General features: G+C 38.1%; 4 protein-coding genes across 14 annotated transcripts; 3 read left to right on the forward strand and 1 right to left on the reverse strand.

Annotated features, from left to right (window-relative positions):
* Positions 1-11,555: 11,555 nt before the first annotated feature.
* PPM1B (protein phosphatase, Mg2+/Mn2+ dependent 1B) lies at positions 11,556-75,210 on the forward strand. 4 transcript variants are annotated; one of them, XM_007424641.4, is made up of 7 exons: positions 11,556-11,872; positions 37,787-37,927; positions 39,912-40,779; positions 43,800-43,917; positions 60,238-60,349; positions 63,567-63,624; positions 68,946-70,576. In XM_007424641.4, exons 3-7 carry the CDS (start codon positions 39,934-39,936, stop codon positions 69,243-69,245), a joined length of 1,434 nt encoding a protein of 477 aa, XP_007424703.1. In that variant the 5' UTR covers positions 11,556-11,872; positions 37,787-37,927; positions 39,912-39,933; the 3' UTR covers positions 69,246-70,576. The 4 variants fall into 4 exon arrangements, with proteins under 4 accessions (XP_007424703.1, XP_088003768.1, XP_007424705.1 ...); XM_088147642.1 differs by having other exon boundaries at positions 11,556-11,847; XM_007424643.3 differs by lacking the exon at positions 68,946-70,576 and adding an exon at positions 70,589-75,210 and having other exon boundaries at positions 11,561-11,872.
* A 9,067-nt stretch (positions 75,211-84,277) lies between these two features.
* Positions 84,278-110,358, forward strand: SLC3A1 (solute carrier family 3 member 1). 2 transcript variants are annotated; one of them, XM_007424646.4, is made up of 10 exons: positions 84,282-84,899; positions 90,623-90,802; positions 91,919-92,073; positions 95,568-95,693; positions 98,649-98,768; positions 100,924-101,048; positions 104,274-104,469; positions 106,355-106,501; positions 108,564-108,680; positions 109,530-110,358. In XM_007424646.4, exons 1-10 carry the CDS (start codon positions 84,485-84,487, stop codon positions 109,968-109,970), a joined length of 2,022 nt encoding a protein of 673 aa, XP_007424708.1. In that variant the 5' UTR covers positions 84,282-84,484; the 3' UTR covers positions 109,971-110,358. The 2 variants fall into 2 exon arrangements, with proteins under 2 accessions (XP_025020160.1, XP_007424708.1); XM_025164392.2 differs by lacking the exon at positions 98,649-98,768 and having other exon boundaries at positions 84,278-84,899.
* A 510-nt stretch (positions 110,359-110,868) lies between these two features.
* On the reverse strand, positions 110,869-143,852 carry PREPL (prolyl endopeptidase like). Of its 4 annotated transcripts, XM_025164386.2 has the most exons (16): positions 143,378-143,852; positions 140,797-141,038; positions 139,739-140,090; positions 138,251-138,379; positions 135,894-135,963; positions 131,891-132,094; positions 129,797-129,917; positions 128,004-128,220; positions 125,143-125,328; positions 122,398-122,601; positions 121,501-121,676; positions 118,146-118,362; positions 115,967-116,116; positions 114,617-114,749; positions 112,611-112,693; positions 110,869-111,152 (listed from the first exon to the last, which is right to left on the reverse strand). In XM_025164386.2, the coding sequence occupies exons 3-16, from the start codon at positions 139,946-139,948 to the stop codon at positions 111,096-111,098; spliced, it is 2,157 nt and encodes a 718-aa protein (XP_025020154.1). In that variant the 5' UTR covers positions 139,949-140,090; positions 140,797-141,038; positions 143,378-143,852; the 3' UTR covers positions 110,869-111,095. The 4 variants fall into 4 exon arrangements, 3 of the variants coding, with proteins under 3 accessions (XP_025020154.1, XP_025020156.1, XP_088003792.1); XM_025164388.2 differs by lacking the exon at positions 140,797-141,038 and having other exon boundaries at positions 143,430-143,852; XM_088147666.1 differs by lacking the exon at positions 140,797-141,038.
* Positions 143,853-143,955: 103 nt separating this feature from the next.
* CAMKMT (calmodulin-lysine N-methyltransferase) lies at positions 143,956-475,263 on the forward strand. Of its 4 annotated transcripts, none has more exons than XM_088147696.1 (12): positions 143,956-144,283; positions 152,302-152,474; positions 185,571-185,635; positions 409,038-409,098; positions 422,643-422,697; positions 423,786-423,849; positions 431,224-431,290; positions 445,105-445,179; positions 451,962-452,025; positions 456,678-456,809; positions 461,255-461,374; positions 473,119-475,262. In XM_088147696.1, the coding sequence occupies exons 1-11, from the start codon at positions 144,152-144,154 to the stop codon at positions 461,354-461,356; spliced, it is 990 nt and encodes a 329-aa protein (XP_088003822.1). In that variant the 5' UTR covers positions 143,956-144,151; the 3' UTR covers positions 461,357-461,374; positions 473,119-475,262. The 4 variants fall into 4 exon arrangements, 3 of the variants coding, with proteins under 3 accessions (XP_088003822.1, XP_088003844.1, XP_088003830.1); XR_015797399.1 differs by lacking the exon at positions 461,255-461,374 and adding an exon at positions 472,176-472,283 and having other exon boundaries at positions 143,960-144,283; positions 473,119-475,263; XM_088147704.1 differs by lacking the exon at positions 461,255-461,374 and having other exon boundaries at positions 143,966-144,283; positions 473,119-475,258.
* Positions 475,264-576,716: the final 101,453 nt, after the last annotated feature.

Consider the following 576,716-nt stretch of genomic DNA (forward strand, 5'->3'; position numbering starts at 1 on the left):
TGATAAGGGAATATTATCAGAGGCATTTAATCAGGCTTATATTGCAATTATATCAAAATCAGGTAAAGATCATACCCAATGTGCTAATTATCATCCAGTCTCAAAGATTAGCGTTGATACAAAGATCTTAACAGCAGTGCTAGCAAATAATTTACAGCAAGTAATACCATTCATTATTAAGAATGATCAAACAGGGTTTATAAAAACTCGGTAAGCAGCACACAACATTAGGTTAGTTGTAGATTTAATAGACTTGAAAAAAAATAAAGACCAATTTTTTACTTAGAGGCTGAAGAAGCTTTAGACAAAATACATAGACAGTATAAGTTTGCTGTACTAAATAGGTTTGGATTTCCTTTGAAATTTATAGAATGGATCAAGAAATTATATGAGTCACCCATATCTAAAGTAAAGGTTAATGGTATGCTTTCTGCTATTTTTCCACTATTTAGAGGAACTAGACAAGGATGTCCACTTTCACCCTTGCATTCTGATATTTGTGTGGAACCCTTGCCTTGTGCTGTTAGACAACATAGGGAGATTTACAGAGCAGTACATAATTCAGTTGAACATAAACTGGTTTTATTTGGAGATGATATTCTTTTGTTTATTTCTAAACCGCACACTACTATTCTAGTGTGGATGCAAATGATAGATGCCTTTAGTAAAATAGCAGGATATTCTGTTAATTGGTCCAAATCGGAGTTGATGCCAATAGGTGAAAATTTGGCTACCCATCTATTTAAGGAATATGGATTCCATATTTGTACCAAATCCATTAAATATTTAGGTATGTGCATACCCAAAGACATAACTCAGTTACATGTAATATAAATAGAACATATAAAGAGGTTTCTTCAGATATGGATAGATGGGAGTCATTAAACCTTACCCTTTGGGGAAAGGTGAATGCTCTCAAAATGAATATTATTCCCAGATTAATTTATATTCTGAGAGGAATTCCTATTCAAATATCTGGAAAATATTTTCAGAAAATAAATTCTTTGTTTAGAAAATTTTTATGGGGTTCTTCGATTTCGAGAATATCTTTACAGAACATGCAATTACCAATTAATGGATTCGATTTTCTGAATCTGGAGTTATATCATCAAGCTTACCTACTGTCAAGTATTAAATATGGAAGCCCACAACTGATGTTAATTTTCCAATTTGGGCAACTTTGGAATATACATATATAGCACCTTTGGTTGGATGGGCAATATTAGGATCTAAATACAATAGAACTCTAGTATCTCTGGAAACAATTATGTCGGTTAGAAAGCTATAGAATGTAATGTCTAATAAAAAAAGATTTGATCCTTTTTTCCATGCTAAAATGACATTATAGGGCAACCCAACATTAAAGATTGGGGAAAAGATGGTGATATGGAAAAATTGGATGGAACTGGGGATGTTGACTTTGGACCAATTGATACATGATGAAGATGAATTTTTAACATATCCTGTGTTAAGAGATAAATATCATCTATTGGATGTAACCCAATGGCAACATTTACAGCTACAACATTTATTAATATTGTTTGGACCAGCAGCATTTTCAGCTCTGAGACACCTGAGATATTAGAACGATTTGTTAAATATTTTAAAACTAAAAAACCTACTATTACTTTTTATAGATATTTGCTATCAATAAATCAATTTAATATGCAGATGCTAACAGATGAGTGGAATAAAGAATTAGAGATTCCTATATTGCCTAGACAATGGGAGAGTGTCTTAACTTCTATAGCAAAAGCTTCAGTGGACCTTAAACTATGACTTATACAACAAAAATAATATTTAGAATTTATTAAACTCCATTATATTTGTATAGAAAAAGTTGTCTAAGACAGCATCTGGTTGGAGATGTAATAAGGACAATGCTTCTTTAAAACACATGTTTTTACAATGTCCTACACTTACTAAGTTTTGGGAGAAAGTAATGGACCATATAAATGTGGCTGCGTGACAAAAATAAAATTCTCAGAGGATAATATTCTTTTGAATTACTTAGTACATGGAATTTGACACCTAGATAACGTAAATCGATTCTCTGTGCCCTTACTATGGCTAAAAGATTGATATTGTGGATTAGAAAGATAAATGTATGGCCCCATTTACTCAATGGATTGAAGTCCTGATCACATTTGCCACTTATGAACAGATTGCCTATAGACGTAGACTTTGAATGGACACATATAATGAAATATGGGACTCATTTATGCAAAATCAGGAGGTTAAAAAAAAATGATAGTTATATAAATGTATTAGAAAATATATATACCTGCATAATGTTTGTATTAGAAAATTATACATAGAATTGTAACTGTTTATTGTTGTAACAACATATATTTTATAATTTTTTTCTGTTGTATTCTTTTCACTTATTTCTTTTTTAAGTACTTATGCATTTTTTATTTAACAATGCGTGTATTTTTGTATTTTGTTCCTTTTTTTCTTTTTCTATTATTTTAAAAACAATAAATATAAATATAAAAAAAGTAGGTGTTATAGTTACTAATCACATTTGTAAACTTTTGCTTTCATTTTTAATGAATCTCTTCCTGGTGGCCATGCCAAAGGAAAGGGAGTGCCACAGCTTATTTATATACAGTAATATTAATTCAGTGCTATGTTGAAATTATACCAGCTGGGAGTAAGTCTTACTGAACTGAAAGGAACTTCATTTAGAATCCAGTCTATAGGTCTGTGATGCAAATTTCCATTACTTTGAGAAAATTCACAAGGACATTATGGAGGAACGATATATAATAAAGATACTGTCTTTATATTCAGAAATGTAGAAATAAAAGCATGAAACTGATTGCAGAGGAACCACAAAAAGTGTTTTCATGTGACAATATGTACCTGAAAGATTTTTCTTTCTTTTTGATTCACTACTCAGTGTATTTCTACAGTCTGCCCACTGTACCTCAAAAAGTAATTTGAATTATGACTTCCTGTTGGACCCAAAATAGATTGGACCACCACAGGGAGGTGTTATGAAATGACATTTAGTAAAAGCTATTCTCTGTTCCATTGCACAGAACCCTGCGGTGTCCTTCATGCTAGTTATTGATTAACTTCATTCAATGCAAAAAGCTTCTTTTTGAGCTTGGGTTTGAGATGTCATAATCAAAGAAGGTAATTGATTAGTGAGACAAATGACACAAAACTTCTTCAGTTGTATCTTGAGTTTCATGGTAGTGGCATAAAAAATGGAAGGTAAATTAAAGATGTGGGCAGAATCACACATACAACTTCAATATTTTGTACAGTTACAGGGCTCAGTAAAATAACGATAAGATGTGCTGAACTCAGGAAGATACTTTAAGACAAGAGTTGCTGGATGAAATGGCAAATATATATTTTGCTATATTTCAAGTAGTAGGAACAACAACGACAACAAAACTAGTGAGACCATAGCAGGAAAGGCAGAATATAAATCGATATTCAACAAATTTAATATATTAGCAAATACAATAAAATTATCCCTCTGGTAATGGCTAACCAAATATTTCTGGAGGTTATAAAAAAAAAAAAGGTCATGAAAGTAGGGAAGTTAGTGCACTCTCATGTACTCCGTTGCTACAATTACCAGAACTGTTCAGAACCAGATATATAACAAACAGCCCATGTTGGTCATTTTGATCCTGAAAAAGGTGCAATTAAAAAGATAAACCAATGAATTCCAGTTTGTTGACATTTAGTTTAATAGAAAGTTAATTTTCAGTCTTGGATATTTTTCATTTGGCAGCTTTCTTTTTCCTTTTCTGTCAATAACGAAAGAATAGATGCTATTTCCAAGTGGCTTACATTGAGATTTGGCATCAAACTGCAAACTCCACCAACAGTCAATAATAATCCCTCAGTGTTTTGCTCTAAAAGATATAATAAACCTTGATCCTCACGTTTGTTTATTTACTTAGCACAATTTGTATGTTGCCTATGCATTAGATTCTGGGTACTTACAAATATTTAACATTAAAACAACATCCAGCATAATTTCAAAATTAAAATTCATATCCAGGGCACTGCAGGTGTTTGCCTTAAATGAGATCACATCCTTCCCTAGAGTAAGGCACTAGGGCAGTGTTTTTCAAACTTGGCAACTTTAAGATGTGTGGATTTCAACTCCCAGAATTCCCCAGCCAGCAAGGGTTGCCAAGTTTGAAAACATCGCACTAGGGTAACAGAGCGTGATAGCTCTGAACAGCCATAGGAGCTATAGTAGCTATTTGCTTGCAGTGTCAAAAATACTACGTACTTACAGATGAGTAGTAAGCTAATGAAATGGTTACTGAGGGAAACAGGCTAAGGGTCCATAGAGCAGCTGCTGGATGGCGCATTCAGATACACTTGGGACTCATCCCCACCCTTTTCTGTCTTGAGAAAGCAATGGAAGGAAGGAATTGGAAAAGATGGCAGCCCACCCACACATGGATGGGGGAACACAGTCTATTTCTCCTTCCAATCCATCATTTGCCTTATAGAAAGGCTGGCTAGCACATCAGAACACAGAGATCATTATAAAGATCAATAAAATCAAACAGTTGCCAAGAGCAGTGAACTCCGGGGCCAGGCAGAAAATAATGGGTATACCAGGGAAATCTATTAAGAAGCACAAGTTTGCAAAAATTGGATATTGTTTCCAGAAATGAGTAGTCCCATTCAGAGAGATTTATATTGGAAGATATACTGTAGTTACTCCGCCTTATCTAGTTGCTGTTCATAAAATCTGACCTGATTACAAAGCCATCCAAGTGTATTAAACTATTTTGGGATTTATTTCTTTCAAAAATGATTTCCCTGTCACTGAGTACACAGATATCACAGGGTTCCTATCTGTCATGTGATATTCAACTGCAGTGCTCCTGTTCTTATGGGCTGGGTGGCTTTATTAATCAGATTGATCGAAGTCCTGTGCAGAAAATCTTCTCTTCAATCGGCTGAACATTTTGGTTCACTATGGCCGCTATGATCCTATGGCACCTAGAAGGATGGAAAAATTCAGAATAAAGGGCAACTCTTGGTTGCAAATATGTTGCCTCTAAAAATTAATAATTTCATATGGTTATTAACAGGCAACCATAGCTGACTGAGACTGAATTGTTTAACTCTAAATAACAGAAAAACAAAGGATTTGAAAAGGAAGTGGTTCTGTCTGTAGTCAAAAGATCTTCTCCTGGTACACGGACCTACGTACAATTAATACACTTTCTAAATTTAGAACAACATAAACTCAAAATTCTAGTTATTATCCAAACAGAGTATCTTTAAAAAGAATTAGAGTCAATGACTGATTTATAAATATTTGTTATTTTCTAGCAGATTTTATATCTAGATCTTTTTTGTTGTTTCTTGGTAATATGCTCTTACTGTGAAAAAATGTTTGTCTTTATAGAGCTAATGCCGATCTCTTTATAGACTATGTCCACTTTATGCTCTTGTCAGTGATCTGTGAAATATGTCTTGACAAAATAACATCAATAACTGCAGGAAGATATTGAAACTGACCAAACTTTCACATTATTATCCAACCTTATACTTTTGTATTTTGAACTCTCAAATATTCATCTGAAGCACACGTGTACAGGTATCTGCAGGATATGATGAAAAAGTAATCACAGCCACCATCTTGACTTTTTTGAGTATACCCTGAAGATACCCCTGCACATGTGTCTATATTGCATGTGTCAAGTGGAACGCATACTACTTGAGCCATTAAAAGAAGCAGTAGGAACTGTAGTTTTTACAGTGCACTGTTCCAGTTGGTTGCTTTTTGTTCAGACAGCAGCAACTTTCATGGAGGGTTTTTGTTCAGAAAAGTTGCACCTACGTTTACCCCAATGTATTCATCACTACTTCAGTATCGTTTATAAAGGAGTGACAAAACTCCAGCATTTGCAAAGTTGTCACCTTACTTTTTTGAAAATACTAGCCTCCAAACACACACTTACACACCTATATTTCAAAGGTTCTACTCCCTCCTTTGTCAGTTGTTTTACTTAGATCCATTTGAAAACATCTCCCTTTAGTAAGAAGTCTGAGGCAAAGTAGAAGCTTTGCCCCCTTCCCACCACCTGTTATTATCTTACCATCCTCTCCTAGCATGGGCCCACCCCTTCTTTTTCCTACTGACATAGTTACATAGTCCTTTTTGTTGGTTTCAGCTTCCCTTGCAAGCATACTTTCCTTTTGTGCTTTAACTTTTCAAACTTACTTTCTGGGGATATTAGCTACTTGGTGGCACCTCTCCTTCATAACTGACCCCACCTTCCGTTTCTTATAGATGTCCCTTTTAACACTTATCCCAGTCAAAAGCTGCCTCTGCAAGCCCCCTCTCCCCATTTTTGTTCTAACTGGAGTGGTGTGTGATTGTACTTGTAATATCTTCTTTTTGAAATGTTCCCAATTCTCCTACACTCCCTTTGATCAAAGGATTTCTGACCTGAGGATCCCACCTAGTACTTCTTTAAGTATGTTCAGATTGGCTCCTGAAATCTAATGTACTTATACAACCAAGCTGCAATTTCTCTTGAGCTCCAAGGGAACATGGAGTGGCTGATTTATGGATGTGAGTCTTATTGGGGCCTCAGTGTTATCTTTCTTGCTTTCTTGATAACTGTATCATATTTTTATTCTTATTCACTGCCCAGAGTTCCTTTTGGTAGATGGGTGGTCAAATAAAAATCATGTTCATTTTCTCCCAAAATTCACGCTAGTTTTACCTATTCAACAAGCTCTTCTCTGTTGGTTAGGATAAGATCTAAGATAGTTGATCCCCCTGGCTGTTCTTCCACCTTCTGGAAAATGAAACAAGTCAGCAAGACTATTCAGGAATTTTGGGGACCTTGCAGCCTTGGCTGAATTGGTTTTCCAACAGATGTCTGAGTAGTTAAAATCTCCAATTACTAAGTTTCTTCTCCCAGAAAGTTTTGTAACCTGGTCCAGAAGGGCATTATTGAGATTTTCTGCCCATCTTGGTAGTCTGTAGCCCATTCAATAATATATTTCCTGTTTCTTGAAGTGTTACCTAAATGCTCTTGACTGACTCTCATGATAAAACTTTCAATGCATCTGTGCCCTTCTTTATATATGATATAAATTCCTCCTCTCTTTTTGTCTGGCCTATGTTCTTTTGAATAAGCAGTATCCTTTAGTTCTTGCATTCCAATAAAAAATGTTATCCCATGAAACTTCAGTAATGCCTATTAAATCTTCTACTTTTCAAGGTACTCTATGGTGCCAGTTTTAAAAGCATTGATCTGGCTTTTTGGGTCAGTTCAAAGTGTTTGTTTCACTTTCTAAAGTCCTGCCAATTGAGTATCAGGATGCTTCAATTTGTTTACTATCAGATTATTATTGTTGTTGGTATATGCTTCAATCTTCCCTAATGATTCTTTTGTAAACCCCCCATCAGTTGGTGCTGAACAAAATACAACTTGCGGTGTTCAGAATTTGTAATTCCCTTACCAAGGAAGCTGAAGTAATGCCTATTCTGTTATAAAATAAGATGAAATTCCTTTATATCTATTTAGATTTCTAAAGATGTAGATATTTAGAATGCTAACTTTAAACAAATGTGATCCTGGTTTTTAACACTGGGATTCTTGTTATCCCATTGCATATTTTCAGCATATTAGTGATTTTGGTTTTACTTGTTAATTTTTCACTGCTTTGGGACTTTTGGGATTGGGGAGCAGGAAATAGTAAACAAAGTAAACTCTTTGTTCACTTTGGCTGTAAAAACCATGAGTCTTAATATTTTTTTCCAGCAATCAGTGCGTTGAACTGTTTTTATCTTAAGTCTGTAAAACTGGGGAGACACTAGGATAGTGAGGAAAGGCAGACATAATTGTCAACCTGGTCCTATACCATGATCAAGCCATTTGTTCATTGGCTCTGCATCTTTACTTCAGAATGACCACCCTACCCAGATAGAAATGTCCTTCTCCCTTGTTCTGAATTTAAGCAGGAAGGGAAAGCTGTGTATTACTGTTTAACATAGTTTATGCTTTATTGAAGTTTCAAACAAGAAACACACCATTTTATCAGTATATGTTATAAAGCAAATTATCCTAGCTAACTGTCTCCTCTTCTTCCAGCTGGAGCATAAAGCCCAGGCTTGTCCAAAACAATAGGGAGCAGGGGAAGCTCATGAAGCGCATTAAGAAATGTAAGAAGCTGCTTTATATTCAGTCACAGCATTCATCCATGTAGCTAAGTACAGATGGCCCTGACTGGCAGTAGCTTTACAAATGATCAAGCAGGACTTTTCTCTGCCATACCCAGAGATGCCAAAGCTTGAACCCGGGATCTCTGCATGCAAAGCAGGTGCACTGCAATGGAGCTTTGACCATTATTCAGTGGTGCTTATTACCAAGTAACTATGCAATTCAATCTTCCCCATGTTTAGCCAGGAGATAAGCTCTAGTAGCATTACAGTCATATATTAGCATTAGAGTTATAAATGCCTCACTCTGCATCTCATTCTGACCAATGAGATTTACATCCAGCTTCGTGTGCAGAGGTTTGCAGCCGTGGAACCAATGCTAATTTGCCATCTTCACAGATACAGAAATGTGCAAAAGGTATCTGGAGTTTAGACTATTTGAACAGAATAGGAGGCAACTGGAAGAAAGAGAATGAGCTACTTTCTCTTCCTGGAAAATGGGAAAAACAGCATCTTTAACTTTTCCTCACTTTGTAATAGACAAGGTTGGATCACAGCTGGCTTCACCTTTTACAGACACAGCCAAAAGTATTGGTACCCCCCACTTTTTCCAAAAGAATCCCAATTTGCCATGAAATAAGTTGAAACTGACACAACTAAATGGTACCCACCATTCTTTATTCCATAGTTCATATATCAGACACGTTGCTTTTGATGTATGACTTAACAGCTTCAACTTATTTCACAGCAAATTGGGATTCTTTGGAAAAAAGGTGGAGGGGTACCAATACTTTTGTTCACATCTGTACAAGGCTTTTCGTTCATGTTGCACTAGGTGCCCTCTTACAGTACGTCAGGGAAATTCTCCTGTGTAATTAGCATTACACCAACAAGAAGAAGAGTCCAGCCCCATTGGGATTGTCTTGCTCAGGGCAAGAGCACTTCTCACATACTCCAGCACAAGCACAAGGTACCCATCATTAGTGGAGAGCAGGAATGCATGATGCTACTCTCCACCCACCCCCAATCAGAAGCTAATGCAACCTCTGTTCATGCTTTCTGGCTCTGCCTAGAAGTAGTTGTATCTGTCCTGCTGCCCAGTTCATGTAATTCTTTCTACACTATAACTCCACTTCAGTTGGTTGCTGTGGCCTGCAAATGGAATACCTCCTTCCCTTCCATCGCTGATTCATGTGTACTGCATGATTACTGTGCCCTAGGATACAGGGCTGCACAGTTCTGTCCTGGTGCTCCATCTGTTTCTTTCTTTTACATTTTTGAACCCCCTCTAAAAAAACATGGAATGTCTAAACAATGACATAATGAACTGAGCTTCTTCCTTTTAATGAGTCTATCAGTTGATTCTTGAGAAGATGCAGTCTTCTTTTTAGCTCCAAAGTAACTTGTACTCTGGAAGGGGTCTTTTTAGGGAATGCATGAAGAGTTTTCTGTCATGAGACCACTTTTCTGTCTTGCTCAAAAACAGCAATCAGCTTTGATGAGCATTTCAATGAATCACCATTGCCCCATGATAATTAGTCCACTTATTCCTTTATGTTCTATAATGCTACCTTGCAATCCTGCAGTTTACAGTACTAATTCCATTTCTTCAGTTAGTATAATTAAGCTTTACTACTACTACTTACTCAACATTAACCAGAGAATGCAGGACTTTGGAGATGGGGCACTGTTTGCTTGGAATAACAAAACTCTGTAGAAACTTCCACTGAAAGCACTTGAGGAGAAGGAATTGTGGGCTTTAGGCATGAACGTCCATCCATAGGCAGTGTAAACTGGGGATGATGCAGGGATAGGAGGGGCAGCAGCAGGGGAACTGTCCAGTGAGGGCTCATAGCAGCCCACAGTCCAGATTAAACACCTTGCCAGCCCTGCTGCTCGAGTGTCACAATCTAGATGGAATTTGCAGGCCAGAAGCAGCTTGAGGCTGTGATGCAGAATTGCCATCAAGGTGTTAATGGAAACAGCGCTCCAGCAAAGAATCAGACAACTAATGCTGGAAAAGCCATCCTTGAGATTGCCCACGTTGCCAGGTCTCGGTAGCTGTCTAATGACGTAAAACTTGGGAAGAGTGCAGGAAACAGGAGCTGCTGAGGAAGGATTTGTACTGAAGATGCCTAAATCGGTAGGAAAATAGTACCTTCTCTAGCCCTCGGATTGCTCTTTTGGGGCCTTTTGAATTCAGTGTAACTTTTTTTCAAGGAAACTTGAAGAGTTTTGAGCAAGTACCAAAAGCTTTGCAAATCTTTCACAGTGGAGCTGTTTAGTTTCATTCTTTCCCTCCACTTTTTATCTCACCCCCCCCACCTCTCCTCATTCCCCGCCACAGAGCTAGACAGATTTTGCATGTGTATCTGCCAACTGAAGCTAAAATTTCATGGATCTGGAAAGCGGCCTAGTTCAATCCACAGATGCTCATTATATGCTAAGGCTCCTAGCCACACTTCCTGGAGCCTACTTCGCATTTGATTCAACGGGGCTTGCCTCTTGTTGATTAAGACATTTCCACTAAAAAGCCCCGACATAAACCTCCAACACCGTCGGACCGTTTTGTCATCTAAAGGTAAACGGAGACCTTCAGCGTTTTCCTATTGGTTGACGATGATGTAATGCAGCAGAACATACGGGTATCTCTCCCTCTCCCTTTTCTCTTTTCCTGGTAAGTACTGTACTTGAGAGAAGGCCGCTCCAGTGTTTAGCCAATCAAAGACAAGAGTCCATTATTGCCTTGGGGAGTGGAGTAGGGAGGGCGACTTGCTCGATTGCTATTCAAATACCGCCTCGTTCTCATCCCCCTCTGCCCCGCCCCGTTTGCAGCCCTTCCCAATCAGGGTGCAACATTGACGCTCGCCTCTTCTGCTGCTTGAGGAGCTCTTATAAAGGACGCGGAAGCTAGCTAAGATGGGCTCCTTTCTCAGCCAATGGTATGACGATAAAAAAAAATAAAGGCGGGCTAGGGGGAAGTCAGTTTATGTTTTGTAAGAGAAAGAAGTAGTAGGGAATGGGGCGGGGTGAAGAAGTCAATTGGCACTTGTGTGGCACCAATGAAGCTTCATACTACATAACCATGTAGTTTTCTAGAAGCACATAGATGAGGGCGGGAACCTGAGCTGTCGACCAATTGATGAGAAGCTGAGAAAGAGACTCGTACCCAACGGGCGTTGGGGAAACTGAGATTTTTATAAATGGCAAATAAGTTAACCAATCGATATTTAGAATTTGAGGTCTGACAGGTAGAAGATCCAATGGAAATGTGGGTGGTGACCAGAGAGTTTGAATGACCGTCATTGCGACCAGTAGAGGCAAGTCTTTTTTTTTTTTTTTAAAATACCGGCTCGACTCTCCTCCGAGGTTCTGGTAAGGGAGGGGGCTCTTGTCCCCTCCTCCCACCCGGTGCATTCTGACGTTGCGCGGCAGGGAAGGAGGGAGGGCCTAGTAGCGGCCGCTGGGATACAGGCTTCCAACATGTCTGCGCTGCTGGCTGCGCTCGGGTTGCGAGGGCAGAGGCCGATGAAAGGAGAGGCCGCTGCGTGAGGAGGAGAAAGAAGAAGAAGGAGGAGGCGGAGGCGGCCGCTCGAACTGTAGCCTGACCCGACTCGACGCCTCAGTTGGGCGACGGAGGCTCCTTGCGCGGGCGGGCGCGGAGTTTCTAGGCAAGCTAAGAGGCTGCGGCGCCAGGTACAGGCCCGGGCCGGCTCTTTCGGAGGAAGGATCGTGGGGCGGGGAGTGGGCGAAGGTTGACGGGGAGGATGAGGCCTTGTCAGGCGGGAGACGTCGAGCGCAGCAAAGAACGACGCGGAGTGGAGGGAAGAGGACGGCCTGGGCCTCCGCTGGCGTTGCGGGCGGCAGCAGCCGTGGGGGCTTCTATTTAGCGCGGAGAAAGCGGAATGGCTGAATTTGTATCTACGCTGTAAGGCCGGTGGGGGGGGGGGATTGAGGCGGTTTGGTGGTCTTCGGTCGGAACAGCGGGATGGAAACGGGCGGGCCGTCTGGGGGTTCTGATCATAGGCCCTTCGTGGCTGATTGCGGCTGCTCTGCGGTGGCCTCCGTGTGGAAGGCGCAGTTTGGGACTGGAGGGAGCTTCTCATGGGGTACAGGCTGAGATGTGGGCTTGGTGAGCGAGATCTCGCCGTTCCCTGGCTTGGATGGGAGGGAGCGGCCTGGGCGGACGGAGGCCCTTCTTCCCAAATATATATTAGGGCTCCGTTATTTGGATCTCGACCACAGGGTGAAATTTTATAGTTCCACTTTAAAAAAAAAATAACGACGCTCACTAATCTGGCCTCCCCGCCTTGCTGATTTTGATAGGATATGCGAACATCTGAAATATTTAGATTCTCTGCAGGGGCGGTGCTGGGATTAATGCAGATCGGGACTAATCTTGCCAAAGGGGACTACTCTTTTCGTGCTAGCCCTGAAGGACATAACCCCACGTTGCTTGTAGTTTTGATGATTTGCTTAGTTGTGAAATCTATACCTTTTGGTGGTTGACTGGAATTCAGTTCTGAGGGCCGCCTATGAACTTGCTGACTAATTTACTTTCATTTATATGCATTACAAAGTGATTTTTAACTTTAGCTCAGTGGAAAGAATGTATAATGTAAATTAAGTTTTAATTTATTTAAATATCTCTATTCAACTCAGTGATTCTCTGTAATTGTGTATTACTTTCTATTCCCTCGTTTGAAGATAGTACAAATGGAAGACAAATTCCTAATTTTACATAAGGATTGAAAAACTAAGATGGTGACTAGAAAGTTGGAGGATAGGTTTAAATTAATTTGCAGTTGCTTTGGAAAAAAACTTGATATTTCATGGGAGTACTAATATAATAATGATGGAGTTGTAAATTTGAACATATTTGGACCCTGTGTTTGATTGCTCAGTGGATATGTAATTATATTTAGCCAAAGAAGTTAATATTGTTAAAGGGAGATGCTGTTTGCATGCTGAAATATTAGATCAGTTAATCTGAGAATTTTTATTCATGTCATATATGGAATAATTAAATTTGTGAGGTATGATTTTTAGCAGAATAAGACAGTAATATATTTAAAAATTCAGTATTTGTAAAGACTAATATCTTACACAGCCTTCTGCCACATATCTGTATGGATAACAGCATCTGTACTAAACTAGTGAGGTTAATCTGAGTACAGAATAGCCTGTTAATGTGAATTTGACACAAGACTGATCTAGGTGTGTGTAACTTGTGAAAAAAATGGGGGATTAAGACTGTTATTTAAGAGTTTATAGAAATGGATCGTCCTTGAAACTTGATATTCTGTTAGTTTCCTACAGCAGGTAATTCAATTGTATACAAAGAGCATCCCCACTATAGTGGAAACCAACCCTCTCCCATACCATTTATGCAGAACTTGCTTTGTGTACAGTGGTAGTGTTCCTTGCTGATTTTTGCTGAAGATCTGACTTGAACATAGTAATAGGATGGCTTCTTTTCCCTAGTATAATTACTTGAAGCTTAAGTCCTTAAAAGTTAAGGTTAGAATCTCTTGCCATCCCTAATATAAACACCATTGTGATTTATCCCAGCTGATTAGACTGGTGTTTTCCCTGCCCCCAGTAGACATTTTCTATTCTGTCACATTATGTTCTTTCTGCAGCTCCTAAGACCATGTCTTCTACTGGTTAGGGTTGTGAAAACTGTGCACAGGTCTCATTTTAATAGAGTGGGGGGAATAGAAACATTGCCTGGGGGAAATGGTTACATGCCACAACTCATCAGCCAAATGTTTAAAGTGTTATAGAATCCTTTCTGCAATACTGCTTTGTAGTGTCATCTGCCTATCATGGCAATATAAAGCCTGTCTTAAATTGGGAATATTGCCCCAACAATAGCTGCATAGTGCTATAAACTGCTAGTGTGGAAATTCTGATGCCTTAAGTCAATATTCAAATCTACATACAGAGATATTGGAATAGGGAAGGAGGGTTGTTTGTTGTCCTGTACTGCAAGAATGCTTGGAGAGGTTGAATACAAGGTAGATTGATTATGCATATGCTAAAATAACTTTGTCTTAATGTTTTCACAAGCTTAGATGATACCACAGACAATATGTACAGTACTTAGAGTTAATATGGCCTTTCAATTAGAGCGTTAAACCTATAGAATCATTCTGAAATCTCTCCTCTCTAATGGCTTAATGCAAACATGGTACATTTTTAAGATCAATATAATGGATAGCAATATTGCATCCTCTTATATATTTAATTGTGGTTGTGGACTGCAGGAAGCAGGTTTGGGATGTATCTGCTTATAATTCCAGTTGTAATTTTCTAATAACTAAAATTGAATAAGGGGAATGGTAACTCACTAAGCTTAGTTAACCCTTGCTGCCAGCTGTCTTAGTTGCCCATCAGTACTACAGATTTCTACCTTTAAAAGGATAGAAAAGACAATATTGATAGGATACAAAAGTGTAGAAATATTCTAATCTTTAATGAGTTGTAGAGCACTGCTGAGTTGGTCAGGTAGCCAAAAAGCTACTTACTGTGTATGTTTAGACATAAGCCATCTTATTTTTTTGTCACATGAGTGTCTATATTGTCTAAAATCTTCAGTGTAAAATCACGAGAGCATTTTACTTCTTAGTTGAGGACTTCTGGCTATTTTAAACTGGACAATAGTACTGCTAGAATTTATTAACAAAATAACATTTGGGATGTGTAAAGTGATCCTGTAACTTCTTTGAGGCTTTAGAAAAGAAGGATTGCAATTCATGACTGAAAGAGCTGGTTCTTACTGTGAAATCCTGAATGCCTTAGGTCTTACCCTAAAGATACTGTACTTAACCAAATAAAGCATGCATATTGTACAAATTCACAAGAATGCTAAAAGCATGTAAGAGGCATGTTTTTCAGTGGCTGTTTTACAACAGTAGAGCTTCATTTCTCTGGAGTTCTGCCAAAAGCCAAATAGTAGCTTGACCATTTAAAGCGTATGAATTGTTTATGTTTAGAGGGAACTGAAATAGCCAAGAAGCCTGGTGTCTTGGCACCCATTGAATTCTTCCTTAATATTCTCCTATTCCTCAGCTGCGGACCCTAGTATACAGTCTCTTTCCCCCTCCCCCTCTTTTTTTTTTTTGTGTCCAGTGTTAAAGGTGAAGCTATTTTTAGTTCTTTTTCTAATAAATGCTTTGCTTTATCTGAATATCTGAAAAAGGGTACTGCAAATTTTCCAGAGCTTAAAGGACACAGAAAACTTTTACTTTAGTTTGTCTTAATCATTGAAACTTAGTGAAAGCAGTGACTCCATTGCATTCATGCCTTGTTCCTTTGACTTGCCACATTTTTTTTGAATTAGAAATGAGAGTGCAAATGCCTTGGTGTATAAATATATGTCTTGTTTTATTAATCTGAAAAAGTACAATGCAAGGGTTTGATAAGGAGGTTCAGAATCTGAATCTCTAAGGAAAAGTTGTTACATAATGAGCATCAGGTTGGTTATGAGCAATATACCTTTCACTATTAGTTTTACTAGCTTTCAGTAGTTAAGACAGACTAATGTCTGCAATTACATGAGAACTTTTCAGATACTGAAATAAATGTATTTGTGGTCTCCTTATCTCATGTTCCAATTTTTAAATTCTCCCTTTCTTCTTGAGAAGCTGTACAAAGCCAGTTTTTCATGGAGTTGAAGATTATGATTCTATAACAAGTTTTATAATGAGCTGTTGTAGAATAAATCAGTAGCAAGACCACTGTTAATATAGTGTATGACAAGTGGTGGACAAGGTGAAAGATGTTGGTTAGAAATATTTATATAGTTAGTTTGGAAGAGTAAAATGGGAATATGTCTGCTTTGCTCTCATTCAGGAAGAATTAGGCTACATACCAGGAAATTTTTTTCAAATCATAAATATTTAGATAGTAGAAAATATTTAGATAGCAGAAATGAATAGCTTTTACTAGATGTTTCATTTGCTGCTCAGTTGAGGTTACCAAATCATTCAATAATGGATGCTGTTTTAAAGATTCTTGTTAACTCCAAATACAGATGTTATTGGCACATAATAGAGAGCTGCAGTATACTTGCAAATATATGGAAGCATGACTCTGTAGGAATAACTAAATCTTTTTAAGTTGCTTTCAAAGTACATGGATAATATGCAAACATCTGACAGTTCAGAAAAGAAAAGCATTAAAACAAATTGCAGAGAATTTCTAATTTTTGAGCCCAGCTCAATCATACAATAGGATGGAAACCTCAGTATACAAATCTGCAGAAATTAAAATTTCATTCTGTTCTTTACAAGAGTAGTCACTTTCCTTGAATATTGGGCCCTCTTGAACTTGGGAATTGTAAGAACTGTATTTCTTACAGGAGCTGTCAGTTCAACCTTCCATTTGAATAACACTTTCTGCATAGTTAAGTTATTAACTAGATTGTGTTATTAGTTTTGATGTATAATGGATATTCCTTTAGCAACTAGTTTTATTGTGTGATTTCCTGAACCTCACAGCATATATTATACCACGTATTGTTACATATAGTAGCCCAATAACATAGACATTTTGGATTTTTTTTCAGCATACTTATCATTTTTTTTCCTGCCTTATAACCCATCAACCTCATCATGCAAAAAAGTTCATGTTTTCATTTTTTTAAAAAATGAGTCTTATACACACACACAAACACACAAACACACACACACACACCCCCACCCATATAATGAATTTAAATATCAGAACCTAAGTTGATGGTTTTCTATCCAGTAGCAAACACTTTACATTTAAATATTTATATTTAATAAGCTAGGATTTTAACCTGTATCGCTAAGTACTTTTCAGAGTTGATCCCAGTGAATTGGATTTGAGGCCACTTTGTATAACTTTGACCTTGAGATATAAAACCAACATAAGTCCTGAGTTCATAGAATTCTTGCATTTGTTATGTCTGCCCATTAGAAAAAAGAGCATGAGTGGCTCAGTTCATGCAGCATACTAAGCTATATTTTACTGGATTGTACAGTAAAGCCATTCAATTGTGATTCATTCAGTACCTATGACTTAGTGCATTGTGTCAGTCCCTATGATATGCAAAATACAAAGTTGACCTATTTCATCAGAATGGGAAATATTCTGACAGATTAAAAATAAAAACGTGAGGAAATTGATCTGTATACAATTTAAACATATTTCATTATAGAACAGAAATGGGAATATCTATAGAAAAAGATGTGTGCACAAATGGGGAGGGATTTTCAGGAATGGAGAGAGGTATACACTGGGAAAGATAGGGATGCAGTGCACAAAGAGGAAATATGAACCCAGGAGAGGCACAGAAAAACGCAGAGGGAGAGGCAGTAACAGAGTTCTGAAACAGAAACTTATATTTGCTGTTATTTGAAAAATCTAACTTAAGAAATTTTGAAACTGTGTGGAAACAATGTGTATTTTTTGTGTATAAATTCTATGTATTAATAGCAATCTCATTGACTTGGATCTTTGTATACAAAAGTGTGTGTTTCCATATTCTGGAGGAAAATATTAGAACACTAGAAGAATCAGGGATTAGGAGGAAAAAAACTTAGTATGGAAGGGAGACTCATCAGAGGAAAAGGACCAGCAAGCTTCAGTGTGCTTAGTGATCATGGAATGCTTGGGATGGGCAGAAGTGGAATATTCTACAAGAAGGGATTGTCAATTTCTTAGACCCTAAACAGTCTGTAGGCATTCTCTTTAGAGACATTTTTATTACAGGTTCATTTGTGTATTATATTTAAATTTATTGTATTTAAAAAATAGATAGTGATAGAACATGTGTTTCCATAGCCACCTGTGTGTAAATTTTCAGATATATTCAAGTTCCAAGTTGCTAAACCTGAGTAACTTACTGTATTTACCTGTAAATAAGAAGGCATAAGACACTATCCTCTTCACTGAAGAGAATACTCTTGTAATTGTTTGACATGTTTACATTTCATGTTTTAATTATCTAAGTAGTTTTGTGAGGGCTGCGCATTACAAGGTGATGTAAAAATGCTTGGTTAAATAAAATGATAACATTGACATGGTTATTGTTTTTACCTCAGAAGAAAAAGAAATCTTCCCCCACCCAGCAAAGAAAAGTAAATAGAAAATGATTAGAAACACAAACAAAATCATGTGCACTGCTAAAGTTAAACTCAGAATTGCCAACTTCAGCTGAAACCAGTCCTGGAGATGCCCTACAAATCTGTGCACTTTACACACTTAATTATATGTATACATAATGAGTGCAAACATGCACATGCAACAAATGTGAATTAGATTTTTATACCTCTGCAGTCATATGACTTTTGGCAGTATACAAAACTGTTAAACATCCATCTTATAGTTCAGTAGTAATACAAATAGTTAAAACCAGCAGTCATAGTTAACTTAAATTGGAGCAATATATAAAACTCCTTTGATGGTATCCTAACTAGTTAGAAAAACCTTACAGGAGAGCTCTGTCTTAACCTGCCTCAGGAAAGGCAACTGTGTCATGATAGTGAGGAATTACATGCATTTTTTTTCCTGGGATGTTTGTATCAGATGAGTCTGTTTGAGTTGAAAGAGGCAGTGATACTTAGGCACTAAGATGTATAGGGCTTTAAAGATTAAAACTATCACTTTAAACTGTACTTGGAAACTTAGTAGTGACCAGCACAAGACCTGCATCACAAATGTAATGTGCTTGTGACATCTAATGTCAGTTAACACACACAGTTTGCAGCAAAAACAGCAAGAAACAGAAAACATGGGGAGAAAGAAGTACACTGAGGAAAAAAAGGAAAATGGGGAATAAAAGTGGATGGAGATGATGGGAAAAAGTTAAATGAATGGGGAGGAAAGAAAGAGAGAAACCTTGTTTAAATATTACAAAGGTCTAAAGTCATTAGGCAGGCAAAGCCTCTCAAGCAACTATACATTTTCAAAGACAGATCTGAAAGCAGGGAGAGTTGCAGTCTTTATTAGCATCTTATTTTCAGCAAATGTTCCCCCTCCCCACACACACACCCAATATTTGCTTAGGGGGAAATTGTCTTTTTATTGGTTAAATTAGGATACACATAGTCCCCCCAAACCAGAAAGTTTTAATTGGAGTATTCTTATTTTTGATGTCTGTAACACTTTCTTCCTCATTAAATTTTTATTTTACCCTGAATCCTTATATCTCTTGATAAGCAAGCTTTAATTATATTTTGTAAAATCATTATTTTAAGTCCTTACATTTTAAGAGTCAATTTCAGTGATACTCCTCACTTCTTAAAATTCCACTATAAAGAATGTGCTGCCTTAATTAAAAATTCCTGATTGTTTATCTTGGCATTTTAGTGTCACATGAGTATCTGTTAGTGACATTAGCAGATTTTTAAAATGTGAGCTTCCTCAGACCTGATGCTCCCTTCGTGTCCCACCAGTATAACTATTTGGAAGTATCGAGAGCTGGATTCTATATAATTCTGCTGTTAGTGGCTTTAACATATGGTGTTAAGTGCAAATGGAATTTCTTCTGTGTTATATTCTGACTTTTGCCTAGTGTTAATCAGTGAATATGATGTGAGTACGGTATGACAAGACTGAGAAACAAGGTGTGGTGGCTTATGATAGAGGTCAGTGATTCTGGGTATAGAGAAAAACTAATTTTAGTGATTTGTAAATGCAAGATCAGTAATAAGGAACTTTTAAAAATTATTTATATTCTTCCTCTGAGGAATTCAGGACATATGATATTCTCTTGGTATTTCTTGATTGAGCTTCATCCAGATTTGATTTTCCTGGAAATTAGAAGCTGTTTCTCAGGGTGAAGTTGGCTAAAAGATAGTTATTATTGGTGTTAAAGCAGTATGTTCAACCAATTACAATACAGATAGTCCTTGAGTTACGATGGCGATTGGGACCAGAATTTCCATTCCCAAGCAATGCGGTCGTAAAGCACAATGTCATGTGACCACATGGCTTAGTGGCAGCAATTCCAGCACTTCCCATTGCCATCGTTAAGGGAATCCCACCAGTCATTAGCCATGAACCCACCCTGATCCAAGCTATTCCTGGCTTGGTCCCTCCTAGCCCCAAGCCTTGGTTCTTCCAAGGTAAGGGACTGCCTCCCCTTCAACTCCCCCTAACTGCCTATTCCCCCCCATCTCTGCCCTTTTGATCACCCTGCACCCTGCCTTATGGAGCAGCAAGCAGCTATGGCTCAGGGGCTTCTTGGCATGCTATGGCTTGGGCTTCTTGCCACACTGCAGTTATGGGGCTTCAAGAAGCCCCTGAGCCACAGTGCAAAGCTGCAGCTGCCCCAGCCTAACAGTGCAGTACAAAGCTGCAGCTGCCCCAGTGCAGCAGCGTGAAGCTGCAGCCGCCCCAAGAATCTACAGTTGCCCCACCCAGCCCAGCAGCACACCATGAAACTGCAGCCACCCTAGGCAGCCATCCCAGCCACGGTGCAAAGGTGCAGCCATCCCAGCCGCAGTGCAAAGGTGCAGCTGCCTCAGCCCAGCTGCATGGCACAAAGGCACAGCTGCCCCAACCCAGCAGTGCAAAATCCAGCTGCCCTCACCACCCTGTACTCCAAGGCCCTGCCCCTTTGTGCTCTGTCACTCCATCTGACCTTCACTGTCTTCTTGCTCCCACTGCTGATGAGGCTTCACAAGGCTGCTGGCTATGTGAGGCCTTCTTCCCGAGATCTCATGAGGAAACCTCCACATGTGACCTCAGGAAGAAATCCTCATGCAGCCAGCAGCTGCCTTGTGAAGGGCTAGGCCAGGCATGCTTGGTCAGCAGTGGGAGCAAAAAGATGGTGAAGGTCAGCTGGGGCAGTGGAATGCAGGGCAGCAGGGGCCACAGAGTACTGGGGACCAAAAGGGCAGAGATGGGGGGGAGAGAGGAGGATGGGGGGAGATGAAGCGCCTCTGTGGTCATAATTGTAGTCAGGCTGCCAAGCACCCAAATTTTGATCACATTACCATGGGAGAGCTGCAGTGGCCGTAACTTTGGGGACTGGGCGTAAGTACCATTCTTTCAGTGTCACTGTAACTTCAAATAGTCATTGAACAAATGGTCATAGCTCAAGGACTACCTGTATTCTTAAGAGTCAATCTTATCAAGACCAAGAGGCCAGACTCAGAGATTAATTCAGTTTTGGATCTTCTCATAATTGGGATGTGGTTTACTTCTGTGGGAATTTGATCTTCAATGTGGGGAAAAAAGGCTGCCCATTCCTAACCTGCTCATGATGATCTAGAACATCACCAAATATATATTTGTAGAAAGGAAAGGTCTTTGCCTCTTCTAGTTGAAACCATATTAATCATTACCTAGTTTTAAAGTCTTTGTTCATTTGAGCTTGGTTGATCACATAAGTTAGTATTGCTGAATGGTTAGTAAGATCCAAGGAGGAATTTAGTGGATTAAGCCTTTCTCCATGTGTGCCATTAATTTTTTTAATCTAGTAAACAGCAGGTATCCTGGTGAAATAAAGTACAGAATTGTTTATAAGTTTGTTTGGTTCAGTTTGCAAACTTTTCATAGTCTTTTCCAATTATAACACCAGCCTTTTATCCATTGTTTGTGGTTTTGTACAATGACAGGATATCTCTGATTGGTAAACAGTTGGATAAATTACACCAAAAATAAAATAAGCACATTTTATTTTATTCAATATAGATACCACCTGCCTAAACATAGAGAACAGCATACTTGGTAAGATAAAAACCAGGAGCAGCAATAATAATAGTGATAAATATAGCAGTTGCAAAATGATGTTGTTTTACAAATGGTTTTTTAAAAATGCCTAGGAGAATAAAAAGGGCTTCACCTGGCACCAAAATTACCATGATCTGGATGTCAGGCAAGCCTTTCTTGAAAGGGCATTTTCACATATGTGTGACACCATTGAAAAGACCTTTTATCTTGTAGTCAACCCTTTTACCTCAGTGGGCAGGAGTATCTGGAGAAGGGCTTCAGTTGAGATCAATGTGTCATATAAGTATTTAAACAAAATAACAGGAAAAGGAATATTATAGCTGCACAAATGATAACATGAAGCAGAAAACTTCTTTTAAATTAAATTTAGCAAAAGTGTGAGAAAAGGGAAACAGACTTGTCAAGAATACAGCTATCTTAAAGCAAACAAAAATGGCTAATTTTCTGGAACTGACTTTGATGAAATAGGCTGTGATTACTGTGAAGTGAGAAAGGACTACTATTTGGATAAATCATGTCCTTAAGTAAAAGGTAAAAATCCTCTCAAGGTAGAAACTAAATATTTACCTATAAGGTTTTTAGTAGTTTTCTTCTTTTTCCTCCCTTTTGGTAGGTGATTTATCTTTAGATAATAAAATTGTGGAGATACTGGCATTTAGCTCAGAGATTTAAAAAAAAATCTTTAAAATCCTTCTTGTTTTTGTTAAAAATAGAGTATTCTGTTTTTTATGTTCAATTCTTCAATGATAGATCAAGCACTAATTGTATAACTTTTGCAACTTCTCTGTCTACTGATATTATATCTTTGCATTAATTCCTTTTTTCTTTTCTTTTTTTCTCTCTTTTTAAAAAAAATTTCCTCAGGCTAAGCTCACATCTTGGTGATGTTGTAGATATGACTATATCATTTTCTTTACATCAGTATGGAAGTGAGTTACCAGTTTCTTCAGATATTTGTTTTGATTTATCAGTCTTAACCTGTGGAACTTTCCTGGCTTTGCTGAGAGCAAAGGTACAATTGTTTGTTTGGTTATTTATTTATTAAATTTGTCCCCCGCTCATTTCCCCCCAATGGGGGACTCTGGGCAGCTCACAACACGTTAAAACAATAAATAAATATACAATTAAAACCTATAACAATTCACATGTTAAATATGATAAATGAATAAATGGTCTCTCATGCAAGTATTAATGAGGTTCTACCTTCCTTTTTGAGATTACCAAGGTTGGTTAGATGCATCTGTTGAAATAGTTATACAGTATTTTATAAACACCACCATGGAAAAAATTCTGAGAATTATAGCAATAATACTGTCATATGTAATGTTTCTGTTTTGAATTGGAAGTAGATGATTGACATATTGGTTGAGGTGTGCAAAAAAAGCATGGATAGCTTTAATTTAAGTTATTGAAATTGTTCTCCAGCTGTTCAGAGTTAAAACATTTGCTAATAGTTTTTACTCCCATGATTTTTAGAATATTGTTTTCAGAGGAATGAGCTAAAACATCTAAAGTAAGTATTAATACTATCAAAACTAGTATGTTTATATTGAACCTCTTGTCCTACTCTCGTGACAATGTCTAATCTGACCCCCATTTAAGTGGAGGATTTTCTGGATATCTCTTCCGTGCAGGGTACTCTTGGATCTTTTTGGATCAGGGTTGCACTCAAACTGGACTAAGTGCCAAAGGACTTTAGGATTTAAATGACTATGAAATGAATGGTAACATCCATTAACATTAATAGAACAATCAGTGCTAGGCATGGGAGGGCAAATTAAAAGGGCTGGAATGACACATGCAAAATAACACAAGGGTTTTGGGGCAGAGTGCCTCTGTTGACATTGTTCTTAAAATGTAACCCTTGGATCTCAGCCAAGTAAGCAGATTCATAGATTTTAAGATTACCTTCTTAGAGGTAACCTTCTTTTAATTATACTAGAAATCTAAGTTATATCTCTGTGTATGTGTGTACCCAACAAATTATTGACTCATGAATTAGTAACATGAAAAACTGTTGATCCAAATACACATGCAGATGAGCTTTGCCCATATGCAAATGGACAGTTTTTATTCAGAAATCAGAAAAAAATGGGGGGGGGGTTGGCAATCGTTTTATATTGCAAGAGTTCTATATCAGAATATTACATTGGCTCAACATTTGATAAAGTAGAAATGTCAGCGTCACTAGATACTTTACTTTTCAGAATTCAGCTCAGCCTAGAAGCATTTATTTATTTAACACATTGAAATAGTGGAGTCTTTGGTGCTCTCTGAGCTTGGTTGTTTGCTTCTAGATGTTTCATTACCCAACTAGATAACATCATTATTCTTTTCTATTGGGACATTGAAGTACAGTGGTACCTCTAGTTACGAACTTAATCCATTCCGTGACCCTGGTTGCAACTTGAGTTGATCTCAAGTCGAGGTAAATTTTCCCATAAGGTTCAATGTAAATACGGTTAATCCATTCCGTCCTCCGAATTTGGTCGCACCACGAGGCAAATTTCCCCATAAGGTTCAATGTAAATACGGCTAAACAGTTCTGAAACATATGCATTTTATTTTTAAACCTCAAAAACCTTCCAAACGCCACAAAAACCTTCCAAACACCACAAAACACACCACAAGCCGCACCGAACATCTCCTTGCCGCGATCTTGCCCACAGAAAGCCGCGACCGCATGGCAGCAGGGAAAATGGCCGCGGATCTGGTTCATAAGTAGAGGCAAGTTCGCAAGTAGAGGTAAAATTTTGGGGCTGGAGCTGGTCGTATCTTGAAAATTTCGTAAGTAGGGGTGTTCGTAAGTAGAGGTACCACTGTAGTTCCCCATCTACTCAAAGAACTTTACCATTAAACAGCAGCCACTTGTATCTCTGGGAAGTCCTGCATAACAGCATCCTGTTAATCCTAAATCCTTTTTCAGTATATTTCATTAGAGAGTTGTGACACAAATGTCTAATACTAGGACTAACTGTATTTTCACTTTCCTTTTGTAGTTTAAATAGATATAAGGGTTCAGAATTCTGGCATAATTTACTGAACTATCTTTCCATTTTTAAAATGGAATGAAAATAAATTTGATGATGACTTAAACCTCTTTTAACCTACTGATTTTCTAACTAGTGAGTGTCATATGATTGACAATGATTTCAGTAACCATAGATATTGCCAGTTAAAAAGCTTTAAACAGAGAAAATATATTTCTAAATGTAACAGAAGAGAGTTTCCTATTTGGAATTTAGGTTGGAATTAGAAACAGGTTCACAGTTGGAAAACTAAATGTTACTGCTCTAGTCAATTCTGCGGGCATTGGTATTTAGCATTTTTTAAATTTAGGAGCTGATGAACACGTTTGATATTTATGATCATAATAACTGCATTGAATTGTAAAGGATTTCATGTGAGTTCTTCTCTCCTTCCCTGACTTCCAGTTTGTGAGATGGATGTGGCCCTTAAAACTTTTTTTTTTTTTTTTTTGCTTCCACCAGTTACTAAATGAAATCAGTTTCCAGCTGATACAGGATGATTCAGAGCATTTTTAACATTCTGATTTAAATGCACATAGCAATTGGAAACAATATTAAAAACCAATCATATTTCTTACAGCTATATCAGGCAGACCTCAGGTACTAGCAAGCAAAATATGATGTAATACCACACTGAACTTGTGAAGTAGTGCTTTCAAAAGGCTAAACAGGCCTTTTGAGTTCAAAATTGCCCAAGTCAAAGAGGGAAGGCAGTGACCAAAGATAGAAGCTCAAGAACTTTTCTGTTAAAATTACACAACTTATATCCAGTATATTTTTGTTTCAGATCTGTAGAATGTTCTTTGAGAATTATAATGTCCCTTATGATAGCTTGGAAATCCAAGAGCAGGTATGCAAGGAGTAATTTTAATGGTCAGCATCCTCTACTAATATTTTAATGACAGCATTAGTACCATTAGGGTAGTAGCATTAAATCTTAATGTGAAAGACATGGATTTAGGTTCTGTCTTCTCTTTGCAGATTCTGAAGAAGCTGGTTCATTGAGGCAGGAATAAATGTTTGAAATAAAACTGCTTTATGCAACGTGTATTTAGTATTGAATGTATACTTTCTATTTCAGTTTGTATAAACAATTAAGGGAGATTATAATTTTAAAAGATACAAAATATAACACCCTGCCCCACCCATTCTAAGGAAGGTCATCCAGCCAAGGTAACCAAAGCAATTTCAGTACTATATCCTGGACAAAATTCCAGTTGAAATGAGTCCAGATAATCAGTTTCATCCAGATGCATCTGGAATTGTGGGACCACCATTTTTTGAGACTGACTTATAATTAGAGGTCTTCCAAGGGGAAGGGTTTTTTTAGGAGAGGTCTCATACCTGATTCCTTTAAGCAGAGAGGAACATATCTTATATTCACAGAAGCATTGATTGCTTCCCTTAACCATGGGGTCTGTCATTTGTTTAATCAGCCACCAGGGGCAAGAATCAAGCAAGGGAATCATGGCCATCTCTTCACATCTTTACATCCTTGAGATCTCTGAAATGGGGGCGGGGGCAGGGGGAAACAACCTATGAATATAACAACCAGCTGCCAAGGATAATAGTTGCTCAATTTTATATCTCAGGTTTGGCTAGGATTAGCTGGGTGTTGTCAAAATGCTTCAAGTATATTGCAAATTTTTATAACCATATATTGCCATCAGGATGCTGATATTGGTGATTGAGTAAGTGGCTTGCTCAAAGGCATGTAGAGAGTTCATTAAATTGATGGCACTTAATCAGAGTTCTCATAGTATGATCTGAATTAGGCAGCTTTTCTGCTTATAATAATGAGTATTTAAATTGTGGAATAAATGGTACTTTGCAAATACCAAATATCAGTATATGAGACAACATTTATACGTAGGGAATAGTGGGTCCTTGTTTGGGACATTGGTCTGAATTTCAGAATTAAAAGTAGTCCTTGCTTAACAACGGTAACTGGGGCCAGCAACTCTGTTGCTAAGCGACACAGTTGTAAAGTGCAACATCAGGTGACTGTGCTGACCTGCAAGGGCAGTTGCGGCAGTTCCGCTTGCTGTTGTTAGGTGAATCCCATGTAGTTGCAGCATCACACAATTTGCGGCCTCCTGCTGAGTTCCCCATTGACTTTGCTTGTGGGAAGCCAGCAGTGAAGGTTGCAAATGGTGATCACGTGACCACGGGATGCTGCAACCATCATAATTGCAAACCAGTTGCCAAGCGCCCAAATTGTAATCATGTGACCATGTGAGTGATCGTTCAACGAGGACTACCTGTATGTTAAAAAGTGTGTTTCTTCTGAAGCACCTCTGAAACTCCGTGTTTATAGTGGGATGAGTCCTTACCTCCTTTTTGAGCTGGGCTCGCAAATTCAATTTGATTAGCACGTTTTTGTGTTCACTTTTGAGTCACAATTGGAAAGTCCAGTCCAGTATCTTTTACAGCTCTTTCAGTGATGAAAAATTTCATTTTGGATAGCAGCCCAAGATGGTATAAATATAGAAACATGCATATTATTGAGGGAGAGATGAAAATTTATAGCTGTATTCATCCATGACAGAGAAAAGCCTAGCATATGTTGTAGAGAAACAGCTTCATTAAGAATACAGATAGTCCCCAGTTTAAGAATGGGTTCTGTTCCCAAGGTCTGTCCTTAAGTCAAATTTATATGTAAGCTGGAACAGTATTATTGTATAATATTATATTAAAGTAGTATTGTGTAATGATCTTGAACCATTGTGTATTTAACTTGAATCACTGTGTATTTAACTCAAATTTTGCTACAGTAGGCTCCATTCTTAACTATGGGTCATCCTTAATCTGGGGGTTCTTAACCTGGGGACTACCTGTAACCAAAATGGCCTCAAAGAATGTGCAAGTTTCTGAGCTTTCTAGAACTTTTAGCATGCAAGATGTTGCAAAATGTGGAACTGGGAGGAAGCAAATCCCCAGAATTAAGCTAGGTGTTTTACCATAAACAATTTGCAGTTTGCAATCTGTCTCAAAAATGACTTTGTAGATAATACATTGGACAGTGGTACATAATGTCATGGACAGTGGTACATAACAGTTTTGAAAACAGAAAAGTCTCCACGTGGATGTACTGCCCCCTGGTAAGGACAATGTCATTTTCATACATCCGAGGGAGAGAAAGGCACGTAAGTCCCTACAAGATATCTGTTAATGCTTCAGTTTGTACACATTGAGGAACCTTTTCATTCACAGTGGGATGGAGTGGGTAGATATGTATATGTACTCATTCTCATACTTTCTCATAAGTATGCATATTCTTTACACTTTTATCCCTCAGTAATGTACTTGTCAGTCATTTTAAGCATAGTTACTAGTAGGGAACTAATAAGTCTCTAGGTGATCCATGAAACATTTGCTGGAATATATGTAACTGGATCCTTCATGGACTGTACCCTGATCAGCAGGCTTCCAGAGTGGAAAAGAGTATAAGGTTCATGGCGAATGCCTTTAAGAGGGCAACAGATTGTCTGCCTTTGTTGCACACGATCACTATAAGGACCCTTGGAAAATAAATCTGTGAATCAACATATATTTCAAGTATCACAAAAGAAGTTAGGAAAGTTGGGAAGTTGGTAAAGAGATCTATCTTGAAAAAATTCCAGCCATGCTTTGAGGCTCCACAGGAGATAATCAGAATCAGACGTTCCAGTTTACATTTCTAAAGCTTGTACCTTTCTTCCATGCTGCAAGTGAGGTGGCATGACCAAATTAGTGAAGGCATATGCCCAGGAATATAGTAAACAAAGTTGACCTGCTATGGGTTGGAGCCTAGCAGGGATCAGCAGATGGGTGTGCTATTGTAGCTGGATCCTTAAGTAAGTTTCCTACTCTAAATGTTTGATTCCTATTTTATTTTGATAGTAGTAAAAACCTAGCTTCATGGTCTAGCTGTTGATTCAAATAAAACCATTCTATTATAGATACTTCAACAAGCTGACTAAAGGATGCCTGATCCAAGAAACAAAGTGTTTGTCTATAGGTGCTTAGATTTTTTTTTTACGTAAATACAATCCCATAAATTATATCTTACTATGCTAAATATTATGTCTGTATCTGTTATTTAATTTACCATTTAAATGTATTGTTTCATTTTTATCATATTGGTTCAGTTAAAATCATCTACAGATGTGCTGGTCTTTTAAGGTTCAGTGCATTTAGCATTTTCAGTTTTAGCATTTGAGGCATGCCTTTTCTAGGTAGGCATTAGAATGTCACTATTATCTTTTTGGTTTGAGGCAAAACTTTCCTATTCTCCCCATTCTAGGCTTATAAAAGTCATTTTAGTTTCCTTTTAAAATCACTTTTAATGTTTCACCATACCTTATTAAAGGCATTTTTTAAAAGAAACCTCCTCAAAGGGTTGAGCTAGTCATATATGCAGCCACTTCATTTTCCTGCAGTTCCAACAGAAAGGTTGTTTGTGTGTTCATGTACATGTGGGAAAACCTTTGAAATAGCAGCGATTCTGAACTTTCTGGGAAATGAAACTGCCTCAAAGCTTTGCAAAGTGTCTTTTGAATGCTTTTGCACTGTTGTTTTTGTGTTGTATTTTGGGGAGAGAGATATATGTGTGTATGTGTATATATATATTAACAAAGTCAGAAATGAAGGCATCTCATCATGAGGCCTTTAATACTTAGTATCACACAGACCAGTGCAGAGCATTTCTCTCATTTACTTATTTGTACTGATAGGCAACTCCAGTCATCATTGAAAAAAGCACACTGAAGTAGAATTAGAAAGAGAGAAATAGAGGAGTTTACCAGGAAACATGTCTGCTCTCTTCTGTTCTTTTAGTCTCAACCACTTTTGCAACTCAGAGTCCAGAATAAAAGCTTGAGGGAGAAGGAGTTACCTATTTTACTGCACATTTAAGTTGGCCAGTGGCTTAAGATGTTATGCTGGCTGGCTTCTGTTACCAGGGTTACCTAGGATGTAGATTCTAGTAGCTCTTGGAAAGTATAAAAAGAGTTGTTTTGAAGCATCACTTGCAGAGAGCCTAGGAAAAACTTGAGCTTTTCTGATGAGTGAATTGAAGAGCAGAATACCAATTCTTAGTTTACTCTTCTCTTCCTAAAGAGGAGAATGGATTGAGATCTCTTTTCATTCAGGCATCTTAAACAGTGAATAAATTAGAAGGTTGATATGATAGGGTAGAAAGATTATCATCATCCAGATTTCAATACTGGGGTAGAAAATGACACAGTTTTCTATTTAGATCATTGTGTGTCTTTGCACATTTCCATAAATTACAGTTTTATTGTGTAATGTGTAATAGTTCATTTCCTGCTCAAATTGTAACAAGCCAAAGCCAAACATTAGAATGGCTGACTTCATCTTATCATTACTATGCAACTGTATTGGTACAGCGCTATAGTTGAGAATCTGTAGTACTGTGTAGCAATTGTATTCATGGAACCTCTGATCTTTAATTCTTTTAATCTAGAATGAAATAGAATTCTATCCACATATTGTTACATGCTTTCCCTCTAAGATTTAGTATTTGCTTTGCCTCTAAGTTCAAGAAAGGAACAAGAAGGAACAGCAGCTTCTTGATTGTGTCTTAAGAAACAAAAGAGAAAATGAAAGGACAAGAATCTGCAATCATGATCTGCAGTTCTAGTAACATGCTTGTGTTCCTGTCCAAAAGCAACAGATACATATCTGCAGCAAGTGCAAGCTTATAGTGGGTGCTTAAAGGAGAAGTTCTAGATTGAGCAGTGAGTTGACACATTTCAACTTATAAAAAAAATGAAGATTTAAAAAACAAGAGGCATATTATAGCAGGAGCTGACTGAGGAAACAACTCTGTTTAAGAAAGGGAGTCAGTCAAAGTGAGCAAGGCTACTGAACTCTTTGCCAGAAGGAATTATGTGAAAAAACAACTTTCAAATGTTAGTCACTCCAATAAAATTATCCTTTCCTGCTATTCCATATGGGGAAAATAATATTGGGAAAAAAACAGCTACAGTGATGTCACCATGAACTTTGAAGGCCTAGAAAGGAAACTGAAGAACCTGGGGATTAGTTGGTGTCTCATCCATCCTTCCAGTTTATGGATGAAGGCTGTAAAGAGAAAGAAAAAAACTACTGTTGAATGACTGGCTTTGCAAATTTATTAGTAGAATAGATTTGTTTTCTGGGAACATGGCTGAGTTACCTAGAAGTTGGGCTGCTAACACAAGATGGATTGCATCACACAAGAACTGGTAAAGATGTATTTAGCCTAAGCACAGCAAGCTTGATCAGCGGGCTTTAAAATGAATTCTGCTGGTGTTGGAGATGAAAACCCTTTGTGGAAGGATGAACTGCCCTGAAGCAGAAAAATGTAGTGTGTGACTGTTGTGGTTAAAGTTTTTTTCTCTTCAGTGGTCTGACTAGCAGCTGCCCAGCTTAAGCAGTGCAGGCACTTACAGAGAAAGGGAGAAAAAAATTAAATTCCTTAGGATCACCTGCAAGCTGCCACATAGATTTCAAAGGAAAGAACTATAAAAGAAGCCACAGGAGGTAAAGAAAAAGGGAGAGGGGGATGTTTATTTAAGTTTGATAGGAGAAGGTGCTGGAGTGAGAGGCAATTCGACAAGGCATGGAACAGAATTGACAACAGCTGAGAGAGCCAGAAGCCAATCCATGGCCAGGGAGAAGAATCGGGAAGGTGCTGGAGGCAGCAGAAGCAGAAAAGATCCAACACAAAGATGCAACCCCAGTACAAGACAATGGCAAAAAGAGTATTAAAGCTAGAAGCTATTAGCATTCCTAAGCCTGTAGATGAGTAAGCATGGAAGAAGAAACAAGCAGTGAAACATTTGTGTATTACAAGCAAAATAGTAGAAAGTTAAGTCATTTAGGTAAATTCTAAGTATTACGATACTGTAGGTATTAGAATACATATATATGCTTGGCCACTATGGCCATATATTCATACATATGAACACTTATGCACATATGGTCTTATAAATACACTTTTGCACTACATTTGTACGGCAATAACATCACTGTCTTATTAGTTTTGTGTATGGCTTTGTTCCTGTTCATTCCTACCTTCTGATGTTTCTGAAGTAAATCCCTCAAAGGCTTTTGACCTGTAGAAGGAAGTGTACATTTTCTCTTATGGGGCCTACTTAAGCTATTCAATAATGTAGGGAGAACATTGGCTCATAGAGTTCATGGCTTATACACCACTGTTTGGAATACAGCTAATAAACAAGATGATTATTTATTTAGAAATCAAAATGTATAAAGCTGCCCAACATATAATGGTTCTGGGTCACATACAAGTTAAAAACACACCCAGTACAATAAAAGAAGGGGAAAAAGGCAAAAACCCAAGGATCAATATAACCAGTACATTCATACAATTACCTGAAAATACATTCCCCTACTTAATTGCCTGGGGAAAGAGCTGGTTCTTCAGACACCCATTTAAAGGACAGAAGGGTTAGGGCTATTTGAATCTCTGGTGGGATAGTATTCAAGAAAGCAGGCACTGTGATAGAGAAGGCAAGTCTCCTATTTTAAAGATGGGACCTGCAGCTTGCCTATTCTGTCAGATCTTACTAGGTGAGCAAAAATAATGGGAATGTGTTGATCCCTCGCATAGCCAGTCCTTATGCCATGAAGGGCTCTATAGGTCATAACCAGCAGCTTGAACTGTACCTAGAAGCTTATTGGTAACTAGTGCAGCTTGCACAGGCAGAGATGTTATATGAGCATATTGAGGTACACTCAAAACTGAGTCTGCTGACATGTTCTAGACCAGCTGCAGCTTCTGGGTGATTTTCCAGGGCAGCCCCATGTAGGGCACATTACAGTAGTCCACACATGAGGTGACTAAGTTGTGAGTGATAAGTGAGAAGGGACTCCCAGTCCAGGAAATGGTACAGTTGGTATACTAGATAAATCTGGGAAAAGGCCTTCCTGGCTACAGCTGCCACCTGTTCTTTGATCAGGAGCTGTGTCAGGCTCAGCCCAAGAGCAATGGTGAAACAGTCCAGTTGAGTTCAGTTTATTTGCTTACACCATATAGACAGAATCTTGCTAGACTAAATCTATACTACTGCAACTCTTGGATATACCCTGAGAGATTGTAGGGAGTGGCTATCCTGAACCTCTTATGCTTCCCATGCTGTACCTCTGGACTGTGTTGTCTTTTGTCTCCTTTCCCTTCCTGGAATGCACCTCCTCCTTCCTCATAGCCTTGCTCTCTGCTGCAATCCATCACATCACCCTCCCCTTTGTAGATACATTCCATCACATCTGTGAGAACAGGAGGACCCACAAATTGCGCACTAATTCTGTCTGGGGGAGTGCTACTCAATTCAAACCTGAAGATGGAAAATCTGGTCCCAGAAGAACCAGGAATACACAGCTACTCAGACCCATCGGGGTTGACCTTAAACCTGTTCCTCCCTATCCTGACCCCAACAGTCATCAGGTAGCGAGACAAGACTTTGCAGCATCACTTGGTCAGCCCAGAGTTCAGATACATAGCTGAGAATAATCAGTATATTGATGATATACTGATCCCTTATTAATGGAGGACCTTGCTCAGTGGCTTCATGTAGATGTTAAACAGGGACAGCAAAAGTATCAAGCTTTGTGTGTCAGGCCTAGCCCAAGGAAATCCAGGAGACCATACAGAAATTATCCAGCAAGGTTTATTAGCTACAACCCATTTACAAGAATCTTCCCAGACTGGAGGCCAGTTCCCAGGCTCAGTCTGTTCACACCAATGGGATTTCTCAGGGAGGTGCCAGCCTCCTCCGCTTATCTCTTCTTCGCTCCTCTGGAGATGAGAGCACATTCTTTACTCCCCTCCCACCATTCCAGTCCATCACATTGTGGCATCTCATGATCTCTCCCTCTCAACACTGACTGGCAACCAGTGCATAGAAAGGAGGAGAACCATCACAACATCATGCTTTCCTCTCCTAATTCCTACAGCTGGTCCAGAAGGATACCATAATTGATTGTATTGAAGACTGCTGGGAGAATTAGGACAGTTGCACCATCTTCATCCCAGTCCTGCCAGAGGTCATCAACAAGTGCAATGAAAGCTATACTATGACTGTTCTGAAACCAGACTGAAATGGGTCAGATAATCCACTTCTTCCAGGGCCCTATAAAGCTGCAGTCCAACTGCCATATCAAAACCTTCTCTAAAGAAGACAAAAATTGTTTGGAAACTTTTTGATCCAGTAATGATTTCTTAAGGAGGAGATGCGTCATTATCTTCTTCAAGTCAGATGGAACCATCACTTTTACTTATGGATGCTTTCATCATTTCATTGATCCAACCACACATTATTCCCAGGAAATTTTAACTAGTCAGAAGGGGCATGAATCTAAAGGTTAGGCTGCTGTGTGAATAGTCTCAAGGATCCTCTTCACTTTCTCAGGAGGTACAGGGTTAAACACCTCCCAGATAGCAGAACAAGATGGTGCCACAGTCAACTCACATGTACATGCCCAGTTAGTGTCTAACTCTGAATGGATTCAAGTGGCTTTATCTGCCAGGATATACGTTAGCATAGTAACTGTACAGTGGTACCTCGGGATGCGAACGCCTCTACTAACGAACTTTTCGGGTTACGACCAGCTCCGGCCGCAAAAATTTACCTCGATGTGCAAACTCTGCCTCGGGGTACGGTCATCTTTCCGCCCTGACACGTGGTCCGCGGCCATTTTTCCACCCCTGACACATGGTCCACGGCCGTTCTCCCGCCGCGCCGCGCCTGGCCGTTCTCCTGCCGCGCCCGGCCGTTCTCCTGCCGCGCCGCGCCCGGCCGTTCTCGTGCCCCTGATGCGTGGTCCGCGGACGCCAGAATGGATTAATGGTAATTACATTGAATCTTATGGGAAAATTTGCTTCGGAGTGCGACCAAATTCGGATTAACTGGATTTACATTGAACCCTATGGGGAAATTTGCGTTGGGTTACGACCAACTCAGGATACGCCCAGAGTCATGGAACGCATTAAGTTCGTATCCCGAGGTACCACTGTATTTAATAGGTATATGAAGATAACTATTCAAGAACTGCCAGAACACTACTGGAATTGCCAGATTGCCATGATCTGGAAGAAAAACAGAACATTCCGGAGTTCCCCAGAATGTTCTCTCTCTGGAGACAAAGAATAGCAGTTCTTACCAGATTAACTCTTCCTCATTTTTGGTCAGCTAACTTCTTGAGTAAATTGGGGAAATGCTGTGCGTGCAGCTTTAAAACATTTTGACAAGTATCCAATGACATTCTGCACTCTAGTTAAGTAATAGGTTGGATGGCAACACAATTAAGTGGGTACATCACTAGCTCATTACTTGGCTTTTTACATTTAATTTTTATTTAAATTAAACTTTAATCTAATTGTTAAATATCGTAGAGATGGAATGCTTATTGAAAAAGTGTACACGTTTGAGCGGGAAATACTTCTAAAGTAATACTTTAAAAGACAAAATTCAAAATGATTTTGACAGATTAAAGGAATTGTTTGAAAATAAAATGGAATAGACAAATGCAGAGTACTCCACTTAAGTAGAAAAGTACAGATAATAGGATAGCTTGGCATCTGTAAAAAAAAGTAATGTGAAGAGAGATTTGAAGAACTTGGAAAAGTTAGGCTTGAGAAGATGATGGAGAATATGATAGCACACTTCAAATAGCTCAAAGGTTGTCACAGAAAAAGTGTCAGGATCTATTTTCTGCTATTCCAAATTGCAGGACATGGAAGAATAGATTTAAGTTACAGAATGGCAGATCCTGATGGAATCTTAGGGAAAAAAGACTTCCTAACTGTGAAAAGGATTTGGCAGTGGACACAATTACCCAGAGAGAAAGTGGACTCCTGTTCGCTAAATGTGTCTGTGCTGAGGCTAGATAGCCATCTACCATGGACGCTTTAATTTGGATTCCTGCAGTCAGTAGGGAGTTGGACTCAATAGCCTAAATGTTCTCTTCCAACACACTGATTTTGAGAATTTTTTTCAGACAAAAATTCCTGTTTCCTTTTATATTGTGTCAAAACTAGGTTTCATGCTATGCTATGTGTGTGTTTGTTATTTTTGTAATTTTAAAATTTATCTTAAGTTTTACAGAAAGAAGTAGGAAAAGAATAGCAAAAAACCGAAAAAGAAATGTGTGCAGTGTGAGGATTCCCCCCCCCCTTTTCTTTGCTCTAAAGCAAGGCATTGTTTTGATATCATATGATACACTTTGCAGAAAACATAGAAATTTACATCGAATGTATATTTGCAGATTATACAATTTATGAAAATATTATGAAACTTTATTTTTAGATTAGAAACCACTGTATTTTTCAGTGTCAAGAGCTGTACTTTGCTTTCAAGTAGTGTCTTGGGGGCCACTATGAAACGTGAGAGGAATTTAAATTAAATCTTTAAAAATTAAATAAATGAAACCAGATTTGAATTAGATTAATCAAATATAGATAACACAGTTAACATATGTAATAATTGATAGTCTTTCCTTGTTGAATACATTAACTTTTATCTTCTGCCACATACAGATTAAAGTGCCTAATCTCTGTTCTCGGTAAAATCCATAGATTTCTTACTTTCTTCCATTTAGCATCAGATACAATTCATTTCTGCCAGCCTGAGAAACCAGAGTTTCTTCAGTGTGCTGATTCATCTATACAGAGGGCAGGAGGTTGGAGTAAGAGGGAAGGATTGTTTATGTGGAAAATGAAGGAACAAGGATATCTTTTTCTTTGTAATAGCAGATTGTTGAGGGGTATCCATGAAGTGTTAGTCATGCCTTCGCAGAAATTAAATGGCAAATTATTAGCATTAAGTCTAGGGTAAGAAGCAGCTGCAGTGGATAGCAGTGGCAGTAAGTAAAAAGGGAGAGACATTTTGTGACCTCAGAAAGCAGCAGCAATAAATGGGGGAGATATTTTTGCACAGCTTGCTGATCTTATTTTCTTATTCCCTGTCACTTTAGTAGCATATCCTCCTATACCCAAATTTATTAGCAGCCTGTAGAGATTAGAGCTACTATATCTGTGTTGCTTAAATCAGAATGACTGCTAGATGGCAGCAAACAAGTATGCAAAACTTTATTTGTCATCTGGATTTTTGCAGCTCAGTACTGTAGCCTAATGGATTATGCACCTCTGTTTTGTTTTACACAGGCTGTATAAATTAACATTTCTGTTATGAAATGCTTTCCCTCATTGGAAAGGAGAGGAAGCAATTCTCCATCTCCTCCAGCCCTTCCTACATCTGCTTTGAAATGTTGGGAGGAGAATGGAGGCACTTTTTTCTCTCAAATATAATATTTATTCTGATTAATTCAGTATCTAGTTATGGAGAAATTTCCCTTTTGAATTTAGTAATGTTGCAATAATGGAGCATCCACCTGGGTTGTTTATTATTTGCAAGTCTTCTAAAACTTAACTGTCCTAAATATTTTAAGAAGTAGCAATGATTAAATATGTTTATTTGTTTTATTATTGAAAAGGAAAAATGATTAAATATGTTTTATGTTAAATTGGTCCTCCAGTTCATGGAATTGAGTTTAAGGGTATTTTAGTCTATCATAGAGCAGAGCTGTACCATGATTTATTTATTTAAAAGCCATTATTAACATGACACCAAACCTTTCAGATAAATTTGAACAGGTAGATATAATTCTACCTGTTCAAATTTATCTGAAAGTTTTGGTGTCATGTTAATAATGACTTTTAAATAAATAAATCTTAATATTATACATGTCTGAAACCTACATATAATTAATAAGGGTAGTAAAATGAAATGTTTAATGCATTGCTAATCTGCAAATTCATTCTGCAATATGATGTACTAATGAATACTGTCTTTTCTTCTAGGAAATTCCAAGTTAAAGCAAATATTGCATTCTGCATGATTTGAAGGCTTTCGAGTTTAATCTGTTCTGTGCCTGTTGGCTGAAGGAATGTAAACCATAAGTTTTTAGACCTGAGCAAAAATTGGCAAAGTACAGTTAACAGGTAAATATTTCTTGATAGTGAATTAGATGTAATGGAATACATAACCGATCTCTATCCAGCTGTTGAGACTTTACGTATTAATAGATTATATTTGGAACAGGCATATGCTAAAGATGTTCTGTTTTCTTAACTATTCTCTACAGTATTTGTGAGTCTTCAGTTTCAGACATCTTTCTCTATAGAAGTCCATTAGCTTCATATTAACAAAAATTTAATAGCACAGTTAGTAACCTATAATTAACTATGTTCCCTTGTGCACCATATACATTAACCATATTTTAGATATTATTTTTGTCAATCAGGAACAACATTATCCATTATGTAACTCAGTATATGTAAGTAACCTGGTACTATAACCTATTTTGTAGAGAATTTATGAGATGAATTGAATATTATAAATGTTGCACATATCAATTCCTGTGCACATAAAGAATAGCAAAAAAATTAGTATAGTAGTATTTTCATTTGGTATATCTAAAACCTATTTCTTCCCACAACAACAACACTGTGACATAGGTTAGGCTGAGAGTGACTGCCCCAAAGTCCAGTGAACTTCCATGACTGAACCTGGGTCTCCCCACTCCTAGTCTAGCATCTTAACCACTGTACCACACTGGTTGTTTGTTACTTTATTTATGGAGCTTATTGCAACATACTATATAAGGCTGAATAGCAATATTCTTATTCCTCGAAATGTTCACAATTAAATCCAGGACTCTAATTCTCTATTTGTGACTTCTGAGAAACTAGAAGGTCATTTGGGACTTTCCTATGATTTCTGAACATCATTGATTCATAGAATATTGTGGATGCCATTTAGTTTATATGTGTTGATCTGAAATAGTTGATGTTCACTATATACTTCTGAGTTGTCTGATCTATAGATACTATTTAAATATGTTGGCTTTTGGGGAAAACATAACATGACTGTTTATAGGAACTGTACAAAGCATTTGAAAGAAGTACTTTGCAAAATGTATTAGTGTAAAAGAAGCAGTTCTCTTCAGAGGATTAGAGCAGCTGCATGCATGCACATACATGCAGAGGCAGTTGGGGTCAGCTTTTGAAGCAGCAGCATGAGGCTTGCAAAAGATGCAGCTGTTTTCATTCTTTGAATATGGGTGCTTTGTGATGCTAACATGATTTCCAAAGCACCTGTTTCAAATGCTTTGAAGAGCCCTATAGTTAAGTTGTTGCAAGATGTTTCTCCCTCCCCCCTCCATTTTAAAAGCTTTACTGTAAATAAGAAATTGTCTTAACTTTATATCTAGATGTTGGGCTAGTAAATACTGTTTTAGATTACCATGAGTACTATTTTAATGTTTCTTCTTCCTACATATGGATTCGCATGCTTGTGTTCTGTTCATAACTCCATTTAATTGAATGCTTTAATGCAGTCTCCCTGTTCAGAAAAATCTGATGGCATAAACTTTGACTATATAACTGTTCCTTATTACAGCTGGGAGATAAGTATGTGTATCTGCTAATCCATATTTAAAATAGGAGAACAAATAAAATAACTCTGCATATGGAAATTACTGTGGCTAAAGATTTACAGGTTGTGCAAATGTAAGATGAGATTTGTGATTCCTGATTTGTACATTGCTTTTTTATTATTTAGCAAGAAAAAGATAAATACTATATATTCCAAGGTTTTTGGCTTGTTTATTTTGTCCATAGGGCACTCTAGTCACTTAACACAAACATTTAACATTCATTTTCAAAAGCTAGAACTTATGCCAACTATGAAAGCCTGGTTGAAAGGCATTTATTTCTTAAAAGTGGAATGGGTAAGGACTGAATACATGTCCTGTTAGAATGCATTCCATAATTTGGTTATATTTCCAAAGCAGACTAAAATAATTCTTTATCGTAATTTGGCTGTTTTGAAGACAGACTTTGCATAGCTGGTCAGGTATCTTTTCATGGTTTTTGTGCTGTATTATGATACTTACTCTATTCAGGATCAAATTTTCTTTTGCAGATACCTTTGTAAATTAGGAAACATGGGTGCATTTTTGGATAAACCAAAAACTGAGAAACATAATGCTCATGGGGCAGGAAATGGCCTGCGTTATGGCCTCAGCAGTATGCAAGGTTGGAGAGTTGAAATGGAAGATGCTCACACAGCTGTTGTAGGAATTCCTCATGGTTTGGAGGACTGGTCTTTCTTTGCTGTTTATGATGGTCACGCAGGATCTCGTGTGGCAAATTACTGCTCAAACCACTTACTAGAACATATCACTAACAATGAAGACTTCAGGGGAACAGAACAGCCCGGCTGTGCTCTTGAACCTTCAGTAGAAAATGTTAAGAGTGGAATCAGAACTGGCTTTTTGAAAATTGATGAATATATGCGCAATTTTTCAGACCTCAGAAATGGCATGGACAGGAGTGGCTCAACAGCAGTGGGAGTTATGATTTCACCTGAGCACATTTATTTTATCAACTGTGGAGACTCACGTGCTGTTCTGTATAGGAATGGACAGGTCTGTTTTTCAACACAGGATCACAAGCCTTGCAATCCAAGGGAGAAGGAGAGAATCCAGAATGCAGGAGGGAGTGTCATGATTCAGCGTGTTAATGGCTCATTAGCAGTGTCTCGTGCTCTGGGGGACTATGACTACAAATGTGTTGATGGCAAAGGTCCTACAGAACAACTTGTTTCTCCAGAACCAGAGGTTTATGAAATTGTAAGAGCTGAAGAGGATGAATTTATTGTCTTGGCTTGTGATGGAATCTGGGATGTAATGAGCAATGAGGAGCTCTGTGAATTTGTTAAATCTAGGCTTGAAGTATCAGATGATCTGGAGAAAGTGTGCAATTGGGTAGTGGATACTTGTTTACACAAGGTATGTAATTTTTTCAAACTTTTCAGACCAAAGGTTACTTTGGATGTTCTTTTTATTGCTAAAACTGAACAAAACTTAATTCTAAAAATAGTGTAGATTTGGTATTAATGAGTCTGCCTTCATGTGACTGCAGTCTTTTTAGGCATTCACCTGCTATTTGTTTGGGCTTGGCACTGTATTTTATACAACCCAAATAGCACTTTTAAATTCTTCACAACTAGTTTCTATTTACTCTTAAAACTTAACATTCATCTTTACTTTGAAGGAGAATATTTAAAACACCCAAAAGCTAGATTTTTTTTTTTTTAAATGAAGGAAAGGGAGTATTCTTCCAGAAAAAAATGCTTAGAAATTGTTTGTGGTTTGCCTTTCAGTGTTTAAGCTCTTCCCCTCCCCCATCCAAACCAGTATTTATTACCATTGATTTTTCCACAGTTTTCATTTGATAAGAATGACATGTCACATTACTATTTAAAGCACATGTATAGCCTTTGGGGTAAAGTTTAAAATTTCCACAATTAAGGATACAGAAATTCATACAAGTATATGTTCAAACTGTTTATTATTTGCAAACAAATAATATCCAATCTTCAATTTTGTAAAACTTAAATTGAATAGAATGTAGTGCATATGTTTTACTTTTTTTTTTTTTAAAGCAGAATCTGATTTCCAAAATGTTAATAACTCAGAAATATTCAAGTATCTAAAATTGTTTAAAAGAATTTCAGTCTTTTATATATTATGGAATTTAGACTAACTGATACATAAAATGTATAAGGGCTCCTATAAATCAATCTAATCTATCCCCCTGCTAGTGAGAAAATCCACTAAATCACCCCAATAAGTGGCTATTCAGCTTCCAGTGAGGGGAAGTTTATCACTATTGAGGTCACACTGTTAACAATTCTTATCTCCAGGAAAGGCTTATATTCAGCCAGAATCCTTTCTTAATTTCAACTTATTTATCCTTGTTAAGGATGTGCAAAACTCACTGATTCTGGAGGAATCTGGTACATTCCAGTTTGCCTTCAGACATATGAAACTTCCTCTCAGACCAAGCTGTTCTAGGGGTGAATGTTCTGTTCCTAAATTGGTGAGTTTTGCATATCCCTAGTCCTTGCCCCAGTCAAGGTATCAACAAGAATAGGTCTCCTCCCTCTTGCATGTGACAGCCTTTTAAATATCTGTAGACTACTACGATGTCTTCCCTCTGTTTTTCCTTTTGCAGGCTAAACCTGCCCAGTTTTCTCAATAATTCTTTGTAAGGCTTGGTTTCCAGACCCCTTATCCTAGTATCCTCTGAACCCGCTCCAGCTTCTCCATGTCCCTTTTAAAGTGTATTACCCCTTCTCTTTTACCATACCTATTCTTTGGGACAACATTCACCCCCAAATTCCATATGGTCTTGACCCTGTTCTTCCCAAGGATTGAGCTAGGATAATGTATGTACCTGCTATTTATGATGTAATTTAGTAATTGAGAATGTATCTACCACCCCAGTGTAGTCCCCGGGTTAAGAACACCCGGTTTAAGGATGAACAGGTTAAAACAGGTTAAAAACAGAGCCTATTGTAGCAAAATTTGAGTTAAATATACAATGATTCGGGTTAAATACACAATGGTTCAAGTTAATTACACAATACTACTTATACAGTATGATACGATACTACTGTTCCAGCTTACATAGAAATTCGTCTTAAGGACAGACCTTGGGAATGGAACTCATTCTTAAACTGTATTGTTGTTATTAACTGCTCTTAAACCACTATATGCTGCTCAGAATCACTGATGAGAGTATGGCCTTAGAAATTGAAATTATAAATAAATATAAATTAACAAACTGGACACAGTATTCCCAACTGTAATCAAACCAGTGCAGAGGAGAGGGAAACTCTTTTAGCACCTGACATCTATACACAGTACTTTTGTTAATGCAGTCCTAGACTATACCAGCCTTTTTACCTGTTGCATCTTACTGCTTGCTGATATTCAGCTGGTGGTTGGCTAGTTCTCCAAGATCCTTTCCATATGCACTGCTACCAGGTCAGATCTCTGCAGTCCTGTATCTTTGTATCTGCTACTTCCTACCCAGGTGTAGACCCTTCCAGTTCTCACTGCTGAACTTTATTCAATCTTGCTAAGTATTTACTGAATTATGATTTTATCTTCTGAAGTATTAGCCAGTCCCCTTACTTTGAATCATCTGCAAATTTGTTAAGCATTCCTTTCATTCCCTCCTCTAGATCATTTATAAAGAATAACACTGGGCTGAGGATGGTGCCCTGTGCGACCCCTACTTGAACTTCCCTTAAGGATCAAGTAGAACCATTTATGAGCATTCATTGGATATGGTTGTGCAATCAGTTGTATATCCATGAGACTACAGTATCCTCTAGCTCATATGTATCCATCTTGTCCACAGTTGATAAGAATAATATTTTGTTTAATTATAGTTACATAAATTAAAAAAGGAAATCAAGGAGGAAGAGGTGCAGCTGTTCAGTGGAAAGTGGAAATGGTCCTTCATGTGCATGCAAACATGCCCACATCCCTACTGATGCAATACTTTGGATCTGAATAGTTGAACATTGCTGCAAAATGATACATTGTATGAGACGTTTTGAATTCATGTATGTCATGTGGGATAAGCCACCTAAGCGCTACTTTATTTAAGGGAAAATTCAAAGTTGGGTGAGCAGGGCCACTTAGTCAGTTGGACTTTTATTCAGCCCTGCAGGCCCAACTCCCTAAAGTCCCCTGTACTCCAGAGAAGATTTTGAAGGCATGCAGAGAGGAAATGGAAATAGTTCATCTTTGTTTTTCTGTTAGAAACTGCTTAGACAATAGAACAATTTAACGGGATTTCACCTAAATAATTAAATTTGGAAATAAAAAATGTATCTGACAAACAATTGCACATAGTTTTAAAATATTTTAATTGAATAAGTATGTGATCTAAAATTGTGAAAAGGACAAGCATTCATCTCAAATATGTAATATTTTTTCCTCCCCAAATATAGGGAAGTCGTGATAATATGAGTATTGTTCTAGTTTGCTTTTCAAATGCTCCCAAGGTCTCAGATGAGGCAATGAAAAGAGATGCAGATTTGGATAAGCACTTGGAATCACGGGTGGAAGGTAAGAAATTAACTTATGTATTAGTTTTTTTTTCCTCCTAGAAATAATTGGGGCAACTTGAAATACAGGTGGACTAGAGCACAGCTTTTGTACGAGAAACAGAATGCCATGGATGTGCACCTGGACCACATGAGTCAGAGCAATCTAGAGTAGATGCTGATGCAGCTGTTTGTCTTAGAGCCTGCAGATTGTTCAGCAGAACAAAGTTTCTTATCTTGCAAAATTTGTAAATGTATATTTAAGTTAGGCTTGTTAGTTCATTGCTGATGGGAATAGTTTCTTATATAATAGCAGACCTTTCTGAAGAACAGGTAATGTGAATAGCTAGCTGACAGATTTAAGAAAATTTTGTTAAAACCTAATAACAAACCTATAATGTGAAGTTGTATTCAGTTGCAGAATGTGTTAAATTGTAGAAATACTGTGTATATACTAAACCTGAAGTCAAAATTGGAAATGTCAGTTGTTTTGGGGGGATTTTGGGGGTTAATAAAAATGCTTGTTAATCCTAGTAACTGCCTGGACACAACTTTGCAGTTTTCTTCACAACAGTCAGAAGCGGTTGGCCTTTTGGTTCTGGAATTTTTCATGCCCACCTCCCACTGCAGGGAGGTAGAGCCTATTTAGTCAGTCCATCCCAGGCAACTGATGGACTTTTTGAGTTCCAAAAGGAGCTTGGGGTTTTTCCAGAAGCTCTGGAGCACAGTTTGGTCAACTGTGGTCCAAGCCTGGAATGAGCATATGACGAGGGCCTTGGATTGGATTGCCCCTTGTGGACTGTGCTTGTGGATCCTGGAGAGCTCCTTGACTTACCAAAGAGTTGTGGGAGATGAAACAACACAAGAGGCACCTAGAGCATTGCTGGCAAAAGATGAAGAGCAAGGCCAACTAAACACAGGTGAGAGCCTTTATTGGAACTTACCTTGTGGCAATAAGAGCAGCAAAGGGAGTTTACTTCTCTGCTTTTATTGTGAATGCAGATAACTGACTGGTGACCCTGTTTAGGGTGACCAGATCCCTTCTGGGTAAGGAGGGACTGGGGGAGTCCTTGTTTGGCTGCTGTGAAGAATATTCTTGGCATCTGTCAGATAAAGTTGCTCAACTTCTCTTGGAGTTGGGAACTGGCTGGGAGGGCCTATGGAAGTGACTCTGGCATGTCTGAGCTCCACTATCTAGGAAGAGTTTGATCTGGTTACTACTGAGGAAGTGGATAGGGTCCTCAAGGCTGTGAGTTCTGCTACCTGTGTGCTGGACCCATGCCCCTCCTGGTTGGTTAAGTCCTCCTGAGAGATGGCATGCAGTTGGGTTCATGTGGTGATGAATGCCTCATAGTGAGAAGGGGTGGTGCCATCTTCCTTGAAGGAGGCAGTTATACCCTTACTTAAGAGGTCTTCCTTGGACCCAACTGTGTTAGACAACTTTCACCCAATTTCCAACCTCCCCTTTTAGGGAAGGTTGTTGAGAGAGTAGTGGGTGCTCAGCTTCAGAGGGCCCTGGATGAAGTAGATTATCTGAACACTTTTCAGTCAGGGTTCAGGCCACATTACAGCATTGAGACAGCATTGGTCATACTTGTGGGTGACCTCTGGAGGGCTTGAGATGGTGGTGGTGCATCCATCCTGGCCCTCCTGGATCTCTCAGCAGCATTCAATACCACTGACCTTGGTATCTTTCTGGACCAGCTCTGGGGGTTGACCGGGGAGCTGTTTTGCAGTGATTCTCCTTCCTCTGTGGCAAGTTCAACTCAGTGTTGGGGGGGAGAGAGGTCAAGCACTAGGCCCATGTTGGGGGGTGCTTTGTCCCCCCCCTTCAACATCTGCATGATGCTGCTGGGAGATGTTATCCAACATCATGGGGTGTGGTATCATCAGTATGCTGCTGATACCAAGTTATACCTCCTACTACCCCTGGCCAGCCAAGCAGCATTGTCCCAGAGTTGGCCCAGTGCCTGGAGGCTGTAAGGGTTTGGTTGCGGAGGAACTGGCTTCAACTAGCATGACAGAATGGCTATGGATTTTTGGTTCCTCATATATGCTGAGGAATCATCGTTGACTCTTGCCAGGGTTGCACTCCCATGGACAGAACTGGTGCACAGTTTGGGGATGCTCCTGAACTTGTGGCTCCTGGTTGAGGAGCAAGTGGCAGCCGTGTTCATTTTCTCAGTTTCATCTTGCAGGCCAATTGCTCTGTTCCTGAACTGGGAGGTCTTGCTCATAGTCACTCACACCCTAGTCACTTCTGGTTAGATTACTGCAATGCACTCCACATGGGGTTGCCCTTGAAGACACTTCAGAAATTACAACTGGTTCAGAATGCAGCGGTGCATGCAGTTCTGGGTGCCCTGTGGTTTGCCCATGTTACACTGCTGCTCCCTGAGCTGCACTGGCTTTCAGTTCTATTCAGGGTGCTGATTATCATCTTTAAAGCCCTGAATGACATGGGACCAAGTTATTGGCAGGGCTGCCTTTCCCTGAGGGTAACTGCCTGCTCTATCAGGTCCAACAGGGTGGCTGCGCGCCAGGTCCTTAAATGTTGCCATCTAGCAGGACCTAGAGAGTATGCCTTCTCAGTAGCAGGCCTGCCCTTGGAAACCCTTTCCCCTGAGATCAAGCAAGGCCCAACCCTCCCAGCCTTCTAAAAAGACCTAAAGACCTGGCTTTTCCACAAGTGTTGGGGGAGTGTGTCGCTGGAGCCCAAGGAAAGTTGTTTGTGAGTGGTGTGTTGTTTTGGTGGGGTACTAGGTGTGTTTTATATTAGTATTATGCTTTTTATTTTTATTATTGTTTATAAGCCGCTCAGGATTATGATGCATAAGATAGGTAGCTATTATAAATCTAGTAAATAAATAGTTGCCTTCTGGAATATTTCTGACTTCTCAGTCTAGCTTGCAGCCTTGGTATTTCCTATTGGTCTCCTAGAACCAACTAACAGACCTGACACTGCTTAGCTTCCATTCCCAGACAAAGTTGGTCAGGGGCTACAGCCTGCTGAGACTTTTTCATATTAATTCTAACTCAGTGCTGTTTATTTTTCATATAAAGACCAGCCATTTTTTCTCAGCATCCTGGGAATGCATACTTTTTTTACTGTTGCTGAATTACAGTTCCCATCCACTGATGAGGGAAGTTGGGATTTCTAGTTTACCAACTAGATAGAACCCAAGCTGCTCATTCCTTCCTGCTTAAAAAATTCTGTGATAATAGGAATATCCTTAGATTTTTCTCTCTTCTCTTCTCTTCTCTTCTCTTCTCTTCTCTTCTCTTCTCTTCTCTTCTCTTCTCTTCTCTTCTCTTCTCTTCTCTCTTTATGGTGTACAGTGAGTGGCCCAAAGTGGCCCAGCCAGTTTCTGTGCCTAAGGGAGAACTAGAACGTATGGTGTTCTGGTTCCTAATTCAGCATTTAGTGAGTATTACAAAGTTGGCTCTTAGTCATAATGTAATAGGATGAACTCAGGGCCTAGTATAAATACTAAGATGATAGTTGGCACTCATCTCTAAAAATCCATTTCTAAAAATGTCTGTGTCTCTTCCTACCCTATGTTTCAGCACAGGTAAGAATAATATTACCAGTAAGCTGGCTAAAATGTTTTTGATGGCATATATAGTTGAACCTCTTAAAGCTTGAGCTGGATAATATAATACTAGCAGTGACGTGACTGAAAAAAACAAAAGTAATTCTGAATATTTGACATACAACAGAATGAATTAACATTTGAATTAACAGAATGTACATAGAAACTTGGAGCAATCAGTCATTCCTGGTCCAATTGTTCACTTCTGAAACTTAATTGTTTAAGAAAAACTTAATGTGCTTTAGATTTTGTTTATAATGTTGCCCTGTAACTATTGTGACAGTAGGATGTATCCATAAAGGTTTGCCCAAGGTGAACCTCTGAACAGACTTTGCAAAAGGGATTTTACCTAGGAGTCTCATAATCCTATCCAGTGCCAAATTCTGCTCTATAGTATCAGCAGTCATGCTCTTTGCATGCTGTATTTTGAAATGTTATAGGCTGTCCTCTAAAAAACAATGGCTAATATATGTGCTGGTGGCAGGTAGAATGGTAAGTTGATGTGCTGGCAGTGTATTATCTTCAACTGATATGCGCCTGCTGATATGAGCCTTTTAGTTCAGGTAGACCTTTGCAATTTGTTCAGAATGAAAATGAAACTATATTAAAATAACATTAAAGTAACAAACTACTGATAGAATAGCAATTGCTTAGAATATAAACAGAAGAATACAAAGAGTAAAAAGAACAGTTGTAATCTTAAAAGTAACCCATTTTTGTTGTTTTCACACACACACACACACAATACTGCTGAAATGTATAAGATGATTGGGATAACCTAATAAGGATGCCCATTATTGAAAACATCTGCCATATTCTCCATCTCCTGTATTTGTTGTCTAGGTAGGGAATATCAAATGAGATTTTCAAATACCAAGCTAATTATTACATACTGGCTGGTGAACTGTTTGGTGTGTCATTATTATGTAGGTTTTGATTTAGAGAAGATGAAAAGTATTAATGACTGAATGTTTTAGTTATAGTCTGGTTTATAAGGCATATTTTAATGCTGCACTTTTCAGAGCTGATAGTAGGGTGATTCTTAATCACATCGTTCCCATATCATCAAGTAACAATCCTTTTTTTATACTCTAAGGCAAGTGCTGAAAGAATAGAACATGTTTAAGGAGTCAAACTGTGTTTTTGTTCTGTTCAACCAGTTATTAAATTGTATTTAAAAAAATAAGTTTGAAGATTTGGTCTACTATTTAAGTGGTTTCTTTAAATCTTCTAATGCTTCAGTGTTCCCTTTGCACTGTCCTTGGCACTGTCTGAGTTAATGGTCTGTTGTAAACTCTGTTTTATTAGCTTGTGAAGCTTATTTCCCAAATTCTCATTGAGAAGAAAATAACACATGTTATTTTCATGTATTATTTTCAGTAGTATGGCACAAAGCTTTTCTTTCTTATGAGAAGAGCAGAATGAATAATGTTACGGAGTTATGAAAAACTCTTCATGATATTATTTGCTTAATAATTAAGCAAATTATTGCTGAATAATTAAGCAAATAACATGATATTCAGTTAACTGGAAGATACTAGTATATAGACAACTTAAACTAAGGAATATGTGTTATTTGCTGTTACATTTGTCTCTGAAACATGTTCTTGAAGAAAATGTTGAAGGCAAAAATATTAATAAATCAGACTAATAATAGAACTACAGTTTCATGTTTATATATATAGTGAGAGGCTGGAATTGGAAACCAGTAGATTGTCCAAACAATATTGGACAATTGCTCAACCTTTTTTTGGTACATATTCACCTATTAAAATATATATTTTGTGTCATTTTCTAATTTCTACAGACATTCTTGATTAAATTAGCAGTACAAATGCAGTGAAAAAAATAATTTAACTAGAAACCTTGCATCATATGGAAGCTCAATATAAAATTCAGTTGTACTTTCTCAGAGCATATATATTTTTAGCTCATGGTCTCAAGGTTCCTTTCTGCCAATATATCAAAGCTTCTCTTGTTCAAATATTCTTTATGAGACTTCTTCCCAAAGCAGCCATTTCTTTAGTTAAATCATTGCTTCAGACATGAGCAAATGCATCTCTCAAGATGTGCATGTAGGAAGCTATTCTCCACCAAGTTAGAAATTTATTTATTTATTTATGCACTCATTCTCATATGACAAATATCCCATTTTGCTAAATTACTTATTAAATGTTCTATGTATTCAGCCACTTTATCTATAGACATAATTTTTTGGCAGAAGTTAACCCAGGTGTCACTTCACTCATAATAATGTGATTGGCTTATTTTTCAACCTTATTATAAGACTTAATTATAAATTGACAAAAGCAAGGGGTGCTTGGAACATAGTGCATTGCTAAACTGTGGATTAAAGCATTAGCTAGCCATCCCAGCCAGAGTAGTCAGAAGTATAATTCAGCAGTATCCAAGATGTTTCTCGCCCAATGGCTGAAAGTGACCATTGTGCCTTAAAACTACAAATATACATATCCATCTGTAGTCCTTAGCATATTGTCTAGAACATAAGATTACAGGTATAGCAGTTGAGATTTTTTAAATTTGTAATACAAATTTTTTGGTGGTACAAAAGTAAAGCTAGTACAGTGGTACCTTGGTTCACAAACTTAATTCATTCCACGACTCTGGTCGCGACCTGAATTGGTCGCGACCCAAATCAAATTTTCCCATAAGGTTCAATGTAAATACAGTTAATCCATTCTGACCCCTCCAAATTTGGTTGCGACCCGATTTTGGTCGCGTCCCGAATCAAATTTTCCCATAAGGTTCAGTGTAATTATGGTTAATCCGTTCTGAACCATATGTATTTTTTTTTTAAACCGCAAAAATATGAAACAAAATACAGTACGAAGAGAGAGAACGCTAACCTTCCTCGACGTGACTTCTGGCGTGGAGGACAGGAAGGTGGGTGGGGAGGCGGTTATTGCTTGGAGGGAGAGTCCCCCTCCCTACAGGAAGCCACGGCCATGTGTCACGGGAGGGAAAATGGCCGCAGATCCTGTTCATCACCCGCTCCAGCGTTCGCGAACGGAAGCAAAATTTTGCGAACAGAGCTGTTCGTGACCCAAATTGGTCGTGAACAGAAGCGTTCGTGACCCGAGGTACCACTGTACTATGCTTCCAAATCGGGAAGCATTCTCAGAAAGAAAGTTGTAGAAATGTGAAATTCCAACTTTGCATGTTTCAGCTTCAAAATTGTATCACACTGAAGCTGCACTCACTCCATCTTTATTTTCTCTACAACATTGTCAGTTTCCATAGCAAATGATGTAGAAAAAAATTGAAATTGAGATTCAGGGGCTTTAAAATCATCATACCATATATGAAATTGTTTCTATAAATTAGAAATGATATTTGTAAACTGTTCCATAGATTTGGGTTCATCTTTATTTCAGAAATTCACAGTTGGGAAATGAAGCAAATTGCCAGCACTCAGCATTCACTGAATGATTTAACACTGTCATATATCTTGTTGTGGCTTTTTTTTTTTTTTACTCTGAAGTTTTAAGTTCATTGCATCAGGTGATCAGTTATATCTGTTAGAAAAGCAACATTGAAAAAAACATTGAAAATAAAATACAAAATTAGCAAGTTGAAGACCCTGCTTGTTTCTTATCATGAAGTAATCAGTCTCCTCTCTTAGGGCAAATGAGGTTCAGTATATTTTGCAAACTTATCCATTAAACTTGAGAAGTTCACCATACTTGCTCTACTTATTAGAAGGGAGGTGAACTGGTCTGTGATTCAGTCCTTGTACATCAGTAAAATCAACAGTTGGCATATCTAAGATGCAAAAAAGAATGGATGGAATTTCAGACAGTGGCTAGAAGAGATCCTATGAGTACTGTCCTATGCCTGATTTCTCCCTGCTCCCCTTTCATGTGCTTTCTGGACACCAGGAGGTTGGCTTGGCAGTGGCACATAGTAGTGTGGCTTTTGGAGTGAAGGAAGAACAGTGAATGCAGGAAGGAAGGAGAGCAGAATTTTTGGTCCAGGCTGCAAGGTTATTCCAGGCTGCCTAGCCTTCTGCTTGTGTCTCCATGATGAGAAAGGAAGCAAGAGCCATCCCTCAAACACAAATGCTTATTTTATGTTTTTAATAATTGTATATAGCCTCCCATCTCATATGTTTGACTTTGGGCAGCTAACAGTTAAAACAAAATAAAAACAGTAAAAAACAAGTTTAAAAACAACAAAAACAATATAATTGAGTTTTTTGGTTCCTATGTTACTTTAACACAGCCAAGACCAAGAAACAGGCTCACACATACTGTCAGGGCCCTAGGCTTGATGGCAAAGCCAAGTTTTCAGTGCCTTGTGAAAAGTGAGCAAGGTCGGGGCAAGTCTAGTCTCTGGGGAATGATGTTCCAGGGGGCAGACACCATGGGAGAAAATGCTCTCTTTTTGGGTCTTACCAGATGGCACTGTCTTGTGACAGGACCTGGAGCATGCCTCTCCTGCCAGATCTCACAGGACAGTCCCATAGATAGCCTGGCCCCAAGCCATGAAAGGCTTTAAAGGTAACCACCAGTATTTTGAATTACACCTGGAAGCATACCAGTAGCCAATGCAGCTCACAGAGCAGAGATATCATATGTTCCAAGTGTCTGGCACCCATAACTGCCCGTGCTGCTTTATTTTGCACCAGCTGAAGCTTTTGAATACTCTTCAAGGGTAGCCCCACGTAGAGCGCATTGTGATAATCCAAGCAGGAGGTGAGTAAGGCATGAGTGACCATGAGCAAGACCCCTGGTCCAAGATTGGACAAAACTGATGCACAGCATGAAAAACTGCAAAGGCCCCCCTGGCCAAGGCTGCCACCTGCTCAAAGACCCCCAAATTACACAGAGGATCTGTCTGGTGTAGTGAAACTCCATCCAGAACAAGATATGAAGCATCCCCAGAATTAGAGAGTCCTAAAACCCAAAGTCAATCGGTCTTAACTAGGGTTGTGCCAAAACCTGTTGTTCCCTATCCAGACACCCACAGCCTCCAGACTCCAAGACAGGACCTCCATGGCAACACTCAGACAGCCTCGGGTGGAGCTATATATCTGATAATATATATTATCAGCATACTAATGTTAATTCACCCTAAGCTGATGGATGACTTCATCCAGTGGCTGCATGTAGATTTTAAACAGGAGAGGAGAGACCACTGAACCCTGAAGCACCCCACATAACAGGCTGTGGGCTGGACCTCTCCCTTCCTACCAACACTGACTGGAACCAGACTTGGAGGAGGGAGGAGAACCAGTACAACACTGTGCCACCCACCCCTAACCCCAAAGCCGGTCCAGAAGGATACCATGATCAATGGTATTGAAAGCTGCTTGAGAGGTCAAGAAGGGCAAGGACTGACGCACAATCCTCATCCTGCTCTTGCCAGACATCATCCAGTAGTGCAATCAATGCTGTCTCAGTCCCATACCAGGCCTAAATCCTGACTGAAAAGGGTCCAGGTAATCCTGGACTTATGCTTAAGGTGTCTTGCAGCTGTGTTTCACCAGGGGTTACTTTCCTTGCCAACTTGAGATAATACTCTAGTCTGAGGACATATTCCCTCACTGTTGCTGGTTACAGCCACATATACCCCAACCATTTCTACCAATAACCCACTGCTGCTTCCCCTACATAATTGCAGTGGCATAAATCTTCTGAGGTATCCCACAGTTCATGCAATAGTTTAAGGGTTCTGATGAGGATGGGGAGAATATTAGCACAAGAATGGAGGTGGCATGCAGAATAGGCCTCTATGAGCCCCACCCTTGGGAAAGTTCAGGCTTATTTGGAGGGCTGCATGTGGTTCTTTGACAACAAGTTTGATAAACTTAAGATAGAGGAAGGCAGGAGTTTTTGGATCATAGCTTCTTCTGAACGGATCCTTGTATTCAGTGTATAAATGTCAGGGATGGGAACAGAAACATAGTCTGTTACACTTATAGAAACTTCTTTGTACTATTGGTGTAAGAACATAGCAAAAAAATTGTTATAACAAAGTGGTCATACCCAGCAGAGATTGGTACAAGAGAGGGCAGATTCCTGTAGAACTCAATCACAATTTTGTGTTTGATTTATTTTATGGCATTTCTAGGCTGCCTCTCTCAATAGACTCTGGTGTTATTTTTCAGCTCTTTGTTTTTATTCCATACTGTATTTCACTTGCTATATTTCATGCCCATTGCAAAGCTTTTCTTAGGCGTAACCTATTCCCTCCTGTTTCTCTGTCTTATGCTATCTCATTTATTTTTGTGTAAGTGGATCCTTGTTACCTTCTCAGTTCTGCCTTTTTTGTGTACCTTCATCTCACTTGGCTCTAACTCCCAATGTAATATCTCTTCCTACATGGGCAAGTAGACTAATGGCTAAAAAGCTCTCTCTTTGGTCCTCTACCTATAGTATGGGTATTTGAGTCTTAAATTAGTGTCCTGTAGGAGTGTTGGACTACAGCCATCTACCACTGGCCATACCAGTTACAGATGGTGAGTGTTATATCCCAATTGTGGTCATTAAGTGGGGACTACTACCTGTACTTTATCATACTATTTATTATATATATATTATACCCTGCCTTTCTGCAGTAGGATACTGAAGGTACACTTTACCACTTTCCAGCATCTTCTCTCCCCCCCCCCCATGTCTGAATTGTAGTTTGAGTATGGTATATTGGTCTGGTGGGACCAAGTCTACCATAATATGCTGTATGCAATCTTGGTTTTGGTGAATTAAAGACATAGTAAATAGAGTAAATCCCATCTGTTGGACTAAATTCCTGATTGTTTAAAATTGTTCATCAAATCAATTCAGGTTTCATTAAACCAGGCTTAGACAGATAAGCACGTTTCTGTGACATTCTTCTGCAAATTCTGCTCCTACATTGGCTTTGGATGGGGTCACACTTCCACCTAATGAGCAGGTTAGCACTTGGAGGTCCTCCAACTTATGCTTGATCAGCAGATGGGAGCTATTACCCACCTTCAGCTACTGCATCATGATGACCCTTTTTGAAGGCGGAAGTGATGGTGACTCATTCTCTCAGTTCCTTTAGGATAGACTCTGCTCTCAGTTTGCATCTGCTTTTGAAAACTTCTTGGGAACTACCATTGGTACAGAATACAACTGCCTATTTGTGAGTAGGTGAGAGTTATTACAGCAGAATAACTACAGTCTTATAGGCATTTCATTGGCTGCCAGCAGGTTTCTATGTCCAGTAGTGCTTACCTGTAAAGCCCTCCAAGTAGAACCAACACATTTCTGTTCGATCTACTAGAAAGAGGTTACTTTAAATTCCCACTCCAATTGAAGTTAAGAGGGTAGGAGCCCAGAGGCAACCTTTATCTGTTGTGGTGCCTTTGCTATGAAACATTTTGCCCCCAAATCAGATTGGCCCCTTGCCTGCTGAGTGCTGGGTTTTAGAGGGAACTTGGGGTAGTTTCTGAGGCTCTGGTGCATGGTTTGATTGAGGCCTTAGTGACCTGGTCTCTCCTGGCTAGGGTGGGATTGGAGGAACATCTGCAGGGTCACTATGTCCTCTGAGTTGAATCTCGTTGTGCAGATTCTTTGAAGATGACTGATAATGTGGTCTGGCATAGTTATCTAGGAAGAGCTTGAGCATGTTGGTTCTGAAGAAATGGACAGGATTCTTGGGATTATCAGTATAGCTACCTCTGTGTAGATCCTTGTTCCTCCTGGTTGTCCAAGGCCCTCCCAGGGGTGACATATGGTTGGATCCTGGCAGTGTGAATGCATGCTTCAGGGAAGGGGTGGCTCCTTGACAGTATGGGCATGCTCCATGTCCCTTATATAAAGCAGTGCCATCTGATGGGACCCAGGAGGCAAATCTCTTTTGCAGTGCTGCCCTGTGGAACAACCCCCCCCCCCCCCAGATTTGGATGGCCCTGATCCAGCTGGTCTTCCATAAGGCATTGAAAACTTGGATCTTCCCTCAGGCACTGAGTTATGGCTTTAGATGAGCCAGTTCAGTAAGGGTTAACAGAGTTATTATGGTTGGCCATTGATGTATTTTTCTTTTTTCTTTTGTTAACATTTATAGTATTTATTTGTTTTTAATCCAGTGTTAGCCATTCAGAGTTGTGACTGCAAGTTGAGTGGCCATACACATTAATTAAATAAGAGAAATATAAATAAATAAAATTCATTTGCTGAAATGGTTTCTTTATTCATGTACACTTTTCCATCTCTGCCAGGTTGGTCACTTTCTGTAATATTACTTGCATATAGAGCATCTAAATAAATTATCTGTTGTTAAGATCAGTTTTTGCATTGGAAAACTATTTACATAGAAAATACATTTATTTTACTATGGCTGTAGATTTCCATACAAAACCTATGTGTTTTCAGGTGTTCTTAACTTTGGAAAGAATGAAGGAGACTCCGCAGTAACCTGCCTAATACATGCCACATACATCAGCTGTCTGTTTTCACTATAAATTCTTTACTTAGCAGGTATACTGAAGTCACTGTTATTATGACATAACTGTAAATTTGATTTATGTGACACGGTAGATTAAGTAGTTAAATGTGACAGCAGACCTGGTTTTGCTACCCAGCTTAGGCATCAGGTTTGTTCATAAGCTTAGTTAAAAAGAAGATAAACAGAACTGAATGAGAGTTCACTTTCTGTAGTCATTCATTTTCTGTATCTTGCGTACAGTACTAAGAACTTGAAGCCTTAGTAACATGCACAAGATTATTGGCATGAAAGCCGTATGCATTAAATTCTTTATAATAAGTATACATTTGAAAGCTGTTTTTTTTTTTTAAGCTTGGTGACAGTGGGGAACTATTGTGTCTGATATTAATTATTTAATAAAAGCTTATATTGTAAGACCAGGATTTATCATTTGAAGGATATTGCCAAGGTTAAACTCTTGTTCTTCTGTTCTGCTATTGGCACCTGGGATTTTTGTAGCCTGTAGTTTTTTAAAATCCATGCAAAAGGCCATACTGTAGAGCATAGCTCACAAGTACACTCTCCTGAGTATTAAGTAACTGAACTTAATTTTGGAGTTCATTAGCCAGGCATATGCCTAATGTTCGCTTTCTCCAGAATAGGCAGGTTTGGAGCAATAGGAATGTTACTAGTGAACTTGTTACAAAGGTCATTTTACAGAATGCTTTGTGTGCTACATCAGAGATGCATGATCGTCTGTTCAAGTGCCAGATGGTCTTTGAGTGACATATCAAAGATTGCTCTCCAAAATGGGGTTATGGCCATGATGGTAGCTAAATTTAATTTAAATTTTATTAACTTCAGTTAATAAGATTATTGCTGATGTATTTAATAAATACCTTTCTGTCACATTAAACATTCCAGTTTGGCAACAACTTTAGAGGAATTCTGGGGACTCTTAGGGATTTGGGTAGCTATAAGCAGTGCATTTCTGTACTATACCAGTGAACTTTCCTGGAAAAACCACCTTCGTGACCCCTCAGTGCCAGTTTGGACGGATCTATTCCGCTCATGCTCAGAGCAATAAACTTTTTAAAGATTTCACATTGTTCCACTGCTGTTAGAATCAGAAGTTCTTATCTCAGGAACTTAAAACAGGGCCTGCAATGTTAATTTGAAAAGACTGTTTAAATGTTTCAATAATTATCATTTTAGCCTTTGAAATTTTTTTTACCTTGGAATGAACCCTAGCAGTTTTAAGAGATAGGGTGTTTGAAATATACACAGAATCATATACAGTAATTAATGAGGGGCCAAATTTGTATTATCTTATGCAATGTCATGAATAAAGTTAAACCAAGGTATTCAACAAAATAAGTTACCCATCTTTTTTCGAAACTATGTGTGCTGCTTTTGATTTTTTTCCCCACAGGAATTGCCCAAGTCATTCAATGTCCTGTACGTTGGATGAACTGTAACAACTTTAAGTGACTTATACTTGACAAGAAATGAGAGTTAGAATGTTGAAGGAATTTTATTTCAAGAATAGAAGAATATAAAGAAAACTGAAGAGAATACAGAAGAACACAAGTCGTATTTTCCCTTTCTCTTTTCTTTCATTTCCACATTTCTCCTGATTCTAATAAATATCCAAACTCTGCCCTTTGACAAAGTCTGTGGTTTCCTTAATTATGCAGCTTGAAATTTGATAAAATAAAATAGCACCTTGCCATTTTATATCAGTTGGGAAGCATTAGAAACAAAATAATTGTGGAGTAGTTACCTAAACGTTTTTTGTGGAGCAAAATAATGTATTAGAAAATGTATTTCTATTAGTAAGTTTGCAAAGTCAACTTCTGAACATCAGAACATATTTAATCAGTTTTTGTGCAATTAGATAATCACTTAACCAGATGAAAGAACAAAGAAAAGATCCCTTTATTTTACACTGAAGCTAAACACTTTTTTTCAAGAACAAGCAAAAATATTGAATAAATTTCTCATCGTTGTGGAAGTTTCTCTGTCTGATCCACTTTAATTTAAATTTTATATATTCTTTTCATGCTATAAAGCAGTGTTCTTTGTTTACCTGATTTTTAAATTGGAGGATGAGCCCAAGAGAATGACAGGATGAGAGGAACAAGTAATATGAACTTTTGCCTTAAAAGTTACTATTTGATAAAGTAGTTTCTCCTGGACAGTCATCTTTCTTTCCAATGTGAGGCTTTTTAAGGTTCATACAGTTGAGATAGATTGGTGATGGGATGTCATTTTACATTTAGAATAACTGTAGAAGCCTTTTGGTATGACATGCATTGGAAAAGATCTTCAAAGCATATAGACAGGAAAAAAAAAAACACCTGAAAACTTCGAAACCATTTTCTTTTTCCACTGAATATTCTTTCAGCCACTGGCCATCTAACAGTCAAGAATAAGATTAGCTTATATTAGTTTGTGCAAGGCTAATAGTGCTCAATATGGTAGGAAAAAAATTCTCTTTGGGAAGGTAGAAAGGGGTTATGGAGATATAGAGGGGAATTGCGCAAGTATATTTCTGTTAATACAACTTGACTTTGTCCTTGCCCTTCAGTCTATAAACTGTCTTGGAGGAGAGCCCTCCTGAATACATACCCTGAAAATGTGTTCAGGATTGTAGATGGAGAGGGAGATCTGTTGGTCTCATTCTGTCAGTGGAAACTGCTGCCTGATTCCACTCCTTAATGGCAGAGCTGGGTCACATAAAACTAAATGCAAAAAGAACGAAAAAAGAATCAGTGAGTTGTATAGGAAATGAATAAGAAATGCTGAAGAATGTTTGAAGGGGAAAGGGAGAAGAAAGTAAAATCCATTGTCGAAAGCAATGTTTCTCAACCTTAGCAACTTTAAGATACGTGGACTTCAACTCCCAGAATCCCCAGCAGCTAGGGAATTCTGGGAGTTGAAGTCCACGTATCTTAAAGTTGCTACGGTTGAGAAACACTGATCTAAAGGATTGTAAATTGTGGGGCAGCATTTTTGTGTAAGCTGCACTTCATTCTAGAAAAATGAAATTTGGTAGATCAAAAATCCAGGCATGGTAGCATTTGCAAAAAAATATCTAGCCCTGAAGATTTAGGATAAGGCATCTCTTACAAGCTACCAATAGAAGCAAAAACTGAAACTCAAAAATTTAAAGATTGCATATTTGAAAACTATACTTCCATATAATTTCTATTTGGGATCATAAATTGTTTGGAGCAGTAACTTTAATCCTGAATAGTTGAGAAGAAGTAAACCCTGCTGAACAGTAGGATTTATTCCTGAGTAATTGCGTATGAGTATTCAGTAAGTCCAATAATAGTTTTCTGTTTGGATACTAAATAATACAATTAAGTTAAATCAAAATAATTAAAACTGGTATCTGACTTCTATATTTTTCAAAACGAAAAGCTCCATGGTACACTAAAAACGAAACATTTTTCACTGAGTATATTTTATTGCTTCAGTTGTGGAAGAGATCATGATTCCATTGTAATCAAACACATTTCATTGTAATTTAATGTTGGTGAAGCATAAGATCTGACAAAATCCTGATATTTATTCATTTGAGATACTTCAGATTGTGGAAACAGGCCTTTTTAATTCTTGGAGGATTATGTGGACTTTCATTTTTTTCTCCCTAGTATAAACCATGAAATAGTAATATTTATGTTGAAAGAGGATAGCTGGATTTGTCTATGGTGGCGAAAAACAGTCTGGTAGCAACTTTTCCAACTAACCAGTTTTATTAAAAGGCTTAAACTTTTGTGAGTGGCAGCTCATGAAAGCTTATGTCTTTTAATAAAATTAATTTGTTGGAAAAGGTGCTATCAGACTCCTAATATTTATATTTATCCTTTGTTTCTCCCTGTTTTAATCATAATATCTATGTTTTCTGGGACATAACCCTTCCTTATATTAGCAGAAGTCTTGCAGTCATGTTATTCTTTTTCATTTTGAGTTTTTCTAGGATAAATGCATGACTTGATTAAATGTGCCAGGAGTTGGTGCCTAGAAGTAAAGCAAATACAAATACTGTCTCACTTTAGAGATAATGTATTGTAGTCATAATCTCTATAGTTTGGTCCAAAATCAACATTAACGAGACTGATGCTGACATTTAAAAGCTATCTGTTGTTTTTGCTTTTTTTTTTTTTTTTTAACTAAGACAAATCTATACATATTTTGAAACACTGTAAACGTATACCTTCGATATGTCTGTTCTGAATTGCGTTTATGCAGGATATTTACATTATCAAATGTGGGATTTTCTGGATATGCTTTTAGTTTTAATAATTTAAGAACTCTCTTTTAACTAGAAATTATGGAGAAGTCGGGTGAAGAAGGAATGCCTGACCTTGCTCATGTTATGCGCATTTTGTCTGCAGAGAATATCCCAAACTTGCCACCAGGAGGTGGCCTAGCTGGCAAGTAAGTAAAAATATACATTTTGAACAAATATATCTCAGTTCCTCATTGAAGATTTCTCTGTGTGTGAGTGTGTGTGTGTGTGTATGAAAAATATAATACATTCAAAACTCTGAGTATATAAAACAGAAGTAGATTTGTGTGTTTTGCAGGCACATATACTTATTAAGCATTTTGCAACAAGTTTAAATACGTAATATGATCATATAACTATTGCTGTAGCTTTAAATGTTCTTTTACGCCTCAGTTACTATTTACAATTAACAAATATTTTTCTCTGATCATTTTTCCAAGATCAGCTTAACTTTTTATTAGTTCTGCAACTCAGTGAAATGGTCTGTTAAAAGCTACCCAGAGAGCTTCAGAGTTGATCTGTTCATTCAGCAGAAATAGCTGATATTCTAGGAATTGTGTTTCAGAATGACAGATGAGTAACTACATTTACTGAATGTTCTCCCTGTGTTTTCTGCATATAGCATAATATGTCAGGAACACGATGACAAGAGCTCTTAACTTTACGTGAGGTTTTACTATCTGGGATTGTTCAAACTTACTGATTTTCTCAGTTGCATTCTAAAATGGTTCAGCCTAGGTAATTTGGTGAATTTGCTTTACAGGTAGTCCTCACTTAACAACCATTCATTCAGTGACTGTTCAATGTTGTGGCAGTGCTGAATGAACGGTACTTATGCCCAGTCCCCAAAAGTTATGGCCGTTGCAGTGCCCCTGCAGTCACGTGATCAATATCTGGGCACTTGGCAGCCTGCCCACTCTTATAACCGTAGGGGCACTTCAACTCCCCCCACCTGCCTGTCTGCCCTTTTGCCCACCCTCCACAGCAGCACTCAGTGGCAGTGGCACTGGGGCTGAAGGGGAGGCCTGGGGCCTTCAACAGTCTCAGCCAGCCACCACCGCCCCAGGCCTCTACTTCAGCCCCAGCCCCGCTGCCACGGAGGAATGCCACCTCAAGCCCCGCACTGTGGCCAGCCACCCCAGCACTACAGTGCAAAGCTCCCACCGCCTTGCACTCCACAGGCCTGGTCTGGCCCTATGCAAGGAAGCTGCTGGCTGTGCCAGGCCTTCTTCCCAAGGCTGCTCATGCCATCTCCAAATAGCACATACCATTCTCCAAATAGTGTGTGCTGTTCTCACAATGTTTCAGAAAGCTTCTGAGGCCTTCTGAAACCTCACGAGAAGGCTGTACCCACCGTTCTCCAAATTGTGCACCCCATTCTTGTGATGCTTCGAAAGGTCTGAGAAGCTTTCTGAAGCATTGCAAGAATGGCGCATGCTATTTGGAGCAGCCTTAGGAAGAACACTTGGTGGGGGCAGCAGTTGCCTTGCATAGGGCCAGGCCACGTGTGCCTCGTCAGCAGCGGGAGGAAGATGGTGAAAGTCAGCTGGGCATGACAGGGCCTGCGGGGTGACGGGCAGCTGGTGCTTTGCACCGGGGTGATTGGCTGTGGCGCAGGGCTTGCAGTGGCATTACTTGGTGGTGGTGCCAGCAGCACTGGGGCTAAAGTATAGGCCTGGGGACAGTGGCAGCTGGCTGAAACTGTTGAAGGCCCCGGGCCGTTACTTCAGCCCCAGCACTGCCATCGCCACCAAGAAGTACAGCTGTGGAGGGTGGCCAAAAGGGCAGAATGGGGGGAAAAATAGGCTGGTGGGGAGAGTTGAAGAGGAGGCAGTCCCTGATGTCCGTGCAGCTTGAATTTTTATTCAGTTGGTTTGGTCAGTCCCAACTTCTTGAATGTATTAAAATAAAATCTCAGTTATTTGGACAGCAGAACTTTTTTTCCCATTAATTGTAATTTATATGCAAGTAGATAAAAATCTGTTAGTATTTTTTATGTAATTAATGAATTGCATACACTAATCAAATGATGGCCTGAGTAAATTGCCTTTACTTTGGGTGGAGTTGATGCAGTCCAGGACCACGGACTTCTGCGTAACTGATTTATCTCAATTTTCTAGCAAAATTTTGCTAGGATGCATTTTAGTATGCAAAAGGCTTTGATATAAATGGTCCTTTTCTGACTTAGTACAGAATCTTTGCACAAGAATTGAAATCCAAGGTGTTCTTTCATTTGTCCAAGATGCTTGCCAGAACAAGATACTGCACATTTTTTTCCAATGGTACTTGTAGAGAAATTCAATAAATAATGCTTCTGCCAGAATGTCTTTCATTTGTATTTCTTTAGTTTTCATAAACTATACAAAATAGATAGTGGCTGACTATTTTCAGAATGTTTTTTGCCCTGGCCATATCAGATGTGAAGGCTTACACTAAAATAAGAGTGTATAGAATTGCATCTATCTACTCTATTTAGTATCATAATTATTTAAGCATTAAAATGAGTAAATATGTGCATCTCCAGACTACCATCTAGCATACCATTATGTGTGTCTCTTGTTATGCCTACATAACACCTCTACTCCACAAGCTGCACTGGCTCCCAACAGGCTTCTGGGTGCAGTTCAAGATACTGGTTATCCTCTACAGAGCCCTACATGACACAGGAATGGATTATTTGTAGGACTGCCTGCTCTCAAGGGTATCTGCCCATCCCACACGTTCTAACGGGAGGCACGCTCCAGGTCCCTTCACTGAAACAATGCCATCGTATGGGACCTAGGAGGTGTGCCTTCTCTATGGCAACCTCTACCATTTGGAGTGATCCTCCCCAGGACATATGGTTGCCCCTAACCCTGCAAGCCTCTAGGAAGGTGGGTAAGACCTGGCTGCTCCCCCAGACTTTGGGGTCAGGTAGAACAGAGTCCCAGTGGGTAAGTTGTAGAAGTTTTCAGTCCTGTTTGCCATTTTATTGCTTAGTATGTTTCAGTGATGTTATGTTGTTTTGTATTATACATGGCTTTTTTGTTTATTGTATACTGCCCAGAGTCTCATAGTTTTTCAGCAGCCATATAAATGCATAAGTAAAGTTAAGCAAAATAAAATAAATTACAATACCAGGATCTGTAAAAGAGTATCCTGCTTCCCACTGTGGTAACCAAGATATTTTTGGGAAGCCCACAAGGAGGGGTGTGCATGCGATAACATTCCTGCTGTTGCTGTTCATCATCTGATACCATATGATGTATTTCCTCTGAATTGTGGAGGTTTCATATAGTCATTTAGCTAACCAGGGAGATCATTAAGAAAATATTTGCTTTATACAAACTATTCAAAATGTAACTTTAAAATGTTGTCTTTGTATAGGAGAAATATTATTGAAGCTGTTTATAACAGGCTGAACCCACACAGAGAGAATGATGGGGTAAGTACTTCATCTTTGATTGCTAGCTTTCCCTGATGCACTTAAACTGTAATCTTTCAATATGGGGAAAGCTTTATGTCTGAGTTTGCAAGTACCTTGGTCATTACACTAGTGAAATTCCTTAAACTTAAAAGGTGAATGGTGACCACTAAATGATTTGTTCTAAAGAATATATTTTTAATATAAACAATTGCTGCTTCATTCAGATCACAGGACAGCTATGTAATATTTTTTTAGGACCTTATTTCCTTTTAGTGCTGTATTTAAGTGAGATACAGGAACATATAATATATCCCTAATGTTAGGAGCTACTTTGTCAGATATGTATTTGATCTTCTTCTTTGTCTTTCTGCTAAATGCTGATTAATTTTTTTTTCAGTGCTATTTAGTAGATAGAGGTAACATTTATTAAACAACTGTGTGAAACACTGGTTTCTGTTTGGGAATAGAGCAAAGGGAGGGAATGCAGACAAGACTTGGTACTGTGCTTGATCTGTAAATATTAAATAGGTCATTCAATCTTTGATGATTTTATTATCTTTCAAATCTAACTGGATTTTGTTTCTGATAGCCTAGCCTGAGTAGAACTAATTACATCTGTTATGAATTTAGTTCAAAATAATCATTCTGAATGTTCTGGATAGCATAGCTACAGTTCCATCTTTAGAGAGAGAGAGATTATATATGCTCTGTAGCTTTCCAAAAATTGTCAAATTACCAATTATCTGAAGCACAGGCAGAGGTCTACATTAAAATCTAGCAGAAACCCCCTGGGTTCAGTTGTAGTTTATCGTGCCTTGCAGTATCACATACCCAGACGTTTAGTCTTGAGATACCATATATAATTTGTTCTGAACAGTTGCATTTCTTGCTTCACGCTTGGGCCAAGTCAGTCTCCATTCATAAATCCTTCCAAAGTTCAGCAAGCTCCATATATATTTTTCACTCCTATCTTTGTTTAATGTTTAACATTACCATCTTATATGGAGCTTTGTTTTGAGCCATTTGTTTTTAAAGCTTCAGCAAATAGTCTTAGCCCAAAGTCAACTTGGAGTGCTGTGTGTGTATGTATGATTGTGTGTGCTGTTGTTGACAGCCTTTTCTGTAGATACTGCAGAATGCTGTAGATTTCCAGCATTGAGAACTTTCAGGTGTGTGGACTTCCAGTGACCAGAATTCCCAGCTAGTGCCACCATTATTGAAAATTTGGGAAATTGAAGACCACATACCTAGAAGCTGTCAAAACTGGAGATACTGTTAGATACTTTACTCTGCTAAATCCCTATGTACAGATAAAAATTATATGTAGGTATGAAATCCTTTTATAACAAAAGTAGATTACTGAAGTGGTGAAACTGCACAGTGAAATATATATCTTTTTTAAAGCTATTAGTGTGAACAGCTTAATTAAAATGTGGCATGAGTATAGGAATTTTAGTTGTTGAACTAAGCAAAATTAAGATAAAATGTAAACGTTTCTTACCTTAATATTCAATTAATCATTTGTTATCAATCATGGAACAACCTTCTAAGAGAATGTGCTTAGGATCTCTTTCTTGTAGAAATGGGCAGATACTTTTCTTTCTTCTGTGTAGTGCACCAACAGTGGGTTCACACATCACACTTTGTCATAATATAAGTTGTTTAGGTCCATTTAGTATAACATATGAAACCAACCATAGCATTATATGAGTCCAACCAGTTGTGGCTTGATCAACACACTGTGGTTAAATAAACCAAGTCTAGTATATTGAGTGAATCAAAACAATATGTATTGTTGCATATATCTGATACTTGAAATTGATGCACGTGTGTGTGTGTTTGTTCGTGCGTGCGCATATATGCTTGCATGCATGTATTTTCTGCATCAGGAGTGGAATTCATCAAGAGCCACATATTCTCAGTGCTGTCATAAACATAGAAGTAATGTAGGAGGTACCTTACATTGGTACACCTAGTACAGACATTGTCTGTACTAACTAGCAGTGACTCTCCAAAGTTCTAGATAGACTTTGTCTCTTTGTAGAGATGCTTGAAATTGAACCTGAAACCTGTTTTCCACCTCAGTTTAAAAATCAATAATAGTAATTTCCGCCTTGTAATTTAAGTTCTCATCTATATGAGATATGATATCATTTTGGGCTCATTTGGTAGCTTCTGAATCTGTGTTTGTGTGTTCTCAAACTGTAGTGGTTTGGAGAAATGTTTTTTGGATTTTCCTATGTTCTATTTCCTGTGAATTGTCACAGTTGAAGAAGTAGTGCTGAACCAATGAAAACTGGGAAGGACTGCAGATTTCTCAGTTTAATACAAAGGCTTTAAAATCTAGTTTGCTTTGTGGATTTTAACCCACACATAAATAATATAGTATATTTCTCTTTCTAAAATTGAATTCTTGAGTATTAAAAGTTTTACCTTTGTTAAATTGACCTACAATTTACTTGTCCCATTTATTTTCACAATCTATTGTAGACTGCAAGGTATAATTTTAGTGCAGAATGAAGCTTGGCATCAGTCTATAACATGAAAACATTTTATAGATACTTCTGTATTGTTAAACATTCCCCCATAACAGTTAACATGTTTTCACTAATAATACCAAGTCAGGTTCTCTGATTTCTGTTCGAGTTATTCTAATTGATACAAAAATGGTACTCAAATCTTAGAAATCTTGTTTTTGTAAGCTTGTTTCTATGTATTCCAATTCTTCTTCTAAGTTGCTGTTATATATCAATATTGTACAACTTCTTGAAATTTTGGAATTTATTTCATATTACAGGTGAGTGTTACAAAACTAAACAGTGAGCATATAAGATGTAAAATACAAATTGAAGTATTATTCAGATATTGAAGAACAGCCAGGTTCTTGGTAATTGTGGTTTCAGTGCTGCATGTAAGGTGAAAACACGATAGCTTTAGATAATTTAGTTTTAATGAAAGAAAAGTGGCCTTCTGTTTTTAGTTGTTTTATGGGTTAGGGTTTTTGCAGGTTATTTCATTTTTCCTCTAATATGGAACATAGGATCTACCTTTATACCAAATCAGGTAATTGACTGCATGGCAGCAGTCATTCAGCTTTTGCATAAAAGTGCCTTTCCTAGTGTTACCTGGAGTTTCCAAGAATTGAATCTGGGACCTTATATACGCAGAAGTTTTCCTAATGTTGCTTAGGGTCAGTATCATGTGAACATTTTAAAATAAGTATTAAAAAACATTGGTACAGATATGCATGTATTGTAAAACAATAAACTAGACAGCAGAAAGGAAAATGGTAGAAATAAGATAAATTATACCACTACATGGTGGTATCAGTGCAAGATAAGAGTAAAAGTTCTTGTGAATCAAAAGTTAAAAAATAATAACATACCAGATATGCCTTTCTGGGGAGGACATTCCAGTTGGAAACTACCACTGAGAGAGTTTGTACCCTGTCAGTCATGGTACTTGTGATCTCTCTTGTGGTTTTGGCTATCCTGGGCAAAATTAGCATAAGTCTCATCAAATATGTGCATCAAATGTACCTTCTGCAATTATACATTTAGGGGGCCTAAAATAAACTATCATATATTTTAATGTTCTGTGTTTGCAAATTTACTGGTGATTCAGTACTGGGTGCTTTTTAAGTTTAGTGTTAATGACATTATTTAGAATTAGGATGTAAAATGATGATGGAGAAGGTTGGCTGTTCCAGATAAGAACTGTAAACAAGGATTGTGTAGGTGAGAAGTGCAAACTTTCTTTCTACAGTTTTTCTTCTAAACTTTTTCTAGTCAACACATTTCAGGTATAAATGAATATTTTGTTGAGATTAAGAGAGCTTGGTAGAAACTGTAGGAAGAGGCTGGGTAGCAGAAAGTTCTGTATTCCTTACCAATACTCTCTCCTTTTTTCTTTTTTTCTTTTTTTTTGCTTTTAAAATCAATCCTTGTTCTTACTACATGATTTATGATGCTTCCATGTTTATACAATGAAAACTACTGCTACGAGGTCGTTTGGTTAGCATCTGTGTATAGCTTAAGTAAAGATGACAGGATGAATTTCAAGGGAAAGAAATCATTTATATCACAGTGCCTAAACTGTCACCAGTTCCTCTGAACTGGGCAAATTTGAAGAACATACTTGAAAAAGAGGATTTAGTGATACAGAAACAAAGCTTATTACGACATCCTTCTCACATAACTCACCTGAGATTTCTTCTATTCCTTTAAGGTCTCTTACAAGATAATTTGCTGGTTATCTGCTATATATATTAACACATATTCTTGATAATCTGCAAAAGGACCTTAAATTAGCATAAAAGCCTATCTAGATCAGTATGCTCTTTTGCACAATCAGATATCTTTGGAAAGTTCACAAGTAGGGCATGAAGGCAGCAGTCCTCTCCAGTTATTTTCCCCCAGCATCTGGTATACAAAGACATAATGCTTCTGATCCTTGGAAGTCATGTAGTAATCTTAATAATAAACCATTGGTAGTCTTATTCTGTGTGAATTTGTCTATACTCTTTGAAAAGCTATCTTAGATTATGTTGTAATTACTATACCACGTCAGCATAATTTCATACTTTATGTGTTGTTTCCTCTTTTTGGGTCCTAAATTATCTGTACCTAGTTTTATTGGATGAGGCTGAGGTTTAGCATTGTGAAAGAGAACCCGTACCTTAAAATCATACAGAACCAACCTTGGAACTACATAGGATTTTTCTTTTATGTTTGGCTCTTGAATTTTGAGAGCGTTCTTTGAAGAATATGTAAATAAATAATTATGAATGTTTGGGGATAAGCCCATGTGCTTGGGGTATGAGTTTGCTTAGAAGTTAGAAAGTAGTACATGCTATTCTGTTGAATGAGTATAGTTGGCAGCAAGCTTTCCATTGGCAGTTCCATGTAGATTGGCCAAAAGTTAAATGGTAATTCATTTTACTTAAGCTGTTCACAGATTGTTGAATATACTGGTATGTCTTAAAACATAAGTAATGTATAACTTGATCAATGAAGGTAGAAGTTACACAAAAATGTATGCATTTTGAACGTCTAGATTATAAATTATGTCCAGTCATCTGTAACTTTCAGTTAACAACTTTCGTATCTATCAGTGAACTTAATATGAAAATACCTTTCCATACTTTTATTGCTTCACATTATAATTTTTTAAAAATCCTAGCTCTCAAACAATTTTTTGCCAAGGTGTACTAAGATTGATTGAAAGTTGGCTTACTAGAAGCTAGCACTTCTAACTTTTAATAGTTTGTCAAATGTATTAAAGATTTTAGAAATATCCTAGTTTAACTACTGATTCTGGGGTCTTCAATCTTAAATAAGGACCATGGCAAAGCTGCAGAAGGTGCAACACAGGGAAAATTGGTGGAAGCTCTCAGGCAAGTGAGAATTACTCATAGGGGAAACTACCGCCACCTTCTGGAAGATGTGCTCATTAGTTACAGGCTAGCTAAAATTCAGGGAGAAGAATCCTCTGGTGAATCGGCTACAACCTCAACTTCAGATGGATCAAATAATCAAGAGACAGACTCTAAAGCAGATTGTGAGCACCAGCTTGCTGAAATGCAGAGTCCTAATGAAGATTCAGAAATGAGTGATGAACAGTGTGATGAAAAGATATGATGCTTCATTTTCCTCACGGTTGCTGATTGTTTAGTTATTATAATGCCTTGCTGTCTCCATATTTGTTACATCTTAGAAAGTTAGAATTTTTAAACTTTTGTATGTACTGGCTACATGCATCAAAGGCATTCTGTGTATGTAGGGTATTCTTTCTGGGAACATTAGCTATTACAAGGTGTAGCTTTAATAGCACTGTCACTGCTTGCCCTCTACCTACAGTACATGGAAAAGAGCACAATATCTGTGTTCTTAGATATTGGTTGAGAGGTTTGTGTGAATTTAAATCTCAATGGTATTGGGATAGAGTTTGATATCTAAGAAGAATGTCACCCTGACTATTGTACTAGGGGGAGACCGAACTTAAAATTTTGGAGAAGCCTAAAATGGTCATCTGAATCCATCATTTATAGTTTGTTGATTATAACTCACTTTCCATGACTGACAATGATGTAGATATTGCATGTTTATATTTGACTTGTGAATAATTCATGTCAAAGACACATTTGCCTGTTTAAGCTAAGGCATGTTAATTTAGTCATTTAAGTTATCCTGTGTTATGCTAGACTGTAGTTTGGACATTATAATTGTACCCAATTTTCTAAAATGTATTCAGGATGCACTTACATAGCACTATGTATCTAATGGCTCAAATGTACTGACAATTAGTGTTTAGTTCATGAGTTCTTGTTTACGATCAAATAAAAATATGTGGAATAATCTGAATGCATATTGACTTTCTTTAAGTAATTATGGTACTTTGATAGCCTCTGTTGCTATCCTAGCCTAATATAGTAAATTCTATAAATAGAATGAATGAACAAAACAAACAATTTTTTTCACAAATTTAGTGAATACTTACTGCCGTCATTATTTTTTTTTGTTTTTTTCCCCCTTATATTAACTCAGTCCATTGTATACACACTGAAATATATAGAAGTGATAATAGCTACCAAAATGTGAATTAATATTTTTATTAACTTTATGGATGTAATCATACCATGTCATTTTAAAAATGTTCACTTTGTGGTAAAACAGTTTCACTCACATTCCTTCAGTTTATTTTAACTAGCTAGCTAGCAGAAAGGCAGGCACACTTGCTTGGTCATAGAGATTAGAGTGTTTTGTTTTGTTTTTTTCTTGACAGTATATTCTTTTGATCCTGCCACTAAAATTACAAGGCTGGGAGAGTGGAACAATAATGATTGAGTCTCTGAAGATACAGTCTTGTATGACTTCTTGCTCATCTGTGCATGCTTTCTCTGTGTTGTAACTCAGAACAATATGGATATTAGCTTTTTAAGGTCAAGTATCGCACTAACAATTTTCTTCTTCTTTTCCTGTAGGGTGCTGGCGATCTAGAAGATCCGTGGTAGCCTTACAGATCTACTAAAATGCTTTTGAATCTGAAAAAAAGGGGGAAAAACTTTTAATCAGTTTTCTTCAATACAAGGGAAAAATTCTGGTGGATTTCCAACATTTTGTGAAATGGGCAGAAAGAAATTATTAGGATTTTCCATCATTTGTTCATATTTGTGTTTTCTGATATTGCCACTCTTAGCATTGCCTATACTACAGTATTTTTACCAGCCTTGGGCATATTGGTTACATCAATATGGAGCCAGAGCCCTAAAAACCAAGGAATAATGCTTGGAGCACTTCACTAAATGTACATAAAGTACCATGGGATTGTAGTTGTACCCTGAAGACACTATGGTTTAACAAAACTTACAATACATGCACACCTGAGTGCAAATAATTGTAACAAGACACTTACTTCACCTTACCAAGATGGAAATCTTTTACAGCTCTGGGCTTTGGAAGTCATTCAGTTGGGCAATATGCTATAGGATGTGTATTTTTTTTTTTTAATTTTCCAGTTTTACCTGTATTACCAGACTGTTAGGATTTCCCTACAGTGTCCAAATTGTGATATGTTGCCTATTGCTTGCTTGAGATAAAGTGTATTTGGCAATAATATAAGGAGATTTTAGGCATCTAAACAAATACGAATTTTACGCATGTGTATAACACATCCTTAAACTCTTGCTACAAGAAATCTTTTTAAACCAAACAACTTAATTTATGGTTAGTTGTAATTTGCTTTGACATCTCACTCATTGCTGCGAGTTTTTTTAAATGCTGAATATTTGCCTTTATTATAATGTAAATTGTGATTTTGTTCTAAATGTGGTTTTCTATAGGTTTTTTTTTTCTTTGATTTCTATCAGCTTAAAAGAGAGGTCTTGTGTAATATGGGTATAATTTTTAATTGTTTGCATTATTTACAAAGTTCAAATTATCACTTTGAGATTACTATAAATACAGCTAAAATTATCTATTTTAAATCTAAGAAAATATTAGAGATATTTTCATGGGTTCAGTGACCTTTCATTTTATAAGCAATGGGCATGGTACAGAGTGGCCGTCATGTAAGGTACTTGAAGATTCTTAGTTTAATTCTATTTTTGCAATAACCTTATTTTTTTCTTAATTCTTTTGAGTTGTGCATGTATTGAGTCCAGTTAATGCTAAAAGTGGAGAAGAGTAAAGTATTTATCTAAAAAAAAAATAAAAGCTATTGGGGAGGGGAAATAATGAATGTATCCATCTGTACATGACTTACATGCTGTGGATGCCTTGTAAACATTTTCCTATTTGTTTAAACTGTGTTTCAAACGAGGATGTAATTGCCCTTGTGTGTAGTTTAAGCTAATGACAGTCATCAACTGGTTTTGTGTGAAATAAAATTCATGGTATTTTTCTGTAACCTTCCTCCCCCTCCCCTTACCCACACTTGAGTGTAAAACCTTGTACACTCTTATAACCTGGTGCCTATAGCCAGCTTTCCCAAACATTTGGTTCATTGTGTTTTTTATTTTATTTTATTTTAATTTCTTTGGCAGTGGGGTGGTCTAGAGAGGATTATTGCCACAATATATTTTATTTATTCATTAGATTTTAGCCTTGTAAGTTAAAAAGTGTTTTAAATGATGATGTTAACAGGTATTTGTCCCTACTGTTTTTTGTTTCATTTTCCTTTTGGGGTTGTTAAAAGCTAGGGAACGAAGAATGCAAAATGGTTTATTGTTCAGACTGTCTGCTCTGGTCTAATCCTGTACTGATAGTACCTTCCCAGTATGATATTGTGATGTTTCATACAATACAGTGAACATAACCAACTTGTTATCTTCAATAAAGGATTGCTAAAACAGTGAGAGGCCCTATTTTGTGGGGAAATAGAGAAAAATTATTCAGTTCTGTAATAGGAGATAACATAATGTATGTGTATTGTGATCATGATATATAAGAGGTAATGAACTTGGGCCTTTATTGAATGCTTGGGTTCAAATAGCAATCATATATCAGTAATGTACAGATTGATATAAACAAGATCAGTAATGTGCAAATAGATACAGTCCATAAATTAAGATCTGTAAATTTCATTGGATCAAAGACAGTTCTCAAGAATTGAATACATATAGAACATGCAAAAGATAATAGGGTTTTATAACACACTGATGGAATATAACTCATAAAACTCATACCAATAACAATCCTGCTGAACATTTCTCAAAAATAACATACTCAAATTGTTGAGTTACCATACTATATCATATAATAATTGTGGGACTGAAGAGTCTCTAAAAGAGAGAAAATGAACAGAGAACTAAACACTATTTCTTTCAGCACAATGCCCTTAGAAAAGGTATGGTTGACCAGATACTATTGACTGGGCTAGATCCATTTTCATTAGCATCAAACTGCAGTTTAAGATGTTTTATTAGATGCCAAAACCAGTCTATTACACCTAATGAATATTAGAAACCAGAGTTTACATTAGCGTATCTAAGAATGTAAACTTGTTTCTTTTTCCAATTAAAAATTTCAGATTTATAGAATGGTAACAAGTGCATTGTAGGTATTTATACCTGAATAACTCAAATCTAGATTACTACTCACAGGACTCCCATACTAAAAGAGATACAGTCTATCATTTCTCCCTCTCCTTGTGTCCTCTCCCATTTTGCTTTGTGGGGGTCAGGTAACTCTTCAAAATATAAAGGGAAATAATGCCAAGGGCTATCAGAAGGAGTGGGAAATTGGGAACCTTCCCTCCCTCAGGAATTTTTGCTAGATCTTGGTCATTTCCATGAACGGGAAGAGCCTTTCCATTTGCTGAAGAAATGCTGTAGATCCAAACCAGTAGATATGGAAGGATACCACTACAGTAGAGTTAATCTATTCACTAAGATCTCCTCCTTCAAATAGTCACCCTGTTGTTGCAAGCTTTATTGCCAGAATCCTGTAGATCAAGTCAATGAGGATATGTGTAAGATGAAGTACAACCTAAATTCTTTAGTAAAGCAGGTTTTGTAACAATTTTTGCTGTTTGTAACTTAAAGTAGGAATTAAACCTGTCTTAATACATTTATAATAGATTTGTACTCATTGCCCTGAAACTCCATATGGCAGCACTGTTTAAGTTAAACCCCAGCTATTTTATATAAAGTACTGGCTTACTTCAAATAGGTGCTGCAAAAGGCTTTGAATCAACAATCTTGATGCATTTGAGGTGTAAAGCTGGGCTTTTTTGTTACTGCAATAGTCCCAGCTAATCTTGTTTCTACAGAGCAACATTCTGCCAACCATAGTGTGGATGTGTTCATCTTATTGGTAGCCTGTCAGTTCTACTGAAACATGATCTTAAGCTACACCATGGCTTATTTCCAAATTAAGCCTTTCCACTTAATGCCTGTTACTACCACTGCCAGCTGAATTGATTTTAAGTTACTAGTAAAATGCTGCAAGAAATCAAGCTCTAATGAGTCCCATTAATAGGAATCATTGTAACAAAATAACTTCATTATGTAGACTACTCTTGTGCATGTTTTATTCAGAAGTTACAAAAAAGAAACAACCTTAGTATATTAAATCTGGTTTTCAGGCTAATTAAAGTTGTAACTCTCATGAACTTGCAGCTGTGAAAAGCCACTTAGAGATTCAGTTGATTATCTGTGCAGAACAGGTTGTGTGCAACATCTCATGGCATGACATTGCTGGGTTTCTTCCTCAGATACCAGTGCAAGCCATTCCCTTTTGTTTACACTAGTAAAAACCACAAATATTTGTGTGATAAACTGTTAGCTATTATATAGATTGCCAAATAGAACAATTTTCAGGTGGCTTACATTTCAAATAGCCATTTAGTACTGGATAAAGTGAAGCATTTGCCATTCTGGCTGTTAGGTTCTGGCTTAGCTATGGTGTGATTTGTTTTAGATGGTGGTGGTGATGGAAAAAACAAACCTGATCAGATCAATAAATATTTGGGTGGGTTTTTTAATTTTAAAATTGCTTGTGAGATGGGCAGTGTCTAAATTTGAAATATAAATATAACTTTTATACCAAAGTCTAGTAAGAGAGATCACAAAGCGGGATTGAAGCCAGATCAACTTTACATTTAATCAAGTTTTATTTAATTTCATAAGAAATTTTATGAATTCAAATAGATGAGATGGTGATCTGTAAGTAGCAGATTTATGCAAGATTTTGACTGAATAAGATTCATTTTGTTGTCATAAAGAACTCCTCTGTTATCAACATTCTCTGGCACTATATCTTCCTTGTGTTTTACAGCTACTTTCTTGTGCTCTTCATGGTCTGTAAACACCACTTTAACATCCTAGTTCAGCTTCAACCAACCAACCACCTTTTGGGTGCGTTTAATTACAATTCCTTCCTCCCCCTCAGCCAAAGCAACCATTAGGGTGTTGTGAACTTAGTCCAAAACAGGCAATTCCAACTGGAGAAAACTGATGTTTTAAAGATCCCGTTTACATAGCAAACCATGTAACCTCCATTTGATGAAGCTGTAACAGTCTATGATGCCTAGGGCTTCTGTAAATGTGTGAATCTGGTGCATGTCAATCTGTTCATAAGTATAAACATACTATTTGTATCATAATTGTTTTTGTTTTTTATTTGTGGTTTGATTTTACAGTCTTTGTATTTTAACAAATGAATCCTAAAAACAGAACAGAATACTGAGCCTTTGATTTTGATATTTGAATCCTGCATATGGTATGTATTATTGAAGGAACAGAAGCTCCATCTCTTTTAACATTCTTGTCAGCTTCATAGATGACACTGTATAACAAAGCATGAATCCCAAATGCCTACTAAACTTTTGGCAGGCTAGTGGCTCTGAAAACTAACATGATGTTTAATTTGTTTTTCTGTTCCTTGTATGTAATACAAATGATAATACTTTCATATACTTATTGCTGGAAACTACTATTTCTTCCTTAACCAATTCACAAAGTGTCCATGAAAATGATTACTAAATTGATGAAGTTGGCTTATCAGAGCACAGATAGTTAGGCAGCCGTAGGCAAGATGTTTTAACTAATTCATTCTGAGCAACTGAATTGTCTAGAAACTTTGCAAACACCTAACTAAAAGGATAGCCCATCGGTACCTCATTCCCAGCCATGCAACTACACTCAAATGTTATTTCAAGTACTTAGTTTAATGGTTGGGATTGTAAGTGAGAGTCATTTGCATACATACAAACACAAAAGATGCTTCAAAAGAGAAAAGGGCAAGGTTGTTAGATGTGCAATGGCAAGGGACTTCTTGCCCTGTTTACTTGAAATGTAAGTATATACCTGATTTATGGGGTGTGGCTATCTTGCAGTGTCATGGCTAACAGAGGACTGTATTGTAGAAATCACACTCTGGGTCCTTCCTCTCAAGATGCTGTGGATGTAGAATATCTTTTGAATGGCATGTCAGTAATGGTCTCTGGTCATGTAGCTGGAGGGCTTTGCTTTACATACAAGTGTTTTTCTCATGCTGGGGAGAATGTAAGGCTTCTGAATGGGGTTCAGAAGCCTTGATCTGTGGAGCTTTTTACTTGCTTTTCTTGTTAGGTGTTAATCTGTGCTTTAAAGCTATACCAAAGTGGTAAAAGATTCTCACCCGTAGTATGATGTATCTGTTTCACCTATATAGCTCCACCTGCTCACTTCAAATTTTTCAGCTGCTTTTTCTAAATAAATCAGGATAACCAAACAGTGAAATGCATTGCAAAACAAAAATACAACTTTAACTATGATAATTTCTCTTCTGTCTTGGGGCAGAATATGTGGAGACACCAGGTTGGGGAAAATTGCTCTGCTGGATTTGGTGGGCATCAGGTAGCAGAGCTCTGCAATGAAATGATCAAACCTTTTGGTCTGAGGCCAAATTGGTGGCCAAAGTGGCAAGAAGCTTTACCGAGGGGGCAAAACCTTGAGGCAGCTAAGGTGGCTTCAAGGAAAGTTTTATCAGAAGCAGCTTTAGCAAAGTGGTATGGAAGCTGAATAATCCAGGAAGCCAAAATCAACAGGACTTAAAAGCAGAGGAAATCCATTCTGTAGCTGTTCTAGTTACATGGGGCTTGGCTGGGGTGAAATTTGGAAAAATCTGATTGGGAAGAAGCCATTGACAACTTGTTTGGTAAGAAAACTCTTAATTATTAATAACTCTTAATAAGCAAACCTATGATGTCTAACTACAGTTAAGTTCTTCCAGTTCAGTATTAAAAAGTATTCCCTAAATAGCCACTGGTTCCCTACCATAAATAAAGGTCTCTTTAATGGCAGCCAGAGTTTATTTTGGTGACAATCATTCAAGGATATGGGGGAATTACTAGACTTGTATCCCCCCCTTAACATGGCTTGCTTGCTTATTTATTTATTTGGCTGATATAGCCATCCACCTCTCACAAGAGACTCAGGGTGGCTTACAAAGATTTAAAAAACAGCATAATAACTCCATTCACCAAAAAACAAACACGTCAATAACAGCAGTTATGAAACTGCAGCGGAGGAAGTTCCAGAGAGGAAAGGCCCACATTTAACAAGGTAAAAAAATTGTGCAGCTTCTAGAATTCTTTCCAGTCCCCCCACCAAGGTGGGCTGTGTATGCCCTGCTCTGGGTCACATGATGGGCTTGGAACAGAGCAGTGCCCAGCATTCCAAGCGGCTGCCTGGCTGCCTCTCCTTTGGTGGTATTTTTCTTCACGGTCCCTGGCTCAGCGTGGCCCATGTTCAAACCTATCTTTCTTGAAGCAGCTTCTCTCTCTACTCCAAATTGGCCCCATTCTCTTCAGGTTGTCTAGAACTGGCCTGCTGATATGCAGATGGGCAGAGTCCCAACCCTATTTAGCCAACTTCCAATGTTTTTTAGAGTTAGGAAGAAGAAAAAGGGTTGGTGTTAACAACAGAGTCAATTAACCATACGTTTTATGTTGCTCTGTATTTCTTCTGCCATTCTATAGTTGTGTTTCTGGACACCTTGAAGTAACTTCACCAAGTCTGCTAACTCTCTTTCCATTCTAGCTACAGAATGGTGGGCCTTTCCTTTGCATTTTAAAGTGGAATATAGGAGAAACACTGATTTTATTCCACACAGGTTGGCATCCCAAGTTCTTGTCCTCCTGTTAGTTGTACAGTAACTTTGTGCAGTCAGGTCGGGGTGAGAAGTCATGTTCAGCCCAAAGAATTTCATTGGCAGAATGTGGACTTGCTTCCTAAATGTAGTCCTAGTTGGAAAATAAGCATTCTTGCCCCTTGTCTCACTTTTCTTTGATGGTGTCTCTCTCCTCTTCTGGAACCCTGTGACATGGCTCAGAAAGGCTGCTAAGGAAAAATTCAAGGTCAGGCTGAAAATAGCAGTGAAGACTGATAGCAAACCCTAAAGTTAAAAAGGACTTAAAAGAATCAACTCTGCAGTCCACTCTTCTGCAGGAAATGCAGTGTTCCAGTATAGCATCCCATGTGATTAAGAGACAGCAATGGATTTTCTGCATTAGTGTCAGAGTGGACTTTTAAGCCTTGTAAATAAATAAAACTATAAAGTGCCTTCAGAAAAAGCAGGAATTGACGTACGTATGCCCCAGAATGTAGTAGTAGAACAGAGGTGGGAAATAGCATTTTTGAGCGCTCCTCTTAGCTAAACATCCCTGCAAGTAGAAACTAGTAATTTATTAGGAGAAAGGTCCTAGTTCAGGATGCTGTTTTCTGCTTTCAGGGGGTCAAGAAAGTATTAAAGCCTATGATCCACTACCTGTAGCCTGAGGTGACACAATCCCTTTTGCAATCTCCTCCATTTAATTCTGCTACAACTATAAATCAGGTTTTAGTCCACCCTACAGAAGTGCATAGGACTGCAGCTCTACTTTCCAAATGGGTCACAAATTGAAGTTTTCTTGACAACAAAACGGGAATGGCTTTTTACTGGCATCTCAAATAAACTTTTATGCTACCCATAAAATAATATAATGTATCAGCTAATGTATTCAAGAACATAAGTCATCAGGGCAATGTCATGAGTAGGAAACAATAAAGAACCTTAGAACAGATTGTCATGTCAAGAGTGATGATGATACAGTTCTGAACTCCATGTGCAAACTGCATTCACTTTTTAATATACTCCTCTACATCAGAAGTTCTCTGCATAAAATGTACTAGCATGCAGTGCCCAGTCTAGGTTGCTTCCTGATGTACCAATTTAAGACATTCAGGAATATATTATTTTAACAAAATGACTCCAAGTGAACAGATGTAGCTTCCAGTCAATCCATCCATCAGAGAGACTATTGAACTATAAATGTGATGGAATGGAATTATGAAGGCCAAACCTGGTGTCAGGCCTAGCCCAAGGAACTCCAGGAGACCATGTAGATTCAGTTCAGCAATGTTTATTAGCTACAACCTCTAGCAAGAATCTTCCCAGACTGAAACCTCAGTTCCCAAAGTCAGCCAGTCAAAACAGAGTGAATTCCTCAGGGAGGTGCCAGCCTCATCCTCTTATCTCTTCCTCGCGCCTCAGGAGACGAAAGAGCATGTTTCCCTCCCTGAGTTTGGCCTTCGTAATTCCATTCCATCACAATAAACCAGTCAACCATATTTTAGCTTGTCAACCTGTTTGGTTAGTTTATGGTTCAGGGAGTCAGTGTGATTCTAAGAAACTGGATTAAATAAACCATGGGTAAGTTAGCCATGGGCAAATGTGCAAACATAAACACTGCCTATTTGGCAGCAGCTGTCTGGAATGTCAGGCAAGGCTCTTGTTCAACTCCTACTACTATGATCTTTCCAGCTGTAGATACCAGATAGCTCCTCCTGCATGCAAACAATGTGCTGTAAAACTGAGCTATAATCCTTGCCACAAATGTCCAAACCGGTGGCTCTTGAACCCTGTTTTATGGAAGTCGGGTCAGGTGAAGAATTAATTAATTAATGCATGCCTTTGCTGCATCAGGTCAAAGACCTGCCTAGTCCAGGCTCCTTGAACAGATAAATCCAAGAAAACTATTGGATGTTGAACATGAGAGCCTTTTGTACTGTTGTTCCTGGCACGTAACTTCTAAGGGATGAGGGGAGAATTATGGTGAAGCTGCAAAAAAAAAAAAGAGTGAAATCAAGGGCCTGTTTTTCTTCTTTAACAGTTCTTTTTATATTATGGATATCTTCAAAAATATGGCTATCTTCTGTAAAGTAGGAGATCTTATGGACCAACTGGTTGGAAGCTAAAATCTGTTTCATTTACTCCTCCCAGAAAAGCTATTGACTATTCTTGACTTCTGTGAACTGAAGGGAACTGAAACCAAGAGATACAGTTTTTCCCTTTTGGTCCCAGCTCTGTGGAATGATCTCTACCCAGAAACTGGACCTGCTCCTTCAGTAATGGCGTTCCAGAAAATGTTAGAGATGGACCTTTTCCAAAGTGTATTGAATATATAATTGTCACAGTTGTTTTACTTTGGATTTTTATTTATTGATGTTAATATTCTTGTTTGAATTATGTCGGGGATTGATGGCTGTGTTACAGCTGGATTAGTTTATTTTAAATATCATCTTACTTTTACTGTGGATATTTTAATTTTTTATGTTTGTTCTTATGGATAGTGTTTTTTATTATCATAAATTGCCAGGAGTCCTTAGTTGATTTGACCAGTTATAAATGCGATTAATAAACAAAGAAAGATTCAGAAAATCCTAAACAATGCACGCACACACACACACACACACACACACACTGACCAAAAACAACATAAAATACTGTTGTCTCTATTTGTGATTTTGTAGTAATGTTTCTTGCAAACTTACATCTTGAGAGATAAACTGAGGAGTGAGCCACTCAACCAAATCCAGATCCCAGTATGAACTCCGCATATCAGACTAACGGTTAATGGTGCTAGTGGAAAAGCTCCTGGAAGGAGATATCATTTCATAGAGAGAGACAACTTGAAGGGGAAAAAGATAAAGACAAATCTTGTATATAGTGGATCCATTTTTTGGTGTATATAAAACAAGTAGCCACTATGGAATTAGTTGCTGTTATGTATCCAACACTGTCAGCATAGCAGACATACTGCAGAGTAACCAAAGCAAGTAATATACAAATAAACTCAAATCTCTGGCCCAGATAGAAGAGTTTGTGAGTAAAGCAACAAAAGGTCAATGTGCACCATTACAGTGATATGGTTTATGACTTTATTATGATGGGTGAAGGAAACACAGCCCAGTAGTTATGGCTCATGTCTTGCCTCCTAGACTGGGCTACAAAGATGAAAAGTTTAACGTGTTTTATATATTAACAAGTGGGAGGCCCACATTTGGCCTCTTGGTGGGACACAAGTTGTGCAGGTGTGGGAAAAGAGAATTCTTGGGTAATTTGCAATCCTCGGAAAAGAAATTCAGACCTGTAGCCAGGGCTCAGCTTAGGTTTTAGGGCCTTGTAACTTGTAACAGAGCTCCCTCATATCGTACTTACAGTCTCATAAAAAAGAGGTTTTTGTTTTGATTTTGAATTCACATTTTCTACATTACTGGAAAGTATACATGACTCATGCTAGGGGACTTTTCTACCATGATCCAATCCCCATCATGCCAGAAATGAGCTTCATGAATGACATGTTCTTGCATAATGGGGCCTGATCATTCCCTCTCCATTTTTCAAAAGTAAAAAATGCTCCAAATCTTGCAAAATCATTAAATTTTGAGACTTCCCCATTCTCATACAAGATCTCATGCAAGAAAGTTGCATTCTCATGAGATTTGTCAATTTTGCCAAACTATTAAAAATAGCTTTAAAAACAAATTAATATTAGGTTGCTTGTATGCAAAAGTTTAGGCACCCCTGCTCAAATTGTATGTTTCAATGAATTCCTGAATGAACAAAAGCTGAGACAACCTCTACATAGTACAAAAATTAAGCACATCCTTCTGCAAATTTGAATGCATACTATTTATGTGCAGTTGTTTACAGATTAAAAATAAGAAAACAGTGAATATGGGAGGTGTGAAAGGTTGAAAACCTTTTCAACAATACTTTGCAATACCCCCTTAGGCAGAAATAATAGCTTCCAAATGTTTTCTGTAACCAACTAAGAGTATTTCTATACTTACTTTTCAATTTCCCCCCACTCTTCCTTGAAGAACTCTTGTAGTTCAGAAATATTCTTAGATCTTCTTGCACATGCTACATGTTGGAGAGTTCCACACAGATATTCAATATAGGCAGTCCTTGTTTAACGACTGACCTATTTACTGACCATTCAAAGTAATGACGGTGCTGAAAAAGTAATTTTACAACCAGTCCTCACACTTAAGACCGTTGCAGTGTCCCCACGATCATATGATCGAGATTTGGGCACTTTGCAACTAGCAGTCATTTACGACCGTTGTAGTGTCCCACAGTCACATGATTTCCATTTGCACACTTCACAGCCAGCTTCTGACAAGCAGGGTCAGTTGAGACATTGGCAGTAAAATTCCAAGTTGCGGTCACTTAATGACCGGATTGCTTAGTGACAGAATTGCTGGTCCCAATTGTGGTTGTTAAGCAAGGACTATCTATAATCAAATCTAGTGATTGGGAAAGCCATTTGAAAAGCATTATCTTTTTTCCCTCTTAGTTCACTATTGATTTGGTGGTATACTTTGGGTATTTTTCATGTTTAAATATCCTATCTCTTTTTAGCTTCAGTTTTTTCACTGATTGTGGAACATTCACTTCTGGGATAAGTTCTGTTACTCCCTTTGACCTGCACAATCTTTCCTGCACAACCCCGAAGTATAATAGAGCTACACCGTGCTTAACAGCTGGCAAGGTGTTATTTTCTCAAGTATTTCACCCATTTTTCTAGCAGTATCTTATGTAGTTGTATCCGAAAAATTCAATTTTTATTTCATCTGTCCAAAGATCTAGTCCGTAACAATGACAATCAGATCTGGTTTTTGTTTTGGGACAGTTGCAAAGTGATCTGGTAGTGGAGGACATTATATCAGTCCATTGCCATGGACAGATCATTCTCTGATTGCCTTTCAACTCACTGGTATTACTCTCCCCTGTGGAGTTTTGGCCCGCACAGGCAACTGATTGAACTGGTGGGGTTCCAGAGGGAGCTTGGGGTTTTCCCCAAGGATCTTGTGGGCAGTCCAGCTGAGACCCTAGTAGCTGCCTGGAATGGGCAGGTGGTCAAGACCTTGGATTGCATTGCTCCTATGTGGCCCTCTCCCTGTGCACCTTGGTTTACTGAAGAGCTCCAAGACATGAAGTGCCAAAAGAGACATCTGGAGCACTGTATGAAGAAGACTCAGATGGAGTGTGACTGAACATGGGCAAGAGCTCATATTATGCTGTGGTTGCTGGGGTCTCCTAGATCCAGGGAAGTTCCAACTTTGACCTTGGGTGGGGTTGCACTTCTCCACTCAAGACAGGTGCTCAATTTGGGGGTCTTGGATTTACAGTTCCTGCTCAATGAGTAGGTAGCAACTATGGCCAAGAAGGCTTTTGCACAGTTTCATCTAGTATACCAATCGCTCCCTTTCCTGGATTGGGAGGCCCCTCAAACAGTCACTTATGCCCTAGTCACCTCACAGCTTGACTATTGTAATATGCTGTACATGGGGCTGCCCTTGAACACCACTTGGAGGCTTCAACTGGTCCAGAATGCAGCATGTCGGCAGTTTTGAGTATGCCTTTTCATGTCCTTGTGACACTTCTGCTGCATGAACTGCACTGGTTACCATTACTGGTCTGCTTCCAAATAAGATTCAAGGTGCTGGTTATGACCTATAAAGCCCCACATGGCATAGGGCCAAGTTATTTGAAGGACCATCTCTCTCCCTCGGCATCTGCCTGGTCAATATGAGCTGATAGGGTTGGTACATTTTGGGTCCCTTCAACTGAACAGTGTCATCTTTGGGGACCCAGGAGGTGTGCCTGTCCTCTGGAATGAAGTTCTTTGTGAGATCTGGGTGACTCTTGCCCTGATTCCATTCTCGCAAGCCTTGGGCTAGGGTGGCTGGAGCCCCTTGGTCAGATTTGCCATCTTGTTCTTTATCTGCTTTTACACATTATCTTTCCCTTTGGAAAAAAATCTTGTATAGGCTTGGTGAACATTGAAAGTTTAGTTTTCCCCTTTAAAGATTTATAAAATCAGGTGAACTTGGGATGTAGTTGTAATTACAGATTCTTTGTTCTTTTCTTTGTGTGTTTAATTGTTGTATAATGGGTCTTCCCCCCTTCCCCCCATTTTATGTATATTTGTTTGAAACTGAATTAATAAAAATTATTCATTTTTTAAAATCCTCATTAGCTTCAATGAAGTCAATCAGCTTTGACTTTGTGCCAAACCCTTTCTCTTTCCTTTTAGGCATTTACTCTATTTTTAATGTAAGTAACTACAGTTCCTAAGCTTCTTGTATTCACCACCCAGAGTTGTGAGTAGGGCAGCCTTATAAATTTATCTAGTAGTTAAAAATAAGTTAGCTTTTTAAGTTAAGTTGCAATTTCAATGGATTAGCAGGATGCTACTGCAATGGTCAGAAAGCTTGCCTATGGAACATCTTCCCAACATCAAAGGGTTAAGGGCAAAGTTCCACTGCCTGGAAAACACCACCACCACTTCAGAAGCCCTGCATTTTGTTCTTTCGAAGTCCATTTGGATATTTGTCCTCTTGCAACATTTTACCAGGCTATAAAGAAAATACTTTTGTTCAAAGGAGTTAGAGTACTTGATGCTCTTAATCTTAGTCAGACTTTGGACTGGTTGGTCAGGTTTATTTATAAACCAGGGATGAATGACACCCAGAGAATTTATTTCACTGACTGAAGGTATTCAACCACTTTTTCTCAGCTGCATGAGACTTCTGAGCAGGAAGCGACAGAACTGAACAAAAGGAATGGGTGAAGAAAATACAGTAATCTCCCTTGAGCTGAAGGAGAAAGAAGGCCTGGAGAACAATGGGTTTCTTCAGGGTGAGGAGCTAGATTGCAAGGAAGCAGCTCAGGAAGGGTTACCAAAGGTTGGTGCCCTCACCATGGAAGCAGAAGCATGGGAAGGATTAACTCAGCAGCCTTATGCAGGAATGCCCAAAGAGGTGCTCCTGCAGTTCTCCACCAAGGCACGTTACAGGATTACCAGAGAAATACTCTTTTGGTTGATCATTGTAGCTTCGTTGGCGCTTGTGGCAGCTACGGTGACGATTATTGCCATGTCCCCCAAATGCCTTGGTTGGTGGCAAGCCAACTCCATTTATCAGATCTATCCTCGGTCATTTAAGGACACTGACAAAGATGGGAACGGTGATCTCAAAGGTGGGTGCATCCAACAGTTCATTTACGGTTGAGATTTTGTGGGATGGGAGTCTCGCTATATGGTATGTTTTTAAAAGAAATTGAGTTTTAGAGCTCTTTTGTCTGACTGTCTTATCCAGTTCCCTATTTAGAGGGAGCAAAAGATTCTCCAATAAGAGATTTTGTAGAAAATGATGCCTTTAAAACAAAGGTCCAAACTTTTGCATGCAAAGCCCCCAAAAGGCTTGAGGGTGCTTCCAAGGACTCCTAAGTATTACCAAATTGTAAGTTTTAAGACCAGGAGGGAGAAATTAGTAACACAGGATTGGAGAATAGTCCTTATATTTAGTCCTAATTCAGTATAAATGTAAATGGAATGGAATCAAATTTAACTTTTGTCTGAGCCCTCCTGTTAACTTTGTGAAAAGCAACTTCCAGCAGGCCATCTGAAGGCTGAATATGGATTCCAGCCCAGGAAGGTGGTGCATTCCTGCTTTAAAATTAAGGTTAATTGGAAATACTTTTTAAAAATATTAATCTTAAGATTGGTAACTAAGTATTTTTCATATTCTCAAATGCTGGGTGGAAAACCAGTATAGAAGTCTTACAGGTCATACGTTCACAACGTGGGCCTCTCCAGATGCTGCTGAACTATCTCCCAGCATCCTTCACTATTGGCCAAAGCAGCTGAGGGTACTGGGAGTTGTGGTTCAGCAATATCGTGAGAGTTGCATATTCTGCACCATTGTTATAGGTAGTGGTCCCTTGAGCATTTGGGGCATCCCGCTTCTTGTTTCAGTTCACAACCAGTAAGTAAATGTCAGTTTGTGCTAGATTAACTCAATTATCTTAAAATTAGTCTTACATTTTATGTGAATGCACTGGGGGAAATAACCCCAAAGATGTATATAATAGTTGAGATATGTAGGCAGAGTTTGGGAAGGCTCAAAGAATCTGAAGTAAAATACACAGTATGGTAACTATTTCCACATTTCACTAGATGGAATTGAGAAGTTGTGACATCCTTTAACAGTCTTCTCCAACCTAGTTCTCTTGGCCATGGAAGTTGGGTTACAATAATGTGATTTGCAAGGCTATTTTACTGGAATGCATGTGCATTCTGGCATTCGGGAAGGGAACAGCTACTTGTTCATGTTGATCAGTACCACCACTGTAGAAATTGGCACAGGGAATTTCCTCAGGTTGTTTTAACTTCCCCAACCAGTACTTTTAAGCAGTCTGAATCACTGTTACATCTTCTTTTCCTACAGAAAAATACATATTTCAGTGCCATTATATAGGACTGACACAATCTGACCCATTCTCCTACTTGTAGCTTATTATTTACTTATTTATTTATTTATTTATTTATTTGTATGTCAAATTTATATCACCACCCAACTCCCCCACAAGGAGGGACTCTGGGCGGTTTACAACAAAACAATTTAAAATCAGTAAAAACATAAATAATACAAATATAAAATACAATTATTAAATACAATAAAATCCAAGAGATAGTGATATTATTTCAGCCTGTGACCAGATAATATCGGTCAAAGGTAAGACTAGGGAACCAGCCAACCCCAAAACTGACTATTCCCATCCCCACCCCCTGTGTGATGACAAAACCAGGTCTTCAATTTTTTTCTGAAGTCGAAAAGGGAGGGGGCCAACCTCACTTCTGGGGGAAGAGTGTTCCAAAGGGCAGGGGCTGCTGCAGAGAAGGCTCGCCTCCTGAACCCCGTCAGATGAAATTCTCTTGCAGACGGGGTCCGTAGCATGCCCTCTCTGCATGACCGGGTGGGATGGGTTGATGTAACGGGGATGAGACGGTCCTTCAGGTACCCTGGACCCATGCCATGTAGGGCTTTAAAGGTGATAACCAACACCTTGAATTGGACCCAGAAGCAAACTGGCACCCAATGCAGCTCATGGAGCAAAGGTGTTGCACCTAAAATTGCCCACATGGCTGCATTCTGGACCAGTTGAAGCTTCTGGATACTCTTCAAGGGTAGCCCCATGTAGAGCGCATTACAATAGTCTATATGGGAGATGACCAGGGCATGAGTGACTGTTCAAAGGGCCTCTTGGTCCAGGAAAGGGCATAACTGGTGGACAACACGAAGTTGCGCAAAGGCCCTCCTGGCCATGACTGCCACCTGCTCTTTGAGCAGGAGTCGTGAGTCCAAGAGGACCCCCGAGTTACGCACCGGGTCTGTCTGGGGCAGTGCAACCCCATCCAGAACCAAAGATGGCAAATTCCTAGGGAGCGAGTGGCCATTAACGCACAGCCACTCCATCTTGCCAAGGTTCAGCTGAAGCCTGTTGTTCCCCATCCAGACCCCCACAGCTTCCAGGCACCTGGAAAGGACAGCCACAGCATCACTTACTTCCCCCGGGATGGAGATGTATAACTGAGTATCATTGGCATATTGCTGATACCTCATCCCGTGGAGACGGATGATCTCACCCAGCGGTTTCATGTAGACGTTAAAAAGGAGAGGAGAGAGTACCGAACCCTGCGGCACCCCATAAAGGAGGGGATGCGGGGCCGATCTCTCCTCCCCTATCAACACTGACTGGGATCGGCCCTGGAGGAAGGAGGTGAACCAATGCAAAACTACGCTGCCCACCCCCAACTCCCTGAGTTGGTCCAGAGGGATACCATGGTTGATGGTATCGAAAGCCGCTGAGAGGTCAAGGAGAGCCAGGATGGATGCACCACCTCTATCCCACTCCCGCCAGAGATCATCTGTGTTTCTGTTGCATATCCAAGCAGTAGCGTAACAATTCTCTGTTATTAATTAAAGCAGCCACATCTATTTTCAGGTTTTCATATGTGTCTGAAAAAGGATGCTACTGGTTTAAAGAGTGGATTCTTTAAATAGCTATGTGGGCCTATACTGCGATACCCACATAGCTATTTAAAGATAGTATTTTATACAAATGATTCTTCTTAGATAACTTCCTATGGAGTGCTAAGTATCTAATTGATATCAGCCCATAAAAAGAAGCAGAGTAGCATGTTCATCCAAGGTTTGGTTCAATTTAGTATTTTACCTTCCTAAATACTTTAAGTGCACTGTTAATTTTTCCTGCCTTTATGCTTCCAAATTATTATTATCCTTTTATTCCATTTACATCCCAACTTTCTTTCTAGAACAGCGATTATTTATTTTTTAAATCTCAGGACATACATTCAGTTTAAGATACAGCTAATCTAGGCTAGAAAGTGTCAATTTATTTGATCACCTCTGAGGAATAAAAATCAGGAAACCAGGAATAAAAGTCTTCAGGAAACCAGAAAACAAAATATTTTTTATTTGGAAGAGAGAGATATTTTATTTATGTTAATTTTCTTTCACATTGTCTTTAAAATGCCTCCATGCAAGAAACTGCCTTAATCTGAATCAGACCAAAAAAAAAAAAAAAATAGAAGTGCATAACATTTACCTGAATGGATGCAAAATTTAAAATTATTACTATAGCTGAATAGTAATCAAGTTGGGTGTTAATGTTAGCCCTACAGGTAGGAGAGGGATATATCTCTCTGCTATTCACTAAAGAAACTGTGCCTTTTTCCTGACTTCTGCATGAGCTTGAGTAAAGATGCCACTACTTGAAGAGCTGCTTCAATGAATCCACTCTTTAAACCAGTAGCATCCTTTTTCAGACACACATGAAAACCTGAAAATAGATGTGGCTGCTTTAATTAATAACAGAGAATTGTTACGCTACTGCTTGGATGTGGTCTGAAGCACTTCCTCTGACTTATTTTCAAAATATTTTCAAAAAAATATTCTCTCTATTCTTTAGTCAGAAAATGCTTTAAGCAGAGAAGCTACAGTATATTTCTGGTATGTCAAATGACCTAGAAGCTAGTAATCCAGCGATTCAATCATCAGAGCATACAATCATTTATATCAGTTTCTGGAGAAAGCAGAGCAGTTCTGATTAAAGAAAAGTAAAAGGACAGTTTGGAAACTGGAAGAAAACAAGAGGAAAAAGCAGACATAAACACAAAAGCAATTTATTGAAGGGGGGAAAAGATGAAGTTGACTTTGAAATTATTTTTCCCCTTCTTGCTCCTTAGAAATATCCTTAGCTACTATTCTTTGAAATTAAAAGATTTTTTTAAAAAATTTAAACCCCACTTCCATAACGAGGAAAAAAATTCACAATATCAGGCTTTTTATGAGCAGAGTATCTGTTAATGTTTTTTCCATCAGTTATTTCTGAAAACACAGAGCAACAACTTGTTTTTCTGGAAGATAATTTTGATAACAGGTAAGGACAGATTTCATCAAGTTCCAAAAGACCTCCTGCCAGGTCCTGTAGCCACAGTTGCCGCTCATTCACATGAGGTGGATCACTGTACAGCCCAAGAGCATAACTCAGAGCCCAGTGCTGGCCAGTGGAGAGTGGTCATCGGTCATTCTCTTATCTGCAAACAAATTCAGGACAATATCAATTTCATTTTCTTTCTTTCTTCCTCCCTTCTTTCTGTTTATTACATGGGATCTAGAGAACCACAAACAGAAGTTCATCATAGACTTTTTCATGCCCTCTTGTCCATTGTACTCCAGAAAGGTGGCAATGGAATGAGATGGACTGTGCCTCAGAGGTAGGAATCACTCAAAATCAGACACAGTTACTCTGGAAGAAGAGAGCTCTTTTCCACAAGGATGTTTATCTGATCATTAGTTTCCCCTTCCTCTCACTTGAGGCTGGGTTTGGCAACATTTTGTTACCAGCAATTCACACCTATCTGTTATCTTGGATTCTACTGGAAAACAACTGGCTGGATTTTCTACTTTGTTCTTGTTTGGGGTGTGCGTGCAACTGTGTTAACAGTACTTTACAGTTTATGCTAAATGTTTATGTATTTCTGGTCTCAAAATGAAGGAAACCATATTGCTCATTTTCAGTAACTGCATAATCAATTTCAAGAGTGGAGTTGGAGAGGACTTCAGGAGTAACTTTGGGAGGCAAATTTAGCTACGGGGAGGCTCCACACCCCTTCTGCAAGGTGAAGTAGAAAGGAGGAGGCAAAAAAGTCCTCTCGCACAAGCTTTTTTCTGCAGAAACAAATACCTTTTCACAGTATTTATTATTATACGGCATAATGTATATGAATAGCAAATATAACAAATAACCCCTTTCTTGCTTGTGGATCTTGATATTCATCTAGCCCAAGAATTAAGATCTGCAGGCTTGGAGATTGGCAGAATTTTTTTAAACAGACGTCAGAAGGACACACAAAGCAGGTTTGGGAAATGGGAAGTGCCCATCTGAAAAAGGACACGGCAGGCTAGCTGAAGTCCCAAACAAGAGCATGCTTCAGTAACACTAATAGTATTAATTTGAATATCAGATTGATTTAAATATCAAATCACTTCCTCCTTTGCCTTTATACCAATCCTAAAGTAAGGTGGCAAAAATAAATTGTACTGTTCAATGTTATTATAATTTGATTTTCATAATTGAGTAATAAGAACAATACTGGCTTCATACAACACATTAAGCTGAAATGTGGTTACTTGTTTGTGGTTTGATGTGTGAATGTAACCAACCAATTGTGGTTTATTCAGTGTGAGGTAAGCTATGGCTTAGCATGAACACAATTTGAGTATCAGATTTCCCCAGTCTTCTGCCTACTAATGATGATTCAGTTCTTTAGAAGATTTTTTTGACTTGGGCAGACTGAAATGTTTAGGGTATTGTTCCACTTTTTTTCTGATTAGGTATCCAAGAAAAACTAGATCATATCCAGTATCTAAATGTAAAAACAGTCTGGATCACATCTTTTTATAAATCATCCTTAAAAGACGTTGGATATGGAATAGAGGATTTTCAAGACATAGATCCAATCTTTGGAACAATGAAGGATTTTGAAGATCTGGTTGCGGCAATCCATGATAAAGGTTGGCTTTTTTGTTAAGAAGTTCCATTTTCTATTCTTTTAAGTGTGACTGTATGTAAAGGTGGCTATACTTGATTAACCTTGCCTCATCTCAAAAACACTCAGTTGGGTTGGATCCAATAATACTTGGAAGAAAGACTATCAGGGAATACTAGGAGTGAAGGCTTTACCTCAAAGTAGCAAACCATGTCCATAATGTTATCAAAAAACCTTCATGGATGTGTTCATATAATCACTAGGAGTAGAGTTTGACTCAAAGGAGACTTTATATATATATACATATATACATATATACATATATACATATATATATAGGCAAAGTTCAACTTGAGCAAGTTTTCATGCTGTTTCTCCTAAAAAAACCTAGAAGGTAAAGATTCTCTCACGTCAAGCTCAAATTCTGCTGGCACCTACATAAACAGGTCCATGTAATTTTCTTGGCAAAAATGATTTACTTTTGCCTTCTTCTGATTTCCCAGTTTTAGTCAATATCCAGGGATTTTCTCCCATTTAAATATTAACTAGGTTCAACCCTGCTTAGCTTTTTCAAGATCAGCCAAGATTTGATCAATGCTATAACCTGTGATAGAGGGTTGGATGCAGAAAGCCCATAATGTGAGTGGGAAAGGTTCCTACAGATATAAAGAGTCATTATCTGCAATTTCCACCATTGCTTTTTTTCTTTTTCTTTTAATCTGTAGCCCCCATATTCTGCTATTCTAAAACTCTCTACTAAAAAGACCCGGTTTTTTTTAGCCAGAAGGAAGGAGGAATGGTCTATTGTACTGAAATGTTAAACGACTAGAATTAATGGTAATTACTCCCAGTTCTCTCCAGGACTAGTAACATAACGAGTCTTTTTGAGAGGATGTTTAAAATTCTTACTTGCATCACTTAGCATTTAGTCTTATTTCTAATCTCAAGTAGCTTCAGGTGCTTCACATGGATTAGTTCAGTAATCTCTGCCATACACTTGTATAAGGGGTTTACTGAACTCCATTTGCTATTGTGCTTCTATGTTTTTAAAATTAAAATACTTTAGTTCTTTCTGAAAAGCAAAGCATGTGTATATTGCGTGGCTATTTGAAATACTATTCTTTGCATCTTGAATTGAAAGGTTTAAAAGTGATAATGGACCTAATACCTAATCATACTAGTGACAAGCACAAGTGGTTTCAGCTTAGTCGGAATAGGACTGGAAAATATACAGATTATTACATCTGGCATGATTGTGCTCATGTCAATGGGATCACCACTCCTCCAAATAACTGGGTGAGTACAAAGTTTTGATAGCCTGGCAATCATATACACAGTAATGTTTAGGTGCTGTAACACATCTGGGGTTGGCAATATGTTGGGTTCAAATATTTGCTTCAAATACATGTCTTATGAGCTGGGTATCTTTGCCCTCTGTTTCAGGTTTTTCAAATTCAGTTTGAACCTCTGTTTCTGAGGAAAACCAGGGCGGTATGATTTTAAATGAACAAACATCAGAAGTAGGAGAGCCAGTTTGCTGTACAGTAGTGGTTAAAGGTACCAGGCTAGAAACTGGGAGTCTGTGAGTTCTAGTTCCACCTAGGCACAAAGCCAGCTGGGTGACCTCGGGCTAGTCACTCTCTCTCAGCCCCAGGAAGCAGGCAATGGCAAACCACTTCTGAAAAACCTTGCCAAGAAAACTGCAGGCAAGGCGGTTGCCAGGAGTCAAGTGACCCACACACAAAAGATCACTGGGGATAATGGCCATGATTAAGTTGTTAATAAATAAACTTGACATAATTACGGGAAGGAAGAATTCAGGAAAAATATGCACTACAGCAATAACTTTTATATATTGCTGTAGCTTTGCTAATTCAATCACAGTTGAAGTAAAAACACTTCTACTAATTATCTTTAAAATAGATAAAATGCATAACTGCTTTACTGTATAGCAAATAGAACTAGCCAATGATGAAAGATTAGACAGTTGCATCTTGCTCCAAGAAAATGATTATTTGGAGAAAAAGTCTACAATTTTCAATGGAATGCATTGTCAGTTAGTTGTCCAATCATTAAGGTCAGAAGTAAGTAACTTTAATTCTTCCTGCTAGAGAAGTTCATACACAGTTGTAGGCAAAGAGTGCGCTGCTGTGTAATATAAGTAAGCCAGATGGAATGGCTTTTCAGAAGACACATCTGCAGTGACATTTTAAGTCATTGCAAGCATTGGTGTACAAATTTTCCAAAGAAGAAAAATGCAGAGTTCAGCTTCTTTTGAAGTAATTTACCTTTCAAAAAATGCATACAGTTGCTAAGTGGTTTGCTTAGTGAAGCATTAGTGTTGTTATTTTTCTTACTTTGCTTGCTCTTAATGCTTTCAGTGTGCCCTTCTTGCTTATGTTTCTCCTGTCTCTGTGCAAACCAGTTAGCAGGCGACAACCCATGTCTCATGACTAGTTCTTTGTGCGATGCCCCTTCATCTGTGGATATCCCAGCCTGGGTGCCTTCTCATCACAGCTCTCTCCTCTCCCTGCCAGCCATGACATCAGAAGAAAACAAATCAACCAATTGTTAAATCATCCCTTTTGCTTTCTAGAATGCCAATATGTCAGAAACTGGTTTTACTAGAATGAAAATTCTCTTTTCCATTTTTTCTCTGAGAATGGGAAAGTTAAGGAGTGACAGTTTTGGAAAGCATTGTTCCATTTTGCTATAATATTCTCTTTTATTTGTTTTATGTCAGAGCACACCTTGCAGTTTCGGCCGTTATAAATCTACAACATTTGTTTTTTGTAGAACTGTTTAGACCCATGGATGAATTCATTTCATTTTCCTGATGTTGTTCTGTGGTTTCCATTTTGGCCATTATTTGCTTTTAAAAATTTTCATGATAGTCATTTATCTTGAGCCAGAAAAAGTTACCTGTGCTTAACTCAGTGTGAGCCTCTTCTCCTTCTTCTTAACATTTAAGCACACTTAACCACGTCATTTGTTTCTTTATAGTTATTTATTAATAATTTCTGTAAACATGTATTGTTATAGATTTTAACTGTATATCTATTTATTGTTTTAATATGTTGTGGGCTGCCCAGAGTCCCCATTGGGGGGAGATGGGCAGGGACAAGTTTAATAAATAAATAAATAAATAAATAAATAAATAAATAAATAAATTTATGTATCGCCTTTCCCATTAGTATGACATAATGACCAACATTATAATAAAATTAAAGCAATTATGATGTAAACGAATCAAAGAGGAGGAAAAATGGCAAATCATTAGGAGGCATAGCAGCCCACTTCCTGTAGGTACCTTTGAATTCAGCAAAGCGGTAGGAAGACAATTGAAGTATACACATACGTCAATTAGTGCCTAGACATTGCACTCTGTTAGGTATCTTGCATGTTCTGGATTCTCAGTGAAATAGGGAGTTTATATGTGAATAATTGTACACAGGTATGATTTCTAACAAGATGTTCCTCTATCACGTGAATGTTGGAGGTGGGGTTAGGGTGTGCATAATTCTTACTAAAAAACTTGGAGCAGGAGCAATTCCTCTGTCCACTCATACAAAATACACATGGAAGATAAATACATCATGAGAACATAGTAGATAGATAGAAAAGGAATCACCAGAAATCAAGAGTTGCATTAGTCTGTCTAGTTGTAGATAACAAGGTCCTAAGAGCTAGGAATATGACCATATCCCCAAATGGAGTGAGCCAAACTTTTAAGTCCAGTTTGGGAAGAGGTTATTTCTTTTGAGGAGGCACAAAATGTGTGCTGGGAGTCTTGCAAGAATTGGGTGCTCTTATGTTTATCCTTTAACAAAAAGGAGGAAGACCTTGTGTAACAGGGAGCTGTCCATTTCCCTCATGTATCTTTATGCCTTGAAATCATAAGCTTCATTTTCTTTTGTTAGTCTCCCCATACAAAGCTGATTTTTTAAAAAAACAGAGTCTAATATTTCTGAGAAAGCTTGCCATTCATTGCCAATTCCTTCACTTGCCTTTCAAGTCAAACCAAACATCCTTGAGAAATGGAGGGGTATATGGCAAGTGAAGTTCCTGATATAATTCCCTCCCATGGGACATGGGATCTTGCATTTCCTTTGCCTCTGTGTTAAATCAGGAGGCATGTCCAGGAGCAGGAGGGCAAAGCCAGTCCTAGACTTGAGTTTGAAATATGTCTGACATGGGAAAAATTGCCTGGTGACATGGAATAAGTTTGTTAGAAGTAGATGAGTTTGAAGGGATTATTGGTACTCCTAGGTAAAAAAATAATACAACTTCCAGACTATATCCCCAACTTTCCCAATTCAAAATCCATCACTATTACAAGAAGAAAGATGGCCAATACTCCACATGATGATATTGCTTGTTGTGACTTTTCTTATCCTCACAGTAAAATCAGTAAGGTGTAAGCATAATTAACACATTGAAACATGAATATATATATATATATATATGTATATGTATATGTATATGTATATGTATATGTATATATATTCATCGTAAATGGCTATAATACAAAGGCTGAAAATCAAGTGTCAGTTTTTATAATTTTAACTATGCTTATTCTGTGGTAATCAGTTCTATACACAATAAAAAAGAGATGATGTATTTTTTATGAGCCAACAAACATCAGCTTCTGATGTAGCTCTTTTGATTACTGTATGAAATATGTTTGCTGTAAACATGACTGTTTAAAGAAAAGCAAATCCATTCTTTTTATACTTGGTTATTCAGTGTTTAATGGGAATAAAATTATATTGTATTTCTTATGCAATCAGGTGAGCGTATTGGGATATTCCAGTTGGCAGTATGATATTGCGAGGAACCAATGTTATTTTCATCAGTTTGGAAAAGAACATCCAGATTTAAATTTTCGTAATCCAAATGTTCAGGAAGAAATGCATGTAAGTATCAATAGTATTTCTATTGTTAAGATTTTTAGATGGCTTCCCATGAAACAGTACAATTTGGAAGGGCGGGAAGAAAGGCAGATGAAGACCCTTCTAAAACTCTGATCTTCCCATCCTCAATAGACTCATTACTAGTCACTGCCTAGTAAGTAGGATTCTAGAAATGTTTGTTTTTATTTTTTATAATGCTTGATTTTATTTATTAATCAAATTTATATGACCACCTATTTATCCAATGAACTTCTGGGTGGTGAACAACATAAAAATAAATCCACTCCAGTAATTACATACACACATGCATTAAAGGAATAAAAATGAAAAGTTACAAGATAAGCCAGAAACAGTTCATTTTATGAAGGAGGCACTAAATGACTTCTATAAGCCATAGCTATGGATAAAAATGTTGCAACCTTCTTAGAGGTATCTGGAAATTGGTTGCAAACAAGTGGTCATCTCATGATCACAAGAGCAACTAAGTTTTCTGACAACTGAAAATATGAGATCCATTCGCCATTGAGTGTAGAGTGGGCATTCTAGCAGTACGTGATATACTTTCAACCTCTGTATCAGAGCATACCCAGGTGTGATTTTCATAAGAGAAGCTGGTATATTTGCTTGTTGTCACCTGAATGGGTAGTGCATCACTTTGAGCCAGAGAGAAAAATCTCCTATGTGCAACATGTAAAATGTTAAGTGTGTGTGTGTGTGTGTGTATGGATAATCCAGGAGGAGGGCGAAATTGCACTGTAGCAGAGATGGGAAACACTGGCTCTATCATATTGGATATCTTGGTCCCAAATCCTCTGCTTTAATTTGGCCATGGTTTTATTGAGGCGAAGAATGAATATTGCCAGGACCAAACAGCCACATTATGAGAAATCATAATTTATATTTTTCCTTAGGGGAAAAAAAGAACCTATCTAACCAAGTAAGATGGTTCCAATAGAAGAGAATATCTGTAGCTCAGGGTTGAACTGTGGAGTCCTTGGTGCTCTCTGAGCTAGGTTGTTTGCTTGCAGACATTTCATTACCCAACTAGGTAACATCATTGGTGCAAGTCATCGGGTAATGAAACATCTGCAAGCAAACAACCAAGCTCAGAGAGCACCATGAACTCCACAAGGTAAGATGGATCAAGGAAGTTCTCCAAAGGATCTTCTTTGACCAGAAGCTAAGGTGACAAAGTCTCAAGCAAGACCCAAAGGAGATGCAGCCTAGTTCTAGCCATATGAGAACATTAAGAATTGAATGAGGGACATATCTGATAGTTTTTAGGAATTTTAATTGGGTGTTTTCAAATCCAGAGATTCCTTTGTAGATGCACAAGTAAGCATACCATATAGCATCAAACTCAGAACTTTAGCTTTAAACTATTTAATTGCTGCTAGGACATAGTTGTTGTCATGTTGACTTGTGTATCTGATAATCTCAAGGGACGCTTTTTGAGCTCTTGTGTTAAGATCACTTGCCTAATTAATCCAGTAGTAGAAGATTGAAAATGAACACATAGATGCTTAAAGGCTCAATAATTCTCCCATTAATTGGAGATTTAAAGCACTTTCTTGAGAATACTAAAACCTTATGAGTTACAGATAGAAAGGCTGCATCATCAGCATACACAGAGAATAGAGATGAGGTGATGGGAAAGAAGAGAGAGAGAGAGAGGGGAATGAAATTCTGGCTTAGCAAAAACCTCAGTTATGTCATCAATATATAAATTAAACAATAGTGGGGCAAAAATACAACCTTGTTTAATGCCCTTTTGAGTGGAGATAGGTTCAGTTAAATTGCCACTGAGATTGTCCTTTACTTGAGCAGTGGTGGTGCCATGATGCAGTGCTATTATTAGTTTATGGAGACAATAATCAGTCAATGTGGCAGCTAGTTTCCTCCAGGGTCTGCCATGTGGTATTGAATCAAAGGCTGGCCTAAAATCAATGAAAACAACATAAAGGGCACCTTTTGGTAGACTAGAGTATTTCTCTGCTGGATGTTGATAAATTATAAATTGGCCCATCGTTGAATATACAAGACCTGAATCTGGCCTGCTCAGGGGCCAAGATGTTCTCTGAAGGCATCCAATCCAATAGGATCATGTGCTATTGCATGTGCCTGGAAAAAGAAATGACCACTTTCAGGGTGGGACAGCATGCCTCTAAATACCAGGGTAGAGGGACAGTGATGAGAGACAGGTATGTCTCCATCTCCTGCTTGCAATCAGCCCTGAATAATTTGGTTGGTCACTGTGAGAAACAAAATGCTCGGCTATGATGGGCCTAGGTCTAATCCAGCAGGGGTATTGATTCAAAGACAGGTACTTTCTGTGTGTTCCCACTCATTATAAAGTATCTGTTTTGGTACTAATTTTCAAAAAGTAGAAATCTCTTCCTTGCAACCTAAAGTAGTATATTCCAGAAAAGCTAGTTTCACAAGTACTTTTCTGGTGGAATAGAGTTTAAAATTAGAAGGGAAAAAATCAGTGAAATAAAAGCCATTTTTGCATAGTGCTTAAAGGCAGTTGGGAGACTGTGAGTTCTAGTCCTGCCTTAGGCATGAAGCCAGCTGGGTGACTTTGGGCCAGTCACTCTCTCTAATCCCTAGGAAGAAAGCAATGACAACCCATTTTTGAAAATCTTGTCAAGAAAACTACACGGGCTTCTCCAGGAAGTAGTCAGGAGCCAACACTGACTTGACATGCAGACAAAAAGCCTGTGAAATCGATGTTCATAAGTCTCAGCTCAGCATAGTGGGCATAACAGAATGCTGTACAAAATGTGCCAAGAAGCACTGAGGCTTGTTCCCTGAATTTAAGAAAAGAACAAGAACACAAATGAAAGTTCATAATTGCAACATTGGATCTTTAGAACATAGTGAGAAATGTTCTTGTTGTAAGCATGACAATGTGGAAGTAAGCAAGCCCACCCATTCATTCTTTTGCTTTTTATTTAGGATATTATTCAGTTTTGGCTTGGCAAAGGAATTGATGGATTTAGCATCAGTACTGTTAAATTCCTCTTAGAAGCAACACATCTGAGAGATGAGCCTCAAGTGAATAAAACTCTTCCTCCGGTAACAGTTTTTCAGCTTTGTCTTTCCATAAGGGATAAGTGCTTAGATTTTCTTGCATTTGCTGGGTGCTGTGTAATTTTTTTATCAGTTGTTAGGCTTCTGTCAACATACTGGAGTTACTGGAGTGTTGCAGATGGGAGAAATGTGCAAATCGTAAACTAGAGGCTGGTTAACGTTTTAGAAATGGAAGATTTGTGATGACAGGAACACAGATTACTTGCCTCTGAGTTGGTTTTACCTTCTGTAGGTATTCAGTAAGTTAATTCACATAAACAGTTAGGAAACTATGGTGAGACAGAAACAGTGCAGATCAACAGGAGCTGTGTAATATAGGGTGGGGAGATTTATATGACAAACTCCTACCAAGAAGGAATTCAGACAATGGAAGCGGGAAAAGCTACAGATAGATTTCTTGGCTCCGGTAGATAAATACAGCTTCGATGCATAGAGATTTTATTTTTTATTTGACTTTCATGGCTGCCCAACTCATGATGACTCTGGGCAGAGATATATGTTTTTGAATAGTACTTAGAAGACAAACATCAGGCAATGGGTTGTTTCCAGTTGATAAATAAGATAATGTCTCTGTCAGGCCAAGCTTGACTCCTGGGACTTCATGGACATATATCCATGAAGGTATTTACTTTGTCAGTGCTGGAAACAAATTGCTAAATAAGAATGGGCATTTTGGCCAAGTTCTGGAGGCCTCTTTTTTATTCTTATAATCTCTATTAGTGATTTTGGAGAGCCACAGTAAAAGCATTGTTGTCCTGCAATGGAAGGACCAATGTTGAGGTTCAGCTTCACAGGTTTATAGATTAAAAATTTAAAATTCTAGACAGACTAAGATTAAAGAGTCAGGCCCAAAGCAGAGGATCTGACTGGTAGCCCAAGACTGAAATCTATCTAGAGGGAGAAAGTTTAGAAGCATGACATCCAACCCATATTTCTTGCACAATATAGGAGATATAAATAGGTTTGCTGCAACTCTGGGCATATTATATGCTGCACCCTATAAGACATTTTTTTTTTCTTGTGAGATTTCTTATCAGAATATACTCCTGGAGAATTTCAAACTAAACTTTCATGAGCAGAAGGTAAATTCCTGTTGCAACCAACAGATCAACATTTGACTGATCCGAAAAAGTGGACCCTGCATCTGCGGGAAAAATGCTAGGAAGAAAAAAGAAATCTGATTACCGTATTTTTCCGACTATAAGACGGCCCCATGTACAAGACGCCCCCCACTTTTCCAGCCCAAAATTAAAAAATCAGTATTTTAAAGATAGTGCAGAACACATTTTTATTTAGTAATTAGTTAACATTTACCTGATACACTCGGTGGGAGGAGGTCCAAACCGTCTCTCTGCAGCTCTATTTCCAGGCTCTTTTGCATAACTGATTACATTCAAGCACGAGTGAAACTGCCAATAGCTTGTCTCTGCAAACAGCCTTCCTCCAATTGGTTTGTTCAGCATCAGCTGACATCAGTTACATCAGGCTCGTGATTGGAGGAAGTCTGTTTGGGAGACAAGCTATTTCACTCGTGATTGGAGGCTAGCAATAGGAAGAAGCCTCTCTGCAGAAACAAAGTTTGGCAGTTTTGCAACCGCAATTCTCGGCTGACTTCCTTGAATAAGACGCCCTTCAGTTTTTAGGGTAAGGATTTTAGAAAAAAGTATTGTCTTATAGTCGTAAAAATATGGTAGTATTCCAAAACTAATGTATGGATTGGAACTTAGTTACCACTGGTTTTCATATATGCTCATTCTATCCACATTCTTCTTGAAATTTTTAAGAAGCAAACATGTCTATATGTTATAACACTTTTTTTAAAAATAAATATATTTTAAGCGCCATTGAAATAATTCTTGAAATGCAAATATTGTGTGGATTTTTTTAAAAAGAAGCAGATGAATGAGCAACAGAAAAGGAGCAAATGTATGAGCCTGTAAAAGAGAAGTAGGCCTGATACTGATTTGTCTATTTGTATTTTCAATTTTTAAAACCCTCATAATATAAGGCGCTTTGAACTTTGGGAATTGAAAAAAAAGTATGGGGGGTATGCTAAATCCACCTTGCGAGAACTTTTTTGAGGCTTTGGAAATCCTCATATTATCAGAGGATTCATTATAATATCCCATTGTTTTGCCAGGACAAAATCACATCTTATTCTGAACTATATCATGACTATACCACTACCCAAGTTGGCATGCACGATATAGTCCGCAGTTTTCGGCATACCATGAATAAGTTCAGCAGTGAACCTGGTAGATACAGGTAACAGTACGACGACATTTTTTTCTATTAGCCCGCTTTTATTTATCTTACATTATTCAAAACTGTAACGTTCCCCAGTGTCGAGCTTCTCTGCAGCAAGCTGAACAGGTAAGCAGCCACACAAGGATGCGAGAATTTCTGTTTATTATAGAAAAGCTAAGAAACCATTACGAAAGAATACCAGTGACTGTTGTATATCAAATGTGAGTTCTATTTATACTGCAATCGGTGTTCAAATTCTTCTGCCACTTTCTCCTGCCTGGTTTGTGTTACGGACTAGAAGCATCTCTCTGTCGGGAGGGACAGTTTCCATCTGTTCAGTGTTTTGGCAATGGTCAGACCTGGTGTCAGGCTGTTTGCTTCTGACTGTGGGAAAACTAGCTCTCAGACCCATGAAACAGGCTGATAATGTTAGTAGGCAAGGTGCAGTGCGAGGGGAAACATTATAAGAAAGTCGTCTGGGTTGTTTGATAACCAGAGGTGGGTAACCTTTGGCCTTTCAGGTATTGGACTACATCTCCCATAATCGCTGACCATTACCATGCTCACTGGAGCTAATGGGAACTGGACTCCAAAAATGTCTAGAGTGTCAAAGTGTTAATTTGTGGAAAGCAAATTCTATAGTCACAGCAGTATTTGATACTGTAAACTCCTCTGATTTCAGCAGAGCTGGCATTGTAACCTAAGTGGCAGACTTGCTGCCTACCCAACAAAAAATATAGCAATTATCTCAAATCCCACAATATATACCTGTTATACTTTCTTTGAAAGCAAAACACATTTAGATGAATAAATCTTCAGCCAGCTAGTCATTGTGTGTTGAACTTAGTATCTCATTACTAATTTTTATAATATGTTTTATTACAATTCAAAGTTCTGTTATACCTGATTTTTAATTTTTGCCAGAGCAAAAATTGTTGCTGATATTCACCTTCGTTTCAATTCACAGTCAATAAGAACACATATTTTAGCAAGATAATTGGTTGATGCCATGTTTTTCAGTAAGAACATATTAAAATATTTGATTTTTCCTTCTCTACACGAGGGCTGTATATCTTTAGGGAATTAGCTAGTTGCCAAATCTTTTTTGTATTTGTAGTTAGTTAAGCTAAATTCTTAAGAGGCCTGCTGTGCTTAACCAGGCGCTTAGAACCAAAGGCAATTAAGCTGGTGCTGGCAGCTGCTCTCGGCCGGATGCTGGAGGAAGAGGGCTGGCAGAGACCGGCGTGTGGCTCATCATCTGTGACAGACAACCCAGACATTGGTGATGCGCTTTCTGCCAGGATCTTGACCCAGCATCAGACAGGCTGGCAGCAGCTGCTGCCCTTTCTGCTTCCTCTTGCTGTGGATATGGTGGCTATACCCTGTCCTAAAATTTGGTGCATGATTGACGAATTACAGTTTTTCAATACAGAAAAATCCTGGTTTGGAAAAGCTATTATTTTCTCAGAAGGAGAGAGGGTGTTCGAAGAGTTGCTTCAAAACACAAGGCTTCTCTTCTAGGAGAACAGGAATGGAGCAGTTCTCCCTTATTCCCCCCCACCTCACCCCCCCCCCCAACCAGCAAGCCACTGAAAATCAGCTTCTGAGGATCGGAGGGTCTTCAAACATAGCATTTAGGGCTTTTATCCCTGCATCTTCTCAGCAGGAGGATCCTAAGAAAATGTTCAATGAGAAATTATCCTACCAGCATCCAGGTTATTATCTATATACTACTAAAACTCTCGTGTTTGTAACCTTCAACTGGGTGAAACAGTGCATCATAGGGCAACAATTTTTGAACCAAGGTACCTCAAATGGGATAACTTACAGAATGCACCCAAAATTTGGGACCCATTATTCCCGTGGGATTGAAATTTGGGAAGTTTGTGGCCACTTCAGTACTGCTGTGCTGCTGGACTGCAGTGGTCGGCCCAGGTCATGTGATCACCATGGGTGTATCCCTGACCTCTTTCCTGCCTCTGTCCCCTGCACCCAATTGACTGGTGGCAAGGCCCAAAGGGTGAGTGGTGATTGGCTGCTTTGGAAACAAAGCAGAAATTTGAATTCTCTTAACAGCGGTGGGCACTGAGGGAAGGCTGAGGGAGCAACTTGGATGCCTGCTGGCAAGGTAGGGCTGTCTGGGGGGTGCCAGTGGTCGACAGGTAAGCCCTCTTCCTCCCTTGAGGGAGGGGGCCCTTGGGGACATACCGGAATGGGGAGTGGGGTGCCGTTTTCCTCATGCTCCATGGCTCCCTTTGCTCCACCTCCCCCCAGCAAAGTGGCAGGCAGTTCTGCGGGTCAGTCGAGGAGGAGGTGACTTCACTGGGCTCTGCTGAGAGTGTGAGAGGAGGGCAAATGGCACAATCCTATATTATATGTCGGAAGGAAGGAAGGAAGGAAGGAAGGAAGGAAGGAAGGAAGGAAGGAAGGAAGGAAGGAAGGAAGGAAGGAAGGAAGGAAGGAAGGAAGGAAGGAAGGAAGGATGGATTTCTGATGCTCCCTGCCAACTTCCCACAAAGTCAGTGGGGAAACCAGCAGCAAGTCATAAGTTGCTCCCACTCCCACAGCTTTTTTGCACTTGGTCATTCTGTTTCTCTGTTTAAGTAAGGAAATATCTCTGAAATGATGACCCAACGGGCCACAGGCTGTCTAATTTTATATACGATTTGAAGTCTGTAATGTTTTCTAAATACTGTATAGATATTGAACAGTATGTTGGCATTGTCCATAACTTCATTATCTAATAGATACTATGTACAAAGAAAAATTAACAGGAAAGGAAGAGGAAACTTGTCTTTAATGTAATGTTGCCACAGAATTCTCTTTGTGGAATGCCTTTGCTGGAGTCTCTCAACTAACATTTATGCTGGGCTTTTCTCATGCACTGTATGATGGCCTTTTAATTTTCTCATCTGTTTAAACCATCTTATACCTTTTTATTCTATTTGGTATTATTCTATTGTTGCATTTTATTTTATTTTATTTTGGGGGGCTTTGCATTGCTATTTGTTTGTAGTTTATTTTGTATTTTAAGCTCTATTTTTTGAATCACATACAGAGTTCCAGCTATTTGGTGATATGCAAATATAAACTATAAATAACATTAAAAAATATGACATTGGATAAAGAACCACTGTTCCATTAATGATTCCTAGGGTAGGCTTCCTTTTCCTTTTCTTTTTGCTATATTAAATGAAAAATAATTTCTGTAAACAATTGGAATGATACTCTTCTCCTTTGCAGATTTATGGCTACAGAAGCAATTGAGAGCAACATTGAAGAAACTATGATGTATTATGGGACATCTTTTATTCAAGAAGCTGATTTTCCTGTTAATCTCTATTTCATGAACATGAAATCAATCTCAGGAAATGATATTTCTGAAACTATAGCTTTGTGGATGAAGAATATGCCACAAGGAAAATGGCCAAATTGGATGGTAAGTTTCTGGTTTGAGGATTTTTGAAATTTTTAGTTTGCAGCATAATCTTTTATGTCTTTTTAACCAAGCAACTGCTAGTATTTATTCATACCAGGGATGCACAATCCTTTCTGAAGTGAACACTATGTATATTGGGTATTATACTCCAAAATAAGGGGGATATGGGAAAAAAGTGCCAAAGCAAAACTAAAGTTACTTTAAATCAAAGTAAATATGCCTAAATCATATCATGGGGTGTGCATGTACACACATGTGTATGTGTATATATACCAGATATATTTTCCCATCTATTACATGTTTTAATGCTTCTATCATGTTAAACCTAACAAACCAACAATTCAGCAGGAATTTGGGGGGATGCTGAGAGTTGCATCCAACAATTTTTTGGATAGCATATATCTGGGGCGTATGTTATACCCTTGTTTTACAGAATGCATATCTATGCAGAAGTACAACTAATCAAGTTAAATGGGACTCAGTTCTGTATCTTGATCTGGGATGAAGTCTAAACAAACTCAGTGGAATTTACTTCTGAATAGGCATCACAAGTTTGCACTGTTAACCCATTTGCCTCTGGCTTGATCTTGATAATGACAGTATAGATGCGAGTGATTATTCTTTTACCGTCATAACTATTTTGTCAGCTAGGAAAGACCCTGAAGAATAGAAACGGTATTGTCCTAAAATTACATCTTTGGCTTCATGGCTGGGAGGTGTTCACTGTAACTGCCTGTCTCCTGCAGATGTGGTCCATGAAACCCCCCTGTGCTGCAGAAGCCACGTGGCTTGCTACACAACTAGACATATGTGGAAAGGGGTGTCTGACATTTTGGGTTGGAGAAAACCTTAAAAAACACCACTGGCCTAAGATATAAAAAGCAAAACAAAACAGGCTTCTAATATGGGATTATTAGAATAATGACAGTCTTTTTTTGCTTGTTCTCTATGTTGTGCCTTTGTGTAATGTAACGAGACAGTTTAGTCATAATAATTGGTTGTGTGTAGTTTGTAGCTTCGATCATTCAGTGTCATCTGAGCGCTTCTTTTCTTCTCAATGACTTTGAGACAATTTATCTTGTACCATGCATAGAGCAAAAGCTCTTTCAGTAGAAAGCAATACAAAAATAGGTTATTACAGATACATATTTATTGCCTGTATATTTTTGGTGTTCTATGTGATGAATGAGGGAGAAGAGTCTCCCCTAATTTTATTCCCACAACAGCCCTGTAAAGTAGGGTGATCTGAGAGATAATGACTGGCCCAAACCTCACTCAGTGAGGTCCCATAGCCAAGAGTGTCTCTGGCAGTGCAACACTTTAACCATTATATCACACTGAAAAGCATGTAAGTACTCAATGAAATTTTTCCATAGAGGATATAACTATCCAAGAACTTTACCATGCAGATCATTTTCATAAGAATGCAAACTTCCTTGGAAATCAGACAATTCAAATATTAGCTGCAAACTAATATAACAGAATAAGATATGATCTACCTTGGTTTTATTGAGTTGGTTCCTTCTGGAAATATTTTACATAAATCATGTATTGTTAGGCATTATTGTCTGCTTTCTTAAAAATAAAATTATAAAATCATGCTTGCAACGCTTTTACATGTATGCTTTTGCTATTTTAATTAAAGTAATAATAATAAAACATTTTAAAACAGTTGCATCCAGTGTAGTGGTACAGAAAGAGAAAGGAGGTAACATGGATCTGCTAATGGTTGTATTCATTGTTCAGCATGTCCTAACCAATTTTAGCATATTGAGTGATAATGAATTCTAAACTCGCTGCTTGAATAGTTTGGGTAAGTTGAGTTTCCACAAATAATACAAGCTTTGTGCCCTAGGAATGAAACAATGAATTACTTTAATTTTAGGTTGGAGATTCCAACACTGCTCGAATATCTTCTCGGATTGGAAAGGAATACATAAATGTCATAAATATGCTTCTTTTAACCCTTCCTGGAACACCTGTAAGTTATTATGGTGAAGAAATAGGGATGGAAGATGCTACTTCAGAAACTGTGAGTTAAAATTCTACTTTTCCGTCTCTTAAGAGGCATGTTATAGAGGAGGTAAAACCTACTACTGAAAAGGGCCTCTCCCCCAACCTACTGCTCTTCAGATGTTCAGGACTTCATTTCCCATAATGATCAGCTAACCTGGCTCACTGTTATAGGATTTGAACATGCTATTGGTCTTAAACACCAAGGCTGCTTGCCCCATCTGCCATCATAACTCCCCATGCCTGTCACCACTGCAATGCCCACATTGCCCTCTCCCCCCCATTCAACATCCAATTCCCCTCCCAAAATACCCTCTCACCCCAAGCTGAAGGAACTCATGTAACCCAACACAAACAGGATAAAAAAGCCCCCAACCAGGTTACCAGTGCTTCTGTAAACCATTCAGTACCTAGGCCTGAGCAGTGCCTCCATCCCACATCATCCACACTACCAAGCCCCACTCCACTCTATTCCTAGCCCTCCCAGGCAACCTGCTTTCACCTGGATTGCAAGAGGAGTGTCATATCCAATAGGCCTGGCAGGCAGAACCTTCCCCCATCTCTGTCTCTTACCCAAGGGTAAGGCAAGACTAGCCTCATCCAGTCCACACACTGAACAGTCCAAAAAGACAGTCCTCGCCAATCCAGAACTTTTCACTCTGGCCGCCAGCAACTCCAATGGAATCCACACACATCAGCCCTGAAATCCCAGCCCTGGATCCCAGGGAGTAGAGGAAGGCTGCTAAGATGGCTGCTGCTCCACATGGTTGGTCAGGGGGCACCTGCAGGACGCAGGCCAGTTTTCCTACAAGACTACCACGCTGTTCCTCTCCCACTGCCGCCATTCCCTGGGATTCTGAGTCCTACATTCTACTGAGGACTCTTGCTCGAGCCAGTGTGACTCCAGGAGCTGGCCAGATGCCATTCATTAGCTGAGCCAGAAACAGCTACTCTAGACAATGTCTTTATAGACTAATACCACTCTCAGCCCTGGAATTGGGTTGGTGAAGGACATGAAAGTTATAAGGGCAGATCTTCAAAATGGTAATGTTGCTATTCTTGTCCACCAAATTGTCCATAATACGTTTTATAACTACCAGTACTAAATCATGGATGAGTCCAGTCTTATTACATACTTGACATTTACATCAACAACTGAGGCCAAGGTCATCAATGATTTGGCCAGCATGGCCTGGGGAAATTGGCACAAGTTTCCATTTTTTCTTCCTCTGGAACAGATAACTCTATGTCTGCTGCCATATTTCTCTCAATCTGTCACTAAGAGGATGTTGCTTCCCCCAAATGTGACACATCTCCCTCCCCAAAATGTACCACACCTACAAACTATAACTTGTCATCCCAAGGCCAGCTATATGGATATGCCCCTCAAGCAGGCACTCCCCCTCTTAACACTTCCTCACACCTTCAGCTTCCTAACCACTGTGCTAAAAACTACCAAGGGTCATCCAAACCTTCAGACAGTAGTGCCTCCCTCCCAGGGCATCTCAACCCAAACTGTCCTGGTTGGGACTATCTTCTAACTACCTGCCTCACCCTTAGGAAATCCTCCCAGGCCAACTGCAGTGGCTAGCTGCTCCTTGAGAGGAATACCTCTCCTTGAGACACAGTACAGCTCAATCTCTAGAGCAGTGTTTCTCAACCTTGGCTGGGGAATTCTGGGAGTTGAAAGCCACACATCTTGAAGTTGTCAAGTTTGAGAATCACTGCTCTAGAGGCATGAAGGCCACTACAGGAACCAAGATCAAAACGTGACAGCTGTAGGCTTTCTAACACTGTCCTTTATCACACCAATCTCTAGCACCAGGGAAAGACAATGCGTCCCAGATGACTCAAACAGTATTCCTCTCTGAGCCTTCCCAGTGCGGATGTTGGCAGCCTTCACTGCTGGCCTCTCCCACCCACCCCATTTTATATTGTTTTTATGTATAGTAGTTTATCATTGTATTTTATTTTTATGTAATCTCCCTTGATATGTGACTATGCAAGAAGTAAGGTTTAAATATACTTAATGAATAAATGCACATTCATTTTAGTACTGAATAGTTCCTTCTCTTTTTTAGGCACTTTCTCCAGAAAAATCGCCAATGCAATGGGATGATAGCCTTTATGCTGGCTTTAGTGAGGGCAATTCAACATGGATAGCTGTAAATCCTGACTATCTAAAAGTAAATGTGAAAGTGAGTATGAAATTGGAAACTATCAAACAATCTAAACACCTACACATAGCCATTCCAACATGCCCCAGAAATACAGTTTTGGCTCAGCTATCTCAGAGCACTCCAGATGATACAGCAATGGAATAGTTTGTTAGCAGAACACCTGTCTCTACCACATCCAATAATCTTTCAGTTGCCCTCTGCAAAAAGATTGGATTGATCCCTAAGTGTACAATAGCTGTGTACATTTATACATTAATTTTACTCAAGTCTATCTGTACTATGAACATAGGTAGTTTTACAGACTGCTATATCCCTAGTATAGAATAGACAGATCTCTGTAATAAATAAATAGGAAATCCTAAATAGTATCTATATTGCCTGGTTTTGGTATAGTTAAAGAGTATAAAAAACTTAATAAGCCAAACATTCATTTGTCATTAAAAACTCAAATATCTTCTGTGACGTCTGACATATAATACAGGATAGTTTAAAAAAAAAAAGAGCTTGATACAGGAACTTAAAGTAGGGGAGAATTATTAGGGTAGAAGATAAAGTGGGGAGATTTTTTAAATTAATGCATTATCAAACTATATGATGTCTTACAGTGTTACAAAAATACTGTATGTTCTGAAGTAATTTATATTCTAAAGTAGACAGTGGGAAACAATAGAAGAGAAAGTTCATTAAAATGCATGACAGGAAGGATATAAATAAGTGTCATTGTATGTTTGACTATAGTTTACTATGAAAATTAGATACTAGACCCACAAGACCGTACCAAAAAAGACAGTGAAGATTATGTAATGACAAATGAATATGGTTTCAGCATTTAAGAAATTACTCAGTAATGAATCTCCTCTATCACAGATTCAACAGAATCATCCAAACTCTACACTCAACTTGTATCGAGAACTCAATTCCCTTCGTTCCAATGAGCTTCCCATTCACAGGGGATGGACATGTTACATATGGAATGACACCAATGTCTTTGTTTATGTAAGAGAACTTGATGGGTTGGATCAAGTGTTTATGATGGTTCTGAATTTTGGAGTAGGAACCATAACAGATTTGCAATCTTTGGTTCCCAGCCTTCCTTCAGAAGCTACTATAAAGCTAAGCACTACTTTTAGTAACACTGGGAAAGTTGTAAACATGAAAACAATTGAAACTCAAAAGGGTGAAGGACTTATATTGGAATACAGGACGAGCAAACCACTCCATATGATGGAAATTTTCAAAGAGAAGTGCTTCATTGCAGAAAAGGCATGCTATTCCAGTGTCTTTAATTTACTTTACATGTACTGCTAAGTGTCATTAATTATTTAATGCAAATCCATTAGTTGATGATTACATGTTATTTCTTTACAAAAGATGTGCCAGCTTATTCATAGATTTCTATAGGCTTGATCTAATTCTAATGGTAGAATTAGAATTACCTAAAAAGTGCAAAAGTTAACCCTCTAGCAGTTACAATGTACTGTTTACTGTAGGCTTAGCTTAAACAGTTGCTCTATAGTATTACTTTTCCTATTAACTGTAAGCCCTTTGAGAACCATCCTAGATGGCTTCTACAGTTTCTCCAATTCTCACATTCTATGAAATTATGTGATTCTATCATATACGTAACATACATTTCATTTCCTATCTAATGAGGAAACTTTAAACCTTAGAATAATAAAAATAAATTATTCTCTAATATGCATACTAGACTGGATTCTATAATATGTTCTAGATAAACCTGACCTTCAAGATAGTCTGCAAACTTTGATCTGGTCCAGAGTGCAGTTGCTAGGATTCTGGCAGAATAGAGGATATTGGAACATATCACTTCAATCCTGCAGTTGTCAGTTTCTTTCCAGGTTCATTTCATGGTGTGCACTTTGACCTTTAAAATCAAAGGACAATAAGATCAAGGATAGTTTTTTATTCTTCTCCCTGCAAACCCCATTCTGGTACAGATAGTATTTCCTTGCATTTCACTGCACAGGAGAGAAAGGGCCTTCTTAGTTGTTTGCCTTAGATTTTAGAACAGCTTTCCTAAAAAGAACTTAGCCTTCACTGCCTGCTTTTTGGTAAGTGGTAAAAGTAATTTTATTCCAGCACTGTTTTAATTTGATCAGTTTTAACTATTGATTTTTACTCCCTTATTTTGGTTTGTATTTTCTCATTTTTGATTGTTGCTTATTAGCCACTTTGAATATACTTCAATATAGGAAAGGAGGACAAATTCAAACAAACAATAATTTTATTGAAGTTAAAAAACCCTCTGAATTTGGAAGAGTATCTTGCCTTTTCTTCATGAAAACACAGGATAAATTTACTTTCAAAGTAAATTACAAGTTCTAAAGTAATCACATGGGCAAGTAATTCAGAATATGCAGCCAAATCTATTTCCTCTGCTTTTGCAAAAAGGACAAAAATTCCAGCCTGGCTTCATTCCTGCTTGTCAAGTCCAAGTTCACTGTATAGAAATGCTAGTTGTGTTGCAACCTAAAACAATTAAAAATAGTTAGTAGAGAACAGAGTACTCATAACCTTTTGCACACTTTAGAGATGTATTATCAGCAGCTCTTTCCAACCCAACTGATGGCCTCCTTGCAGTGCTGTTCGTGCTCCTGTAACACTGGGGATAATCATGTGGGTTTGCCTGCAGTCTGAAGAGTAATCAGAGTTCTTCCTGCCGAATTCTCTTTAGAAAATGGCAGCTGCTGTAATGGGCTTTTCACTGAGATCAGGAAAGCTTCCTGTGAATTGAGCATTACTGTCAAGTATAACACAGCTTGTGACCAGAACAACAGCAGCAACACTGAAGCTGGTGCCACAAAATGCTTCCAAAATTGCTTTGCTTCTTTCTATCATAGCCTGTGGTTGAAGTACTTTCACGTGAGCATGTGTGCTTTCTATATTAGGTAAAAAGTTCATATCTACACGTTTAACATATTTAAACACAACTATACAGAAAGAAAGAATGATGCATTATTTTCATATGTTGTACATACTGAAATCTAGAATAGTCTCCAAGCTACAATTTGGGTACAATTTCTCATGTCCTTGAGAATCCCCAATATTATTTCCCTCACTGTTCTAGACATTCCACCAACCACCTGAACAGATTTTTCAAGAAATAAAGAAATCTGTGATGCTGGGCAGAAATCAACAAAGACCACTGCAGCCTCCTTTTCAACAGCATAATTTTTCTCCTGAATATGAAGCTGTTATAGGCAGAAGGACCCTTTCTATCCAAAATGACAGATTTTGGATTTTGCACTATATAATGTGTAAAGTATAGTCCTGATACACATATAGAGAAGCCCATGTAAATAGTTACTAACAGTCAGTTAGTGGGAAGGTCTTTCTTGGTCACTGCAATAGGATCGAAGAGGCTGAATCCCATGCAGAATCTCAGTGAAAATGATTTAACCAATCAACAGTTTGGAGAGAAGGAAGATAAATGAATCTAAACTGTGTATATCTTTCTTCCCCCACTGGCAGCTGCCCACCGCCCTGGTAATTATTAGTGCTACTGATGACAATTTGACATATGCAACACTTGGACTGGGAATAAAATTTTCCAAAATTTTTTATTCCAACGGTATTCATGCATTTCCCTTACTTGGTTGTGGTAAGGTAAATATTTATATTGGTGATACCTAGAATTCTTTCTCCATAACTGGAAGGAGTGCCTGTTTACAAAAAGAGAGTTATACATCCTAAGTGGGAGGGATGCATTATGATTTCGTAGGTGGAAAGGGTTGCATATACAGAAGCGGAAAAAATAAGCTTTTAAAATAGATTACAATATTACTGAGAATCACGAACTCTTCAAGTTTATGTACATGCTATTCCTCTGCCCATGCCTCTCGGTTTTAGTTTAATCTCCCAGAACAATTATCTTCACAGGTTACAATATTAATTTGTGTCTCTATCCATTGTAAAGGATATCTCTACCTGTTTTAAAGAATCCTCACATGTTGGAGAACAATGGCTGCCTCCTGGCTGAACATCTAAGATAATATTAGGTATCTGAGCTCCTGAAATCAAAATATATCAAATGGAATATAAAACGTTACTCGGACAGGAGTGATGCTATTCTAAAACATAAACAACAAGGCACTCTAACGGTGATAACACTGAAAGAAAAGTATTTTGCTATAGCTCTTTAACACTCAGTGACTGGTGGTATGAATGAAACAATTTACTAGTGTCCTGTACCTATTTATTCAAATCCATTTTCACAACAGTAGAATATTTTGGATATTTTTTGAGGCCAAAAAATGTGATTCAGAGGTCAAAGTTTCCCAATAACTATTACAACAAGGACCCTTTCATGTAGTCCATTTTAAGTCACAATACCCTTGCAGGAGGAGCAGTACTGTAACTACTATCATCACTGTTACTACTATTATAATCAGCAAGAGGAGTCCTATGGAGTAGAGTAGAACAGAAAGGAAACATATCTCTAATTCTATGGATGAAGGTTGCTTAATGGAACCTTAATTGGTTCCTTAATGGAACCTTAATTGGGGTCAGAACTAAGCACCAAAATGACCAATAACAATTCCTACACTGATAATAGCCAATAAAATCTATTACACAAAGAATTTATGAAGTAATAACAATGAAACTGAGGAAAAAAAAAGCCAAGGACATTCAAAACCATTGCTGCACCAATAATTTAGGATGCATGGAAAAAACACTTTCTATTTGCACCATTATTGTTATTTTTGTACAACTGAAATTATTGTGCTGTGTATGCTCACCTTGGAAAGAATATGATTGGTGTTTACTTCTGAATAGAAATATGCTCTTGTTATTGTCCATGAGATTCTCTTATATTACTTTTATAATAATTCTCAAACATGCCATTTACAATTGATAATCATGAGCACAGATTGCTTATACTATTCGTTACTATATGCTGGCTGGAAATTCCCCTCTCTATTTTTGAATAGATACACATGCACAGAGAATATTTATAACAACATTCTTGATGAATTTTTTGAAGTCAGATATTAGTTGAAGGATTAATCAAGGAAATCATTATCTATCTATCTATCTATCTATCTATCTATCTATCTATCTATCTATCTATCTATCTATCACCTTTGAGCATAAGGTTTTGATCTAAATATGAGACACTACCTATTGAATACCAGTAGCTGTACATTATTTATCAAAATATTAAAATTGCATGTCAATCAGGGAAAACCAATACAATGCTAAGTATGCTTGCAAACTACATGAAAGATTAAATAGGATCTCTGCTTTAATACTGAAATTCTGCCTAAATGCTAACACTAGTAACTGTAAATGTTAATATATTGCATGTAACTCATGCTATCTTTTTCAATATAATCAATATATGTCAACATATTAGGATATGTATGCATGCATGCCCTGTTCCAAGAGGAAGAAATATGCTGAAAAGTCCAATCCAAAAACAAGAGTCACTTACACAAAACTCTAATTGGTCTAATTCAACATCGTGCTCCTAATTTGATACATCATGTTTCATTGCAGAAAAAACAGCATTAATATATGTAGACCTCCCCTGCTCCTTCCTGTGAAGGCTTTGGTAAAAGTAACCTGGTTTCTTAACTGGGCAAGTGGAATAGGTAAAAAGAACAGTCTCTTAACCTGTTTAAATATTTCCTCCAAATCAGAATATGGAACTACAATCTAACCTGTTCTGAATCAAACGTCTCAATAATCTAATCATCTGCTAGGAGGCTAATGAATTTTTTCTCCCTTTTCTAGTTCTTGAAAGAAGGGAGCAGTGCTGCAGCTTTACAGACACAGCTCTTGCTCCTAGACTGGACTTTTAGTTTGAAGGAAAACACACTTATAGTAACTATTCCCATATGTTTCTTTCTGATGGAATGGGGAAACAGTCAAACTATTGCAATTGTTTTATTACTCAAATCCCAATCTGATTTAGAAATTGCTAATGTTACCCTTATCATCTGAACTGTTGGTTTCCGCATGATCTTGTACAGCTTTTCTAAGTTTATTGATGTATCTTAACAATCCTGCCAGAGGAACTCGTTGATCCTTTTCAGAAACTGTGATAAAAAGAGAAGGATAATTCTAAAAAGAAAAAAAAGAAGATCAGGGAAGGAAATATATGAGTTAGCAGGATGGAATTATTGATACCAATCTGTGCAGGCATTAATTTTTAACTTGGTGGAAGTTGCTTTGCCACGTCAGCAGAAAAGAAGCATTAAACAGAGTTAATTATATGGATGAAAAATCTATCCAGGCTGTAGCCATAGCTGACAATTATGGAAAGATCTTATCTCTGACTTAGTAAACAGTTGCACTTGTCTTCTGTTGAAAATCCTCCATAAACTTTTTCTTTGAGACTAGAAAGAAGTTTAGATAAAACTCTGGCTCTGGCCTTAGAGTTTTGGTGGAGCTGCCCTTTCTTCATCTGGCAATGGATAACCAAGTTACTGAGGATAGAGCCAGACAGCGTTAAGCTTATGGTGCAACCATACCCATCCAATGCAGTCCAGCCCAATTCAGTGATCTGGGAAAGTTACTTGTTTGCTCAGAGTTACACAGTTACTCAGAGGAGACCTTGAAGCACTTTCTATCAGTTTTGCCTGGATTGTCACTGCTATCCCTATTGATTAGACTGTAGTCTGACCACAGCAATGCAGTGATCCAGATAACATTACCAAACCATGTATCTTGTATCTTGTATCCTGTACCTGTACATTTAATTTCATTTCTATGAGTGAAAAACTTTCCACTTTCCTGTGTTAAATTTTATTCTGTCATTTTCTGCATGTCTCTCAATGTCTGTCAAGACCATTTTGAATTTTATTTCTGTTTTCTAGGGTATTAGGTATTCCATCCATTAGCTATTCCATCTAATTCTGTATAATTTGCAAACTTGGCTACTGTTCCTCATACAAATCATTAATTGAAATACCAAACAGTGAAGGACCCATAACTGATCTTTTTATTCAGGTACATTGGCTTCTTCTAGCCTCTATTTTTCCTCCTCACTGAAACTGTTTGTAACTGTGCTTTTAATATCTTCTCCTTTAAAAACTCCCGCCCCTACTGAGTTTCTTTTCCCATTAGTTTCTCCTGCCATGGGATCCTACTTATTATTGCTTAGTGAAATCTACTTTTTAGGAGTCCAAGTTCATTATGCTCAGTTTTAGTTTCTCTTCATTTTGAATAAATCTCATAAATTGTTAAAATTGTTTGAATGGTTAAAACTGCTCTCTAAATTCAACACTGTAGTTATGTAAAATGCAATTATATTTAATCAAGAAAAAATGCAATAGTACCTGTGGTTTAATATTCTGGTATGGACAATAACTTTTAATATATTCCTTGCAGGCCTCATCTACCACTGGATCTCCCCATTCTTCTTGTTCCTCAATAGTTAAAGGGAGATGAGGGTCCAGCATTGTATTTAAAATATCCAGAAAAGGTGCCTATAAAGAAAATAAAGACATTTTTTCTCACACAGATTTAACATGAGTGAAGCAAATACCATATGTAAGCTTGGTATTTCCTAGTATGTTTAACTTGTGAGAAGAAGTTAATAATAGAATTTTGCATTAATTAAGCATTAATGGTTAAAGATACAAAGAAAAAAGGTAACTTCTTTAAACTGTAATCATACATAAAGACTAGAGTAATGTATCATACTAAGCCAAGGTGTTTTTAACCTTGAATAAAACATAATTTTCTGGGTCTGGGTCATAATTTTCTGGGTATGCTAAGCTATGAGCTATAGTTATAGAATATACTGCATACACATTGATAAATGAAAACCAAAGAAACCATATTTGGTTATTGCAGATACACAAATTTACTTTGAGTCCTCACTTATTGTAGTGTTCAATTGTCCTGACCCAAGAACTGATCCAACTACAGATGACTCTGCCAGTCCTATACTAACACCACTTTCCTTCTTGCATCAGCTTGATCTCTTAGTACTGTAATTGCCACTCTATTTCTTTATTTCCTCAAACATGAAGGAGCTATTTTCTCCCTGAAAATCTGGTTAGCTGTGATACTGCCAGTTCTAGATTTTGAGGGCATTTGGACAACTTCCTTCATTGTTTCTGCTAATGATTTGTCTTCCCATTTTTCCAGGCCCAGTTTGCTCCTTGTCACTGTCAAATTGCTCAGAGATTAATAGAAAGAAACAAGAGGAAGAAAACAGCAGGGGCAGATGGGTTAGCAGGCCACCATTTCATAATAGCATGAGTCTCAGCAGGTGGTGGAGAATGTCAACCCTGAAGCTGGTCCTTTTTCTGGATATAACCATGGAAGAAATGGGCAATTGTAATAGATTATATAGAAAATATTAGCTTTAGAAGAAAGCTAATGCAATCCATCTTGCTACCTACTGAGCCAAACATGCATAGGACACTACTGGAAGGCAAAACCTAAACTTTGTTTTGTTTTGCCCTGGGGACAGCAAAAGAGAGAGAGAGAGAGAGAGAGAGAGAGAAGAAAGAGAAGCTCACTCTTGATGTGAGAGCCAGTGATTCTTAGGGTTAGTGAAGCTGCCTAGAGTCACTTATACAGTGAGATGGGCGGTGTATAAATTTGATTAATAGATACATAAATAAATAAATATCAGTTATGTCAACAAGCAACCATTGCTCAGCTTCAAGGCCATGAAGTTCAGAAGGGAAAGCCCACTGAAACATGAGAAAGACAGGAAGAAAAACTAATGGCTTGAAATTACTGTGGGTAGAAGGAACAACTCCACACTGATAGACAGTAATCAACTGTATTATGTTTTGATTCTAGTAAACAATATTTTATCAAGCTGAGCCACATTGTGAATCTGATATACATTAACCAAATTTGAGCACAGCAGCCTAGTTAAGACATATAATGTCACAGTTTGTGACTTAGAACCGAATCCTTAAAAGCAAAGCCTGACACTTGGATACATCATCACCTTAAGTACAATTTGCCTTAGAAAGTGCCCAGAAGCTTTAATAATAATAAAAAATGTGGCAGCTAGGTTGGAAAAGGCTGGACAATTATAGTACTGTGTAATATTTTGACAGAGTATTATGCCTATAATGAAAAATCTGCATAGGTTCCCAATTATTTTTCAGATACAATTCAAGGTATTAGTTTTAATTTTAAACAGCACTGGACCTATGTACCTGAGTCCTCCTCCATCTTGATATGACTTATCTGGCACTTAAGACAGCAGAAGAGACCCTCTTATTCCAAGATATTCCTGATGTCAGAGGTCCATTTCTCAAGCATGCAGAACAGTGAATTCATTTGAGTCACTCATAAACTATAGAACAAATCCCTTTGGGATTTGTCCTTACCCGATCCCACCTCATCTTCCTGTGCTTGCTGCTGTTATAACTATGATTTATACTTTACTGTGGATGGGCAATAGTTTACTTAAAAAAATCTTTGAATATTATTCTGGGGAAAAAAGCACAATAGTGGACTTTAATAGAATACTAGTTATCTCACCTGTAAAACCACAGCTCTGATAAGATGAGGCTCAATATTGCAGAGGGCACCTGCAAGAACTCCTCCAGCACTCATGCTTATTAAGGCTGTCTGGATGGGCTGAGAATATCCCAGTTCATGCAATAACTTGATGCAGGCCTGGAGGTCTTGAATACCATTATGCTTCTTCATCATACAGCCATCTTTATGCCATCTCAGGCCTAATTCTCCTCCACCTCTGACAATTAAAATAAGAGTAATAACAATAAAAAAATTGACACATTTTATTCCCATCCTAATATTTATCCAAGAATATTAAATACATATGTCCTTTGGTTAGAAACACCTGCTTTAAGTATTAATAGGCTTTTTAAAAGCTTAAGCTAAAGAACTGATAATCAGGTTGGCTTGGCACAGGCCACTCTCTGTTTCTGAAATGGAAGACAAGGCAATTGTTATTGATTTTCCTCTTGGATAGGAAATTGTACCACCTGGTATCATTACCAAAAAAGCCATGGATCTTGCAATTCTCAACATGGTGAGAGAGCACACATACTTGTAAACATGCTGATCATGCTACTCCTTTTTGTGATAAACAACATTATGCAAAGGAGTATGAAATAGTAAGCTGAAGAAATAAAATACATGAGAAAGCAAAAAGGAAATATAGCTAAAAATTAATTTACACCATCACAATTTATTATACCTTTCCTACCTCTCCACCTTACAAACTGTCCTTGTTTCTACCATGTCAATATAATATATCATGTTTTGCATCTTTTGTTCTTTAAACTTCTCAATTGTCTCATCAACTCAATCCAACCACAACCTTCTCAGTCTTCTTCCTCTCAATCCACTCAGATTTCCTGACTTTATTTAATTTCCAATTTGATCCTCATTCATTTTCTCTTTCTTTGTTCATAAAGTACCTTTGTTCATAAGTACCTTAGCATATTTTCTTCATCCTGATCACACTTCAAATCCATGTTTATTCATTTTGTTCAACACCTTTCATATGTGATCCTATTTTTTTAACCACACACCTTAAATATACCATTCCCACTGCATTCAACATACTTTTACATTTCTCCTGACACACCTATCTCTCATTTGCATTTTACAAAGTGAGCATAGGCATGCTCTTATAGACTTGTGAGACAGAAATTAATACTATTTATTTTTTAGATTTATTATAGCCACCCCAGTTCAAAAGACTCTGGAAGAATTGTTGTGGCTCACAACATCCAATATACAATTTAAAAAATTTAAAAACATAACCACAAAGCATAATAGCCCAGATAAAAACACCCAACAGTCAAAAACATGACAGGGGCTCCATTAACATATTAGCCCCAGGCCAGGGAACAGAGTCAGGTCTCAAGAGCCTTTCAGAACCCTAAGAGAGTGGCCCCACACATGTATCTGAGGGGATGCTATTCCAGAGGGCAGGGCCGTGACAGAGAGGCATGCTTCCTCGGTCCCATAAGATGACAGTTTAACTGAAGGGACCTGAAGTGCACCCACTCTGCCTGAACGTACCAGGTGGGCAGAAACAATTGAGGACAGGCAGTCCCACAGATAACCATGCTCTATGCCATAAAGGGCTTTATAGATGATAACCAGCACCCTGAATTGCACATGGAAGCCAACTGGTAGTCAATGCAGCTTGCATAGCAGCGCTGACACATGGGTGTAATGAGAAGGCCCATTACTGCTCGCACTGCTGCATTTTGGACCGGCTGTAGCTTCAGGATGGTCTTCAGGGCAGCTCCATATACAGCCTATTGCAATAATCCAGTTATAAAGTGACTGGGGTGTGAGTAATGCCCACATACCATCAGCTGGAGGTATATGCAGCTTACCAGCATTTACATGGGATGCACTTATAATTACACTTAAAAATTACTGTGTTTCTCCTTGGCAATAATGTTTTCAATTATCTTGTGCTTACTTCTATGGGTATACTGTAAACATATTGTAGCCAGAGAATGAGGAATGCAACACAGTTAATCAACTGGTGCTTACATACCTTAGTTCTAGAATTCTATACTTGAATTCTATACTCTTGAGAAATAAGCATTTTTTATGTTGACAGGTCTTAGTACTAAGTATGTGATCCATCTGGATTAAGGGTTTGTCACTTACAGTACAAAGAGGATTCTTATTCCCCGTTTGCTCCTCCCACCCCATGCACAAGCTCAAGAAAGCATGAAAAACATAAACAACTATTAGACATTAAGTAGAATCAGACATGTAAATGTGCCTGTTGGAATCCTATACAGCTTTCCCTCTTTGCTGAGTGCAAATTCTCATGCTTATTCTGTCTTCTATATATAAATTTGTGACTGCAACGTTAACAGATTATATTTTGGGGTTTCTCCAAGCTGGATCCAAAGGTGCTGACATTTATTTTTGGTATATGTGATCTAATTATAAAATACAATATAATTTCTCTTGAAAAGAACATATATATGCAATTGCTCACATTTTAGAAGCTTATACAGTAACCCAGACCACTAGCAATATTTGGATATAAGTGATTAAAGGAGTGAATAAATTCGTGATCTTAAGAGCACATACATAATTTTATGTAAATAAACAGGTTTTATTTCCAAGTATTGTATTTAGGACAGGGCATAGATAATCTTATTTTTAATACATTTAGATTATTAAATTCTAGTATTTCTTTTAAAATGGGTTAAGGATTTGGCTTCCGGAAATATTCTAAGTATGCCAATATGAGAATATTTTGTTAAACATTCTGTAATTTTTAAATTTTTAAATACATGTGGATAACATTTGCTTTGACATTATTTTTCTTTAGTTGATTTATTTAGAATCATTCTAAACAGCTGAAAGCTTACTATACAGTACTAATCACAGGCATGGTATACTTTTTCCAGTAAAAAGTAGAATAGAGCAGGTAAAAAGATAATTTACTTGTTATACTATTGATAGTTTTAAAATATTTTCAGCAAACATATGCTTTACAATTTCTGTTTTTAGGTGAATATAAATTATTGCTATGTGAATGTAACATCAGAATATTTCTTAGAAAATGAAGATTTATGCTAAGAATTGAATGACAGATATCAAAAAGCTTTAAAAATGGTACTAAACCATAGAACTATGTTGTGTTTGATGAAGTTAACTGAATTCATGCAAAAAATGGATACTTAAATACATTATTAGCAAAAAGTACACATGAAATGATCAGCAATAATGTAAATTACAAATAGCTGGAGAAAACAAATTGTGAACGAAATGAAAAATGTTACAACTAAAAGATAAAGATAAAGGTTTAAGCAGTAAGAGTACCAGGTATAGATGCAATAATAACAACAAGCAAAAGAGTTTTATAATATTACAGACTTACCTAACGTGACAAAAAGCTAATATCCACCCATCCTTGATTAACATTAGATTTTCTGCTTTAAATGTCATGTTCAAGTCTATTCCATAAGCTCCATATACATGAACCAGAAGCGGCATCCTGTGCAGCTGTGTAGAATTGCTTTTATAAAAAACTGTAATTGGTACCCAAGTTTCATCCTGCAAATGAGGGAACATTTAACAATAAAGCATATTTAGAAATTTGCAAAGGATACATCAAAACCAAAGCTTTAATTGATATATTTTAAAATGTTTCGCTTATCATAGTAATTCCTTGACACTTTGTACAAAAACTCTCAGGAAATAAAATGAAAGATGGGACTGCTACTGGATTTGTTTACCAACGTGGAGCATAAATCTCATTAAGTGCAACTCATGAGAAGTTTGTAAGACATGAAAGCAGCTCATTCCTCCACCACCCTCTGCACTGTGATCTGAATCGCTTCACACTTTTCACACTGAATGCAGCAGCAAACATAAAAGCTTATGTTTGCTAGGAATTCTCTGCTCTATGACTGAAAAATACAACAGATTGCACCATTATTTTCTTATTTCATGGAAAATTGTGGTTCATGAAGAGATTCAGGGGGAGATTATTATCATTTACATTAATATTTGTATGTTACACATTACCACTTGCTTTGTTTGGGGGGATTTTTCTCCCCACAGCAAGGAAAGCAAGGCCATTTCATCTTGCCTGTTGGGGAAAAAAACAACAACTTTGCCTTCATGTTTCTTAAATGTAGGTCTTACAAAAGAAAGATTTTCTTTCAAACAGCAGAGAAACAGCAATAGATCTACTGATTAGGGCATCTAGTAGGGAATTTTGTATTTTCTTTCCAAGTCCTGTTTACAAGAGGCCAAGAAGAGAAGAGCTTACCTTGCTCTTAGCTTCTAGACGTACAGTTTTACAATTCACTGTAATTGGTACTTCTTGCTCAGTAAATTCAGTAAGGCTCTTTTCCATCAATGAATATGCAAAACGAACTGGAGACTGAAGAGGAGACATGAGCCAAAAATAGCAAGTGTTGGCAGTATACTCAGAATTAGGTTCCAATTCCAGTGAACAGGCCCAGTCAGGTAGCTAGAAAACAACAACAATTATTAATATTTCCCCAGTCTTTTGACTTGTTCTGTTGAACTATATTCTATAGTTTCTACTCTGATAAAAGAATTTGAACTTCTGCTTGCCAAGAGTTGCTTCCCTTGCCCCACTAAAAAAGCTGAGATGGCAGGAACCCACTATAATGAATGCAACAATGCAACTACTTTCCCTAAAAGTTGCTTAATGACATTCAATAAATAATGCAAATGGAAGTAAAAATGTTATGCCATTCTGAAATAATCAGAGGCGGCAAAATATTAGGCAATGTCACTAGAAGTGTTCATTTGGGCACTAAAAATATAATAATTAAAATGCATGCTTTATCTTCTACAAGATCCCACCTGGCAATCTTCTGTATTATTAGAAAGTTTTAACAATCTTTTTTCCTGCCCCTCTGTCTGCTCTCTCACTCTATCCAACTTGAAACCCAGCCAAGTCAGTGTCTGTTATTGCACTGAGGCTTTGCATTGGCTTTGGGGTGCTCAGCCACTTACAATCCTTGCCTCTGACTCTGCTCCCAGCGTTAGCCATTGTGAAGAACAAAATTATTTTTTTGGCACAGCTACATTCAGAAACTCAGGGCTATTATGTTTTAAGACTTAACACTCCTAGAAATGAAAGGAATCAAGATTCATTCTCTGAAAGCAGCAGGGTCTCTTACCCACTGCTTACTTTCTTTTAAGAAGTTCTGGTTACTGGGTTGATAAAGGCTTTTGGAAATTGAGGCAGTCAGAGTCAAAAAGCTTTACACAGAAAAACTGCACTCTGTGTAATTGATTAAAACCTGAAGAGGATCAATCTAAAAAGTCAAAAAAAACCTTATAGAATGGGCACTATATTTAACTTGACTGCTACAATTAGCAAAGTGGAGAGTGTATATGCTTACCATTTTATTGCAATCATGCTAAGTGAAATTTTAAAATATTTTCAAATAACTGAGTATTAAGGCAGGAGTTAACCTGTGTTTTCAAGAAAGCCCTTTGATTTTTAAAGTTATAGAAAATCTGGATAGGTAAAGTGATGTTCTAGTCAATATAATGAATTTTAATTAATCCAGCTATTAACTAAATGCTTTGTTAATTAACATGTTTTTATATATGATTGGTCTAAAATTGTATGCAAAATTTCTACAATTTACTGTGTAAAATTTTAAAAAATCAAAGTCCAACAACAAGGGTTTATCTTATGTTTAATGTATGCATAATACACCATTATTTATTTTAGTTCTGCTATAAAATTTAATAAGTATTGGGTAAGATTAGTTTGCTGAAAATGATAATTGAGAAATAGTTCTGTTAACTAAGATTGTCAGTAGTCAAAAGTTGCAAGTCACAATCAGTTTGCTCTATGGAGGAAAAATACGCTGTGGATTTGAAATCTTATGTGTTGATTTTATTTACACACAAAATATATTCTTAAAGTTACTTTAAAAAAAAGTATGTTTTTAACTACTGATCTGTTTATGTTTTTTATTCCATCACTGCACCAGATTCTAAGGAACCAGGGAATCTGGTGCTATAGTCTTATTATGCTGAGCAGCTATTCTTAGGACTGGTGCTAAGGTAATATAGTTGGATCTCATGCAAGTAGCAGAAAACTCTGCCAAACAGTAAATGCAGAAAACATAGATAATTTAGCCATGCTGATAACCACTCTCAAAGCATCCTTGGAATGTTCATTGCTACTCAATAATCATGATGCTGTGCTCTAACGACAACTGGGTATATGATCCAAGCAGGGGAAAAACATGAAGAAAATAACCATGTGAATGGCATGAATAACCTCAGCCTATTATGTCTACACTCCACCCAATACACCAACAGGTTATTCCCAAAGCCTCCTATGCTGAAGGTCATTATGACAGTTCTAGTTTCAGAAGTTAGATACCTAGTGTTTAGAAATGCAATGTGGGATAACTGCCTTACTCTATCAACCAGCAGCCTGCAATTAGCAGTATTTTATTTATTTTATGTTTCAAATTTGGTCACCACCCATCTCACTAGGAAGTGACTCTGGGCAGTTTACAGTAAAAACAAAAAATAAATATTAATTAAAATACAATAAAAAAAACATATCCATATATAAATATCTTCCAAGGTGCTGCTGGTAGAAAGGATATTAATATACAGGAGCATTTTCAAGGCACTAACCACCCCCAAAGTTGGTTGCCCCTTTTCTAGCCCCATGCAAGTTGGCAGAGCCAGGTCTTAACTGCTTTCCAGAAGGTCAAGAGAGTAGGGGCCTGCCTCACCTCTCTGGGGAGGTATTCCATAGGGCAGGGGCCACAGCAGAGAAGGCTCTCCTTCTGGGCCCTGCCAGTCAACACTGTTTTGTCGACGGGGTCCGCAGTATGTGTAAAACACACAATTAATTTATTTATATTATTTATATGGAAGTTTTTTTTATCTCTGAAAACATTTGGATAAACACAATTTACCTTGTCTTGCAATGAATATATGAATTCACCTTTGAAAATGATTAATATTAAAAAGTAATATTTGTAGTACTTTAAATATTTACCTTAACATTTTCAACTGTATTTGATACAAGAGAAATAATATCCAAATAGAGCTCACCACCAAGTTTCAGAAAGGTAATGCAGTGATCTCTGAACATCTCTAAGTCGATTAATTTGGTGTTTTCTTTTACTATGTAAATGGGTTGCCAATTCTCCAAACCACATGAACCAACTGGAGCTTTCATCAGCTATAAAACAAAGAAGAGCCTGCATACATATATGAAAAAAATAAAATTATCCAATATTTAAGCATTTTCAATCAAATTTCAGTTTTCATGTAAGAAAATGCTTCTACAGGCATTCAGTAACTTGAGTAACTAGCTTAATATTAGCTTGGATAGCTCAAGATACTCTGGAGAGAGAACAGTCTTAGCTCAGATTCATGTCATCTGAAAGTAAAGTAGGATAAATAATTTTTTTCCTTATCTTCAGAGGAAAGTGAACTTATGCTCTCTGTTATACCATCTTCTTAGCAGGTTTATGCCTATGCTTGTTAAATTTTGAGGGATGAAATAACCAACACAGTAACACATATTTTTCAACTTTGGCTCAAGTACCACTCAGAAATCAAGAAAATATCCAGCTGAGCAATGCTGTATTTCTTTTCCACTGCTTTTCAGTATTTTCCAAAGCTTCTACACATCTCAGCAGGAAAGATAATAAAAAGATGAAATGGAGGCCATGAGGATATGAGCATTATGGAGAGAAATGATAGAATTTTATTTTTAGAACAAGCTATACAGTAAAAACAAATGTAATGATTACTCTGATAGATGTATCCTAGCCACATATATCTCAGAGTTTGTGTTTTTGCATGAAGAATTTAAATTGGATGATCTTACAAATGCAATGTGATATTTGGGTGCATTTTAAAAGCATATGTAGGTAAATAAAAAATATTAGCTACAGGCTTTGACCATTAAACCAACTATAGTTTTTTTTTCCTGGAAATTAAAATATGGGAGCCAATGTGATATAGTGATTACAGTGAGGGAAAAAATTATTTGATCCCCTGCTGATTTTGTAAGTTTGCCCACTGACAAAGAAATGATCAGTCTATAATTGTAATGGTAGGTTTATTTTAACAGTGAGAGACAGAATAACAACAAAAAATCCAGAAAAACACATTTCAAAAAAGTTATAAATTGATTTCCAGTTTAATGAGTGAAATAAGTATTTGATCCCCTATCAATCAGCAAGATTTCTGGCTCTCAGGTGTCTTTTATTGTATACAGATAATGAGCTGATTAGGAGCACTCTCTTAAAGGACACCTGCATAAAAGACACCTGTACTCAGAAGCAATCAATCAATCAGATTCCAAACTCTCCACCATGGCCAAGACCAAAGAACTGTCCAAGGATGTCAGGGACAAGATTGTAGACCTACACAAGGCTGGAATGGGCTATAAGACTATCGCCAAGCAGCTTGGTGAGAAGGTGACAACAGTTGGTGCGATTATTCGCAAATGGAAGAAACACAAAATAACTGTCAAACTCCCTTGGTCTGGGGCTCCATGCAAGATCTCACCTCGTGGAGTTTCAATGATCATGAGAACGGTGAGGAATCAGCCCAGAACTACACGGGAGGATCTCGTCAATGATCTCAAGGCAGCTGGGACCAAAGCCACCAAGAAAACAATTGGTAACACACTACGTCGTGAAGGACTGAAATCCTGCAGCACCCGCAAGGTCCCCCTGCTCAAGAAAGCACATGTACAGGCCCGTCTGAAGTTTGCCAATGAACATCTGAATGATTCAGAGGAGAACTGGGTGAAAGTGTTGTGGTCAGATGAGACCAAAATCAAGCTCTTTGGCATCAACTCAACTCGCTGTGTTTGGAGGAGGAATGCTGCCTATGACTCCAAGAACACCATCCCCACCGTCAAACATGGAGGTGGAAACATTATGTTTTGGGGGTGTTTTTCTGCTAAGGGGACAGGACCACTTCACCACATCAAAGGGACGATGGACGGGACCATGTACCATCAAATCTTGGGTGCGACCCTCCTTCCCTCAGCCAGGGCATTGAAAATGGGTTGTGGATGTGTATTCTAGCAGGACAATGACCCAAAACACACGGCCAAGGCAACAAAGGAGTGGCTCAAGAAGAAGCACATTAAGGTCCTGGAGTGGCCTAGCCAGTCTCCAGACCTTAATCCCATAGAAAATCTGTGGAGGGAGCTGAAGGTTCAAGCTGCCAAACGTCAGCCTCCAAACCTTAATGACTTGGAGAGGATCTGCAAAGAGGAGTGGGACAAAATCCCTCCTGAGATGTGTGCAAACCTGGTGGCGAACTACAAGAAACGTCTGACCTCTGGGACTGCCAACAAGGGTTTTGCCACCAAGAACTAAGTCATGTTTTGCGAAGGGGTCACATACTTATTTCACTCATTAAACTGCAAATCAATTTATAACTTTTTTGAAATGCATTTTTCTGGATTTTTTTGTTGTTATTCTGTCTCTCACTGTTAAAATAAACCTACCATTACAATTATAGACTGATCACTTCTTTGTCAGTGGGCAAACGTACAAAATCAGCAGGGGATCAAATTTTTTTCCCCTCACTGTAAGTTGTTGGACTAGGAGTTTGGAGATCCAGATTCTAGTTCTCCCATAGGCATGGAAGCCAGCTGGGTGTTTCTGGACAAGCCACTTTACGTCAGACAGGAAGTTGAAAAACATCTATCTACAAACCTGCCCTAGACCAGCATGGTACACTACAATCCATAGCCTTCAATGAAGAGGCCTTTATTCTGCAGTGAATTGATTTGGGCTGATAATAATAATAATAATAATAATAATAATAATAATAATAATAATAATTGTGGCTAAGTGTCTGAACCAAGCTTTCTAGTTCTCATACCTTGTACCCCACAGGGTTTCCATATGTAGTAAGAATATATAGCTCATTGTTTCTATGCTCAACATGATAAATGACATTTTTCGTTCGTTTTTGCACAAGAACAGGAGATTTAAAAGGGTGATGACAGTCTATCAACCACACTTCAGAGGTGGTCTTACTATTACTGTTTATAGTAATAAAATGTTTATCCTTTGTGCGGTAGAGATCCACAAAGTATCTGCAAACAAACAACACAGTAACAATAAAATAACATGTCATGATGTCATGACTTCATAATTCTTTGGGTAGTTTATTTACTGGGACACAAATCCTCAATTAAAATACAACATAACACCTTCTGTCTTAAGATGACATATGAACTTCAGCCTGTTTTGAGATATTGCTCTTCAACTAAGTCACTTGTTTTGGAGCAGCTCAGGATTTACTAGGAACCATGGCCTGTTTGCAGGTAAGATTTGGCTCCGTGTATGAGGCAGGATGCACACTTGATTAGGTATTCCTCAGCAAGGATGAAAACAAATTGGGGAGAAGGGATGCTTGAAGAATTTGGCTGTGACAGGACACAGCCTAAAAGGATGTAGAACTGCTGGCACTCATAATCTTCCCAGTTCTAGGGGTTGTGCTTAAATGATTCAATCTTGGGGATGACTGGATCCAAAAGAATTCTTGAAATGTTCTATATGCCCTTTTTTCCCTCTAGTTTTGTCTTTATCCTGATAAAAGTAAGTTACAGTTTCCTGTTGTACTTAACAAGGAAAAATGAGGCTTAATATTAATTTATCAACAGAATTAAAAATAGCCTGATTCTGTTTCAAGTCCTGATTAATAAACCAACATTAAAGAAAAACATTCTGCTTTGGAATTATTGCATATGTTCTCACATTGTGTTAAACCATAGTTTGCTTAATTATGATTTGTTCAATAAGACAGTGTTGGCTGGGTTCCTAATCTCAGTAAGCCACAAATAATCAAATCACAGTACTGCATAATGTTGGGAGTGAGGCACCTAAGCTGGCAGAGAAGAATGTTGGCTACTTCCTATACATAAAATGTTCTATCATCAGCTTGAGCAAATTGAGCCCAAGGTTATTGAACTAGAAATGTTTTTGGACTAATCCATCACAGCAGTTTTATTATTTATATGCATGAATATATATGTATACATTATTTATTTATGTATTATTATTTATTTGCATTTATATGTGTATATATTATTTATATACTTGAATGTGCAACATATTCTTACCAGGCTAATCCAACTGTGACACTGACACACCCAACTTTATCTGCATTATTCCACAATGCTTCTTAAATGGAGCATATGGTAGCAACATAAGATAATAGTTTTTCTATTGCATGTATGAACTTGCCACAAAAGGTAGTATGAGCAATAGCTTTGGGGTGAATCTAATAGTTCTCTTCTGCCCTCCTCACTGTTACTTCAAAGCAAAACATGATCATTATCAGTTGGGAAAGACAGATCAAGGATTGCTGACTACCTTAAACATACAAACTAAAGTCTCGGTCACCTATTTTTCATGTTCTTTTTGCAATAACTGTGCAGTTTCACAATTATTCCATATGTGAATAAAGCATTATAAAGGTCTAGGTAAGGGAATCTTCCCTTCAATGAGAAATTTATGCATTTAATGAGTTGTTACATAAAAATCTTTCTGGTCAGTTTTCTTTTGACTATTATAAAAAATTTTTTTTCTTTCTTTCCCCTGTCTATATTTATCAGTTTTAATGCAGAATTAAACATAGAGAAAGCAGTTGAACTATATCTGACTTACCTTGCATCAGTTTCTGTATACACCAGCTCAGAATGCTTTTTATTAAAATCAGACAAATATACATCATGACATTGAAGATTCTTTTGGGTGGTATAGAACAGAATCTCATGTGTAGCCCATTCTAGAGAAAAAGGAAAGCTTAGTTGATGCTAATATGAGATATGATTAAGAACCATAATGAATTGTATTTAATGAATCTAATATAAAAATAGTAAGTTGGAAATGAACATGCAAAAAACAACACACATGCACACTTCTAAAATTAACCATTGATTAAGATTAAATTTAAGATGAAAAGCAGTAAGAGATTAATGCAATTTTTTCAAAATTTCCTTTCCTGCAGATTCAGTGTGCAGTAGGTACTATTGTGTTGGATCTATTTCTTTCTGGATTTCAACTGTCACGCTTTCTATTTCTTCTAGTGTCCAAACAACCACTGTGAATAAAAAAGATGCCAAATATTCACTGCAGCTTTGAGTTATATGAATTCCATTATTATGAAAACCTCTTAATCTCTGTGGCATCTCTAATACCAAGTGTCACAATGCTTTCCCCCACATTTAAGATTTACAGTAATTGTTACTGCTTGTAGTTTTATATATGATTTTCCTTTAAATTCTCCTTCCCAATATGTACAGGTAGTCCCCAGTTTAAGAACAAGTTCCATTCCTAACGTCTGTTCTTAAGCTGAATTTGTATGTAAGCCAGAACAGTATTATTGTATAATACCGTATAGGTAGTATTGTGTAATTAACTCAAACCATTGTGTCTTTAATTGGAATCATTGTGTATTTAATTCAATTTTTGCTACAATAGGCTCTGTTCTTAACTATGGGCTGTCCATAAACTGGGCATCCTTAACTCGGGGACTACCTGTATATACACACTTATCAATTTAGAAGACCATTTCAAATATTTAATGAAGTGGACTGTAATCCAAATGACAACAGCCAGTGTGATACAGTGACTAGCATGTTGGGTGAGGATTGGGAAGATCAAGGTTTAAGCCCTTACTCAGCCATGAAAATTCAGTGGATGACATTAGGCCAGTTACTACATTTCTATCCAGCCCAATTCACAGGGTTGTTATTAATGGTACAGATTTGGAGAGGAGAGTATTATACATACTCCCTTGAATTCAGGAAAGGTAGAATATAATACAAATAAACAAAAAACCAAAGGTCATTTGTGTGAACATTTGTAAAAGGTACATTTTATTATATTTACACCAGGACTTCACTCTGCTTTAACACTCTTATGTGAATACTGATCTTTTGGTATTTCTTATAGGAATATATACCTCCTTAGCAAATAGTAATGCCAACATCCTTTGGAAAATGCCATTTGAAGCAAGTTTAATTTGTTTCCATTGCTTGGAAGAAAGAAGTTTTAACTGCTGTTAATTTCAATACAAAAGCAAAGTGAGGGTTTTATTATATAGAAAGGTTAATTTAAAATGATGAAGTAAGGGGCTACTTGATGTAGGATTTTACATATCTGGATTTAGAGAGGTTTGCATAATCTAACAATTTCATCAGAATAATGAAATGAGCTTTGTCACACAAGTCCCTGCTCTTATGTACTTCAACATCAAGAAACATGCACAAAGAGTGTGGATCTTGTGTTGGGACACTTGTTTTCCCATTTGCCCTACATTATACCCCCCGCCCACCCCAGGACATTCAGCAAATCTAAAAATTATGAAGCCACAGTAAAGTTGATTTAGCATGTTGTAATAGTCTTCTTCAACCTGCTATCTTCTGATCATTCTGCCTGGGAATTATGAAAATTAAAGATCCACACACATGGAAGGAACCAGGTTTAAGAAGGCTGTACCAGTCTACACAAGATATTTATGCTAGGGTTATGCAAATCATTTGGCAAGACTAAAAGAGAAATGCTACTTCAAGAAGAGTTTAGGTAGTAGCTGCCTCTCAAACGTTTGATTCAGCCACTTCAACAGGATTTCTTGGTTACTTGCACATGTGCCTAAGACACTTCCACTACGATTTATAGCCTTGACATTTCAGGAAGTGGTATTTGCTTGGCACTGCCAAATGATTTACACATCCCCTATTTATACTAAATATTTACCAAAGCTAAATGCATGTGGGATAATGCATTCCACTTTTGATAATGGTTGTAGTTTCACAATGATACAAGCACACTCTTCAGAGTTTGCACTTTTAATTCCAGTAGCCATATATCCATGATCTGGGGAAATTCGTATTTGCTGGATAAAAGAATCTTCAAAGGGTAGAGCTTCTGTGCTAAGTAGCGCTTCATAGTTCTGTTCACCTACAATACCAAAAACAGTCATGTTAAAATGGGAGAATTAATTCAAAGAATCATCTATTGCTTTGATATACTGCTGAATGTGTTTATAAATGCATTGTTTTGGAATTAGTCTTATACACATAGACCTTGATTTTGCTAAAGTTACTAAAATTCAATGGTATGAATTTGTGACAAATTTAATTGCCACTGCTTTAATGGAACTGGATTGATTGATTGATTGATTGACTGCCAAGCTGGTGTTGACTCCTACCAACTGCATTTTTGTTGCTGTTGTTGTTGTTCAGTCGTTAAGTCGTGTCCGACTCTTTGTGACCCCATGAAACATATCGCGCCAGACCTTCCTGTCCTTCACTGCCTCCCGGAGTTTGCTCAGTTTCATGTCCATTGCTTCAGTGATGCTATCTAACCATCTCATCCTCTGCCGCCGTCTTCTCCTTTTGCTTTCAATCTTTCCCAGCATCAGGATCTTTTCCAAGGAGTCCTCTCTTCGCATTAGATGGCCAAAGTATCTGAGCTTGAGCTTCAGTATCAATCCTTCCAATGAGCAGTCAGAGTTGATTTCCTTTAGGACTGACTGGTTTGACCTTGTGGCAGTCCAAGGGACTTCCAAGAGTCTTCTCCAGCACCACAATTCAAAGGCATCAATTTTTTGGGGCTCAGGCTTCCTTATGGTCCAGCTCTCACAGCCATACATTACTATTGGAAAAACCATAGCTTTGATTATGCGGATCTTTGTCGGCAAGGTGATGTCTTTGCTTTTTAATATGCTGTCTAGGTTTGCCATAGCTTTCCTCTCAAGGAGCAAGCGTCTTTTAATTTCATGGCTGCAGTCTCCGTCTGCGGTGATTTTGGAGCCCAAATAAATGAAGTCTGTTACTGCTTCCATTTCTACCCCTTCTGTTTGCCAGGAATTGATGGGTCCAGATGCCATGATCTTAGTTTTTTTAATGTTGAGTTTCAAGCCAGCTTTTGCACTCTCCTCTTTCACCCTCATCAAGAGGCTCTTTAGTTCTTCTTCACTTTCTGCCATTAGGGTGGTATCGTCTGCATATCTGAGGTTGATGTTATTTCTCCCTGCAATCTTAATTCTGGCTTGTGATTCTTCCAGCCTGGCATTTCTCATGACATACTCTGCATATAAGTTAAATAAGCAGGGTGACAGTATACAGCCTTGCTGTACTCCTTTCCCTATTTTGAACCAATCGGTTGTTCCATGACCGGTTCTAACTGTTGCTTCTTGGCCTGCATACAGATTTCTCAGGAGATAGGTAAGGTGGTCTGGTACCCCCATCTCTTTAAGAATTTGCCACAGTTTGTTGTGATCCACACAATCGAAGGCTTTTGCATAGTCAATGAAGCAGAAGTAGATGTTTTTCTGGAACTCTCGTGCTTTCTCCATGATCCAGCGAATGTTGGCAATTTGATCTCTAGTTCCTCTGCCTCTTCAAAACCCAGCCTGTACATCCAGTAGTTCTCGGTCCATGTACTGCTGAAGACTAGCTTGTAGGATTTTGAGCATAACCTTGCTAGCATGTGAAATGAGCGCAATTGTGCGGTAGTGTGAGCATTCTTTGGCATTGCCTTCCTTTGGAATTGGAACGTAAACTGACCTTTTCCAATCCCATGACCATTGTTGAGTTTTCCATACTTGTTGGCACTTTAACAGCACCATCTTTTAGTATTTTAAATAGCTCAGCTGGAATACTGTCATCTTTGCTAGCTCTGTTGTTAGTAATGCTTCCTAAGGCCCACTTGACTTTGCTCTCTAGGATGTCTGCTCAAGGTTGGTGACCACAGCAATGTGGACATCAGGGACATTAAGATCTTTCTTGTATAGTTCTTCTGTGTATTCTTGCCACCTCTTCTTGATCTTTTCTGCTTCTGTTAGGTCCCTGCCTTTTTTGTCCTTTATCATGCCCATCTTTGCACGTTCCCTTGATATCTCCAATTTTCTTGAAGAGATCTCAAGTCTTCCCCTTTCTATTGTTTTCCTTTATTTCTTTGCATTGTTCATTTAAGAAGGCCTTCTTATCTCTCCTTGCTATTCTCTGGAAATCTGCGTTCAGTTGTTTATATCTTTCCCTTTCACCCTTGCTTTTTGCATTCCTTCTTTCCACAGCTGTTTGTAAAACCTCATCAGACAGCCATTTTGCTTTCTTGCATTTCTTTTTCTTTGGGATGGCTTTATTTGCTTCCTCCCGTACAATGTTACGAACCTCCATCCATAGTTCTTCAGGCACTCTGTCTACCAAATCTAATCCCCTAAATCTATTCATCACCTTCACTGTGTACTCACAAGGAATACGATTTAAGTCATACCTGAGTGGTCTAGTGGTTTTCCCTATGTTCTTCAATTTAAGCGTAAATTTTGCAATAAGAAACTCATGATCTGAGCTACAGTCAGCTCTTGGTCTTGTTTTTGCTATCTGTATAGAGCTTCTCCATCTTTGGCTGCAAAGTATATAATCAATCTGGTTTCAGTATTGACCATCTGGTGATGTCCATGTGTAGAGTCGTCTCTTGCGTTGTTGGAAAAGAGTGTTTGCTATGAGTAGCTTGTTCTCTTGACAAGCAATTACATAGATTTTCTCAATTAATTAATTAATTGATGAATGGATGGATAGATGAAACCTAATCACAACGAAACGGGTAAGACTGTGGTCATATCCTCTTTATTTCAAAATTTTACCTTAAATTTTGTGCAAAAAAAAAAAATCAAAACAAAGAAACTGAATTTGAATGTATTTTACTCCCCAATCCACATCCAAATATATTAGCAAAGTCACAGAAGAGAATGCGATATAACACCTGTGCTTAAAACTCAAAATTAATAGGTTGTTTTAAGTATATTTTGTCTCATGCTCTTTTTGGTGTTAAAAAAAAAATCAAATGGCCATACACATACAAAAACACACATCTATATATGCTTACATGATTAGCTGGCTGAAGAATTCTGGGGGCTGAAGTCCATTAAAGTTGCCAAATTTGAGAAATACTGTTCTATGATATTTGAAAGGCATCTGCTATAGTTTATGTGCTGCACAATTCCCAAATTGCTAAATGAAATGACAAACCTAGCAAATAGAATTACTTTATTGCATGGACTTTTATGCTTATTTTTTAAAAGCTACTTTGGGTGAAGTTTACCCCTTAAAAATTTAAAGTCTGTTTTGAATGGAGTTTGATACCTAGTCAGTTCATGGATAAATCCTTACAGGTTGCTTGACAACCATATTCAATTAAAAGTGGTTTGCTAATGCCTTCTTCTGGGATGTTTTTCATGTTTCTGTTCTAACTTGCAACCCTGGCATTCCTTGAAGGTTTCCCATTCAAGTAACAATAAACCTGATCCTGAAGTTCCCAGTCCAGATGTGGTCAGCCAGGTGCTAAGGCTTTTCTCCTTAAATAAGGCTTGAAATGTTTTAGATAAAGAAAAAAAAAACCACAATCATTTTGTTATTATTGGTTTGAGAGTCCAACTTTCCTCTTTGAGATTCACAAAGGCTCCAGCTACTTACATAAACTCTGAATGAAACATAATTTTAAAATAAAAAATAACTTACGCCTAAATACAAGGTTCCCTTGTAGTATGAGGCCCAGGATATGTGGCCTCCTGCCCCAGCTCCCCTCTGACTGGTTGTAGTTCTGAGGATTTTGCTGAGGATGACATATACCTTTTCTTGCCTAATATAACACATTGTTTTCCTAGGAACTTACTGAAAGTTTCTTTTAATTTATTAAAGCTGCATATGGAAATACTAAAAATATTTAAATTTAGTAATATAAGAAATACTCATACCTACTTCTCCCAGCTTTGAACGAAATATGCAGCCATTTTCTTCAAAGTAAATATAGTCTCCAAACTTAATCTGGTTAACATTAAAATAAAAATGGATACATTACAAAGCTTGCAGAATTACGTCATTATCTCTAATTATATTTTGTCAAATTACTGTACAATAAACTGAGCTTTCTTGAGATCTATGGGATCTCTATACAATTAGAAGCAAAATATGCTTCCTTATATCCCTCATGTAATATCATAAAAACTGTAAGATTTAGCATTTCCCTCCAGGCTGTCTTCCAGATGTACTAGGACTGCAAGTCTCAAAATCTTCAGCCACTGCTAGGTGAGCATTCTGGTAGATGTAGTATTAACTCATTTGAAAAATGGCAGTTTGAAGAATGCTGCTGTAAAGATCTAGTAATTCACAGAAACAGTCTTAGTTTATACCAGTGTTTCTCAACCTTGGCCACTTTGAGGTGGGTGGACTTCAACTCCCAGAATTCCCCAGCCAGCATTCTGTGAGTTGGAGTCCACCCATCTTAAAGTGGTCAAGGTTGAGAAACACTGGTTTATACCATTCTGAACATCTGATTCTTATACCACCTATCATCACATCTCAGCCAATAGCCTTTTCATCTCCCCTTAATTTGGTAGTAATCTTCATGGTACTACAGGTAATCCTCACATGGGACCGGTAACTCCGTCACTAAGCAACGTGGTCATAAAAGTGAAATGTCATGTGACTGTGCCGACTTACAACATCAATTCTGGCTGCAGTCTTGAAGTGAATACCCACGGTCATTAAGTGCAACATCACGTGACTGGCAACTTCCTGCTGGCTTCCCCATTGACTTTGCTTGTTGGAAGCTGGCTATGAAGGTTGCAAATGGTGATCACATGACCACAGGATGCTGCAGCTGTTGTAAATCAGTGTCAGTTGCCAAGCACCCAAATCATGATCCTGTGACTGCAGGGATGCTGCAACAGCTGCAACTTCAAGGACCAATCATAAATCTTCTTTTTCAGCGCCATCATAACTTCAAACGGTTGCTGAACCAGTGGTCGGTAAACAAGGACTACTTGTAGTTGCAAAGTGTTAAATCAAGCATACTGGCATCCTGACTTAAGGCACACATAGTACACTGGCATCACCTCACCTTGTATCCACATATATTGTGAGCCATTTTATTTGTTTGATTTGTATCCAACCTTCAAAGATGTGTTTCATATGCTTCCCTTATCCATGTCAGTAGATGAATCGAGCACTGGAATATAGTATTCCTCTCATCTAAAACATCTGATTTTTTAAAGGAACTAATGAACGTTCTTATATCCATCTGCCATTAGTACATTAATATTTATACACTCCTCAGTTATCAGAGAGTGAGATAAATTTCAGGAACATGAATATACTATTTTGGTAAAGTTAAGCTTGACTCCTAATAACATCATGGACACATCCATGTAGCTACCTTGGCAACAATATGGAAGTTGTTTGCCATTGCCTTCTTCTGGATTTTTTTTTTTAACTTCCCAGTCAGGCAACACAGTGTTTCAAGATATTAATCAGATCTAACTCTGTTTAGCTGTTCAAGATCATCCAAAGTTGTTTACAAATATTTCTGTGCTCTTGATACAATTAACTTTGAGATCCCTTCATATCTAAATATAATGCAAGCTTTCATGTTATTTATTAGATTTTTATCTTGTCTTTCATTCAGGAGCTCTAGATAATGACTTGTGCTCCCTCCTCCCATTACTCCCCATAACAACCATCATGTGAAACTGGCCCAGAGTCAATCAGTAATACCACATTGGCTCTCTATGCAGTAGTAACGGTTTAGAAAAATATTCACGCCTTGGTAGAAACAAATGGGATATAAATGTACAATCATGAAATTTCTTAAAAACCAAACAGGCAAACAAACCTAGGGAAATGGAAGCTATTTAACCTCAATAACTGTAAATGGATATTCAAACTCTGGAATGATCATGATGGACTCATCACAAAATTGTTTTATTTTAATGAAAAACCTTTGTAACACTGGTTTTAAATCCTGGTGTGATGAAATATGTTATATCTGAACTCCATTTTCCCAATGCATTCAGGAAATAGACCAATGCAAACTACTTTCCTTCAGTCTCTCCATGTACAGAATTGGGTTAATAATACCTACCTTACAGATTTATGGTAGGAGTTATATGGAAGTAACACACATAAAATATTTGAATGCTTAAAAGAGTTATGCAAATACAGACTATTACTAACAAGACAAGCTTTATCACACAGACATCTCTTTAAATAACTTTCAAAATAGTTTCAGGATCAGTATTATGATAAGCAAGTTGGCAACTTTTATAATACTTACCATCAGGCTACTTGGACTTGATGAATGACTGTTATAATGCTTTTCTAATTTTTGTTTCATTCTTTCTCTCAAATCTGTGTAGTTTGCTGAACAAACCCTCCAGTTCTTTTGCTCTGATTTCAGAAGATCCTAGTAGAAGACATGAGATGTTTAAGTGCTAATAAGCAGGATTTACTAATACAACCTGAAATTATATACCAACTAAAAAATGCCTTTAATAATTTTGGTTGAGAATATGTTGCATATTCTATTCCAGAAAATTAAGTTAGTAACCAAGTAGCAGCTGAAAGGTATGGGACTACTTTTTGAATTTAATGACTCTTATCAGTAATATGAAGGCTTCTTTTGAATTACAAATAGCAACTTTGGAGAGGTGTCTTACCCCTCTCCGCTTCTGACAAAATTAATCCTTCTCTTCCTATGATCTCAAAGCTGCCCAGTGCTACCACTGGCTGCCATTTATAACAGAAGAATGTGAATATGAATTGTATTAACAAAGCTAACGTTTAATTTGTTCCTAAAAATAAAGACTCTCAATTTTTCCACATAGATACCCTTACAATACAAGGGCTGAATGTGTACTTAATTTATCTGCTCATGGCAAGGGACTTCTGTTCATTAAAAAATTATTTGAAACCTTTGATCTATGGACAATTTATGATATTTTAATGCTTGTACATAAATTCAAGGACCAATTAATTGGTTTTGAAGACGTATCCTAAAGCATAAGCAACACAGTATGATGACATTATAGACATATGCTACTAATGCATAATGTTATAAACCTGCAAATTCAGTTTGGTCCAGGAAACTTACCTATTCTTCTATTCTTCTGATATACTGCCACATGGTTAAACTTAATCTACCTACATCCCCAATACATAATAAATTAAAAATGTAAGGCAATTATGGCAAAAAGTTTATATAAACTACAACTTGATTAATATATGACTGAAAAGATCTTAGCAATGTTCAATAAATGCTATTGTATTTTCCCATCATCACTCTCTTCCTGATCTAATATAAAAATTCAAATTGGATTATACCCACTTAGTTCCATGCTATTTACCTCTGTAGAGTCTGTAGAGGATGGCAGCTTTAGAGATCCCTTTTGATATTCCACCAGTTAATTCAATGTTTCACTTCTATCAACACAAAATGCTGCTACTTGAATTAAATTTCTGACTACAGAATTTAGAAATTGTCTTTGGCAGAAATAAAAAAATATCTTTATTCTACTGGGTTGTAGTCTGTCACTGGATTTCCACTGAATAAGCAGGTTTTTTAAAAATAGCTAGAATAGCAGAACCCAACTGAATCCAGAACAGAAGCCCCAAAATTTAAGTGTCATGGTCTCGTAAGCATAACTGGAAACATACTTTGTGCCTTAATAATTTTAGTGAGTCACAGACACAAGAAAAAAGGCAGTTTTTATTGTGTAAGGGCCAAGATATTTGTTGGCCTGAATGATTTATTCAAATACCATACCTTGCAGGAAAAAAGCCTCCATGGCTGAATGGTTCCCTGGGAATAAGGAACAATGTACACATTTCTAAAACATGCTGTAAACAAAAACACTTGCTGCTTTGTTTGACTATAAAATCTTACAGATGAAGTGGAGGAACATTTAAAACAGTTCATGAAGTGACCAATACTGCTCTTCAAAAAGTAAGGAAAGTATTTTATGCCTGAATACATGATGACAAAATATTCATCTTGCTTGATTCTTATTTTTAGAACTGTTGGAGTCCAAAGTAAGAGCAAGCACAGGTAAACTAGTCACAGGTAGTAGATGTTTCACTTTCAGATGTGTACAGTCTTCAAGTCTACTAGTTCAGAGCTGGAAGAGAAAAAATAAATTTTAATTTTAATTTAATAGAAATTAGAAACAAACCGGAGACTTTTTTGCCTTATTGGTTTCTAAAAACATTACTTGCATAAAAGTTTGGCAAAAATACTGCAAGAATGTTTAATATTGTCAAAAGATTTGTTGTGCCTTCGAGTCACTGTTTACTCCTGGTGACTGCCTGGACAAGCCCCTACAGTTTTCTTGGCAAGATTTTGGAGGTGGTTTGCCCTTGCTTTCTTCTTAGGGCTGAGAAAGAGTGACTGGCCCAAGGTCACCCTGCTGGCTTTGACCTTAAGGCGGGACTAGAACTCAGTCTCCTGGTTTCTGGCCTGGTGCCTTAACCACTACACCAAACTGGCTCTCCATTTCCATTTGTTGAAAGATAGGTCACTATTTATTTCACAACCAAAGGTCCCAGGATAATTTCACTGAATCTCCTTAAGGGAGGCAGAAGACTCATACCAAGAAATTAAGGAACAGATAACAGGTGCCTTACTTCCTGAACAATTGAGGCACCTCACAGGTTCAAGGAAAACTGGCCCAATATTTCCTATGCTGTAATCTCACTATTGTAGCAGTGAGAAGGAATGCTGCAGCTCATCAGCTGGCTAGATTGAGTCTTTAGGTCAACTATTTAACTTTATATAATTGCTATAATAATGTTCATTCTACAATATGAGCAACTTGTCATACTCACAACAGAGATACTCATTCCTGTATAGCTAATCTGATTACCAATCTGTCCACAACCATATTTTCAGCCTTTGGTTCTTGCTTCTTGTTTATTTAATTGATGTCTGCAGTTCAGATTTTCCTATTCTTATTGTCTGCCCCTGGCTGTTTAGATCTTCCTCTGTACCAGAACAGGATCCACATTTGGCTAAGGTCTGGTTAAAACTGAATGGCAACCATGGTATCCCTTAGGTAAGAAGCATTCACCTGGGGGTTAGGGATGTAAAAAAAAAATTAACATGCGTTTGAACACTCACACATTTGTACATTTGTAAAGAACTTTGCTGTCCTATCCCAGGTCTGACATTCACACACACACGCATAAAGGAGCGTAGTTCAAGGCTTTACTTTGGATGAGCAGTTTCAGCAGCAGCAGGCTGAGCATGTATGGAGACACATATGCAGTCTCCAACAGTCCCAAATCTCTTGGAAACTTACAGGCAAGATCCCAAGCAGCAAGTGCCAAGCAGTGGGCAGAAGCATTGTCAGGGCACAGTTCAGAGGTCGTAGAATCATCGTAGGTTGTCAGCACAGAGTTTTCACAGGCAAGAGTTCAGGGCACAACAGACAGAGGTTCTGGTAAATGGAGCGGTTGTTCCCCAAAAAGGATTGCTTGTAGTGGTGGCTCTAAAATAAAGCCCCACCAGGTACAAATAATGATCAGTGGGAACGCCCTTGCCTCGCAAGGAGCTGTGCAGACTTCCTCTGTTCTGCCCTTCACTCAACCCTACATACCTTAGGACTGGGAGGAGGACCTGGATCAGACCCCTCATCTTCTGCTGCTTCCAGCTGCTCCATAGGCGCTGTAGCCAAATCAGTCCCCTGTGTATCCCTGCTGCTCTCTGAGGCAGGCTGCTCTTCCACAGGGTCCTCTGAAGTAACCACTTCCTCCTCAGACTCAGAGCTAGCCATGACAATTGTGCTGCTGTGACTGCCATCTTAACTTTTGTGATGCCCCTTGTGGATCTTCCTACCCAAGGTTTATAATACTCTACAAATATTTTTTTTATCTTATTCTCTCAGAAGCATTTTTTTCACATATTGTCAACATTTAGGGGATCAAACAGTATTTGATTTTGTTTAACCCTTGTGAGATTGGTCTGTCTTTCAAGGAAAGGCTACATTACATGGCCATGAGATTGCATTATAGAAATTATTCTTTTTTTTCCCCCCCAAATCTTTTAATTGCCAGAAAGACAGCACAGAATGTTGGAGCCCTATCTCTCTCACATACTAGGATTAGGGGAGAACACCAAGTAAGGCACTTCCTGGAAGTGCAATGGTATTTGGGAATGACCTTGGAAGACAGGAGGAAGAGCCACAGCCTAGACAATGGTCTGATAAAAGAAATTTGAGTCCAAAAGAGGAGGGGTGATGAAAGCATCTCAGAAGGGACCCTTCTGAGTTTTCGGCACAGTAAAAGTGAGGGACAGGAGGGGTACTTTCAGACTTGCAAAATTCTGTTAATATAACCTTAAAATAAAGATAGAGCTAGTATTCCTGGGTGTGCTTCTTGTCTGGACTGACTTGAAAGGCTGACAGGAAGGTACATAATAATTATGAGAATTACCTGCCACCACCCCAAAACAAAAGGTGGGCCAGGTTATGAAGATCCAGAGCTCTTCTGGAAGAAGAGGTCTGAGCCATCCACTTTCTCTATGACTCTCCCATTGCCAAAAGGTGAATGACCCTGAAAGCATGGACCACACAGAGCTGTGTCTGCAGTAACCTCAGGTGGCCAACAATATCAGTGCAGGATCTCACTTTGAAACTTACTTGAACTGATTTGTGGCACACTGACCACTCAGCATACTTGTGTGGTAGAAGTGCCACTTCTGAAATGGAACATGGAAAGTTGGGTAGACCCTGTCTCTGCCGTGGGCTGGGACTGGATTGAGGATGTCATGCATTAATGCAATGTCATGCATTAATGTCCTTGACCAATGGTTTACTGGGACATCGTCAGCTATGACAAAGATGTGTAGATAAACACTCAGAGTCAGTCAGAGTGAACCAATGTAAAAGTTTGCATACATAAAATATGTATTACTGTATTATTATTTGGGGGGGCTCTTTGGTACATGTGTATACAAATCAAATATTGATCAAACATGTATTGTGAAAAAATGCCTTTCCACATTGTAAAATGAATAATATACTGGATTTGAGGAATTAATAAGAGCCTCAAGGAAAAAGGCACTAAAAGATAGCAGAGTAGAGCCCAGCTGATAAACTAGTACTGTATGCTTACTCAGTTAAGCCTCAAGGAATTTAGTGGACCCTAACACAGACCCTTACTATAGCAATTCACTGTACAGTACAGCATTTTAGAATTGCTACTTAGTTGCAACTATTTTGTCTATACATTTGAAATTATAATTTTGTGCTTTATAATAAAATTGTATTTCCTAGATACCGGGGGGAAATTGGGCCGTCCTTTGGCTTGATTTCCCGCTCCAAACTGTTTTTAAAGCAAAGGAACAGTTATCTCTAGTCACTGAAATATAACAATCAAATCAGTGGAAATATTATGACCAACTTTTTACCTTTTAAACTATCTGTAAGGAGGGACATAACAATCCAGAACGAAACACGAACCTCAGAGAACGCGACGGCTCCTTACTATTGATCACAGACAAGCGGCAACACGGCAAGACGAACGACGATGACTTGTTAAGCCTGCGACCGAAACCTTCATCTGCCCACATCTCGATATGCTAGGAACACTATGCTTGCCCACAACCAAGATGGCAGAAGAACGCGGCTTTCCGGAGTCTTCGCTTTGCCCTTTATCAACATGGCGATTTTCCTTGCCCGCAAATAAAATGCGAAATCTCCATTTTGGTCTGGGGCACTGAAACGCCGCTCCTGATTCGAGATCATAATCTATTTCCTTTTTTTCCATTAAAAAAATTATGTTAAAAATAGGGCAATATTTTCCCCTACCGTGACAATAAAAGAGATGAACTTAGCTGTTCGTGGCAACAAATAATCCTTCACTGTGTTTTTTCAGGTAGCCGTTGGTACTGTCAAACGTCGGTTTCCTTGCCCGCTTCAAAGATGATTCCGTCCTCTTCTCATGCTCCCAGTTGTTAAATGGGAGGTTTTAGCAACTCTTGCTGAAAAAGGCTCGGGCAAAAGCTTCCCAGCCTTGACGGCTGTTTCGTGTGCTTCGCCGCTGCTTTCTGGTGAGGCGACGGGTCCCTGTAGAGTTATTGTTTCCGGACTCCCTTTGCCCCTTTCATCTCAGGATTTATTTTTTGGCGCGCTCGTTCAAGTTTGAATTTAGATCGGAGGAAGAAGGGAGAAGCGACGTTAGCATGGCTGCAGAGCCGTTCCTCAGCGCCTCTCCTACTCCAGCTGACAGGGATCAGGCGGAAAACGAAGAGGGAGACACCGGGCAAAGGGGCAAGCAGGCAGCGGCCAAAGCCCGCTGGACGCTTCTCAGACAGGTACGGAAAGTCAACGGCCAGAGCCGCTTGTTTCCCCTCAGGGAACCTAGTTGCGCCACCTGCCATTCTCTGGCATGCAGATGGGCAATGATTCCGCCTCGCTTCCTTTGAATAAGTTATTGCTGTCTCTGTAGCGGGGGTGCAGCTATCTCGAATGACGCCCCACCGGCTTTCCTGCGAGGTAATAGCTGACCGCGAGGGCAAAGGAGCTAAACCGACGATCCTCTTGCTATCTGCTGTTTTTCTCATAGAGCACTCGCATCTTTTCAAGGAGCCCCTGGTAGCCTGCGTTGTTCTCTTGACATCTTACAAACCCCGAGGGAGGTGGGTCTGGCTGACAGCTGAACTGGACCAACTCAGCTTCAGGACTGAATGGCGACTCTGTGTCGGGGGTTTTCTGCTCTGACATTTCTAGAATGAAAAGGTTTAACTTTCCAGTGTGGAATAATAATAGTAATACTGTAATAGTAGTAGTAGTAATACACCTATTAATAATTGAAATAAAACTTGCAAGTGCGAAGAGGGGAAGAGGTCTTGCATGTTTGTGCACCTGCTCAATGAAGCAAATACTGGTCATTGCAATAGCTGATTCGTACACTGTAGTTGTGGGATGTTGCTCCTTGTTGTAATGCATGCTATAATACATGGAACAGCACCCACTTGTAGAGTGTCGCTAGTATCGTGTTGTGTGAAATGTAAGTTGTAAATAGCTCCACATTTGGTGGGACAAATGTGTTACTACAGCAAAGTGAGGATTAGCTGTATGCCAACTTTTAAGCAACTTGAATGATAGTTTTTGAAAATAAAATAGAACGTATTTAATAAGTGATTAAATTGGTTCTTAATTTTTCATGGTAATAAAGGCTAATTATCATATGGGTGAACAACTCTTAGTATCAGCAACATCAAATAAGTTTTTGGGTGTTAATGTTAGACATATTTAATTGCTCATTATCAGCTGCTCCAGAAAGGGTGACTCCAAGAAGTAAGTCATTGCTCTTCTTCTGAAAACTACAATCCAAACTTAAATTAACTTTTCATGCTGTCAGAGATGTCCACCAGTTAAGACAAAACATATTTTAAAAAAGGACATGATATACCTGCTATGGACTGAGAAAGGAAAATTCAAATTCCAAGCTATTTTTAAAAGCAACAAAAACAATTATAGTATGTAGCAGTAAAGTGTTTATATATTTATACAGAATTGTCCATAATTGCTTATGAAAAAACAATCATTTATCATTTGTCTTGTATAGAAACGTAGGTTGGAAGTGTTAGTTCAGGAACCCCCCTCCCCCAAACTGGTAGTGGTTAGGAAAAAAAATTCCCTTAAAAATAGTTGCATTAAAATGGTGAATTATTCTAACACTCTTTCAGTAGTTTTGCTACCAGATTAATATTTTAAATATATAACTAGAAAAATGGTTCACCACTTGTTACCAAAGGGGTGGGGAGTGGAATAATTTAAAACCTGCCTGGCATACCCCTTCTTTCAAGGGTTCTCAGGTGGACTGCCATCAATTAGGCCAAACCACCAGACATCATCTAGTTTGTTCAGCTGGGGAGTTCTTAGTTCCATCTACTCAGGACTTTTTGCTTCAGTCCAGAAAACAGAGAAAGAAAAATGCTTTGGATCTTCTTGCCCAAAGCCCAGAAATTCAAAAGTTAGTAAATCTTGTGCCAATCCTGAAACATAAGGGGTAGATGTACAGTATATCTGTGCAATATTGCATATGGATAAAGTTTTGATAAGAAGTTTTCTTAAACCAATGAAGCCAAATTTATTGATATAAATCGAGTATATTGGGAAAAGGAAATTTCAGGGAAAACAAGAAAAGGCAGCAGTCACATAGAGAGAACTTTTAATAAAATCAGTACATTCATCCTAGCTAAATTTGTAGTTTTCTACTTGAATAAATAAACTCTTGGGTTTCAGTGCATACCCATTGGAAAAAGATCATGTGGTCCTTCAGCTTGGATCTTCTTCAATTAATTTTCTCTCTTTCTATGTACTTTATTTATTTATTTACTTACTTACTTACCAAATCTATATGGCTTCCTGAATCACACAAGGTGACTCTGGGTGACATACAATAAAACCGACAATTAAAACATTATAAAACTACTTAAAACACTTAAATAATTAAACATAAATAAGAACAATTTCTCCCCAGTCTCATAGAGTAAGGGGCAGTCAGTGAAAGCCAGCCACTTTGAGAAGACTAATTGTTGACTTCCGGGGAAAATGGTGGATTGGCTCAGTTTCTTTATGGAGCTGATGCACACAGCAATTAGAGGAGCTGGCAACCGGTTCAACTCTTTGGAACCATCTCCAGATAAAGAAGAATGACACAATCACCCACAGGCATTACTTAGAGAGGCTCCCTGTGAAGAGATTGCAGTCTAGCAAACTCTAGTAAGTGGAGTGCTGTGGGAGTGGAGGGAAAAACATAGAGCCCAAGCCATGTTGTGGAGCCTTAAAAGGACACTAGATTTGCTTTTACTTCCTTTTTTAATTAACATCATAAACTGCCTATTCATGATTTATTTGGCAATTAAAAACCTCCTGAAAGGCAAGTTGCTGTACACTGTGAGAATTTCCTACTATCCTGGGAGAAAGAAGATTAAAGTAAGTTTAAAGATCAAAAAGAAATATTTTAATGCTTGAAAACTGATTGGGGATAGTTAAGAGGCTAGATAGATTTGAAACAGCTTTTTAAAGGTTTGTTTTAAATGTTTAAGAAAATATAGTAAATGAATTTGGATTTAATTGCAAGAAATTTGTCCTGGGAAAGTTTACTTCTGAAAATAAACACCAGATAAGATTGAGCTTTGAAGGTCAGAGGGAAGAGAGAGCAATTAAAGGAATATATCTCTTTCAACACAATGGAGGAGTATCCTTCTTTCAAAAATAATTTTTAGCTGTTTGGAATCAGTGTGTCCCGGAACTATGTTTTAAAATTGGGACCAACAGAGGTTGTAGAAGAAGAAGATTTTTTATTGGATAATATAGAAGTTGAGGACGACTTGAATAAATATTTTAAAATGGACTTTAAAGACATGCCAGATTATAAGAGAGTTATGGAAGATACGGAAAAGGATGCTGTGAATCTGAATATGGACTCAAAATTACTTATGAGAATGATATGGAGAAAGAAGCTGTAATGGATCAGAAGAGTGAGTGACTTTGAGAGCTATTCTATTTTGGACCTACAGAACGGAAACACTAAATTTCTGAAACCTTTTCTGAAAATAGACAGGGAGAGAATGATAAGAGATTACCATTTGGGGTTTTATTTGGAGAAGAGACTGAAGATTGACCCTTTCAAAAAGAAGATAAAGGAATTTAAAGTGGATTTATCAGATCAGGGTTAAATTATCTACGTTTTGATTTTGGATTGTTAATACTGAATTTTCTTTTTCTGACCAGGACTGTAAGATGATGATTTATACCATAGAAGTGATTTATTTGGTTTAGGTTAAAATACATATGTTATTACTATTGGTCTTTTGTATGCTTAAGGGGAGATAACTTTTAGGCTTTACTTTTTAGCAAAACATTAGAAGTTAAAATGCAAAATAGACCTATTTGTTTAAGTTTAAAATATATAGTTTATTATCACTGGCACTCTTAATGCTTTTGCTGATTAGATTATTGAATATTTTTCATAATTTGGTTATTGTTTAGGGATGAGAAAGGGGATGAAGAGGGCTTTTTAAAGGAATTTTAGAGAAGGTGTTAAGTTACTGTTAATGCATCAACTTGTTTGGAGGGAGGGAAAAGTCTGTCTTTCTCTCTCTCTCTCTCCTTTCCTTTCCTTTCCTTTCCTTTCCTTTCCTTTCCTTTCCTTTCCTTTCCTTTCCTTTCTCTTTTTGTTTGTAGGTTTTTTAGTTCTGTATTAGTTTTTATATATATAAACTTTAATAAAAGTATTATTAAAAAAAGAGAAGACTAATTGTTGCTTTGACCAATCAAAGACAATGCTTTACTTATGATAATCAGAAATTATCCAGGAGTTAAACACGACTTATGACCCCTGGTGGAATTATAAAAGCAAAGTCTGAATTTTACAAGTTTTGCCTTCATATAAATGGGATTACCTGAAGAGAGTCTCTTTTGGGAAACAAAAGGTGAATTTCATTATTTGGGCCTTTAGCAAATGGTCAGGTGATCAGATGGTTAAGGGGAATTGTTGAGCCATGCCAAAACTAGAGGATTGCTGTGCTGCTAATTAAAATATCAATTAAAAGATTAGTGAGTGAGTGAAGATTGAAGTGTGAGGGGTTCACTTTGTGAATACATCAATTCCTACATCAGAACTATATCTCAGACAAAAATGTGGGAAGAAGTGGATTATTTTTCTGTCCTTCTCAAAATAGTTGGTCCTTCTGATTGTGAATTAAATAAGAAAGAAAAAGTTCTTTGGAAAACAAAGGAAGATTATAAGTGGATATTAAATTAATCTTTATTAAAAAAATCTGAGTAATGAGGCATGACAGTTCCATATGAAATGCATACTGTAGAAACAACTTCTGATAGAGCTGACATTGATTGCATTCTCTGACATGCTAAGCATAGTTTAGTACTTACATGGTTACAGCACTCACCCAGAAAACAAAGTGTAATGTGACAGCCTCTGGGAGTCCATGCAAGCACCTAGACCAGTGTTCTCAACCTCATCAACTTTAAAATGTCTGGACTTCAACTTGCAAATTCCCCAGCCAGCTGGGGAATTCTGGGAGTTGAAGTCCACTCATCTTAAAGTTGATGAGGCTGAGAAACACTGGTCTAGGCTAACACTTTGTTTCAGTTTAACTGATGAGTAGAATCTGAAAGTAGGAAACAGAGCTTCGTTTCTTATAGGAAGATTTTTCCCATACGAGAAAGGGTGGGGCAACTGCTGAGTTGGCAAAAGAAGGGGTTAAAAACAAAGTTGGCTGAGGATCTGAAGACCCACTGAAGAACTGGGGATCATCTTGGGACAAAACAACTCAGCACAGAGGTGACTGTAGAGCCAGAAGAGAGACAAAGGGGACTATATTCTGCCAGCCAGAAAGTGCTGCTGCCAGCCTGAGAGTATGTCAGTCCGTTTCTCATATTGAAATAGAAAATAGGTAGAATTAGAGCCAACATTACACAATGCATACACACACAGGTAAAGAATGCCTACAGCGCATGTTAGTCAGAAAGGGGGAGGGGAGGACATGTTTGCAGCATTTTAAAGTCAGATGAGGTTGTTTATCAGAATTGGAGAATGGAATATAACTTTTGAAAAAGCTGTGAGAACCAAAAGTAAAAGCTGTTTGAGGACTTAATAAAAGAGAAAAGAAAATGCACAAGAGGTGCTTTGCACAGTGCCTTATATAAAATCCTGTGAACTCACCAAAACCTGCAACAAAGCTGAATGTAACAGTGGATTTGGGCATCCAGTTACTGAAGCAGATACTAACTGTTATAATCCAAATATCTTACATTTTCTGGTTTTGTGTACTGTACAAATAGGTTTTATTATAACAAATGCCGTTAGCTGCTGGATAGCTTCTAAACACGTTGGAACATAGTACTTTTATTACAAGCAGTATTTCATCTTCCACTTCTTTTTCTTTCATATGTATTTTGTATTTTATTTTGTACATTCATTTTATTTTATACACATGTATTTTGATGATTTTATGTTATTGAGAATTATATTTATTTTTTATATTGCAAATTAGGTGTGAGATCACTTTAAATGAATATAAAGTAAGATACATTAAAGAGTTTTTGTTTGGATGCCATGAAGCAGAGAATGTTGTGATTTAAGTTTTCTTTAATGCCCAACCAGTGCTATTAAGTAAAACATTTCTGAGATGAATGCCAATTTTTTCTTAATGTTGGAAGTATTAAAAATAGTTCATAACTTAGCAGATCAGTCCCTCTGTGTTTCCTTTCTTCCTCCCCCCTCCTCCCTCCCCGCCCCTCCCTTCCACTTGCCTTTTTCTTCAGATATCATTTTGGTTTGTTTTTCTGTATTATAATGTTTCTGTAATAATGTTTATTATTATAGGATGCATTTGTTTATAAATTAAACTAGTGCTTCCAGGAGATAACTGAAAAAAATATGGAAAATTATTAACTTTAAGACAATATTTGTAACATAGTTGCTTTTGTTTCCTTTGTCCTGCTGAAATCTAGATTATAGAAAGGTTTGTAACTAAGGCATTTGTCACAGAGCATTTATTTATTTATTTATTTATATAGCCGCCCATCTCAGACCAGTGACTCTTGGTAATCTCAGTATTACTAGTTGGCAAGGAAATCCTACGTCTCATTTTACAGTGGCCATCGCTGTGTTGGAATTTAGCATGACATTGTAGTAATGGTAACTAGTCCCATAACATTTTGTCTGGTCAGCGCTAAGTGAACTGGAACTATGGTGCTGTTATTCCAGAAGACTGAATGCTTATGCTGTCATCTTTATTATAAGAGTCTTATATGGCCTGTTAACAATCAAGCTGTATAAGAGAATTTACAGAAGAATTTACAGAGTTGCTCTGCAGTGAGATGGGTGGTGACAAATTTGAAATATAAATAAATAAATAAATAAATAAATAGGGAAATATTATGCTAACTCAGAACTTCCTTCTGATTTCTGGCCTAGTATGGTTTTTCTGATGCCCTTAAAGGCAATCATTTTATCACAATAACTTCACTTGACTCAAGGTATCCCAATCCTTGATAAAATATCAACCTGCATCATCTTAGTCTTGGCTTCCTAAAGCCAAGTCACACAAAAGTTGTAGAATTATGGAATGTAAGGGTTGGAATTGATCTTGGAAATAATCTAGTCCGATCCTCTGCCAAGTACAGGAATTCAGCGTTGTTTCTACCCATCATCCCAGCTTGTCAAGACCCTCCTGAATCTTGATATTGCCCTCTAAGATATTTGTTATTCCCCCAATCTCTGTGTTATTGGCAAATTTGATATAATCATATTTTATAAATCCTCATCCAAGTAATTTATAAATTGGTTGAATAGCACAGGGGCATTTGACAATTACTTCAGCTTGACACAGAGCCATTGATATACACTTGTTATATTAATACAGTTGTTTGAGCCAACTCTGGTTGCATTTATTTATTCATTCATTCATTCATTCATTCATTCATTCATTCATTCATTCATTCATTCAATTTATATAGCCGCCCATCTCAGACCAGTGATTCTGGGCAGCTAACAATAATAAAAACAATCAAACAAGTGGTAGCATAGACCCTCATTTTGTTATCTTCTCATTGCCCATTGGGATCTGGAAGAGAAGCTTCTCTCTGGGTTGTATTCTGTAAAGAATAGCATCTGCAGGGATCTCAGGCTTCAGCATTTTTATTCTCTGCACTCTACCAGACCTTATTAGCTATTTGCTAAATCATTAAGACCTAGTCATTTCAGCAGGCTTTTGGGGACTGAGGGAATTATTTTAGTCTTTTTTTTATAAGGATGTGGCATGTGGGTTGTTATATATTATGTTATTTTATATTGATATATTTAGTTTTAATCTTCTTATTGTTTTGAAAGTCTGTAAGCCACTTAAAGTCACATATAATTGGAATGACATATAAGCTTAGTAAAATAAATAAATAAAAATAAATGCATCTCATGAAAGACTTTGTTGAATGTTTTACTGAAACCAAAATTCAGTATCTCCACTGCATTCCCGTGGTTAACAAAGTGAAACAAATTCCCATGGTTAATAAAACAGGAGATCAGATTGGTTTGGCATAATATATCCTTAATAAACCTATTATGGCTCCTTTTCTAAATATTCACAAACTGACTTCTTAATCATTTAAGAATTTTGCTTATATTGATATCAAGTTAATTTTACCTGATTTTTTTATTACACTATGGTTTCAAGTTTATTAAAATGTGGACAATGGTTATCTTGTTGCAGCTTCCTCAGTTTTGGATATTTCAATGTGGATAATTTCTTTTACATATTAAAATTCTGTTAATTTTTCTTAATTTTTTTAATTAAAGGTTTTGAAGCAAAAGCCCTTGGAGAATGCCCATCTTCAGCAAATATCAGTACGGCGATTTGCTTCATTTGGTCTCTTCTCAATAACGGAAGACAGTAAAGTTACAGAAGATGATTCAAGGTACTGGGTTCAGTACAAAAGCATCTATTATCCTGACTATATTATATCATTAAGGTAAATATTATTCCAATTCTGCAAGTATTTTCTGTGCCTGCATGTTATTTTTTATTTTCCTTTTTAGTATTTATTCTGAGTGAAAAAATGGAATTATTTCAACCAAGGCTGAACTCAAAACTATATCATCAGTTAAAATTGTAAGTTGAACTGGGCTTTGTTTAATTTCATATACACTATCTAATCCTAGGGTAAACTTTCTGTTGCTCTCTAGATGTTTGGGAGTATAACTCTCATAATCCTTTACCATTGGCTATGGTGTCCAGAACTCATGGGAGCTGAAGTCCAAAACATCTGGGGGATTCCCATTCCTACTTTGGTTTAATCTTTTTTCCATTAGATGGATTCTCATACATGAACAAAAGATCAGATAAGAACATCTTGCTTTCTTTGTCTCACTCATATGAATGGTGCTTATGTACGAAAGATCTTTGAAGAAAAACTGCATGAAGACTTTATAAGACAGTATTTTGCCAATTAAGTGTTTATTTAGGAAGGCATTTTATTTAGGAAGTGTTTATTTGCTTAACGTTATACCCACTGTGTCTGCCTACTTTTTCTATGTAAACTTCTTGTAAATTTTTGGTCTTTGAAATAATGTCACAGTATTGGTTTTAACTGTTGATAACTTCCTTTAGTGCTGTATAATCACCAGAACAGCAGGATAAAAATACAATTCTGTATTTAAAAATACAAAGATAAAAGTAGTTTTACATAGCAAGTTGGAACAGAAAAGTTGCAGAAGAAAGCAAATCTTTTTTTTCCCCCCTAAGGTAAAGCAGCTGTTTTCATTACAGTATTATGAATATAAATGCAGCTAGATCCAAAGGAGCTAGGAATAATTTTGTAATTTAAACGAGCCCTATCTTTATATTCAGGTTGGCCTCAAACACTTTGCTTTGCAGCAAAGCAGGCAAGTTCAGGGAAAGTGCTTTATTTCTTAATAATACTGTACTTTACATGATGGAATGTGAGGGTGGCCTTGGAAGATGGGGAGAAGTGCCGCCTAGGGAACGATCAGATAAAAGAGAAAGGAATCTGCAACAGGGTAACTGTCAAAGAAAGAAACTTAGGAAAGACCCGTCCTAACTACTCAGGCGGTGAATAGGGAGGGCAGGAAGTTTGTGCTTTCAGACTTTCAATATTCTGTTAATGTAGCCTTACAATAAAGTAGAATTAGTTCATCTAGTCTTGCTTCCTGTCTGGTTTACCTGTGAGGGCTGACAACAACCTACAATTTCTCCACGTCTATACCATGTCAGCCTTCTCCTACAAACTGGCTAATTTCTGTTCTTGATGCCTTGCTGTGACAAAAGTGCCTAAGAAAGCAGAGCTCGGTATTAAGGATTTAAAAAAAAAACACTAGTAGGTATAGGAATAACTTTTCTGCATGTTGCTTTACTGAAATAAATCTATCACATACTTTACAAGCATTAAACAATTTGCTTTCAATCATGCTAGTTTTCTGCCTTTATTTGTAATTCTGCTTGTAAGTATTATGTGGATGGTAATGTGCTCCCTGATTGTATTTCCCCCAACTCTGATTAAATAGATGGATGCTTTCAGTATGAAGAATTTCAGCATGCTGTGGATTATCACAGAAGTCTTTACTGCTAGAATCAGTAATGTGGAGCAATTTTAAAATCCTGCAGAAATTATTACAAGATTTTGATAGCCTTGACAAAGAATATCAGAATTAGATTTATAGTTTTATTTCTATCCTTTGTTTGATTCTGTAAATTTCTGAAGCTTGTGTTTCATAACAAGAACGCTGTAGTCTTACTATCCTGAATATTATGTTTTTCCCCTAAAGCTCTTTATTAGGTCTGCTATGGATGTTGAGTCTGATGATATTTCCTTTCTAGAAAAATGTATTCTGGAAAATCTGGCTTGCTTAATTTACACACTACGAATTATTGATTTTCATTGATTTTTAGTGGCATTTGATATAGATATAGATATAGATGTTATAATAATTACCAATTTAGTGGCATTTGATATTGATATAGATATAGATGTTATAATAATTACCAATTGGATTAATTATTATGCTGTGCATTTTAAATTAGTGATAGGCAATTTAGATTAAAATTATTTGATATACACTTTGAGATTAAACTCCAAAGAATGTGCTTGCTTTTTAATAACCTTCTTTCTTTTTTACACTTGAGAGAACTGGAAGTTCTAAGAACAGTATTGCACATAGATTTCCTTGCTAAACAAGGATGTTCTTGTAATATTAGAGGAAAGGATTCTGAAGGTAAAGTTTATGCAATCCTGTGTTTCTCAGTGCATTGCTTGAATCAACTTTTCAATCAAATTCTGTAAGATTTATCAGGGCTTGAATCTCTATCAGCCAAGTACCATCCAAATGTGTGAATTTCAGGTTCAGAATTCTCAGTAATAACTATGTTGGCTGGGAAATTGTGGGAGCTGAAGTGCAGACGCCTGCAGGGTACCCAGGTTGAGGAAGAGTGCTTTGTATGTCCAAACTTCTCACAAAACCATGAAAAAGAGGTACAGTAAAACTTTCAAGGAATCTGATTCATTAGAATATGACAAAAAGTCCTAAAAATGGAAATCATAAAAGTAATAACTGTAAAAATGAAGATACAGCAGAATTAGATAAGGGTGAGAGAAAGAATTTATACCCTCAAGCTATATATACTGTAAATATGACTAGATGCTAGGTTCTGCTATAGTTGATCTATACTGTTGAACTTCATTTCATCTGCAGTCAAGCAACTTATCTGACTGAGCTCCATCCTTGAATCTTCTGCTGCTAAGCCCCCAAGTGAGTTGTTTGGGTTCCTGGAGGGAGATTTATAGCTGTGCCCAGAAAGAAACTCTTACATCTATAGCTTTTAGGTTCTCGTTTTGTTTTTAATGTAAAAGTGCATTTGCCTATATTACTTCAAACATTTTAATACTGTTAATACGAGAGAAACATTATGAATGGAATGTTACAAGATAATGTTATAAGATAATGGATTCCTGCCATAAGCCACTTATAAGCTAAATGTGGCACAGGATAGACAAAGGGTAGCATGGGATTGGAAGGAGATAGTAGTAAGTAGAGGAAAAATATCTGTTTCCTAGCATATGCTTAGATGATGAGAACAAAGTGGTTGTGCCAAAGGCTTCGCAGTATATGGATGTTGAATGAATAGTTCTGTTTTTATTTTTCTTCTCTTTCCACCTTTTAATGAATATTGTTTTTAAAATATTGTTTTAATTTATTTTATTATTGTATTTTCAGTTTCAAAAAATGTGAACTATTTCAAAATGAGTTTGTATGGGAAGTGATATATACATAAATGAAATAAATGGAGGGTTTGAATGACAAAAAGGAAACATCACAGAAATGTTTTGGGAGGTATTTTTAGGCATAAATGTAGCTAAAGAGAAAGAACTAAAGAGAAAGAACTAAAGGTGCTTAAAGGAATAGATCTTCAAATATGTTTCAAAAGCTTGAAGAAAATGAATAGAGGTTTCTAAGATAAATGCAATCTGTATTGAGAGTGACATTCTCATTATGTTTAGTAAGTAAAATCCTCTTTGGAGCTGAGAATTTTGTGGGATTTGGAGACAAACAATATTGTTCTGTAATAAAAATTCAATTTTTATGTGCAGTTAAGATAATTTGCAATACAGATCACCTTTATATACTCTACTGCTATATTTCTTTAATTTAGGTAGAATTACATTTTCAAGTAGAGATGTATTACTTGAAGTACTGGGATTGTATGTGGCCCCCAAAAGTCTTGTTATTGTTAACAATTTGTATTTTTTAATATGACAGAATTAAATTAAATAACTTACTGGAAAAGTGTTAGCTATGTGTAGTAGTAAACTGTAGAATAGTGGTTAGACCAGAAATGGGGAGACCTAGTTTCAAGTCCCTATATAATTATGGAACTCGCTGGCTGGCCTTTGGTGAGTCCTTCCTTCCTAACCCAACCTACTTCATAGGGTTGTGGAAGAAAACTGAGGCAGGATCCTTCTCCTGTAATCATTGTCTCTCAACCTTGAGAGTGGCTTCTACCCTCTAAAACAGCATCCCCCCAGACATAAGGATTGTGCTTTCTTTCCTAGGGTTCTGGAAAGCTTTGAAAACTTGGCTTTGGTCCCAGGTCTGGGGTTGATGTTTTATTATTTGTCTAAGGCCCCTGTTTTGTTTTGATTTTGCTGTTCATAAGATTATTTTAGTCTGGGCTGTCCATCTGGCTTGCTGTTTTTATCCATTTTTATATTTTTTTCTAGTTTTGTATGCTGCCCAGAGTCCATTAGAGTTAGGTAGCTACTACATTCAAATAAATAAAATAATAAATAATACAATAATCTCATAGGAAAGATGGATGGAAATAAATAAAGATTTAATTTTCCTCATAGGGGATTACTGCCTTGATGTGGTAGGAGGGCTCAATAGCTTTGATGGCCTTGAGAGCAATTTCTGGCAGGTGTGGGAGCTCCCTATAAAATCACCCTTGCTGATAAGATTACTCTTGACTTCTTTTTTAATATACAATGGGGGTGAGGGCAGGTGGGACTCTGAAGACATGAGGGAAACCAATCCACCTAGGAGAAAGCATTCTAAAATCAAATTAGTTAGCAATTCTTCTTTGCTTAAGATCTTATGAAGAAGACTAAGATGTTCTTGGAGAAAGAAATGCCAGATAAACAAGCAGGGTTCAGAAAAGGCAAAGAGACAATAGATTTGAGAAGTAGCATAATGAAGAAACCAAAACATTTAAGAAAATTTACTTATTCTTTATTCACTACAGCAAGTCCAGAACCTGGACTATATCAAGGCTAATGGGTGTGTCAGAATATCTGATTATTCTTCTATGGACTGCAAGAACATTCCAGTTGATCCTAGTTGAAATAAAGCAGTATGGATCATCACCAGGACCATGTCAAAATGGTGGGCATAAGAAGATAAGACTTTATGACAGTTGTAGACCAAAAGAAGGAAAAGACCACCATAGTAAAACATTGAATAACCATTAGCAGAGTCGAGTTTACATACAGTAAAACAAAACTTGGCAATATTTAAGGATACAAAATTGCCTTTGTTATCTAATAGGACATTTAAGTAGAATAAATCAGAATACCCTGGGAATTTAGAGAGGAGAGGGGAGATTAACTACAAATAAGTGCACCTGTAGAACTGGCAGTAAAGGTATAACAAAACATGGGCTGTAGTTTCTACTGTATCTGCATCACAGGAGCACCATCCTTTAGCAAAGGGGATGTTCCTGTATTTCCTTACCAACAGTGCTGTGGGAATAGCATTAAAGGGAGCTAAGGATAAAGCTCTTCTGAATTTCAAAAGTGATCTTGTCCACATAACTGACCAACTTGTATTTTGGAAATTGATTGTTAATGAATGTATCACAGGGACTGTGATACTGTGTAATCCAATTAGCCTTCTACTCCTAGAATCCTTTATTTCAAAACTGAGTGGGTTGCTCTAAGCCTAATAGAAAAGAGTGTCCCAGGAAAAGCCATAGAAATGTAATTTCCTAGAAATGACTTTTTTTCAGGTGGAGTCAAAATAATCTATTATAATTAAAGAGGCCAATCCAACTGGGCAGTATAATAATTTCAACCTAAAGTTAAAGGTAATAATCCAGAGGCCAACTCTAGTATCTCCTGCTTCTTGCCAAAGTATTGTATTTGGGACACCATGAGGGACCTGGAAAATATTTCTCAAGAATTTGGATTGGACTTTCTCTAATGGTGCCATCTTACTGTATGGCCCCAGTTGAGCCTCATATAATAATTAGTCAAGAGCCTTAGCTGTAAATAACAGCAGCAGGAATGAACTGTTTTGCCTCAATTAAAATAGAAGCTGAGGCTGATTTCTGTGCCCTTTCACATGCAAAGTCCTGATGGACATTTTGGGCTCCTAAACCTTGAAAAACCACCCCTAAGTATTTAAAGGTTTTGACTTCTTTGATGGTATGCCCTCCTCTTTGCCAGTTCCATGACTTGGACATTTGGAAAATATGAAAGATCTTAGACTTGGAATACTTTGTGACTGGGCTTCTCATTATTGCAGTGAAGTAAAAGAGTACTCAAGGCCCTTTTAAGGTTGACAGGAGTCAAGGATGAAACTACCACATTGTCAGTACCTAGTAGTAAATTAATATGTTGTTGGGCTGGTTTGGGAAGATGGAAATCTAGGCTGCTTAAGCTGGCCACCAGTGTATTTATATAAAAATTAAATAGTGATGGAGCTAACATGCAGCCCTGTCTTGCCCCTTTACTCTCTAGTATTTCTTTGGTTAGATGTAATTGAGCACTACATCTGACTTTCATTTTTGTATTCTCACACATCTTAAATAGCAGGGCTGTGGAGTTGGCACATAAAACCTTTACTCTGACTCTGACTCCTTTATTCATGGTACCTCCGACTCCAACTCCTTTAATTATATATTGATATAGGAAATAAATTATAAATATACTAATTATATATTTCCTATATTGACTGCAAGCACACAACATACAAGGCATTTCATCACTGCCAATGTGAATCAGTAGGCAACTATTTAGAACCCTAACATGTTAAAGCTTGGGTTTAAAGGCTATAGCTTAGACATTCTGTTTTTTAAATTTTATTTATTAAAGAAATTACAAACATTCAGTAACCTCATAGTTTAAACAAAGGATAAAAGCTAAAAAATAAAAACAATGAGATTATATTTTTGCCAAAAGACTATAGAGTATAAAGTAATAGGACATAAAAGAAAGAAACTATAAAAGAAAATCAGGAACAACTTTCTCTAATAATTCAAAAATCTAAAGTATATCCTTTGATATTACTAAAAAGAATTAAAAGTCAAAACTACAAAAAGGTAAAACAATTGAACACCTAAAACAACTTAACAAATGACTGTTTTAAAAGAAATGAACTTAATTAGGTACATATGTAAGTAACATAAACTTTCTTTTTCAAGATTAAAGTATCATTTGAATATAAAATTCAAGTGAATATAACATGAAACATATTTAATGAAATAAAAATTATATTGTATAAGATTGTTGAAGACTAACATATTGTTCTTAGAAACAGAATTGCTTCTGCCAAATCCTCCCTCATAGAAGACCTTAAATCTGATCTGACTATTTTCAGTGCCAAAAACAGTCTTGGGTGGGTGGCCTTGCTGTCTAGCTACATCACTAATAACCTCTGGATAAACAAGAATGGCTTCTTCTATAGTCAGTTTCGATGAGCGGTCATACTATTCCACTTCCTTTAATCCTTTAAAAAATTCTTGCTGAAATTTCTTTATTTGGATATTTACTGGTTGCTTTTCTGTGCTTAAGTGGCATCACATTGAATGTTCCATTCTGTCCAAGTAGGCTTCAAACTCTAATTCTTCATTTGGATGATTCTGAGTTACCAATGCTTCTAGCTTCATCCAGTGGTTCAGGTGTTTCCAGTAGTATTTGTAACCCTTTCATGCAAACTGCTACTTCATAGAGTGCCTGTTTTCCTGTAGCAACTTGGTCATTGCTCAACAAAGTCAGTTTATTGGATCAATATAAATAGCAGCTAACAGGATTTGATTATCCAGCAAGACACCCTCCCTTTTCTTCATTGATGATTAAATGCCGTCAGCAATTAATCCTCCTCTTTTGTTCAGGCGATACATCAAGCTTTTCTACTCCAGCAAGAATTTACCAAGTGTTAAATCCTCAGATTGCAACTTCTTGGTGACAGTAAAAGGGTGAGAAAGTAGACTTTCTAATTCTGTCAATTACACAATTTCTGTGCCCCCTGGCTTTCAGTTAGTGAAACATTTATGTTGTCCAGATCTTCAGAAAAGTCTTTTAGTTCAAGCAAATGCTTTGTCATCAAATAAGCGCTCCCCAGAGTGTTGCTTGATCCAAAATGGCTTCTTTTCTAACACATGTCTGCAGAATAGTATCTGTTTTAGGGGTCACACTGCTCTCTTCTATTTGCACCGTTTGTGGATTTCTTGTAGGAATGGGATCTTCATCTAATATTTGTGTGCTTTCTTTGTCAACTTTATTCATTTTCTCAATTGTGCTTAACATATTTGAAGTATTATCTGTTACAATACATAGAACCTGTTCCTTTGTAATTTCAAAATTTTCCAAAACATCTTCCACTAACTCCTGAAGATACTTGCTGGTGTGATGTGCCTGGATGTCCTTTCCTCCTAATGTCCAAGTTATCATTTTATTGCTTTCATCAACAAATCTAACATTAATAGCAAAATAATTGTCTCTGTGATGTGTCGATGTATCCATTTTAATGAAGATAAAACATCCCTTCAAACTTTTTTGAAATTCTTCTTTCTTACATTTGGCCTCTTCATGTATAAGTCTCCTTATGCTTTCTCTTTCTAGAGAAACTCCAGGTTTTCTAGCCATTTCTCCATTTAAGCCTAAAAGGGATGGTTGTGAAAAAAAGGATAGAGGTACACTATTCTTTACTGCCATTTCAATGATGTGGTTTTCGAACTTTTCTGGTGTCATTGTTACGGTAACTTTGTCAGATGTAAAGAATCTTGATAGTTGTGTTTGGCCTCCAGTAGATTTCTGATCTTTCTTTAGCCCTCAGGCAGATGGAATGTTGTTGTTATTTTTCTCATTCACAGCTTCTAACACTATAGGATGTAAACGCTGCAAGTATCTTTTCAAATTCAGTGCTCTTGTAGGTGGATTTTTGTCAGAATCACTAAAACTGCTAATTTTTGCATTACATGTTTTTTCAGAATCATCATCTTCTATAATACACTGACATACATAATGTTTCTCATCTGTTGTTATTGTAAAATGTTCAGAAACAGTCGACTTTGTTGACACTCTTTTTGCCATTGGGATTTTCTTCATAGGGTGCCGCTATCACAAAATAAAAATATCATGGAATATGTTATATTTTGAAATTGCAGAGAACTTGAAATTAAAATATATCTTAAAAAAAATAGGTTAATCAAATTATTATCTATGAAATAGGAAATTTTAACATATTATATTATTTATATTATATACAATTTAAATTTATTAGGAGTTGGAGTCAGTACATTTTTACTGACTCCAACTCCGACTCTAGTAACCCAACTCTAGTAACTCCACAACTCTGACTCCCCAGCCCTTTTAAATAGTAGGAACAATAATTTGTCAATTGTGGAATCTTTATGTTTGTACCATAATTTAGTCCTGAAAATTGAGTTGAATGCAGAGTTAAAGTCAATGAAAGTTGCAAATAGGGATGAATTGCTTCTGAAGGAATACTTTTCCACCAAATGCTGGAGTACTATGGTGTGTTATAGTATAGATCTGTCTCCCCTGAACCCCACCTGTTTATCTCAGGATGGATTCAGATTCAAGCCTACAAGTTCACATTACTGTTTATGGTTTCATAAATCATACAAACTGGGAGCCTTCTGCAATTAAGAAAGTCTCATCTAACTCAAAGTCTAGAAAGTAGGCCTCTCTCTGGGCATACAAAACAGCAAAATGTTCTTCCCAAATGTCATTTATGGGAGGAAGGACATGATACTTTATTCAGAAGGGACAGAGCTACCAGTCTCCAGAAAATAACTGTTTTTAAATGAATAGCTATCAGCTGTTGCCATGATTTCCTAGTGGCTTCCCTCTTTTTTTTTGATGGAGTAATTACTTATACCTTTGCTTCAGATGGGATAAAAAGTGAATTTCCTTTATATAGTCTGAAAAATGAGTTCAGACCTCTCCTGGCCTCTTCAATTATAATTGAATCAGGCTTGAGACTTACTAAGTGACTTACCTCTTGATAAAATGTGATGGTTATGAGGTAATTATTGTGGACTGGAGGAATTTAATCAGTTTATCATAATTATTCAAAACAGTCTCATCAGCAGTACTTCCCACAATTGCTGAATGAAGTAGCTTAGCTGGCTCTGATACAATACATTTGGCAATCTTACCCTCAAGTTGAGAGAACAATTTACTGTGACTAGGGCAAACTTTTCCCCTTGCTGTAGAAATATGGCAGGATGGTAAAAGAAACCTACTAAATGTTGTTAAATATATTTGGGAAATGATCATGTCAAATCAACTGAGTACCGTAAACTTAAGTATGTAGGGTATTAGATTTTGCAACATCACTGTTTAATCAAGCAATGATAGTACCAGGCCAATAATTATGTTTGGGTGGGTAATCATTGCCAGCGGATCCAGGTTAGGTTCAGTTTAAGAAAAGTTTGCATAAAGCAGAGGCCTCTAAAATTCTTAGATTGTTGCCATACTAGTGGTGATATTATCATCTGATCTGGGAGCTGTCTATGAAATTTGGCAAAGAGGCTGTCCTCATTAATCCCACTTCTTGGGATGTGTCCAGCCAGCACCAATTATGCTGAACTACATCATAACTGGAAATTTAAGCAAAGTATGATGGGTCTTTTTTATTTTTCAGCCTGTGATGATCCAAGATATGAAGGCCAGAGAGCAAAGGCTGGACAAATGTCATTCAATTCAGCTGGAAGGGGTGCTATCAGAAATATTTCTAGGGGATCTCCAGATCCCACAACAGTTGGTAGGGCACCCTTTGGTGGAAATGGAGATAACAAAGGAAATAGAGCTAGAAGTAAGGATGGTGGTAACAGTGGAACAGAAAACTTTCCCACTGTCTCTGAAATCTTCGTCCTTAGACTAGAATTATTTGACGATATTCCCAAATCCACAAGAGGAATAAGTTTAGTTATAGTTTCAAATTCATCACATCAAAATGTAGAAAAAGATTATTCTGGGGACTTCTATGTTTATGACTGTTTTTTGATGTTGAAAAACTCAGGTCAATAAATGGAGCTACGGTTTTGCTAATTGAGGCCAATGTTTGCCTAAGATGATCAAGTCCCTGTAATAAATCTTCCTGTCCATGTCCTGGCAGAGCTTCAAAAGTGTCATTTATATCAGTTTTTAATGATTCATAAATAGTCTGCCCTCCTGCTGCTTGGGGCTGTTTGTGTGAAGGAGGAACCTTTCTCGAGGACACATTCTTTTCTGTTCTGCTTGTGACTCTTACCTTAATTTTGTTGTTTAAAGTGCAGCCAACATCCTTTTATAATACATCGAAGAGTGAATGCATTTTTGGAACACTCTCTTTGGAAAGATTGAAAACGTTGGGCCTTTGTCTATATCATGGCTGGGGGTTGGGCTTAACTCAGTGCCACCTAACTAACTAGATTTAATTTTAATTGAATTTAAATGTTAATAATTTTTTTCTTCAGCAACCACTACTCTTTAGAGTTCAGCCCTCAACCTCCATTCAAAGGTCATGTGCATCTTGTGGCCTAGAAGTTGTACAACTTTGTTTTAAGGGGAACCAGGCATGGTGATGGTTGTGTTGAAGGTTTATCTCTTTATGCCAAGATTTAGGGAAAATCAAAAGCAGCAAGAAAGATGACTGAGGATGCCAATTCTCATTGGATTTGTAATGGTAGAATATTTTATAGAGTAATTTTGGATTTTTCCTGAATCCTCTGGAAAAGTATACATGAGAAGCTGTCAAATGCATATAAAATTGCTTCTCTTGAAAATTCTATTTACTGTATTGGATTGGATTTTTAATAGAATTAATCTGTATCTTATTACCTTTTTTTTCACATAATAATCTGCATTTGTGTGTACATAATTTATTTCTTTCAGTTCTGTTCTACATTTTAATAAGTATTCTCAATTGTGGAGCATTGTCTATTCTTTATTTTAACATGTTAGAGGGTAAAGTAATACTTTATCCCAGAAATTTAATTAAGACAACCTTAAATTTTAAGTGAGCCAGGTTCTGTCTCATGAAAGTCATTGAATATCTAGGGACTGTCAAGTGTTATCCTGAGAGGGCCAAATTCTGTGGAAAGTTTTCAAGGATTTATGTACCTCATGGGAAAAAGCCTAACACTATAGTGTATCTATTCAAGAACTATTGACAAAAATCAGTCTGTATTTAGACAAACAGTGAACCAGCTAGAGCAACTGTATCAGACCATTTTGTAAGGTGAATGGCACTTTTTATTTTGTGCTAAATGCCATGCTGTTACAAACTTTTAACTTGAGGGTTAGACCTGAGAGAAGGATGAAATGAATATCTAAAGCAAACTTCAAATGTGATGCTTAGCTACTCTTATTCAAGCATTTTCTCTCAAGATCACACGAAATTCCCAATGCTGCCTTTATTCTGGCTTTGTTCACATGCAGTTCTAGTAAGTGTGATGTTATGCCTGAGCAGGTAGCAATACTTGGCTGATCGAGTCTGAATGTGGAAGGTAAGCAGAGTCAAGCCTGGTCAGTACTTTTTATTTCATTTGTTTGTTTCCAGAAAACAAATGAAACTTATATCCTTGATTTTCCACATTTTTGAAATTAGAATTATAGTCAGATAGGCCCATTTATGCCATTGATCTAATCCCTGCTTAGAGCAGAAATCCATCATTTTAACAGACAGAAAAGTAGGAACAGCAGGGAAAGTATATTGAAGGCTTACACAGAAAAAGATCTATCCATCTATCTGCCAAGACAGTGAGCAAAACTGCTTTAATAAAGCAATTGAGGAATAGAATATTTAATATGAGAAAGTCAGTTTGAAAAATATGAAACTGTTACTGAAACAAAGTTGTTAACAGAAGAAACCACAAAAAGAAACAATACTCTACATCTGACAAGTAGTGAATATTTATAGATTTTTGGGAACAAATCAGGCTCAGAGAACTGGAAATAAAAGGAGGCACAAACAGAATAAGCTCAGAAATTTCAGACAGAGCTGAGAGATAAAGAGGCTGAATCTCAGCGTGCCAAGAAAATGTTGCAGTTAAGATACAGTTGGAAGACTGTGGTACTCAACAGAGAACTTTTGAGAGCTGATGAAAAAAATGAAATTTATGTAGGGGAAAATTGGAGTGGATTAGTTTTGGATCCCACCCCATATGTATTTTTTAATAAACAGTATTGCAAATTCAATTAAAGGCAATCAGATGCTTGAAATCTTCAGGTGCGGCTAAAAGTAATAAGGCACTAACAAGATAAGTGAAGGAGTTGAAGGAATGTAAGTTAGCCACTTTCAATTACAATAAGTAATTGGGCAGGGGGTTGGACTAGAAGACTTCCAATGTCCCTTCCAACCCTATGTTTCTATGATTTGAAGTACCTGGGAACTATTAGCATTAGGTACTAGAGAGCAAGTTTATTTGTGATAATGGTCAGGCTGAAATAATGATTTAGTTATAATTCTGAAGCCCTTTGTTTAAATTAAAAACTATATTGGGTAGGGAAGGTGTGATCTCATTTAACCTCCCCTTTCTGTTCATTTAACAAGAGTCACTTGTTTAGATGGGCGGCTATAGAAATCAAATAAATAAAATATGGATTTACCCAACCAGTAAAGTTAACTTCATCAAAGATGTTGATTATAATGACATATCACATTGCTGCTGATTAATTGTAATTGTAATGTAGCCAATCAAATGAAAGTAATGATTTACATAAGAGTGTAAAGAGGGCTTGTAACCTTACTCCTCTTTAGGTCTTTACTTCTTGGCCTCCATTACCAAACCCATCAATAAATCAATTTGCACTTCAGTGTAAATGTGTCCTGGTCTCTGGTTTAAACATACCTTTCAAAGGATTTTTTTCTCCTTCAGTTGGTGTAAAAAATGCAACTAAATATACCACCAGTCCCTGTCCAAGTTGTTTCAAGCTAGGGACTGGGGTTTTGACCAGTACTCAATACATCTACCAGCTCCCCAGAGTCACTTTCCAAGCCTTATTCAGATTATCCAAGTGGCCAACTGAAAGATCCCTCTGACCTAAACCTCTCTTTGTGAATGATCTCTTCCCATAAGGTAGGTCTCTTGCAAGAAATAACTCCAGTAAAAAATACAGGTCTCTTCCTCAGGGAAAGTCCATTCTAATTCTAAGTCCAATCACATTTCTCTTGAGGTGAAGCAAGGGATGGCACCTCTGATAACTTCCTACCACACCCACATTGATGCATATCTCATCATCTACAAATACCTCTATTTATTTATTAAATTTATCCCCGCCTATCTCCCCCAATGTGGGACTCTGGGCGGCTCACAACTCATTAAAACAATAAATAAAAATACAATTATATAAAACCTAAAACCTGTACAAAACAATTACTAAAAAAGAAAGAGTCCAGGAGGCTGATGGTTCAGAGCAGCAAATACTAGGCCTCTAAGGGGCTAGTCATCCTCACACCTGATGTCTTCCCTCTCCACCCCAGGCCAGATGGCAGAGCCAGGTCTTCGCATCCCTCCGGAAGGCCAGGAGTGAGGGGGCCAATCTCACCTCCAGGGACAGGATATTCCAAAGGGTAGGGGCTACAGCAGAGAAGGCTCGCCTTCTGGACCCCGCTAGTCGGAGCTTTTAGTCTGGAGCATGTTTTCTCTGGGTGATTGGGTGGCACGGGTTGAAGTCATGGGGAAGAGGCAGTCCCTCAGGTAACCTGGTCCCATGCCATGTAGGGCTTTAAAGGTGATAACCAACACGTTGAACTGGACCTGGAAGCAAACTGGTACCCAATGCAGCTCGCGGAGCAATGGTGTTATATGGGTCCTTCTTGGGGCTCCAAAAATAGCCTGCGCGGCTGCATTCTGGACCAGCTGTAGCTTCCAGATACTCTTAAAGGGTAGCCCCATGTAGAGTGCATTGCAGTAGTCTATCTGGGAGATAACAAGGGTCTGAGTGACTGTTCAAAGGGCATCCTGATCCAGGAAAGGGCATAACTGATGCACAACCTGAAGTTGTGCAAAGATCCTCCTGGCCACGGCTGCCACCTGCTCTTCGAGCAGGAGCCGTGAGCCCAGGAGGACCCCCAAATTATGCACTGGGGCAGTGCTACCCCATCCAGCACCAAAGATGACAAAGTCCCAGATACAGAAGAGCCATTAACCCACAGCCACTCTGTCTTGCTAGCATTCAGCTGAAGCCTGTTCCGCACTCAGACCCTTACAGCCTCCAGGCACTGCGAAGGGGTGGTCACGGCATCACTTACCTCACCTGGGATAGAGATGTATAATTGAGTATCATCAGCATACTGATGATACCTCATCCTATGATGGCGGATGATCTCACCCAGTGGTTTCATGCAGATGTTGAAAAGGAGCAGAGAGAGAACTGAACCCTGTAGCACCCCATAAAGGAGGGGCCAAGGATGGGACCTCTCACTCCCTATCACCATTGATTGGGATCGGCCCTGAAGAAAGGAGGTGAATCAGCACAAGACCGTGCCGCCCACCCACAATTCCCTGAGTTGTCCCAGCAAGATACCATGGTCGATGGTATCGGAAACTGCTGAGAGATCAAGGAGAGCAAGGATGGTCACACTTTTACCATCCTACTCCCACCAGAGATCATAAGTACGACCAAAGCTGTTTCTGTTCCATAACTGGGCCTGAAACCTGACTGGAAAAGGTCCAGATAATCCGTTTCCTCCAAAACCCTTTGGAGCTGTGATGCCACCACTTTCTCAACCACCTTCCCCAAAAAGGGGAGGTGGGAGACTGGATGGAAATTGTCCAGTACGGTAGGATCCAGGGAGGGTTTCTTAAGGAGGGGGTGCACCAACACCTCTTTAAAAGCAGCTAGAAACACTCCCTCCTGCAGGGATGTATTAACTATCCCCTGGATCCAACCACATGTCACCTCCCGAGCTGCTTTCACCAGCCAGGAGGGGCATGGGTCCAAATCGCAAGTGGTGGCCTTCACAGTCCAGAGGATCCTGTCCACTTCCTCAGGAACAACAGGATCAAACTGTTCCAGACAACTAGGTAAGAATGATCCCCTGGTAGAAATGGTTTTCCCATTTCTAAGCCCAGAAAGATAGACAAATAAAGGAAGTGTTTATATAATTTTAAGATTTGAAATTGCTGTGTTAACTCTTCTTCATACAATTGCTCCAAATCTTGATGTGATGTTGGCTTTTATTCCTTTTGATGCTACTTATTTTACTACTGTAGATCTCATTTCTGCCTTTGTCAGTGTACCTTTACATCCAGATTCCCAATATCTGTTTGCCTTTACATGTTAGGGAAAATAGTATACTTGGACAGATTCTCCCCAGGGACTTTGTGATTCTCCAATGCTGTTTGGAATGGTGTTGAAGGAAATCTTGAAAGGGTGAAATTAATATAACAGGTAGATGATTTACTGCCCCAATCTCTCTTCCCTCTTTGTATGAATTCATTCAAAGGAATCATAAGGGAAGGAAATAATTCTGTGAATATCTTCTCAAACATAATCATTCACGAGAAGGGTGAGAGGTTATTATACCTTGGGAGAGAGGAAGATCTGCTAAAATAATTCACAAGGTTTACTTTTTCAATTCTGTACAATTAAATAACATCTTATGTGTTTGTGACAAAGGGAGTCCTGTTATTCTGCTCCTTTGTCAAACGCATGCTCCCTCCAGTTGTCTTAGACTAACTTCATATAGAAATTTAAGCAATATTGGAGGACTTAATATTCAATTATATAGTAATAGTACCCCCACCTTCTCCAATTACTAAGCAAAGATCTCCTCTTAAACTTCTTCCTTATATTCTGGCTTGGACGCATAATAGCACAAGGTACTTACAGATTTTTTGACCCTATGGATAAAACACCCCATTTATTTTATATATGTGGAAACTGGGCTTACAAAACCTTATCTTCAGGACAGATAAGAACATGTGGAGTTAGATTATTGTATCCCAATGTCTTACTTCAAATCAAGTTTCAAGTTTGGATAGTTTTGCCAATAGGACCTGGAGAACAATTTCTGGAACAGTTTCTATTATAAAAATCAAAACATTGGGTTTCCATAAATTTTTAAGACTCTAACACTGCAGGTTGGCTATGGCAGAAATTGAAAAGAAATATCAGCAAAGTTGGAACTTGTTTTTAATACAATCTTGGACTCTATAGAGACTCTGCAGGATGAAATAACTTCCTTATCAGAGGTAGTCCTGCAGAACAGAATAGCCTTTGATTTATTAACTGCAGCCCAAAGGGGAGTTTGTGCCTTATTACAAGAGAAATGTTGTTTTTATGTGGACAAAGGTGGGAAAATTGAGCAAAATGCCCAGGTTTTAAAGAATGCAATAAAGATTTTTTTCATGCAGCTTCTGAAGCAACCCAATACAGTTTTTAGACTTTTTCATGGTTAACATCACTTTCCAATACTGGGTGCTTTGGGAAAACAGTTTTAAAATGGGTTGTAATTTTATTATCTCCTTTAATAATTGTGAACTTTATATGTGGTGCATATTTAATTAAGTTGCATTGCTTGGAATTCTTCAGAAGAAGATTTTGGGGGTTGAGCTATGTATACAATTAATTGGGTACAAAGAAATAGAATTACAACATTCAAATGGAGTTTTTAATAACAAAAACAACAAAAATAACAACAACCCCCAGTGAGGCACTACCTTGACTTGATTGTGGGGCTTGCGTGCTCCGAGGAGGATGAGAACTATGCCAGAGGTTCAACCATACTGGACAGGTCTCATCAGAGGAGCCAGACGAAGAGTGTTTCTCCCATAAACAATATGGTGAGACGTAATTTGCAGAAACCTATACCAGATTGGTTGTTGCCCGGGACAACAAGGACCATGCTAGATGTTCTAGTTCCTGGACATCTGGTAACAAGTGGGCTACAGGACTCAGGACTGTTGGCTGAGCAGCCTGGGCCAGCAGCTGCAAGACTGCCAGAAGAAAAGTTGTTTATCCGTCGCAAATATATAAAAACTGAAAACAAAGAAATGATGATTTGCTATTACAAATTAAGTCCAACGAGAAGAGGATATCTGAAAAGAATGCACCAGTTCTGGAAAGAACAACATCCAGAATCAGAAATAACAGAACAGAGACTAGCAGGCCAATGGTGATTTATAACATGAAATAAATTATTCATAGAAGTAGAACCGCAAAGGTCTACTCAGGGCAAAGAAACCAAAGCCTTGCCAGAAGTAGATCAGACTGGTGAGGCAAACCAGGGGGAGTTGGCAATAGAGGAAGCCAGCATAACTATTAAATTATTTTCATTCCCAAACCAGGCACCCTTTCCTCGGCCTTCTCCTCAGAAAGAACAAAACCCTCTAACTAAAAAACAAGAGGAGTTGAAACAAAGAATGAGCATCTAGAATAGCACAAAAGGAACAGAATAAGTCTGCCTGCATTGAAGCTTGTTGCAGAGAAACAGCTAGCACAAGTATTAAAAGATGCCAATACTGTAATATCAAATATAAGCATCAGCTCACTTCAAGAAACAAACCAACTAATGTATAGCATGGCTGCAGTTATAACTGAATACCTTGGATGCAAAATCAACAAACAAGAAAAAAAGCCAAACAGTGCACCACTAAAATGGAAGATCAGGTTGGAAAATAAGATCAGCATGCTAAGATCAGATGCAAGCAAGCTAGAACATATGAAAGAAAAACTAAAAAACAAGAAGACCAAAGAATACCTGATCAAGAAATATAACCTAGAAACAAGGAAGATCCAGGAAGCACCGGAAATAATAAAGCAGCAAATAACAGCCATAGCCAAAAAGATCAACAGATACGAAGTTCAAATTGCATACTATAGGCAGAATACCCAATTTCAGTCAAATCAGAAAGGTGTCTACCAATCCATCAATGGAGAGACTGCAATGAACCAGCCAACACCTGATAAAGAAGAAACAGTGCAGTTCTGGGCACAGCTATGGTGTAAGGTTTACCCCGTTCATCTCAGAGAAACTCTCGTGACACGTGTGTCCAGCAAAGAAGTTTACTCAAGTGTAACGTAAGTAAGTACAGACAAAGCCAGGGTTGGCTTGGCATAGCTTACATGGTATTTTATAGCTTCTCCGTTCCCGCGCTTTCCCCATTGCTTAGTTACAGATTACCGGCAGTAATCCCCCCTCGCCCAAATGGCAGATTCAGTCCGGTGCTTTTGTCTTTCTGATTGCAGTCTATGGGTTGTGCTGTTGTTGCCTTTGTTGGGTTTGCCTGTTTGTGCGCAAAGCCGGGAGTTCTTGCTAGTTCATTGATTGCTTCGCTTCCGACCCTCTGCACTTTCCTTTGTTTGCAGCGCCTGAGGGAAGCCGCGCTGATACAAAGTATCTGCTTGCGGTTTTGAGTTAACCACCGCCACCTGTCCGTAAGCAGCTCGCGGTTTCACTTCCCCTTTTCCTCTGCTCGCGCCTAGGCGGTGAAATTGACTTAGGCGAAGCTGAGCGGTGCCTTTGCTGTGCCGTGCTGTGCCGGCTGAATCTGACATATGGGACAACCCAAAGAAATACAACAAGAATGCAGCTTGGATAAAGGAGGTGGGTAAGAATACAAAAGAAGCTGAAATGAAAGAACTTGTAATAACAGCAGAAGTGATGGAGAAAAGGGCAAGAAAGATCAAGAATTGGCCAGCACCAGGTAAAGGTGAACTGCATGGTTTTTGGTTGAAACATCTGACTGCTATGCACCCACTCATTGCCAAGCAGTTTAACAAGATACTGCAAGAAGGTGAAACTGAAGATTAGTTAACATCTGGGAAAACCTACCTGATAATGAAAGATCCACCAAAAGGGGCAGCACCAGGCAACTACAGGCCAATTACCTGCTTGCCAAAAACTTTCAGATTGCTAACTGGTGTGGTAGCTCATGCAGTCCAACAGCATCTAGTTGAAAACAAGCTCTTTCCATCTGAGCAGAAAGGAAACTGCCCAAACAGCAGAGGAACAAAAGATCAATTCCTAATTGACAAGATGATTTTGGAAAACTGCAAGAGAAGGAAGACCAACTTGAATGTAGCATGGATTGATTACAAGAAGGCATTTGATTCCCTGCCACATGATTAGATAATCAAGTGCCTAGAAATTACAGGAGTCAGTAGAAACATCAGAAGTTTTGTGCAAAGATCAGTGGCACAATGGAAGACACAGTTGCTGGTCAACGGTGATAGGTTGAGAGAGGTTAATATCAAGAGAGGAATCTTTCAAGGAAACTCACTATCACCACAACTGTTTGTCATTGCACTGATTCCTCTGTCAACAATACTGAACAAGTCAAGCCCTGCTATCAGACATCAAAAGCATCTGCGATCTGAAGCTGTATGGAAAAACACCATGTGAAATGGAATCACTGCCCAATACGGTCCAAATATACAGCCAAAATATTGCAGTGGAGTTTGGACTGGACAAATGTACCACCCTTACCATCAACAGGGGAAAAATAGTGAAAACTGAAGGAATCAAGATGCCCTATAGAAACAACATCAAAAGTCTGGATGAAGATGATCACTACCGATACCTGGGCATCCTTCAAGCTGACAAGATCAAGCACATTGAAGTCAAGAAGTAGGTTAGTAATGAATACATCATGAGAGTGAAGAAAATCTTAAAGTCCAAACTCAGTGGCAGAAATACCATCAAGGCGATTAACACCTGGGCAATTCCAGTCATTAGATACACTGCTGGAATAGCGGACTGGACTCAAGCAGAACTAGAAGCCCTGGATAGGAAGACCAGAAAAATAATGGCAATGAATCATGCCTTTCAACCAAGCAGTGATGTTGACAGACTCTACTTACCAAGGAGCATAGGTGGGCATGGAAAGTTGCAAGTACACCAGACAATTGAAGAAGAAAAAAGGGCATTAGAAGAATATCTGAAGGACAGTGAAGAAGATGCACTGAGGCTAGTTCACCATGAAGGCTTACTGAATGAAAAGACCAAACCGGCCTACAAGAGAGACCAAATGAAGAATAAAAAAGAAACATACAAGGCAAAGTATTACATGGCCAGTACACAAAAAAGCTAGCAGGCAAAGCAGATAACAAGAAGACCTGGCAATGGCTAACAGCAGGAAAGTTGAAGAAAGAGACAGAGGGGTTAATTCTGGCTGCAGAAGACCAAGTCTTAAGAACAAATGCATACAAAGCCAGAATTGAGAAGACAGCAACAGACAGCAAATGCTGCCTCTGCAAAGAAGCTGAGGAAACAGCGGACCACCTAGTTAGCTGCTGTAGGAAGATTGTATAGGCTGACTACAAAAAATGGCATGACAAAGTAGCAACAATGGTGCATTGGAATATCTGCAAGAAATACCGTTTGCCTGCAAGCAAGAACTGGTGGGACCACAAAGCAGACAAAGTAAAAGAAAAGGAAGAAGCTAAAGTGCTCTGGGACTTTTGAATTCCAACAGATAAGCACCTGTCACATAACACCCCAGACTTAAAAGTTGATAAGAAAGACAAAAAAGTCTGGATAGCAGACATTGCAATACCTGGAGACAGCAGAATAGAAGAGAAAGAACTGGAGAAAATCACAAAATACAAAGACCTGCAAATGGAAGTAGAACAACTACGGCAAAAGAAAGCAAAGATAATACCAATAGTAATAGGTGCCTTGGGTGCAATCCCAAAACATCTGGAGCACCACATGAAGACCATCGGCATTGACAAAATCACCATCAGTCAATTGCAAAAGGCAGCTTTACTTGGAACAGCTTGGATCCTGTGATGATACCTTTAACACCATCAAACAACATCTGCCTATCCCAGGTCCTTCGGAAGGACTCGATAGGTGGATAAAAATGCCAAATCCAGTCTAAACATCTGGCTGACTGTGCAACCAACAATAATAATAATATTGAAATGGATTTATTTTGGACCATAACCCATAAATATTGTCTAAGAAATGGTATAGGAAATTCAGCTAAAGGCAGTCAGTTGCTTGAAATCTTCAGGTGCTGCTCAAAGTAACAAGTCACTAACAAGATAAGTGAAAGTGTTAGCCATAGGACTGTAAGGCAGGTGCTTCAATTACAATAAATGCCTGAGACCAATTAACGTTAGGTCCTGGAAAGCAAGGTTATTTTTGATAATGGTTAGGCAGAAATAACAATTTAGTTACAATCCTAAAACCCTTTGTTTAAATTAAAAGCTGTATTATGTACTGGAAGTGTGAACTCATTTAATCACCCCTTTCTGTTCATTTAATATGCATATAGATTTATGCAATTATGTAATCTCATCAGTCATATTCACTTATAATGTCACATTGCACTGCTATTAAGTGTAATTGTAATGTAACTAATGAAATGAAAGTAATTATTTATATAAGTAAACACGTAACTCCGTTCCTCTTTATGTCTTTGCTCCGTGGCCTCCAGTACCAGACTTATTACTAAAGCAATTCGTGCTTCAGTGTAATTGTGCTTTTTCCTTCACTTGTAGGAAGCTGGTAAACCAGAAAACAGCAGTTCTCAGGTTAGACAGAACTGTGATGTAAATACTAAGCAGGTATCTCCCATTCTCAAAGTTGGGAAGATAATGGTCAAATGTATGTTGATTCCAAAAGGCAGAAGAAAAAAGCATAGAATTTAAACCCTGGAGCAGGTGTCTGGATTACTGTAATAGGAAGATTTTCTGCATATATATATAGCTTCCCTCATATCTAGAAGATAGCAATTTATTTAGCTGGGTTATGTCTGTGAGCTTCTGCTGTAAGCAAGTTCCTGAATACAGAGTTATGTGCTCAGAGGTGAAATGTATTGTACCTGGCATGAAAGATATGCTAGTCTGACCGAAATATATGCCAGTCATATTTCTAACACTGTGGGTGGAAAGAGAGTGCTTTGATATCATGGTTAAAAAAAGACTACAGATCCTCTTAAGACACGAACACACACAGATATATGTATATCCCTGAGGTTTTTCCTACTAAGCAATCTTCAGTAGGATTTATAATTGACATAATGACAGAGGGAAGTTCAAAGTGGGCAACTCACTTTCTGATGTGGAATATCCTGTACTTATGATATAGAACAGCTCATTTCGATTTATGAATTATTATATTTCATGATTTTTGGATGATGTTTTATTGTGTACTGGGACAGTTTGGACATTAACTTTAAGGATCCTACTGTCTGTATTGATCAAGTTTGGGCAGTTCTTTATCTTTAAACTCTAACCTCTACACAGACTTAGAGAAATGTGTTTTTCATCTGTCTGTATTGAACCGTTAAGCTACTGTATTTTGTGAAAAAGAATTCAGATAGTACCAGTTAAAGTATAAGTCATTCGGTTCCCTTCCTCTAGCATTTTCAGGGATATATAGTCTTTTGGCATTGCCAATTTTTACTGTAAATTTGCTCCTAATTTTGCTGTGTAATTACAGTGATGACTTATTTTAACAATAAGTGGATTTTCTTTAACTGGAATTCTGACAGTAAACAAGACTTTTCTGATCACAAGAATTTAGGACACAGAATTCTTACGGGCTCATATAGCATCAAGTCCAGTGGGTACATTTCTTTTTTATATTTTAAATTTTATATATTTTACATTGCAAAATGACTGACAATGAAAGTAGGAGAAAGAGACCTGAGATATAAACCCTGGGACTGACATTCATACATATACAACCACTTTTGCTTTAAACTAATTGATTTTCTTCATAAATGTGGTTTCTTCTAGTATCTAATAAAATGTTTCTTTACCCATTGTGAGTGTATTTGAAGAGTCATGAATCAGTCTTTGCCTATGTGAAGTCTGGCAACAAGATTGGCTACTTCTACTTCCAACAGTATAGGAGTCCTTGTGCTCCAACCCCAGAATTTAAACAGTTGCTAAACTCTTGCAGTTCTGCTGACCATGGGTAGGTCACCATTTCTCTAGTGTCACAAACAAGTTGTAACTCAGATGAACTAGACAATTCAGCTAGATGAGATGAATCAGCTAATGCAGCAAGTGGGAAAAAATTTGCTGCAGCAAGTAGTTCCAATATCTTCCTCAGCCCAGGTTGAGCAGACATGAACAATGATAGTGAAACAAGACAAAACTTTAAATAATTTCAATTACCTGGTGGCTGTTCAGTTACAGGATACCCACATAAGGAAAAATCACACATTACCATGAATTTTCTGTCTGTTTATTCCTCCTTATGTATATTTAAATAGCAGAAGCTATTTAAGGTCCCTCCCCTCTTCCCCCATTCTTCAAAAGTTGAACTCATGCTGATAGGCTCCACTTTTTTTCCAAGAAAAACTCTGATGATGTATGCAATATCTATGTTTATATTTTGGAGAATCTGGCCATTTTGTAAAAGATGCACAACTAAAACATCTCCTTCCAGGACAACAACTAAATGGGTAATTCAAGCAGGGGCTTGAAATGTTCCAGGTCTGGTCTATCAGAAAAGGAGGTTGTAGAAATTGTATATGTAAAAATGTTCCTATATTTCTGTGTCTTTTTACTCTGTTATAATTTGTTCTTAGTACTGCAGCTTTAAGAAGAAAATCCTTTTTTCATTTCCCCATGTTTTCCTTTTTTTCATTGCTGTGCTACTTATGTTGCTATATTTACTAATGGTCATCTTAGGGTTTAGAAAAAGACAAGCTTACCTCATATCTTTTTTCTTCTTGTTATTCTGTCCTTGAATTTCGCTCCTTGCTTTTCCACTTACATTGTCAACATTACTGGATCTTTCCCCCACTTCTTAAGAGATTATGTCTTTCAGAGCTCAGTTACGATTGACCTTCACCTGCCTGTAAGCATGCATTGCTTGAATTTCTTCCTATTTACACTTTTCAAGGTTTGTTAAGTCCCTATAACTCTAAAAGTACTATGAATAGTTTTGTCTAGCACTGTCCTTAATTCTGCTAATAGCTCAAACTTCTGAATATTAAAGCCCACCAAGATGTACTCTCTGGCATTGTTTCTATAATTTCCTCTTCTTTGTTTGCACTGTCCTATTGTCTTTAAGGCTTTGTTGTTGTTGTTCAGTCGTTAAGTCGTGTCCGACTCTTCGTGACCCCATGAACCATATTGCGCCAGGCCTTCCTGTCCTTCACTGCCTCCCTGAGTCTGCTCAGTTTCATGCTCATTGCTTCAGTGATGCTATCTAACCATCTCATCCTCTGCCGTCCTCTTCTCCTTTTGCCTTCAATCTTTCCCAGCATCAGGGTCTTTTCCAAAGACTCCTCTCTTCGCATTAGGTGACCAAAGTATCTGAGCTTGAACTTCATTATCAGTCCTTCCAATGAGCAATCAGGGTTGATTTCCTTTAAGATTGACTGGTTTGACCTCCTAGCAGTCCAGGGGACTCTCAAGAGTCTTCTCCAGCACCACAGTTCAAAGGCATCAATTCTTCGGCACTCAGCCTTCTTTATGGTCCAGCTCTCACAGCCATACATTACTACTGGAAAAACCATAGCTTTGACTATGCGGATCTTTGTCGGCAAGATGACATCTCTGCTTTTTAATATGCTATCTAGGTTTGCCATAGCTTTCCTCCCAAGGAGCAAGCGTCTTTTAATTTCATGGCTGCAGTCTCCGTCTGCGGTGATCTTGGAGCCCAAATAAATGAAGTCTGTTACTGCTTCCATTTCTACCCCTTCTATTTGCCAGGAATTGATGGGTCCAGATGCCATGATCTTAGTTTTTTTAATGTTGAGTTTCAAGCCAGCTTTCGCACTCTCCTCCTTCACCCTCATCAAGAGGCCCTTTAGTTCTTCTTCACTTTCTGCCATTAGGGTGGGATCGTCTGCATATCTGAGGTTATTGATAATTCTCCCTGCAATCTTAATTCCGGCTTGTGATTCTTCCAACCTGGCATTTCTCATGTTGTACTCTGCATATAGGTTAAATAAGCAGGGTGACAGTATACAGCCTTGTCGTACTCCTTTCCCTATTTTGAACCAATCGGTTGTTCCGTGACTGGTTCTAACTGTTGCTTCTTGGCCCGCATACAGATTTCTCAGGAGACAGGTAAGATGGTCTGGTACCCCCATCTCTTTAAGAATTTGCCAGAGTTTGTTGTGATCCACACAATCGAAGGCTTTTGCATAGTCAATGAAGCAAAAGTAGATGTTTTTCTGGAACTCTCGTGCTTTCTCCATGATCCAGCGAATGTTGGCAATTTGATCTCTAGTTCCTCTTCCTCTTTGAAACCCAGCCTGTACATCCAGTAGTTCTCGGTCCATGTACTGCTGAAGCCTAGCTTGTAGGATTTTGAGCATAACCTTGCTAGCATGTGAAATGAGTGCAATTGTGTGATAGTTTGAGCATTCTTTGGCATTGCCCTTCTTTGGAATTGGAACGTAAACTGACCTTTTCCAATCCCGTGGCCACTGTTGCATTTTCCAAACTTGCTGGCATATTGAGTGCAGCACTTTAACAGCATCATCTTTTAGTATTTTAAATAACTCAGCTGGAATACTGTCATCTCCACTAGCTTTGTTGTTAGCAATGCTTCCTAAGGCCCACTTGACTTCATTCTCTAGGATGTCTGGCTCAAGGTCAGTGACCACACCAGCATGGACATCAGGGACATTAAGATCTTTCTTGTATAGTTCTTCTGTGTATTCTTGCCACCTCTTCTTAATCTCTTCTGCTTCTGTTAGGTCCCTGCTTTTTTGTCCTTTATCATGCCCATCTTTGCACTAAACGTTCCTTTCATATCTCCAATTTTCTTGAAGAGATCTCTAGTCTTCCCCATTCTATTGTTTTCCTCAATTTCTTTGCACTGTTTATTTAAGAAGGCCTTCTTATCTCTCCTTGCTATTCTCTGGAAATCTGCATTCAGTTGCTTATATCTTTCCCTTTCACCCTTGCTTTTCACATTCCTTCTTTCCACAGCTATTTGTAATGCCTCATCAGACAGCCATTTTGCTTTCTTGCATTTCTTTTTCCTTGGGATGGTTTTAGTTGCTGCCTCCTGTACAATGTTACAGACCTCCGTCCATAGTTCTTCAGGCACTCTGTCTACCAAATCTAATCCTCTAAATCTATTCATCACCTTCACTGTGTACTCACAAGGACTATGATCTAAGTCATACCTGAGTGGTCTAGTGGTTTTCCCTACATTCTGCAATTTAAGCCTAAATTTTGCAGTAAGAAGCTCATGATCTGAGCCACAGTCAGCTCCTGGTCTTGTTTTTGCTGTCTGTATAGAGCTTCTCCATCTTTGGCTGCAAAGTATATAATCAATCTGGTTTCGGTATTGACCATCTGGTGATGTCCATGTGTAGAGTCGTCTTTTGTGTTGTTGGAAAAGAGTGTTTGCTATGACTAGCTTGTTCTCTTGACAGAATTCAATTAGCCTTTGCCCTGCTTCATTTTGTGCTCCAAGGCCAAACTTGCCTGTTATTCCGATTACTCCTTGACTTCCTACTTTAGCATTCCAATCCCCTATGATGAAAAGGACATCTTTTTTTGGTGCTAGTTCTAGAAGGTGTTGTAGGTCTTCATAGAAGCGGTCAACTTCAGCTTCTTCGGCATCAGTGGTTGGGGCATAGACTTGGATGACTGTGATGTTGAATGGTTTGCCTTGGATACGCACTGAGATCATTCTGTCGTTTTTGAGGTTGTACCCCATTACTGCCTTCCCCACTCTCTTATTGACTATGAGTGCAACTCCATTTCTTCTAAGGGTTTCTTGCCCACAGTAGTAGATATAATGGTCACCTGAATTAAATTCACCCATTCCCGTCCATTTCAGTTCGCTGATTCCCAAGATGTTGACATTCAATCTTGTCATCTTATGTTTGACCACATCCAGCTTGCCTTGGTTCACCCGTCTTGGGTGGCCCTGCACGGTATAGCTCATGGCTTCACTGAGTTACGCAAGCCCCTTCGCCATGACAAGGCAGTGATCCGTGAAGGCTTTAAGGCTTACCTATATGCAAAGAATATATTTAGACTTGAATCAAAATGTCTAAAGGGGGCATGGGTATAACAAGGCAAGAGAAATGTACCTGTGTTGTGCTTCTCCCAATTCTGGAATTTTAAAGTAAGTGCCATTGCCTTTTGTCCTTGCTGCTAATTGTCTAGCAAGATGATCCCATGGGGTCAGGCATGAGGCATCCAGAAATTAGGTGGATCCCAAACATTTGATGCGATGCACTGCAGTTTAGTCATTCCAATTACATTATAGACCCAGACAAACTCAGAAATAGAATTAAGGCTCTAGTAGAATTTGCACCACTGAAAACTTCATCACTTGCAAATATGCTGTCCCCAGGGAGCCTGTTGATACCTCACTTTGTTGAAACTATTGATGGTTGTTTTTATTCATGTCTGAGTGCACTGATCCTCTCCTATTCACCATCAACAATCATCGTGAGTCTCTGCAATTTTATTTAGCATCCTCATTAAATTTACTAATAGTCCTAAGACTGGTTTAGTTTCTCCATGCACATATTCGTTGAGACTAAAGAACCTAATATTTGATTCTATAGCATGCAACACTCACATTTTGCAGAGCTTCATGCTCACCCAACTCCCACTCTGCAGCAGGAACTCCTTCCCATCTTATTGGCCAAATATATGGATTTGGAATTATGCCTTTTGGAAGAGATTTTCTTGGTGCTGGAAGTGAGGCTACTTCTCTACTCTACTCAAAGAGAGCAGGATCCATATGTGTAGGTCCAGATGACTTTCATGTCTATGAGCTTCTGGTGTAAGCAGGTTTCTGAATAGAGGACTAAATGGCTAGGGAGTTCATGTTTATTGCCTAGAGTGAAGTCTGACAGGACTTGATAGAAATGGATTTCATGAAATCCATGTGAGGTTTGCTTAAATCTACAGCGACCTTTCTGAAGAACAAGCTGCTTCTACCACCGTGCTAATAGTTCATACAAAAAGTGTCCCATGCACTGACCAGCTGGTTTCACAAAGCTTATATCCAAATTTGGTGGTTCAGCTATTGTGTATTTGTTCACAATACAATTATTAGAGTTTGAAATGTTCAAGAGGAGAGACAAGAGCAGGAAATAGCTAAGTATATCAATGACAGCTGAGGGAAAGCAAGAGTGGGATGGAAAGAAAGGCCCTGGGAATATCAGATAGTTGGTGGGCCGCTAGGATTTGCCATATTGGAATATTGGCAGTAGTGGCTGAGGAGAAGCAGAGAAGGGAGGAAAGGTAAAATCAGATGGGTGGGCAGGCGTGGCATGCCGGGAGCTGCTTGGGAAGGAGGGGAGAGAGGGGGGTCATGCACAGCAGCTTTGCCTGCTTACTCCATAAACATCCCTCGAGGGTTTTGTTTTGGCTGAAATAACAACCCCGTTTTGTTTCAGCTGAATCATGGCCCTTCTGGAATGGGTCAGCAGAACTTGCAATACGGTATGGTTGTTTCTGGTTTGAAAAAAAGTATATTTTCCATTTCATGCACTCTTGTAACTGATTCATATGCCATCTTTAAACAAACTATACAAAGAATTTAAAATGGGATCAGATTTTTCTTGGAAAAAAGTTGATAAATATCCAAAACCAGAGAAATATTTTATGTGTCACATCACTCACAGCTAACAAGGCAAAATACTGTAAGAATATATTTTCCAGAATGCAAAGACTCAGATGCAAGACTGTGAAGCCAGTATGAAAGAATTTCAGTGACTGCTGTATATGTGAGTACTGTTTATAACAATTACTGTTCAAATTTCCTATACCTCTTTTTCCTGCCTGCTTTGCACAAAGGACTAGAAGCAAATCTCTTTTGAACAGTATTGTTTCCCTGTGTTCCTTGTTTTGGTAAAGGCCTGTTCTACTATCACGTTGTTTATTTTTAACTATGTGAAAACTATCTAGAGAAAATATAGTATATTTTGTACTGTCTGTTTATACAATGTTCTTGTTATACAAAGTTCTAATTGTTCATAATTACACAATTATGAACTGTTTAATAATGAATAAATAGGAGATAGTATATAGTACTCTCCCTTTCCAGTGTACGGTATGACACTACAGGTAGTCCTTGCTTAACAACCACAATTGGGACTAGCAACTCTGTCGCTAAGTGACTGTCCTGTGCCTGATTGCCTAATTTGTATTTTTTGTTTTTCCCTCCCCCCCCCCCGACTTGCAGAGAGGAGAGATTGCTTAAACAAGCTATCTCTTCCTGAGCTGCTTTTTTTTGCAGAACTTCTCTAAAAACTGGTGCTAGCCCCAGGTTAATTAGCACCCTTGGCCAGCTTGGGCTGCTATCTGAAATTGGTAAAGGCCCTACTCAGTTTCACCCCAAAGGCTTTCTTGTGCTATTTGAAGTGGCTCTGGGATCGCAGCTGCCAGCACACTAAGCAAACAGCTGGCACCAAGGCATTCCTTTCAATGTGTATTCCCTTTGAATGTGTACATTCAATGCATGTAAATACAAACATTAATTTCCCCTTGCTAATTATCCCAGAGCAAGAGGTGAGAATGTCAAGGGGTGGGAGAGTGGGGAAAAGGGGCTATAAGATTTACCCCTTTTTCTCAGTTTCCTTGTGAGTTGAGTTCCGGAGCATGAACCTTCCCCACCATTAGGGCTCACCCGGCTGTTTTGGGGTCATATCCTTCTGATGCTATAAGTATTCAGGGGCAATTTCTTAATAAACTTTTTTCAAGATTTATTAACATCCTGGCATCTCCCTTAGTGTTCTCAGTCCTGCAAATTCTAAATTAAATGTCAACATGCAGATTAACAAAAACAGTGACATGGTTGTTTCGTGATCGTGATCTTGAAACGGCCTCACTTCTGTGGTTGTTAAGCGAATCACCCATAATTGTTAAACGAGACATCATGACCACAACTTGTGGTTTTACTGCCTGCTTCTCCATTGACTTTGCTTGTTGGAAGCCAGCTGTGAAATGCACAAATAGTGATCAGATGACCATGGGATGCTGTGACAGTTGTAAATACCTGCCCATTGTGAAGTGCCTAAAACTTGATCATGTGACTGTGGGCATGCTGCAACTATCATAAATGCGAGGACTAGTCATAAAGTTATTTTTTCAGTGCTGTCATAAGTTTGAACAGTCACTAAACAAGGCAGTCGATAAGCGAGTACTTACTGTATAGGAAAAGAAACAATAAAAGAGATGAAAACTTCAATATAAAATCTAAAATATCAATCAGTGGAAGGATGACTACCAGAGCTACTATGTAAAGGCAGTGAAAGCCATGGAAAAATACTGTTCTTCACCTTATGCCTGAAAACTCAGAGAATTATTTCTAGGTGAGCTTTAAATTATAGGAATTCTCTGAAATGGGTACACTTCGGTGTGGATACTAGCCTGGCTCATATAAATTGGAAAAGCTCTTCTGGTCTGGACTGATTTATGTAGGAACAGGCAATCTTTTAAGTACTATAGTTTCAAGCCATTTAGGACTTTAAAAAACATAACCAGCATCTTGAATTGCATTTGGAAGTGAATGGGTAGTCACTGCAGCTGCAGTAATAGTGGTGTTACACCGGTAGTCCCCAGTTTAAGAATGAGTTCTGTTCCCAAGGTCTGTCCTTAGTCGAATTTGTATCTAAGCTGGAACAGTATTATTGTATAATACTGTATAAGTAGTATTGTGTAATTAATTCAAACCATTTTTGAATTTAGCTTGGTCTAGGATGCTCACAGTTTCCCAGTTGAAACTATGGTTGAGTCTGTCCATGTGTTATGAGATTAAGGAGTTTTCATCATGTATTCTGACTGCTAGTTGGTGTTCATGGATGCACTCTGCTAGTCTTCTGCCTATCTGTCCTAAATAGTGGCTGTTTACTCCTTACACTGTATGTTGTAGTTCACACCTGTTTTTACTTCTTGGGCTACTGGGTCTTTTGGTTTACTTAAGATGTTTTGGATCTTAAGGAGGCTAAGGCTAAGCTATTTTATGTACTGTATACATTTGAATTCTTAACATCTAACAATATACATGACAATGAACATTGACCATATTTTACTGATCATTTGAAAATATACATCTGAGTGAACAATTCCAGCCTGTCATGCATATTATTCATGGGAATAGCTCAATTTTACATGGTTCTTATTTGTTGATATACATCTGTGTTTCAGAAAGAGATGAATGTTTGATCATACTAACTTTGTATTATAGATATTGTTGCTATGGTGACTTATATTGGTAAATGTGTATTGTTGATCTTGCAGTGAGAGTAGAGGAAAGGTAAGAAGTCAAGAATCTATTTGTCACTGAGTGAGAGATCTTGCACGTGCAACCATTTCTAATAAAAACACAAATTGTTCAACTGGAAAAATAGTTACAATTTTTTTTTAAGTCAAAGTCTTGATATGGTTGTGGCTTGTAATAACAAAGAGTACCAGTGTGAATATATTATGCATAGAATCCAATGTGATTTGGCCTGTCCTCCTGCTGTTGCTTGTTCTCAAGTTTGGCTTTGTAGAGTAGAGAGACATGCTTAGACAGAACTGGGGGTGGATATGAGAGGGAAGATAAAGTTTTCTTGCAGGAGTATAAATTTATTTATGTATAAGCTGGTCTATGACTGCAATAAATATTGGTTTGATTTGTTTATATATTGTTGGATTTCTTCTTTTGTATTAGGATTCCAACATACTGTCATTCTTTCTGCTGGTGAACTCAAGAGACCAAATGTTTATTTGGAATCAAAACAGGCATACTGAAGAGTATGCTATGTTCTCCCCCTTTTGCCTTAGGAAGTAATGAAAACCATTTTTTATGGGAATCTTGTTTTGAAGTGTGTTTGAGCAGATCTACTGCTTAAACATACTTGGCAACAACATTTATAAGTTGAAGATATATAGCTTCTTATTTTAATTGTAAAAAAGTTATCTGTTGGCAAAGAGTATTTCAAAATCAAAAAAAAAGTGAGGAGATATGTATAGTGGAATTTGCTAACAAACTAGAAATAGGATCAGCTGCTATCTTAAAAACTTTTTATAGAAATTAGTGAAGCAATTAAAGATTTTAATATGATTCCGTTGATATAGGGAATCAGCAGCTGTGGCACACAAACCACAGAAGGAAAACTGCAAGGAAAGAGGATATGAGAACAGGAGCCCAGAGCAGAAAGGAGGAAAAAGGCGAAACTAGATGGGGAAATGAGCAGTCTATTGCCTATTAAAAAAGCCCATTTTATCTTCAAGTTCTACCCTTTCACAAAAGGTACCTGCCTTCTACATTTCAGTTGTTAATGAGTTATAATTTGAACATAGAATAGTAGGATACAGACTTTTTCCTTTTCTCCCTCTAGTGGTAAGACTTAAAAAAAAATTGGTGGTGGCTGTAGCTATGACATTGTCCTTTTTTGCACTGGTAATGGTGGTGATAATGTTTTTTTTCCTTAGATGCAACAGCAAATTATTAAACGTCGGAGATGTTCTGACAAGTTTTGACAACACAGGAAATGTTTGTAAGTAATGAGTTTTGTTCTTGATTATGATTGTTTTATTAATAAAATGTAGTATACAAAAATCTGTACCAAAATATTTTTTCAATGTGAATATCACTCAAGGACAGGAACTAAAAATCAGAAAAAGGAGAGAAAGTAACATAAGTGCTAGAAAGAAATAATGTATTGTGCGGAAGGCCAACAGGTATTCTTTATAACAGGTATCATAAAACCAAACCAAATATACAACTTATACAATTTTATACAAGTAAAATCTGCATGTCTTAAACAAAATAAGATAAAATAACATTTAACACAACTTATTGTTTAAAATCAACCACAAAGGTGGCATATATTAAAATGAATATTTTATCATTCATTTTTTAAATATAGCAACAGCAAGCATGAGATGTAACAAATAATTTAATAAGTGCTTATGTTGAATAGCTATGACTTTAATTTCATTTGAAACATTTTCTTCCTGGTATAATGATCTTAGCATAGGAGTAGTATAAATTGGTAGTATAAATATGTGTCATTGGTAGTATAAATACATGCCATTCTCTTCTAATCAAGCATATTTGTAATGGGGCAGCCTGCATATATGTAAACCTCTTCCCATCTAGTCAGCAACTTCTTGTGTTGCATCAGAAGATATTTCTGAATTTGCACTGTACTTCAGATAGTTAGTAAAGTAGTGCTATTCCCTGAAGGTGGGAGTTGAAATCCCTGCTTCACACAAAGCCTTGAAAACTGATTATAGTATTACAGGTTTACATATTGCAATGGGCTGTGAGAATAACCTTGGGAGACAGGAGGAAGAGCTGCAACCTAGACAATGGTCTGAAAAACGAAATCTGAGTCCAAAGGAGGTATGTGGTTGGAGTAAGAATCTCAGAAGGTTCCCTCCCTAGTTATCTGGAAAGTAAAGGCAGGGGAGGGGGGAAGTGCTTTCAGACTTGCAAGAATCTGTTACTATAACCTTACAATAAAGGTAATATTATTACTCATGGTTTTGGTTTCCTGTCTGGACTACCTCAAAGGGCTGACACATATTGTATATTGCACAGTAACGCCTATAAGCATGTTGATATGCACAGACCATATTTTAGAAGAATAGAAAATCTTTTATCTGTGTAGAAAAAATAAGTCATTTGAACTTCTATAGCACTATTAGCTATTTATCCTCCAAGCTGAAAGACCATTTGGCCTTTGTTTCTTTTGAAAAACATTTTGTAATATCATTGCAGAAAGACACTCAGATATTCAAGAATTTGCTGAATTCATTAGCAGCATTGCAGTGATTTTACTGCTGAAATTGACAATGATGCTGAACTGTCATCAATCAGTAACACTTTTGTTTAAACTCCTTTTCCCAGGAATTAAGTGTCTCTATATACATAAAAATGGGGTACACTCAATAGTTGATGTAATCTTATCTCTTACATTTTTCTCCAGTGCATTTGTAGAGTAAATGTCACCTGGCATCCTACACAGGCTCAGACAGTCACAATTTGCTTGCCAGTCATAGAATCAGCATCTTCAGAAGGGAAAGATGTTATCTCTGTCACATAGGCATGAAGAGATATCCTCAATCCCTCTCTTAGATAGAGGTAGAAACACTGATTGCTTTTAAAACAAAGGTAGACCTCCAAGAGGAATGAAGGAAGAAGGTATGTACTGGGGCTAGGAATAGGATGGACTGTCCAGGGAAAAGGAATTTTCAGATAAATTGAAGCAGAAAGAAAAGCTATTTAAAAGTCTTCTACTGTTATAGAACCAGGTAAATATTTACCTGGGATTCTCTGATTTTTTTTTGTCCTGTGCATTGCTAAATATCTCTGTTTTTCTGGTCATCTATACTTAATGTCAGCTTTTCTTTATCCATACTTGAGATTGGGCAGAAAGTTATTAATTGTATTTACAGTCTTTTTGTAATTTGTATTATTAAATTAAAGCATATCCGGTTTCCTAAATGAGATCATGCTATCTGAGTCAACCAGCACTATTTTGTGGTCTACCTAATTGTTGCATGCATTTGTACAAATATCTCATAAAGTCAAAAAGGGCTTTTGTATTTGGTCTGTTTTGTATTTCTTTTTTAAAAATAAAGTTTGATTTTGTTTATCTCTTGTGAGGTTGGTCTGTCTCCCAAGGAAGGACTGAAACCTATAGTCACATGGCTCTATGGTATATGGCCAAAAGGTTACATTATAGAAATCATCTCATTTTTTAAGACCTTTTTAATCACTAGTAAGGTAGCTTAGGTCATGAGAACGTTATCTTACACATTGGGTTTAGGAAGATGCCAGGTGAGAGACTTCCCAGAAGATAAGTGGTAGCAGCAGGAACTGCAAAGGCATTGTCCCAAAAGGTAAGAAAGTGGAGCCATGGTATGAAAACCCAGAAGTCTTCTTTCAGACTTCTAGCCTTTTACCTTACAGACTTACCCATGCAATAACAATTTGCCAAAAGATATGTGACACAGCTGTGCACATAGGCCTATGAACAATATCTAAGCTGCTCTGAGTTGAAGAAGGGTGTACTAATATGACACATACAGTGTATATTTTACATACATATGACCTTCACATTCTAATTATCAAAGTATGTATTTCTGATCTTACCAGGTCTGATCTTGGCTAATTGTTTAAAGAAAAAAAAAAAGGTAGGGCTATGATTTCAATCAATAGAGGTGAAAGAGATGACATGTATAAAACTTCAATGGATATTGTCAATTTTTAAAATTTTATTTAGAATTATATAGTAAACCAGAGGATGTATCGAATGAAGATATAGAGGCTTTTTAAAATAAAATTAACCTACCACATTTAGATCATACAAAAAAACAATTCTTATTCGTTGCACTATTTGAGCTAGAGATTAAACAAATCATTTTAAAAATGGCAAGGGATAAAACACCAGGATTAGATGGATTCCATATTGAGTACTACAAAACATTTATAGATCTTTTGGTGCCAAAACTTTGTCAAATATATGAAGAGATATTTGATAATGGAAATTCATCACTGGCATTTAATCAGGCTTATATTACAGTTATACCAAAAGCAGGAAACGATCATATTCAGTGTGCTAATTATCATCCAGTATCACTGATTAATGTTGACACAAAGATTTTAACAAACAAATTACAGCAAGTGATATCATTTGTTATTAAGAATGATCAAGCAAGGTTTATAAAAACTAGGCAAGCAGCAGACACCATTATGTTACTTGTAGATTTAGTAGACTTGAATAAAAACAAAGATCAGTTTGTAATTTCAGATGCTGAAAAAGCCTTTGACAAAATACGCAAACAATATATGTTTGCCGTACTAAATAGATTCGGATTTCCTTTGGAATTTGTAAAGTGGATTAAGATATTATATGAGTTGCCCACATCTAAAGTAAAGGTTAATGATATGTTTTCTCCTACTTTTCCACTATTTAGAGGAACTAGACAAGGATGTCCACTTTCACCCTTGCTTTTTGATATTTGCGTGGAACCCTTGGCTTGTGCTGTTAGACAACATAGGAAGATCTACAACTCAGTTGAACACAAATTGGTTTTATTTGCAGATGACATTCTTTTGTTTATTTCTAAACCTCACACTACTATTCCAGTGTTGATGCAAAGGATAGATGCCTTTAGTAAAATAGCAGGATACTCTATTAACTGGTCCAAATCAGAATTGATGCCACTGGGTAAAAAATTGGTTACCCATTCATTTAAGGAATATCAATTCCATATTTATCCAGAAGCTATTAAATATTTAGGTATGTGTATACCAAAGGATATAACTCAGTTAGCAACATGTATCATAAATAAAATATATAGAGGGGTTTCTTCAGATATCGATAGATGGGAGTCATTATACCTCACTCTTTGGGGAAAGTTGAATGCTCTCAAAATGAACATTATTCCCAGATTAATTTATATTCTGAGAGGAATTCCAGTTTTTATATCTGGAAAATATTTTCAAAAAATAAATTCCTTGTTTAGAACATTTCAATGGGGTTCTTCAATTCCGAGAATATCTTTACAGAAAATGCAATTATCCATTAATGAGGGAGGATTCGGTCTTCTGAATCTGGAGCTATATCATCATGCTTACCTATTGTCAAGAATTAAGTACCAGAAGCCAACAAGTAGTATTAATTTTCTGATTTGGGCAACTTTGGAATATACATATATAGCACCTTTGGTTGGATGGACAGTATTAGGATCTAAATGTACTAAAACTCTAATATCTCTGGAAACAATTTCATCAGTTAGAAAGCTATGGAACATAATGTCTAATAAAAAAGGATTTGACCCTTTTTCCCATGCCAAATTGACTTTATGGGGAAATCCAACTTTAAAAATTGGGAAAAAGATGGTGATACGGAAAAATTGGATGGAAGTGGGGATATTGACTTTGGACCAACTGATAGATGATGCAGATGAATTTTAACATACTCTGACTTAAGAGATAAATATTATCTGTAACCCAATGGCAATATGTACAGCTACAACATTCATTAACAACATTGTTTGGACCAGCAGCATTTTCAGCTTTTGAGACATCTGAGAACAACGTGTTAAGTCCTTTAAATTTAAAAAACCTGCTATAGGTTTGTATATATATCTTATCAATAAATCAATTTGAAATGCAGATGTTAAGGGATGAGTGGAATAAAGAATTAGAGGTTTCTATATTGCCTAGACAATGGGAAAGTATCTTAACTTCTATACCAAGAGTGTCAATGGACCTTAAACTATGACTTAAACAACAAAAATTTTAAAATAAAATAAAAATATTTAAATAAAAATAAAAATAAAAAATATTAAAAATAAATTTTAAATTTTTAAATTTTTAAATAATTTTAAAATTAAAATTAAAATTAAAATAATAAAAATAAAATTAAAATAACATTTAAATAACAATATTTAAAATAAAATTAATAACATAAAATAAAAATAAAATAAAAATATTTAAAATAAAATAAATAAAATAAAATAAAAATATTTAAATAAAAATATTTCGAATTTATTGGACTCCACTATATCTGTATAGAAAAGGATTGTCAAAAACAGCATTTTGTTGGAGATGTAATAAAGATAATACTTCTTTAACGCATATGTTTTTACAATGTCCCATACCTATTAAGTTTTGTCAGAAAGTAGTGGACTATATAAATATGATTGTGTGACAAAAGCTAAAATTTTCATAGGATAATATTCTTTTGAACTATATACCTAGTGCAAGGAATTTGACATCTGGACAATGTAAATGGATTCTCTGTGCCCCTTCTATGGCCAAAAGACTGATATTGCAGTGTTGGAAAGATAAATGCATGGTCCCATTTATTCAGTGGATTGAAGACCTGATTGCACTTGCCACTTATGAGCGGATTGCCTATAGACTGTAGACAATTATAATGAAATATGGGACTCACTTATATAAAATACAGTAGGTTAAAAAAATGATAATCATATAAAACTATTAGAAATATATTTGTATTATATAAGCATATATAGAATCGAAATTGTTTATTGTTGTGATATATTAACACTTTTTTCCTCTTTGTTGTATTTTTTCACTTTTTTGTTAAACCACTTTCATGTCTTTTTTTCTTCTTTTTGTAACCAAAATTTTTTTAAAAAAATGTTTTTTTAAAACATGTATTTCTGAGGTATAGATATGCTTTACACACATGTGTGCATTATGATACAGGAACTGCATTGATGTGAGTTGGGCATAATTTTGTCTGTTTATTATGAGTTCAGAATATTCAGTGTGCTATGTATATGAAGAGGGTTTAATTGAAGATTGAAGTTTAATATATGATTTCTTTAAAATAAATGTTTACTTTGGCTAGGAATTTATAGCCTCTGCACTATAAAATAATGTTCAAGGTGTCTTGTCGTATATTTAAAAAGTAAAAAACCAAGATATATCTTAAAATGGTTAACAGATACAGCATTTGAGATAAAATGATTTTACAAATGTTATAACCCACTCCAATCCTAACAGAATATGGTGGGGTACACCAAAGTAGAGTGCAAAAAACAAAAACAGTACTAAAAGCTCAGTGTAAACAGTTAAAGTAATATCATTAAAAGTCAGTAATAAACATCATAGTACCCTTAAAACTAATCTAATTTAAGGACTGAATAAATACAGTGGTACCTCAGGTCACGAACGCTTCTGTTCACGAACAATTCGGTTCACGAACAGCACCGTTCGCAAAATTTTGCTACCGTTCGCGAACTCCACATCGGGTGACGAACAGGATTCGTGGCCATTTTTCCTGCTGTGACACGTGGTCGTGGCTTCCTGTAGGGAGGGGGACTCTCCCTCCAAACAATAACCGCTTCTCCACCCACCTTCCTGTCCTCCACGCCAGAAGTCGCCTCGAGCAAGGTTAGCGTTCTCTCTCTTCATACTGTACTGTACTGTACTTTGTTTCATATTTTTGTGGTTTAAAAAAAAATACATATGGTTCAGAACGGATTAACCGTATTTACATTGAACCTTATGGGAAAATTTGATTCAGGTCATGACCAATTTGGGTCGCGACCAGAGTCGCGGAACGAATTAAGTTCGTGACCCGAGGTACCACTGTACTTTGGAACAAAAGTGCCTTAATTTATGAAATGATAGTAGGTTGGGACCGTTCATTTCTCTGGGAGGACAATATTCCATGAAATGTGGGTCATGACAAACAGAGCCTGTTACCTGATTTTCATATCATCTCACAAGTATAAATAAATAAATATAGAAATTAAAAATAAATATAAATAAATATAGAAATTAAAATAAATAAAAATAAAATTGCTTCATGCTTTTCAATCTGATTTACGAAAACTACATGCAATACAAAATAATTCCACATGATTCATCAAATTAAATATTTTGACATAACAGTTTGCATCCATTTGGCTTTCTAGGTCCATTTATTCAGAGATTTCATTTGACACATAATTAACTTCCTTAAGTATCATCATTACATTAGAGAATCTACATATGTATAATACCAATTATCTTTGAGATCAAGATTAACAATGACTGTGCATGCAAAGTAACACCAAATCTTAGGTTAATGTAGAAAATATAATTATTAACAAAGGTTTTGCTTCTCTTTCAATTTCTTCATTTCTGATATTGTTTGTTATAGAAAGAGTATGCCACTCAGACAGCCAATTACCCATGTCACAATACAATCCTATTAAGAGTTCGGTTTCCTTCTAGTCAATTTATTTCAATATAGAGGGATATTTATTAGTGGATTTGACTGTTGGAATATCCTGAAGTACTCATTTGCAACTCTCATTCTCCATTTTTTGCTATTGGTGTGTGAGTGCACATTTTTTGGTATTGCTTTCAGATGTTCCAACCCAACTATCTTGTCTTTTTCCCTCAGTACTTCTCTATGCAGTTTCCCATCTGTTGAAACTTTGGAAGAAACTTTAATATCCAGTGCTTACTGCAGAACCATAGTCCCCCTTTTAACAGCTGTGATTGCCCTTAATCACACGATATGTTTAACTGGATCATGGGAGAGGAGTGTATTGTGGAATCTTCAGAACTCAACTATTTGACCTAGCCAAGTAATCCAAAAAGGTTTAGCTTTAACTCTTCAAAGACTTGGGTTTTGTTGTGACGAAATTAAATTTACCTGAAGTTTAATTTTCATCTCCAACATCCATAAAAGAGAAGACATCTCTAGGCATTCCAACTCTGTGGCCTGTTTTGTCCCGCTCCTGGAAACCATAAGGGAGGAGAAAAAGGAGTAGAAAGGGCAGGGATGAGTACAATACCTCCAAACTTGTCTGTGATAACCCTGGCTTTGATTACAGTATACCACTTTCTTTTTCATGGAGTAGGGAAAGGGAAGAATATGAGGCAGGGAACAGGGAGGAAAGTGATTACCGCTCAGCCTTGTTGGCGTCAAATAAGAGGATGGCCACCAAATCCATCCTCTCATTCCAAATCATGTGCTGCTGGGAGAGAAAGATAAGCAAATTGACTGGAAGAGAGGATCACTGGGTTCTTTTGAACTCACCTGTCTCTAGCATCATAAAAAAAAGATTCATCTTCTTTAAGTAGTAAGACAAAGTTATTCTTAAATGCATTTGATTTACAGAAATAGAATCCTCTTTTTATTGCAAACCCGAGATTATAAATCAATACAAGATGTTTCTTCATTAAAAGATAAAGAAAACAAAGTGTCTGGGTTTGGGATATTATATGTCCAAGGACCTACTCTGATTTATGGGCCTTTAGAGTTATGGAAATTTCTGAATTATAAAAAATTTGGAGCATACCTTAAATAATGCTGAGCTGTAGAGGCACTGGAAATACTATTAATATTATATTTATAGGAAAAGGAGTAATAAATTTAAAAAGAATAAATTCAGATATTTTTACTTTATTCAGAAATTTTACTGATATGCCTTTTAAAAAAAATCCATATATAAATAAAAAATGTTTTGTAGATAAATGAGACTGAGAAAGATACTAATAGTTTGCTTTCATTAGTAGTAACATGAAACCATTCTTAAATACAGCCAATTCATCTAAAAATACTTTTTTAAAATAAACATTAGGTTAGACTTCATTGCGCATTGACATTTCAAGAGCAGAAAAAGTTCAATTTCACAAACTAACTTTTGACCTCAGAATGATAACAGAATCTACATGATAGTTAATCACATAGGAAAAAGGCTTGGTACAATTCAATTTCAACTTGGAAGCTTTCATCCTCTCTGAGTGCCTCAGGCTTTATAATATAGTGTGTCCAAAGTGTGCTTAGCAAATGTGTTCTTGAAATATTGCCAGGTAGAAAAAGCAATTCACAGATTTGCAGAAGGACGACTATGGGAATTTTTTTTTTTGATGCCTTCAAATCAGTCTCAATTCCTAGCAACTGCCTGGACAAGTTCCTGTAGTTTTCTTGGCAAGATTTTTGGAAGTGGCTTGCCACTACCGCCTTCTTAGAGCTGAAATTCAGTGATTGGCCTAAAATCACCCAGCTGGCTTTGTGCCTAAGGCAGGACTAGAACTTGTAATCTTCCAATTTCTAGCCTGATGCCTTAACCACTGCACCAAACTAGCTCTCCCTATGGGATTTACATATTGCAAAAGAACTAATATGAAGATTGATGGAGAGAACCCTAGTTGAGCACACTGTATAGGTAATAGCAGTGGCATGTCAAATTGGAAAACAAAATGAGTGCAGAGGTAAAAAAAACTGGTAGAGCTTATGAGTATTGGTTATTTTGTGTGTATGTGTGTTTGTGTGCATACACATCCATCCATCCATACACCAAAGGAGACTACTTACAGGTAGCCCTTGCTTAATGATAGTAATTGGGATCAGAATTTCTGTTACTAAGTGATGTGGTTGTAAAGCAATCCCAGCAGTCCCTGTTGCTGTTGTTAAGTGAGGATAGTGGGTCATTAAGTGAGGACCTCCTTGCAGCATCCTGCTGGCTTCCAACAAGCAAAGTCAATGGGGAAGCCAGCAGGAAGTTGCAAGTCCCAGGCAGCTCGCAAGCAAGCTGGTGGTCAAGTAAGTGGCTGCTGCGGCGCAAGTGCAGCTGGGTGGGGGGTGGCTGCTGCTGGGTGTGGAAGGGCATTCCAGAGGCTGCTGTGGCACCATGTGAGCTGGTGCTGAGTGCAGGAGGGTGTGCTGGTGGCTGCCAGAGTGTGCTATAGAGTGCAGACGGAGGGTTCTGCAGGCGGGTGCATGCTCTTCGGGAGAAAAAGTGGCGGCAGTGGGAGTGACTTAAAGGAACAACTTGCAACCTTCCCTGCTGGCGTCCCCACTTGTGGGAAACCAGCAGGGAGGTCATCAATGGTGATCAGGTGACTGTGGGATGCTGCAACCATCATAAGTTACAACTTCAAGGACTGGTTGTAAGTATCATTCGTTCAATCCCCTTGTAACTTTGAACGGTCACTGAATGAGTGGTCGTTAAACAAGAACCTTTATCACACATTCATCCTGTGAATGGTACTTGCATTTTGAGAGCTCTTCAAGATTAGGTTCTGAAAAAACTGAACAAGTATGCATGGAGGCATATTTGGTTGCACACATAAAAAATCTGGAGTCTTGCATTAAAGTTTATCCTGATGGAAGGAATAATATTAATATTAAAATATTCTAAGCTATTTTTTCCCCTAAACTCTTAAACCACAAAATCTAAGTAATTTTATTCATAAATATGGCTTCTTCCATTTTTCAGCTAGTTTAATGTAGATTAATATACATTTTCAATCCATGTATCTTTGGGCATCTTATTTGCTAAATAGTCTAACTTCTAAAGCAGTTCAGTAGTAAACTAGCTCATTAGCTCAAAATAAGATGCTGCCACTAGCTGGCAGCATTATATTAAATATGAATAAACTACTTTTACATTTAAGTTTTAAATTTTACCAACTGTTGGTCTGTATATGAGTATGTGTATTCCCTATGAAAGAAACTGAAATATGGCTTCTTATCTTTTTATTATTTGATAATCTTTTATTTAATGAAAAGATTTTTATCTTATTTATCTTATTATTTATTTATACTATTATTTATTTTTTATCTTATTATTTCTTTATATGCTTTTCCCCCCTGAAGGAGTCTATAATGATGTACGAAAGAACAGTGAAAACAATGAAACCACCAATCCTAAACACAATAGTAAAAATACAAAAATTGAAATAACGTTAATTAAAAAAAAAACTTCGACAATACAAAAAAAAAACTGTCTAAAAGGCAGCCCAATTCTAGAGCAGTTGTAATCCTACGAATACCTGGATGAGCAAGCATGTCTTCAGTTCTTGTCTAAACAAGATGGTAATATAATTATAAATAATATAATATAATATAATAATACTTCTCTCTGGAGATGTTCCATAATTGCCAGTAGTGGCCATAAAATTATGCATGCTGGACTTTTTGATATGAAATCCGAACATAACTCTTCTCAGTTTTTTTTTCCCACTGAAGCATGCTGTAGTGTATTACTGAAATTGACATTTTTCTTTTAAAAATTGTTTATTCTAAAGTTTTGAAGCAGAGATATTAACCGGTATGCACAGATATAAGAGCATATATATGTGTGTGTATATATATATATATATACACACACACACAACCTATCGATTAAAGCATAATATTAAGCCTGTATAAACAAGATGAAGTGGCAGATTATTAGTTTTACAGTTATACTGGACTTTTGACTATATGAGTACAATGTTAACAAATTACAAAGATTCTAGCCATGATTTTCTATAAGCTATTTGTAAATGTCACGTGAATAGAATTCATGTTTAAATGCTGATAGCTTGAAGAATAAGGCTTTGAATCTGTCTTCTGATGAAACTGTTTTGAGAATATGAATCTGAGTACAGAACGGGTTCTTTCTGATCTGTTAATTTAGTTTGTGATAGCAGCTATGCTATAGTGCAGCTTCTCCATTTCCCTATGATACGGGACTAAAAGGCAGCAGCCCAATCTTCCACCAAAGCCTACAGTGGTGCTTAAAAGTTTGTGAACCTATCAACTTTTCAATATGCATAAATTTGACCTAAAACGTGATCTGTTCTCCACACAAGTCCTAGAACTAGATAAGAGAACCCAATTAAATAAATGAGTCAAAAATATACTTGCTCATTGATTTATTGAGGAGAATGATCCAAAACTACATATTGATGTATGGCACAAGTATGTAAACATGTAGGATTATCAGTTCATTTGAAGGGGAAATTAGAGTCAGGTGTTTCAATCAATGGGATGACAATCAGGAGTGAGTGTGGGAAGCCCTGCCTTATTTAAAGAACAGAAATTCTGGTACTCACTATCAAAATGTATGCAGAAATATTGAAAATTCTAAAAGGTTCACAAACTTTTAAGCACCACTGTATGTGTGATAGATTTGTTGCATGCAGGGCTGGTTTTGCCAGCAGTGGGCCTGTCAACTGTAAGTAGAGAGTTGGTTGGGATGAACTTCATGCTTGACAAGCTCTGCTTTAGTAGTGTTACCACCTGTATAGTTTAAAATTAGTCTGGCCATTGTGTTGCCCAGCTGCATTTTTGCATCTTTAAAAGACGCTTGGCTTCAGTGCTACACTAAGGGCAATTTGAAATGTTCACATGCTTAAATGAATTAATATATGCAAATTACCAGTGGCTATTTATCTTTAATATAGCAAATCCATGTGGATGCTTTCTAGGAGTGGTGACATTCATTAGTATGTTGATGATATACTCAAGGTAGTTCTAACTGATCATGATTCAAGTGTCCAAATGATCCCAAAGCTTACAAAGTTCTGTCGCTTACCCCAGAGGACAATTCAGATTTGCAAAAATTTTTTGATTGCATTAATACAGCTAGAGCCACTGATCTTCCGGGGAAGAATAAGAAAATCTGTATTATTTCTTAGAGTGGCAGAGACTGCCAAAACAGGAGCAGGAAACATTTGTATAACTGAATAATTTGGATGCAAAATATTTAAAAAATGTAAGTTGGGATGCGAAAGGTTCTTGTTCTCTCTGTTTTATATCTTAGTTTATTTAATATTAACAGTGTGTTGAGGAATATTATTATATGCTAATTTATTGTATGCAAAGAAAAAAATTCAAAATTCTTATGAATCTTGATGACTAATATTGCCTATAAATTGCTTTAGAATGGTTTTACAACAATCTTGCTGAGTAGGCCAATTTAACTATCCTGTGCTGCACATCATGGGGGTGAAGCTGGGAAAGTAGCTTACCGAAGGAGATTCTAAGTTCATAGCAGCACTGAAACCTGAACATGTATTGCCTCATTTTCTAACTCTGACTCTTATCTGCTATACCAATCCAGTGTTCTTATGATACTAATTAGTAATTGAATCTAGTATTCTGCAAACACAAAGCATTGAGCTAAGGACTGGGCCTTGTGGCAGCAGCTCCCTCTAAATGATACTTGGAGAGGGGCAGATTATTGATGTAGCAGTAATACATCCAACATCAGCCTGCTGTCAAGGGCCACCAAAGTTATTTCTTACTCTGAGGGACATATTTTAAAACATTTAATAGTTATGGAGAAGATTGCTAGAGCATGTGCATGATATAGATGCTGATAATTATTTTAAAAATGATCTATTTCTACAACAAAGTGGTATCATTTAGTTTATTTTGTTAGTAGACATTTTTGGCTCCACTGACTGATTATGATTCTTAGATCTCCTCCATGATGATCTGTCCCTAACCTGGTCCTGGAATACCTAACCTGTTATTCCAATGGTATACTCATTACCAGTGTAACTGAGTCCATTCACCTTGCTGCTGTTCATCCTCTTCTCCTGTGTCCTTCCACCTATCCCAGCATCAGAGCCTTCTCTAGCGAAATAGGTCTTCGCATAATGTGCCCGAAGCAGGATAACTTGAGCCTGATCAATTCTGGTGAGAATTCTGGGTTGATTTGTTCCATGATTCATTTGTTTGTTTTCTTGACTGTCCATGGTATTCTCAGGGATCTTCTTCAACACCAAAGTTCAAAAGTGTCAATACTCTTCCTATCCCGTTTCTTCAAAGACCAACTTTTGCTTTTGGCTCCAACATACTAGAAATTTAAGAACAAAGATAAACATTGAGTGGTTCAAGGGGGAGGGAGAGAAGGGAAATGTTACTTGTAGGCTTTACAGTTGAGGTGATATAATACAGCTGTCTAAAGGGGCTTCCTGCAATGGCATTAAGCCCAAGGTCTAAAATTATAAGTTGTACTGTTTCAAATATATGAAAGGGATTTTTTTTTAATGATACTTTTTAGCAACAGGTCTGTGGATACAATGAGCATATATGAAAATAAAGCATTTATGTTGTGAAACATGTTTACTAAATAATTTTCTTCCAAAACATACAGTCTTGAGTAACCTAATTAGGAAGTGCATATTGTTAAACATAATTTATTTTTTAGATTTATATCCCACTTTTCCTTCAGGAAAATGGCAATGCATTTCTCACTCAGTAAGCAAACAGTGTTAAGTGAAATATAAATTCTGCTAAGTGGGAGAAGTATTGCAGGTTTAAGTTTCTTAAGTAATATATACATCATTTTAAGATGAACAATCTTTGTATCAATTCAATTAATAAAAATAATGAGTGTCTTTCCAGGAAAAAGTTATTGTCCTAAAATGAAATAAGCAGCAGGGGGCAGTACAATTACAGAACTCTCCATGCTTGTGTTTCAGTGTGGAAACAGTGCAATTAAAGACCTTGTGGTGCTCAACACTGAGGAGATAGAAATACACATAAAGTTGTGTATATGTGTGTGTGTGCTAAATCTGGTAGAGAAAATTGAATATGTTACTGAATATATTACCTTATGAATTTATATTTATACCTGATGAATTTATATAAATTTTCTTGCCCCCCCGAATTATAAATATCTTACATTTGTTCACATATTCATTTATAAATGAGACATTTATAAAATCTCATTTATAAATGAGATTTTCTTTGATTGTGAATGGTTAGCTTGCATGAATAACATGAACAATTGTTTTGTTACATTTTAAAATGTAATAAAGAATAACAAATAATATGCTGTGAAATTGCTTTGATAAATTTGAAAGATTTTCCTCTAACACTAATTCATTCTTCTAGATATATTATCTATATTATTATTATTATACTATTATCTTAACATTATCTATATTAAATATTAAGGCAATATCTGCTGATTGAGTTGCTTCCCTTAGCAGAATGGGGAGGGAAGATATTTTCTTCATCTACTTTCAGAATCTGATCTTAATAGTTTAGGAACTCTTCAGAATAGCTTTTCAAGAGCTGTGGGTTACTATAAAGAAAAGGAGAAATATATAAATGTATATATTTAGTGGATTAAAATTATGATTTAGATTGTTATAATACACAATTCTGACTTTATTGTGGACAGTAAAATTCTGCTCACATTCTTTCAAAATATTTTCCCTAAAGATTGGTTATTTGTTGTGTTTTACATTGATTTCTTCTTTTTTGTATTATTTACTTCTCGTGCCCAAGTGTTTTTAGCCATGTTCAGGAACTCTGTACAGTTTGGGATCTGGAGCAGTTTCCCAATTTTCTTGAAAACACAGACATAAATTATAGGTTGGGTATCTCAGAATTTCTTACTCTGCTTTTCAAGTATGAAAACAAATTAATCCAATTAAAATTTAGAAAGTTATTCTTAGCAGAATTGCAAGAGATTCATAATTTTAAGGGGAAGAACATTTATATACATTTGTAAGTGGAAATTATGAATGATATACATTCAATAGACAACCAGTCTGGTGTAGGGGTTAAAGGCACTGGACTAGAAACAAGGAAACCATGAGCTGTAGTCCTGCCTTAGGTACAAAGCCAGCCAGTCACATTTTCTCAGCCCTAGGAATAAGACAATGGCAAACCACTTCTGATAATGCTGCCAAGAAAACTGCATGGACTTGTCCAAGTTGTTATCAGGAAGAAACACATGCCCAGACACACCCCAGAATCTACCATTTAGTAGTTACAAACATCCTTTAAAAATCATCATTATATACTTAAACGTTAAGAGGACTTGTTCATGGAGAGAGGTATGTCAGTAGGACAGCATTCAGCTAGAGATTTCTCTGGCCTGCCTGCAGAATGTCCCATTGGTATCAAGTTTCTGGCTATGTTCCACCAGTAGAATGGAAAATAGGGTGTGGGGTAAGTATTTCTAAGTCCTTTCATTTTCCATCATACCTGAAAATTGCTGCAATTTTCTGCTAGTCCTATAGCTGCTATAGTAAATTTTTCCTATGGGGTGGAGAATCTGCTTTTCCTTTCCTTGCCACAGTGGAATGTGAGGATGATATATTCGGCAATTATTCCACTAGCAGTTCTGTCTCCTATGACAGTTTTCCAAATTTATGCTCTAACCACTGATGCAGAAAAAGAGGTGGTTGACAAGTTTTATGGTCAAGCTTGGGTCTGAAATTGACAGAACATATACAGTAAGTAAGTACAGTGGTACCTCGGGATACGAACTTAATCCGTTCCATGACTCTGGATGTATCCCGAGTTGGTCGCAACCTGAGGTGAATTCCCCCATAGGGTTCAATGTAAATCCGGTTAATCCATTCCGCCCTCCGCCCGAATTTGGTCGCAACCCGAGGCAATTTTCTCTTCAGAGCCTTACTCCCGCCAAGCCTGCTCTGCATTTTCTTTGAAGCCATGCTAACACGCACACCAAAAACCTTCGCAAAACACCGCAAAACATACCACAAGCCTCACCGAATGTCTCCTTGCTACCGCGACCTCGCCCACAGGAAGCCGCGACTGCGTGGCAGCAGGGAAAATGGCCGCGGATCTGGTTCGTAAGTCGAGGCGAGTTCGTAACCCGAGGTAAATTTTTCCTGCTGAAGCTGGTCGTAACCCGAAATGTTTGTTAGTAGAGGCGTTCGTATCCCGAGGTACCACTGTATGTTGCTTAGGAGTAGAATGCCAAAGCTAGAAATAGCAGGGATTGTATGACCTAGGAAACAGAAATAAGGCAGGAGGATGACTTATTAGTTTCTGCCAGTCCAATGATTTCTTCATTGTTAATACATCTTTAAACAACCAAAATAATGCCTTTAAATGGATATCACAGACAAAGCACAGAAAAATCAAACTGACTATATTATTACTACAAGAAGCTCAATTATAACAGCAGTTTGGCCAGGGACTGACTGGAATAGATAACAAACTGCTTATGTGCAAGTTCCAAGTCAAGCTAAAGCTGAAGAACAAAGAGAACCAATTTCCACAATATGATCTTGAGCATATACTACATTTTCAAGAAGAACCTTAGGAATTGTTTTGAAATCCTGAACTCCATTGATAGTGTTAACCTTATCATTTATGGGGAACCAGAGGAACTATGGAATGGAATCAAATTAGTGTTTAAAGATGAATGTGAAAAGAAACCACCAAAGAGAAAGAAACTTAAGAAACTGGATGTCAGAAAAAATGGAGGAAATTGCCAAGAAGAGAAGAGAAGTTACAGCCAAGAAAGTGAAAGATGTCAGGAAGGAACTTATCAAAGACTTTCTGAGAGCTCTTAGAAGAGACAAGAAGCAATATTACAGTGCCACAGAAAAACACAGAAGTCTTCAAGAAGATCTCCAAACTCAGAAGGAAGTTCCAATCTTGAACTGATGTGCTAAAAGACACCAATACACAGATTATAACTGATTCAAAGAAGATCAGATAAAGACGGAAGGAATATACTGAACTTCTGTTCAATAGAGATGTTATTGTTCAAGATGCCTTAGAAGATATTCCCTATGTACTAGAACCTCTGCTACTAGAAGATGAAGTTAAATCAGTACTTCAATCATTACCAAATTTGAAGACTATAGGAATTGATACAATACCAAAAAATATGAGAAGCAAAGAAGAATCTGTAAAAGTTCTAATTAAACTATGTCAACAGTATGACATAGTGGCCAACAGATTGGAGGAGCTCAGTATACATACTAATACAAAAAGAGAGAGAGAGAAAGAGATTTAACACAATGTGCAAACTTTGTACAATATCTTAATTTCATATGCTAGCAAAATAGTACTTAGGAATGTCCTTAGGAAAATGGGAATCCCAGAACATCTCATTGTCCTCAAGAATAATCTATACACTGGGTGGGAAACCACTATCTGGACAGAACATGGCAAAGCAGACTGGCTCCAGGTTGGTAAAAGAGTGAGACAAGGCTGTATACTGTCTGCTTACTTACTGAAACTATATGCTGAGTATGTACTGAGGTTGGCTGGATTGGAAGAAGATGAGTGGGGTTTTAAAATTAGAGGAAGAAACATCAATAACCTGCACTATGTTGATGCACTATGCTGATACAGTAGCTGAAAATGCAAATGATCGAGAAGAACTAGCAATGAAAGTCAAGGATCACAATGAAAAAATGGAACTACATTTAAATATAAAGAAGAGCATACTGTATTAATGACAACAAGTCAACTAGCCTTAGAATTGACAATTTAGGTACTCATGAATCGATTTTGCCTTTTAGGATTGACTAATAACAGTAAAGGAACTAGCAGTCAAGAAATACACTGCAAACTAGCACTTGGTAGAGTGTCAAGAAAGGCCTTTGAAAAGATATTCAGATGCTGTGATACAGTATGTCTATGCCTACAAAGATCAGAATTGTGAAGGCAGTGGTTTTCCCTGTGACACTCTATGTAAGCGAAAGTTGAACTTTGAAGTAACAGGATAGGATTATGCTGTTAGAGTAGGAGAAGACTTCTGAGAATATCATAGGTAGCCAAGAAAGCAAACAAATCAATCACAGAACAAATCATCTCAGAGTTCTCACTTGAGGCACAAATACCCAGACTCAAATTATCATGTTTTGGACACACTATGCTAAGGCATAACTCTCTTGAGAAACATATAATGCTGGGAAAGCTGGAAGGAAAGAGAAGAGAAAGCTAGCAACAAGGTGGATAGACTTGATTATAGTGGCAATTGATGCACTATCAGGAAATCTGAAGGGCCAGATTGGAAAATGATCATCCTGGAGAAAGTATGTCTATGTGGTTGCAAAGTGTCCCCACTGACTTGATGGCACATAATGAAAATCACCCCTTCATGGAACACTGCCTTGTTGTGGCGAAGGGGCTTGCATAACTCAGTGAAGCCATGAGCTATACCGTGCAGGGCCACCCAAGACGGACAGGTCATGACAGAGAGTTCTGACAAAATGTGGTCCACTGGAGAAGGACATGGCAACCCACTCCAGTATCCTTGCCAAGAAAACCCCATGGACAATGTTAAAAGGCTAAAAGATATGACACCGGAAGATGAGCCCCTCAGGTCGGAAGGTGTCCAATATGCTACTGGGGAAGAGCGGAGGGCAATTCCAAGTAGCTCCAGAAAGAGTGAAGTGGCTGGGCCAAAGCCGAAAGGACGTTCAGCTGTGGATGTATCTGGAAGCGAAAAGAAGGTCCGATGCTGTAAAGAACAATATTGTATAGGTACCTGGAATGTAAGATCTATGAACCAAGGCAAGCTGGATGTGGTCAAACATGAGATGACAAGATTGAACATCGACATCTTGGGAATCAGCGAACTGAAATGGACGGGAATGGGTGAATTTAATTCGGGTGACCATTATATCTACTACTGTGGCCAAGAAACCCTTAGAAGAAATGGAGTTGCACTCATAGTCAATAAGAGAGTGGGAAAGGCAGTAATGGGGTACAACCTCAAAAACGACAGAATGATCTCAGTGCGTATCCAAGGCAAACCATTCAATATCACAGTCATCCAAGTCTATGCCCCAACCACTGATGCTGAAGAAGCTGAAGTTGACCGGTTCTATGAAGACCTACAACACCTTCTAGAACTAGCACCAAAAAAAGATGTCCTTTTCATCATAGGGGATTGGAATGCTAAAGTAGGAAGTCAAGGAGTAATCGGAATAACAGGCAAGTTTGGCCTTGGAGCACAAAATGAAGCAGGGCAAAGGCTAATAGAGTTCTGTCAAGAGAACAAGCTAGTCATAGCAAACACTCTTTTCCAACAACACAAAAGACGACTCTACACATGGACATCACCAGATGGTCAATACCGAAACCAGATTGATTATATACTTTGCAGCCAAAGATGGAGAAGCTCTATACAGACAGCAAAAACAAGACCAGGAGCTGACTGTGGCTCAGATCATGAGCTTCTTACTGCAAAATTTAAGCTTAAAGTGTACACAGTGAAGGTGATGAATAGATTTAGAGGATTAGATTTGGTAGACAGAGTGCCTGAAGAACTATGGACGGAGGTCCGTAACATTGTACAGGAGGCAGCAACTAAAACCATCCCAAAGAAAAAGAAATGCAAGAAAGCAAAATGGCTGTCTGATGAGGCTTTACAAATAGCTGTGGAAAGAAGGAATGTGAAAAGCAAGGGTGAAAGGGAAAGATATAAGCAACTGAATGCAGATTTCCAGAGAATAGCAAGGAGAGATAAGAAGGCCTTCTTAAATGAACAATGCAAAGAAATTGAGGAAAACAATAGAATAGGGAAGACTAGAGATCTCTACAAGAAAATTGGAGATATGAAAGGAACGTTTAGTGCAAAGATGGGCATGATAAAGGACAAAAAAGGCAGGGACCTAACAGAAGCAGAAGAGATTAAGAAGAGGTGGCAAGAATACACAGAAGAACTATACAAGAAAGATCTTAATGTCCCTGATGTCCATGCTGGTGTGATCACTGACCTTGAGCCAGACATCCTAGAGAGTGAAGTCAAGTGGGCCTTAGGAAGCATTGCTAACAACAAAGCTAGTGGAGATGACAGTATTCCAGCTGAGTTATTTAAAATACTAAAAGATGATGGTGTTAAAGTGCTGCACTCAATATGCCAGCAAGTTTGGAAAATGCAACAGTGGCCACGGGATTGGAAAAGGTCAGTTTATGTTCCAATTCCAAAGAAGGGCAACGCCAAAGAATGCTCAAACTATCGCACGATTGCACTCATTTCACATGCTAGCAAGGTTATGCTCAAAATCCTACAAGCTAGGCTTCAGCAATACATGAACCGAGAACTACCGGATGTACAAGCTGGGTTTCGAAGAGGCAGAGGAACTAGAGTTCAAATCGCCAACATTCGCTGGATCATGGAGAAAGCACGAGAGTTCCAGAAAAATATCTACTTCTGCTTCCTTGACTATGCAAAAGCCTTTGATTGTGTGGATCACAACAAACTGTGGCAAATTCTTAAAGAGATGGGAGTACCAGACCACCTTACCTGTCTCCTGAGAAATCTGTATGCGGGCCAAGAAGCAACAGTCAGAACCGGTCATGGAACAACCGATTGGTTCAAAATAGGGAAAGGTATACGACAAGGCTGTATACTGTCACCCTGCTTATTTAACTATATGCAGAGTACATCATGAGAAATGCCAGGCTGGAAGAATCACAAGCCGGAATTAAGATTGCAGGGAGAATCATCAACAACCTCAGATATGCGGACGATACCACCCTAATGGCAGAAAGTGAAGAAGAACTAAAGAGCCTCTTGATGAAGGTGAAAGAGGAGAGTGCAAAAGCTGGCTTGAAACTCAACATTAAAAAAACTAAGATCATGGCATCTGGACCCATCAATTCCTGGCAAAAAGAAGGGGTAGAAATGGAAGCAGTAACAGACTTCATTTATTTGGGCTCCAAGATCACCGCAGACGGAGACTGCAGCCATGAAATTAAAAGACGCTTGCTCCTTGGGAGGAAAGCTATGGCAAACCTAGATAGCATATTAAAAAGCAGAGACGTCACCTTGCCGACAAAGATCCGCATAGTCAAAGCTATGGTTTTTCCAGTAGTAATGTATGGCTGTGAGAGCTGGACCATAAAATAGGCCGAGCGCCGAAGAATTGATGCCTTTGAACTGTGGTGCTGGAGAAGACTCTTGAGAGTCCCCTGGACTGCTAGGAGGTCAAACCAGTCAATCTTAAAGGAAATCAACCCTGATTGCTCATTGGAAGGATCGATAATGAAGCTCAAGCTCAGATATTTTGGTCACCTAATGCGAAGAGAGATCTCTTTGGAGAAGACCCTGATGCTGGGAAAGATTGAAGGCAAAAGGAGAAGAGGACGGCAGAGGATGAGATGGTTAGATAGCATCACTGAAGCAATGAGCATGAAACTGAGCAAACTCAGGGAGGCAGTGAAGGACAGGAAGGCCTGGCGCAATATGGTTCATGGGTCACGAAGAGTCGGACACGACTTAACGACTAAACAACAACAACAACAATGAAAATCAGTCAGATCTGTCTCTGCTGTCTTTTCCAATGAATATAAAACTGCTCTGTTCAGCAATGCCCCAATTTTCTTAAGAATAAGCTCAGTTAAGATCAGTTTTACTTTTGAGTAGGCATGCAAAGGATTACGCTATTAAATACCATATTTCATTGGTTCATGGTGTAACCATACAACAGATAATCAAAGCATGATGTAATAACTTTACAACAACCAGTCAAAAGACCAATTCAATAATATCAATGTTATAAGTAGATCAGTATTCTAAAAACTCAGTATTCAAAGTAGATGTTGGCTTTTAAGTGTATAGCTTTTGTTTTTCAACTTGGTCGTTTAGCTACTATGTTAAATAACCAAAGCAAAATGGAGGGTGAAAATCAGCTGTACCATTTTGAAGTAGTTGAAAATAAAATATTCTATTGCCTATTAAAATTATACTACTTGGAGTTTCTTTCACCAAGTAATACTATTGGAGATTAAACTGTTTGGTTCTTTCAGTTGACTGATACAGGGAATCAGAAAACATACACTGTTTGATTGTTTGTTTGTTTATTTAATTTCTACAGATGCCCAGAATTGCTTGTTGAGACGGGCAGCTACAGAAATTAATTAATTAATTAATTAAATAAAGAAATAATAGTATTCACTAATACTGTTGTCTACAGTAATCTCTTCCGTAAATATAGTGGTAATACAGGAAGATTTTCTTTTCTCTTTTCTTTTCTTTTCTTTTCTTTTCTTTTCTTTTCTTTTCTTTTCTTTTCTTTTTTTTTGCTGTTATTGGACTTTTTCTTGAATGATGAGAGTTCTGAAAGTTGAAATATATATTTTAAGTACAGTACTATCTCTTTGAAACAAAGTGTGACATGAAACTGACTTGCTCATTTTAAACAAATTACTCTTTAAGAAATGATTTGGCACCTTAAATTAGGCTTATTAGAAGAGTGGAAAAATCTTTTGATTAACAATGAGTTTCATGTTACATTTAGCTGACATGTAAGACTGGTTTGAACACCCTGTTGAGAAGAATTCTTCTCATTTCTCCTACTTGGTTCATTATGTCAGTGTACATCTATTCTCATATATGAGCACACGTACTTGTGAATTTGTATGTGTGTAGGGTAGACCTAAACAAAATTGGCATTCTAAGTTAATAGTCAGGCCCAACAATTGTTTCTCTGGTGCTGGTAATTTATATTTGTTCCTGCTTATGCTACATAAATTGCTGCATATAAAAATATTGCTGAATATGCTGCATATATTGCTGAATATAAAAATATATAGTGTTCCAAGTAATCTACTTTGAAATGAATTAAAGTTGATTCTATCATACAATAAGAAGTATTAAAGTAGGCGAAATGCCTTTCTAATAATCAAACTGAATCCTTATTGAATATTTCTGATTCATTACTCTCATTAGACTTTGTTGTATTTAGTTTTAACCGTTTTATTAGCGATTGTTAATAATTCTGCTAAGTTCCTCATTCGGTTTGTAATTTACAGTTCAGTTTTTTTTTCTTAGTTGCTGTTTTTTGTGCATTGTGGATGACATAATTTTGATGTACACTGCATTTAGCTTAGTTTACTTGCCCAGAGTTGCTTCAGAGTCAGGTAGCCCCATAGATAGATAGATAGATAGATAGATAGATAGATAGATAGATAGATAGATAGATAGATAGATAGATAGATAGATAGATCCATCCATCCATCCATCCATCCATCCATCCATCCATCCATCCATCCATCCATATCTGAAGATTTTTACCTGCTCTTAGTCTGGACATGTAGCTGCCACGTATGCATTCTAAGTCACTTTGTGAAAATTTGTTCTTTGTTGACCTTTGTTTTAGAATTTCAACTGATCTTAAATATTAGAACAATAATTGATTAATTAAGTTCAGAACAATAATTGGCTAGGGAACTTAGGGCTTTAGTTCAAGTAATGGTTGTGATAGAAGTACTACATTGTCTGCATACAGTAAGGCTGCAATATGCCTACTGTCTGATTTCAACGGGTAGTGCCCTAATTTAGTTATTTTGGCCACAGGAGGGTTAATATACAAATTAAACAACAAGGGGGGGGGCATATTTAAACCTCAAGGGCATCCAAGCTGGAGGAGTATACATAGGTTAAGCCATTCATAAGATGTTTGACCTAAATGCTCAGTTATTTTGATGGTGTAGAGTGCTTAAAATAGGAAAAGACCCAATTTTAATAAATGTAATTTGACAAAATAATTGCACAATGATCTTCATATATGATATCTTAGCTGAATTTTACAAAACCATTATGCAACTTTAGCAGCTGCAGAGCCTAGTTATAATCTGGGACAACAATTATATCTTTTTCCCCATATAAATTCTAATACATTGTTGGCCTTACGGAAAAGAGGAGAAAAATGTATTGGTTTTAGTGTCATCTACATCTTATGTTGGCCATTTCCAATAGGGTTTGTAATTCAAAGGTGACCAGGATTCTACTTAAAGGCATAGCATAGTATGTCTTCAGTCCACACTAAAGTCCACATAGCTTGCTTGTGTATGAAACAATGCTTATATAGAATGTGTTTTTAAAATGCACCATAAGAGCAGGTATCTGTGCTATGTTAACAAATGCATTCTAAGATCTTCCAGATAAGTATATGTGTAATACACACACACACACACACACACACACATTTATTTTATGTATAAAATAACAGCTTTTACAATATATAGTCCTAGAGCTTTTTTTGAATAATGCTTGCACTAGTGGAGAGAATTATATTTTGATGTGTTAGTGCAAAACATGGTGCTAAGCCTGAGGTTTTAAAGGCTTTATAAAGCATCCTTTAACCCTGACATGACGCTTGAATGATCCTTCACTTATTTTCTAAGTGAACATGCCTGAGTAAGCAAGGCTGTGGTTTCACATAGCAGGCAGATACATTTTTGAGATCCTCCACTGGTTATATTGTGTGAGGGTCATTCCTGTGCCCCATTTGTGAAACTGGGTCAAAACAAAGACTTGAGGGTCACTTCTTCAAGTGCTAAACAATTACTGTACACTAATAGGCCTTGATAGTTGATTTTGTACATATGTAGAATTAAGATAGACCACTGTTTGAACTAATTTCTAATCCTGCATCCAGAATGTCAGGATAATTAACATCTGCTAAATGTTCCTTGTTAGAAGCTTGGAGTGAAACACTTTTATTTGTATTATTATAGCAGCTTAGTCAGTGTGAATACTGTATGTTCTAGAGATGAAATATTTAAAGTAGGTATATATATGTGCGTATTATGTAAAACCACCACAGACTTTTGATAATGTGCCTTAATCATGCTAAGCTAACAAAAATTAAGTATTAAAATTATGGTCTATTAATAATTTATTCCCGATTTCTTCTCATCTGAGAATTTTAAAGCCAAATTCAGCTTCCAGCTAAGAGTCTGATCTTCTAAAGCAGTGTTTCTTAAAGTGTGGCCCTAGGACCCCTGGGATACCCCAAGACCCTCTTAGGGGTCCTCGAAATCAAAATTATTTGTCAGATATTGAAGATATTTAAAAATTTAAAACAATGACACTTCTCATTTGTTAAAAAATATAGGTTTTTTTCATGAAAAACATTTATGTTAATATCTAATGGGTTTAATATTTTTATTTTTACATGATTCAGTAAATAAATATTCTATGAATGCATCCATTTTAATTTTTAATATGGTGAATATTGATAAATGTAACCCATACAAACAAAAGGACTTTTGGGGACCTCCATAATTTTTAAAGTTGGGAAGGGGTCCTGAGAGCAAAAAGTTTAAGAAACACTGTTCTAAAGTGATCTGTTATGACTTTGTTCTCTTTTCAGGGGTTTAATCGAAGTTCTAGAATAGGTGCAGAAACATTCTGGAATAATGTGAATCAGGTATAATAGATATAAAATCCTCTAGGCTCAAGAGGAAAGGAAGGAACTTGAACATAAAGGGAATGGGAGCAACAGCACTCAACCCTCACTCTCTTTTGGTACCTTAACCTCCATTAATTCTAAATTTTCATTGACCCAAACTAAATTCAAAGAAAAATGTTTGCTAGGATCTAAGAACTAAGAATTTGAAAAGCTCTAACTTCAAGAAATATTTGAGCCCTGCATTTATTTGTTTAAACTTGTATACCAACTTTTCAGATTAAAATGGTAAGGCAGCTTACACCAAATTTACCAACACAACAGTAACAATACAAAGGCAATGATACTTCATATAATACAAAATTAAAACTGGAAGAACAAATCATTTTAAAGAGTTTCATAGTAGAGGGATAATAAAAAGCAACAATCCGTAAAAATGAAGATAAAAGCAACATACTAAAAAAACCACTATAAAAGTTAAACATACCACAGATATAAAACTTAAAAACAAAACATTACGTAGCAACAGTATTATACAGAAATTTAAAAAACTAGAGAAAATTAAACTATCTTTGCCTTGCACTAAGAAAGTAAGAGAGTAGGCTCCATATAATTTTTTATCTTCAGATAATTTATTCCACAGCTAAGGTGCTGCTGCTGAAACAATCTATTTTGATTTCGAAGTAGCCGCTTGGTGTACTCAGAATATCAGGGCTCAAGGCTGGAAGATGGCATCTGATCATGATCTCAGAGCTTGGGTTAGATGTACAAGAGAAATTCTTTCATATACTGTGTCACTGGCACTTGGCCCAGTAATGACCTGGGAGGCAGCAAAGATAATGCAATAGAGTACTGGAATAATAAGATTAAAAACACAGTTCCAGTTGGTACCTGACATGTATTACTAAATAAAGGCTTTGTACAGTCTTTACGAGGTAAGGGTATATTAAGAGGGGTAGAGTAAAGTATATTGCAACAATTTATTTTTTATTTATTTTTGCAATGTATGTGTCATTTAATTCTGAAAGCGTACTAAGTAGCTTACAAGTAACACAGATATAGAGGTTATAACATAGGAAACATAACAAAACCCCAAACCCAGTAACAACAATAAAACATTGTTATATAAAATTGCTTACCCCAAAAAGGAATAGCATAATGTATGTGTTGAAGGTTTCTTGTATTTTCAACATTACCTTTTGCCCAAAATCTGGCCTAAAATCAATTGGTAAACTTCTGGAGTTCAGTAGATCTAAACATGAGTCTTTTCGTTTCATTCCTTGGCTCCATTACTCATTATTCTAAAAGGCGTGATCAGGTCTTGAATTGATATCACTATATGAATGGGCATTATGGTTCAAGCACTAACAATTCTCTTGCAGATAGACATATAGTCTATTATAGATATGCTTCGACTGTTGTATCAGTTCTCTCTTGTGCATAAACAAACTTTAGTCTAAACCTTTCAGAATGTAAAGGTTAGCAAAATATGCATATATTATTATTGTAGAATCTGAGATTTCACCATAAAGTTTTTTTACAAATACATTTTTATTGTTATGTGTACTCTTCTTTGAACCTTAAGTCATAAAGCTCAATTATTGTACACCAGGTATTTTTCATAGAACTGACTTTTTTTTTTATTAAATCACAAGGGCACAATAAGTACTGATTGCCTATAAAAATTCATTTTATAAATTCAGCCTTTTAGTAGGAGCCACAGAGAAGAAGAAAAGGGATTTTAAAACCTTGTAGCCTATTTGCATGCATTTCTGAAAGAAAAAAAAAAGGTTTAATTTGCACTTGAAAAAAAAACCAAAATACAGTTTTTTTCTAGGTTTGTAACATGAAGGACAAGTATGTTATTGGAGCTATTAATGAATCACATTTCCCTCACAAAGTGTGGGACTTGTTATTGCCAGAATGTAGTTTACTTATTATCTCCAGAGTACTGTGTTAGTACCTTATAAACTGTAGGGGAAACAATTTATGATTATATATATTCTGTAGAAAATTTCTTGGATTTCAGAAGCCCTTTCTTGGTGTATGATAGTGTGTTTCTTCTTGATCTGTAAGTTCGGCTATGTTAATTATTCCTTTTCTGTTTCTGAAACATGGCAAGGATATACAGAAAAATATTCTCCAATCAAGCACTGTAACTTGGGTATCAGTTGCCTCTTGCCATGTTTTGTACCATAGACTCTTTTCTCTTGCCCTTTTAATTTTGTATCATTTAACATTCAAATACAGTTTTCAGATTTCAGTTTTTAAAAGATGACGGTCTATCTCTTCATTCTACTTCTGAATAAAGTATGGGTTAGAGATCTCTGCTCCTGTACTAGGAAGCAAAAATGTGGAGAAAGCAGCCCTACATCACTGAATAAACAATGCCTCCAAATTTAGCTAATGGCCCCCTTTAGTGCGTAGAATAGATGGCAACAAATGCAGTTTCAGACTAAACCAATGACTATATGTTTGGCTGCTAGGTGTTAATGCAAATTCATTCTTCAGCTCATTCATCCCTACGGCTCCCATCCTTTGATTTAATTAAATGTAATTGGCTACATTGCTCTTCTTAGGCCCCTGAGGTGTTTTTGTTTATTGCTTACCCTTACTGATAATGCTTCAATTCAAAGTACAAAACACTGGATAAATAAGAGCTTTTTACCCTATGCTGGATTTACAGGCAGATTATTCCTCTCAAATAGTTTTAGTTTATGGTTAAAAGGAAATGACTAGTGAAATAAACTCATTGGGTGGCAAATGTAGTCTATCTGGAAGCAAGGAGTTAAGTAGGGCAAATTACACAAGATTGGAAAAAGCAATGGAAGTTGTATTGCCAGACTGATAAAGGATTGCAACCAATGTTGCAATCTGGAATAAGTTCAGTGGTGGCTGACCTAGATTTTAAAATTTAGTTATAAAACTCCTTTTAAAATTCATTATTTTAATCGTGTCTTGTTTTAACATTAACAATAGGATAATTAAAAGCTTCCCTTTTTAATAAAAAACAACAGTTTGATTTAAATGCCTTAGATATCAAATATGAAACTAGTTTTAACAAACAATATTACTATTAATTTCCCTCTGTTTATGAGATTTGTTGTTGTACATTGACAGTTTCTGCAAACAAGGATTTCATTCAGTCGGCCTATTCATCCTGACATTCCAATTCCGCTTTCAGCACCTATCAATTTTAATGGCATCGTCCTCATTTTTACTTATTCATTAAACTGAATGCCCACTTAAAAGCCTTCATTATTATATATAGCACTTCCATAGCAACTATGAGTCTCTCTTCCTATTGTTGCATATTATATTATGCCTGCTGTGTCCATGGAGTGGGGGATAGCCTCGGCACAAGATTATTGGCTGCATTTTATATAGCCTGGCATAGTATAGGGCAATGATCCGATTATCAGGCAATCCACCTGCTGTCCAATAGACTATTTCCAGATTGCCTGCTGGGTATCTCACTGAGGTTGTTAAAGAGTCTATGACCCACTATGTCATAAATTGTTATTATAATCCTTCCTACCAATGATTGTGCAGACAGAACACCAGCCACAGAGCAGTGCTAATATTCTCAAGCTTCCATTCCGCTTATGGGGGCCCTGTTTAAAAACAAGGTATATATAGCCATGCCCCCCTGTAGTATCACCAAGGCCTCTGCGATTCTTTACAGTTGTAACGGTATCATAAATATTGAAAAAATGTAATCCAGATTTCAACTTGCAGTACATTCAATATTCTGTGCTAAATTCAATAAATACAAACAAGGCAATCCTAATTTTTACTTGCTGGTATTAAGTTTTTTGGCTGACATCCTGGATTTCTCTGTGGTTTTTCTGCAAGGTAGAATTCCACCTGGACACTTCTTCTAGTACCTCTTGATCTAACTCATTCTTATTTTATTGGACCAGATAGCCACCTTGCATAAAAATCACTCAGTTTATTTTTAAAGTGTTTTTGAAAACTTTAATGAAACAATTTGTTTCTTATATGGGCATTCAGGTACACTTTAATGAGCATGTACACCCTGATTTCACAGTAGCTATTTACTTTCACTTACTGGGTAGGCTACTACAACTGGACATGCCTATCCTTGAATTTCCAGTACACCTGAACCCACTTTGGATTAGCCCTCTATGAGACCTTGGCAGATTTAACTCTCCCTGAAGGAGCCACCTGGGTGCAATTCTTCAGAGGAATTAGGCCAGAATAACTCCCTGGTTTTATTTATTTCTATTTATTTCTATTTATTTCTATTTCCTTCCTTCCTTCCTTTTATATGGCCACCCATCTCATCATTGTGACTTTGGGAGGCTAGCAACAATTAAAAAATACAACCAAACAACAACATAACAATAAATATATAATTGGCAGCCAGGATAAAACTATAAACAAAAGTTCAAATTCAACATCAACGTAACTATCTTGTGGCTCTGCCCTACATTCTGACCCCCATGCCCAGTGACATAGCCATGACTTCAAGGCCTTGGTTTTGGTCATTACATCTGGCATCCAAAGGCCCTGAGGTATGAAAAGCTGCAATTTTTTCTCCCTGACGTCTCCTATCTGGGTCACCTCATCTCTGCTTGTGAATTTAAGTTAAAACCTTCTAATTTTTCTGCTATTGTTTCCTACCTTTGCCTGTCACTAAATGGACTTTGAGGGGTTTCCTGGGAACTGCTAATTATTTTCATCAGTGGATTCCTGAATATTCTATTCTTCCTAGACGTCTCTACACTCTGTTTTTAGATGCTACTCCCAACCCCTCTAGTGGGACGAGGAAGCAGAACTAGCTTTTACCTCTTTCTACTGCTCCCTCTTTGTGGTGACCTGACTTCAAAAAGCCTTTCACTTTCTAAGGGGATGGGGATTGCTAGTGGAGTACTGGTTGATCCAATTGCTAACGGACTTCCTCCTTGTCTACGCACTGTCACTGCAACAGCCTTTTTGGTTAAGAAATCCTAGGATCTAGTCCTTGGGTACTCCTCACACAGTTCATGCCCTCTTCAAATCAGGTGTACACAATTCTTTTCTCCTTAAAGACTCACCCACTATGAAATAATCCTCCTTGCTTCTGAGAATATTCCCATCTTCAAATCTGGCTTCTCTCCTCCTGGATTCAGTCAGGCACCCCCAACTGTGTGTTTCTTTTTCTGAACTTTTGCTTCCCTGACCTGATCTTTCTGATATACCCTCTTGATAATCCTGATTTAATCCTTTTCTCTAATGGCTCCAGTCACTGGGATCAAACTGGAAGTTTATGGGCTGGCTATTCTGTATGTTCTCAGCGTGCTGTATTTGAATGTTTGTCTTTGCCTGAGAATGTTTTTCTTTGTCTGCTCTAGCCACAGAACTTGTGGGTTTTGCTTGTACCTGTGAACTAGCAGTATAGCAGACTGTGACTATCTACACTGATTCTAAATATGCTTAAGGTGTTTGTCGTTTCTTTGGCACAGTCTGGTAAGAAAGGCAGATCCTTACTTCAGCTGATACCTCAATCTCTCATGGTCCTTTCATTTGTGCTTTACTTCAAGTCCTTTTGTTGCATTCTAGAAATAGCAATCATTTGGAGTGTGACCATAGCACAGATTGCTCAGATTTTAAAGGGTGCTATTAAGTTTTTCCATGAAGTGGCAAATACTACCACCTTCATTCACATTTATGACATCATTCCATATTCTCAGTTTCACATGCAAATAGTATGTTTTTCTTTCATTTGTTAATTCATCCTCTTTACTAATTACTTCTCTTGCATTCCAGGTTGGTAATGACCTTTATTAGATGGTTGCATAGATACTGGCCTTCATTACCCATCATGGTTTTAGTCAATCAAGGTTTTTATATAACACCTTTTAGTAAGTTAGAGAATGTGCAAACTAAGCTACCAGCCTTTGTCATCCCCATGCCACATGCAGCTGTCCCTGTTAATGGTAAGGACAGTACTGGTCAGTTTGGACACTTTTTGACCAGTATGCCAGAAGTGCAATCAAAGCCTAGCTTTCCCCCAAGATGCTCACGCTAAGCTGTGCAAACTAGGATCTCTAGAGTACCTTGCAAGCCATGTTATTGTTACTTGCATCTCACCAACTAGAAGGTAAATTCAGTATACTGGAACAAACTGCAGACCTAAAGGGGCATATAAATATTATCAAAAAACTGAGCTACCATTGGAATAGTTTTCTACCTAGAAATGAGTAGTTGTAACTTGCAAGCAAGGCAATATCTTTGGCAAACTTTAGTATTTTATACACACATAATTTGTAAATATAGGTATGAGAATGTTAAAGCATTTGCTTCAGTCCTAGCTATGCGTAAGTAGCAATTTCATTAACTAGAGAGCTTTTATAAAAATTTTTTTACCTGCCTTGTAAGTATTGTCATTGAAATAGCTTAGTTTTGTTAGAGTAATTTTACATTCTATTAGTCTTTTAAGAACAGGTTAAGGTGACATTTGATATTTTAATTTGTTGAAGTATTGTGTTAATGAGTGTAGTTTTTAAATCTGGTGCTATGGCTTATATTTATAATATTTTAAGTACTATTATCACATTAAATACTTTCCAGCAAGGTAGGTGCAGTGCCACAGATAATGCAATGTCACCCAAGATTAGAATTTTATTTGGTTCAGCTATTTTTAATGTTGCTAAATATTTTTGTTTTAACTATACTATATAACATTGATAGAGTTCTTTAATAATTATGTGAGATTTAACCAAAGAGGCTACATTTTTTTAAAATGCAGTGCTCAGAGTTTATTGATGTGATTCAGCTGATTAAAGATTAGAAAATGAGGCAGGGCTAGGGGAGATATTTATTTATTTAATTTATTTATTTATTAAATTTTTCAACTGCCCATCTCCCCCAATGGAGGAAATATAAAGAAAGAAAGATAGATAGATAGATAGATAGATAGATAGATAGATAGATAGATAGATAGATATCCTATCAAAAGCTGCATTTCCAGGGTGGAGGTGCTAATCTGTTAGAGACATGCCAATTAATGGATGTGGCCAACGCTATAAGTGGATAGCACAGACCAATTGGCTAAGGTATTCACATTACATGGAATGCAGATATCTGCAAAGTTACTAATTAAAAGTTGCAGATTCATTGATTTAATTGCATACACATTAATTTTCTTTATCTTTCTTATGTTGTTTTGTTTACATGGCTTGTTGCTTTGTTCTATATGTCTAAGTGATTGGTTCACTTAATAATAATGATAATAATCTAGTGCTAGCTATTTTTCTGTAACACCTCCCAAGATTTCAAAACTCTGTTTTTTGAGCAAAATTTATTCTTGCTGCTATAAGTATATATCTCATTAAATTATATATCTCATTAAATTAAATTATGATGTTTCTTCTGAGGAAAGGCTTAATTATAATGGTTACAATATTAACATTCAAAATTGTAATTAATATTCATGGAATATCCTTTTTTTTTCTATTCATTTATTTACACTTAATACTCTAAGGGAACTATATAATAGAATATTAAGAATGTAAAGATATTATATAAGTATCATTATATAAATATATTATTGTAGCAATAGACGGTTTATATGACCAGATTTAATAATAAGTTAAAGGACTGAGATAGTTTTATATTAACATTTTATGGATATACTTTTAGTTTCTATGATACTTATACATTACTCTATATATTTTTTTCTGATTTTACTAACTGCTATATTTTTGGTTGAACTTTATCATATTTTCTGGCTGTTATACTTATCAATAAATATAATCTATCTATCTATCTATCTATCTATCTATCTATCTATCTATCTATCTATCTATCTATCTATCAGAGCATAGGGGTAACTTTGCCTTTGCATACCTTAATAATTGGGGCTAAGGAACCTGGATAACCTGAATTTATAAATTTTAACAATGAATTTGTATTTGTCTTTTTTTGAAGCAGCTAATTTATACTTAGTTTGGAATCAAGTACTGTTTGAAACCTTTTCTCACTGGTATTGTCAAGCCGGAATCCACTTGATTTTTGTTTCTTAAATATATAACTTTTTATTTGTTTCTGTTAATTCTGCTGTTTTCAGTCCCTTTATATAAAATGTCAAGGGAAGTTTGAATTTTATTTCTAACTTTTGTCCCTCAATTTGCAAAACATTCCCTCCATCTCCTTACTGTAGTCCCTACAAAAATATATCATCCAGGACTGAATCTTGTGATATTCCACTCAATATCTTCCTCCAGTTGGATGAGCACTCTTGGAGTACAGTTTTCAAGTCAGTTATGTATTCCGTTAATTGCCATGTCATCTTGCCCATACTTAATTACAGTAGCTTGCTGATCAGAATGTCATGGCGTAATTTGTTAAATGCATTGCTGAAATCAAGATGTATTATGCCCATAACATTCCCACAATCTATTAAAGAAGTTAGCCAATAGGGAAAAAATGAGATTAGTCTGGTAAGATTTATTCTTGAGAAATCTGTGTTATCTTCTGATAATTACTGCATTGATTCAAGGTGCTTGCTGATCAGACTCTGTATGGTTTGCTTTAGAATCTTCCCAGGTTTCAGTCAGAAAGATTGGTCTGTAGTTTGCTTAATGTTCCTTTTCCTTTATTTTGATGATAGAAACAATATTTCCTCTCCTTTAGACATCTGGAACTTCATCAGTTCTCTAGAATTTCTCAAAAATAATAACATAGGGGTTTCAGTCTACAATGCAGTTCATCTGGTCCTAGAAGTTTAAACTTATTCATAGTAAGGAGGTATTTTCTGATAGTGTTTTTGTCCATCTCAGGTGTCAATCCTGCCCCTTTGTTCTCCTGTTCACAGTTGGTGGACCTGTACAGCTTGTCTGCTCAAGAAGACTGAACCAAATAGGAGTTCAGTAACTCTGCCTTTTCTTTATTTTCTGTTAGTATTTGTCATTTTCACACATATGTTTACACATATGAGAGACTTTCTTTTTCTTTCTCTTTGCTTCTTTCAGCAACCTCAGCTCTTTTTGAGTTTTAGTCCTCCTGGTACTACCTCTACAATTCTGGGTTATCTCATGTACATTTACATCATGATCTGTCCTTTTTACTTCCTCTATAGGATTTCCCCAGATCTTCACTAAGCTTCAGTGGCTGCTTGTTCTGTTTTCTATTTTTTCTCCCCTCATTACTTTGGTCTTTGCAAAGGATATTCTTTTCTTTTTTTGTAAGAGTTATAATTTCTAATTTTTCCAGCAGAAAAATAGTTTAGAGATTTTAGTAGTTAATTTGTGTGCACAGAAAAAGGATAACATGATGTAACTCCCTGATTTTTGAGATGATCTTGGAGATCAACTAGTCTAACCTGCTCAGTGCAGTAATATTTGCAATAACCATTTTCAACTAAGTAAGAAATACTAGTAACAATGTACAATTCTTTCAAAGTATTACATAGCATAATCAGTACTGCAGTATCTAAAATTCAGTACCCATATCGTCCACAGGTTACATTTTACTTCATTTAATTCCCTGTTTGCTAAGTGATTTCTGGGACTTAAATATATGTTTATATTCTTTCTCTAAGATAGACTGTAAGTTTTGCAGTATTAGATATTAAATGGTTTAAGTATTCAAATTTAATTAAACATATATTAACCAGATGAATCTAGCACAACAATGCAATTTAACTGAATCAGGAAGTCCGTGTACACTTTATATAGAAGGCATTAGTATTTTATATAGAAATCAGATGAGAGATCATTCCATTACATGGCAAAACCTCTTGTATTTTTATCTTATTGGGAGTCTGCTGCTCAGTCAGTTCAAGTGGAGTCATGTGAACTTATACTTGAAGAAGAATGAAAATGTTGTCCACATGATAGTAATTTACCTCTTTTGAGCAGTTCTATCCACATGACTCCAGCAATCCACTTTTCTCTGGGTGCAAAGCCTCTTCTTTCTCATCAGTAATGGAAGAACAGGAGGTAAATCAATGCCTGCAGTGCCTTCTATACTTGTGTAGCAGAGGTTGAAAAAGCATGATGTATGCTGAAGAAATAGTGCTGGTAAACATATCTATCCATAATATAAGTGTTTGTCCATATCTCAAGGGTACGTGTATATCACATTGGTGAAATGATTGGAAAATTTCTTTTCCTTTCATCTTTTGATTTACTAATATATGCATGTAATAAATAAATAGTAACTTGGCAACATAAGGACAGTCTTCAACTACATAGCTAAAATATTAAAAGGCAATAATAAAAGCAATGTAAGATTGGAGAAACTTCATCATATGGTTCTCTCAGATACAGAAAATTGTTCCAAATAAAAGTATTCATTGTCCAATGCTTGTGTTATAGATAGACTTCGCTTACAGACTGCCTTGTTCAAGTGACTGTATGAAGTTACGATTGTGGTGAAAAAATAACTTTGCAACTAGTGCCCACATTTATGACCTTTGCAGTGTCCCTCAGTCACAAGGTCGCCATTACAGTTGGTATCCATTGTCCTGTACCTGACCTGTTGTTTTTCTTTTCTTTTTTACCCCTTGCAGAGTGGAGAGATTGGAAAGGAAGGGATTACAAGAGAGTAAACAGGCATACAATGGGGAATACACATCAGAAGGAATGTGGTGATTCCAGTAGGCTTCATGTTCAGGGCAGGGAGACACTCTGCAAACAGCTGGTATATTCTCCCTTGTGTGCCTGCTTATTCTCTTGTAATCTCTTCCTCTCAATCTCTCCGCTCTGTGAGAGGGGAGGGAAAAAAACAGGTCAGGCATCGGAGAGATTGCTTAGAGAAATCACATTTTTCCCTCCATCCCCCCTCCAAGAGCAGAGAGATTGGAGAGGAAGGGATTACAAGCATGCTTGGGGCTGCTGGCGCCACCACATTCCTTTCAATGTGTATTCCCCATTGTGTGCCTGCTTACTCTCTTGTAATCCCTTCTTCTCCAAGGAATGTAAATACAAACATTAAGTTACTTCTTGCTAATTGCTGGGATGAGCATTCCATAGGGTGGGGGAGTAGTTAGGAGGCAAACAAAAGCCAAAGGTGTGAAACTGATTAGTCTTGTCAGTTACAGGCAGCAGCTGTGAGCTACTATCCCATCACTGGGATGAGCATTCCAAAGGGTGGGGGAGTGGGGAAAAAGGAAAGCACAACTGCAGTCATGTGATTTCCCACTTAACAACAGCTTTGCTTAAGAACAGACCTGCCAGTCCCAATTTGTGGTCACTATTTGTACCTAAAATGACAATGTAATGATATTGTTTAAAGGCTAAATGCTTGTTAGTTGACTGTTGAGTTAGTAGGTGTTACGAATGGTCTGAAGAAACAGTAGCAGGAAGAAAATACTTGTGAGTTTGATGAAGGTGGGTACCTCTCTGATTACTATTAACAGATTTAATGTGATTAGAAAAAGGGGCTCTTTATGAAATTAAAGTACTTGTCTCTGAGATACCAGCTGCAGATACTGAAAAGCATCTTGCTTTGCTGCATATAATTAGATTCAGATATGCTTTTCATTACATTGAGCCCTCATCAATGGCCATGTTTTGCAATTTGACCTTGGATAGAATAGTCTGACCAGGAATTCCATTGTTCACAGGCCAGTGTCTAATTTCTAACAAATTAGGAATTAACTGGAGTTTATCAGTTTGATAATATTTGAGAATGACTGGAGAACTGGTGAGGTCCCAGAAGTCTGAAGGAAAGCAAATGTCATCCCCATCTTCAAAAAGATAAAAACAAAGGACCCAGGAAGGTATAGATCTGTCAGCTTGTCTTCTATACCTGGACAAGGTCTTACAGATTATCAAGTAGCAAGTTTGTGAGCATTGTACAGTTAAAAAGGAACCAGCATGGGTTTGTTGTAATCAAATCTTGCCAGACTAACCTTATTTCCTTTGATAGAGATAAGGAAAAGCTGAAGAATAGTGTACCTGGATCTAAGCAAAGCCCTTGACAAATTGTATCATGATGTTCTCCTTAAAAAATAGTAAAATATTGGCTGGATGACACTTATATTAAATGGACTCAAAGTCAGCTGAATACCCAGTCTCAAAGACTGTTAATTAAACCCTCATTAAACCAACTTGAAGGGAAATATTGAGTGGAGTGCCACAGGGCCCTCTGTGTATCATTTTTAATCAATGATTTGAATGAGGGAGTTAGAGAAACACTTATAAGATTTCAGATAATAAAAAACTGGGAGATATGGCTAATATTTTAGAGGAGAGATAGAAGCTTAAACAAGATCTAGACAGGCATGAGCAAGTGGTCTGAAATGAACAGGATGGAATTTCATAGGGTGAATGGTAAAGTTGTGCATCTGGGTGAAAAAAATAAAAAGGTATTAGTATAAGATGGAAGAGACCTGGTTTGGCAGTAATACATGCAAAAAGGATCTGGATATCCTTGTTGACCACAGGTTAAATATGAACCAGTAGTGTGATGCAGCTACTAAAAAGGTAAATGCCCTCTTGGGGTACATTAACAGGAGTATAGCATCCAAATCAAGGGAAGTAATAAATAACTCCACTCTATTCTGCCCTGGTCAAACCTAACTTGGAATACTGTGACAAAATTGGCAAACTGGAGCAAGTTCAGAAGATGGTGAGGATCTGGAAACCAAGCCTAATAAGAACCAGTTGAAAGATCTGGGTATGTTTAGTCTACAGAAGAGAGGGGCATTATAATAGCAATCTTCAACTGTCTGAAGGGTTATCAGACAGATTTATTTTACATTACCCTAAATGACAGAATCAGAACGAATTGTTAAAACTGTAATAAAGCTGGTTCTGGCTAGAGAGTAGAAAGGTGCCACAAATGAAATGGTAATTCTTCTTTGCTAGAAGTTTTCAGACAGAGGTTGAATGATCTTCTTTCAGAAATGATCTGCTAAAACCTGTATTGAATGGGGGGGGGAGGGGGTTAGCCTGGATGTTTCCTTAGGTCCCATCTAATTCTATGATTCTAAAATTCTGAATATCAGAATAGGACCTTATTGCTCATTTATCTAAATATGACATTTTTCCATAAGATGCTTAGTGGCAAACTTGGTCTGAATTTTTATAATCTGTAAATACTCTGGAAAACAAACTTTACCTAAAATTAAATTCATCTTTAATGTAGTCTAGCATTTTTAAAAATGAAGAATTCTAAATGTAATCAAGCATTATAGCAAATTTGGTAAAAATTCAGATCCATGATATTTATCAGATCAAATATTGAAGGAGAATAGAGATTATATCTATGTATGGTGTTTGCTTTCTGTTGAAATATTTAATAATCAGAAAACAGTAATGATTAAAACAGAATTGTCTTTGAAAAATTAATTCCCAATGGAGTATATTAGTCTTCTAAGTAAATAAATTACAGTAAATTACCATATTTTCATAAGATGCTTAAGGCATTAAACAATCTAATAAGGCAAATTATAAGATAATTGCTCATTGATGAATAAAGTGGCCAGTTCTTGGGAAGATGAAGGCATATATCTTTTCTTCCTATTACCTCAGAAGCATTTGTCCTTGTAGCAGAGAGGAGGGAGGGAAAGTATTTGCCACCAAAATCCATCTCTACTCACAACCCTTCTGTATAGGGTGCCTGGGTATTGTGATTCTTCTAGGTGAAGGAGTTCCATCTGGACAGTTAGTTATACTGTCACTTTCTCTTTTTGAATGGGAGAATACTCTTCCTTACCTGGAATCAGGATGGAGTTAAGCAGAAAATCCCTTTTCTCTAGAATAAGCTTTTCAATAAATGACTTCAGTTTCCTCCTTTTTATCAAGACAGCCACCCAGTGATTTTGGAGTGTGTGGTGTTTGATTACAAACCCAACACTGGAGTAATCAAGAAAAGAATTATTTTTTAATTTTAATAAAGGCAACAAAATGAGGATTGGAGAAAATAGTTTAACTGCTACAATTTATATGATACTGACATCTGCAGACCAAAGCTAGAGCTCTGTAAACAATTTGAGTAACAGGCAACGAGATAGAGATTTAGAGCAGATGTAAAATAATCTAAACCAAGCAAACAGCCTCAAATAGAAATAAGGAATCCTCACAGTGCTAAATAAATGTTCCTTACCAATTTTACCTTATAGGTTCTAGTTTTGACCAGACTATTTACAGTTAGGGCCTTGTGTTCACAAAATAAATGAGTTTCTATTCTTTCTTAAAAACTATTCTAATGTGCAATCATTCTGATTTTAAAATATTTCAAGTTACTAGAATAAACAGAGTTTTTCTATTATATACATATAATAAGTATGTGTGTGTGTGTGTATATATATAAAAAACATTTATTAAGATATTTAAATCTATTTTTAATAGAACAAAATATATAGTCAGTTCTTACACTGTAAAATAACTTCAAAAGGATGCAGACATATGGTAGAAATAAATATTTCATTTTTTTTTTTAATAGTAGTTAAAAGACAGTATCAGTCAACATAGTTTTACTGGCTTATATGTTACAATTTCTACAAGATTTGTTCACAAAATTGATTACCATACAGGATTTAAACACAATCCAGTGCTTTACGGGACTATAAAATAATTCCTGGGATAGGCTCTCAGATGGGTATTATATTGGTTCTGCATTCTGGTAGTTTTTTTCTTATTTGATTGAATTATTCCAGAAGATGATTGCTATGATTTCTAACAGTAATGCTATAGGATTCTTCAAAGCTCTATTTAATCCCCCATGCAGTTTAGCATCAATGTCATTCTCCTAGGAAATGCTACTAAAATATGGATGACACCCAATTCTCTCTTTCTCTCTCATCAATGTAAGGTGAACCAGTGGTTAGTCTAAACAAGGCCAAGGATGTACTAATCTGGAGGAGATAGGAATGGGAGGCCAGCAAGCATATTGAGATTTATATTGATACGAGCTTTCATGTCTGGCATCAATCCAGTGGTGGTGGGCTTCTGGGCTAATAGGCAATAGTCTATTTGTTTGGTAACCTGACATTTCACCAACAGCTGTTGCTGGCACAAAAGCTTATGCCTTTTAATAAAATGTGTTTGTCAGAAAAAGTAACTTCTTTTTTGGTATTCTTTTGCTTTCTCAATTATCCAGTGTGCATCAACAATAATGTCTTATGTTCCTCAGCCTTTTTTAAAGCCAGCTTGAATATCTGGCATCTTTTTTTCCATGTAAGGCTCTAATCTGCACTGTATGATTCTAGGCATTATTTTCCTAGTGTGTGAAATTAAGGATATTGTATGTTAGTTTGCAAGCTCTGTTAATTCTCCTTTTTTAGTATTGGAATGTAGATTGACCTCTTATAATCTATTGGCCACTGTATTCTCCAGATTTGTTGGCATAGTTTGGTTAGAACTCTTCTGTTCTTTGCCATATTTCAGAGGGTATTCCATCAGTTCCCAAGGCCTATCAACTTGGTAAGGACTGGAGTGCTGCTCTAACTTCATCTTCTAGTACTAAAGGTTCTTGTAATTAGGGAATATCTTCTAAGGTGTCTTAGATGTTGACATCTCTACTGTTCAGTATTCAGTATACTCCTTCCATCTTTCTTTGAATCAGTTACTATTTGTCCATTGATGTTCTTTAGCAAACGAGGTTTTAATTTGAGGTTGGAGCCTCCTTCTGGGTTCAGAGATCTTTTAGAAGACTTTCATTGTTTTTCCTTGTCTGTTTCCATCTTCAGTGTCTTTACACATGTTGTTGTAATACTGCTTCTTGTCTTCTCTTCTCCTGTGCAGTATGAACTGATAACTTTGCCATTATCACTAAAGTGATCATCCACTTCCAGCATCTTTCTATATTGCTGCTGCCCAATATAGGTTCCTGCTTGCTTTAGCTGGGCAACTGGGGTGACCTTCATGCCTTGGGTGACTGTGCTGGGAATATATACTCTTGGCATACACACCTGGTTTGCTTAGCTCATCCCTCCCAGGAACACATCACCACCAAAATGAGGCAGCACAGCAGGACTTGGGGTGGCTATAGTAGAGAACAGGATGCATTTCAACAACAGTTGCATAGATTTTTTTTTAATACACTTCTCATTTTTGGTACAAAGTGCTCAGATGTTTCCACAGTTGATCATACAGCTTTGTTAGTGAGATAAATAGGGAGATTTACTCCACTGAGGTTTACCTCAAGGAAGAAAAAAAAGAGGATCCCAGTAATTAGTGAACACTAAGCCTAACACCAATACTTAGAAAGATTTTAGAGCAGATAATAAAGCAGGCCATTTGCAAGCATCTTGAATACAATGCCATGGTTGATAAGAATCAGCATGGTTTTGTTAAAAATAGATCATGTAATACAAATCTCATATCTTGCTTTCACAAACTAAGTACTTTTGTAGAGAAAGTGAATGCTGTGGATAAATCTACCTTGATCTACCTATCAGTAAAGCTTTTGACAAGGCTCCATGTGATATTTGCAAGCTATTAAAATATGATTTGAATGACACTGTGATAAGGTGGGTCCACAATTGACTGGTTAATTGCACTCAGAGTGTCAGCATTATTATTAATTAATTAATTAATTAGATTTATATAATGGCTGTACATAGAGCTGGAGAACAGTAACTAATGGGGTATTGCAGGGATCCATCTTGGGGCCAATATATTATTCAACATTTTGGAATAATGATCTGGATAACAGGTTTGATGGGCTACTTATCAAATTTGTGGATGACACAAAATTGGGAGGTCTGGTCAAGGATGAGAGACTCAGGTTGCAATCTAATCTGAACAGGTTGGAGGACTGAGCTGAGAGGAACAAGATGTCCTTTAACAGAGAAATGCAAGGTATTACACTTAGACAAAAATATAGGCCACACATACAAAATGCGGAATTCATAGTTTGGAAGCATGACATCAGAGAAGGACTTGGTTGTGGTCATTGAATAGCAAGTTGAACTTGAGCCAGTGGTGTGAGATAATGGCTAGAAGGGCTAACACAGCTCTAGGTTGCATTAGAAAAAGCACTGTATCAAAGACATGTGAATCCTTCCCCTCTACTCTGCACTGATGAAACCACATCTGGAGTACCATGTACAATTCTAGGCACCATATTTCCAGAAGAATATTGACAGGTTAGAACAGGTTGGAGGAGGGCAACAAAGGTGATAACAGGGATTTGAGGACAGCTTCTATGAGGACAGCTTCTATGAGGACAGGCTGAAGGAACTTGGAATGTTCAGCCTGAAGAAAAGAAGTCTAAAAGGAGATATGATATCAATGTTCAAGTACATGAAAGGTGCTGTAGGGAAGATGGTTAGAACTATTTTCCATTGTCACAGAAACTAGGAGCAGAAATAGGGGGTATAAATTGCAGTTTCCTGATGGTAAAATGTGTACAATAGTGGTACAGTCTACCTACAATTTACCAATTTAACAGACCTACAGAATGGGTCATGCGGCAAGACAGTTACAAGAAAATTATAAGAAAGTTTAAAAGAGAATGGATGAGGAAGCACAAATTGTTTTGGAATAGCCAAGTCAAAATCCAGCCCTAAACCTATAGAAACACTGTAGCATGACCTGAATTGAGTAGCTCAAATTTTCCTGACTTGAAGTAATTAGCCTTGGAAAAAAATATAACAATGTGAAAAACTAATAGCCAGTGTGAAAACCTAATAAGCAAATGCTTGGTTGCAGTTATTGCAGCTAAAGGTGGTACAGCTAGTTACTGAATATAAAGGAATGTTTGCTTTTTCACATTGACACAACTTATGTTAGGTGAATTTGTTTATGGAATAGATGAAACTAGCACCAAATTGAGTTGTTGATTTATTCAAACTCCTTTTGTATATCAGTAGGACCCATATGAGTCTCTGATAAAATTCAGTGACAAAGATATGGAAAAATTAACAACATTTGGAAGGGGGCAGTTTTTCACAGAAATATACATATTGAATATCTCAGTGGGTGTCCATCCCAAAAAAAGTTATGAAAGAATTAAAATGTGCACATTCATTTGAATAAACAAGACAGAATATTAAAAAATGAATCAACAACAGAATTAAATCGATCCTAATTTATTTTACATCAGAACCTAGTAATAAATTTAAATTGAGAAAGTTTCATAGGATTTTTTGTTAGAAACAAAACAGTCTCCACACTGTTTAAAACTGTAGAACTTAAATGTATCACAATTATTACTAGAACAGGATAGCATTATATCTGACCTTTTCTAGTTTACAGAATAACCAAAGTACCAAACTTTGGTGTTTTAAAATAAGTAATAGACATTTCTGTTATGTCTACAAAACTAAGGTCTCATATTTTACCATACCACTATAATATTTTTATAATTCTATAATTCTGAATAAGAAAGAGGAGAGGAAAGGAAAGGAAAGACGGGCACTCTCAATGGATAATCCAACAAAGTTTGAAAAATGGAAAAAATACCACTAAATAAAATAAAACAGTTATCTGAACAAGAGAATATATTTATCCAAGTTATAGAATGTTGAGGAATTCATAGCAAAAAACCTCTGTGAGCTATATTGACAAGTGTTTTAGCATTAACAGAAATAATAACAATTTAGTCACAAAATTTTTGAAAAAGGGCCTGCCCAAGTACTTCCAAAACAGTTGTTCTGGCTTGTAATAAATAATACATGAGTGAAATAACGTTATCACATATAGCCATATGAATTCCATTAATTAAAAAGAACTGAAAATATAGATTTTATAAACTACAATTGTGCAGTATAGAAGAAACTGGAAAACTCAACATATAACAGTGTCCCTGATCTATTAATCAAATAATTCTGCAGTAGTTAACAAGGAAGCAAACTAAGAGGATATCAGCTTGAAAAGATTCATTCTCTTCATTGTTTTATTTACTTTTATGTGAACAATACCAAAGAAATGAAATCTTTAGAAGTCTTTTGGTTGTTGAGATCTGCAACAGTATATCACACAGAATCTCAGAAAGTATACATTAGTATCATTCCAACATAGTTTATGTAACATAATTAATCTTTTCTATGGTCCCTGAATGGGGAAAAAAATCTCTATCTTCTTGCTTCCTGGCAAGAGCAATATATACTTTTATTTATTAAATTTGTCCCCCGCCCATCTTTTCCTCTAAAATAATCTTTAAAGGTTGCATCCCAGGCTAAGAAAAGTTTATGTGTTATTATCCTAGTTTTTCTTTGATTCTGAAATATATTTGTCTATTTGGTTATGTTTCATTCTTTGTTTAAATGTGTTCTTCCTAACATTAGCAAATTTAAAATCATGTTCAGCTGGGTTGTTTAGCAAATCCTTTTAGGCTAGAGAAAAAAAAAAAGACCTATAGTGGCTTTTAAAGAAACTATTAAGACCTGTGATAAGCAGAGGGGGTGGTGTACTCAAGTGGCATGAATACCTTAGTTTTAGATGGGTCAGCTTTAGGGGTCAAGTTGTGAAGAGAAAAGGCATCACACACACTTCATCAACACTGTGGAATGAGAGGCCAGTGCATTTACTGAGCAATAGATTTCCAGTGAACATATAAACTAATTGGTGGATGAACATGCCCCAGGAGCAATGATTTTAAGGTCATGGCAGGCTCAGTGAATTGTGCTAACTTACACTTGTGCCTCACTGATAGCTGATCTTACCAATGAGCGGTTTAGAGGCATTCAAGCCTGAACGTTCTTCCATGAGCCTTGAATGGCATGTCAGTGGTCACTGTTTCTGACATCTTTTATATTTGTCCAGTCAGCTCTAAATCTTTAGCTTGGGCTCTACCATACTCAGAAAAGAAAAGAGTGAAGCAATTATTTTCAGTCATTGAATTCTGAAGTTCTTTGTGTTAATTATTCCAAATAGAGCTAGTTCATCAACAAACTAGAAATGTTGAAATGAAGGAAAAGGACATTTGAGTGTATGTATTTAAACAATGAATTATATTCTGATTGTAGGTATACTTTCCTCTTACTTGGTTTAAATGTCATGCTTAAAGGAATCTCAGTTTTGAGGATGATTTAAATATACCATCGTGTGATGTAGAAATCTATCACTTAGCATTTCGTCTACCCTATCCTTTACTTAACCTATGCCATTATACTTGTACATGCATGCACTTCACAGATTCTTTTATGTTAAAGCTGTATATGCAGATTAGAAAGATGTTGACAATAAGAATCTCATTGTTAAGATTTTTTTCTGTATATCAGGTTTAAATTGGACCTAAGACATGTAAAAGTACATACATTTACATACACTATGTTGCATAATCCAGACCACTGCCTCCAGAAGTGTTAGGTGTTACTATCCCCAGAACCTGGCAATCAAAATGAAGCCTGTTTGGATGAGTTGTATTCTAAAAGAGTACCTTTGTAGTTTGGGAATGCTCCTTGACCCCCACTTGTCACTGGATTTGCAGGTAACAGTGTGGTGGTGAACACATTTATGGAACCATGGCTGATGGGTCAACTTTGACCCTTCCTGAACTAATTAGTGACCACTAATCGAGTGGTTTGGTTACAACCTATGTTGACTTCTGTAACATTCACTGTGTACTAATCCTAACCCTTGAAATTTTGCCATACTGTTGTACACCATCCACAACATTACTAAAGAGCTTTGATAATTTTTAATAAGGCCTCAAATATAGTCTTCATTACCAAGTCAGAAGGCTGCAGGAATTGATAGAATACTAACTGAAATATGGCAAGCAACAGAAGAAAAATCTAACCAAGCTATGCCAGCAAATCTGGAGAATAACACAGAGGCCAACAGATTGAAAGAGGTCAATCTACATTCCAATACCAAAAAAAGGAAATGAGTATACAAATTATGTGACACTCTTATGGAAGTGAAAGTTGGACTCTGAAAAAGCAATATAGGAAGAGTATTGATGCTTTTGAACTTTTGTGTTGGAAGACTCCTGAGAATACCATGGACAGCCAAGAAGACAAACCAATGGATCATTGAACAAATCAACCCAGAGTTCTCACTCGAGGCACAAATGACTTGGCTCAAATAATCCTATTTTGGACACATTATGTGAAACTAGCTTTCTGGAGAAGGCTCTAGTGCTGGGAAAAGTGGAAGGAAAGAGGACGGAAAGAGGATGACCAGCAGCAAGGTGGATGGACTCAGTTACAGTGGTAATGAGTGCCCTGCTGGAATAGTTGAAAGACCAGATTAGTGGTGAAAATTGATCTGTGTTCACTAAGAGTCATCATGGTGAAAATCTATGTGTTTGCCAAGAGTCAACGACTTGATGGCATGTAATCATCATCATCATCTTCATCATCATCAAATATAGTCTGCATACAATACTAATTTTTGTTCAGTTCCAGCCACCTGTATACTTGGAATATCTCTAGACTGATAAGACAAGGAAACATCCAGAGCCTTATTAAATGGCCAGGCTTTGGCTCCAGAGGACCTTGAAAGCAATGGATTATCTAGGCCTGTTTCACTCAGGTTTCAGGCCAGGACTTTGCACAAGGGACAGCATTGGTTGCACTTGGTGGAGGTGGGATGGGAGTAGTATGTCCATCTTGGTGCTCCTTGATCTCTCAGCAACTTTTGATACCATCAACCATAGTATCCTTCTGGACCAGCTTTGGGAGTTGGGAGTGGGAGGCAGTTTTGCAGTGGTTCTCTCCTTTCTCTATGGCCAGTTTCAATTGGTGCTGATGCAGGGAGAAATTGTGTCTGAGGCCTTTCACTTGGGTGCCACAGGTTTGACACTCTTTCTCCTCTTGTTTAATATCTACATGGAACTGTAGGTGGCAGCCATGGCCAGGAGGGCCTTTGCACAACTTCTGAGTATGCTAGACCCAAGCGGAAGGCTCTACTCATAGTCACTGAAGCCCTGGTTACCTCTCAAATGGATTGCTGTAATGCCCTCTATATGGGGCTGCCCTTGAAGAGCATACAGAAGCTGCAGCTGGTACAGAATGTAGTAGCACAGGCAGTTATGTGTGCTGCTTGATCAGCACACTTTACCTCTGCTCCGCAAGTTGCGTAGGTTGCCAGTTTGCTTCTGGGGTCAATTGAAGGTATTGTTTATGACTTATAAAGCCCTATGTGGCATGGAACAGAGTTATTTGAGGGACTGCCTCTCCCCAATTACGTCTACCCATCCATCAGGACTGGCAGGAGAGGCTTGTTACAGGTCGTCTCTATGAAAGAGTGTCATCTGGCAGGACGCAGGAAGAGGGCCTTTCCTGCCGTGGTGCCCACCCTGTGAAACAGCACCTGCCCTGGACCTTAGATTGGCCCTGACCCTCCCAGCTTTTAGGAAGGCCTGAAGACATGGCTCTGCCACCGTGCCTGGGGATCCGGCAATGGGGGGGTGCCTGGGGGCTCCTACAATGGCTGTGTTGAGTTGATGTAGAATGAATTCTGCTTCTGATTGTGATTTTTTTGTCTTTTAAATTAATTATGGTCAGTTTTTAATATGTTTGTACATTGGTTTTTAACTTGTTTTTATTGGATTGTTTTCATCTGTTGTGAGCTGCCCAGGGCCACTTAGATGAGATGGGTGGCCATACAAATTGAATAAATAATCATAATCATAATGTAGGTTCACTCACTCATAAACCAACAACATTTGGAATCATTTTGAAGACTGGCTGCTTGAACTGACAGCTCAGTTCCTCAAATTCAGATAGTTCTAGTGGGAGATTTTAATGCTAGGATGGGTTCTGATGATGAATCCCTCTTCCAACACTTCAGTGCTCCAGAATTCAGATAACTGAATCTTATCTATTTGGGCAATGGTATTAACACAAGGGGATGGAGATTGGCCCAGCTGGCCATTCAATTTGGTTTTTTAATGCTAAATGACACAACCCCAGGAGACTCAAAGGGAAAGCTCACTTTTTGGGAAGGGGGGAATATAGATTTATTCCACTTTGAGTCTTTCACACAAGAAATCTTTGCATGTGAAGTAGTTATTAACTGTCATCCAAGTTGTTTCAGGACCATAATAACATATTGCAAATCCGATGTTGTTGATTTTTCTAATAGTGACTTCTCAACCTGGCATATGGAAAGCTAGTGTGGTCCAAGTGTTAAAGCACAATGATGAAATTGCTTAGACTTGGCTATATAATAATTAAAAGACCCAATTTAAAATTTAAAATTAAGTAAATTAAAATTATTCCAGATAGGTCCATTATCACAATCCCTGTTCATTTGATCTTTTGATAATTTTTCAGAATGTGGTGCTTATTATTTTTGTTTTTTTGTTGTTTTGTTGTTGTTTTATTGTTATTTTTAATGTGCATTTGTCACATTAACACATAGTATCACAGACAGGATCAAATATGTCATGTCTTCAAAGAGAAGTAATATTATAATGAAAATTGTGAGGAAAATGTCCAGAAATCTCATAAATATTCTATACTGAAAGTATACTATGATATTGTTTCTCTTCATAATTCTTTCCTTATTCTTTGTATTGTGTAATACCAGCAACTGATTCAACAAGAGGTAAATTCATTATTTCAGTAGAAGAAAATTAAACATGTAATTTAAATCAGTGGATCTAGATTGATTATGTATCATCAAATTGGTGTTGACTCTTAATGACCATAAAGACAGACTGTCTCCAAATCATCGATCATTGTCTATCCATTTGTTTTTTGTGCTAAAATACAGGAATGGTTTACCATTTCCACAGTATAATCATTTACGGCCTTCAGGGGTGCTGTGCCACAGGTCACCAGATGTGAGACCTTGTTCATTAAGTTGGGTTCTAGGGATCAGTTGGGATTGTTGCTGTTGTACCAGCCTCCCTGCTGCATAGCAACCTCCTTGCCTGAGCTCCTTGACTCCATTTCTGGGTTGGCAGTGGAGTTCCCCAGACTTATAGTCCTGGAGGGCTTCAATCTGCCTTCCCTGGGAGTGGGATCTGAGGTGGCTCAGGAGTTCATGACCACCATGATGGCCATGGGCCTATCCCAGGTCATCCAGAGCCTGACAGGGGACAGTGGTCACAAACCAGATCTGATGTTCCTGTTGGAGCAGTGGCTATGTGATCTGAAATTGGGGGAGCTTTTGGTGTCCCTCTTGTCATGGTCAGATCATGCCCTGATTACCATAGGATTCTATGGCGCTGCCATCTACTGCAGGAAGGCTGGACCCATTATATCAAACCACCCTTGGCGACTGATGGAACCTGATGGGTTTCAGAGGGAGCTGGAGGTTGTTCCTGGTGGTCTGCTGCACAGTCCACCTGAAGCCTTGGTCACGCTTACAATAAAAGGGCAGCTGAAGCTTTGGATCGGATTGTGCCTATGTGACCTCTCCCCTCTTGTGGATCCCAGCACTCCCCATGTTTCATGGAGGAGTTATGAGAGATGAAATGAGAGAAGAGATGTCTAAAGTGTCACTGGCATTTTACAGGGGACAAACTCGACTGGATACAGGTTAGAGCTGCTATTAAGGCCTACCTTGTGGTGGTAAGGGTGGCAAACCATCAGTAGTTCTCTGCCCTTATTGCATCTACAGATAGCTGTCCTGCGGCCCTGTTTCAGGTGACACATGCCTTCTTGGGTAGAGGGGGCTTGGAGAACCCCCTGCAGGGGCATGCAGAAGTATTTGTTCAGCATCTGTCAGACAAAGTCACTCAAATTCACTTGCAGTTGGATGCTGGCCATGTTGCAGGTCTAGAGGAGATGCCTGGGGTGGAGTTTTGCCTGGTTATCTGGGAACGGTTTGAACCTGTTGGGCCCAATGAAATGGACATGGTCCTTAGGACTGTGAGCTTAGCCACCTGCTCTTTGGACCCATTCCCCTCCTGGCTTATTAAGGTGCCCAGGGGGGTGTTGTGTGAGTGGGTTCTAGTGGTGGTAAATTCTTTGAGTGAGGGGGTTGTTCCATTATCTGTTAAGGAGGTTTTGGTTCATCCCTCAAGAAGCCTTTGCTGGACCCCACTATACTGCACAATTTTCATCCAGTATCTAACCTCCCTTTTTGGGGGAAGGTGGTCGAGAAGGTGGTTCTGCAACAGCTTCAGAGGACCCTGGATGAAGCGGATTATCTGGATCCTTTTCAGTCAAGATTCAGACCCCAGTATGGGATGGAAATGGCATTGTTCATGCTTTTGGATGATCTCTGGCATGGGCAGGATGGGGGTTGTGCATCCATCCTCACCCTACTTGACCTCTCAGAGGCTTTTGATATCATTGACCATGGTATCCTTCTGGATTGACTCAGAGGATTGGGGTGGGCAGCATGGTGTTATGCTGGTTTGCCTCCTTTCTTCTGGGCCAATTGCAGTTGGTGGTGATTGGGGAGACAGATCCTGCCCTCGGCTCCTACTATGTGGGGTGCTGCAGGGTTTGGTGCTTTCTGCTCCTATTCAACATCTACATGAGGCTGCTGGGTGAGCTCATCCGTTGCCATGGGGTGAGGTATCATCAGTACGCTGATGATAGCCAATTATATATCTCTGCCCTGGTGAATTAAGCAATGCTGTGGATGTCTTATCCTGGTGCCTGGAGGGTGTGAGGGTCTGGTTGGGGAACAACAGGCTTCAACCTGGCAAGACTGAGTGGCTTTGGGTTTTGTGGCCCCTCAGTTCTAGGACTATACCATCGTTGATGCTTGATGGGGTTTTACTGCCCCAAAGAGACCCCATGCACAATCTGGGGGTTCTCCTAGACTCATGACTCCTGCTTGAAGCACAGGTGGCAGTCATGGCTAGGAGAGCCTTTGCTCAACTACGTATGGTACATCAGTTGTTCCTGTTCCTAGATTGAGGGGCTCTACTTACAGTCGCTCATGCACTATTCACCTCCTGGTTGGACTGCTGTAATGTGCTTTACATGGGGCTGCCCTTGAAGAGTATCTGGAAGCTTCAGTTGGTACAGAATACAGCAGCGTGAGCTAGAAGTTATCTGTGTTTCTAGAAGAACACATGTTACACCTCTGCTCCATGAGCTGCACTGGTTACCAGTCTGTTTCTGGGTCCAATTCAAGGTGCTGGTTTTGACCTTTAAAGCCCTACATGGCATGGGACTGGATTATTTCAGGAACTGCCTCTCCCTGATTACATCTGCCCATCCCACCAGGTCTAGCAGAGAGGGCATGCTGTGGATGCCATTGGCTAGGAAACTTCACTTGGCGACTGGCCTTTTGTGCTGTGACTCCCGCTTTATGGAACATTCTTCCCCCCGAAGTGAGGCTTCCCCCCGAAGCCGCTTTATGGAACATTCTTCCCCCCACCAGGTCTAGCGGAGAGGGCATGCTGTGGATGCCATTGGCTAGGAAACTTCACTAGGCGACTGGCCTTTTGTGCTGTGACTCCCGCTTTATGGAACATTCTTCCCCGCGAAGTGAGGCTGGCCTCATCTCTTTTAACTTTCTGGAAGTCCCTCAAGACCTGGTTGTGTCATCAGGCCTGGGGACCCCAGGGGACTGGTGAAATATTGAGATGGCTGCAGTGTGATTAACACCTGCTCTTCGCCATGGATGGATGGATGGATGGATGGATAGATATAATTAGTTTTGTGCCTTTTATAATTTTAAGCTTTTAATAATAACAATATTAATTTGTATATATTGTTTTTAGTTTTGTTGTATGCCGCCCAGAGTCAGATGTCTGTGAGATGGGCAGCATATAAATATGACAAAATAAATATATAAAACAATGCCTTTGCCATTGTTACTAAAGTGATCATCTGCTTCCAGCATCTTTATATAGTTGCTATGTGATATAGGTGTATGCTTGCTTTAGCTGGGCAGCTGCAATGATCTTCATGCCTTGGGTAATCCTGCTGGATGTATGTACACTTCACTCATGCCTCCTAGGAACACCTCCCCACCATGATGAGGCAGCACAGCAGAACCTTAGGTGGGCAATGGATCTTAACAGTTATTATACTGTTTTCAATGTTTATTTTGGGCAAAAAATAAGATTAAAATACGGTGATTGATTAGGCTTGTTTTAACCCTGAATTTCCCATTACATTCAAACATAGGATGGATGGTAGTTAGGATCACTCAGTTAATATCACTTATGAGATAGTTCTAAGTTTATTTTTTCAAACAAGTAATGATTAATGTAAAACAGTTCGGGAAACACAATGTTCTGTGCAAAAGAGATTGAATGCTCTTGAATTCATGGCTGTAGAGAGGATGAGTGGGCATCTGAGGCTCACCATTGCTCATGATCATTGTGCACAAATATGATTTAGCATGGACTTTGAACATAACTATTATTTGTAAATTGATTAGAATTCCAGCAGCAACATAATCTCTCTCTCTTTTTGAAATAACATGTAACCACAGAAAATAAGATAAATTTATGGTTAATATTTTTTTTCCAGATACAAGGGCACTTTTGACCTATACACAGGTCAAGGACTCTTTTGGAAGGAAGTGTTTCCTTCTATAAGTTGTGTCTTGGAAATTGTGATTGTGTGTAGAGTGTATGAAGATTATTTATGATTTGTCTGATCCAGCATGAGGTGGGTGTAATTTTCACTGTGGTATTAAATGTTCAAAATAGCTGAGCTTTTTAAAAGATCGTTCTTGACTCTCAGTTAATGTTCTCAAGATATAAGTGTAAATTACTTCTTTACACTACAGTGTTAAAAGTTCCTCTATCCACTTGATGCTGTGACTAGCACACCTTATACAATTTATCATTCTATCTTCTTATTCTATCAAAGCAGCACATAGACAGCTAATCCATCAGAAATCCCTGTCCTTATCAGATACTCATGAATGCTTATGCTCTAGGGTATGACAGCACAAAGATCATTTTACTTTTATAAACTGCAGGCTATTGGGAGGAAAATGCTTTTCTATTTTCAGATATTCTCCTTGTTTCATAGAAGTTGCATTCAGTCTTTTTTTCTCCTAAGTTTCCTTTTGTGGAAAACAGAAACATTCTTTTTTCAAAAATAGGACACTGTCCTTGCAGCTTTGTGTTCTGGTATTTTTCTGTATAATCTTTTCCTTCCTTTTCCCTTTTAAGTTTTGTACTTTATTCAGAATATAATGGTAGTTAAATTTCTTTAATAGATAACAAAAAAAAAATTGTATTTGGTCTTTTTTTAATAGTAATTTTATTAGAAGTTACAATTAAAAAGATAAAAACTAATACAAACTAAAAAAAATAGAATAGAAAAAATAGAAAGTGCAGAAATGAAAAAATAGAAAAACAGAAAAGAAAAAATAAGAATATAGTAAAGAAAAAGAAAAGAAATAGATAAAGAAATTACTTCCCCCTTAATCACAAGTATAAACAATTTTAGTAACTTACCACCTTCTCTTAAAATACAACAAATGATCTCTTCTTCCCATATCCCATCTCTTATCTATAAACAGATCCTTAAAGCCTCATTGTTTAGTCCTGATCAGCAAAAAATCATTAAAGTTACCAGAGATAACAACATTATTGTTTTCCAATACAATAATGTATTGTTGTTTATTCCAAAAGATATTTTTAAAGTTTTTTAAGCTTGTATTTAAAACTTCTTTCACTAAGGATTGAAGGAAACTCACCCAGTGCTGTAAAACCTGTCAATCCAAAGGTTCCTAATAGCTGAAAAGCAGTTAACATCAAGGAAGTATGTGAACCCAGTGTCCTTTTTGAAGGTGCCGACTGCAGTTTGAGCAAAAAGATGTCTATTCCCTCATCTCCCAGAGTTCTAAACCTGCTGGAAACTGCTGTCTTGAGGTCTCCTTGTGAGTAGCAACTGTATGGAGCACTTGTGGGCGATCTCAAGCCCTCTCCTTGTCCAGAGAGGAGTTACAAAGGAATGTGCTGGCTCTTCGTTCTGCCACAGTCGTCGGAATGAAAAGCAGAGCCATCTTCAGTTTGCCATATCTTCCCTGGAAGTTTTATGTATATCCCTATCTTTTCTAAAAATTTCTCTTTTCAGTATATTTTTATGATATTGGTGTCACCTGTGTACAAGGGGTCTGAGCACATATTAATGCTTCCTCCAAGAATACAGTGGATGTTTGTAATCATGATGTTTGTAATCATAGCTACCACCTGGGCATCTTACGTTGCATTGTGTCAGGGACAAATGTAAGTTAACCGATCAGAGAATATACTGGATATAATGGATTGCTATAAAAGTCAGAAAAATTTATGACATCAAATTGTGAATTTGCTGCTGTTATAGTAATTACAGTACTATACTGTTTGTAGGTTTAGAAGACTTGCTGTATCAGCTGTTTCTTCCAAAACAAGTTATTGAAACTATTAGCTGCCATAAAGGGAAAATAATATATTTATATATTTCTCATACAACTATTTTGCCATTAGATGTTTATTTTGTTCTTCTAAGATTAATTCATTGTAGTTTATATGACCTCCACAATAATTTTATTCTCACAATGTTCCTCTGAGTTTAATTAGGATGAATTCAACTGGCCTGAGGACACTCTGAGAATATCATATCTGAGCAGGGATAAAGGTGACAAATAACAGATGCAGTTTTATATACTTTTATGCTGGAACAAATCCCACTAAATTCCATAAGAATTTATAACTCTCATAAGTATCAGAAGGTACATTATTTCTAAGCATGTATATGTTAAAGTAGGCTTCATTGCCTGCATATTAAGAGTGAAGTAAAATAATGCTGTAATTGCACTGATGTATTTGATAAGAATTAGCCACTTTGAAGGCAAGATGATAAATATAGATAATGTAATTAATTTTATATTAATTTGTTAAGTGTTGTGTGTCAGTGGAATATAGTTTTTTTTTCCTCTTTAGAATGAATCAGTACTTCAAGGAGTACTTATGAATAAATTCTAGTCCTATAGGAATGAAGATACTACACAATACACATGACTCTTCCAGATACAGCATATTTTCTGAAAGCCAATATATGTATTTACTGCTCCAAGGGCATCTAGACAATAACAATGCTTCACTGTAGATCTTATTTTAAACTACATCATGATAATTCAAGTTGTTGATTCCAAAGAATAGAAAAGATTTATTTATATTTTTGAAGTCCTGTGGAAAAGATTTTATGAACAATATTTTCAGTTAGTTCATGCCTATTGTTTTGTTTTCTTTGTGACTGACAAAATAGTTATGATTTCAAGAATTTGAATAATAGTTCAAGGTATTTTAATAATTCTCTAACTGAATATTCCAGGAACTGTTTGCATAATTGGAATATTTTGCAGAGTTTCCACAGTAGGAATGCTAGCATAAACAATGGAATAAGTCCCTTCAAATATCCATTTGATATATTTATGAGGGTTTTTTTCTTCATGTATTAAGCTGGTGTTTTTGTTATCTTTCATTTTATACTTAACTTGATGATCTAGTATGAGTCAGCTAAACAGAGCAATGGAACACTCAGTTTCTTTATTAATGGTAGAATTCTCTGATAGTGTCCCACAATATTGCTTGATAAGAAACCCATACTTGACACTTCTAGGATCTAATTCAGTGTTTCTCAACCTTGGCAACTTGAAGACATGTGGACTTCAACTCCCAGAATTCCCCAGCCAGCATGATAGTTGAAGTCCACACGTCTTCAAGTTGCCAAGGTTGAGAAACATTGGTCTAATTATTGAATAAGAACATTTGAGTAATGTATTTGGAAAAAAGAGAGTAGGAAAATGAGGGAAGATTTAAACTGTACACGATCATTCCATATTTAATATTTTAAAGGTGGAATTAGGATTAAGAACATGTATGCCATGTGGCATAACATTTTCTTGTCTGTCTCTCTTTTTAATTAACTAAATAAAAACAAAAACAAAAAGAATACATAAGATTATAAAAGAAGGGGGAAAAAACTGAAAAAAGAAACAAAAATATACAAAACGTGTATTTACAGACATACATATATCAGTACATTTAAGCCATGATTCATTTCAGTCATCCGTGATTAATATTACCCAGTCTATATTAATCTGTAAACTAATGGAGCCATATATTTGTGTTTCCAATGCTGAACAATATGTCTTTTGAATGTAAGTCCACTTTTTTTGTCCAGAATTCAACTCCCATGTGATTGAGATGGAATATAAACATCTGAAAATATTAAATCTCCAGGTGAATTTAATACATGTTATTGCTTCTGAAATGGAACAATGTATTTGAATAAAGCTTTAACTTCACTGCATCTCCAGCAACATAAATGCAATGAAGTCATTTCTAAAAACACTTATTTCTTGGTAAAAAGGATATAATCTAAAAAACTGGTGAAATTTTGGGGTTTTTTTAACTTCTCATTTTTATTAGTTAAGTAAAACATACAAACAAAACAAAAACAAAAATTCACATGCACACACAAATACACACTCACACACACACACATTCACATACATATATATGATTTAAGAAAAAAGTTTAAGAAGCAAAACAAACAAAAATTTTAAAAAGTTATAAAAAAGGCATTATGGTAACCCCCCTCTCTTTCTCTTCCCCCCCCCTTTTCCCACCACCCACTAATTGCTACTTGGATACTCATGACATAAAAATTTTCAGTTACTCCATTTTGTGAAGAAAAAGGAAAAAAGATAACTTTTTATTGTTTTCCAAAATCCATTGCTTCCTATATATGAGTAGTAGGCAATTTTTGGGAGAATGGAGACTAGCCTTCAGCATTTGGGGAAACGGGGCCAAAGTAGATGAGCGGTTGTTACAAAGTATGTAAGACTGGGATTTTTTCTTTATTTCCTTTTTTTAAGATTTAGGGATTCATTGTTGTTTTTAAAATGGTGTTAGATCTATTCTAACATTTACATTATGGTGTATGTGTTCCCCACATTTTAAAAATAGGAAGTTTAAATCTGGCAGTGCTCTCAGAGGGAGTGCTGAGGAGTTGCAAAAAAGGCACAGTTGCTGTATGCAGGGACTGGGGCTGAATGTTGCCCGTTCCTGATATACAGAAGTATAATATTCAGGTTTTGGACTATCAGTAAACCCCTGCTCTGAGTAGTTAGCATAATGGAGCCCATGGGGAAAGATTTCAGGAGGATAGAAAAGCAAAGCAAAGCAAAGCAAAAAAAAAGTATTTTCTGCTTCTCCTGAAACCTCTCCTTTATGTGTCTTGAACTCTTTGTGGAAGATCAGTTGAAGAGTATGGCAAGGTAAAAGCAAAATTCAAAACAAAGCAAAATAAGGTTTAAGGTACTTGGATTGGGTTGTCACAGATACTGTTTCAAATAGCTTCACTATTTGTCATGCAGAGTCTGACCCTCACCCAAGCTCAATAGCTGCCAAAATAGTTCAGGTCTCCTTGGGGATCATCACTTAGTTTCAATGAAATGTTACTCCCAAGAAGACCAGTCCTGGAGTCTGGCATTCCCATATCGTTCTCCATTCTGATTTCTGCTTCTTGGTAGGATAACCAGAAAAGTGAAGCTATCCTGATGGAAATTTATTTATGCATATGTGCAGGCAGACATATTTGTAATATATGCCCAAGTTGTTTGTTTGTTTGCTTACTATTTATTTATAGTTTGTTTCTATGCCATTTTTCATGCAGCCATGAAGTTTTGTTTGTAATAAAAATGACCATTTAAAAAAATATAGTAAATTAATTATATTTTATATATGTGTAGGTAAATATACACACACACACGCATATGCATACACATACATGGGCATGGGCATGTATATCTGTCAAACTAAGGATCACTCTTCATACATTTGATGAAGTGGGTTGTAAACCACATGATAAAGGCACCTCTAGATTTCCAAATAATTAAGAGAATGAAACACAGCTTTGTGGTGTCAATTGCTATAATTCTGGAAAAAAAATAGTACTTGCTTATACTAGACCTTATGTTAGTATTCTGAAATATATCATATTTTTATACTTATGTAAAATGTTGTCAGATATCCATTAATAAATCTACAGGTATGACATACAGTACTTTCCTATGCTACAAAGAATATAGGAATAGATATATAATTTATAAAATGACTGAAGTGCATAGATGCATACTCAACTTGTCACAAAATAGCATATGGTCATAAGTGTCCATAGAGTGGCTGAGGGGGCAAATGATGTCATGTGTAATATGACATTGCACAAATGATGCAAATTACATAGAGTGCGTTGTTCATGACATGACATGGTATCATTGATGCATGAACACTGATGCAACTTACATAAATTGTATCATTTAACTGATGATGTCATGATGTGTGGCATCATTGTGACTTTTAGTGAATGCCTGTGTACATTGGGACAGCTAATAAAGTTAATTGCCTGGAGATTCAGGAAAGGGGGAAAAAAACCACTTTGTGCAATATATAGTTAATATGTGGAATGGCATGGGACATTGTGCTAGATATGATACAGGACCTTGGTTTTGAAGTATTGAAAAGGAGATTGACAAATTGAAGGAGGTTCTAAACAGTTGTAAGTCATGGTAGCCAAATTGAATCTTCATATTCAGTGTGTGTGTGTGTGTGTGTGTAAGTTACAACCTGTAAAAATAGATATTTATGTAAGTTATTCTGCCTTTCTGCTCATAGGGCATTTAAGGCAAGGCATCTATTTTCAACATATTTTAAGGCTTTGGGTTTAGGTTTATTTGTTAGCCATTGAAAATGTACTTTTAATGGCAATTTTAGGTCAGTAGATAATATTTATCACCATGTCATTAAAAGTTTTGACTACTGATGCCTACTCACTAAGTTGCTGTTAAAAATAGCAATCTTATTCACAAATTGCCACATGTATCCTCATGTGGTATCAAATGTTTTATTTTTTGTTATGAATTGATAAACTTCATTCATAGAATATATATCTCTAAACTATAATCAGAGTGGTTCACAGCAGTAATTCTCTATAACCCTTCATTGTATCAATAACACTCTTTTACATCTTAGATTTTTTGCATAGGGGATTTTTTTTAAAACCATGATGATTTTTATTTTGCTTTATGCAGCTATTTCATTGCGGTCTGTATTAATGAACTAAAACTATCTGTAAGCAAGAACAATCAGGTCTAGAATTCATTATACAAATTTGAGAGTTATCTGAGCATTTCAGTAGTTACAGTTCTATATTCTGACATGTCATTTGGCTTGTGATGCCCTGCTGTGGAAGGATACTACAGCTGCTGTTTTTAGATGCCTTTTTGTAGTTAATCACAGTATTATATGCTAAACAATACACTGACTTAATTCAGATTATTTATTATTTTATAAATTGTCTAATTTATTTGCCATACAAATATATACCCCAGAGATGATATCTTCTGGCAACTTTAACATATACATTTAATAGTCTATTATATATTCACAAAGATAATATTTGTTCTTACTCTTGGAAATATTGTTTAGTTAGGTGTATTTACTTTAGTTGACTGTCGTCTGTCTGTCTATCTATTTGACTAGTTTGTGTGTGTGTGTGTGTATTTGACTTTCTATAGTTAATTAGTCAACTAAATATATATTTATATTTATATATAAGCAAATTATACTAAATCTAATGACTACTGGATATGCACATTATTCTTTCTTCTACCAATGTCCAGATTAATTGGGCACAAATGAAATATATGGATTACTTACACATTTTTTTTAAAAGTTGGAGTCAACTATCTAGTTTAAAATTAGCCCAGAAGTTTTGAAATGATGTTAGTAATCTAAATGTAACAATGCACATTGCCCAATTATTACTCTACATGATATAAGTTCAGTATTCCAGTTTTGACAGCCCCATTACTGAAGATAATGAGTGGCTACTTTAAAAAAAATCAAGCTGAAAGCTTGGCAATGGAATATAGCTGGTGGCATAATTTTAAGTGTTCAGAGTGTATTTCAGTTTGGTTTGATGAAATTTCTGTTATAGACTTTATAGAGTAAAAATATTTCATTCTGTTCCTTTCATAGTCAGGTCTGGCAGTAGTTGTTTCTAAAGATTCGATTTTAAGTGCATGAAGTTGGTACCCATTTTGTAATCTGATTTGGTGAAATTGGCATAGACTAAAGACCAGAATTTCAGATCACAGTTCATTTCCACAAGGATAAACTATGATCATTTTCTTTCTGCTTCTTGTTTTTAACATTTTATTTCATTAGACATTAATACTATTAAGTAATTTAGCTCAATCTCTGCCTGCAAACTATTTTGTTAATCAGCAATTTTGAAATAGCTACACAGGATAGTGGAGATAAATACCATGTACTAACAATGCTTATAAATATATACTATACATTGACAAGTCCTCAGTCTCCTGGCTAGAATTTCTCAGAAATTTGATTATTTTATTTTTATTTATTTATTTAAAAGATTTGTATGGCTGCCCATCTTAAACAATTCTAGGCAGCTCGCAACAGTAGTAAAACCCCAAACCTATAAAACATAACCATAAAACCATAAAACCAAAACCAAAACCCAGTGCCTTAGTCCCTTAGGATCTCCATAGCCAGCTCCAATTATCCTCATTCCATTCTCTTTATTTTATTCTACCCTATCCCAGCACCTGGGTGAAAAGCCAGGTCTTGATGGCCTTCTGAAAGTCTAAAAGGGTGGGGGCCTGCCAAATTGCCGAGGGAAGGGTGTTCCATAAAGTAGGGGCAGCCACAGAAAAGGTATGCTTCTGGGGTCCCACTAGGTGACAGGATTTCAGGGAAGGGATCTGGAGCATGCCTACCCTATCCAATCTGGTGGGACAGGCAGATATTCTTAGGGAGAGGTGGTCTTGCAAATAACCAGGTCCCATGCCATGTAGGACTTTAAAGGTGATAACCGGCATCTTGAATTGCACCTGGAAGGAAACTGGAAGCCAGTGCAGCTCATGCAATAGAGGTGTAACATGGGCAAACCTATGAACACCCAATACTGTGTGCAGTGCTGCATTCTGGACCAGCTGTAGCTTCCGAGTGGACTTCAAAGGCAGCCCCATGTAGAACATGTTGCAGTAATCCAAGTGGGAAGTGACCAAGGCTAAGTGACAATGAGCAAGGCCTCCTGGTCCAGAAAAGGGTACAATTGGTACACAAGATGGATCTGTGCAAAGGCCCCCCCTAGCCACAGCTGCTACCTGCTTATCGAGCAGGAGCTGTAAGTCCAGGAGGATCCCCAAATTGTGCACCAGCTGAGTCCAGGGAAGTGCAACCTTGTCCAGAATCAAAGATGACAAATCACTAGACACTGGGGGGCCAAAAAACCAGAGCTGCTCTACCTTGCTAGGGTTGAGATGAAGTTGGTTCCTCCCTATCCAGACTCTCACAGCCTTTAGACACTTAGTCAGCACCGCAACAGCATCATCTGCCCAGCCAGGGTTGGAGATGTATAGTTGGGTATTTATTTATTAATTACATTTATATGGTTGCCCATCTCAAATACATGACTCTGGATGACTTACAGCAATTAAAAACAATATAAAATGAGAATACAATATAAATAATGTGTAAAAATCATATAAAAAAAAACATACAACACAATTCACAGCTGAGATATAAAAACCAACAACAACAATCAACATAACCACTGTACAGGCTCTGTTACACACCCGGATCCCCAAGCCTGGTGGCAAAACCATGTTTTTAAGGCCTTACAAAAAGCCAGGAGGGTCAGAACCAATCTGATGGGAATGTTGTTCCAAAGTATGAAATCAGTCTGGTAAGGCCTATCATCCTTAGAGCCCAATTTCTCCTTGAGTTATCTACTGTATATTCTTTTGTAGGTGAAGAACCCTTGGCAGCATCTGGACTTATGTGTTTGAGATTCATGCAAAATAAAAAGGATGGAATGCAGAACCAGCTGCAACAATGAATTTCCATGCCTACTGATCAAGAATAGGCACCTCCATATGCTATATTATGTTGTCTACTCTTAAAGCAACTGAGATATATGGTGGCAAATTTTGTAGGGTACAGGATTGTAAGGGCCTAATCCCCTGGCTACATATCCAGTATTTTGCACTACCTATTTGAGCTATCACATATAGAATGTTTGTCCGTTGCTGAACAACAGGGAGATTGGGTTTTTTTCCTATAGTTATAGATCACAATACATTTCAACAAATATTGAAAGTAAGTTTGTGCTTAAGCCTTAAAGAGAGTCTATGCTTGGTTAAAATCCCACCTCCCCTTTCTGGAGGTCTACAGTGTCTAAAATTCAGGAGATTCCTGTCAAAAGCTGTCTGTTTTGGTCACCAATAGGAGTTAACATATTTGTTTTTAAGGGAGAAGCCTCTCAAATCAACTGAATTCAACAGGAGAAAGCTGTTTTTACAAAGTCAGACTCTTGGCAGCAACTTTTGCTGAGGTCTGACTGATGCCTTTGGACTACAATTCTTTTTTTTCTTTCCCCCAGAACAGTTGCTTTACATGCACTTTTGAATGAATGAATGCCTCTATTCATACAACTGTCTGTAGGTTTGTCTTCTGTTTTGAAATTGCTTCTCAATAATTCTCTTAAGCACGCATCCTTTCTAGTCATAGTACAAAGCACTGTGATTATGGGCATGTAACATTCTCTTTTTGAAGATCAAATACCAACACCACTTGAAAGTTCAGCTAGCAGGAATGGTAGCGAGAAAGACTGCTGTCACTTTGCCCTACAGCAAGTTTAGCTGTTATCAATCTATTGCATAACAATATTGCTTGACTGGGCTTTTGTAACTGATAGAACAATAGCAGAGCTTTAGTTCCAGAAGCAGAGTTATTTTGTGAAGAAGTTGAACAAAATATTTCTCTCTCTCTCTCTCTCTCTCTCTCTCTCTCTCTGATAGATGGACAGACAGACAGGTTAAGCTTTACTGTACCGCTGGCAGAGGAAATTTCTTGTTGTTCAGTTATTGAGTTGCTTCTGACTTTTCATGACCTGATAGATATCATTTTGCAGGATTGTCTGTCATTAACTGCATCTTTGAGTTCTTGGAAACTTATGCTTGTGTTACCAGTAGCAGTTACCGTATTTTTCCGACAATAAGACGACCCCATGTACAAGATGACCCCCACTTTTACAGCCCAAAATTAAAAAATCAATACTTTAGAGATAGTGCAGAACACATTTTTATTTAGTAATTAGTTAACATTGACCTGATACACTCGGTGGGAGGAGGTCCAAATCGTCTCTCTGCAGCTCTATTTCCAGGCTCTTTTGCTTAACTGATTACATTCAAGCACGAGTGAAACTGCAGATAGCTTGTCTCTGCAATCAGCCTTCCTCTAATTGGTTTGTTCAGCATCAGCTGACGTCAGTTACACCAGGCTTGTGATTGGAGGAAGTCTCTTTGGGAGACAAGCTATTTCACTCGTGATTGGAGGCTAGCAGTAGAAGGAAGCCTCTCTGCAGAAACAAAGTATGGGTAGTTTGGAACCGCGCGATTCTCGGCTGACTTCCTTGAATAAGACGCCCTTCAGTTTTTAGGGTAAGGATTTTAGAAAAAAGTATCGTCTTATAGTCGGAAAAATACGGTACTTTGTCCTCTTTTGCCCTCTTTTGCCCTCCCCTCCCCACATCAAATCACTTCGATTTTTCTAGACATCACAGTCTTGTCCAGTGATTCTTATCTTTGTATTATGTGTCCAAATAATTAAGCTTCATCATCATTATCAGTATTTCCAGTGAGTTGTCTGATTTTACTTTATCAACAATTTTATTCTTCTTGTGGTCCAAGGTATTCTCAACAATTTCCTCCACTAGTACAATTCAGATATCAATTTTTCTTTGCTCAGCTTTTCTGATGTCTCAACTTTCATAGCCATGTGCTACAACTGGGAAGCCCATGGCCTTGACAATACTTGTCTTTGCTATCAATGTGATGTCTGTACACTTTAATATTTTGTTTAAGTCTGTCATAGTCCTTCTCCCAAGTAGCAGATCTCTCTATTTTGTGTCTACAGTGACCATCTCTGTGAATATTTGAGCTTCAGGTGATGAAGTCTTTGCTGCCTTGACTTCTTCACTATTCTCATCGGGCTGGTGTTGTCTTCTTTCTCTTCTTTTTTCTAATATTGAGCAACAAACCAGCTTTTTCATTCTCTTCTTTCACCTTCATCAAGAGATTCCTTAAGTCTTTTTTACTTTTAGCTGTAAAAGTCGTATCATCTGAGGTTGTTGATGTTTCTCCCAGCAGTTTAAATTCCAATTTTTATTGTTTTTAGTTTAGCATTTCTCGTGATATTTTCTTTATATAAGATAAATAAATAAACAAGAGAAGACCCTTGGCACACTCCTTTCCCTAATCTGAAATGATTAGTTGCTCCATATTTCATTCTAACTATTGCTTCCTAGTCGTCATACAAATTCTTCAATATGCAGATGAGAAATCTCATGCTTTTAACGGTTATCCACAACTGTTGTGGTTTATACCATGAAAAGCCTAGGCATTCTGACTTATTCTCTTATAGTGGCCATTCTGTCAAAGTTCACTTTACTTTTCTCAGGCAAAACCCCCCTCCCCCAAATATTATTGCAAACTTTTTGATGGTACTAGCCAGCTTCTGCACAATAGCAGGAGACTAATGAGTTCTGAACATTGATTCATTGAAATGATAGCTGAATTCCTTGTCCAATTTTAGAAAATGATAGTTCAGTTTCTTTCTTGGCATAATTTATCAGGAAATTAGTATTTGTTGGCTCTTGTGGCAAACCCCCTTTATTCTGTACAGGAGTAGTGCTTCAAAGGCTTTGTTCTGGGGATGGGAGGGAAAGGTTGAGCTGATCATGAGATATCCAGAGAAGTAATCATCTTCATGTACTTTCTTTTTATCATTTATTAGTGGAAAATAATTGAAACTAATAATTCCTGGAGTATTAATTTTGCCTTAGGTATTTGCCAGTGGCAAAATTAGGACATTGTTTAAGAAAATGAAGAAATGGCTATAATGACTTTTTAAAAAATGAATTAATTTCAGAACATTTCCTAGATATTTAATATACTAATTATATAATCAGTTTTTAAATATGGAGGCAGTGATTGGGAAATTAATATATTAAATTGACTAAAGAATGATAATTAGTAACAATATAAGGCTCTTTTAATTCAATCTGATATGAATTCCCCCTCCCTGTTTAAAGTCATTGTAGACATTTCTAAGTGGACCTAGCAAAATATTAGAATATTTTATGTTAGCAAGCCTTGATAGAAAAGTGCTTGAAGTTCAGGGGGCATTTATCTCCTTTCTTGCAGATTCATTTAAGTACTAATTTTACTTTAGCTTTAACTGGGACAGGGAATCATACAAATGACTTGAGATAAAATGAAAATAATGGATCTAGCTTGGTACTGAAGGCAGTAGTTACACTGCATACACATCAACAAGCATTGAGTGTTATTCTGTGTTAATGTAAGCCTGATGGATCAGCTTTCGCTTTTAGCCTAAAGGACCATTAAGCACTGGAAGCTGGGTCAAACTGATATAGTAAGGTAAATATACTCCAATGGCTGGCAACAGTCGTTAACAAGAAGTAATTCAGTGTGTAAGACTAATTATTGCTTAAAATCTTTGTGATGAGGACAGATCAGAGAAGAGATATATGTTTTGCTTATAAAAATGTTTTGATTTATAGAACATAATTAGAATGAAAAACAAAACAAACTATCAAAGCAGTAATGCTGGCTGCTGCTGCATATTTTCATTATGTCCCCAAATACTGAATCATTGCAAAATGGGTTCCATAAAATGTAAATAACCTGCTCTAGCAGAATAATATATAATCAAGTGATTCCATATGTTATCTCAACAGAAATTAAATATTATGGGTACTAAAGTTACTTAATGGCCTTGAGGGTAGAAAAGTATAATAGGAAAATGAAAAGTCATGATATGGAGTCAACTTTGAAAAATACAGCATCATATAAGCTTTGAAGTGGGCTTCTAGATATTGACTTGATACTCTCATGCAATGAAATTTCATCCTCTTGTTGTTCTTTATGTGCACCTACTCATTAAATACATCCAGAGCTGCAGAGATATTTACATGGACCTTGGTGGAGAGCTCTTCATATATTCTAATGCACACATGGAGATCCTGTGTGAGGGAGTTTCTTCATTTATTCCAGTAGAATGATGAATTCCATCTGCTCTGCTTTTTTGTGTGTACTGAACTAGGCTTTCAAAGGAAATAAATGAAAACAAAACTTGCAAGTTCTTTATTACACACATAATAAACCCAGCTACTTTGTAACTATTTGCAAATACTGCCTGTTAAGAAAAGCATTACTTCTAAGGTGCATATAATTTTCCTAAGTTAGAAAAAAGGCAATTTCACTTGCCTTTAACTTGGTTCAAATGGGTCATCTCTGAATGTATATGATAAATAAAATGAAATAACTATCAATATGTTTTTCAATGAATGACAAATTCTGGGACAGAATATGTACATTTTTGTGCTAAGTACTCACCATTGGGCTGATGGACAATAGGAACATTAAATGTGTGTTAAAGGATAGGGAAATGGCAAAGAAATTGAATTGGTTTCTGGGCTGGTGCTGGAAAGTTTTGCTTTTTGGTGTTGGGTGACTTCAGCTTCCCTGTATTGAGAGCTGGCTCTGGCAAGGTTCAGGAATTAATAGCTTCCATGGCAACCAAGGCCTTCTCTTTGGCTCACCTCAGATGGGCAGTCATACTTTAGACCTTATGTTTGCCTTGGAGCAGATGAGATATAATCTGGAAATGGAAGGGCTATTATTCCATTGCTATAGTCAGATGAGAGAACCAGCTTGGTGTAGTGGTTAAGGCACCTGGCTATAAACTGGAAGATGATGAGTTCTAGTCCTACCTGAGGCAAGAAATCAGATGGGTGCCCTTCAGCCAGTCAGTCTTTCTGATCCCTAGGAAGTAAGCAGTGGCAAACCACTTCAAAAAATCTTGTCAAGAAAACTGCAGGAACTTAAATCAATAAATACTTTTTTTAAAAAAAGTCAGATCATGCCCTTTTCCAGTTCTGATTAAGAGTCACTTGTGACTTCCATAGAGTGGCAGGACTGATTCAAATGGTTTGCCCTAGTTGCCTAATGGATCTTGTTGGCTTTTAGAGGATGCTTAGGGAGTTTCCCAGTTTTCTCATGGGCAGTTCAGTTCAGTACCTGGTGGACCACTGACACTGGGAGGTGAATCAGGTGCTGGACTCTACTGCCACTGAGCAGCCTCTTTTGGGGTACAGTTCCCAGTTGAGGCATTGGTTTATTGAGTCCTTCTGGGAAATGAAGCACCAGAATTAATGCTTGGGGCATTGGTAGGGAAAAGTAAACTTAACCAAGCACAGATATGTGCCCATGTTTAGGCCTACTCTGTAGTAACGTAGGTGATGTGGGCTACTCCTCCTTTGCACTGGCAGTCTGTTCCAGCAGTCTTGTTTAAGGTTACTGACTCCTCAAATTTGTTGAGATGGTGGCGGTGGATCAACTACACATTGCCTTAGAACAGTGTTTTTTAAAGGTGGTCCTAGGACTCCTGGGAGTCCCCCAAGACCCTCCCAAGGGTCCACAAAATCAAAATTATTTGCCAGCCTATGTTGAAAAAGAATACAGTATTAAAATCCCATCAAACAATTGTGAGAAGTGGTAGCAGCAGTGGATGCATCAATTTTAATTTTTAATACAGTAAATACTGATAAATATAACCCATACAAAGACACGCTCTTATGGGGTCTTCCATGATTTTTAAAAGTGGGAAGGAGTCCTGAGAGAAAATAGTTTAAGCAACAGCCCTAGAAAAAGTGGAATCAGGACTGGGTATGGGACTGAGATGGCATTGGTCACTCCTGGATGACTTCTATTGGGACCTGGATGGGGGTAGTGCACTCCCTTTTGCCTTTAGACCCCTTGATTCTGTTGACCATGGTATCTTAGTAGACTATTCATGGGGGTTGGGATTGGGGACACAGTTTTGCAGTAGCTCCATACCTTTCCCTGTGAATAGTTTCAGTCTGTTGTAGTAGAGGAGAGAGTTAGGGTTATTATTTCCATTGGAGCAACCCAATTTTTCTTTAAAGCTATAGCCCACCAATTTGTTAGAACACAATATTCAAACTCCATGTACCAAATCTCTTGTAGGTTCCCCATATCTATCTTAACTATCTTATGTATCTTTTTAATTATACAAAAAAGTTAACGAGATTTTGATATGGTCAGATGACTAAATCAATAAAGTTTCTGTTCTGCTGTTCTGTTGTAACTAGATTTGGGAACTCCCAAAACATTTTCCAATAATATTAGTATTTTTGGAGTTTCAGGCATTGCTAATATGTTGGGCACAATTATAAATTCAGAAGCTATTTTAACTGAAGCTAATGCCATTCAATAGATTTAGACAAGCCTATTTATTCATTTCCCAAATATCAAAAGTGAGCTGATCCAAAGTATTAAAACATTTTTTATGCCTATGAAGTTCCGAAGAAAGATTTACCAGCAATTTTCAAGCTAGGACTATCCATAATGTCAATTTTTCATAAGAATTACAATTGAATTTAAGTTGCATTCTCAGTGTCATTCATATATGACTTACAAGTTTAATGCAGGAAAAACAATGAGTTTAGCACTAGCAGATGAATCAGGTCTTACCAAGAGAGTAAGAGGATCAAACAATAACTTTCTAATTGTGACCATAATGTTTTTTTGAGATAAATCACTTAAATTCCACAGAGAAATAAAGGTAAAAATATAAGCCCAATGTTATATCTGGAGACTGCGAATGTTAACCTCCTTATCCTCAGATTAATAATTTAGATAAAGTAAACCAGACGTCTGACCATCCCTTAAGAACTTTCTTGAGATTTTATCAATCTGTTTTAAATATTTAAAAGGCATTAACAACAGCAATCCTTCCAGGATATCTAAAATATCCTTCTAAGATATCAATCTTGGAGTAACAATAAATATGAATCCACCTTGCTGCTGGTTGTCCGAAGGAGACATAAATGAAAATATAGACCAGTTTATTTAAAACCTTTTCTGAGGAAAATGGTGGATAGTATTAATAAAGAGAAAGTAGGAAAATATGCTGAAATACATCCCTTGCTGAAAATAAACCACATCGAATGCTGCAAAGATAAATCTTATTGCACTAATCTTACCTTTTATTTTTTTGAGGAAGTCAATAAGCATACAGACAAGGGTATACTTGGACTTTCAGAAACTGTGGATGAAGCCCTTCATCAAAGGCTCCTGAGCGAATGTAACTACTGTGCAATAAAGGGACAAGTGATCTGATGGATTGGAAAAATCAGAAACAGTAGGGATAAACGGGCAATTCTCACACTCTGAGATGTGCATAGGGGGTCCCCAGGAACTGATGTATTTTGACAAATATTAATTATCTGCAGTTAGGACTCAGCAATGAAGTACTGGAGTAGTTCAACTATGAAGAAACTACATCAGTTGTAGCTCTTTCTCTTGGAATGAAGGAGGATAAGAGAAGGCATAATAGAGATATGTAAAACCACACATGGCACAGCTAATGTGGGCAAAGTGAGGCTTTTCTCCTCTCACAGTGTAAGGTCATCTATGGAAAATAAAGGCTGGGAGGTTCAGGAGTGACAGAATGAAATATTTCTTTCACATAATGTGCAGTTAAGTGGTGGAATTCACTGCCATCTGTTGTGGTAAAGACATAATTTTGATGATTTTAAAAGTGAAATGGGCATGTTTATGGAAGTTCAGGCTATCAATCGCTGCTAACACTGATAACTGTTTACTGTCTTTGGAATCATTGGTAGCATGCTTTATGTATTGGTTGGTGGAAGAGGACTTTCACTCCTCAGCCCAGACTTGTAGCTTCCCAAATGCATCCAGCTGGCCACTGTGTGACAGAAAACACCGTTCTAGGTGGGGTTTTGACCTGGACCAGCATAGCTTTTCTTAAACTATGTTATAGATAATATATTCTGTTATCTTCTGAGCTTGGAGAACAGAAAACTGTGGGGCAGACAGGAGAGAATTGTTCAGAGTTATTTCAGAAGACAGGACAAGAAATAATGGATTTAAATTACATGAAAGTAGATTTCTGTGGGACATCAGGAAGAATTTCCAAAGTGTAAGAGCTGGAACAGACTGCCTTGGGAGGTGGTGGATTCTCCTTCACTGGAGATACTTAACACACTGGAAAGCCATCTGTCAAGAATGCTGTAATAGTGGATTTCTGCACTGAACAGAGGATTGGACTAGATGATCTCTAAGATCACCTTGCCTTGCCTTGCCACCAAATAAAAAATAAAGCATTAGTACGATACACAGTATAAAACAAGTAGCAAGATAGATTAATGGCAGATTTCTAACCTGTACTGAATGGTGATGAAGCTCAAAACTACCTGATGACCATGGCAATCAAGCAGAACTTTGCTACATTTTGGGAGATTTGTAGTGAGAGGACTGCAAATAAAAATAGGCATTTTCCAAATCTGATCAACCTGTACATTAGCAGAGAAGTGGGAGTTTTGTGCACCAAATATAGTAGAGGGGATACTGGAGTAAGACATGTACAGCCAACTCAGAAGCAGCTTCAGAACAAATGCAAAAGCACTCCACATTTGGGATGTTATTAAATCTTCCTTCCATCAGTGTTGACGGTAAGGCATTAAATCTTGCAAGCTCTCTTCTGTGAAAAGCAGATTTTATTTATTTATTCATTCATTCATTCATTAAAATTCTCCCCGCCCATCTCCCCCCAGTAGGGGACTCTGGGCAGCTTACACAAAACATTAAAACATTAAAACCATAAATACATATAAATACATAAAACATAAACATTTAAATAAAACGTTACTAAAAAAGAAGGACAGAGTCCCAGAAGATGAAGGATCTATGGGGCTGGCCATCCCCATGCTTGAAGAATTCCCTCCCCACCCCAGGCCAAGTGCCAGAGCCAGGTCTTCAAATCCCTCCGGAAGGCCAGGAGTGAGGGGGCCAATCTCACCTCCAGGGGCAGGATATTCCAAAGAGCTTATATCCAAAGATATAAAGTTGTAAAGCTATTTAGGGGACTTGAAAGGGCCATCAAAGAGGTCCTCGAGGCAATAGAGGAACGTTTTAGATCTATCATTCTGTATGCACAAAGACTCTGTTTAACTTTGAGCATAGCTGTGTCAGGATCAAGTGATGTTAGAAATGGAGCAAAAAGGAAAGATCTTTAACAATAGGTTTTCTTTTCCAAGCAGAAATAAAGTTATCATCAAAAGGCAGCTGAGCCAATGACTCACTCCAAAAGGATGGTCTCAACCAGTATTTTAGGTTGCAGATTCTCATTCAGGCTGCTACGAAGGGGCAACCCTTGCATTCTATGATTCTGCGTTGTTATGTTCTCTAACTGGCATTTTTCAGGGTAGGGCCTGCTTCAGAAAGGGGGTATTATCACATAACTCTTTTCTAGTTGTCTATCCATTAGCCCCAGCAAGAACAATTCTGGTTTCAGTTTGGATGTTGATCTTTAAAATTCTTTGTATCACTGTGTGTATTTGAACCCAAAATTTCCTGGCTTTTTACAAGTCCAGCAGGCATGATAAAATGACCCTTCATGTTGTCCATATTTCCAGCATAGATTTGAAGTACCTTTATACATTATGGATAATTTTTCTGGAGTATATATTAATGGTACATCGTTTTATAAAAAACCTCTTTTAACTTATAACATTTCAAATTTCAGTCCTTTCAACCAAATATTCTCCCATTATTCTGTCAATATATCCAAAGTTCTTAGCCCATTTTATCATGCAAACTTTCTTCTTGTTCTTCTATTTCAAATTTCAACAAAAGTTTATACATTATACGTTTTAGCAATTACATATTCATCATTTGTACATAGCTCATTTTCAAATTCTGTTTTGTGCTGTTCAATTCCAAATGTCCCACTGTCTACCTGAAATCTTTCTCTTAACTGTGTATTTGAAAACCATTGAAAACTAAATTCCTGCAGTCAATTGATTTCATCTTATATTCTCCATGCTCTTGTTGTAACATAGCTTCTATATGTTAACCATTTCTCTTTGTCTGCTGTTTCTTTTCTATAAAATGCTTCTTGGGCTGAGACCCATAAAGGCATTTTTGGGAACAATCTGGGTTTATATTTTTTCCATATTCTCAAAATGGCACTTCTAATATAGTAATTTTTAAAAGTTACATTAACCTTAACTGTATCACACCATAGAAAGCCATGCCAACCAAACCTCAGGTCATCCTCTTCTAGTTCTAAGATTCTCTTATTTCTCAGCAGCACCCACTCCTTCATCCAAACCAAGCAGCAGGCTGCAAAATACAATTTCAAATCAGGCAGTCCCAATCCTCCTCATTCCTTTGCATCTTGGAGGAATTTATATTTAACTTTTGGCTTTTCCCCTTGCCATACAAACCTAGATATATCTTTCTGCCATTTCTTAAGTGGTACATCAGTTGTCAGAATAGGTATTGTTTGAAATAAGAGCATCATTCTAGGCAGTATATTCACTTAAACAAGAAAGTCTATTTCAAATTGTCAAAGGCCTATTCTGTGTCTGGAAAGATAAAAGCAGCCTGTTTTTCATTATGTTAGTCTAAGTATTCCAAAATTTCCAATACATTTCTAATATTATCTCTCAACTGTCTTTTGGGTAAAAACCCACATTGACCTTCATGAATGTAAAACAATTTTCATCTTCTCAGCTAAAATTATTGTAAACAATGTATAGTCATTATTCACTAGTGATATCGGGCAATAATGTTTTGGTAGAGTCAAATCTTGGCCTTCTTTAGGTATGAATACTATGTTTATCCAGCTATCTGGTACTTTTCCACTATGTAGAGTTCATCATTTTTTTGCAAAGGTTGTAGTAATTCATCCTCAAAGTATTTATAATAAGAGACTGCTAGACCATTTCCCTATTTTAGCCTTTTTTATGGCTTCACAAATTTCCCTTATTGTTATAGGTCCATTCATTGTTTGTTTCTGTTTTTCCATAATCTTCAGTAATTTTTGTTTCTTTAAATATGACCAGCTTTTGCCAGGGGGATTTCTTCCCATTTATATAATTTAGAACAATATTGATGAAATGTTTTTACATATTTACACTGTCTGTTATTAGGGTATTTCCATTTCGTAATTTTAATATCATTTTTTTTTCTCTTTTTCTTTCCTTAACTTGTATGCCAACCATTTCCCTGGCTTGTTTGCAAATTCAATTTTTTTTTGTTTTGCATAATTCTTGTTTACTTCCATTTCTCTTGCTGATAACATAGATAGCTGCTGTTGTAAAACTTTAATTTGTTGTGAAATAGTTTTCTTTTCTGGAGATTTCTTTAATTCTTTCATTTTTATCTCATCTAAAAGTGCTCGTGTTTTCTCTTGTCTCTTCTTTTTGAGTTAGTTCTTTTAACTTCTTTTTACAATCTTCTATTATTTCTTTTTGTAACAATGTTTCCTTCAACTTCCATCTAAAAGAACTAGTTTTCTTTTAAATGCTTGAATCACTGGATTATGATATGAAAAAGTTTTTGGCAATATCTCCACTTTATGAACATAGTAACCAAGTTCTTAGAAATAGAAAACATATCGATCCTTGAAAAAGTTCTTTGTCTTTCAGAAAAGAAAGTATATTCTTTTGAATCACTATTTTTAAATCTCCATACATCTACAAGCTCTAAATTGTCCATCATATCAAAAATGACTTTTGGCAACTTACTTTGTGTCATCTCAATAACTTTCTCAGAAATTCTGTCTTTTTGTTGGCAGACCACTCCATTCCAGTCTTCCATTAGGCACCAATTTTCATATGGTAAGTCCATTAATTTGTCCATAAATCCTTTGTAAAATGTTACTTTGTCTTCATTTGGGGCATACATTTGTAATATCAGTCTTTGCCCCATCTATATTAACTTGCACCCCCACATATCTGCCATGATCATTAGTCAGTATCAGTTCTGGTTGTAGCTGGGTGTTTATATACAAAACAACCCCATTCCTCTTTTTTTAGTGCCCACTGACATAAACTCTTCACTTAAATTCTTGTAAGCCAAATATTTTATATACTTTTTTTGTTTCTTGTAGACAGATTCAGTTTTTTTAAGTAATGAAATAATTTTCTTCTTTTTTGAAAACCATTTGCTCCATTTATATTCCATGTTAGGCATTTGAATTCCACAGTTATGCCAGAAATTTGGAAAAGTCAATACCTGTAGCATCTAATGTAGTAGCCTCTTCCTCAATTTCTTGTTGGGTCTGTTGTTTAGTCCCTTCTGTCACCTCCATTTGGATTTCTTCCATTTCCTCTTTAATTTTTTCTTAAATATCTCTTGCTTTTTGCAGTGAATTCAGTTGGAACCTCTGCTGTTTAAAAGTAAAAATAATTCCTTCCAATTTTTTCTCATCGAAATGTTATCTTCAATAGGCAAACAGTCCAATGTGTCTATATGTTAACTACTTTATTAAACAGATGAAACCTATTTATATTTTTATTAATAAGTGTGCTTTTTCCCATAAATTGTGAGATGGGGATTAGGAATAATGTTCTAACTGCCTTTACTTCAAGAATTTTACCTTGGTTTGTTGCTATTTCAGCGACAGAGCAGTCAGCTTGTTCATCCTCTGAATATGCATTTTGTCCCTAGAGAGTTAGAGCTGAATTAATTTCCAAAAACATCCCAAAGAAGATCAACTTTTAATACTGTGAAAGATATGGTACCAGTTCTTCTCCTTCTTCTATGCAAATCCTTGTTTTTGGGAAAGGGGACCTGAATACGTGCCAAGTTCCAGATATAACACAAAAGGCCCATTAGGCTTTCCTGGGATTCTCAGTGTTTTGTTCCTTATAGAAAGTTCATTATGGGCCTCTCCCTATTTTATTACTATAACTAGAGTTATTTTGGGGAAGGTATGCAAAGGGAAGTGTGATCTGTACTGAGGCAGAAAATCTGCTTGTGGTGTGCTCAACTTGTGATTGCATAGTTGAATAGCATCTGCCCCATCTCTGTATTTTCAAGTACATGAATGCTTTTGGAAGAGCACTGATATGACTGGCACTCGTTTCACACCTGTCTCCATCCATCATATATTGGCAGTGCTTGTGTTTCTGAATAAACTTAAATAATATTAGGCTGTAAGTACTCTTGCAAGCAAAAAGCTTGTTTTAAAACTGCTGTCAAATAGAGAGTGTGGTGGGAGATGTTGAACTATATCAGGGCTTTCTCAGCAGCATTTTTTGAGATATTGAGGGGAGGCAGAAATATCCAGGGGTAATGGGCTAGGGAGCCGCAATCCATCAAACTTTCTGGAATGGATCCACAATCTCCTTGTTCCTCACGTTGATCATAGGAAATGTCAATATACCCATAACTGCTGCATAAAGGATGAAGCTCTGCCAGAGAAGTGTTGAGCTTGGATGTTAGCAACCCAAGTCAAACTCCCAAATTAATTATTTGTTTTATAGTCACTGGTATCTGCTTAGATTCACAAAGTATTTATGGGTAAAATGAAAGAAGGAGATTGACCATAATTAAATTTGATCAATTGAAATCATGACTAATGTCTCACTGACACTAATTCTAATGATGATTGCCTCTGGATCTAACTCTACTAAATTGCTCTGAGCCTTTGTGATGGAGAGGGAAACAATTCTGCCATAATTGATATGTTCTTATTGAGGGAGAGTTTTGGTAAATAGTGTGTTGGGTTTTTCACTTTTTGTTTGTTAAAATGAAGGGTTTTTTGATCAAAATAACAGTAAAGATGTTTATATGATTTGTCTAACTAGAGTTTTTAGTACTGCTTTATTTTATTTTATTTGCTCTTTGTTTCTTATTTTGTTCTTAATATACTGCTTTGCTGTAATTACTTTAGAGAATTGAAACATGGAATTTGACATGTTGCCATTGAGTTCAAGTCTCCTGGTTCATAGCATAATTTTTATTTAGTTTGATAGTAGGAGTGCTACTTGATTTTAGCTAAATGGGCTTACGTTACGAGATTCTTTAAGGTAAGGCAACTACTTTACCTTGCTGTACCAACACATTAAAGCCCTGAAAATCTACACTTTGTTTTAGCATCCTTTCTTTGCAACATTTAAAGCGATAAAGAGACTCCCTTGTATAGAACAAAAGCAGTATGCAATAAAATTTAATTAGTGATTGCATAATAAAATGCAGTAGGGATAGGAGCCATTAAGTTAGAGCATTTCTCAGTATGCCACTGAAGAGTTTATCAGAGTAAGCTCTTTTGCTAACCCTAAGCTAAAAGTGCAAGAAAGGAAAAAAAAGATAGTAGAAGAAAAATAGAAAAGAAAGAAAAAAGATATAAAGAAGTAGCTTCTGATCTTCTTTACAGCAGTTATAAATACAATTATAAATTTACCTCTTATTCTATGGTTAGAACATAACTCTCTTCTTTCTTTAACTATCCTGTCTAATCATTAAAACTATAAATCATAAGTTCATTTTTTTCTGTTTTACACAAAAATGTCTGTAAGGGGTTTTCAGTCAGCAATAAATGTACGTAGATATTGTCTTTTCTCTGATCAAGAAATGGGGAATTTTACTTCCAAGTACTTGTGTTAGGAATTTCAGTCAGCATCTGCCAGCATTTGGTAATTTGTAAATTACAAATTCATTTGTAAAATGAAGGCTATATAATATTTGATTGAGTTTAAATAGCTATTTGAAATTGAAACTATTACAAGTTATTATTTTTTAGCTTAATAGGTTGTGTTATTATATAGCTCCCTGTTTTCCTTTCAGTTATGTCTCCATGGAAGAATATAATTTCTAGTCACAAAATTTTCCAAATAGCACTGTTAGGAGATGAAACTGTACTGTACCAGCAAATGGGGAAATCTTCACTGTTCTGCAACATTGCATTTATTGAACTGGATTAGCAGAGTTCAAGGCCTGGTATGTTTTTTCCTAGGCCAGCCTTCCTATTTATCTTTGAGCAGAAGTTGAAACTTGTTTTACAAGACACGAAAAAGCTTTTAAACTAATGTATTTGACGAAAATTGGCAGCAAATGTGGGGACACCTGCTGTTAAGAAAAGTGCCTGCACATTCAGCATACTTGTGTCCCCAGTAGAGGGAACTGCTGAGTAAAATGATAGCCAGTGTTGTTCAAATCCTATAGGTGGCAGCAGCTCCTACAATTTAAGAACATAACAATGAAATGATTTGTGGGTATGAGAATAAAACTGTCATGAGTTAATGTAATGGGATCTTTATTCCGTAAAGTTTTCTTCTTTGAAATATGATACCTGAGAAAATAACATTAGGTTTTCTAGTTTTCCTTTTAAGATTTAAGTAGCTTATCTTTCTTTTAAGCTCTATTTATACTTTCAATCTTGTCCTCAACCATGTTTCAAAGGAACAATAATTTTATGGTGTCACATTATGAAGTACGTGTCTCTAAGTAATATAGATAGTCTATAGTTAGTTCTGAATGCAGCTACCTGTGTTGCAAAATATTGAACAAGTTTTAGTCAAGACCTTGAGTTGTCATTTATAGAGCACTCTCTGACTGCATTTTGAAAACTTAACTTGGATCTAGAGGCCACTCTTTTATATGAAATGCTGATCAATGCTCTCTTCTTTCATATCATCTTGCTTAAAAAAAGATACCACATTTTCTTGCAAAGGAGATTCAAACTTCAATTATTATATAATGTTTTCCTTATCTTTAAGAAGAGGAAGATAACTGTCTTGCTTAATAGAAGTCAATGTGGAAAACTGCCATATTTATAAGATTCGTACACAGAAGCTGCTTTTGTTAACAAAAATGATTATATCCTGACTTAATAATATTGTGTTTAGATCCATTAAACTTAATAGAATAAGTTTGTCATGTTTAACTAAAGTCAGTTGAATCAATACTTATATTAATATATCTAAATCTAGATTCAGTCCTAATCATAAAATAATTCTTAAAGTGATACTTACAAGATGTGGATTATCTTATTTATACTCTGGGAAATTTTGGGAAATTAAAATAATGTTACTGCAATATGATAGAAAAGCATATGTTTCATGAGAAAGTCATCTTGTTTACAACATGCATTCAGAAGGCAAAACAAAAAATCTACTGGTGTCTGGGTTTAGCATCTTTACATGTATATCAACAATAGCAAAAATAGCCATTCCATCCAAATGGTGGTTCATCTGTGTACTCAGGAAATCTCTAGAAAGGAGTTGACACAATATAGTGCTAAATGAAAAGTATTAAGGAGCAAATGAGAAATAGGGCTAATTGCTATTTTACATCCTGAAACAAGATTCTGAATCAAATTGAACAATACATTTCAGAGTAATAACTGGTGAGGGTGGGAGGAGAGAGGTGGTATGTGGCTACATTTGCAATTTTCTGGACATATGAGCAGAAACCACAGATACCGAATTAGAGCAAAAGTAGGCAATAATAGTGTCACTACAAATTACAAAAATGTACCCTGTGAATAAGTGCAGTATATTAAAAATGTGTTCCCTTTTGAAACTCAAAAAACTAGCTATAAGTTAGGTCTATATATTTCTAGTAAAGCCTCAAAGGACATGTGGAAGCAGACAAGCAGAGAGGCATCTTTAGCTAGGGCTACTGAATCTGATACTGCAAAAATCTGGTCAGCTGCTGGCTGCTGCAAAGAGTTGAAGTTTTCTGTATCCATGCAGCCCAGTTCTGGTAACTTATTTTTGGTTAGGGACACATTCTGAATGTTCATGGTTATACTCACAACATGGTTGCTATGGGAGACTAGCTTATTCACAAATGATTGCCACAGTGGTATGGTAAGTCATAAAGTTTTCATTTATCAGAAGCTGAAATAGTCCCCAAGATGCTCTCTGCCATCTGAATGGGACATTTATGAGATCCAAAGGCAATTCCTGTAATAAATATAAATAAATATGATGCTTCAGTCTGGTTTTCTGTAGCTACCTGTTTTCTGTTTTTAGTTTAAAAAAAATATGAGGAAAGAAAGAGAGCCTGGTGGTCAGTAAGGAAGATATCAGGGGGAATATTGGTGCCCGTGGCAACATTCAGTTATCTCTATACCTGTATTGTCACAATACATATTCTTGCTTAATTGCTGATATACATTATTTGCAGGCATCTCTATTAACAAATGCTTATATGATACCATCCTCAGCAATTCTTGTACAAGTGATGAATGAGAAAGTGGAAGACATACTGACACAACTAATTCATCTAGGCCACCCCAAATTCAGTGAGTCAGTAATCAGTTAGAACAGTCAATATAGAACTTTTTCATACAGGAATAAGTGCTGCCTGTGCATTTCAGTGAATCTTTCTTAAAGTTCCTTTCCCTTTCAGCTCTTCCCATCACCCATACTCCTGGGTTCTTTAGGATATATAGTCTACAAATTTTAACTGTAATTTACAGTTGTAAAATGCATTCATGTGAATATTCTCAGAGATAAGATCTACTTATCACTTCTTAGGCTATCTTTTTTGTAGCTGGATGATAATCTTTATTTTAAAGGAAATATAAAGGCAAACTCTTGAGTTATCCATTCTTAATTTTATTGAACATAATTATCCTGATGTATAAATAAAATGAGGAGGCACCAGAGTATATAATGACATCTACAGGAATTTGTGTTGGTTCATGTGAAAGCAGCCCAAAATAACAAATGTTGGTATGCTGTCATGACATTACCACTAAGGAAGCTAAATGTTGGCTGCCAATTCTTATTTAACAGGTTTGAATATGGACTGCCAAGTGCAAAGACATCTTTTTTTTTAAAAAAAGGAAAGAAATAGAGATAATACATTTGAATACTTTCAAAAGCTATGCAGAATAAAAGGCATTAATAGCCTGTATTGAAATTAGCTAAAGAAAGAGCTATTTTAACGTCCTCAAGAAAAGGATGCCATAGTTAACTTATTGTCACCGGAAAAGTCCTGCCCTGTGTTCCCACTAATTTACACTCTCTTGATAGTGGCTGCCATGGGAACTGTGGCAATAATTTGTATTTGCCAAGGAAAAACTAACCTTCTCATAAGGCCAATATTACTTTGACTCATGGATGCAACTGGTTTTCATAACATTTTTTGCTTTTTAGATTTTGATGCCAAGATAATAACATTAACACTGAATAATGAGTGTCCTCTTAATAATCAAGGGAGTGTAGGTTACTGAATGACGATTATGAGAATATAGAAAGCAAAAGGTTCACAATAATACTGAGTAAAAACATAAAATAGTGCCCTGTTAATTGTGTTTAGTAATAAAAGGAGAGGATGCTTTCTTTTGTCCAGCATTGGTTCTGTGCAGTGTCTGGCAGAGCTGCTCACCTTTTGTGAAATATATTTTGGCAAATTCAGTTGCACCTAATTATAAAATATGCTGATTGCATGAATCTTATTGTAAAATCTTATAACTATACAAAATGAATGTCTATATTGCTAATTCTATATCTCAACATAATCCACAAATTAATCTATAAAACAATTGTACATTTATTTATTTATTTATTTATTTATTTATTTATTTATTTATCATATTTATATAGCTGCCCATCTCACATAAAAGTGACTCTGGGCGTTGTACAGCTCTTAATTAAAAACAATAAATACATAAAAATAACTATAACAAATTATAGCCAGCATTCCACTTCCGGTATCTTTCTGTTGTATTGCTTTATGTAAGCTTGTTCTTGTTATTTTTTTTAAGCAAACTTCTTATTTAAGAATTTTCTGAATCAAGCCCTTTGGGAAGTAATTAGAAAGTAAATTTAACAATTTTATCAAAATGATTTAATCTGAGAGCAATCTCATCAGACATGCTGTGTTATTCCATGAATAACCCTTTTCAGCATGTCTTTTTCCCTGTTATTTTGATCTCTCATTATGATGTTTTGTACTACAGTTAATAAACAAGGATTTGTTTCAGCTAGTCACCAATCATAACTGCAACAAAAGGACTGCACAAATGCTTTCTTCTTTGGCAAACATCCAGCAGAGTGGCCATTGCTACAAAGACCTCTGCTGAATCCTTGAAAAACCATATGGGCATAAGTGCACCAGTGATACTAAGTTCCAAAACATATTTGGAGCTGAACTTGGGTCCATTGAATAAAAATATAACTTGTTCTTGGAAAGAGTCCCTGGTTTAGACCATACTGTATAGACCATCTAGGAGTTACACAGATATTTTCTCTTTCATTGAATTAAAAAAAAATGTCTCTCTTCTTCTGCTCTGGCTTAGAATACTTTCCTATTCTTTTAAGAATAATTCATCTAGCTGGGGGAATCTAATTTTTAGGCACGATTATTAACACAAGAATTATATGGAAGTTGTCCTCTGTTGTGCCATCCTGGTTTTAGAATTATCTGCCTGATGGCTCCAGGTGAAGTCTCCAGTTGAAGACCTGGCTTTTTGTTCTTGCGTTTGGAATTTAGTGACCCACATCCTGACCATGCCTTTTGTCTTTTGAATTACTGCTGATAGCGTTCACTTTTTCAATATTGTGTGTTTGGAATTATGTGTTTTGAAACTAATTTATTAATTATTTTATTTGATTGTATTGCTTTATTTGTTTTTATGGATTGTTGGCAAGGTTGGTGAACTCTGAGTTCCACCAATTAAATAATGCCAACTATCAGGACCCTGGAAGCATGCCTGGCTTAGGAGCAAAGCCAGGTTTTCAAAGATCCATAGAACAATTGAAGGGTGGAAGCCATATGAATCTTGGGGGCGGTGGATTATGTTCCAGAGGACAGGCATCACAACACTGTGCCTCTGCTATTCTGATAGGCAAGCTCCACTTACAGGTTAGAGAGCTTACTTGCAAAATGGTGTAGTATTTTTTAAATAATTCTAGTTAAATATAAGTAGTGAAAAAAATTAATTGGACATTATGAATATAATACAGTATTGGGATGATCAGGACAATGGATAACCTAATTTACAAACTGAGGTTAAAGAGCAATGTATAGTAAGTTTAGTATAAAGAAAATAGAGTGTATTATTGAGCTAATCATGTCCAAATAGTCCCTCCTAATAAAGTTATTGTGAGTGGATGTTAGGGAATGAGCTATGAGTCTTTTCCTTGGTGGATAGCTTAATGAAAAGCTCAGTGAGTCAGTTTAGATCTAATTGGAAACCATGGTTTCCTGACATGTGAGCAGAGTTCAGGATTGCTCACTTGCCTTTGTGTCCCCTCCTCCTCTCTTTTGAGGCCACAAGGAGATTGGAAGCTTCAGCTTCTGCTTTTAAGTAAAGCACACTCTCTGACGACAATTGAGTTTAGAAAAGTAGGCCTTTTCTTTGAAAAGCCATGACTGGCGATCATGAGGAGAAGGTTGATTTTTAATTGTAACAAACATGGTCCCTTAAGTTGAGAAATTATGAAAATTCTGGTTTGTAGCAAGCAAAGACACAGGAAAGGGGGAGAAACACAAACCTATTTACCTGACTGGAAACCATGATTTCCTATTAGTTCTCTACTTACCTACAATATCACCTTAGGGAGAATCCTCCATTTCTCAGCTTCTAACTCAAAACTCTAACTTCTATCTTACAGGGCAGCAGGCTGCTCCAAAAATGTATTATAGAAAAGAGAAATAGGAGAAATTAGAAACAAATATGCAAAAAAATTTTTTTTATGAAACAGATTTTTAAAAGTTATTACAGAACCGTATAAATGGAAACTTAAGTGTGTAAGAAAGAAAGTATATTTTATTTACCGAGAAAATTAGAGTCTATGCCTGATTTATGGCAGAAGCTTAATTATACAGCAATTGTAAACTAGCCCAAATGGGAAATATGTTGTGAAGCCACTGCAGCTTTTAGAGCCTGCTGAAATACAAGTGGGCAGGGGGAGAGATTTGTTCTTCCTTTTTCTCTTGATGCTGTGTTTTTCTCCTCTGTCCCACTAAAATTATTGGGAGGAGGAAAAAAAAAACAGTGGCAGTTTGAAGCTGGCACTAATTCCAGCTCTTGATTCTGTATTCTCACAGAGGAATTCAGGAGCTTTGAAACTAGCAAAGGCATATTTGTTACCATCCTTCATAAATGTGACTAAATAAAAAATAACTGTTACAAGGAATTGTGTTATGCTGCTGTGGGTATTGAATGTGCTGTATGAATGAGAATCAGATCAAAGAAAGGGGACCACAACCCCAAAGACCAACACATTATGTTACTGAAGAGCAGAAACACAGGAGAAGCATTTTATGAGGTGAGGGTATAAAGAATGAAGATTGATTGAAGGCTTTTCTTGTTTTGTTAGCTGCTTATTGCTTACTTTTCTCCTGTACAAATTGACATTAACCTGAATACACAGTCTTTTTAGAACATGAGGACAATAAGACACAGCCTAGCAGTTTCCCCTGAATTTTCTCCTTACCCCATCAAGAAAGCAGCATGTATATCTCTGGACAGTTTGTGTTTGAATTGAGGAGGGCATGAAAGAGACAGATTGCCTCTTGGAATCATGACCTATGTTGCTGACCACATCCTATTGATTCCTAAGGTTAGTATGCTCACTGGAGACACAGATCCTAATATCTGTAGGAGAACTTGGAAGAGATTCAATAACTTTTGGACTAGTTGGGCCAGTTTCACAAGTTTATAATGCCAATTCACAGCTGGGAAGCATTTGTCAACTATTTGGAGTTAAGTAGAACATTCACATCTATGCAAGATTCTGTAATCCCAAAGCTGGAGCAAGTAACTTTTGAGTGATCAAAGAACTTGTAGACAGAATACATTATAGTATAAAAATCACTCAAACAATGCAAGGATTATACAGGTAGTCCTTGCTTACCAACTACTTGTTCAGCGACTATTCAAAGCTGCAGTGGTGCTGAACAAGTGGTAATTCACAACCGGTCCTCAAAGTTCTGGCTGTCGCACCACACCCATGGTCATGTGATCATGATTTGAGTGCTTGGCAACCAGCTTGCACTTATAATGGTTGCAGCGCCTTGCAGTCATGTGATTGCCATTTGCAACCTTTCCTGCTGGGTTCCCACAAGCAACGTCAATGGGGAAGCTGGCAGGGAAGGTCACAGGTTGCTCTGGTAAGTCCCCCCAGCCTCCCTTTGCTCATGTGGCATGATGCCCTGCTTCTCCCGGCCTCCTTTCGCTTGTGAGGTGCAGTTCCCTGCTTCCCTGGCCTCCCTACACTGTAATATTTTTGGGAAGATGATTCTTCATTTGTAGCAGACCAGTACCATCTTATGGTCTGTCTAGAGCATTGCATTTTCTTTTGGATTTCCTTTTTTCAAATCTACAAGTTGTTCTGTAACCATGAGCTTGGCAGCTTTGTAATCATCTCCTTTCACACTGAAAATCAGCATTTAAAGTCAAAAGGAAGATGGGGTTACATTTTATTGTTTATTAATATTTTTTTATTTTATCATGTGTGAGGTTGAATTATTTTTTAAGGGAGTTGGTGGAAGAGCTGAATCCTTAAGTGATTATGACTAGAACCCTAGTGACTATTCCTCTGTGCTACAGGCCATGTAATGGCACTACTGAAATTTCAATTTTTGTATTTTGATTTTTGAATCTCCAAAAAGGCAGTGTAGCTGTGCAAACCCTATCTGTCTTGCACATTTGGGTTAGGAAGTGAATACCAGGTATGATACCCTCTGGAAAATAAGTGGTGGTAGCAGGAATTACTAAGCCGCTACCCAAAATTAGGAAGTCATACCAAGATGTGAAGATTCAGAAAACCTCTGAGAAAGGTGGTTTGGGACCTTCAGCCTTTTATTCTGCAGGCCTCAGTATTTGCTACATCTGCGATCTTTGATTAAAAAATAATGTGATTTCTTGCAAGTCAACATATTAACATACACACATACACACACACTGTGTGTATGTGTATGTAGGTTAAAGTTATTGCTGCTGATTGGCATTGGAAAGTTCTACAATCATTTCATAAAATGATTACCATTTTTCTTCATATTAAAAGGTTACAGCCAATCTATATGTTCAGAAAACTTACATAATACAGCACGTCTGAGAAGACCCCACCTATTAACTGTTGAGTGAAAAATGCTGTACACGTAGAAAAATAAGTGAAAATAATTTATTGGAAAGAATTCAGACAATTAAGGTAAATTAGCAATAAACATGTATGATATGATATGATATGATATGATATGATATGTTATGATATGATACTATCTGCATACAGTTCAGCCCAGAAAGACGAAAACTGAGTTCTCTCAGGCTTCTACAAGCCCCCCTCCCCCACTTTTGGGAGATGGATCAATTTCACAAGCTATAAACAAAATAAACTTTATTTTAAAAAGGAGAAAAGAAAAGGTAAAAATTCCTATTTAAAATAGGTAACATGCAAAGCATTTCTTGATGGAGAGCTAAAGATATAGAGCATTTAAAATTACAGTTAGCATCTTAAAAGAACCTTCCATAGAAAAATATACAGGAAAATTCTGACAATCCACAGGATGATGCTGGTCTGCTCCTACTTAAAGTAGGCATCTATTATATAAAGTGATCTTGTTGCACAGAAGATCAATTTACTGAGGATGTACAGATAACATAAATACCAAAGCCAGTAAAGCATTATCCAACAGAAAACAAACTAAGTACAGTTCTTAACTAACTTTTTACTATTTCTCTAAAGAATAGATGACCTTTGTAATCTCTATGTTACCTTTTCTATTGTCTTCCCTTCTGTCTTAAGACTTAACCATAGTTTTAACTGGGAAACTGTCAGCATTTTAGACCAAGCTAAATCCAAAAATGCAAGGGAATTATTGGAAGCTTGGTATTCAGACAAGGCAGCAATCAACAGACACATAGAGATAAGTAGCATCTACAGACTATTCAAAAGAGACAGTAGAAAAGAAGACAAAACACCAGAACATCTCCTCATTAGCAATCATCACCCAGATAAGCAGAGATTACCACCAGGCACACAATCAACAGTAAACAATACCCTAATCAAGGAACTACCAGAGGAACAGAACAAAACTCCCATCCCCACCAACACTGGCAGGGCATGCCACAGTATATAAACAGAGAGCAAACCCCATCCCATTCTAGCACTGAAGATGTTACCTAGCTGGGTAGTGAAACGTTTGCAAGAAAAGAACCAAGCTCAGAGAACCCCAAGGACTCCACAGTTCAACCCTGAGCTACACATATTCGCCTCTACTAGTTTGCTGTCTCAAGATTTCTAGATAGAAATATTAGATAAGGTAGGTAGGTAGATAGATAGAGAAATAGGTAGATAGATCTGTGTGTAAAGTCATTCTGCTGTGCCTCAGTTCAAGATATCATCAACAGGGAAGTCATCAAAACTGCTGAATATATCCCCAAAGAATTCTGAAATCTGGTGTCTTTAAAGTCATGTTTGCACTAGTTTGAATCCATGCCTGTGTACAGTTGCATATAATACAGGTCATTGATTGGATGACTAAAGGCCTAAATGTGAACGATGATTGCAACAGAGCAGGAATGTGGGTTGGTTATTCATGCATAAAATAGGGAGATTGTATTTAATGGTGACTTTGTGTTTTCAGAGAGCATTTCCACTTGTACTAGTTGAGCCATACAATATTTGTTGTTTCCTACCCCATCAACTGTAGTTAATATCAGTTTGCTTATGTTACCATCTTTCAGTAAAAGCTTTTCAGTGGTGGTGGTGGGGCTTAAGTAGATAAGGGGGACTAGTACTAGCTATTTGAATTACTTTTGCTCAGGCAAAGTAAGAGTTAATGCAACCCAGGGAGTTTAACTGGTGAACTGAACAAACAAATAATTAATTAAAATAGTTCTCAAGTACTCTTATATGAAAGTTTAATTAAAAGTAGTATAACTTGAACTATGAGAAATATTTCTATAGATTGCAACAATATTAAATACCTTTGAATTATAAGGGAAAATTAAACATTTTTAGCCTAGAAGATCTGGGTAATAGTAGTCAAGATTCCTAAATTATTTAGTCATTTGGTTTCATGTTAAGCACAAAATAACAGCTTTTCAAACATTTCATATGTAGCTCAAACTACATATGTTTTAACACTGCCAAGTAAAAAGAACTGTGTTACATTAAAGTGCACATTGTGCCTTTGGAAATACCAATCATTTTATACCAATTTTGAGTTATTTTTCTGTCACTTCATATTCCATTTCAGAGAGGCATACAAAAACCCTCACTCAGAATAACTCTCTTAGGGCTTACTCATGGATGTCAGCAACCATGAACAAGAGGTGTAGTGCACAACAACAGAAGGTTATAAGAATGTTAACTTTTAGTGACATACATATATTACTGTTCTTTGTATTGTGTTGACTAGAAAATTCAAAAAAATACAAATTGGTTCCAATTTTAAAGATGTAAGAAGCAAAGGTGACAAATGCATTATTTCTTGGATGTTCTAAAAAAATACAACAATCTCTTCACTATTACTGCTGATTAACGGGCATTGACAAAATGATTGCTAATGAGCAAAATGTATGTGTGTTCCATGTGCAGTATATTCTATTTTTTCTAGAATTCTTAACTTTTGATAGTTGCTTTACCTGGGTTCTTTACCATTGGTTGTTGTTATTCCTGCTGACCTTTCTCTGTGCTAGTCTAGTTTTGATCATAATCACTTAGATGCCTTCTACTGAGCAAATAAGGAGACATGGCCTGCTACACTGAAAACCAATCTTACTTGAAACTGTAGTAGCATCTGTGGTTGACTAATGTCCTGCTTTCAGTGTTTTAGTTACTAGGAAAGAACAGTAGCATGCCAGTTGTCAAATAGAGCCTATTGTTTTCACTCTAGACTTATGCTTCATTTAAACATTTGATGCTGAGGAATGGTGAGAGAAGATCTTTCAGCAGAATCAGCAGGAGAAATGGAAGAAGTTTCTATCTTTTCAATAAATATTAGCAAAACAGCAACAACAACAGCAGCTCTGGGAAAAATTGTTTTCAGTTGTAGTTTGCCACCAAGAGCATAACACGTACCATAAAAATGGTAGCCCATCTCAGTTGCTAGACTAATCACAAGGGTGCATGAGAAGAAAACATCTATCAGAGTACATAAGATCCCTCAAACTTGGAGCTTTCTCTAATTTTCATTTTTAAACAGTGAGTAACAATTTTTTTATTCCAGAAGAGGGGAAAGATAGATTATTTCTAAGTAATAGAATATTTACATAATTTTTATCACACCTTTTAAACAGACTGATGTGCCTTCAAAACAACAAATAAATGGGAAGGGCAGCCTGGAGCTGCAGAAAGTTAATATGGGATAGAAATTACATTTCTTGGATTCCCCTGTGCTTCACCCCAATCAATCAATTGATTTTTGATTGCTTAATGTTTTAGATATTCATGGAATCATATTATCACAAGGGCTTTTGTACACTATCTAATGCAGTTGTCTGCTCAGGATAGGAAATAGTGTATCTAAGGGATGGCTATCCTGTCTCTGATTGAGGACCTTAAAATGTGAATTAGTGGTTGAATTAGGCTAGTTAGCAGTGCTGTTTCTTTGCTCATGCACTCACTGCCAGAACTTCATGCCTAAGATTCAAGTTAATCAGTGATCTGGACTTTGAGCTTCTGAGTCATGACAATGTATCTAACCTACTGCAACTCAAGTTTCCTTAAAGCTCCAGTTCAGAAAGATTCTGATCTTAGCCAACCTCTGTTGGCCCACCAAAAAGACCACCTTGTTGAGGCTTTTAAGATCTACATCAGGTCTGGCCTCCTGACTCTAATCAGCCTGCTCTTGCCTTTGAGGTCAGACCCTAGAAAGACCAAATGTACTGGAAAAAGGCATGATAATCGTAACTGCAACAAAACTAAACTTCTAAAGATTCAGACTTGGGGAAGTCTGCAAGATCACTAGCTATTGCACCTGATGTTGCACAGTCTTCCCTTCAGTTGCTTATACAGTGGAACCTTGGTTTACGAACTTAATTTGTTCCGTGACTCTGGTCGCACCCCGAATTGGTCGCAACCCGAAGGAAATTTCCCCATAAGGTTCAATGTAATTACCGTTAATCCGTTCTGGCGTGGAGGACAGGGAGGCGGCTATTGCTTGGAGGGAGAGTCCCCCTCCCTACGACCACGTGTCAGGGACGGAAAATGGCCACGGATCATGTGTCGGGCAGAAAAATGGCCGCGGGCCACGTGTCGGGCGGAAAAATGGCCGCAGACCACGTGTCGGGCGGAAAAATGGCCGCGGACCACGTGTCAGGGGTGGAAAAATGGCCGCGGACCACGTGTCAGGGGCAGAAAAATGGCCGCGGACAGTGTCATGGGAGGGAAAATGGCCGCGTATCCTCTTTGTACCCCGAGGCGGAGTTCGCAAACTGAGGTAAATTTTTGCGGCTGGAGCTGGTTGTAACCCGAAAAGTTCATTAACAGAAGCGTTCGTAACCCGAGGTACCACTGTACTACTAAATCCCAATGATGGCTTATTTCTACTACTACTACCATATTTCTTCTCTCTTATTACCACCCTTGCAAAATATTTTTCTTCTGAAGAGGAGATTTGGGATGTCTCTGTGGTTCTTTCTCACAGGCATCTTCCAAACCCCTAGCAGGAACTCACAACCAAGAACTCTCATTAGTCAGGTTTATTGCAAGGAAAAGTGGGTTAGGTTACAAATCTTGGAGAGTGGATATGTATACTTTAAACCCTAATTTAGCTATGAGTACATTTAAAGTGGGACTTCCTTGATGCCCTTGATCCTCTTTCTAACTGCCTCTTGATTCAAGGAGGAATTGCTACCCACTTAGAAGATACAAAAGGAATATCCATCAGTTCTTATTCTACAGTACAGTGGTACCTCTACTTACGAACTTAATCCGTTCTGTGACTCTGATCGCAAGTGGAGTTGGTCGCAAGTCGAGGTAAATTTTCCCATAAGGTTCAATGTAAATACTGTTAATCCGTTCCGCCCTCCGAATTTGGTCGCACCACAAGGCAAATATCCCCATAAGGTTCAATGTAAATATGGCTAATCCGTCCTCTGAATTTGGTCGCAAGTTGAGACACATTTCCCCCATAAGGTTCAATGTAAATACATATGGTTAAACAGTTCTGAAACATATGCATTTTATTTTTAAACCACAAAAACATGAAAAAAAGCACAGTATGAAGAGGGAGAATGGGGTGGGGAGGCAGTTATTGTTTGGAGGGAGAGTTCCCCTCCAAAGGGACATCGGGGAGATCTCCTTCAGGGGTTTCCTCTCTTCTTTGCCTCTTAGCTGCAGGCTCAGTTCTGGGGAAAAACCTGTCTAAAGTCAGTTGTTTTTTCCTGCTCTGCATAACCCTCCGGAAATGAGAGAACACGTTGTCGTTCATCATGTTCAATACTCTGGTTGTCACAGTTCTGTTGGGGTGGTGCTTCTCAATGAAATCCTGGCACTCATTCCATTTCGCCATGATGGATTTTATCGCATCACTGCTCACCTCCTCCCCCTCCTCCTCTTCCTCAGTGGAATGCTCCTCGCCAAGCACTTTCTGTTGTTCACTCTGGAGCTCAGCAAGTTCTTCCATGGTCAGCTCCTCCTTATGGTCCTCAACAAGCTCCTCTATGTCCGCATCATCCACAACCAGACCCATGCTCTTGCCCATGGACACAATCTCCTCCACTACCTCTGCATCACACCCTTCAAACTCATGTTCAGCGACACATTCTGGCCACAGTTTCCTCCAGGCTGAGTTTAAGGTCCGGCAGGTGACATCTTTGTCAATTAGGCTGATGCAGTGGAGGACATTGAAATGTTTTTTCCAAAACTCTTTGAGAGTCAAGGATGTTTCTTCGGTGACATTGAAACACTTGGTGAAGAGTGCCTTTGTGTACAACTTCTTAAAGTTGCAGATCACTTGCTGGTCCATGGGCTGCAGAAGAGGTGTCGTGTTGGGGGGGAGGAACTTGACCTTTATGAAGTCGTACTCGGTGTCCATGTCATCCACCAAGGCTGGAGGGTGTGCTGGGGCATTGTCCATCAGGAGAAGGCACCTTTCAAGCAGCTGGTTGTCAGACAGGTATTTTTTAACGCAGGGTGCGAACACCTCGTGCAGCCATTCCATGAACAACTGCCTTGTGACCCACGCTCTCGCATTGGCCCTCCACATGACAGGCAGTCTGGCTTTGTTCACATTGTGTTCCCTGAATGCACGAGGGGTCTGGGAATGGTACACGAGCAGCGGCTTAATCTTCAGGTCACCGCTTGCGTTCGCACACAGCAAAAGGGTCAATCTGTCCTTCATGGGCTTGTGCCCTGACAGTGCCTTTTCCTCCTGCGTGATGTAGGTTCTGTTTGGCATCTTCTTCCAGAAGAGCCCTGTCTCGTCGCAGTTGAACACTTGCTGAGCGACGTATCCTTCCACCTTCATGAAGTCCTCAAAGTCTTTCTTGTAGGCTTCTGCAGCAGCCTTGTCAGAACTGGAAGCCTCACCATGTCTTGCCACACTGTGGATGCCACTTTTCTTTCGGAATTTCTCAAACCAGCCTCTGCTGGCTTTAAATTCCTCACTTGCTGCGCTGGTAGAGGGGTTTTCCTGCAGTAAATCACTGTGCAGCTTCCTGGCTTTTTCACAGATGATAGCTTCACTCACGCTATCGCCTGCCAGCTGTTTCTCATTCAGCCACACCAACAACAGCTTTTCCACCTCTTCCAGCACTTGTGTCCTCTGCCTCGTTAAGATTGTCACTCCTTTTGCCATATCAGCTCCTCTGATGGCATCTTTATTCTTCAAAATAGTCGAGATGATCGACTTTGCCATCTTGTATTCCAAGGCCAGATCAGTCACACAAATACCACGATCGTGCTTTTCTATAATGTCCTTCTTCAGTTCGATCGTCACTTTTTTCTTCAAAGCCTTATTCTTGCCAAGCCTGCTCTGCATTTTCTTTGGAGCCATGCTGACAAGCACACCAAACACCTTCCAAAACCTTCCAAAACACCACAAAACACACCACAAGCCTCACCGAACGTCTCCTTGCTACCACGATCTCGCCCACAGGAAGCTGTGACCGCGTGGCAGCAGGGAAAATGGCCACGGATCCGGTCCGTAAGTCTAGGCGTGTTCGTAAGTAGAGGTAAATTTTTGGGACCGGAGCTGGTCGTATCTCGAAAATTTCGTAAGTAGGGGCATTCGTAAGTAGAGGTACCACTGTATTTGGAAACGTCTAGGTCTGTTCCCAGGCTCAGGGAACAGATCACTGCAGCATCTTTGATCTTTGAGACTTTTGTAGGGAAAAAGTTCAAATCCTGGTTCAAATCTTCTATTTCATTCACAGTGTGTCTAATAGTCCTAAGGCCACTTCCAGAAATGCCTTTCCAGATATCTGAAGGACAGACATTGTCCCCCACCCCTGAGTTTTCTATAGTTAATCTTTGGTACTGCCTTGCTAGCCAACCAATCTGGTTACCAATCTCCTTAACTCATCTCCACAAAAAATAAATGGATCATTTTGTCAGCATACTTTAAAATTGGGATTTTATAATTATTAAAAATAGAATTTGTACTATAGCATTAATGTAAAAATCAAACAGGAATGGGCCCATTAAAGAGGCTTGTTTAATATCTTTCACTCTAGCCAAGTAATCAGAATGCAATTCCATCAAAAGCCATCAAGGTCCATCTTCCTAAGCCTTTCAACTGAGTTGAAAGCTGACGTGAAATCAGTAAATGCCATGTAAAGGTATTTCTGTATCAATTACTATAAGTATAATACAACAGTTGTGCTATGATTCTTGCAAAAGTTCACTTGCATGCTCCAGATTAAAGTGTTAAGACCAATCCATCCAGTCCTCCAGCTGTTCAAAAAATGGCAAGTGTAAAATCTGGAAGGCTTATTGGGTAATAATATGAGAGGACTTGCCTATCAACTTTCTTATACATTAGAAGTATAACTTTGCTTTCAGCTGAAGGGAATGACACACATATTTCAGAGAAGAATCTTGAAGAACGGGAGACTCTCATGTACTTCCCAGGGGCTTTTCCAAGGCTCAGTGTATCAATCAACTGCTTGCACTCCGAGTCTGAAAGTGTAGGGCATCTTGGAAGAATATCTCATTCAGGACATTGCCTAGGAGAGCCACTATAGTTTGCTAAAAAGTACCAATTGCTGAAAAGTAATCTGAATAAATGCATAGATGATAACTGGAATAGTTAAAGTTACAAGTAAGCTGTCGAAGGCTTTCACAGCCGGAATACGATGGCTGGTGTGGGTCTTCTGGGCTGTGTGGCCGTGTTCTGGAAGTTTTGTTTCCTAACGTTTCGCCAGCATCTGTGACCGGCATCTTCAGAGAGCAGGAGCACAGACAGGAGTAGTTCTCTCTGTGCCCAGGATGATGTGACCCTTTTGTGGGTATTTATAGAGATCTGAAGGGGGGGGGATTGGGGGTATGTGGTGGGGGGGTTAGTGGGTGTGTGTGGGGTGTGGGGTTTGGGTTAACGAGTGGCTGCTTGTTTTGGTGTCAGAATATGTGTGTATCTTCCTGGGGATTAGGCAGGGTTTTTTCTTCTATTGAGTTGTTAACACCTTATTGAAGGTGTGCTGGTGTTTGTGAATCTCAATGGCTTCCCGGTATAGCCTGGTATAGTGGCTGTTGGTGTTGTCCAGTATCTCTGTGTTTTCAAATAGGATTTTGTGTCCAGTGTGCTTGAGAGCATGTTCAGCTACTGCAGATTTTTCTGGTTGCTGTAGTCTGCAGTGTCTTTCATGTTCTTTTATCCTCGTCTGGATGCTGCGTTTTGTGGTCCCGATGTATACTTGCCCGCAGCTACATGGTATGTGGTATACTCCTGCGGCGGTGAGGGGATCCCTTTTGTCTTTTGCTGATTTTAGCACTTGTATTTTTCTGGTGGGTCTGAAGATTGTTTGGAAATTGTGTTTTTCCATCAGTTTTCCCATGCAGTCTGTGAGCCCTTTGATGTAGGGCAGAAATACTTTGTTGGTGGGTGACTGCTTTTCTTCTTCAGTCGCATGTTGTTTTCTTGGTTTGATGGCTTCTTTTTATTTCATTCTTGGAGTAGCCATTCGCTTGTAGGACCCAATTAAGGTGGTTAAGTTCAGAGTTTAGGAATTGGGTTTCGCAGATCCGATCGGCATTATCAAAACCCTGATGGATTAGCTTCAATAAAAAAGAGGAGAGTCTAAAAATCAACAAAACCTGGCTACCAATCCTGAAAAATACAGCCTACAAAAGGTCAATGAACTCAGCTCAACTACCAGGATGTATGAACAGTTCACACAATGAACATACTAATCACCCCCAGCAGCCACTCGTTAACAACTCAATAGAAGAAAAAACCCCGCCTAATCCCCAGGAAGATACACACATATTCTGACACCAAAACAAGCAGCCACTTGTTAACCCAAACCCCCCTCCCCCCACACACCCCCTAACCCCCCCACACTCCCCCAATCCCCCTTCAGATCTCTATAAATACCCACAAAAGGGTCACGTCATCCTGGGCACAGAGAGAACTGCTCCTGTCTGTGCTCCTGCTCTCTGAAGATGCCGGTCACAGATGCTGGCGAAACGTTAGGAAACAAAACTTCCAGAACACGGCCACACAGCCCGGAAGACCCACACCAGCCATTACAAGTAAGCTGTTTGCTGTTATATGGTGTAGCACAGCTATAAAGAATGTAAGAAAGCAAGCTTCTTTTTCAGATATCTTGTAGAAAGTTCAGTGCATTAAACATATTTAATTTTTCTTCTTGTCTTGGAGTAATTTTGAACAGAGTAGAATATGCCATTTAGTAATAGACAAAAGTCTTCGCAGCTAATATTCATATCCTGAAAAAAGTAGAATGTAAGTGATATCTGTTCACAATTGAAAAGATACAACAATTAAAAAAGAAAAGAAATATGTGTGTATTAATTTTATACAAATATGCACATACATATGCTAGGGCTGTGGAGCATTTTGGATCTGATCTCCAAATGGAACTTTGGACTGCATGGGAGCATGAATGTAACACCCATAAAGTGCCTACATCTTTCCCAGGATCACAACTTTCCCCTGCAATTGGCACACAATCCCAGGAAAGAACACAGCTGCTTTAATATTTTGTAAGCTATATTTACGCTCTCCAGTTTTATACAGGCCTAATACATGCTGAGCTATGAAAAGTCAATGTGGACTTATTGGACTGATCTCTTGGAATAAAGAGTTCGTGGGCAGTTTCTTTCTCTAGTGACATTCCCCTTAAAGTAAATGATTGTAGAAGACTCATATACATGAGTAATAATAATACTATACTATATAATATGTATAGTATTCTAAGTAGAATCAAGGAAACATTAAAATTGAAGTGGAATTAAAAGAACTGTTGATTTACATCTGAGAGTTTGGAAATGGACAGGTATCATGATATAATTACTACTTCAGAATCACTATCTATTTGACAGAACTTTTAACAATTCCATTAAAAGAGTGTGGGATTTTGTACATACCTAAAAGATGGTGTCATCAGTCATAACTAAGACCTTCACCACATTTTCAAGATTTATTATGGAAGATTTATTGTGCAAAGACACAAATTTGGCTTCTGGACTCAAAACAAGGGCAAAGTAATATCAGAGCATTTCAACCTCCTGGGACCCTCTGTTGCAGACCTCAAAGGGACCATCTTGGAAAAACAAGATTTTCACAGCACCATTGAGCAAGAGATTGCTGAACGCGCATCAAAAGGTTTTGGGCAATCTCAGAAAGTTTCAACAAATGCAGTGGGTTTTAAGCACATTACAATGGTTAATTGATAAGGTACTTATAATCTGTCTCACATGTAACCTGCATTTGTGTAAGCAACCTGTCTTCTTCTCATTCCCCTCTGCCTCATCCCATTTTAAATCCTATATCAGTTTAGCCACTCTGTGCATCTTATGAAATGAGTTACAGCTCATGCAAGCTTATGCCTTTTAATAAAATTTGTTAGTTGAAAAGGTGCTACCAAACTCCTCCTGTAGTGAACAAGGGGATTTTTAAATAAAATACTATATGGCTCTACAAACTTCATGTTTATAAGCTGCTAGGAATTTGATAAACCAGTTTCTTCCCTGCCCTTGCCCTCCATTTTCCTCCACTTCTCAAAATTGACAACTTAATATTTTGTATCTTGACTGCTCTCAAGCATACAGAACTGATAGAACCACCAGATTGATTTCTGCTTTAAATCCTTCCTCCTCTAAGACAGAAGTGAGAATTGCCTATTTCAAATATTGGAGAAATGTAGGATATTAGCATAGCTATAATTGGACAGGAGTATATTTCTCATCCTCCAAACAAAGGAAGTGATAAAGACTGTAGTTTCCTGTCTTCACAGTATGAAGTTAGAATTTATATCTCCCAACAGTGGGGGAAATATTCACTTATTTCTTATAGTAAAGGTGTTACAGTTTGTGCAGAGACTATAATCCAACTACTCAGAGAGAAGGAATACAAAAAAATGTTCTATTTTATTCTGAAATTCTTTTATGGGGACTCACTGTCACAGACAGTATTCTCCTTAGCTAGTACATCTGCTTTTAGTCATCATTAAAGTTGATATCAAGAGGGTTAAGTCAGTTGACTTAGGCAAGTATTATTTGTACTTGCTGTGATGATTTACAGTTCATTTAGAATTATACTAACAAAAAAAGTTACCCTTAAGATCTCTGTATGCTTTCAAACAGAAGTGATACCCTTTCAATCCTGACTTTGGCAGAGTTATCACCAAGAAAGACATTTCAAGTTGAGTGGCAGCTAGTGTGGGTAATGAATTCTGAATTTAACAGCCAGACTGAATTGCTTATAACTCAGTACAACTAGGTCATTTTACTTCTTCTACAAACAGATACAAAGTAAGATGTTCTTCCATCTCATATCCTTACAGTTGTCAATGACTAGGGCAATTATTAATGAGTAGCAATGAATGGATGAGTGTCAACAACTAGGGCAATTATTAATGAGTAGCAATGAATGGATGAGTGGAAACAAGATGAGAGAGTACAGAAAAAGTGAGTGGGCCATTCAGAACCCAAGAGTGAGTAAGAATGGTCAGTACTGTACGGACAGGTTTACATTTTAAAAAGAACCAGTTTGACCTAGTGGCTAAAATGCTAGGCCCAGGAGATTGTGAGTTCTAGTCTAGGCATGAAAGCTGGATGGGTGACTTTGGGCCAGTTACTCTCTCTTAGCCCAATCCTCTTCATATAGTTGTTGTTGTGGAGACTTATGTTTTAACCACATATTCAAAACCAAATATTTTTTCTAAGCAGATGCTCACCTATGTCTGCTTTCAATTCATGGATAGACTTGGATAAACTTATTCAAGAATAAGTTTGTTTATGTGTATACATGGAAAAGGAATGAATTTAAAACTGTAAGTGATTTGATTGGTTATGATCAAACATTGATAGAATTACAGTAGGGAGGGATACAAAGTGGGCGGGGGGAGCTCTGAATGTGAGACAGACCATTAATTTGGTAATGTCAAGAATGGGAAAGGTTTGGGAAAACAAACATGGAAGAATAGGAAAGAAATGAAAGAAATTAGAGTAAAAGAATGACTGCAGGAAGCAGTTCCATGTGAAAAGGTATTAGAGGATCAGTTTGATGAATTATTGGAAAGTGATTGCATAGACACAGAATGTGGAAGCTACTTGGAATGGAATGAAAAGAATTATATTACAGATTGCCACAGAACTATTTGGAGTTATGCTAATGGGAAGTATAAAAAAGTATGTTTCATGGAATGATGACATGGAAGAGGCTGTGTTTGAGAAAAATGCATATAATGATTGTTGCAAAAAAATGCATATATCAAGAAAAATATATTTGTAAATAATGTAATCAACCAAAGCAGGGAATGGTTAAGATTAAAGGAGAGAACATGCAAAGTTATATAAATGGAAATAAAAATTTGTTCTAGAAGTGGGTGAAGATAGCTAATCAAGCAACCTCCATTAGAGTGAATGGGATAAAAGTGATGTAATTATTTGGATTGAAACTCAGGAAATGAAGTGCTAGGAGGAGTTTAGAGAATTGCATGGGAATATGTCAAAGAGTGGAACTGAAATGAATGCTGTAAATACTAGTTTCTAAGAAAAAAATGAATAGGAAGTAGTTAATGAGAATGTTGAAAAATAATTAGACTGCAGGTGTAGATGGTATAACTAGAGTTATGTTAAAATATGAATGTGATTTCCTTATGGAATAGCTATGCAATTTGGGTAAAAACTGAATCTGTGCCTGACTGTTGGAAGAATATCATTATTGTTTTCTTATACAAAACAAAAGATAGGTCAAATGAATGAAAAAACTATGAAGGGATTAGTTTGGTAAGTGTATCTGATAAGTATTTGGTAGAATTTTGATTTAAAGGGTATGAGAGGTGACAGTGAGCAAAATTTGGGAAATGTGGTGCTACTTTGTGACTAGCAGGGGGAGGGTAGCCAGGATTTTTGCTCCCCAGCAATTCATTGAGCAATGTATAAATATGAGAAGAAAGTAGAGGAAACATGGTAAAATCTATATACTTCAATTATGGGAAGTTTGTTTCATAAATACAGAGTTGAATGTTGGTATCTGAGCATAATAAGAGCAATTTATGATGGAAGTAGAATATGTAACACAACAAGAGGATAATTGGAATGTGTTAGTCAAGGATGCATGCTGTCTCTTTGATTACTTAATGTATTTACTAAAATGTAGAAGGAACATGACATTACACATGGGTTGGTTTGGGATGTCAATGTGTGTGTATGTGATACATGGCAAGGAATGACTGTTAAAAGAAGTGAAAATGGCTGTGAATAAGAGTGTTCTTCTGTCCACCTTGTTATCTGGAAATGAGAATTGGGAAGTCAGGAGAATTAAGTTAAATGCAATAGAAATTGGCCTAAGAACTATGTGTAGTAAAATAAGAAGAGATCAGGAAAATAATGACTTAATAAGCACTGAATAAATTTGATTTGATTACAAGTGAGTGACCATCATGAAAGAAATACATTGTGGTGGTTTGGTCATATAGAGAGAATGTAGGAGGATCAAATCACAGAATGGATATATGAAATAAATGTGAATGGATGGAGAGGAATGGGAAGACTGAGAAGGTCATGGTTGGATGAAGTTAATGAAATTATCAAAAATTTGAAGCCAGAACTTTAAAAAACAAATGTATAAATGGCATATGGACATAGTTAAAGCAAGGATAGTTTGCAAAGATAGTGAAGTATTAAAATATAACAAATTGTGTTAGTGTAAAAAAGATTCAGCTATATTTTCTTATGTTTTTATTTTGCTATTTCTTAGCTCTTTTTCTGTGCTTTGCCTGATGCTGCTTATGCTAAAAGTGACTGTGTATATATGTGCTGTGGCGCTAAAAGGTACCCCCCCCATATTTATGTAAAGCGCATTCACTATCAGACCTATGCAATTCCCCACTCCCGACCTCCCATACATATGAACGTCTTATAATGCCATTGTAAGAAAACATCCACAGCAAGCTTGACCGACCCTGAGTGGCAACAGGGAGAAGAATCAGTGTGGCCCAGGAAATCAAATTGTTTATATTCACTGACCATATATCAGAGATAGTATAGCTAGCATGCTGACCTAGTAGGAAGGATAAATAATAATGAGGTCACCCAGATGGGTTTATCAAAAACAGTCCAACATCATGCTGTAATTTATACTGTGTCTGCCTTTTTCTTTGTCTTGCCTTTGCAGTGTACAGGTAGTCCTCGCTTAAGGACTGTTTGTTCAACGATGGCTCAAAGTTACGACGGCCTCGGAAAGGGTGCTTTATGGCCCATAAAGCACTTCCACCTGTCATAAAATGTTGTGCACCCCCCTGCGGTCATGTGGTCCCATTTTGGGTGCTTGGCAACCAGCTCACATTTACAACTGGTTGCCAAGCACCCTGTGATCATGTGATCGCCATTTGCAATCCCCTCTGTCGGCTTCCACAGAAAGTCAATGGGGAAGCCAGCAGGGAAGGTTACAAGCAGAGGGGACGGAGGGGAGATGAAATCCTTCTGCGGTCTGCAGGAACAGAGCTCAAATCCTGAAGATTTGAGCTCCATTCCTCCAGCCCCATGAAGGATTTTTCCTCCATTCATGGAGGAGAGGGAAAACCCTTTGGTGGGCTGTAGAAATGTTTGAGAGCGAAAGGGCTGCCTGCTGGCAGGATTTCAGCTCCACGCAAAGCTGAAATCCTTTAGCAGGCAGCTCTTTTGCTCTGTCCACTTAACAATGGAGATAGCTTAAGAACTGCAACTGGGAGTGCCTGGATTGCAGTTGTTGAGCAAAGCAGTCACGTGGGCATCTTGCTTAACAATCACTTCACTCAACAATTGAGATTCCAGTCCCAATTGTAGTCATTAAGTGAGGACTACCTGTAGTAGGCCAAGGGTATATAAGCTATGGTTCTGTCTTTGCTCAGGGCTGCCAAAGAAGCTGCTAGTGCTTTCCTGGGAGCCCAGTGTGTACACAGTTTTATTGTTTGCATGCTAATAAAATTATGTTGCAGCTTCAGAGTGATTTGGTTACTTTAGGTGAGCCCAGTTTTGGCCACAACAGCATATATGGTCATAACTTCAAAAATTTTGAAAATATGAAACTTCTGCCCATAACATTCTTTCAGCCTTTTGAAATAGACCTTGAGAGAGTTGTATTGGTATCATTATGTGCACTATTTGGTGTTACAGAGTAAGTGACATTATATTAGTGATCCTTTGTATTGTTGATGAAAGATGGCTCCTTATCTTCCTTGATATTTTTTCTCATTAAAAAAGTGTATTTCATTTGTTTAATCTGTGCTGTGCTAGAAGTATTTTCTTATCAAGTTGTGATAAGAAAAATACAATTTTTCCTTTACCTTGTTGTTCGATATTTTCATCTGCACCATTATATCTTTTCTTAGCTCATTTATTTCAACCTCTATCTGTAATTTATACTGCAGTGCTCTGTATGGAACCATTATCTTAGCTCATTTTAAGCCATGGTGACTTTGTGCTGATTAGAGCTAATAAAGCTTCTGCTGTACAAATAGCAAATAGGGTAGTTAATATATGTATTTTAAGAGAAGAAAGAGGATTTAGTTGCCTGATTATCCTAAACTTCTGTTTAAACCATCTAAAAATATCTTCAGTATAGTATTTCACACAGATACTACATCACATTTTATTGTTTCTTGGTTTGAATACAATTCTTACTCTCACCCCATCTCAGGTAGTATTAATTAATTAATTATTAATTAATATTAATTGGGCCATTGTGAGGTTACTTTAGGATTCCCTAAATATAAAAAGAACAACAGTCTCCATGGTCCCCCCACAAAGAAAAATTGAGATTGGGAAAACAGTGAGGTGGTCAACTTTGCAGGTAGCACCATAATTTTCATATAAGTGAATAACTTTATTTACAGAAGACTAAAGCTACATGAGGTCATATCTGTATGCTCTTAATAACTTGCAGCCATATAATCTTATTAGGATTCTCAGAAGCACTAAAATATTTTACTATCAGTAAATATTAGCAGTAAATTTAGACAAACCAAAAAATATACATCATTGGGTACCATGTAATTTTTGTCTTTTCTTATATAAATCAAATTTTCTTTAAACCGTTTATTAGAAAGCAATTTTAAGCAACAAAGGTAAATAACTGCAATATTGTGAACTTTAAAAAAATATTTTAATGATTTGTTGAAAAGTTCTTATTTTCAGATCAGAAAAATCATTTTTGAGGGTTTTTCACAAAAAAGAATCCCTCTAATTTCCCTTCTCCCCCTGCCCTCTCTTCCTACAGATGATTGTTAAGTTTCTGAAAGATGGGGAAGGAAAGCTAGATAAATAGATTGTATAAGTCCTGTATTTAATATGGAATTTTGAAAAGTATACTTTAGGAGCCAGAGGCCAAGAGAATACCAAGTTGCATGTTCTGAGACTGAGAGCCATGATGGACATAAGAAAAAGATTGTTGCTTTAACCATGGGACAAGTATAGTTTATACATTATTGCATAATGTTATTGCTTTGATGTTCTCTATGGGTTTTTTTTCCCAGGCAGGTTGACATATGAAAATGCTATGCACATGCATTATAGATACTGCTGTGTGACTGAGCTTTCAGGATGCAAATGCAAAAAAAAGTTTTGTTCAGATTTGAAGGCAAGTGGCACAATGCACAAGGCCACGCTGATACTAATATATTGTTGAGTTTTCAGTTTATTTCAAGTGCAAATATTATTTTGCTTTTTTTTGTTGTTGAGCTTTTCAAGTAGAGATGTGTATTTTTGCTCTTTTTATACTGGCCAGGGGCTGTGATGGTGTGACTCCATTACTGTTTCATAGGATTCATTTCTGCGATGGATGTGCTGGAAGGACGGAGTAGAAAAGTATGCTTTGCTATTGCTTCCATTGCTTGCTATAGGAACTGAATTTTATTTTTTAAAGCATCCCTTCGGCTAATTTCTTTGTGGCTCATGTGTTGGCTAATGCCTATTTCACAAACGTTTGTGATCCTACAGTGAAAAATAAGAGAACAAGAACACGGGAAATTTTGGACAAAATATAGACCACTAAAAATGTTATGGGCTTTTGTTCTGCTAACGCATGGGACACTCAAAATGTTCTGTTATCCTAATACACACACTCCCATTCACCATATTAAGCATTTGTTTTAATTTCTTAATAATATAACACAACTTGTTTTACCTAAGATCAAATTTTTCTTTTTCTTTTAAATATGTTACTTTGTAGCATTTTTATAGTAATTCTTGAATATGAATCTGAGTACTTGATAGTTTTTATGCACCTTGAAGAAATAGTTAAAATGTATCTGATTGTTTCCAAGATATAAATAAATATTGATTGGTTAGAACTAGATTAATCCAAAATGTGAAATCAAACCCTTCCCAGTATATAAGGAGAGGAGGTACATATCATGACCCTCCCAGGATGTTCCAGAAGGTGGGAAACACTTATTCATTCAAAATAATCCACAAGATGCCAAAAATAAATGATACATTAAACTTCTTGGAGTACCAAGGGTCCTTAACTGTCTGATTAGGCTATATTTATTTGATGGATGGATCTTAGCTGGGTATGACATATCCAGATGAAATGTATCAAGTAAGTGTGCATGTTGGTGACTAATATGAGTGGAAAAATGTCTTCAAACTTGTCACCATTAAGAGGACACAGTTGGATCTGTAATATTTTGCAAGGCTGTAAATAGAGATTATGATGCGAAAAATGCAATACAGTAGCTATATGTTAAATTAGTTTGGATTCTTATACATGATCTTGAAATGTAGGGCTCATTATTTTTGCTTGTTTACTGCCTAGGGTTGCTGGGAGTTGGGCGGCTAATACGTTTAAAAAATTATTGTTGGTCGCACAGTCAGCCAGATGTTTAGACTGGATTTGGCATTTTTATCCACCTATTGAGTCCTTCCCAAGGACCTGGGATAGGCAGATGTTGTTTGGTGGTATTAAAGGTATTGTTGCAGGATGTGAGCTGTTCCAAGTAAAGCTGCTTTTTGCAATTGACTGGTGGCAATTCTGTCAGTCCTGATGGTGTTCAGGTTGTGCTTCAGATGCTTTGGGATTGCACCCAATGTGCCTATTACTATTGGTACTATCTTTGCTTTCTTTTGCCATAGTTGTTCTACTTCTGCTTGCTGGTCTTTATATTTTGTGATTTTCTCCAGTTCTTTCTCTTTTCTTCTGCTGTCTCCAGGTATTACAATGTGCACTATCCAGACTTTTTTGTCTTTCTTATCAACAATTGTTAAGTCTGGGGTATTGTGTGGCAGGTGCTTGTCTGTTTGAATTCTAAAGTCCTAGAGCAGTTTAGCTTCTTCATTTTCTATTACTTTATCTGTTTTGTGGTCCCACCAGTTCTTGCTTGCAGGCAAACGGTATTTCTTGCAGATATTCCAATGTACCATTGTTGCTACTTTTTCATATTGTGGTTTGTAGTCAGTCTGTGTGATCTTGCAGCAGCTAACTAGGTGGTCAACTGTTTCTTCAGCTTCTTTGCTTAAGCAGCATATGCTGTCTGTTGCTGTCTTATCAGTTCTGGGCTTGTATGCATTAGTTCTTAAGGCTTGGCCTTGTGCAGCCAGAATTAACCTCTTTGTTTCTTTCTTCAGATTTCCTGCTCTTAGCCATTGTCAGGTCTTCTTGTTATCTGCTTTGCCTGCTAATTTTTTGTGTACTGGGCATGTAATACTTTGCCTTGCATGTCTCTTTTTTATTCTTCATTTGGTCTCTCTGGTAGGCCAGTTTGGTCACTTCAGTATTCAGTAAGCCTTCATGGTGGACTAGCCTCAGTGCATCTTCTTCACTGTCCTTCAGATATTCTTCTAATACCCTTTTTTCTTCTTCAGCTGTCTGGAGTACTTGCAACATTCCATGCCCACCAATGCTCCTTGGTAAGTAGAGTCTGTCAATGTAACTGTATGGATGAAGGGCATGATTCATTGTCATTATTTTTCTGGTCTTCCTATCCTGGGCTTTTAGTTCAGCTTGAGTCCTGTCCACTATTCTAGCTGTGTATCTAATGACTGGAATTGCCCAGGTGTTAATTGCCTTGATGGTGTTTCCTCTACTGAGTTTGGACTTTAAGATCTTCTTCACTCTCATGATGTATTCACTACTAACCTTCTTCTTGATATCAATGTGCTTGATGTTGTCAGCTTGAAGGATGCCCAGGTATTTGTAGTGATCTTCTTCATCCAGACTCTTGATGTTTTTTCCATTGGCCATCTTGATTCCTTCAGTTCTCACTATTTTTCCCCCATTGATGGTAAGGGTGGCATATTTGTCCAGTCCAAACTCCATTGCAATATATTGGCTTTATATTTGGACAGTGTTGAGCAGCAATTCTATTTCAGGTGATGCTTTTCCATACAGCTTCAGATTGTCCATGTAAAAGAAATGGGATAGCCTGGCAGATGTTTTTGATAGCCATGGCCTGACTTGTTCAGTATTGTTGACAGAGGAATCAGTGCAATGACAAACAGTAGTGGTGATAGTGAGTCTCCTTGAAAGATTCCTCTCTTGATGTTAATCTCTCCTAGTTTATCACCATTGACCAGCAACTGTATCTTCCATTGTGCCATTGATCTTTGCACAAAGCTTCTGATGTTTCTAACTGTTATTTCTAGGTGCTTGATTATCCAATCATGTGGCAGTCGAATGCCTTCTTGTAATCAATCCAAGCTACATTCAAGTTGGTCTTCCTTCTCTTACAGCAGGGGTTCCCAATCTGGGGTGCCCACACCCCCAGGAGGTATGAGATGGAATTTCAGGAGGTGTGATAATTTTATGCACTAAGTTAAAAGCTTATTTTTTAAAGTTCAATTTGTTCATCCGCATTAGAAATTAGACTTCTTCATCTTCAAATGTGATATTACTTTTGTAGGGGGTACAAATATTAATCAAACATTTCCTAGGGGTTTAGGGCATAGAAAAGGTTGGGAACCACTGTCTTATAGTTTTCCAACATCATCTTGTCAATTAGGAATTGATCTTTTGTCCCTCTGCTGTTTGGGCAATCTCCTTTCTGGTCAGATGGAAAGCGCTTGTTTTCAACTAGATGCTGTTGGACTGCATGAGCTACCACACCAGTTAGCAATCTGAAAGTTTTTGGCAAGCAGGTAATTGGCCTGAAGTGGCCTGGTGCTGCCCCTTTTGTTGGATCTTTCATTATCAGGTGGGTTTTGCCAGATATTAACCAATCTTCAATTTCACCTCTTTGCAGTATGTTGTTAAATTGCTTGGCAATGAGTGGGTGCAGAGCAGTCAGATGTTTCAACCAAAAACCATGCAGTTCATCTTCACCTGGTGCTGACCAATTCTTTATCTTTCTTGCCCTTTTCTCCATCATTTCTGCTGTTATTACAAATCTTTCATTTTTATTCTTATCTACCTCCTTTATCCAAGCTACGTTCTCATTGTATTTCTTTGGGTTGCCCCATAGCTGCCCCCAGAACTGCACTGTTTCTTCTTTGTCAGGTGTTGACTGGTTCATTGCAGTCTTTCCATTGATGGATTGGTAGAAACATTTTTGATTCGACTGAAATTGGAGATTCTGCCTATAGTGTGCAATTAGAGCTTTGTATCTGCTGATCTTCTTGGCTATGGCTGTTACTTGCTGCTTTATTATTTCCAGTGGTTCCTGGATCTTCCTTGTTTCTAGGTGTTATTTTTTGATCGGGTATTCTTTGGTTTTTTTGTTCTTCAGCTTCATCTGATCTTAACATGCTGATCTTATTTTCCAGCCTGATCTTCCATTTTGGTGGTACATTGTTTGACTTTTTTTCTTGTTTGTTGATTTTGCATCCAAGGTATTCATTATTCATTATAACTGCATTATTCATTATAACTGCAGCCATACTGTACATCACTTGGTTTGTTTCTTGCAGTGAGCTGGTGCTTATATTTGATATTACAGTATTGGCATCTTTTAATACTTGTGCTAGCTGTTTCTCTGCAACAAGCTTCAATGCAGGCAGACTTATTCTGTTCCTTTTGTGTTATTCTAGATGCTCATTCTTTGTTTCAACTCCTCTTGTTTTTTAGTTAGAGGGTTTTGTTCTTTCTGAGGAGAAGGCCGAGGAAAGGGTGCCTGGTTTGGGAATGAAAATGATTTAATAGTTATGCTGGCTTCCTCTATTGCCAACTCCCCCTGGTTTGCCTCACCAGTCTGAGCTACTTCTGGCAAGGCTTTGGTTTCTTTGCCCTGAGTAGACTTTGCAGTTCTACTTCTATGAATACTTTATTTCATGTTATAAATCACCATTGACCTGCTAGTCTCTGTTCTGTTATTTCTGATTCTGGATGTTGTTCTTTCCAGAACTGGTGCATTCTTTTCGGCTTACGTAGCCAACTGCTCCCACGTGTCTTTGCCTTCCAAATCGCAAAAAAGAAAAAGAAAGAATGAGCTAAACTTCTTTGAAAGCCATTCCCTACTTGTAACAAACTTGGTTTGATTGTTTCCATTCACACAACACTCTACCCTGGATTGAAGTGAGGTTGAGTACTTTGTGGGTGATCTGGTTGGGGGAACCCAGCCAGTATCATTTTGTACGACCCACACCGTTGTGTAATACTGTTTGCTGTGAACACAGGAGTTGCCTCTTGCTAACCTGGGTTTAGCATGTTGTGTGAACGCGACCTTCCAACGGACAGCGCAGCCATAATAAAAAGCCAGAATGATCCCCTGTAATGAGCAGTAAAGGATAAGCCTCTTATTGAATGAAAACTTAATTTAAACCAGTTTAGCACAAGCTCCCGAGCTTGCTGAAAAATAAGTATTTGTTGATAATATGGGAGAGCTACACAGCGTAAGTGATGTTGAGTTCTCCGTTTTTCTAGCTGGGTTAGAATTTGTCATTTGTTGTGATTTATTTGCATTTATGCCACCTTTTTAGGCCCAGCGATGCCTTCAAAATATAGATGCTTCTTGCCGCCACAAGGGGAACTTTTATTAATCTTCCAAATAAATCAGGACCAGGGCTAGGGATTTTCCCAGCCTTTTGGGGGATAAAAATGGCACACGTATTTTTTTCTACTACTGACTTACAGCCCTCCCTAAAGATCTGGCTTCCAATGACCTAACCGATCAAGGAAAGAAATGAGCTTTCTGCTTTTTCCCAGAAATTTCTTGCAGTGAACTGGTGCTTATATTTGATATTACAGTATTGGCATCTTTTAATACTTGTGCTAGCTGTTTCTCTGCAACAAGCTTCAATGCAGGCAACCTTATTCTGTTCTTTTTGTGCTGTTCCAGATGCTCATTTATTCTTTGTTTCAATTCCTTTTCTTTTTTAGTTAGAGGACTTTGTTCTTTCAAAGGAGAAGGCTCTGCTATCTGAGCTACTTCTGGCAAGTCTTTGATTTCATTGCCCTGGTAGACCCTATTGCTACTACTACTACTACTATTTATTATAGTTATTCTCTGTCCTGAAGTTTTTGTTTTAATTACTATGCATTCCTTATGACACAGGCTTCTGATAACCAATTTATGAAGATTATTATCAACTACAGTCTCAAAATTATTCTTCTTTGAAAATAGAATTGTATGGTATGAGGGTTGCCCATTCAAAGAAAAAAAGCAAGTAAAACAAATCCAATTTGGCAAGGGAAAGCAATTCTTTGGAACTCAAATACAAACACACACTTAAAAGTGAAAATAAGTATCGTATACAACAGTGAGGGTGCTGTCTTAAATTGACATCACCTTTTACTGCCTCTCTCCTCAACCCCAGCATGACAGGTTGCCCTTGAACCTTTGGGGCAAACCTGTAGTTTGAAATGCAGCAGCAGAAGGATCATAGCTTTAAAAGTAAAAGTAAAAAATTACAAAGGTCACCTTATGTGGTCCTTTGGTAATAACCATCGTTTTATTGCCTTTTCAGTTTTGACAATCTGTTATTCAACTGTGCATAGCAACAATATGCAGTTGTTCTGCATGCCACAAACTGCAAGCGAAAATGTGGGGAGGGAGGGACAGGGCAGGGCAAGAACTAGAGGTAAGTCAAATTTAACTAATATTTAGTTAAATGAATTAGCTACAATTAGTCACTTGGATTTAACGAATGGATTAAAATATTGGGTTTTTGCCTTCTATTACGTTAAACATTATAATTCAGTAACAACTTTTGCTTTAACTGTTTAGCACAACATTTATATTAAAGAAATTATCTTAAGTGTCAAACTACTTTTCAGGCAGCTGAAAGGTTTCATGTAGATTGTGTCGTTATTTATATGTATAGGAGAAAATTGCAATGTATAAGTAATTTGAAACATTTCAGCCATTTAAATACTAGTACTCTAGAAATTGAATGGGTAAAAATATAATATTGCAGAACAGAGCTGCATATATATTATATGTACTGAAGTCTTTTTCAAAACATTTACATTAAACCTGACAGGTGTTTATGAATAGCAAAAATTAATTTTCCTCACTTCTGTCATCAGTTAGAGAAATGGATTTTAGCACTGAGGACTGTCAGTAATTCCTGCATACTAGCACAGCTCATGTCAGTGTCATAGAATTTCACCAGGTGGCCTGCTAAGAGTCAGCTTAATGTGATTTGAAATGATAGGGTAGGGAAGGTAGGATATTAAAATAGTATCATACATGTGATTTAAAAGCAAGTTAATTACAAGGGCTTGTTAATAAACAAAGACAATTTCAGGCTGTAAGATCTATTCTATACTGTATCAATAGTGAGTATGATCCCACTCCCTATTTTTCTCGCCTTCAGATTTAAAGTTATATATCTTCTGAGTTGACTCAGAAAGACTAAATTAAATTATTCACAGATGTTTTTAACTAAAAAGTTTTTATGATTTGCAGGGTTTTTAAGTATTGTTTTTAATCTTCCAGATTGTTAGTGAGAAAGTCCTGTTTAATTGACAAGGTTATACCAGTGAAAGGAGATTATCAGAGGAGATTATTATGTAAGTTTAAGGACTTCAACTAATTGGTATGGGATAATAATTTTTTTAAAAAATGTAAAAAATAATTTTAAAAAAATGCAAAAAAGAGTGTAATCTAGCCTGTAGTTTTTGAGACCAAGTTTAAACTACTTGGAAATCACCAGATAGTAAATGTACTTGGAAGTTGAAGAACCTATACCTGGGTCCTCCAAGGAGAAGCTTATTTCTTCTGTTTTATTTGTATTAATGATGCCACTGAAATTCAGAATGGATTCTCTCACATTCCAATAGGTTCACGTTTTCTGAATATATAACAAACCACATCTTCATTTCAGTAAACTTTAATATTTTTGAGATTAATTAGAAATTAATTTGTATTTTCTGCCCATGCACATACTGAACAATGAAGTAACCAAATACTGTCTTTTTTGTATATTTTGAGATATTTCATGCACAAGTGATAACTAATCAGAGGGCTTCAAACCTAAAATACATTTAAATAAATACATAATGCAGAAATTGGAAAACAGACCATACTACTGTATATCATCTGCTCTTCCTGTTTAACATCTAGGTGAAATCACTAGGTGAGGTCATCTACTAGTTTGGGGTGCAGTATCATCAGTATGATGATACCCAGCTTTATATCTCCACCCCGAGTGGCACAGGTGAAGCTGTCAATGTATTGACCCAGTTTCTGGAGGCAATTTGGGTCTGGATGGAGCAGAACAGACCTTGGCTCAATCCTAACAGCCCAAGTGGCTGTGGCTGTGGCTGTTTGGACCCCCTAGGTCAGGAATGTCACCACCTTTGCTGCACTTCCTCAGTCAAGATTGGTGTGCAACTTGGGGGTCCTTCTGGACTTGCAGCTACTGCTCAAAGAGCAGATGACAGCTCTGGCCAGGAGGCCTTTTGCACAGGTTCATCTTGTGTGCCAGTTGTGCCCTTTCCTCAATTGGGAGGCCCTTCAGACAGTCACTCATGCCCTGGTCACTTCATAATTAGATTACTGCAATGCGCTGTACATTGGGTTGCCCTTGAAGACCACCTGGAAGCTACAGCTGGTTCAAAATGCAGTGGTGCAAGCAGTAATGGGTGCTTCTTGGTGTCCCATATGTCACCACTGCTACACGAGCTGCATTGGCTGCCAGTCAGCTTCCGAGTGCAATTCAAGGTGCTGCTTGTTACCTATAAAGCCCTGTATAGCATAGGGCCTGGATATCTGAGAGACTGCTTGTCTCTGTTTCTGCCCACCCAGTATGTTCCAGGAGAGTGTGTGCGTTCCAGGTCCCCTCCATTAAACATTGCCTTCTTGTGGGACCTAGGAAATGTGCCTTATCTGTTGTAGCCCCCAGCCTCTGGAACAGCATCCCCCCAGAAATAAGGATGGCACCCTCTCTCCTAGGATTCTGGAAAGCTTTGAAAACCTGGCTTTGGTCCCAGGTCTGGGGTTATTGTTTATTATTTGTTCAATGGCCCCTGTTTTATTTATTGATTTTGTTGTCTATTAGATTATTTTAGTCTGGGCTGTTTGAGTTAATGTTTTTAACTGTTTTTATGTTTTCTCTAGTTTTGTATGCCACCCAGAGTCCATTGGAGATGGGCAACCAATACATTTTAATCAATTAATTAATCAATTATGGTGTTTTAGTTGTCTTAAGACTCTACCTCATGGCCATATTAATGTGCTTTCTTCCAGTTGTTTCTTCCACAACCTGACAACTTTCCACAACCTTCCAGCTGTTTCTTCCACAACCTGACAAAAGTATGTCAGGTTGTAACTGGTGCTGTTCTCATACATTTGATGTGGGAGAAGTTAGTATTTTGTGGATTTCCTTGCCACCAGAAAATACAGCCACTAATTGCTTTCCCTAAAGCGTGAGTGAGAACTAGGGAAAGAGGTGAATTTTGACAGATGCCTGTACCATGGGTTTAGCTGTCTGCCACACCCTGATCTTTAGATCCTATAAAGCCCTATATAACTTGAGACTAGTCCTATTCCATACAAAGTACATCTGATTGAAATGCAAGGGTGAAAATCCTATGCTTTGGAAAACAAAGGCTGCCAGTGGCATTAATACTGTGTGGTGCCTAGGTGAAAGTAGGAAAAGGAAGGGGCTGGGAAAGTAAGCAGAAGGGCTGACACAAAACTCTAAAGAACAATTATGTATTATAACTTATCTAGTGCTATTTCATGTGCAGAACCTCTTTAAGGTTCAGTTAAAACAAAATCCAAAGAGGTCCTACATATGAAACAGCATTAGATAAGTTATAATAAATCATCATTCTTTGTTTTGTCTAATGTTTGTTTACATTATATTGGCAACAAAAATATTGATAGTTAACAGCTAGGTGCGTAGCAAAGAAGGAGGAGGAGGAGGAGGAGGAGGAGGAAGATAATAATTTAAATTGCTGTAGCATCAGATATTATGGCATTTTGTGTTTAAGAGAGATACATGGCCTTAGACTACTGGTTTTCACTGTATGACATTTAAGCAAGGAACAGTAGTTTGTGAATCCCCACAACAGTAGCTTTCCTCATAAATTGTCTTCCTACCCTTTAATATTTATTTACATTGGTCAACGCTTCCAAGACTTTGATCAAGCCAGCCTCATTCTGCCATGACCATTTCCATCACCACAAGAACTTGATCTGTTTTCACATTTTATGAAATCAATAAATTTTATCCCTAAAGAATCCAGCATGCCTTCGATTCCAGACCTGACATTTGCTAATGCTATTGCTGATGACCTGCCATTACAGATCTTCAGAGCTGCAGTCTGTATTTGACAACACTCATAATATGAATCAATATTCAGCATTCAGTGAGTGAGTTAGGGAGTCATTTTAATGCTCCAAAAGGCTGCATTGCCCCTGGGCAGCTGTCAAAAATGGGTAGTTATTAATAGTTCTCTCTTTTCACTTAGCATAGTCAGTAGGGGTCAGACATGAAATGATTTAATCAGTTTATGATATCCATGACAATGAACACTTAAAATGTAATCAGAAAATTTAGGAAGAATTGTCCCTAGGCTGCTGTAATTATTTATTCTGCCCTTCTATTGAGATTGTTACAGGATGACCATACTTTTCAAGTATGCTTGCAGCTTAACCTTTTCAGAATTTATTTAATGGAAACTTTCTTTTATCAAAAATTATTTGTTCTTCCTAAGGATGTTTCCCATTGTATTATTTTGAAAAAAAGTAGACTTATTTTTCAAAAAAGACATTAATCTTTGTGTTTGGAAATGTTATTACACTCCACTCCACTCTCCCAGGTTCTAGAAATATTGCAGGAATTGTGGGTGGATATAGCTCAAGCCTCAGATACTTTTTCCTACATGACTAAGTTTTACAAAAAAGATTACTGTACTTATTGCTGATACTCATAATTTATCATGGGTAGATAAATTATTTCTTTAGGTACATATTTCTATTCAACATGGACATTGTTCTTTTTGCACTAATGAAGGCTTTGTCATAGCTTTAATTTGCAAGAAAAACATGAAGGAAATCTTTCATAAAAAAGATTTCTGTCCATTGGGAGAAAAATATCCTTTTAAAAACATGTTTATGTCAGAGCCTTCTTTATTGATTCCCAGTGTTTTTCCAGTCATGATGCAAGGTCTTGGTCTTATCTTCTGAAATCCAATCCTATAGTCTACTCAGAAGTAATCCCATAGAATTAAATTGGATTTATTCCGATAGCATATGTTTGTGATCACCATGTTATCACTGAATAAGCATACTAATTGTTGCTTCATGTTCAGGGACTCAAAAATTGATTTCTTTATAGATTTTAGATGAAAAATGTTACATTATTTAAAGAAAAAAAATCTTTATTTGGCAGGTGAATATGTGAGATATGAACTAGGGAAATAAACATCAGTTAGTATATAGGTTCTAACTCTGTTCTTTCATAACTGTATTTGTTTTCTATTGTTTGAAGAAAGTATATATAACTGCTCGGTGCTTCACATGTCCAAATATATCTGACATAGCTTGTGCAGAAAATAATGTTACCAGTCAAAATATTTCTTTGCCCATAATCCTTGAGGGGAAAAAAACTCCTCCTGTGGAACACAGAGAATACCTTAGGCCAGTGTTTCTCAACCTCGGCAACTATAAGATGGGTAGACTTTAACTCCTAGAATCCCTAGCATGCTGGCTGGGAATTCTGGGAGTTGAAGTCTACCAATCTTAAAGTTGCCATGGTTGAGAAACACCGCTCTAGACAGATATTGCATTTCTGAACTGCATTACTGACGTCTTGCTAGATAGTCTCTGACATCTTCAGTAAGTGGTAGGCAGTACATTCAAGACCCTGTAATTGACCAGTAAAGCAGTTGAGATGTGACACTGAGTTGACTGATAACCCAGAAAGTTGGGTAGTTTAGCAGCATAAAATCTACTCTTCATCCTTTTCCTGGTAATTTTGGGGACTGTGACAAGAAGCTCTATAGCCTACTGTGAGATTTGCCCCGTTCGACAGAGAAACTCTCGTGACACGTGTGGTTCACAAAGAAGGTTTACTCATGCGTAACGTAGTAGTCACAAGCAAAGCCAGGACTGGCTTGGTACAATTGCATCACTTGTTATATTCCCCCCTTCCCGCGCTTTTTCCCGCCTCGTGATCGCGTTGCAGCTGTGGACTATTGGGCCCCCCAATGTCCCCCTTGATTGTTCATGATGGCAGGGTCGGTCAGAGTCCATTGTCCTTGATTGCCAGTCCCCCTCCGGCCGGGTTGGTCCCTCCCTGCTACGTGCAGACCCGCGGGTTCTGTGCTGCGTTGCGATCTTGTTTCGCTGCCCTGCGGCCCCGTTCCTTGCATGCTCGCGCCGTTATCAGTTCATAGTTAAAAGCTTCCGCTGTGGTTTTCCTGTTTAGCTGGCCGCAGGTGGCTCGTTAATTAGCGGCGCTTTCGGTTCCTCTTTTCCCCGCTAGCTACCGCCGGTGGATTCCGCGTGGTCTGGTTGCGAGCTTCCCTGCAGCCCCGTGCTTCCCTGAAGCCTCGTGCTGACCGAACCTGACATGCTGCCCCCCTGACGACAACTCCCCCCCCTCGGTCCTATTTCGGCTTCCCGGGGTATTTACTGTAAAAGTCCCGCACTAGGTCTGGCGCCCTTATGTGGGTTTTACTCACCCATTCGCTGTGGGACTTGGGGAAATGTTTCCATTGCACTAGGAGCTGGGTCTGCCCCTTGTGCCTCCGGGCGTCCAGTACCCGGTTGATTTCGAAATGCTGCTCCCCCCCGACCATGATGGGTGGTGGTACTCCCTCCGCCTTGTGCCAGGCGTTCCCCGGCTGGTGTAACTTTAGCAGGCTGCAATGGAACACCGGGTGGATCTTCCCGAGGCTTTTCGGGAGCGTCAGCCTGACGGTCACCGGATTGATGACCTCCGAAATGGGGAACGGCCCCACAAACCTCGGGCTGAGTTTTTTCGATGCCTGGTGCGTCTTTAGGTTTTTGGTTGACAGATACACCTGGTCCCCCACTTTCCACTTTTCCTCGGGGAGCCTCTTGCGGTCCGCGTGCTTCTTGTAGTCGGCTTTGGCTTTTGCAATGCCGCGTGCGCCGCTCGCCGGGTCTCGTCGATTTGGGCGAACCAGGCGTCCAGGGAGTTGATCTGGGATTCCGGCTGAGGCAGCTCCGGCATGGGGACGAAATCTCTCCCGGTGGCTACTTTGAACGGAGAGAACCCGGTGCTCTTGTGGACGGCGTTGTTGTATGCCACCTCCGCGAATGGTAGTAGCTCCGCCCAATCGTCCTGTTGGTGCCCCACGTAGCAGCGCAGGTACTGTTCGAGCCCTCCGTTCAGGCGTTCCGTGGCTCCGTCCGTCTGCGGGTGCGCCGCGGAGGATAGGGCTTGTTTCGTCCCCACCCGCTTCAGGAACTCCCGCCAGAACCGCGCGATGAAGTTGCCGCCCCGATCGCTGACGATACGTCGAGGTGCGCCGTGGAGTCGGTAGACGTTGCACAAACAGTCTCGCCAGCCCCTCGGCCGTGGGGACTCGCCGGCACGCTACAAAGTGCGCTTGTTTGGAGAATAAGTCCGTGACCACCCAAATGGCGGTCTTCCCCTTACTCTCCGGGAGCTCCACTATGAAGTCCATGGCGACCTCTTGCCAAGGGCCGTCGGGTTCCGCTACCGACTGGAGTAGGCCTCTAGGTTTGCCTTTGGCTCCTTTCGCTGTTGCGCACACCGGGCAACCCCCCGAGTACGCCTCCACGTCCTTCCGGAGCGTGGGCCACCAAAACTGCCACCGGATTAAGTGGAGTGTCTTTACGAAGCCGTAATGCCCCGCGCTCCGGCTGTCGTGGGCTCTCTCCATGACCTCCCGTCGGCAACCCTCGGGCACGTACAGCTTTCCTTCGTGCCACCACAACCCCTCTTGGCCGGTTAGCGCCTCTCGGTTCTGCTTGAGCCAAGCGTCCCACTCCGCCGCCTCCGCGAACCCCTGCCTTACTTCAGACGCCGCGTCCCGTCGCTCCCCCTTGGTCTGGCTTCGGGTCACCGCCTTTGCAGCCAGCCTGCTGGCGGGGATGACGGAGTCCACGATCTCCTCCCGTAGGCTGGCGTGTTGGGGCATGCGAGACAGTCCATCCGCTAAGAAGTTGCGCTTCCCGGGGATGTGTTTCAGTGTGAACCTGAACCTCCCGAAGTATTGGGACCACCGTGCCTGTTTGGGGGATAGCTTACGCGGGGTCTTCAGGGCCTCGAGGTTCTTATGGTCCGTCCACACCTCGAACGGTTCAGTTGCCCCCTCCAGTAGATGCCTCCACGTGGCCAGCGCCCACTTGACCGCGTACGCCTCTTTCTCCCACACCATCCACCTCCTCTCCGTCTCGGTGAATTTGCGGGAGGCGTAGGCGCACGGGTGGATGGCCCCCTCCGGCCTGGGTTGGAGCAGGACTGCTCCCGTTGCCACGTCTGATGCATCCACTTGGATTATAAACCGCCGGTCTGGGTCGGGATGGCGCAGGATCGGCTCCGCGGTGAACCGCCGTTTTAGTTCCTCAAACGCCCCCTGGCATTCTGCAGTCCACGCGAGTGCCATGCTGGGCTTGGGGAGTTTCCCAGTGCCCTTGGTTTTTAGCAGGTCGGTTAGGGGAAGGGCGATTTGGGCGAAGTTCGGGATGAACTGACGATAGAAGTTCGCAAACCCTAGGAAGCTTTGGAGTTGCCTCCGGGTTCGCGGCGCTTCCCAGCCCAGGACATCCCTTACTTTCGCCGGGTCCATCTCAATTCCCCGGCTGGATATTCGGTAGCCGAGGTAGTCTAGTTGCTCTCGATGGAACTCGCATTTCGAGAGCTTTGCGTACAGCTGTGCCTTCAGCAGTCTCTGGAGCACCGTGCGTACCAGGCTCACGTGCTCCGCCAGGGTCTCGGTGTAGATGAGGATGTCGTCCAGGTAGACCAGGACGCCCCGGTAGAGTAGGTCGTGCAGCACCTCATTTATTAGCTGCATAAATACCCCCGGGGCCCCTTTTAATCCGAACGGCATCACGGAAAACTGGTAGCTTCCGAGCGGGGTGTTGAACGCCGTCTTCCACTCATCTTTTGCGCGGATTCTAACTCTGAAATAGGCTTCGCGCAAGTCCAGTTTTGTGAACACCCTCCCCTTCGACAGATGCGACATCAAGTCCTTCATCAGGGGGAGGGGGTATTTGTACTCCGTGCTGATTTCGTTCAGCCCCCGGTAGTCTACGCACATACGGAGCGAGCCGTCCTTCTTCTCCCGGAATAACACCGGGGCCGCTAATGGTGACTTCGCGGGTTGGATGAATCCCCGCGCTAGGTTCTTGTCTATGAACTCGCGCAGGGCCCCCATCTCCCTCCTCGACAGGGAGTACATTTTCGGCTTAGGCAGGGTCGCTCCTGGCTCCAGCTCGATGGCGCAATCACTGGGCCGGTGTGGTGGGAGCTGGTCGGACTCCTTCTCCCCGAACGCTGCCGCCAGGTCTCGATACTGCCTCGGGATTCCGCCGCCCGTCAGGGGTTCCCCGGGTCCGGCCCCTCGCTTTGCGGTCGCCTCACCAGTCGCCGCTGCCTCCCCTCGCCTCGGGATCGTGGCGGGTCTCCGGGGTCCCGGCGCTGCCGCTGCTGCTGTTGCCGCCCGGGTCTCGGGCCCCATCTGCTCTCGCCCCGTCTCCCGGTGTCCCGGACCCTCCGCTTGCCCGCCGGTGGTTGCGGCTGCCTCCGTCTCCACGGCTCGGTCCCCTCTGCTCTCGCCCCTCGCCGGTCTGTCGACCCCGAACCGCACTGCCTCCGCCGTCCAGTCGACTCGTGGTTCCGCCGCCGCAGCCACGCCAAGCCGAGTACCACCGCGTAGTCGGCCACCGGGACCACCACGAACCTCAGTTCTTCCCGGTGACTCCCGATCGTCATCTGGACCGGCTCGGTGTAATACTGAGCTGGCCCCCCCCCTGCCAGCGTGCCATCTAACTGGCTGAATGAAATGGGCTCCCGGAGGCGCCTCAGCTGTAGCCCGAGCCCCGAGCCCACCGCTGGGTGCATCAAGCAGTGGGTGCAGCCCGAGTCCAGTAGCGCCCGTAGCTGCGCCTCCCCTCCGGATCTCAACCCCCGGACGTGTATCCTCACCCGGAACGGTGGGCAGTCCTCGTCTCCTATTGGGTCCGCGCGCCTCGACTCCCCTGCTCGCACTGGGACGCCGTTCAGTGCGAGCGCGCCTCGTTTCCCGCCGGCTCCGAGTCCTCTCCGGAGGATGCTGTCTCCGGGGTCGACCACCCCCCGCGTCCTTTCTCGGTCACCGCCGCCAGTGCCCCCTTCCACGGTCGGTCACCGGTCCTTTTCCCGTTCGCACGCGGGGTTTTGACTTCGGGCCGTGGTGGGGCGCCTTCCCGCTCCGTCGGGCACTGCGCCGCTCGGTGGCCTCTGCCTCCGCATCGGAAGCACAGATTCGGGGCTCTGGTCGCCTCTCGCCTCCCGGTGGACTGCCGTCAACCGCTCCGTCTCTCCTCGGGGGTCCTCTCCCTCGGCCGGTCCCTCGTCTGGTCCCGTCGTCTTGTGCTCTGTTGGATCTGCCGCCACGCCGATTCCGCCGTTCCGGCCAGCCAGATCCAATCCTTCACTGTGGACGGGTCGTCCCGCCCCAGGGCCCGTTCCAGGATCTCTGGGTTGAGTCCCCTCATAAAATACTTCACCTTCAGGGACTCCGGCCAGTCCGCGAGCTTCTCGGCCAACCTCCGGAACTCCAGGGCATATTCCGATACCGATTTGCCCCGCTGTCTGAACTGTAGGATGTCGTCCTCTGCCCGCTTGGCGCTCAATGTGTCCTCGAATCTGTCCCGGAGCGCCTGCATGAAGTCCGGGAAACTCCGTAGCTCCGCCGCGTTGGCATCGTACAGCCCGATCACCTAGCTGGCTGCTTGGCCATCTAGCAGCTCGGCCACGTAGGATACCCTGTCCTCGTCTCTAGCGAATAGGTGACCACCCCTCTGCATGAACCCCCTGACGTGCGTCAGAAAGTGCGGCAGCTGTTCGGGGTCCCCTGAGAACTTCCCAGTGATACCTCGAAGTCTCAGGGCGTCTGCCGCCCGTTGGTCCTCCGACCGGGGCGCCGTGGGTGGTGCCGGCGGGGGTGTCGGACCGCCCCCCCTGTCGCTCGCCTCCTCGTTCACCGCCGGTGGCCCCACTCTCTGTAGTAGGGTCTGGAGCATCGCCTCCACGGCGTCTAGGCGTCGCTCGACTCTCTCCTCTAGTCGGGCGAATTTCTCGCTCCACTCACGGTCCCGGAACCCCGAACCCCGGGTCATCGTAACGTCTGAATCGTCTGGTCCTTGGTTCACGCCCATCGACCACCGCTCGGATGGAGTGCGCCCGGCCCTGGCCGCTGCCCCGTCGCTCCCGGGCGGCTCCGACCGCCCTTCCGCGAGCCTGGATCCCTCGCGCTCCAGCTGACCCACGGATTCCTCGTCGCTGGTCATGCCTGTATTGAGAAAGAAAACGCTCCTCGGTGGTACCGGGTAGCGCTGACGGTGAGTCCTGGCTTTATGTGAGATTTGCCCCGTTCGACAGAGAAACTCTCGTGACACGTGTGGTTCACAAAGAAGGTTTACTCATGTGTAACGTAGTAGTCACAAGCAAAGCCAGGACTGGCTTGGTACAATTGCATCACTTGTTATATTTCCCCCTTCCCGCGCTTTTTCCCGCCTCGTGATCGCGTTGCAGCTGTGGACTATTGGGCCCCCCAATGTCCCCCTTGATTGTTCATGATGGCAGGGTCGGTCAGAGTCCATTGTCCTTGATTGCCAGTCCCCCTCCGGCCGGGTTGGTCCCTCCCTGCTACGTGCAGACCCGCGGGTTCTGTGCTGCGTTGCGATCTTGTTTCGCTGCCCTGCGGCCCCGTTCCTTGCATGCTCGCGCCGTTATCAGTTCATAGTTAAAAGCTTCCGCTGTGGTTTTCCTGTTTAGCTGGCCGCAGGTGGCTCGTTAATTAGCGGCGCTTTCGGTTCCTCTTTTCCCCGCTAGCTACCGCCGGTGGATTCCGCGTGGTCTGGTTGCGAGCTTCCCTGCAGCCCCGTGCTTCCCTGAAGCCTCGTGCTGACCGAACCTGACAGCCTACTACTGACTTCTGAAATTCACCCCTCTTGAAAATTGAGTCATTGCATATTATGTTCCAGGTTCACTTTGAGAAACTTATTTTATTTTGTGAGGAAAATTTACTGCCAGGTAAAACAGGAAGATAGGAAATATTTGTTGTTGTTGTTGGTCACTGCTTCTGCAGTGCAGCTGATGGTCTGCACTAAGGTTTAGGGATGTTTTTGCTACTGTGAATTATTGCGCAAAGATAAAGAATAGGTTCTTTCTCATGTTGATATATTTATTTAGTTTAATGTTTACATCACATTGGCAACTGTTAATGGATATATGTCCATAAAATAACATGGAATCATGAAAAAATAATAATCAAAAGTGAAAACAATGTTAAATCACCAATGATGAAAAGGTAGCATTTTAAAACTAACAATCCATTGTATTAATTCAAAAAGCATCTTGTGCCAACATGTTTTAAAATAATTTTAATTTGATTTGGGTGCTAAAAAGAAAGAAATCAGAGAAATGACCTGGATCTTGCAATCATTCCCTCCTTATTATGCTTCTGAATAACCATAAAATTGGCTGTTCTGGGGGGCTTTTGGGATGAATGAAGAGCATGCTTGCCTTGGCATATCTTAGATATTGTATTACTATTTTAAACTCTTTTTAAACTATTCTGTACTTTGTAGAGGTTTGTGGTTAGCTACTCAAAGTTGTTACAATTGGAGTGGCATATAAACTGGAGTAAATAAAAAAATAAATGGGCAGAGACAGGAATTCTATCACCATCAAGAAGGCCCTATCTTATTCACCCATCCAGGCCTATCTCATGTGAAAAAAAATATTTTAATGGCTTATTTATATTTGGCTGAGAATAACCTTTTTGTGGGGTTAAAATGAAATGAAGCAGGACAGAAGACTGGATTTCTTATTACATATTGGGATTCAGTCATTTGCTATGGAAGTGATACCTCAACATTAAAAAAGGGAATGGGGAGAGCTTAGCTGAGTGAAAGGAGTAGAAATGAGAAAGCAACAATTGCTTTTATTCACTTCGTAAACTTGTCTCTAATACTATAATCCTCTGCGTATATGTTCTTTATCTATGTTCTCTATTAGATTTATATGCTACCTTTTATTCAGGAGCTCAAAGCAGCTACTTCTATACATTTCTGAATTTTCCTTCCCAGGGCTAAGTTGATGGGAAAGGTTAGCTCTGTTCTCATCTACATCTTTGAGTGTGTAGGATGCTGCAAAGGGGGTATTATCATCTTGATGTAATAAAAATATAGGTCACCCATGTATCTTTGGCAAAATCTGCCTTTTCCAGAAAAGCATAATTAGAACAATAGCTGATTGCTCTGATGTCCTTAATGTAATCCATTGAAAATCAGTGAACTTTAAATTTATCATATCAACTTTTCTGATCAATTTCTATGGAATTTTGTTTTGAACAAATCTATTAAAAAGTGATAAGGGGGCAGGTGGTGTTATTAAGTGAGCTTAATAACTATATACTATGAGATTTAACTATTGGTATGAATCCACCAAAAGTCAGTTTCGTTTGGAGTATAAAGTGATTTATAAGCATGAAATATCCATGATGGAGTAAACCAACGCTAGCAGGTATTCTGTAAATAATACTTCTGAGAGTGTCAGAAACTTTGGAATAGAAGAAGTAATCAGTTAAGCAAAGTTACAATATATAATATTTTTTTTAAAAGGTAGCATTGCGAATCATTTACAATGCAGTGAAATTAGAGGTCAGTAGAATGACATGAAATGCTTTTCCCAGCAGCTGACAATCAGGTACAAGAATATATACTTGATGGCAGCTTCAAGAGTAGGGGAGTGATACATTGTGATTTAAAAGAACCCATAATGGCTTATTTTGAATTTAGTGTTGAAAGAAATATGTCCTTGCTCCAGCTTGCATTTGTATGGAAAGCACGGGAAGGAACAGATTTGGCTCAAATATGCATTTTCCACAAGACAGTACATTAAAATACCTGTTAGACTAACACTGACAGGCATGAAAAGAAAAGTAGGTCTCTTTGCTGATGATGATCAATTGTAGTATTGTTGACAGACAGTCACAGTGCTCACTTTCTATTCCTCAAGTGCATTTTAACTTCAGTCATTAGTATGTATTGCATGTATATTGCTGCCCCTGTGCCCACACATAGAGGTGTCTATTTTCGTGTTTTACAGTAATCTATGGTTTGTGAGTTAATACACCTGGAGATGGCTTAATAAAAGTATTGCTCTGTGCAACATGTTATATAAATGTCTTAGAGGAGAAATTCAGTTCATTCACTGGTATCACAGTGGTTTACATTCTATTTGGTTCCAGCTTACATAATGCATCATCTGTTCTTATTAATATAATGGAATTTTATCCCATCTTTCAGAGTATTTTCTCTTATAAAACACCTTACAGTATAAACATTGGCAGACCCTTCGATTGAAAGTTTGTAAGTGGTTTGAAATAAAGTTGTGTTTCCCCTGATAGTGATAACCAGGATCAACAGATTTAAAGGTGCTCAGTGCCAGTGAAACTCAGCCTTCAGGCCTACCTAGAAAAAACAGCTCTGAGTATTCAAGGGAGGGACAAGAGACCATGCCAAACAGGAGATGGGTGTCTGGAGATTTGAAAGCAGAGATGCTTTTCTGTAAGAGAATAAAGAGAAGAGTTATAATAGCTGCTGATTCCCTATGACAAGGAACAGAAGTGAATGTGTGCTGGCCACAATGGCAGGCTTGTACAGTGTGTTGCCTCTAGGAAACATGGATCAGGGATGTGACAGAACAGCTGCAATATCTTATCAGATCCACAGTGGTTATCCCTTTCTGTTCATCATATGCAAATATGTGAGACTGCTAAGAGCATTTATACCCATCTCACCATGAGCTTTGACAAACTCAAGAACCTGAGATCCTTAGTGCTGTTTTAATTCATCTTCTCAGTCCATGAGAGAGGTTTAAAAAGAAATAAAGGAATACTGTAGGTGTTGGCATGATATATTTGATTTTGGAAACCATTGCCTGTATTTTCTAGGTGAAGGACTGCTGGCACAAACTGAGCTGTACCTCTCAATAATTGGAAAGAATGTGTGAAGTATAGCAAACTTAATAAAGATGATTTTAAACTGAATCAGGATTGATTGAAATAGGATAGAAAACAAATCTGAACAAAAATCCACCTAAACTCAAAAAAAAAAAAAAAACCCTACAAAAACCAACAAGTAAGATTTCACATCTGCACCACAGAAAGAAGTAAAATAATAGGGCTGAGTTTGCACCACAGTTAATTGAGTCAAGGATGGTGTTAGCGTATTGTGGAAACACCTAAACCCACTCAGAAAGTTTCCAAATTCTGGTCAGTCAGTCCTCTAAGAAAAAGAATTGGAGATGCAAAGTAGTTGAAAAACCTTCAAAGGAAATGCATTAGAACATCAGCTGTTCTAGACCATCTGTATCCAGGCTAGATCCAATGACTTGAAATCCTGAAAGAGAAAAGTATCCAGGAAGGATGGGCAATTCTAGGAAACAAGATACTGAAGATGCAATTGTAAACAATTTCTACAAGAAAGACAACTGGAAGAAATCTAAAGGGGCCAAAATGGATACACACAGAGTTCTCTAAAATACTAAAGAGGAAAAGAAAATAGAAGAACCAGCACATAACCAAAGAAGAATACAAGATTATGCTTCCAAAACTGTAGGAACTGGATCAGAATGATTAAAGCTAGAATGAGCTGAGGCTTGGGAGAAATACCAAGGACATTTAAAAAGGGTACTTTGGATATGTCAGAAAATAAAAGAAAAGCCAAAAAGTGTTGGGTCCATTGCAAGGAGAAAACAGTGAAGTAGTAATAAATGATGGTGAAAAGGCAAACCCTAGCTGGTCAGCATTTTGACACTGGAGGGAGTTGAACTGCAGCTCAAGATAGTCAAGGGGAGAGTAAAAGAGAACTAACTAATTTAAATGAACTCAACTCCCAGATCAGATGGATTACATCTTAGGATGTATGAAGGAACAAACAGGGTTGATTAGTAATCTTTGAGAATTCATGGAGAACTAGTGAGATCCAAGAAGACTGGGGCAGAACAAATGTCATCCCCATCTTCATAAAGGAGGAGGACCCTGAAATAACAAGTTGATTGATTTGATGTGTTTATTGGGCAAGATCCTTGAACAGATATATTATTAAACAGTATATATGTGAATACTTGGATAGGCATGCTACAATTAACAGAAGCCAACATGGGTTTGTTATATATAAATCATGTCAGGTTAATTATTTTCTTCTTTGACAGAGTTACTAGCATAGAGATGCTATAGACATAGTGTACCTGGACCTCAGCAAAGCTTTCAACAGAGTCACTTATGATATTCCCTTACTATAATGATAAAAATATGGGCTAGATTATACTAATGTTAGGATGAAGTCGTTGAACAGATGCTTATTAAGTTTGCAGATGACACAAAGCTAGGAGGATGGATATTTAATATTTAAAAGAGAGAGAGAAGATTGAGAAGGGTTTAGACAGGCTTGAGAAATGAATTTGAATGAATACAATGGAATTTAACAAGGATAATGTAAAATTCTACATCTGAATGGGAAAAATGAAATGAACATGTATAGATCAGACCCCACTGGGAATACTGTGTCCCATTCCAGGAATCATAATTCAAAAAAGACAGTGACAAACTAGAATATCTGATGGGTCATAGAAGAGAGTTTGGGTTCTGATCTTTTTTTGTACAAATATTTGTTTAAAGAATAAAATAAAATTTAATGGGGGGGGGAGAGAGAGTTTGGGTTTATTTTCTGTTACCCCAGAGGGCAGGACTAAAACCAGTGGGTGAAAATTAAAAGGAAGTAGGTTCAGATGAGACATCAAGAGGAATTTCCTGATTGTAAGCTGTCAGCTAGTAGAATAAGCACCCCTTGAAGTGGTAAATTCTGCTTTGCTGGAGGTCTTCAAACAGAGGCTGAATGATCACCTGTGAGAGATGCTTTAATGGATCCTGCAATGAGCAAGGGCTTAGACTAGATGACATCCAGCCCCACAATTCTATATCTTAGCAGTCCAAGTAGAAGTAGTAGAATGTTTTGGAAAAGTATAATTTGGGAGTTTTTGATTTTACAGAAAAGTATTCAATTGTGTACACTGAACTTCAAGAAATCAGTTTTTCCTACCATTTTGCAAAATGAAAAAAGCTAAAACTAAGAGATGCTACTACTAATAGTAATAAAGATTTGAGAAAATTTAACCTAAAAAACCCCCTAGTTTGTTATGCCAATCTAGTAATTTCCCCACCAACACAATTTAGATTTTGATTTATGTAGTGTAATTTTACCAATGTGTAATACTTCCTATTAGTTATCTTCACAGTCAGTTCTTCAAATATTGTTAGTGCTCTTCATTGGTACAATCTATATTTTATGAAGGAGATATTGACCTTAACTCATTTGTAACCAGGCTGGTACTGGTTACCTTTCCTTTTGCAAAATACCTTCAGAAGTTCAAGGATAGCTATCTATACAGCAATTAATTCTCTAATTCTAGAGATTGAAGCAGATTTTAATCTACTTAGAATAATGATAAACAGAGTTCCATAACAGAAAAAAACTAATGGGAAATAGAGGTTAAGATGGGTGAGAGTCCCTATTACATAAACCCACTACACCAGGGTAAGTTCTCCTCATTAACATTCTAGAATTTTAAAGAGTGCCAACAGGAGATATCTGATATACATTTTCATACTGGCAATGCTCCATGCTTGTGATAAGTTCTCATCAAGGGCTTTTGAGCCAAAAACCAAGGATAAGAGGGCAGATGTATTAGAAATAGAGAAGAGGAAACAAAGAGAATTAATAGAAAATTTCACATTGGATTTTTGTTCAAAATGAGTGCTCCCAAGGATCTGTGTTGGTACTTTTTAACTTGTTCATAAAGGAATCTGAATGCAATGAGATGGTCAGATTTATTGGTGATTGCCAAACTGTCCAGGATAGTAAAATTTAAAAAAGGAATTCCAAAGAATTCCAAAAGGATCTCCCCATACTCGGTGAATGGGATTTAAAACGTTAAAACTGAATTGAATGTAAGGAAGTGCAATGTGATGTATACTGGTGCAAAAACTCCAAACTTCATGCATGCATTGTTTCTAAGCTAGAAACAAGAATACTAGAAAGAAGTCAGTATGTGTTTCATTGATTATAGAAAGGCCTTCAGTTGTCTCAGTCATATGAAGGTGTGGAATGAGCTTAGAAAAATGGGAATCCCAGAACCTCTCATTGTCCTCATGAGAAACCTATATATAGACCAAGAAGCCACAGTATGGATAGAACATGGTAAAACAGACTGGCTCTAAGTTGGGAAAGGAGTGAGAAAAGGCTGTATGCTCTCCCCTTACTGTATTTATTCAGCCTATATGGTGAATATACTGTATATTAAGGGAGGATGGATTAGAAGAAGATGAGCATGGTTTTAAAACTGGAGGAGGAAGAAACAAGAATAACCTGCACTATGCTGATGACACTACTCTGGTATCAGAAAATGCAAAGGATCTGCAAGGTCTAGTAATAAAACTCAAGGAGCACAGTGAAAAAAAATGGGACTAAAATTAAATATAAAGAAGACCAAACTAATGATAACAGGTACAACAACCAGCCTTAGAATTGATAATGAAGATATCGAAGTGGCAGATATCTTCTGCCTGTTAGGATCATCAGTAAAGGAACAAGCAGTCAAGAAATATACCACAGACTAGCACTTGATAGAGCAGCCATGAAAGCCTTGGAAAAGATATTCAGATGGTGTGATGTGTCTGTGTGAGTGTATATGTGTATACACACACATACACACATACTGTACATATAAAAGTCAGAATTATGCAAGCAATGATATTCCCTGTGACACTCTATGGAAGTGAAAGTTGGACTTTGAAGAAACAGAATAGGAAAAGTATTAACGCTTTTGAACTTTGATGTTGGAGAAGACTCCTGAAAAGACTCCTGAGAATACTGTGCTCAGCCAAGAAAACAAACAAATGGATCATCAAACAAATCAATCCAGAATTCTTACTTGAGGCACAAATTGCCAGGCTCAAATTATCCTACTTCAAACACATTATGTAAAGGCCTAAATCTCTGGAGAAGACTCTAATGCTAGGAAAGGTGAAGGAAAGAGAAGAGGATGACCAGGAGCAAAGTGGATGGACTCAGTTACAGTGGCAATGGGTGCACAATTAGGGGACCTGAAAGGCCAGGTTACAAATAGATTATCATGGAGAAAATCTATCTATATGGTTGCTAAGAGTTGACACCAACTTGATGGCACATAAGCATAATCAAAAGCTGGAAGTGATTGATCAGGAAAGTGATTTTGGAACTATGGCGGATTGCTCAATAAAAATGTCAGCTTAGTGTGTGGCTCCTATAAAAAAAGGAAATTCTATGGGAATCATTTGAAAAGGAACTGAAAATAAATCACCAATATAATAATCTTATATAAAAACAAGATGAGAGTATGCTGGAAGTATTTTGTACAGTTCTGGATACCAAACTTAAAAAAAAAAAAGTTATGAAAGACCCAAGAAAGGGTTATCAAAATGATTTGGGATTGGAATTTCCTTATGAAGAAAGCCTACATCATCAAGTTATTTAGCTTGGAGCAAAGGCAAGAAATAGGAGACATGATGGAGATATATAAAAGTATTCATCATATGGAAAATGTTAGAAGTTGAACTCACCCATTAAAACTAAATGCATGTTATTCAGGACTGATAAAAGGAAGTATTTATTTATAGAAAATACTGTTTAACTCTGGAATCACTGGCTTCATCAGAACCTTAACCCATGCCTGAGGCAGCCTTACTTTTTCTTTAGCTATAGCGATGTTAACATTGTGTTTTCCATCTTGTCCCAACATATTTATTTATTAATATTTATTTGTGGACACAGTTTGACATGCTTCATCAACCATTCAGTCAATGTGGTCAGATGACTATTGAGCTGAGATCAGCTCAAATCCTACTAGCCACTTTAGGCTGGTGTGAGCATACCCTATCCACACTGGTCCCTGTCCTCCAGGGCCGTTTTGCTTTCGACGGTGGAAGAATCAGGTTTTTTCAAGTGGGGCTCTCCCCTTGTGCCTGCTTAGTCACCAAGCCAATCCAGCTTGGAAACCTGGCTTTAAAAGTGGGGTCAGCCTAACAGTTAACACGGAATGGGGGGACAGGCTGCATGATGCAGTGTGAGGCAGGTTCCCATCTCACAGTGCACCCCCAGTAATATAACTTAGGTGGGCTTATTTTTAAATATGAGTTTAGAGCTACTGCCACACTGAACCCATGTTTAAAAATAGCCCATCTAACAGCTGACAAGCATCAGGGAGGTGGTTAGTGGGGAGAATTCCACTTTGTGGCACAACCCTGCCATACTGTCAGGCTTTTTAAAAATGTAATGCTTCAGAATAGCCTAACAGATACACCATGGGCTGCATGGTTCAGCAAGAATCTACCACCAGCTGCTTTGTGCAATGGTAACAGTTCCTGTAATGCATCTGAAAGGAGACTGTCAGCTGTTTCGTTGGACTGTGCTATGGTTGGTGAGTCATCCTCCTAATGCAATATACAAATTCCTCCTCTCCCCAACTGCCCCCATGCCTCCTGGATATAAGGGGCTAAAACCTAGAGTCCCTAGATCAAACCTAGTTAGATGTTATTTCTGAGGGAAGGGGGGACATTTGTCACAAATGACTACTATTTTTCATGTCTGTTTTCTCCCCCTTCAGTCTTGGATGGAATCTCCTTCCTGCTTCTTGTCCTCCTGGTATGCCAGGAACGGAGGGCTATATTTGTATCTGGTTGGCTACCCTGTGACCTCTCCTAGGTGGATTATTGGTCTATCCCAGCAAGCCTCAAAACTAAATTCTGTCTTATTTCTCCTTCCAGACATGTGAGAGGAACAGAAAAAATGGAAAGGCATTAAATTTTTGATTCCTGGTTAAATTTATTTTTACTGGATTACTTTCCAATCAGGTATTTACTAGAAGGCACTGCAAATTCATTTACATACAAATATCTACTTTATAAATGCCTGATGAGATTAATCATGTTACTTTTGGAAATAATTACTCCCAGTATTTTTTTCAAAAATCTCATTAAATCCTGAAAGATGAATTATCCTGTTTAAAGGATAATATGTTTTGTTCAAATGAAAAAATACACCATAGTCAGGATCACAGTTGCTACAAAAAAATTAGATGCACTCTTTGTGTGATTAATTTATGATGAAATAGGGATAATATTCTGGTCCTTTTTTAACTAATAATATTTTTATAAAAAATGATTTACAGATTGGACTGCTTTCAAATGATTTATATAACATGTTTGTGAAAAACTAGTATCTGACTCCCAGTAATGTGGAAATATTTCTTAATGCAGAAAGTACAGGCAATGCTTCCAGTAAAGCTATAAACATGAATGAACACAGTTGAAATTTGTGTTAATGTGTACCAATCCAATTTAGAAGATACATACCCATAAACAGGTTTATATGCATATGGTATTCTGTTTGATTGGGAATGGCAATCATACACATGAAAGTGCATCTAAATAAGGATGCAGGTAGTTCTTATTTTATTCAAACATGTATTCAATAAATTCAGTAAATATCTCTACAACTTTCTCATGCACTTAGTTGCAAATTAATAAATTCTTTATATTTCAGGAGACTTGATATAAAGCCATAGTATGTTACTTTTCTTAGAAGAAAAGCATCTTTACCCTAACAATAAAAATTGCCCAGTTATTCAAGGAAGCTATTTTTTTAAATACTGGCTTTCATCCTGATTTTTACTTTCTAAAGTTAAGTATACAGTAACAGATATATTTGCTTTCTAGAAGTATTGATAGTGGAATCTATCATAATTTTCTCTTCATTTGCTGAGTAACAAATATCCCATAACCCTTTGTGTATGACATAATTAGTTTATAAAGGACACCCCATATCTATATTTTCATATACATTTTTATGATGAAAATTAAACTCAGAACATATAAATAGTTAAGTCTTATATCTTCCTGTTGTATTTCTTTTTTAACTTCATGGCAAAAACAACTCTGTTATCCTGGATAGTTGCCTGTTTTTACAGGTAATCCTCAGGTTATGATGGCAATTGGGACCATTGCTAAATGATGCGGTCACAAAGCACAATATTACATGTTACGTCACTTAGTGATAGCAATTCTGGCATTCCTGCTTTCTGTCATTAAGCAAGGACTGCACGGGTCATTAAGTGAGGACTTCATGTGACTGCAGTTTCTGACTTTGTGCCAGCTTCCTCATTGACTTTGCTCATGGGAAGTTGACAGAGAATGTTGAAAATCATGATCACATGACTGAGGGGATGCTGCGATGACCAGAACTCCGAGGACCCATTGTAAGTCACCCTTATTCAGCGCCATCTCAAGTTTGAATGGTTGGTTAACGAATGGTCATAACCTGAGGACCACCTGTACATCCCTCACAATTTGTGTACTTATTAAATTTATATACCACTAGAATCAAGATTGATTCCTTGTGATTTACAACAACAAAAAACAAAATCAAGAATAAAGCAAGTCAGTACTGTAGTAGTATAATGAAGTATAAAAATTATATAATTTCATTTATGTAAAATTGTATGAAAATATTATCTAAACGATAATGCATTTGTATAATGATATAAGGAAGCAACTTTTTATACTATTTTAATTTGTTTCCTTATATAAGCTTAATCTATGAATGGAATACTAACTGGGTATTCTGTATCAAGGATATCCGAGATTGTTCTGACCAAGGATAACTTTTGGTTTTTAAGTGGCATACTGGGAGTTGTATGTTGCTAAACTGGAGTCTAGACAACCCCTCTCCCCCCCCCCCAAAATTAAAGTTTAAGTATTAAATGCTGTTAACATTACTTCGCATTTATTTAATTTTTACCTTCTGTTACTTTAAAAGTCACTTTTTGGGGACAACTAAGGTTATTTCCCACTGAGTGTCATTCATATATGTATGTATGTATGCATGTATGTACAGTACTGTGCAAAAGTTTTAGGCGGGTGTGAAAAAATGCTGTAAAGTAAGAATGCTTTCAAAAATATATATTCTAATTGTTTATGTTTATCAATTTACAAAATGCAAAGTGAGCAAACAGAAGAGAAATCCAAATCAAATCAATATTTGGTGTGACCACCCTTTGCCTTCAAAACAGCATCAATTCTTCTAGGTACACTTGCACACAGTTTTGGAAGGATCTTGGCAGGTAGGTTGTTCCAAACATCTTGGAGAACTTGTTAGGATTTTCTCATGGGAAAGGATTCATCTCGTTATCTGCAAAACTGTGTTTAGGCTAAAACTATAGTCATGTGACAAACTTGTTGTTGTTAGTGTAACTTGTTATTGTGTGTTGTGCATGTATTGTTAGTGTAACTTGTTATTGTGTGTTGTGCTAATTATTGCCACCTATTGTCGTGTGTATGCTAGTTACCCAGTGGGGGGGGCACATAGTGGCAATATAATGGGAGGATCATATGCCAAGCCTCCCAGTAGAGTTTCAGTATAGCGTTAGCCATTATGTAGGTATTTTTATGGGTTATGTAGTTGTAACCAAGTAGTGTACCTCTTCTCTGAGAGTTTTTGGCTAGAGACTTTATCAAGCTTGTGAGCAGATAAGTCTTGGATGCTAAAATAAAGGAGAAGTGTTTTTTCTATATTTTGTAAGTAACTTGTATTTTATGAAGTTTTGCATTTTTATCAATAAGCAAACAGCTAGTATATATTTTCTGGCTGGATTTCTTTGGAGAGCAAGATACGGACATTGCATTTTATAAATCTCTCATGCTGATGTGTATTTTTCCCTGGGCAAAGTTTTTCTGGGAGCATTGCTGTACTCTGCACAACAGAACTAACCACAGATCTCCTGTGGATGTAGGTTGCCTCAGATCCTTCTGTCTCTTCATGTAATCCCAGACAGACTTCAAGATGTTGAGATCAGGGCTCTGTGGGGGCAAAACCATCACTTCCAGGACTCCTTATTCTTCTTTACGCTGAAGATAGTTCTTAATGACATTAGCTGTATGTTTGGGGTCATTGTCTTGCTGCAGAATAAACTTGGGGCCAATCATACACCTCCCTGATGGTATGGCATGATGGATAACTATCTGCCTGTATTTCTCAGCATTGAGGACACCATTGATTCTGACCAAATCTCCAACTCCATTTGCAGAAATGCAGCCCCAAACTTGCAAGAAACCTCCACCATGCTTCACTGTTGCCTGCAGACACACATTATTGTACCGCTCTCCAGCCCTTCGGCAAACAAACTGCCTCCTACTAAATATTTTGACTCATCAGTCCAGAGCACCTGCGGCCATTTTTCTGGACCCCAGTTCTTATGTTTTTGTGCATAGTTGAGTTGCTTAGCCTTGTTTCCGCATCGGAGGTATAGCTTTTTGGCCGCAATTCTTCCATGAAGACCACTTCTAGCCAGAGTTCTCTGGACAGTAGATGGGTGTACCTGGGTCCCACTGGTTTCTGCCAGTTCTGTGCTGATGGCACTGCTGGACATCTTCAGTGTCGAAGGGAAGTAAGCATGATGTGTCTTTCATCTGCTGCATTAAGTTTCCTCGGCCAATCACTGCGTCTATGGTTCTCAACATTGTCTGTTTCTCTGTGCTTCTTCAAAAGAGCTTGAACAGCACATCTTGAAACCCCAGTCTGCTTTGAAATTTTTGCCTGGGAGAGACCTTGCTGATGCAGTATAACTACCTTGTGTCTTGTTGCTGTGCTCAGTCTTGCCATGGTGTATGACCTATGACATGAAACTGTCTTCCACAACCTCACCTTAGTAGCAGAGTTTGGCTGTTCCTCACCCAGTTTTAAGCCTCCTACATAGCTGTTTCTGTTTCAGTTAATGACTGTGTTTCAACCTACATATGAAATTGCTGATAATTAGTACCTGCTTGGTATAATTGGTTAATCATACACCTGACTCTAATCCTACAAGATCCCTGACTTTGTGCAAGTGTACAAAGTGTGCAAGTGTAAGAATTGATGCTGGTTTGAAGCCAAAGGGTAGTCACACCAAATATTGATTTGATTTAGATTTTTCTTCTGTTCGCTCACTTTGCATTTTGTAAATTGATAAACAAAACAATTACAATATATATTTTTGAAAGCATTCTTACTTTACAGCATTTTTTCACACCTGCCTAAAACTTTTGCACAGTACTGTATATTTCTTTAGTTACAAAACAGAAATAAAATGTATAAGCATAGGATGGGGAGTGTGTGGGTACCTGGCTTAGTAACAGTACTTGTAAGAAAGATTTTGGAATTGTAGTTGATTGCAAATATAATATCAGCTAGTACTCTAATATAGATGTAAAAAAGACAAATGAAATTTTAGGCTGAAACATTAGAAATATACTTTCCAAAACATAGTAAATAATCATTTCTATGTATTCAGCTTTGGTCAGACCCCATGCCAAGTGCTGTATTCTGGGCATCAGAGATATTGGAATCGGTTCAGATAAGGGTAGATGATTCAGAAATTGATCAAGGGAGAAAGAACTAAGCCCTATTAAGACAGATTGAAGAAGATGGCTATGTCTCACCTTGCAAAAAGATTCCTGGAGGGATATAACACTCTTCAAATGCCTGAAAATATGTCACAGACACTTGACAACCATTTGTGTAGGATGCTTTAATTTGGATCCAGAGGATTGGACTCGATGGCTGAAATAGTCCCTTTCAACTCTGCAAGTTTATGATTCTGTGTGATCCTCATTTGCTCACTGAAGCCATCTCAGATATCTGCCTACAGTTATTGCTGGTTTAACCTGCAGCTATTGCTGGCCTACCTAATGATTATGCTGGCAGGGTATTTTCTGTAGTTGTATATGAGTTGTGGTCATACACTCTATTGAGATAAGGACACTAATATTTTCAATGGTGTCTAAGGAGGCCTTATAGCACATTTTTAAACAGATGCTTTAATTTTTAAGTCACTCTACTTATTTTCAGTTGATTTGGTAATTTTTAATTGTTTTATTTGAGGGGAGGATGTTGATTATAAACCCCCTAGAAACAAGTAATTAGTAATATAGGACTGTGATGCAGTAATAGCAATGATATTTCTATTATTATTATTACAGGTAGACCGCGGCTTACATCCATTTGTTCAGCAACTGTTCAAAGTTACGGTGGTGCTAAAAAAATGGAGATGCCACTGGCTCTCAAAGTTTTGGCCATTGCAGCACCCTTGCACTCATGTGATCATGATCTGGGCACTCGGGCGCCTGGATCATGATTATGACATTGTAGGGAGCCACGGTCACATAATCGCTATTTGTGACCTTCCCTGCCAGTTTCCCACAAGCAAAGTCAATGGGGAAGCTAGCAGGGAAGGTTGCAAGTTGCTCCAGTAAGTCACCTCTGCTTTTTTTCCTCCCGCAGCCTCCCTTGCCCATGAGCAGCCTCTGCTGGCTCTCCCAGGCCCTTCCCTGGCCTCCTGTGACTCACGTGTAGCCTGCGCCAGCCCTCCCAGGCCCTCCCCTGGTACCGCCCCCTCCCCCCCGTGGCACCCCTGTGCTCCTTACCTGGGACTTCCACCTCTTCCTGCTTAACAACCTGCACGTCTTGGGGTTACGACGGCAACCAAGACTGTCCAGAATTGCCATCGTAACTCGAAGACTACCTGTAATTTTTTTATAGCTGCCCATCCCAGTAGACTCTGGGCAGCTTACAAATCCAAAACCAATAAAAACAGTTTAAAATGTGATTTGGTGCTGTGACTTGGATTCAAACTGTTGTAGCCAAAACCTGGCTCACTTAAAGCAACCAAATCAATCTGAAAATACAACATAATTTTATTAGCATGCAAACAGTAAACTACTGTAAAGAGCTACGGAGATGACCTTGGGGAAATAAGGAAGAGGCAATGACAGTTACATAAATAATAACATAGTTTAAGTCTGGAAACAAGAAGCTCAGATTGACTTCTCCATAATTCACTATAGTATCAGAGGGAGGGGAGAACTCAGCCAGGCTTTCAAGATTCTGTTTCTATAGCCTATCTCAGTCAAGTATAGTTCCAGTCAGATTTGTGGAATTTGTTTTCCAACCTGACCTTCCTCAAAGAGCTGACACCTACAAAGATTTCATTTTTGCCTTTACTGTCTTAATGTGCTCTAATGCATGAGCATTTTGCATATGTGGATTCAATCAGTTCAGTGCAACACAGTTATATACAGATGCATTTTCTGCTGTGATCCTTTAGATCGTCTGTGTATAATGGCATTGGCAGGAAAGATGCAAAAAACCAGAATTCTTATGAAGCATCTCAGATTATGTGGGAACTCTACACACACTCTTTAGCCAGTATGAACAAACTGTCCAGGAACTCTTCATTGTTTAAGAATTGCATTTACAGATCTGACCAAATGTCCATTTAGTATAACACTGAAAACTGATCAGGTAGATATAACAGAAAGGAGATTGCTGGTCTCTTATATTGTGGAGGACAAGCTTCCTAATTCCTAAGATATTTAATTACTAAAACAGTTAGAGACTCTGGGAATGTACATGGTAGTTTTCACTGTTCTTACTCTGCCTCTATTTCCTAAAGGAACCTATCTAACTGAATTTTTAAATAAAAGCTTTATTTTATTTATTGAGCTTGAATTTCATACAACCTATTTATGAAAAAATATTTTTGTCATAAGTTGATAAGAGATGTGTTTTTAAGAGATTAATTAATTAATCTCTTAAAAATTAATTAATATTAAAATAATATAATATAATTGTATCATTTATTATAGAATATGTTATCATAATTAGTTTTTGCTATATCCTCTATAGCAGTTCTAAAATGCAGGTAGTAATTACTGAAATGTATGGAAAAATCTTGAGCTGACATAGATAATAGTATTACTATATATCTATAAAGGAATGTTCCCCCCATGCAAGCTTGAATTAGCACATTTTAAATGTGTTTACTGTTGCAGTTCACATTATTTTGTCATAATGCACCCGGCCAAGTGCCTTATTAAAATTGTGAAGTGTTATTATAATGTAGGTTTGTGCATAATTCAGTTACGACACTATTACATCCCAAGCTTGAAAGTCTGTCTCATTCATTCCCCTTCTCAGCAAATTATAACATTCTTTTTCTTTCCTTACCTATCTTGTGAGTGTTAGAATTAAGGTGTGACCAAACTACATCATAGTGTGAGTTGCAAGGATCTAGAAGCAGACCTGATATCCTTGACTGAAAGATGAGATACTAAATTTTCATAGAAGGAGTAGACAGCAAGGATGTAGGGGCTGGTAGTCATGAGGCTGAGGCATGCATCTTCTGCCCTTTTCAAGGGAGGTAAGCCACTGCAATGACAGTAGCTATTAAGGAAGGATTAAAACACATTTCAGAAAAGATGGTTAAATTTGGAAATTGGGTATCCTTCCAAGGCATGGGTAAAGCCGAGCAGTATATGCTTAAGAGTGCTAGAAATATGATAAACAAAATTAATACAATCATAAATTGTGCATGATACATTATTTAGTTGTGACAAATGATAGAATATAAAACTATCCGTCTTTGCTCTAAATGTGCTAACTTCTGAAGGATATTTTCTCTCTCCCCCTCCCTGCCAGATGCAAGTAAATATCACACTCTCTGAGCACTTAAGTTAAATTGTGCATAGGCAGGGATGTTGTAGCTGGCACTGTACCATAACTCCAACTGTGTATAACATTCTAAGGAAAAGTGTAGTAAGCAAAAATAAAAATATATAATGGAAGTCAATATCAAGACTGAAGAGCTTCACAAATTGAAATGCCTGCATGGCCGCAATGTTAGAAGGAAGATGAATTTCTAGGATATCTTTGCACTGCTAAGTTTTGTTTGTTTTATATCTGACAATATCAGCTACTATTTAGACACTTACAGTTTGGGGGCAGAAGATTGTAGAATGAAAGTGTGTACAGCAGCTTAATAATGTTTTATTCTTTTTGGAACAAATTTGTTGCACCAAATGTCAGAAGAGTCATTTTGTTCATGTCAGTTATTTGAAAGTAATGGAAAGATGCCAAAGTGAAAAGCCCAGTAATTCATGCACTGGTGTAATGGAGCAAATGAAATTCAAAGCTCTTGTACAGGTCCAATTTCAGCACCAAATGCTTACCTGTCAGTCAGCAAAATTGTCCCTGAATAAAAATGAACCCATCTGAGAGAGAAAGGTTTTTAATAAACATCACATTCTTTGTATCTGTCGCAAGGCAGAAGAGCCTGCGAGAAGCAGAAAAATGCTGAAAAGGAAATCTTAAGGAACAGTGAGTTGGCACTCAACCATGTATCATTCACTGGAAAACTCTTGCATTTGTGTTCATTCTTTTTCTCTCTTTCTCTGCTCTTGCACCTGTTTGGTATCTTTTATCTTCCTGGATGGACAGGTGATTTTCCTCAGGCTATGATAGATTTGACCAGTCAGTGATTTGAAGGGAAAGCTTTAGACAGGTAGCTATTGACTTCTGGTTGCAGCTGTGGCTTGTATCTGTGAAAGAACTGGTGACAAGTGTTGCATCGTGAGAGGCTGAATATCTTTGGAAAATACATTTTTTGTGGCCCAAGGCAACTGATTTCTCTGTGGAGGGTTTCATTAGAATTGATTCCCACTGCTGGGAGAGCAACTATCAGTAATGAGCAGATATTGAAAAGAAAAGCATAGTATATACAAGGCTGTAACAAAATTTTAAAAATCACATACCTAGAGGAATCTGAACTGAAAGGTCATCAAATTTGGAATTGGGAAGAATATCAGCACCAATAAATTAATAGATTTTGTGATGATTTACATTGTTGTTTACCTGTTATTTTTCTCAATTGTCTGCTTGATTATTTGTATATGTCTGTGTTTAGTGTGTTTGTGAATATGTAATCATTCTTTCTCTCTCTCCCCAAAATGGCACAACTAAATTCTAGCTTCTTAACTAATTATTTCCATTACTAGTCATAGAACACAGTAGGAGGACTGGGTCTTTTTAAAAAAAATTCTTAAAAGAGCTTCATAAGTTGGGGAATAACATTGCTAAGTAGGGGGCAGTTTTGCCCAGCACTGAGTGCAATAAAGCATGAAAGGTTAGAGACTCCAGTTCTGTTATGGAAGGCAAAGGACAAGAATAGATTCTTACTGAAGCAACAGCAGCAGCTTATGGTAAAATTAAGGCTCCTTTGAGTTTGTTTGCTTGTTTGTTTGTTTATTCATTCCTCACATTTATATAGCCACCCATCTCACAAATGTGACTCAGTTTAACTCAACTCCTGATGATTTCCATGAAATTATCATATAGTTTTTTTGAAAACAGTACAGAAATGGTTTGCCGTTGCCTTCTTCTGGAATATCTTTTTTTTTTTACTTTCCTGGAATCTCCTGTTGGTCTCATATTCAGGGGCTAACCTGGTCCAACTGTGCATAGCTTTTTGAGATCAGCTAGATTATTTTAAAGCAGAAAACAAATGGCTGTGTACATTTCCCCCCATCTGATACAACCTTGACACGGAAGCTGGAGTAGAAAAAAATATAACGGAAATTAAGGTTAGAGGGGCATAGCTAGTGGCGAGAAGTTCAGAACTGAGCAGATTCCTCTTCTATTTCATAATACAAAACCCTTGCTGTTTTGCGAATCAGAAGAAATTTAGATGAAAGACATTTCCTATATTGGTTGAAATACACCGAAAACTGCCGCAGTTCACCACTCTCTCCTCCAGACAGAGTGCTCAGAATTGCCTTAACATACTTTTAGTAAACAAAGCAACATCAGCAATGTAAATTGCAAAGTGAAGTGGCAATATGCAGACTCCCGTTTTAAGACAGTGGGAGGAGAAGCTGCCCACAGAGCTATATCCCATCCATTAACATGGATGAAACAAAGCAGAACATATCCATCTAAAAATACGAAGGTATGGAAAGTATACTGCAATTCTGATTGTGTGTTACAATATAACAGCAGTTATGTGATTTTTAAAAAATGATTTGTTTCTGGTTTTTCTACTGCGGTCAGTACTCGAGGTGACTAAAAACAAAAATTTTTAGCAGCGGGAAAATATAAAATTTTTAGCAGCGGGAAAATATAAAAAGTCAAATACATAAATTAAAATTAACACGAAGGCTGCCAGAAGAGTAGAGGCCAAACAAAGCTCCAAAGACGGTGTGTCTTACAGTTTGGGAGCAGATTTCTTTATGCCAGAAAGATTGGCCTCTGACTGTGAGGGCATTTATCAGATGGCATCTCCATTTGGATCTCATCTTAAGATGAGGATCTTATGCATCTTTATATGCATGTGTTGTGGGAGATACCATCTCTTAGATAGTCAGGACCTGAGCTTGCTCCATTTCCATTTCTTCATTGACTGGAGCTGACAAAGAAAGTCCTTCCTGCCCCCCACTTCAGATTCCTCTGCCCTATTTTCCTCCTCCTGGGGCTCAGGGAAGAACTTCCATTTCTTCTTAAGATGGAGTTGGGGAGGTTGCTTCTCCCCCCCCCCCCTCAAACTTTTAGGTCTTATACCTCACACAAGACAGCAGGGAGGGGAGTTTCTGTCTCTTTGCCTTCTCCATCTGGAGCTCCTCCCATTTAGGAATTCTCCTTCTCACCTTTGGAGAAGACAGTCTTCCTCTGTCTCTGGTCATTCACATGTGATCTGGACCCAAGAGTTTCACAGAGTGGGCCAACTGTCAGAGAGGACAAAGGTTTTCTGGGCACAGATTGGGAATGGGTAGAGGACTGTAGGGGATGGAATATTCTGGCTTATGTGATAAAGCATCTACCTGCTCCTTCTGTGATTTAGGAAATAAGAGAGAGAAACATTTAAAATAAGGAAATAATTGTACTCATCTGACTTGAAGAGTCAGGTGTAAGTGTAAATTCATGAGGTCAGCATTTCAGCCCATCAAGTAGTTGTTGCCAATTGAAAAGATTCTTTGATGGCCAAAAACTCCTTGTTAAAAGCATCATAGTTTCTTTGGTCTGGAAGGAGTTGCTTGGGAAAGACTGCTCTGGGGAGGAGATTGTCCTCAAACTCAGGGGTGGATTGTAAAAGTATACCTCCCAAGGCACAATAAGAAGAATCAGCATGTACAACAAAGGACAGGCAGAATCCAGATGACAAAGGGTATGCTGAGAAGTGAATGCTTGTTTTAAGTAAAAGAAACCAAATTCTGGTCTCCACTTTATCAATCTTGCCTCTTACTGCAGACCAGCATTAGAGAGATAGTGGGGTACCTGGAATATCGTTCTAAAGCATTTGAACTGGACAAGCTCCTGAGTGTGAAATTTGAAGAAAAAAACCCCAAACTGTATTCTGTAAACTTGCACCAGGGACTTTGCTTCAAATAGCTTAATGTCTATAGATGTATAGAGGTCTCCTTTTGATCAGAAGAATTTTAGAATGGCAGAAGTGTTGCTCTGGGCATTTTGGGCACTTTAACTGCCATGGAGCCAGAAGAATGGAAGATCATTCCCTGGTATTTTAAGCATGAGACCTGAGCAGTTGTGTTTGCATTTGTACTCCAAGATTGTATCTTTGGTTTCTTGGTGAAGGCTGTGATGTTGGTTTTATGAGCATTTATTTTGAGATGATCATTTGTACAATAATGGTAGCCCAGGTTCATTGTACATACTTTTACTTGGGGTTCTCTGGGGTTGAGGAGATCAATATCAAAGCAGAGATCTTATTTTTTTCTGCAGATGTTTTGCCTTGGATTCCAGCAAGACTTCCGCAGAAGTGGGGATTGCTTTGCAGAATTTTTTTCTGTGTGGAATTTCAATTCAATGGAAGTTGGTTGGTGATTGGAGGCTTTTTGGGAAGTATTAGTTGATTGATGATTGGGAATTGTACCAGCTCTATTTTGATTGATCTGCCTTGTCAGTCTGTTGTGCGTGGTTTGAATCAGGCATTTGGCCAGCTGGCTGGTTGTGTCCAGTTCTATTGATCAGTTGATGGCTCCTTTATTTGACTACGAGGCTTCCAAGAATTCTCTGGCTCTTCTGCTGTTTGTGTGGACAATTATTTCTGTATTTTCCCTGTTGAATGTGTTGTTCATTTTAAGGGTGTGAGTAGCTGTTAGGTACTTCTGGCCTTGGTTCTTTGTTACACTTTCTTTACTTGGTGTCCTCTATGACCTATGTAAAGCTGGCTACAAACAAGACAGTTGGTTCTATATATTAGGTTGTTTTACTTGGGGGGATGTATAGTCTTTTAGTTTACACAGTAAAGTCTTTTAGTGTAGTCTTTTAGTTTACACAATATTTTGTGGGGAAAAAACAAAGAAAACTTTGTAAGTTTTGGGGGTTTGTGGCCACAATGATGTCTTGTGGCTGGAGTAAACTGTGGCCTGTTCTGATATATTTCCTGCATATGGAGGTGTTATTGTAGTGGTCCTTGGGGTGTCTTTCAGTTCTTTGTTTTATTCCCTAGTGCACTTCTTGATGGGGGTGGGGGAGTTGTTGTTCTTAGTGAATATTCTCTGGAGGTCTTTGAGTTCTGCTTTTCTGAGTGCTGGTGAGGTGCGGTGTGTTTTTGCTTAGCCAATGAGGGTTCTTATGCAGCTGATTTTGATTGCAGCTTGGAGGTTTAAGATTTGGTCCATGTGGGTGGGTTTTCGTAAACCTTCGTTTACAGCCTGCCAACATTAGTGATGAGGATGTCTATGGAGTTTGTTTTCTTTCCCCATCTTTAAGGCGAATTTGATCCCTGAGCATTTGAAGAGCACTTTCAAATTTTAGGATGACAAATGTTTCCTCAGCATATCTGATACATGTTTTGAGTTTGATCTTAGATAGGGTGATGCTTTCTGGGTGTTTCATAACTACTTCTGCTATGTATCCTGAGATCTGGGACCTCTAGGTATTCCTATGATTTGTCTGTAAATGTAGTTGTTGAATTGAAAGTAGGTGGTGAGGCTGAGGTCTAATAATTCCATGTTGTTGGGAATAAAAATTTTGGTGTGTTTTCATGTTTTGTTTTTGTGTAACAGTTTGTGGATAGTTTTCATAGTTTCCAGGGCAGTTGTCAGGCACAGGGCTGGTATCCTTTCCAAATAGGCTGAATCAAGAAATAGTAACAGCTGGTATTTCAAGAATGCTGTTTGTTGTTATTAGAGTATTATAACTAAATCTTGAAAGCCTGTCAGAGTTTCTCGATACTATCACTTTTATCTAACAAAATCAAAGTGAGGGTAAGTTTTTTTTCCTTATTCTTTCTTCTTTGCCAAGACTGAGTAATCTTTTCTGAAACTCCTCCCCATTCCCAGAGTCAGATGTAGATTCCATTGCAAAAGCCTTCTGACTGTGCTAAGCAGGCTTGTATGTCTATAATTTGTCTGGGCCATCCCTTCTATCTTTTCTGAAGATAGGGATAATAATTATTAGCCTCCAGTCCCTAGGAATATGACCATATTTATTGATTAATGTTAACAGTGAGACCACAATAGTACCCAACATGCTAGGGGATCAGATCCTTTATGTCATTGCAAGGATATCCATGATCCATTGCTTCATCTCTGTATAGCTCTATGAGGTGTCAATAGAAGAGAATATATGTAGCTCAGGGTTGAACTGTGGAGTCCTTGGGTTCTCTGAGCTTGGTTGTTTTCTTGCAAACATTTTGTTACCCGGCTAGGTTAACATCTTCAGTGCTAGAATGAAGTGGGGTTTGTTCTCTGTTTATATACAGTGGCTTGCCCTGCCAGTGTTGGTGGGGGCGTGGTTCCCCCCCCAGTTCCTTGATTAGGATATTGTTTATGGCTTGATTGTGTGCCTGGTGGTAATCTCTGCTTATCTGGGTGATTATTGCTGGTGAGATGTTCTGGTCTTTTGTTTCCTTTTTATTCTCTCTTTTGAATAGTGTGTAGATGTTGTTTATCTCTATGTGCCTGTTGATGGCTGCCTTGTCTGAATATCAAGCTTCCAGGAATTCCCTCACATTTTTGGATTTAGCTTGGTCTAAGATGCTGACAGTTTCCCAAACTGTCCCATAGTTTGAAACTATGGTTAAGTCTGTCCATGTGTTGTGAGATTAAGGAGTTTTCATCGTGTCTTCTGACTGCTAGTTGGTGTTCATGGATGCACTCTGCTAGCCTTTTGGGTTCCAGTTGTCTAAAAGCACTAGGCTATTGCTGGGATCATCCATGATTATGCACCAAAATAAATTCTGACTGTTTGGATGAGGTATGTCCAAGTGTCTTTTCATAGGGCCACTTTCTTCATGTTTAACAAACTGTTTGTATGGCCCCTTCTGCTAAAGAAGATATTATGCAATGTTGGCTTTATAGGCATTTTAGTTGACAATAAGCAGGGCTTGTTTGGTTGAAAACATTCAAAGTCGAACTATGATTTGGAGTAGTGCAGGAACTATTTGGGGTGAGCAGTATGTTCATGAACTAGCTGCTTTTGTAATTTCCACACTAACTTCTTATAGTTCTCCAGGATTGAGTAGGGAGTTTCTACTGAGAAGGAGAGACATATGCATTGGAAGTATTCTGCAGTGAGTTGTGCTGTTATTGCTTTGTTCTGTTGGGCAGCATTTGAACTGACAGGCTCTAATCACTGGTAGAATTTGTGATAGGTATAGAACCTCAGTACAGGAATTTGGATAAGTGATTCTAGGCATATATAGAGATTAAGAAATGATCACTGTTAAATTGGGGAATGGCCTCATATTAGTCTGCAAGTTGGAGCATATTTCCAGTGGAAATTACATAATTGCTGGAACTTATTCTAGATCCAGCCCAGAAGGTGAATTCAGCAAGATGGTCATTTTCAAGGGAGCCATTTAGAATGTAGTCATTGTTAGCAATTTGTATCAGGAATAGTCCTGCATAGCTTGGCTCCTTATCTTTGAGAGGTGTGTGAATGGAAGTTCATCTGCTTCACATTTGGGTGGGGAACTGAAAGTGTGTATATAGAGTATTATCATAAAGTCTCGTTTGTCATTAAAATCACTACCTGTCACTACATTTGCATTGAGGAAGGTAAAAAGAAGTCAGATATATAACTGTCCACTTCAGACTAAAGTTCTGACCTGCAATTTCTGTCCTGGCAGTATCAAGACCAAGCAATCAGCAATACAAAGGGGAAATATTGCAAGGAATATTCCTTCCAGCTCCTTCCCTCCCACAACTGGTTGGAGACGTTGCATAGTGTGAAAAAGCAACATTGGCCTTCTTTGTGTGTGTGTGAATGCAAAAGCAGAGAAGCAAGTACTCTTCAATGCCTCCATTGCAGTGGTGTAGGACTTTGGTCCATCTGAAAGCCTATTCAATCTCATCTGTCCTGAGAGCATCTCTACTTGCATGCTAGATGTTCAATCCACTATCACTCTCATTTCTGTGAGAAAGAAAGTGAAGGATTTGATTAGGCTCTCAGGTGGAAGAGAATGTTTAGAAGCAATAATGTCAGTTGCCTAGGACATCTCCGTATTTTATTGGTCAGTTAGGGTATCAACAGCATCAAGGAGAGATGGTGTGGGAAATTCCGCAAGAGCATTCAGAAAGCCTAGGTTAGACTATTTTAATTGATTCTTCATCTGCAGAAATGTATGCCAGTCATCAGTGTAAAACTGTCAACATTTGTTCATGATAATGGAGAAAGATGGGGCCCCTCTGCTATCAGAGTACCAGGTCCACCTGAACTGAAAAGCAAATCCAATATTTGTCTTGTTGCATATGTTGGGTCAGATACCAATGGGACATCTCCATGGTTGTCATACAGCATTATGGCCCTGCTGGACATCTCCTCAGGTGAGGAGGATGGGGAGGAAGTGGAGTCAGGGGGATCTAGGGACAATAGTCTTGGCATGGGCGATTTCAGCAGTGGTGGAGCCATTGACTCCACTCTGCTTAGGGTAGATTCAGCAAGCCTGCAGGACTACTCGCCTGCACCCACTGACAGCCTCTCAGACTCTGAAGTTCAGCCACCCAGTCCTAAGCAGAAGTGTGTGATAAAGATTCAACAACAGAAAGCAGATCTGAGAGACCTGCCAAGAAACAAACCAACAGAGGAACCAATGTTGAGGAGTAAGTTGCTTCAGCTGTGTATTGGTTTATTGACCTCATTCCCTGGGAACACGTGCAACAACACATGCAACTGAGAACAACTTTTCAAGCCTCAGCTCTGTTGGGTTTGCCTTGCCGTGCTGTGCTTAGAACTCTGGATTCCATCTCACCTTTCCTGTTTTTACCTTGGATTCATCACTTGCTTATTGGATTCCTGGGGCCTGTGCTGAGTCTATTAACTACACTTGCAATTGCCATCTTAAAATACTGGCAAAAAGGACTCTTTTGTTCTAAAAGTTGTGTCTGAACTTTGCCTATCACTGGACTGGGGCAGGCATCCAGTCTGCTATCTTGTTGGCTGGCAGCCAGCAGTGCCAACACAGAAAATAGTATACATGAAATCTTGGGCTACTTCTTTGACATCTCTCAGGACAAGAAACACAGGGTAATGAGATATTATGGCCAAGATCACCTGGGTGACCTGACAAAGAGAGACTGCTGTGCAGTGGAATCAGTAATACACTGTCCAGTTTTTTAAAAGCAGAACCATGCACTCAAAATTGGCAAATTGTCAGATGGAGCTTCTGATCAAGGTTTGGAGATGATATTCCTATAGACCACAGCTGTTCCAGCTCTCTGGCTTCCAATCCTAGTCTGCTATACAAAACAAAGAATCAGAGCTCCATAGTACATACCAAGTCAGCACTTTCCTGGACAACAGATATTTTATTAGCAACTGATTTAGTATTGAGGAATAGGACTTTTAGGTTGAAGGAACCACTATTGTTGCCACCCTATCTTTCTTGGTTAAGATGTGACCTGAAAGGAAGGGAAGTTAACTATTAGCTTGCCTTGCTAGCTTTCCTGCCAACTACCCTTGCCAGTTACTACTTCAGCAGTTTCATCTGAACTTTGTGACCTGGTGCTTGGTTGATGAACATGAAATAAACCTGAAGTAAGCTTATGGATGGAAGTTGGTGTTAGATGGAAGTTGGTGTTAAATGTGACAGTACTCCCAGCTTCCACTACTTTCTCCTGATTTCCTTTGTGCAGAAAGTACATGGATAAATTGGGCCAGTCATTCACTCTAAGCCTAGCCTATCTCATTTTTTTTCATTATTGCAATAATAATTATTTTTTTTAATTATTCAATAATAATAATTATTATTATTTCAATAATTATTCATTATTGTTATAGGGGCTAAGAGAAGGAGAGACCTCCATAGACACTGCCCTGAGCTCTTGAATGGAAGATGAGATATACATCTGATAAATAAAATAAGCTATGCAAATTTATTACAGTTACTAATAACAATGTTAATGAACAGAGAGTAAGATAGCATTCAAGCTTCCAAAAGCCACGTATAGTGTTAAAAGTAGCTATTTAGTTAAATTGAACTATATTGCCTATATTCAGTAAGGATCCAAAAACACAGTTTTGGAGAAAAATGCACAAAGCCTTCAAGAACAGAGGGTGTGAAAGAGGTTGGGGAAGATCCTTCAGCTCTGCAATACTGAATTTATTTTAAACCTCTGACTCAAATGGCTATTCCTTGTCTTACAGGTCTGGAAATAATCATACATATATCAATCTATATTCCATGACTTTTGTAAACTGTGAAAATGGTATTTTTCCACCAAACTGTCACTTATTATCATTCATTTAGGGCCACTAACATAGAAAAATGTTTTGGTGACAATGTCAAAAGAATAGGGACAATTTGATGTTTTCTTTTGATGCTGTTTGTTGATATCTAGACCACTGCAGCTTGATTGCCTAACATTAAACCTAAAATAACAGTGCAATCATAGCAGTATCATCATGAATGTTGTTACAATAGAAACAACATTTACACTGCTTCAAAATAGTAATTATCAAACTTTTTGTCATGAAGTGCTTATTTGCTGGCATTGATCTGCCCGGGTCAGTTGTTAGCTCTTCTCATCTGAGGTGTGTATTGATTGTATAATCAGTAGATAGAGGCTGCAGGCAGATGAAATTCAGTGCTAGCCAAATTATTGGCTGCTTGCCTGTTGACCTGGACTCTGCTGGTTGCACCTTAGACAGTTGTGGGATCAGTACTCATTTTAGTGACCCCATGTGCACAGAGAATTCTGTATCATTAGCAACGATAAATGTCATCCTATTTTGTTGCAGATATGGTTGAGTACATAGAAGTCTGTCTGTAGGTGACTGAAAAACCTTACAGATGTCAATATGAGATAGGTTCCAAAAAAGCAGAAAGCTTCAATTTATATTCTTTTCCCGTGTTTCTCATATCTTAGGGATTTAGAATTTGGAGAATTATAGACTGCAAATGATACTTTGGTGCTCCTGCAGACAAATGTGCAATATTTACTACAGTTGATATTTATTCGTTCATGTATTTATAGTAACATTTGTATTCTCTATTCCATCCTGAAAGTGGCATCTTTAGGGCCACCCATATGTGATGTCACTGTTCCAAGGTTTCTGGATTCCTTTATTACAGCTAGAGAGGGCTCCAGATTTCATAATTTCATCAATAGCAGCCGAGGCAGGGGCATGTGCTTTACTTTTTCATAATCTAAATCACAAACAACAAGCTGCTGTTAGTTCTTGAAGGGAAGCAGGGACCAGGTCAGATCTGAGGGCTTAACACTAAGGTAGAATATTATCACTGGTTGTTGTGAGATCCTGGAAACAATGAGATCAGAAAGTTTGCTCTTGCAAACAAAATAACAGTGATATACAGCAACTTAAAGAAATGGCACATCATATATATTAAACCATGTTCTGTCTCATAATATAAACAGAATGTTGTTTTTATGGATACTTTTACTGTACCTTTTAAGCCACTAAGGAAGGGGGTGGCATACACATTATCTAAAGAAAAAAAAACCTTCAAAAATAATTTAAAGAATTGGGTTAATCTGTATATAGTTATTTTAAGTTTTGAGTCACTTTGATCACAGCATCAGTTGTATAATGACTTTTTAAACCTAAATATTAAGGTTTATTCAAATATTTATAAATTAAATTCATAGCCGTTTGCAAAAGGGTCTGTGGGGGTAAGAGGGGGCAAGTGACAAAATGGGCATCATGATATCACAACACAAATGCTGTGACTTTCATACTTGTATCAGATTTTGGAATACAAATATGTAAGGGTGGGATTTCCACTTTGGAAGGGTGCAGTGTCATAATTATTCTGTCTTCATGGCTAGCTGCAGATATTTATGACCTTCTAATATACCAATGGGTCTTCTTTGTGTTTGTTTCTCTTTTTACACATGAAGGCAAGCAGCAAAGGATAGCATTTTAACCACATTGAAATTCAGCTAGATTTTTACATTTGTCATATCTGGGGAAAAATGGGAAGAAACTTGGTCAATCAGGTTTACATTTTGAAAGTTTTTTAAACAATGTATAAATCAAAAAGCTATTTATTTGATGTAAACTTAACCCACTGTGTTCCTGTAACTGGGATCCTTCTTTCTCCCTAATCTTCTTTCAGCTTTCCAGCATGTAATATTTATACATACTTGTAACAGGTAAACTGCTTTTAATGGATGAATTTTCATTTAAAGGTAAGAAAGATATTCTCTACTTCAAGCAGCAGGTGTATTTTTAATCTTTAATAGGTCACCTTCCCAAATGCAAGCAGGCAAGCTGTTATTGATCAAAGAGGTTTTGTTGGGCAGCTTTCAGGTTATTGAGTGACAAACTTTATTGAATTTGACTTAACAGAAGTCAGACGACAGCTGAAGCATAAGAGCTTGCACTACCGTCAGAGTCATTTGACGACAGCCAGGGAGCAAGACTCAGCGATGGATACTGAGCTCTTGGCTGGCCCTTGGAGATTAACTGAGCAGCCTTCCTACCAATTCCCAAGCCTGTCAACAGAGCCAATTAGATTTTCAACCAGTAGACAAGAAGGGTGGCACTTGGGGACCTTTTTGCTTTAGGTCGAAGGCTTTTCAGACTGCGATGAGATGACATTGATGATGACACGTTGAGCATTGGTTGGTTTTAAGACAAGTTAAATTAGCAGTCTTGAAATGATTCCAACTGTCTCCTGACTTCTCACTGTTGCCATATTCAGTGGATCCTGTCAGGAGCAGGTTGATGACTTAATAGTCTTTCTTGAATGGATTTGAGCACTTTGGCTGTGTGTTTATATGTAGTTGTCATGCTTAAAATATTCATATGAAGGTTTGAAATATTTATTTGAAGGAGTCTTCCACAGAGTTCAGCAGCAAGTTCCTATGTGAATCTGTCTTATCTCCCCCCACCCACCATATTTTTGCTGCTTTAAAGAAATATTTAAGAAAGAATACCCATTAATTCTATTAAGTGCTCTTTTTAAAATACCTACCAAGAGGATTGCACACTTAGGAGGTTTCTGTGTGGTTCTAGCATTTCATTTCTAGATCCTGATGCTAAAACTTTCTGGTGCCTCTTAAGCAAATGTTAGAATAGTGTGGGATTTATTTAGTTTTAATAAGAGGGTGCATTACAGTAGCTCTGAGGACTTGAGTTAAGAAAGGTTAGTGTGCCTTGTGCTGTTGTATAAACCAAGAAGGATTAGAAAGATATCACAAAGTGCTAAGGAAAAGAGAGGGAACTGAAAATGTACCTAATGATGATGCTACAAATTGAAAAAAAAAATAGTTCCATTGGTAAAGCAGAAAAGTTCAATATATTTTGCACAGGGTTGCACTAATTCTTGAATATTCACCAGGGTAGAAAGGAGGGGGTATAAATTAACCAAAAAGTTTAAAAAGTTGAACCAAGTATGTCTACATGGTTTTTCCCTTCCCCAAAGTACCTATCTAGCCCATGTGTTGTTTTTTTTAACATGTATTCTTTGTTAATATTGATTCGGTGGTGGTGGTGGTGGTTTTAGAAATTCAGGTTTCTGTAAGATAGGCCTATCACATAACTTTCTTCCACCATGAAAAGTATGTTAAATATTTCTATGTCTGTAGCTTTTTTTGATAGGATTTGAAGAACCCCACTTACATATATAAATATTTCTTTGTTCCTGCTGGGACTTCTTTTTTTTTCCTCCCTATCATATCTCCTCTTGCTGCATTCTACCAGCCAATCCCAAAATTCTCAATTCTCCAAAATTTGAGATTGGCTAAAGAGAGAAATAAAAGAGAAATCAAGAATTTAAAAAATTATACAAGTTTAAGATTTTGAACACACACATACACAGAGCATCTCTAGAAGTATATGGCCACTAAAAGTTGTTTAATTTAGCACCCAGTCAACCTTGATTGCCATAAACTTTATCAAGAAAGAGGTGAAAGTCAGTCTGGGTCTTTTAGCAGCCTTTAACTCCAGCAGCCTGGTATCATATTAAGGTGGCTCTCCACATTAGCATTGGGGACTATACTGATATGCTAATTGTAATTCTTACCTGTAGAGCTATTTTCTCTGTCATTTGGAGATTTCAGCGTGATTCCATAACATTTTATCTATTATTATGATATTAAAAGATAGAGGTTCATTGTGGGATTTTAAATGTGACAACATCTATCTCTATAAGTATGACTGGGAAGTTGATGAGAACAGAGATGAAAGGATGACCAGGACACTTTCCTTTCATGAACTTCCTTAAATTAGCTTATTGCACTCTAGATATGAATGTATTTGTTTATTTAAATAATTTATAGCTTTTAAAATAAAAGAAGCAGAAGTAGCATCTGGGTTTATTGACCCAGACAGAGCAAGACACCAGACAGAGCTCCTGGGCATCCTAAAATGTTCTGACAGCACTGTGGAGTACAGCTCCTGAATCAGAACTCTGTCTCCATTGACATATCCATCTGAGTTATGCCGGGAATAGTTTGGGGGTAGTGTTGATGGTTTTAGAGCTATAGTCGAGCCATCACTCCCATCAATTTCCATTAGCATCTGCCCAGCCTAGTCACATTACCTGAATTTGCTTGATGCTACATTATACCTGATATGCCACCAAATAGTGAAAATAATTTTTCAAAGGTGTAGACTATTCACTGTCAAAACATATAAATAAGAGCACAAATAGGCACTGTAGAAAAAATGCTGAATCATGTAAAAGAAATAATTAATGAGATAGGAACTTGGGATGACAGGGAAATTTGATAAAAATAGCTAATAGCAGGGGAACTTTGAGGACACTTCATAGTGTTTTAGGAAGCGATGTATTTATACAATGAGCAAGAAGATGGCTAAAGAAAAAGAAACAATATAGGCACTAACGTAAAAAGCAAGAACACAAGAACCCAGTGGGTAACAAGCAGAGGCATCTGCAGAATCCAACAGTTTAATCAGAATGACAAATAAGCATTGTGATGTTGTGACACAAACTCTACCCCCTACATACATGCATGTGATGTCATGACTCATGTGCAAAACAACCAAAGCTTGGGTCATGATTTCACAACCCTCCTTTCATCATTTGCCACCCACTTCTTCCCCCTGCCCCCAGTGGATGCCCATGGTTACAAGCACTATAGGTGAAGCCTCCAAAGAGAAAATAAGACTACAGATATTCACTACTGAACAAGAGAAAATGGGGAGGTATGAGCTGGAGACTGCAAAGCCAAATTTGCTTCTGTCCAGATTCATCACCATGATTTTCAGCAGTGTGTCCTTTGCAAGTCTAACTTCAACACATCACAGCACTGGGTTAGGGATGGTTGACCTAGTAAACATCTGGAAATTAGAATGCATGACTGGAGTGAAAAAGAAAGGCAGGCAGGCAGGCAGGCAGGCAGGAAGGAAGGAAGGAAGGAAGGAAGGAAGGAAGGAAGGAAGGAAGGAAGGAATCCCTGCAATGGAATACATACCACAGAACTGCTATTTAACAGTACCATCAGTTCAGAGATATTATGTAAAGGCAGGAATGAACCTTACTATCAACATCTGACAAGATTGTTGAGCTAAAAGCAATTAACCCTGAAGTGGGACTTGTAGGTCAAGAAACTGAAACAGGAGAAATAACAATGTCAAGAATGCCAAATAATCACCCCTATTTGAAGTGGTAGAGAATGTTAGATTCTAAACAGCAGGTGGCTGGGAAAATGCCAAGAAAACAATTATAACATACATACTTGGATCAAATGTCATTACCAACCTTCAATTAGTTCTACAACAGCAACATAAATCAACACAACAAACAACCAGCATTCTCTGTTTTATGAGTAAATCAGGAATTCTTTAGTTATTGCTAAACATAATTTTAGTATGCAATTTTTAATTATAAAACAAACCAGTTGCAGGTTGAATTTTGCTGCGTATGGGCAGGGTAATGAAAGAAGAGATGTTTCTATGGGCCAAGAAGGTATAATTAAGTAGGACTTTACAGACAGTTGTCACAGAGTGATTGTAAAATGCCAAGAGAGAGAGAGTGATTGATTGATTGATTGATTGATTGATTGATTGATTGAGATTTAAGGCTCACCTTTAGATGAGAAATTGTGTTAGGTAGAGAGGTTACCATTCTTTTTGGCTGGATCTCTAAAAAGTGTAGTCTTTAAGTAAACAGACCACATATGAAGCTTCTAATGTCCTGCTTCAGTGGTGTTTCTAGTGTTCTATCCTAAGAACATTGACTTGCTAAGTTCTATAAGATACATATGCATGATTTCAGTGTTATTCAAACCTTTACTGGAGTAGTGTGGTATTTAGACACAGAAAAGCAACAACCATGGAGTTGTAATGATAAATCAAGCTACAAAGATTGCTTGGAAGTAAGTTAAATTGCTTTTATATGTTAGGATAATGGCAGGGTTCCTTCTATAGGGTTGTTCCTTTTTGTCCTTGTCAGCATGACATGAGAACCCCAGAACCAAGTGGAGAAGCTCCTTCCTATGACAGCATTGGGCAGTTTCTAGAGTCGCGTTAGTCACGTAGGGAAGAATGTCATAGCTAGGTTTATATATCACACTAAGGCATAATGTACTTTGCTTAGTTTAGGCATAATTCAGCCATTATTGTTTGAAACCATTGTTTCGAGCAGGGGTCTTCAAACTTTTTAAAAAGGGGGCCAGTTCACGGTCCCTCAGAATGTTGGGGGGCCGGACTATAGTTTGAAAAAAACATAAGGGTCCCTCTCGCGGAGTATGAGGAGAGGAGGAGAGCCGCCGAACCCGGCATACCTGTCATGTAGAATAGTCCGGCTCTGCAATCTCCCTCCTCATGCATCGCCTGCAGCTCCCGACACAGCCCCGACACTTCCGCTTCTGACAGACAGTGGCGGCCAATCAGGTGGGCAGGCCGGATAAATGACCCTGGTGGGCTGTATCCGGCCCACGGGCCGTAGTTTGAGAACCCCTGGTTTAGAGTTTAACATGCTTTTTGAGCCTACCCAATTGTGGTTTATTCAGTAAACCATGGTTAAATAAATTATGATGTGGCATGATGCATGAACTCAGATGTGTGTCAGCAACTTCCTGATTGCCAAAGATTCTCATTTTACCCTTACAGTTAGGAAAAATATGCTGCTTCCATTACACCAGAGAAATCTGAGAAGAGTGTATTTGTCTACTGCACTTGGTAACTGCCCAGCTTTGGTTCTTTACTTTTATTTGTACATATTGGTCCAAATGTTCTTAGGGTAGGGATTTGGTGCTATGAATATTTTAGAAAGAAGGTACCACAATAACTAACAGAAAATTATTCTGAACCTATTAGGAATTACTTTGACATGTTGGAATGGTAAATAATTTTTTTTATCCTCTATTATACCTTTAGTATAAGAAGATGAAATCTGCTAGCTTCATGTGCTAACTATGAGCAGTAGCTAAATCACTAAATACAACAGTGTTCTACATGCTGTGGAAATAACTTGCAAGTAGCTGTCAGGGAACAGGGACTGTCATCTATGGCCTGTGGCAGAAAACAAGCAATTAGGGACTTCAGTATTTGATTACACTATCTTAACTGCAAATTCATTGAGACTGATTAACTGAGTTAACATTTAGGTAGAGGATGCTTCAGCTTTGCTCTTTCATCAACACTGTGACAAAAATAAATCTTGATCTTTTAAAAAGGTGGGTGTTATTACATAATATCCTGAAATATTTACTTTATATATACAGAAAATGTTGGGAATATTTTAAAATGTAAAATTGGTTTCAGTTTCTTGCTGAATTTACTTTGTCATTATTTAACTAATTGGACATTCTACGTATTTTACTTCTTTTCATATTTAACACTAGCAAAGCTCCTGTTTTTTCCTTTTTTATAACTCTACATATCCCTTGGATTATCATTATTAAAAACAAACAAACCTAGCTGGTGCACTGTCTCAGAACTGGTCTCCTTCTCCTTAAAACTTTTAAAGATATTTTATTAAATTTATTTCATTAGATTAATTGGTCTGAAATCATGTACTGTTATACCAACTGACCAATGCTAACAGCTCTGGTAAGATGTGTCCGCAGGGGGATCAAGGGCAAACAAACAACAGTAGCATCACGCCAATGTAAAGCAAGTTCCATCTCTTTTGTAGTGACATTGTATTCATGCACAAAAGGGATGGAGCTTGTACCACCATGGCGTGATGCTGCTTTTGTCATCTGGATGAAAGCATTGCATCCTCTGGCTCTGGCAGCAGCAATCATATTTGATGTGGGAGTGGGGCTCGGCAAATGAATGATATCAATATAGGCTTCTCATCACCAAAGTTTTGTCAAAGTGAGCCCTATCAAACACAAGACAGAATAAATGTAGAAATTGCAACCATTCCAAAATGTTTAGTTAGTTCAGAGAGAAGCAGGCCAGTAGTTAACCAGAGCCATATCTGAAAACTTGTGACTTCATTTTTTTTTAAGAAAAACAGTTGCTGTCTATTTCTTAATTTGTTTCAGTATTGTTCCCAGTTACTATAAACAATAACAGCAGCTTGGAGTACTACATTTTAGAATAGAAAGGTAAGCTCAAAATTCTTAAACCAACAATAAAATAGCACAACTCAGGTCTTAGATATAGAATTTTTATCCCCTCTCCCTAAAGCACCTTGTACATGTTCACTGTTTGAAACAAATGCTGTGTATAGCACTTTTGATGAACAGCATGTTTCATTTATTCCTGTTATCTCCCTGTGTGATTTTTATTTTCCCATTTTGCATGGGTAAAATTGGGAGTAAGAGAGGGAGCAAATTTCTCAATAATAGCTAATATGGACCATATATTCTGTTCACTAGAATCATCACTGTTTCTATTCACTCCACTACATTCTAAAATTTCTATCAAGTTTTCCATCTTCAATAAGACCTTTCAGAACCATCTTCATGTAAGCTACTACCATTTCCATTCATATGTAAAACATTCACCTCTTTCATTATCTGCCTGAACAGAGTGCAGTGTGATAAGAGGCAGCTTTTATAAGAATAAATAGAAATCAAAGTTTATATTTCCTCCAAGAGGCATATGTTCATCACAACTAATGCTCAGTGATTGGATTTGTGGCCATATAATCCTGCTCACAGAGATCTGTAATAAGTCTGATCCACTTTAAATGTCACAAAAATAATAAAGTCTCCTAGTCAAACTCACTTTCTGGTGACTACTTGGATACATCTATTTTTTCTTGGCAACAATACAGAATTGGGTAGTCATTACCTTCTTTCAGGTTTCTTTTTTTTTTTAACTTGCCACTTCTTACAGAAATTTACAGCACTTGCAGACAACGCAAAAGGCAATAATACTATATTTTAAATTCTGGAATTGAGGAAAATATAACACAGGCATCTTTCTTTCACTACCATGCTATGTCCTCCTTCCTTATAGAATTTTGATACAGGTTTTTATACATTTCATGCACATATGTACGCTTTAAATCAATAGAATAATGTAAACAAAGGAAACAATAGCAACAATAGCAATGAAACATCCTGATAAGCTTTAGTGATCAATCACTAATTAAGAAGACTACAAGACACAATGATTGACAGTACTTATTGAGATATACAGTAGGCACTTAACAAAAATCTTGAGTATGAACAGGAAGATTTTCAAACAATGTATTCTTGTGATTGGGTAAAGGTCAATCTTAGTTGAGCTTCATCTGAGAGACTTAATCTCTTCAGTGGTGCAAGAAAGATCCAATAATATAACCAGCCAGAGATAGCAGGTTAGCTTTAATCTAAAATTTAGTCTTTACTTTAAATTATATATCACATTTATAAAGTGAGATATACATTTTTAATGAACGAAGGAGTGAATTATATACTTTAAAAACTATATGGCAGATGTGGAACTTGGTTGCTTTGTTTCCTGTTTTCTCATTCTTGTCTGATATCTGAATCGGGTGCTTTGTAAATCTAAAATGGAGGGAGTGTAACTGGTACTGGATGGGTGACCAGTTAAGAGTTCACCATGGTGCATTCTGAACTTTCCTTTTTGAAGAATAACATCTTTAAAATAAGGACAATATAAGACAAACTAAAGCAGTCAAGGGATAGAAAATCTGTGCCCTTCCTACAATTCCCATCATCTTTTATCAATGGCCATGCTAGCTAGGTTGCTGAGATTTGTGGTTCAGCCACTTTGGAAAGCCACAGGTTCCTTACCCACACTATTGATCTTCATTAGTCCAGTGGAAATAAATAGAATTCCAGTGTTGGTAGAATCCTGAGAAGAGCACTTATATATTCCATGCCTTCTTATAAAATTGGCCCTGGTCAGAGATGCCCGGGGAGAGGGGAGTCAAAAAAGTCAAGATGGAGAGGGCGGAGCTGGCGTCGCGGCGATACGGCGGGCGATCCTGGGCTCCCAGGATGGCAGCCGATATCTCCTCGCCCGGACGGTCCCGATGGACCTAAGCCGTCCCGTAGAGATGGCGAACGCAAAGGGCGCGTCCCGCGGATCTCAGGGACGCCGCAAGTCCCAGATCGATCCGGGGAGAAGCTCTTGAAGCCGGTGGAGGAGAGGCAGCCAAAAATGGCTGCGAAAGCCGGGACAGCTCCAAAGGAAGATGGAAGAGAGGGGTGTCAACTGGGTGAGATGGACTTTTACTATTCAACTATTCTTAGAGAACACCTTAAGTAACTTAAAGAGATTTTTAAAAGTGAAGAAAAGTGGATTAAGCGGCGAGATTGAACCCTATTAAAAAAAAGAAGGGGGAGAAAATTTTTCTTTTCAACTTTCCCTTTTTAGTGGAATTGACAAGATGTTTTTCTTTTAAAAAAATATATTTTTAACTGGATTGGCTTTCTCTTTTTAATACTCAATAACTTTTTATTTTAAGCCTTTTTTTTTTACTAAGATTTTTTTTATTGTTATAAGAAATTTATATCTTTTTGACTTTGAAATGGGGAAAGTGGAGTTAAGAGAAAGTAAATGAAAGAAAGTTGCACTGCCATTTAGAGGCGCGAATTAGTGCTTTTTTTTTTCATTGTGACGCACGCTCAAAGACCCTGTGCTTTCTAATTAGATAGTGGGATGTGCATGTTTATACAGGTGCCATCCGTAACTATAAACAAGAAAGTGGAGTTGAAAGCGACTTTGAAAACATTAAGATGGAAAGTTTGAGCCAGTCACAAGAGCCTTGATTAGTGGCAGTAGCTCTTTTTTCTGCTAGAAGCTCTGCTTTGCTTTCTATTCCCCCCCCAGATGGATTTTTTTTTTTAAAGAGGCTTAGCCTTTTCCTTCTTTTCTTTTTCTTTTTATTTTTCCTTCTTTTTTTTTTCTCTCCTTTTGCTTCTTTTTTTCTCTTATTTTTGGCAAGAACAAAGATAAAGAATCCTTTGACTCAATGAAGGTTTATCAAGATAATAGACTATACGAGAAACACAATGCAGAAAAAGATCTTTAAACTATTGAGGATGACTATAAAAAATTGGAAGAAGAGCTGCAGAAATTCTCAAAAAAAAAAAAAAAGATATTAAAGCTAAAATGGACTTAATTAAACATAAAACGGGATCATTGGAAAAGGAAGAAATAGTACAAGAAATCAGAAACATTAAACGGAATTATTGTGAGGCCTATAAACTGAGAATTAAAAGGGTTAATCAACTGATAAATGAAGAGAGACAGATTTGTTCTTGGCACTGAGGGTGAGAAAAAGATTATACAAGATTATAATGGAAAATCGTACTAAGAGAATGTACAAAAAGAAGAAGTAAAACAATATTGAAAGAAACTATTGCAGATGTTTAAAGAGAAAATCAGGGGAATACAACAATGATGGAACTGACAGAAGCTTCCAAAAGCAGAATGTTCAAAAGGACACTTATTATTGCTTTCTCTTATCCAATAATATAGAAAAAAGGAATGAACAGCCAGATATTTTGGGACATTGAATGAAAAGGGTGAACTCAAAATTATGCAAGCGCTGGAATAAAGTATAAATCTGAGATATATAGTTAAAAATTGTATAACATGTAGTGAAATCTGGTTAGAACTGTAACTTGGTTAGAATTGTAATTGATACTGTAACTGATATTGGTTAGAATTGTAACTCTTAAGAATTGGAAAAATTAAAAAGTACTTATGCAGGAGGAAGTTATTCAAAATTATGGAATGTGCAGAGATGAGTTAAATTGAGATTTGAAATTAGAGTAAGAAGATAAGCAATTTTATATGACACGGGATTTGTTTTTATTAATGATTAGATGAGAAAATATAGTAATGTAATAGATTAGGAAATTTTATAATAGAAATTTGATATTAATTATTATATATATACACATATAATAGATAGATGGAGATGTATTACTAATCCTATTGAAAGTTAAAATTTTTTGTAATATATGATTTTATAGATTAGCTATGAATGATTAATAATTGTTAATTGATAAGTATACAAGTATATTTTTGAATAGACGATATGAGAATTTAAGATTATGAAAGGGGCACCAACGAGTTTAACTGGTTGACACACGGTATAAAATGGAAGATGCTTTTTTATGCCTTTTTATGTTTTTGTTTGTTCATGTTTGTTTTGTGTTTGTTGTAAAAATAAAAAAAACATTATAAAAAAAAAAAAAAGTCAAGATGGCAGTCATGACTGCACAATCAAAGTCCTGCCTCTTTGGTACATTGTCAGTGTACATGCATGCAGAGGGACAGGACTTTGTTCACACAGTTGCCATCTTGACTTTTTTGACACCCTCCCCAACCCAGACAGCACTGGCTTTGATAATTATAAATATTTCGGTTCAAGCAATAAGATTACAAATGAGTTACTATACTCTTATGCTATAGTATATTGTTCAATTTAATGAGTATACCATAATTGTTACATGTTTTCAAGACATACTAAAGAAATTACCTTGCAGTTTATTCAGAATGTAAATTTATGTTTATTCAGTGTTGAAGTCCTTGCATCTTAAATCATGTACTGAAGAAGGTTAATTCTTTTTATGTCTCTGGACTGTAGTTTCCTTAAATCCCGTGTCTCCTCTTCAAATGTAGGTGGCACTGGCCATGTTTAAAAAAAAAAAGGGGGGGGGGAGTTTGTTCATTGGAAAAATTTCATTGTAGATTGACTACTTTAGAAATGTTGGTATTTCTGACCTCTTTGTGATGCCTTAGCAATATCATCTTATATATGACTGAGCAGATAAGATATCAGTGCCATTCCAGTGATCAGCCAACACTCCTGTATTGAACTGATATTACTGATAGTAATGCAATATGATAAGAAGGCAAAACTGCAAATCATGATAAGGTCATCTTAGTAAAATGCCATTTCTGCTTCTTTTTTTCACAGTAACCAAAAAGGATTACATGTTTCCTATTACTTCATATAATTCAGATGAGTTCTGTTATATAAGGTGTAATTACAGAAAAGGGGCCAGCTTCTTTAAAGAAGCACCAATAGATGCTGCAAAGACATATGTGTCCTCTCAAGGACCTTTTTACTTCAGATTCAAATACCTGTATATCCCTAGGCATCATTCATTCAACAGGAACAAGCCAGACAAAAGGAGAGGAGAAATGCAAAGAAAGTGCACATATGTATTGAGATCCAGGAATGTTGAGGGTCAGTTGAAAGCATTTAGATAAGAATTCAAGGGAGGGGAAACAACAAAGGTATTAATGTAGGGATATGCTTTGAATACCAAATGAGATGAAAAGTTGGATAATGCCTTCCTGGGCCATATTACAAAATTTTCACACAGGAGAGACATAGTAATGAGGGGAGGCTTCAACCACCTGTACATTTGTTAGAAAACTAAAATTGGAGGTCTCAAAAATTCCTCAGAAGTCTTCCTGACTATTTTATTTTCCAGAATGTTGATGAAGAGACAAATGAATCAGCCATCCTAACTAATATGGAAGGACTGTTTGAAAAGGTAAAAGCCATGGGAACTTTGGGTGGTAGTGACCATAACATCTTGGGATTCAAAATACTAGAGAGAGAAAAATGCAGAGTAGTCACACATTAACACTAGATTTCAGGATATCCTATTGTAACAACCTTACAGAAATACTAGGCAGGATCTTATGGATAGAAATCAACTCTTACTTTCCTTCCTAAAAGGACAACAACAGAAATGCTATCTTGCAGACGATACTTCAGTTGTTCCAGAAGACAGGAGAGAAACAATGGGATTAAATTACAAAGAAGTAGATTTTGGTTGGACATCAGGTAAAATCTCTTAATAATAAAAGCTGTTTAACAACAGAATAGATTTTTTTTTTTTTGAGATGGCAGGCTGTTCTTCACAGGAAGTAGTTAAAGAGAGGTTGGATGGCTATTTGTTAGGGCTGTTATAGGGTAAGATTTCTTCACTCAGCAGGGAATTGGACTCCAATCCTTCCATTCTATGATTCTATGATTACATTTGCACTTTGAATCCAATCCTTTCTCTTTAGCTGAATATCAGCCTATGTTTCTCTTTACTGCCGTGTGTTTTCTAACAAAATATAGTAGATACTGTACTTAAACAGACATTTTTGATGCTAGTTAAGTCTTGGAGGTTGTAAACTGGTAAAACACCTCAGCTGGCATAGGCCTTTGCAAACTGACTATCAAATGGTGGATTTACATTACCCTTGTGGTTTCTTTTATAAGTAGAAAGGCAAATGCATGTTCCTTCTTTTAGTTTTGCTCTTGTCTCCCTCTTTGCTAGAGAAGAAAGGGAGTACATTTGAAGAGCTTTGTACTTGTCTCTGTTAAATTTCATTCTACTACATTCAGCCTATTTTTCTAACCTGTGGAGACTGTTTTGAATTTTCAGTCTTCTAGGTTGTCAGACTATTAGTTACCCTACCCAATTTTGTGTCATATATAAAATTTCATCTCTTGATTCAAGTATTTAGTCAAAGTACAGAAGAATAGCTCCAAAGACTGATTGTTCTGGCACCTTACTATCTCTCCCCAGTTTTATGAGGACCCACTGATGAACACTTTTTGAGCACAATTTTTGGGCCAGCTGTGTATCCATTTAAATATCATACTATCCAGCGTATACAATAACATTCTATTCAGCATGTCATGGATACTTTGTCATCTCAGGTCTATAACATTCACACAGTCTATTAAGGAAGTTACCCTATCCAAAAAAAAAAAAAAAAAGGGATAAAATTAGTCCACCAAGATGTATTAGTCCACCAAGATAAATCCATGGTGACTTCTAATAATGATCACATTGTGATAACTTTTTTATGATCTGCTCTAGAATCTTCCCAGGTACTGATGTCAGTCTGAGCTGTAGTTTGATGGTTCTTTCTTTTTGAAGATAGGGACAACATATGCCCTCCTCCAATCATCTAGCACTTCATCTTTGAGAAATCCTAGTGAACTGGTGATCAGCTACTTCCTTCAGAATCCTAGGATGCATTTCATCTGATTCTGGAAATATAAACACATCTAAAGTAAAGAGGTATTTTCTGACCATGTTTTCTATCAATCTGTCTTCATTCTTGTCCCCTCATCCTGCCCATCGCAATTTCCTGGTAGAACTCATAGGTTTTTTTGTTGAGAAATAAATAAAAATAATTTTTCAGGAATTGTTGCATTTTCTTTTTTCTCATTAGCATTTTGCCCTCCTCAGTGAGCAGCTGGTATACTGATTCATGTCTTCCATTTTATTTTGAATATATATATATGTTTTCATTTTTATTGTTTGAAGCATCTTTCAAACAACAAAAATGAAAACATATATATTTCACAAACCTCAGCTCATGTTGAGCTTTCACTATCCTGACATCTGTAGCTACCTCATTCCGGCTACCTCATTCCTCTGAGTTAGATGTTAGGAGAGGATCTACTGCCTGAATGGCCTCCAGCCTCACTTTCAGAGATCCATACTTCAGTTAGACAACTGTAACCCAAAAAAGCTTCAAGAGGAGATTTAATCCCTCCTGAACTTATATATATAAAACCTTTCTGACTGGTGGGTACCAATTCTAGCCTCTCTTTTAAACTTTACATTGATAGATCAGCCCAGGTTCTAAATGAATGGGTCATGGCTATAATTATCCCTATTTAAAAAAGGATAAGAAAGAAGATTCAGCCAGTTAGTATCCAGTGAGCCTCCTTAGTATATTCAACAAAATCTACACCAGGCACTTATATTGGAAATTCACAGAGAGTCTAGAAGTGGAGAATCCTTTAACCCCTAAGCAGGCAGGCTTCAGAATAGGCTCTTTGATTTTAAACCAGGATGTGATGCTATACCATCTTGTTGAAAAATATATGCATGCTTCCAAAACAACTTTGTGTGTATAGTTGTTGATTTCAAGCAGGCCTTTGACCCAATATGTAGAGTGATATTATGATGTAAATTAAAAGCCTCCACTGTTGATCACCAGTTGCTTATCGTCATATGAGTATTACAAGTTAATTCAAAAATGAAGGTAAGATGCAATGCTGCAGGCCTCAGCTCTGATTTAGTGCCCCCAAAAAAGGAGTTAAACAAGGATGCATCCCTGCTCCACTTTTCTTTAACTACTACATAATGCAATAGTTGGATATCTTCATAAGGAAGAATATTGACACACACCCCCTCCAAAAGGGACCAGTAGAATCCTTGCTTTGAAGAGCTATAAAGGTTTTGACCCTTTTTGGTAAAATCAAATAAATTTTGGAGAAAAAAGATCACCTGAAGTTATGCATTTAACGAAAGGCCCCTCAAAATTGCCATGGGTTTTGGAGGGACAGGCTAGCTGTTTTAAGTATCTAGGTTTTGTAATCCAGTCCTAAAGAAACCAAAGTTCCTCACTGCAATATCTACTTTGAAGGTCTTCAACAATGGTTATATTCTTTTTCCATGCTTGGGGGGGGGGGCAGTGTATATTCCAGCTGCATTAAAACTGTTTGAGGCCAAAGTATTGACATAGTTTCTTTATGAGGCTCAGTTAAACTTTGGTGTCAATCCCACTAAATTGGAGAGGGTTCAATTTACTTTTTCAAGGAAACTATTTGATATCAAATGTAGTACTTCAGAAAAAAGCAGGACTTATTAGAGTAGAGGCCAAGATATGGATAAAGATCTTTAGATACTGGCTAAAATTCACATTTTGACTGCAGGGTTTGGCTCCACTCATACTGATGGATAATTTTCATTCCACCAGAAGGCAGAAATTGAAGGTTTGTCACGTGAATCATTTGTACCCTGACGTGGGACCACGCTATGTTAATTATTCAGAAAAGGATTCTTGATGCAGAAGTGCAAATATGGCATACTGTGAAGAAATGCAGACCTGGCCCTGGGAAAGGGGAAGGAAGAGTGAACCATTAATGGAGGGGAGGGGACTTTCAGAAAAGATTACTCTGTCCTGAAAAAGAGGAAAGCGTGAGAAAGAAACTCAAAATAACCCCACCTTTAGTATAAGATGGGGCAGAGAGAAACTCTGACAGGGCTTCAAGATTCCGTTATTCTATTCTACAACATTAAACAGCACTCCTGGAATCCCTGCTATGCCTTTTCTTGTCCTTGCCTACTTCAAAGGCATTGGACCTTGCCTTCTAGGCCTAGAATATGGCAACAGATCCTTGAGGCACCCCCTCTCTACAGAACAAGTTGTCAAGGCATCATTGAAGCATCAACAGCAGGGGGATACACAAATAACAAACCTACACAGAGTCGTGATACAGCTACCATAGCAATTGAGTCTAGGCTTACTCAGCTGCAAGTGGCCCCACAAGTTGTTGCACAGCCAGTATTGCTCCATTCTCCTGGAAGTCTACTGAAGAAGTTTGGGGTGGGAGGTCAAGATCAGTTCCTAACTTTCACAACACAGTGTGAATTTTGTATGGCTAGCCAATAGAATTTCCTTCAGATTGGATCAAGGTTGCCTTTATACTTAATCTGCTGAAGGGAGGGGCAGCCAATAGAGTTGTGCTACTCATTGAGGGCAATTATACATTGTTAGATAATTACCAGAACTTCATGCGAAGATTTAGAGCTGCTTTGGACAATTCAGTCAGAAGAGCAATAACAAAAGAGATTTACAACCTGAAGCAAGGAAATCACTGAATTTGTGAGTATATAGCTATTTACAGTTGTATGCCAGAGATGTGCACTGGAATGATCTTGCCCTGATTGACTAGCTTCAGGAAGGACTTTCTGATGAGCTAGGGTTGAATTAGTAAAACAAGGCACACCAGAGAATATGGAATAAAAGTTTCAGCATGGTGTATTAAATAAATCAGTGGGTGATTGGAGGAGTCAAGGCACAGAGGAAATAATAGGGGGAGGAGTTTTAAAGCCTTTTATTGCCATAACCCCCCATGACCTCTTTGGAGTCCAGCCCATGCAAGTGGGAGGAGTGAAAAAAAATCCTTGTCTGCAACAAAGAAACAAAGGAGGGTTCTCATTTTATGCTTTTACTGTGGAGCTCTAGCATAAAGTTCCCTCATTTGAGTCAGCTGGAAAAGTGCTGCACCTGTGGAACTGTGAGTTACCTTGCAAATAAATCTTTAAATCACTCCAGAGTCTATGAGAAACTTCATAGGCTCCTCTCTCAAGAGGGGGGCCCTCAGACAATTAAGAAGAGCTCAAATAGCAGACAGCAAGTAAGTACATTTCATTATCCCTTTTATTCTTTGTACCCTCACAGGTACAGAAATATAGCTCTATGTGCTTTTGGGCTCAACAGCTAATGTACTGTGTTTGATCTGCATTTTAATTAACACCAGGAAGATAGGCTGCTTAGACAAGCTAGTGCTTCCTATTTGCTTCCCAAACTGGCAAGCTGCTTCTTTGTTTTGTATGAGTGGTATGCCATGGCAGATCTTTTTTGCTATTTGTGCTTTCTGGAGCTGACTATCTCGTGGAACCGCTATTTAAGACAACCTCCAATATCCTGATGAATTTTATGTTCAGTATCTCTTACTGAATGCAGTCAATGCAGGTAGTCCTCAGTTAACAACTGTAATTTGGACTGGGAACTCCATCGCTAAGTGATGTGGTTGTAAAATGAAAAATCATGTGACTGCGCCAACTTACGATGGCAGTTCTAGCAGTTCCAGTTGTGGTCATTAAATGAATCATACATAGTCATTAAGCATGACATCACGTGACTGTGACTTGTGACTTCCTGCTGGCTTTCCCACATTGACTTCGCTTAACGGAAGCCTGCAGCAAACGTCGTAAATGGCAATCGTGACTGCAGGATGCTGCAACCATCATAATTGTGTGCCAGTTGCCTAGCTCCTGAATCGTGATCATGTGACCATGGGGATGCTGCAACAGCAGCAACTTTGAGGACCATTTGTAAGTCTCCTTGTTCAGTGCCATTTTATCTTCAAACCATCACTAAATGAATGGTCGGTAAGTGAGGACTATCTCTAACATAGTTTTATTAACTGCAAAATAGCATACACTGTGGCTAAATTTGTGTTATTAGTGTGCAGAACTTGTAAGCAATTAAGTTGTACTCTAGTTACAAGTAGTTTTACTGCTACAGTAAATTTGTTTCTTTTTTTATATGTATGGCTATTTATATTTTGTTTTGGTATGAGACTGTAAAAATTTGATTTGATTTAGTTTCATTTGTCCTAGACTACCTGCCTGTTCCTTTCCTTTTCCCTTACCTTCTTTTCATATTGTATAGATATTCTTTATTGTTTTTAGAATTTCATGAAACATTTTGTGTAACCACATTGGCACCTGCCAACCTGCATATTTTCTTCATTGGGATTGTTTGCTATGGTGCTTTTATTATCTCCTTCTTTAGAAACTTCCACTGATCCTTTTCCAATTAGCTTCTCCTGCCGTAGGATCCTACTATCAGTGCTCTGAGTTTATTAAAATCTGATATTTGAAGTCCAAGATAACAGCTTGACTACATTCAGTTTTAATTTCCCTGAAAATCAAGAACTCCAGCATTATATTATCACTTTTCCTCAATGTTCCTGCTACTACTAGTACCTCAACTAAGTCTTCCCTGTTGATTACTATCAAGTCAAGACAGTTGATTCTCTCATACCTTCCTATCTCTGAAGGAAAAAGTTATCAGCAAGACAAGTCAGGAATTTCCTGGAAGGACTATGCTTCGCAGAGTTTATCTCCAAACACATGTCTTGATAATTAAAGTCTCCTATCACTATAACTTTTTGCCTGTTGGAAAGATCTGCAATTTGCTTTTGGAAGGATGGTCCTCAACTGGGAAGGCATTAGTAGATTCCAACAGCAATATTACTTTTATTTGTTCCTCCACTTACTTAAACTAAGGTGCCAAGTTCATTCATCTCAATTTTTGAGCAAAAATAGATATTTTTAACATACAGTGCAATTCCTCTCTTTCTACTGCTTCTGTCCCTTTTGAACAAATTATTGCCTTCAATTGCTATAGTACCTTAATAAAAGTCATTTTACCAGGTCTCCATTGTATCTATTAGATCTGTTTCTTTCATACTGTTCTGCAACATTACTTTTAAGCATGTATAAGAAAATAGTATTTCACCGTGTTTTCCATTCAACTGACACATTTTTCCCTCACTTGCTAGACAATTTAAGTGTGAATAAGCTATCTACGTCCATAGTGGCAGCAGCACTTTTCTGATCATGGCTGATCTCAAAAATGTAAGCAGGACCAAGCTGAGTTAGTATTTGAATGAAAGACCAAGAAAAGCCAGAGAAACAAAATAAGATATAAAACAATAATTCTGGAAGAAGGCAATAGCAAATCAATTTTCTGTTACTGCCAAGAAAACTATGTGGATATGTCCATGTAATTACCAGGGGTTGAACTTGAGTCATTAAAAATTATTAAAGTTAGTAATGTGCTAACGTTACTGTACTTTATTATTGGAAGAGAGTTGATGGGATGTTTAGGTGGAAGAATACCATAACGGAATTGTCATTGTTACTGTGTATGAATAGCTAGCTGAGGCTCAGATTTTAACAATAGTTCTGCCTCTTCTATCACAGAGCACAGCCAATAATTATTTTGGGAGTGTATTATGTACAATTAAACTGAAATGTTCAAGAAATGAACTAAGAGTAAAATTTGACGTGACATGAAGTGCAACATAAAGTTGTTTAATGAAACATAATTGCACCAATTACATTTAAAATATTTATTTACTTGCCAAAAAAGAAACAAGATTTTTAAAAGCCTGATTATCTAAACTGACACCACAAAACCATTCTACTTGATCTTACTGAAAAAGGAATCACAGTGAGTTAACATAGTAGGTAGTTAAAAAGAAGCTACAGATTTTGAATTAAACTTCTAACTAAATGAAACATGACATTTCTTGGGCTTTGCTATTCATATGTGCAGCACTCATTGTGAGCTATGCCAAGCTATTTGTTCAAGATTTACCTTGGATGGTAAAGTGCACTTGAAATTCTGAAGCAAACATTTCTTGTTTCCTTAAATTCAAATGGTGAGGAATTCATTGAAAAATAACCAACTGAACACTGAGAGAGAGATTAAAAGAGGAAATAACAGCCAGTGTCTTCTGTTGACACAGAGGAATTTTTTTTCCAGAATTTCTCATTTAAAGTCTTGGTAGGATCACTAGATAGGCCTACTCAAGTTTCATTGAGTTTTGGGTTGAAAAAGAGTATTAGAGAAATAAAGACTTGGAAGAGCTGGTCTAAACCTATTTGTCAGCCCATCTTTTAAATCTGCCAGCAGAACAGGACTGAAGAAACATTGCTGAATTCAGAACTTATGAATGGAGATGGGGAAGATAGGGAATTTTTCCTAAGAGATTTAACAGGAGAAGGCATCCTGGATTTGCAACACAGAAGATCATGAGGTGCCATATATTAGAGGAGAAGTTATCAGCTAAAGAAGCTGCCAAAGGGAGATATTCTCATTTGAAAAGAGAGGGAAGAGGATTCTGGTAGGCAGATGTTCCAGAAGATGATAGAAAAGTTTGAATGAAGGAAAATGGCAAACGGAGAACAATTCTTCCTGCTTTATTCTCTAGAATTTCAGGCCAATCCCTGGTCCATCCCCCCCACCCACCCCCCACCACACGTCCATTACTAGTTTTCTTCTTCTCTGCAGTTTTTAGCTATTTATTATCTCACATGAAGGTAGCTTTGCAAATGTCTAAATTCTTCTCCTTGAATAGGACGTATGATCAGTGATGGGCAGGCCCTCTTTGTTACACTGTATAATAGAAATATTCAATTCCCCTAAAGTGAAATTAACTAAATAGGAGGTGTACTGAGGAATAAAACTAGAAAAGAACAAAAATAGTCACATGAAGCAAAAGCAATATCATGAAAGCTGAAAGAGAATACTGGTTATCCATTCTCCATAGTAGAATACTCAATTTTAATATCTACTAGACAACCCATGACCTGTTGGGTCATTGTTTCAGATATATTTCCTTACCTAAACAGAGAAACAGAAGGACAAAAAAGCAGTGGGAGTGTTGAGCAACTTGTGACTTGCTGCCTGCTTCCCCATTGACTTTGCTTGTGGGAAGCTGGCAGAAATCTTCCTTCCTTCCCTTCCTTCCCTTCCTTCCTTCCTTCCTTCCTTCCTTTCCCTCCCACTCTTCCTTCCTTCCTTCCTTCCCTCCTTTCCCTTCGTCCTTCCCTTCCCTTCCCTTCCCTTCCACATATAATATAGGCTTGTGCCATTTTCCCTCCCCTCACGACACTCAGGAGATCCCCAGTGAAGCTGCCACCACCGCTGCCTCCTCGTCCTCGACCTGCCACTTTGCTGGGGAGGTAGAACCAAGGAAGCTGAGGTCTGTGAGGAAATCTGCACTCCCGCTTCCCATTCTGGCATGTCAACAAGGGCCTCTCCCTCGAGAGAGGAAGAGGGCTCACCCATCAACCACCAGGACCCCCCAGCCAGCCCTATCTTGCCAGCAGGCATCTGAGTTGCTCCCTTATCCTTCCCTCACTATCAACTGCCATTAAGAGATTTCAAATTTCTGCCTCGGTTCCAAAGCAGACAAGTGCCACTCTCCAGTCAGACCTTGCCGCCAGCTGATTGGGTGCAGGGGACAGAGGGAGGTGGGAAAGAGGTCAGGAATATGCCCATGACAATCAAGTGACCTGGGCAGACTGCTGCAGTGCTTTGCTGAAGCAGCCACACATCCCCCAAATTTCAGTCCCACAGGAGTAATGGGTCCTGGAATTTGGACACATTCTGTAAGTTAGCCCATTTGAGGTACCTTGGATCAAAAATGATTCCCTATGACACACCATTTTGCCCAGTTGAATGTTATAGACAGGAGTGTTTTAGTAGTATATAGATTAAAAATTATAATGCACAATCCCCATACAGATTTTTGCAGCCTGAAGAGCACTTCCAGATCATACCACCAAATTTGGCAGCATAATTTTTCATGTATATAGCCAAAATGAGCCAAAAATGTGGTGATTGTGATATCACCAGAGAGGATGTCTGGTCATCCTCTCTGATGACATTACAATCATGTAGTAAATAGATTAACAAGTGTCAGTCTGCAACAGTCAACACAAAGTCCACAGGAATAGTTTAATTTTTTAAAAAAAATAATGCAGATAAATAGACATTTGTTTAAAAGCTTATTATAAATTCTTAAATTCTTTAGATGAAATTCAGTATCTAGAACATAAACATTCTGAGGAAAAATATTTACACTAGGCCTGAGAACAAAATTACCATGTTTATAAAAGACATTTTGTGTTAGTTAATATTCTTTCTTATTTTATTTTAGTAATTAATATTAGTAGAAATCTTAGAAAATGTAAATTTTCATGCTTATAATTTTGAAAAAATATCCAGACTTTTTCCCTTGAAGACAGGTTGAGATACTGTTTGGTACTGTAGTCACACCTACTTTCAGTTTTATTCTTATTAATTACACCGTCTTAAAAAGAAACTGTCACAGACAAATTCACAGAAAAATGCCAGAATTTTTGCTGTCACTTATACATTAAATGATGTAATTAAATTCATCTTTTTACAGTTTTAGAATTCAGTTATCTTTGGTCTGAAATAATAACAAATGAGTACATCATACTCAGAAGAACCTGTTGTTTTTATTTATTTACTAAAGGGATAAAAAAAAATTGTAAGACACCACAATAATTATATATAATTCTTTATAAAATGTAATTATTTAGAGTTATAGTCCAGTTTTACGAAATGCTAAAGATATGTGCTTTGACATAATTATATCCTATAAATGCTTTTCTTTTCCATTATAGCATGATTTCATCTACACCATAATTTTCCCTCTCATGTAAATAGTTTCTTTTCGCTACTTTCTCCTTTCATGCACAGTGTGAAGCTGGAGTTAACACTATTAACTTCCTTGAAAGCACCCTTCAGTTATACAGTAAATTCTGCATTGTGTCTATTCAGGATGCAGCAAAAGTATGCAAGTCTTGAATTTCAGTTTGAATCTTGCAGCCTGACAGTTTCAAAGCTTTTTACGTTCAGAACTGTAGTCCAAACATTTGCAACAGATCTATTTCCAAAAGCACCTGACATCTCCAGTGTCCTCTCAGTGAAACAAAACTGCCCTTGGAATTTCTCACTGCTTAGGAAAAGAGAGGTGTCATATTACAGGAATAGTCCAGTATGATTTCAAAAATGCTTAGAACTTGGCAAATCTCTAATGGAAGGATGCTATAGGGCAAACATATACCAAGATGATATTTCAGTCCAAATCTTCCTAATAATGGGATTATAATTTCTAGGTACTAATATAGATCTTACATAAGTATCCTAAGGTACATAAGCCTCAAAAATATAGTCATAATTCCAACATTCCTGAGGTTCCTGCTGTATAGTTCATGAAGAAGTAGAACATAGAAACAGATACTCTTATATTCTATATGGAGTGAGTAAAGTCTTCAAGTTAAACTTCTCATAACTTCCTGGACACAGACTTTAAGCTTTCTTGCTTAACAGTACAGATCCAGATTCTTTTTTTTACTTTCCAAGCTGGCCTATAGCTGTGGGATTTCCTAGCTGACTCTTATCCTAATATTAACCTAGTCTGACCCTGCTTATTTTTTTAGAACATCCAAGATTAGCTAGATGCTGTCAAGGGAGAAATAAAATAAGAAATTGTATTTTAGACTTATTGGGCCCGAATCTGTAACTGAATGTATATATAACAACACTTTGTCTAATGGCTATTAAACAATATAAAGGTAATACCAAAAATACAAAGAACAGAAAACTGCACTATTAAAGCATCTGAATATTCTTCAGAGATACCTTAAAAAAGATGTGCCATGGACACACACCTGATCCAATCTATCTTTCTTAGAAACATATTCAACTCTTTACACCCCAGCATCAGGTTGTGGCCTAATGTTTTCTCAAGGAATGGCTTTATTGCTATCTTCTGGCAACATGATCCTGAACTCTCCCTGTCACAGTCCATTCCTTCCTATCCTGGATACCCTTTGGGAATTATGCTGTTGCTTTCACTGAAGTGGGACACATCACTTTGAAATCTTCCTGAGGATCACTATATGTTTCCTATAAGCATTAATGGGGACATATTTTTAAACATCATAGAACAGAAAATTATATTTCTTAGTAAGAAACATGATATGAGTTACAAATAGATATGGATTCATCTCATAAAAGCTATGTTCTGCTTGTTGTCGTCCAACTACTTTGTGCTAGAGACAAGAACACTACTGGAGTGTGTTCATTTTTTAAATGCATTTGTTAACAGAGGGTTGTTCAATAATGGACGTTAAAATTGGAACCACTTATTATTTCATGGTGCAATGTGGAATACATTTTACTTCTAGGAAATTGTCAAAAGCTATATAAATAAATAAAATTAGCATAATTAAATGTAGCAATAGCAGACTTTGAAACATATGAATGTTATATTTAGAATACTCAGTACATGATCAGAGTGGCTATAATTCTGTTGAAATGAGAAAAGGTTCATTAGTTTGTCTAATAAAATCCAATGTCCAGGTTACTTGTGATGTTACCATAATTATGCCTCAGCATCATATTTTTCTTCTATCCATGCCTGTTTCTATGTGTTTCCATATCAAAAAAATTACTTTGGTCTGTTAGGCGGCATATGAATACTTCGAAGAAATAACATCTTTTTTATCTGAAAGTAAAACAAATGGGCCAATGTTTGGAAGAAAAGTTGTTGTTTTTTAATCTGAGTTACAGAGAGCAAATTGTAAACTGCTCAGAGTCAGTTGTGATTAGAGCAATCTATATGCACTGCAGATAAATAAATAATAAATTGAGGAATATTTTGTACCTTAGACTTTTTCTAAAGGACAGTATTAAATAAGCTGAAACCCAATGCAGCCAGTGAATTCATATTATGACCAATTATGGAGAATTATGACCAATTACAACTTAATACATTCACGCATTATATTATCTATTTATATACCTAAGATATTATGGCTTAGGTAGCTGGATGATAGGACTTTAAAGTATATTTGTTTCCCACTAGTTTTTTTTTAACTAAGATGGACCACCTCTGGAAAAGATAGTTAATAGCACAGCATTGCCTTGGCCATAACAGTTGTGCTGATTGGACCTTTTTGGCTGTTTCAGTACCATTACTGCACAGTGTGCAGTATTCAGATCTGAAACAGCCAAGGCGGCTGGTTTGGGTACCCGCACTGGACCTGTTGGCTGCTCCCAGGGGTATCTGCAGGGAGGGTCAAAATCTGCACGTTGGTGTGTACAGCGTTGCAATTGAAGCCCCACCCCTTTTGTAGATGCTTGTATTGTGATGCCTTGCTCTTCATCTTGCTGATTTTGACAGCCCCTAGAGATGCCACTGGTTGCTCCTTAAAGGAGCTGTGTGCTTTTTTGGTTTCACACGGCAGCCGCATAGGCTGAGGAAAATAAGCATTTGACTTATCGATATGTTAATAAACTAGTGACAGGACAGCAACATGTGGCCCTATGTTATACTTTGCTTTTCTGCAGGAGATGATATCATTGTTATTTCTTCCTGTAATCTAACAAAGCTCTTCTATCATTTTTTTCACAACATTGTTTCCTCTTTTATACTTTAAATGCACACAAAGTTGCTGTATTGTCTTAATTAGGCCATAAGACTACTGAGCTGACTCTTCTCTAAATTCTTAACAGAAAAAAAAAGTAACATAACAGAACATATTTAACCTATGTGTCCTATCCCTGTATATACTGTATGTAAGTGAGAAAATTGGAATAAAGGAATGTAAACCAAGTAGTCCAGTTGGTTCAGAAATCAGGGAGTAGAATCAGAATAACTATTGAGTTCTTTAATGTATCAGTGTTCACTGAATATGTACAGTTGACCTGGTCTACTTTGACTTCCAAAAGGATTTGTATGGCAATGATCTTATCAAAAATTGACAGCTGTACTGTTTGAATCTTTTCTTTAATGCTGTCTGCACAAACAGTGTAAGACCCAAAGTAGCTACAAATTGAAGATCTCATGCTCTGGTCATACATTTTCTGTTGTTTTTCCATAAGAGAATTGTGTTTGTCACACTGGATCAGAACAGCAGTCTGTCAAGCTGATTTCTTGCCTCTAGCTCTGGCCAACACCTGATGCTGTGGAAAAAAAGCAGCAACTTTTATCATTGGCGGACAATTGTGCAATGCTACATATGGGGAATATCTTCTTTAACTTTGCAGCACATTGTTGATGTCCCTAGGCAAGAGGTTTGATCTCTTGTTGCAGCATGAAGGACTACAAATGTTATTAGCACATGGGCTCTAATTTAAAGATTAAAAGCTGCAGAGGAACGTCTTTTGATCTTTTGAATTGTATGGGTACAGGTTTAGATGTAGAGTAATCCATTTTGGTCAAGCTGTAGTTATTGATTCTTAACTTCTCTAGATCTTTATAACAACTCTATTGTGTTAGCTTAATCCATTTGCACCTACTATAAATTAAATTATATGCAGCAAGCCATAAATTCAATTTTTTTATGTGTTATATTTTAATATTATAAAAGGAAAGGTCATTAGAAATATTTCTCTTCTCCAGCTTCTAATTTTTGTTATTGATGTTTAAAAATAATAAGGTTTGGCTAAATAGCAATGTTGAATTGCTGAGAGTGTTTATTTTTTAAGTCTCTTTGAATTAGAGACTTTTTAAATAAATAAAATTCATGCTCCTTTTTATATCACAGTTGCTTTTAGATACCTGACAGAGAAACAGCAGCCTACTATCTAATTGTAGAACTAAGTTTTTGTCAACTATTTAAAGAAAACATGAAAAAAAACTTTAGCTAGTACAGGCTATGGAGCGCATGCTCAAGGGGCACATGGCCATTCTTTGCTGTCAGAGATTACACCAAGCCTACACAAACTGTGGTTCTGGGAGTTGTAAAAGGTAGGAGCCCTTCCCATTTAATGTACACTATGTTGCTAGCCTGGTCTGCCAGAATGCCTCAACTGTTCTTTTTCCAGTGTTAGTAACTTCAGGAGAAGTCTTTGTCATGTTATCTTACACACGCGCACACACACACACATACACACAGAGGTTGTTGGTTTTTTTTAAAATCTTGAAAGCTATTAGTATGGCTGTACAGATTTTCAGAGAGCTTCAGCAAAAGCTCAAGTGAAAACATACCTTTGAATGAAAGCTACAAAATGGCACCCTGCTTTTAACCAGCAGAGCAGCCATGTCTCTTCACCCCACTGCATGCATTCAAAATGTTTCTTTGAAGCAAACCAGTCTGTCATCAGCATTTGTCTAGGTGCAGTAATGCATCACAGAGAGGCAAGGTACATGACTGAGACAACTCCAAGACAATCTGCACAGGCCTAATTGCTATTGTTGCTGTTATTGAGCCTTGTTTTGCTCAAAGATTTATGGCTTTGTGGTCTTTTTTTCAAAAGTGCTCCACTTATGAAAGTGTCTCTTTTGCCTTGACAAGAGTCCTTATATGGATATCTGTGGCCCTTGTTAAAACTTTACACCACGTACTGGTCATCTTGCCTTAGTGCCTCAATCTAGGAACTGGGCATGAAGGTAATTACCATGGCTATCTGCTCCTGCTCTAGGTGTTTGCAGAATAACAATTTGTTCCTTTGTTTTATTATTTATACTTTTCTATGTCAGACCCAGCTGTTAACATCATAAAAACATAAAATATAACAGAAACACTTGAAACAATAATAAAATATTTCATGCAGTAACAACTAAAATGAGCTCCAATCCCATCATTCTTCAAAGTTCTCTGAAAAGATTCCATTTTAATGAATTTATGGATGCCATCAGGGTGGATGTCAGTTTAACTTAAGGAAGATGTGAATCCAACCTTTAGCTCCAACCATGTCCACATCTCCCAAGTGTGTAAGATAATGAAATTTCTAACATTTAAGGTGGCTTCCATTCAGGGTCCAAATACCCACCCCCAATTAAACATCCAATTCCTTTACTCCAAAACTTCCCCAGAGACTTTCTGTGTGCCTAAGAATGTGAATCATGGGGGATAAATGGCCTGAGAGTAAATGGGGTAGGTCTCGCCAAGAAGTTTATTGACAGTACTGGAGACAAAGACAGGCCTAAAGATGGGAAGGGTTACAACCCCTCTTTCTAGATTTATGCAAATTAGAGTACAAGTGTGATTGGGTATAGACAACAGTCAGTATTTAATTTGATATAACACATCATGTATCTAGTGAGAAAAGTGAGACAAATAGGGTATAACTATGAGGTAATGGGGTAGGATCACAAAGAGAAGTTTTTTTTTTTTTTCCAAAGAACAGTACAGGTGTCCTCAGGTTACGACAGCAATTGGGATCAGAATTGCTGTCGCAAAATGATGCAGTCATAAAGTGTGATACCACATGACCATGTCATTTAGTGACCGTAGTTATAGCAGCCCCAGTTGCCATCGTTAAGTGAGGACTTTATATGACCATGACTTCTAACTTCCTGCCAGCTTCCCCATTGACTTTGCTTGTGGGAAGCCAGGAGGGAGCATCAAAAATTGTGATCATGTCACTGCAACTTGCAATAGCCAGAACTCTGAGGACTGGCTCAGGACCAAGTCCTCATTCAGTGTTGTAACAAATTTGAAAGGTTGCTGAACAAGTGGTCATAGCCCAAGAACCACCTGTATTGCTTTTAAGAGGCAATATTTCAAGAACATAGTTTCTTTCTTTTATTAAGCATTCCCTAGTTTCCAAAGTCTGTTCACTTTGTATCTCTTCCTAGCTCATCAGCATTTCTTGGCCTTCTAAATGTTTCATGGGGAAGCTGACAATGTAGTTTTCCTGGGAAAGTATAATCGGCAATGAGGTTGTTTGTTTGTTCATTTATTTATTGATTGATTGATTGATCAAATTTGTATTTGCACAATTCACAGAGAAAAGTGACTCAGGGCAGCATACACTTAATTAAAAAACAATGAATATTTATAAAAACATTCATTTAAAAAACTATAAAAAAGCATAACAAGAGAGGATGATATTAGCCACAGTAAGGCTAACAGTAATCTTAAGATCTCCCCGGTCCTCTGGGACCCCAGGCCTCAAGGTGTAGCCAGGCTTTGAGGGACCTGCAGAATGTTAAGAGGGACGGAGCTAACCTCACTTCCGGGGGGAGGCGATTCCATAAGGCAGGCACCACAGCAGAGAAAGCCCGCCTCCTGGGACCCACCATGTGTAATTCCCTTATGGACAGGACCCGCACCATGCCTACTCTACCAGATCTGCTGGGACAAGTAGATATAATTGGTGGGACAGTCCCTCAGATAATCTAGCCCCATGCCATGAAAGGCTTTAAAGGTTAAAACCAGCACCTTGAATTTGATCTGGAAGCAAACTGGTAACCAATGGAGTTCACAGAGCAGTGGTGTAATATGTGCCATTCTAGAGGCATACATAACTTCCCACACCACTTCATTTTGCACCAGCTGAAGCTTCCAGATACTCTTCAAGGGCAGCCCCATGTACAGCACATTACAGAAGTCTGATCGGGAGATGACTAGGGCATGAGTGATAGTGAGCAGAGCCCTCGATCCAGGAATGGGCACAACTGGTGCACAACACAAAACTGGGCAAAGACCCTCCTAGCCACGACTGCTACCTGCTCTTCGAGCAGAAGTCATAAGTCCAGGAGGACCCCCAGATTGCCACTCCATCTGGGACCAAAGATGGCATAATCCTAGAATTGGAAGGCCCCAAAACCCAACGCCACTTAGTCTTGCCAGGGTTCAGCTAAAGCCAGTTGTTCCCCATCCAGACCGTCACAGCCTCCAGGCACCAGGATAAGATGTTCACAACATCGCTTAATTTGCCAGGGGCAGAGATGTATAATTGGTATCATCAGCTTACTGATGATATCTCACCCCATGGCGACAGATGAGCTCACCCAGCAGCCTCATGTAGATGTTAAATAGGGGAGGGGAGAGCACTGAAACCTGCAGCACCCCACATAGTAGGGGCCGAGGGCAGAATCTCTCCTCCCCAACTACCACCAGATGCAATTGGCCCCAAAGAAAGGAGCGAACCAGCACAACACTATGCTGCCCACCCCGAATCCTCTGAGCCAATCCAGAAGGATACCATGGTTGATGGTATCGAAAGCCGCAGAAATATCTAGTAGTGCAAGGATGGATGCACAGTCCCCCATCCCACCCATGCCAGAGATCATCCAAAAGTGCAGCCAATGCTGCTTCCCTCCTATACTCAGGTCTGAATCATGACTGAAAAGGATCCAGATAATCCGCTTCTTCCAAGGTCCTCTGAAGCTGCTGCACGACCACTTTCTCAATCTCCTTCCCCAAAAAGGGGAAGTTAAATACTTGACAAAAATCTCCCAGCATAGGGGGGTCCAGCAATGGCTTCTTAAGGGGTGAACCAAAGCCCCCTTAAGAGGGAAAGGAACAATCCCCTCACTCAAGGAAGAATTAACCATTGCCAGAACCCACTCACACAACACCCTCCGGGCTGCTTTAAGCAGCCTGGAGGGTCATGGATCTAAGGAGTGGGTGGCTGAGCTCACAGCCCTAAAGACCCTGTCCACTTCCTCAGGTCCAACAGGTTCAAACCATTCACAGATAACTGGGCAAGACTCCTCCCTAGGCATCTCCACTGGACCTGCAACAAAGCCAACATCCAACTGAGAACAAATCCAAACGACTTTGTCCAACATATGCTGAGCAAATTCTTCCGCATGCCTCTGTGAAAGATCCTCCGAGCCCCCTTACCCAGGAGGGCTCGTCTCTCCCAAAACAGGGCCGTGGGATGGCTATCCATGGATGCAATAAGAGCGGAGAAGTAATGACAGTTCGCCTCCCACTGGGTAGGCCTTAATGGTGGCTCTAATCTGTATCTGGTTGAGTTTATCCCTTGGTGAGCGTCAGTGACACTCTAGACATCCCTCACTCAACTCCCAGCTCCTCTGTAAACCACGGGGAGTGCCGGGATTCCTGAGAGGGGAGAGGTCACATGGGCATGATCCAAACCAAAGCCTCAGCCACCCCCTTATTCTTTTTTTTTAATAAAAAATTTATTAAGTTTCAGACAAGAATAAAATACACAAAGACATCAAAATAAAAGCAGAAAAGAAAGAAATAGATAAAATAAATGTGAAGGAGAAAGAGAAAAAAATGGGGAAGGAAAGAAAAACAGAAAATAACTTCTTACTTTCTTCAGTACAGTTATAAGTAAAATAATATATTAACTTCTTACTCTAACAATACCAATAAAACACAATATTTCTATAACAAAACCGATTCTAAATATCAAATCTCAAAGTCAAAATTTCATTTCTTTCAGTTACAAGCAAAAATTCCAAAAGTAATTTCTAAATAGAAACAAAGTTAAAAGAAATTTATACAGACTTATTATTTCAGGGACCATACCAACATTTGAAGTGTCACTTTAACTATCGTTATTAAACACCTAAGTCTATTTACTACAACAATAAAATCCATAAATGCTATCATGGAATCCCAATCCAAGAATAAATTCCAGCGTTAGCCCTCCAAAATCATAACTTGTACATTTTAACCTTGGTCCCATAAATCCACTTTAAATTCCTTTTTCTTCTTTTCAGGGAGCAGCTTGACATTTAATCTTTTCTTCAAGTGAAATCTCAAGTAGTAATTTCTTGTCACTTTGTCCCATCAAAGATGTCTTCAAAGGTTTAATAAGTCCTTCCTGCGGATCCAGAAAGGGAAAAATCTCCAAAATACTCTTCTGCTTTATGGTCTGGATATTGTCAAAAAAGATTTGTTTTAAATTTGGGCTTTATAAAAAACTCATTATCTCAAAATAAACTAAATCACCCAGCCCACCATCCAAATCCAGATCTCTTATTCCAGTTTCCTGTTCTGAAAATTGCCTTACTTCACACCATGTAATGTCGTCAATATTCTTGTTTTCAATGTCCAATTTTGTTTGCAAATCAATATCAGTATCAAATCTGTCTAGTTTTTTCTCAAAGGCTTCAAATTTAGTTTCTATCACTTGAAAAATTCTAGTAGTGAGATCTTCCAGTAAATGTCTCTTTAAATTCCCTTTACTGAACTGCAGCCATAACAAGCCTTGCAGACAGGAAGAAAAAAAAATGGGTAAAAAGCAAGGTCTCAGAGGACTTTTGTTTACAAAGCTCCTCCAGTCAGCATCGCAGCAAAGTGAGAAAAAGCAGCTTTCCCACAGAAATCTTTAACCAGCAATCTCAAGCATCAATCTCACAAGTACAGATTCAACAACATTAGCTTTTTAAAGTCCAAAAACCAAATTCACTTGTTTCATAAAAACACCCAATAATTCAGCCCTTCAAATCTTTGCTCAATATATAAATTCCAAAGTCCAAATCAGTTTTTTTTTTAAATAAGTGTTGAAAACATGGAAAGCACCAAGAAGATACACATCTGTTGCTGAAAAAAGCCTCTCTTCATCTGAAAGAGTAATAGGCCATTTAAAATGTGTTTTAGAAATGGGGAGGTCAGCTTTAGTGTCCTAAATTTCGGCTATGCCACAGCCTCAAACAGGATGGAAAAGCCCCGTCTCCCAGCCACCCCCAGCCAGTCACAAAACTTCTGCTTCAGGGTCTCCTTGCAAGAAATGGCTGTCCGGAGAGCATCTGGGTTGATTTTACGGATTCTTCTTTACATCCAGAGAATTCTTCAGGCTATAAGGATCCTGCCCTAGCCCCCACAACTGTGGCATCGATTCCCAGACAAAAGAATCAGTTAAGCAGCCATTAGTCCCCCACCAGAAGTCTCCCAGCTGCCCCCTTATTCCAAGCACCGACCAAGGCTTCAGATGGAGTGTGCAGCAGACCAGCAGAAATAAGCCCCAGATCTCTCTGGAACCCATCCAGATCCCTTAGTTGCCGGGGGCAGACCAATCTAATGAATCCATCCTCCCTGCAGTGGATAGTGATGTTAGAGAATCCCATCATAATCAGGGTGTGATCTGACCATGACAAGGGGGACACCAGAAGCTCCCCCAATTTTATATCACATAGCCACTGCTCTGACAGGAACACCAGATCCGGTGTATGGCCACTGCCCCATGTTGGGCTCTGGATGATCTGGGATAGGTTCATGGCTGCCGTGGTGGCCATGGACTCCTGAGCCACCTCTGACCCCACTCCTAGGGAAGGCAGATTGAAGTCCCCCAAAATCATAAGTCTGGGGAACTCCTCTGCCAACCCAGAAATGGAGTCAAGGAACTCAGGCAGGGAGGTTGCTGTGCAGCAGGGAAGCTGGTACAACAGCAGCAGTCCCAATTGATCCCTTCAGCCCAATATAATGAACAGGGTCTCACATCCGGTGACCTGTGGTACACCATCCCTAAAGGCCATTCCTGGTTGACAGTCACCACATCTCCACCCCTGCCCTGGGTCTCGGCTGATGCCACACCTGAAACCCAGCTGGGCATATCTCCAAAAGGGCTACCCCCGCTTCCAGACCCAGCCTGGTCTCAGTGATGTATGCCAGGTCAGCCTTCTCATCAATAATTAAATCACTAATGAGGAAGGCCTTATTACAGACTGACCTAGCATTCAAAAGCAGCAGCCAAAAGCCAGGGCCTCTGAAGGTCTGCTGACAGGGTACCAGGGCTAACTGAGGAGCTGGAACATGATACTGGTATAAAACAACAGCCCCACGTTCCCCAAGAACAGCCTGCTCCCCATCTCCCAACATATCTCCCTATGCCCATCACAACTATAATAGCTTGGCCTGCCCCCATCCCCCCAATGGCAGCCCCATCCCCATATCCAGGCCCTCAATTCCCAAGACCAAGAATCCCCCACTGTCTTCACCAGCCATCCTTGGGAGAGGAAGCCGGACATCCCAAGGCACTTTAGCTTCACCAGCTCTCAGTGCCATCAGGGTATCCAGCAGCCACCTCCCCACTTCACTACAACACATGCACACTAGCATTTACAGGCACCCTTCCCCTGCTTCTCCTACCAGTAGATAGAGGGCTCCCTTCACATTCATCCTCTGTCAATTTCTCTTCTGGCTCTCACCCAGAAGAAGGAATCAACAGACACTCACACACATTAACATCCAAAGGCACCCCTCCCCTTCTGCTCCCCCCAGCTGGCAGAGGAGTCTCTTCCCATTCACCCCCCACCAAGTCCACCTCTGGCTCTCACCCAGAGGAAGGAGAAAGAGGAAGGAGTCAATACTCAGTCCACAGTGGGAAACCCACAGTCCAGCACTCAGGCACTTCACCATTAGTGGAAGCTGCAGCTTTTCTTCCTCCTCAGAGCTACTGGAGGGAAGGCAAAAAGGCCTCCATAGGGGAGGAGGGTCCACAAGAGTCTGCTGTTCTACTGCAATCCCCCACACACCTGGCCACCACCCGCACCTCCAAAGCCCCAGCATCCAAGAACAAGGCAGAAGTTTTACAAGGAGACCGTCTCCACAGCATCACTAAGTTCAAAACTGCAGTCAGTACAGTAGTCTCAGCAAAAGGATAAAAGCAGCCCATCCTCTGTTGTGGCCCATCCTCTGGCCCACTCCTCAGCCTGCTCCTCTAAGAAACAGCTCAAGTGATCCTCTAGAGCAGCCTGAACAGGTCCTCCAAGCAGCAAATCACTCAAGAGCAGCCAATCCAATCCAAAAAAGCCACCACCAAATTAAAAAAAGCTGCCAAGGTCACAAACACAGCAAATACAGTTGGGGCGGTGGGCGAGGCCAGCACCAAAAAATAGCAAGTGTTGCCATCCTCCAACATAGTCCTCCAGCCCAAATAAACCCATGTTGGCTCAAGCAGTCCAAACCCAGTCCAAAAGCAGCTTCCATTTAGGTGAATGCCACCCCAAAATCATCCCTCCAAACACACACAACTTACACAGCATAAAATTACAAGGACAGCAGCTCTGTAGCTCCCACTCTCTCTGCCATCTTAACCAGAAGTTCTCCAGTTATATAGTCAAAATACATTAAATTCTCTTGCTTAATTTTACACCACAGAGCTGACCTAGTGCTTTGTTTTCCCCCTGGAAAGATATGTTTGGGTTAGGGGCTTTTAGCTTGGCTCCCCAATTTTTTTCTTGTGCATTTTCCTTGATTTATCTTGCATAACTTCCTTAGCAACTGGATCTGAAATGGGATCAGATTCTGAAAACTGCACATCTAAGTCAGAGACCACCTCATCGACATTCATTGCCATCCTCAGATCCTGCAGTCGGGATGATTAAGCTGCCTTCTTATTGGAAGATGTCCATGATTATGCAGAACAACTACTCCAGATACCTAAGGCTTTTGCCTTTCTGTTAAATAGGAGCAATCTCTAGTCAAGGACCCAGCTTTTGTCATTGTCCAATCATGTTGGTCCTGATGGAACAGCTCTCCTATAAGTCATGCAAAATTCCTAGGATATCCCTCCCTTGGTGATGTTGTTGTTGTTGTTTAGTCGTTAAGTCGTGTCCGACTCTTCGTGACCCCATGAACCATATTGCGCCAGGCCTTCCTGTCCTTCACTGCCTCCCTGAGTTTGCTCAGTTTCATGCTCATTGCTTCAGTGATGCTATCTAACCATCTCATCCTCTGCCGTCCTCTTCTCCTTTTGCCTTCAATCTTTCCCAGCATCAGGGTCTTCTCCAAAGAGATCTCTCTTCGCATTAGGTGGCCAAAATATCTGAGCTTGAGCTTCATTATCGATCCTTCCAATGAGCAATCAGGGTTGATTTCCTTTAAGATTGACTGGTTTGACCTCCTAGCAGTCCAGGGAACTCTTAAGAGTCTTCTCCAGCACCACAGTTCAAAGGCATCAATTCTTCGGCGCTCGGCCTTTTTTATGGTCCAGCTCTCACAGCCATACATTACTACTGGAAAAACCATAGCTTTGACTATGCGGATCTTTGTCGGCAAGGTGACGTCTCTGCTTTTTAATATGCTATCTAGGCTTGCCATAGCTTTCCTCCCAAGGAGCAAGCGTCTTTTAATTTCATGGCTGCAGTCTCCGTCTGCGGTGATCTTGGAGCCCAAATAAATGAAGTCTGTTACTGCTTCCATTTCTACCCCTTCTATTTGCCAGGAATTGATGGGTCCAGATGCCATGATCTTAGTTTTTTTAATGTTGAGTTTCAAGCCAGCTTTTGCACTCTCCTCTTTCACCCTCATCAGTAGGCTCTTTAGTTCTTCTTCACTTTCTGCCATTAGGGTGGTATCGTCCGCATATCTGAGGTTGTTGATGATTCTCCCTGCAATCTTAATTCCGGCTTGTGATTCTTCCAGCCTGGCATTTCTCATGATGTACTCTGCATATAGGTTAAATAAGCAGGGTGACAGTATACAGCCTTGTCGTACACCTTTCCCTATTTTGAACCAATCGGTTGTTCCATGACCGGTTCTAACTGTTGCTTCTTGGCCCGCATACAGATTTCTCAGGAGACAGGTAAGGTGGTCTGGTATTCCCATCTCTTTAAGAATTTGCCACAGTTTGTTGTGATCCACACAATCAAAGGCTTTTGCATAGTCAATGAAGCAGAAGTAGATATTTTTCTGGAACTCTCGTGCTTTCTCCATGATCCAGCGAATGTTGGCGATTTGATCTCTAGTTCCTCTGCCTCTTCGAAACCCAGCTTGTACATCCGGTAGTTCTCGGTTCATATATTGCTGAAGCCTAGCTTGTAGGATTTTGAGCATAACCCTGCTAGCATGTGAAATGAGTGCAATTGTGCGATAGTTTGAGCATTCTTTGGCGTTGCCCTTCTTTGGAATTGGAACGTAAACTGACCTTTTCCAATCCCGTGGCCACTGTTGCGTTTTCCAAACTTGCTGGCATATTGAGTGCAGCACTTTAACACCATCATCTTTTAGTATTTTAAATAACTCAGCTGGAATCCTGTCATCTCCACTAGCTTTGTTGTTAGCAATGCTTCCTAAGGCCCACTTGACTTCACTCTCTAGGATGTCTGGCTCAAGGTCAGTGATCACACCAGCGTGGACATCAGGGACATTAAGATCTTTCTTGTATAGTTCTTCTGTGTATTCTTGCCACCTCTTCTTAATCTCTTCTGCTTCTGTTAGGTCCCTGCCTTTTTTGTCCTTTATCATGCCCATCTTTGCACTAAACGTTCCTTTCATATCTCCAATTTTCTTGAAGAGATCTCTAGTCTTCCCCATTCTATTGTTTTCCTCAATTTCTTTGCATTGTTCATTTAAGAAGGCCTTCTTATCTCTCCTGGCTATTCTCTGGAAATCTGCATTCAGCTGCTTATATCTTTCCCTTTCACCCTTGCTTTTCGCATTCCTTCTTTCCACAGCTATTTGTAAAGCCTCATCAGACAGCCATTTTGCTTTCTTGCATTTCTTTTTCTTTGGGATGGTTTTAGTTGCTGCCTCCTGTACAATGTTACGGACCTCCGTCCATAGTTCTTCAGGCACTCTGTCTACCAAATCTAATCCTCTAAATCTATTCATCACCTTCACTGTGTACTCACAAGGAATATGATCTAAGTCATACCTGAGTGGTCTAGTGGTTTTCCCTACATTCTTTAATTTAAGCCTAAATTTTGCAGTAAGAAGCTCATGATCTGAGCCACAGTCAGCTCCTGGTCTTGTTTTTGCTGTCTGTGATGTATGCTTCCTTTAATACTGAGAACAAAGGTTCAAAAGACAATTGTAAATTCCTTTTTAAAGAGTCCATCCTAATCTAACAATAGTACAGTCTCTTCGAAGCAAATTATGGGCCAAAATGCCACCTACCCCAATTAACAGCAGTCTGGATTCCTTCAACAGGTATTTTTTATTCCAGTTTGAACTTGCAGTGTCTTCTCTCTCATTACTATGCCTCTGTGACTTGTTACCATTACTGGGCTCAGTTAGAACCACAGCAACTTCAATAGCTTTATCCTTTGGTTTCCCACACCATGACATTTGCAAATATGAGTGTGGTTCACCCCATCCACCTTTATTAGATACTATTGGTTAGATGTTAGCACAGGCCCTGATTCCTTTTTTGAAAGAGAAAGAAGAAAGCACTGCTATTTTATGACCACTTGAGTCCAAGTCCACTGTTGGCTATGGAAGTACGCTGCATATCTTTAGGATGGTCATAGGATCAAAGGATATGACTGTCAGGTCCAGCAGAAGAGGTATGTTACAGGTCCCGTCTGCTAAGGAGTTACATCTGACAGGACCCAGGAGACAGGCCTTTTCTGCCATGTCACCTGCCCTGTAGAACATCATCCTCTCCCCGCCCCGAGGTGAGGTTAGCCCCATCCCTGTTAATATTCCAAAAGTCCCTCAAGACTTGGTTGTGTCATCAGGCTTGGGAGTCTCAAGGGAATGGTGAGTTAATGAGATGGCTCCATTGTCTGTAAGATCTGATGCTCTTTCCTTGCCTTTTTAGTCATAAATTATTGTTTTTAATTGTTGATTTTTTAATATATTGTTGTTTTATAGTTGTTTATTGTACGCCCCCAGAGATGGGCAGCTGTATAAGGCAGGATATCAGTCTAAACATGACAAACTGAACCCCCCTTTCTCCATCCAAGCTTGCTATTCTCCCATCACTATGATTCCTGGAGACCAATAAGAATAGCATATTGCTTATATATAAATGTGGTTATTTGAGCAATCAATTGTGCATTCAAATGACCCTTCCAATTTCCATTCCTGAATTGGTCTCATAATTGCATGTGGAGTGAGGTGGTTGAGAGGAACCTGAGGTATTTTGGCAGGCTGGCAATGCAGAGGTAAGGGAGAAGCACTTTAGCTTTTTGTTCATGTAGAAAATATTCTGGAATGAGAATCTGCAAACCCATTAGGGTGAAAGCTCAGGTGACCACTGGAATAAACATAATACATGTAAGCAACCTGCTGTTACCAGCCAGTGATATTTGATGTGGATTACCCAGTTTTGTTGTGGCTGCATAGGAATATGTGCCCCTACTTAATAAACTTACAGTCATGTGAAAAAGAAAGTACACCCTCTTTGAGTCCTATGGTTTTACATATCAGGACAAATCATCTGGTCCTTAGCAGTCCTAAAAAGTAGGTAAATACAACCTCAGATGAACAATAACACATGACATATTACACTATGTCATCATTTATTTTACAAAAAGAAAGCCAAAATGGAGAAGCCATGTGTGAAAAACTAGGTACACTCTTACTGCTTCCATAGGTATGAAGAGGCTAAGTAGCAGCCAGGTACTGCTAATCAAATGCCCTTGATCAATTGATCATCAGCAAGTGTGACTACCTCTATAAAAGCTGGTGTTTTAGGGTTTTGCTGGTCTTGAGCATTGAGGTGTGTGTTAACACAATGCCGAAGAGTAAAGACATCAGCAATGATCTTAGAGAAGCAATTGTTGCTGCCCATCAATCTGGGAAGGGTTATAAGGCCATTTCCAAACAATTTAAAGTCCATCATTCTACAGTGAGGAAGATTATTCACAAGTGGAAAACATTCAAGACAGTTGCCAATCTTCCCAGGAGTGGACGTCCCAGCAAATTCACCCCAAGGTCAGACCATGCAATGCTCAGAGAAATTGCAAAAAATCCAAGAGTTACATGTCAGACTCTACAGGTCTCAGCATGTTAAATGTTACAGTTCATGACAGTACAATTAGAAACAGACCGAACAAGTATGGTTTGTTTGGAAGGGTTGCCAGGAGAAAGCCTCTTCTCTCTAAAAAGAACATGGCAGCACAGCTTAGGTTTGTGAAGTTGCATCTGAACAAATCATAAGACTTCTGGAACACTGTCCTTTGGACAGACAAGACCAAAGTGGAGATGTTTGGCCATAATGCACAGCGCCATGTTTGGCGAAAACCAAACATAGCGTATCAGCACAAACATCTCATACCAACCGTCAAGCACAGTGGTTGAGGGATGATGATTTGGGCTTGTTTTGCAGTCACAGGACCTGGGCACCTTGCAGTCATTGAGTCGACCATGAACTCCTCTGTATACCAAAGTATTCTAGAGCCAAATGTGAGGCCATCTGTCCGACAGCTAAAGCTTAGCCGACATTGGGTCATGTAACAGGACAATGATCCCAGGCACACCAGCAAATCTACAACAGAATGGCTGAAAAAGAAAAGAATCAAGGTGTTGCAATGGCCCAGTCAAAGTCCAGACCTCAACCCAATTGAAATGCTGTGGCAGGACCTCAAGAGAGCGGTGCATAATCAAATGCCCACAAACGGCAATGAACTGAAGCAATGTTACAAAGAAGAGTTGGCCAAAATTCCTCCACAGCAATGTGAGAGACTGATAAAGTCATACAAAAAACGATTACTTCAAGTTATTGCTGCTAAAGGTAGTTCTACAAGCTATTGAATCATAAGGTGTACTTAGTTTTTCACACATGGCTTCTCCATTTTGGCTTTCTTTTTGTAAAATAAATGATGACATGGTGTAATATGTCATGTGTTGTTGTTCATCTGAAGTATTTACCTACTTTTGAGAACTGCTAAGGACCAGATAATTTTTATTATGTCCTGATACGTAAAACCATAGAACTCAAAGAGGGTGTCCTTTCTTTTTCACTTGACTGTACTTTGACTTAAAATACAATTCTGGAAAAACAGAAAGTACAATTTATTAACTGATACTAGAGCATATCTATGAAATGTTTAGGAATACAACTACTTTATATGACACTTTAAAGACATGACTTTAAAAACTCATTGGATTGGTTCTTCTCAAAAAATATGATTGGGCCACATTACTTTTGTTAAAATATAATGAAACAGGGGAGAACAAGGGGGGAAATGGATTTTATATTCATACTTTCTGAACTGAAACTGACATCATTAAGCATTATTGTATGTGTTGCTTGTTGTATCAGCTCCATAATATTTTATAACAGTGGTATAGTAGTAAATTGATTCCTTTCGTTCCTGCTGTGAAGGGAACTCATGAAATTCAGGTGACTCAGCTGATTTACACAACAGCACAGATTTCTTTACACCATAGTGTTACTACAATGCACTTTCCTTTCTTCCATGTCAAACTTCATTTCAACAATGAAATGTTACATTTTCCTCCAACAATTACTATTGATGTCTTCTAAAGCTATACTGTTTCTTCTCTTTGGTCTGTTCTCTTGTGGTTTATGTGATAATATTGCCACATCTAGGATTTCTTCCTCTCCTATCCCCCCAAAATAAACTTCAGATTATCTTGAAAAATTAGAAATAACTATATTCTTTATCAGTTAAGAGAATTTAGCATATATGATGATCCATTCCTTCTTGCCCATGCAGTGCTGCACACAAGTAGGGGATTTTACTAATCCTTTCATCCCTTGCTTACTTCTAGCGTTAAGTGAAGGTATCCAGCAATGCATTCACTGCATCTAGAATGTCCTTCATGTGGAAAAAATAGACCCCACACAAACCTTCCCTGCTTGTCCCATCCAGCTGCAGAATATTGTACTTGAAACACACATGCTTGCCTTGCTGCTTTTTTGCTATATGTTTTGGCATCTGTATTTCCCATCACAATTCTCCCTTTCTATTTTTTTTAAATATTTGGAAATAAATCATTCCAAATTCTGAACAAGCCAAGTCAATAAGATTAGGAAAATATTGTTATTTCACCACAAATCTTACACCTTTAAAATTAAAGAAGGTTTTAGTTTTGTAAGATATTCTTTTCTATTTATATATTCATCAGTTTGCTTCAAACATTTATTCAAAATTTAATCAGTCATACTCTTACTTGAACCGTATATTGATATTATGTTCACAATCTTAATTTCTGTTATTAATCTTTACATTCATATAGAAGCTCCTCTTACAGTTGACATTCCTAAGAAATTATTGAAAGACTTGATTAAACAGTGTTAAAGTTTTCTAAAAATAATGAATTTGTTTGAAGGAAAACAATATCATTTTTGATATTTTAATTCATTCTTTAATTTGCCTTTTTTACTGCAAGTGCATAAATATGTACAATGAATGTAATGTTATGTGCAAAGTGTACATATGTGTGTAAATATGTGTGTGTGTGTGTGTGTATGCACAGACAGACAGACACACACAGCCACAGGCAAAGAATGTTGCTTATTTCTATTTGCATATTTTAATATCTACCACTGTCACAGTTTGCATTACTGGCTGTATTTATCCTTAGGGACAAATATCTAAATATATGGTTCAGAGTGCCATGCAAGCAGGAGTAAATCTGATTCTGGATATGTTATGTTGGCAAGATTGATAAAAATAGAAGAACAACAGATAAAGTGAGTGGAAGGGATCAAAAAGATTAAGGGAATATTCTTGGAAAAACTACAGGTTCTTAATAAGGTCAGATTAAGATGGTGAGCATATGCCCATATAGTTACCAGGATTAAATCCAACTCATGGCAGTAAATAACTGAAGTTAAAAGGTTAACTGAAATTAACTGAAGTTAAACTCCCCAAGTACAGTCTGACTCATGCTGACCATTTGGACATATCATATAGTGTATATTTGGCCACAATATGGAGCACTTACCATTGCCTTCTTCTGGGACGTTTTACTGACTTAACAATCTAGCTGACAGCCCAGTGATTTCTTAATGGTCTCCCATACCAATACAAGCCAGGTCTGACCCTTCTTGGCTTTGGGTGGAGGGAGCCATGGAAACAACCTTGGAGAAGGCATCTAGAAGCCAATAGGACAACAGGTGCTGAAACAAATGTTAAATCCAGGGATGTGGGAAAGTATTAGAAAAAAGACTCAGACTGGCTCCTCCCTGGCATATAAGAAAGGGGGGGGGGGAGGAAAACATAGGCAGATTGATAAGATTCTGTTACTATAGCCTATCTCTATAAAGTATAGTTCTAGCTAGCCTATGGAGTCACTTTCCTGATCTGGTGTACTCATAGATCTGACATTGGGGAATCATCAAGGCTATCTACATACTCCACCTGCTACTGGCATTAGATTTGTGATTAAGGTGTAATTTTTCTCTCCTTGATAACCACAGCTGTTATACAAAAGAGAGTAGTTCATTCTTATTTTACTACATTGTATCTTATTTTTACTCAATGTACTGCGCTGTCCACAGCCCAGCAGAGTTGGGTCACAGGTTCTTTTTGATTTGGAAGCAATGGCCACAGCAGTATGAGTAGTTAAGGCTTTATTCCAAGGCAGTGTAAGTAAATAACATAATAATAACACATGAGACAGCAATCAAGGAATATTCAAGGATATGAGACTACAATAAGACAAAGAAAGAAAGACCGTATGCCCTTGGGCCAGTCAGGGAACCCCAAAGAAATGATGGGAGGCAGACTCCTTCAGAGCCAGCAAATATGAAGCACCCTCCTGGTTATATATAGGCTCTGAAAAACGGTTACTGATACCTGTTTTTGATAGTCTCATCTCAGTGGAGTTTGCCACTTATCTAGGAATGTTTTATCTAGTCCTGCCAAGAATGAGACCATCAAGGTTAAGGAGTATTTGTTTATACATGTAGTCCCAAGTTTAAGAACGAGTTCTGTTCCCAAGATCTGTCCTTAAGTCAAATTTGTATGTAAGCCGGAACAGTATTATTGTATAATACTATGTAAGTAGTATTGTGTAATGAACTTGGACCGTTGTGTATTTAACTCAAATCATTGTGTATTTAACTCAAATTTTGCAACAACAGGTTCCATTCTTAACTATGGGTTGTCTGTAACCCAGGTGTTCTTAACCCAGGGACTACCAGTATCAAATGGTGGTGTGACCATGTCAAGGAGTATGTTTCCCAAGGTTTTGTTTTTGTTTTATTGATGATGAGAGAGAATCATCCTACTCTACACAGGTGTCACACCAAGGACAAAGCAAAATAAAGTATACCCTTTAGTGACTAAAAAAATGCTTGTTTAATTCTGTATTACATACTCAACAATTACATAGAAATATAAAATTCTATGTACCATGCACCTAAGGGAAAGAAGTACACAACACTATCCAATATCTCATCACCAATTTTCTGGTGAAACCACTAGCACTATACTCAAATGGTTTTACATGAGACTCCCATTAGTACTTTGTTACAGTTGTGACATCCTTAACTTAAACCTGCTGCAACATTTCAGACAAACATTTATAGAATTAAAAAGCAGAAATAGTCATTAATTTATAGAATATATATAGCCGCCCATCTCGGCTGGTGACTGGAGGCAGATCACAATACAAAAAACATAAAAACACAGAATATTATAAAAACATTACAATGTAACCGAGGCTGTTAAAAAGTCTCCCAATCAAAATCCTGTGCAAATTGGGCTCCATTAGAAGCCTGGCCCCTGTGCCTGAGAGAAAAACCATGCCTTCAAGGCTTTCTGGATAGCTAACAGTGTAGGGCTCTCCAGATCTCATGGGGGATGTTGTTCCATAGGACAGGCGCCATGGCAAAGAAGGTATGCTTACAGGGATGGCATGTTTCATAGAAGGGACCTGGAGAATGCCTACCCTGTCAGAGCTGATGGGACAGACATAACTGTACAAATGGTCCTTCAGATAAACTGGTAGTGTACCAAGTTGAGCTTTGTAGGTAACCACTGGTACCTTAAATTGAATATAGAAGCATACGGGGAGCCAGTGCAGCTTGCAGAGTAATGGTATTACATAGGTGACTAAGGTGTGCTTAAAACTACTTGTGCCACTGCATTCTGCACTAGCTGCAGCTTCTGAATGCTCTTTGAGTTCAGCCCCATGTAGAGTGCACTGCAATAATCTAACCAGGAGGTGGCTGAGGCATTTCTGTCCATGAACAGAGTTTCCTTTTCCAGGAACTTGTGCAATTGGCCCACAAGGTAGATTTAAGCACAGCTGACCACAGCTGCTATCTCCTCCTTGATCAGGAGCCATAGGTCCAGAAGATATCCCTAAACTGCACACCAACTGTATCTAAGGGAGGGCAACCCCATCCAGAGTCAAAGATGGAAGATCTCCAAACCTGGGATGGGGGACTTAAAACCCAATGCCATCTGGTCTGACTAGAGTTGAGTTAAAGCCTGTCCTTTCCCATCTAGACCTTGACAGTCTCCAGGCATGTGATGGTATGTGGGAATGAACTTGGGAGACAGAAGGAAGACCCACAGCCAGGGCAATGGTCTGATAAGAGGCAGCTCAATCCACAGGTGGGGGGAAAGCTTGGGAAGTGTTTTAGAAGCGACCCTCCATAGTTTTCCAGAGACTAAAAAGAGGGGAGGGGAGAAATACTTTCAGTCTTGCAAGATTCTGTTTAATATAACCTTACAATAAAGATAGTGCTGATGCTCCTGGTTGTGCTTCTTGTCTGGACTACCTTGAAGGGCTAACAAGGAACTTGGAAAGAACCTTGATGGCATCACTTGGACAGCCCAGGTCAGAGATGTACAGCTGTATATCATCTCATACTGGTATTTAAGCCTGTGCTGATGGATGACCTCAGCCAGTAGCTTCATATAGATATTAAATAGGACTAGGGAGAGAGTTGAGCACTGAGCACCCTGCAATGCAGGGGTGTAGGGCTGGACCTTTCCCTGCTACCACCACTCACTGGAACCAGTCCCAAAGGAAGGAGGAGAGCCATCATAAGCTAGTGCCCTCCACTTCCAACCCCTTTTGAATGTGTGCAGTCAATACATGTACAAAAGGGTGGGGCTTGAATTGTGACACAGCACCTGGCATTTTGCGGTGTGTGACTCTCCCTGTGAAAGCTGCTGGCTTTGGGGTTAAACTGCTAGGCTTTGCTAGCTGCAAATTGCTGCCTTTTGTTTCTCCTAGGTCTTTGGTTTTCCTTGGCCTCCTTTCCACTGGAATTGAGTTCACAGTGCATCAGTTTCTGAATTGATCAAAATATTCTCAGGCAGGGGGCAAGTGCAAACTGTAATATATACTATACAGATGGACAGTCAAATTGAAAAACAGATCCCTGTGGAATATATTTATGGTAAGTTTCAGCTTTCATAACATGGATAGAATGAACAAAGAATCAGTCATAATTGTTTGTAAGGAAGTTCCTAGAACAGTTATGCTGCAAACATTGACAATCACTTGCTTAAAAATGTTACAGTACTGCCTGTTGATGGGTGTGCTTTTTAAAGAATAGAACAACAGTGCTTGGTGGTTTACAATAGATTAGTAGCAAAAGGGTCAGAGTAAATTATGTTTGTCTATAATTTATCCACACAAAGATTGGATATAGTGCTTCTGTCTTGTGCATAGTAAAATTATGTAAGAGATCTGTTTAAGTTTCAGTATATGGTATGTTTTGCCAGATTTATACAATACCTGTGGTTTACTACAGTAGTAAAACTATTTCTCTGCAGATACTTGGATAATGGAAAGGAACATTACTTCGTCTATGGTAGTGTTTTCACCTCCCTCTTTCTATGAATGAAATATTAAATATAATCAAGTTGTCCAGAATTTTCTCCTTACCAAAATAAACTTATACTGATCTTGTTCAGTGTTTTGGGAATATTTCCTTTTAGTGGAAAGTTGTAGCTATTTCAGTTCAGTACATAAACAAAAATGTATTATAATTTTCTATCACATGCATCTCTGCATCTTTCAAGTGATGCTGGATCATTATCAACTGGTAGAACGTCATAATTCAATCTGTCACTGATGTCCATTTTGTTTGATGGAGTGACACCACTTGATACAATCTTGTATCTGAACTAACACCCCTATTTTGCTACATACCTATGTTATACTTACACTGAGTTATGGTGAGTTACAAGGCCACCTACTTTCTTAATTCCAACTTAAATTCAATTTAGTTATATTTAAAGTTATAGTCCTATATTATGTAGGAGGACATGTATTCCATATTTATTTGAAAGGGATAGTCAACCTTCCCATTATGATAGGTCAAAGAAGTGTGGAATGTGATGAAATATAGATTATTAAAGCAAGTAAAGGGTTATTGATCATTTTGCTATAACAAAAGGAGCAAGAAAGCTAAGAGAACTTGAAGAGGATAGCAACTAATAATTGGACAGGGTAAAAAATGGAAAAGGAAATAAGCAATATATAGAGAAAGGAAGATAAGACAAAACAGATTGATGCCCCCTTCTGACAATAATGTTTAAAATAAGCATGGTGCTTTGTTGATGGATTTCTTTAAAGGGATGCAGCCCCATTGTAGTAATCCACTTTGGAGGTGACCAAAACATGAGTGACCGTGCACAGTGCTTCCTAATCCAGAAAGGGGAGCAACTGATACACAACACAGGATTGTGCAAAAGCCCTCCTGTTCATGAGTGCCATTTGCTCCTTACACAGGAGCTGAGAGTCTAGATGGACCCCCAGATTGTGCACTAGTTCTGTCAATCTCATCCAGAACTAAAGATGGAAAATTACTAGATCCAGGATGCCCTAAAACTCAAGCCATTCAATCTTGCTAGGGTTGAGCTGAAGTCTGCTCCTTCCCATGAAGACCTGCACAACCTGCAGACAGGCAGAACCTCCACAGCATCATTTGGTTAGCCAGAGATATACAGCTGGCTGTCGTGAACATACTGATACCTCACCCCATACCGTCAAATGACCTCACCTAGCAGCTTTATGTAGATGTTAAATAGGAATAGGGAGAGCATCGAACCCTTAGGAACCCCACAAAGAAAAGGGTATGGGTTGAAACTCTTCTCCTCCCCATTAACACTGACTGGAACCAACCTGAAAGGAAGGAAGAAAACAGCAGAAGACTGTGCCCCCAATTCCCAATTCCTGGAGGTGATCCAGAAAAATGATTGATTGATGATATCGAAAGTTGCTGACAGCTGCTCCCACCAGAGGTTATCCACAAGCATGATCAATGCTGTTTCGGTCCCATATCCCAGCCCTGAAACCCAACTGAAAAGGATCCAGATAACCTTCTTCCTCCCGGGCTCACTGAACCTGCAGTGTGGCCAGCTTTTCAACAACCTTCCCTAAAAAAGGAGGGTTGGAGACAAAATGAGAGTTGTCCAAAACAGTGGGGTCTAATGATGGTTTCTTGGGGAGGCAACAGACCGCCACATCCTCCAGCATTGACAGAACCACCCTTTTCTTCCCTGTAATTTTTGCACTCAGGTATTTATTTATTTATCAAATTTGTGTAGCCACCCATCTCACAAGAAGTGACTGGGCGGCATACAACAATCAAATAAAAACAACAATTATATAAATACAATCAGTATAATAATATAAAACAATCATTATTAAAATATATTAAAAAGTAAAATATACAAACCACAGGCATGGAGTAAATATATCAATTGCAGAGCATCTTAAGAAGTTATTAGTTCCCTTGGATCCCCATGGCTGGTGACATAACCAAGTCTTAACCAGAACATTAATAGGGATGGAGTTAACCTGACTTTGTCGGGGGGGGGAGGGGAGAATGTTCCATAAGGTGAGTACCACAGCAGAGTAGGCCTGCCTCCTGAGACCCACCAAATGTAAGTCCCTGGCAGATGGTACTTGCAGCATGCCTTCTCTGCCAGATCTAATGGGATGGGCTGATATAATTGGGGAGAGGTAGTCCCTCAGATAATCCGGTATCATGCCATGAAGGGCTTTAAAGGTTCAGAAGCAAACTGGCAACCAATGCAGCTCGCAGAGCAGAGGTGTGACTGTTCTAGGAGCACACATAACTGCCCACACTGCTGCATTCTATACCAGTTGAAACTTCTGGATACTCTTCAAGGGCAGCCCCATGTAAAGTGCATTATAGTAATCCAATCTGGAGGTGACTAGGGCATGAGTAACTCTGAGCAAGGCCTTCCGATCCAGGAATAGGCACAACTGGCGCACAACACAGAGCTGTGCAATGGTTCTCTTAGACACAATTGGCACCTGCTCCTTGAGCAGGAGTCATGAGTCTAGCAGGACCCCCAGATTGCACACTGGGTATGTCTAGGGCAGTGCAACCCCATCTAGCATCAAAGATGGCATAGACCTAGAACGAGTAGGCCCCAGAACCCAGTCTTGCTAGGGTTCAGCTGAAGCCTGTTATTCCTCATCCAGACACTCACAGCCTCCAGGCACTGGGATAAGACATCTACAGCATTGCTTAATTCACCAGGGGCAGAGATACAGTGGTACCTCTAGTTACGAACGCTCCTCCTTACGAATTTTTTGAGATATGACCAGCTCTGAATTTTTCGAGATACGGCCCCAGAAATTTACCTCGACTTGCGAACTCACCTCGACTTACGAACCGGATCCGCAGCCATTTTCCGCCCGTTCCACGTGGTCCACGGCCATTTTTCCGCCTGTTCCACGTCTGCGGCCATTTTTCCACCCGTGCCACGTGGTCCGCGGCCATTTTCCGCCCGTGCCACGTGGTCCGCGGCCATTTTTACACCCCTGACATGTGGTCCACCGCCATTTTTACGCCCCGACACGTCCGCGGCCATTTTTCCGCCCTGCTGCGTGGTCCGCGGCCATTTTTACGCCCCTGCCGCGTGGTCCGTGGACACCAGAACGGATTAACGGTAATTACATTGAACCTTATGGGAAAATTTGCCTCGTGTTGCGACCAATTCGAGTTGCAACCAGAGTCATGGAACAGATTAAATTCGTACCTCGAGGTTCCACTGTATATAATTGGGTATCATCAGTGTATCGATGATACCTCACCCCATGGCGACGGATGAGCTCACCCAGCAGCCTCATGTAGATGTTAAATAGGAGAGGAGAGAGCACTGAACCCTGCAGCACCCCACATAATAGGGGCCGAGGGTGGGACCTCTTCTCCCCAATCACCACCAACTGGAATCAACCCTGGAGATGCTTCCCCTTCCTTTGTATCAGGGAACAGTTATGGTATTCTTCCAATTGTCAAGTGCAGATGAAGTCTTCATATACATATTAAACAAGTTGCATAGCCATTACATAAGCAAACCACATCCATTTCTCCATTACACTGTCTAAACTGCACCATTACCATTTTTTAACAGAGTATTCATGATTTGCAGTTCATCTATTTTTTTCTTGGATAATAATGTTTATACCATTTGTTTCCATTCCACTCTTCAATACATCACCATTTATCCTGTTGTTGTTCAGTTGTTAAGTCATGTCCGACTCTTCGTGACCCCATGAACCATATCGCTCCAGGCCTTCCTGTCCTTCAGTGCCTCCCTGAGTTTGCTCAGTTTCTGTCAGGCCTAGCCCAAGGAACTCCAAGAGACCATGTAAATTCAGTCCAGCTATGTTTCTTAGCTACAACCTCTAACAAGAATCTTCCCAGACTGAAACCCCAGCTCCCAAGTAATGCCAGCCACAACATTGTGAATTCCTCAAGGAGGTGCCAGTCTCATCCTCTTGTATCTCCCCCGCTCCTCAGGAGATGTAAGAAAATGTTTTTCTCCCTGAGCCTGGCCTTCATAATTCCATTCCATCACAGTTTCATGCTCATTGCTTCAGTGATGCTATCTAACCATCTCATCCTCTGCCGTCCTCTTCTCCTTTTGCCTCCAATCTTTCCAGCATCAGGGTCTTTTCCAAGGAGTCTTCTCTTCGCATTAGGTGACCAAAGTATCTGAGCTTCATTATCAATCCTTCCAATGAGCAATCAGAGTTGATTTCCTTTAAGATTGACTGGTTTGACCTCCTAGCAGTCCAAGACTCTTAAGAGTCTTCTCCAGCACCACAGTTCAAAGGCATCAATTCTTCGGCACTCAGCCTTCTTTATGGTCCAGCTCTCACAGTCATACATTACTGCTGGAAAAACCATAGCTTTGACTATGCAGATCTTCGTCGGCAAGATGATGTCTCTGCTTTTTAATATGCTATCTAGGTTTGCCATAGCTTTCCTCCCAAGAAGCAAGCGTCTTTTAATTTCATGGCTGCAGTCTCTGTCTCCGGCGATCTTGGAGCCCAAATAAATGAAGTCTGTTACTGCTTCCATTTCTACCCCTTCTATTTGCCAGGAATTGATGGGTCCAGATGCCATGATCTTAGTTTTTTAATGTTGAGTTTCAAGCCAGCTTTTGCACTCTCCTCTTTCACCCTCATCAGTAGGCTCTTTAGTTCTTCTTCACTTTCTGCCACTAGGGTGGTATCATCTGCATATCTGAGGTTGTTGGTGTTTCTCCCTGCAATCCTAATTCCGGCTTGTGATTCTTCCAGCCTGACATTTCTCATGATGTACTCTGCATATAGGTTAAATAAGCAGGGTGACAGTATACAGCCTTGTCGTATACCTTTCCCTATTTTGAACCAATCGGTTGTTCCATGACCAGTTCTAACTGTTGCTTCTTGGCCCGCATACAGATTTCTCAGGAGACAGGTACAATGGTCTGGTACCCCCATCTCTTTAAGAATTTGCCAGAGTTTGTTGTGATCCACACAATCGAAGGCTTTTGCATAGTCAATGAAGCAGAAGTGGATGTTTTTCTGGAACTCTCATGCTTTCTCCATGATCCAGCAAATGTTGGCAATTTGATCTCTAGTTCCTCTGCCTCTTCGAAACCCAGCTTGTGCATCCGGTAGTTCTTGGTTCACATACTGCTGAAACCTAGCTTGTAGGATGTTGAGCATAACCTTGCTAGCATGTGAAATGAGTGCAATTGTGCGATAGTTTGAGCATTCTTTGGCATTGCCCTTTTTTGGAATTGGAACGTAAACTGACCTTTTCCAATCCCGTGGCCACTGTTGCGTTTTCCAAACTTACTGGTATATTGAGTGCAGCACTTTAACAGCATCTTTTAGTATTTTAAATAACGCAGCTGGAATACTGTCATCTCCACTAGCTTTGTTGTTAGTAATGCTTCCTAAGGCCCACTTGACTTCACTCTCTAGGATGTCTGGCTCAAGGTCAGTGACCACACCAGCATGGACATCAGGGACATTAAGATCTTTCTTGTATAGTTCTTCTGTGTATTCTTGCCACCTCTTCTTAATCTCTTCTGCTTCTGTTAAGTCCCTGCCTTTTTTGTCCTTTAGTGCCCATCTTTGCACTAAACGTTCCTTTGATATCTCCAATTTTCTTGAAGAGATCTCTAGTCTTCCCCATTCTATTGTTTTCCTCGATTTCTTTGCATTGTTCATTTAAGAAGGCCTTCTTATCTCTCCTTGCTATTCTCTGGAAATCTGCATTCAGTTGCTTATATCTTTTACTTTCACCCTTGCTTTTCTCATTCCTTCTTTCCACAGCTATTTGTAAAGCCTCATCAGACAGCCATTTTGCTTTCTTGCATTTCTTTTTCTTTGGGATGGTTTTAGTTGCTGCCTCCTGTACAATGTTACAGACCTCCATCCATAGTTCTTCAGGCACTCTGTCTACCAAATCTAATCCTCTATATCTATTCATCACCTTCACTGTGTGAAGGAAGGAATATGATCTAAGTCATACCTGAGTGGTCTAGTGGTTTTCCTTACATTCTTTAATTTAAGCCTAAATTTTGCAGTAAGAAGCTCATGATCTGAGCCACAGTCAGCTCCTGGTCTTGTTTTTGCTATCTGTATAGAGCTTCTCCATCTTTGGCTGCAAAGTATATAATCAATCTGGTTTCGGTATTGACCATCTGTGATGGTTTCGGTGATGTCCATGTGTAGAGTCGTCTCTTGTGTTGTTGGAAAAGAGTGTTTGCTATGACTAGCTTGTTCTCTTGACAGAATTCTATTAGCCTTTGCCCTGCTTCATTTTGTACTCCAAGGCCAAACTTGCCTGTTATTCCGATTACTCCTTGACTTCCTACTTTAGCATTTCAATCCCCTATGATGAAAAGGACATCTTTTTTTGGTGCTAGTTCTAGAAAGTGTTGTAGGTCTTCATAGAACCGGTCAACTTTAGCTTCTTCGCCATCAGTGGTTGGGGCATAGACTTGGATGACTGTGATGTTGAACAGTTTGCCTTGGATACGCACTGAGATCATTCTGTCGTTTTTGAGGTTGTACCCCATTACTGCCTTTCCCACTCTCTTATTGACTATCAGTGCTACTCCATTTCTTCTAAGAGTTTCTTGCCCACAGTAGTAGATATAATGGTCACCTGAATTAAATTCACCCATTCCCATCCATTTCAATTCGCTGATTCCCAAGATGTCAATGTTCAATCTTGTCATCTCATGTTTGACCACATCCAGCTTGCCTTGGTTCATAGATCTTACATTCCAGGTACCTCTACAATATTGTTCTTTACAGCATCAGACCTTCTTTTCGCTTCCAGATACATCCACAGCTGAACATCCTTTCGGCTTTGGCCCAGCCGCTTCACTCTTTCTGGAGCTACTTGGAAATGCCCTCCGCTCTTCCCCAGTAGCATATTGGACACCTTCCGACCTGAGGGGCTCATCTTCCGGCATCATATCTTTTAGCCTTTTGACATTGTCCATGGGGTTTTCTTGGCAAGGATACTGGAGTGGGTTGCCATGTCCTTCTCCAGTGGACCACATTTTGTCAGAACTCTCTGTCATGACCTGTCCGTCTTGGGTGGCCCTGCACGGTATAGCTCATGGCTTCACTGAGTTACACAAGCCTCTTCACCACAACAAGGCAGTGTTCCATGAAGGGGATCTATCCTGTACAAATCTCTAAAATATCCCCTTACTTTTTCCCAAATAATTTCATCATTTTTATTATTAATCCCATTCATTTTACTTGATGTTCCTTGTTTAGCTTGTTGCCTGTTTTGATCTTAACCATTCCTTGCTTTCTTTGGCTAACTCCTTTGAAAATATTTTTTTTTCTTTATACACATTATACAGTACTTTCTGCTCACTCTCATTTTTTGCAGCAATGCAATTATCTTACATGCATTTTTCTTTATCCACAGCCTCTTTCACTTCATTTCACCAAACGGCCTTTTTCTTTCTTCTTATTAGGATAACCTTAATTGCATGATCATTCTTTTTGTTCTTTTCCTAGACGCTTCTGCAGCTTCTTTTCTTATATCTACTTCCCATTCATTCTGAGAGATTAATCTCTCTTTGAATTGTTTTCATATGGGATGCATACATTCCATTCCTGAAGTCATTCTACTTTCACTCTAGACTCTTTCACATCTTTTCTTTTCTTCCATGTCTTTTTTCAATATCTTTTCTTGTCACTATCAAATTATGGTTTGTTCCATATTTAGAATTCACCCTTGTATCCTTCACTAATTCTTTCAGTCTTTTATCATAAACAATCAAATCATTCATGCCTTTTAATTCATTTTCCCCATTTGTATGCATAAATAGTCTTAAACCTTGTATATGAAAATGAGCAGATCTTTTTCTAAGCTGATACTGACCAGTCACCATTCTCCATCATACTTGGGTCATTGAATGGCTGAGTTACTTTTTCTGTTCTCTCATGGTTAACTGTCCATGTCACCTAACAATCATTTTTTTCTCCTGCATTGTATTCATTCAGAATATTTGCTAAAATTCATTTCTGGCTCTTCCATTATCATCATTCAGTGGACTATGGATTCCTACATTCCTACTTTCCCATAGCAGCCTAATAATTTAGCTCTTTCATCCTTAATTAAACACATGCCTTCACCTCTATGCCAGTATTCATCAACTCTACTTCATAAGATCAGGCCATCCTCATTTAATTATTACATATTTCCCCTTCTTATAGTGTCACAAACAACATATCTATCTTTTGTTTCATTTGTGAATTCATGCTGTTTACTATTTACTCCACTTAAATTCCAAGACTTCTGTATCCTATGGTCTTCACCAGATGTGCCCGTAGAAGCTGATCTCTGTTACTGATCATGGCTTTAGTCAACCAAGTCTATCCCATAATGTTTTTAATAAGATAGGGACACTACAATAGGTACCTACCATATCACATGAAAACCCGGCTCTGGGAGATAGCATTTGGAGAATGTTAAGTTTGGATCTGCCCCTGTTGATTGTTTAATTATGGTTTACATTTTTAAAAAAATGTTCTGCCATTAAAAAAAAATACTCTGTTTTGGTTGTATGCTGCTCAGAGCCATTTGGAGTGGAGCAGCATAGAAGCATCAGTAGTAAAATATAAATGCAGCATTCTCTGTTAACTGTAAGGACAGTAGTTTGGGCACATTTTGGCTAGTATCCAGAAGCACAACCACAGCCTAGTTTTACCGCAAATATACTCATGGTATTCTGTGCAAGCTAGAGATTATCTTGCAAGCCAATATACTCTTGTCTTCATCCTGCCAAGTATTATGTACATGCAGTGTACTGAGCCAGACCTCGGGATAGCATCTCCACATCCCAGTTACCCTACTGGTCTATTCTCAGCCATCATGTCCTAAGGGAAAGAGTAAGTCAAAGAGCAATCTGACAGAAAGGACACCATGAAAAAAAATCAGATTATTCCAGACAATTAAGTAAAAATTACTTAATACAACAAGACTAAAAAGGATCGCCTGTTATAACCAGAACTTTTGAAGATGTACATATTTATGGGTTTTAGTTATGATTAGATTTTTATTTAGATCCCATTTTGTATTTTGTTTTGAGAAAATTCACAAAAACAGTTCTGTTAGAAATTATTTTAAAAACAGGTACCATGTTTTATACCAATTTCTTGAATTATGGAAAACAATTTATAAAATTCTTAAATGTTCACCTGAAATAAATGGAAAGTAGTTGGAGGACGATGGCCTTAAGTAGTTTCTCCCTGTTCTGTTCATGTTCCAGGTCCCACCAATCAGACAGTGACATCTGATGAGACCCATCTTTACTGTAGCACCTCCCTCTGGAATAGGCTTGCCCAGATATTCAAATGGCCCTTACCTAGGGTGACCATATTTTCTTGGAAAAAGAAAGGACAAATCTCAAAAAAAAGGGGCAAATCTGAAAGAAGTTCATAGGGATAAAAAAAAATTAATCGTTTATGTTTATAACTTTACAAAGGAAAATTCAAGAGCAAAACCAAGAAAAACTTTACAAAAATTCATATTCTAATAAAAATATCTAAAATCAAACAGCTTATGTACATTTATTTTAAAAAGATAATTAGATTTCTGTATTTTTCACATGAATGTGAAAAACTGTGCTTTAAGTGGTACCATTTGTATGGTAAAAGTTAAATGACCAAAATAAAGGACAAAAGTGAGTTTTTGAAAAATAAATACACCTAAAGGACAGCTTCCCAAAATGTTTTATTTTATTTTATTTTTTAATTTATTTTTCAAATTTATATATGCTGCCCGTCTCACGATACAAGTGACCTGGACTTAGCAATAAAACATAAAACCAACATAGACATTCCCATAAAAGGCTCACCACCCACCCTTACCCTGCCTTTGTTCAAATGATCCTTAAAAATATGGATTTTTCCCAAGGCCTTGGGCTTAGGTGGGTGGTGAGCCTTTTATGGGAATGTCTATGTTGGTTTTATGTTTTATTGCTGGGTCCAAATGTCATTGTGTTTTCTTCTTTACTGTATTGTTTCTTTTCTATTTTAGTGTTGTATCCTGCCCAGAGTTGGACAGCCTTATAAATTTGATATATAATTAAATACAATGTGTAATCTATTTATAGGTATCTGTTGCTTTAATGTGATTTTTGATATATTTTAATATATATGCTATTGTTGTTTTAATAAATAAAGCTACAAGAACAAGGACAGAGAAATTTGATCTTCATTGATAGGCTAACAGAATGCACCATAAGGAAAGCATAGAACTCATTTATCAAATAGAACACTGTCCAGGATTTAACAAAAAAGAAATACCAAGAATTCTATAAAAACTGGGATCAATAGAATGCAAACTATTTCTTCAAAAACATGAAAAGCAAAAGGCTTGAAATTCTAAACAGCAGACAAAAAGCTCCAACATTTCAGTCCTGATTGCTTTTAACAAATAAGGTGTGGGAAGTATACTGAGAAGAATGTGCTAGCCTATTCTGGTGAAATTTAGCATTGTGCATGTATTATCAGCAATATTCACAGTTGGTTCGTAGCATTCTTGTCTGTCAATAAACATGTCTTTGTACAGGATGATAATTGCTCTGCCTGCATTTTCTTTGGCACCCACCAATCATTGCTAAACCATTAGTAAATAACTTTTTTTTTGTATGTGTGTCAGCTGTTCCAAAAATATTGGTTGACTTTGGCAGACCAGTTTGTTTCACACTTTCAGTATGCTTTTGCTTCCTGAAAAGTGCTTTCCCATCACTCCTCTGTTCCCTTTGTTGATATTTTTGTATTTGAAAGAAGACATTTTTCTTTCATTTGCGGAGTAAAACAGACATACCTGGATTTGAGAGATCCCAGTACCTAGGTTTCAAGCTGATGCCAAATTCATTAAAGCATCATCATTGTAATCAATTCTCAGGATAGTTTCCCATTTTCTCCCCTGCCATCCCCTTCTCTGGCATATGTAAAACTGACTTTTAAAGGGTTAGAGGATAATGGATCAGGTAAGGTCAGTTCTAGCCATAGCTATTACAGCTATTATTTTCTCTTTTCATGGGAGGATGCTCAACAAAATGAGATTGTCACACTCCTTTTGGGTGTGTGTGTGTGTGGGTGAAGGAGAGAGAGAGAGAGAGAGAGAGAGAGAAGTAAAGAAGACAGCGACAGACAGTTAAAAGCCTCTTCATGTAAGGATGTTATTTCATAAAGACAGCAGCACTGGATTATCGCCTTCACTTTAAACTTCTGCCAGCTTGTACAAAGAGATAAAACAAAATAGCCCCAGTCCCAGGGGTGGAGAAGGGGTGGCCATATCTGCCTATGTCCACAAGCTTTCATTTTGATTAGTCACATGTGAGGAAAATTCACTTAGGCTGAGAGGTAAATTTAATACCAGTTATGCCCATGCTGTTTATATCACAACCATTTTCACATGATGCCACTTAATTCCCTAAGAAACAGGAAGGTAAATCGGTGGCTGGCCAGCTAAGGTGTCATAATGCATTAGGACCAGGGCTCACTGCAGGGGATAATGGTTCTGATTACTGTTGACTCATGTCTCCACCAACTGCCTCATGTAAAATAAGTGACATTTAAAAAACATCAAAACGTGCAAGCACTCTACTAGACTTACTACCTGAACACTAAGTCCCTTTTTCACCCTAAGTGATATAAAATGATAATTCAACATGCCGTGGATGATCTGCGCTAAGCTTTTAACTTCCTGTCTTGTGTTTTTAGAAAAAACCTGTAAAAATGCTTCTGGGAACTTCTCCAACATGTTATCATTAATTTTCTTTTTCTCCCGCTTTTCTATTTTGCCCTTGGATATCAGACTGTTCATCTTTTGAAAGGTTTAAGACAGAATCAAGTTGGTTTGTGGCATACAGCAAGAGGCAGTCTGGTCTCTGAAGGCCTGTTTAAGTCTATTTTTATAAAGAGAATCAAATTCCAGTTTACAGTAGGCATATGCCTCAGTTGACATCTGTTTCAAAGTCTTGGATGCTTTGCTTGCATAACAGGCATCAATAAATGGCCTTGTTTTAAGTCTGTTCACTCAGTTGTATTTGGGTTGTTCAGCTGGGGATTTGACTTGCAGCTGATCCCCTACCGCTCATAACAGATAAAGGAGGAGGAGGACAAATGTCTGAGAAGCTCAGGTTATTTATTAATGCAGATTTTAACATTCTCAATGAACTACTTAGGCTGTGTTAGACTTCCACCAATTTCTTATTTGATCAGCCAGAAGATTAGGCAATGCTTCAAGGTAGCAGAATTAATGTTCAGAAAGAAATGTTTTATTTTTTTTTTAAAATTCCAACAGTGTCAACAACAGAAAATGTATTAATCATTTAATACAAGTGCACAGGCAATAATTTTTTGAGTTGGAAGAGAAACAGTAGAATTCAGCTGCATTTTCCAACATACATAACCCACATATTGTGATATCTATCTAGATATATAAACCTAACATTATTTATTTATGAAAAAAAATGTTTCCCCTATTGCGTTAGAAGTATTCAAAAATTTCGGCTGATTATCATGTGTGGAAAGCGAGAAAAATGTTGTTTATCATTGCACATGTTTCTTTGGTATATTCTTTGATATAATATATGTTTCTATTTTAGAGGATTCCATTCTTTATCAACTGCTGTTCATACCGGGTAGGTTTCTTCTCACCCAACTCAAAGGAGACTTTATCCAATGATATTATTTCAATTTATGGCCCTGGTATTCATAATGTTGTTTTTCTATGATTTAACCTATTTGATTTTAAGTAACATTAATACTGGTGCAGCTACTCACAAAGCAGTGTAAAGTCCATACTGAAATAAATGCTCTGTCTACTGACCTCATTCCCATATGCATTTTCTTTGCCTACCAGTCATGTGAAGCATGGACAGGGAAATGCAGATTGTAATTGAATAAAGACACACATAACTCGAATTAGACATTAAAGAGAGAGAGAAATTATCTGAATATTTTGCTGCCATTTTAAGGGGAAGAACTATATTTTTATAACACATAGTCTTATTCCAGTACATAAGGACCTAGTAATACATTAATTCCTGGAGAAATTCCAGGTTGGACTCTGTCGTCTTTGTGACCTAATTCCTTGATATACATCTGGACTGGTAGGAAGCAACAAGAGGTTTAAAATATTCTTCTGGATGCAGATTTGGGGTAAAGTAAATTAGTTCACTTGATGTCTGACAATGACTCCATTAGCAGACTCCTGTGCATCCTGAGCTCCCTTTTCATTTTGCTGTCTTCCTCCTTCCTCCAAATTGTTACATATGGCTCTCTCATAGTTTACCGAGTGTTTCTTTTTCAAGTGGATTTACTTATCAGCTTTTTCCAGTAGTAGCAACAATAGTAGTGGGAAATGTATATCTCCCATTTACTCTTATCCAGTACTCCTACTTTCTTTTTCCCTTTAATTTTTATATATGGTAAAAATTTCATTGAAGAGAGGTTTTAGATGACAGGGCTGTAATTTTAAACCCAATAGAAGAGGTGTAAGCAATTTGAGCTTAGCTGAAGTATAATCTTAGGTTGTCAAGAAGAAACCCATTCTCTCTATGCTAATCAATCAGTGTATTAAGCAACCAATCATCGCTTCAGCTTAGCATATATCCTAAGGTTTGATATATCTATTAACTGCCCATCATGTAGCTGGTCTCTGGATGATGAGATTCTCCTATCTTGGCATTTTGGAGCAGACAACTGAGCTATCACAGCCTCAGAAAAATACCAAAGGGGAGATTTCATTCCTTTTCTAGAAAGCTGACTATCCTAGAATATAGAGCATAGACTCAAAAAAGAAAATAAATTACCTTTTTTGATATCGTGAAATATGTGTGTATGTCTATGTGCGCGCATGTGTGTAAATTGTATGCATTTTGGTTGATTTTTTTTCTTTCTGAAACAACAGAAATTTCATTGTTTGTTGTGATTGAATCTCCAGCAAAAAACGACAGCATGGAACATAGTTGTTAGCTGTTCAGTGCAAGAGATGCTGCACAAACAAATGACAGGATTAATAAAAATAATGATATTTTCCCTGTTATTAGAGGGAAATCAATGCACTGACAGTGGAGAACTTTATTGTAGTGGGACAGAAAGATATATTTAATCCTGAAAAAGGGAGCTCGCTTTTCAGAATAGTGCACTCATTTTACATATATAGGCACATATATATATATATCCATATATACCCATCATGCTATTCTTTTTCAGATAAGCAACATTCAAAGCACAGAACCCTTTCTATTAGCAGGGACTGCTGAATGTGGCATGGTATGACTAAAGCTGGTAATTTAGTGTACTCTTTCTATCCTACTAAAAATCTTATGTGAAAGCCTCTTTTTTCAATTTAGAAACAGATAATTTAGATCCCATTTAGAAAAATATATTCAGACCAACATCTGATTTTATCTGCTAAACATTTAAGGTGTACTAGCACATAAGAATGTATAGTCATGATGTTATGGAAATGAGATCTGTATCAAAGAAGGAATACTGTAATTCACTCCGTTGCCATTAGAGATCATAAAGTGCATTTCTAGGAGACTGTAAAGTAATTCAAAAACTTAATTCTGTAAAATATATTATGCATAGTTCCCATGGAAAAGAGTTTGAAGTTCAGTTCTCACATTGAGTCTTCTAGCATTTGGAGGTTAGATCTGTAAGTAGCATTACTGAAAGTCATTCAATCAGTTTGTTGGTTTAGTTCACAAAACTGTTAGAGTTTTAATTTACCTTTTATAAGTTGTGATCTTTTATATATATATAATTTACCTTTTATAAGTTGTGACCTTTTATAAGTTAATATTAATTTTGAAACATACTGTTGCTTTGTTATTTCCAATTTTTAAAATTAAAATGGTGACAGAGCACAAACTATATGGTAGATTGATTTCTGTAGCTTTAGTAGATTGAACAACCAGCAGTACAACTCTGACATAAATCTCATTGTTCACAGTGAGTGTTTCTTCCAATTTAGTCTGTATAATATTTTAACCTGAATAGAGAAAGAGTATGCAGAAAGAACCTCCTAACCTTTTCCATTCTCATTTCTTTCACCTCAAAATCGACCTGCCAAATGTTTTATCCATTAGGAGAAAGACAGAAGCCCTCCATAATTTCATGCTTCTCCACTCCCCCTCCCAATGTGTTTGTGCTAAAATCTGATTGGAAGGGAAAAGGTTCAGCAGTCATGTCTTTAGGCAGAACTACACATTATGTTAAATATATCATTTGGCCTCAATCTGAATTTGAAATTCCAAAACAAACACAAAGTAGCAGCTATGAGTGAAGGTGCACTGAGGATCAGAAGTATAGAACAGGGGAAGAGATTTCTGCTCCATTCTGAGTTCCTAACAAAAATCTCCCTCTTGACAATAATGACCATGTTACCTTCCCATTGGAGCAAGAGGATTTTCCTTGGACAGTTTAGCTACTCTGCAGTACTTCGTCTTTCTACCCAACTGTCCAGACAACTTTGGATTTCTAAAAAAAAAAAAAAAATCAGAAAGATAATAGACATGTATGTGCAGTATATGCTTTAGATTTCAAGCTAATTATTCCTGATACAGTGAATGGATTCATTCTTTTAATCACTGTTTTAGACATTTTGGCAAGCTATCTATAATGACAAAACAAATTAATGTTCAGGACAAACTAAAAGGTGTAAGAAGCATGTTTTTTATGAAGGATACATGAGATCAGTGTGATGTATTGGACCAAATTATGAATTTAGAATAGAAAAACAACTGTTCACATTTCTGCTTGGTGGCTAACAAAGGGTGTTTAACAGTGTGTTTAACAATGTGTGACTAGACTATTGTCTCATGTCCACCCATTAAGTGGGAGCTTGAGAAAGTATTTCATTGTAACAGTAAAAGGAACACAAGGGAAAAGCAGCACTGAAATACACATACAGCTTCTAAGCTCCACTACCAGAAACAAGTAACAGACTAAAGAAGAATCAAATAAGGTTTGCAACTTGCAGGAATATTTGGTTACTCTCTCCCAGAACCAGTCAAATAAGCCATTCCCTCCTCTTTATATGCAAATAAGTAGTTACAAAAATTACCTATCTTTTGCAGTCATAATGATTTTGTCATTCAGCTATGAACTTGATTGGATGGCTGTCTTTCAGTGCAGTCAACTCCATGGGGATATTGTGAAGATAAATAATGCAAATTGAGCAAATAAATATTTCTTATAATTCAATTTCAAGAAGGCAGTCGGTACCTTTGGACATTGCCTAAGTTCAAGAATGGGCTGGGTGAAGGATGAAAATGATGAGAATGAATTGATGTTAAGTGCACACAAGATGGAAATGATATTGGTAAATAAGAAACTGGATTTGAGGATTTCAGCCAATTTGGAATGGGGTTGCCCTCTGCTTGAAAGAGCAGGGTTGCAGCCTAGAAGTGTTCTTTCATCTTCAGCTGCCATTGGATTTGAGGTGATGGCTGTGATAGAGAGCACCTTTGCACAATTATGCCTGATGTATCAGCTGTAATACTGCCTGAGCTGTTCAGATTTGGCCATGGTTATCTACTCTTCAATTGCCTCATACCTTAGGTATAGCAATATGCTGTACATGCGGCTATATCACCACATCTGGAAGTTGCATATGGTGAAAAAGGCAGTAGCTAGATTACTAACTGGTGAATAGGACAAGGATCATATTACTTACAAGGCACAATTTAAGTTCTTGTAATTGACCTTTAAAGCAAAGATGTGCAAAATTCCATGTTTTGATAATAGGATAATCACTTCTAGAAAATGACAAACCACCCCAGAACTACCAGATCAGCATGTTCTGAGACAAAAACAATCGGGGACAGCAGAAGAAACCCATGTAGCTACACACACACGCACACAAAATGAAAGTTCTAAAAAAAAACCCTATATGAGATATAAATGTAGAGAGAACTGTAGAGAGGGTGATAGGAAGGGCTGGGACTGGCAAATAATGCTGAGATCTGTTCAAAATTAATGGAAAAGAAAAGATGCTCAGTGCATTTTTGCTGACAAGACCTTGTGCATCATGAAGTGTTTCCTCTGGAGGCATGGATCAGAGATATGACAGAACAAGAATTAAAGTTCATCAAGTCCATCAACAGTTATTCCTTTATGTTCATCCACATGGACAATTGATAATACCAAGAACTGCTATCGCCATAACACCATGGACTTTAAAGCTCTTGGAAGGAAACTCAAGAGGTGCTGTTTTCATTAATCTTTCCAGTCCAGGCTTAGGCCCTCCTAAATAGCTTAGGCCTGGATAATCTAAGGGGCTGCATCTTTCTGGTTAGTAAGATTTGTAAGAGAGGTCCTTTTGAAGATGCCCCCATTATCAAAGGCCCATCTTTCTAGTACTTAAGAGATGACTTTTACCTGCATCATTCCCAGGCTCTGGAGCACACTCCCTTGAGAAGATCTTTGCCCCCATTATCTTAGTATTTAGAAAATCTGTAAAGATGTACTCTTCGACCAGATTTTTAATTGTTAGCTAATGTTAGTATTAATTTTAAGTATTACTTTAATTTATGTATTTATCTTTTGTCTTTGTTTTTGTTTTAGCTGTATATGACCTTGAATACTCACCAAAGTAGGAAGGAAGGAAGGCATCAGTGTAAGAAATAGATAAATATTTTGAGTATGTATCTCTGATGCTAAATTGGAGTGAATAGAATGCAGTCTTTGTATCATGTTAAAGAAAAATATAGTCACAGTGCTATTTGTAAATAATAACTCAAAAATACAGTTAAAATATTAGTTGATCCAGAGTTATAAGATAATATATTCATAAAATAAATTATTTTATTATTTTAATAAATATGCTTTATTATAAGCATATTTGCTTAACTGAAAGCGCCACAAATATTTCTTGGAAATACTTTAAAAATATTTGTTTCTTGTTCTGCATAGAATGTGAACATACAGATATAGAATTCATGATTGCATGTTTAAATGGAAAAACAGTCACTTCATCTACCTTGCTGGCTTAAGTAAAGTGTTCTCTTTTAAATAGAATATTATGGGGGGGGGGGACACCAAATGATAGCTAATCTTAAATTCAGGTATACTACTGCTCTAGCTAGGCAGATTGCTACTTGATCATGCTAAAATGCTTCCTTATCCATTATTGGATCTGAAAAAAAGAAGGATTAAGAATTATCTGACTTCTCTGTTAATGTGCAAATCATCTAAAAGCTCAGCTTAGAAAGGTCTTAGAATGCTACGCAACAGCAAAATAATAACCTCGGAATTTTAATAGCTGAAATACACAGCATCACAATTCTCCATGAAATTTAAGGTGATAGACAATAGAAGAAGAAATCAACATCTGTGAGCTTTAATTTATAGTTTTTTATTTTTTTCTTCTTTTGTACTTAAAAGTTCTCTTTCAGGCAATTCTTTTTTCCTTGGAAAATTTACCAGCTCAAATTTTCAGCTGAAAATGAATTACAAATACATTGGGAATTATAACTCAGATAATTACAGTAGTTAATCAGAATATAGTGTATGAACACTAGTTCCTATATTATGCTTTTTAGTCTGCCTCTACAGTGGTTGGATAAACAATGTCAACCAGATGCCCAGCCCCTGATACTTGGAAGAGAGGGCATAGAATATAAAGTAACAGACAAGGTTTTAATGGCTGTGTTTGCATTTTTAGATCTTTATTGGAGATTGTTACTGGAGTGTCTTTGATCATTTCCCATCACTTAGATACATACACTTGTCTTTTCACAAATCTATGGGAAGTATTTAAAGAGAAATTGCCAGTATGTCCAAAACCCTATTATAATGCATTTTTCAAATATGTCAGACACATCTTAGTTAAAATTAAACCAAGGATTGGTTTTGAGCGAATAGCCCTATATGCTTACAGATGCTGTGGATGGATGCATCTAAGCTGCTTATTATATTGATGGATTTTGCTGCTCTGCAGCAAATGAAAACAGGCAGCTGCTTCCTCCATCAAAGCAAAAGGCAGCCTGAGTTTTTATTAAACGAGTGTTCATTTCTTCTATTGCCAAAATTCTTCCACAAAACAAAAGAGCAGTTTTAGCACATTATTGCTTAACTAGACATGAACAACTGACAGCAAGTGATAAGCCCGTCTGCTTTTCACAACTGGTAATCATTTTTTGGAATAGATGTTTTAATATAGTTGAATATAAAATTTTGCAATTTACATCTACAATGGTACGTAAATTCATAGATCCAGCTTTTTGCTGAAGAGTGAAGGCTATAATCACAAAAGACTTGTTCCAGCGTTGTTTAATTTTTAATGATTATTTGAAAACTGGTTAAAGAAAATGAAATAATTCATTCAGTTGATACACAAAAAGCAAAAACAACCTTACAAGCAGCTTCCATGATTTGGCAGCCCTGCCATATAGTCCAGATTTCAGAGTCTCTACAATTTTTGACTTAGTGCTGCATTTCTTTTGCAAGTCCACAGGCCTCCCTAAATTAATGCTGCAAAAGAAATTTACAGATTGCAAAACACCCTTTTTTCCTCCTTTGCATGAATAATAAAGTATTCAAGCCATATTGGCTAAACTGAAGATCTTAGGGTGTGTGTGTGTGTGTGTGTGTGTGTACGTTCATTCAGTTTTAGACTGAGAAATGGAAAGGGGCTGTATAAAACATGAAATAAATGTGGAAACGTGCTGTTCTATAAGCTGTTGCCTATCTTGCTTTTTATTATTATATTTATGACTATTCTTATAGTAAAGTGGCAATTCTTGATGCTATTATAAGTTTCTTTTCCACTCTGGTCTGAAAAAAAAAAGAAAGAGAACAGTGGATAATGTCAAACTGGTACAGCGATTGGACACTTTCCCTGCTCTGCATTCCAAAGGTAATTTGAGTATTGATTATTAGATTTATTGCATAGAATTAAGAAGCCATACATACAAGAGGTCCTCAATCTACAACACCTTTTATATATGCTGGTCCTAAGGTTTGAATCCTAGGTCTTTTCCTCATTCCTTTTCAGGTCAGCGGATGGTTGGCTAGCTATTGGTTTCCCAGTCTTCAAAACTGCTGACGGATATAGGAGTGTGTGTGAATGTGTGACCAGTCAGGTGGTTTGGGTTTGTAGAGGAAATTGGAAAAGGAGCTATTAAAGAAGGTAGGGACATGAACATTCTTGGCTGCTTCCCAGGATCTTTCTGTGTTAGAGTAGCTCTTCCTGTGAATCAAATATTCCAGATTATCCCTTCTGTACTGCGAGTCCAAAGTAGGTTTCACCTCAAATGCTTCCTCCCTACCCCACTAAAGGTAGTCTTGCATAGCAGTGGGTAGGGGGGTGTCCTAGGATCAGACGAGAATAGTACTTGAAAACAGGATATATGTTCAGTGTAGATAAATAGTCAAAAGGCTGTCAGGTTAATCTCTACAGATATGAGAAATGATCCAAAATACTTGGCATCCAGCTTTTTATATGGTCCTGTGGAGGGAAGAAATCTGGTAAAAAGTCAGTCATGGTCTCCAAGAGCAATGACAGTCAGCAAAGCATTTGTAGGAGACCTTGGCATGATCCAGTTCTGCCTTGAGGTCCCGAATGGCCTGCAGTTCCTGGAGAAAATGGGAGGCCTCTGGGATGAGAGAAGGCCTGGAAGAATGAGGCAACAGGTATAAGTGAAGCCAACAGAGCCTGAAATGGTGAGATCTGAGTAAAGGCATAAACTGCATTATTATAAGAGAATTCATTCATGGGTAAAAAAAAGAAAAAAGGTCAGGCCAATTGTCTTGCCAGTAGCAGTGAAGACATTACATCAAAGTGGCATTTGTTCCTTCTTTTCCCTATCCAGCTGTGGATGATGGGCAGAGGACAGAGAGAGTTGCACATCCAAGAGGTAAAAAGAGGTTTCCAAAAATCTTTCACCACACTGGAGATAACTGTCAAGAAAACAAACACACAGAGGAATAGGCTGTTATCACCCTGGAGTGAACTGAAAAAAACTGTTCAAGATGAAATCAAGCATTAGCCTGCTCCACAAAGGAGCATGTTGGATCTAGATGACAGATGGTAGGTTGAGAAGTGAATGCCTGTTTAAACAGGAGTAAGTCTTGTTGGCCTTCCAAATCTCACTTAAAGGGGATTCCCTTCTTGGTAAAAAGAATGAAAGGTGTAATCAGAGCAACCAAATTAGGAACAAAGTTACAATAAAAGTTAGCAAAATCCAGAAAATGTTTTCCATCCTTAATACTGTGTGTATATGTATATGCATGCCTATCATGACAGAATGAAATCCAGCTTAGTTAGATACATCTGAAGTCCTTCCAAAGAAATAAAGTAGCCCAAATACTCCACTGCAGGGAAATCAAAGGCCCATGTCTCTAGTTTAGCTTACAAGCTGTAGTAAAGGTAGCATTGAAGATCTGTCCAAATTTGTTCATTGTGGAAGGCAGGATTCTCATGGTAAATAAGGAAATCATTCAAATAAACAACCAAAAAGTTATCTGAAAAAGCATGAAAAATAGTAGCAACCTCAGTTGCAGAGCACAATCAAGGAAGCAAGATTCACACAGACTTTCTTTAATGAATTTTAATGCAGAGAATTAGGAGTTAGAGTACAGAATGGTGAGAACTGAGATAGGAACATTCCAGCTCTCCATTATTAGTGAGTTCATTAAGGCAGCACCTCTTTGAACTTAGATATTCTTTCTCCCAGAACGTTTGCAATGCAGACTAAGAGTCAATTTATTTGATATACCTGTAATGGAATCTCCCATTAACTGATTGTTTGTGTATGAAGAAACTGCTCTTTCTTTCCCATACTCAGTATACTCTCTTACAATATGATGAGATTGATGAGAACATGAAAAATGAGGGACTGGATACTAATCTGAATAGTGTTACTATATATTCAAACCTCCCTTAACAAGTATCAAAATAGTTAAATATTCATGCCCATTCTACATGTGAATCAGATTGTAAATCCCCCTGAGATCTAATCTGATAAACATGCATGCTCTGTAGCCATTTCAGGAGTTAAGAACTAAGGGGAAATTTTATTATGATAATTGTAACTGTTGATTATAGATTACTGTTTGTTATATTGATATTTTCTTACTCAGTATATATACTGTATGACGCTGGTTGTAAGATGCTTAGAATCAAATTACTGAAGTGTCTTAAAAGCGGAAGGAAGAAAGGTGACAGCCAAAGAAAACTAGAGATTGTCAAAGCAGAAATAAATGGATGTGTTAGGTATAAATAACTTTAAGTAAAACAGAATGGGCTACTGTAAATTATATCACATACTATTCAGGGCATGAAATCGCAAGAAGACACTAAAAAAAGTCATTGCTAACTATGTGATCAGCTACAATATAATCCAATAAATGTATCTCCTAGAACTAATGGATATCCCTTGAATATTAGGTTCATATAAGCCTGTGGCCCTATTACATATGCAATGACAAAAGACAGGAGACTGAGTGAGACAAAGATGCATATTGTCCCATACTTGTTTAACTCAATATAAGAATGGCAGGAGTGAAAAAGATGACAGCTGAAAGAGGAGGCTAAAACACTAACAATTCGAGATATTTTCTCAGTACGCTGGAAAAGTAAAGAAGAGATTAATCTTAAGGAAGAATGTAATAACAAACTTAGGCAAGCTAATGAAGGATAAAGATATTTCTATATCAGCAAAGATCCATAGATAGCAAGAAGAATTGAACCAAATAAAAACTAATATCTTGAGATGATGAGCAAATAGAAACTCACATACCTCAAATATGCAATGCAGATGGATGAGGGACTAGAAAAAAATGATTATCCTTGGCAAACTGAGATAAATAGAAAAAAGAGGAAGCCAATTGATAAGGTAGATGAATAGGATCAAAGAAGAGCTACAGATTATTATTAGAGACAGGTCAAGATGATAAGCATTTGTCCATGAAGTCACAGAAGTAGAGCCAGATTCAATGATACCTAAGCAACTAGATTTAGTGCATTTATTTTTAATAGATAAATAAACATAGTCCAAATTTCTGCTTTCACCCTTTCAAGTGATATCACTATGATACACCACACTACCTACAACCTTCAGGACTTTCCTGCCAAAAGTTCCCATCACCTCAAACTATAAGCCCCATACTTCGGTGCTGTTTCTGGTTTCAGTTTTGTATTTGGCTGTTCAGATGGCAGCTTTAGTCAAAGCTTGTCCTTATCCATCTTCCATCACTGATAAGATCTGATCTGGCCATGGTGACACATGCCTTATTTGTATCTAGAAATAAATAACTGCAAGTAACTCTTAGATCCAGAATGCAACAGGGAAAATAGTGGTTGGCGCTTATTTTTGCCACACACAAATATGTAGCTTTGGATCAATTTTCTCAATAAAGCAATGAACAAGTATGATGACTCATTTGTTTAACTGAGTTCTCTTTATCTAGTTGTAGGACTTGTATGGAAAACAGATCATGTTTTAGATCATATTTATGCAAAAAGATTGAAAATTCAAAAGGGTTTGCATACTTTTAAGCACCACTCTAACGTTGCTGCTACCCTCTACATCCCAACAGTAATAGAAATCCAATTTATATGAAGACAAGAGAAAGGCCCTTTCTGCTGTTGCATCTCAACTGTACAATTCCTTGTCCTGGAGGCCAGCTTGGCATCCTCTTTAATTGTCTTTAAAAATATGGCAAAAGCCTTCTATTTTTAACAGGTGCTTGTTTTACTGGATATGTAAGGGAACACTTCACAGTTCATGTAGTGTAGTAATTCAAGGGGGCATTGCAGCAAACAAGGAGAAGGGTTTATCAGAGGATTAGAGAAGGAGACAAAATGGAGAGTACTATGTCTAAAACCATTATGTAATAAAATCTTTTCAGTTATAACTTACTCTAAAAAAGGACACAGAGTTACCATGGACTAATTAGCAATACCGCCTTCCTTTTGCTGAATGAAACATCCCTTTTGCTCCCTGAAACACCAACTTTTAAAAAAATCTAAGTTCATTCATAAGACAGGAACATAAATCATGAATTCTTTGTTTCCTTTGCATGTTTATTTCATAGTCAAAATTTCACCCAGTATAATTTTTTTCTTCAGTGTTTTGATTGGAAGAGTGATGATTTCTATATTCACATAAGCTTTTTATAATACACCTGCTTGTGACAGTTACATTTAGAAATAGAAATGCCATTTTAGTTAATGAGAGCAAAACTGAAATATCAAATGCACAGGGAAAGGAAATACACAAAGTTGTGTGTTGCAGAAAGCTGTTCATGCATAAAAAAAGGTCTAAATAAAGAACATAAATGGAAAAAGGGGGTTTTATTGCAAATGCATGCTGAATCTGATACATGTTTTTGCAGTTCATCTTAAATTTCAGTGAAGAATGTGTAGGCTTGTTGATAATCTAGGAAAAGTCACGGCTGAGCTGTTAAAAAATTAACCAATCGACCTTAATTTTGGTGTGTGAACAAATGCTTAATCCCAACATCATCTTTGCTAAAATCAAATGGAATATTAAAGAACAATATGGAAGAGGGGAACAGTGGTTAGAAAGAATATTGCATGGGCGCTCTTACAAACTTTTCTGCACATCTCTTTCTTAAGGCTTCTCTCCCTCTTGATCTCAGAGGCAGGTGGGGATGGGGTTAAAAAATCAAAAGTACCCGGGATGCACTTTTGCGAGGGAAAATAGATTAAGAAAGAATAAAGCCCCTTCTCAACCACTGTTTGTTGGGCAATTGCTCCTTATCCCCTGCAGTTATAAGAGGTTTCTGATTAAGAGCCCAATGTTTCTCTTGTATCTAGTTCTGCCCTTAGTAGCTATTAGCATTATTCATATAGTGTCATCTGTGTGCAGGCATTTTACAAAGAATGAGAGGGCCTGTTCTCTTCTGAAGGGGATTACAGTATAGAAAATGACACTAGGGAGACCACAGAAGAAGGAGGAAATAAAGGCAGGAATAAACAGAATATGAGATTATTGTAGCAGCATACTCTGATTTAATGGCAGTGGAGTCAACTGAATGAATATGACAACCACAGGCTTCTGTCAAAGCATATTGACTTGATTTACATTCATCTGGATTAGAGCCACTGGGTACAATTTGGACAATGTTGGGTATTTTAAAACATCTTTGATTTAAATATGAAATAGGGGGTTTATTAGTTCTCCCACAGATTTCAATGAAAGCTTATAATGCTTTACATAAGCTGGGACCGCATTCAGTGTTTGAGATGAATGAGAACATTTCTTATCTGAATAGGTTCTTGATATAAAGATATATTCCAACTCTGCATATTACAAAATAGAGGTCAGTACAACAGAGTAGAAGTCAAAGTGCAAACTCCTCCACATGGATTGTTAAGCTTATCCCTATTTTGAAAGCCATCAAAGAGGATTACTTACCTGTTCAAGCAAGAGAAGCTTTTCCTTTTACTCAAATTAACAAAGGTAGTCTTGCTGCTGCTTTAATGCTTTACTGAGTAACACTATGTGCTTCCATATTTGAAACCTGTTTGTAAGAGACCACTGACCACTGTTCTTTTTACCTGCCAGCTTCTGGAATTAATACTGACATAGCACCCTGTAGTCCTGGAGAATAATGGAAAGAAGCAGTGTACATAGCTGGTACCTGACTTAGTTGGGTGGATTTAGAGAACTCTGTCCATGATCTTCCTGCTAATGTTATTAGCAACAGCTACTAACTTGGCTTGAGTCCTAACTTGAATTGGATCAGGGGCAGCAAATAATACTTCCAAGCAAAATGTAGGCATTTCTCCCTCTGCTGGTATTTTTTGAGAACACAATAGTTTCTTGATGCACTGTTGCCATTGCGTTTATACTGCCTTTCTGCACAATACACCAACCATGTAATATTGCCAAGGTGGAAGAAATGGGCAGTATTTGCAAAACTGCTTGTGTCAGTATTAAACTATTTAACATGTATGTTGATCATTAAATAATTTAACATATATGTCTTTTAAAAAAAGTGGAAAAGGTTTTTAAGATGAGCCCTGTCACTTTATTTTTAGCAATAATAAAGGGACAAAAAGGGAAGGAGAAACAAGGCTAAGAAGAAACATCGCTGATTTCAGGCTTGGTTTCATTGAGCAAGGAGAGGAGGAAGTGGAAAAGCCCTTCAGAAGGAGAAAGGAAGTTGCCCCAGAAGGCTGTGTAAACACTGTGCACAGCTGGGGTTTATTTTTGTTTGTTTGTTTGTTTTTTTAGAGACTCCAGAGAAACTCCTGGATATTTTCTCTTTTTTCCCTTCAAATCTGCTGCTATTTTTATCATATTTTTGCAGGTAGCTTAATTAAAAATATTCAATAAACTGCCCAAGAACACAGAACATCCAGTCTGAAGGACTTTAGTCACTAAATAGAGGGTAAATCCCTATTTTCTCTCCAGAGAACTATTTTCATGGTCCTGAGAGGAAAGATGAAGAAGGAAGAAAGTGTGTAAACCATGAATGAAAAAGAGGCTGTAAAATGCAAGAACAGAGTAGGGAGTCTTACTAGGATCAGTGGATGACACGTACCTAAGGTACAGTGAGAGTAATCCAGAAGTTGTAGTACCAGGGGAAAATAAATTAGTATATGTTTGACCAAGGTAGAATGTATCTTAATTTAAAAGGGAGAAATGCAGAAGCTTAAGACCTCTCTTGCAAACATGAGAGAGAGATGAATAATAAATGATAATAAATGAGCTTTTTATGCCATGTGTTTGGTTTGACATAAATGTTGTTTTAAATATACAGATTAATTTTGAATAAGTGCCATATGGTTCTAAATTAGCCAATTACTTCATTGGGATACAGCTGTAAATTTTAAAGTATGATCCACAAAATATTTTTTGAAAGACAAACAATGAGTTTCTCTGCTGTTATAAGCTTGGCTGATCTAAGAAGATGCAATATCTTCAAAGCTCTGCAACTAGCAGTAGTCTGGTTTGGTTTGTGATGCACAACTCCTTTTTACATGTTTCAGTATTTAAACACTGTCTGGATCAGAGTGTATAATGATGATCAAAAGTTGTCATGTCATGTCAGTGGGAGAAGATGGGGAAGAGAAACTTCCAGGAAATGTGTGAAAGAGAAAGAAAGAGGTATTTTTCATGTCTCTTTTTCCTCTGTCCCTCCTCCTAAATTTGAACTGGAAGTTTGTAGCTGAGATCTTTCCAATCAGTACTACAGCAACCTTATCCTGCTTGCCATTACAGGAGCCACAAGGAAACTGAGTTAAAGTCAGAAAACCTGGGCCTTCACTGACTCTATAGGGTCAAGCCAATCAGGCTATGATTAGCTCCCTCAGCATTATGGAACCGAGACTGGCAGCTCAGGTTTGCCCATCCTGGGTGTCTCAGTTGGTTGCATAGCCAGGTATTGGTGCTGACTAGCAACGGGAACAGGAACTAGCTAGTGATCCTGGGGGAGGACCAGGCTGCATCCTGCAGCAGATACAAGGTATACGGAAGGAGACAATAGCCATCTTGCCTTTTACACATCACAATGGGACCTGTGGACACCAAAACAGCTTGAGCATACTAGATCCAATACTGGCTTTATTATCCACCAGTGGTGATTCAGGTTTTTTACCTTCACTTTCCAAAGCCTCAGCTGGAGATGATTTCTGGACCTAAGATCTACATTCAGTTTGGATTTTGGTGGAGTGCTGTGTGGGGCTGTGTTTGCTGGCAGTGTTGCTGTTTACCCTCCCCCAAATGGGAGACAGTGTGTGTGTGTGTGGCGGGGGGGGGGGGGTAAGGGCTTATCCTAGCTTACCCATTATATAGTTAGGGTTTTTTTCCCTCTGTCCTGCCATCCCTCCCCAGGTCAAAGGGGAAGTCAATCCCATAACCCTCCCAATGGACTGATTGTCATGGTGCCTGGACGTTTCTGCCTGGCACTCAGCGCTCTATGCTCAGGTGACCAGCTACCTTCCCACCATCCAATAATATCCACATCACCCCCTTGCCTTCTGTTATGGAGTTCTAAATTTATTTAATTTTTTTAAAAAGTTATCTTTCATTTCCAAGGTTACATTACAACTTTTCTATTATTCTGCTTTATGCACTTTTTTATTCTGTACATGTAATGTGCCAGTCTTTCTTTCCTACAATTCTTTCTGCTTGTATGTGCAAATATGAATCAGGAAATGCTGAAAAAATGATGATGTGATTGTATGTGTGGTCTGTATAAATATAATATATATGGAACTATATAATGATAACACTCTGGTAAAAAAGGATGCAACAGTATGATATCAAAATACTTTTTTCTGGTCTTTTGTTGATATAGGGTTGTTTATGCATTCTGCAGTAAAACAATATATAAAAAAACCCTTGCTACAATAGTGCATGATCTGTATCTCAATCCATTTTATACATACTTGTTGATAATATAAAGTGAGGGAAGTCTCAAGTGAGGTAAAGTAATTAAATTTTTAAAATCATTTTAGCAAACACAGAATTCAGAATTAAAACAGAGCGGCCCCCTGAAACAATAAAGAACTGGCAAAATTGCTCATCCCTGGCTGTTATTGAAACAAATATTGATACTGTACCTGAGGGCCAGATGCATCTGTACATGATGGAAGCCACATCCCTTTTTAACATGCAATACACACACACTATACATGTTAAAAGGGGGTGGGACTTTGATCATGCCATCACAGCCACCATCTTGACTTTGTTTTATCCCTTCCACCAAGACAGCCCTGGGGGGGGGGAGTGTTTTTGTTTGTTTGTTTGTTTTTGCCTTTTATGTTCTGTTCTGGGTTTAAAAATTCAGCACAATATCAGTTTATGGAGATGTAAAAATATGCCTTGAAATATTATTTTGTTCTTGTTTTTTTTATAGGTATCTGGCCTTCTGAAGAAGTACTAGCTTATTACTGCCTCAAGCACCATGAAATTTTCAGGTACAAAACCAAGCCATAAAAAACCATCTTCAATCCGTTGCTTCTATTTTATTTGCATAGCAAAAATTGCTATGATATAAATCCTAAGACTGAGTTTTTTAAAAATTCAAGGTGAAAGCATGTTGCTTTTAACAAAGAATTGGGAGCTGCCTTTGGGTACTAATATTGCATCGCAAGCTTTCTGCTGTATGTCAAAGACTTTTGATTTCCACTCAAGGCATTTTCTTTCACTTTGATTTTTGGGAAACAAAAGTGAGGTGTTAATCGATTGATACTGATTGTGAAGTTTGGGAGAAAAATAAAGTCCTCCTCTACTCTGACCTCTATTCTGAAACTCAGCAAAATGTTCTCTAGGAAGGTGGGGCATATTTTTAAAGCAGAGCACCGGCATCTGAGAATTCTGGTGTTCTCTGCATGTATGTGATCTCTCCATTATGTTTCCATGTATTTTTCATACTTATGCTTCATCAGCATCCTGGGTTTCCATCTTTCTAGACATGCTGAAACAATACAGAAAAAATAATAGGCCAATTTCTTAGTCTTAATGATCTTAAGAATTAGCATTTGGTGGAATCCCTGAAAAATCTGTTGCTCAGGGACAGTAAGAAAGTATTGAGTTGAGGGGACTCAGGTGAAACAAAAGCAGGATGATTTTTACAGCCATTGGCCATATACACCCTTGCAATCAGTGTTTCTCACGGGTGATTCAAAAGATCACACACACATTCAGTGTGTTCTTGTTGCCTAGATTGCCTGACATGCTATTCTGTGTAGTTGAGCAAAATTCCTAGGGTATAACATTGTTCACAGATACCAAATTTGGGGGATGAGGGGAGGGATAGTTTGTTTGGATGCTACCATAGGTGAAAGTTAGTAGTGCAGTGCCTCCCATCCTCCTTTGTTGTGAGTTTTGTTTGTTTGTTTAAAAAAGAAGCTTTCTTTTGGGCTTCATTTTTTTCCCCAAAATGCACTAAGATGGGATTAAAGTGGAAAACATGATGGCTGCCAGCTGTTTTTTGCCAAGAGGAGTTCTGATACTGCAACCAAGATACATGACAGGGCTGAAACAGAAATCTGTAACAGAGGTAGCATACATTGCTCATCTTCCTGTGTTTAATCTTCAGGTCCAAACTTATTCATTCATCCCTTTTAAGGTCCCCAGATTCATACCCAACCAAGTTTCTGGCCAAAGTTCTTATAGTCTGCATCCTGCTCAATACCTCTTAACCCTCAACATGCTTGTTAAGAAAAACGAGGAGTAGAGTAATGTTGGACCCATTCCAATGGAAAATGATATTGTGGGATTTCCTGCCATCTGATTGTACCCTGAATTGGATTGGACTTGCAGCTTTGTCCCTCCAATAGGTGACATTGCCAGAAAGAGATCCTGTCACAGTTCTCTAACAATGGCTACCATATCCTTTAAGATCCTCCTTCATGCCAGCTGAGACTCTGAGGTGAGGGAGAACAGATTCCAGACATGAGTGTGACAAGATTTCAGCCATGATCCTGGCTAAACAGTTAAAGAATCCTCTTCCCAGGATAACCACCCTACAGGCAATGTTGAGCTTAAAATCATAATTGCTGTAGCTGAGGGTGTGCTAGAATGGTGCTCATAGGGACACTAGCTTGTTCTCTGGGAGATCTGAAGTACAAATTGTTATGTCTAGCTGTCAGTCTTGGCATCCACCAATAACACTGTCATCACAAGTATCAGAGCTTGAAAGCTATATGAGCAGTTCATATAATCAATGGACACTGAGGAACCAGCAAATAAAAAGGTCATCTTAGTATTGGCTAATGTATGGGTGACCCACTCTGTTCTTTACTGCCACATTTTAAAAAGTACTGAACATTTCAAACTCTCCCAAAGCTACAGATATTTAATTAGCATTGTCTTATTGGTGTACTATTGGCTGTTGAACTTAATGCCAAGCAAGATGAAGTCAGGTGGGTAAATCAAAAAGAGTCTGAATTCAGATAGGATATCCAATGCTCCTATGAGGACCTTCATTTAACAGCAGAGTTAAATGAAGTACAACACAAAGGACAAAATTATGTTGGAATAGCATCATTGCTGTGGAGCCCTTTAGTAGGGCAGTTGGGATTTTGGGGGAACAATACTAAGTGAAAATTCAGAGATGATTGATTGGGATGGATGAGACTGTGACTGCCAATTTTATATCTATCCTTGGATCTATTTATTTTCTATTTATTAAGATTATTGTATATTGTAATTTTAATTGATTTTAACTGTTTTGTAAACTGCCCAGAGTCCTTTCAACGAGATGGCTGGTGACAAATTTGATATATAAATATATATAAAAATTCTTCCTGCTGCATATCCCTAAGCATGCATGTTTGCTGCAACCTCTAACATACAGCAGAGAGAAGTTAAATAATTAACAGAGGCACATGTAGACCTCTGAATGGAATTTGGAAATCTTGCGTGAAACCTTTGTATATAAAAAAGCCAGTAAACTTTCTTTCTACATGAAGTTTGCCAGGTTCAGACCTTTGAATTGTTTTGCGTCATGGCAAAGATAGTTTGGCTGGTAGTTATAATCACATTTTCCTTCCTCTCTTCAGCATTGCTATTTGGCTAGTGACTATTAAAGGAAGTTTGAAAATTATAGCTACAGGGCAAAAAAGCCTAGAATGAAGGCCAAAGTGCTTGTTACAATTATAATCAAACTTGTGACAGGCATATTCCTGGAGTGTATTCTCAGCAACTGTGTATTGGAAATCCATTCTGTTGCTGCTACTTCCCATTCATAGCTCATTGTTCAGATGTCCCACCTGGCCCTGGCACTGTGTGATGTCCTTCCATGAATACTTCATTGTATTCTGTGGTGACCTAATTTCCAACAGTGCACATGCCTTCTTATGCAGCCTACACTATACCCATACATGCAGTAAATCCAGCTTTAAAAAGCTTTGCTGAGGTTTCTCCTTCACCGTTTTTCTTGGATCACCCTCCTCTGCCTCTTTGCATCATATTTTAGTAAGGAAAATAAATCCATGTGCTGTTAATTAATAGGCATCTTTAACTTCAATAACCTTGACCATTGTTCCATCTGGGAAGGGTAATAAAAAAGAAGAGACTGCCTGCCAAAATTTTTAGATGAAGAACTCATTTGCCTTCAACTGAATTTAGCAGCTCCCTCAATCCAAACATGTAGCTGGCTGCAAAAAACAAAGAAGTGCACCAGAAGAATAAAACATCATACTTCCAGGAAAGCAATAGAGGACTCCAAAAACAAGGGACTGCCAGATAAGATATCATTCCTCAAAAGTGATGCTTCAAATAGCAATGAAAATTAAAGAGTGATGTCTGCCTACCATCTAGACTTGCCAGAATAGGTTTTTAGGCTGCATAATTACAGAAAATCAGAGGGATATCAATATACAACAAAAGGAATTTACCTCTCACAACTCTGGGTAGTGTAGGAGAGGCCCAAAAAGAGTCTGAAAGTAGAATCCATCATTTAAAATAAACAATCGATCAATCAATCAATAAATAAGATGACGGTTCTTCGCTTATTGTCCTGATAACCACCGTTCTCACCAGCCTTCACTGATAGGATATTATGGCTCTAGCCTTGTTTGCTTCAGCCAGTTCTTCTGTCACCAATCCCCTCCATGACTTCCATGATGACAATGGCAACAACTTCTAAGAGAGCCCAGCTGTCTTTACCAGTCTTTCACTCACTGCTATCTCCGTCATTGTCTAGGGGCCATCCAATTGTTCCCTTCATCCAGGATCAAGGGAACTCCAATTTTAAGTGTGGTCAATTCATTCTTTTTGTGTTCTTTCTTTCCCATCCTTCACTGATCAGTCTTTCCTCTCCATTCAGTGATTGTTGACACACTTCTTTCCAATTCACTTCCCCAATCCTATCATTCATTATTCCTTCCAAACAAACTTTATTCCTCCATCATATCTACATCACTGCCCTGAAAATAAAATAAAACAAACCCTCCACTAGAATCAGCAATTCCCTAGTGCATGCATACATACATAGATGAAGCATTTATTTATTTATTATTTTATTTTATTTTAAGGATTTATATGGCCACCCAACTCACAAAAGTACAACTCCAGGCACCATGTAACAATAAAACAGAATTTGTTACTGTCCCCAGTAACAAAACCAGCCAAGAATTAACAACAATAAAACACATAGCTGGGTCGCACAACATATACTACACCTCCCAGGACAAGCTCATGTAACATCCTGGCCCCAACACCTGAGAGAATAGCGAGGTCTTCAGAGTCTTTGTGAAGGCTAACAGGATCAGGAACAGTCAAATCTCAGTGGGGGGACCATTCCATGTGGCGGGTGCCACAAAAGAAAACGTTAAATCAATGAATGTAAATGAAAATTAATTTAATATTTTTATGAAAACAGCACTTCAAACATTTTTGTTAAAACAATTCTTCTTTTTTTTCTCCTTAATTGAACACAGTCTACAGAATCCTTTGAACATTTTAAGCAGCAGATGTGCTTTCCTAATCTGTTTGAGGGGCTTATGTGGTGTTTTCATGTTTGTTTATTTAGTTTCAGTACCTGAAAGGAGGAAGATTCTCGTTAGGAGGCACATACAGTAGATGTCCACTAATAGACAGCCTAAAATTATAAAATAAGACAACTGAAAAAACAACTGAATCATAAGAACACAATGAACCATTGTAAATGCTATTTCAGTGGTAGAGGGGGAGAGATTGAAAAGTTTGATAGCTATATATACAGGCTAAATATAGACATTCGTGACATTTGATATAGTCCTTTTTTATACCTCATAATAGTAGAAATAATCTATTTCTATTTCCAAGAAATAAGCACATATTATTTGGATTCACAGTTAACAAGAAATGAACAACTAGCATTATGTGAATAAATAAGCATGGTGGAACCTTGGGCTCATATTGTTCAGTCTCATAACTTCTTCTCCCTCCTCTGTCATGACCTCAAAGAGATCTGCAGCTTTCCCTTCCATTGTCAAGTAATCAATGAGTAGCATTGCACCCAAACTCTAAATTTCAGTTAATCTTAATTATGAATTGTTGGCTGTGGATTTGGAACCAGACCCTGCAAGAAACCCAGATATTTACTTTGCCCCTACATTTACACCAAGAGCTCCATCACAGCCCTTACAACTTAGCCTTACATTAGAGGCACTTTCATATGTTCTTCCTGTAATGTAATATATGCCATCTTCTGCCAACAATGCCACAGGCCTGTTTGACATGTGGATTCTACACATGTCAAACAGGCCAAAGTTTGTACAAAAAATTAATGGACGTGAGTTTGACATCAGGACTCACAACAAGGACAAAGTAATATCAGAGCATTTCAACCTCCCAGGACACTCCACTGCAGATTTCAAAGTAACAATTTTGGAAAAAATAAACTTTAGCAGCACAGTCAAGCAAGAGATTGCTGAAATCTTGCTGAACATCAAGATTTCAGGCTGTCTCAGAAGGTCTCAACAAACAATGGGTTTTTAACACATTACAATTGTTAATTGATAAGATACCTGTAATTTGTGTCCTGTATAATCTACTGTACATTTGCATAACCACCTAGTCTTCCCTTCCCTTCCTCCTCCCACCCCATCCCAATTTAAATCCTACATCAGGTTAGCCAATCTGATGCAGTGAGCTGCAGCCAGTTGTGTGCTGGACCCAGCTCATACAGGCTCGTGAGAGTTGATTGTTAAATTTTCTGGAATTTTGCCAGCCAGTTGACAGCAGAGCTAAGCCACCATGCCTAGTGTGCCAATCAGCTGTTTGGTGGCTAGCAATGGAGCTGGTAGAGCCAGTTGTTAAACTTTTACCATCACACCACTGGCTGTAGCTCACAGAAGCTGGTGCCTTTTAATAAAATTTGTTTCTCTGGAAAGATGGTACCAGACTCCTTCTGATTTTTCAACTAGGTTTGTAATTGTTAATTAATACTATTTTTTGCCTAAGTTTTAATTTTTCAGTTTGTTTTGGTTTTACATTTTATTAGCCATCTGCAATATTCACTGAAGTAGAAAGGTGGAGTATAAACAGAATAAAGAAACATAGGGGTGTTTCAGTAAAGTATATGTAGTTAACTAAAGTATTATTAAAAATACAGTGGCTGAAGGTTCAGAAAATGTTTACATGATGTCCAAAGTGACATCATCTCTACTGTACTGAAGGAAACTATTAAAAGGAACAATACTTGCCTAGGTTAATCTCCATAATGATAAGCCATTGTTTATGAGCACTGAAGATAAGAATCTGAAGTATAGCTGACAAATACCTCTTTTGTCTTTCCTATGAAATAGTGTCCCTTCTAATATGTGTACAGAAGTTTTTTTATGGAGGTCAGTGTAATGTGATACTCCACGTGTAAAATGTGATTTTCTCAGAATGGAAGGTGCAAGCCACATGGAGCAAACGGATTTTTTCCCCCAAGTACTATTCTTATTTTTCAAGAAGATGAATCCAGCATGAAGCTTGAATGTTTATACTGAAAGAAACTGAAAAGATGTCATCATCTACATATACCTGTAAAGTAGATTATTAAAACATTATCTTTGAACATCTAAAAAATCATCAACATTTGGATTGACAACATGTGAATTTGAGCAACAAACGAAAACCAAATGACATACTTTACTCAGGTTCTGGCCAGGATTTAGTATTGAGACAGCTTTGGTCACACTTGGGCATGACCTGTGGCAGAGCCCGGATGGAGGTGGTGCTTCCATTCTTCTGATCCTTGATCTCTAAGCAGCTTTCAATCCATGGTATCCTTCTGAGCCAGCCCCATGGGCTGGGGATTAGGGGCAACCATTTTACGATGATTCTCTTCCTTTCTCCTGGTCTGGTTTCAGTCAGTGTTGGTTGGGGGGAGAGATCACTCCCTAGATCCCACCTTTGTGGGAGTGCCACAGGGGTTTGCTCTCTCTCCCCTCTCCTTTTTCAACATCTACATGAAACCGTTGAGTGAAGTCATCCGCCAGCTTGGGATTGAGTATCATTAGTATACTCAATCATGTTGATGATATCCAATTATATCTTTCGACCCCGGGCTGCCCAAGGGAGGCTGTTGAGATTCTGCCCCAGTGCCTGGAGGCTATGTGGGTTTAAATGAGAAGGAACCATCTCTGACTCAATCCTACCAAGGCTGAATGGCTGTGGGCATTTGGGCTGCCTAGAACTAGGAATATCTCATCCCTGGTTTGGATGGAGTGGCACTTCCCTATTCAAGGGTGGTGCACAATCTGGGGGTCTTCCTGGGCTCACAGGTCTTGCTCAATGAGCAGATGGCAGCTCTATGAGGTGCTCCAGTTGTGCCCCTTCTGAGATTGGGAGGCCCTTTAGACAGTCACCTCATGGCTTGATTCCTGCAATGCACTCTACATGGGGCTGTCCTTAAAGCCCACCTGGGAGGTTCAACTGGTGCAGAATGCAGCACCATGGGCAGTGATGGGCATGACTTGGTATTCCCATGTAACAACTCAGCTTTATGAGCTGCCATTTTGCTTCTGGGTGCAATTCAAGGTGTTAATTATTACCTATAAAGACTTATATGGCACAGGGCCTGGTTACTTGAGGGACTGCCTGTCTCCCATAGTATCTGCCCAGCCAATTTGATCTGGTAGGATTGGCACATTCTGGGTTTCTTCAATTAATTAATTTGATTAATTGATCCTGGGAGATGGTTAGTGTGAGGATGGCAAAATTCTTTAAAAATCTGAGGAAGCTTAATGGGAAAATGGCAGTAATCATACAGAACTCTGATTATTGTGGGGTTTTTCTTTGTTTTTTATTTTGCCAGAATAAGAAACAACTGAGTTTCTTAACATTATTCCAAAGCATTATTTATGGAGCAAATGGTGTAATGTCCATCTGGGACAAGGAAATAGTTTATAAAGAATTCTATAGTGGCAAATGTTACCTCCCCAAACTCAGCCCCTACAAAGAAATTGTATCCTCAGTAAAGTCCCCCATTCCCTTTACTCCATCTGGTTTTTGGAGTGTACATTGTATTTCTGTATATACTAGTATCAAATATATCTCAAGTAATCTTCTTAGTCTTTAGGATTTTGAGAATATATTACCTTTTTCAAATGTTTCAGTTTGAATACATAAAGTCAGAGCTAGCTAGATACATGAGAATCCCTTTTTCTGTTCATAACGAGGAATCCTATGTGATATACCATTTAGGGTATGAATCCATAGAGACACACCAATGTACTATAAATGTGATGGAGAAGGATATTGGAGAATTCTATGAAAATTGCAAATGTTGGCAGTGGGCCTACCCCTTCCTTTTTTTTCCTTTGATATAGACATAGTCAAAAAAGACTCTTTTGTTTCTTTTAGCTTCCCTTGTGAGCCTTTTGTGCATTAGTCTTCCTCACTTTCTTTTAGCAGATATTAGCTACTTGCTAATATATCTCTTTGGTGATAAATCCATCTTCTGTTTCCTATACAAGGCCATATTACAGTAGCTCTTTGCTCAGTTGAGAACTCCCTATGCATTCACAGCAGTTTGTATGTACACACAATCTAGTGTGTACATACAAACATGATCCAATTTCTCTTTCTGAAGTAACTTGAACCCAAAACTTACATGATCACTTCTTCCTAGGTTCCCACTGTTTCTACCTCTTCAATGAGCATTTTCTTAGTGGTTAGGATCAAATGTAGGAAAGCTGATCTTCAATGTTATGGGAGATGCAACAGTCAGCAATGCCACATAGGAATTTGGGGGATCCTGCAGGCTTGCATGAGTTGGTTTTTCAACTTATTGATTGATTGATTGATTGATATTTCAAATTTGTCACCACCCATCCCACTGTAAAGCAACTGGGCGGTTTACAGTAAAAAAGAATACCGTATTTTTCCGACAATAAGACGCCCCCATGTACAAGACGACCCCCACTTTTCCAGCCCAAAATGAAAAAATCAATATTTTAAAGATAGTGCAGAACACATTTTTATTTAGTAATTAGTTAACATTGACCTGATACACTCGGTGGGAGGAGTTCCAAACCGTCTCTCTGCAGCTCTATTTCCAGGCTCTTTTGCTTAACTGATTACATTCAAGCATGAGTGAAACTGCAGATAGCTTGTCTCTGCAAACAGCCTTCCTCCAATTGGTTTGTTCAGCATCAGCTGACATCAGTTACATCAGGCTCGTGATTAGAGGAAGTCTGTTTGGGAGACAAGCTATTTCACTCGTGATTGGAGGCTAGCAATAGGAGGAAGCCTCTCTGCAGAAACAAAGTATGGGCAGTTTGGAACCGCACGATTCTCAGCTGACTTCCTTGAATAAGACGCCCTTCAGTTTTTAGGGTAAGGATTTTAGAAAAAAGTGTCGTCTTATAGTCGGAAAAATACGGTAAATATTAATTAAAATAAAATAAATATTAATTAATCAAAATATACTACAGCAACAAGATTCGTATATAATGCTTCCAAGAGACTGATGTTAATTAGGTGTTAATAAACTCAGGGAGTGTGTTCAGATGTCCAGGTGGTTGAAGTTTCCCATTACTGCTTTGTCTCTTTTCCCTTAAAGTTCGGTAACATGATCCAGGAGGGCATTACCCAGATCTTATGCCTGGCTTGATGATCTATAGCACATTCCCACAATAATATCTTTTTGTTTCCCCTTCATAGCGATCAATGTAAGAATCAAATTGATAACATAATAGAACATAGAAGATGAAGAAGTGCAATGCAAATAAACATGACACTACTGGAGAAGTAAAAGGGGTTAAACCTATGGAGGAAGGCAATGACAAACTTAGAAAAGATCATGATACAAGGTCAAAATATTTCTATGACATAAAGGTCAGGATAGTGAAAGCATTGTTCTTTTCAGGGATAATGTATGGCTGTGAAAGGTAAACACCAAGAAAGAGTGAACGAAAAAGTTAGATACCTTTGAATTATGGATTTGTTGATTGTTACTTAGAGTACCATGGATTGGAAGGTTCAGTTAATCAGTCCTGGAGCAAATAAAGGCTGACTGCTCCTTGAGGCAGTGATCATCATGTAAAAACTTTTGGAGCACGTAATGCATAGACTAAAGAAGATTATTATATTTGAATAGAATAGAAGAAGTGTGTTCAGGGGTATGGAGATAACCTTGGAGAAGGAATGTGAGAACCATTAAGTAAATGTCAACTTAGCCTTGGGAAAGAAGAGGGAGTGAGAAAGAAATTCAAGATAACCCCACCGTAATACTGTTTGGTATAAGAGGGGGCAGAGGGAAACTCTATCAGGCTTTCAAGATTCTGTTATTGTATCTTCCCACAGTAAAGCAGAGTTCCAGTAGTCCTTGTGGATTCTGTTTTCCGACCTCCCCTGTCTTGAAGGCCTGGCAAAGGGGAAGACAATGGATGCGTATATATGGGATCAAAAAGATTATGGAAATATCCTTGGAAAAGCACCAAGTTACTACTAGGGACAGGTCAAAATTGCAAGCTTTTGTTCATGCTGACATCAAGACTTGAACCAATTCAGCATGTAACAGTTCCTTTCCAGTTCTCCTTTCCATGTGCACAGTTCTTCCTGTGACTCAACATTTGAACTACCATTTGATTGTTTTACATTGCCAGCTCCCAGTCTATTCCCACTTTATTGACTCTGACCCTATTGAGTTTTCTAAGATCGAATGCCACTAACTCATGTCAGCTTTTTCTAATTTATATTATTTTCAATGTGTCAAGAACACAAATAGGCCATTTCCTATGTTTTATTGTTTCTACTGACTTTATAACCATAGTGATATTGTGATTATATGGAACTGGTTTTCTGAAGTAGTTAGGGAACTAATACAGGATCCCAGGGCCAATAGAAGAAACTTCTCCTTTACAATGAAGAGAGGTGATTTTAAGAGCAGGCTCTGTACCTATGTAAGTTCTCCCAGCCTCTTATTAAGTGATAGGTTTTTTCCAGATCCATAGATAAGTGAACCTACTCTCAAAATTCTTCCAGGAAGCTAGTACAGTCAACATTCAACTTTGCCTAATACAAAAGAATAAGAAACAAAATTGTTCTTGATGCCATTTATGCCTGTTCCAAAGGAAATGGAGATTGCCAATTTCATCTCCAACTAGATTCACCCAGGGAACAGTCCATCACAGTGTTCCATGGATTGCACCCTCAAGTTCGAACATCACCATCAGAACAAATTCAGAGCCACTACTAAATCCAAGGCCTCAGTCAAACACTGAATGTTCTATCAGGCTGTATACTGTATATCATTCCTTTGTAACTGTCATATCTAAAGAGGACCTTATGCATTCATAGATCTCTCTTAGACATAGCTCCATATGTCAGTTAAGTTCAGTTGCAGTAAATATCTTTGCCTTGCATAACACAAAAAGTGTTTTGACAGAACAAAGTCCTTCATTTTTATATCGATTTTTAAGCTGTTCATCAAAATCCTGACACCAGCAGTAGCTCAACTGAGGCAGAAACGTGCATATGAATGCTTGCACAATATTCTAATCTGCTCTGTGTTTAAACATGAGAGTTCATTATACATCCAGACCACATACAGGTTTCCTTCCTGCTGTCATGGGACACATTTGAACTGAAGATCCTTAGTGTGAAAACTGGTTTGGGTGGCATAGAAGTCAAAACCAGGATATCCATCAGTTCAAGCTTCAATGTGCATTTTTCATGATGATGAGATGTTATTAAATTCTAATCATTCATATCAAGGTCAGTTCTGTTTTTCAGAGATCACAGAAAGGGGGATATTGCCATCTTTCTACTGTAAGCCCACCCACTAGAAGAAAAAAAAATTGGCATACATTGAACATGTGACAGATCCTCAACTTCAACTGAGTAGATCATCTTTGTTTTGAAGGATTAAAGAGTCCTAGGTGTGAAGAGTGAGAAGAGGAATAGCAGCATTAGCATTTCTTTGTAGCAAATTTCCCCTGGAGCAGATTAGAACTATGGGCTTTGGCACATGCAATTTACCAGAGACTATGATTTCGAGAAACACTGCTTTGCAGTTGCTACATTTAGAAGAAAGATGTGCTGTTGACTTGAAAATACTATTTCATCTCAACATGCATGTCTTATGCATCCCAAGCTCCAAAGAAATCCAGGGGAAGAAGCAGATGTTTTCTGTTACTTTCAGAATACATTCCACTAAGATCATTTAATTTTTTCTGGCTGAATGCTTGCCAAAGTTGTGACTTCTTAATATATGTTTGTAGAGTTCTGTCCTGTTTCCCCCCCCCCCCGCTTTTCCAATATTGATCACAAAAACATAGGAAGCTGACTTATACTGAATAAAATTATTAATCCATCTAGCCCATGTTATCTCTAGAGACTGGCAGTGGCTGTTCAAAAATCCTGTCTTAGGCAGGATTTTTTTTTTTTTTTAGTCTTACTTGGAGATGATAGGGATTAGCAGAGGGCTTTCTAAACACAAAGCGTGTGTTCTACCACTGAGCTATGAACCCTCTGGGTCTGATTGGATAGGGACATTCCACTTCTTGGAAACCCTTTCGGCTTTGTCTAATCCAAAGGGAAGGAGTAAGCTGTACAGTAATAAACCAGAAGGCCCTTAAGACTTGGAAAATAGAAAATCATTGTAAGAATATCCTATTTTATGATATATCACTAAAAATATATTTAATTGTCATGACTGCTAGTACAGGACTATATGGAAATGGTATTTTACCATAAACATGGATTGTAAGTTGTTTTTCTGTTAGGTTAAAAAAAATAAAATAAAAGCACACTTTTGAATCAGTATTCAGCATATACATGTTTAAGTCCATCATAAGCAAATGATTGATATTGCAGTAAGTTTTTCAGTTGTGCCACAGACATGCTTACTTTTGAAACATCTTACTTATGAGCAACAGGATTTTTGCCAAGTGCTTTTACTGGCAAAGTGGCTGCTCTAACAGACTTCTTAAAACAATCTTTTGTAATCTATTTCTAATTAAAGTGCTAATGTATGAGCTACCTTTTCACCTGAATGCTGTTGTTATTTTTTAAAGTTAAGGTATATCGTTCATTCTAAATGTTATAATTTCTGTTACAATTGCTTACTATTTCGTTCTATAGTTCTGCAGAGGGTGGGAGCAAGAAAGAGAGAGAAATAATATTAATTCCTCCATTTACTTGTCTAACTGTTTTTGAAGGAATGAATGTGAATTAACAGTGTTATCCTTTCCTAACAATTATCTTTCGCTACTCTAGCTAGTTTAGCTCTAAAAGACAGAGCCATTGACAAGGGGGAAAAAAGAACCTTCTCGGATTTTTTCAGCTCAGCGGTGGTAATGTTGCACTGAACACTAATGAGGGAACCCCCACTGGTTTGCCTGCTTTGTGACTTTTCTATTTCATAATTATTTTTAAAACGCAAAACGACATGAGGTAGCCCAGTCATGCCTCTGCTACTTCCTGCTACCTCGGTGTTCACTACAGATGGCAATTTGTTCTTGTAACATATATGTCTCTCCGACCATTTTCATCTAATTTGTATGGGTTCTACCATTTCCTTTCTCTCTTTCAGGGGCCTTGCTGTGTGTGAGCTGGGGGGTGGCATGACATGCTTGGCTGGGCTTATGGTAGGTCTTTTCTCAATCCCATTTCTATTCAGAGGGGGGAACAAAAGGGAAAAATGTTCCAGTGTCTCCAACGACTGGGTCAGAGAACTGTCAACAGAATCAGCTGCGGTCAAGCTGCAGAATCTTCAGAGACCTTCTAGACTGGCTGGCTTTCGTATTATATCGATTTTATGGTTGCCTCGACGAGGAGAAACATTTTACCTCAGTGTAGTCAATATCTCTTGTTGTGACATTCCAGGCCACATACACTCTGTCTTTCAGAGCCATAGCTAGCGCTCCCCCCCGCCCCCCCCTTTCAGATTATACTTCACCATTTGCTAAGATACAGGAATAGCCTGGCGAATCACAGTTGGAGCACCATGATATAGCTGCTAATGTTTTGCCTGCATTATTACACCAACAAACATGATCCAGAGCTCTCGGTAATTAGATTCTTTTGAATTAGATTGGCCATTCAGAAGCGTCATTCACCATTCTCTAGGTTCTGAGTCATGTATTCAGGAGATATTATGTAGCAGTGCAGTGCATTAGACAAGTTTTTATGTCTCTACAAATAAAAGCATATTGTTACACTGATTGGCATTTGACAAACCTGTCGTTCTTACACAATGTGTCGAGGTTACAGCCCAATGTGCGAGCATGTCAAAGCTCACAAAAAAATTACCCTTACAAAGCCATCTGCCTGCAATGCAAAGTTATATGAAGGGCATCAGGCAGTCAGACAGAAGCAAGCTGAAAGGCAGAGTGACAGCCTCGGATGATGGCTCTACTAGATAAACAGAAGCCCGCAAATGAAAGCCTCTCAGAATACCATCATCCGCTGTCACAATGCAATTACGGAACTGAATGATAGCAAGATAGAGGCTCCCGCAAATGGAATGATAAAAGTATTGACTGATTTGATTGAATGATTAAAATAATGCAGACATAAAATGAAAAAAGATTGAAGACTGTTACAGGGAAATAGGTGAGGAAGCATGATACTGAAGGCTTGTCACACCTGTCTTCACTTCCACACAGACAAGCATATTTGCTCATTGTTTGCTGTGCTCTTTCTCTCTCCCTCTCTCCCCCCCCCCCCTTTCCAGGTTGCTATTTCTGCAGATGTCAAAGAAGTTCTGTTAACTGATGGAAATGAAAAGGCTATCAAAAGTATCCTTCTTCAGTTAGAAAACTGGTTTATTGGATTCATTCCATTTTGTTGGGTTCATGCTCAGTATAAAAATAGAACAAGGGGTTATATAACAGTATGTATTATCTATGTATGTGTGTGTGTATACATATATACATGCATACTATATAACACGCACACACGCACACATCCTGAATAATTTTTTATTTGGAAAATTTATGTGATTTTGAGCAGTATATAAGTTAATTATATAATTATATAGTGTTCCTGAGACTATATTCAATTATTCCATTTTTATTTTTAATTTTTTTCAATTTAGAGAGGAAATGGCAAGTAATTTCATAAATATTAGGATAATTATTTGTAAATATTCAGTGATTTCATTCCAGCAACATTGAAAAATTTGTTTTAAAAATTGCAACATCAGCTGTAATAAATAATGTCTGTTTCCTTTACTTGTCTATTTTATGCTGAGCTTGCTTTCAGATATTATAGTACATAAATATGTCCCTCATGCATATTTATCTCATTTCTACATTTGGTTTGTATTTAATCATGTATGCACAGTATCACTCCTTGTAACCTGTCCCTAACTTCATGCAAGATGGATCTGCATTCAGTTAATGAACATTGTCCAATATTTCTCTTGGACCAAGATTTTCAAATATTCCTGTCCATTCCATACATTTATATTATTATCGAATTTGAATTCATTTTATATTTAATCCTATTAGTATATATGCAGGTAAACAATTTACACTTTAATGTGACTGCAAATTATTCCCCCTGAGTTAACTAAGTGTCTACAATAGCACAAGAGCTGAGTCCCATAGTGAATATTAATGGCTGTCAGAAATTGAGAAGGAACTGCAGAAGATATCTGTTTGCTTTGGTTCTTGATGATAATAACATTTGCATGTTAAGGGCCTTCCTTTGGCAGGAGATATTCTAATGTCAAAGTTATAGAGAAATCTTTGTTAGTGCTATCAAATGATCTTCTTTCTCAAGTTTATCCAAGCCTTAGAGGGACATTTTTTAAAAAAGAAAAAAAAAGTGTGGTTACAATGCATGTTTAATGCTAATACAGGATATTGGCTAGCAGGCTTAAAGGATACATTTGTTCTTTTTGTGGGCTCTCAAGGTAGTCATAACTGTTTCAAATAGTTGGAGAATTCAGGGATGAAAGCAGACCTAACTAGAAACACACACAGTCCATCTTTTAAAAATTATGATATACAAGAGCTTTAAAATAAACGGAATGGAGAGTCTTGTTGTAATATTTCACCAGGAAAATCTGACCCCTTCTACTTCAGAATATAAATTCCAATTGTATGCAGTGTAGCACAACGGTCAAGTATCATACTATGCTTTACATTACACCTATAAAAAAACACACAAATAAATTAGGTGAATATCTTTACAAATTCATAGTTGGGAGGCAACATAGCAAAATTACTCTTTCAAAGAGAAACTGAAGCAAGCTTACTTAGAAATAAGGCTAATAGACCCTGGTAATTGACTTCTATGTAACCATATATAGGCTTGTGCTATTAATCAGAATGTTATATTGCATCCTCTTTTAGGTGACTGTAGAATTATTCATGAATATCTGCTGTCAAGATTTACTATCTTGATTCGTAATACTAAATAAGTAACACATTTTAGCAAATTTTAAGAGGCTTAGATTTTACTTTTAGTTTTATTAGGTTGTACTTTGGTGTAATCTGATGCTCATACCTGGCACTAAGATTCACTCTTAAATAATTTTGAGTAACTTTACTTAAATAATGTAAGACAGACTTCCTATATTAGTTTCTTTAAAATGGAACAAATCTAACAGAGAACAGAATCCGGGGGTGGGGGGGGGCGGGGGGGGGAAGCATTATCCACTTAAAATGAAAAATCAAGTAAATATATTTCCAGTAAAATCATTTTGTAAATATATCCTATTCATACAACTAACTTTCAGAACTATTTCTGTGATACTTGAACAATAAATTGTCTACAACTCCCCAAGTGAATATCCTGCATGTATTGCTTCTTTGGATTCTAAAATAAGTGCTCCATTTTGTACTCTGTTACAAAGCCATTAAATTAAAATGCTCTTGTTTAAAAGTTTAGTTTTGTCTTTTAAACTTTTTTGTAACTCCAAATTATTTGCCAGGGACACTATCATATCAAAAAATACCTTTCTAAAAGTCAAAATGGTGTCAGCCCGAGAAGAGGGAGAATCACAGTAAGAAGCCAGGAAATCACTGAGCAAGTCTGCTAATTATTCTTAATAGGCCAGATGAACATATTCAGCAACAAATGACTGCATCAGAGAAATGTCACTGAAAATCGACCTGGCAATAGTGCTTTGGGTCTGAGCATCCATTTTTATATTATTGTCATTATCCTACTTATTATTTTTGCTCTTATTAGTGTTATTCACAGGGGACACCAAAGGGTCCTACTTTAGTGAAATCTTGCATTTGGGGGAGGGAAGATTTGATATGTATTTTTTTCTTCAAAGTCACAAAGTCACACATTCACATCCCATCAGTCATTGATGGTTTTACTGTCAGTTCATTTGTGAGAGCAGTAATTTCGTTTGCTATTGGGTTGTCAAATCATGTGCTCTCTAAATACAAAATCAATATCGATTGATATATGGAACAAAAAAAATCCTCTGCATTTCTATTAACTATTTCAGGTTTTAAGCCATTTTGGTTCATATCATATAATAATTTAATCTTGCCTATAATATTCCTGAGTAACAGTGTCTGACATACTGTAAATACATTCTGGTTATTCTACCACTGTTCATATATAGCACCTAATACATCTGAATCTTTTTAACCACAATTAAAATAAATTCAACTGCATTTCAGGAGAAAAACTGAAATCTTTAATAAGAGAAACAAGGAATTTTTGCGGGTATACTTTGGAGAGCTTTATTTTAAATAAAATATCCAAAGAGAAACAAACTATGCCAAAATGAAATTTAGTAATGAGCCTGAACATAAGATCTATATCTTTTAAACTTGAATAAATGGTGATCTGATTGTAAAGATTCTGTGCTACACAGTGTGCTTTAAAAAATATAAAAGTTTGGTGAACTTTCACGTTCATCAATCAGGTTTTTAACACATTCCTTAAGATCATCTGCTGTCTATTTTATTTTTCCTCCTGTGCTTATATACATTATTTGCACATGGAATTTAGAAATAAAGGGTAAGTTTAGGGTGCAATTAAAATATATGTACTACAAAATACAAATGTAGCTATTAAATATATGGTGTATGGAACTTTGGCTAATCTTAAAAAGTCCAGGTTGAAGCTGTGTGTGCTGAGTATATGGGTTTTTGCAATAATGTAGGTTAGTTATAGTTCAGCAACAATGAGGTTTGTGTTCAGTAACAATGGGATGTTTGTACGTGTATAACTGGGTACAGGGCTGAACTCCTAAGGGCAACATATACCTAAATCAACATTATTGGAATTGAAACTATTGAAAGATGTTATATGGCTCAAGTTTGAGAGTTTTATTAGCCTATTTGTTCAATTCACACACACACACACACACACACACACACACACACACATTGAGTTATAATATTAGTTGTCTTTTTTTCCCTATGATTCAGATAATGTCATTATACAGAATGCCATGAAAATCATCTTCAAGACCATTATCACTACTGTTATATGATCTTCTGTCACATACAACAAATAACTATTACATTCACAAATTTCATTGGCATGTTTTTCTGATTAATTGTTTCTTTCAGCTCCAATGCATTAAAAGCTGAGCTTTTCTTTGTAAACTTTGTTTGCATGGTTTTCAAGTTGTAGCTATTCTATCCAAATACCACTGTATTAGAATCATCCACAGATCTATATACATATGTACCATAATAGCATTGTCTTACTACTTAGGTTTGATGCATACATTGAAAAAGATGTGGTGGTGTGCACAGTGAAAAAAAATTTACGTATTTTTCTGATAGTATTTCATTATCAGAATATTACTATCAGTATAGTAATCAGCATAAACTGCCAGTGTAAGTGCAAACCAACCTACTGAATATTTGATAGTAGCCTGTCACAAGGATAGACTTACTTCTTTGGCCTTGTACAAAATGCCCTTGTTGCTACTTTAGTGAAAAAAGAGTTTGTTTGATTTATATGGCTACCTACTTGCCAGGCAACTCTGGACTAGTATTTAAGGAAATTCAAATTATTCATGTTTGGAAATATATTGACTTGAAATAGATTAGGTTTATTGCCAGTTCATATAATTTTAAATTCAAATACCTAGAAATGAGTTTTGAGGAAAGCCATGAACTTCACTGCTACATAAACAGGTTAAGGGTTAAAATTTATATCTGTTCTTCATCTGGGTAACTTTTGGTCATCTCAGTCTGGAGTAGACAACTGTACAGTATAGTGGCTTGCTTTGGCAAGAAGGATGCTTTGAAGAAGAGATGTCTGTCTGTCTGTCTGTCTGTCTGTCTGTCTGTCTGTCTATCTATCTATCTATCTATCTATCTATCTATCTATCTATCTATCTATCTATCTATCTATAAGTAATAGATTTAAGATAACATCTTTAATATAGTTTATATATGTAGATGCTATCAAACCAAGGACAGAGAACTGAGTGCTGGTCACATGTTTTGTGCTACAACTCCCATAATCTCTGATCTTTGTCCATGGGGGATCTGGGAGCAGTAATCCAAAATATCTGAGGGTACCTGGTTAGCTACCTTTGCACTGGTTTATCAAGAAAGATTTTCATGTATATCTATTTAGAATAGGGATGATGCAGCATACTGCCATACATGATGTCCATTTAAAACCCTGTTGCCCTGCAATAATCCTGATTCTTGTGTAATTCTAGCTCTTTTATTTTTATTAGGGTAATTATATTAGTGACAGGATAAATAAGAATTTGAGCAACCTAGGCAAAGGGAAGATGCTTAATGCACTTTTAAATGCTCATTCATGTTGGATGTCTATCAGTCTACTCAGTGGGATGCACATTCTGGTGCATTTATTTATTTATTTATTTATTTATTTATTTATTTATTTATCAAATTTATATAGCCACCTGTCTCACTAATGTGACTTTGGACAGTGTACAATAAAACGAACAATTAAAACAAATCTTAACCATTAAAATGATTAATAAAATATAAATAAGATCATGGGATAATGCGCCAACATCTCATATATAATGCAACCATCTCACAGGCTCTTCAGTACCATGGGATCCCCAAGCATGCTGAAAAAACATGTTTTAAGGGATTTCTGGAAGGACAATAGGGTGGGAACTAATCTCACCTTGGGAAGAGTGATGTTCCACATGGGAGGTGCTACAGCAGAAAAGATTCATCTCCTGGGTCCCATCAGATGAAACTCTTCAGCAGTTGGAACCCATAACATGCCCCTCCCGCCAGACCTGATGGGATGGGTAGGTGTAATTGGGGAGAGGTGGGCCCTCAGATAACACAGCCCCATGCCATGTAGGGCTTTAAAGGTCAGAAGCAGCACCTTGAATTGGACCCAGAAGCAGACTGGCAACCAACGCAGCTTGCAGAGCAGAGGTGTAACGTGCCATACTAGGGGCACACATAACTGCATGCACCACTGCATTTTGCACCAGTTGAAGCTTACGGATACTTTTCAAAGGCAGCCCCATGTACAGTGTGTTATGGTAGTCCATTTGGGAGGTGACCAGGGCATGACTAACTGTAAGTGGAGCCTCTTGATCCAGGAACGGGTGCAAGTGGCGCACAACATGAAGCTGCTTGCTTATTTCTTTATTTGATGCACTTATACTGTGTTCTTCAGTCACAAAGATTCCCAAAGTAGGTTGTAGAGATCAATAAAGAGGTTGGTTATTCAGATTGCTGAAGACATAACGTTGCATTAATTCTCATAAGGAACAGACTCAGACATGGGGCAAAGATTCTACAAGGCATATTTTACAGAGTATTATCTTGAGGTTACTTGCTTTCTGAGAAGAATTTTCTCTAATGTTCAGGAACACACAATGTTATATTTAATGACTGACCTCTTTAGCCAGGCTTTCCTGAGGCAAATGCCAAATGTGAATGCTTTATTTTTCCTGGCCTCACTTTTTAACATACATTTCAAATCAATATTTTATTGATTGCTGTATTTCAATATTTTTTCCAAGCTATATACCCCATAATAATATTCAAAATATATCAAATAAACAAATTAGTTTGAAAAATGAGAAATCAGAATTTATAAGAATCACAAAGAAACCTCTTTTTTCTCATTGACTCCATTAAAACATTTTATATTGAAATGTGGTTTAAAACCTGGTTTACAACAAAAAAAATTTAGTTTAGAGGTTCATGAAATTGGGAACTTATACCAACTGGAAATAATAATTCTCACTAAGTCCATCAGAATTGTTTAATGTAACTCATTTTAAATCAGAATTTAATTTACAAGTTTAGTTTAAAACAACTTTTTCCCCATTGCAAGGAAAACTGAAGCATGTACCATTTTAGAAAAGCCATTTGACAAGAATATCAGCTTAAAAGAGACATTTCTTCCTCTTTAAAATGAAAAGTGAGATGAAATCTAAGACAATGTATTGTAGCAGAACTCATATCCAAATTATTATTATTATTATTATTATTATTATTATTATTATTACTACTACTACTACTACTACTACTACTACTACTATTATTTTTGTATAAATAATGCTATCCTGCTTTTATTCCATCTAGGAACTGACACAGACCTAGTCCTGCTTAAGTACAACAAAGTTGCTGGATTTTGTCCCTTCAAGCTAGAGCATATCTATAGGCAAAATGGAATACATGCATACACTGTAATCAGAATTCTGTTATTCCAAGTTGTTCAACATACTTTACAACTAAAGATAAACAAAAGCCCATAAACTTAAGGACAAGTGCTCACATAAATGTACATGTTAGGGCAAAGAATGCTTAGAAGCATGTTAAGTGGACAAGCACTTGCAAAAAGTGCATTCTAGAAAAGATGTATCAGAAAATGTGTCTAAAGATGCTTCATGTGAATTAGAAAAACAACTGTGCAGAAATTTAGCTGAAATTATTTTAAATCAGCAGATTCATCCATTCCTACTTTAGACAACAACTCTGATATAATTACTTGATCAATTAACCAAAAATAGTACTAAAGTAAATCAATGAATTAAAGCTCAAGAAGACTTAACATTTCTGTGTGTGTACACATGAATGAGGAGGTGGCACAGTAAACATATACATATACATACAGTTTATTACAATTTTCAAGAGCCCTGTTGTGTTGAAAATGCTTACTATGAAAAAGGATAACTTGATTGGAACATTTTTTATAGATGATTCTTAACTCCTATGTTATAGATGTAAGTGATATCATCAAAAGAAATAAAAAAGCTGGAGTGTTCAGAACCAAAGTGGTCTCAAGCAGGTAAGATGTTTCATACTCTTCATGCATATTATTTTATATTACTACTCTTAAACCAAAGTGAAATGAAGTGCAAGTTTGCTGGGAAACTTGCTTGATCCTCATTCAAAATCAGATTTATCAAACAACAATTATAAATCAATTGTGTGATATATATATAGACTACATATTCATATCTCTGAACAGCTATATGATTTTTCTAAAGTTCTGAAAAGTAAACTTACATAAACATTTTTATGGTGTATCAGGAATTATTATCATTAAGGACAGAATTATTATGAACTTGCTTTATGGAAACAACCAAGCTCAGAGAACCCCAAGGATTCCACAAAAATATTAATATTTGAAGCCATCTTTTTCTGTATCCATCCACAACCAGGGTATTAATTGTGTACCAATCATGTTTGAACTTGTGAAATAATTTTTCTCTGTTTAACTGCACCCCATGGAGGAACAGGCATAGTTCAGGGATAGAACACATGCATTGCATACCAAAGGTCCCAGATTCAATCCCAAACATTTCAAGATAAGGCTGGAAAAGGCTATCCAAAACCTGGAGAATTGCTGCCAATTAGTGTAGACATTATTTCTAGACAAATCAATAGCATAAAGCAGTTTCCTTGGTCTTTATTTTCCTACCTCTGAGTGATTCCACAAGGATCTCATTGGTTAACATGATCCTGACCTCTAGGCCATTGTTTTGATCCAGATGTTCCTATTTTCTTAATGCTATTTGTTAAGTATGCCTTGATGCAAATGAACAATGGCTAACAGCTTCCTAAACCTAATCGTGTAGGTATCAAGAAACATTAGCCCAGTGCATTTCTGACAAATTTGTATCTGTATCTAAATAATGTTGAGCAAAGGCTTAGCATCATTAAAAACAGTGTTCAGTGTTAAGAAGCAAACCGTTTTCAGATAATGATTAACCACTTACCCCATTTCTGTAGTATCAGTCTATGTTCTCATTTCTTGGTTCTGTTGCAGGTCAGTTTTTTTTTCCCTTCACATGTGGTCTTTTAGATACAGTTACCTGGTAATAAGGATACTGAACTCAAAGAGACTTATTTTTGTATATGTGCTTGTGTTGAACATGAAATAATGAAAAGGTGATGGATGGGATCAAGATTAATTGATAGTTATGAACCACTGAAAAGAGTAGGATTTAAGTCTGTGGATTTCAATAATTCTGTTCTAAATTTGATAACCCAATGCAGTTGAATCCCTCTTTTTTATAGATAACTGCCTAATATTTCCATTTCAAGCCAGAGGCTGTAAAGGTTGGAAAATATGGTTGGAAAAGAACATATTTGCAGTCATATTATCATTGCCACCTGCAACCAATATTTATTAAAATATTGTTGCTAGTCAATAATTGGATGCTAATTTGAGGTTTGGGACAGTTGGCTATTTATTCATTTATTCTTGCAAAACATAAAATGTGTATGTGTGTGTGTGTATAAACTATACTCTGTGTGGGTGTATTCAAACTGTCATTTCCAAGAAGATCTCAGGTTTAGTTCATTGTGAATAAACCCCCTTTTAGTTTTTTGTGCACCCATATATTCTATAGGCTTCAAATTGCCATGCAGTATATGTAGGACCATCTCTTGTCAAGATTTCCAACCTGGTCTTTTAGATATCAATCAAAACACATTTTCAACAATGTCCTCATTTACATTTATCTAATGTTTAAGGTCATTTGTGATCATTTGAGTGTATTTCAGCATATGGAATCAGTGAATAATAGATTTCAGCTCCATGCTGTGAAGAAAGATTGTGTTTTTACAAGGCGTAATGTTGTTTACTGGGTGTTAATAATCACTAATTAATAAACATATCTAGATTTCTAAAATGTTGCATTTTCTGCTTTGGAAAATGTCAAGTGTTTAACACACTGAGTACAGTAGCATTTTCTGCTTTTATGCATGAAATAATTTCATTACAGAAAGATACGTGTTGTTGCATTTCAATATAGGTCATACTAGTTCTATCTATTTTTATGACCTATAGGTTCCCATTTAAAACTTTTCATATAGATAGGACTTTTTATAGCCTACTGTATTCTTTAAATATCCAGAATATTAGGCAAATATTAGGATAAGATTTTACTCGAGCTTATCTTATTTCTTTTCTATTGATTTCTTTTGATATTGCTTCAATATGTAAGTTGCTGTGAGTTTTGCTAAAATTAATAGAATTCATTTGCAACCAAATGAGTTTAAATATGATTTTTGGAGCACTGAATAGTCCTAGTCTGCAAATATCTTAATCTAAGTTATATAATATGATAAATGTTCCTATGAAACCTAGGCTTTAGTTCTATTTTGAATTATCACTGCACACAGTAGTATATCAAAGAGATATGCTACACTACTGAATGGAATTTTGTACTCAGAAACGCTTGTTTGGGGATAGCTTGTTGCTTTTACCTTCTAGGAGTAGAAGCTCTGACAGGTTTCCAGTAAATTGCTGTTTTCATTGGTGCCTGTTGCTCCCCTTTCCTTCAATGAGGAAATGTTGAAGGAACAGAGTATCAGATGTTCGAGGCCAGTCTGACTGGTTTTGAATGTGCAGCAAATTAAGGAGACAGCTTGACCACCAAATTTTTCATAGAATTTAAAACACCATAAATTGGAATATGAAGGGAAGAACAGCAGAAGGCAGAGTGATGAGAAGATATCACACATTGCCATTAAAGCTCCATATTTGATCAGTAGGAAGACATGGTTAATGGTACTGATGAAAGTCTTTTGTCAGCAGTTCGACACTTATTGAATTTTATCTGTTGAGTTTTATTTCAGTTTTCTGAAATGTTAGCTCTTCTTTCTAATTTCATGTCATCTGTATACTCCCTTCCCTAAACTACAGTTTTTCCAAGCCCCAATCAACATAATACATTGAGGTAGCAGTAGTTATTGCTGTACTTGGTTACCAATCTCTAAAAATCATCTATAAAAGTGAAGAATACTCATCAATTTCCTATGCTAGTTATAGGAATTCTGTTCTGCAAATTTTGATTGTGGCTTTCTTTTATTTATTTAGAGGTAAACTATTTCCTATTCTAAATCTAAAATAAATAAATAAACAGTTTTCATCCGTAACAGTTTTCATCCTTAATGGCCATATACTGGACTTCACTGATGAAAATATAGAGAAGACAGCCTTGTGTTGCTTTGATCCCAAGATCTTTACTGCAGCCTTTTCAAAGGATGGGCTAAGTTTCACAACTCAGTTAGAAGTTTATCATCAGTGTGGACTTTCCAGCACCAAAGATGATCCATGATGACTAACATATCATCTCTGGGAATGGCCAGCCAAAACACAATAATCTAAGTATCTGAACATTTCTCCACTAACCCTGGCCATAAGACAGGTGCTGTTACAGGGTCAGAAGAACAACAGGCTACCTGCTTGTAAATAGAGTTGCATCTGATCAAAACTGTACAGCTCAACTACTTATTTGGGGGGGGGGGAATTAGATTTATCACCGGAATATTTAAGATCTCTTGATGATACTGATGTCAAGAATTTAAATACTGATGCTTCAGACTTCTCAGCCATTTTGGAAAAATAAACAATATGTTCATGGCAAATAAGATATAATTGCCCATGCCTGTAACTGTTATCAAAAGTAATAAATAAGGGGAAGGCTCTTAACTCAATAGCAGATACAAGCTTTGTATGCAAAATATCTGAGGATCAATTCCTATCATCCTTTTGCCTATTTCTGGGCAAAACTGTTATCTAAAATATTGATGAATCCCAGTTGGACAGTGGACAGAGTTAATTCCAAAGACACACATACGGTCTTCCTGCTTACATATGTGGTCAAGGTTCTCAGATGAGAATCTTTGTCTGAGCACTAGATTGTAGCCCATAAAGCCCATCTTTTTTAACCCATAAAAAAGATTGTTTTGACGGATATTATAATTATGATATTGATCATCTATGCCTTATCCCAAACAATAATATTTTGCTTATAATTCATATATTGCCTTTGTGTAACCTGAGCAAGGTGGTAGTATATGATGTTAATATGTGCATGAGCGAGAGAATAAGACTATAATGTATTTATTCAAGTTGGATTGAATTAATTTGAATTAAATTACTCTGATTCCATTTGATTTTATTAAATTATACAAAACAATCATAGTGATAAAATATCTCATTTTTCCGATCTTTGATTGTTAATTGCTAAGCTAAATATCTGAATTTTCTAGCCTTTAGCAGGGTCAGAGGAAGACCAAAATCGGAGGTGGGGTGATTTGGGCAGAAAAGAAGGTATTAGTGAAATGATGTAAACATTTGAGCTTAGTGGTAGGAGGGGACTGGCAACAGATGCAGCAACATTTTCTTGTGTACCTTTTTCTTCATTTAGCTGCCCATTCAATGCAGAGGTAAAACCCTATGTAGAGGCTGCCAACTGATCATTCATTCTCTCTCTTCCTTTTCCTGCCCCCCAATCCCTGGATTAACAGTACATGATGGTCTGGGGGGAAATGGCAACTACCAATTCTCTGAAATTCTCTGGAAAGCAATGTCATAGGCTGGGAAGGGAGAAAAGGAGTATTTATCACATGGCAGCTGCCAAGAGAATTGCGTATAACTGATGCTAAGTTTGATCACACACTTAAATGTAAGTTCTTCTCCAAAGCATAACTTTGCTCCTCATTTATCTTCAGATGAAGCAATAGAAAGAAGGGTATCTGCTTTGATCGCTTTCCACATCTTCATAGGTAACCTGGATAATCAGTGGGAGAATTCCTTCTCAGTTGAGGCACTCAGTCTTTGTAAGGTCCTCCCAAGTGAGACTTCCGTGGCAACAGCATACACACACACACACACACACACACACACACACAATTCCAGGTATGAAGCGGCTGGATAGCAGAGTGGTTAGAGCACTGTCCTTTGACTTGGGAGACCAGGGTTTGAATCCTGGCTGGTACCTACCTTACCAGTAGGGGTCCTTGGGCAAAGACTCCCTAATGCTTCATCTGCCTACCTTGGATATAAGAGTGACATGAACTAAGAGAGTCATGCCAGCTCAGACATTGCCCCGATTAACAAAGTCCGTTCCAGATGTTGGGGAACCAGGACAATCTGACAATAAGTGGGCTACTGGAAAAACCATACCTGGATGAGACAAGAGAACCTGGAATTGATGGAATGCCACTACAATAGTAGACCTAATGAGAGGGGATATATGAAACGTATGAGGGAACTGCAGATGGACAGACCGACATCCACACTAACTGAGAAACAGCTAGTTATCCAACACTTCAACATAGTGAAGAGGAAGCTGCTATCACAAGAGCATAGACCAACTACACATTACATCCTGGATTTGAGAAGACCCAGAAGAACAACTGGATTTGCAGCCAACACCACCTGAAGCTGGAATGTCACTGCCATCCCCTCCATTACAGAGCACAGCAACTGATATGAAGCATAATATCATGAACAAACTAGTTATAGTCAACCCTTAAGACTGATTACCAAGGCTCACCATAATTCAAACCAATGAAGTGGCATACATTACAGCTGCTGTGATCCTGGAGATGGTTGGCTATGCGATCCCCCCCCCCCCCCCCGGAAAATGAGGTTGGAGGCAAAGATCAAGGCAACTCAGAAGAAGTTAGTCAGCTGGTGGAACTACAGAAGGGCGTGGAGATTAAGGATAAGACTTGGTTACTGGAAAAATACAAGGGCCTGACTTCATCTGAAGCTCCAGAGACTGCTAAACCAAGTCTCACAGCACTGGCTACCAAGTTAAGGAGATACACTAGAGAAGCAGAGGCCAAGAAGATAAATGCCCTGTTTTCCAAAGGACCATCCAAGGTGTACTCCCAACTGCAGTGCAACAACACAGTAACAGCAGAGCCATCAACAGCAGAAACTGAACAGTACTGGAACAACATATGGGAGAAAGAGAAGACACATAATACCAGTGCAAAGTGGCTGCAGGACCTGAGAGCCGACCAGAGCAATCTCCCAGAACAGGAATCAGTCACCATCACAGTAGCAGACATCCAACAGTGGGTCAAGAACACGAAGAGCTGGACAACACCTGGCCCAGACATGATCCACACCTACTGGCTAAAGAAACTAACAGCAGTGCATGAACACCTAGCAGCACAGATGAACCAGCTGCTAACAGCAGGCTCCCACTCTGACTGGCTAACACAAGGAAGGACAGTGCTGATAACGAAAGACGCCCACAAGGGAGCAGCACCTTCCAACTACTGGCCAATAACCTGCCTCCCCACAACATGGAAAGTCCTATCAGGCATCATAGCCACCAAGCTACAAGACCATATGGGTCAGTATATGAGCACAGCTCAGAAGGGAATTAGGAACAACACCAGAGGCTCAAAACACCAGTTGCTCATAGATAAAGCAGTTGCCTGAAACTCAAGGTCTAGACAGACCAATATGAGTACAGCCTAGACTGACTACAGGAAAGCCTATGACTCAATGCCACACACGTGGACCTGTGAATGCCTGGCCCTATACAAAGTTAATAGGACACTTAAGAACTCAGTGGGACTGTGGAAGGCAACACTGGAAGTCAACTCAAGACAGCTCACACAAGTGGCCATCAAATGCGGCACATACCAAGGTGATGCACTGTCCCCGCTGCTGTTCTGCATAGGCTTGAAGCCCCTCAGCCAGATAATCACAAGGACTGGATACAGATATAAGTTCAAGAGTAGAACTACCATCATCCACCTCCTCTTCACGGATGACATCAAGCTGTGTGCTAAGAGTGAATGAGACATCGACTTGCTGTTCCACCTGACATGGATCTACAGTGAGGACATTAGGATGTCATTTGGACTGGAGAAGTGTGCCAGATGGTAGTAAAGAGAGGAAGGTAGTTAATACTGATGGGGTGGAACTACCAGCAGGCCATATAGTAGACATACAGACCAGCTACAAGTACCTTGGTATTCCATAGTCACATGGGAACCATGATGAGGAGACAAGGAAGACAACAACATCCAGGTACCACCAAAGGATAAGATAGGTCCTGAAGAGCCAGCTCAGTGGGAAGAACAAGATCCATACCATCAACACATATGTCCTGCCAGTCATCAGATACCTTGTTAGTATAGTGAGCTGGCCAAAGGAGGACATGGAGGCTGCCAACATGAAGATCCGGAAGCTCCTCACAATGTACAGAGGTTTCCACCCCAGGTCCAGCACCCAGAGACTGTACACCAGCCAGAAAGAGGGCAGGCGAGGTCTGGTGAGTGTCAAAGCCACTATCCTGGACAAAACCCAGAGCATCTAGGAGTAGATCAGTAAGATGGCACCCAAAGATGACCTGCTGAGAGAATGCCTGAGGCAGCAGGAGACATGGGAGGAAGTTCAAGCAGAGGAAATGCCATGGCAAGACAAGACCCTGCATGGGATCTACCATCAACAAGTAGTTATGGTGGCTGACATTGGGAAATCCGTCAGTTTACGTTCCAATTCCAAAGAAGGGCAATGCCAAAGAATGCTCAAACTATCGCACAATTGCACTCATTTCACATGCTAGCAAGGTTATGCTCAAAATCCTACAAGCTAGGCTTCAGCAGTACGTGAACCGAGAACTACCGGATGTACAAGCTGGGTTTCGAAGAGGCAGAGGAACTAGAGATCAAATTGCCAACATTCGCTGGATCATGGAGAAAGCACGAGAGTTCCAGAAAAACATCTACTTCTGCTTCATTGACTATGCAAAAGCCTTCGATTGTGTGGATCACAACAAACTCTGGCAAATTCTTAAAGAGATGGGGGTACCAGACCATCTTACCTGTTTCCTGAGAAATCTGTATGCGGGCCAAGAAGCAACAGTTAGAACCAGTCACGGAACAACCGATTGGTTCAAAATAGGGAAAGGAGTACGACAAGGCTGTATACTGTCACCCTGCTTATTTAACCTATATGCAGAGTACATCATGAGAAATGCCAGGTTGGAAGAATCACAAGCCGGAATTAAGATTGCAGGGAGAATCATCAATAACCTCAGATATGCAGACGATCCCACCCTAATGGCCGAAAGTGAAGAAGAACTAAAGGGCCTCTTGATGAGGGTGAAGGAGGAGAGTGCGAAAGCTGGCTTGAAACTCAACATTAAAAAAACTAAGATCATGGCATCTGGACCCATCAATTCCTGGCAAATAGAAGGGGTAGAAATGGAAGCAGTAACAGACTTCATTTATTTGGGCTCCAAGATCACCGCAGACGGAGACTGCAGCCATGAAATTAAAAGATGCTTTCTCCTTGGGAGGAAAGCTATGGCAAACCTAGATAGCATATTAAAAAGCAGAGATGTCACCTTGCCAACAAAGATCCGCATAGTCAAAGCTATGGTTTTTCCAGTAGTAATGTATGGCTGTGAGAGCTGGACCATAAAGAAGGCTGAGCGCCGAAGAATTGATGCCTTTGAACTGTGGTGCTGGAGAAGACTCTTGAGAGTCCCCTGGACTGCTAGGAGGTCAAACCAGTCAATCTTAAAGGAAATCAACCCTGATTGCTCATTGGAAGGACTGATAATGAAGCTCAAGCTCAGATACTTTGGTCACCTAATGCGAAGAGAGGAGTCTTTGGAAAAGACCCTGATGCTGGGAAAGATTGAAGGCAAGAGGAGAAGAGGACGGCAGAGGATGAGATGGTTAGATAGCATCACTGAAGCAATGAGCATGAAACTGAGCAAACTCAGGGAGGCAGTGAAGGACAGGAAGGCCTGGCGCAATATGGTTCATGGGGTCACGAAGAGTCGGACACGACTTAACGACTGAACAACAACAACAACAACAACAACCAGTGGCTGGAGAGGGCTGAACTAAAAGACAGCACTGAGGCACTGATTATAGCAGCACAAGAACAGGCACTAAGCGCCAGATCCACAGAAGCAATGGTCTACCACACTAGGCAGGACCCAAGATGCAGACTGTCCAGAGAGGTCTTAGAGACAGTCCAACACATAGTGGCATGGTGTAAGATGCAAGCAGGAACAGCATACACTGAACGGCACAACCAAGTACCTGGCATTATGTACAGGAACATCTGCACAGTGTAAGGGCTAGACCCTCCCAAGTCCAGATGGGAGATTCCACAGAATGTTGTGGAGAATAACAGGGCTAAGATCCTGTGGGGCTTCCAGGTCCAGACAGACAGGCAGGTACTGGCCAATCAACCAGACATCGTGGTAGTGGACAAGGACCAGAAGATAGGAGTGGTGATAGATGTAGCAGAGCCAAGTGACAGCAACATCAGGAAGAAGAAGTATGAGAAGCTGGAGAAGTACCAGGGCCTGAAGGAGGAACTAGAGAAGATGTGGAAGGTAAAGGCCAAAGCGGTCCCAGTGGTGGTAGGAGCACTCGGGGCTGTGACTCCTAAGCTGGGATAGTGGCTCCAACAGATCCCAGGAACAACATCAGAGTTCTCTGTCCAGAAGAGTGCAGTGCTAGGAACAGCTAAGATACTACACAGAACCTTCAAACTCCCAGGCCTCTGGTAGAGGACCCCAGAATGAGGAAAACTCATGCCACCCATAGGGGCAAGAGGAGATTTTTGTTTGTTTGTTTATAAAATCATTAATATTTTTTAAAAATCATGGCCTTTTATACCTTGGCTGAATTTGGTTAATGTTTTACTGCCTGGTTTTTGTTATGTATGCCTTCGAGTCAGTGTTGACTCCTGGCAACTGCCTGGACAAGTCCCTGCAGTTTTCTTGGCAAGATTTTGGAAGTGGTTTGCCATTGTCTCCTTCCTAGGGCTGAGGGAGAGTGACTGGCCCAAGGTCACCCAGCTGGCTTTGTGCCTATGGCAAGACTAGAACTCACAGTCTTCCGGTTTCTAGTCCTGCCTTAGAAACCACTATACCAAACTGGCTCTCCTTACTGCTTTACCATAATTGTAAATCAATAGTTGATTTTATTGTTTTAATGGTTTTATTTTTCTAACTTGTCTGGGAGCAGGAATGTTAATGGGTAATACTGACATTTTAAAAATATCTGTATACATAAATATGTTATATTTTATACTGTAATAAAAATTAAATTGTAGTGATGTTTTAACTCTATGACTTCCATTTGCATTATTTTCTTTCTTTTCAAGTGATTGAAAAGAATCCCTAATCTTTTCTGCACTTGTAAAGAAACATTACAAAAAAGTTCAAAAATGAAACAATTCATTTCACTCTTGCATTGCACCTACAGAAAATAGTACCTGGGACTGGATTCTCACTGAAAATTACTGATGGAGAAATGGTATCCCATTTAAATACTGTTAGATATTTACTTTAGCAAGGCTTCCATTCTTTCATTGATGTGCACTTACTTATATTTCCTGTGTTCTCCATATCTGAGAATTTATCTGTTGGGGAATATAATATCATCACCGAGATAGTACTGGATCAGTCAAGAGAATTAAGGGAGCACTCTCTGAAGTTAATATGTGTTGTGCTCCTGTAAAGAACATTGAGTTAGATATCTGTGGCCTGCCACTGCAGCAGCTGGAGAAGGATGCTCGGTAGCTCATCAAGGCGCAATATTCTTACACCTACTCACAATGTATAATTGGAACTTACCTGCATTTGAGGATTTAGTTAGCAACATATTCCCATTTATGCCCATTTCCTGATTCCTCTGGATAGGTTAAGCTCTGTATGAGTTAGTTTACTGAGTAAGGGAGAGTTACAATAGCCATAGATAATGTACTTGTGTTTCCTGCTGACCTTTTAAACTTCACTTTTGTTATTTATGGCATGCAGTTGCTTTTATTCTACATGTGCTATCACTAAGATCTCCATTATGTGTTTAGGTAGACACTGGGGCTGAATTATATGACCCCATGCTGAGCATCTTAATATATTGTGTTTCACTGGATTAAATACTTCTGGAATGATGTTGTGATTTGCTCCTAGATAACACAAATCATATCTTCCATGGCTGGTGAGGGAATAGGTCTTCTTCTCAGGCTTTCTACTGCCTTACAAATGTAAATTCACAAACAATAACTACTGTACATTGTGGTTTGAACTATGCTACTGGGAGAAAATAGAATCTTGTAGGATCTTAAGATAATGGGCCATTCCTTTCTGCCCTTCTATCTGTCATAGTTATAGTAATGTGTCCTTGTTTAGTTTATTTAATTCAGTTATTGGATTCCATCAAAAATTTCTGGATAAGAGGTCATGTTATTTGCTCATCTAGTTCAATATGGAAGAGTTTATAGAACTGGCAAAATGTATATCTGAAATCGTGGACAGCTACTGCCATTCGGTATAGATTGCACTGAATCAAACAGATCAGAGGGATCTATTGTCAGCATAAGGTCATTTCTTAAATTGCACTATTGTCTGCTTTGATGGCAACAATTTTCTTATCTTGAGCAGAGATCACCTGCTTCCTTTATCTGTTTAATTTCCTTATCCTTAACTGAAATTGAACCTGAGAACCTTTTGCATGTCCTGTACTATAGAGCTATGATTTACTCCCTTACATATAGAAAGTTAACATGGGGTTATTAAAAGGGTATTTGAGAAGTCCTCAAAGAAGTAATCTTGTATCTCCAACTAGAACTTCTAGAACAGAAGTATTGTAGTGTGCTATTTGTCACATTTGAATGTGTCATAAGGATCTTGAGTTGATTGAGAGAATTTCTATACTGCCTGAAAAAAAATAAGCTATCCTGAGCTGGCTCCAGGAAATCTCTCCTGTATGTATCCTGTGCAAAAGAGTTTTTGATACTTCTGCAGTGAAAATGGCTAAGAGGGAAAGTGCTATCTATCAGAAGGTGGCAGAAGTAAGCATGTGTTACTTCCTCCCACCCTCTCCAAGAGATGATTCCATCTAAACAACCATGTCTCTCTTCTGGTTGAAAAATTATGTAAATGAAAAAAAATCAGAGAGATTTATTCAAAATGTGGCGGGGGGAGGGGAGGAAATATAATGTATTTTGAACCAGTTAGTTAGCCTTCATGAATGTAGTATATGTGTGTGTGCATGGACTGGACTAGCCAAAAGAGTAGAAAGGCAACTCAAGTTCAGTTGTTTTATCTGAATTTTCCAGATTTATATTTTAGAGTGTGGTTCTTTTGAAATTAAAAAACCCAATGAAATATGTAGTGCATGAACATGGTTAAGAATCCACAAGTCTTCAAAGTGCAATGGATAATGTTGGACAATTACAGAGTCATCTTCAATATATTTTGGACAGGTAGCCATAAATAAAGAGGATTTAGGAAAAATAATCATCAAGTATTGTGGTTCTTACTTGTCTTCATGGATTGCTTTTCAGTGGAATGAGAGACTAGTGATGGCCTTTAAAGCTAGCAACTCAACCACTGGCTGCTATTGCAGCTTCAGGGTGTTTTTTTTTTTTTTTAAATCAAAATCAAATGAGAACTAGCAACCCCACCAACTTACCTTTACCTAATTTTCACTGTTGTAACCTAAGTTTCCAGGGAAACAGGGTTGAAAAAGCCGCCAGTAGCCAGCAGGCAGTCAGCAGCTGAGAGTGAGAACTCTCCTTTGTCACTTTCCACTAGTGGATGCCTGCTGAGCCCTGAAAGTGCCAGTTTGCAAAGCCACCTAGGCTTCGAAAATGTGTACCCACTTTATAGTTTAAATGGGTGTGAATGTATGGGTCTGTATATGCATGCACGTATGTACTCGGGGTTGTGAGGTTATTAAATTAACCTACTGTTTTTCCCCCTTGGAATGGCACAATACATTCCAGGAGGGTAAATTAGTGAGTGAATTCTGCATTATTATTTTGTTAGTCTGATATTCTACACAATCTTCCCCATGATGCTGTACACATTTATTTATACACATAAATGTGCAGCACTGATTGTTTTTTTCAAGGAGTCTATTCAATAATCTTGTATGTACATAAGACATATTGCTGAACAGTAAAAAACATCTCTCATAAAGAAAAAATTATGGGTAAACCATAAACGTGAATCATATAAACTACTGCTGATGATGATGTGAACCAGAAACAGTTATCAGCAGAGAATAAAAAGTCCTAAAATTGAAATAAATATGGACAAATTGAATACATCCTTCTCCTCTCTTTCTAGCTTTATTTGTACCAGTGACTGCAAATGAAACATACATTTCTTATTTTGATACCAAATCATAAAATAAAAACAAAATAATAGATTTTGTAAGAAAAACAAGTTTAAACAATATGCATATAAATTTTATTTTTAAAAAATAACTTCTGATTCTGATACTCATAATTTTGTTTTGGAAATGAAATATAAAGCTTGCTTTAACTCTAATATTCCAAATGTTAGAATTAAACATCATGAACCAGTCAAGAACAAATCTTAGTAGTGTAGTGTTGGCATATTTTCAAGGATGCTTATGCTTGGGCATTCTCTGTCCTTCCTATAAAGCTAAAGGAAACAGTTGCTTCATCAATGAGAAAGTCAGCAAACACTTATCAGAACCAGCAGAGAGACAAGAAAGCAATCTTTCGGTTTGTAAATATATACTGCAATTCAATAAGCAATACTGCAATTTACTATATACCAATTTAATTAGTAAAGGGCAAAACTCTAGGCTTCTTGTATATATTGATTTACTTACAGGAATCTTTTTAACCAGCTGTCCATATAAAGCTATATTTTATAGGAGATGTCAGTAATTTACACATGTATATGTGCTCTTTATCATCATGTTATGTACTTTTAATCAATCAATTCTTTTGACTCTATGCCAAACATACTAAATGCACCTTGTTTTAGAAATGAAAAAGACGAAAACATATAAGTGTAATTTTTAAAATCTTTTCTTTCTTTCTAGCATTTTACGATGGGATAATGAGACAGATGTCTCTCAACTGGAAGGACATTTTGACATTGTTATGTGTGCTGACTGGTAAGTACATAAAAATCATAAAATTCATGTGAGAAAAAAATAGCTTCGCTGGAGTAATTGTACTGTGCTGCTTGCTGATGGCTAAGCAAAGTCAACAAATGAAGCACAAAGCCACCTTAACCTCAACAAATTAATATTCATCTCCATGTGACAGTTCTAAGGTAGTCTTCTATCACACAGTAACTTCTACCACATTATTTCCCAAAGATTGATTTTGAGAAGCATTTCCATTTTCTGGAATTGCCTCTGTTTCATGCTTGACGTATCAGTAAATGGACGACTTAGGCAAATTGCAAATAATTATGGCTCAGTGAGGAACAGTCTGGAGAAAAGGGAGTTTATCAACACAAACAGCTCAATTAGCTTACTTCTTAGGAAAGATCTGACTATTGATATAAGAGGATATATATTCTGTGTTCCCCATTTAATCTTTGGGAATTTTCTCTCCATTTTTAAAGCTGCCAAAGAAAATAACAACAGGCATCTCCTGAGTGATAATCAGATGTTAAAATTAATAGTGAATTAATTGTAATAAAAAGAAATCAGAGAAAAACATATTTACCTTTGGTTAATTGACAAGTAACAGAATGTTTTGTTATGTATCTAAATAAATTCGGCTACTGATATCAACTAATGTTTATTTCTGATGACTTACCTAATGTATAAATTCCCCAATGATTTCAGTTGAAGTGTGCTTTGAAAATATATTTCACCATAAATATTATTTCACATAAATACATAACTCAGTTTTGTTTAGCTTCTTTGATGCTGGTCTGAGACAGTCCATGAGATTTTGGCTATTGACTTCAGTGAAGCAAATGGCATGCAAGATAAGAAGAATAAATACACAACATTTTTTATGCAGGCATTCTTCATAAAAATATTCCAGTATTCTAAGTGACTGAGAAATCTAAACAATTTAAAGGAAAAACAAACCATGTGTCCTTTAAAATGGTGAATTAAATTCATGAGCTATAGACGTGAATTTGAAAATGCATCTCTTAATAAAATATTTCCAGTTCTGTATAACGCTTTTCTTTGTCTTTTATTTTCTCCTTTTATGACTAACCAATGAATGAAACAGGGTTTCTTTTCCCAATGCATAGCCTTTCAGAAAAAACTTCTTTGTTCCCAAAAAGGACAGACATGGGTTTCTAACTAATCGCTGATAATGTGCCTCAGAGATGCATCATCTGATTAAAATAAGGAGCTAAACAACACCATATGATTTCAGCAAGTAATTTAGTAAATGCCTTCCTCACCAAATATTAGAATGGATACTCTGGGTTTCATTGCACAGATGAAGTTAATGCTGGACAGGATTAGATCAGATTAAGTAGGAAAGTCAGATCAGATTCTGGCGGACATGAGCAGGAGGGCAGCAGTCTTCTCAGAGGCTTAGACAAGGCTTGCATAGGGATGTTCTCCAGATTATGTGGGTGAAGCAAGGTTTGCCAAGAGATTTAGAGTTAAATTTGTTCTTCGCACAAATATCAAAACAATCTGACTATTGTATCTCATTTACTCCTAATACTTACCCCATGTCATTCTACTTGCTTGGTAGAGAATATCAGAAAGAATAAGATTTAACTCAACTTTTTAAAAACTCAGAATTATTCTTGTCTATTGTTCCATTGTCTGATGAATAAATTGCTAGAATTCCAAGAATTGTTGTCTCACTAAAAAACAAAGAATTGTGGTTAATAGATATAGCTTAATAGATATACATTCACTCATAGATATGAAATGCACCTAGTTCTGTGGATTTACCAGTATTAATACAAAACATGTTTCAATTAATGTCTACCAAAAGAATAGCACAACAGATGCTTTTAATATTTAAAAATGGATTATGTTTTGGCCCATGATGAAATATAAGCATATTCACATATTTGTTTGATGAGCCAAATATCACATTTTTTCTTTTTCTTTTTCTAAAAGAACACAGAGTTTATAGTGTGATATATAATCTGGACTGCTAGAATTACATTAAAATATATTTTCAATTTTTTCCATATGGAATTCCATTCTAAATAATCACACTGGGTAAAAATTTATCACTATGAATATATATGATAATATCTAAGAGGTTTCATAGCTGTGTAGAAATGAAAACAAAAAATAGGTGTAATAATTTTGTAATATCCATTTAACAACATTATCCGGATCATTGTCAGCTGTTAAGCTCTGGAATTAGAATAAAGCAGAAACCTTGGTTCAAATATTAAGGGAAATGACAGATTCCTATTGTGCTGTTTCCAAGAAAATTGGCATAGTACGATGCTCTGATTAGCTAGCCATTGGTACTGTTTGATCCCATTTATTAAAATAAGAAAAAAAGCAAGCTCCATTCATCAATGCATTCCAAAGTCAGACTGAGATTCAAGTTTAAATATGCATGACTATAAAACCCAGTGTTCTGCTAAGCTGTTAAATCATATCTGTGTTTGCATTCTGATACTGAAATAGTTGGTGCACAGAGATAGAAGAAACATTAATGAAGCTTTACAATATTTAGAAATTACAACAATTATCTATTACCTAAATCAGGCCAGGCCAGGTATAAAATAAATAAGAAATAAGATTAAATAACTTGCGGCTAGCTAACCACTGGAAATTTGGGGAGTAACTGAATAAAGAATATTCAGGCAAGAATAAAACTATAAATATTAGAGAAAAACACATGGTATTGTGTACTTACAGTATAAGGTAAAAGGAACACAGTACTAACTTTTAGGGCAGGTTTGTGTGTTCAGTTTAAGGCACAGTAAATACCAGAGGGGCAAATGGTTTCTCCAACCATTAGATAAGGAATGATAACTTGAAGTAAATGATCAATGTTAATAGCTTTATACCATTCATTTATCAAGTTGTAGCCACAACAATCCTGTATCAAATCTAAACCTATCCTGTGAATTTATTCTGACACTTTCAATCATGGCTTGACTTACCTATAGCTGCCAGAGCAACTGACCTATGCCACTGCAGCTGAAATGCTATTAAACCCCCAGGAATTGGGAAAGCATTGACTGACAGTACTTAGGTGCCCCATCTTTTTTCTCTTTGAGTTATTAAGACAGGTGTATTTTTGTACTTCCTATGGGCTATTGAAACTTGATGGATCTATGGGCAGAGCAGGATTGTCACAGTGGCATTTTTCTGCATCAAAACTATGGCACATAGCATTTTTAAAAGTGGCTACAGTGACATAGTTATGAACTTAGCCTATATAGCCAAATGTTCAGGCATGTAGTGTAGTGTTTTTTTTCCTAAGAAAAATGTTAGTTCAATATGATATGCCATATAAACATATCGAGCAATGCGTCTTTGGACAAAGAAATTGACTCCAGGATCAGCAAGGCCAGCCAGGCACTGGGGTGGTTGCGTACTAGAGTGCTCAATCAATACAACATCCGTATCTCCACAAAGCTAAAAGTCTACAGAGCTGTGGTTATCCCTTCTCTTCTATATGGATGTGAGTCCTGGACTCTGTACTGAAGGCACATCAAACAACTGGAGAAATTTCACATGCACACTCTCTACTCCATCCAACCACGTCTCCAAACTGGAATCTTGGATCACACCGAGTCCACCAGCATTGAGTCCCTGATTATCAGAGCCCAGATGCGGTGGGTGGGACATGTCATCAGAATGGATGACCACTGTATGCCTTGCCAGTTGCTCTAAAGTGTACTGGTGTCTGGGAAGAGACCTCGAGGTCAACCACCCAAGCACTATCAAAACACTGTGAAAGAAACCCTATGCCACTGTGACATCCAGCCAAGGGAACTAGAAGCTGTGGCTGCTGACAGAACCCGCTGGTGAGCCTTGTGCTATGAAGCCTCCACCAGCTTCAAAGACAGGCACCACCAAAAACTGATAGAAAACCATGAGTGGTGTCACAGAATAACACCCACAGTTACTACAACAATGGACTTCCAGTGCCCCCATTGTAGTAGACTCTGCACTTCCAGACAGGGACTGCAGAGCCACCTCTGTGTCCACAGATGAACTGCACAACAGCATGTCTTCTTCAAACCTGAAGGACTACCATAAATATATATAGTAAATGTTGGTGTCTGAGAATGGAATTGGAACTGTTTTGGTGGCTTTGATTAATGTAAACAAGGAGGGTTTTTTTAAGTGGAGTTTCTGCTGGTAAATAAAATAAATAAAAACAGTGATATCCTTCTTCAGAAAGTACAGAGCTATTGGGATGGCAAGGGACAAGTACAGATGACATGAGCTTGGGGGAGACAAAGATTATCAACTGGATTTTACTAGAGGAAGTATCTCTATCTCTTCAATTTTTGTATGAATGGCAAGTACACATTTATTTCAGGGATCAGTCCATCCATTTACAGATGGTTTAATTTCAAGACTGGTTCATGTGAATTCTATTTCTGATTTCCTCTGAAAGCATTCACTGCAGTTGGCATAAACTGCATATTGTCAGAATATGCGTGATAGTCACACCATCAAGAATACATGCATGAGCTTGTTGAATTTTATAGTAACAATTTATTGTTCATTTCGATCAAGTTTTCCCATTTGTTTTCATTTTCTATAATGATCTGATGGTCTAGAAATAAGGGATGCATTTCTCCCCATAATGAATGTGTTTCAGTGCATGACAGCTTTGCTGTTTACTGAAGCTATGCAAAACTGCTAATGACGAAGAGTGAGCAACTCAAATTTATATCAGAAGCACCAGCCATGTACGGTGATTCTTGGCTGTCATATTACATGCAAAATAAAAAGATGTGACATTGTAATTTATTAAATAAAAACAGATATCAGTGCTCCAGAAATGCCAGTAATAATTCACAAATAAAATATAAAGTATGTGGGCTTCAACTTATATCTGGAAAATATTTTCAGAAAATAAAATCTTTGTTTAGAAAATGTCTATGGGGTTCTTCAATTCTGAGAACATCTTTACAGAAAATGGAATTACCAATTAATGAAGGAGGATTTGGTTTTCCATATCTGAAGCTATATCATCATCCTTACCGATTGTCAAGAATTAAATACTGGAAGCCAACAATTGGTGTTAATTTTCCAATTTGGGCAACTTTGGAATATACATATATAGCATCTTTGGTTGGATGGACAGTATTAGGATCTAAATATACTAAAACTCTAATATCACTGGAAACAATTTCATCAGTTAGAAAGCTATGGAATGGAATATCTAATAAAAAAAGATTTGACCCTTTTTCCCATGCCAAATTGACTTTATGGGGAAACCCAACTTTAAAAATTGGGAAAAAGATGGTGATATGAAAAAATTGGATGGAAGCCAGGATATTGACTTTGGACCAATTGATAAATGATGAAGATGAATTTTAACATATTCTGTGTTAAGAGATAAATATCATCTATCACATGTAATCCAATGGCAATATTTACAGTTACAACATTTGTTAACAACATTGTTTGGACCAGCATAATTTTGAGCTTCTGAGATACCTGAGATATTAGAACAACTTGTTAAATCCTTTAAAACTAAAATTCCTACTATTAGTTTTTATAGATATTTGGTATCAATAAATCAATTGGATATGCAAATGTTAAGAATGAGTAAAATAAAAATTAGAGGTTCCTATATTGTCTAGGCAATGGGAGAGTGTTTTAACTTCTACAGCAAGAGTGTCAATGGACCTCAAATTACAACTTATACAACAAAAAATAATATTTAGAATTTATTGGACTCCATTACATTTGTATAGAAAAGGAATGTCAAAAACAGCATTTTGTTGGAGATGTAATAACAATCATTCTTCTTTAAAACATATGTTTCTACAATGTCATATACTTACCAAATTTTGGGAGAAAGTGGTAGACTATATAAATACGATTGTGCAACAAAAGCTAAAATTTTCAGAGGATAATATTCTTTTGAATTATATACCTAGTACATGGAACTTGACAACCTTACAACATAAATGGATTCTTCATGTCCTTACTATGGCCAAAAGACTGATATTGCAGCATTGGAAAAATAAATGTATGGCCTCATTTACTCAATGGATTGAAGACCTGATTGCACTTGCTACTTACGAGGGGATTGCCATAGATGTAGATTTTGTATGGATAAATATAATGAAATATGGGACTCACTTATACAAAATACCGTAGGTTAAAAAAAGTGAACTATCCTATCAGTGAGATATCCTTGTTCTTTTTTTATTTATTCTGCAAGCCCCCGTGGTGGTTTGCGAAATAAATTTGCCACTGCCATGTTTATTTTTATTTCTGTCTTCTAGTGTCTTGTTTAGTTTTAGATAGGTTTTTAATTTTATTTAATATTTCAACTATAAAGACCTGTTTGAGAGCTAAAATGAGTGTACAGTATGTGTATGTGTGTATATGTGTATACACACATACATATACACATACATACATACATACAAAGTAAACTGAATCTTTCTATAAAATGCAGGGGGGGAGTCTGTTTTAATATCAATTTCTTCTCCAGAAACAGAATGAGATTTAATCATTGTATATTGTATTAATCCTGATTGTATAACCTAACTACTTATGTTAAAAATATTTCATAGAAAAGCATTTCTTGGTAATCCTTTGGTCTTTAGTTTCAGACAAAAATAGTTACTAGTTTCAAAATTTGTTTAGAAAGCAGGAACTGGAAAGAACTTAGATTCAGTTTTTCTTCATAGCCGTGTGTAAATATATGTAATTAGCCTTATACTTATCTGCATTAGAATCATTAGAACTGAAACCCCTTTTTAATCTAAACACTGTTTCCTTTTCAATGTCAGCCTGTTTCTGGACCAATACAGAGCTAGCCTGGTGGATGCAATAAAGAGATTACTTCATCACAGTGTAAGTATGTTTCTATTTTCTCCTGAACATGGGCTTCAGAATAATTAGTCTGTGCACAATGATTGAGAGAGTAATGGAATGGCAGGATTAACGTCATGTAATACTTTAATACTTATTATGTCCAACTTCAATTGAGTCTTCTAATCTATCAGATTCCTTCCTAATCATAAACTAGAAAACTTCTTATACTTGGCCTTCTGATAAGGAACACAGTGGGTAGTAAAATAAATGAAACCGCTTCAAAGATACTGTGAGATTATTTTTATCAAAGCATTTCTTGAGTATTTCCCTTTGATAACAATGTCTTCATATTAAAGTAAAATTCTGATATTGAAAAATTTTATGTTAGCTTCTGTCATGTGTAATCCCTTCAATGGTAACCTTTGTCATTGTGTATTTATATGTTACAAAGTGCTATTTTTATTGCTACTTATACTAAATGATTTTTATAGTATAGTAATTTTATAGGAAGTGAATCAATACTTGAAGGGATCTAAAACTGATTATTTTATTTTCTTCCTCCCTTTTTTGCTGTTGTTTTTAAACTAAATAAACTGCGTGTGAGTACTTGTGGGGTGTGTTTTATGCTACTGCTCATTGAAAACAAAATAATTCTGGTGTATTGAAATTTTCTTTTAGATCAAAACAAACAAAACAAAACCCTTATATGTATAAATGCATAAGTTAAAATCTTAACCTAACCTAATGGTTGGAAACAGATTCTGAATGTATGAAACACTTAGCAAATAAATGAATATGAAATATACTACATTCATTCAGTCTATGGTTAAAAGAAGTTCTGCTTGCTATTGCCAGAATAAAAACATCTTAACCTTGTCAAAGCCGTATTTGGGTGTTGAGATGAATTAAAATTAAGAACATCTTTTCGTGAAGAGAGGCATTGCCAATCTTAACCGCCAGGTCTAGCGTATTATTGTTGTAGTTGTTTGTTATATCTCAACAACTAAATAATAATAATATAATTTTTTTAAAAACAGCTCCTCCAGCTTCTCATTCGTGACCTTCAACAGCTAGGTTGGACAGGGATCCAGTATACATGGAAAAGCTAAAAGCCTAAATGCTGTTGGACTGCTTGTTTCAGGAAGAGTACATTCTGAGAACCATACTGAAAGCACATATATTGTAGTTTGATGAAGCGATCCATTAACTTTATAGATTCAGAGTTGTCACCTTCAAGCTTTCCCTTGTCTATTGTTCTAATTGAATTTTACTTACATCCTTATCTGGAGATGATGATGACTGCTCTCTGAAACACCGGAAGAATATACAGGTAGTCCTTGGTGTGACTGTCTCACTCAGTGACTGTTCAAACTTACAACAGCACTGAAAAAGTAGATTTATAACCAGTCCTTGAACTTATGGCCATCATAGCATCCCTGCAGTCACATGATCGCGATTCAGGCGCTTGGCAACCAGCGTGCATTTATGATGGTTGAGCATCCCTCAGTCATGTGATCACCATTTATGAACTTCACAGCTGGCTTCCAACAAGCAAAGTCAACGGGGAAGCAAGCAGTAAGTCACAAGTTGTGGTCAATGACATTGTGCTTAATGACTGTGGGTGATTTGCTTAACGACTGCAGTGGAACTGACATTGTAAATTGGGCACAGTCATGTGATGTTTCACTTAACGATCGTGCCGCTTAGCCATGGGGTTGCTGGTCCCAACTGTGGTCAGTAATTGAGGACTACCTGTATACTAAAGATTTAACTTCAGTCTTATACATATTTATCTGGGAATAACTCACTGAACTTAGAAAGAATTATTTCTGAGTGGAGACATTCATAGGATTGTTTTCTGAACTACTCATCATAGTCAAGTCTTTGGAGGATGCATATTGAGCTGATAGAATAATTTTGACATACCTATATTGCAAAGTTTTACATCTGACAGGTCGCTGAGAACTGAAATCCTTTGAAGGGGAAAATTCTTGATCTCCTGAGCAGTCTGCCCTAGACCTTTCCACTATCATCCATCTTTACAGGAAATCCAGACCCTATAGTCTCTGCACTGAGAATTCCTCTGTGGCATCTGAGGCTAGCCAAACCTTTCTTCCTACTGTTTGACAAAAGATTATTCAGACCATAGAGGAGCATAAAAATTGTGATTTTATTAACATTTAGTTCTGAGTTTCAGTGAGACATTTGCCTCTATGCTCCTCAAACTTGTGTTTTTTCCTATATGAACCAGTGAGCCAAACCCATTAGCTTTATTACATTGTAATTTCATGTTTAATTCATACCTTGCAGTTTTCTCTAGATCACTTAAAGTATTTTCATTTTTTAGCATTAGTCTTTATATACATATATCTTCCTCAGTATTCACTCCTAATGAATTAATATTTGTGTTTTCCCAAAATGAGCTTCATTTTGCCACTGTAATCTTCTGTTCATTTGTTATATGATTTATTTTGATGCCACTTTCCCTCAGTGAACAGTTTAGTGTTTGCTATGCCTTTGCTGCAGGGTCAGTCTGCTGACAGCATTTATATCAGAGCCTCCATTTGTAAAGCAATATCCAGGAAGATAGGAATGTTGCCATCCCTTTTCATATGTCCCTAAATGTCCAATTTTATAGGATTCACCTAGGAATTTAGTGATAAATAAGAACCAAATGGTTTTGTAATAGCAGCAATAATGATGATCAGAATTCAAGAACTGTGCAATTTATACAGCCATGCCCGAATGATTAATTACATTAAACTTGGAATTGCAATGCAAGCAGAATGGTCAAACTTTGATTATCTGGAAGAATATGTTTATATTGAACTGAGCAAAAATCTTGTTAGAGGGCAGTGCTTTTCAAACTATCTACCTTCAGATAAATCCTTTCAGGTTGATTTTATCTCTTACAAAAACAAATGGGCTCTGCAAAAGGTCCGGATGAATGGCACAGGGCATACTTAACTAATTCAAGGCACTTCCCAAGTCTTTCCAGATTCAATATTGCTTTAAATTATCTGAAAGTATGTTTTAGAATGCAGCCAACAATCTGCAGTGGCTTTTATATAGCACTAACCTAGTGAGATTTACTTATTTAGAGATGTTATAATTTTAAATAGCTGATATTTTGCCATTTAAGTGAGGAACATTGTTTAAAATTATATTTTAAAAGTATAAAATCCTTAGCATTAAGAATAACCCATGGTATTACAACATAGGAACTTATAACATTTCACATGAATTAGATGTATGGAACCAGATATGAAGATATAAATCTTCTCCCAGAATTGTACAATGCTGAATTGTCTATTCTATTTGTGTTCATTATTTTTTGCATTAATTTGCTTTTTACCAGTTTAAAAATCATGGGGCTGTTTGGTCTTTTGGTAAAAGAGATAGTAGGAAAGTATATCTGACAGTAAGTTGCCAACAGTTCAAATATACCTGAAGAGCTACATTGCAGAATGCCTAACACGGCACAAGACTTCTGAAGTTTGGAAGAGGAGGTGGCTGCTGAATCTGGATTCTCTTTCTTGACTATTTTCTAATGTACAGTAAGTAACCTGGGCAGCATCCCCAATTTGATGGCCTCCATTTGTGCATGCCAATTGGCAAATGGCAATTGTAAACCAAGACATCCGGAGAGCACCTGAATAAGAAAGATTTCATTAAGGCGTTGAAAGCCACTTCTGCACTGAAGCCAAACTTCAACCCTGTTTGGAAATAAAAAACAATGAAATAATCACACTTCTGAATTCAGTGATGAAGCTGTTTTTCTTACTGCATCATGAATCTGCAGTTTCCCCATCATGGAACACTTCATACCAAAATGCACCAACAGTAAGACTTGTACTTTCTTGGTGCACTGAAGAGCACTGCTAAATACAAGTTGAATCCATTACCACTATTGTTTCATTATGAAAATCTAACTTGAAACAGTAGAAAAATATATATTATAGAGTGGTTAAATTTATTGGATTAAATCCCAATTTTATGCCAAGAGAAGGCTGTTTTGGCTGTGAGTTTTTCTACATTCTCCACTTCATTCCAGTTCTGACAAAATTTTCAGGGATATTTGGGGTCCACAGCAAAGGCCTGAGATATGCTATGTGGGACAGTGATAGTAGACATTCATTGGAGAAAATCAGATGGAAATGCCTTAAGCAAGCAAAGCTCACATTATGCAAGTTGTTTTCACCCAGTTTTTCCAGTTACCCCTTCCACTACTACTGCTCCTCTGTTCCTTATCCAAGACATTTTTTGTAAATCCTACAACCACTAGGAGTGTCTTTTCTGGTAGCTGCAATGGAAGTAGAAATGCATAAGATTCAGTGTGAAAACACCTCCCACTTATACAGTTTTACATGCAACACCATTTGTACACTTATCCTAATTCTAAGAGAAATTAAATGTGATTATGGATCAATTTTGTTTACATCTTATAGCAATTTTCTTTAGCAACTTGATTAATAAGATAATTAGACAAAAATTGTGTGAAAAAGATAAAATAAATTTTGATTACAGTCAAGTGCAAGTGTTCACATTTGGGGAAGTTTGTTTGTTTATTTATAGCATCTTTTTTCAAGATCTTCCTGCTCCTATTTTTCAAAGAATTGTCCACCTTAACATTTTTATCAATTTTATGTTACAATTTAAATAAAAATGTATAAATGTTCTTAATGTTCTAGGGGAAAGCTCTGATATTTGCTCCACTTAGAGGAGATACTCTAAACCAGTTTTGCAGTCTAGCTGAAAAGGCTGGTTTTTCTATCCAAAGACATGAAAATTATGATGAACACATCTCAAACTTCCACTCCAAGGTTAGTTTTCTGTTCATGGTAGATAACACTTTAATCCACATTGCATTTTGAAGAGATCATGGTTCTTTTGGCAGGTAACCTAAATGTTTGATTAAAGTACTCATAGGTATGCTGCTTCTAAATAGCTATTTTTTTGTATCTGATTATTTTGTGTGGAAGAACCATCCTTTATCTTTGCATATCTAGAAGAGCTTTACAGAGGCTTTGCTTCACCATTTCCTCAGAATTAATCTGTTCATTCATAGGGATCTAATTCAAAACATTCAGGTGTTTAATTTTGTTCATCTCATACACATCTATTAAAAACAACTGTATATACAGGTATTTTGAGCCTAAAGCTTATAGCAATTAACTCCATTGAATATCAAAAAATATGAAAATAATTAGGAGGTGAATGTCTAATTGTATCATATCATGTTGTAAATCCACATTTGGTTTATGAGTGGGTCATATGGCAGCTTCAGTTGGAAAAATCTCATATAGAATATTCTGGTTATGAGGCTATATATGTCTGATTTCTACATTACAATATTTAGCCAAAAGCACTTATCTTTTTTAAGCTTGTTTTCACAAAGGGACTGTTATCATTGTCCTCTTTTATCATATTTAGTGTAATAAAAGTATAGTGTTATATGGCACTGAAGACTTCATAAAAAACTTATTTCCTTATTTTTTTTTCATACTTTATAATCTTTAACTTTTCTAAATAACTGCTTCCAGTCCCATGCATTTCAACTCATGGAGCAGGCTGTGAAGTTCATTACACTATAAAAAGGAACAGGAAGCTGTAACATTACACATCCAGTCCCACTTCAAAGATATTTCGCAATGGGCATTTTCAGCAGTGCTTAATATCACCTCTAAAGCAGAGTCTTACACTTTAAGAAATTGTTTGAAAAATTCTCCTTCCCCTTGAACAATTCGGAGAAATCATCCACCAATTCATCTACCAAGGACTATAGTAAAGAATTTTGAAAGTCCATTTGTGCCACCTGGGTGGGCACAGAAGCTAAGCAGTTTCAGACCTGCCCTGGCTAGCTGTAGGCTACACCAGGAAGACAAGACTCTTCACAGAAGGTAATGGCAAGCCACTTCCACATTGCTGCCAAGAAGACTATGTGGACATGTCCATGAATTCACCAAGAGTCAAACCTGACTTGAAGGAGCCTTTACCTTTAACTGTGAGACAGTCAGTCATTATGATACATGATGCTGCAAGCATGGAAAAAAATCATAGGGCTTACATGAATTGCTTCTTTCAGTTCCCTCTCCAGCTATAATCAAAAGGTATATCTAAAGCTGGAACAGGGCAGAACAGTATGTATTTTTATGAGCTTTGGGCACACCACATACTAACCATTAATAACACAGTATTCATAAAACAGTAGTTTATACAATTAAGCTGATTGTCTGGGCTCATGTAATAAGATTTGATTATGTGCCATCAAATTGTTTTCAACTCCTAGCAACTACATAGATAGATTTTCTCCATGACAATCTATCCCTAACCTGTTCTTTCAAGTCTCCCAATGGTGCACTCATCGTCACTGTAATTGAGGCCATCCACCTTGCTGCTGGTCATCCTCTTCTTCTCTTTCCTTCCACCTTTCTCAGCATTAGAGCCTTTTCCAGAGAGCTGGGTCTTCGCATAATGTGCCTGAAGTAGGATAATTTGAATCTAGTCATTTGTGCCTCGAGTGAGAACTCTGGGTTGATTTGATCAATGATCCATTGGCTTATTTTCTTGGCTGCCCATGGTATTGTCAGAAGTCCAACACCAAAGTTCAAAGGCATCAATACTCTTCCTATCCTGCTTGAGGCACCCCACAGAGTAGAGTCCACAGGTTGGATCTCTCGCTCCCTATCAACACCAATTCAGATCAGCCTTGGAGGAAGGAGCTGAACCAGCACAGAACTGGTCCTCCCAGCCGCAACTCCTGCAGCCAACCCAAAAGGATACCATAGTCGACGGTACTGAAAGCCGCTGAGAGGTCAAGAAGAGCAAGGATGGATGCACTATCCCCATGCTGCTCTCTCCAGAGGTCATCTAGAAGTGTGACCAATGCTGTTTTGGTCCCATAACCAGGCCTGAAACCTGACTGTTAGGGGTCCAGATAATCCATTTCCTCCGGGATCCTCTGAAGCTGTCACGTGACCACTTTTTCCACAACCTTTCCTAAAAAGGGAAGGACAAAAGTTCTTCAAAAGGGTGGAATATAATGATGATTTCTTGAGGAGACAGTGGACCAGCCTCTTTAAAAGGCATCAGGAACACCCCCTCCTGCAAGGATGAATTAACCACCACCAGTACCTACCCCAATGTCACCTCTCTGATGGCTTTAATCAGCCAGGAGGGACAAGGATCTAAAGCACAGGTAGCCGCACTAACAGCCCCAAGGACCCTTTCCACTTCCTCAGGTCCAACAGGATCAAACGATTCCTTAACTGGGTAAGCCCGCTCCCTGGGCATCTCCACTGGACCTGCATCATGCTTAGCCTCCAACTGGGAACGGATCCGAGCAATTTTATCTGACAGGTGTTCAGCAAATTCCTCTGCGTGACCCTGTAGGTGGTCCTCTGAACCCTCCTTACCCAGGAGGGACTGGGTGACCCTGAACAGGGCCTTCAGGTGACACTCTGCGGATACAATAAGGGCAGAAATATAATGGTGTTTCGCTGCCCTTACCACCACAATATAGGCCTTAATAGCAGCTCTAACCCGTGTTTGGTCAGACTTGGTCACCACTGTTTTCTGCCAGTGGTGCTCTAGACATCTCTTGGCATTCACAAAACACACTGGACACAAACTGACCAACCACATTTTAGCCTAGCAGTTGTAGATTAGCTAGTGGTTCAGCATGTCATACAAGCCCAGATCTGTGGGTTAATTAAGTAAGCCATGGCCAAGTTAAACTTGGAAAACCATGCTGTAACTTGAGTTTATTTCTTTATTTCAGCAATTTATATGGCTACCCAACTCACTCATGGTGACTCCGGGCTGCTTACAGAAATAAAAACCCCAAATACAAAACCCACTACACCCCCCTACCACAATTTTAGAACAAACAAAAGGGAAAAAAAACTTCACTTATGAAATTTACTTCCAGAAGATGTAATAAAGGCTGCTAACTTATATAGATCTAAAGGAAAATCCAGTAAAACCCATCAATGGCTATTAGGCATAATAGTTAAAAAGAAATTCTAGGTTCAAAAAAATATATCAGTTGCGAGTGGGTATTACCTAAGAAACCATTGTTTAATCCAGCAAAGGTTTATCATGTCATATCCAAGTATCTCCCAGATTAGACAATATATATAGCAGTGAGGAAATCTTTCTTGGCTTCACCTCTTATCCAAACTTCCTTGCTTTCTAAAGAGCAAGAATTGGAGCTTCCAGATTTATATTCCACTGTCCTTTTGTATGCCTCTTTATCCCATAACTCTCAGTAATATATTAAAAAGAGTTTGGAATATGATGGGGCAACTCCTTTGGTCCTGGAGACCATATGTGGTGCTTCCTCATGAATTAGAAGAAAGGTGGCTGAGGATCAGTGGGCAGAAAATAAAGTAGCTAACAGCGGATGGCACTAAGGGCAGAAGCCAAGCAGAAAGGCATTCTTTTCTTGTATGTGTTTACACACATATATTTTGTCCTCCATTGGGTGCAATTATATGCATGGGCTCTGGCTGCTGATTCTGAATGCCAGGTAATAAGACCATCCTTATCCATGACCTAACTGTAGGTGAGGCAGCTGACCCGGCATGTATAACGAAGGCTTGACTAGGTGCAGCGGAGAAAGTTCTCTCCTCAGAGTTATGCCTGGATTTTGAGTCTGGCACTGGCCATGAATCCAGAGAAGGAGCAGTGGGGTACCAGTTGTCATCCATAAGGACATGATGGCTTTCAGGGGAAGCCATCCTTGCCTGAGCTTCTAGATTCCATTGTCAGGTTAGCAATTGAGTCCCAAGGCTTAGAATTCTTGGTGACTTCAACCTCCGTCCAGGTGGTACTGAGTCTGGGACAGCTCAGAAGTTCATGATCACCATAGCAACTATGGACCTGACCCAAGTCATCAAGAACATGAAACACTAGAGATCTGGTTTTTGTCTTAGTGTAATTGCAACATAATCTGGGAATGGAAGACTTTACCATCAGTTCATTGCCATGGGCAGATCACTCCCTGACTGCTTGTCAGCTTGCTGATGAGCTCCCCCCGCCCCTGGGTGGGAGGATCTATTAGAACAGTCTGCCCCACGTGACTAATGGACCCTGAGGGGTTCCAGAGGGGTCCCCCCCACACAAGGATCTAATAGGCAGTTTAATTGAGGCCTTGATTGCTGCTTAGAATAAGAATGTAATGAGGACCTTAGACCAGATTGCTCCTATGTGGCCTCTCGCTGTGCATCAATCCCAGGATGTTCCTTGTTTTTCTGACAAATTTCAGAACATGAAATACCAGAAGAGATGCTCAGAGTGCTGTTGGAGGAAGATGAAGAGTGAATCTAACCAAATACAAATAATAGCCCATTTTAGGATTACATCATAGTGATAACAGCAACAAAAGGTAGCTTTTTTTCTGCTCTTATCACACCCACAGATAGCTGTCCAATAGCCCTTTTTAGACTGACTTGTTTATTTGCAGGAGGAGAGAAGCCACAGGACCACCTGCAAGGCCACTGGGAGGAATATTGTAGACATCTGGTGGATAAAGTCATTCAGATTCATTTGAAGTTGAACTCTCATTGAGTATGTCCTGTTGAGGAGCAGAAGCAATGTCTCTATAGTTAGCTGGTGTGGGTCTTCCGGGCTGTGTGGCCGTGTTCTTGAAGTTTTGTTTCCTAACGTTTCGCCAGCACCTGTGACCGGCATCTTCAGAGTGCAGGAGCACAGACAGGAGCAGTTCTCTCTGTGCCCAGGGTGATGTGACCCTTTTGTGGGTATTTATAGAGATCTGAGGGGGGGGAAGGGGGGGATTGGGGGGTGGGGGGGTTGAGTTACTGAGTGGCTGCTTGTTTGGGTGTCAGCATCTGTGTGTATCTTCCTGGGGATTAGGCAGAGTTTTTTCTTCTATTGAATTGTTAACGAGGGGCTGCTGGGGGTGATTAGCAAGTTAATTGTGTGAACTGTTCACATGTCCTGGTGGTTGAGCTGAGTTCGTTGACCTTTTGCAGGCTGTATTTTTCAGGATTGGTAGCCAGGTTTTGTTGATTTTTAGACTCTCCTCTTTTTTATTGAAACTGTGCTGGTGTTTGTGAATCTCAATGGCTTCCCGGTATAGCCTGGTATAGTGGCTGTTGATGTTGTCCAGTATCTCTGTGTTTTCAAATAGGATTTTGTGTCCAGTGTGCTTGAGAGCATGTTCAGCTACTGCAGATTTTTCTGGTTGCTGTAGTCTGCAGTGCCTTTCGTGTTCTTTTATCCTGGTATGGATGCTGCATTTTGTGGTCCCGATGTATACTTGCCCGCAACTGCATGGTATGCGGTATACTCCTGCAGCGGTGATGGGATCCCTTTTGTCTTTTGCTGATTTTAGCACTTCTTGTACTTTTCTGGTGGGTCTGAAGATTGTTTGGAAATTGTGTTTTTCCATCAGTTTTCCCATGCGGTCTGTGACCCCTTTGATATAGGGCAGAAATATTTTGTTGGTGGGTGGGTGGCTGTTTTTCTTCTTCAGTCGCATGTTGCTTTCTTGGTTTGATGGCTCTTTTTATTTCATTTTTGGAGTAGCCATTTGCTTGTAGGACCCAATTAAGGTGGTTAAGTTCAGAGTTTAGGAATTGGGTTTCGCAGATCCGATTGGCACGATCCATGAGGCTTTTGATAATGTCTCTTTTCTGACGTGGGTGGTGGTTGGAGTTTTTGTGTAGGTACCGGTCTGTGTGGGTGGGTTTTCTGTAGACTTTGTGTCCTAATTTGAGGTCTGGTTTGCGTATGACCAACGTGTCTAGAAATGGAAGTTGGCCGTCCACTTCTTTTTCCATGGTGAATTGTATATTGGGGTGGATGCTGTTTAGGTGGTTCAGGAACTTCTCTAGGTCTTCTTCATCCTGACTCCAAATTGCAAAGGTGGCATCCACAAATCGGAACCAGACTGTTGGGGTAGCGGGTGCGGTTTCTAAAGCCCGTTTTTCAAAATGTTCCATGTAGAAATTTGCTACGACTGGGCTCAGGGGGCTTCCCATGGCGACACCGTCCATCTGTTCGTAGTACTCATTATCCCATAGGAAGTAAGTGGTTGTTAGGCAGTGCTGAAATAAGGCTGTTATGTCTTCTGGGAAGATCTGTTTGATGAGTGCCAGGGTGTCCCTCACTGGTACCTTGGTGAACAGGGAGACCATGTCAAAGCTGACCAGTTTGTCCGTGGGGTTGAGTTTCAGAGTGCTGATTTTGTCGATGAAATGTCCTGAGTCTCTGATGTGGGCTGGAGTCTGTCCAACGTGGGTCTGTAGAAGGGTGGCCAGATGTTTGGATAATTCGTATGTCAGGGAGCCAAAAGCGCTTACGATGGGTCTGAGTGGGATTGAGTCTTTGTGGATTTTGGGGAGTCCGTATAGTCTGGGTGTAAGGGCTTCTGTCTTGCATATGCGTTGAAGTACATTGGGGTGAAGGGAGGAGCTCCTTGTCAGGGTGTTGGTTTGTTTCATGATTTTGCTGGTTGGATCCCGTTTTAGTTTTCTGTATGTGGTGGGGTCTAGTAGTTCTCTAACTTTGTCTTTGTATTCATCTGTTTTCATAATTACTGTGGCGTTGCCCTTGTCAGCCGGTAGGATGATGATGTCGGGGTCCGAATTGAGGGTTTCTAGGGCATTTCTCTCTTTCCTCGTTATGTTGCTGGTGGGAGGCTTTGCTCTCCATAGGATCCTTGCTATCTCACCCCTTATTTCCTCTGCTTCCTCTTCAGGACGGTGGCGGATGGCTGATTCCACACTGGCGATATCTTCCACAGGAATTCTGGGGGGTGTGATTGCGAAGTTTCCTCCCTTGGCTAGGATGGCGGTTTCTTCTGGCGCGAGTTGGCGTTCCGTCAAATTGATGACAATGCGGGCGGGATCCAGTGCCGGTTTTGGTTGACTGTTTTGGCATTTGTTAAACTTTTGCTTTTGCCTGGTTGTGTGGTCAATGATATCCTTTTCCATTTTCCTGTAGGTTAGGGTGTCAATCTTGTCCCAGTCCTGGCTTCTCATTTTCTGACTGATGCTGATGTGTGTGTCAAATAGTTCTTTGTCTGTGATGGCAAGTTTTCTGCAGGTTGTGTGTATTCTCTCACGTAGGAGGGCTTGTTCAAGTCGGTCATAAATGCGGTTAGCTTATGGAGATTTGAGAGTCCTTTTCATTCTGAGAAAAGCTGGGATGGTCCCAGTGTCTCTGCATCGTAGTAGGAAGGTTAAGGAGCATAGTAGGTGTGCTTTTTTGTTCTGGAGTGTTCCTAGTCTCCATGTCTGTCAGAACGTTTCCTCCCCATAGAGGCGTTCAATGTATTGTCGAAGGCTTTCACGGCCGGCATACGATGGCTGGTGTGGGTCTTCCGGGCTGTGTGGCTGTGTTCTTGAAGTTTTGTTTCCTAACGTTTCCCCAGCACCTGTGACCGGCATCTTCAGAGTGCAGGAGCACAGACAGGAGCAGTTCTCTCTGTGCCCAGGGTGATGTGACCCTTTTGTGGGTATTTATAGAGATCTGAGGGGGGGAAGGGGGGGATTGGGGGTGTGTGGGGGGTTCTCTATGGTTAGCTGGGACAAGATTGAGCATGTAACTCCTGAGCAGATGGATAAGATCCTCAGCTCTGCTAACCTGGCCACCTGTTTGTTAGATCTATGCCCCTCCTTGTTTGTGAAGGCCACGTTTGAAGTGACATGTGGGGAGGGGTCCATGCAGTAGTGCCTGCTTTGCTGAGGGAGGCAGTTGTCCTCCCTTCCTCAAGAACTTCTAGCTGGGCCCACAGTTCTGGATAGGTTTTGTCTAGTCTGTACCTCCCCTTCTCAAAGGTTATCAAGAAAGTGGTCAGGCTGCTGCTTCAGAGAGCACTGGAAGAAACTGATTTTCTAGGTTTTTTCCAGTCAGGTTTTAGGCCAGAACACAGTACTGAGACAGCATTAGTTGCAGTTATTGATCACCTCTCATGGAGCCAGAACTGTGATAGTGCAACTCTCCTGATTCTCTGTTATCTCTCAGTGACTTTTAATAACATCAACCATCACATGCTTCTGGACCACTTGGAGGATTAGGGGTGAGGGCCATGGTCGTTGCAGTGGTTCTCCTCCTTTCCTCTGTGGCTAGGTTCAGTCAGTGTTGGCTGTGGGGGAGAAATTAGCCTGGAGCCCCTGGTGTGTGGAGTGCTCCAGGACTCAACATTCTTGTCCCTTCCATTTAACATCTGCATGAAGCCACTGGGTGAGGTTATCCATCAGCTTGGATCAGGTACCCTCAGTATACTGATGATATCCAGCTGTACATCTTGACCCCAGGCTGACCAGGTGATGCTGCCAAGGTCTTGTCGCAGTATCTGGAGGCTGTGGGGGCCTGGATGGGAGGGAATAAGGTCAAAGTCAATCCCAACAAGTTCGAGTGGGTGGGATAATTGGACTGGAGATGTCCTATCTTTTGTCCTGAATGGGGCTGCACTTTTCCCTTGGGACTGGTGCATAATTTGGGTGTCTATTTTAGACTCACAGCTCCTGCTTCAGGAGCAGGTGGCAGCTGTGCCTAGGAAGGCCTTTACACAAAGGGAGGGTTGCAATCTATTGTCGGACTGCAGTGAAAACATAACAACAGCTGATTTCTTTGACTTATTTTATAATTCATATTTTAAACTTTCAACTTAGTAAGTTATTTCTCACTAACTGAAATTATCACATCTATATATTATTTGTGTTGTGAATAACTTCTGATCTTTGATCACAATAAAGATGTGATCTGATCTGAGTAAATAATAAATAGAAATCTGAAAAGATAAATATTAAGAATGAAAAGTAAAAAGAACATAAAAGGAGAAATTAGTGGAAAGTAGGTCTAGCAAATCTGGGCTGCAAAAATCCAATTAAACATTTCTGTGTTGCCATCCGTTGGCCATCCAGATTTTTGTACCCCAGATCTGGAAGCCCTAATGAGTGAACAGAATAATAATTAAAAAAGAAAAACTGTGCTGGAATTAAAAGCAATGAAATACCTGATTTAAATTCCATATCAGGATAATAAGCTGAAATGATGTAAGAATAAAATCTCTCTTTCTCTCCCTCTGTTACTCATATACTACACAAAAAAGGACCACGTGCTCTTTCCCTTTGATGTACTTAGCTTACTCCTTCTACCTTCAGCTCAGTGCTGTGCTGTGCAAGTATTCTGGCCTTGGGGAAAAGAGTTAGTTAATGCACTGCTTAGATACTAACCCACACAATTAGGTGTTAATAAATAATCATTCTTTACTAAGCTTGAAAGATATGGACTTCTTTTGGGAGAGAGAGGGTAATTCCTTGGAAAGTTCAGAAAATTCTGAGATATAGGGTAAGCAGATTCTTTAAAAATGTTTTGGGCATCTTCCCCCCAAGTGTCATACTGAGAAACTATAGAGCTACAGCATATAAACACACAAATAACCTGGGAATCTTAAGGATTTGAGAGAATAACTGAAAAGTAGCAGGCCAGATGCCTCCTCTTCACTGTTACAAACAAATCCAGAGTTATCCAGAGGCTGCAGATGAATACATAGCTCCCTTGTCTATATATTCTATATAGTCTACATATATACTACTCTGTACTCATAGGGTAGGTAAGCACACTAGTCACATTTACATTCCCTCTTGGGATGGTCTGACTTTCTCCCAGAATACCTAATAAGTACCTCTGATCCTTCCCCTATCTAAAAGGAGGTGGACCAACAGCAATTTCCCCTCTTCAACCATTCCATCTTGCTCCTTTGCTACCACCACTGATGTTAAAACAGCAAAGTGACTGGTAAGTAGGGTTGCTCATCCATACCTTTTGGTCTTAGAGCCTAAGAAAAGGAAGGTAGACTACATATCCCATTCTAAAGGTAGTCTCAAGACCTGAGACTTTCTCTTCAGGCAACCATACTGAAAAAATTTCCAGAACCTTTTCAGAGTAGCTGCTAACTCTTATGGGTCAGAATGGCAACGTCTACAGCTACTTTAAGAGGAAGAAATGACAACAGATAGGGCCCTCCTAGAGTTGCTGTCAGAGTGGCTACAAACATTCTTAAGATCTGAGTGGCTCTGTTAACTGCATTTTAGTGCTGGAAGTGCTGTGGCAGGGTACAGGAGCAAGAGTGGTGGCTCAAAAGAGTAATAAAATAGGCCTTCAAGAGCTGTATGAAACCTGTGGTCCACAGATTATCCACCTATATTCTCAAATTTCTCATGGGGTTGAAAGGACTACACAAATTCCTGTTTTCTGAATGATTCATCTGGATGGGTAATTGCTATGAAGTTGATGATGGGAGATGCCTTGGGTCACTGTTGAGCAAAATCTTTCCGACAGTCTGCAAGAATAAATTCTGGGTCTAGGATGCTTGTTAACATTTCAGGCATAAATGGGGATTTATTTGATTTTGTTGTTGTTGTTTGTTTTCTGCTGCCTGATCCATGGCAGTGCAATGTTGATTGAAAGGTGGCTTATAATAGTTTCCTTAGTTCTCCCTTTGCTTCCCAGTTGTACACCCCAACATCCCAGAGACACAGCAGTTCCCATTTGCCTTTCTTTCTGTTTCCAGGTCTAAGGAATATGGAAGTACAGAGAACCTTTTTTGGTGCTCAGTTTCCTGTGTAAGAGGCTAATTCTTCACTGCTGCTTTCCTTAGATTTGGGAGATCAAGAAAATTAGCAGAGGATATCACCATGGCTCTATCATGTTAAGCTTCACATGAGTTCCTTTTCTTTTTTCAATGTTAAACAGCCCCTAAGGCAAAGGGAAGACAGGGAGCTGGCACACAGCCTGACCTCGCAATGGGCAATTATTTCTTTTTGCTTTACTATGTGTTCAGGTGCTGGAAATGTGCTGCCCTGTGTTAAAGGCTCAAGAGGTGCTTTTTTATTGAATTAAGTCTGTCAGAAGAATTTTCCAAGCTCTTCTAATAGTCTAAAACCATACAATCAGTAACCAAAAGCAGCTGTACAATATTTCACATTGCAGACCCTGAATGTAGATTGTGGGATGGATAGATAGATAGAAAACAATTTCATCAGGCAGTTTGGGGTCATGATGCTAGACTTCATTCATTCGCCTCTGATCAACTCCATGTTTAAGGATCATGACAAAGTAATTGTGTACCATCTACGTTAAATGTTGCCTGGTGGATAGAATGGTGTTATAAAAATAGTTTTTTGGAATTACACAAGAAACTAGAACAGAAATGCATTGTGAATTGGAAAGAAAATAATCTACAGCCATCCCCTTTGGTGCTAGAAGAAAATGCAAGGCAATATGGTGGAGCTCGATAGAATAGCCAGTTGATAAATTCCGAGTGTTGCTGCATTTCTGAGACAGCAAAAATAGAAGGGGAGACGGATTGGCTTGGCAGCATGTGTTATATGACTAATAATGGGCTGCATTTAATTTGGTGGATCACCAAATTAAATGCAGCCCATTGAGCTACATCAGTTCCCAGTTTCTCCTGTGGTAGGAGAGGCTCTGATGAGCTACATCAATCCCAAATATGTTCACTGTTCAGAGAAAGCAAAATCAATGTCAGCAAAGCTATTCTGAAATAGTGGCACCACAGAAGTAATTGTATGAAGTGGGGCTTTCATGAACATTCCTGCTAGCTTCCACCCCTCTCCTCAAACCCCATGCAGCCTATCTCCCAAACTCCCTGCATTGCTGCTTGTTGATAGTTAAGTAGGTCATACAAAGGCAGACACCTGCTATTTATGGCAGAAGAAGCCACAGAAAGCAGCCAGTCAGGAGATACATCCTATCCAGTGCTCAGATGGCACCATTAACCCCTAATCACAAATAGCTGGATCAGTCACCAAGCCCCCAGAGTAAGAGAGCGGGCTTAAGCCATCCAGTGTCATTCACATGCGGCCAGACGTTCTGCATGGCCCTTTGTCTTTTCAGAGTCATGGAATACTACCCTTCGAGGAAAAAATAGTACTCATCACTCCCCACTATATGGGCATATTTAAGTTATAAACTTTATGCTCAGAGGTCAGTGAATTGTGTGTAAACTTATTTATCTTACTAATTAAATTTATATTCTGTCGGAGTCACAAAAAATTCTTGGTGATTCACAAATCATGCGATATTGTTACTTGTTCTCCAGATATGGCTGGAAATCTGAAATGGCAAAAAAAAGGGTTAATAATTGAGAAAGGGTTAGGATCAGAACATGGGGCCTGGACAACTTTCTCTAATCGCGCCCCCCCTCCAACTTGGGGATGCGTTAACATTTCGTTAGGAAAAGTTACTAGTGGTACATCCTTCAATGATCAGTTCCTTCATAATAGAATAACTGAGGGAGCAAGGAAATTGTCTGTTCTGTGTTGTCCATTACCCATAAATGTTAATAGTGTGATTTTTCACCTATTTATTTAGAACAATCTCACTGAATCTAGTGCATTTTACTTCCATGTAAGGGGTATAGGATTGCATTGTGAGTCACTGTGCAGTGTGTAGTGTAGATATTGATGTATATTTTGGTCAGTAAATTATATATAGTAAATTTTCAAATGCAGCTTGAAACAAAAGAACCATCTCTTCTTGAGGATTGAGACAGAGTGATACAAACAATTACAGAGTAAATGACATAGCATACAGCAGTTGAGGTAGTTCAGCAACATGCAAGAATGGGAGAGGGCTCAGGCAGAGATGAACTGGTTGAAAATGGAGATACTGCAAACTTAGTGTGCTCTTGTGGCTGGATATTAAACTTTTTTCCCAAGCTCAGTTGCAAATATTCCCCATCCTTCTAGCTCATTACTTAGTTTTCTCCTAAACTACTGTTTCTCAACCTTGGCGACTTTAAAAGGTGTGGACGTCAACTCCCAGAAGTCCCCTGCCAGCATGGTGGCTGGGGAATTCTGGGAGTTGAAATCCACACATCTTAAAGTTGCCAAGGTTGAGAAGCACTGTCCTAAACTGATATACCTACTTTTTGGAATTGTCTTTTTTCTTCTTCCAAGAAAAAGAGAGGGGCTTTCCAACTACGGGACTGCTAGTTTTGACTGGAAACTTCATTTTTTTTTCTGGGTTTATGTGAACAGTTTGGTTGTTAAGTAGGATCGTGCTTTCTGGTTGTGTGTCCAAACCTCATCTTTCCCTAGGCTGCATTTTCTCCCAAATGAAGGAGAGGCGTTTTCCTTTCGGCTCCGTGTTATCCTCTTATCCCTACTGTTTTGGAATAGAGCGTAACCAGCTGGAGAACTGTAAGAAGCCTGATAATGCAGCTATTTTCTGCTGTCCCGTCTTAATCTTGTTACACAAATGGTTGTGAAGAGATTCATGAATTTTAATTTTGCCCTCTGTGTTAGTGCTTCATGTCACTCATCCACAGCTGCCTTCCATGGCGAGTTATTCACCCCTCCTCTTACAAGGGGGGGAAAAATTAGTTACAATCTTGACAGTAGCGCAAGTAACAACAATAAAAAAAAAAAATCCACAGATTTAGGCAACCACCCATGAAGCTGATTAACAGGCAGTGATCAGGAGGAACAGCTTTGCCTCTTAAACTTTTCACCTCTCATTGTTAGCTGTGAAATTTTATTTCCGTTTAAAAAACAAGCCTGTAATCAAAACTGGGCCTATACCTTGTGCTCGCGCTTTTGTTTAAAAGCTACAGACACATCACAGGGGTGTCCATCCTCTTCTGAGGCTGGGTTTCACAGCACATCACTCTCCCACTAACTTCTGGAATATTTTCTGAATAATTAATATATGATTAAAAAAAAAAAAAACATAAGCAGACACAGGTTATGCTCCTTTGTCAAACATATGTTGCAAACTGGGTATGTTTCGTTCAAGATTCAATATTTCCCTTCTCCTGAAATGAGTAATAAAAATATAAACATGCGGGTACCACAGATTCATGTTTTAATAGGAACAAAGCAAACTCATGATGCTTTTCAAAACAAAAGCAAAGGCTGAGGCTCTGGTATGAGACCAGGATGTGATGTGGAAAGAACAGTTGTATTGCCTTTCTCCTTATCTATCTGAACTACCACATTACGAGTGGCTAGTGCTTATAATGTGTATGGTGTGCTGTTGATAATTGTGGCTACTGTAAAGGGTAAACAGTATGAATTCCGCTCCCGTTGCTGCTGTTCACCCCGTGGGTCTGAGTGTGTTACATCCAATTAGGAGGGAAAGCATAATGCTACTAAGAGCAGCCATATAATTTATTTCAGTTCTCCTAGGCCTCTCTTGCTCTCCTCCCTCTTCTTGCCTCCAAAATTGAAAAATTGTTTTATTCACAATCTGCTTTTAGTTGTTCATGCGATTCAAAGGGCGGGTTTACAAGGGTTTTTTTCCCCCATTTCATAAAATTACAATAATTAATTGGGCTCAGAAGTGCAACCATGATGTGCGCAATAACACTCTACATAATATTCTGGACTGAAGCATATGCACTGTTTACAAATGCCTCTGTGTATGCATATATGAGTTCAATAATGTTATGTTTCCAATGCACTTACGATTGGATAACAGGTTGCAGTAATACATGCCTTTGTGGCATTTATTTGTTTAACATCCCCCTGCTAATCTGGAATGGTGAAACCGGGTCTGGATTGCGCTTAAACTCTGTAATGGATCCTTGGGGCTGGCCACCAGAGGTCACTAGAGAATTCAGGTTAAAAGAGACACGGGGCAGGCCAGATCTGCTGCATTCCTAAACAAGAACGTTCTTTTTCTTATGGGCTTACAAGATATTATTTCTGGATGTAGGTTAGTGAAGCTGCTGACCCAAGACACACAAGGGAAGAGAGGATTATGAGCAATAGGAATGGCCACTTGAAGTTTATTCCTCAAGGAAATGAAGTTTCCTTTCTAAAAAACAGACCTCAAGATGCAATTGAAGAAAACTTTTAACTGGCAATTATTTTGTTTACTTTTTTTTTAAAAAAGGAAGTGTTTGTTCATTATTATCATCATCAGCATTTATAACAATGGAGTGTTTTTTGGTCCTTCAAGAGATCATTTGGAATGTGTCCCATGAAAATTCATGCCACCCTCCTCCAAAAAAAAAAAACAAAAAACAGTTCATTTCTTGTATTAACCAATATTTTCGTATTTGCAATGCCATTTTTAAAATAGAGTGCATTGGCTGCTAAGAAATAACATTACTCGAACAATGAGTTCGATATTATTTAAAATACTGCATATTATTATAAAATGAATGAGACATTTTATTCACACAGGACTCTTCGTGTTAATGTTAAAGAGAACCAAACTGACATTTTTAAGGTGGCTGAGAATTTGAAGAAATTAATGACTGTTATTGGGAAAAGTTGCACTGCTCATAAATGGTAAATTATTCCTTAGAATTAGAGAATAGGATATGGGAAATTCCTGTTTATATAATGACAAAAAAGAAATGCCAAAAGCCATTTAGAATATATAATATTCTAGTACACACACATGTACACTAGAATATTATATATTAAATATTACATATTAAAGAAAAAGGAGCACAATTTCATATTCTTTGCCTCTTATTCAGTTTTGTGTAGGCTTTCTCTCTCTCTCTCCACGCACACACACCCAAAAATTGCTTCAGTGAAGTCTTTTTAAATGTTAAGATGACTCCATTTTCATTTGGATAGCTTCTTGAATTCAGTGGTTTATGCCTATAGAAAATATATGCCCAAGTTAACCACTTGGTAAATAAACCCTTACTGGAGAACTGCCTAAATGAGTACTCATTTTAAGAATGAGCACATGTTACATTGCACTGAGCTATGGAGGCTCACGTAGCCTTTATTCGTATTGCTAAGAATGTGCTGCACTGATTCTGTATTCAGAGAGGTACGTCTGAGTTACTATGCGAAACTATTACTGAAGTCCTTTAGTAGTTGGTGATCTTAGGGCTCCATCCATCATTGATTTAAAGCCTTATTCTTTAGGAGGCTGTTTAGCTTTCACTTATGTGTACATTTCAGACTAGTATTTACTCCACTGCATGCCTTTTTCTCATCAGCAATTTTGATGTGCAGTTATAAAAAATGAAAATAAAAGTTATGCCAAATAATGTTTACTTTCCCTTTTGATACCCACTCACCTAAAAAAAAAAAAAAATCAGACTCAGCAACAAAGATTTTGTTTCTGTCATTAAACTGTTGCTTTCTGTTTCTTTATTTGCAGCTGAAAAAAGAAGAAAAAGATATTTATGATCCAAACCTCCACTACCCATTTTTTCTTGTTTTAACCAAAGGATAGAATATGGGAAGAATATATTTTTATTACAAAATGAATTGTACATAATAATTTCTTGGGAAAAGTAAATTCAGACCAATGCATAGTAGATCATTCTTGGAACTTTTGTGTCCACTCTATTAAAAAGAGAGCTTGATAATACTAAAGTCTTAAGAGCTCCATTTTCCTTCCTTTGTGGCTGTCATTTCGCACATGATTTCTTCATTGTGACAAAAAATGTTTTTTCTGTTGCATCTGGAAGAATGTGTTCTGTGGCTATGTTTGATCGACTGCAAAATGCTAAAGGATTTATTGTTCAAGTAAGTGAAGAAAAAGATACTGATAAATGTTCAACACTTGAGATCATATCATATTCTACAAAGGCTTCATTTTATTTTACTATTACCCCTTGGGCTATTTTTGAAAATTACCTTTTGGGTTTTCTTCTTTTCAGAGTGAAATGCTTCAAACTCAGTTTGTTTATTTTTTTAATTTTTTTTTGACAATAGGATTTGGGGTTTGGGGTGAGGTTGGGTTTTTGTTTTTTGGGGGGGGCATTTCGTCCTCTCTCACTAGATGTATTAGAAATTATTGCTTCAAACCAAAGCCTCATAAACTGACCATTTGTCCTCTGGACACAATGCGTTGGCCAGCCCTCTGCCCCTCCTCTCCAATTATGTGTGATTAGTCTCAGTGTGTTGTGTCAAGAAGGGGGAGTGTGCTGAGTACTTATTATCTGTTTAGGTACAAGAAGAGTGCTCTGACTATGAATGAAAAGTGAGTCTTTATCAGTCCTGAAATCTAACTGCAACTGTTCCCTAGACTTTCTGTTAAAAACAGGTCCTTGTCTCAGAAATCTTGGGTTTTCCTTTGCTCCCTCACTCCCCAAAAATACGTCCAAACATCCAGCATAGCCCACACCATTTCATTAACATTTTTCTCCCAGAAGCAATGCATGCCTTTCAAAGCCTAAGACAAAACTGTTTGGATTTGTTTTCTTGTTGGTTTAAGAAACGCTTTTTTGGCATCTCATTTTTTTACAAAAACTATTTTTAAAAAGCCTCTGGAAAAATTTAAATAGTAATATGCTTCACTGTGTGCTTCATTGGCACAGTATATGAAAATAAAATAATTACCTCTGAATTGTTGCTTCTCTTCTCTGATTTAACAAGTTGCACACAAACTCCCATGCCCTTCCATCTTTCTCTCAAATGCATTTCTTTACCACCAGTTTGCATGTCCTTGTATTCCACACTTTTTATGCTCCATTAGAGCACCTATATGGATCACAGAAGGCACAGGTCAAATCGCAGTTAGATCATACATTTCTTTCTCACAAAAACCTGAATTGCAATGCCAAGTGATGGGCTAACATCACAATAACAGCAATTTATTCCTCTTTTGATAAAACAGCAGTCTATTCTCAGTGTTGGATAAAGACCAGGGGCAATGCAAACCAGCCATTTATCCTAGTATTTCAGTGGTAGATCTCCTTTTATGGATGTTATGGATTTCACATTGAGATGCTTACTGCATGGAATTTCTGCTCAGAAATGGTAAAAATGTAGAGATGGATGGGTTTATCAGCAGTGTGTGTCTCATAGGTACACATACCATATGTATTTAGTAAAAAATCAAGTAGTAGAAAAAACACAAAAAGCACCCATGTGTATGAACCTTCACACATCATTACAAAAGTATTCAAGAATATGACAAATAGATATATTTGCTAACTTTTACGTAATGACCCTGGAAATTATTGTTTCACTCTTTTTTTTCCTGTCTGAGTAGATAACAAGTATATCAAAATGAACAACTAATTATTATTGTTTGTTTCTTTTCCCCATCTGTCATGTCAGTACAAGCTAGTGTCTCAAATGCAGGCTATTATCCCGTAAGGGTTTAATTGAAGGGGTCTTAAGAACACGATCCTGCAAACATTTATGCACTGAGGCTGAATGGTGAAACTAAATTACTCATGCATATAATTGATGAAAGGACCAGAGGCCCTAGATTGTAGCATTTGCTGCTAAAGATCATTGTATAAAATCCTCTGGTTTTTCTTTTTCCCTATTTCTATGAAAAAAATAAATAAAATTGCCTTATGGTGGGATATCCCTTCTGAATTATTATTATTATTATTATCATCATCATCATCATCATCATTATCATTATTATCATTATCATCATCTCAATATTGGCTTAATTAAGCATACATCTAGTTCTTTGAATGCTGCTCCTGCTCCCCCAAATATTTTAAAATTAAAAGCCCACAAAATGTGTGTGAAAGGGTTATCTTTATTCACAGTGATTGTAAGTATAAACTGACTTGAACAACAATCTAAGCAACCTTCCCTTACACACACTCACGTGGTGGGGATGCATGCTGGCTTTTGTCTGAATGGAAGCTAAACTGAAAGAGTCACTTTAAAGTTAAAATCACTGAAGATATCAATCAATGGAAACAATACATTGGTGAATGTTTTCTCATGGGCATATAAGCTGCTGCGAAAGGGGCGTCTTCATACTGAATGATAGTTTCTTGATATAAGCTGCAGGAGGAAACATTCTGATGTCAGTAACAATAGAACGGGCATATGAAAGAAACCTTTAAATTTTTAAGAAATAATTTTTTAAAACATGGTTTCTAAAAGGGACTTTCTAAAAGTCTGCAAGGTGATCTTTCCAAGCTTAAAGATGAAAAGAATGCAATTTTTTTTCAAAGAAAGGCTAGTAAGAGGCACTGAAGATTATGTTGGGCAGTGTTATAAGTATTATGCAATATTAAGGTTTGTTTTGCTTTCTATTGCCATGCACATACTGTGATAAAATAAGAACTACTGTTTCCCTTTAATTTCTGAATATTTAGCTTGTACTCTGCACACTTAGTAACCCTTTGATTTTTTTCCTTGCAAGGTTACATAAATTAAAAGGATATTCTGCCCCAATTGGTGCACTGGGGACAATAAGTCTCATCTTCAGCCGAAGAGTCCGTATAATCTAAGGCGATACTTGTGCAGAGACTAATGGAGGGCAAGGTCAAGTTCCAGTGAAATCAATTCAGATCAAGGCAGGAGAGAAGGAAGCAGACAAAAGGCAAAGGCAAGATGAGGTTGGGTGGAGAAAAAGAAGAGCCAGTAGGGCAAGATAGGATCAAAAGCACGAAGATGGCAGAAAGTCTCTGGTTATTCATCCCTAAGGACTGAATGCAACATGCTCTTACAAGTGTGAGTACTTGTAACATTCTCACCCTTGTCAATCAAGAGTTTAGGAGAGAAATATGAACATTCTCCAGCAGTGTAGTTCCATCCCTCAGCCGGAGAGAATATTTCCCCTTCCAAAAAAGAAATCACATATGCAGTTGAGCCATGCTAGATGATCTTGTACAAATGCAGTTTTCAGCAACAACACCAACAACAATAGTAGATGCATCTGCATGTAACACCCCATCTCCTCATACACGTGATGATTGTATATACTTAGCCAGACTAGAAATAAAAATTCATCCATATTAGAGCTTACAATATTACTTGTGAATTCCTGGTTTATGTACTTCAAGACTCTCCAATGCTTGAGGCCAAAGGCTGTTGTACTTAACCCTATCACCACCCCCAGCTGATCCCAGCCTCCTAGTGTTTCCCACTGCCTGCAGGACAATTTGCATATTTTCTCTCCTTTTCTTAGTTTCCACAAGCACCTTTTTCTATTTTTCTATTATTTCTTAGTAGGAAGATCATCTATAACAGGATTAGGTAAGAGGGGGAATATTTTCTTGCAAAATTTAGCTTTGGTTAAATATATAGGATTGTCATTATAAACTTGTTCAGTCAAAATGAATTTAAAACGTTGTCCTTTAGCTACAGAAAACACTTTTAGTTAAAAAGTAAAATCCAGTTGATTTCAATGGATAATGTTCTGGGCATTATCAAGTTAGGTTCATCCAATAGGCCATTTTAGGGAGGATTGCTCAGGTGATCATTTTCCTTCAATGAACAAGCAGAAGGATCTTACCTACTGGTCCCCTCCCCCATCAACTTGGACAAGAATTTTAATTGAGCCAGCGCCTTATTCTGCATATTAAATCTAACCAGTATTTTTATACCAGTTTCTTAAGTAACCCAAAGTAACTTAGTTCGCAGATAACACTAAGTCATGATGTTTACATTTCTGGATCACACTAAGCCTAAACCAAGGAAACTATGTTATTTAGTAACAGTGAGAACCATGCTAATTCATATACAAACTATGCTTGCAGATTAATCAAAGATTAACTACATGTGCAGTTTTAGAAAGTAAACTCTTTAAGACAATCTGGTTTCCTTCCCATGCACTCATTTAATTCTGTTAATTGAAAAAGAGTGTCATTTGCTTGATTTGCTGAACCTACAGTTAAACAGTTCTTAGGCACATCATACAATTTCACTTCTCAAAAAGGACATTTTGACCCTTTCAGTCTGGATTCAGACCTGGGTATGGGACTGATGGCATTGGTCCACTTTTGGATGACCTGGGTGGGTGGTTATTTTTCAATTAGTTTATTTTCCAATTATTAGATATATTTATTACTTCAATTTATATACAGTCAGGTCCAGAAATATTGGGACATCGACACAATTCTAACATCTTTGGCTCTATACACCACCACAATGGATTTGGAATGAAACAAACACAATGTGCCTTAACTGCAGACTGTCAGCTTTAATTTGAGGGTATGTACATCCAACTCAGGTGAACGGTGTAGGAATTACAACAGTTTGCATATGTGCCTCCCACTTGGTAAGGGACCAAAAGTAATGGGACAATTGGCTTCTCAGCTGTTCCATAGCCAGGTGTGTGATATCCCCTCAGTACCCCAATTACAATGTGCAGATAAAAGGCCCAGAGTTCATTTCAAGTGTGCTATTTGCATGTGGAATCTGTTGCTGTCAACTCTCAAGATGAGATCCAAAGAGCTGTCACTATCAGTGAAGCAAGCCATCATTAGGCTGAAGAAACAAAACAAACCCATCAGAGAGATAGCAAGAACATTAGGCATGGCCAAAACAACTGTTTGGAACATTCTCAAAAAGAAGGAACGCACCGGTGAGCTCAGCAACACCAAAAGACCCGGGAGACAACGGAAAACAACTGTGGTGGATGACCGAAGAATCCTTTCCCTGGTGAAGAAAACACCCTTCACAACAGTTGGCCAGATCAAGAACACTCTCCAGGAGGTAGGTGTATGTGTGTCAAAGTCAACAATCAAAAGAAGACTTCACCAGAGTGAATACAGAGGGTTCACCACAAGATGTAAACCATTGGTGAGCCTCAAAAACAGGAAGGCCAGATTAGAGTTTGCCAAACGACATCTAAAAAAGCCTTCACAGTTCTGGAACAACATCCTATGGACAGATGAGACCAAGATCAACTTGTACCAGAGTGATGGGAAGAGAAGAGTATGGAGAAGGAAAGGAACTGCTCATGATCCTAAGCATACCACCTCATCAGTGAAGCATGGTGGTGGTAGTGTCATGGCGTGGGCATGTATGGCTGCCAATGGAACTGGTTCTCTTGTATTTATTGATGATGTGACTGCTGACAAAAGCAGCAAGATGAATCCTGCAGTGTTTGGGGCAATATTATCTGCTCACATTCAGCCAAATGCTGCAGAACTCATTGGACGGCGCTTCACAGTACAGATGGACAATGACCCAAAGCATACTGCAAAAGCAACCAAAGAGTTTTTGAAGGGACAGAAGTGGAATGTTATGCAACGGCCAAGTCAATCACCTGACCTGAATCCCATTGAGCATGCATTTCACTTGCTGAAGACAAAACTGAAGGGAAAATGCCCCAAGAACAAGCAGGAACTGAAGACAGCTGCAGTAGAGGCCTGGCAGAGCATCACCAGGGATGAAACCCAGCGTCTGGTGATGTCTATGCATTCCAGGCTTCAGGCTGTGATTGACTGCAACGGATTTGCAACCAAGTATTAAAAAGGGAAAGTTTGATTTATGATTATTATTCTGTCCCATTACTTTTGGTCCCTTAACAAGTGGGAGGCACATATGCAAACTGTTGTAATTCCTACACCGTTCACCTGAGTTGGATGTACATACCCTCAAATTAAAGCTGACAGTCTGCAGTTAAAGCACATTGTGTGTGTTTCATTCCAAATCCATTGTGGTGGTGTATAGAGCCAAAGATGTTAGAATTGTGTCAATGTCCCAATATTTCTGGACCTGACTGTAGCTCCATCTCAAACACATGACTCTGGGCAGCTTACAGCAGTTAAAAACAAAACAAAAGACTACAATATAAAAGCAACACTAACTGGAACCCGCCCTGGAGGAAGGAAAAGAACCAGCACAATACAGTACCACTCCCAACCCCTGGAGCTGATCCAAAAGGATCCCGTGGTCAACAGTACTGAAAGCTGCAGAGCAAGAATGGATGCACTACCCCCATCCCACTCACACGAGAGGTCATCTAAAAGTGGACCAATGCCATCAGTCCCATACCCAGATCTGAAACTAGACTGAAAGGGTCAAAATGTCCTTTTTTGAGAAGGTAAAGTTGTATGACGTGCTCCAATAAAAATATAGGCCGTCTAAAAGCATGCAGCTGCTTGGATATCCAGAGTCTTTCCATAAACCATTATCTTTGATGGGCTGGGGAAAAAGGATATGGGAAAAATACAGGTTATTACAGAACCAGATGGGAATCACTGGAGAGCCATAGGTTAGGAATTACAGGGAAGCATATTCTCTTCTATTCCAAAACTCATACTCAGATAATAGCTTCTTTAGGGTCAACAGAATATGCACAAACTTGTGGGCAAGATGTTATAAAAGCCCAGAATATCTCCCATACAGATTTAATGACTCTAATATCAAGTGAGTTTTTTCTTTCTTTTGGCCCTTCTTACTCTCTCCCTGCCATATGCAACATTTTCACTCATTAAAAGTAATGGACAATTTATTGCTCTGTCATAACATTCCAAATCGCTCTGCCTAATGATAGGGCCAGCCTAGTGGAAAACATCTTCTACTCCTAAGATGTTGCACAATGACACAAACGAAATCCAAAGGTGTTTTTTTTCCCCCTTGCATGCACAACCAGATGCATAAGATCTGCTACACAACACCATCCCACTGTGGCATTATGTGAGCTCTTTGCACACACAGTTCTTTGGAAACAATTCAGCTTGTGTTATTTCTGTCAAAGATCCAGATACCTCATTAGTCTGTTGAAGCAACAATGACAAAGATACCTTTGGCACCTTAATACCTATACGGTTTATTGGAGCTCTGCTTTCATAAGCTGCAGCCCATATTAACAAAAGCATGAAGTAACCTGGAAATTGTGCAGATAAGGTTTTGCTGAGGGAGACACAGCTTATCTACAAAAGCTCGTGCCACATAACAAACCGACAAGTTGGTATCAAGATTGGTTTATATTATTTTAATGTATATCCCATCTCTCTGTCCAGATAGCAGGCAGGATTCTTGATGGTCATCAAGTCTGCTGCTCTGCTCAGTACTTTCATTTTGCAAATACCTCAGACATATTCCATCCAACTTTTACTTCAATATTTCCAGGAATAAACAGCCCACTGCCTTCCCACATCTATTGCACTGCCAGTAAGAAACTTCTTACTGTTTCTCCTGATGGTTCCCCACTGGTTCTAGACTTGCAGTTTGTATCAACAAACAAGCTTGCTCCGTTTTCTACACAACAAATCTATTATGTCTCCATTTAGCCTTCTCTTCACCAGACTAAACATATCTGTAATTCCCATCCTTCTGTAGTTTCTTTCTACCGATATCTCAGATAAGCATGGCTATCAGGCTGACCAGGGATGAAGTGGGTGTGTCTGATAGTCCAACCTTGATGAAAAATCAGTCCTCTGTGTTGATTGAACATGATCCCTCTTTGAAGATGCTTCTCATTAAGACTTCAGGCTTGTCATACATTATTGTACCTCCAAATTCAACAACTGCCAAGTTGTCAAAAACCCTCTAACATTTCAGTTATTTTTCCCAGGAATAGAACCCTCAATATATATTTTTTTAAAAGGGGGGAGACGAAAAAAGCTTCTAGTGCTGAAATTTAATTCAACAGAGTTATGTTGTTATCAGAAACAAACTATGGTAGTGTGGGTCAGCAATTCTTTTGGGGCTCTAAAAATAACAAAACACCAACACTAAAAAATGCTAGCCAAACATCAAACTGAGTGTTCTGTCCCTGGTCTTTGTGCTCCCTGACTTGGTAAATGGCTCTTAGTCTTTTCTCCCCTACCACCTATCTTCACTTCATGTAGTTTTTAAATGATTAAACAGATCGTGCTGTGACATCCAAAATGTCAACAAGCCCATAAATCTGGAAAACAGGAATGTAATAAAATAGGTAATAGGAGATTCAGGAGTTAATAGAGGCCCTAACATGGGAGTGTATACAGTAGCTATATAGTGGAAACAGTGCAAGTGAAGATGGCTTAGTATTGCAAACTGAGGAAGAAAATTGTTTTTAATTAGCACCTTCCTAAGAACTGCTGATTAATACTGTTTGGTTTGGTGAAAAGCTTTCAGCTGAGTAATTTGTACAGCCATTACAACAGTTTTGTTAGAGAAGGGACTCCTGTTGTTAAACACAAACAGCAGATGATAATGGTAGAAGATGAGTTTGTCATGTAACAATTCACCTTATTGGGGGGAAAAAAAAAGCTTTCTGTAAAACCTAATACAGTAGCAGGTATCCGCAGAAGTCGCATACACTGGAAAGAAATGTTACGTTATTTATAAAATCATACATGCATTTTCAAGGCACTGAGCATTTAGGCTGGCTGGTAAGTAGGCTTAAGGAATGGGCTTCTTATTAATATTGTTCTCCTTGAAAATACGGGCTGGTTCTTTAGCCTGTAAAATTATGTTCCATATGTGTATAAAGTGCAGCATTTAAACCCAAGATAATCTTCCAGGATGTGCATTTTTCTGAGAGATACTGTTATTTTTTGACTGCTTAGTGCATAGATGTTTTTTTAGCCATTGGATAATTAATACTCAAAATCTTCACTCTCAACTGGCCTAATAAGGTAACATGCAGATTTCATTTCCACCCAGCTAGATGTTTAGTGCGGTATACAGAAAACAGGAGAACTTAAAAAAGAAAGAAAGAAACATGATTAACAATGGAGGAATATGTATATTAAATGGTTACACTAACCAAGGAATTGCTTGACTGGGGGTGCCATAATAGAGCATGAGAGGGTTTCTCCCTCCCGCCCTCCCTCCCCCCCGCCCCTTTCGACAGGCCTTTGGGGTAATAACAAGGGTTGAGGCTCACGACAGTGCCAAATAAGCTTTAGACAGCATAATAGTCTGCAAAGAAAAGCCACAGAGCACTAATGCGAAAGAAGAGCTGTCCACCACATGCAGCAAAAATCACCAAAGGTCATTTTATGGTAGCAATTGTGACACAAAATTGGTGGTCATGCTACATGTCTAATACTCAGCGCAGCTTTATAAATGATGGGCCCCTAGCGATGGCTGTCATTAAGTGCTTTCATCATAATAAACTTTAAACTGTTGGCTTTATGAATCACCAGCCAGCTTCAGCTGTTCGGTGGATGGCGCTTGCAGGGCCTTAAGTGTGACAAGACCTATTAGGAACTGCAACCATGCTTCAAGCACACTTGGCTTTCCCACTCCTGGGGTGATTGCAGCCTATTAAACGGCATCTGGGAAGATTTTCCTCCAGCAATCTCTGATCAAGAGCTTTTTTGGGCTTTGACCTGCATTTCCTTCAAGACTTTCTCCAAGGAGTTTTATAAGAGCAAAAACTCCAGAGGATTTATAGCCACTTCTGATTAATACCTTTTCAGGGTGTTTTTTCCCCTCCTTTTGCAACGCTCCCACTGCTTCATGGAGAAAAGCTTTCATTGTTCCTAAGGTGCTTATTTGTGACCTTTTCTCGGCTTTTCTGAATCCTTCTAACATGTTCTCAGCAAATCTTTGGTTTGTAACCAAGACAGTTGTCAAGTTGTTACAGCTTTAGAGAGAAAATGTCTTTCAGATATGCATATATGAAGGTACGTGTGTGCACAAACACACATACACACAGAACTAGAATCAGCAATCTTAGATTCACAGTGGAAGCTTTTAATCCAGGAAAAAAGGATACTTTCCTATTATTCTTAGTGGCAATTCATGATTAAATTTAATCTAGGGCTCATTCACATGACATTTTTTGCATATGAATCTGCCATATATTTGCAGATTATTAGCCCAATCCCAGTATGGTGTTTTGTTTTTAACTACCATCAGCAAGACCTCTTCAGGTTGTGTCTCCTGAGGGTTTCCCCCCCCCCTTATTTTAATTCAAGATGCCTGGAGCTGCACCTGGAAATGTAATTCTGTAAAGCATACCGTTGGCAAGGATCATTCCTCTCTGGATGAGGTCTCTTCCCTGACTGAAGACCTTGATCACCGGAATAGAGGGATAGGGCAATTTCTCCTTCTCAGCAGAGCAGAGAGGGTAGAGGTGGTAATGAGACAACAGGAAAGAAACATTCTTCTTTTTCATAATAATTTTTTAAATTAAAGTTTTACATAGATAAAAGCTAATACAGAACTAAAAAGATATGCAAACAAAAAATAAAAAAGAGAAAGAGAAAGAGAGAAAAGAAAAAGACATATAAAAGATGACTTTCCCCTCCCTCCAAACCAGTATAAACATTTGCAGTAACTTAACCCCTCCTCTAGTATTACAAAAAAAAAATAACCCTCTTCTTCCCATTTGTCATCCCTTAATAATAGCCAAATTATAAAAAACTCATCAATCTTACACAGCAAAAGCATAAGAGCACCAGTAATAACAACCCATATATTTTAACTGTAGACAAATAAATCTATTATGCATTTTAACTTATAACTTTCTCTAATAAGTAAAACATACAAGATTTATTCCCATAGGCATAAAAATACCAGTAATAGTAACATATATATCTTAAATTAAATCAAATAGGTCCTCTTACATTCTAACCTATAACCTCCTCTATCAAATAGGACATAGAAAGTTTTTCCCCATATGAAAAAATCTTTAAATCCTTGTCTTAATAACAACTCGAAATCACAACTTATACAATTTAACCCTAATCAAATAAGTCCACTTTGAATTCCTTTTTCTTCTTTTTAAGAGGCTTGATCTTCAGTCACTTCTTCAAATAAAGTCCCACATGATGATCTTTTATCATTTTCTCCCTGTCTGTTCTCATACTTCCCTTCTGTGGCTCCAAAATAAGATAACTCTCAGAGTCACTCTTCTAATTTATAATCTGAATGTCCCCGTTAATTGTTAAAACATCATCTGGCATAATTTGTAGGTCCAGTGTAGCTTCTTTTTCCATAGAATAGGGAATAGTCGAACATTTTTAAGTCCCTTTTCAGATCCGCAACATCTTTTTCCGTGTCTTCCGTAACTTTTCTATAGTATGGCAGCTTTTTAAAGTCCATTTTAAAATCCCTATTCGAAGCATCCTCAGCCTTTGTTTTAACCAATAGAATCTTTTCTTCTTCTATAACCTTTAGCTCCACTTTGGAAACATCAAAAAACAAGTTCTGAACACATTATTCCCAAGCCAACTTAAATTCTTTTATAGTAAAATAATATTCTTCCATTACGTTAGTATCTTCTCCTTTAATTGCTCTCTGATTCCCTCTAGTTAACCTTCAAAGCCCAGTCTTATCTTTTGTTTCTTTTCAGAGTCAACACTTTCCCACAGTAAGGTTTCTTACAGTTAATTCCAAAATCATCAGCTGTATTCTTAAAAATTTAAAAGAATCCATAAAAACTATGCTTTCAAATCCATCTGACCCCTTAACTGCCCACAATCAACATTCTAAACTCCCTTTTACTGTTTCAAAAATTATTTTTTTAATCTTTAAACTTACTTAAATCTTCTTTCTTCAAGAGTAGAAGGAAATTCTCCCAGTGTGCAGCAATTTGCCTTTCAGAAGGTTTTTAATTTCCAAATAAATTGAAGAGTAAGTGTATGTGAATCTAGTGTCTTTCTGAAGGCTCTGAACTGTGGCTTGGGCTCAATGTTTCCTGCAACTCCCAGAGCTCTTAACCTGCTGGAGATCACTAATTTGCAATCTCTTCACAGGAAGCCTCTGTAAAGAGTACTTGTGGATGATCCAGTCATCTCCTTTGTCCGGAGATGGTTCCAAAGAGCCAGATCCTTCGCTGGCTTCTCTTATCCGCCAGCTCCTCTTATCCTTCACCGGCTGCTCTTATCTGCAAAAATGGAATCATCTTCAAACCGTCATTACTCCCCTGAAAGTCTCAAAAGGAACATTCTTTATGTGAATGGTAATCCTTTGAATTCAATTTTAAACAGAAGTCAAACTCTACCAAAACACACAATTGCCCAATTGCCACCATGGACTAATCAAACAAATCGTCCGAAATACCCACTTTGACGAAGCGAGATGTTCAAAAGTCAAGGCCTAAAAGGTGTACCCTCAAGTCCAGAATCCTGCTATGTTGAATGGCAACTGATGGATGCTTGAGGAATTCGGACATGATATTATAAAATCCAGGGCTTTAAAGTAGAGTCTGTCCAGACCACCCTGGCTTTCTTCCCTTTATGTATTGTTTCATACTTTTACATTGTTAATAACATATGGTTTGTAAACCACTTTGGGAAGGCTTCATTGTAAAAGGGCACAGATATCCGTATGTCAAGTTCCTATCTGTATGCCAAACTCTTAAGAGTGAAACAAAAGACCTGGCCAAGAGCAGTTGAACATAGTAGTGCATTTCAAATAATGGCAAGGCACCATTTTCTAAATATAAAGGTTTGAATTCACTACCATGAACTGCAGAAACTAATAATCTTGTTTTCCATTAAGTTTTTTAAATTCCGGTTTAAAGCCACTCAGCCAGTCTTGTAGCAACCTGTGCAATTTGTTAATTATATATCATCTAAAGAAGATGACCTCGATCTCTCCTGATTTTAATGCCCATGAATTTCACAATTAAATACCCCAAGTATTAGTATTACAAGAGAATGATCTCAGTCTATCTACTTTTCTCCCCCTTTCATTGGTTTCAAAAACAGTCATGTGTATCACAACTCTTCATCATCTTTTTCCCATTAGCTAAAAATTCTCCGATGCTTCATTTTTCTCCCAAACAAAAAGGGGCACATTGCGCAGCTGTCCAACATTTTGACACCAACTGCAAGAGGGAGAAATCAGAGCCATATTATATTGTTTCCTTCTCTTACTCCTGCAACTTAAAAACTCCCATAGACCTTACAGCAGTTTCAAGCAGAATCACATAGTTTTTAAAAAAAATAAGTGTAGAGATCACTTGACTATGACTATGCAGTATTTTCAAAGCTTACATATTTTCAGATCTTTTTAAGCTAGAAATATTAGCTACTTTCTATTCTATGTAATGGTTCTAGCCTTTTTTTAAGCCCCCAAGCCATGGGTGGGAAGTACAAACTTTTTCCCCAGCTCAAGACCCCCTTTCCCTTTCCAGCTGGTTCAGGTGCTAGTGTTGTAATGCTAAAAGCTTTAAGTGTGTAAAAACCTGCCTAATACTCCTATTAGTGACTCTTCTAATCCATTCAGTGTAATAGCAGAAGTTTTAGATGAATGTCTCAGAGGTAGACCATTAAAATAAATTGCCCAACCTTGGGGAGATTAGAATTAGTCTCCAACCAGAAGCACCTTGGGGTAGCTGGGTGTGGAGCCAACTTTTGAAAGCCAAAATTCCTATCAAAAACAGCATCAGTCTTCCCAGTTGTACTAATGAAGACACAATAGCAGCAATCATTCATTTGACTTTTTAACTGTAGATTTGTTTCCTCTAGGAAGCAAACATGCAAAGGGGGTGGGGGGAGGGCAGGAGAAAGAATTAATCATGGCAGTAGGATTCCTGATTTGAAATGCTTTTGATTTTGAAACACAACAAGGCAGGAGGAGTGAGCCCAAGTAAATAGTAAACAAAGTACATCAAAGTCAGAGAAAGCAGTGAGGAATATTTTAATTAACCATAATAATGCATAGAATGTTCACAACATAGCACCTTTTCATGTTCAAAGAACTCTGTAAACTAACTAATTAATGCCTGCAACGGTCTTATGAGATAAGTAATTATGGCCTTTATTCCCTCTTCTTCTTCTTTTTCCTTTTTTGTGGAACAATGAGGTACAAAGATAAGTGGCATGGCCAAGGCCACTGGAGTAGATGACAATACTGGAAACATAGCACAATTTTCCCAAATCTTTTTAAATATTAGAAAGACATATCAGCGCACCTATAAGGTAAGTATTCTAGCTTGATGACAAGGATTGAGATGAAGGCAGCCAAAGACTAGATCGATTGAATCGCCCTATGTTTAGCAGGCGGACATGAGACATACAGTATATCTTTGTACATATGCAGCTGCCTTCAACAAAACAGACCATTTGTCAGTTCAGTTTGGTGTCGACATGGCTTCTTTCTATGATCACAGGCTGTCATCTTTCCTATCACTTGCCACCTTAATGTTTGACTGGAAACAAGGAACTGAGCGTATGTCCCTCTGCATGCAAAGTCTTGGTTCTTCTCTTGACTCATGGATGTCCTTCTCCTTGCTAGGTGGTCTCCCATAGGTGGCCCCTGACTGCCCTCAAACGTATTTCACATCATTACCATCATCAAGCAAAGCTGCACCAGATGACATTGCTGCACAAGCTGGGACCATTGGTTGCTAATATCTCAGGTGGAGTCACTGATGATTGGGACTTATCTTTTGAGGGCTGCCAGCTTCTCATTCTTGTTTGTTTTATCTATGGTTTGATATACAAAAAGAGTAAGTGAAGTTTTTCACAGCCATAAGGATAAATCTTATCAACTGAGAACTGCTTCAAATTAAGTCTCCTGTGAAAGGCATGCCTACAGAAGCTACTGGAAAGCTGGCACACTCAAAAACTCAGCCTCTAGTTTTTGTGTGTGCACCCCAGAGAGAGCACATACAAGTGTATCACCTTCTGTAGATCTTTATCAGTTCTCATCCAAGGTTCTGTTAATTGGATGCATACCCCCTGGTACTTGAAGCCCACTGCAGTCGGGGCCAACAGTTGTTACACTGGATGAGTTGCCAATTCTTTGAGCTAGACAAGAATCAATAAATGTTTCAACTGCTTTCTCTTAATAATTTCAATGGCTTGTAAACACTCCCAGTTGTGACCAGTAAAACTGTGTTTTTCTCCATCCGTTCCAAACTTTATAGGAATCGAGACTTACTGTTTCTCCTCCCCATTTGTGGCTCCTTCAATCTTCTGCGTCTCCCTCCCACTCAGGGCACGTTTTCCTCTCACCAGACATCCTGGCAGGCAATGTACCAACATGGATAACAGCTCAGGTTTCCCCTGGGGAAGATTTAGCCCTCCTGCAGGCAGCCTTTTTTCCATCTCATCAACCTTTAATAGTGTTCTTTGTTTTTACCCCATGGGAGGAAAATAATCCCCACATCCTTTCCACACCTGGGCTGGGAACAGCAAACTTCCACCTCCAATCTGACACCTTGAAGAAGGGACCAATTTGCTGACATATTTTCCCCCTGCAAGGGCTAAAGCCCATGTGAATGGGCCTAAAGCCAGTGGCCTTAATTAGTTTGCAGGTTATCAAGCACAAAGCCCACCTGTTGAAGAATGCAAAACAAACGTGCTTCTTGGTGAACTGAACAACACAAGCTTTACCATAGCTACTGACAGTTGTCAGTCACACACAGGAAATAGATTTGGTAGGCATCAGAGACAAGGCAGAATACTGGACTTAGTCCAGCAATGTTGGAACCAGGGTTCAGAGGAGGGCATTTATGGAATGAAAATGATCAATTATGGCCTATGAATCATAGTATCTGTTGAGCAGAATGAAAGATGTCCTATAGGAATTTTGTTTATTTATTTATAATTAAGTTGAAGCAAAATGAAAACTATCTCCATTTGCAGAAATTTTAGAGGAATAATCATCATTGTGGAAAAACGTTTAGTGCAAATACTATATAACAAGAGCCAGGGTTATCATGAGATAAATGTTTCCAGCCCATATTTTTTTCCACCATTAAAGGATGGCAATCTGTCCATCATTACTTATACTGTGCTGCTTCCTTTTCTCCCCACCCCCTAACCTTGCTCAGGATATCACAGAGCTGCTTATCCCCCATCTATAAGTTCAGTCTCATGCTAAACAAAATGACCTTTCTGAAGATGCTTCAGGACATGAGGAGACAGAACAATCTTCACTCAGAAACTTGACCAGAGAGTATCTGCTGGACTGACACCAGTTGGAGACCATCATTATTGGGGAGAAAAAGACTGACATCGGAATCTACCCCCAAACCTTTTGAAGAGACAATTTGAAGGGCTTGAAAAAGCCCATTACTATTGCTATTGCTCAACTGTTTCAAAACTCATAAAAATAGAATTGAAATTGAAATACTATCCATTTGACAATGAAACTATCACACGATAATTCAGTGTCTGATCTACAGGATTAAAATGCATGTGGGAGGTCCTTTTAGGCATAACTATCCTACCTTCTTAAACTGCTTTATGAGTAATTTCTTCCTTATTTTTTACTATACATATCAGCAAAGCTCTAAATCTGAACCAAAAATGCTCAGCTCTTCCCCAAATTGCAACTAGCAGGACTTTGTGAGAAACTATGGCCCTTAATGCAGGATAAATCTCATCTACAGACTTGTATCATAGAGAAGATCTATTAGCAAGTTCCCAAGGTCACTGAATACTTTAACATCATAGAGAAGTTTAAGCTACAAGTCTTCTCCCTGATACTTTCCACAGTCATCTCTCTTGTGGATTAAGAGAACATGAGTTCTGCAATGAGCCATGTCTTCTGATGGACACTGTACAGTTATCACTGGTTAACTCTGACATGTTATACTGCTTCAGTGCTAGTTTCTCAGCTATAATGTAGAAGTTCTACTGACTGGCTTTGCATAGTTATTACAAAGGTAAATGTCATGAGTCCTTTGCATACTTGGGTTCCAATCCTAAACACAAATGGGACTTACCTTTGAATAAACGATGAAATTGCTTCTCTTTAATAAGAAAAAAATGTCAAGTTCTTCTAACATTTGTGGCACTAGATAGGATCCCTCAAACAGTCAATAATAAGGATGATTACAAATATAACAAACATTCACATTGTCATTATTAAATCCCATTTACTGCTATGGAAATTGAATCAAAATAAATATTGAGGTTTGCAGGCATTGGAATTTGCTTTCTTTATTACAGCAGCATACTCCTTAATATGAGGAAACCTGCTAATATGAATCACTTTTCACAAAGTTATTTTTTAAAAAGAATCCTTATTTAAAGAAAGATATCTGCAAACTGTTTAAATCTGCAGAAGCCCTAGAGTGTTAATTTATTATAAATGCTATACATTGCATTTGAAATGGGAATTACCTATGGTGAGCTTGGAAACTTTTTAATGCACTTGTATGCTATCTGTCTAGAAGAAACAATCGCAGTGACAGGCTATCCTTCATAATCCCCCTCTTCAGACTTATGCTCACAAAAGACTTTAAATAGTGAAGATGTTGTGTGGGAGGAGAAACATTTTCCAAACAAGTAGTTTCTCCATTCCAGCCCAGGTAACAAAGGGCCCTCTGGAATTTTCTGCAGGCCTTACCAGAGCTGGCCTCTGGGTCTTAGGGCCACCTGCTGCTTAAGCCATCGGTCAATAGATTAACTGCAGCTATTACTAAGTGCTTAGAAAAGCAGGTTATGTGGCAGAGCAAACAAAATCAACCTGCATTTAACACATGTTAATTCAAAATTTAATAAATGAGATTGGGGTGCTGGAGGGGGAAGGAATGCTGAGAACAGCAAAGAAAAAGGAGAGAGAGGAAGAAAGAGGAATGCTGTCCTTATCCTATGCTTTTAGGAGCAAACGGTCAGATTGTAGATAAATTGTCTTCTTGGCCACTGAGCAAAAGAACTCTGCCTCTTTCTCCTTTTGCCTTTGCAAGAATTCTTTTGCACTTTCACCATTCTCTCCTTCCTTTTTTGGTTTCAGCTACAGTTGTTCCTTGAATGCAGATACTTTAGGAAATGTTGAACTGCATTCAACTGAGAGACTATGCGAATAGAAAATCACTGTAAACTGCTTTCAGGGGTGATCCAATACTAAACACAAAAGTAAATTATTGTGAGTGCGCATATGAACCAAAGGACGGAAATTGTTCTTATTATTTGACCAGACAAAAGGAGTTTCATCCAGCATTCTTTAAAAAAGAAAAAATCTCTTCTCAACTCCTATGTTGGAAGAATTTTTAAAAACTTTCACCAATGTGATTGAGGAGATGGGGTTTACCACAATATCTCCCCCACCGACTTCTCTTAGGAAAGGTTCTGAGCTGCCTTAAGATGTTATCAGGTTGGACACAGGAAATGGGCAGGTCTGCACTTCTGTTGGGCCAGGAGCAGAAACACACACATTTATATCCATAAATCAAAGAAACAACATGGGAGAAAATCAATTAGCAGCCCTGGCAATTATATGCTACCTCCAAGCAGCGCTGGAGAAGGATTACAGGGGAGGCTATTGCCTTCATGTCTGGCTTGTAGGCTTTTGAGAAGTATCTCACTGGTCACCTTTTTTATCATCAACATCTCTCTCTCTCAAGTCTAAATATGCCCAAGTTCCCAAACATGTGTATAGGGAAGTTCAAGGTAGGTAAATTTATATACCACTACTCAACTTGAAATCTCTTTCAATTTTAATATTGAGTGCAAAAATAAAAAAACTAAACAAAAACCACACAGATCATCAACATGGAAAGAATATGCATAACGGAAAATTCAATCTTCAGCAACTTGTAAAAAGCCAGGAAGGAAAAGCTGAAGGCAAGGAACTCTAGGCTTAGCAGCCACAGCATTTTATTCACACATAATTACTTCAGCTTTGGAAGAATATGCATCTTCAGAGCAATTGTACAATTGTTCACTATTCCTTTCCCTAATTCCTATGTGTGCAGAGAGAAAGAGATTCCCATCTCAGAATAACACTTCATACATTGGGCAAGTGGATTAGGACCCACAAAAATTAACATGATATTGTCTTTAAGAGAAAAAGACTCTTTATTATAATTCATATATTTCCTTAGAGTTTTTTTTAAAGATTCCTTGCAGTGCAATTATTTTGAGTATGTTATACCTATACTTTTAAGTCTACATATGTTCATGGCCTATTTTCAGGCTGCGTATGATGTTTTAAATCAGGTTTTTTGAATCCAAGGTATCTGAAAGGTTATTTGTTCCTATATGAGGCTGCATACTTATTGACATCTTCAGAAGAGGCCCACTTCTACATTCCACTATCGTTTGAGATTGTTAGATGGTATGCATAACAGCCTAGGTTGTGGCCCCTACAGCTTGGAATTCTCCTCCCCAGGAAGAAAGAGAATTCTTTCCCATTCTTTCCTTCTGATGGAATATCCTTTTTTTCAAACTTTTCAAGAGGATGAAAGTCTTTATTTTTGCCCCCAAGGTATTTGTTGTCATGGCATTATCATATTGTTGTGATAATTTCATTGATGCATGTGTGCCCACACACACACACACCCATCAAGAAAGGGGCTTTGGGCTAAACAGTAGAACATAAATATAATTTCCCAATTCAAGGTCTTTTTCTGACAGAACTGAAAGAATTGCAGAGCAAAGGGAATATGACTTAAAAAGTCATCCACTGGAATGGGTGCTGCTGATTTGGTTTGAAATATACAAAACTCCTGAAATTCAAATTAAATATTAACACTGTCATTTCTAAAGTCTCTGATGAATCAGATTTACAAGAACAAGCATTAAATACTTGATTAAAATTCTTACTGTTTCAACTTTATTTCATCAAGCAAGATCATCTTTCACACGAACATAACACACGTAAGAACCAAATCAACTGCAATATTGCATTTATTAATGTAATATTATTGGGGTGTTTGCACAGGTTTGCGCCACAACAAGCACTTGGTTATGCGGTGATAAAAACCATTATGTTTTAACTGCTGTACAGAGTGAAGATGTTAGGAAGATTCAACATGTATAACAACCTCTGGTCAATCGTCAGCTCCTCATCAGGTGCCAAAATCAAACCAGCCTGGGCACTCCCCTGCCTCTGGGGTGGAAAAGTATTCCATAATCCGAGTGCTGAAGCTGAGTAGGTCAATCTGACAACTCTACATAATGCTGTACACACACACACACACACAGAGAGAGAGAGAGAGAGAGAGAGAGAGAGAGAATCATACACAAAATTAATAAATATTGTTTCAATAGAGTATATGTATTGGGGCTTTTAAAAATGTTTCATTATGTAGTTTTATTCTTGTTAGGTGCCAGATGTAGAATGGCATAGAAGATGCAAACTGAAGTAAATAAATGTGTGTTACAAATAATCTACATCACTACAGTACACTTCACAAAGACATTGCCAAGCCATTTTGCTGGGCTCCCCCATGGTTTTTGACACAGTAGGGCAGCATTTAGCTTTATATAAACACAGATAAGATAAATGGCTTATTGTCGCGCAGTAGGTATTGCTACTCTATCAGCCACCCTCATGAAGCCTGAGCTGATAGCTGCAGCAAGATACTTTAATGCCACTGATACTTCCTGTTTCTTCTTTTTCTTTTTTTTTAAAAAAGCATTTACTTTGGACTCACAAGATGGGTCAAAGTAACTATGCTGGTACCTTTATTTCTCACCTTTTATCTGGGATCAGCAGAGAGAAGATGGCACTGGCTACGAAGCTGTCTTGTCCATTTGTCCCTGTCTCATTAAGCTAAAATCATGCAGAGTTAAAACTGTATTTTGGGGATGGGGGGTGGGGTGGAATGTGAGAGTTTATCCAACATCAAAACAGAAATAGTATTTATAGTTCCAAACTTTTCTTCCCTTACTAGGATGCCTATGCCATTAGAAATCATTAAAGAAGCAAGAATTGAGAAATTTACCTCTGTATCTGGGAAGAGTCTATTTTTTTACCCATTAGATAGTTGTTAAAGTAACAGCAGTATTACCAGGATGTACCCTTGCTAAACTCTAGTTTTCAATTACTTCCCATTGTTTCTCACCTGTTAGCACTCCCAGTTCGCTCAGAATGTTAGTTTACTTACGTCCCCAGTTGGGAGTGAATATCCTTCTGTAATGTCTGGAGGTGAGAAGTAGGAGTCTGAAAATCCCTCCACGACTGTGCTAATTGCTACTACAATGAGAACATGGTTGTAGATCAGGGCCCAAATCCTTCTGGTGCCCCCATCAGAGCCACCTTCTAAAGATTTGCAACTGTTTGTATTGTCAAAATATAGTGGATATAACCATCAGGTACTACTTTCACATAAATAGATTTAAGATGTAAAGCTTATTTTAATTTCTAAGATATAATTATAGTTTGTAGGTGAAAAATACCTTTATTTTATGTAAATAAAGGGGTCAAGTACTGGAAGCAGACTGAGATAATCTCATCTCCTCTACAGAAACCAGACGTGGTGGCATCAATCTCCTGGAATTCCCTGCACATACAGATGTGCTGCATCCTTTCCTTACTATGTCTGTCCTTCGGTAGTGGACCCCCATCAGCTTTCAGACTACAGAATACATTTTAACCTGCTGATGAAGATGAATGTATTGCTCCCTGGTTTTAATATTTAATACCCAATGCTTAGAGATGTTATTATTTTACTGATCAATATCAATGTCTTTTACTTTGAGAAAAAGCAGTCACTGGAACAGGGATGAGAATGAGGTTGCAGGTGAACTGTGATTTCCAGCAGCCTCCCAGCTCATATTGGTCAAAGTGGGAGGTAGGTGGACCTCCTTCTCTAATGGTGGCTTCTAGCTGTAGTTGTTTTGCCTCTCTCCCTTCTCTCGTGTGGAAATAATTAGGAAAGTCTAAGCTGATATACTTAAGATCCCTTATCCAAGTATAACTCTGTTAATGGGGTACGGTGGGTGTAAAATCTAGCCTCTGTGCTATTGTCACCCAGAAATGACCACACTTTGAGACTTTTCACTAGAGGGAAAACTGTAGGCAATAATTCTAAACTCTGCAAGTTTCCATGGTGTTATTTAAGGTGCCTGAGATGGACATCCCACTTGTCTGAGCAGGTTCTCTGTGCTGGTGACCATATCTGTCAGAAGGTTTCTTCCATCATAGCTTCCTTCAGGCAACCCTTCAAGGGCTTTGATTGCTTTCCAAGTATTTTGGGGAATGGCTAGAAATGCAGTGTGTAAGACATTTCATTAAATGAAGTTAAAGGCATCAGTGTGCAAGTGATTCTCTGGTGGTTTTTCCTCTGTAAAAAGTTGTGTACAACTTTTGTGTTGATATGAGGTTGCAGTTGTGTGCAAATTTACGTGGGAATAAGCTTCACCGAAGACAATGCAACTAAATGACCATCTGTGAGTTTTTTTTTCTTGTGTCATTTTATTAAAGCTTTAGTCTAATGTGATTTTTTTCTCTTATTTGCACATTTGTTATTTTACCCACACAGTATCACCGGAATCATGATGATACCTAATATAAACAAATTCCTTGCATTTAAATGGAACTAGCTTTCAAGGATAGTTTTGAAAGAAAACAAAGTAAATAGTACTGATGTCCTTATCTCTTGCTCAAATGAATTACTTCATCAAACCACATAAATATATTTTATAATTTGGACAAGTTGCAGAATTGCTGTCTGATTCAACACTTGCCTTTCTTCACTTTCTCCCTTCTCTCCAATATTATATAAAACCCTTCCTGTGGTTGTTATCTAGCAGGGCAGACCTCTAAGATGTTTGTCCTGTTGTCTGCACTGAAGTCTCTCCATTTTCTATTATTCACGTCCCCCTAAATAAGTTAAACTGTCTTGAAACACAAGCTATTTTGTGTCCCGGTGCTAAAGCTCATTTTGAGATCTGGCTACTCTACGTGTTATACTGGAAAGCAAAGACAGCAGATGATGTAATGCTGGAGTATCCCTGTGATCTCTTCCGAGCATGCCAGAATTTTAAGTTTAAGACTTTAAGTTTCACTGCTTGAAAGAGCTTGAGCAGTTGTTTCAAGGAAGCAGACAGCAGCCATCTCCAAGCCGAGGTTCTGCAAATGTGTTTGAACAACTCTCGAAATGGCTCCTCCAACACCCCAAAAGGCCAGTAGCTCAACTAGGGAAAAAAGAAAAATACCTTCTCCCCGTATCTTACTTTTTTAATCTAACAGGAGCTTCAGGGTCAGCAGGGAAATTGTTACAGAGGAAAATATCAACTCTGCAGCATTATTCCTATAATCAAATTTGAATTCCACCTCTATCCTGTCATCACCCTGAATCTGCTTTTCTGGAATAAGGAAAATGTCCTGGGATCTTTAACCACTGATTTTCCACCTCTTGTCTGTTTTGCCCCCCTCCCCAACAACAGTAAAAATGCTAAGCACCTCCACCAGATCATTTGGTCAAATCTCTCTATTCTATTGTTACATTTACTTAAAGCATGTTTATTTTCTAAACAACGTCTTGCAAGCATTATACTGGTATGTTGCTCAAAGGAGGTTACAGATAAGAAGGCGCACCCTGCCTCACTTTGCAAGGCCCCCGGGAGCTCCACTTTTAACACCTAACAGCGCAGCCTCATGCCTGACGGCAGTCCCGTTCAACCCGGTTCGGGGGGGAATCGGCGCATCTATCTATCTATCTATCTATCTATCTATCTATCTATCTATCTATCTATCTATCTATCTATCTATCGACTTAAATATATATGTCAGTGGACTTATATATATATGTCAGTGGTCTTAAAACTGCAGCCTAAATCTTTCCCGTTTAAAATATTGTCTCTCTCCGGTCCCCCTTTCGCAAATGCAGCTTTCCAGGGTGTTTAGATAATGATCGCAATTCTCTGCTTCTTCGACGGAGGAATCCACGGGCCTTCCTAACTGTTTTGCAGGGTAGATTCAAAATATACACTGGGGGAAAAAAGGAGGGCGGGAAAGAGAGAGAGAGAGAGAGAGAAAGAAAGAGAAAAATCCCAGCTGATGACTGTCTTTCTCTAAGCCTTTTCAATCACGAGTTAGCAGTTGAAATAATCCTCACCTACTGGGCGTCCAGTAGAGCTGATCTACCTTTTCTGTAGGGCGGTTCATCTCCAGTCAAGCCTGATTAATCTGGTGCAAGCCCTGAATGAGCACAAATACAACGCGAAGAGCTACACCTGTTTATCGAACCCGTTCATTTCCCCTCCCCGGTTCCGCGCTGAAAAGGCGCATTAATTAAAACAGTAAACAAACGCGCTTCTATTCTAAGTCAGAGCTGCAGGCAGAGAAGAGATAACTTAGGCTCTTGAGAAGGGGGATTTTCGGTTAATTTATGGAATCGAGGATAGTCACTCTTGGGGCAAGGAGGCTTGACTTGGGAAGGAACAGCAGCAGACGGTCTGTGTCTAAACATTGCTGTTTCGCAAAATGTCTTCATTTTCGACCCCCGTCCAGCCAGCTGGAATTCTCAATCAGCTCGCCTTGCCCTTTCCGCAGGAGGAAATGGCTTCGCTGTCTGCGGCGTCTCCCTGCCCAAAAGACCTTTAAGCCCCGAGGAAGGCTGCGGGCGACCGCCGCGGTCCCCCGGAGCGGTTTCCGTAGCGTGCATGCGTGCGTGCAAGCAGCAAGAAAACCGCTTCTCCTGGAGCGCCCGTCCGATGATCAGAAGTTTTCGCCTGGCTCTGCATGGGAGAATTCTCTCCATGGCCCCATTTATGAATGATATTCATTACATTGATAAACTGTTAGCAGAGCAATGCCCATCAAGAAGGGGAGGGCCCCAGTATGACTGCAGCCGACATCTTGATTTTTTTGACCCCTGCCCTGCAGCACCCCCCACGGAAAAACAAGATAGGAATCTCACTGTCTGCATGAAGTAGGGACGCGCAGTATAACCAGCTGCGTTGGAGCTAACATTTTGTGTGTGCCCAGTTCGCGTTCTCCATTTCTGATTTAGAGCACTATGCCAAAACGAGAAAACTAGGGTAAACTCTAGTTAAATTATCCCTGGATAAATGCGTTGTACAAACATGGGGAGAAAGTGACCCAAGAAGATGCAGTGAGTTTCACAGTTGAGTGAAGATTTAAATCTCGGTCTTTGGGACCATCTAAGTCAGTGTTGTCCAAACTTGGCCACTTTAAGATGAGTGGACTTCAACTCCCAGCATTCCCCAGCCAGCCATGCTGGCTGGGGAATGCTGGGAGTTGAAGTCCACTCATCTTAAAGTGGCCAAGTTTGGACAACACTGATCTAAGTAATTGACGTGTCCAGTAACTACCGTGTTCCCACAACGTTATATGTTGCGGTTTACGGCCCTGGGATAAACAGCTAAAACTGTTTTCCCTAGAAAAACGTTGAGCCTAGGCGAGAGTAAATCTTAATCTGTAGCTGCGTCAGTCAAAATATTACAATAGTCATTTTTGTTAACAGAATTGTTTTAGTGTAACTGCAATCGCTGGCAAGAGCAGTATAAAATAGGAGGTCCTTCGCAACAACTTATAAAGAAGTGATTCAGCTGTTCTATTGCAGTGTTTTTCAAACTTGGCGACTTTAAGATGTGTGGACTTCAACTCCCAGAATTCCCCTGCAAGTATACTGGCAGGGGAATTCTGGGAGTTGAAGTCCACACATCTTAAAGTTGCCAAGTTTAAAAAACACTTTCTATTGCAACAAAAGCAATGAAAAAGTCCTTCCAAATGGAGGTCTTAAAGGGCAATCTGCTGGGAAGATGTATGCAGCCACCCCACGTCCTTCATCTGTCATCCTTTTGTGAAATGGAGAACGCCACGGGAGAATATAAAAAGCTTGCAAAGAGACGATGCTACAGTACTGTATATGGATTGCACGTAAAGTGACAGAAATGAAACGGCGTGATGGCAGAATAGAAGCGTTGTGGACTTGTGGCTCCTTCAAGACTAACAAGTTGACTATCAGACAAAAAACACGTAGGCAACCTTTTGATACCTGAGCCTGCTCAAAACAGGGGGAGGGGGGTGCAGTAGGTGGAGAAATGAGGAACAGTACAAGAATGGGAGCTTTTTCCTGGCTTTTGATGTGATCTTTTTTTCAGTTTTGTAAAGTTTTATAGGTCTAAAAAATTTTACAAAACTGAAAAAAAGATCACATCAAAAGCCAGGAAAAAGCTCCCACGTCTGTCTCTTGTGCCGTTCCTCATTTCTCCACCTACTGCACCCCCCTCCCCCTGTTTTGGCACGCATGACATTCCCACTTCCAAACGGTGGGAACCATGCCATAAATTTTCAACACTTGTGACAGGTTCCACAAAAAGGGAGGCTAGAGTCCTGTGCACCTAGGATACTCACCCTGCCATTTTTCTTTATTTGAACTCTGCTTCCACAGATGTTTTCACCATAGTAAAATACAGCAAAATGCAATATTGAACTGTCTACTGGAGGTATCTTTTACTGCATATTTAGAGCTATTAATTGACGTGACCGGGGGTGTGTGTGTGTCAAAAAAGTGAAAATGGTGCCCAGGCCCATGCAATCAAAGCCCCACCCATGTGAGTTCATCTTGCCCATAAAGAGAGGTGGGCTTTTGATCACAAAGTTGCAGCCACCATCTTTGCTTTTTTGATCCCACTCCCTCCCAGCCGACCCGTTGATTGAAATGCTTAACTCATTTTCCTGTGACTCTACCTTGATTCAGGAGAACTGAACCCAGTAGAAGTAGTGACCAACATTTTCATTTGTTTCTGAGTGTCAGGAGTTTATTTTCAGCTCTAGCAGCACAAAGCGATTGACAAGATAGAACTGGAGAGGGCTGTTGCTTTGCTGTGCATATTTGCGAACTTTGACCCTTCAAAGATGCAATTACCTGCTCAGAGCGAACAAGGCGGGGTGGTTCCCTGCCCCTCCCTTGGCAGAATTCATGCATAGGAGGATCTTTAGAATGCAGCATTTTCATAACTCCATATTTTCTGAAAATAACAGTCCTGCGGCATCTTAAAAGATAATAAAATGTTAGTTTTAAGGTGCCACATGACACTTTCTTGCAGCAGTTCTATAGAAAACTAGCCTAACTCTCTTCTGGAAATTATTGATCTAAAAATTGCTTTAGTGAGAAAATAGAAATCTTTTTTGGAATGGCCTGGCTTCAGCACAATGGAGAGTCAGGTCTGTAATGCCTGATTTTAATTTTTTTTTAATTTTAAAAAGCCCTCCACACAAATATAATTTTAACAATATTGCAGCTGAATGCACACATTATTCTGTGATGCTTAGATTACATGTTTTGGAGGGGGGCGGAATTCATGACAAATTACTGAAACATCCTTATTGGCAGGCATCTAATGTTTGGCAAGCTTATAAACGTGCACAATTCTGATGACTACATTAAACATATTTTGTGTTTGATTATTGTGTATTATGTAGCACTTTTAAGAGTTCTGTGGGAAGAACTGGATTTTCTAAGCCACCCAGAGTCTAATGGAGTGGGGGGTCATAACAAATTTAATAAATTGGATTGAACTGAACTGGGAGGAAGAATTTATTGTGCCAAGATCTTTGAAGTCAGATGCTACTGGAATTCCTATGTATTAGTTTGCCTGAAAAGAATAATTTGTTCAGGAAATCCTGGGACCAACGAGTAACATTATTCAAATTCTGTCTGCTCTTGCATAAATTCCTTAATGAAGGAATAGGGGATGAATGCTGTTTTTCTAGAAATCAATGAAAATATTCCTTCTCCCAATAGAGAACCAGGGTGATATATGGGATAGGGCACACTGGACCACTTCAAAACACAAATATACATTATTTTATCTCTCAACACACAATATTTAAGCTAAGTAAGCTATCTGTTCATTTAAAAGTTTTAGGTTCAAGATTTTGTGATGTGATGTTTTATTTACCCATGCAAATCATTTCATTTCAATAAAAAGATGATGGGGCATGAACAAATCAATTCAATTCTCAATCTGAAATTCCCTAACTGTAAAAGTATGATCCAGTCTTTAATCGGCTTTATCCTTGGACATTTGCTTTATAAATAACAGCAGATGCCTTAAGTTTGAATTATTCTGTGGTGTAGACTGTTAGAAGTTAAATCTAGTGCAAAGTATGGAAAGTTTAAATTGCTGGCCTAGAAGATGGTTTGAATAGCTGTGATTGAGAACAGTGTCATTCTTTCATCTTCTCCAAGATTGTTTTGCAACTCACATTTCTGTTGAGACTCTCTACCTTAGGTAATTAATGTATTAGGTGGATGCTTTATTTTTATTTCAGTCTGGGATTGAGAATTCTTCCATTTGCAAAATCTCAAATTGTAGTTTTCATAAAATTATAGACAGTCTCAAGGCAGAAAAACAGATTTCCTCTCTAAATCTTTGTCACTTCATCCTCCTTGAGAGAATGAGGAATGTCTGGTACATATTTCAATTCATCGTGCTCAACTTGTGGCATATCCAGTAATCATGTTGACAAATTAATGGTAGAGAATTAGTTGTACATTAAAGACTGAAACTGTATCATGTGGTACATTGTCATAAAGAGATATAAAACAATAGGAAAATAAATGTAAATGAATTCAGTCAGGTGACATGTAAAACACTTAGACTGACATCTGTAGACTTAACAAGCTGCTTTGCTTTATTACTGATAAAGTGAGAATTAAATATAAGAAGACTTGGAGAAAGAAGAGGCATAGTCATCTTCTTTTCAGCTCTAGAAATTACTTGAAACAAATGCTTCTCCAAGAACCAGCATGATCTAATGGATATTAAAGGAACTTGATCCTGTTCTTTGCTGTAGTGATGGAAACTGAGTTTTGTACTTTCCAGCTGAAATAGTGTTTGCTGGTAGGCTAAAATAGGAAGCATGCCACTGTAAATATTCATCCTGCTCTTGTCTTTTTAAACCTGATCCCAAATTTTAACTGTATACCTATATTAACATCTGTCCATATTCTCTCCTTCTCCTTCTTCAGTAAAAGTATAGTAGGAATCCACCTTGCTATCTTAAAAAGGTGTAAATTGCAACTCCCTGATGAGTTACATCTAGGGGCGTTGAAGGCTTTGGCAGAACTACTGGCTATACTTTTGGAAAGCTCCTGGAGAACTGCCAGAAGTCTAGAGAAGAACAAATATAGACCCAATATTCAAAAAGGGAAAGTCCAGGCCTATACTGAATATGGTACTAGAACAGAATGCAAAAAGAATTTTTGGCAAGAACTCTGTTGTGATAAAACAGGTGGTGAAGCAAGGATGGCAGTGGATTCTCTTTTTCAAATAGGAGTTAGATGGATTTGTCAGCAATGGTTTAGCAGATTTTTGCACCGAGCAACTAGATGTAGGTATATACATGTATGTATGTATTGCTGGTGCTTTTATGCTACTTAAATCATTTTGATTCTTAAGTGGCCCATAGCACAGATACAATAATACGATATAAGCATAAACATGAAAGAACCCTAAACCAAATACAGTACTAATATAATAACAAAAACAACTGTTGTATATCACTTCCAGTAATCACAACTAAACGTTAATTAATGTTTATGCTCTCAATTATCTTACCTCAATTCCCCAATGCTGTTTGAAACAGCCACATTTTTATTAGCTTTCTAAATATCAAGAGTGGGGGTGTGGATCTTATTTAATGAGGAAGGACATTCTACAGGACAGAAGCTCTAGCTACAAGTGCTCAACTCTTGAGTTCCCTCCCACTGAGCTTTGCGGGGAATAAGAATCTTCAGTAAGCCCTGTATGCAGGTACGTCTTGGGCAGATAAATCTATGTGGAATAAGTTGTCTTATACCTAGGTAAACCAAGTCAATAGGATTGTACAAGTGATGACCAGCACCTTGAATTGCACCTAAAAACAAAGAGGAAGCCAATGCAGTTCCCACAGTACTGATGTTACATAGTAACATCTTGTTATCCCAGTTAGCATGCAAATGGCTAAATTTTACACTAGCTACTAGATGGTCTTCAAGGGCTGTCCCATGTAAAGCTCATTACAGTAGTTGATGTGTGAGGGTGTGAATGAGTGTTGCTACTCTCTCCTCTTCCAAGAAAGTCTGTAACTCGTACACCACCAAAGCTGGGGAAAGATCCTCCAAGCCACAGCTTCTATCTGTTGTTCTTGCAGGAGCTGAGAGTCCATGAGGATTCCTAGATTATTCACCAGCTCTTTCTTGGAGAACAGAAACCCATTGAGAGCTAAGATGATATTATCCTGGAGTTGGATTATTTCTGAACAGGCAGTCCCCCTTCTTAGGTTGAATCTCAGCCTGTTTCTGCCCATTTGGACTCACAGCTCCCAGAACCAGGTCAAGACTTCCACTGTGTCTTCTGATCCATACCAAAATGCTGGATGACTTCCCTCAGTAGCTTCATGTAGATGATAAATAGAATGTGAATGAGAGTTGAACTATGTAACACCCCATACCTGAATGTCCAAGAGCTCAACTTCTCCTTGACTGGAGAAGTTGACTGGAACTGTCCATTCAGAAAGGAGTAGAACCATCCCAGAGTGATGCCCCCAAATCCCAAAACTTGTAGACAGTCCAGAAAGATATGAAATGAAAACCCACTAAAGATTTAGCAGAATCAGTAGGGTTGCACTCTGCCTATTCAGATTTCACCCTAGGTGTGGTTTTCATCCCATACTTAGGCTTGAACCCTGACTGGAAAAGGTCCAGATAATCTAATTCTTCCAGAGTCATTTGCAACTGATGTACCATCACCTTTCCAACAACCTTTCTCTAAAGGGTTTGGAAACTAGGCAATAGTTATCTAGTATATCAGGGAGCAAGGTCAATTTCTTAAGGAAGGGGTGCACAGGGCTCCTTTCAGGAATGCTGGCCCCTCCCCTTCTGCAATGAAGCATCCACCATTGCCCAGACCCAGCACCCTGTCACTCCCTGTCCCATAAGATCCCTTCCAATTTATACATTCTATGATTTTCACACACTCTTTTCTTTCTGAATTGACTGTTGTTAACTTTGGGCTTCTGGTGATTAGAGTCCTGCCTATCTACTCTTGTAAGGTGCCTTGGGCATTCATGGTATAATAATGATAGCAGAGGATGGTACTGATAGATCTGTGGGTCTCAGTCTTGATGTCACCACACCCTGTTGCTCCTCTAATTTTCCTCCTAGACTTAAATATTTTAGAAGGTCTGAAATAGTGCTAGAATATGATACCTTTGAGACTTTGAATGGGTATTGCTGTACTGTCTTGAATCAGTCTGGTTAAAAGTTGAATCTTGGCAATTGCATACAAGCTGACAACCAGGGATTGGTAAATAAGATTTATTAATAAGGGCATATACAATCCTCTGACAATCCTCTAAATACAGCCCTGCAGAAGGGTTTCTCCAAATTGAATTTCAAGTAAGGAGAGGAATAAGGGAGGCTGGGGATGAGGTGAGTTTTATGTTCAGGGCAAATGCATATACCAAGATCAAAACGTCTTCTAGTTCCACTCAGAGAGGAAAAGATCTGAAGAATGGCAGTTTTAATATGTGCAAACACATAAAGAAAGACATCATCCAAAAATCTTTCCCCAAAGCTTATTAGGAAAAAATCCTCTTGTAGCATTTTAAAAATGAATTAATCATTTGTGTGGACTGAATCCATTTCATTAGCTGCACTGAACATTAGCTACAGATAGGAATGTATTACTGATACGCAGCACTTCAGACTTGAAGGCAAAAGGGGGCTTTGTGGTGTCTTTAGGCATAGACATACCACCTGTCTACACCTCCCTGATCTTTTCTGCGATTACCTTGTAGCTGCCGAGAGCAGACTCACAATCCCAGAAAAAGACACGGCTACTTTAGGGAGCTAACTTCAAGTGCTATATGAGCGCTCCCTTGCTCTCTGAAACGTTTTTTTGCCTTTAATCTGAAACGCTTTATAGTCCTAGAATATGAATATTGCAACTATATCCCTTTGTTGGGGAGAGCAAAATTCCAAATTTTAAACCATGAGAACTGAAGGAACTGAAATTACTGTTTAGTTACAGAATTACTAGAAGTTGCAGACATTGGTAATTATATTCTTGACAGTGGCCATTCAGAAATGTTGTGGGTGTGTTTGATATGACATAGACATTCATGCATTGATGAGCTAATTAATATGTTTAGATGTTAAAAATCAAAACACAGAAAATGCAGATGAAACTCTTGATGAATTATAGCTCCTTTGTTTCACACTGAAATCTGTCCTTGAAACTATTGTTTCAAGTGTCAAATTCAATGTCCATGAGGTTAAAATTATATATATAATAAAAATGTTTAAGGTAATGTAAGATGGGGAAATGTCCCGTACATTCTTAAATAGCAGAGAGTTCCAATCGCATTTTGGAGGACAAGCATAGCCTCCCCAGTCTGGTACCTTCCATATGTATTGGGACCAGTTCTCAGAATTCCCACTCAGCACTGGAATTTTAACTACAGTGGATTTAGATGGCTGCAGGTCACTGCAGATCTTGATTATTAAGTACAGAAATTAAGTCTGAGAAATGCTAGCCTCCCCTAAAGAACATCAACAATCAACAACTGGCAGATTGAAAGCTATTTGTGAAGTGGATGACACAAATTCCTTTGGCTGGGCTCCCTCACATCTCTCTCCTTCCAGGTAAGTGAGGGAGCCCTCTCAGGCACTGATGGTCACCAGCCTGGTCAGCTTTCAAAGGAGGGTAGACAAATGTGGGGAGGCTAAGGCTGTAATTGGCTATGTATTGTCTCTAGGATCAGAGAGAGCACGTCTCTCCATTTTAATTGCTGTGGAGCAGAAATAGGAGGAACCCAATTCCTTCATGTCCTGTTGGTAGGTTTCCTAAGGGCCCCATGTTAGTCAGTCTGGGAAAGAGGAAACTGGACTAAATGGGCCTTTTGGATTATCAGCAGGGCTTTTCTTATATTCCTTTAGGAACTAGTAGTATCAGCTCCCTACCCTGGAGGTCCTCACTTCTCCCCTTCCTGAAGGCAAAGAGGTCTTCAGCAGCCGTAAGAAAAGAAAGGGACACCTTACCTAAAAATATATATATAGGCCCAGAGTGGAGTTTATAAAGTTCTGTCATATTGCTAAAATAGTTAATAATCGTAACAAAGGGATAAACAAAAATGTATCATCAGTCTGGGTAGAATGGTTGTACGGGATGGCTAAGAATTCATACAATGATACCTTTGAGAGGTCCCTCTAAGAAGCCTGGAGGGTTCCTTTTCCTTCCCAAATCAGATTTTAAAACAGCATGTCAAAGAGGGAGGATTTTGTGTTATCCCAGCTCAAATCACAGAGATTGCTTCCAGACCTTTGACTTTCTAAGAGAGTGCACACTACTGGGCAAGCTAATTATAAGGAATCAGTTTCCTGGTATGAAGGAATGCACTACCTGCGACAAAGGATGCGTGAGCAATCAGGAACCCGAGAGGGGCTCGGAGGAAGCCTCCTTGAATGCCAGAGCGAACTGGAGCCCCAGCCCCAGCCCCAGGTTTATACCCACAGTCCTGGCCCCTGCTGGGAGATAATCACTTGGCCATTCTCACTGCTCTTGTCCAATCAATTCCTGAATAGCAAAACCTCACCATATAGAGTATGAATTAGAAGGAGGGGGTGGGTGGGATGGAGGAAATAAAAGTGGGTACAGACTTTTTTTTTCTTGCAACAATACCAAAGGGAGCTTTTGAGAGAGGACAACGAATGGACAAAGCCCCAGCGGAAATAGGAGTAACTTTTAGAGGCCCTTGGAGCCCTTGTTAATAAGAGAGCCATAATGGTAGCATTGGCCTCTCCTTTGTATTACAGAGCCATTGTTTGTGCATTTTTTTTTAAAAAGTCATAAAATGGAACATTTTCTTCTTGTTATTCTTCTCTGGAAAATACCAACAATCTCTCTGAAATGGACCAAGCAGTCCTCCGTATGTGTTTGGTAGATTTGGGGGCGGGGGGGGGGGGGTAGGATAGAGGTAATCATTTTGGCTCTACATTAACTACTTAATTTTGCCACTCTTCCCTTTTTGAAGAATGAGAAAGCATCTTGAGCCAGACAGATGTCAGTTCTCTGTTTTAAAATTTAGCTTTGTTTAGCCAACAGAATGGAATTCATTACAATGCAAAAATGGCTCAATTTTGTGACCTCTCTTTTATTCAAAAGTATTGACAATATCAAGAAGCTCGTCTGAAGGTCACAGGTTTATGTATCTATTCTCTTAAAGGGTTTTAGAAAATTCATATGGAGAATGCAAACGAGCACAATATGTGCAAACCTCCTCTTCATTGTTTACTCTAACCTTGCCCTTATTATTAGATAGTGTGTAGAAGAAAGCATTAAAAGCTATTACAAGCAGCGTTTTTCTTTTTCCCCCCCTTAGTAGAAGACTTAATTTTATCTCCAATCTCTAAAGGTCACTTTCTCATCCTTTTCAGATTTATGTTTATCACTTCTCTATTCCAAGTCCAGAATAAGCTTTGGCAAGATTTTTTTTTTTTCCGACTTCGAAAGTAACAGTTTATTTCATTACATTTAATTGTTTTGCACTGATGACGTGCATTAAAAGTATGATAGGATTGTGGAGAAGTTTTGCCTGTTTGCTTGTTTATTTAAAACCAAAATCTGTTCTAGCCCTATAATTTAACATTAGCAAAATTTAGAAATCAGATAAGATTCATAGTGAGTAGATTTTACTTTAAAAGTCCATTCCAACTACTGATCTGCAGCTACTCTTTAATTGTTGCTTAATTCCACTAATTTTGTGTCTTTTGTTAAAAAAAATTTCTTAGCTGGATCTTGTTGCTCTGTTCCATGCTAATTGCGGCGTACATTATATAAATGGTTTTATAAAGAAAACTATACCCTAAACCTGGAAAGTTGTATGTTTCTATTTGCTCAGACTTGATGCACTTATTTTAAGAGGGTCATTGCAAGGAAAGCTGTATAGACCATAAGAATGTCCCACATAATAAGCTTAAACAGAACCTTTTGTTAAGCCTACTATTCTCAGGCCTGAAATTAGGCCTTTTTTTCCTAACTGCACACTGAAGTGGTTCATTACTGCAGCTTCCTTCTCTAGGCCGTAGCCCAGCCATCCTTGGTACTCAAGTCTGTAACTTCCTTAAAAAGGAAGAAGGAAAACATGCCACACAAAGGTCTTGTTAGCACTTCCTATGCGAAATTAGCAGCTTTCTAAAAGGTACAACTCCAATTACCTCACATAGTGGGGAACGCACACAGACCCAACAAAGAGTCCAGTCTTGCAAGTGACATTCTGTCTTTCTAGAGTTACTTCCCTAATTAGGAGTGAAGACGCTCTATTCTAGTGAGTGCATCTATTTACAGTGGTGTGCACAATGCTTTAACTTGAGCGTCCTCCTGAAAGGCCAGTGTTAAAAAACACAAGTGCTCTTTTGGCAAAGCTGTCTATGGAGAAGCGCCACATTCCTAACGGTTACACCCTCTAAAAACAAAACAAAACCCCCCAAACCCCTACAAAAAACAAAAGAAAGAGAGAAAAAGAAAGGCAAGGAGGGGAAAAAAAGTGTAGCTCCTTCTCTTTACCCCTACCCCCACCCCCCATATTGTTCACACTTCAAGATTCATTTTGGACAATAACGCTTCTGCCCAGTGAGCTCTGGGAATTACAGTGGACAATAGGGAGGCATTCTGAAGAGTGTCTAATGATGGGGAAAAAAAGAAAAATATTTATTGCTTTTGACAGTTTCACAAGGGGCAAAAATCCTTGTCATGGTTTAAAGTTTCCACAGCTGTTGGAGGAAAGGGTGGCTCTTATGGACTAAAACAGTTCAGACCTTTTGTGGAGGAGGCCCAGCACAAGGGCCAAACTGTGAAATTAAAGATTAAGTTCATTAAGATAAAGGAATTGTACCAGCATTGTTTTCAATACAGGTGTAGCTGTAGGGAGAGAATGTCTCCCTGTATGGGGGAGAGACCCTCTCCCTGTAGCCACACCTGTAACAACAACCATTTCACAACTCCCCCTGGAGAACAGTCTTTGTTAAAGCAAATGTGTCCATTTTTCTCAAAGCGAAAGAAATGTGTTTGTATCTGTGTTTGTCCAGTCTCCAGTTCATCTCTTCCTACTGTTTTCTCTTCCATTTTACCTTCTGTTGTTGTTCTCAGTTGGCAAATTCTTGGTTAGTAAGATCTTTTTCTTGCACTTCTCGTATCCTTAGGAAACCCTGCAAAGTACCATATACACTGAACTTATAAATAATAAATAGATGCCACTCAAGGCAGAAAATAGACACGTGTGCATGTGTGCAACATTTCACCACATGTTTTGACTGTGATACCATAATATGTTCCTTTTCTACCTTGCCTCACATTAAAAGATATTTTGGTAAGCCATAATTCTTAGTGTAACTGAACTGCAATTATTAACATTTATTCCCTGTGAGCTTTGACATCAGAACATTGTAGTTTGATAAATGGGAAGATTGTTCGATGGTTCTATTCTCCATAATGCTTGTTGCATGTGACATTTTATTATAAAGTTAATAAAATGTACAGAAAGAAAAGCACTCATAGCCCGTAGCAGACAAATTATACTGTGCTGTTTACCACACCTATGTGGTCCAAACATGGGTGCAAGTGGTAAAATATGCATCCAAGCTAATCCATATGCAAGGACTAGAATGTAAATTTGAATACAAAGCAAGTCCCACTAAACTCTCTTACATTTCCATCTGAATGGAAAGGATGGTGGTATTGAACACAGACTTGTATTTGATAATGAGATTACAGATCACTGTGATGTTTAATAAGATTCTTTTAAGATTTAATGTTAGTTTATAAAGGAGATGAGACATTCACAGTAAAACTGAAGGGTTTTCCAGTGCAGGTCTTTCTTTCATTTTGGAATAATTTGTATTACATCATGGATGCAGAACTGAAAGGGGCTCTTTCTTTTGCATGGCTGTAGTTAGTTCATTAACTTGGTGCCTTCCATGTGTACCAGACCACAAATCCCATCACTCTGTCCCCAAAATCCAAAGTTGCAGAAGGCCCATGCAATTTTTTCAGCACTTTTATTTGGTAGAAGTCCCTTTTTAAACAACTGACCAATTTGGGAATCTCAGAAAATAATGCAGCTCGAGGCTGATCCACAATCGGACCAATTTTGCAGCACTGTGTTACTTTTGATAGAATGAAATGGCTGCGTTTCAATCAGGGGTTCTTAACCTTTTTGTGCCAGGGACCCTTTTGAGAGTTTGGTGAAACCTACAGACCTCAGAAAAATGTATTTAAAGGCATAAAATAAAATACATAGATATGGATTGTATTACAAAAGAAACCAATTACTGTATGCTGAAATAGAGTTATCAAAATATTAAGAAAACAAATATATAATATACAGTAGTCATATATGTGCTTCTTTATTCATCCATTAAATCAATAACAAGACAATACCCTTTTTTACATTATAGTAATTTTAGGTAGTGAGATTCATTGAAGTTAAACATTTTTGGAATCTAGAGGCCATAAATTACTTCATTGCCTACATACATTACTGAATGAAGAGCTAAAATTTCAGTTAGAGGTTAGTGAAAATGTAATTTTTTCCCATCCAAGTTCACTCCCCCCCAAAACCTATCCACAGGCCCCCAAGAGGTCCATGCACCTACGTTAAGAATCCCTGCTTTAAACAGTAATTTAGCAGACTTAGAATATTTCTGTCCATGTAATGTGCTACTCTCTTCTCCAGCCTTTAATGTGATAAACCTGGAAAGACAGAATTCTTTCTTTAATTGCAGGGCGCTCTTATTCCAGCATTCTGTGTCTGTATTTTGGAGCCACACCTGTTTTTGAATAAACATTTCATTGTCTTTCATTGTCTCATGGGCAGAATTTTAAAATATTTCTCTGGATTGGGGTCTAATTCTGCTCGGTAGACATCAGTCACAAAATGCCCATTGACTTTGACTGCCAGTTGATCCCTCTCTTGCCCCCCCCCACCCCCCGATTCATTTCTCTTAAACCAGATGCCTTAGGAGAAAAGGTGGATTCAGGATGTGGTGAACAAGAGATTTGCCAACTCGCAGGAAAAATCTGCTGTATCAAAGAGTTTTTTGTTTAGACACAAAATGATTCTTCCCCCCCATCCCTCAAAATGGTTTTCGCAACAAACAAGAAACGGAGTTGATGTCTTTGCAAAAGGAAACTGCTGCAGTGACTTGTAACCCTACCAGTCAGATTTTTCAAAGGTAGGCTCAACGCTCTCTTTTTCATGTGGGAATAATGGATTCTGTTTTACTGCATAAAGAAATCTGGGAAACGGTGCAGCTAAATCAAAGCAGATATCTGTTTAAAACCAATTTAGCATTTTCAGGTGAAATTATTTTAAATGTTCCATGCTTTATGCAGTTTTTCACTCTACTTGGGAAAAGTTCTCCAGTGATCATTTGGCTCCTTTGAAAATTTGCTTGTAAAAGTTTGTTTCTTTCATGAGTTATTAGCATTTCACATTCACCATATGAACAGTATCTTCGTTAATGTATTATGGTTAAACTGAATTATTCTTATTTTAATACTTGCAAAAAGCTTTAATAGCTAAATATCAATTATTGTGGAAAGTCTGGATTTGTACTTTTTCATTTTTATGGAAAAATACATTCAACTGCATTCAAACAAATAGTAAACCAAATGCCATCAAAAACTAAAGTAACAATAATGAAAATTTGCATAAGTACAAGAAAATCCATTATACTACTCTTATTTACCCTTTTTTAGAAGACGCTTCACTCAGGGAGAAGATTTTCAAATGTTTGCTAAAGGAACTGTGATTACAGAATACAAAATTCTTCAGAAAGGAGAGATTGCCTTACTAAATTATTGTGTGAAATGACAGCCCAGGTGCTAATTCCAACTTATTTCAGTTTTTATTTACATGAAAATAGGAAATAGATCTTTTCAAAAATAATTAAATATTAGGGTCATGTTAATATTTGAGATGCTGCTTAATAAATTAAAACTGCAGAAAAGTGAAACAACTGTAATACAACTTATGTGTCACTTGTAGCAAAAGCTTCTTACAAGGAGAAAAATTATGGTATCAATTAAATAAAAATCAATTCATACAAACTATATTCAGGAAAAAGTCATTTTGAAGTGATTATTTGAGTAGAATTGTATTCAGCTTTCATATATACACAAACATAAGAAAATATATTTTCTAAGATATTAAATGGTGCGGATCATTTCAATGTTTGACATTGTACAAACTAAAACATAAATATAGAATGTTTCTCCTTTGACACAGTGCAGTTCTTCGCATGACAATTCAAAAGTAGTCTTACTGAGGTAAATGGGGCTTCCTTCCAAATAAGTGTGGATGGAATTGCAGCCTTAATTCTAAAAGTAAACTAGACACTGTAAGCTCACCTATATTTTAATTAATCTCTCTCAACATATACAAAAGAGTGACTTGCAGTGTGTGCATATATTTGGAGTTAAGAGGACAATAATTACACATGAAGGGAATCTTACAACAAGTAATTTTATAAATATCTATGCATTTTATTTGGGAAATATTCTAATATTGAGAAAATACACATCGTTGTAAAATCCTACAGGTATCAACTGGAGTTTTAGGATCACAATCAATATATAGTTTCAGAAATACTGACAATTAATCAAATTGTTTGAAGCTGTAACATTTTAATTATTCTTAACTTTAGCTGTTTTAATAGGCTTTTTAAAAGAGGCATAATTATTTTTCTGTCTTGTTATTATAATGATACCTTTTGACAAAAGCAATATATTTTTATTTACAATCATTGGGAAGGACGCAGTTTGAAGCATTTTTCAATATTCTGTTGCTCTGGGGGAATATATCAAATCTACCCACTTCTTTATGCGTGTTTAACTGGAAGGGGGGGGGGAAATCACATGGTTCAATAGAGTTTATTCACAATCAGTTGAGTCCATAACTATAGCTTTTATCAGTGGCTTTTTGGGGGGGGGGATCTTTGCTATCTATAGTATATTTTAAAATGTCATTACTATGCATGTATGTACTACATTTTGATTTTAATGATATTACTGAATAACTGTGAAAACTTTTCCAAACACTGCTGTGTACTGTAATTACTTTCTTAAATATAAAACATCATTGGGAAATACTTTCATTAAAGAGATGATCCACAAATCTGATGAACAAGCAGAAAATGCACCATATTAAACTAAACTACATTTCCAATTTCCAGGCAAATAACATGGAAAAATGTTCCTAGAAAATTCTACTTTGCTGCATTTTTTGGCTGCTGTCAGTTGCTTCAGATTTCTTCTGCTCATATTCAAAGGATTATCAATTTAACTTCAGTATTAAGCATATCCGGTCAGCTTAATCTAAAAGTCATTACTGTATATGTATTTTAATAGCAGAAATATAACACAATTTCAATATTTCAAGATATGCTTCTTTTCCTTAATTGCATGATTAGTAAACTTACTTGGACAATAAGGTTAACATAGATATTGTGAACAGCAAAACAAATATTCAAGACATTTATTTTTGCAGTATTTTTAACCAGATCCCTGGATTTGTTTCTTATTTTAAAAGTATGGCTAAGAGTAAATAATCTTAGTATGTACTATTTTCATTCTCTGATTCAAAGGCTCTGAGTGGATCCATCAAATACATATGCACTGCATACTGATTTACATTCTTCACCTGACAAAGGAAAATAGATGTATTTGCTTTATCATAAGTCAATAAAGGATTTCTAATGAGCATGCCAATTGCCACTTCTAGGTGGTTTGATGTCATGACCCACTTAAAACATTTCAACATACTAACTTCAAAAGATACATTTTGTTTTGAGCTAACAAGTTGCAACATGCTTCCTTCTGTCAGAAAGCTTTGCAGTTGTAAACAGTAGCACATCCAGGCGTGGGCGTGGGGGTGGGGTGTGTGTGAAAGTCATGCACATGCCAAAGGGGCACGGCTGTGATGCCGCGTCCACCATCTTGCAAATTTTGTCCCCGTCCCCTCGATGGACCCCCCTGCAGCCAGGGCTGGATCTCTGGTTCATGAGCTGAAGACTTCAGCCCCTCTGTGACCAGCCAAAGAGCAGCAGGTATTGGATTAGAACAATTCTTGATTATCACTTTATTCTGGTGCTTTCATAAACAATATATGCTACCACCTGAATAAAGTCCTGTATAAGGGTATTACAGCCAGAGTCTAAAATTACCTGGCTACATTTGTAGCTTTGAACGATGACACAGGTTAGAACTATGTATTATGTTTATCATGGAGACATTGCTCAAAAAGGTGCTAGGTCAACATCACCTGTGATGCCCTCATGTTGTCTACTTCCCTTCCCTTGTCCCCAGTCACCAATCAATATGTGGAAGGGAGAACATACAGGTGAGGCTATGGAGAACTGACAGGAACTAAGCTAGAAGAGAGTGAGAACTCTATGTAGAACCTGTCACAAATGCAATTCATCAGGCAAGATTTGTGGTTTACTAGATGTTTGAGACTGCCCACAGTTCTAGAAGCTGTCAGTCAAGATGTAAGTTTATTCAGCCCATGATGGGTCACTATTTGTTAATATATTTCTATGTTATGGCATCTAAGTCCATTCTGAATGTACAAAAACCAGGCTTCCTAAATTAACTCATGTCTTGCCTTTTCCCAAATATTCTCATAATTTTGAAGGCTGCAATATGGCATCTCTTTCAAGCTGCTTCCCTTTCTATTTATTAGAACCATAAGGATTTTTGTTTTATCCCATAGTAGATGAGATTGTATGTTGATAAGTAATGGGAGAAACATGGTAGATTAAGCTGTGACCATAAGTTGTATTAATGTGGTAAAAGACAAATTGTGTAGGTTTGCCAGAATACATAGACAAACCAACATTTTAGAGATGAGATTACATAAAAATCTCAACAATTTATGGTAATCCTAAAATGCATGCTAAATATGCTACAGTTTTTGGATATATATAAAAGATAAAATGCTATGATCAGATACTTTGTAGAAATATCCGTTTTCTCCAGATTTCGCAGAAATGTTGATTTGTGATCATCCTAATGATACCACATTTCTTCAAAATTACCCTCTTGAAAGAAAAAGTTTACAAACTAAATGTTAATTAAACATATGCATATCATATCTACTTTATCTCATCTAGCTCTTTTTAGTGTACTTCTCCCATATCATGTCTCCATGATTCCTTACAATCTAAGATAGTTATTAAAAATTTTGAAATTTAGTCCATGTTGGTACATGCATCAGATTCAGTTCTCAAAGAAGACAGATTTATTGCTTCACATGACAAATACAGATGTCAGTTAGCACTACTATTAGGCATTTATAGGGTAAAAATGGTTGTTACGTGCCTTTAAGTTATTGTAGGCATGTGATAGGGAAGTTTTGCAAAGTGTGAGTGATCCTCCACTCTTTGAAGTATTAAAACAGCTTTGTCCTCTGGAATGCTCACACAGCTGTTTCCAAGGCTGTTCACGGTTATCTGTGTATGCATGTGCATGCACAGACAACACTCCCACTAGGGTTCATCAGCAGAGAGAAGCAGCTGTGCACGACACAGCTGTGATGCAGCCACACAGTGCTTCCAAAAGACACAGCTGCTTTAACACTTCAGGGATGGAAACTTCTCTCACGCTAACACACTTTATGAAGTGGCCCTTTCTAAAACTTAGTACAGGGAGACAGTTTGGGTAGTAAAGAATCTCTATCCTCTATCTCCTTCCTTTATCCTTTTTCCTTGGAAGATTTCCATGTGATTTAGAACCTGATGGATAAGAAACATATCCCTCCTCCTCCCCCTACCCCATTGTTTTCTTTATATGGGAGGAAATGGAGGGTAATGGAGTTAGCGTGCTTTTTCAGGATCCCTTTCCTTGCATATAAATCCTGTATGCTTTTTAAGCACACGATGAGGGCCTATGTCAGAAATAATTTCAAATGAAATAATTGCATCAAGTGTAGTACAAAGATTAACCTTTGCTCTTCTGGGTCAAATCAAGTATCAGCCTCTGCAGCTACGTCAAGCACATAGGAAGTTGCTAAAACAGACCAGTTGTCCATGTAGTTCAGTGTAGTTCAGACAGGCAGCAACACTCCAGTATGTCAGGCAGATCCTTCCCCTGCCTATTCATTCATTCATTCAGCATGGAACATGGTACTTTCCATGTGTAAAGTTGGCTTTCACCCCAGATTTCACTTCAGTCCTTTGTTCTGCTGAGTTCTGAACGAGGGACAGTCCCTGGCTCTTCTTTTTGGAAAAGGTGGACTGATAGCTGTGAGGGGACTTCAAAAACTCTTGTCAATTCCTGTGATGGAGTGGAATTATGAAGGCCAAGCTCAGGGAGATAAGCATTTTCTTAGCTCACCGAAACCGCGTGGGAGGAACAAAAGGATGAGACTGGCACCTCCCTGAGGAATTCACACTGTTGTGGCTGGAGGACTTTGGGAACTGGGGTTTTAGTCTGGGAAGATTCTTGCTAGAGGTTGTAGCTAATAAACATAGCTGGACTGAATTTGCATTGTCTCTTGGAGTTCCTTGGGCTAGGCCTGACATCAATCTTCCAAGACTCTATTGATGTCAGGCCTAGCCCAAGGAACTCCAAGAGACCATGCAAATTCAGTCCAGCTATGTTTATTAGCTACAACCTCTAACAAGAAGCTTCCCAGACTAAAACCCCAGTTCCCAAAGTCCTCCAGCCACAACAGTGTGAATTCCTCAGGGAGGTGCCAGTCTCATCCTTTTGTTCCTCCCACGCGGTTCCGGTGAGCTAAGAAAATGCTTATCTCCCTGAGCTTGGCCTTCATAATTCCATTCCATCACAATTCCTATCTTTGGTTTTTTGTTTTTTCCTGGGTATGATGCAATCAAATAGAATATTCTTTGAGTCTATCAAATATAGATTATATTTGAATAAGACCTCCACATTTGCCAGGTAGATCCAGGAATGCTAGGAAAAAATATTTTGCCATATGGCTGGATTATGGAGATGACCCATGATGGTAGTCACTCTATGTGATTTTATAAGGAGCTGCCATCTGGGAGATCTTTATCTAGCACTGGTATCTTTGAAGATGGGGAGCTGCCCCCAGATGGCTCCTTGGTGTACTACTCATAAAGAATACTGAAGGTCCCCTTCAATCAGATGGGAATATCCTATGCTGGATCGCATATGTTGTAATTTGAGATGTAGATCTCCTCTATATGCCCACTTGTAGCACTGCCATGTACCTCTCCAGTCCAAATCTGATTTAAAGATAAATTGGAAGAGAAAGTATGACCCTAAGCAACAGTTGGTTCCTGGACAGCAGATCGAGCATCTACAAATGCATTAATATTTATATTTTCATCCTCCTGTTCTTAATTTTTTTTCTGTATTTTTACTTCATTTTTAAAGTTAAAACATTATTGACTTCAATGCTCTTTCTGAGTAGAAAGGTGGGTATAAATCTAATGAATGAATAATATATGGTTCCCCAGTGATTATCTCACTATTATGATTAAATGCACTGTATTTCTATTTAAAGTATTATTTACTTTAAATAAAAATTAAAAACATAGTGATTATTTCTATATTTCTATTATTTTGATATTATTTCTATATTACATTATTATTACTATACAAATGTTCACTTACAGTTGGGCTCTGATTGGGCTGGTCCAGTCAAGAGGCCTGAGGCAGTCATACTTGGTGATCCAGGATGAGTTTGATCATATAACTTCTGAAGAAGAAGGCAGGATCCTCTGTACTGTAAACCTGGCTACCTGCTTGTAAGATTCTGGTCCTTCCTGCCTTGTGAAGGATGCTTGGGAGATGCTATGTGGTTGGGCCCATACTGTGGTGTTGTCCTCTTTGAAAAATGATGTGGCTCTGCTGGCCTTGAAGGAGGCAGTGGCATGCTCACTCTTCAAGAGGCCATCCCTGGACCCAATTCCAGCACAATTTTCATCCAGTCTGCAGCTTTCCCTTTTTAGGGAAGGTAATTGAGAAGGTGGTTGGGCTGTAGCTATAGAAGTTCCTGGAGGAAGCAGATTATCTAGACCTTTTTCAGTTAGCTTTCAGTCTGGGATTTAATTCACAGACAGCATTGGTTACACTTCTTGATGGCCTTTGGCAGAGCCAGGAAGAGGCTGGCTCTCCTTGATCTCACAGTAGTTTTTGATATCCTCAGTGGATCATGGTATCCTTCTGAGCAGGTTTCAGGGAGTAGGAGTGGGGGGACATAGTAGTTACAGTGGTTCTCATTTTTCCAGAGCATAGTGATTATAGTGGTTCTCATTTTTCCAGAGCTGGTTCCTGTTGTTGTTGAGGGAGAGGTGATAATGGGGGGGGGGGGACTTCTTTGTAGATGCCCATATATGTACCCACCCGTATGTACCAAGTCAAGAGTCTTGGATGGGGGGAAATTAGTAAGATTTATTTACAGCTTATGGCATTTATTTCTGGGCTTGGTCTTACATGCATAGATTATCTCGGTTTTTAGGAACAGAATGATTATAGCCATAATTGAAATTCTCAGAATGTACTTGACATTTTTCATGTTTGACAAAATACCTATATATAACATATGCTACTGAGTTATCTTGCATGATCTCTGAATTTTGAGTCTACCACTGGAAGCAGTCAGAAACAAGTCCTTCCTTTGTGACATCCTGTTTGCTGTGTTAAATGTTGGCTTATTTATATGAGTTCTGAAAATTCGCTGTTGAGCAAGGAGCCAGTCATTAGTTAAAGAAATGAAAAGATATTCGGAAAAGTAGATTTAAAGACACATACATACTCACACACCCACACACAGAAAAGAAGAACAGAAATAGAACACAGTCAGTCCCCTCTAAGTCCCTAGTTTGGGCACCAAGTTAAGACACAAAAGCATTTGCAACAACATTGTTGGAAGAGAGAATAAAAGAGAGCCTGTACAACCATTAAGGCAATTAAGGAAAGATTAAGGTTGCGTTTTGCTGAAAGACCCATTAATCAATAGGCCAGAAATCACAGCATGTTGCAAAACATAAGTCTCCAAAAAAGGAAGTGGGGGAGAACAAAACTAGCCCCCCATTCAGAGTTCCTCATGAGAAGCAGTGGACTGTGCTTAAATCAGCTGTGATCACCTGTCTGTGTGGTGCATGGATAGAGAAATACCCTTCATTCAAGGAGATCATAGTTACCAAAATTAATAGAAATGAAATGTTTGGAAGATATACTGCTATATGCAATATCTATATTGAATGCAATATCCTTACATAAAAATGGTGTGAAAGGAATCTGGTTTCCCCCATGAACTAATTGGAAGAATGTGGCAATAAGAGTGAAACCCAAATTTGTTCTACATAGAGTAGATCCATTGATAGCAAAAGGACTTATGTTAATCAGGATTTCTTGAAGACCCATTATTTTCAAGATGATCTACCCCAAATAGAATCAAGTTTGAGTTTCAGAAACCTAGAATCCTGTATCACTTCTAACTAGACACATATAGGATTGCTCTGTCAATATATCTAATCCCCCCACCCCCAATCAAAGACTAACTGGCCAAAAAAGAGAGCTTTGCACAGAGAAAAGATAATAGCATAGAGTTTCCTAACAATGTCAGTAATTGTTATTCAATTTAACTCTCAGAAGATACTCTAAGTCACATCCTATAAATATCTGAAATAATCAGTAGAAATAGCCACCGAGGAAATATCAAAGAACCAAAGTCAGATTTTATCAATTTATTGAGCAGTATGCATCTGATGTCATTTTGATTCGAGTTCTCTCAGTAAAATGTGAGAAAACAAACCTTGAGGTAGAAAGCTATTTTGGTAAGTTTTGAAAAACTATATTATAATAAAGCCTTGGATCCTGATGGCATCTACCTGAGTGTTCTTTAAAAATTCAAATATGAAATTGCTAATCACCTAGCAAAAATATATAAAATTGGGTTCAGTTCCCAAGAAAGTAGACAATGTGATGCCAATTTTTAAAAAGAGACCTGGAGAGATCCAATCAATTATTGGCTGGTCAGCTTAATGTCTTTTCCAGCAAATTGGTAGAAATGATAATCAAAGAAAAAAAGGGGGGGGCACATAGATGAACAAGCATTGCTGAAGGAAAATCAACATGAATTCCACAGAGATAAATCCTCCTGCCTTAGAGTTATTTAGAGTGGGAACACAGGTGTGTGGTTGGAGGTGACCCTGTGAATACTGTATACTTGGATTTTCTAAAAGCCTTTGAGAAAGGATGGATGAAAACATTACTCATCAAAGACTCTTCACTAAATTTAATGGCCATGGGATAAGAGGGCTTGTCCTTTTATGGATTGCTTTAAAAAAAAAAAAAAGAGTTCTATATATTTTGTTATGTAACTTTATGCTTTTCTGGTTGGTGATTGTAATAATATATTCACTACCACAAAGTATGGAGATGACCACTAACTTAGCTTTAAAAAAGGACTGAATAAATCTTTGGAAGACAGGTCTGTTGAGAGCTGCTACTCTTCAAAACTCAATATTATTTCCAGGCTGGGGGCAGCATGCCGCCCAATGCCAGTGTAGGAGAATAGTAGTGGGAGGGAGATTATGCCTCCATCTACTGCTTGTGAGTACCCGGAAGCATCTTGTTGATCATTGTGAGAAACAAAGTGGTGGATTAAGATAGGCCCTGGCAGGACCTGCTCTTACATTATTATGTGTTTTTCTGTTATTTGCCCTCTTATGCCACATCCTACATTTTCCTGAAGGATCTGAGGAGCAGATTTGGAGAAATACAAGTAGAGAATTACACAGTAGACTAAAATATCCTCCAACCTGTACAGCAGAGGAACAATAATTAGAAACAATCCATAGTTAGCAAGGTAAATTATGAGCAAGCATTCCTGAATTAATTTAGCAGATCATGAACCTAAAGTCTATTCAACACATTGAACTGCTGTGAGAATAATTTATTTTTTAATGTATTTAAATGCCTTGCCCAGGCAGTAAAAGCAACATAGGCCTGGTCATTTAATTATTTTAATTAAAATATATATAAAAATACAGAGAGAGAAAAACTTCTTAAAAGAGACACTCTGTCCTATTACACACACAAATAAATCTTCTCTAGTATTACTTGATTCATCATCTAAGGCTACACTCCTAAAGTTATCTAAAGATAGGCTGAAGTGCTATTGAATGCACTTCAAGTGTTCTGCAAGGAAAGAAAGAGAGATAACTGAACTGTCCAAAAAAGTTATTCAATTAATATCTCTGTTTGAAAACACATTCTGTTCAAAGAACAGGTAAGATGCCACCTTCACCACCTCCAGCATCATCAACATTATTATCTAACAGGTTTTTTTGTATGTTCAAAGCAGTCCATATAGTGCAATTCTGTTTTCCTTCAAATAACCCTAGTAGGTGGGTTGATGCTATTATTCCCATGTTGCTGACAGTGTTGGAAGGATGAGGTTGAGAAGTTCTTACGTTATTGTTCATCACTTCCAGAAACAGGCTATGAAATAATGAAAATACTAAATCAATAATGGGGAACTTGAAGCTCTCCAGATGGTGCTGAACTCCATCTCCCAGGGCTTCACTAAATGCAGCCAGTGGTGAAGATTGCTGAGCATTATGATTCAGCAGTATTGGTATAGATAGAGAGGTTATGGGGTGGGTGAAATTGGCATCAAGGACTTCCCAGTTATTAAATACAGCACTATCCAGTAAAGTGAAAGCAGCTCTCCTATTTGCTCTCCATCAATGGTTTGTCTGAATAAAAAAGATCCCCTACTGTTTCTGAAATGTGTTCAGGCAAGGGTTGGGGTGATCTTCTTAGGAAAGAAAGTTTCAAAGAATGGAAACAGTTGTAAAGGCTGCTTCTTTAGAACAACTGTAATTGCTGCTGCTGCTGCTAATCTGAGTACCTTAGTTTTTCCAGCTGCTAGCAATCACCCAGTTAAATGCCACAGGCTGAGTTCTGCTATATTGCCACATTGTTTATTTTGCTTCTTGTTAACTTTTTAACAATGAAGCTGCCTTTCCTATGTATTGTGACATTTGTTTGTCTTTAAGGTGCCAAAGGACTTTTTGCTACTTTTGTGACAAAAGACCATCCCTCCCAAAATCCTTAAGACTGCAATCCTGTCATGAGGAGTAAGAGGCTGGTCACAGATACCTGGCCGAAAGGAGAGGGACTGGATGGGGCCTTTGGTGCTGTGCAGGAATGGTACAGGTCTAGTGGTTGGGGAGGAGGCATTCCTTTCGTCTGTAGCTTCATTGCTTTTCATTTCTTCATACAGAAGTATTTCTCCAGATAATCCCTCTAAATAATAATAAAACTATATTATAACAATGAAGCAAATTCATGGGGGACAGAGCTATGAATAGCTATGTCTGATTGCTGCATCCTGCCTCTTGAATCAAAAACAGTATTTCTTAACTACCAATTGGTAGGGAATACTGGTGGAAGAGGGCTGTGTTTTGGCTTCTGCTCATTAGGTAAGCAGCTCTTTTTGGGTTCTGGGGAGCAGAATGGAGGTGAAATGGAGATGGGAAGTAACTGTGGTTCAGTGATTCCATTCTTAATTTTCTAATGATGTAAAAATAGCCACCCTTTATATATCAGGTGCTAGAGAATTCAAAAGAAAAGCCCATCTACTGTGAGTGACTACAGGATGACAATCCACAATTTGTGGCGCTTGCAGTAGGACCTCCCAGAGAGTCATAGTGATTGTTGTATCTACCATCGTGTGTGATGTGTCTGTGATAGATCATTCCTGTGGCTTCTTCAGTTGTTGAATTTCAGCTTCTATGAGTCCCAAACAATATTGTTAAGTGCTGCAAAACTCTAGGGAACCTGTAGAGGGAGACAATGAGAAACCAGCCATCTGGTGCTCATCTGTATTTTTGCATGTCACCATGTGTGACTGATGTTCTGGGATGAGGAAACTGTAGAACAATAGAACTGGAAAGGCTATTTATCCTATCAAGTCCAACCTGCTGCTTAGTGCAGGAATCCAAACTAAAGTATCTCTGACAAATGCCTCTTCATCCACTGCTTGAAGAAATCCAGTGAGAGGAAACCTGCTTCCCAAAGTAATATATGTTCTTTTGCCAAAGTTCTTGTCTCAGCATATATGGAAGGTCACAGATGAATCAATAATCTTTGTCAATATTTGAGCAAGTATTCAACCTAATGCATTATACAATGTCATCAACATTTTCATTCCCCACTAACATACATTAGTATTGTTACTGGTTGCTAGACTACAGTACTACTGTTGATAATAGTAGTAGTATTAATACAGTTAATAATATTAAGAGGGCTTCTGCTCATTCTACTAAATCTGGCAGAGTGGGCATGCTGCAGTTCCTCTCTATTAAACAGTGTCATCTTGTGGGACTGAGAAGGCGTGCTTCTCTGTCGGGGCGCCTGTCCAAGGAACGGCCTCCCTCCCGAGATTTGGAGGTCCTCTTGGCCTTCCGGAAGGCTGTTAAAACCTGGCTTTTCCCCCAGGCATTAGGGCCAGGACAGGCCCAATATATTCATGTTTGTTTTGTGAAATTATTATATGCACAACACTTTTTTTCTCTTTATTGAATTTCTTTTTAGTTTTGGTCACGGGGTTCTTTTATACTAAGTATGGGTGGGTTGTTGTTTTGTTTTTTGTTTGTTTGTTGCCCAGAGTGGTGTACTTAAAATGGGACTATATCAGTGTTATAAATAAAGAAATATGGCCATTCAGCACACATTTCCTGAGGATCTTACAAAAAAAAAATACAGTTTTAAAACACAAAATTATAATTCTGAGTCTTTCCTATCCAAAGGCTGACTTACTAAATTCAGCTTACACAGTTATTTAAAGCGCAAGTTGTTTCAAAGGCCTTGGTGAATAAAAAGATTACTTCCAAAAGATCTCTAATACATTTATGAGGTCAGCTGTTTCATTGCCACTGTGTTATTGTTATTCATTGCCACTGTGTAACCAAGCAACCCACAAAACCTGCCTTGTGCCAATAATTCCTGTGGGGTGTGTGTGTGTGATATGGGTGTATATATGATATTTGTTCATTAGATTTACATTCTGCCTTTTGTACAGTGGTTTAAGATGGCATAGACAGCACTCTGTCCTTCTATTTTTCCCACACAACAACAACAACTCTGCGAAGCAGATAGCTAAGGGTGAACTAGAAGCTGAGTTTCCCTGATGCCAAACCAATACCTGCCACTACACTACCACTCAGTATATCTACTGATCTAAAAGAGCCTCAGCTAACACAGCCAAAGTGGAGCACCCCATGCTAAAGAAACCGATAGTCAGAGGAAGCATAAGACTGTATTTTCTTGTCCTCTTTTATGATTCCAGATGATGAGTCTCCAGGCTATAAAAATAGGGTTTGCTTATACCCCATTATGTTAACTTGAACTTTGTCCAACTGCCTTTAATTTCACATTTTTCATATTGTTATCCTTCCCTATAGTTACAGGTCTCTTACACTGCAAATTTAATTCTTGTGCTTATATTGATATCCTCACCAAAGTTTTGAAATGCTGAATCAAAAAGATCCTTGAAAAGCTCCTGCAGTCACTTCTCTGCAGCTTGAAAGGTTGCCTTGCCTTAGTTACTAAATTGTTCTTCCATCCACGCAGGTGGAGGGACAAGGTTTTGCCCAATTCCCCTCTTTCTGTAGTACAACTAGTGGATCTGAGACCCCAAAAATCAGGATGATCCCTAGATGGCAGCAAAGAGGTAAAGGAAACGAATGCTGTCTTGTTTTCAAGTGATTTTTGCAGCCCAGATCTGACAGCCATAATCCTCAGCATTCCCTTCATCAAGTCTCTAGCCACCCCAGGGCCCTCCCAATCCATAAAAATAGATGGTGCCAGGATAGAAGAGGGGGCAGCAAACTCAGTTGTTCCTTTATGTTGCTTTTCTTTTGTCACTTGGTATGTTGGAGGGTATTTTTTCCAATCTAAATATTAATCTCTGGAGTGATAATATAGGATATTCTTTAGTGTGTAGACTAAAGTGATATCTCTGTAACCTTCATCTGGGCACTCCAAGGGGAAGTGAGACTACTTATTAATTCATATTACTGCTATATCTTTGAAGAACTAATTGAAGTAACTCAAAACCAGCTGTTCATCTATACATTTGCCCAGTCATACCCTTGCAAGAAAGACATTGTGGCTATGAATAAGATGGTGTAACTGAGAATCATCAGCTTTGCAAAATGCCTTCTGGCTCCTGATTTTGGGGAAACGGGAGGAGGAAGGGGTCTTAATATGCTAATGAAGAAAAGGAACCAAGTGGGAGGGCAAGCCGCACATGTTAAAACCTGCACCTGAAATAATTGGAAATGGGCTTAAAGTGGAGGCGTGTAACCTGATTGATTTGCCAGCTCCAGGGTATGTTGCTTCATTTTCAGTGTTGAGGTCACTAGTCAATCCCTGGTGTACAGATGTAGTTGGAGAGGGAGCAGTCATCACTAGAAGGATAAAGCTGACAGCTGAAGGGCTCGTAGAGAGGACTGGAAAACAGAGAAGGAACAATAAATTGGGCATTCTTTTGGCTTTTTTCTTTTTGCACAGGGCAGAAAACATTTTATATCTCACTCAAGATGCCGGAGGAGAGTGCTGAATCCACAGAAATCATTATAGGTGTTTAAAGGGGAAGGAGAGAATTCTAAATCAAGAGATGCCTTGTAACCAGGCCCTAGAGTACTGCTAAAATAAACCGGTAAGACACAACAGTATATTTCAACGGTCTTCACCAAATGTAGAGGAGATAATTTCTCCCAATTTTTCCAGAAACGGACATTCTCCAATAATTTCTCAAGGGCAGGAATGTCACCCTTTGCAGTAACAATAACACTGTTACTGGAAGATCCCAAATATCAGGAGTTCCATCATGACCATGGTTCTTTGCCATGATTCAAGAAAAACTGATTGATGGGCTAACTCTGCCTGATGAGATGTTTGACAAAATTTACATTTTAGATGGCTCAGACACGTGTCTCATGAAACACAACCAAAATGATAGTCATGCTTAATTATTGATAATAAAACTGGATATAATTTCACCACTTATTTGTGGACTTCAACAGTTGTTTTCAACCAAGCACAGCGACTACTTCAAAAAAACAGCCTTGTGTACAAAATTGTGTGAAGCAATATTGAATGCTTGTTCTTTTATACAATTATACTAATGGTATAAAGGCATTTAGAAAAAATGTCCGCATTCCACATTGAGAGGGGCCTTGTGTTCTTTTCTCTCTTGATACAGGAGAACTACTACTATGAAGTGTCATGGCTAAATATAAAGAGGTATAGTCAGTATGTATATGGTGGTGATGTTTTAGCAAATCATTTGCTGGTATACACATTTCTCCATGTGTTGTCGTCTTCTCCTTCCTCTAGGCAGTGACAAAACACAAATATTTTCCATTTCAGATAACTGGTGGTGGAGCACTTTGTAGCTCAAGGGGAAAGAACAGATTGTTATAACTGTGGGCTCTATCTTACATCAGGGAATGGGACTTATACTCTTGCAGTAAGATTTCCAGTCACTTTTTCTCCCCGCAGTCTGCAGAATATCCAGATACGTTTTGCCAGTGGCGATTATTCTGCTGGTACATGAATACCATTGGCTACAACTTACTGATTTGGTTAGCCAGCCAGTAAATGACAGTGCTAACTATTTAGTGAAATTAAATGACCTGCCAACTTACAGTTAGTTGATGCACTCTAGGCACATGTATAGAAGCTCACAATATTGTATGTTAATGCTATCCTATGAGTTCTCTGCTTTCCTATGCTTCTTGACTCTGAGAAGAAAGTTAGTGTTAACCTCACAAAACTTATCTCTTTCTAACCACATTGATGGATTCCTAAAGGTTGCATGTATCATTAATAACTCTCTACAGAAATTCACTGTGCAGTTGCAAAATATTAACAGTTCACAACATGTGGCTTCCATCAGCATTTGTTTGCACACTGTCAGTACCAACTAAACCAAAAATTAATTTAGCTTCCTTCTTATTCTCCCCCTATCTAGGGCTTACATAAGCACTTTTTCATTTGCATGAAGCTGTAACCCAGTGTTTGTTAACTTCAGCAACTTTAAGCTGTATGGACTGGTGAACTGGCATGCTGGCTAGGGAATTCTGGGAGTTGAAGTCCACACGGCTTAAAGTTGCTGAGGTTGAGAAACACTGTTATAAGACATACTAAAAACATTCTACATCCTAACCACAACAGTTTCCATTATCCACTGCTGCCTGTAAAGACCCGTACAGCTCATTGCAGCTGTAGGAGACTGGAATTTCTATGCTAGCTTTCACTAGAAATACACCACAAAAACTATATATTCTGCGGGATCTCTTGGAACTGCACACCAAGATGCTCAGTTTCAGAAATTATTTTGAAAGATAGGTCTTTCATAACTCAACAAACCTTGCAGATTGTCAGTCTTGTCCACAGAACAGATAGACCAGTTATAAAATTAAACATCATTTTTTATCACAGGTATCCTTTTAGTTGTTCTATTTCAGCTTTCTGTCTTCTTTATAATATGTGTACAGAACTAAGAGATAAACAATTATCAGACTATTTCAGAGTAAGCTAATTTACATTACGTGAGAGACAGAAATATTGGTAAAGGGGGTTATTTGCTACATATATATATATGCCCTAGATGTTCACCAGTTTTAATATTCCCCTTTTTTTGAGGGGAGTAGGGAAGATATAAGCATATAACAACTCTGTGTGTGTGTGTGTGTGTGTGTGTGTGTGTTCTTAGACCCTTTAAAGCTGTGATCAGTTCCTGCTTTCAGTCATCTTGTCTCCTCAAAATTCTTCTTTTTCTGCAGAGTTCCTTCTGTCTATAAGTCTTAATACAATACCTTGTCTAAATCAACTGCCCCTTCATTTTTCCTACAAACCTGTTTGTTGACGTTCTTTCTCTGGAAGCATGGGTTAGACTATTTATGATCATGCCATGCCATTACTATGTTGCTGGCTCATGGCTTGTGGGAGGTTCAGTTGGGTGTGGCCCCCAGATGGCAACAGGTGGCAGACAGGTAATAAGGAGCTTTTAGCCTATTGCATTTATAATTATATACATATTGCCTAATAAATCAAGTTATGTACCTATCTAAGCTTCTTTGGCTTTTGTCTGAGATTGCTGGAATATGGGTCCAATATCCCAGGATCGGTCTTTAAGAAGTGAGGGGGAAAATTACAGCAATTAACATTCACAGATAGGATTACTTTATCCTTTTGCACTCAATTTACGATTGTCGGTGCATATTCTCTTCCTTTTCTTCAGTCATTTGGAAAGTATTACCATTCTTTAAACTTTTCTGTCAACAAATTATAATTTGAGAAATGAGGGTTGATATTTGCAGTACCTTCCTGTTCTTACTTTGTGCCAGACAGTTTTGAGGAGAGAAAAGTCCATTCTCAGCCAATATTGAGTTGTATTAAAGGAAATAATGGCAAATTCTGAAGGACATCGGTATTTAAACACTGTATAGCATGACTATATTGCGTGTCTTCATGGAGTACATTTCAGAATAACCAGAGTTCCAAGTTGTTTGAGCTAGCGGCTGTTGGATCTCTCAGTAATTCAGAATACGCAAATGCATCTCCTCTCCTCTCCCCTCTCCTCTCTCCCTCTCCCTGCTTCTTCCTTTCTGCTTTTTCTACAACCAGTGCTTTAGATTGCATTAGCCGTAAACAAAGATGTATTTGCAGGGCAATCAGTTTGAGTTTATTGTTTATGTAAATCTCTCTGAATGTGACATAGCCAGATAGCTCCCTATGTTGGGCTGATCCACGTTTTAGGCCTGCAGCCAAAAGTATTTTATCTTTTTACTTCATTATAGTGATCTTCCAATTAGCTGTGGTCTGTAATACCCTGATTTTGGTGGCAGTGGTTTGGGGAGGATTGTTTGATAGTTCTGCTCGAGAGGCAAAACGAGGGGGCCTTATTATAGAAAGTGCAGAGGTTGTGCAGTAGCTGAGTTCTGTTGCAAAGTTTGCCGATAAGGGAGAACTGGCCCTTGAGCATCCATTCTATTCTGTATATTAACACTTCTAATCTGCACTGCTGATAAAACTGCAAGCCATTTGCCTTTGGAGGAATTAGTTCTGCCTCACTTGTGTAACCAGGCGATGGTGATTAACCTTTAAACTGTCCAATATTCTCAGCAGACTCCTGCTCCAGATTAGAAACTATTTAGTTATGACCAACTAAATTAACAACATTCCCGCCTCTGAAGAATATGATTTGGAAGGTATGCATTTTAAGGTGGAATTGCATTTGAAAACAGTGACACCTGCTTATTTGCTGCTGATTTAAGGGTTGCCTAAGAATAATGTGCTCTATTTTTTAAGAGAAAAGGGGGAAGGAGAAAAATTGGAAACCCATCTCTGGATTTTTAGATGGATTGTTTTGCAATGATTGATGTCATGTAGGTTTAACTGAAAGCTACCTTTACATGTTTGATTATAGGTGCTTCTTATGTTTCTGAAAATATGTGTGTGTTTCATTGAGGGCAGAGAAATGACTTGCTTTAAAATTAGGTATTTTGTTACAGTAAAGGACTGTGTGCTCAGGACAAGAATCATACATGAGGAAGATAGTTCCATCAGTCTAAATAGAATTTACTACTGAATGAAGGTGTAGATTAAAAATTGGACCATAAATGATAATCAATTGATGGATTAAACAGCTAGTGCTAAATGATAAATCCAGGGGAGAGGGACTTAAAAAGATATTTGCAGCGGCCTACTAATTCATTAAAAAAATAATGTTGGCAATGGAGAACTAAGAAGGACATTTTTCAATACACCCTTGCCTTTTAACAAAAAGATAAGAGTTTTTAAAATTTAGGTTTGTTTTTAGCTACAGTATAGGGAGCTTTATTGAAAATAATGGATTGATTAATTAATTAGCAGCCTAACAAGAGAATGCTGAATAAATTCCAGTTTATTGAATGACAAATATCCCTCTTCAAAAATGCATTTTTGTTGGGGTTGGGGTTTGCTTGTTTGCTTTTGGTAAGGCTGCAGTCGGAAACCTGGTTATTTGGAAACAATCCAAATCCAAGATCAATGGATTTAATTCCAAGGAGGAGCCTCTAAAACCAAAGTACCAGCTGTCTCAGATTTGAGATGGCTTGAAAAATTTCTGCAGCATAACATGACAAAGAACTTCTGATAAGGGAAAAGAAGTAATATTGAAGGGAAAGGCTAACTTCCGTTTACAAAAAACTGGCTCTTCCTAATTTTTCTTAGGGTAAAGCAAAATGATACAATAGACGCCTCAAATGTCCATAGCAACCTATTGTGTCCAATCGACTTCAGCTGCTGGGTAACTTTGCACTGTGCTATTGTATCTCCGCATTTCGTTAAAATGTAAAACTTACGAGTTGAAATGTACCCTTCAACTCACATGGCATAGAGACAAAAGCAAGGGCATTTATGCAATAAATTGTATAGTGCCTGTCCGACGTGCATGAAATGACCGTATTGTTCTCCCTTGCTAGAGAACAAAACCAAAATCCCTGTTAGCAATGTTTTTCTGTTTTACCAGTTTTTATATTGGCTGCCTCCTTAAAAATTGCTAATCTAGATACTACATTAGCAGGATGTCAGTCAAACTGCAATCCACAGTGAAGCCTTCTTCACATACCAATTTAAATCATTCATGGTCCTTTCTTTGGCATTATTCAAAAGATCATAATAATTTTCTTGTGCCCACAGCACAAAAAAATCAATTATTTCCCCACAAAGACTTGAAAGTACTTAGCGAGTGCTGCAAGAAAAGCTGAGGGTTATATCAAATTGAAATTGCACTCATTACACACAACACAATTAGTTGCCACTAGTCTGGCCGGTCCTTTAATTCTGAATGGCATATCTTTATTATTACAGAAACAAGCATGCAAATGGCATTGTTCAGGATTTGCAGAAATCAATAGGATATAGTGCTGTGTGTTTGGTGGCCACTGTCACTCAATCGGCTGTGGATTTGAGATAATGTGTGTATTTGAATTAATGAAGGGAATGTGAGACATCATAAGTGACACCCAAATAAAAGAAATGGGTACATGATATTTGTAATTATTCTACTTGTGTTTTTGTTGTAAATACTTGTGCTTTTTGTTTTTTAATCAAAGGATTAATTGCATTTTAATAAGGCATTATGATTTTCAGAGCTTTAGTTAATTAAAACTTGTAGTATATAATTATGAAGTGATGCTGAGATTTTTTTAAAGATCACCCATATGTTTTGAATGTGTACCTTCTCCTTCTCATTGTGCAGTTATCACACAATTTTCCTTTCTGTTTCTTTTTAATGAATTGTGTTTAAATGTTTGAGAGATGATGGGTTCAAATTTTGGGGAGATTTTTGTAAGTGACAGATATAGCACAAATGTTTGTGATCTTAAGGTTGATTTGTATGTTACATTTCCTTCTGACTTTTAGTAGGAAAGCACCACCTGCATCTTTTTGGATGATGATGATGATGATGATGATGATGATGATGATGATGATGATGATGATGATGTTATAGTGATAATATAAATTACACTGTGCATCCAGGAGTCATTTGGATAACTGTTGTGAATTCACGGTAAAAGAAAAGCAAAAAGTGACTTCATAGAAGGATATTGATGCTTCCAGATTGCAGAAATTGTGGAGCTCCATTGGCCGTGCAGAGTTGCCTTACTCACAACATGCTGAAATAATGTTGGCATTATTTCCTCCATATATAAAATGAAGTCCACTATCCTTCAGAGCATACACAACTTTTGGGAGAGGAGGCATATTAGTTCAGATGCGGGGCTTAGGTAAGAATGTTATTTCCTACTCCTGTAATCATTATTATGCATGCTTATGTTTTTTTGTGGGCATGTGTACACAAACACACACATGTGCACCATCCTTTAAAATACTATTCCCAGTGGAATGTTATAGATCACATAGGAATCAACTTCTACCAGCTGAAATAACCATTCTCTGGCTGCATGGAATGCTGGAAGCACCCACCATTGTCAAATAATTTGTTATTTAACATTGTTTTTTTCAACTTTGGGTCTCCAATGTATAATTTACATTGTCACTTACCAGGGATTACACTGGCTGAGAATGATGGGAATTACAGCCCAATCAGGTCTCATTTCCACATTAGTCCAATAGAAATCAGTAGAGTAGCTAGGCATAGGATTGTGTATTTATGCCTGTCTATATAAAAAACAGTAAAAATATGAGAAATAATGATGACACTGAGTATCCCACTAGAAAAATATGTACATCGTTTATAAAACCCAGTACAACAAACTATTACTTCAACTTGGCAGACATTTCTTTGTTTGGTTTTGCACAGACCTTGTGAGATTAAAATTTACTCTAAATTCACACATCTTCCATCCTCCTGAAGCTCTTAGATGCACTTTAAATTGTAGCTGTAAAAACTCAGGTATTTGGCACTGTAAAACCACCTGCGGTTGAGCATTTGTAAGATTTGGCTTCTTTGCAACTATTACTACCATCTTTGATACAACCCTCTTCTTGAACCTTTTGAAGCAAGGCCATTTGAAGATAGGGATAACAATTCCTAGACAGACCCGTAAAAAGCTCTAAAGTTTACTGTTTATTTAGGTATATCTAAAAATGTTCTGCAAGTAGAATTTGCTGATTTTTGCCTTCCTCCTTTTGCAAACTGACTTAAATCTAATATTATTAAGTCAGCCACAGCCTTACTATTTTAACTGTTAAACCCAGAGCTTGAGAGGTGATGCATTCAAAGCTTGCTAAAATATTTGCTCAGCAGCACAATTGTGTGTGATGGAAAATAAACTTCCTCGGAACATCTCACCCTATCAGCCATGGCCTGTAGCAGGCAAAGAATGAGGGAAGGTCAGTCAATTATGTGTGGTAATCACCGTAAGCATATTATCTGAGACACAGATGTCTTCCCTGACCCCACACGACATAGCTATTAACCCCACAGCAGTATAAAAATGGGGGGAGGAGGTGCTGGTCCCTTAGGTGAACCAAACCTTTTCAGTCTGGACATGTCCAGCAGATCAGAAAAAGTTGCAAGACATGAAGACTGTTTTTCAAGGGACTATCCAACAACCTGACCTTTTTGCCTGGTTGTTGGTGAGGCAATGTCTCCTCTTTGGGGACATTTCTATAGGCCTAGTCATGTGAGATAAAGAGTTGCATCATCTGAAAATGAGACTGACAAACTGACTTGTGAGATATCACTGTGCATAATAGCTGTGGAATGTCACTTTCCATTTGGTTGGAAAGGGGAATAAAAAGATAAAATGGGAAGCAGCTATTTGTGAATTCTTCCTGTATGCATTTTAAATTGACCTTCTATTACTGTTGGTAAAGTATAATGCTAAATTACCTGATGCAATGAAAGTATGGAGAATTCCTTTTTTTATAACAGAGAATAATTGCTAACTTCCTCTACAATTGCTTTGAACTTACAAATTAGTTCATAAAATCAAAGAATTGTATGCACAAGCTTGTACACAAAATTCTAATAGAGTAGGGTTTGTTTTTTTTTTTTAACAAAAAACATGCTAACGTGCTTTACAGAATCTTTTCTATTTTGGTAAAAGGTATACCTACCTACATACATACCCATCATGCTTTTGCCTTCTCAGATAAGAAACATTAGGGAGAGGAAAGAAATGTCTAAAAGACTCTAAAGGTTTAGACCTATGGACTTATAGGAACACTCAAGGGGCCCTGGGATTTTTCATATATTTATGCCTCTGAGAATGAAGATGACATACCTTTAATCCCTCCCATGGTTTCAATTAAAAAAAAAAGTGGGGAGGACGGTTTGCAAATGCCATCCTCCTTTACTTCCAGCCAGCCAGCCTGTGAGAGCCAGGCAAGATAATTAGTTTCTTGGTGACTCTAACAGAGGCCTGTACAACTGCAGTTAGAATTGGCCAGCAAATAATAAATAAGCATTGCCCCTGTTTAAAAGTTTGAGGTTATTTTATTCTTAGTATCCAGCATCCAGTGACTACGATTAATGTTGCATAAAACAGCCATTTTTACCAAAATGATACTGCCTAGCAATCTTCCTGTCTGACAAGAATTATCAGGCAAAACGATATATTTCTGTTCAGAAATGTGTGCAGGTATAATCTTCAAGGTGATCATTCTTAAGCATTTGTCATGGTCATTCTTATATTAAAAACAGAGTATTTAGACTTTCCTCATTGATAACCAGCATATAGAAATGCATGGATCTCCTTTGTAAGTCCTCTTATATGAACATTTTGTAACTGATGAAGTATACATGTCTCAAGGAAGTCAATAAACAAAAGCTGCCTCCGAGAAGTGGCCCTTGTTATTGATGGGGGTTCCATTTTAGCTGAGAAACTGCAGATACCAAGAATGTGGATAGTGAGGCCGTGCAAAAGCACACAAAACACACCCCAAAACACAAAATGTCAAAATGTTTTCTCCAGATACCAAGGGCTCATAACATATTTCTAAGTGGAGATATGTGATATTGAGGACAAGGAGATGTGGGTAACAATTGTTCTACATTACAGCATTGTCCATCTAACTGAGTACAGGTAGTCCTCACTTAATGACAGTAACTGGGATCGGCAATTCAGTCAGTAAGCAACACGGTCGTAAAAGTCATGTTATGTGACCATGCCAACTTACAACAGCAGTTGCAGCAGTTCCAGTTGCCATCATTAAGCAAATCTTGTGCAGTAGTTAGATGCGACATAACGTAATCACCATTTGTGACATCCTGCTGGCTTCCCCATTGACTTTGATTGTTGGAAGGCAGCAGTGAAGGTCACAAATGGTGATCATATGACTGCAGGTTGCTGCAACTGTCATAATTGCAAGCCAGTTGCCAAGTGCCTAAAAAGAATCGTGACCACGGGGATGCTGCAATAGCCACAACTATGAGGACTGGACATAAGCCTTCATGCTCAGTGCTGTTGTAACTTCGAACAGTTGCTGAACAAGTGGTCATTAAACAAGGACTACCTATATTGTCCTTTTCGTCAAATAGCAGCACTCCACAATGTTCAACAAGATTCTTTTTTTCAGCTGTCTGGGGAGATCTCAAAACTAAACCATTTTATATCAAATGTTGTTTTCTTTCACTTTCTGGCAATAATATAAGGTTAAGTATGTTGTGGGCACTCCATACAGAAGCTTGTGTTTGGATATGTGATTCGCCTGAAACTTCCCTTTCAAACAGCAAAGTGTGTAAAGGTTGTGTATGTGTGTGGAGGCTTTCACGTAGAGAGCCATCTGTTAAATGTGAACGGCAGAAGCATGGAGAACCTTTCATTCACTGAGAAACAAACTTCATTAGTCAAATAAATGTTTCAGCTGGCCAGCCTGTCTCCCAGAAGAGAAAATTGGATGAGCAGGAGTTCTCAGAATAACCAAAATGAATACTAGAAAACACAGAGTGAAAGTCAGTGCTGGTACCTTTCCACAGACCTCAGGAAAATTAGCTGCTGTTTTGTTTTGTTTTTTAAAGTATCCGCTGGGTTTGTCATTCTAGTCTATCTTACCGATCTCTTGTAAAGAAATCTGTGTGCTGCACTTTGAACACTTTGTTTCATCGTAAGTTATTGATGTTTAATTGATGACTGACCAGGCCATAGCTTGACTGATCAGATGAAGGGATGGAGATGCTGAAATTGAATTTCCTACTGTCATCTCTTACTCTGCCCCGCTGTTACTTCAAAAGGATGTACACTATTGAGTTGGAGACATCCTTAGATTTGGCCTACTGAAATTAATGGAACAAAATAGTTCACATTAATTTGTCCCATTTATTTCCTATTTAATCAGTATAACTAAGCTTGGATCTGAAACATTTTAATTATTCAGCTAATTATCAGAATTGATTGTCAAATGTTGGTAATCTTTGTATATTTAGATATTCCTTGAATATGATTCTCTTCATTATGAAATTAGAAATAAAAAATAACTGCAATTGTGTTGTATATATTGTTTTAATTCTGTAATTATCAATTTTGAAAGGAATCATCCTTCTTTTCCCATACAATGTTTCGCTCCCATAGATCATGTCCGATTTGCCACAAGCATTTATAATACCTTTTTGTTATGTCCTTTCTCTAAAAGCTCAAGGTGTCAAACATGGTATTCCATCTCTTCCATTTGTCCTGACAACAGCCCTTTCAAGTAAATTAGTCTGAGTATCTTCTATCTAAATCTAGTGACCTTCATTCACTCTCCTTCCATTTTTCCCTCACCACTGCCATGTTGTTACCCCCCTCAGAGTAAAGGCATGCAACCAGCTCTATTGCTGCTGCTTCAGTTGAATGTCTACACAGTACCTACTTATGTCCATAGTTGGTCAACTCAAGGTGGCAAACATACCTAATACGCTTGCCTGCTGTTTTCCCCACAACAATAACCCTGCGAGGTAGGTTGGGCTGAGAGAAAGTGACTGGGCCAGAGTTACCCAGCTGGCTTTCATGCCTAAGGGAGGCCTAGAACTCACAGTCCCCAGGTTTCTAGGCCAGCACCTTAACCACTACACCACACTGGCTCTCTTGTGGTGGTGGGTCGTGTTGGTCATGAACCTGGGTGTCAGTTGTACTAGAGCTAAAACTGAAGATTTTTGATTCTGCTCCCATTTTCGTCTTGTGATTAGAGTGGCCAGGGTTCTGTTTTAAATTATATGGAAATGATCTGTAAGCTTACATCATATTATAATTTTTTTTTTTTTTCTGGAGAAAAATGATATCTCCTACATATTCATTGTAACTGTTATATAATTGTATGGTTATGTGAACTGGATACTACAGATGAATCATTCTTGTCACTGGACTAGGGAGACTTGCTAAATCAGCCTGATAAATTTTTCTGGTTTGGGGGCCACATTAGACTCCAAGAAAATGCTGCAGGTTCACAGATAAGTCAGGCTAGTAGGCGATGCTGTGAGGTAAATATATCACATACACACTTCCATTCCAACATGCACATAACATACATACAGTATATACATACACACACAAAATGATTAATCTACAAATCTTGATAAATTAGTGGGAAAGAGAAGCTTTAATTTTCTTTCCTTCCCAGCTATTTGGGGCAAAATCGCCCTTTCTCTGCTAGTAATCCATTCTTGATAAGGATGGATAAAGGTGTAGGTATGATGTAGAGAGGAAAGTGTTTCCTCTATGTTCATTTAGCAGGAATGCTGTTTCCGTACTTTTAATGGCTCAGAAAAATTGCAACTTTGCTAGGGTTCACTGGGAGAAGGGAAGAGTCTTTAACCTCCCTCTGAGACATCCTTATCAATATTATTTTTCCCACTTCTGTGAGTGGCAGGGAAACAGCAGGGAAAAAGCAAGGAAACTTGCTGTTCTTGCTGCCCAATTGATTAGAATCAGCTGGCAACAGGAACAGTGGACTCCTGTGTGTTCTGGCTGAGAGCTGTACGCTGGTTATGAGTCACTGGTTGCCCATATATGAATTAAATGACAGTGTCCACATCAAATGATTATGGCAGCTAATTAGACATTTTAGGTCTACTTGCCCCTTCATGGATCACTGCCTTGTCGTGGCGAAGGGGCTTGCGTAACTCAGTGAAGCCATGAGCTATACCGTGCAGGGCCACCCAAGACGGACAGGTCATGACAGAGAGTTCTGACAAAATGTGGTCCACTGGAGAAGGAAATGGCAACCCACTCCAGTATCCTTGCCAAGAAAACCCCATGGACAATGTTAAAAGGCTAAAAGAGATGACGCCGGAAGATGAGCCCCTCAGGTCGGAAGGTGTCCAATATGCTACTGGGGAAGAGCGGAGGGCATTTCCAAGTAGCTCCAGAAAGAGTGAAGCGGCTGGGCCAAAGCCGAAAGGACGTTCAGCTGTGGATGTATCTGGAAGCGAAAAGAAGGTCCGATGCTGTAAAGAACAATATTGTATAGGTACCTGGAATGTAAGATCTATGAACCAAGGCAAGCTGGATGTGGTCAAACATGAGATGACAAGATTGAACGTCGACATCTTGGGAATCAGCGAACTGAAATGGACGGGAATGGGTGAATTTAATTCGGGTGACCATTATATCTACTACTGTGGGCAAGAAACCCTTAGAAGAAATGGAGTTGCACTCATAGTGAATAAGAGAGTGGGAAAGGCAGTAATGGGGTACAACCTCAAAAACGACAGAATGATCTCAGTGCGTATCCAAGGCAAACCATTCAATATCACAGTCATCCAAGTCTATGCCCCAACCACTGATGCTGAAGAAGCTGAAGTTGACCGCTTCTATGAAGACCTACAACACCTTCTAGAACTAGCACCAAAAAGATGTCCTTTTCATCATAGGGGATTGGAATGCTAAAGTAGGAAGTCAAGGAGTAATCGGAATAACAGGCAAATTTGGCCTTGGAGTACAAAATGAAGCAGGGCAAAGGCTAATAGAGTTCTGTCAAGAGAACAAGCTAGTCATAGCAAACACTCTTTTCCAACAACACAAGAGACGACTCTACACATGGACATCACCAGATGGTCAATACCGAAACCAGATTGATTATATACTTTGCAGCCAAAGATGGAGAAGCTCTATACAGACAGCAAAAACAAGACCAGGAGCTGACTGTGGCTCAGATCATGAGCTTCTTACTGCAAAATTTAGGCTTAAATTGAAGAATGTAGGGAAAACCACTAGACCACTCAGGTATGACTTAGATCATATTCCTTGTGAGTACACAGTGAAGGTGATGAATAGATTTAGAGGATTAGATTTGGTAGACAGAGTGCCTGAAGAACTATGGACGGAGGTCTGTAACATTGTACAGGAGGCAGCAACTAAAACCATCCCAAAGAAAAAGAAATGCAAGAAAGCAAAATGGCTGTCTGATGAGGCTTTACAAATAGCTGTGGAAAGAAGGAATGCGAAAAGCAAGGGTGAAAGTAAAAGATATAAGCAATTGAATGCAGATTTCCAGAGAATAGCCAGGAGAGATAAGAAGGCCTTCTTAAATGAACAATGCAAAGAAATTGAGGAAAACAATAGAATGGGGAAGACTAGAGATCTCTACAAGAAAATTGGAGATATGAAAGGAACGTTTAGTGCAAAGATGGGCATGATAAAGGACAAAAAAGTCAGGGACCTAACAGAAGCAGAAGAGATTAAGAAGAGGTGGCAAGAATACACAGAAGAACTATACAAGAAAGATCTTAATGTCCCTGATGTCCACGCTGGTGTGATCACTGACCTTGAGCCAGACATCCTAGAGAGTGAAGTCAAGTGGGCCTTAGGAAGCATTGCTAACAACAAAGCTAGTGGAGATGACAGTATTCCAGCTGAGTTATTTAAAATACTAAAAGATGATGGTGTTAAAGTGCTGCACTCAATATGCCAGCAAGTTTGGAAAACGCAACAGTGGCCACGGGATTGGAAAAGGTCAGTTTACGTTCCAATTCCAAAGAAGGGCAACGCCAAAGAATGCTCAAACTATCGCACAATTGCACTCATTTCACATGCTAGCAAGGTTATGCTCAAAATCCTACAAGCTAGGCTTCAGCAATACATGAACCGAGAACTACCGGATGTACAAGCTGGGTTTCGAAGAGGCAGAGGAACTAGAGATCAAATTGCCAACATTCGCTGGATCATGGAGAAAGCACGAGAGTTCCAGAAAAATATCTACTTCTGCTTCATTGACTATGCAAAAGCCTTTGATTGTGTGGATCACAACAAACTGTGGCAAATTCTTAAAGAGATGGGAATACCAGACCACCTTACCTGTCTCCTGAGAAATCTGTATGCGGGCCAAGAAGCAACAGTTAGAACCGGTCATGGAACAACTGATTGGTTCAAAATAGGGAAAGGTGTACGACAAGGCTGTATACTGTCACCCTGCTTATTTAACCTATATGCAGAGTACATCATGAGAAATGCCAGGCTGGAAGAATCACAAGCCGGAATTAAGATTGCAGGGAGAATCATCAATAACCTCAGATATGCGGACGATACCACCCTAATGGCAGAAAGTGAAGAAGAACTAAAGAGCCTCTTGATGAGGGTGAAAGAGGAGAGTGCAAAAGCTGGCTTGAAACTCAACATTAAAAAAACTAAGATCATGGCATCTGGACCCATCAATTCCTGGCAAATAGAAGGGGTAGAAATGGAAGCAGTAACAGACTTCATTTATTTGGGCTCCAAGATCACCGCAGACGGAGACTGCAGCCATGAAATTAAAAGACGCTTGCTCCTTGGGAGGAAAGCTATGGCAAGCCTAGATAGCATATTAAAAAGCAGAGACGTCACCTTGCCGACAAAGATCCGCATAGTCAAAGCTATGGTTTTTCCAGTAGTAATGTATGGCTGTGAGAGCTGGACCATAAAAAAGGCCGAGCGCCGAAGAATTGATGCCTTTGAACTGTGGTGCTGGAGAAGACTCTTGAGAGTCCCCTGGACTGCTAGGAGGTCAAACCAGTCAATCTTAAAGGAAATCAACCCTGATTGCTCATTGGAAGGATCGATAATGAAGCTCAAGCTCAGATATTTTGGCCACCTAATGCGAAGAGAGATCTCTTTGGAGAAGACCCTGATGCTGGGAAAGATTGAAGGCAAAAGGAGAAGAGGACGGCAGAGGATGAGATGGTTAGATAGCATCACTGAAGCAATGAGCATGAAACTGAGCAAACTCAGGGAGGCAGTGAAGGACAGGAAGGCCTGGCGCAATATGGTTCATGGGGTCACGAAGAGTCGGACACGACTTAACGACTAAACAACAACAAAAAGGTCTACTTGATGCTCTTTCCTTCTGTTGCTCTCCCTTGTCTCTATAGCAGTGTTTCTCAACCCTGACCACTTGAAGATGCGTGGACTTCAACTGCCAGAATTCTCCAGCCAGCCATGCTGGCTGGGGAATTCTGGGAGTTGAAGTTCACGCATCTTCAAGTGGCCAAGGTTGAGAAACACTGCTCTGTAGCTTCCCTAACTCTGATACACATTTCTGTTGAATTTCTGGATTAAAGTTTGGAGGTCAGTTCAGCCTGAGAGCTGAACAGGTATACCTGTAGTTCTCCTCACTAAGGAAGTGATTCAATTCCTCCCGTTCTCCAGGATTATCTGCTGGGACATGACCATCCATATTCTTCAAGGCTCATTTCTCACCTCTGCCTCATTTCTCTATACTATTCAGAATATAGGCTGACTAAGGGCTACCTTTTTAAAATGGCATTCTCATTGCAGAATGTATATTCCACCCTCTTTACTATTTTCTTCGAGAATGCATTTAACTAAAAATGGTAAATAAGATATTTGTTTGCAACTGTGCTGGCTGCATGCTGCTCATTCCATTTTTACAAGAGCAGTGTTGTGAGCATCTAACATGGGAACAAAAGTATGATTTTAATATAACAAAAAGGGGGTGTTTTTGTTTATCCCCTGCTGATCTGTAATCAAATGCACTAAGTATATGTATGTTTGCTTGGTCTTAAACCTCCTGCAATGTCTACTGCAGTTTAAATTGTGAATCAAGCATAAAGCAGTCGTCTTTTTTTTTCTGTGTAAGTATGGTTCTACTGTGAGTATTTAATCCATTTTAAATGAAGCAAGTCCCAATGCATGCTTCACTTTTGAAGAGGAGCAAGTCAGTTTTGTAGTATGATTCATTTGAACTGAAAAAAGATATTGGCAGAATACATTATAATATTTTGCTCACTAAGAAATATACATTTTAAGGTAGTCAAAATATTAATACCACTCACATATTGCAGTTTTCAGCAACTACAAGGTGGCAAAGAAAACAACCTTCAATGCCAGCTTTTTACAAAACTGAAAAACTTTCAGATGCCAGGTCTTACAGGTGTTGTGTCAGGAAGATATAAGAAGGGCGATAGTAATGCCTAGAGTTAGAATGCAAATAGGAATGCAAAGACTTAAGGTTTAAAACAAATATTCTGTCCTTCTCAAAAGGTGTCCTCAAACTCCTACACAGTTCATAGAGGATTTTGGAAGCTTGAAATGGCAACATTTTAAAGAACTAATATTGTGTGTTTTTATGTGGTGAATGTGTGTGGGCACATATGCTATTTCCTTCTGAATTCCCCATTTGAAAAAAGTTCTGACATCACATATAAAATCCTGAACCTGCTTTCTGGACAGAAGGTGATTCTAGATGTTCCTTAATGGCAGAAGGCCTCTGTCACTCTCCTTTTGTAATGTTATAATTTATGGACAGAGTAAATTCTGCTATATAGTACTGATAGTGGAAGTACAGTGGTACCTCGGTTCACGAACTTAATTCGTTCTGCGACTCTGGTCGCGACCCAAATTGGTCGCGACCCGAATCAAATTTTCCCATAAGGTTCAATGTAAATATGGTTAATCCGTTCTGACCCCTCCGAATTTGGTCGCCAACCGATTTTGGTTGCGACCCGAATCAAATTTTCCCATAACGTTCAATGTAATTATGGTTAATCTGTTCTGAACCATATGTTTTTTTTTTTAAACCACAAAAATATGATACAAAGTACAGTACGAAGAGAGAGAACGCTAACCTTGCTCGACGCAACTTCTGGCTTGGAGGACAGGAAGGCGGGTGGGGAGGCGGTTATTGCTTGGAGGGAGAGTCCCCCTCCCTACAGGAAGCCACGACTATGTGTCATGGGAGGGAAAATGGCCGCGGATCCTGTTCGTCACCCGATCCAGCGTTCGCGAATGGAAGCAAAATTTTGCGAACAGTGCTGTTCGTGACCCAAATTGATCGTGAACAGAAGTGTTTGTGACCCGAGGTACCACTATATAGGAATGGCCCTGATGGATTAGCTCATGTTCCCCCATTAGCCAGAGAAATGAACAAGGACGAATAGTTCCAATTCATGTTTCCCAGGACAGACATTTACAAAAGAACTACTTGTAATATGAAAGCTATTATATATCATCATCATGGTTAGTAGCCATTAATCTTATCCTCCGTGGAACAGATTGGGTTCACACGCTAAGCCATAATGCAGTCTAGTTGTTTTGCACTTAGAGTCCTATGTGAATCCAGCCACTCTAATTTATTCAGTAAATAACGATTAAGCAAATCATGGCATAGCATGACATGCAAACCCAATCCATATTTTTAATATTATTTTTTAAATTTATAGCCTGCCTTTTCTCCAGGTGCTCAGAGATATATGTGGGGTCTCCCATAATTTTATTTCACAAAAACAAGTTTATCAGATGAATTGGATTGAAGGAAAGCCCCAAAATCAGCCATGAGCTTCATTGGTTCAGAATGGACTTGAACCTGGATCACATTCACAGGTCCTAGTCCAACACCTTAACCACTACCCTATGCAGGTTCATATCCCATATTAAAGCCATCCAAGCTTACTTGTCAATGGTTTACTTATGTACAACTGCTCGAAAGATTTAAATTAGACAAGAAAGGTTATGAATTTACCTGTGAGAAAACTGACTTTGAATATGCTTTATATACTAATGATGAACATGTTATTGCCAAAATGTATAAACTTTTGTTGAAAATGAATATGGAAGATGAATATGTTAAGGATTGTATGTTTAAGTGAGCAAAAAAAATTGGATATAATATAATGTTGGAACAATGGGAGAATATGTGGAATAAAGGCCTGATTGTTGTTGTTTAGTCGTTAAGTCGTGTCCGACTCTTCGTGACCCCATGTACCATATTGCGCCAGGCCTTCCTGTCCTTCACTGTAAAGGCCTGAAGTTCACTCTTAATTATAATGTAAAAGAAAACTTTATAAAATGAGGCACCGTTGGTATTTGACACTGGATAAATTAGCTAAGGCGTATAAAGGGATTTCAAATGTATGTTGGAAATGTAACCAGTGTGAAGGTGCTTTTTATCATCTCTGGAGGACCTGTGAGAAAGCTAAGAAATATTGGGATATGATATGTATTTTGTTTTTTAAAAAAATTAAAAATGGATATACAATTGAAATCAGAGATTTTCCTTTTAGGTATGATGGATAAACAGATGGAAAGAAAACATGAGAAAATATAACAGCAGTGAGACTTCTGTATGTGCAAAAATGGAAATATTTACAAATACTTACAGCAGAAGAATGGATATTGAAATTAATGGAACTGGCAGAGATGGCAAAATTGATTACAGTGGTACCTCTACTTACGAACTTAATCCATTCTGTGACTCTGATCGCAAGTCGAGTTGGTCGCAAGTCGAAGTAAATTTTCCCATAAGGTTCAATGTAATTACCGTTAATCCGTTCCGGCGTCTGCGGACCATGCGTCAGGGGCGGAAAAACAGCCACGGACCACATGGAACGGGCGGAAAAATGGCCGCGGACCATGTGTCGGGCGGAAAATGGCCGCGGACCACGTGTCAGGGGCGGAAAAACGGCCGCGGACCACATGGAATGGGCGGGAAAATGGCAGCGAACCATGTGTCAGGGACGGAAAATGGCCGCGGACCACGTGGAACAAGCGGAAAATGGCTCGTAAGTCGAGGCGAGTTCGTAAGTAGAGGTAAATTTTTGGGGCCGGAGCTGATCGTATCTCGAAAATTTTGTAAGTAGGGGTGTTCGTAAGTAGAGGTACCACTGTATTTTGATCAAAGAAAAGACATTGTCTAGCTTTGTTTCAATTTGGAAACCACTCTTGGACTTTTTACTTGAGATTCAAAAAAATTAAATATTGATGACTGATTTATTTTATAACTAGAGAAATACTTTGTATTAATCTGTTTTATATTATTTGTTGATATAGATGTATATTGTAGTCTTTTAAATACTAGAGTAAGAGGTGAATGTATTTTATATCTATACCTGTACTAAAGAAAGTTGGAAGTTACTTTATTTTTTTTCTTATGTATATATTTTTTCTTTTGTTATTTTCTTTTTCCTTCTTGTATTTCTATCCTTTACTGAAATTTAATAAAGTTCTTTTAAAAAAAATAAAGCCATCCAAGCTGAGTGGCCATCACCAGATATCCACATGTGTGATGTCAAATATTGTAGCGCTGTGTGAAGAAATACTTTCTTTTATCTTGTTTTAAATTGCACAACATTGTGCTTTGTTGAATTAATGGGGGTTCTAATATTATAAGAAAAAGGAAAACGTTTGTTATCCATTTACACTTCTGTCACCTCTATACCTTATCTACCTCTGTCATCTCTTTCTCTTATTCAGTCTTTTTCTAAGACAAAAGAAACATTGTGATCTTTTCCATTAGGTTAGAGGGCTGTTTTCTGCACCTTTTCCAGATTTGCATATCTTTTAGGAAGATACATGAGTGATTGGAATTGCCCAAGGATGGTTGCAACAAAAATATAATGAGCACATTATGATACTGGCAATTCTTAGTTGTAATTAGTTTCCAATAATATCTGTCATGAAATTTGCCCTTATTTTTAATAGTAACTATACACTGGTCAATAGTTTCATCTACTTATTCATTAGGAGAGCGCAACAATTACAAGAACACAAGTCAGCAGAACACAAGTCAGCTATTCAGCAAAAGTTCCAACCTGACCGAATGATTTAGAGGCCGCCCAGTTTGACTCAGGATTGATCAAGGTGAGATACTTCATAGGAAAGCTATAAATGCCTATGATTCCCTTCCCCATTTTTTCCCAAAAATTATATAACACTGACATAAATTATATAATTTTGGCAAGGAATGATTTCTAACCACTTTTCAGAAACACAAGTCCTAAGAATTTGGTATGATTGATTATTGTGGGGCATCAAGTCATTTTCGACTCCTAGCGACCACATAAATAAATGTTCTCCGTGGTGATCTATCCCTAGCATGGTCTTTCAGGACTTCCAATGATGCACTCATCACCACTGTAACTGAGGCCATTTATCTTGCTGCTGGTCATCGTCTTCCCTTCCACTTGTTCATGCTTTTTATATTCCATGTTCCTACTGTAATTCTATCTTTGCAGCTTTGCATTTTCTTTTCCCGTATGGCAACATCAACAACTAGATGTCCCGAAGGTTTTAATTTAGCCATGTCATAAACACCATTAGTATTCTGAAAGATCCTCAGCTCTTCTTCAGCAGCATGTTGAGTGCCATCTGAACTGAGGGGCCCATCCTCCAGGACTACATTGTCAATTGTTTTATATTTCCTATCCATGTGATTTTTCTTGGTAAAAATACAGGGGTGGTTTATCATTGCCTTCTCCTGTGCAGTATGAATTGATGCCTTTGCCATTGTCACTAAGGTGATCTTGTGCCGCTGGCACCTCCCTATATTGCTGCTGTCCAAAATAAGTGCCTTCTTGCTTTAGCTGGGCAGCTGGGATGACCTTCATGCCTTGGGTGACTCTGCTGGGAATATACTGTATACTCTTGGCATACACTCCCAACGTTCTTTGCTCATCCTTCCGAGGAACACCCCCTACTACCGCCATGATGAGGCAGCACAAAAGGACTTTGGGGGGAATTTGGTGTGGGACTCCTTTAAATTTTGACTTTTTATTTTTATTTTATAAAATGAAAGTGCCCATAATTGTTTTCATTTTGGACAAGCTCAAATGTCATTGGTTTCTTTTTTGTGTGTGAGGGAGTGGGGGAGATTCTATGGCCAATAACTGGTTGGTTTGCTAAAAAATTATCTGAAACTCTGGAGAGGTGCTGCTGAACCATATGGAAGAGGTGGATGGGCTAGTTGCTTGCTTGATTGGCAGAAGTCTATATTTTATGTTTTCATAATTCAGAAAGGCAATCTGTCCCTATACATACAGCAGAAATCAAATCAAGGTCACTTATACAAATCCTGGTCATTTGTGACCTAAGTTTCCAGGTAATTTACCAGTAGTTCTTTTTAAGGGCCAGTAAAATCCTTAAGTTTTTAGAAATATAGGAGAGATTCCTCTTTCTGAATATAGAGGTAAATTATAGTGCACCTCATAAAATAAAACAGCACCAGCAGTTGCAAAGTGGTGGTATTACTGCCCTTGCCAGCACCAGCATGTTATAGTTGATGGAGCTGATGCTAGGTATTTTTGGTGCCTTGACACTCTGCAAGGGTTATGTTTTATAGTATCTTATATGTATTAGTATCTTTGGAAACTCTAGGGCCGCAGAGTTGTTTAGCATCCTCGTGCCATTCTAAAAGCTTTTAGATCTTTGTAGGTATACTGTTAACATTAGCTTTTTATATGGAAACCTATGGGAACTTTATTGACCATGACCTAGAATAGTGGCCAAATTAGGGGCAGCTATCCCAAGTGAGTAAGGAACAATACACATATTGGGGAAACCACCACCTGCTGAACTATGGAAATATATTAGCTCCTGTGATTAAAAAGCCCCCCAAATGCATTTGTACAATTGCAGCTGAATAATACAGCTCAGAAAAATCAGATTGCAAGGAAGAAAAAGGAGAAGAAGCATTTTCATGGTATAGGTCTAAATTTAAAATGCAAATAATTTTCTTTCTTAGACTGTTAGAAGATGGCAATGGCAAACCACTTCCATTTTTTTCCAATAAAACTACATAGGCTTATCCATATAATAATCCAAAAGTTGAGTTTGACTCAAGGGAGTCTTTACCCTTACATTATTCTTTTGCCTTGTCATCCCTAAGCCACATTCTACCATCTTATTCTCCTACACACAGCTTTGCAAATTTGCACATTCCTTTTAGGTGCTTGCCAGATGCTTTCTAGCATTATAATTTAAACGAAGTGATTTGTTTTTCTGCTTGGGAGCTTAGAGACTTCAGGGTAGTGACAGATTCTGGCAGCCATAAGAAGAGATTATTTCTAGTTTGGCTAATGATATAATCAACTGTGGTTGCAAAGTCTTGCTTTTCTTTTTAAATGACATTTTCCACAAGCTACCCATGTTGTATTTAGAAGTGGTACTTAGGAAGATGTGTTCCGTAATCTCCTACTTATGTCTGACACTCTACACATATGTTTATCTACCAAGAGTTTCTTGTTAATTCTGCTCCTCCCCCAGAACACAATGCCATTAGAAGTGAAGGTGGAAGGGAATATCAAAAGTCTGTGAAGCAGGTTATGAATAATGTAATGATGTTTATCATGGATACTTTTTAAGATGCAGCTCTAGGACAGTTGGAGAGGAAGAGATTAATTTAGTTACTGAGTAGTGTTGTACATGCAGAAGTCCCCAGGGCTCCTCCCCAATTAAAAGGATCAGGTACCAAGTGACATGAAAAACCTCTTGACCTGGAATAATGCAGCTTCCAGTGTTCCAAAACCATTTTTGTAGAATTCCCTAATCAACCCTCGGGGCATTTGGCACACCCCTTCCACAAATATCAGTTGTTACTATGTTCCAAAATAAAGCTCTTGTGAATGAGACATCTGTACAGTTCATTTTCTGAAGTTGAAACTGACTGTGTAAGTGGCATGATCAAAATAGTTTTCCCCTCTTGGTTATTAGAAGAATGAGAATAAATACTTATTTACCTGAATTCCACCTACCTGCCGCTATGTATCCATGAAACTGAGGGTTTTTTTATAACTCTCCAAGGACACAAGAGCCATACACTGAAGATCCTCAGCAAGAGCTCACATTGCCCATGTAAGTGTATTTTTTAAAAAAAATGAATCAAGCCCTTACCTCTCAAATTATATTCATAAAGCATTCGAATACATGTAAGACTGACTATTAAAGAAAGCACAATGACCGTCTACAATCTACTAATTTTTTTCCACTTTGACTTTGAAAATACAATCAGTACTTACGTAAAGTGTAAATACTACGGAATCATGCTAGAGGAATCATTCTGAAGTGGAAGTGCTAATATGCTAAGCAAAATCAGTGCTTTCTAGTCTTGGGCTGATTATCAGAGAAGATAACGTTTCCAGAGGCTCAGGTAGAAACACACACACACACACACACACACACACACACCATCCAGTATTTAAGTGGCAATTGCATTTTAGGACAAAAAGAACGTTTTGAATTCAGAAGCAGAAGGAATAAATCTTTATAGCCTATGACTCAGGTTTCCATTTAAAACTTGGCCAAATGGACATACCAGCCTCCTACATCTCTCGGTGTGGTTTCAGGCAGATTCTATATGTTTGTAAATGATAATTGTAATGATAATGTATACAATAGTATTCTAGGTCATTTTTTCATACTAGACCTGTATCTTAACCAAATAAATAAACATGTCAGTTTCAGCCGTATATTAGCCTTTTCTCCATGCATAACCAAATGAACAGACCTGCCTGTTGCAGCATTCCTCTACTTCTCTTGGCTTAGTTCTTCTTTTGGGACTAAAATTGTCCACAGGGGTAGGGTGGGGGGTATCAAAACATCAAGGGTGGGGGGGAGGCTTGTGTAGTTGCGGCTACCATTTTGATGTTTCTCTCTCTCTCTCTCTCTCTCTCACACACACACACACACACTCTACAGCATTGTTAGAATTGCTCCACGTATAGCCAAATGAACAGACCTGCCTGTTGTAACATTCCTTTACTTCTCATAGCATTGCAGTTTAGCTCTTCTTTTGGGGCTAAGGGTGTCCATGGGGGTGGGCGGTTATCAAAAAAGTCAAGATGACAGCCACAGCCACATGATAGAAGTCCCACCCCTTTTTTAGTGTGCCACTCATGCAACACGTGTTAAAAAGGGCACTTCAATTGTGCAGTTGCAGCCACCGTTTTGACATTTGCCACACCCACCCACACATGCTCACTCATGGATGCACCTGTTGGGACTTCACTGTTCAGGACCATGTCCCACTGTTGGCCAGATGACCTAATTAATAACAAGGATACTGTATTGCTTCTTATTACTTTCCAGAATACTTGCTTCTCTAAATGGACACACTTATCTGCTAAAATATTTTGATTTAAAAAAACAAACCAAAACAAAAACCTGCATTCCAGAATGTGTACTTAAATAAACATCCCCGATTTCTATATTGTTTTCTATAGCATATTGGTCAGAAATCAGTCTTTCTCAAGGCATTATGTGTTTATAGCATTTCATATCTCCAAGTGCCTGTTGTAAACACATTGCATACTCACACACCCAGCTCATAAAGTATCATTATAAAGTAATCATGCAATCAATCACCCTACTCAGAACAATCACAGGATGGGTGGGGACTTGTCATAAGAAAAGAAATTGTCTCATTTGCATTTTACTTTTTTAGACTATGCCACAGATTTTAGTTCAGTAGCACACTGTCCTGAATACCAAACATTCATCTTCTTTCTAAAGATTTCACTTAGAAATGATCAATAAATCAGGCTATTTTTAGGAGAACATGGGGTTTATACGAATATGAACATTAACAGAGTTCTTTTGAATTGAATCAAGTGCCGTGTGAGCTCCCATTTTAGGAGAAGCATCATCTATACTTACCAGGGTGTGAAGACAACTGCCTTTGTTGATTATTATTCAGAGGTACCCTGGTTTGAATGGGAGCACTCTATTTAGATATTGCAACTATAAACTACTGCTATGAATTTGTTTATTGCTTTTTATCTTATGATATCAAAGGAAATGGCCAAGGACCCATCCTGTAGCAATGGGTTTTGCCAATTATTTAGGAAGATTTATGTAATAATCAAAACCTATACTATATTTCCCTCCACAAAGGTCCCTCGGTGGCTCAAAGTAAACTAAAAGGAAAGTCTCTTTGGGAATGAACTTAACTCTTGATGACTTCATGGTTATGTCTGCAGTTTCCTTGGCAATAATATGGAGATTTTGCTTTCTTTCAGGAAGTTTTTGTCTTCCACATAGCCCTAACATTCTCTGCTAGTTACCAACCTGTCCTAACTCTGGTGAGCTTCTGAAGGGCTAGGTCAACCAGATGGTGCCACTTTTTAAAACCTTAGGGGCTTATAGAATACAGAAACAGCCATAAAAATAAGAACAGTCCATCATTAAAATAGATAATGGAAAAAGGTACTTTCTTTCCTGTTGGGCAGCTGTGACTGGTCACATCTGATGTTACCATATTCACAGCAAGGAAAGGTTCTTGTTTATTCTTCTTGCACTTGGTGATCACTTTATAACTATAGTATGCTTTCCTTGAAAGCCAAATTACATAATATGTGTTATACCTGTTTTATTTTTTAAGAGCCAGTGCAGTGTAGCAAATAAAATGCTGGATTAGGATTAGGTTATAGGACCCAGGTTATAGTCCAGTCCCAGCGTTGGATGCTCACTGAGGGACTTTAGGCCAGACATTCTGTAACGGGGTACCCACATACATACACATACAAAAGGGCTTAAATTGCAACAGTGCCCGCCATCTTGCAGATTTTGGCATGCATACACCACCCCCTATGAATGCCACTGCTGGTTTACTTGAGAAAAAGCAAGTGGCAATCTCCTACCTTCAGTAGGTTGCTCTGGTGGGAAAATGTTTGTACAGACTTATAGAGATGACTTGCTGACTCCTTCTTGTGAGATACATAAACTAGATAACACATGCTCTCTGTGATGGCCCCCACCTATAGAACACCCTTCCCCCAGAAGTACAGGTGGTTCCTGTTGGAAAATTCAACCAAGCCTGTCTCACACGAGCACAAAGGAAGGGGCGGCTCCGCTGCGGCCTAGCTTTGCTGCTTTGTGTGGGCGGGGCTTGGATCCCGCCTTTTTCCTGTTTCCCTCATTTTCTTTCTCTTCTCCTCATGGCTCTCCATGAGGTAGAAATGAATCCTCTCTCCTCCTCATGGTTTTTATATTAACATTTTACAACCCCAACAGTTCTAAACATCCTTGCATTTTGTAAGTGAGTTAAAGTAGTACTGCGAAGAGAGGAGTCTTTGGAGAAGACCCTGATGCTGGGAAAGATTGAAGGCAAAAGGAGAAGAGGACGGCAGAGGATGAGATGGTTAGATAGCATCACTGAAGCAATGAGCATGAAACTGAGCAAACTCAGGGAGGCAGTGAAGGACAGGAAGGCCTGGCGCAATATGGTTCATGGGGTCACGAAGAGTCGGACACGACTTAACAACTGAACCACATAAAGTAGTACTATTCAGTGTGCCAGTTATATCTGAGCGTCCATCATAGCTAGTCAGTTACTGATTGTTTTTAATTGTGTTGTATATTTGAAATTATATTATTTACTGCCCAGAGATTATATGGACTGGAATGTCTATAAACATTGTTGAATGAATGAATGAATGAATGAATGAATGAATGAATGAATCAATCAATCAATCAATCAATCAATCAATCAATCAATCACTAGCAGAGTGGCTATCATCAGAAATACGACACACAGAAAAGACAGTTCGGCCCTGTTACCTTTGTTCTATTCTTACCATATCAGTCCAGTGTTTCAGGATAGGAACTGTGCTTTGTATTAGACCAATCCCCACATCCTGAGTCAAATTAGATATATTCTGTGACTCATAAGGGAAAGAAGATCTTTTGAAGTGAACTAAGGTGGCTATTATAATTTTTTTAAGTTTAGACAATATCACGAAAGTTCCGTTTTTAATAGCTCTATCACTAAATAGAGGGTCCATGTTGAGAGGCAGTGTATCTCCAAATAACCAGATGCCAGACACATTCATGAATTGTAATCTACCCAATATCAAAATCTCTTGGTGAAGATCAATTTGGAATGACCTCATTGTTGTTTATTTATATATCAGCTGCACAGTTTAGTTCAGTTTATGTCATATCCTATGTTTAAATAACAGGAGAAACTGTCTCTTGGAGTGAACCCATCCATGTTTATCCTGAGCTAGAAACTGCATCTCCTTTACCATTTTAGATGCAGAGTCAGCATTGTGTTGATGGTTCTTTAAGCCTCTGTCTCATGTAGTCTAATCACTAGATGTAAACTGCTGCCTAGGTTGTGGTGAAAGTGATGAATCAAATCCAGATTGAAATGGCACTATGTCAGCTTGCGGGCTGTCAGAGCATCACTTGAAGTGGCTCCATGATTAAGGGAGAATGACAATTCCTTCCTGTATTAATTATCTGTAGTCATGCAAGAATTCAAAGAGATAACAGCATTCTGGTATCAAGAGAGTTTAGGTGTAGAAATGCAGCAAATGTTGGTTGAGTCAGTAGGTGAATTTCAGCTTCCAATTCACTTTTCATAGTTCTCCTGCCTTTCCACAGATTCTGTCCAAGGCACACAGTGGCCATTTCTCTATTTGTTTTCCTTCCTACAGAGAGGCTGCTCTGTTTATCAATATCCTATTATTAAAGCCATTTCTCAGTATCTGAAATATATACGAGTATTGAAATATTTGCTCAGAGATGATAGGCATGTGACAACTGCTTTTCAGCCTACAATATCATATTTGTCTTCTAAGTTATCACAAGTTCCAACCACAATTTAAGTTTATCCTGTGAAGCCAGTCTCTAATTGTCTCATACCAAGCTGATTACCTACCAGATATATTTTTTATTTTTTGTAATTTTATCCAGGGTTGGTTATGGACTCAGTTGATATTGACCTGATATCAAATATCAAAACCTCCCATTGTTGCTTATATTTAAATGTCGTCTGCTCTCCTCTTTGCTACATACATACATAAATATATTCTCTTCACAATGTTTCCTTTTGGGGTAAGCAACATTATTTAGAACACACAAAAGGAGAAAGAAATAATACCCCAAATAAATTAAAGGTAATAGATATTGTAAGGAAAAGAAAAGGAAACATAAGTTAATCCACTTTATGCCAACAGCACTCGCTATACCTTTCCACACCTTTCTACCCGTGAAAACCATTCTTCCTTCCAGTGCATCCATTTATCATTTCATACGCTGCTTTTAATTCTTTAATTTCAACTCTCTCTTTTTAAGAAACTCATCAACTCCATCCAACCACAACTTTCTCAGTCTTACTTTTGCTCTGATTTGCTCTGATTTTTACTTCATATATTTGTTTTGCAATACAATCCTTGTTAATCTTCTTTATGTGACTAAGCCACTTCAGCATACTTCTTTCATTCTGGTCACTCTATGTTTAATCACATTCATTCTTGGCTCTATCTCTTTTTGTTTTAGCATGCATATTTTCTAAGTTTCTCCTGATATACCCAACTCTAATTTCCCTATAACAAAGAGAATGTTATATGTCTTAATCTTTTCCCAAACTTGGTAAATATTCTATGAAGGTACACCAATTCACCTATTTGCTCTAGTTTTTCACCATATATGTATAACTTGCAATCATTTATTCCATTTTCCCTATCCAAAAAAAAAAACCTTTGGCCTTTGATGCATTAATTTTCAAATCCATACTCCTAGTTACATCATATAGTTTGTCTAATATTGGCAACAAAGCATTTGAGTTCTTTTTCATTCTCTTCATACAGTTCTAAAACAATAGTATGTCCATCAAAATTGTGCTGCATTTTCTTTGCCTCTTAATGTGAGCTGTTTGTTCTTTTTAACTGTATTATTTAAAGTATCTTTTTCGCTCTGTAGATATTGATCAATAGCTTTCTTTATTTTATCTTCATTTTCTTGCAGTAATCATTCTCTTACATTCATTTTTCCTCATCCATAGCCTCTTTCACTTCATCATTCCACCGAGCATCCTTTTTCATACTTCCTGTTAAGTTAACGCTAGTCGCTTCTGTGGTACTCAGTAACACAATTCTTTTCACTTTATTCCTAGCAATATCCACAACCTTTTTCTTTATGTCCACTTTCCATTAATTTTCTTGGGAGTGTGGTCTACCTTCTAATACTTTTTTTTATATAGGACTCACATTTTCTCTTCCTGCAGTTGATCTACTTTCACACTAGTTTCGTTCAGTTTCTTTTCCCTCTTTTGTGACCATTTTCTCTCAATATCTAATCTTAACAGTATAAAAAAAAAGGTCTGTCCATTCAAAACCTCTCATCACCCTTGTATCATTTACTAATTCTCTCATTCTTTCATCAAAACTATCAAATTAGTCATGCTTCTGGATTTATATACTTTTGCCATGCATTCATATGACTGGACTTATGCTTAAACCACTTATTTAGTACAAAGAGATCTTTGTATAAGCAGATACTCTTCAGTCAACATTGTCATTCATTGGTTCAGTGCCTTAGCCACTTTTTCTGTTCTATTGTTTCCCTGGATTTCATTCTTTCGACTGTTCATTTTTCTCCACAATCATTTCTGTTTTTTCCATTATCACCATTCACTGTTGCATAAAATGTTACTATCACCAACCTGTGGAGTTCTACTACTTTCATATACAGGTTAACTATTGGGATCATACATTTTCATATTTTATGACCCACACTTTAGAATACTTTCATCCAGATCTATCACATTCTTCCCCGTTCTCGTAGTTTCCCAGACCCATAATATACTGATTCCCCTTCCCTTCCCTTCCCTTCCCTTCCCTTCCCTTCCCTTCCCTTCCCTTCCCTTCCCTTCCCTTCCCTTCCCTTCCCTTCCCTTCATTAATTCATACTCCTTTTTCAGTCCCAGTCACAAACTTCCATATGTCATAGTTATGGCATATGGATGGACCTATAGGTATAGATCTTCACAGACCATCTTGCAAGCCAATATACCATTACCTACAACAATCCAATTGAGAAGGATATGCATTCTACTGAAACACACTCAGAATTCTGCCCTCTGTACTCTTTGGAGGAACTGCAGATGTCTCCTTTGCAATGAATAAGGTTTATTTTCATTTTTAAATTTTGCCTCCCCTTGTGTTGTGCAAGTAGTAATTCTCTTTCTATAAAACATTCTGGCATTACAATCTCAGGAAACCATAGAATAGAAACCCAACATTATTATGGAAAGTCAAGTATTATACAGATATTTCTGACTATTCAAAAGTAAATCTCCCTGAATGTAGTTGGCCTTGTACCCTAAAACTGTAACCTTAAGAAATCTTCTGAAGACTTAACAAGTAGGTTTCAGTATCTGTTTTGATCCAATATTATTTCTAGGTCATCAAGTCTACCAAATGCTTACAGGTTGTATTAAATTATACTAATTCTGTTACATTCCAGACTCTAAATTTTAGGAATAGTTTGCAGGATTACAGGTTTTAATCAGTAGGTTAATAACTGAGGCCTTAAGAAGGATCCTATATTGAAATATAGGAAATATGCAAATTTATTTAAATGAAATTAAATAATCAATTGAAAGGGGAATTATTAAAGAACTAAAAAAATTGTATTGTTGAAAGCTTTCACAGCCAGAATACGATGGCTGGTGTGGGTCTTCCGGGCTGTGTGGCTGTGTTCTGGAAGTTTTGTTTCCTAACGTTTCGCCAGCATCTGTGACTGGCATCTTCAGCGGGCAGGAGCACAGACAGGAGCAGTTCTCTCTGTGCCCAGGATGATGTGACCCTGATGTTAACCCAACCCACCAACCCCCCCCCCCCCTTCAGGCACCCTCGCTGATCTCTATAAATACCCACAACAGGGCGAAACGTTAGGAAACAAAACTTCCAGAACACGGCCACACAGCCTGGAAGACCCACACCAGCCAACTAAAAACATTATTTAGCTGACAGCTCTAAATTTGGGGATATCCTGTCTGGAAGTTAACTGTAATAATGCTGTAGTACAGTGTGTTAATGATACATTGTACTACAATTTTGTTGTTTCATTTAAAGAAATCACCCTTTATTAAGCCCTGTAACAATAGTTACCTAAGCAACAAAAACATACAAGCACTAGAGTCACCAACTTTTAATCTAAAATAGGTGTCTAGACTTGTCATATCTTTCAGCTCCATATGACACACCATTAGTTTTGTAAATGAAGTCCCTGGCACCAGAAAGAGATAGTTATGGTTTGAAAGCTCACAACTTTCAAGACTTTCAGTTAAGCAAACACTGGCTTTGCAGTCCACTGAGGAAGTAGATGACAACAATATCTGGCAATCAGGAATACCCTAATACAGTTAAAATTACTTTCCAACATTTTGCTATGGTCTTGCATCACCCACCAATGTCATCTAGAAGCAGAAGCTATAGCCATGATCTTCTGAAAGAAGCAAGCTTAATTCTCAGTGGTTGGAGCCTACAGGATCATTATAAATTATATAAATTTAATAAAGAAAGAAAGAGATCAAATACTTGCGTGGCATCATTGGGCACATAAATGAAAGTTCCCATTCCCTCCTTTGTGACATTGTTTCAGTATAGGCAAAACCTCTAATAATTCTCTTTGAGTGTATTACAGGCCATACATTGTAGGAAGAAATGAAATAATAAATAAAAATCTGTCTCCTAGACTTGTGTCTGCTCCAGATTGCTCACTGCTATAGCAATTTTATACCTGTGGCCAAAATCTGAACTGCTACCCAGAAAGTGAAGATGAATGTATGTTCCTGCTTCTATATCTCTGGCCAGTATTCATTTGCTGGAAGAGGGAATTAAACAAATATTGACTGGGAGAAGGAGGATCAGTGGGGCTCTGGGAATTTGTTTCAGCAGGTATCTATTGATTCTGGCTTTTGATCTGTCCATTGTATTAAACATTTGACTTCTCATCAAAAGCCACACATTTCAGGAGAACTTAAATAATCATTCTAGCTTGTAGGACAGAAGATCAAACCTGAGTTAAATTTGTTTATATCATTAGTTGTTGTGGCTGGACCTTTGGATGGATATGCAGTGCTGACTCAGGAAGCGAATAAGTAGGACAATGGCTTGTAGGCATCCCTTGAGCAAAAAAAGATTTTCATGCACTACAGGGAGCTCAACCACTTGCTTGTCATTGGCTCTCCCCAACCAGGAAAATCTACATATTCCAACCAGGATCTTACTGAATAATAATTAGTCGTTATTGGGTCTGGCTTCTGAATCGTGACACTCTATGCTATAATGTTAAAACAAGATAGAATGTCCTATCTTCTCAAGACCTCTTACAACTCCATCCCTTGGGAGTCATTCTTCTACAGGAAGCAAAGACATTGGTTGGTTGTTTTCATATTAACAATAAATTTTGAAAGACTGCCCTTTCCAAAGCTTCTTAGTCTATGCATGTTTGAATTATTTTGTCCAGTCACTTTATGCTCAAAATGACTATTTTCCAAGAGATACAGATACTTGAAGCTCTCAGAATATGTCAAAGATCCTTTCAATTAATGCTAATCTGCTTTGCTATTAACATCACTGGGGACAATAAGTTTAGTTTAATAAAGAGGTTCCAGTTCCTTATGTAGAGGTAGCCATCCAGTCTTTTTGTATTTTCATAAAATCTGGTTCAACCTCTCTCAGTGCAAGATATCCAGAGCTGGAACATCCCCAGTGCACAGCTGCCCAGCCATTGCTTAAAGATGTCCAATGAGAGAGGCCCTCTATCTCTCTAAGTCATCAGTTCCATTGCCAAACTGTTATAACAATCAATGTCGTTCCAAATGATGTTTTACTTATTGTTCTGTTTTTAGATTTGTATCCCACCTTTCTTTCAGGCAATCAAGGTGGCATACAGAGTGTACCTTCCTCCAAGTTTCTCTGAAACAGCAACACTCTGAAATAGGTGGAGCTGAAAGAGAGTGACTGGCCCAAAGCCACTCAGTGAGCTTCTGTGGCTGAGGATAAACTTGAACCTGGGTTTTCCTGATTCTAGTCCAGCACCTTAACTACTATTCCACATTGATTTTAACAGATTAATTCAATTTTGTTCTGTCTCAGGGTCAATAGTTTTGCCCCCTCTTCCTTTCCTTCTCCAGTTGAATTGTATTCAGTTTATTCAGCATATTCTAATTTGGCTTTCCACAAAGCTGACCAAAACAACAGAAAGAACAAATCCCTCATAATCATCATTATATTGCTAATAATTTTAGAAAGCTATCTAAATTCAAATCCAACAGTGCATTCACACTGGCAGTCTGCTGATGCTTTACTGTAAGTACAACTGATATATATGTCAATGTTGCTGTTAAAATCCACTCTTGATCAGATGTATTTTACCCAGAACTGCCAAGGGAATACATGGGACCTAGAGCAGGTACAATATTGTGAGCATTCTCACTGTTCCCTGCATGGACTCCTGCCTGTGTAGAGCATTGATGAGAAATGTGGCAGAGATATGATAGGAGCCAGTAGGGTATGCAAAAGAGTTGAGGTCAGAGGCATTGCTCTGTGGAAATCTGGAATAACTCAGTTTAATACACTCATACTACCTTTAATGTAATGATTGTTGCTAGACCTTCTGGACTTCCTTAGGCCATAGCACACTATGATTTGGATTACATCAGCTGAAATAATGGGTTGTGGTAAAATGGGTGGAAATGAAAATCCTTCTCTACTAATTTTATGCTCCTGCAGTCCTCACTGATGATTATGTGAATGCATTTAATAAAAATCCAACTAATCTATTTGCTATAAAAGTGCAGAGATAAAATCCAAAACAGGCAAAGGGGTCACAATATTTATAAAGAGAAATAGCTCCATAATCCATTTCTATAAGTAGCATAATAACACTTGAGATTATATTATCTCATCTCTTGATACACTGAAGGAAAATTCTGCTGGAAAATCTCTGTTAACAGAGAATTATTGAACAGATAGCAGCTTTCAACAGAATGTCAAAACCAGCTTGTCTAAATAAATGTAGTGATGAAATAAGTATGGAAAGAAAGAAATACTGTGTTAAATAGTCTCACTTTAGGACATATTTTTAAATCATCTGGATGAAATGGAGAGAAATAATCTTATATCACAATAGTCAGTCACTATATAAGAGCTGTAATGATATAAACAGCAGTGTCCACTGCAACCACAATGTAAGTATTCTTACATCTTCATACCAAACATATGACAGCCTAAACATAAGGGTAAGCAGTGTAGGGATAACTGGCTTAAGGAGTTTTATGATCTGTTGTAGAATAGGTGGAAAGGAAAACAAAGCAAAGCAAACATTGAGTACTAATGTGTGCCTTATAATTTAAAAGGCTATGGAGGATTGGTATCAAATCTAAGGTAAAAGTAAATAATTGAGTTATGCTCAGCTTCTGGTGATACATGGATATGTTCATATAGTTTTCTGAACTGCCTTCTTCTAACTCAGATTTAGGAGCTGAATGGGGCATAATACCTACACCATGGCTGTACTTTTGACATGAACAACTGCTCATTATATGTCTCCATATGTTTATTTCTTTGCAAATTTGTTTTTTTGCTTCCACCATGTTCGTATACAATTTCCTATCTCTCTCCTTTTGACAATCTCTCTCTTTTTGACATTGTCAAACATCATCAAACTACAACGTTCTCAGGTTTTCCCTTCCTCTCAACCCATTCACTCTTCCCAAATATATTTGTTCTGCAATTTGATCCTCACTCATTCTCTGTGTATGCCTGCTCGATGAACTTTTTTCATGCTAGTCTATCGCTTTTGTGTTTAATCCACATTCATGCAGCACCCATCAATTCTTGACTCTATATCTTCTTATTTTGACAGTTTCTAAATTTCATACGCAACTGATGTTTCTGTTTATACTGACATACTCAACTCTCCATATAGCAAAGTGGGCAGAAGCAATTTTTTTCCATCCAATTTCTTTAGTTAACATTCACTTAATATGAACACTCTAGTTTTTCACAATTTATCTGTAACATGAAATCATTATTTTTTCCTATCAAACAGAACTACCTTGGTCCTTGATATATTAATTTTTAGATCAGTACTCCTCCTTGTATCCTATAATCCATTTATCAGTACTCCTCCTTGTATCATATAATCCATTTATACAGATCATTCAGGTTCTCAGCATATAATCATTTCCCCAACCAATCTATCTCTAATGTCACCACAAGCATCCATATATTTCTCCATAAATTCATTAAATAGCCAAGAGGACATCAAACATCCAGGTCATACACTTGCTCAATGTGAAACCATTCATTAAGCATTCCATTTCTTCTCCTACATGCATTACTTCCATCATATACCACTCTCATCACACTCGGCATCCATCCTTTAGCAACATATCCACACAAAGCATTCCATAATTTAAGCCTATTCACTTTATTATAAGCTTTTTTAAAATCAACAGTCATAATAGTATTTTTTTTTCATCACAATGACCTACCTAGGAATGAAAATCTGGTGTGAGAATTCCCTGGCCACAAGAAGCTGCACTGCATTTTCCATATTTTGCCTATTGCTACATTTTGTACCATTTCCATTTGAATTCTGCCAAACACTTTTCTAAGCACATTAAACAGTCTAATTCCCAGCAGTTTTTGCAATCATTCTTGCTATCTGTCCCATTATATAGAACAGTGGTTCTTAAACTGGGGATAATTGCCCTCAAGGGGGTAATTTGGACAAGTCCTGGGGGTAATGGAACAATTGGTAATTGCTTGTTTGTGAATCAAGGATCCAGTTTTGGACTGCCATTGCCGAGACAGTTGTGTAAAACAACAGAGCCTGGGTTTTTTGTGGGGTTAATGATGTTATTTGAGACAAGGAAAAGGGATAACTGGGTCAACCAGTTTAAGAGCCACTGATATAGTGATTCTTAACAATAACAATAACCCAGTTGTCCAGTCAGCAGTCATAGATGCTGTTTTCTTACACATGATAAAAAGCCATGCAGGCATTCCATAAGCAAACCACATCCAAATGTGAACATTTTTCCAGTTACACCATCTACACCTGCAGTCTTACCATTTTTACAAGCTCACAATTTATTACTCCCTTTTCGTCACTTTTTTCTTTGCACTAACATTTATAGCATTCATTTCAATTCCACTCTTTGATATATAACTATCATTCTCATATGAATCTGTGAATTACTCCTTCCAGCATTCCCTCCAGTCAGTTTCATTCCAAATAATTTCATTTTTAATTCCATTCACATAGCTGGAGGCTCTGTGTTTAGTTTTCTCCATCCACTGCCAGAACAATATTTATTACTATCAGAATAATTCTATATTTTCTCTGCCTCTTTTACACTTGGTTATTGCTCTCTTTTATTATATCTTTTCTATGTGCATATTATACAATATATTTCTCTCATTCTCCTTATTTTTTAATCAATCATTCCCTTAAATGGGGGGGGGGTCATCTATAGCATTTTACTTCACCATTCCAATAAGCGTCCTTTTTTGTGCCTTCTATTAACATAGCTCCACATACCTTTGTGGCGCTTTTAACATCTATTGCATCCTTCCCATTTCTCTTATTTTCACAGACTTCTGATATATGCATTTTTCTTATTTTTATGTCATTTGTTAATTCATGCTCTTTACCATTTATTCCTTTTACATTCCAGTTGCCATGTTCCATATGCCATAGTCATCATCAGATGGACCTACAGAGAGAGAGAGATTATCAGATGAGTCCTTAGGGAGATGGGGGTGGGCTGCTGTCAGGGATGGTGACTTCTAACCCCCGGACTCCATATTAAAACCTGGTAATCAGGGCTCCAAAGGGCTCCAAAGGTCCTGGTTTCCAGCTATTGTTATTTAATGTGTGGTCAGCCTGTAATAAAGTTCCCCTCATCCATGACTTAACTGTGGATGAAAGGGCTTACTTTACTTGCATTACTGAAATCTGGCTGCCTGTTGAGATGGAGTATCCCTTTCGAAGTTGTGCCCTCCTGGGTTTCATGTGTGGCACTAGCCACAAGCCCAGGGTTGAAGCAGTTGTCATCCAAGGAGCCCTGATGACTTTTAGGGGCACTACTACACATTGTTGCTTCTGTACCAATGTCTCTGCTGCATAGCAGCCTCCCCCCCGAGCTGGGTTGGCAGTGGAGTTTGAGCTTATGGTATAGGGGGACTTTAATCTGCCATCCTTCAGTGTGGAGTTGGAGGCAGCTCAGGATTTCATGGCCACAGTGGCAACCATGAACCTGACTCAAGTTATTTCTGGCCTGAAGCATCTTTATCTCTGAATGAGTAGCACTCTGGCAGGCAGAGTTGGTGCACAGTTTGGGGTTCCTTCTAGACTCATGGGTGCTTCTCAAAGAAGAGATGGCAGCTGTGGCTAGGAGTGCCTTTGCACAGGGTTGTCTTGTATGTCAGTTGGGTCTTTCTGGATTGGGAGGCCCTACTCACAATAACTCATGTCTTAGTCACTTCCCAGTTGGATTACTATATTCATTCTATATGGTGCTGGTCTTGAACTGGTCCAGAACACAGCAGTGTGGTCAATTTTGTTGCTTCACAATATGCCCATATGAAACTTCTGCTCAGCAAACTGCACTGGCTCCCAGAGGACTTCCAGGTTGTCACTTATATATGTCTATATAAGAGGACTTCCAGGTTGTCACTTATATATGTCTATATAGCTTTCTGTGGTACTGCCTGCCCCAATTGTTTCTGCTCATCCCACCAGAACTGGCAAGGTTGGATGCTCCAGGTCCCTTCTATTAGGAAATTCATGTTATAGGACCTAGGAATCATGCCTATTTTGCTGCAACACCCACCCTATGGAATAGTGTTCCCTCAGAGGTCCAGATAGCCTGAACCCCTTTGGCCTTTCATAAGGCATTAAAGACCGGGATATTCCCTCAGGTATTTGGGCCAGGAGGTTAAACCAGCCCTGTTAGTGGATTTGTGTTTTGATCTTTATCGATTGGAAATGGAATGTTTTTAGACCTGGGCATATATTGTTTTATTTTTATTCCTATTATTTTGAATTATTTTGGTGGTTTATTTTCTATATGATTTTGGGGTATTATATTGGTCACACAATCAGCCAATTGTTTAGATTGGATTTGGCATTTTTATCCACCTATTGAGTCCTTCCCAAGGACCTGGGATAGGCAGATGGTGGTGGTGGTGGTGTTAGAGGTATCGTCACAGGATGCAAGTGGTTCCAAGTAAAGCTGCCTTTTGCAATTGACTTATGGTGATTTTGTCAGTGCTGATGGTCTTCAAGTGGTAGTCCAGATGTTTTGGGATTGCACCCAAGGCACCTATTCCTATTGGTACTATCTTTGCTTTCTTTTGCCATAGTTGTTCTACTTCTATTTGCAGGTCTTTGTATTTTGTGATTTTCTCCAGTTCTTTCTCTCCTATTCTGTGTCTCCAGGTATTGCAATGTCACTATCTAGACTTTTTTGTCTTTCTTATCAACAGTTGTTAAGTCTGGGGTGTTATATGGCAGGTCCTTGTCTATTTGAATTCTAAAGTCCCAGAGCAATTTAGCTTCTTCATTTCCTATTACTTTGTTTTGAGGTCCCACCAAAACATTTTGCAGGCAAATGGTATTTCTTGCAGGTATTCCAATGCATCATCATTGCTACTTTGCCATTGATGCTGTTGTTTATAGTCAGCCTATGCAGTCTTCCTGCAGCAGCTAACTAGGTGGTCCATTGTTTCTTCAGCTTCTTTGCAGAGGCAGCATTTGCTGTCTGTTGCTGTCTTCTCAATTCTAGCTTTGTTTGCATTTGTTCTTAAAGCTTGGTCTTGTGCAGCCAGAATTAGTCCCTCTGTCTCTTTCTTCAGCTTTCCTGCTCTTAGCCATTGCCAGGTCCTGTTGTTATCTGCTTTGCCTGCTAGTTTTTTTGTGTACTGGCCATGAAATACTTTGCCTAGCCATGTCTCTTTTCTATTCTTCATTTGGTCTTTCTTGTAGGCCAGGTTGATTTCTTCAGTATTCAGTAAGCCTTCATGGTGTAGTAGCTTCAATGCATCTTCTTCACTCTCCTTCAGATATTCTTCCAATGCCCTTTTTTCTTCTTCGGCTGTCTGCTGTACTTGCAGTATTCCATGCCCACCAATGCTCCTTGGTAAGTAGAGTTTGTCAATATCACTGCGTGGATGAAGGGCATGATTCATTGTCATTATTTTTCTGGTCTTCCTATCCAGAACTTCTAGTTCTGCTTGAGTCCAGTCCACTATTCCAGCAGTGTATCTAATGACTGGAATTGCCCAGGTGTTAATTGCCTTGATGGTATTTTCTCCACTGAGTTTGGACTTTAAGATCTTTTTCACTGTCATGATGTATTCACTACTAACCTTCTTCTTGACTTCAACGTGCTTGATGTTGTCAGTCTGAAGGATGCCTAGGTATTTGTAGTGATCTTCAGCCAGACTCTTGATGTTGTTTCTATAGGGCATCTTGATTCCTTCAGTTTTCACTATTTTTCCCCTGTTGATGGTAAGGGTGGCACATTTGTCCAGTCCAAACTTCATTGCAATACCTTGGCTGTATATTTGGACAGTGTTGAACAGTGATTCTGTTTCATATGGTGTTTTTCCATACAGCTTCAGATCGTCCACATAAAGGTAGTGGGATAGCCTGGCAGATGTTTTTGGTGTTTGGTGGCCAGGGCCTGACTTGTTCAGTATTGTTGACAGAGGAATCAATGCAATGACAAACAGTAGTGGTGATAGTGAGTCTTCTTGAAAGATTCCTCTCTTGATATTAACCTCTCTCAGTCTATCACCATGGACCAGCAACTGTGTCTTCTGTTGTGCCATTGATCTTTGCACAAAGCTTCTGATGTTTCTACTGACTCCTGTTATTTCTAGGCACTTGATTATCCAATCATGTGGCAGGGAATCAAATGCCTTCTTGTAATCAATCCAAGCTACATTCAAGTTGGTCTTCCTTCTCTTGCAGTTTTCCAAATTCATCTTGTCAGTTAAGAGATTGTCTTTTGTTCCTCAGCTGTTTGGGCAGTTTCCTTTCTGTTCAGGTGGAAGAAACTTGTTTCAACTAGACGTTGTTGGACTGCATCAGCTACAACACCAGTTAGCAATTTGAAAGTTCTTAGTAAGCAGGTAATTTTAGTAAGCCTGTAGTTGCCTGGTGCTGCCCCTTTTGGTGGATCTTTCATTATCAAGTAGGTTTTGCCAGATGTTAACCAATCTTCAGTTTCATCTCCTTGCAGTATGTTGTTAAACTGCTTGGCAATGAGTGGGTGCACAGCAGTCAGATGTTTCAACCAAAAACCATACAGTTCACCTTCACCTGGTGCTGACCAATTATTGATCTTCCTTGCCCTGTTCTCCACCATTTCTGCTGTTATTACAAGTTATTTCATTTCAGCTTCTTTTTTATTCTTATCCATCTCCTTTATCCAAGCTGCATTCTTGTATTTCTTTGGGTTATCCCATAGCTGCCCCCAGAACTGCACTGTTTCTTCTTTGTCAGGTATTGACTGGTTCATTGCAGTCTCTCCATTGATGGATTGGTAGAAATCTTTCTGATTTAAGTGAAACTGGAGATTCTGCCTATATTGTGCAATTTGAGCTTTGTATCTGCTGATCTTCTTGGCTATGGCTGTTATTTGCTGCTTTATTATTTCCAGTGCTTCCTGGATCTTCCTTGTTTCTAGGTTATATTTCTTGATCAGCTATTCTTTGGTCTTCTTGTTTTTTAGTTTCTTTTCTTTTATCTGTTCTAGCTTGCTTGCATCTGATCTTAGCATGCTGATCTTATTTTCCAGCCTGATCTTCCATTTTGGTGGTGCACTGTTTGGCTTTTTTTCTTGTTTATTGATTTTGGATCCAAGGTATTCAGTTATAACTGAAGCCATGCTGTACATTAGTTGGTTTGTTTCTTGCAGTGAGCTGGTGCTTATATTTGATATTACTGCATTCATTCATTCATTCATTCATTCATTCATTCATTCATTCATTTATTGAACCAATTTATATAGCTGCCCATCTCACCACAGGCAACTCTGGGCGGCGTACAACAAAGCTTAAAACAGTCAATAAATACATAAAAAACATAAAAAACAGACTAAAACAGAGAATAAAAGGATGTTAAAAATAAGGAAGCCACCTCACTAATTCTCCCGTCCTCTGGGGTCCCCAGGCCTGCTGGCATAACCAAGTCTTAAGGGAGCTCTGGAATCTCAACAATGACGAGGCCAACCTCATTTCATGGGGGAGAAGATTCCACAGTGCAAGTACCACAGCAGAAAAGGCCCACTGCCTAGGGTCCACCAAATGTAGTTCCCTAGGCAACAGAACCCATAACATGCCCTCTCTGCTGGATCTGGTAGGACGGGCAGATGAAATTAGGGAGAGGCAGTCCCTCAGATAACTCAGCCCCATACCATGAAGGGCTTTAAAGATCAACACCAGCACCTTGAACTGGACCCAGAAACAAACTGGTAACCAGTGCAGCTCGTGAAGCAGAGGTGTAAAATGTATTCTACTAGAAACACACATAACTGCTCATGCCGCTGCATTTTTTACCAGCTGAAGTTTCCAGATACTCTTCAAGGGCAGCCCCATGTAGAGCGCATTGCAGTAGTCTAACCAGGAGGTGACCAGGGCATGAGAGACTGTGAATAGGTCCCTCTGATCTAGGAATGGGCACAACTGGCACACAATACAAAGTTGTGCAAAGGCCCTCCTAGCCACGACTGCCACCTGCTCTGTGAGCAGGAGTCGTGAGTCCAGGAGGACCCCCAGATTGTGCACAGGGTCAGTTTGGGGCAGTGCGGCCCCATCCAGGGCCAAAGATGGCAAAATCTTAGAACCAGAGGGGTTCAAAACCCAAAGCCACTCAGTCTTGCCAGGGTTCAATTGAAGCCTGTTATTCCTCATCCAAATCTCCACCAAGGTGAGATGCCCACAGCATCGCTTAAGTCACCAGGGGCGGAGATGTACAATTGAGTATCATCAGAATACTGATGATACTTCACCCCATGGTGACAGATGAGCTCACCCAGCGGTCTCATGTAGACGTTAAATAGGAGAGGTGAGAGCACCGACCCCTGCAGCACCCCACATAGCAGGGGGTGGGGACGGGACCTCTCCTCCCCCATCACACTGACTGGAACCGACCCTGGAGGAAGGAGGTGAGCCAGCACAATACTGTGCCACCCACCCCCAATCCTCTGAGTTGGTCCAGAAGGATACCATGGTCAATGGTATCGAAAGCTGCCAAGAGATCAAGTAAGGCAAGGATGGACGCACAACCACCATCCTGAGATCATCCAAAAGTGCAACCAGTGCTGTTTCTGTACCATACCCAGGTTTTCATACATTGGTTTTTAGTATGATAGAGAAGGGGTATACTAAGTTACAAGGTTTAGTTGTACCCATGGTACATGCAGCATTTTCTGCTAACAGCAAGGGTAGCACTGGTTAATCTTGGCACATTTTGGCCATTATGCCACAAGCACAGCCAAAGTCCAATCAATCAAAGTGTGCTCACTTTGTTTAAGCAAGCCAGGATCTCTGATCTTCAGACCAACTTGCAAGTCAACATGCTGTTGCCCTCTTCCTGTCAAACAGAAGATATTTGCATACATTCAGGATGCTGTGACTGAAAATCAGTATCACAAGGAGATATTGTGGAGCAAAAGGATCTGTTCCTGGTTGCTCTCCTTGTGGAGTAGCTGATGGTGCACCTGGATCTGACTCTTTAATATAAGTAAAGTGTTAATTATGCTGAACACCGTGTATATTATTTCCACAGTATATTCATACTGTGTATGAATTGTTCCCTTGAATGGAAAACCACTTGAAATTGCATCTAAGAGCAGACTATAAGGAACAAGCTTCAGGAGAGACTATAGCTCAGAAGTTTGTAGATCTGAGGATCAATCCCAGAAGTCACAGTAAAAAAACAACAACAACCTTGATTAATAGGAAACCTAAATGGGATGGCTCTCTGAGACCAAAGAGACATGTTGTCAATCCAAAAGTAGAGAAAGAGTGCTATGTGAGATGGACCAATGTCTGTAACTATATTAGTAAATACTCTGCTGGTGGTTGAAATGACGAAGTTCTGCTAAGGTACAATAAGTAGAGCATGGCAGGACTGAGGGAGTTAGAAAACAGAAAAACCAAGAACTGCCATAGTCAGTAATACAGATAATTAATTTTAGATTCAAGACCTAATGATCTTATGGAAAGGGAAGGGGGACCTCTGTCATCTCATTTTATATTTGGGATACCAACTATTAATTTTCCTGCATGTGGCCTGAATGAGACTTATCTTTTTCTACATAAGGCTACAGATTCTGCTCTCCAGGTTCTATTCTAATAGCATCACTGGCTACTTCCTTGTAGCATGTTTGTGTTGATGTCTATTTGGCTTGCAAAACAAGTGATATATTTTCACCATCATCGCTATATTCACACCAAAGATTTTTAAAATACAAATGGTCTCATTAATTCATTCTGAGAAAATACATCTCCTGTGCTCGAACTTCTGGCAGTTTTTTTGCTCATTGCAAATTAATAGAAAATTAGGGAACTGAAATGATATGGCATCAGATCACAGAATATTTTATTCAAGGGGTATTCATGTATTTATGCTTCTGCCCATAAACTCTCCATCAGCATAAAATAGGCAAGTGGTTCTCTTCCCCCTCCCTGCATGGAAGAACATAGCCTGCTGAGTATTGTAGGAAAAACAGCCCATCTCCAGCTGAGCAGCACAAACATGCTGGAAAGCAACTGTATTCTTTGCTAATTTACAGCTTTAACGTCAATTAATATATCATCATGAAGTTCAAGAGTAAAAAGCAATGGAAACCAATCTAGATTTTTGGTCAAGGCTACCCATTTTAACACAGATAGATACATGATAAAATAAATAATCTTTCCTTTCTTTTTATCAAAAAGCAACTCAGTGCATTTGTTTGTTTTCACTGTAATACATATTATTGGTTGCTTGCACTGTAATATAAATTGATGTTCATATGAACATACAGTGTGACCTAGAATACAAGAAAGATTATTATTTTAAAGGCTTGATGATTTGTCTGTATCCCAACAGTGATACTTGCTATGCAACTCCTCGCTTTTGCTGCATAGTCGGACAGTCAAAAACTAAAAAAATTAAGATGGTGCTGTGAGCAATTTTAATGGATCTTAATCTATCCATGAACTACAGTTATAGCTCAAAATGCAGTGGGTAGGGAAAAAGAAAGACCACCTAGTTGCTCTTGAGTGACCTCTTCCAGTCCGCAAGATAGGCCTTATCTACTCTGGGCACTGGAGAAATGAAATGAAATGAACTACAGTGCAATTTCATTTATCCAAATAGCCTAAGGGACATCCAATCCATTTTAGGCTTTGGGATAAACAGGGTTACTATTTGCATAAAGATACATTGGTATGGCACTACCATACAACAAGGTTAGGATATTTTTGGATGTTTATTTTATACATCAATGTTTATTTTATACATTTATGCCTAAAATATAGAGATTTCCTTCCCAGATATAGGGTGTAAAGCAAGGATAGCATTGACTATCCATAACTCAGAATATGGCAATCAAATATAAAAACAACAGTAAAGACGCACAACAGAGTGAATCAATCAGAACAATATAAAATTATTTAAATGTTTGATGAAAAAGAGATCTTCATCAGCTATTAAAGCTAATAATATTGTATAACATTTATACAGTGCACTTATGGATTGAGTGCATAGCACATGAGTGATGTAGTTGTCATTCTTACAAACATTAAGTCACTGTTTTTATTCCTATGTTGGGTATAAAAATATAGTGGGGGGAACTGAAGCTGATAGCAAGTGGCTTGCCTAAGGCTATTTACTTAAAGTATGACAAGGTTGATATTTAAATCAGGGACTTCCTGATCTGTCATTATTTATGTTAGGGATTACATTACATACAGTAAGGATGCACCCAAAGAGGCCAGGGCCATAGCTGTAACCTCTTTCTTTCTGTTTCCATCCATTCTGACCTTCTCCCTGGTTTTTTCAAAGATGGTTGTGGTACTCTATTGCCTGCAGTACAGTTTACCTTATATTAGATCACCATTTAATCAATTTAACTACTGCAATCTATCAGCTGATTATCAACACGCAACCAAAAAGGAAATTTCTTTACCTGTATTGAACATATCAATAAGCAAACAATAAAAATCCCGAAACCAATACCAGCAAGAACAGAAAAAAGTATGAATAAATCCTATGCTGCCTAATAATGTCCAAAAACATGTACAGTATATTCTCAAGAAAAAAAAGTTAAGCTGAAAATGGTATCTGTTGGGGTTGCAAATGAAAAAGACTATTGTTTCAAAATAATTTGCAGGAGATGATCCTTTGTTCCTCCAAACTCTTTCTCATACAGGCCTCTTCATGCTATTAATGAAGTACCCCATGAAGAACTAGCAGGAAAAGGCAGAAGATGTATTTCTGACCTAGGTGTATTTACTTCTGTTGGCCCTTACTTCCATCCTAATGAAATCACTTAGCAGCTTTCCAGGTTTTTATTTTTTGATACTCAAAAGGCCACTGTCACAATGCATTTTGGTACCTTAATTGTCAGAAATCATGGCAGGTTACAAAATATCATCTTGTTTTATATGACACAGCGTAAGAGAAAGTGACACAGTGTGGAGCAGGCAGGAATGTAATTGTTCTGCTTGAACTACATAGGGTCAGGAGGAGTTTAATTAGTTTATCATAACAAAGCATTTCAGATTTATGCCTAGAACTTTGAAATTCTTACTTGCCATTGTAAAAGATCTAACATCAAAAGAGAACCCAAAATATTTGCTAGGGGAAAGAATTATAGATCTTTATTTTGCTGTGGACTACACACATACACTATATTTATCACACATATATATCATATCTTTTGTACATCTGTTGAAAAATAGAAACTGAGGATTTAATTAAACAAGTTAACCTATCTCTGCTTTGCAGCACTGTTTAATTGTTTTAAAGATAAGAATGAATGTTCTAAAATCATAATCCTAGTTTGCTTTCAAGATTTCAAGAAGTAATATTAATATTTTTCTGCAATTGTAAAATAAGTTAATAAGCAGATGTATCAAATTTGCCTACTTTTATGGATTTTAAAAATTCTCGGTTTTATCATTGATGCTTTGCTTTATTTGACAATATTGTTTAGGGATCCTTGGTTTTTACTGTCCTAGGATCCACTTCTGAATGTGAATGCGGCCATGGACATTTGTAAGCAAAGTAAACAAACAAATAATCCAAATTAATGAAAATGAAAAATGCCTAGATCCAACTAATTGCCAGTATATATCACAGTGCAACCTTGTATGAGTATGTGTCTTCTCAAATGAATACCTCACTTAAATTAATGAGAGATTTACCTGCATAGAATAGAAATACCCTTTTTCTGAAAATCAGCAGTATCCCATTTTACCAAACCCTCGGTATTGAATAGAAAAGTATTGATGGCAATAGTGTACAGGCCTCCTGATATATGTATAATGTACTAATCTCCAGTTATAGGCTGGTTTGCATGGGAGAAAGCTGTCATTTGGATATACAGACTCCCTGTCAATGAGAGCTAGATGTAGTTCTGTCCTCTCTATAATGTGTTGATACTAGGTGCAACATACCCAGAGCTTTTTACTTGCATGCAAAATATGACTCTTGTCCATCCATCCCTCAGAATCTTGAACAGTGCCACCAGCTTTACCTACCATCTTTGTTTTTCACATGATCTGTGTAGAGCAGCTTTTAAGTGATATTTTGAAAAGGCTGAATATTTTCAATTCTGTTAGGCTCTGTTCAGGACTAATATATTCTGTCAGAAGAAACTCACATTGATTATTGATTTTTTTTTCAATTAGAAGCCCAGTTATCCTAGTATCTGCTTGTCTTTTTTGCAGGCATTGAAAAGAGACATTTACTAAAACATAATTCCCATGATGTACAGAATCTGCTCCCTAATAAGCAGAATTAGGATTGCAGTTTAAGTGTGCAATTCTTATAAAACTCCTCAGCCAAATACCTTCTTTATGATGATATTGCTATGTTTATATCTGTGCATGTGAATTCCATAAGGCATTTTCCCCTTATGGCTGCTATTAAGAAAATACGAAGAGTTCTTCAGGATCAGACCAAAAGCCTATCTATTCCACAATTCTGTATTTTACAGTGGCAGCCAGATGCTTATGGAAAACTCAGAAGCAGAATATGACAGCAATTGCTTTATATTTAAGTTGCTTTTGGTAACTGTTGGGAATCAAAGAGAGAAAAAGAGAGAAATAATATTAGCCTAGAAGAAATAAAAATTGGAATTAAAATTGCTGGAAGAAATATCAGCTACCTTAGATAGAGTTTTGGCAATTACCATAACTGGACAAATGGACATTATATATTGTGACTATCTATAGAAAGAGAAATTATCATTTTTTCTTCTAGTAGACATGCATAATTAGAATAATATAGAAATAATAAACAACCTATTTCCAAGTAACCATACATAGGATTGCAGATATGATTAATAAATCAGTTATGTAAACTGTTCCAGTTTACAGTATGATTTTGGCAGCCTATAGTCTTTTTCCATATGAGCTTTTAGATTCTTCCAGACACCATCCATGACCAATGCTGAACCTGCCTTTGATTACCCTTGCTCCAACTCTTATGTGGCGTATATACTTAAAAGCAGCAGCAGCAGCAGCAACATTTGAATCTTACATATAGGAAACAAATATTGTGGGTCTTGAGATAGTGATGATATGGTCCATGTTCCTTGGATTACATTAGTTCCTGATTTGTCATAGATAAAATATAACATGAATGCAAAATATCTACTTAGACATTAGATGCCTCTCATGAAGCCCTACAAAATTGGCTCCCTGCAACATAGTTGTCATAATCCAATCAGTTTTTATTCAGTTCAAATAGCTAGGAAACTACTTAAGCTTCTATTTTAGTACCTAGAAATTCAGCTTTTTATTTCTTTTTTCCATCCCATTTTGGGTTCAGACCCATAGCCCTTCATTATTTTATATCCTATTTCTTGTAGTCTATTTAGATATCTAGTGCTTGTTTTTGTTCAGTCTTCATATGATCGTGAGGTTTAGCTTATACAGTCCCTTTGTTGTACAATTTCTTCACCATCCTGTTGTTCCTTCAGCCTAGTTCTCACAATCTTTTCCTAGCCATCCCCTAAAATCCTGGCTTTTCTTTGATAGATAGCTCATGACTCTGTAGCCAATACAATTATAAAAGCCATTCAACTGAAAAATATTTATAATAACATCAACAACAATATAGGATAAAAATGCTAGGTTATTCAGAAATATCAGAGAATCTAGTTGTCTCCTCCTCTGTGCTGTATTCACTTGCCCATACTGCCTTCTACTATTCCCAAGAATCTTAGTGTGCCCTAATAGGAAAAAGATTATAGCAGGTCAAACTAAATTGCCCCAGACATGGTAGATTGATGAGTTAAATAGAGTCAAAAAGTAGATTTTCCTTTTACCCTTTGGCCTCAAAATTATCCATTACTGAAGAAAGAAAACAGGGGCTCAATTCATATAGGACCCCAGAATGTCAGCTCTGAAGTCAGTTTTGAAAGCATTTCTATTTATGTTGCCTCCTTCTCCATTTAATTGTAAAAAAACTGTGGTGGATTGTTGGGACATTTTGCTCTGCATTGAAAGTAGGATCTCATCTGTATAGTCTAGCGTGCAGTTGATTGATGCAAGATGGAATGTTTACTTGCCTCTATACTACTCCTAGCATGAATATAGAAATTACATATAGATCTATCTATATGTGATCAAAATCTCATATAATCCAATCTAATCACTTTGAAAGATGATTCAGAGAAATGGGTTTTAATATCTATTTTGTAGTTAAGGGGTTAACTAAAGAAAACTTAAGGATGCAAAATACTCTATCCTCAGGAGTAGTGAACTGAGATGACATCAAATATTATTTATTTTTTAAAAAATAGAATGCCTTCTGGATATATTATCAATTAAACACTAATTTTGGGCTACTTGGTTAGAAAATCCCAAATTTCATAGCAAAATTCAGTAGTGTACCACATAACTTGTCATTATTTAAAGAAAAGGACAATGAGCAGATGATTCTCTCTCTGTTCAGACAGAGTGTAGCCAGCTGGATTTATTTATAGTAATATTATTTGGTAGCAAGGAATGAACCATGATTGAATGTAAAAAAGTATATTTTGATGAGTTAAAGAGATTAAGTAAAATCAGGCAGATTTTGACAGAGAATGGTGTGTAAATGAGAGGCATTATCGAGAGGAATCTGGCAGCTCCATTTTTGTTATGGTGAAAAATATCAGTATTATTTACTAAGAAGATTAGGCCTGAATTGGAAGAGAGGCTGGTTGTTGTATGGAGATTGAGATAAGATAAAGGATTTTACCTTCTCTGCACAAGCCAAATGCAATCCACATAGGACTGTTATCTCCAGCTCAGGCCTAGCAGAGATATATTAAGATGTACATTATAATTACCAGTGGCAGGAGTAGATTTCATAAAGACTGTTTCAAAACCCTCACAAAATTTTGCTTTTTAATTATATTACTTCAGGAAAAACATTAGTTAATTGTAACAGGAAAAAATACACCCGTTATTTCAAAATGATTCATAGGGAAATCTCACATAATGCAAGAAAGCTTTTGCCTGATTTGTATTTGTTTTGCAATTCAGCTTTGTTTTGGCAATAGAACTGCAGACAATTGAGATTGCTAAATGCTTGCTTCATTTCCCCCCTTCTATCCATAATGCAAGATTAGCGAGGATTGAGGGGAAAGTAGGGGGTAAATCCTTTTTCCATGACATAATTAATTAGTTCCAAAAACGAGCAGCATGCTCATAAATCACTCATATACACCAAGGATGGATCTGACTCCCTCACGTCCTATAATGGTGGATAGTGTGGGCATTATTCTTAGATGCTACAGAAATTTTGAAAGTCAAAGTTCAAAAGTGTACATGAGTGAATACATAAACTGATACCTATCCACTGACTTCCTGGACTACATAAACAAACTGACTGTTAAGACTTTTACCCTCAATACATGTACTTATTCCTACTGAAATAACAGCATTTATACTGAAATATAAGTCTTTCAGTGTGATTATACCATTTTGTGAAGTGTCAATATTCTGAAAATTGAAATGCACCTCTCCACCAAGAACTTGGCTGTTCACTCTGCCCCTTCTCAGTGGCTCTGACAGTATTCTTCTTCTGAATGCCTATAATGCTTCATGCTTAATTTTCCCAGGAACAAATACAAACTCAAATAGTAACTCCTTGCATTGTCCTTTCCCACCAGAAGACTTAAACTGCCCTGCAGAAGGATGTTTATATTCTATTCCTTGAGGAAGTGTTGAATGAGACTAGGACAGCATACTCAGAAAATAACGTTTGCATCTCGGAACCTGATTTCCTAGACTTTCACATTGTTTCATCTTTCAGACAGGTTGCAACTGTCAAAATTCCCAGGCTTTGGGTAAACTGGCTGGGGATTCTGGAAATAACAGTCCCAGCATGTTTAAAGCCTATCTTGGTGGGGGAAACTGCTTTCAAAGCATGTGGGTATAAAATACATATATACCCAACAATTATTTGAGAAGACTTGCTGAAGTTATTCTCATAAGAACCATGCCATGGTCAAAACAATCATCTCCTCTCCTCTTATTCAGCTGCTGCTTAAAGAGAAAGAACACTGCCACTGCTATGGAATGGTTGCTTCTGAGGTTTGGGCACTAATACATATTTTAAAAAATGGTAACACAGCCACAACAGAGAAAGCTGCTGATATTTTATGGTTTGAAGCCTCTCTGTTACTTAAATTGGGAGAGGTAGATAATGGCCTTGGAAGCCAGTTCTACTAAGGTGACCACATATCTAAGGTAGCCACATATGGATAACCCCCAAGTTAA

The sequence above is a fragment of the Python bivittatus genome, unplaced genomic scaffold, assembly GCF_059951505.1.
Source record: "Python bivittatus isolate LINGU-HERP-01145 unplaced genomic scaffold, Pbiv_v1 ctg000020_np1212, whole genome shotgun sequence".
NCBI classification, from domain to species: Eukaryota; Metazoa; Chordata; class Lepidosauria; order Squamata; family Pythonidae; genus Python; species Python bivittatus.

Coding starts and splice junctions, on each gene's coding strand:
- PPM1B (XM_007424641.4), top strand. CDS start 39,934: ATGGGTGCATTTTTGGATAAACCAAAAACTGAGAAACATAATGCTCAT. Junction 40,780..43,799: donor TGGATACTTGTTTACACAAG/GTATGTAATTTT, acceptor CCCCAAATATAG/GGAAGTCGTGATAATATGAG. Junction 43,918..60,237: donor CTTGGAATCACGGGTGGAAG/GTAAGAAATTAA, acceptor TCTTTTAACTAG/AAATTATGGAGAAGTCGGGT.
- SLC3A1 (XM_007424646.4), top strand. CDS start 84,485: ATGGGTGAAGAAAATACAGTAATCTCCCTTGAGCTGAAGGAGAAAGAA. Junction 92,074..95,567: donor CCACTCCTCCAAATAACTGG/GTGAGTACAAAG, acceptor TTATGCAATCAG/GTGAGCGTATTGGGATATTC. Junction 104,470..106,354: donor GAAAATGGCCAAATTGGATG/GTAAGTTTCTGG, acceptor CTTTAATTTTAG/GTTGGAGATTCCAACACTGC.
- CAMKMT (XM_088147696.1), top strand. CDS start 144,152: ATGGCTGCAGAGCCGTTCCTCAGCGCCTCTCCTACTCCAGCTGACAGG. Junction 144,284..152,301: donor GCTGGACGCTTCTCAGACAG/GTACGGAAAGTC, acceptor TTTTAATTAAAG/GTTTTGAAGCAAAAGCCCTT. Junction 185,636..409,037: donor TGACAACACAGGAAATGTTT/GTAAGTAATGAG, acceptor TTTTTTTTATAG/GTATCTGGCCTTCTGAAGAA.
- PREPL (XM_025164388.2), bottom strand. CDS start 139,948: ATGTATTCAGGCATAAAATACTTTCCTTACTTTTTGAAGAGCAGTATT. Junction 125,329..128,003: donor GAAACCCTGTGGGGTACAAG/GTATGAGAACTA, acceptor TTTGTTTTATAG/CTGATGAAAGCTCCAGTTGG. Junction 114,750..115,966: donor ACCAGAATATTAAACCACAG/GTACTATTGCAT, acceptor TTTTCTTTTTAG/AATTATCCTTCTCTTTTTAT.